We start from the raw sequence: 576,716 nt of genomic DNA on the forward strand, positions 1-576,716 counted from the left end.
TCAGTTTAACTACCACTCCCTTGATAGGTTTGTCAATTGGAAGAGAAAGTGGGAAAAGAGCCGAAGAAACAATTGAATGTTTATCAAGAGGGGGAGAAACCAAATCTCACCTTCACCTTTTCATTTGACCATCCTCTAAGCACAGGTACCTCTAAAAGACAAATCTTACTGCCCAGTTCCTCAGGCCAGTCCTGAGTTATGGTGGGAAAATAATGGAGAAACCTGGGCATGTGTGTAAAGAGCCCTAAGTGCTCTCTAGGCCTGTTTTGGCCAACCTAGTCCCCATACCTGTGCTAGCCCAAGGGAAAACCCATTAAATTAACTAGCAAATGGCACTTATAGGCTTGGGAGTTGACGATCTCAGCATGAATGTGGACTGTGCCACTTAAGAATTGTGTGACCGTGGCATGTTAATTGGCATCATGGAACCTCAATTAAAACACAGATACTAATACTTAGCTCACAGGACTTTTTGGGTAAAGATTAGTTGGGACAATAGATACAAAAGCACCTAACATATACAGTTGGTGTGCAGTAAAATATTATTGATCTAATAGCCAAAAACTGGCAACAGCTCTGTCCTTGAACAGGTGAATGGTGAGACAAACCATGGTGCATACAGACCATGGAAAACTACTCAGCAATGGAAAGGAAGGAACTACTGCTACATACAGAACTTAGATGAGTCTGCAGAGTGCTGTGCTGAGAGAAAAAATATTCTAAAAGACTACATCATTATGATTCCAGTTATATAACATTTTTGAAATGACAACATTTTAGAAATAGCGAACAAATTAGTGGTTGCTAGGGGTTAGGGATGGCATGGAGAGGTGAGAGAAACGTGGGTGTGGTTATAACAGGGCATCATAAAGGAGTTTTGTGGTAATGAAACTGTTCAGTATCTTGACTGTGTTGGTGGATACACAAACCTACACATGAGATAAAATTTCTTAGAACTACACACACACACACACACACACACACACACACACACAAAACTGGAGAAATCCAATTAAATTCTGTGGATTGTATCAATATAAATGTCCTGGTTGTGATGTGTAGTATTATAGTTCTGTAAAATGTTACCATGGGGGGAAACTTGATAAAGAGTTGACAGGATATCTCTGTATTATATCTTACAACTTCATGTAAATCTACGATGATCTCAGTACAAATTTCAATTAAAAATACTACCCATCTGTAAGTATTACATTGGATTACAAGAAGCACTATTTAATAATAAGCTCAATTTAATAACTTAGGGAAAAAAAAGAAAGACACTGCCTCATTAAACCTATTTATAGATTGCAGAATAGTTCCTGACTTGAGAAATATTCCAATGTGTGTGAGTGTGTGTGTGCATGGAGGGGGAGAAATTACAACTGAAATCAAGGAAATATGATAGTTTCTAGCAGCTACTCTACCCTCCCCCAACTTCCATCTTCTATTTCTCTTCTTTCTGGTCTCTCTTCATATACCCAAGGCTCTCATTAAGCCTACTTCCCAAAGAAAGGAAAAACCAAGTCACACCAATGTGTTGCTGACTTGATTAGTTAATTAATTTACTGTTTCTCCTTCAACTCTGCCCACCCCACCACCCAAGTCATCTTTGAGCCATTGTATAGTGACTTGTATATAGTTATTAAATATTTGGTGAAGCTAACGAAAGGACTTTAAAAGGGAATCACTGCTTGGGGTAATTCGTAAGCTAGAACAATAACTCGGTCATGGTAAATTGTTCAGCACCTTGGCACCTGGTCGAGGAAGATAGTTAGGGATGAGACCTTTTCTGGCTCTGTTCAAATAGAGCAACAGAACTTCCTGCCCAGTCTAATCTCATCTACACACAAAGCTTGTCTTTTCCCAAATATGTGTTCAAGTTTTTAAAAAATCAGCCTAAAATTGTAAGGGCAAGTACACGTTGGGAAATCAAATTATCATTAACACAAATGTGACTTTTGGTGGGTGTTCTAGATCCATCAGATGATGATTGATGATGAGAATTTTGTCTTCTAATTCTAAATTTATGATCTTGCTTATACTATCCTGGGAAAACATTTTTATAATGTTGTATATTGTGTATTTGAGTTAATATTTAAAAATTTCTCTCCCTAGCTTCAAAATCCCCCACGGCATAATGATAATTAGCTTGAATTCAGATTTATGCAAAATGCAATAAAAGTAACTCGATATTTTAATTATTGGCAAACCAATTTTTATTTTCTTAGAGTAGATACAATTAAAAATAGAAGCCACAACTTCTGATGACTGTTTTTCAACTTAGATATTAGGATAATGTTTTAAAATATTGTCCAAATATGTTTTCCCTCTTTTGCAGGTAGTTTTTACTAAAAAAAAAGAAAAAAGAACTACTTGCTGTTCTTTTTTCATTAAGATTATGCCATAAGATTTAGGCCTGCTGTCCTGGGAGGAGGTAGATACAGCACAGGACAAATTAATCATTGCTTAGCTTTAAATTGCAACTGGATTTTTAAAAACCCTTACTGGGACACTAGTCTTCAAAGCCAGACTAACAAGGGAAAGAAAAGGATTTTTCTCTGGATTCCCAAAATTGGGCTTTTATAAGACAGAAACCAAAGCTCAGAAGGTTGACCATGGAAATGCCATAGAGAGGGAAGGATGAGGACACAGTGCAGGTGAGGGATGCTCCCTCACAGGAGAGGGAATGCTCTCCCAGTTCTAGGAGGGCAAGATGGTCACGGAAAAGAAGAAGCAAATGTCACCTTATCTCCCCATCCTTCCCACTCTCCAAATAGGGCATGGGGGCAGGAGTAAGGTCTGGTAGAAACACCCACATTGGCTTGGGAGAATCTGAAAGCACCAGGGTAAGGGGCCACCTCATCAGGAACATCCTGAATTAGTATGAACATCTCAGGGAAACCCATGGTAGCATTGTGTTTCATCCTCCTCGATAAGGGAGAAGTGAAAGAAGAGCAGCCTCGTAGTCTTGTAAGAGTTCCTGGGCCCCTGACTTGGGCATGGAAGCACTGAGAGGGCAGATGCACTCGAGAAAGCCTGAGGGAAACTTGCTGAATTTGGGGACCTTGAAATGGAGGTGATGGCAAGGGCCACAATGACCAAAAGACCAGCCACTCCTCAGTAGACACCAGGGCGGGATACCAAGCAGCCCGGTGGGTCAAGCCACCCCCAGAGAACAGCAGGAGGATGAGGCCATCCATCTTCCCTCAACCACAAAAATGTACCTAGTCACCATATTGGGGAAAAAAAGAGGAGGAATAGTCGTCCATAGGGAGGCAGAACTCTGAAAAACTGTGTAACTTTCTGAAAGAAGCAATTAAAGCCAGAAGAAACTGAGATGTATATAATTAGCATCCTCAATGAAGATAGGAGCTCAAGAGCAAGAAGGAAAGAAAGTTGTATTTCTGTACATCCCAGTGTGTAAGTTGTAAATATGCACCCTGGTATACTTTTTAAAAAGTATAACTTATCCAAAGAAGAATGGACAAAGGAGTTGTGGCAAAAGCTGGAATAATGAGTTGGAGATGCTGAGGAGGTGGGGCCTTCTTTTGCTCTGCTTGCCTGACACATTCATCTCCTGCTTGGCTCAAGGATGTTGACACACTGAGCCTGTTGCCTCCACAAAGCTGTAATTCACGTTCCTCAGGTAGGCTCCTCTCCACCAAAAGCCTCTCTGAAAGATGTCGTCTTTAGAGAGTATCTTCTTAGAGTGTCTATTTCAGAAGGCTTTCCCACTCCCCAGCCTGGTTGTAGTGGTCGTCCCTTGATGCATAACAAATCACCCCAAAACTTAGTGACATAAAACGACCACTTATTATGCTCACGGATTCTGTGGTTCAGGAGTTTGGACAGGGCACAGCGGAAACAGTGGGGCCTCAGAGGCTGATGGTGACTTGACAGCTGGGGCCTAGAATCATCTGCAGCCTTGTCCACTAAACATGCCTGGGACCGTAGCTGGGGTTGTTGGCCAAAAGTCCCGTACATGACCTCTCTGTGTAGCCTGGGCTTCCTCACAGTACGGTGGCTCAGTTTCAAGGAAGAGCATTCCAAGAAAGAGCAGGTGGAAGATATATCGCCTTTTCTAATCTGGTCTTGGAAGTCACACATCACTTCTGCATTCTGTTCGTTGAGGCAGTTACAAAGGCCCACCCAGGTTCAAGGGGAGGGAAAATAGACTCCACCCCTCGATGGGAGAGCAGGAAGGATCTGGAAAAGCATATGGAACTGGAAATATCATTAAGACCATTTTTGGAAAATATCATCTGCTTCACAGATCCGTTCCCTTTCTCAGTAGAAGATTAGAAGCCATTGGACACCCTTGACCCCATTTCTTCTTCACCCTGTCATTTTACCAGGGTCTTATTCCACATTCTTCCCGTTTTCCAGCCTCTTCCAAAAAGAGTATTCTTTTGTGTGTCTCAGGGCCCACTCTCCCCTCCATCCCCTTGATCCACCACTCCCCATCCAGCCTGCCACGGTTCTTCTCCTATAATAAAACCCACTTGCTTATGCAGGTCTCACATGGCCCTCTTCACATCCTCCTGCGAGAATTGCGGCTTGGGAAATTGATGCAAAAAATGCTGATAATCTGGCTACTATTACTGCTGTAAGAAACTGCCCTTCATCTCTGCCAGGAGTCTTGTGTCTTCTGCCAGCATCCATAAAACTGTGACAGGCTAGCTTGTTAGTTAGTAAGGATGGTAAAATCTTAGACCTTTTGCAGTTCCTGACACGTACTTTGTGCCAAGTGCTTTCACATACAATATAGCTAATCTTCACCATAACCCTGCGATGTATGTGTGAAGAGCCCCATCTTCTAGATAAGGAAACAGATTCCTAGAGGTTTAGAAACTTTCCCAACTTAGTAGGAAGGCTTGGATTTGAACTCAGGGCAGTCTGTTTTGAAAGCTGTGTTTTTCCACAGTTCTGTAGCAATCCTGTGGCTATAGCCACTATGCTTCAGGGAAAGAATGAGCCTTGTTTACTTAATCACCTGCTGCACAGGACAAAATCATTCCAAAAATAGACTTCTACTTGACTTGTGAAGTCTTTGGAGATTCAGGGCTATTTGAAACAAAAATCTGACTCCTTAATATATCTCATTTCTTTGTGGCTTTTTACATATATTTTCTCTGTTATTGCAAAATTCCACATGGAATTTGAGAATCTGGCAGTTGGTCATTTTTCTCAAGGAAAAGAAACATTAAGACATTTGTTCTTGGAAAAATCAATCTGTGTATGTGACATGTATACCAACACATATATACAATGGAGCAATCTATTCAGGATTTATTTTTATATAGAAGAATGCTGTTATGCAAATATACATAGACTCATTCTATGGTTTAAAGACATTTTCTATATGGAGAACAAGGAATGGCAGGAAGGAGAGGGGACGGAAAGAAAGAGACAGACTTGCACAGACACACAGAACAAATCTACCTTCCCTAGGCTCTTTTAAATGTCTTTGACGATTTGAAAGCATATTTGACATTCTAACTCCACCTTTAGAAGTAGAGCTCCAAATGCTAGTGAATACCTGTTGTGGCTTTTTGCCATCCACATTACTGGAATTCCACAGTAGCATCAGAGCCCCTTTATTGAAGAAACTGAATAAAATAAGCAACAACATCTGAAGCCCCCTAAACCCCAAATCCACTTTTAAAACTATCCTAGAGGGGCGCCTGAGTGGTTCAATCGGTTAAGCACCCGACTCTTGATCTTGGCTCAGGTCACGATCTCACATCAGGCTCTGTGCTGTCAGTGCAGAACCTGCTTGGGATTCTCTCTCTCCTTTTCTCTCTGCCCCTCCCCTGCTCACGTATGCAGTCTCTCTTTCTCCTCCCCCCTCAATAAATAAACATTAAAAAACATCCTGAAATTATTTCCCCCCTGGCATTGGTGATGACAGATCAGATTAATAGCGATGGTATGTCTTGCTGACTGCTACTCCACACTTTGGAGTATGGGCAGCTTCCAAGGCTCAGGTGCCAGGAAAATAAAAGGAAGGTCAGGGGTCACTTGGCCTCATACTTTAGCCCTGAACTCAAAAGCAACTGCTGAAGGCGCCACATGCTTTCCCATCCCCCTCTAGCCCATAGGCTCAAGTCTGATTTCACCATGTTCACCAGAGCCCCCTGGTTTAATTAGCATAACTGTGGCTGTGAGAGCACATGGCAAAGATTACGGTTTCCATGACCTCACTGATTCTGGAAAACACTGATATTTCAGAAAATATATGTATTCTTTCCTTCTGGGATTAAGAACAAATCTAATAACATACACAGGACGCCGCCTCTGAGTTTTCTCTTCCATCCTCCAACCCCCAAGCACTGATCCTCTTTTTCCCTTTACCACAACCAAATTCAAGAATCCATTTAAATGAATTCAGAGTTTAAAAGGCACAGACATGGGCTGCTTATCAGCACTCTACCCGATCGATGTGATCCATTGTCTCCTGCACCCCCCTTTTTGGAAATGACTATGCGGTGTCTAGCCTATAATGTGTAGGACCTACCTTTCCCCAACAATCCCAGTTGGGGTTGGTAACTTTTTCCCTATGTAATTCCCCTCTTTATGAGCTGCTGTAGTGGGAAGGAGCAAAAGGAGCTCCTCTTTAGCAGACTCTGTTGGTTTCCTGTACATATCTCTTGAACTCTACCATTTCAGAGTGTTCCCACTGACTTCCAAATGGCAGCATCTACATCTCTGTGCCTGATGGTTGTTTCTTGGACAGTGGGGCCGCTATGCTCCCATATGTGGCAGGCTTGTAGTGCCAAGGAATTAACACCCCTGAGAACAGCCTTCAACTGATGTCTCTTGGCTGTAGGGGTATGAGTGCCTCAGCTCCCTTTCCCCTCGTGTGGAGTAAATCTGAGACCTGTGTTTTACACCATTCCCCAGAGCTGCCTTATGGGATTAATTTCCAATTATCTATTGCAGATAGATGGCTTGATAACGTACTCCGTACTGGATGCCTTCCCTTCTCCGAATCACTTTTCCACTCTCCTATTCATGTTCCCCAAATCTCCCAAGTGAACTACTTGCACTGAACTCTCAGGAGAACCCAAACTCAGGTACCCTCTAAAAATTATATAATACCATTAAGGGAGCTTCCCTTAACCCATTCACTGAAAGAGCAAGGAAGCCTGGGTTAATGATTTTGATACCCTTTATAGGCTCCAACAGAGAAGAAACTCTGGCAGTTTCATATGAAGAAATGCATTAATTTTAGCTTTCCATTGATTACTTATACTCAAAACAAGTGAAGCAGTCCTGGTTGATTTGGATAGTTTTTAAGTGCTTGCTCACCGTTTGGCTTGTCTACTTTGCCCACTTTTGTGTCTCCCAGTAGATAAAGTCAAAAGTATTTCTGTGATGAGAATAGTCCATTGCCTTTATATATAAGGGGTCTGAGTTTCAATGACAACTCTCCCATTTATGGTGTATCTGGACATGTTTTAAAATTCTTTAGTTCAGTTGTCTCTAAATTCAGGGCAAAATGTCTATTAGGTTCTTCATTCATCAAATATTTTTGAGCACCTAGTGCATACTGGTTTTGTACTAGCTCCCTGAGGTATAGTCATGAATAGAGTTTCTTCCCTCATGACACTCACAGCATAGATGTTGTGGGTTCTGAAATAAGACAGCCGGGCTTCAGATTCTGCTTCCACTAGCTCCATGACCTCACTAAACTTTTGTTTTTCTTTGTCTACTGGGACCAATTTCCTCACAGGGTGTGAGAATTAATATCTATGGTCAAAGTAAAGCATACAGTACATTGTTCCCAGTATATAGGAAATGTTCAATTAGTGGGTAAGACATAAGAGGATCACAATAGTTAATATTTATTGAGTGTTTACTATATTCCAGTCACTGCTTAAACATTTCAAATGCATAAACTCGTTTAGGTCACCCAAGAACCTCTAGTGGTAGACACTAGTCTTTGCTATTTTTATCATCCCCATGTTACAAGAAAAGAGGTACTGAAAGGCCAGGTAGCTGGTCAGAGGTCACATAGCTAATATACAGAGCTAGGATTTGAAGCTAGCTGGTCTGGATGCAGAACCCACACTCTTAACCTTCCTCCTTCACTTCTTGAGGTGTGGTTCTTGGAGTAGCTTGTTAGAAATGCAGAATCCTGGGTGGACCCCAGATCTACTGACTCAGAATCTGCATTTTAACAAGATGCCCAGGTGATTCATATGCATATTACAGTTGGAGAAGGACTGCTGTACCCTATGCCAGTTGGCCTTTGATGACCTAAGGGCTTATATGCTTTTAGAGCAAAAGTCTAGGAATGCCTGAATAATAATTAATTAAGGTAATTAAGTAAAATATAATGTACCTTATCTGAAAGTCATTGGCGTATAGGTACTCAGTAAACACTAAAACACATACACACGCACATACACACACTACCCACAAACATGTCACCATTGTAACCTGAGCATATAGCAGTGACTTCTGTTCCTCCCCTACCGCAGCTGCCCCACAGGTGTCTCCAGTCCTAACTCATTCTGCATTGGCCATCAGCCATTAGGAATTATTGCTGACAGCCATGTTCCCTCTCACCTTGATGCTTCAGGAAGGAATTTGCATAGACATAATTGGCTTGTTTTGTTTTCTTCCCTTCTTTGTTGTCATGGTTACTCAGTTAATTTGCATCTTCAAGCTTCTTTCAAATTAACCTGAAAACCACCCACTGTCTCCTTCAGAGGCAGAGTCCTAATTCCCAGGGGTCTGGGTGATGGTTTTAGATGAAGGTACCTCCTAAGTAGAAACAAATTTTAAGATTCAGCCTGAAACCACAATTCATCTGGAGATTTCCTCTTCAGATCTGGTTGGAGCTCTGGATCTTGCATACATACATGTCTCAGTGGCAGAGATTGTGTCCGAAAGCAGAAAAGAAGTCATTATTGTAATGACTCACTGCAGAGACTGTAGGGAGAAGGCACACTTCTGGAGGCAATTCCATTTTTACAATGTGGAAAAAAGAAGTTTAACTCATTAAGCCTTTATCCCTGATGATGTCAGTCATAAAAGAAACTCAAAGTTCCTTGGCCATCCCTCACTTACTTACCCTAGTCCCTGGATTCCTGTTTCAGTCATCTGCTGTAACCAAACCACTCAAAAACTTAATAGCTTAAAACACCAACCATTTTATTATTTCACACGATTCAATGGGTTGAACAGGCTAACCTGGATTGTTCTTTTGCTCATGATGTCAGCTGGGGCAGCAGTTATCAAGGGGCTTGACCAGACTAGAATATCCAACATGGCTTGCTGATATGGCTGGCAGTTAATGCAGGCTTTTGGAAGAAAATTCCAGTGGACAGTTGACCAGAGTTCTTTGGTTGCCTTCCATGTATCCTCTCCATATGGCTTGGACTTCTCACAGAATGGTAACTGAGTCCCAGAAGGGAGTAAGTAGTCCAAAGAAAGAAGTACTCTTGGTCAAGGGGCAGCACTGATTCAGGGGGAGGATAAATAGGCTCTCTACCTCTTGATGAGCATGCACGGAAGGCAGGAGTTGGGGAATCCTTGGAGACAAGCTTACGCACACCCCTTCCTGACATTTTGGTCTATCTTTTCCCAATTCCTTAAACTTTTCTACTGCGTCCTCTGGACTTCTTGTTCGGTCATCAACAAAATTCCTTCTATTGTAAATCTCTTCTCTGCATATTTCTTTTACCTTCTTTCTCTATATGGAACCTGACTTTCCCTTGAGGACACAGCTTTTCCTGCCACCTTCTCAGATGGTGGCTATATTCTCTCCCGTGTTCCTCGTATCCCTAACCTGGAAGGTGGGATAGGTAATTTTCCTTGCTATTTCTTTCTTTTTTATATATATAAAGTTTTTTTAAAAATGTTTATTTACTTTTGAGAGAGAAAGAGACAGAGCGTGAGCAGGGCAGGAGCAGAGAGAGAGGGAGACACAGAATCTGAAACAGGCTGCAGGCTCTGAGCTGTCAGCACAAAGCCCGATGCAGGGCTCAAACTCATGGATGGTGAGATCCTGTCCTGAGTCATAGTCGGGCACCCAACAGACTGAGCCACCTAAGCGCCCCTCCTTGCTATTTAGTTCTAGTTTCCCACATCATTCTCTCTTGTTCCTCACTCATACCACCCCATACCCATATTTGAGTGTCAAGTCATCTGACTCTACCACCCACCACTCTTCCTGGTTACAGTCATCAGCCAACCCTGTGTCATTTTCTCTCTCTCCTCTAAAATTTCACTCTAATATTGCTCTCATCTTGATTCTTGGGGGTTTCCATATCATGTCAATAACCTTTCCGATGTTCTACTGTCTGTACTTTGACTTTCCTTCTTCTAGCAATTTTGTCTCTCTCCTCCTCAGCCACAAATTCTCATAACCATACAGTTGAATTCCTTCATCTCCTTCATAATCTCTGTTCTTCCAAGGCACCAAGTCCAAGCAGTTGTTTTGATTCTATGAAAAGTAGATTTGGGGCATTACAAAATTACCCACAATACCCTTAATGCAGAATTGCTTTAGCCAGTTTAGTTAAGAGCTGCTTAACAGAGATGAACAGTAACCCCCAATACTGTGCTCAACACTGGAATGAAGAAACCTGCTAAATCCGCTGGGACATAGTGTAGGACATAATGCAATGGGAATCATTTAGAGGCAAAAGGGCTGGGCTTGAGACCTACCTTTGTTTCTTGGGTGTTGTGGTTTGTTGGGCAAGTCACTTAATTTCTATGAGCATCATCAGTTTTCTTGTATAAAACTATGTAAGACATTCAGTTGAATCTACCTCATAGGATAGCTTTGAGGATTAAGTAAAATATATATGTGATATTCATTTGTAAATTGTAAGGGACCTTACAGTGTGATTATTTATGTTAACTTGTGCCAAAATTTTGTCTGAAGGATGGTGTGATAGCCACAGTTTCAATAAGAATCCCTCCATTTTCATAATAAATAAAGGTATACTTGAAAGCTTTCCCAGGGAGAGTTTGTTGTAAACTGGTTCTGAAAGATTTTGATACCTGTTCCTAATATCCAGTACTGTCACTTCTGTTCATTTCTGGGAAGCTCATTTTATGACAACTATCTTAGAGCTTTATTATATTTCTTTGAACAAACATTTATTAAGGGTATTGTATGCCAGGCACTGTGCTAGGTGCTAGATAAACTAGATGGGCAAAAATTGACACGGTACCTACCCTCATGGAGCCTTTAGCAGGAGTAATCAGTAGTCTCATAAGTGCAAGAAAAGCTGAAAAGAAGATGTACTCAATCCAGAAGGGCCTACATTAGGTAGATCTGATTTAGTCAGAATGTTGAGGTTTCCCTGAGGAGCTAAGATCTGATGGAAAGTAGGAATCAATTAGATGAAGAGGAGAGGAATATAAATTTCCTATGGATGCTAGAACACATTACCACAAACTTAGTGGCTTAAGACAACACAAATCTATTATCTATGGTTTTGGAGGTCAGAAGTTCTAAAATCAAGCTTTCAGCTAGACTGCATTCCTTCTGGAGGCTCTAGGGGAAAGTCCATTTTCTTGTCTTTTCCACCTTCTAGAGGCTACCTACATTACATTCTTTGGCCTTTGGCCCCTTCCTTCATCTCCAAAGCCAACAGCATAGTATCTTCCAATCTCTCTCCTCTATGACCTCTATTGTCATCATTGTATCCCCTTCTCTGATTCTGACTTTTCCGCCTACCTCTTTCTTTTATAAGGCCACTTGTGATTACATTGAGCTCACCCCAATAATCCAGAATGTTCTCCCCATCTGAAAATACTTAGCTTAATTACATCTACAAGGTCCCTTTTGCCATATAAGGTAACATATTCATGGATTCTGGAGATAGGACATGAACATCTTTGGAGGATTGATACCCTGTCTACCACAGGAGTATTCTAGGTGAGAGGAACAACATGTGCAAAAGCCCTGGGATTGGACAGAGCATTTCAAATAAAAGGTACTGAAATCAAGTCAGTGTGGCTGGAGCCTAGAAGCTACAGAGAGGGTAGGCCATGAGGAGACTGGAGAGATAGACAGGGACTATATAGGACCTTTTAGGCCATGTGAAATAATTTTGCCTTGAGCCCTGAAGCCATGGGAAAACATTGATAGGATTTCAGCAGAGAAGTTGACAGGTTCATATTTATACTAAAAAGATAAATTTTTTTGACAGAGAGAGAGAGAGCACAAGTGAGTAAGGGGCAGGGGAGGAGGAAGAGAGAGAGAGAGACTCCCATGAGGGGTGGGGAGAGAGAGAGAAAGAGAGAGAGAGAAGCAGGGCTTACCCAGGGCTCATGTTTTACCCGAAGTGGAGCTCGTGCTCACCCGAAGCAGGGCTCAAGCTCACTAAATCTGGGACTCAAACTCATGAACTGTGAGATCATGACCTCAGCCAAAGTCAGATGCTTAATGACTGAGCCACCAGGCACCCTGATACTGAAAAGATAATTCTGCTGCATAGTATGGAGAATGGACTGGAAGGGCTAGTAACTGAGGTGAACAATGATAACAGTTTGTACTAGCTGCAAATGGAGAGAAGTGGAAGGATGGGAGAGGTATATAGGAGGAAACTCAACAGAACTTGGTAATACTTGGTCATGAGGCTTCAGCAGAGGGAGGAGTGAAGGATGCTAAGAATAACTAATTGGCTTCAGTTCTGCATCCCCTGGATGGTGATGGTGTAATTCATCAAGATAGGGAATATATAATAAACAAGAACTAGGTTTGTTTTGGACACTTATGAATTTGGTTTGGATTGCTTGGTTTGGGGTGCCCTTGAGACATCCATGAGGAGGTAGAGGTCTGGAGCTCAGAGGGAAGCTCTAGGATAGAGAAGAAGTTCATGATCCATTATTATGTAAATGTCTGAGGTACAGGTTTAGATAAGCTTGTTTTAGGAAGATTGTGAAGGGGAAATGGTCAAGGGCCAGGTATTGAGGATCTCCACAATCTAATAGCTTGGTAGAAGAGAATAAACCTACTCCAGAGATAGAAAACTAAGAAAAGTAGTAAGAAGAACAGCAAGGTTTTGTTTCATGAAGCCAAGAGAAGTGAAGATTTTAATAAATAGTGAGTGGCTCACAATGATTAAATCTTTTATGAAGTCAAGTCAGAGGAGAATGGAAAATGTCAATTGAATTTAATGACATTATCCAGTAAATTCCTCAAAAGTGTAGGACTGCCTAAGCTCATAAATATATATATATATATTTCTGTTCTTGAGATGAAGAAACAGAGTTACACTAGAAGAAAATAACTTAACCAAGGTGAAATCACAGAAACCTGAACTGGGTGTGACCAGTTTCTGAATTTTGGGTATCTATAACACCAGACTGAGCTCATGGCCCTCCTCTTTTCTTCCTCAAGGTCCAAAGGAATTATAAGAAGTGCAGCCCTCTATACACAGTTGGCACTCAATAAATATCTATTGATTGGTTACATGAGCAACCCATGCATTTCTTCCTAACATATATTCATCTTGTCCACAGTAATTAGCAGTTCTTACCCATGTATTGCCTCAAGGTCCTGATTCATAAGCAAACAAAACTGTCCTATTCATTGAAGTGTGCTTTTTGTAAACCACAGTAGCTCTTATGTTCTCACATACCTGAGAGGTTATTTTCCTATTGTGTGCCCTTGGTAATTTTCTTCTTGTGTGCAAAATGTTTAGGAATAGTTCTTTGGGTGGACAAAATGAAAAGTATTTTTTTTAATTAAAGAAGGTATTTTCACTTTGGAAGAGATGGAGGTAGGGCACCAGGAGTTTGAGCTCCCAGCCTGGCTTGGAAAATCATCGTGAACTACCTTCCTGACAATTGCCTTTTCTTTTTGAAAAAATGGGCTCATGGCAATTGCTGCAGCAGAAGGCAACAAAGAAATGTTATGAAAAGAAAATGAAGCTCTGTGTGTGTGGGTGTGCGTGTGTGCGCACACGTGCATGAATAATTTGGTACTTTAAGAGTGAAGCAAATATACCAGCATTTTCACTCCTGTTTTTTTTAAAAAAAATTTTTTTTAACGTTTATTTATTTTTGAGAGAGAGACAGAGCATGAGCGGGGGAGGGGCAAAGAGAGAGGAAGTCTCAGAATCCCAAGCAGTCTCCAGGCTCCGAGCTGCCAGCACAGAGCCTGACATGGGGCTCAAACTCTTGAACTGCAAGATCATGACCTGAACCAAAGTCAGATGATTAACTGACTGAGCCACCCAGGCACCCCTTTAAAAAAAATAATAATGTTTATGTATTTACCATTTTCACTCCTACACTCAATGGAGCTGATGCACATATGTGCAAGTTGTATACAAGAATGTTTATAGCAGCACTATAGCCAAAAGCCCCAAACTGACTTAAAAGCCCCAAAACTCATTGTATCAGTTAGCTTCAACTGCATAACAAACAAATCTAAAACTTAGCAGATTCCAAAACAGGAACCTACAATGATTCTGCAGGTAAGCAATTTGGACTAGGCCCATTTGAGTGGTTTTTCTGCTCTGAGCTAAGTAAGATCAACAGAGTCTCATGTAAATCAGAAAACTTTCCAGCAGAATATAAACTATTTACTGGTTGTTGTCATAGGTTACTACATTTTGGGTTGTTTGCTATATAGCAATATACAAAGCTACTGTAGTTTTTAGTCTTAAAGGGCATAGGCAAGTTTCTCAAGTTCCTAGAGTAAAAGGTGTAGTAATTATTTCCCTCCAGTTTCCATTCCCCTTTGCTTAAAGGTAGACACATGTTCTTGAACACAAACAATGGTGGAAACTGCTGAAATTTTACTGGTTGAATTTATTTATGGGCTACTCTGAAATCAAATTATTTTCTCAAATGCAGTATCCTGCCAATTTATACAAATATGCTGCCTTTAAGCTTTATAAAAGCCTTTAAAACAGGGTTTCTCCACTTCAGTACTATTGGCATCTTGGACTAGATAATTCTTGTTGTCCTGTGCCTTGAAGGATGTTGAGCAGCATTTCTGGTCTTAACTCACAGATGCCAGTGGCAGCCCTCCTCCCATTGTGACAACAAAATGTCTCCAGACACTGCCAAATGTCCCCTAGAGGCACAGATGCTTCTGGTGGAAAACCACTGTTCTAGAAAACCTGTTCAGGAAACACCAACTTGGATACTACTCTGAAAACAGAGGAGTAATGATGAATGGGTGACAGTGAAGCAAGTGAACAGGTAGGGAGAAGAGGAATGGATGTTTATTTGGCCCCAACCATGCGTGTTGCTAATGTCATTAATGTCTCACAGCAACCTTGTGAAGAAGTAGCCATCACCTTGTCATGTAGACGAGGAACTAGAGGCTTAGGGAACATAAGTTAACATTTGACTATTGTGAGGTGGATCTGGTGATCCAGCCAAAGTCTGTCTGACTCCAGTACCCATGCCCTTACTACCATAAATCCAAGGCTACTTCTCACTTAAGTCAGGAAGAGTCAGAGATGTCCTGGAGCAATTGTGCAATAATGGCTGCTGGTCCCAAGGAGGGAACACAGGCTCTTCCCTAATGAGCTAAAAAAAGTCAGCACCCAAGGTCTGATGAGCATCCGCAGCAAGGGTGAGGCTCAGGCAGGATTCCAAAGCAGTATTTCACTCATCATCACAGCTTTAGGTCACAGAATCTTCTCTAGGCCCAAGTAGGACATAGAGGACTATTACCAGTTTAGGATAGGGGAAGTGTGGACAATTGAAACCCACCAATAATGCCCACATCTCACTTAACTCTGTAGTTCTCTTTAAATGATTTTTTAATCTTTAAAAAATTGAGTTAACATATTTTAACAGACAATGCTGCATACACATAATACAATGTTTAAAAGATGCAAAAAAAGACAATAAAGTATAAGTTTTCTTCCTATCTTTATCCCCCAGATTCTTATTTTCCATCCCATTTTTTTGTATATCCTTTCAGAAACACTCTATAGCCAAGAAAATATATGGATCTTTTAAATTAATGGCAGCATAGTATACACATTATTGATCACCATAACACTCCCCCTGCTTGCTTGCTGTCATGTGTGCTGTGTGTTTGTGTGTGTATATGCAATATACATAGGCAAAGACAGAGATGTCTGTTATGTCTGTCTATCTATCTTGGAGCACCTTTCATATCAGTACATGAATATCTGTCTCATTCTTTTTAATGTTGCCTAGTATTCTATATTAGGAATATGGCATAATTTGGTAAGAACAATCTTCTAGTGATAGACATTTATGTTGTTTCCACTCTCTTGCTATTACAAACAAAGCCACAATGAACAGCTCTGTACATACTTTTCCCACATGTGTAACTTTATCTGTTCACTCAGTTTTATTTCATAACCTTTCATTTCCTTCTTCTGCCTACAGTTGGAGGAAATAGAACATCTGAACAAATATCAAATATACAATTAACCTTGATAAATCAAGCCTCAGAAGTAAAAATTAAAAGGCGCCTGATCACACATGGTAAGTTCAATTATTATGTCACCTGGCTTCTGAGGCCCCAGATTCCTCATCTAGAAACTGCTAATGGAGGATGGGACCTCAGATATTCTTTAATGTGTCCTTCCCCCATGTTTTTGCGTTTAAGGCCATTGAGACCCCGAGATGCTTATAAATAGTAGAGCTCAGTTAGATTGAAATATTGGTCTTCCAAGTTCCAATTCTATGCTCTTTTTAAATACCCAGGCATGGTGCCTTTCCCAGCCCTAATATTTTGAAACTGAAAAAAAATTATCATTTAAGCCCCAAACAGATTGTGTCCACCTCTGCCTTCTAAAGTGGTAGCGTAATTCACAGCAATGAAGAACTAAGTCTCTGCTCTCTTCATGAGAGGGACTATGGAGTGAGGGAGGAGGCAAGGATAGATAGTTCAAAACCTCTGTCAGTGGAGTATTTGGCCCATTTTGTAACAAAATCTACAATAACGATGTGCAGCAGCGGCTGCCCACCTGAGTACAGGTGTAGAGTGCTAAAAGACTTTGCATAACATTGAGGGAATAGGATTTTCAGGGAGACCTTGAGATGATAATCCCCAAACCAGGTAAGCAAGGAGTTTTAGAAGACAAGCAGCAAGGCTAAAGAACATGGAGGGGTACCCTAAATATTTTATAAAGATGAAAATGTCTGATAGTCAATTTTAGGTTGTTTGGCCTTGTTGCAGTATAAACTCAGACTTTTAGTAAAGTCAGCTTTACACACAAATGTCTTCAGTGAATGGTTCTAGGATTGTTTCTTCAGCTCTACCAGGTCAGGTACTGGGTTGGTATTGTGTGATTCTCTGTTTTCTCCCTCAAATTGAAGGCTGCCATCGCCCTGTGTGAGCCACTCTTTAAAATACCTTAAAATTCAGGGTAGGAAGACGAGGAATGGAGAAAAGTGTTCTTGTAATGGGGAGAAGAATCTTTCCTAGGAGACTTTACCTCTCTTTGGCCGGAATTACTCTCATTTCTATACCTAGCTACAAGGTGGGTTGAGAAGTGAGTACCCCAGTACCTCACTGAACGACTTTAATTCATTCTTGAAAGCCCTGCCACTAAAATGGAAAGCTGTTGATTTTTTTAAAAATTCCACTAATTTTAATGGGAGAATTTACAATATGTTCTATCCCAATTCCAGATACCCAAATAATTTTCCCAGATAAGAAAATATACCAAGTAAAAAATGAAAAAAAGTTTCACAGGAAATTAAGAACAATTTGCAAGTAAACAAATATAGTTTGTACACAAAATGTAACATAGAAAAAGTAGACTCAATAAGAATGGTGGCGGAGAGGGTCAGGGAGTCATTCTTTGGAAGGTAAATTTTTTTGTCTACACCACTTGTTTCATCAGCTTTCCAACTTTGGGAAGAGGGTTCAAGGTTATTTTGTACTCTAACTGCATTTAAATATAAAGTTATAGCTTAGAAAGTAACCTTTAGTACAAAATAAAAGATAAACATAAGAGTGTTTTGAAACGTGTAAAATTGCACACACACAAAGGCTACAGAGATGTAGATGATACCTCTTCATCTACACTTGGTGTCCATGTGCAAAGCAGAACATTTTGGGCTCATTCAACATGATGGTCAATTCAAATGTGTTCCATATGATGTGCTCCGACAAGTAAATGTATGATGAGTAAAATTGGTGAGTGTGACTTAGCCTGAAACTGAAATGATGTCATATCGCCTCTCATAGTATATTTGTTTAGGATGTTTTGGTGGTGAAAAAGTCAATGTATTGGGGGAAAAAGGAGTCATTGTTCAAAAAGTGGTACAACTTTTCAAGAGCCATTATGACAAAAAGTCATTAACTGAGCAATCATCATGTGAGTTAAGTCTGTACCTGGAAAGGGGGAATGGAACTGTCTCAACTGGTTTCTCATTTATCATACTCACCCTCTAAGCCTGGGCACATTGCCAACCCAAACTAAATTAGAGTGAGTATCTTCTCCTAGAGAAGGGGGTGGCTATTGGATAGGCCACTAAGCGTGTCTGCCACAAGATATCTATTCCCTTTTGAGTTCCCTGGAAAATGTGCATTATGCAAAGAGGTAACTGAGGTTGGTAATACGACTTATATATAATTTTAATCAAAGAGTTAATAGGTCATTGTGGTTCTTAAAAATACTTCACTGGCAAGCAACTGATGGCCAGTTGCTTGTGCAGAGTCCTCAGTATCTCCGAGACAGACAATAACCACTGTCCACAGAAAAAGGAGCATTTGACACTTGTCTTGAAATCTGAAGATCTGTCTGTGGCATTGTCCCTCTAGCTACTCAAAGTGGCATGTACATTCTGCTTATCAGGCTTGGTGAAGCCCCCAGTGACCATCTCCTGATGGCATTCATCATGAGTATGAAGCATACTCCAAATCACTTTCCAGATGATCAAACTTGGAACTTTCTTTTCCTTGGACTTGCTGACTTTGAAATTGAGTTGTTGATTCAATGAGCCTTTACTGAGCATCTATTGTGAGTTAGGCGCTCTTCTTGGCCCTGCAGAAAATTCAGAGACAAACCAGACATGACCCTTCCCTCAAAGAGCTTATGGTCTAGTAGAAGTGATGAGACATAAATAACAATGGCAAAAGGTATAAAGTGGTATCTATACCATAAAAGTAGGACAGAAGTTGTTTCTGTAGAATAATTAGGAATATTTAGCAATATCCTTAAATTTTTTCATGTCTGTGAACTAATCATTTAAATATATTTAACCTAGGGATCCCTGGCCCCCTAGGAAATCCACACATGAGCTTCAGGTAAATTTCCTTAAAGTGTATGCAAAAGTGTGGTTATGTGTTTGATTGCATTGTTCTTGGGAGAGGATCCTTAATTTTGTCTAATTCTGAAATAAAAGCATTGTTAAATTCACTACAATACTCCCACTTCTAGAAACCTATCTTAAAGAAATAGTCAAACATGTAGACAAAGATTTATTATTAGGGATGTTTATTGTAGTATTATGTATAATAGCATAAAATTGGAAACAACTCAGATATTAAACAACGGAGAATTAGTTAATTATAGTACATCTGCACAATGAAATTTATGTTCCTGTTGAAATGAGACATCAAAAAATTAACAACATGGAAATATGCTCATGATAAAATGTTAAAAAAATACTGGATCCATGGTATGTTCTTGATTATGTTTCTTTTAAAAACTCATCAGAAAGGCTAACAGGATAACACAGGAAAATGTTAACAATGATTATCTCTCTGTGTTGTGGGATTGAGTGATATTTTTCTTTAATCTTTTCCATATTTCTCAACTTTTCTGCAATGAGCACAGATCACTTCACACATGAGAAAAAAATTAAATTTATGTAAAAACTAGTAGAAATGTGGCATGGCAGTTCTTCAGTGAGATCTCTTTTATTGGGGAAATCAGAGGCCTCTTGGAGGAGGTGGCCTTCAAGTATAGCTTTGAATCATGGCTACAGCCTTGACCTTCTGAGGAGCTAGGGGAGGGCAGTCAAGCTGAGTGGTTGAAGATGTCAAGGGTTGAAGGAGAGAGAGCTCCATGTAGAAGCTGAGATGTGGTCGTGACCTAATCACTCCCCTGAGAAGTCCTGGAGCAGGGAGGGCTGGCCCACGTTCAGACAAAACACCATTTTTGAGTGAGGGATGACTCCCAGGGCCTCTTAGGACCCCTGAGAAGTGGCCTACTGTCCAGAGACCCTCTGCATTCTGTGATAGAAAGTTCAACATGGGGTTACACTGGGTAAATTATGGAAAGATAGGAGCAATCAAAAGTTTGGCAGGTGGACTTTTTTCAAGGGATTAGCCAGAAATTCCGAGAGTAGGATTGTAAAAGTCAGGGAAGAATAGCGAGAAAGCAAAAATATATATGTTTCTTTGTGATTTAAATTGTTTTGAAGCCAGATGTCTTAGTGTGAATCTGTACTTTTTAATCCCTTATATACCCAGAAGAAAACAAAAGCTAGTAACAGATTGATTAATGCCATATGGTATAAGATTACGCTGCATAATGTTTGTTAGTACAATTTACTATTCTACATTAGTTTAACAAGGCAATATTTTTTGAGGAACTGATTATACATTTTGACTCATTAATTCATTTGGTGAATAACACTTAAGAAATGAATGCAAAAAGGAAAAAAATAGCTTTTGTGTAAAGTAGCTATTTTTTAATAACAGAAGAAAAAATATTATAAATCTGCTTATACAAGAGTTCAAGGGTACTTAAATATATTAAACAAAAGAAATGTATTATTGCCACAAAATCAACAGTTTATAGTTTGATAGTTGTATGGATATGTCAGTAAATTCAAGTTAGGAAAAAAGATCACAAAACTAGTATGTATAGATTGGTGGCATTTTGTTAAAACATATTTGTACAACATGGGGCCACAGTCTTAAGAATAGTAGATGCTATAAGGTTAAATGGAGTTGGGGGTCTATGCTGAATGGTTTAATTTTGACAAGGATCATCCCCATTTCTTTTTATGATCTCCCCTCTACTGAGGGGTTAGAAGCCTAGAAGCTACATCTCCTAGAATCTCTTGCCAGCCAGCTTCCAGGATAGAGTCCTGATAAGAGGCTTCTTTGCAAGATTTGAAAAGTAGAAGAGAAGCAGAGGCCATTAAGACAGCAGCAGGAAGGTGTGTGGGCTTTGCCAGACAGTAGATGTGAGGTTTTTCAGCAGCTTTGAGGCATTCACCTGTACAGTACCCCGTTCAGTGAGGCAGGCAGCTGAGACAATTAATGGCAGCTTCCTACAGTTCTAGCAAGTTCCTCACTTCTTTTTTTTTTTAATTTTTTAATTTTTAAAATGTATTTATTTAAATTCAAGAAAGTTAACATATAGTGTAGTATTGGTTTCAGGAGTAGAATCCAGTGATTTATCACTTACATGTAACACCCAGTGCTCATTCCAACAAGTGCCCTCCTTAATACCCATCACCCATCTGGCCCATCCTCCTAATCCTCCTCCCCTCCAGCAACCCTCAGTTTGTTCTCTGTATTTGTGAGTCTTTTATGGTTTGTCTTCTTCTCTGTGTTTATCTTATTTTTCCTTCCCTTCAGTTCTTCATTTCTTAAAAGCTAGGGGCAGCTTTTCCTGATCTTCATTCCCAAACCCCTCCAATGGTTTTTTAAGCATCTAATTTTCAGAATTACATCCTTTTCTTCTTTGAATACCTAGTTTCTGGTTTCCATACCAAACCCTCATTGATATAGGGTCTTTATAATTCCTTTGTTTGCTTGCCATGATAAAATTGATTAAGCAGTTGAAATATATATTCAACCATTACCTTATTATGTCCTTATAGGTTAAATATGTTTTAAATATATATACCATATATAGTTTTCCTACCTGGATAAATTATACAATACCTCTCCTACCCACATCACTATTTTTGTAATCTCCAGAATATGCTCCTTATACAAAATGAGAGGAGTGGATCAACAATTGTCATAAAACTAAGAAAGTGAAAGAAAATCTTGTCACTTCAAAATACTTATTGTTTAGCTTGAAAATATAATGATTGTGTGTGTGTGTGTATTTTGTAAGAGATTATGTAGATCCATTTACAAATTGGTATGAAAATTTTCTATTTCTATCAAATGAGTAAGTCAAGATTGGGACTATTTATTTATTTGACTAAACGTAATCAACATTGCTTTTACAAAAAAAAAAAGATGCTCAGACTCTGTACTAGCATGCATAGTTACCAAAAGAACATAGTATATATATGTATATACATAATTTGTGTGTGTATATACACATATATCAAATATACATATGTGTGTGATTTTGTTCTTGTAGAGATATGGAAATGTAATTGAAACAATACCCTTTGGCAACTTTAAACTTCACATCTTTTCCTTTGCTTCCTCAAAGCCATTTCATTCTACCACAGGAAAAACATGAAACATGGAGTCCAACCAAGCCTGTAATGCTGCCCGCCAGATGCAATAGACTCTTTGCATGGGCTGCTATCTCAAATGGCAACAGGGTTATGGTAGACTATTTACAAAAGTGGCCACAATAACTCCTGTCCTCTTAGCATGCACTCCCTTTTACAATGTGACTTTGTAAGAATTCCCATCATGATGGGGCGCCTGGGTGGCGCAGTCGGTTAAGCGTCCGACTTCAGCCAGGTCACGATCTCGCGGTCCGTGAGTTCGAGCCCCGCGTCGGGCTCTGGGCTGATGGCTCAGAGCCTGGAGCCTGTTTCCGATTCTGTGTCTCCCTCTCTCTCTGCCCCTCCCCCATTCATGCTCTGTCTCTCTCTGTCCCAAAAAAAAAAATAAATAAACGTTGAAAAAAAAATTAAAAAAAAAAAAAAAAAGAATTCCCATCATGATATGGAATCTACTTCTCCATCCCTTGAATCTGGGTTTGACCATGTGACTTGCTTTAACCAGTGGGGTATTAGAAATCATGATGGAAACAGTGATCTAAGACATGCTTCTGCACTGGACTTATCCTCTCTTGCTGTTCCTGGAACCCTGAGAACCCTATTATGTGAATAAACTTCAGCTGGCCTGCTGAAGATGTGTGGCCCAATTACACACATTGTCCCAACCAACAGCCAGCCCCAACCATCAGACATGTGAGTGAGGCCACCGTAGACTGAATAGGCTCTTGTCAGTCCTTTAGCTAACTGCAGCTGTATGCATAAGTCCAGGTCAGACCACTAGAAGAACTGTCCAGATAATCCCAGGCCAAACTGCTCACCCACAGAATCATAAGCTAATAAGTGTTTGTTGTTTTAAGCTGTTAAGTTTTGGAGTGGTAAGAATTAGGCCAAGTATAAAGTTGTGAGCCTGGGTCAGAACTTGAGTTCCATTCCCTGCCCTGGCTCTACCAAATAAAATAAAAACAAAAACCATGATGAGGATAGCCAACTACATAAATTTATGACCTCTGCCTTAGAGGAAGGCAAACAAGACAGAAAATGTTGAAAACTCTTTTTTTTTCTGTTCTAATTAGAAAATTCTGACAAATGAGTAGCTCATCACCCAATTACCACCAAAACTCAATGAAGTGAAAATGATTTTGATTCATTGAGAAATTTAAGGAAATAGAAATGAATCAGAGTCTGCATTCTTTCTTCATCAAGACTGCCACAGTTTTGCCTGAAAACAGTCCATCAACCAGCCTTGCCATAGGCTTTTGGAACCCACCACCACCCACTCCGATTTTCCTCAAGTTTAGCCATTCTTGGACCCACGATAGGCCAGGAACATGGTTTTGTTTTGTTCACTAAGTTCTCTTTCTCTGCCAGTTATAACTAAAGTAGTGACAAAATAGAAACACATCCATGGGAATATTCTTTCCCCAAATAATCTCCCTCACCTATCACATAACTTTCCCCAACAGTTCATCTTGATAATTATATAGCCAAAGATTCAAGAAAGTTTGTCTTCTGCAACACAGTGATCACTTTCTTGGAATAAGCACAGTGGTCTTCCCAACTGGAATGAGTCATCTTGTGTCATTCAAAAAGGGGAGGGGACCATGCCAGGTGCCAGATGAGAGGAAGGAGGACAGGGCTCCCTTCCACCTGCACTGACTCTGCCCCATTTTCACGTGGTCACCAGTGCAAGATCTGTGGTCAAGGTTGATACTGATATTCTTTTTTTTTTCTTCTCACAAGACTCACATGTTTTTCTCATCTTCTAGAAGGCAGGAATATAAGGTTTTGTTCTGAATTCTGCAGAGTTGTCGGGTACTGGCCCAACCCCAAAGGTAGAGGGAAGCCTCCTTCAGTTGTCCCTAAAGACTGAGAGCTGGTTCAGAGCCATGTTTCAAAGCAGACCAGCCATTTATGGTGCCTTCAAAGTAGCTATACTCAAAATCTATTTCTTCTCACCCTACAACTCTATCAGGTGAATTGGTAAGGTCACCTCTATATCAAATTGTCTTTGGAGATATAGATTAAGGGATAAATGAAATGTAGACAGACATTGGGTGGACTTACTTCAAGATATTCACCTCTTTGGAAGTATATAGCAATACAGGCTTACCTGAAGAAGCAAGAAAAATTTCAAATACACAACCTAACCTTATACCTAAAGGAGCTAGAAAAAAACAACAGCAAATGAAGCCTAAAGCTATCAGAAGAAGGGAAATATTAAAGATTAGAGCAGAAATAAATGATGTAGAAATAAACAAAAAAACCCAGCAGAACAGATCAATGAAACTAGAAGCTGGTTCTTTGAAAGAATTAATAAAATTGATAAACCCCTAGCCAGACTTATCAAAAAGAAAAGAAACAGGACCCAAATAAATAAAATCATGAGAGAGAAGAGATCGAAATGAACACCACAGAAATATAAACAATTATAAGAGAATATTATGAAAAATTATATGCTACCAAATTGGACAATCTGGAAGAAATGGATAAATTTCTGGAAACATATAAACTACCAAAACTGAAACAGAAAGAAATAGAACATTTGAACAGATAACCAGCAAAGAAATTAAATCAATAATAAAAAATCTCCCAACAAACAAAAGTCCAGGGCCAGACGGCTTCCCAAGGGGAATTCTACCAAACATTTAAAGAAGAGCTAATGCCCATTTTTCTCAAACTGTTCCAAAAAATATAAATGGAAGGAAAACTTCCAAACTCATTCCATGAGGCCAGCATTACCTTGATTCCAAAACCAGACAAAGACTCCACTAAAAAGGAGAACTACAGGACAGTATCCCTGATGAAGATGGATGCAAAAACTCTCAACAAGATACTAGTAAAACAAATCCAACAGTACATTAAAAAAATTATTCACTATGATCAAGTGGGATTTATTCCTGGGCTGCAAGAGTGGTTCAATATTCTCCAATCAATCAATGTGATATACCACATTAATAAAATAAAGGATAAGAGCCATATGATCCTCTCAATAGATGCAGAAAAAGCATTTGACAAAGTACAGCATTGATTCTTGATAAAAAGCCTCAAAAAAGTAGGGATAAAGGGAACATACCTCAACATCATAAAGGCCATATACAAAAGACCCACAGCTAAAGTCATCCTCAGTGGGGAAGAACTAAGAGTTTTTCTTGAATGGTCAGGAACAAAACAGGTATGTCCACTCTCACCATTGTTATTTAACATGGTAATGGAAGCCCTAGGCTCAGCAATCAGACAACAAAAAGAAATAAGAGGCATCCAAATCAGCAAAGAATCAAACTCTCACTATTCACAGATGACATGATATTCTATGTAGAAAACCTGAAAGACTCCACCAAAAAATTGCTAGAACTGATACACAAATTCAGTAAAGTCACAGGATATAAAATCAACATACAGAAATCTGTTTCATTTCTGTACCCCAATAATGAAGCAGCAGAAAGAGAAATCAAGGAATCGATCTCATTTACAATTGCACCAAAAACCATAAGATACCTAGGAATAAACCTAACCAAAGAGGCAAAAGATCTGTACTCTGAAAACTATAAAATACTTATTAAAGAAATTGAAGAGGATACAAATAAATGGAAAAACATTCTGTGCTCATGGATTGGAAGAACAAATATTGTTAAAATGTCTATACTACCCAAAGTAATCTACACATTTAATGCAATCCCTACCAAAATACCACCAACATCTTTCACAGATCTAGAACAAACAGTTCTAAAATTTGTATGGAGCCACAAAAGACCCCAAATAGCCAAAGCAATCTTGAAAAAAAAAAAGCAAAGCTGGAGACATCACAATTCTGGACCTCAAGTTATATTACAAAGTTGTGGTCATCAAGATAGTATGGTACTGGCACAAAAACAGACACATAGATCAATAGAACAGAATAGGAAACACAGAAATGGACCCACAACTACATGGTCAACTAATCTATGACAAAGGAGGCAAGAATATTCAATGGAAGAAAGTCTCTTCAACAAATGGTGTTGGGAAATCTGGACAGCAACATGCAGAAGAATGAAACCAGACCACTTTCTTACACCATACACAAAAATAAATTCAAAATGAATGAAAGACATAAATATGATATAGGAAACCATTAAAATCCTGTAAGAGAACACAGGCAGCACACTTTGACATCAGCTGTAGCAACTTCTTATTAGATTCATCTCTGGAGGCAAGCAAACATGAACTATTGGGACTTCATTGAGATAAAAAAGTTTGTAACATGAAGGTAACATTGAACAAAACTAAAAGGCAGCCTACAGAATGGGAGAAGATATTTGTAAACGACATATCTGATGAAGGGTTACTATCCAAAATCTGTAAAGAAGTTACCGAACTCAATACCCAAAAAACAAATAATCCAGTTAAGAAATGGGCAGAAGACATGAATAGGCATTTTTCCAAAGAAGACATCTACATGAAAAGATGCTCAGAATCACTCATCATCACCAAAATACAAATCAAAACTATGATGAGATACCACCTCACACCTGTCAGATGGCTAAAATTAACAACAAAGGAAACAACAGATGTTGGTAAGGATGTGGAGAAAGGGGAACCCTCTTACACTGTTGGTGGGAATGAAAACTGGTGCAGCCACTGTAGAAAATAGTATGGAGGTTCCTCAAAAAGTTAAAAATATAACTATGGCCCAGCAATTTCTCTACTAGGTATTTACTCAAAGGATACAAAAATACTGATTTGAAGGGGCACATGCACCCTGATATTTGTAGCAGCATATTCAATAATAGCCAAACTATGAAAAGAGCCCAAGTGTCTGTCGACCAATGAATTGATAAAGAAGATGTGGTGTATACATATACAATGGAATATTGCTCAGCCATGAAAAAGAATGATATCTTACCATTTGCCACGACATGGATGGAGCTAGAGTGTATTATGCTAAGCAAAATAAGTCAGTCAGAAAAAGACAAATACCATATGATTTCACTCATATGCAGAATTTAAGAAACAAAACAGATGAACATAGAGGAAGGAAAAAATGAGAGAGAGAGAGAGAGAGAGAGAGAAAGAGAGAGAGAGAGAGAGAAAGAGGCAAACCATGAGACTCTTAACAATGGAGAGCAAACCGAGGACTGCTGGAGGGGAGGTGGGCGGGGGATAGGCTAAATGGGTGATCAATATTAAGGAGGGCTTCTGTGATGAGAACTGAGTGTTATATGTAAGTGATGAATCACTAAATTCTACTCCCGAAATCAATATTACACTATATGTTAACTAACTAGAATTTAAATAAAAACTTGAAGCATTAAAAAAAAGATATTCATCTCTTTAAGGATTCCTCTCATAAAGGAACTTCACAATGTATTAAATAACTGGAGGCAAGGTTAGGAATGAACTTGGGCAGTGATGAAACGGGAAAATGGAAATATATTGCCTGTGACATTGCTTGTATTCTTGCCTGGAATTCTGATCTAGCTCTTGTATAAATATTTAATTCTTACTATGCTTGTATTTTTTTTCTCCTAAGGAAATTGTGGGTTCCTTGAGGTTAGCAAACTCAGTTTTTCTGCTTCTCTGAATCCTTCATATTGCTGAGCACAGTGTAAGCTAGATGGTAAGCTCTGTAAAGACAGGTAATATATCTGTCTTGTTTACTATAATATCCTTAGTACCTAGTAGAGTATCTGGCACATAGTAGGTACCCAATAAATATTGAATGAATGGGTGAATAAATGTGGCATCAGATATCTTATAACAGCTGTTGAATGAAAGAGTGAACTGATGAATAAATGTATGAGAATGAGTAAAGTCTTGAAATCTGGCACCAGTACGCTTGAAAAGCCTAGGGTTATGCATACGATTGGAATACAGCCCACAGGAAGAAGTGCTCTAAAAGCATACCTCTGTTTTCATCTTTCTTTTAAAGAAGCAGATGATTTCTGCTACCTTGATTTTCACTGCTTACTGAGTCTGATTCACCTGGTTATTAAAAATTGCTTCATTCATTTTCAATTCATTTCACTCCTTTGCTCAGCTTCTCTGCTTTAGGGTTTCGTTTCCCACTAATGGGGCTTGCTGTCTCTCGGCTCAATGTGACACTACTCTGAAGACCTTGGAACGGTTTCCATGGTTACTTCTTCTGGAATTCTCCCTTTGGAAACCTTGTGTTCATTCCTTACCTTTAACTTCCATCTCAGAAATTTAAATACACACCTTAGGGTTCTCAAGAGTGTTAACACTCTCCCTAGAAACACTTCAAACCACGGAGGAGAGAAATCAAGGACTTCACATTCCTTTTCTTCTGTTATGTTTGGAATGGGGGCAGATGGTTCGATGCTGAAACTCCCTGAAGTCCAGAGATCCAGAGATTTCCAGCAAAAAAAGAGAAAGATTTCCCAGGTTGCCAAAGCCATGATCTCATTCCAGTTGGATCCATACCACAAAAATGAGCATTGCCATCATCACCAAAGCCTTTTCTTTCTTCTTTTATTTTTCTTATTTTTAAAAACAAGTCTCCATGATAAACTTACTGCTGATGTGTCTTGCCCTGCAGTGCCTTAGATGTATTCGTGACCAAGAAGAAGTCAGAAAAGAGTAATGCTAGTGGAGATTGGGAGTCCTAGACGATTGATTTTCTTTTAGAGGAACTTCAAAAACTAAACAGATTCTTGAATGAAACTTTACTTTCTAAAATCTCCCACCCTTTCTTCTTCTGGGATTATTGTCTAAGATCTAAATAGCAAGAGACTTCTAGGGAATCAAGTTCTGAACCAGACTCATGTTGGGTACACCTGGGATACACCTGTGGATCCCAATGGACTTAAAATAAGTTTACGAGCTACGCAGTCAGTAATATAGAAACACCCCTGGCGAGCACCTCCTCTTTTATGGCTCTCTTCCCCTCTGCCTGTCTTTCCAATATTGTCTCTATGCCCTTATCTTCCCCCATGCAAGCCCTTATTATTTCTTCAAAAAGCTCCCAGCAGAGTCTCTTTCGAGCTTCCAAAGGCCCAGACTTCAAAATGAGAAGAAGCCATTCCTGGCTCTTTCCCATGCAGTTCAGTGCACTCAGCTGTGCTTTAGATTCCATGCTCCACTCGTTTGTACCCCACAGGTGTGCTTGGCTCTGGGAAGAGCATAAGGCAGCCAGGCCTTGTCCCTGGACTTCTTGCTTCTATCTAAAGTGCAGGAGGTTTCATTTGAGCTCCTTGTGAAATTTTCTGCCTTCATAGATCCCCACACTGTGATCAGTCCTCATCTGAGGCCTGTCTGGGTACCTTGAGCCCATCCCTGTTCTACTTGGGAGCCCTGAGAGTGTCAGCAGCAGCAATGGGGTTGGAATCTGGAAGCATTCTGATAGGTATTACAGTGTAGTTGCTACAAGTGCGGGGTCTGGAGCCCAACTATGTGGGTTCCTTGCATCACCACTTTCTAGCTAAGTAATCTTGGGCAAGTTGCTTAGTCTCTTTGTGTCTTTATTTCCTCATCTGTGAAATGGGGATGATGATCATCGTGGTGCCTAGCTGTTCTGAGTGTGTCAAACTAGTTAACCAGGTAAAGTACTTAGAATAGTGTGTGGACACAGTACACACCCAAAAGTGTTGTCTATTATTATTTCCACATCAAGACTTCTTTTCTTAGTGGGGCGAGTACTGGCTCAAGTCCCAGTTCTGGCACTTAGGGTCACTGTAATCGTAGAGCAACTCACATAACCTATATGAGCCTCAGTTTCCTATGATAATTAGGAAGATTAAATGGCTTGTTGGACACACAAACACCTAAAAATAATGATGATATAATGATTTTCCTTCTGGCTCTTAATAATCAGGTCTGGGGGATAGTTGACATCTCTACTTTCTCTTTGTTTTTCTCATATTTTTCTCTTTCATTCATTTTTTATTCCCTTTTTCCTTCTCTGACACTCAATTCCTGATGTTCTTATCTCCTCCTTTATCTCCTATAACTCTCATTTTGTCAGGTCATGCCAAGTCTGGGAAAAAAACAAGGGCCTGAATAACCCTTAAACACTTTTTACTAACTTCCAACTTACAGGCCCTCCTTTGGTGGGAGATATGGTGGTTGAAGGAAGGATCCCAGTAGGTCTCTTCTTTCTAGGGCCCAGATAATTCTAGCTAGGCCAGAGTGAGTGAAGACCCCATGTAGGGATCCTGATTCCTCTCTGCTCACTGGCCCCTCATCCTGCTCAGACTGGCCTACTAACCACTGCCTCAGAGACCTGCCTGTGGTCTGCAGCTCTACAACCAATGCTGCTGCTTGGGAAGAACAGGTATTCCCTTCCCTCCTGTATCAGTTAGCTTTTGCTGCTTAACAAAACATCTCCAAACTTAGTGGCTTAAAACAATCAGCTATTTACTTATCTTACAGGGTTGGTAGTTTGGGCTGGGCTCAGCTAGATGGTTCTACTGCTCTCTCAGTAGGACTCACTTATGGGCCTGCAGTCAGCTGCCACCCATATCCATGGTTCTGCTTCTGAGGATTGACTATCTATAGGCTGGGATGAGGTGGGCAACTCGATCATATGTTTGTCATGATTCATCAGGTTAGCCCAGGCTTCTTCATATGGAAGTGGTGGCAGGGACTCTAGTAATAGTAAAAGGTAGAAATCCCCAATTTTGAATAGTTTTCAAGTCTTTGCTTCTGTCACAATCACTATTGTTCCTTGGGCCAAGGAAAGTCACATGGCCATCCCTTAGAGTCAGGATGGGAGGTGACTACCCAAGAGCTGGATTCAGAGACGTGTCAAAAAAATTGGACGTCATTACTATAGCAATCACCATATCTTCTTAGAGTGTAGAGCATGGCAACTATATCCAAAGTTCTCTTCGCATATTTTTCCCCAAAGGGCTTAAGGGCCCTCACAAAAATAAGGACATCTGGTGTGACAAATGAGAATTCACAACCTAGATATGAACACTGGTTCCTCAAAATATTATGTTAGCCCTTTGTCAGGTTGCCTTCAAATATAAGCATATGCTTCTTTAAGAAAATCCAGACTTTGAAAACACCTACATTAGCAGTGGCTCTTAACTTCTTTTTTTGGAGGTAGGAGGGTAGTTACAAACTCCTTTCAGAAGCCAATGGAAGCTTTAAATCTTCTCCTCAGAGAAATTCACATTTACACATAGACACAGAATGTTGCTTATGATTTCATGGGATTCACATATTTCCTGAAGTCAAACCCCAAGTTAAGGAGCCTTTCATCACAGGGAGAATATATACTTTTATAAAATAACCCCTCTGAACCCAAAAGGATTTTCCATGGACTTGTTCATTCAAAGGAAATATTGTTTAAAGTGATTTGCAAGTTACCACTACCTTGGGTTTATCCAGAATGCTTCCCAAAACATTATTCAATTTAGTTAGCTTGCTCTTTAATGTAGGAAAAATTCAATTTCCACCTGACTTTTCAAGAGTTGCATTAATTAAAGGCCAGATAGACTCATTTAGATGTGCTACTCTGTCTGTTCAGGTTGGTTTTTATAGACATTACATACATAATGGCACTATGTTAGAAAATGTGGCCAAGTCCAGCAAAAATATATGGACCATTAAGAACATTTGTGAACAGATCATCTCTGTGTTAAAATCATTCTCTTATGATGATTTTCTAAAAACCAAGTTCTAAAGTCTAAAGACTTTATCATATCATTTCAGGATGCTTTTGGATTCAAGTAACATATGACCCAACTAAAATGGGCTTAAACAATGAAATAGGTTTGCTCTAGGGTTGGTGGAGCCAGTGGTTCAATGACATGGTGGCTCTCTTTCACTTCTATAATACTCTCTTGTATTTCCCTCGTGGTTCTAAGAGGATTGTGGCAATTTTGGGTGTTACATACAGGAGACAATAACCTGAAGCAGGAGCAAGAAAGATCCCTTTGTATGAGCAAGTCCAACCTTCTCAGAGACCTGTATCAGGCATTCCCTAGGTCTCATTGGCCAGCACCTAACCTGACAATGTCTGAACTGGTCACTTACAAGGGAAAGGCTAGTGCCCTGATTGGCTTAGACCAAAAAAATGCCTTCTTTGGTTTTGGCCTCCTCTGACAGACATGGCTTCTTCTTGAATGATAAAAAAGAAAAAAAATCAGTGTATTCTTAGTAAGAAGAAGAAGATGAGAATCAAATGACCTTTGGCTGGGAAATACACAATGCCTTCTGCAGTGCTCTTTCCCTTAATACTCATTTTGAAAGGGTAACTTTGCTCCTTTTATGGAGCAAGAGAGAAGTAAATGCTTTTGCTAACATAAGTCATAGAAGAAAGGACTTCTGAGATATCACAAAGATTGTCTACAGAACATTTGGGAAAGAAGGTGATGGTTGCCAGAAAGGGGAAACCAAGAATAATGGCTCAAACATGAGGGACTTGAGCAAGAGACAGTTTGTAGAAGACGGTAGTAATATAGGCTGGGAGGAAGGGTGAATGCAGTGCAGAAAAGAGATTTAGCATGAAGCATAAGGATTAAATAAGAACATGTTAGAGAGGAGGAGAATGGCAAGTGTCTCATGTGTTGTATTCAGCAAAATGGCAGAAGAGAGACTTTGAAGGGGAGTGGTGATGGTGAAGGGGCAAGAGAGTGGGCCCACATATGGAGCAGATCCTCTGTGCCTAGCATGGGCTGGCTACTTAGAGCAGATGCTGTGATGCCCTGCTTAAGGTCCACGGTCCTTTCAGGATGCTCTGGCCTATTTTCAACTGCCAGTGTCTGCATGTACATGCCCAAGCACTCACTCCTGCCCCCTCCTGCCCCCATGACTGTGGAAAGATAGGGGAATTAACACCCTCCTGGAGTAACCCTCAACTAATGACTCTCAGGAGTTGCTATATAAATATCCCAGTTCCCTCAGCCTTTGCTTGGGATAATTCTGAGCTGAGGGCTTTACACTTTCCCAGAGTTTTCCTGCAGGATGAGGTTCCAGTTGCCGACTATGACAGCCAGCTTAACAATGCACCCTTTATTGGCTGTCCTCCCTTTCCTGCTTCACTTCTCCTACTTCCCTACCAGTCTTGTCTGCACCTCCCAAGTAAACTAGTTGCACCCAAAGCCTAGTACCATGGTCTGATTTATACACATTATCTTGTCCAATCACTACAACAACCCTCAGGGTTGTAGGTATTATAAGCCGCAATTGATAGATGAGGTAACAGACTTAGGCAGGTCAAGTGATCTTCTCAAGTTTTTTCAGCTGTTAAATAGCACAGCTCAGATTGGAATCTGGGTCTGTCTTGTGAAAGCCCATGTTCTTTCCCTAGTAACAATTTGTATCTTAGTAATTTTTTTTTAATTTTTTTTCAACGTTTATTTATTTTTGGGACAGAGAGAGACAGAGCATGAACGGGGGAGGGGCAGAGAGAGAGGGAGACACAGAATCGGAAACAGGCTCCAGGCTCCGAGCCATCAGCCCAGAGCCTGACGCGGGGCTCGAACTCACGGACCGCGAGATCGTGACCTGGCTGAAGTCGGACGCTTAACCGACTGCGCCACCCAGGCGCCCCTGTATCTTAGTAATTTTGAACATGATGCTAGTGCAAACACTGGAGGGCCTAGGTAAAGCCAAAGACTGTGGGGCTGCTGCACCACATGTCCACAGCCTGCCCTAGGTGGCAGCTGGTTGCTTTAAAAGCACTCCTGAAATCATTGTTGCACTATATGCTAACTAATTTGGATGTAAATTTTAAAAAATAAAAAATAATAAAAAACAAATACATAAATAAAAGGATTTGTAATCATCAGCCCTTTCCAGGCTAAAGCCTGAGAAGCTGATGCAACATACCTGCCTGTGAGCATGGTGAAATGAAGAAGATCAAAGATCATAATCATCCACAGTGAGTCAGGGGATCCATAGAAAACATGGACACTGGCTTCATGTTACAGCCTAAACCAGAACTGATAATGAGAACTCAAGGTCTGACTGACCATTATTGCCTAGAGCTCTGACTACATGGAAGAACTTTCCAGACAAGAACTTGACGTGTGATATACTTCATACATGGCTGAGCTATTGAGACAGTATGATGGACAGGTTAGGAGATGGTTTTAGAGTCATCTAAAAGAGGCAGGTTTTAGAGTCAGACATGCCTGAACTAGAATCTTATTCTACCACTTTCTAAGTTTCCAGCATGCTAGCAGCTTCCCACCTCAAGGGCCTGAATCTCCATTTCTTTCCTGTGGAGCACTCTCTCCCACATTGTATTGGGGGTGAGTTGACATCCCTGGGGGAAGCCCCAACCAATGAGGAATAGGAGTCAATATAAATACTGCAACCTCTCCATCTTCTAGTGGGATGATTCTGAGGCATGTTCCACATAATTTATCAAAGGATCCCCAGCACAGTTGAGCCTCAGTTGCCCAGAGCTGTAACCCATTCATTAATGAGGTCATTTATTTGGTTTGTGCTTTCCCTGTGTCACTATTGCCAAGTTGCTTAGTTTTCTTAAGGCTGTGAAATTAGGATCACATCTTCATCATAGGGTCGTTATGAAGATTAAATGAGCTCCTGTGGCACTGGGTGTTGTATGTAAGTGATGAATCACTAAACTCCACTACTGAAACTAATATCACACTATATGTCAACGAACTCAAATTTAAATAAAAACTTGAAACTACAAAAATATAATTGTAAATCTAAAAAAATTAATGTAGAGCACCTGGCTGGCTCAGTCAGTGGAGCATGCGACTCTTGATCTCAGGGTTGTGAGTTCGAGCCCTATGTTGGGCATGAAGCCTACTTAATTAAAATTTTTTTAAATAAATTAGCTCGTATGTATAGAGTGGTCTGTACATAATAAACGTTCAATAAGAACTTGGGGGGTGTTAAATTACTGATCCCTTCTTTTCAGACTTTAGGCTCCATCCCTGCCATTCCAGTTCCTCCACTAGGTGGCAGAAAATCAACATTCATCATCCATGGAAGGCGTGCCTCTAAGAGTAAGTAAAATAAGTAAGTTAGAGACCCCGAGGGACTAAGGTCGGTGTGACATGAGAAGGGCAAGCCTATGATTAAAACCCAGTCCAAATAAAGAAAGCAGTCCCTGAAATTCCAGCCTCAGTCAGATTGGTGTCTGATTCAAGGCTTTGAAAGGTAGAGACTATTGGATGAATTCCCAAAGCAACATGGGGAACCTGTATGAGAGAAGAAGGTGGAGTCTGTTTGCAAGAAATTACTGGGTGCTATTTTCCCATGCCTGGGGTAATCCTAAGTCATGGGAGATGACTAGGAGGTGGAAGAATGGCGAGGAGCCAGGGAAAAACCAAACAATCACCTGAGCAAAGTAGATCTTGATAAGAGTCAGCATGATCCTCTAGTCAGCTTTGGGACAAAATCTTTCAGAATTATTTGGTATTCTTTTTGATGAGATATTTGTATCATTAGACAAACCATACCAGCTAAGGATGAATTAACTCCCTGGTTAAAAGATGGGGAGAATAGGGCATTTATCCACTGGCTTCAATCTTTCATTGGTCAAGGGTTTACCCTGGGACATTAACTCCACCATGCTTACAAGGAGTTAAAGTGCAGGCATTTGAAGTAAGAAGCTATTGGCATGTTAGAAACTGTCTACCATATCTGTTGATGAACTCAGGTGGGTAGACGAGATACGGCATGGGGGCATCAGCAAAGACTGCTACAGCAGTGCTTCTCAGACTTTAGTGTAAGTACACATTACTTGGGAGTCTTGTTAATATGCAGATTCTGATCCTGAAGGTCTTGGGTGGTGCCTGAGATTCTGCATTTTTAACAAGCTCCTAGATGATGTTGATGCTCCTGGTCCACAAATCACATTTTGAGAAGCAAAGACTATACTGTTTTTTAAACCAGTCCTGCTGTTTCTTTCATCATCCCACATCATCATCAACCCCAAGCAACACTGGAGGCACCAGGGTCCCCAAGCTTTGGTCTTCCCCTCTATGGACCTCATCTTCATCTTCAAAATGAGGGAGGGTGTGGGGCTTGGATTAGATGAGCTAACTGAGGTGGTGGATGGGGGGAGGAGAGAAGGGAGGACTTTTTAAAATAGGATTTTTTTTTTTAGTTTAGAGAGGCAGAGCGAGCAGGGGAGAGGAGCAGAAGGAGAGAGAGAGAGAGAGACAGACAGACAGACAGACAGACAGAGAGAATCTTAAGCAGGTTCCATGCTCAGTGCAGAGCTTGACCTGGGGTGCAATCCCATAACCCTGGGCTCATGACCTGAGCCAAAATCAAGAGTTGGATGTTCAACTGACTGAGCCACCCAAGAACCCCTAACAGAATTTTAATATTTAGAAAATATTGAGTCTTTAAAAAATAAAACTACAAAAAAGGAAAGTAGGAAGAAATCTAGGATGGCCAAGATCCACAGAAGACAACTCCATGTTCCTAAAAGATTCCCATCTCCTGAGAGTGAGAGGTGATATTGTAGTTTCCTGAGGGATGGCCTAGAGATTTTTGTTTTTATATAAAGAGGGATATTGGGGCATACTGATTCTAAAAGGCCCAGAAAAGACTGCATTTGATGATCTGTGTGACCTCATTCCAGTCTATTATCTTTCCACTGAATTTTCTATAAATCTATTATAATATCATATTGCTGATTTATGTCTGTCTTCCCTACTGGTCTGGAAGCTTCTCTGGCCAGGGATTCATCTCTATCTCTATCACATGCTCTAGTGCCTGGCACACAGTAGATTCTTAGTAATCTTTGAGTGAATAAATGAATGAATGAATGAATGAATGAATGAATCTATGGCTTTCTTCCAGGTCTAAAACGAACTGTATCATCATGAAGTTGAATCACATACTGGCTTTTCAGAAAGGGTCTTTTAAGATATATATATATATTTTTTTACCTATGTGGTACCCACTCTTTTGAAGTTTTATTGTGACAGAATTCTAGCCACACACAACCCCATGTCCGGTACTTAATAACCCTATGAATTAATGTGAGGTGCTTCAGAGCAAATACCATTTAGTGACATCCCAATGACAATTTTTTTGGCTGGAGAGTTGTTTGAAAATGGTGTTTTGGAGCAAGAAACATCTGCCTTGGTTTGCTGTGGAAAGGGAGTCTATGGAATACATTTGGATGGGCTCTGCCTGATTGAGCTTGCAAGGAGAGGCGGAGGCACCACTAATTACATGTCTTGCATTATGGGTTGGAAATAGATACACAGAGCAAATGCTGTGGCCCACAAAGCCTCAAAAAGCAATGAAAGCAACATAGACTTCAAGTTCATTTTCAAAATTCCCAGCATTGCAGAGCAGAGCCAGCCATACAATTTATCCTCTTTTTCACGTGGCACTTAAGTCACAGAAGAATGAACCAACAGAGGATCTGGAAATCTACTTGAAAATTCAGGGGGAAAAAAAAAACAACAAGAACCCCACAGTGGCAAAAAGGATATCACAAGTGACAGTGTTAACATGTGATTTTCACTGGAGGTATTAATTAGTAACTCCCTGGGGCCCTTGATATCCTTGAAACAAGTCAGCACCATTGCTTGACTTATACAAACTTGATGGCACTCAGTTAAAAATTGTTCTTCTCCAGGTAGGTTTTAGTTGTAAAGTACCCAAAGATAACTTCCTAAAAATGAGGAGAGTGTTAGAAATAGCAAGCAGAATGAGAGGCCCAGATGGATGGTGAGTGGGAACAATGAGGAGCCCTACCCCTACGTTCAAAAGATGAAGTCTATGATTATAGGACAATGAGACTATCTTAGCAGTAACTCATTAAGATAAAATCTGGTGGTGTTTGGGCAACAGCAAGCTCAGCAAGAACCATCAGTGGGAGGCAGGCTCTCAATGGCTAAATATCTGTGGCAGAAAATAGTTGGACTTTCTAGCTTCCCTTGGTAGGTGTGGCCATGTGACTGAGTCCTAGCCAACGGAATGTGAGATGCCATTTCCAGCTTGGCCCACACATGATCTTTCATATTCTCTCCCCTTATAGCTTGATAGACAGAGGCAGAAAGGGTGACTTTGGAAGCTGTGTGTTGAATATAGCAGAACTGCTAGATGGAAGAGGCATGGGTCACCACTGCCTGGAGGAGAGCCACCTGTCAATTGGGACTATGTGTGAGTGAGAAATAAACCTTTATTATGCAAAGGCAATATTATATTTGGGTTTATCTGTTATAAAAGCTTTCATTACCTTAATTAAATATTTAGTCATTGGCTACAATAATAGAGGGATTATAGGAAGAACAAAGGAAGGTACAGTATTGCTGTTCTTTCCTGGACATTACCCTGTATATAAATGAAAGACAGGAGTGATGAGGAGGTGGGAAATGATATATTGAGGAGGATAAAAGCAAGGGGGTTCAGCCTAAATAAAATTTTCGCATGGAGTAAGAATATATAATATCTATCTTGAAAGTTTTGAAAGGGAAATTTTAGACTTCTGCTGTGGAGTTCTGGACAGCAAAGCTAGGAGCAGGGTTTGCGCTCAATATAAAGAACTTTTTAATAATTAGCACTGCATCAAAGTGGAAGGGCCTTTCTTATCAGGTTAAAGACTTTTCTCCATCTTTAGTGGAGGCTATTCATTGACCACTCATATCAATTCTTCTTCCTCTCCTCCCCTGCTTTTGACTACAGAACCCCAATTTTGTTGAAGTATTATCTCCATGTGATTATGGGAGAGGGACCCCAGCCCCAGCCCCTGGGATGGATCTTCGTTAGTCCAAGCCATTTAGCACATGGCATTCTCTTAGTAGCTCTTGGTGGTCCAGAGGTTGGTACATACCCTGAGCTGGTCCAATCAGAGTTAAAGGAAGCTCTTGTGTTATATGGTTGGGGAAGAGATTTTCCCTCTCTCCTGCTGGACATGCATCAGGACTCATTAGTCTCCATGCTCAATGGCACTCGTCTTGTGGCCATGAGGAGAACCAGCCATAAGGTGAGATCACCACTGAAGATTACAGAGCAAAGAGATGGAAAGAAGCTATCCATTGAACTGCTGATGGCTCCTTTACCTCTGGATTTCACCTTGAGTTGGGGTTTTTATTATGTCTAGCTTAAAACATCCTAGTTGATACACTACCCGTAAGGAGTTTGGGAATACAGGTTGAATGCTGTCTTGTCATCAGGGACGCCAGAGGGAAATTCTAGACCGGGCAGCAAGTGGGCCTCTCAGGGTAATATTTGGCCTTGAAAGTTATAAACTCTGGTGAAGAAGGTGCAGCCAACTTCATTAAAATTAAAATGGAGGTTTCCTTACAAGTGTCTGGAAACACATTTTGTAACAGACTTATGTTGACTTTTGGCTATCACATATCTTACCCACTTAACCCTGTTGGTCCCCATCTCTCTATGTAGGAGGTCTCCCATACCCAAAACAATGTTTCGTTCATAGAAAATGTGGACTCCCTCTTGCAGAGTGTAGAATCATTTATTGGAAGCATCTGCCCACCAGGAACTACATTTCCCATGGTTCCTTACATGTAGTTGAGGCTACAAGGCTGGTTCTTGCCAGTGAAACAGGAGCAGTTGTGATGTACATCATGCCTGGGTCAGGAAGATTAAGCAGTGGTTGTACCTTTATTTTCTTTGTCCATACTCCAGCTGAATGGGAAGGACTCCAAGGTCCAAGAGGAGGGTGGAGTCACAATAAGGAAGGAGCCTGAATTGTGAACGTTCCTGTGGAAGGCTGACTGTCAACTGAGAATATCTGTGTTGGTCAGTTACATGCCTGAGGAATACACTTCAATTGTGTTAAGCCATTAAACCTTGGGGTTGTTACCACAATTAATGTTGCCTTAATTAATACATCCCCATTGTACATGCTCTTAGTAGAAGGACAACAGCCATTGCAGCCTCCTGCTGATGTTCCCACTATGGAACGCAAAAGGGTCCAGTTTCCCCTTCTTTCTGCCCCTGGAATAGCCAAGGGTTAGATAGTCGATTACACTCTTGCTCTTGGGAGACTCAATCTTAAACAAGGGGCACAAAGACGAAGGGCAAGTTCAGAATCCGGTATATAGCAGCAGTAGCAGAAACTTGAGGAGAGTGCTGTGCCCAGCAATTGGGCTTTGGCTGTGGTTTCTGCCACTTCAGTGGCACCCTTGGGTCCTACTGGTTGTCCCAAGCCTTCTCCTCCAGATTCTTACTGATTGTGTTAAGCCCTTGATAGCTTACTAGTTAACTCCGCCGTTTGCTTAGCTAATCAGAGTTTTTTTCTCTTGCTCAGATTCATATGACGTTGGGTTTAATGTTTTTCATAGAAGAGTCCCATTTCAAATTCATGCATTTTGTTTTGTCTTGCCTTTTATAAGTGAAGTCATTCCTTTGCCAAATTCTGTACTTGTTCCAGTATTTGACTCTGCTTTACCATCGTAGATTCATGATCTAACAGAAGCTGAGATGGGGGCCCCACTCAGTGTTCTCCTTTTGTTGACTGCCTTTCCAGAAAATCAAGTCGTTTTTCATTTTTTCCTTTAGTTGATGGCTTGATCTCTCTCCTAGCTTTTGCAAATTATTTCCCTCACTTGTCTTACAGACTGCCCTCACCTGTGCATTTTTGTGGGATTTCTACTTGTTAACCAGTTCTAGTGTTAAGTTGTGCCATCCAATTAGCAATGTGTAACATTTTGCTGACGGGGGCAGGGTCTGGTTGGTGGAGAAAGCAGTGGACTCGTTGTCCCAGAGACCTGATTCTGTTACTTCCAAGATAACGTAACCTTGGGCAAATCACTGAACTTGTCTCTCCCTGAGACTCATTTTGCTAAGTGATTAGAATGAGAGAATACATGAAACTCTCAGGGTCAGTTACAATGACAGCAGTTAATTGAAGGCCACATAGCTAGACAAATACAGCTGGAGGGAAGGTAAGAAAGCATAAAGGTAGGAAGTCCACAGCCTAGCCTGGAAGTCAGGCTGGGAGAGCTATAAGTCAGGGAGGAATTATTAGTGCATGCAGACTGCCATCAGCTGATAGGCACCACCCGACTGCGGTTTCCTCTTCAGCCAGCTTTACACTTTTGGTTCATCCTCAAATACAGTCCTTGAAGGGAATCCAACTAGAGCAGTGGCCCTGCTTCAATATTTAATCCAATCCTCACACACTGTGAACACAAGACCAGTTTGACACCCCACAGCAGCCTTTTACGGTAGTTTAATTTCTCAGTGAGCAGTTTTTCTACATTTCTGATCAGCCATTTATGTTTGCAACTGAACTGCATTAGGAAGTCCACGTCCCCCTTCCAAAACAGTACTGTGGATCAGATCTGGCAACCTCCAACACTGAGACTTAGTTTCCTCATCTGTAAAATGGGATGGCTAACTAAAATGGGGTGGGCTCCCAGAGTCTCCCCTCCAGGCCTCTTCCAGCTGTGATGCTGGATGGTGATCTTGTGACCCTTACACCAAGCATCTGCTTAGATTCTAGATGGAGTTAGCTTTCCTTCCCAAAAGCTAAAGAACACTTCTGCCTGGCATTGTTTCCTTGTTGAAAGCCTCCTCCCTCTTCCTTCACTGGGGTGGAGTTTGTGGTCATGGTAACCTGCAGCCAAAAGTTCTGAGGGCAACACCAAGTCCAACCAAATGGACCCACATACATGGCCACAGAAGGTCAGGACAGAGTATTTCTCTAAACCTGATGATTTGCTAAAAGGAAACAAAGTATTTTGACAACTCATAATTTTTCACCAATTTCTCCCTTTTTACTTAGAGGTCACTTGACAAAATAAGAGAGGACTGGGGCCAGTTTGGTTTAATTTGCTAATCTTTTTTACTATTCTTACAGATAGATACATTTATCTTAGACTATCTTTTGATTTGGAAAAAAAAATTATTTTCTCTACTAAAACGTAGTCTGTGCCTGCTTAAACTTGAGCCAGGGAAAAAAAGGCAGGGGACAAAAGTTTAAAAAACTAATAATATTCAGATAAAAGTAATCAAATACAACATTCAAATAAATTTTCTGAGCAGTATCCCCTCCTAGCACACTTATATACACACAGCTGCACACACACATACCTTTAGCTACCTTCCCATATAATCAGATGAACTTGAAGAAAAGAGTAATGTCCCCCTCAGAGTTGGAAGAATGCTGGACTAAGTCTCTCTTTTTGATTACTCCACAGAGGTCCAGGCCAAACAGAGAAGCAGTTGGTTAAGGACAATGTGGTACCATGGGGGAGGCGGCAAATTATTAGAGCGCCTGAGCCAGGCAAAGTCATTTCCAACAGGGCCTAAGAGAGCAAGGGGCTTTAGGACATAGGCACTCTAACCTGTTAGGTGCCACCATGAAAAATTAAGAGCAGCCCGGGCCCCCAGGATGCAGGCAAGCTCTTCGTCTGAGACTTGGAATAAAAGCTGTGTTGCCAACTGAGACAAAGTGGAGGACCCACACACACAAGAGACTGTGGCTGGACTGTCAGGCTGCATTTGTGTCTGCCTGAGCTGTTCTGAAAAGATCCTCCTTTCCTGAATCGCTGAGAACCCCCCAGACAATAGAGGGATGGAGTGGCGACGCTTGCTGTGCTGGGCAACTGATTGGAGACGTATGAGTGGGAGCTTTCATGTTGGCTCTTTTACTGGTAACGAACACTGACGCCAACCCCCAGTGGCCTCAGTTTCCGTAGCTACTGGGATGGGATGATAAGGAGTCTGGGCCATCCCATGGAGATGGTCTGAGACAGGAAGTCACCCCCCCCAACCCCCGTCATCTCTCTCTGGCGCTTTAGCAGTTGCCTTCCTTGCTTTTGCTCTTATCCCCTACAGCTTACTGTTCACCCACACTGAAACCACATTGATCTTCTCAAACCACAAGTTAAATTGTGTCACTCTTTTTGCTCAAAACCCTCTAATGGCTTCCTAGTATTCCTAGTACAGCCCCACACTCCAATTACTTCAATAACTTCATCTTCTATTATTCTTCCCATCTCTTTCTCTGTTGCAGACGTATTGGCCTCCTTGCTTGAACAGGCCATTTCTGTTCTGCCTCAGAGCTTTTATACTTGCTGTTCCCTCTGCCTGGAATGATTTGTCATGAGTTACCTGCATTGTGACCTGTTGCTGCACCTCCTTCAGCTCTTCTCTCAGATGCCGTCTTCCCAATGAGGGAAAATTGTACCTACTCTGTGTTAGTTGGCTATTGCCATTATTAGGCTGCATAATCAACCATGCCCAAACTCAGTGGCTTGCAACAAGCATTTTCTTCCATACTCACGGGTTTGGCTGAGACCGGATTGCTCTAGGACAGGCTTGACTTGGCAGCTTTGCTTTAGGCTTCAGGCTGAGTTCAGGTCTGCTCTATGTGTGCTTGTGTTGAGGCCCAGGGTGAAGGGTCAGTGGCCACCCAGGGCACGCTTTTCTCATGATCTGTCATCAGGGCACAAGAGCCGAGCCCAAACAACATAAGCAATTTGAGATCTCTGCTTGCATCACACTGCACGAACATTCTTTCGGTCAAAGGAAATCACGTGACCAAACTCAACCTTAACGAATTAGTGAAGTACACTCTGCTCACAGTGGGTGAGGGGAGGGGGAAGAAAGGGTATTTGCTGAATAGTCGCCCAAACTATCACATACACACACTCACACCCCACCCCTGCTTACACTCCCTGTTTCATCTCCTATGCCTTTTGTGTTTAGGGCTTATCATCACCCTACATAATGACATATTTTACTTGTCTACTTTGTCTTATTGGCTAAAATGGCTGCTCTTTTAGAGTACAGAGTTTTGTGTGTTTCATTGACTGCTATATCATCAGTACCTTGAACAGTGCCTAGAACATAGTGGATGCTGAGTAAATACTTTTTGAATGACAGAATAAATAAGTTCCCCTACTGTTGTGTAGACTCATTTAAGGAAGTTCAGAAATGAATTGTAGTTGGGGAGCCTAGGTGGCTCAGTCGGTTAAGTGTCTGACTTGGGCTCAAGTCGTGATCTTGCAGTTTGTAGGTTCATGCCCTGCATCGGGCTCTGTGCTGACAGCTCGAAACTCGGAGCCTGGAGCCTGCTTTGGGTTCTGTGTCTCCCTCTCTCTCTGCCCCTCCCCCGCTCACATTCTGTCCCTCTCTCTCAAAAATGAATAAACATTAAAAAAATTGTTTAAAAAAATAAATTCTGGTAAAAAAAAAGAAATGAATTGTAGTAGAATTTTACAGTCTTTCTCTCTTTCTTTCTTTCTTTTTTTCAAGTCGGACTCACTCCCAGCGTGGAGCCCAACGTAGGGCTTACTCTTATGACCCTGAGATCAAGACTTGAGCCAAGATCAGGAGTTGGACACTTAACTGATGAAGCCACCCAGGGGCCCCTGCAGCCTCTCAATAGGGACATAATCTCTGCAACACTGTTGCAGATATAGTGGCTTTATCACTATATTGACCGTATCATTATGACTACGAGTATCATCAGCACTGTTACCATCATAATCTCTGTCACCATCACCACCACCGCCATTGTCACCACTGCCATCATACTCCCATTGCTGACACCACCTCTACCCCGTCACCATTAGCGTCAGCATCACCATCTCTACCACCTCATCACTGTCACCATCACTCTTACAGCATCGTCACCTCTGCCACATCACCATGATCACCACTGGCACCATCACTTCCTCTGTCATGTACCACCGAGCACTACCAACAGCATGACCACCATCACCACCTCCATTATCATGCCATGTCTGCTACTGTTCTCCTCATCACTCTCCTCCCCGTCATCACCATCACTATCACCATTATCTCCATTTGATGATGATGATTGACAGTAATACTGATTGCACACATCTCTCAATAAACTAATCGCAGTATGGGAAGCAGAAGGAATGGTCGTTTTCTCCTAGCTGCAATGGAAAAACCTCAGTCTGGGAAAATTAATTCTCTTAAGAGCCCCAGAGAAAATCTATAGAAATGATACAATCAATATTTACTACAACTTTAGAAATGCTACCCCGTCTGCAGAAATGATCAAACCTCGAGAATTTCACCTCCTGAATAGCGCTGAAATTGCCTCTAGCGCTTTTTCCTCTTATCCTCTCGGAGGGAAAAAAGGTTGTTTCCTAAGTAATTTCTTTCACCACTTACTTACAAGTCCATTACTCCTTGTTGCATAATAATAGACCACGTGACTTCATGATTAATCTTTTCCATCCTGAAACAAAATCTTTTTCTGAAATGTTGCTGCTTCTCTAGTTCTTTGTAAACACTGCCTGACAAAAATGTGTGGGTGCTGGAAGGCCCCCAAATACCAGGGGTAAGATTAAAGTCCATCAAATCTCCACTTCAGATCAATTCTCTCTGCTTACAGAGCAAGGCAGTGTAGTCTTTCTTCGACCTCTACTTTTTTTTTTTCTTAAACGTTCCTCTTTAAAGCCTGATTTCACCTTCATTTCATCTGGCCTGTGACTCTGAAATGATTTGCTAAAGCCTCAGCTTTATTTATTTATGTTTGTCAGAGGCATCAAATGTATTGATTTGAAATACGGAAATATTCAAGAGACTTTGCAAAAAAGGTCTTTCTCATAAAATATTGTACTATGGGTACCAACAGAAGGATCTGTTGAGGATGGTGTGAAGGAGAATTTTATTTAACTCTTGAAAGCAATTTTTCTCTGAAGGGAAGAGATTGCCACTGTTTGGCTTTAGTCCCAAACCTACTATTATGATGAAACACCAAGAGTACAGTTTATCATATCCTGATGGCAGCGCATCTGATTTTGATTCTATCAAATACAAAGAAAAAACTGTATTGCTGGGTAGGGGGATGGTTGAAAGAGGAATGTTAGAGCCTCCTGAGATGCCTTTCTTTTTTGTGGGCATGAGAGAATGTTTCACAGGCAGAGGGAAAATAGATGAAAAGGCCTCTATTGCCAATAAAGAGACATTTGCATAGCAATGTCCAGATAATTGTGTGACTGAGGTTCAGCATCTGCTGTGGGCATCTGATGCAACAAGATGGCAGCTAGCTCCAGGGCAGAAATGAAGGGACTTATGTGACTCGCTGTCAGCTCAAAACCAGTCAGGTCAATCTGTGTTTGATTGTTCCCATCATTTTCTTATTCCTCTAAATGAGTCTCATCTCTGGTTGGCTTGGGACTCGTCAAGTCTGGGAAAGCTCCAGGCTGAGCTCTGCTGAAGGACAGTGGGAGCCATTGCCTTCATAGGAATCCAAAAGCCAGCCCCAGCTGCGAGGGGTTCCAGGTGGGGAAAAGCCGAGCTGTGGCAACTCTGCACACGAAGCTGGGGGAGCAGCTGGTCTGTGCCAGGGGTGCCTCTGCTGAGCTGAGGGTTTTGCCATGGGAGGCGGGACAGCTTCTCGGCAGGGAGGCTGGGATCTGAACTTGGGATGTGCTCAGTTGTTAAAAGATATCGGAAGCAGACACTTCCTATAAAGGGATTCAGTTTCAACTAAACGGTGTTCAGTTTACAGTTACTTTGGGCCCAAAGAGCGAATTTTTGTCTGTTTGCTTCGTAACAGGATCTCTGAGTAGGGATGTATAGGCATTTGTAGAGGAGTAGGAAGGAAGGGGGGGGGCAGGGGAACAGAGTGGTGTCTTGTGAGTGAGACGGTGGTCCTGTCTCCTAAGCCTCCAGGCCTCTTCTGTGAAAATTCAGCTCGGAAGTCGATCTGGGCTCCGACAGGCATTCACTGTATTAAAGCTCCGGCGTGAGAACGGCACACGTACACCCTAGGTTAGAGAGTGCTGGCCGCCATGCCCCCTGGGAAGCAGACTGAAAGAGTCGTTTGCAGAGTTTATTAGGGGTGCTCTTAGGATCAACACCTGTGAAAGAGGAGGGAGTAGCAAGATTAAGCAGGGCATAATTTGAGCTACAGTGTGGTCCCAACAAAGGCCTCCGTTGATCCTGTGGGGAGCTCTGGAGCTGGGATTGCCTGGCAGATTGTCTGGGGTTAGGACGCGGGCCCAGGTCTTCATATCTCTGCACCGACCAGTCATTAGACATGGGTGCCCCTAGTAAAGGGGCACACATTTGCTGAGGTAGCTCTTTCCCATCAAGTGGACTGGCACTTGGCTGCCAGTCGGCCGGGGGGAAGGACTACTTTATTCTGAAGGTAGGACTGAGGAGGCACAACATGGCATCCACTACATTGAACTAGAAAAAAAGCCAAAGAACTTTCTCTAGATGGGAGCCGGCAACAGATGACATGCTAATTTACTCCTTTTTAGTGCCAATTCTATCCAGCTAAAAAACAAAAAAAACAAAAAAACAAAAAAAAACCTTGAGTGTTTACTGTGGTCCTGGAATTGGGGATACACAGATGAACAAGACATTCCTACCTTTGAGGGGCCCATGGTCTGGTGGAAAGACAGAGGTATCAGAAATCAACCACTGCTCAACACGATTATAGAAGCACTGAACGGGGAGAGTGGGGCACACAGGAGGCTGCCAGCTTACCTAATGTGTGATACTCCAAGTTTTGTGCAGTGGTACTTCCTCAAAGGCCTCATCTGTTAACTGAACCAGGCTGGAACGCTGGCAGGAAAACCAAGCGGCACTCGGTGATCTTGGTGGATTGGAGATTTATTTAACACCGGCAGGCTCAGAGGAGACCGTTTCTCCAAAGATCTGAGCCCTGAGCGCAAGCATGGGAGGCAATTTATAGTCTGTTACTTCCGCATTCCTCATTAGTAGTAATTTGGTGCACAGGGCAAGCAGGGCGGGAAGAAGAACCCAGAAGAGGGGTCTCTAAGCTAGGAACTAGAGTTTTAGTCTCGTTGGCCATCTTATGCTGCAGACCTTTACTTAGTTTCCCAACACATCCAAATATAGTCATGTGGGGGGAAGGCTTTAACATATGAATTTGGTGGTGGGGGGCTACATAATTCAGTCCATAACAGCATCCATCAATGGTTCTTGCTTCCAATAACTATTACCATGGTTTTTGCTAAACGTTGTTTTTCAATTTCCATCATTTCTTTGACATCAGAGATATTACCGGTTTGTTTCCAGAGCACTGCGATAAAGCAGTTATCACAGCACAGCAAGTCAAATGAATTTTTGGCTTTCCCAGTACATAGAAAAGTTATGTGTACACTATACTTAGTCTCGTAAATATGCAGATAGCATTATGTCTAAAAAAACAATGTACATACCTTAATTAAAAAATACTCTATTGCTAAGACACACTAACCATCATCTGAGCTTTCGGTGAGTTGTAATCACCGATTGTAGATCACCATAACAAACACAATAATAATGAAAAACTTTGAAATATTGTGCGAATTACCAAAACGTGACACGGATGTGAAGTGAGCAAATGCTATTGGAAAAATGGCGTCAATAGACTTGCTTGACACAGGGTTGCCGCAAACTTTCAATTTGTAAAAAAACGCTTTCTGCGAAGCGGTATGTCTGTACAGACATTTTTTTCCTGTGGGTTATAATCCATTACTATCATTATTGGATTGTTAAAATTGCCCCAGATTTGACCATGGGGGGCTCCTTTGTGTTGGTTCTGTGTCCTTTCAACATGCCCCATCATTTTTTGATTGCTTCCTTTCTGTCTCCACAGGATGTGCCAGTCTTATCTTATATTTTCTTTTACCAGTCCTGAACTGGAAGTCACCATTTCTCTAAGGAGCCCTGGTTCCTTTTATTGGAGGAAAGTAGCTAGAAATCAAGATGTGGGTGCTGGGTATGCTTATTGCTACCAGAGTGGCATTACTTCCTGGTCCTCTCAGTGAACAGAGCTAGGGAATATATACATGTATGCTCACAAATGATAGCACACACCTGTATTTATATCTGTACCTCTCTGTGTGCACATATGTTTAAAGACCATGAATTTGGTGGGTGTGGAATGGGCTAGATGGGTGACGGGCATTAAGGAGGGCATTTGTGACGAGCACTGGGTGTTGTATGTAAGTGATGAATCACTGAATTCTACTCCTGAAAGCAATACTAAACTATATGCTAACTAACTAGAATTTAAATAAAAATTAAAAAAAAAAATAAAAACCATGAATTCATATTGATACTTCCTACAGTCCAACACTACAGGGTTCATTTTAGCCTTCCTCTTTTCCTTATTTGCAATCCCATTCCCCAACAGTGAGAATCCTGGTTCTCATTATCCATGATAAATTTATGTATTTGCTCAGTCCTAGTACACACGTAAAGTAGTTTCAGAATTGCTAAACTAAACTCCTGTGAAAAACAATTTACTAACTAGAGAACAATATACAGTTCTTTATATCTCTAACCTTTCGGTGTACAATCAAACTCTTGTTCAACAAATTAGGTTAGTTATTTTCCCTTCAGGGTGGTTATACTGTCCACTTGTAATACAGTTAGACTCATTTGTTATCAATTATTTATTATCCTGAGCTCTCTTCATATCCTGGTTTGAATCAGTAATTTTTTTTTAGGGTAATCGAAGCATTCACACAGTTCCAAAATCCAGAAGTAGACAAACATGTATACTTATGAAAATGTCACTTCCCACTCGTCTCTACTACCCTGTTCTCATTCCCCCATTATTTCCACTCCATTCCCACTCATCTCCTATAGTTGCCCACTCTCCTCAGTTTCTAGTTTATCCTTTCTATATTCCTTTTGTACAACTGAGCAGATACATGTATATTTTCTTATATCCCCCTCTTTCTCACATGAAGGGGAGCATAATATGGGTCATCTTTTGCACTGTTTTTTTTCCACTTGGCGTGATGTCTTCAAACTCACTCCCTATCAGTTCATAGATATCTTCCTCATTGGTTCTTTACAGTTGCATATACTACTCCATGGTGTTGATGCTTCATTTATTTATTCCATCACTCTTCCATTGTCAGCATTTAGTTTGTTTCTGGTATTTTACAATTATAAGTGTTGCCACAATAAATAATCTTGTGCATATGTATAATTGTATTGTTGTATACATTTCCTAGAACAGATAACGGTGGGTCAAAAGATAACTTGCATATATCATTCTGTACCTATTGTTAAACTTCCCTCCAGAAGGGTTGTACTAGTTTACATTCCCACCAAGAATGTATGAGACTGCCTGTTTCCTCACAGCCTTGCCAACATACTTTGTTGTCATACTTTTACAGTTTTACCAGTCAGGTAGGTGAGAGATGATATCTTAATGTTGCTTTATTTTTGTATTTCTCTAATTATGAATGATATTTCTTATGTTTAAGGTCCATTTAAAAAAGTTTTTTAAATGTTTGTTTTTGAGAGAGACAGAGAGTGATTGGGGGAGGAGCAGAGAGAGAAGGAGACACAGAATCTGAAGCAAGCTCCAGGCTCTGAGCTGTCGCTGTCAGCACAGAGTCCGATGCGGGGCTTAAACCCACGGACCGCAAGATCATGACCTGAGCAGAAGTTGGATGCTTGAAATATAAATATAAATATAAATATAAATATAAATATAAATATAAATATAAATATAAATATAAATATAAATATAAATATATAACACTTGATGTTTTATCAGTTTTTAAGTGTATAAGTCAGTGGCATTAAGTACATCCACAGTGTTGTATGACCATCACCACTATTTCCAGAACTTTTCCATCACCCCAAATAGAAAGTCTGTAACCATAAAGCAATAACTCTTTATTCTACCTTTGCCCCCAAGCCCTTGTCCTTCCATTTTTAAGAGTTATTTATAGGGGCGCCTGGGTGGCGCAGTCGGTTAAGCGTCCGACTTCAGCCAGGTCACGATCTCGCGGTCCGTGAGTTCGAGCCCCGCGTCAGGCTCTGGGCTGATGGCTCAGAGCCTGGAGCCTGTTTCCGATTCTGTGTCTCCCTCTCTCTCTGCCCCTCCCCCGTTCATGCTCTGTCTCTCGCTGTCCCAAAAATAAATAAACGTTGAAAAAAAAAATTAAAAAAAAAAGAGTTATTTATATATTAGGAATATTAATGTGTTTTCTGTGGTATATTTGAGAATTGTTCTCTCCATTTATCAGTTGTCTTTTGACTTTGTTTATAGTGTTTTTGATTATGCAAAGTTTATTTTTAAGTAGTCGTTTGTCAAACTTTTCTTTTATTGCCTCTGGATTTTAAAGCATAGTTAAAAAGCCTCTCCACACCCACATTATAGAGGAATGTGCTTATGTTTTCTCCTAGCACTTCTATGGTTTCATCTTTTTTTTTTTTTACATTTAGATCACTGATCCATTTGTAGTTTATGCTTGTGCATGATGGATGGATGTATATATCTAAATTGATCCTTTGCCTTATGGCTAGCCAGTTGTCCCAACACTATTTATTAATAGTGTCTTCTTTCTCTACTGATTTAAAATACCACATCATTCACATACCAAGATCCTATAAATGTTTGTGACTAAAACTGCATTGCTTTTATATACGTTACCAATTTATAAAGTAATCTTAGAAGAAACAAATAGTTGTCTAGACTCAAAGAATTTTTGATTGAAAAGGGCTTTAGAAGTCATGTGTGTCAGAGCTCCTGGATGGCTCAGTCGCTTAAGTGTTGGACTTTAGCTCAGGTCGTGATCTTGCAGTTTATGAGTTGAAGCCCAGTGTCATTCAAGCCCCGCTTCAGGCTCTGTATTGACAGCTCAGAGTCTGGAGCCTGCTTCAGATTCCATGTCTCCCTCTCTCTCTGCCTCACCTCCACTCTCTCTCTCTCTCTCTCTCTCAAAAATCAATAAACATTAAAAATATTTTTAAATAAAAAAAGAGAAGTCATGTGTATCAACCTCCAATGGCCCCTCACCATTTTCAAGATAACCTCTCATCTTAGCCCAGAGATTCCTCAGCATCTGATCTGTGCCTGCCTCCCTCGCTTTTTGCCCTACCTCCCTCCTGCAGTACCCTGCACTGTAGCCCATCGAACGTCGGTCTTTTCTCCTCCCTATAATGCTGCTTCCTGCCTCCATGCCCTCACATATGCTGTTCCATCTGCCCGGAATGCCATTCTTTCTTCTTTGAGTGGCTTAGTATTCAAATCTCATGTCACGTCCTCTAGGAGGCCTTCCCCGACCTTTCCATCTGAGCCACCACCTCCTCCCTTAGGCTTTTGCAGTACTCAGGTATCCTAGAGTCATGCTGTCATTGTACCATGCATGGTACAATTGTGGGCTTATTTGTCTGCCTCCCCCACTAGAGTATGAGTTCATGGAGGCCAAGGACTGTGTCTTAATCTTGGTCTTTGTACACTAGATACAAAGAGAGCTTGGTAAATACACAGCAGTACATCTAGGCTTGGCTTGAATTCTTCAAATAACAGACAGTTTACAGCTTCAAAAGGCAGCCTATTCCGTTTTTAACTTATTCAAAAGTTCTTCCTCACAGCAAGCTGAACTGTGCCTTCCTGTAATTTCTACCCATGTGTCCTTGTTGTGTCCTCAGGAACCGAATCTCTTACTAGAAGACAGTTGATCTGCTTACCTAGCGGGGCCTTGGCTAGGGACCCAGCTGTAACTGGCACCTCTTCTTGAAACAATTCAGTGCTGCTTGTTTTGGGTATGAATTCTTCCTTTCAATGAATATTTGATTTAAGGTAAGAAAAATCTGAGTTTCCCATAAAGTGCTTCAGTCTCTTGTGCTATTTTAATGTGTTCCCACAAGCTGCTTCCCTGAAAGCCTTCTGCTAACTTAATTCAGGCAAAGTACTCACATTCAGCATGTTATTTGTCACTTTAGTGATGACAGTTGCCCTTTCTCTCTGTCTTTTCATGGGGACTCAATGGATTTAATTGGATTCTTTGTTCTCTGTTCTTCTGGGCATTCTGTGGTGCTGACTTGCTAGTGGTTCAATGCACCATCATGTTGCTCCCCAGTGCCCCCAGCCTTTGGCTTCAGAGGCCTTGCCTAGATCTGCCCCTGAGTTCTGGTACCACATATATGAAGTTCTATGGGAATGCCACACCTTACCATTGAGTAGAGTTTCTCAAAGGACCATCTGGGGGTGCCTGGGTGGCTCAGTTGATTAAACATCTGATTCTTGATTTCAGCTTAGGTCATGATCTCCAGGTTCGTGAGTTCAAGCCCTGTATCAGGCTCCATGCTGATAGCGTGGAGCCTGCTTGGGATTCTCTGTCTCCCTCTCGCTCTGCTGCTCCCCTGCTCACTATCTCTCTCTCAAAAATAAATAAATAAACATTAAAAAATTTTTTAAAAAATACCATCTGAATTAGAATCTCCCAGTGGGTTTGTTAAAAATTCAGATTCCTGGGGCAGCTCAGTTGGTTGAGTGTCCAACTTCAGCTCAGGTCATAATCTCCTGGTTTGTGAGTTTGAGCCCTGAGTTGGGCTCTATGCTGAGAGCTCAAAGCCTGGAGCCTGCTTCAGATTCTCTCTCTCTCTCTCTCTCTCTCTCTCTCTCTCTCTCTGCCCCTCCCCTGCTTATACTCTGTCTCTCTCTCAAAAATAAACATTAAAAAAAATTAAATGCAGATTCCTGAATCCATACTCCTGATCTTCCAGATCAAAACCTCTGAGGACAAGGACCTATAGTGTGTTTTTTAAAAAATTATTATTTTTATTTTTTTTCTTTAATTTTTAAAAAATTTATATCCAAGTCAGTTAGCATATAGTGCAACAATGATCTCAGGAGTAGATTCCTTAGTGCCCCTTACCCATTTGGCCCCTTACCCATCCCCCCCTACCCCTGGAGGGGTAACCCTCGGTTTGTTCTCCATATTTGTGAGTCTCTTCTGTTTTGTCCCCCTCCTTGTTTTTATATTATTTTTATTTCCTTTCCCTTATGTTAATCTGTTTTGTCTCTTAAAGTCCTCATATGAGTGAAGTCATATAATTTTTGTCTTTCTCTGACTGACTAATTTCACTTAGCATAATACCCTCCAGTTCCATCCATGTAGTTGCAAATGGCAAGATTTCATTCTTTTTGATTGCTGAGTAATACTCCATTGTATATATGTATACCACATGTTCTTTATCTATTCATCCATCGATGGACATTTGGGCTCTTTCCATACTTTGGCTGTAGTGTGCTTTTTAAGCTCTCTGGATGATTCTCATACAAGGTAAATTGAAGAACTGCCACCCTAGATGTTGGCAAAATAATCACCATATACACCATCACTCTTCTGTTAGGGATATTCATTTACATCTAAGCAGATTCACACCTCTGTCAACATGCTAACTACTCCTGTTCCTTTTTCCCTCAGATAGAAGCTTGGTGATGGCAGGGATTCTGTCAGTTTTCCCCATCATCGTATTCCCAGTGCCCAGCACAGTACATGGCACATAATAGGTGTCCGGTAGTTGTTGAATGAACGTGCAAAGAACAGACATTTCTTTGTCCCCTCCACTTCACTGACCCTTGTGATACTAAGGAGAGGTTATGGTATAAACAAGGTGAGAGGCATGGGGAACCAAGGGAGAAGGCTGAATTGCAGAAGAGTGCGCAGCCTGTGGTGGACCCAGAGCTCTGCAGAAAGCTCTAGAGGAAGGCAGCTTCCTCATTAGTGAGAAGTCCTAGAGGTGCAAACACTTCAGGCCATTCTCTGTGACAGACAGGCTGGGCAGCCGGAGTCTGAAGAGATGGAAACAATGATATAAATTCTTCCCTCCACACCAACCTCAAAGCCTATGCAGTTTGGGGAATGAGAGAAGGGCAAGAAATGGCAAAGGCTTGCACTGTTGTGTCTCTGCAAAGTAACTCATCATTCAGATAGATTAAAACCTCCAGGAATATTAACAATAATGACTATTACAACTACCTTGGGGAGATAAGATGTGGAGTTGCTATGAGTCAGACAGCCTGGGTTCATATTCCAACCCTTACTACCTTAATTTCTTTTTACCTCAGTTTATTCATTGGAAAATGGGAATAATTTAATTATATAATCCCTGTGTGCTAGTTAAGCTACTGCTAACTACCACAGAGACACCTTCATACTTCAGTGGTTTAACACAATTGAAGTTTATCACTTGATCATGGAGTCCAAATGGATGTTCTTCTTTGGTGTGTGGCTGTCCTCCATGTGGTGGTGATTCAGGGACCCAGGTTCTTTCCATATTCTGGCTTAACATCTCCTAAGACCTTGAAGCTCTCTGCTAGAACCCCTGCATCCAGTCAACAGAGGAGGAAACAGTACGAAGGTATACTAGCTCCTAAACCACTTTGTCGTGAAAGTGACGCACGCCACTTTTCACTCACACTTAATTGGGAAGAACTAGTCACGTGGCCAATCTAGGAGCAAGGGGGTACGGGAAAGATAGTCTCTAGGTGTATACTCAAGAAGAAAAGTGTATCACTTATTGCTGCATTACACGCCATCACAAAACATAGTGGTTTAAAACAACAATACTGTATTTAGTTCACAGTTCTGTGGGGCCGCAACTTGGGATAGGATCAGCTAGGCAGTTGTGCTGATCTAAGGCTCAGCTGATCACCTGACTGGGCTCACTCATGCAAATATGGCCAGCTGCTGTGTTGGCTGGGGACTGGTTGGTCTAGGGTGGCTTTAGCTGGGAAAGCATGTCTTTGCTCCATTTGTCTCTCACCCTCCAGTAGAGCAAGAGGGGAAGCCTGCAGAGTCTATTGAGGCCCAATCTCAGGACTCACATAATGTGTTTTCTGTTACATTATATTGGCCTATACCCAGAATCAAAGAGTGGAGATATAGAAGCTGCAAAGTATCATGGCCATTTTTGCAACCTATAACAAAAAGGAAACATGTTTGGTTAAATGGGTTGTCTGTAACATGCTTAATAGAGTACCTGACATTATATTAAGCATCCAATAAACTTATCTATTATCATCATTATTATCATTTATCGAACACCTATGTGGCAGGCTCTTTGCTAGGCAATTTGTGTACATTGTCTTATTTAATCACCACAACTATCTCACTTTACAGATGAGGGAACTGAGACTTAAATAGATGAAGAAAACTACTAAAGGTCATTTAACTAGTAAGTGATAGTGCCCAAGCTTGTACTCCATACTTCCTTGGGTCTTAGCTTTCTACCCTAAAATGCTCAAGGAGAAACGAAACTTGAGTCTGAGATGATATTAAACATTTAGGAAAGTCTGGGAAATGATATGGAAAGGAAGACCCTGGCCTTATGACCTGAAATAAAAGGGTGAAGTCCAGAACCAGTTTGGGCAGATGACCCTCAAGTTGGTCACAGCCCATCTCAAGGAGAAAGCAATGTTGATTATTGTGACTCATCTGCTGACCTCTGCTGCCTGGTTCTTTCTCTTATCTGAGAGGATTGGAAAATTCCTTCCTTACCAGAGTTCATGTTAGTGTTAGAAAACCTCAGGTAGGGGGAAGGAAATAGAGGGGAAGTGGGTATAAGATAGAAAGAAAATCAGCCTCAGAATAGAAAATGCCAGAGCAGAAGAAGAGTTTGAAATGCCCATGGCCAGATAGTCCCAGTCTCTTTTGGGAATGAATATACTGATAATATAGGACTTTACTAAAACTATAGATTTGGCTTGGTTAACATATGACTTAACAGACACTTTTCAGTAACCTCACAGCCTCCCAGGAGTCTGTAGCCCACAGGTTGGGAACCAGTGGACTAGTTCAGAAAAGTAGATAGGTTTGAGAGCCAATGCTGTTAATGTGGTAGTGGTTCTTGGAAGCACTGTGTTGAGTGGATTCTGGGAACATCTCTAGATATTATTGGAAAGATTGCTATGACTTATTATTGATATCTCTCGCTGGCCAGGACAGAGATGATGGTATCATACATGCTAAGTTTTTTTTTTATCATCTGTGATCTAGTCATGTCTTCCTAAGAGGAAACTGTAGCACAGAAGGATGATGTGATTTTCTCCATGTTACACAGTTAATAGCAGTATCAAGGTCTATGTCCTTGGTCTCCTTATCAGTACATGAAACACGATGTATTTTTTAATTTTCCTTCCACATTTGCCCCCTTTTTTTTGGTTGGAAGTCTGCTTCCATGCTAGATATGGTATAGTCTCCTTCCTTCATTGAAGAAAACAAAACTAAACAAGGCTTATTTGGGAATTTGCCTGGTGAATTTAATTGATTGTTGAGACAAGGCTTTCAATTCTGGTCTATTTCCACATCCATTCTCCTGTTATAACACATTCGTGCCCAAGCATTAGACTTTGAAATTAGAGGACTAGTTTATTGTTGAACTAAAATCTGGTGCAATTCAAGATGACCTAGTGAATGCCTCCCCTGCCCCCTTCTCTTTCCTTCTTCAACCTCAAAGGTCCCTCACTCCCTTTCTATTTGATACTTGTCAGGCATCTGAGATTAATTAATTTCTACTTACTCATATGCACACCCACACACAACCCCATGGAACTCATGGGTCCCATAAAACCTCATTACACTAGAGCTGGAAGGGACTTAGGCTTCATCCAGTCTATTTTCTGAGAAGACTAAAGCACAAAGAGGGAAGAGCTGGAGGTTTTCAGGGTTGCAAAGCTGGAAGCCAATTTTCAGGAATCCAGTTTGCCAAATGTCCAATTTGCTGAATGGCCAACTCACACCACTGTCTTGCTTTTGCGAACTCTTTGTTTAGACAATGGGTTTTCATTTTATATTCATGTTAAGGACTGTTCCATTTGCCTCTGCCACAGCTTTCTCTTCCTGTAGCTGAGCCTGGGGAGAAGAGAAAGGGGAGAGTGAAAAGAAGGAGAAGACTGTATAAAGAATATGAATAATTTGTATTAGCATATTCTCTATGAATAATATACATAATAAAAATGCTGCATATTCAGAATATATTTTTGAGTAAGATTCTATTAATGAAGATAACTAATAAAGAATGTATTCTTATGGCTCCTTTCCTCTTATGAGTCAGAGGATGCATAGATTTTTCCCTGTACCCTTCAATCTTCCTCCATCCCTCTTCTCCCCTCCCCTCCTCTCTCCCCTTCTCTCTCTCTCTCTCTCTCTCTCTCTCTCTTTCTCTCTCTCTCCCATCTTAAGTCCTAGCTCGTTTCTTCATCTTCTTTCAGTTCCCTCAAAACACCAAGCTCTTTCCTGTCATGACCTTTGCATTTGCTGTTCTCTGTGCCTTGAATGCCCTACCCTGCTCTTAGTATCATCATCTTCCTGACATCTTTTAAGTCTCAGCTTAAATGTCCCCTTCTCAGTGAGGCTTTAACTGATAACCTAATCTAACTTCACTCCTTTACCCTGCATATGAGTTAGCTTTTACCATGTAACCATCCCAAAATTTAGTGGCTTAAAACAACCATTCATTTAACTCATGTCTACAGTCGTATGAGAGAGCTGAGCAGAGATCAGCTGAGCTGATCCAAATCAGAAGAATTATCTGGTCAACCCACAAAACTGTGGGCTAAATAAAATATTTATTTTTTTTAGCCACTATGTTTCAGGGTAGTTTGTTACACAGCAAAAGCTAGCCAGTACAGGGGGCCTGAATTAAGACACCAGACCCAATCAGGGAACAATACTTGGTTCTGTATGTTTAGGTCTTGTAGCAGACAGTTGTAATGCACCACCCTTAACCTTTCAGGCGTAACCACTTCTATACATATCTTTCTGACTTCCAGCTGCCAACTTACACATTTCTTTGCCTGAGGGCTTTCTCTAGCTGCCAGATCCCAGCCTGCCTGTGCACAGAGTAGACCAGATGTTCTGGCGTATTAACACCTTCAACCAGTGACTGACAGGAGTTGGTGTGTAAATTCCCCCGCTTCCTCATCACTTGGGTGGGATTGTTCCATACTATCTCCCAGAGTTCCCCAGTGAGATTGAGCTCTAAAATGTGGTAAAGAGCTTCTGTCACCTCCCTGCCCTTGTGTTTTTCATTCACAGCCTGACCGGAAGGTACAGAACCCAAGGAGGAGCCTAGGGTGGTCATTTAGGCTTGGCCCCAGGCTGAGGCTGTATGTTTGCATCCCACACATTTGGCATGATGGTTTTGATGGATATAGGGAGAGCTTTTGATATGATTATCAAGGATGCAACGAAAGTGAAGAATAGATGAAGCCAAGAGATAATGGTACTGAGGAGAAATTTGCTTTGTAACATTATGTGGCAAGAAACAAAAGCTGCAAGTTTAATGGATACATTTTTCTTGTGATAGTCTTTTTCCTCCCAATACTGTGTGTGTGTGTGTGTGTGTGTGTGTGTGTGTGTGTGTGTGTGGTATAATTTATATATAGTTAAATACACAGTTCTTCAACGTACTATTCAATGAGCTTGGCAAATGTATACACCCAACCCTGACCTTATAAATCAAGATATAGAGCATTTCAATCACCCCAGAATGTTCCCTTGTGCCCCTTTGCAGTCAGTCCCCATCCCCCCACCAGACACAATCATTGCTATTTCTATCATCGTATATTAGTCAAACTTGTTCTAGAACTTCACAAAAATAAAGTTATTCAGTATGTACTCTTTTATGTCTTATTCTTTCACTCAATATAATGCTTTTCAGATTATCCATGTTGTTGTGTATATCAGCAGTTCATTCCTTTTTTATTGCTGGGTCACATTTCATGGTATGACTATACCATAATTTATTCATCAGTTCTCATCATGTTGGATATTTGCGTTATTTCCTGTTTTTATCTATTATGAATCTAGCTTCCACGAGCATTTATGCACAGGTACTCTTATGTGCATGTATTTTCATTTCTCTTGAGTAAATATGTAGGAGTGAAATTGGTAGATCACCAGAGTAGGTGTGAAGCTTTTGCTCTGGTTGCCTCTATGAAGGGCTCAGGTTCCCCAGCCTTCTGACTGGCCTGCCTTTCTCCCCCTCTGGTGGGTCTAGTGTACAGAAGTTCCAGCAAGCATTCTGTGGAGGTGCCAAAGATACTTTCCTCTAAGTTTCAGAGCAAGGAGTGAGGGTAGCATCAGGAAAGAGCATGGGACTAGAAGTTGAGCATGAGTGGCTAAGAGACAGGAGTGTAGTCTTAGTTCTTCCACTAATAATTTCCAGGCAAGTTATTTTCTGAGCTTTGGTTTTTGTCATTGGTTGCTCTTTAGGATTCCTTCCAGATGGTTCTGTGTCTGTCTTGTGAGCTCATAGTAGATGCTCAATTAGAGTTAGAATAGTTACTATTTCACTGATCTTCCTGGCTCCTAATAAGGATGATAAGGATTATCTTTTGTTTTTTATGAACTGCATGGCTGTTACGGCTACAAAGTGGGGAACCAAGAGAGACAAGACTAGAAGAAGGAGGAGGCTACAGAGGCAGAGCAAAGAGCAGAAGTGGGAGAGGGGCCCAAGAGGAGGAATGCATGCGTGTGTGTGTGTGTGTGTGTGTGTAGAGCATAAGAGCAAGACAAAGAGTGAGAAACATACACATGAAGGATGATAATTGCCATAGGGAATAAACTTTGGGGAGAAAAAAGACATTCTGAAGCAGTTTTACTGAGGCATGTGCAATATCAACACCTCCTCTGTACCTTCTCCCAAAGAAAATTTCAGGAAAAGCATCCATCATTCTACAGCCTTTTTAGAGTTGGATATATATTTTGATTTTTTAAAATTTATTTGTGTTTAAGGCTGGCCTCATGGTGACCTCAAGACACAGGAGAATCTCCAAAGGGGACCTACAACATTTAGGTTGAATGAATGCAAGTATTAGGGTAAAAGGCTAAATTGCTGTAACAAAGAGACTCACACACAGTAGCCTACAGAACCAAGAGGTTTCTTTGTCTTTCAGGTAATGATTCAAAGGTACAGGGTTCAGATTCCTGAGGCAGCTCTGCTCCACAGTCCATCAGAATCCCAGGTTGTTTTTATTGCATAGCTGCACCATCCCCTAGGTATGGTTGTTATCTGTATGGTTGTAACTAGATTGTGATGGGCTCCAGGTGGTGAGGAGAAGGATAACATGGAGGAGACAGGTCTACTATCTTAAATCCTGGTTATGGAAGTGGCTTACGTCACTTCCTCTTACATCCTACAGGCCAAAATTCAATCACATGACCGAGCCTCGTTACAAGGGAGTCTGGGAAATACACTCAAGCTGTGTGACCAGTAAGAAGGGGAAAGTGGATTTTAATGTGCAGCTGGCAGCGTTTGTCCCCAAGAGCAAGCCCTCAGACACCCCCCCCCCCCCCACGGGGCTACTTACTTTGAGGGAAGAGCAATATTCTTCAGGCCTCAATGAGAGTTTTTCCTACTCTGGCCTATCCTGCATCTACCCTGTGTGTGTGCACGCTTGTACCATGGTCTGATGGGCTTTGGGCAGGAGGGTTATTTACTAGTTTTTGATCCCTTTCCTGATTCCAAGTTAAGCTAGAGCTGATTGTGTTTGTTTCAGGAGCTGATTAAAGCAGGAGGGAAGTGGGCTGAAGGGCTCTGTTCTTGCCCCTGCATGTTTATCTCACAGTGGGGAGCTGAAACTGAAGTCTCAAATCTCTTTTCCTGGAAAGTCCTTCCAATCCAGATGTACCCCTCTCCACCTACCTCCATTACCCAACAATCTTTTCTTTCCCCTCGTCCTTCACAGACCCGAACAGTGTTGACTGGCTATGACAGTATGTAACTGAACACAGAGCATTTTCCCTCCACTGTGATTAGTCAAACTTTACCCCACATGCCCTTGAATCACCCTTAAAAAGATACACCTAGGTCTGCAGGCTACAAATTCCCCCTGAGGTATTGAGTGATATGTGCTTGCGTGTTTCTCCACAGTGACACCAAGGCCAGTTCTATTAACTGAGCGTTTTTCTCTCCTCTCACTTTCTTACTCCCTCTCCCCACTCCTTCTTCATGACTTTGACACTGCCATTTTCCTTTACTTCAGGCCCACCGTGACTTGTGAGCCAAATCCACACTGTCAACAGGTTTCCTAGAATGGCATCCTATATTTAGCTTGTAACCAGACTCTGGGGGTATCTACATGGCAGCCAATAGCTGATTAGAGCAACAGAGAATTTTCTCTTCGAGAGAAAGAGCTAGAGTTTAATTAATCTCAGAGCAAAATAGTTCATCTCAAAATAAATTATATTTTCTAGCTGCTAGAACAGCTGTTGAACAAAACACATTCTCCAGCAAGTGAGAAGAATGACAACGTGCAGATCTCAAATGAGAAGAGAATTTTTAAAAACAAAACGAACAGGTGTGGTAGATTATATGAATGATGGTCCTAGATACTTCCCCTGCCTGTGGCATCGCAGATCTTCCCATCAAGAGGTGGAATCTGTTTCTTCACCCCTAGAGTCTAGTCTAGCCATGTAACCTGCTTTGTCCAATGGAACATTAGCAAACATGAAGCAAACGGAGACTTGAAACATGCTTGTGTACTGGGGCTCGTTCTTTTGCGGGTCCTGGGACCCTGAGACCCATGATTGCCTGCTGGATGAAGAGAGACATGTAGTTGTGCCCACTGCACCAGCCAATAGTTTGCTAATAATAGACACCTGAGTGTGGCCATCCTGACACCCAGCCTCTACATAGCTCACTGGCTGTAGGCATATGAGAAGTCTGAGCTCAGACCAAAACAATTACCTGTACAAACCTCAGAATCGTGATCTAAATAAATGATGTTTGTTTTGAGCCACTAAGCTTTGGGATGGTTTGTTATATAGCAAAAGTTGACTGGTGCAATCAAGTAGCTGGTATGCATGTGTGTGTGTGTGTGTGTATACATATGTGTGTTAGTGCCTGTGTGTGCCTGTATGTGTGTCCCCCATATCAATTATAGATGTTCCCAGCAGTATAATCCAGGGAAGGCCTTTTCTTGGATGCTCTGTAGAAACTCGAAACTCTATAAATAAACACGTAGATGAGTCAGTGATCATTCTTCCTTTCCCTCTCATCCCTCTCCTGTGCCAGACTCCTGAACTTGGATGTTGGCCAGGTAGAAACCTGACCAATCTGAAGGAAGGAGGTACCTAGAATGGGCCATACCACTTATTTTCCTGGGAATATTGCTTCTCTTTGGCAGCCCCAGCAAGGATGAAGGAAGACATGTGTGTGCACCTAAGTTCTCACTGTAAGGAAACGGATAACCATTGGTGCTTTCCTCCTTCTTTTCATGGTGCTGAGATGCCAGAAGCTCACAACCTCCCACACCATACCTCACATCCCACAAGGGTTGGTTGTTGCTGATGGCTGTCCCAAGACAAGTTCCCTAGGAGTGGTCCTTATATATCAGACACAGGTATTGGTTCCTAAAACTACAGAAGTGGCATTTCTGGGGGAGTCTTCTTTGGTTAGACAAAGCTTGCAGGAAATTCTGTCTTTAACATTAGTTTTCCATATTTAAGTAAGCATAGTTGGCCTAATTATTACGTGTTCTGTATCAAATATGTTGGTTTTATTTTGGAAGAGACTGTAGCAAATCTAGTTCTTAGGGATTGAATGTGACTGTTGGTAGGGATCCTTTCCTTCACATTTTCCTCTGTCCTACTTCTTTCTTTTTCTCTCATTTCTATGCATAATAGCTATGAACATCAGTTTTCTTTTCTAAAAAACAGCTTTATTGAAGCATGATTTATATACTATAAATGTTACCTGCTTAAAGTGAATAATTCAATGATTTTCAGTAAGTATGTAGAATTATGCAGCTATCATTATGATCCAATTTCAGGAAATTTCTATCACCGCCAAAAGGTCCCTCATGTCCATTTGCAGTCAGTACCCACTCCCACCCTCAGTCCAAGGTAACCTCTAATCTACATTCTGTCTCTATAGATTTGCCTATCCTGGACATTTCATATCAGTAGAATCATACAATATATGGTAAAGCTATTTTTGATAAAGACTTAGGATTGGAGTTTTCTAAAGACATAAAAATGTTTACAAAAGCTAGTCATCCTTTGAAAAGTTGATCCATGCATCTGAACAAGATGCCCTATTTGGCCTGTGTTCCCTCAGATGCCAAGCAGATGCCAAGGCAAGGACTTGGGAGATGATCACAAGAAGCAGAAGTGAGGGAGTGGTGAGAATGAGATACAGAAGGGGAAATACAAAAGAAAAGAAAAAGCACACAGTGAGAAGATTACCCCTGTGGACAACTGGGCTCAATCCCACTGGGGATTGCTTAGAGGAACCATGCAGAATATGTTTCTGAGGAAGCTGGTGCATTTATCCACCATATTAGTTATCTAACACTGTGTAACAAGTTACCCTAAACTTACCCATTTAGAGCGATGATTAACATTTATTATCTCTCACAGTTTGAAGGATTAGGAATTTGAGGTTGGCTTAGCTGGGTGGTCAGCTTGGGGTGTCTCCTAAGGTTGCAGTGAAGATATTGGCTAGGCTGCAGTCATCTGAGGACTTAACTGGGGCTGGAGGTTTCACATCTAAGATGACTCCGTCACTTGTCTGACAACTCAGTGCTGGCTGTTGGCAAGAGACCTCAGTTCGTCCCCAAATGGCACTCTCCATAAGGCTACTTGAGTGTCCTCACACCATGGCAGCTGGCTTCCCACAGAGCAAGTGATCCAAAGGAGAGCAGGATGGAAGCAACGATGCCTTTTATGATATAGCCTGCAAAGTCATGTCCTATCATTTCCACTATACTGTATTAGTTACAAATGTCAGCCATATTCACTGTGGGAGAGGACTATACAAGAGCATGAATACCAGGAAGCAAGGATCATTGGAACCATCTTAGAACCTGACCACCCACCCGTTCATTGTCTCCTGTCCCTCTTTGGTTGAGGATTGCCTTGTATGAGTTGAACAAGCTCAAGGAGGGGCTTAGGCAGAGGGTTTGTATTTGTGGTGAGAAGCTACCAGCCTGCTGGGAAGTATCCACTGTAGCTGTAGGTGAACTCAGAAGTGGTCCTAGGGGCTGTGCGACAGAGCTACACTAGCATCTGCCACATGCCCCAAGCCTATCATTAATGATACAGTTTTGTTGGTCCGTCCTTGATAATGAAAAGACAACTCTTCAATAGCTCAGATTAGGGGAGGAACAAGATGATAGGTTGTCGGTAAGATGTCCTCGGGGTGACCACTGTACCACTGAGCTTTGGGCTTTGGGAAGCTCATCATCCCTGTAGAAGGAGCTTCCAGAAAAACAAAGCCAGCCTACTCCTAATATTGCTAAAGAATATGCAATCACAGGTCAGCCCTGTGATTTTTGCGAAATAACAATCAGAGGCCTGGCTACATTCTTGAACTATGGGAAGGGGGCTGGAATCACAGGCAGGAGTCAAGATTTAGAGCTTCTGTTCGGTGAAGGCTCTTATCAAGGTAACCTGGAGTAGGAGGAAATGATGACAGATCAATGCCCGGCAACACTGCTAAGTGCTAGATTGAGAGCACTGCGGTTGATGGGCTCTGTCACTCATGCCACCTAGTTCTGTTACCTTATAAAGGGGCAATAGTGGGAGGAGAGCAGGGGAAAGTAGAACAGAGCAAAAAAGGGAGAGGGGGAGAAGTAAACCTAAATCTGAGGTCCCTTGCTCCATCACCAAAGCTAGAGGAACCACATGACCCGGCTGGCCTGGGACAATCCTAGCTTAACTTGCTGTTTGGGAATAGTTATTAATAGTACCTTCTTTTACTCTCAAAAGCATCCGGGTTTGGATGGCAAATTCCATGGTCATCTTACCCATAGCACTGTACCGTCCCCCACATAACCTTCCTCACAATTAATTGAAAATGTCTGTCTTGTTTAATTGACTGTAATTTCTGGGAGGATAGGGACCGTGTCTGACTTCTACAGTGCTGCGTCTTGAAGTATTGGCATTTGTGAAATGCTCCATAGATGTGGACTTCCCGAATGAATGAGTAAATGAGGGACCGAGTCAATGGCTGACTACACCAGCTCTGTTTAGAAAGATAGGGTATGGTTGGAATGGCTTGAGGGGAAGGAAAGGAGAAGTCATTAAGTCTAGAATTCCAAAGGAAGCCATAGGAGGCGTGTTTCAAAGCCCCAGGTCAAAGCTCTATTCAAATGTATTCCCTTCATTTAGTTCCAGGGGCTCTGGGGCCAGATGGTGCCTGTGCTCACAGAGCTGCTGCCGCTGCAGCAGGTACCGGCTCGTCAAGTGTCAGAAAAGCCCCGAGTGTGAATCAACAGGCTTTGCATCTCTGCTCTCCGAGGGTCTGCTCTGTCAGCAAGTGGTCTGAAAGCCAGGAAATTGTGTTATCGGTGGCATGGCGACTGTTCTGTACGTTTTCTTTATAATTTCCTTTTTAGGGAGAGGGAGCCAAGCATTTTGCCACCAAACAAGGACCGTTTATGGACTACTCAGTCCCATTTGCAGGGAGCTGCTGGGGCTGCCACGTGACCCTAAGCATAAACCTTAGCCCATCGTGGCCAAGAGCACAGGCTCAGCTTTCAGGAGAGCAGAGAAAAATGAGCGCCGGAAGCTGAAGCCAGAGTTCCGCGCAGACTGCTATATGGTGGCTAATTTAGAAGGGAAATTTCAACATCTCCAGTGGCGGCATTAGATTTATCATCCCCAGCTTGTCCAGAGACACTGAAAAGCTCCTTTGTACTTGGATCTTAAACTCCCCAACAGAAATTTCCATTATTTTTCTTTTAGATTTTAGAAATAGAGTAAAAACACTTCTTAAGGAACGAGACACTGAGTAACAGTACCCGGCTCCTCTGTTGCTGGCCATTGGGTCATTTTAGAGCTGCCTAACTTTGGTTTTTGGTTTTTGTTTTTTTGGTATGTCTTTTTCTTCCAAGGTGGGTATCACTAGGCTGAGCACATCATTATAAGGGTCACGCCCGGTGTACTATTATGATGAATATTTATTATTTACAGTCTCCCATTCCAGTTCTTTTTGAGCATAATTCCAGCACATACCCCTTTCAAAAATCTCCCCGAAAGTAGAAAGCTTCTCAGCAAATGGTTCTAGCATCTACTACTATACATGTAACTACAGTGGAATAACAGCATGCTAACACAGAGATGATAAGCAGTAATGTTCTTCTTGAAAGATAAAGGATGAATAGAATCTAATAGGCAGGCAAGGAAAAAGGGTCTTCAGGGAAGGGGAACAACATTGGCAAAGTGGTAGGCCAGAGAGCGGCAAACTGTATGGCCCTTGGACTGCCACATTTTTGTGAATAAGGATTGATTAGAACACAGCCATGTTCATTCACTTATGTATTATCGATGACTGGTTTCATGCTATAAGAGTAGAATTGAGAAACTGTGAACAGATACTGTATGGCCTCTGAAGGCTAACATATTTATTACCTGGATTTTTTAAATTTTTTTTTCAACTTTTTTTTAATTTATTTTTGGGACAGAGAGAGACAGAGCATGAACGGGGGAGGGGCAGAGAGAGAGGGAGACACAGAATCGGAAACAGGCTCCAGGCTCTGAGCCATCAGCCCAGAGCCTGACGCGGGGCTCGAACTCACGGACCGCGAGATCGTGACCTGGCTGAAGTCGGACGCCTAACCGACTGCACCACCCAGGTGCCCCATATTACCTGGATTTTTATATAAAAAGTTTGCTGAGTCCTGGCATAGACTGAGGTGGAAGTTGGGGTGAGTTTTCCTTCCTGAAGTGGGCATTCAGCAAATGTGAGTTTGAACAGGAGTAGAACTTCAAAGCCATTTGGCAGGAAATAGGGAGTAGGCTCATGGGGACTGGAAATACCTTTACTCACTCTGCAGCAAACTCAGCCTCAACCCAGATAGTAAGAATCTAGAGGAATGGAAGCTATCTAAATTTATTGAATACATCTATCCTTCCATCTGCCTATCCATCCATCCATCCATCCATCCATCCATCCATCCATCCATTTATCCATATTCTCATTGAGCATACATTTATTTTTACTGAATCATTTTGTTACTCAAATAAAACATGACTATTGTAGGGGAAAAACATTTTAAAAATATAGATGGGCCCCCCCCAAAAGAAGAAAACCACCCGTAATTTCACCAACCATTGATAACCACAGTTACATTTTGCTATGTATCCTTCATAATCTCTTTTTCTACACAAAAGAAAGTTTTTACTGAGTGCCTCCTACATGCCAGGCAGTAGGCTAAGCAGTGAGGATACAAAATGGTGGAAGGTTGGTCTTGACCTCAAGGATAGAGAGCAATGTCCCAAATAATTGCAATATGGGGCAAGACGTGCAGTCATAGCTGCCTGAAGAGATACAAGGAAAGCAGGGCAGGAGGAGCGATCAAGTCTTCTTGGTCTGTTATGTACAGGGCAAGCCTTAGAGGGTGCCCGGGAGTTGGCCCAGTAAGCAAGAACATTACACACAGAGGGGAAAATAGCTGATGTTTCCCATATGCCTATCACATACCTGGAAGTTTGATTGAGAACATCTCATATAATTGTCAAAACAACTCTAGGAGGTGGATATTATTATTTCCATTTGACAGATGAGGAAATTAAGACTCTGAGACTTTAAGGCATTTGCCCAAGGCCATTCAGATAGCTTGAAGTGGAGGCACGGTTTAAACTCAGGTCTGTTGCCCATGCTTCTCTCACTTTATCATGTAGCCTCCCCAAGATAAGCAAAATTATGGTGACACCTTCACTGATTTAATTTAACAAATATTTATTGAGCATCCACTATGTACCAGATAAAGAATATATTGACTGTATCCTCAAGAAGTCCCGAAGGATTTTTCAGTGTGTGTGTGTGTGTGTGTGTGTGTGTGTGTGTGAGAGAGAGAGAGAGAGAGAGAGAGAGAGAGAGAGAGAGAGAGAGATGGGAGAGTCTATGTGCAAAGTCAGGCTATGCTTTGGCTTTAGAGAGAACTTGAAACTGATCTAGACCCCAAACATATATATTGAGTTTCTTCCCTCCTTGATTGCAGGATTCTTGGCCTCTTCTTGGAGGATATGGACCAATCATGTTGCATTGTTTGCCTCCTAAAAAGCCCATACTAATTGAATTTCTTTTGTACACTAAAGAGAGAGGTTACCAATCATTCATTAGTAAATCAACCAATGACCAGTACTCCAGTGAGTTTGGGTTGCTTGTGTAGAGAAGGGAGGGAGACAGAAAAGTAACCTCTCTTCCCTTGTTGCCACTCTTGAGAGAAATGGCTGTCTAATTGTGGACAGAAGGCAGAGGTCTGGCTTGACAATTAGTGCTGTAGGATTGCTAGGGAAAGGGCCTCATGGTGGGCTGAAGGGATTAGAAAAAGCTTCCCGAAGCAGCCACATCTCCAACATTTCTTGTCATGGCTGGCTGGATAGCAAGCATCTCTGTAAGAATACCAGGAGAGGTTAAAATCTCCCTTTAAAAACCTGGGAAGTGCTTTAACTTCCAAATTCCACTGGGAGGGGTGTGTGAGGATTGGAGGGTGGGGATGCTTCACACTCTCGCTTTCTCTGGAACACACACAAAGCCACCCACAGAGTTAGTGAGTTGCGCCATAAAATATGGCATGGCCATAAATGAAATTACAAAGGAATCACTTCCAAAGGCTTCACCTTGAAACCCTAACTTCTACATTGTGAGCACACCATTTATTACCACTGCTGCTAGGAAAGGGAGCTGTTAGTGTAATGCAGAGAAGAGAAGACAGGCAGTCTAAGAAGCAGAAAATGATAAGATTTATTGTGGGAATAAAACCCTGGTCAAATAGCCTCTTGTTAAATGTGTGTGTTGGGCCCAATGTCAAAGCAGTTCACTCCAGGCACTTACAGTGGTCTTGCTGGAAAATTTTCTCCACTACTCTGTGCCTCTGTTTCTCTTTGTAGAATGGCATGTCAAATAAGGATTGGTAAGTGGGAAGATACTTGATTCTCTTTTAGGTTCCTTGGTCCAACTTCCCCTTTACTTGTTTGCTCATGACTTCTTCACCCAGGTAACTTCCAAAATGGTAATGGTGCTCATGGTTACCTCACAGCTGGTCCTCAGCCCTCACCTGCTGATAACTCTATGACAGCCACCCAAAGAATGCTTTTTTGGGGAGAGAAGGGGGGGCAGAAAGAGAGCACATGCGCAAGCAGAGAAGGAGCAGAGGGGAGAGAGAGAACCTTAAGCAGACTCCATGCCCAGCGTAGAGCACAACACAGGGCTCCATCTCACGACTATGAGATCATGACCTGAGCCAAAATCAAGAGTCAGTTGTTTTAACTGGCTGAGCCACCCAGGTGCTGCCCCCCAAAGGATGCTTCTAATCAATATTGTACAGAGCTGTCTTGAGGACCTCCTAGGGGCTAAGTCCTGGTCTGGGGATGAAGTAATGAACAAGAGAGACCTGGCCCTTTCCCTCAGAAGGGCTGCCTGAGCAGGGTCTTCTTTATCTAGGAGGTTGAGCAACCAGCCAAGTTAATCTTGGAACTAAATAGCTTGTGGCCTCATGAAAAACTCCTTTCCTCCTCCTAGTTTTTGGAAGATTTAAAACTCAGAATTCCAGCCTACCCAGAGAGCCTAGCATTCTCTTCTGGCTTCTTGTCAACTACCTCTCCTACCCACAAGCTGTCTAACTTGGGGCAAATGACACAAACTAATTAAACCAGCACGGTCCACTAGAACTTTCTGTAGTGATAGAAATGCTCTGAATTTGTGCTGTCCAATATGGTAGACACTAGCCACAAGTACTGAGCACTTAAAATGTAGCCAGAGTGGTATATACTGTAAGTAAAAATTTCAAAGCCATGGGACAAAAAAATGCAAAATATCACAGTGATAATTTTATGTTGATTCCACATTGAAAATACAATAGTTTGAACAAAGAACAAAAAATACAATAGTTTGAATATATTGGATTAAACAAAATATGCTATTAAAATCAGTTTCACCTGTTTCATTTTACTTTTCTATTGTGCTACTAAAATTTTAAAAATTACTTATATGGCTTGCCTTATATATTTTTAGACAGTGCTATTCTAAACCTTGGTTTTCTTATCTGGAAAATGAGGAGGCTAAGCCAAAAATTGGTAAGGTGCACTCATTCTCAAAGGCACTGTGATTTCCCCCCTCCACACCTGATGCATTGTGAATTGACTACCCAGCGATGTGAACCACAGGCAAGGTTAGCGTAGCAGGCACAATCAGCGTGGCACTCACATCCTCTCAGCGCTTACTATTCTAGCACTGAAGGCATCTCAGCTCTTCTAGGGGGTCTCGATCAACCTGCAGGAGGGGAGGCCAACAGTGCCTCCAGGAACAACCCTCTGCCAGTCACAGATGAGAGTCAGAAGGTAAACACCTCAGTTTCCGTGCCCATCAGGTGGCATACTCTAGGCCAAGTTCTACCCAGTTTCCCAGAGGTCCCCAGCAGGATCGAGCCTCAGCACCCACAGTGGTACCCTGCTCAGTAATATCCCCTTTATTGGCTTCCTTCCCTTCCCTATCTCACTTCCCCATTCCCCTACAATGCTTTCTGGAATCACCTCCTCAGTAAACTGCTACGCTTCTCTCCTTTTCTCAGAGTCTGCATCTGGATAAATGCAACCTAAAATAGTCAGCTCCTAGCTCAATATGGTAACGATGTTTAAGGGCACTGTCCCAGGAGCCTTTCAATAGCTTCTCCTGCTTTATCAGCTCATCAGAATCTCTGGCACATTAACCAACAAGTAGATGCTTAATGTTGTTCTCGAGTCTGTCCGATTCCACAGGACTGCAGACGTGACTACTGGCACTCTCTCCTTGCCCTCCCAAACACACTCCCTCCCATGAATTGGCACTCTGAGCTATGTTTCACGTGCGTTAATGATTTCTATTTTAGCGCTAGTTTCCAACCTCAGTTTTCATCAGACTGAGCTCCTGGTTTCATTTTCTCCTAATTGCAATAAGATGCCCTAAGACATCTTAGGCATGATGGGTCCTGGGTGGGTGTAAATTGTTTGCTGCTGTTGAAGATACTCTGGGAGGGAACCTTCTGGGATCTGACAGGAAGTTGTTCCAGATGTCAGAAATCCAATGCCAAAAAATAAAAATAAGCTTCAGTTACTAAACTGATCAGGGTCTGGCATTTCGGAAATAAGAGAGCCTCTTGGATGAGCAAAATCTGAACTCTCTGGGAATGGTCCAGAGATACAGCAAATATATGGAATGTTCTGGAAGCTGGAAGATGGCTTGTGGCCATTTAAGGAATCATTTTCTCATGTCACACCAGGAATTAGAGTCCTAGAAGAACAGGAAAGGATCTTAGGAATTCTCTTATCTACCCTATACCCTCTAATTTTATGAATGAGAAACAATGAGGCACAGAAAGATGAAATGAGGGGTCTCTAGACACATAGATAGTGAGCTGAATCTAGAAACAAGTTCATTGCTTCTCCCACAACCCCAGAGCACCACCCCTGGTTTTTAAACAGAAAAGCCAATCATTCCTGACCAACAACCTTTGCTCCCACCCCCATCACCAACGAGGACTGGAGGGTTAGGACAACCAAGAGAAAGACCATAATCTTCAGAGCTGTCTCCTGGCTGCACAAGATGACGAGAACCACATTTGGTAGCTCCCCAAGAGGGATTACCCAGGGTCTAGCTGGAGGGCTGGTGTGTGAAATGCACTGCATTACAAATTAATCCAACCCGCTGAAGCATCATGAGAACCGGAAGAATATTTTTGGCACACTTCATGCCCTTGGGCTCTATACTAGGCCCCCAGGGATCTGAATCACTTGGGCACTGCTCTGAAGCTGTTTATAATTGAAATAGTGGAGACTAGGCAGACAATGAACCAATTCAAAATATATAAAAGTGATGATCAAGTTTCTTTCATAAAATATTGTTTTTTCTTTCATGAAATATTTGATTGAAGTCTGGCATGTGTCCTATACCCCCTCCCATTCCTGGACTTCTCCGATAATTCCATAAATATGAATTGTATCTTATCACAATGCTCGTTAAGTTCTTTAGGGATAGGGATAATATTTTCATTCATTCATTCATTCATTCATTCATGCACTCATATATCTATTCAACAAATTTCTTGAGTGCCTTCTAGGAGTCATTAGGGATGGGAGGGAGTGCTAGGTGAAGTAGAAGACTGTATACAAAAGACGTGTCAAACCCTTCAGTGGCTTCCCATATTACTCAGAATATAAGCCCAAGTCCTTAGAACCATCTGTAAAACCTTCCCTGATCCCCTAATCCTTTCCTATACCTTTGGTATCTTGATATTCATAGTCTGGTTGGAGGCAGAGAAGGCTGCTCTGTGAGGTAAGAAGGGGTAACTAGTGTCATTCATTTTATTCATTTAATTCACTCATTCATGCATTCACTCATTCTACACATCTCCATGTCAGGGTCTGTGCTGAACACTGCGTCATTGGTGGTAAATGATGTTTCAGTTCTCATGAACCTTATAGTCTACGGAGAGGAACTCTGGTGATGAAACAGGTTGGCAAATGTCTAAACATTCACACGTTTTGATGAGCTCTCTGAAGAAAAAACAAGACCTAGGGAAAAGAATAATGGGAGAAACCTCATTTATACTGAGGGTCAGAGAAAGCATTTCTGGGAGAAGTAATCTTTACATTGAGGCTCTAAAGAGGAAGATTCGTCAGGCAGGGGTAAAGGTGGGAAAGGGGATTTCTCAGGCAGAGGGAAAGGGTTATCAGAGAGGTTCTGAAGTTGGCACACTGACAGTGCTGGACTCCACCCTTGAGCCTTGGTCCCACTCTGCGTGGGGCGTGCTCGTAGACCCCTGTGCCCCTGGGAAACCAGTGAAGGCAGGTTTGTAGGAGGGGTGGGGGTGGAATAGAAGGAGGGCCTCTTAAGGTACAACCAGCTCAACACGCATGAGTTCTGGGAGAAGTTAGACACACACACACACACACACACACACACACACACACACACGGCCTCATACTGAGACACACTTTGTTGGCCAGAATTAAGTAAAGTCCACTCCTATTTCTATCAGGGACAAAATGTGCCAAACAGGAAAATTTCTCTTCACTTTCTTCCTCAGCTTCCCTAGGACTTCATGCCACAAGAGACTGACCTGTGTTCTGTGCAACCTGAACTTAAAATCAGAAGGCTCTTCCACTTGTTAGTTGAACTTGAACTACTCAAAGCTGTACTTTCCTTGTCTGGAATATGAAGGTCTTATATTTGTCCTATCTCCTCGTAACGACTTTTAGGCAAAGGTTTAAAAAATAGAAAGCATTATAAAATGTATATATCTAATTTGAGACTTGATTTTCAGAGCACTTTTAGGTTCACTGCAAACTTGAATCCAAAGTAGAGATTCCCCGTACGGCCCCTGCCCCCTTCCACGGCCTCCCCCACCATCAACATCCTGCAACGCAGTGACTGCTTTGATAACTACTTAGCCTTATTTTACTTCTCTTCTGAGTGTAAAACTACTTGTGGATTGAGGACCTGAGCCAGAAATGGAAAATTATTTCGATTTTGTCGTGTTTTTCTTTTGAATGTTTGCCCTTGCTGCGTGCGGCCAGCATCACGGCCTTCTATACTAGGAGGTAACTTCGGTTGTTGCTTCCTTCAGGAGTCGACCCTCCTCCTTTGATTACATTTTCTTCTATTTTTAAAGCTGTGGAAAGTGCTAGTCTCTGAAAGGGAGGAAGTGGGTTAATTTGCATGAGAAAGCCCCTTTATTTAGTGGGTATTTAAAATCTCTAAATACCACCACTACTATCCACCTTCCCCCACCCCCCCCCCCCCCCCCATGGTGACTGGCAAAGCTGGAGAGAAAAGTCCAGCTCTCAGAGGTCTGAGACGAAACCCAGCCCAGGCCATTCCTAGTCACATTTGGAAATCTGGTCTTCCTATCAGGTTGCACGTTGAAATCTCTGTCAAATCTTTTTTTGTACACGCTCATAAATAATACTACCCAAAGTATCACTAATAGTCACGAGACACAGTGGGTGAATTTCAAGGACTGAACTGCTGTGGAGAAAATGAATGGACTGTTAATAGGATCGCTCTCGAATAATAGCTAAATTATTAAACTGTAGCATGGGGGTGTCACTTCCTTAGTGTGGCAAATTAGATTTGGAGGTGCCAGGGCGAACGTCTCAGGAATATTACATTGCATAGCTCTCCGGAGGGATTTTAAGCTTTTCTATAGCCTTCTCTTTTACCAGAGCTCATGTTGATTTCTGGGGTTTTTTGTTGGCTTTTATTTGTAGAGGGTGTAGCAGACAGTATTGGTTTTCTGCCGCGTCCCCTTGGTATCCACCTCTATGCTAAAGGCTCTTAACTGCAAACGCCTGCAAAGCTCTGCCAGTGCCACTGGGAATCTTTCTAGCCCGAGGAGCATCCGGGCCCACCCTCAGGGCAAGCCCGAAGTCCTGGAGGGCTAATCCCTTCACAGCTGTCCTCATCTAATGATGGATGTGACTTGGTGGATAAATACCCAGCTGCTTCTCCCCTCTATTGGAGCACCTCTGAGCTGGGGTAACTCTGGGGTATGGGGTAACAATGGGCTCCGGGGGTTCCCCAGCAGAACCGCACTCCGGTGACCCCCAGTGTTCTTCTGTTCGATAAGGTCTCCTTTATTGGCTGCCTTCCTTTCCCGTCTCACTTCCCCCACTGCTGTTTCCTCCAATCGCCACCCAAAGAAATGAATGACTAGTACTCAAAAATCCCTCTCTTAGGTTCTGCTTCTAGGGTAACCCACACGAAGACAGAAAGTGAATATAAAGATTTTTTTTCCTACCGATGATCGTGAAGTGAAGGCAACACTTTGTAATTCCCTTTCACAGAGCAACTTTGCCAAGTGCCCTGCTCTGACCAGATGGCATCATGTTGCAGTGAGAAAGCCTTGAACTTCGGGGTTACATTCGATCTTAAGTTCAGATCCCACCTTGGCCATGGACTGGCTGATTGCCTTGTGGGACCTTGCTCATGTTATTTTGCTTCAGTGAGCCTCAGTTTCCCCACTTACAAAAGAGGGATAAAAGTATCACCCTCCACAATTGTTGAGAAAATTAACTATATCAACAGAACAACACAGTGCCTGGCATATAGTAGCAGACCAGTAAATGTCAGTTCTTTGACCTGCAGTCGATTGTTCACAGCCTCTACCAGTAGAATGGAATGTTCTTGTCCTCATAGCTTTTGTCATGGGAGAATAAAACAGACAGACACCCAGAGCAAGAATGTATCAGGGTTCCTAGCTCTGTGTGATTACGAAACAATGGTAAAGATAAATATGAGGAAAATCTTATCTGGCTAATTTTTTTTCCAGTCCACTTTTTAACTATTTTTTTAAATTCTGACATTATAGATTAAACGGAATTGTGTTAACATTCTACTCTTGTGCTCTACTATGGCAAACAAACAAACAAACAAACAAGAAAACCATTCATGACCAAAAAACCCCAAATAAAACAAAACACAGAGAAGCTTATAAAACTAAATATGGAACTAAGCTCTAACGGCTGAATGGAGAAAGGAATTAAAATAATTTAAAAATCACAAGTTTATGGTAAAGTGCAGAGAAACTGAAAATTTACAGACTGTTTAAAAACCGAAATCGCCGACTGTTCAGAAACTACCCAGATGGATCAAGCGGGGTGAGCAGCCAAAAAAGAGAACAGGCGAATCTGCATTGTTTTAACTGCTTCCCATGCTACCCAGCTCTGAGGTGCGCCTGGCAGTTAGATCCTGAAGCAGGCTAATGCTGGCAGCGGACTCAGTGGGGTAGCCTGCCCGTGGGTAGATCCTCTTTCTGGGCTTGCAATTTTGATCTACACCCAAGACATCTGGTATACCTTGTTGATTTTAGCGCCCCAACACCCCATTATGCAGTCAATTAAAATGCTTGGAATGGGGAGTTCATGGGTAGTCTTAGTAGATGCATCCAAACCTACCGGATAGCCTTTCACCTCTGGAGAGTGGACTCAATGTCACTGAATCCACGGTTGCCATGCATCATGGGAAAACGAGACTGGTGCTTTGCCAACGGGGCAGTGTGGTCAGTGTGGCTGTGGGATGGCGTGCTGTCCTTGAAGAGTATAGGCCTCTAGAGGGAGTCCCCTCAGATCAGGGTTGAGGCACGTGGATGGGCACATGTGAGAAAAGCTCACACGATTGCTGCCTGTGTTTTGCCCTTCCCGACCACCTGCAAGGATGGCCAGAGAGTTGGATGACCTTCAGGGTTGGGGTGGCTCCATTGTGAGCAGACAGGTCTGTTTGACACACTCAGTGATGGATTGCCAAATGCCAGCAGCTGTAATGGCTGAGTTGGGAAGCATATCGCCTGTCGCCAGACCCGAGTCTCCGCACTCCCTCGTTGTATTTCCTTGACCCTGAAACTGCCTTTCCCGATGAGAGAGCCACACTGATAGCAGGGACCATCAGGCTCAAGGTGACCTGCATCAGGGCGACCACACACTGTTGTGTGAGCAGCTGTGCTATTGTGCTGATGTCCTCTTCCAGTTTGTCAATCATCATAGGTAAGGATTTAAAGGTAGCTTTAGAGGGTCCAGCCAAAGTGGTCATTATCAGCACGATTCTCTTCTGAGATGTTGACATATGCACCATGCTCCCCACAAATCCTGACTGATTCTCCTTTCTTTCTGAAAATACTGCCAACTTCTTTTACATGCATGAAGAGCCGGATGGTGAATGTGACATTGAATCCACTTTCAATCATAGCCTCTCACCACCTGCAGGGCCCCTGTCACCTTCCTGCCAGGTCGTAGTGTTCCTCCCCCCCCCCCCCACCTTCTGCCCTTCCCCTTCCCACTCACTCCCCTTTTTCTCATTGGGCCTTCAGTTTGGGGCTTTCCCCAGGGCCAGTGACTAAAGAAAAGACTCCAAGGAAGGAGACAACCAAACCCTAAGCGTGAAAGGAAAACAAGTGATACATTTGATTACATTTGAATGAAGAAATTTTGTTCAACAAAAGACCCCATTAAGAAAGAGAAAAAGCAAGCCATAGAGCACGAGAAGATATTAGCAACTCCTAACTTCTATATCCAACAAAGGACTTTTATCTAGAGTAAAGAACTCCTATAAATTAAGAAGGAAATAGAAACCCAGTAGAGAAAAGAGCAAAAGGCTTGGACATGGGCTGCACAAAAGAAGATATCCAAATGACCGGTAAATATAAAATGTGCTCAACCTTATTACCAATCGAAGAAATGCAAATTAAAATCACCAATATGCATCAAATAGATTGGCAAAAATGAAAACCTCTGACATTAGCAAGTATAATTTAGGATGTGGAACAACTGGAACTCTCATACGCTGCTGGTAGGAGTATCAGTTGGTGCCCTTGATTTGGGAAAGAGGTAGACATTATGTGTTGAAGTTGAAGACACTTACACCCTATGCCCCTCCAATGCATACTGTATAATTCCATTTATTTAGCTTTCAAAAACAGAGTAAACAAGTGTATAGTTTAGGTACGCACACTTAGGTGGCAAAACAGTACAACACTGCAAGGGAGTCATTACCATAAAGTCAGTAGGAAAAAGTCATGGAAACGGAGAGAGGAATTTGTAATGGGCCAGGAGTACACAGCAGTCTAACGGAGAGGTTGGCGATATTCTATTTCTTGACCTGGGTGGTAGTTACAGGAGTGTTTAGTCTACAAATAATTCATTATGCTACATGTTTGCACTTCATGTCCTTTTCCATGTGTTGTACTTAGTTTTAAGAAGGTTGAAGAAAAAGCTTTCTCCAAGTATGCTCTGAGAAACATTGGTTGATGAGATTTTAATATGTTACTCACAAAAAGGATTCCATGGCCAAATACACTGCAGCCCTGGGATAAATAAGGATGAACAGGTCTTTAATATGCCAGGATACACTGTGACATTCCAAGAGGAATCAATGCAGTGGTGTACGTGACCGTGGAACCCTTTTCTTAGTGGACATTTTACAGAGTATATACTTAGGAAAAGTAGATGGAGAAAGACACACAGCAAGTCCCAGTTTTATGCACCTGTTGACTTGGTCCAACCAAGGACTTCAGGAGGTTTATGGAAAGCATAAGATGCAAAGTAGCAAGCAAATGAAGTTTTAAGCTGTGCTGAACTGGAGCCCCTCAATATTATTAAGATCTTTATACTTTCAGGTGTTTAGTCAATTGATCCCAAATACTGAATAGTGAGGGGTCAGCTTTTACCCATACCCGTACTTTCTGCCATGTGTCTTCCAGTTTTCTTAGTCATTACATTGATAATTTTCTGTGGGTGGATGGGACAACCCGTACTTGCTTACTTCTTGTTTTATGTTTATGTCAATTGGCTGTTTATAAGCAAAATCATCCTCATGGGATCCCACATCTGCCCTAATGCTGGTGCTGTAACTCTGCTCTCACTGGGACACTAGGTCGGTCAGCTTTCATTGTATCACCACCCCCGATAGTGGCTTAAATAAAACGACGATCAGGATTCTGTGGTCTGGAAATTTGGGCTGGACTCAGATGGAGGAGTCTTCTGCTGGCCTTAACTGGTGTCACTCGTGTCTGCGGGCCACTGCTGGATCAGCTGGGATATGAGCTGGTGGTTAACTGAGGCAGCCATTTGAGTTCCAGCCATGGATTTCTCTCATCGCCCACCAGGCAGTCCTGGAGGGGCTTCTTCACGTGGCAGCTCTCATGAGAGTCCTAAGAATAGCAAGAAAGGGACAGCCCCAACGCGCAAGTGCTTTTCAGATCTTTGCTTGTAGCACATTCGTGATTATCCTACTGGTCAAACACATCACATGGCCAAATCTAGAGTCAGTGTAGAAGGAGACTACACGAGGGTACGGATATAGAGACATTGGACAGATCAGGAGCCATTACTGCATCAATCTGCCAAAAGCACTTCTGTCATCATGGCCGTTCATTATCAAAACGATCTCTAAAACCACGCTGACTTCTGGCACCCCTGATATCAGTCAAAATCACTGCTGAGTTGTATTTTTGAAAACAAACCTGTTCATGAGTTTGGATCATTTTCAAGGAATGATCCAAATAGGAAAGGCTGATTAAAATAGAGATCCATTACATTTTCAAAGATATGATGAAATGTAAACAGTTTCCTCTAGGGAAAGTGTGCAAGATGATTATTCAAGGAGAAATTTAATTATAACCTAAAAAAAAAACAACCCCAGGGATTCCAGCAGATATGGATTATCGTTAGATTGCATTTGTTACAGAAATACAAAAACGGTGACCTTTCTTTTAATTCCATTTGTTTTTATTTAACAAAATCTGTTCCCTGTTTGTTTTCAACACGACTCTGTCTTGTTTACAATGTAACTGTTGCAGGCTTCGAATTATTATCTAAAACTGGACGGATTAACTCTGTCTTTTGGAAGAGCACAAGCCTGTGATGTTGGGTAATAATGGCTGTGGGAGGCAGTAATGAAAAGGCCGAACAGTCCCAGGCCTGCTTTCTGTTGTTTTCAGGCACTGACAGTCTATGGCTACGGCCATGTTGAGGTGCCAAGGGACTCCTATCTTCAAGTCCTAACAGTATTTGGAGGCAATTTCTCTCAGCAGATGGCAAGGATCATCAGGTGACTCCAGATGGGAATACCAATCTTGATTCCATTTGACCACTTAAGGATTGATTTTATACTGTCAACACCAGAAGAAAGGATTGTCACTAAGAATTTTAGGCTCTCAGTTTTGTCATCCATGGTTAAGATGTCCTACTTTTTGCTTTGGAGGACGCTGAAGTCTACAGATGGTTTGGAATTTGATCAGGTCATAGTTTTTCTTCTAAGCTTTTTGTTTAGAAGCTGACATGATGATGTGATGATGACGATAGAGAGTAGCAGATCTTGCCAATTTCTTGACAAGAATCGTATCATTTGACCTTTACAGCCACCCTCTTAAAGTTTAACACCCTCCACCTCCCCAACAGATCTCCATAAGGGAGCTGATAACGAGCAGCAAAATGGGGCAGTAGGAGTCCTAGCACATCTTCTCTACCGTATCCACCCCGAAGTTTTATTGCTTGATGAAGTCATATGAAGTTTCGGAACCCAAGAGAGACCGGGGAGCATCCTGGATATCTCACAGCTGTAACTTTCAGGTACCAAATCCTTGAGAAATGACCTTTTACATTTACCTATAGTATTGTCTCTGTCTTAGGCCAATTAAAGGCACAGACTCAGGAAGCAGACTGCTTGGGATCAACCCCAGAGCTGCCATTTTACTAGCTGTGTGACCTTGGACAAGTGGTTAAACCTTTCTCGGCCTTGATTTCTTCAGCTGGAAAAAGGAAATGATAATAGTATTCTTTGCAAGTGGATTCTTGTGTGCTAAACAGCTTAAATCCAGTAGAGATTTTCAGGGTTTTAAACATTTTTTTAAGTAAAAAACAATTTTAAATGTCCATCAACTGATGAATGGATAAAGAAATTGTGGTTTATATACACAATGGAATATTACGTGGCAATGAGAAAAAATGAAATATGGCCTTTCGTAGCAACGTGGATGGAACTGGAGAGTGTGATGCTAAGTGAAATAAGCCATACAGAGAAAGACAGATACCATATGGTTTCACTCTTATGTGGATCCTGAGAAACTTCACAGGAACCCATGGGGGAGGGGAAGGAAAAAAAAAAAAAAGAGGTTAGAATGGGAGAGAGCCAAAGCATAAGAGACTTAAAAACTGAGAACAAACTGAGGGTTGATGGGGGGTGGGAGGGAGGAGAGGGTGGGTGATGGGTATTGAGGAGGGCACCTTTTGGGATGAGCACTGGGTGTTGTATGGAAACCAATTTGTCAATAAATTTCATAAAAAAAAAAAAAAAACAATTTTTTTCTGGTTTTAAAAGTAATGCATATTCTTTGTAAAAGTTTAAAAAATGAAGAGTTATACAAAATTGCTTTTAAACTTTGAAGTATCCACATTCTACTGTCCTGAGACAATACACCGAACGATCCAGAATTTAGCAGCTCGAAGCAATAATCATTACTTCATCACGCTGGGTCTGGCAGCTTGGGTTCAGTGTATCTGCTGTGTCCTGGAGGCTTGGCTGGGTCGGGTGGCCGACCATGGCCTCCATCACAGCTGGCAGCTGGCAGATGTTGACCAGGACACCTCAGTTTTCCTCCACATGAACTTCCCAGCAGGCTGTTCACTTGCCAGAGAACAGGTTGGTCACCTGTTCACACGGTGGTCTCAGGGTTCCCAGCGCAGCACCAAGAGACAAAGCACCGAAGCGCAAGCAGTTTCCATGCGTCTGCCGAAATCACACACCTGCCAAAGCCCCACTGGCCAAACCAGTGACATGGCTAAGCACAGATGTAAGGGGTCAAGGATAGATTTCGCTGTTTGATCTGAGGAGAGCCAAGGTCACAATACAAAGGTACAAGCATACGGAGATAGCAATAATTTGTGCTGTTTTTTTGTAATTCGTTGCAAATAAACACTGTTAAAAATTACGTATACATAAAATATACATGTGTGTGCATGTATACATATACGTATGCCCTTTTTACATGAAAAAATACATGCCCAAACAAAAGTGATCATATTTCTTAATGATTTCTATATATTTTTTAAAGTGATGATAGCAAACAGGGTGTTTTCGCCTTGTGTTTTTTTCCATTAATTACATTCTGGGGCATTTTATTTTATTTTAAAGTTTATTTATTTTAAGAGAGAGAGAGCACGAGCAGGGGAGGGGCAGAAAGAGAGAGGGAGAGAGAGAATCCCAAGTAGGCTCCGTGCTGTCCGTCCAGAGCCCAGTGCAGGGCTCGATCCCACAAACCGTGAGGTCATGGCCTGAGCCGAAATCAGTGAGGGCGTGGAGGCAGGAAGCAGCATTATAGGGAGAAGAAAAGACTGACGTTCGATGGGCTACAGTGCAGGGTACTGCAGGAGGGAGGTAGGGCAAAAAGCGAGGGAGGCAGGCACAGATCAGATCCTGAGGAATCTCTGGGCTAAGATGAGAGGTTATCTTGAAAATGCTGAGGGGCCATTGGAGGTTGATACACGTGACTTCTCTTTTTTTATTTAAAAATATTTTTAATGTTTATTTATTTTTGAGAGAGAGAGAGAGAGAGGGTGGGGCAGAGAGAGAGGGACATGGAATCTGAAGCAGGCTCCAGGCTCCGAGCTGGCAGCACAGAGCCCGAAGTGGGGCTCGAATGACGCTGGGCTCAAACTCATAAACTGCGAGATCATGACCTGAGCTGAAGTCCGACGCTTAACTGACTGAGCCACCCAGGCGCCTCTATACTGGGGCATTTTAATGTCCTCGTTTTAAGATGTACATAATATTACAGTGTATGGGTTTACCATGACAAATTTAAATAAAGTGTCTTGTAGGACTTTTAGGGTGTTTCCAATTTTGCAATAAACTTCTGAATATGTAGACTTTTATATAATTTTCTCATTACTTCCTTGGCGTACACATTTCAACTTCTGACATATTGGGAGAATACCCTCCAGAAAGATTCTCTCCGGAGATGATATTCAAAATACTCAGCAATAGATTGGATACTGACTGGGGCGCCTGGGTGGCTCAGTCAGTTAAGCGTCCAACTGTTGGTTTCCGCTCAGGTCCTGATCTCACAGTTTGTGAATTTAAACCCCACATTGGGCCCCGTGCTGACAGCTTAGAGCCTGCTTAGGATCCTCTCCCCCTCTGCTCCTCCCATGCTTGTGGGCTCTCTCTTCCACTCTCAAAAATAAAGAAATAATTTTTTTTTTTAAAAAAAGAACGGATACTGACCTCAGTATAGAGCAGAGTCCACAAAGTAACCCTTTAATTGTTGGATTGAGAGGTCCAGGTTACAGGACAGAAGGCCAAGCAGCTGGGAGTGAGTAGTACTCAGAGGTGGTGGTGCTGGGATATCTTATTGACCAGTACAAGCATACTAAATGTCTGCCACGGAGAAACGTGTGGAATCTGTTTTCCATCACCCTCTCCACCCGGAGGTGCTGTCTTTCTTTTCAGTCTTTGCAAATCTGATCCATGATAACAACGAAAATAATACCATCTTGTTTTTGTGTTTTACTAACCGTAAGTGCGGGCACCGTTTTATGGTCCAACACCACTTGTATTGGGTTGTTATTGTTGCTTTTACTGAATTGCCTGTTTATGTCCTCTGCCCATTTTGGGGGGCGGGGATTCCTCTTCTCATTAGAAAACTAATATTTGGGGTGCCTGGGTGGCTCAGTTGGTTAGGCATCCGACTCTTGATTTCAGGTCAGGTAATGATCTCAAGGTGGTAGGATGGAGCCCCTTATCGGGCTGCTTGGGATTCTCTCTCTCCCTCTCTCTGCCCCTCCCTCGCTCATGCTCCTTCTGTCTTTCTCGAAATAAATAAACAACAACAAAAAAGAAAGCTAATTATTTACTGATGCCTTACAGCGTGTCCCTTTTCTAATCCCTTAATAGGCATTACCTATTTTAATATCCACCATGGCCATATAAACTCATTATTCTACCTGTTTTAGAAGTGTGAAAATGGAGGCGGAGATTCAGTAGTGTGCCCACCAGGATCTTGTTTGTAAGTGATGCGGCCAAGAATCAAATCCAGACAGCTAGATCCTGTGACTTAGCTTCTTAATCATTCTGACCGATTCTCTTACTACTACAGTACTTCTAAGAGCTTTTTACATATGGATATTAACTGGGGTTTATTTTTGTTTCTTTATTTATTTTGAGAGATAGCATGCGAGCAGGGGAGAGGCAGAGAGAGAGGGAGACAGAGAATCGCAAGCAGGTTCCCCACTGTCAGCACGGAGCCCGAGCCGGGGCTCGAACCCACGAACCGTGAGATCATGACCTGAGCCAAAGTCACGAGTCGGACACTTAACTGACTGAGCCACCCAGGCGCCCCTGGATATTAATTATTTTCATACATGTTGTACATTTTTCTCTGTCTTTCTACTTTTAACTTTCTTTACGGCATTGCTTGCTGTCCAGGTGTTCACAAATCTGACGGATGCACTTTCCTGTATGAATTTCTTCCAGTCTGGTTGAGGTTGAACTGGCAAATAAGTGTCATCTATTTTAAGTGTACCCCATGACGACTTGATACACGTGTACATTGTGAAAGGATTCAGCTGATCGAATCAATTAACACATTCGTCACCCCACATATTTCCTTTTTTTTTTTTTTGGTGAAAACACTTAAGCTCTACTCTCAGCCAATTTTAATTATACAATGCAGTGTTATCAACCGTAGTCATGATGTTATACATTAGAGCCTTAGGATTCGTCCGTTTTGTAACTGATAATTTTATACTTATAACTGGTAATTTTATACAGTTTAAAAATACTTGATATGGTCAAATGGCTCAAGCATTTTTCTTGATGGGCTTTGTCTCTAATAGCATTCTCAGATGTTCCCTATCTAAAGGATATAAAAATATTCATCTTTATTTTCTTCTATATAGACCTTCAGAATGGCCTGTGTTAAGAAAATATATGTGTTTAGACCCCAACTCAGACCTATTGAATCAGAATTTCTACAGTGAGAGCTAGATGTTGATGCTTTTAAAGCGATACACAAACTTACAGTCCAGGAGGACCGGTCAGTATGCACATGTATCTCTTCTTCTCAAAGCACATGAAATTGACTGAAGAAATAATAAATTAAGAAGATATCTACAAAATCAGTTCCAGCTGCGTTAAAAAGTTAGTTGTGAAATCTCAAACTTAACTTTTAGAAGACCATGTAGGAGAATATCTGATATCTGTATTAGAGTTCTCTAAAGAAACAAACCAATACATATACACGTACACATACACACACATACACATGGGAAGAGAGAGAGACAGAGAGAGAGAGAGATTGATTTTAAGGAATTTCCTCATCTGACTGCAGGGGCTAGAAAGTCCTCAATCTCAAGGGCAGGCTGACAGACTGGAAATTCTAGCAAGAAGTTGATACCTGGAGTCTGAAGGCAGTATGGTAGCAAAATTCTTTCCTCTTCTGGGGACCTCATTCTTTTCTCTTAAGGCCTCCAACTAATTGGATGAGGCCCACATACACTATGGATGGTAATCTGCTTTAGCAAAGTCTACTGATGTAAATGCTAATCACACCTATAAAAAAACCTTCGAAGCAACGTCTAGACTGATGTTTGGTCAAACAACTGAGCACAACAGCCTAGCTGAGTTAACAAAGAAAATTAACCACCGCAGTAGGTTTATGACCCTGTGGTAGGAAAAGACTTTTTTTTAAAATTTTTTTTCTTAATGTTTTTATTTATTTTTGAGACAGAGAGAGACAGAGCATGAGCAGGGGAGGGGCAGAGAGAGAGGGAGACACAGAATCCAAAGTAGGCTCCAGGCTCTGAGCCATCAGCACAGAGCCCGATGTGGGGCTCGAACTCACAGACTATGAGATCATGACCTGAGCCGAATTCGGACGCTCAACTGACTGAGCCACCCAGGCGCCCCTGGAAAAGACTTTTAAACCACACACACACACACACACACAGGGGGTGGGGAGAGAGACGCGGGGGGTAGAGAGAGAACTGGGGGAAATGTTTTCATACTCTCTGAAGGTCCTCCTCCTCATTTGAGATGCCCCCCAAATAGTCCAGAATCCATATTAGATAATAAGCTTCGCGGGATCATTGCAACTTGCTTCCTTGCCAGAGAGCTATTTTCTTTCTTACACTTCTGTGATTCCTGATAAACACCAAGAAACACAGTACAAGAACATAAAAGAGACGAGTGTGTTTTAATTTAGGCTCCACAAACCTAGATATTAGCCATGGTACCACAATATCCCAAGCCAAAATACCAAACAATGATGGATTTATTGTTTCCCTAATTTAAAACAAGCCTGATTTATTTTTAAAAATGCAACCTCAAAACACAACTCACCAGACGTGATATGGAATGTATTATATGCCTAACCGAAAAACAAAACACTACTCGGTACAGTGGATTTGAAAATTATCTTGCTATTAATAGAACTCCCGGATGGCTGTGATCTGTTGGATATGATACATTCAGGTTTTGGCAGCTGCTGGGGACTGAAAACAAGACGTTCCATGTTCCATACGTTACTACTTAATAAAGAAACTAGGTCATAAAATGGCCCTTTGGTGAATTGTTTTATACACCCGTAACAAATATTTGTTGAATCTAAAAGCGTCCTTCTCTTTCCTTTTATATTTTGAGATCCTGATGCTGAGCTACTGATTGAAGTGTCTGGATTGAGGACCTTTACAAACATATCTGTTGGACAGATGACACTTTCACGAGTTTTCGTCAGATAACACTGATCTCTTCTGCTAATCTCAAAAATTTCTTTTAGTGTTTGATTGGAAAACATTTCTACCTACTGGCCCCATTAGAGACAAGCTTTTTAAAAAAAATTTATTTAAATTCCAGTTAGTTACCTTAGAGTGTAATATTAGTTTCAGGTGTACAATTTAGTGATTCAACACTTAGATACAACACCTGGTGCTCATCACAAAAGGTGCCCTCCCTAATCCCCATCACCTATCTAACCCATCCCCCAAACAAGCTTCTTTTTTAAAAAATGAGATTACAAAAAAAAAAAAGCTTTCGTGAATTTTGGGGGTTGTTTTTCTTATTTCAAAAAGACTTTGAGATGAGGGTTCATAAAAACCAATACGGAAATGCAAGTGGAGGTGGAAGAAGCAAGCAGGATGATGCGTCAAACCAAGTCTCCAAGAGGACGGCTTAGGCTCAGTCCTGCTCTGGGGATAGTGTAGGTCCTCATGAGGGCACAAGGGAGCTGGAGTATTTATAGACACCCCCATCCCCATGATAATCAGTGGATCAAGGCTGACTGCAGCAGAGAGTTCTGGGCACTTCTGGATCTCCTTGCATGGACAGACTTGGTTCTGGCAGCCTGCGGATTGTCCTCTAACGAAGAGATACAGGTGCCATCTGGGTGTGGTGGGGGCAGTGACAGGTGTGTGTGATGGTGGTGAAGGGCTCTAAGGGGATATGTGCAGACATCAGACAGCATCTGCCTCACTGTTCCACAAGGCGTAATTTGTAAGGGTCTCTCTACAAATTCAGAGCAAGCCTAGGTACAAAGGGAAGGAAGTACTGGGGCGCCTAGGCAGCTCAGTGGGTTAAGTGTCCGATTCTTGATTTTGGCTCAGGTCATGATCTCACGGTTCATGGGTTTGAGCCCTGCACTGGGGCTCTGTGCTGGCCGCATGAAGCCTGCTTGGGATTCTCTCTCTGCCTATCTCTCAAAAGAAATAAATAGACATTTGTTTTTAAGGGAAGGGAAGGAGGTACTATGTTGGCGATTTAAAATATTTTCCTTGGTGTCCCTGCCCCCCAGGTTGAGTCAGGAGAAAGGGATTAAAGAGGAGTTTACATGGAGGTGGACGACTCTGTTATACTTCCCTCATGAGGGCAACCCCCTCAGTAATTCCCGAAGTCTGGGAGAGGGTGGACAATGAGCAGGTCTGGAGGGCAAGAACAGAAAACCGATCCTGAAGGAGGTACTTGAGTCAAAGACAGAAAAATGAGCTCAAGCCAAGGCTTCACTGAGGAGAGGAAAGAGAAGGGGATGGTGGGAAACAGCTGGAACTGGAGTAGCCATTATTATAATTATAATACAAGTTATAACCATATTGTACAATATATATAATAATGCAATAGATGAATTCTTAAATTCTTTTTTTAATTTTTAAAAAATATCCATTTATTTTTGAGAGAGACAGAGACAGAGTGTGAGCTGGGGAGGGGCAGAGAGAGAAGGAGACACAGAATCCGAAGCAGGCTCCAGGCTCCGAGCTGTCAGCACAGAGCCCGACGCAGGGCTCAAACTCACAGGCCGTGAGATCATGACCTGAGCCGAAGTCAGATGCTCAACTGACCGAGCCACCCAGGTGCCCCAAGAAATGAATAGCCATAATACAAATTGTTTGCAGTACCCACATTCTGACTACTCAATAGCTACATGTGGCTAGTGGCTACCATATTGGACAGCATAGCTCTAGAACATTCCATCATCACAGAAAGTTCTGTTGGACAGCCCTGGCCTGGGGCTTACTGAGTGGATCAGGGGTTGAGATGTAATGGGCCTCTCTCTCATCTCAAACTCTTGTTTTCTTCATCTCCATATTCAGCTTAGAACAGATCAAATTTTGCCACTGGGATTCCCCTGAAAAATTTGCAGTAGCTTGTTGAAGGGCGATAGTATTGAGATACTTTTAAACTTTCTGTCTGGAGTTATCTTTGTTAAGTGACTTTTGACTCCTGAGTTTTTAGCGGTTAAATGTTAACTCAGGTTTAGTACACACTGAACATCCAACAAGTATTAGAACAACCGGCCGGTTGTGTTCACTTTCTTCTTCCATTGCTGTCTTCCTCTGCCTTATTGTTTGTGTATATTTTTTTTTTAATTTTTTTTTCAACGTTTATTTATTTTTGGGACAGAGAGAGACAGAGCATGAACGGGGGAGGGACAGAGAGAGAGGGAGACACAGAATCGGAAACAGGCTTCAGGCTCTGAGCCATCAGCCCAGAGCCTGACGCGGGGCTCGAACTCCCGGACCGCGAGATCGTGACCTGGCTGAAGTCGGACGCTCAACCGACTGCGCCACCCAGGGGCCCCTGTTTGTGTACATTTTAATCTTTACAAGGAAAAGGAACAAAATATGATCTTAAGGGGGAGGAGGCAAGAAGCCACACAGGAGCCCCAAAAGTGTCAGAATGGAACTTTCTCACTTTCTCTTTCACCCTTATTTTCACGTGGTCAGGGCAGGACAATTCCACTTAGCTGCTGGGACAAATTCTGACCAGATCACGTGACCAGCTAGAATTTGGGCGTATACTTCCAAAAGCTTGGTATCAGCTGCTGCTGTCATTGGCATTCAGGAGCATTTTAAATAATTTTTTTAATGTTTATTTATGTTTGAGACAGAGACAGAGCGTGAACAGGGGAGGGGCAGAGAGAGAGACACAGAATCTGAAACAGGCTCCAGGCTCTGAGCTGTCAGCACGGAGCCTGACGCGGGGCTCGAACCCACGAACCGTGAGATAATGACCTGAGCCCAAGTCAGACACCTAACCGACTGAGCCACCCAGGTGCCCCGATTCAAGAGCATTTTTAAACTGCAGATTGCCTTGTGGGCCACAGTCAAAAGTCCAAGGTCGAGGAGATCCTGTGTTGTCGTTGATCACCTTTTTTCCAAACAAGAACTACAGACTGTCTTAATTTGGGTACCCTCGGAAGAAGGCCCTGACACAGAGATTCAAATGCGAGCACTTTGATTATGTGGTAATTCCAGGAAACACAGGTGGGGGTGCGGGAGGGGGAGGGAGAGCAAAAGCGAGGAAAATACACCATCAAGCCAGTTTCTCAGAGGCAACTCTGCGATCTACTGCTTCAGAATGATCCCACTGCAGGGGGAGAGGGCTTATCCGTCATTTCTCATCTGTCATCGGTTGAGGGATGTGGGGGGAGAGGAAGTGCGGGAGCACCATGGGCCTGCTGTGTGCGTGAGCAGAGAGAGCCCTCAGAGCACTGCACGTTCAGGTGTTGAGCCCTGCGTGCCCGGCAAAGCGCTGAGTGTTGAAGGGTGGGGGTGGGGCATTCACAGAGTCTGCCACACAATCTTAGTTTTCTTTTTAAGTGGACAAAAAGACCCAAGAGTCTTAGAGTACAGCCCATCCGTCCCCTAGTAGGGCTCATCCACTGGTGCAGAGAGATCATGAATCACCGCCAAATGGAAAAACAAAAGAACTTTAATGGGCAGTTTGACCTCTGGTCAGAACATCCCCAAATAGTTGAGAAGGAGGACAGAGCCTTTGGTGTTAAATGCCTCTGGACTGAGAGGGCGGGGAGAGTGTTCTGGCTTTTGCACCAAAGAAGACATGGAACAACATATTTTAACCACTTGTCAGAGGATCCACGGACGGCTCGGCATTCTGGAATTTTTGAGAGAGACTTACCAAATGCTTTCTGCTGAGGCTGACGGAGCCAAGCTGGGGCATTTGCATGCCAGAAATATATGGTTGCATATGTGCCACTGTTTGTCTGTTTGCAAAGTATGCCATATGTTGACAGGCTGACATGTGTTGAGCTATCTGGAAGATCAGTCAAACAGAAAGAAGAGCCAGAAGGTAAGAAAGAGCGGAGGAAGGAAAATAGGAAAGTGAAAACAAACCCTCGTGAGTTTGGCTAGCTGGTGAGTTCCCCGATCATAAGGGGTGTGTCTCACAGTGGTTCCTATGGAAAGGATCTTGGCGATTATCTGGTCCGGTGCCCCCATTCCTAAATGGACAAACTGAATGCAGAGTTCTCCTGGCCCAACGAACAGAAGGTCGGGAGTAGGACGCCCAGAGCTCTCCTTCCCTTCTGGGCTTTAGTTTCCTACATGCTCACGTGCTCACCCACTTGCCCCCTGTCTTCCCCTGTCTCCTCCTGTCCATCCGGTCTCTGTCCACAGCCCCAGTGTCTCGGGCTCCCCCCATCCCTAATGCGTATGATGCTGCAGTTGAGCGCCAGCATTCAGTGTCCCCTGAGCATGACATTGGTCCCCTCTCCCATGGGTGGGCCTTTGTCCCCATTGTTCCCTCTGCCTAGCCTTCCCTTCCCTTTAAGGCAACATTCGCAGGCCCAGCCATCTTCAGGGTCAGTGCAGATGGCACTTGGTCATGCATCCATCCCTCGAATGCCAAGCTGGAAGTAATCTCTCCCCCTCTGTACTGCCGTCACACTCCGTGTTTCTATTAGACCATCCATTAGCCCTGCCTTGCAGTATAGTTGCTGATGCTCACTTTTCTCTATAAAATTATAATCCATTTGCATGTAGAGATTCTTTCCTCTTTGACCCTCCTCAGTGCCTATCAGAGAAGCTTCAACACGGTACTAATAGTAATTGTCAATTATTGAGTGTTGACTGTGTGTTAAGCACCGTGTTTAAAGTTTTACATGAACTGGATTGTATACTTCCCCCAGTAACCCTATGAAGCAAATACCGTTAGTCTCATTCTATACCTGAGGAACCTGAGACACAGAGAGGTTAAGAAACTTGCCTAAGGTAACACAGCTGGGGAGTCCGTCTTAGGGCTGCTGATGCCCAAGTTTAAGCTCTTACCCAGAAGGCCACACTTCCTTCCAAGGACCATCTGAGGATTTGAATTTATTTCACTGTTATTAAATACTGAAAAGATCATTTTTATTTAAAAAACAATTAAATATTGGAATCTATAAAAAAAAAAAAGATGTCCTCTCACCAAGAAAGCAAAAAAGGAAACAATAAATAAAAGAGTAAGGCCGCTTGGATTTTCCTCAGGAAAAAGTTACATGAGCTGCATCAAAGTTTTTACAATTTTTTTTTTCATTTTTTAATGTTTATTTATTCTTGAGGGAGAGAGAGACAGCGTATGCATGAGGGAGGGGCAGAGAGAGAGGGAGACACAGAATCCGAAGCAGGCTCCGGGCTCCGAGCTGTCAGCGCAGAGCCTGATGCGGGGCTCGAACCCACGAACCGTGAGATCATGACCTGAGCCGAAGTCAGACGCTCAACTGACTGAGCCACCCAGGAGCCCCAGTTTCTAAAATGTTTTATCTCTTCCATCTACCTAAAGAGTAAAATGAGGAGTGTTGATGCAAGGGGCACTTGGACCCCAATGTTTAGAGCAGCACTTTCAGCAATAGCCAAATGATGGAAAGAGCCTAAATGTCCATCAACTGATGAATGGATAAAGAAATTGTGGTTTATATACACAATGGAGTACTACGTGGCAATGAGAAAGAATGAAATCTGGCCTTTTGTAGCAACGTGGATGGAACTGGAGAGTGTTATGGTAAGTGAAATAAATCATACAGAGAAAGATAGATACCATATGTTTTCACTCTTATGTGGATCCTGAGAAACTTAACAGAAACCCATGGGGGAGGGGAAGGAAAAAAAAGAGGTTAGAGAGGGAGGGAGGCAAACCATAAGAGACTCTTAAAAACTGAGAACAAACTGAGGGTTGATGGGGGGTGGGAGGGAGGGGAAAGTGGGTGATGGGCTTGAGGAGGGCACCTGTTGGGATGAGCCCTGGGTGTTGTATGGAAACCAATTTGACAATAAATTTCATATTAAAAAAATTTAAAAAAAAGAGTAAAATGTAAGTCCTCATCCTCCCCCAGAAAAACGATTTTATAAAGTTTAGTGTCGTTTATGAATCCTTGAAACTCTGCGGAAGGCTGGGGAACCACGTGAATCCTTGTTAGTTGGCTGAAATCTCACGAGACCTTGTGTTGGGTTGGGAAGGGCTGGAACCGCCTCAGGAGTCTGCCATTCTTCCGTGGGTGTGGGCCAATTATGCTTTATTTTTGTCACCTCAACTGGGACACAGCCGGCAACAGCAGTGTCCGTTCTGTGGCAGCCCGAAGATCGACAGAGATTTTAGATGCAGGTCTGCATAGCCAACCACTCCTGGAGCATGGGGACTGACGCAGAGAACCCAGAGCAGTTAGATCACAGCGGTCCAGAGTTACTGTTGTATTGCACTTGGGGAAACTGCACAGAGGTGACGGGCCGGCAAGGTGGGACACGGCTTCAGAGGCTGCGAGGCGAAGTGTCCTGGCGGTGGGCCCCGGTGGTGGCCCACCGCACGTGTTTGACAGTGGGTGATGCGGGCTGAGCTGCCCAGACCCCGTCAGCCGCGCTTTTCTCCCGTGTCACACGGGGATGATGACGCTCCTCGGAAAAGGTTGTTGTGATGCCTTAATAGCACGGGGGGGGGGGGGGGGGGGGGGGCTTCCCGGGCTTGAGTCTCCCACATATCACCGGATTGGTCAGGATCATTTTAAGGGAAGTTTAGTACAGGGATCTGCCACAAAAGTGTGGGCAAAGTTCAAGGAAGCCAGCTGAGGTGTGGTGCAGGCCCCAAGGTCAGCAATTGTGGGGGGCTGTTAGCATGCCAGGCCTGAAAGGGGGCAAGAGAAGGGAGCATGGGCAGAACGGGGGAGCTGTTTAGAGGAAGTTGTGCAGGAGAGGAAGCAGGACACCGGCAAGTACCCCAGCCTCACTCTCCTCCCACCCCCCAACTCCTGCTGGGGCTCCTCATTGCTCCTCCCACCCCCCCAACTCCTGCTGGGGCTCCTCATTGGCTGCGCCCAGCCAGCCACAAGCCCCCCCCCCCCTGCCCCAGGTGAGCCAGGAAGACCAGCCCCCGCCCCCGTCTGGGGAGGGAGAGCAGAGAGAGTGGCTGGGTGGGGTGGGGTCAGGCAAATGGAGCCGACCCAGTGCTCAGCCTCTGTGAGCAGCTTCCCATTTCCCCCCTTCAAGTACCCCGCCCCCGCTTTCTTACCTGAAATACATTTATTTACTTTAAGAAAGAGACTTCTTAAGTCTCATCCTAAGCAGTGATATCCACGAAACCATGAGTTGGAAGGGCTAGAGTTTTCTCTAGAATATACCAGAAGCTTGGTCTCAGTTCAGCACTTCATGACTAAAGTGGCCATCTCTGTTGCTGGGAGTCACAGGTGAACACGCAGTGGAACACTCCCATCCCTACCGAAACAAAGAACACGTTACTATTAAAAATGCCATCTTCCCCCACTATGTTTTCTAACCCGATTGCTAATTTGTAGAAAAGGATATAAATGAGTTTTGTGTGTTTGTCTTCTAACTGGCCCACCTTAATGAATTTGATTATTTGGCCCATTGGTTTTTCATTAGATTCTTTTGGTTTCTCCAAGCAAACGAGTAAATCATCCGGGAGTGTTGATAAGTGTTTCGACTGACTGCTATTTAACATCTTATCATAGTGACTGGAGCCTACAGGGCAGTGTTGAACAAGAATGGAACAAGGGCGGTGAGATCAGGAATTCTCGTTTCTTCTTTACTTCAGTGGAAATGCTGCAAGCTCTATTGTTGTTTGTTTGGTAGTATTAAGCATGGTGCTGACTGTTGGCTAATGAGAGATATTCTTTATTCTTGTTAAGGAAGGGTCCTTATATTCTTAGGTAACTACGAATTCTTATCGGGAACGGGCATTATGTGTTATCAGTTGCCTCTCAGACATCTACTGAGACCTTACAATCCTGGAATGAATCCTGCTGGACTATGATGTATGATTCTTTAAGTATACTACTTTACTTTTTTGTCTTTTCTAGAAGCGTTGCATCTTGGTTGGACAAAAAGTGTGCCTTAAAGTCCTTCTCAGCATGTTGGTGGACTATAAAACGAGCACGTAAAGTTACAGTGCAAGTTATTTATTCTGATAAAGACTGAATACGTAAGGGTGCAAGTGTATGTTGTGCGTACAATGATGTTTAAAACAACGTTGTATGATAGTTAACTAGTTACAGGCTCTCAGCAAAATGGGAACATTCCTCAACAGTCCGCAGGCCCCCGAGTCTCTCTTTTACCTCCAGCCGCCTCGGTAGTTTCTTGAAGAACACGGAGACTGAAAGTGGGAAGATTCAGCATATTCAAAGTTGCATGTTCAGGCTGGAATTCCAAGCTGAGATAAATTTGGGTCTCGCAGATCTGCCTACTTTTCTGAAACTAGATCCAGCATCAGACGTTTCTCTTTTGTCCCTACTTAGGGGTAGGTAAATTGATCCCAGGGTGAGCAAGGACAACTCGCGAAGCAAGTGGCAAGGCAAAACACAATGTGAGAACGTTGTGCGAACAGTTTAAAAGTTGTACATGGGGGTGGGGGGCACGTGCACACGCACGGGTGAGATGTCCTCCGTGCTCAGAACCCGCATAAGTCTGGGCCACCCCGTGGTCTGTCTCGGCCCAGTGCTGCGTTCAGAAGAAACACCACTCCAGCAACCCAAAATAATTGAGCAGCTATTCAGATTTTTCCTGTAGAATCAACAAAATGTAAAGAAGCAAAGCCATTCATAACACACAACCAAGTTCCTCTCGGCACGCCCTTTCCCACAAACCCCGTGTCCTCGCAGTCCAAAACTTGCCCTTCTTTTTTCCGCTGGCTCTCAGGAAGTCCCTAGGCTTTCTCTCCAACTCAGCCTGACCTGGCCTTTGCCATCCTTTACCTTCTAGATCTATTTTTTGTCTCTGCCCTTCTCGCTGTAAAGCAGTCAAGCTCTTTTTGGCCCAGCGCCTCACCAGTGGCCCAGTTCTGCACGTCAAGGCCCAAGAACTATCAGGCAAAGGCAAAGCCCTTAGCAGGCAGCGTTTTTATTTTGTTTTGTTTTGTTTTCCTGTAACACATGCAAAAAGAAAATTCCCAGGCCATCTCCAAACCTCTGCTTACCCAAGACTTTAATTTCCCTCCTCCAGCAAACACTTCACCATGTTCTAATTTGGCAGATTCGAATCCCCCCACTCCCAGCAAACTAAAATGCAGAGCAACTAATAAACAACGAAGTGGTCAAAAGCAGGGAGAGCAAGAGAGAGCTGGGTCATCCCGGGCCTGGGAAAGGAGCCCTGCGGGTGATGGAGTGTTGGGTCTGTTGGCAAAATTATGGTCACAAAAAGTGCTGTCTCTTCTATTTGGCCTGGTTCCCCTGAAGCTGAAGTTTCCCCACAAGTATCATTAAGGCCTCAAGAGAGAGGTACAGGAGGAACAAGGAGGTGTTACGCCGTCTCTCTGCGTCTTGAAGCTGGAGGCTTTGCAAGGGCTGAGGCGCAGCTGGCAGAGGAGGGCCCTGCCTGCCCTGGGCAGTTTCTGTCCCAGCCCGGCCCTTGCCCTCGGCCACCCTCTCTGTCTCTAAAGCCCAGACGCCCCCTCCGGCAGAGTAAGGAGCCTATTTTTAAAGACCAGGCACACTCTGAATGTATAATGACTTCTCCTTTTCTCCACCCGGTGCCAATCAGTGACTCATCAACCATTTTCTAAATGACTATGTTTTCATTCCCCAGTTTCCTTCCCACTGAGATATTAGAGAAGATTAAATGCAGCCCCTAGCCGCCTCCCTCCGCTTTTCTGTGTCTTGTTTTAGAGATGGTAATGCCCCCAAAATAGAAGCATTTCATTGAATGCTGATCATTTAGTGACAAGTGAAAACACACACACGCACACACACGCACATGGTGTTAGGGAAAAATCTGTAGGACTTCCAGGAGGACGAAAGAGAGAAGGAAATAGAATCTTGGACTGTGAGCCATGTGATATCTCAACTGGGTGCCATTCCCTGCACCCAACCTCGCCCCAGCTTTCTGGGCCAAAGCTCTTTGTTAAGGACCCCCAACTACACTTTGTATAGTCACTTGCTACTCTCTCTTCTCTGCGTGCTATTTTCTGCCAAATCTGTGGTTTCCTTTATGAGCCCCTCTGCTCTCCCCAGACACTCCTACCCCTGGCACCTGTCCACTCATGATGCCTTTTCTAGTGCCCTGTCGTCCTGTTAGCAGCCACAGGGAAAGCGATCTCTTTGCTGAGATTTTCTCTTCCTACTCCTCCTCCTGGACGTGACTGTTTCCAAACGGAGCCTTGTCTTTAGTTAGGTGGGTGAATATAAACCCATCATCATTTCTGGGATAATGACACTCAGCCTATCCTGCTGCCGATGGGTCTGTGGTCTGACGTTCTGGAAAACAAACAAAAACAAACAAAAACAAAAACACCACTTCCGATCCTGTGATGTCTCTCCTCTTCTGTGCCTGGTATCTTCTTGTTTATTTTTTTTAATGTTTATTTATTTATTTTTTTGAGAGAGACAGAGACAGAATGCGAGTGGGTTAGGGGCAGAGAGAGAGGGAGACACAGAATCCGAAGCAGGCTTCAGGCTCTGAGCTGTCAGCAAAGAGCCCAACACGGGGCTCGAACTCACGAGCTGAGATCATGACCTGAGCCGAAGTCAGACGCTCAACGGACTGAGCCACCCAGGCGCCCCTGCTGTGCCTGGTATCTTCTATTTGCCCTTCTCCACCGTTCTCCAGCCTGCTCTGTGGCCTGGGTGCTTGATCTCTGTGGATTATGTCAACAGGGTTCCCTTATCTACAGGCTTCCAGTTGGGTCTAAAGTGTGCAGAGTTCTGGAAGTAGATCAGAGGATTGGAGGACAGTGAGTTCCAGGTGTTTATTCTGCTCAGTTCCCTCTCTGGGATGACTGTCCCCTGGCTTCTTTCAAGGAAGCCTGCATGACTCTCTTTTTCCAATAACCTCTCTCTCCCCTCATCCCCGTAGGCAGACCTAGGGGCGGCTGCCCCCAGTGCCTGCATTTTCTCACACGCTGCCATCGTGTAATCAGTCCCTTTTTAAAAGAACCCTCTTGGAATCATCCTCATTTGAATGTGCCATCTGTTTCCTGTTGGGACCCTGACTGGCGCTGTCTTTCTGTCTTCTCCACTCCCACCCCACCCCTTAAGCCTACTTTGCTCTGATTTTTTTCTCACCTCCTGCATGGTCTTTTGGCCTCCTCATCATGGGCCTTTCAAAACAACTGGTGGCCCTTTGGGAAGCGGCACGAAAGAGCTACGGTGAGAGAGGGATGAACTTTTTTGAAGCAGGAAGCACAGCCCCCCCAGAAACCCTCAGTCTTCTGGTCTAAACATACTGCACATGAGTATCAGCTGGCTGACGTACCCTTGCTGGGAAGGAAGGCTAAGGGTTGACCTGGAGCTGGACTATTGACTACGCCCTCCAGCCCCGTCACGTTACAGTCTACTTGTTGGGAGCCTATGGGGCTTCTTACTCTGTGAACCGTTCTCCGATCCTTTAAGGCCACGGGATATCTATAGAAACTGAATCTCAATAATCATAATCATCATAATCATGGTAATGGCTGCCAATTACTGAGTGCCAACTCTGAACCAGGCACCGCGCCTGGTGTTTTGCCTCTGTGAATCAAATGGAAGTTTCCACCTCGCTCTTAAGGGTTGCTTCCCCATGGTATTCGGGTATCGAACCCCAGTCTGTTCTCAACTTGTCCACCTGCACCACTCCGCTTCTCTGAGGCGTGTGTTACTCCCGCCTCCGCCAGGGGGCGTTACAAACTTCATTGTGGGTGGAGGTGGGGAACTTGAGAGGGGGCCTTCCCCTCTGTAGGTTCCTGTCTCCTCTGGAAAGACCTCAGGGAGCTTTCAAGGGTAACTGGGAGTCCCTGCTCTCACTTTCCTCCCTAACACAGCCAGACTGTTATGTGGGTCTGCGCTAAAGTTTGAGGAGCATGAAAGGGGGGGAAACCATGAGTGAAGAGAGGAGTGTGAAACCTCAGGACCCCTGAGGAGTTTAAGTGTTCACGGTGCTGGGGGGTGGGTATGTGGGGACTCTTAGAAGCACACTCCAGTTCCTGACCTTGTCCCCTGCCCTCAAGTCTTCTCCGTTCTGTGGAATCTCCCCCTTCTTCCACCTCTGCCTCTCCCTTTTTAAAGTGTTCATCCGCTAGAGCTGTTCTCACTCCAGGATACATCCGTTTGCCCCCAGCAGGACGTTTCCCTGAGTGCACATGAGTCGACAAGTACCTCTGCGGTCTCCCATGGGTCGTGTCCTGTCCACTGTCTCTCGAGATCTGCCCGCCGAGGTTGTCAGATTTTCCAATAGTAGCTGTGGATCTTTCTCAGTCTGTCTCTCTCTCTCTCTCTCTCTCTCTCTTCCCTGCACACACACACACACACACACACACACACACCACACTTACTAGATCTCCCAAGGACAGGTATGAATTCTCAAAGACAGCATAGTCTCCACCCAGAAGGAGGAGAACTATTTCCCTAAGTGCCTCCACGGTTTGCAAGGTCCCTCCTTCACTGTGGACTTGGTACCTCGAATGATTTACAATCACAATTGGTTCTCCCGCTCAGCTTTCCCTTTCCAGTTGGTCTGCTTTGGGCCTATGGGAACAGGCTCTTTAGTGGCCTCTCCTTTAGCTACCCAAAGACCCAGTTCAGGTGTTGAAGTAACCGCCCGGGAGAGCCATTGCATTTCTTAGCTAAGATTCCTCCTCTGCTCTGGTCTCTGTCTGGGGAGGGGGTGAGTCCATTGCCCCCGTGTCATATACCTGACTTCTAGAGCCTCACACCTCCCTGGGGTGGCTGACATTCTTTTCACACGTTTTTTTTGCCCCAGCGAATGGCTCATCAGTCCTGCAATCTAGGAATGGGCCTTCTTCCTTCTCTCCCCCACCCCATATCACATCCACTGTCAAGTCTTTGAGATGTTATCTCCCTGACTTTTTCTGGAATCCATCCACCTCTGTCCGTTGCCCCCTTATCCACCATCCCCACCGCTTCCTCCACATTGGCTGCCGGTCCCTCTCATCATCCGTGCCGTCCTTTACCTGACATTGTTCTTCACCTTTTTACTACTTGTATATATGGTTGTGCCTCCTGCAACTGAACTATCAGCTCTGGGAGGGCAGGATTTTCTCCATCTCGTTGACTGCCACATGACTTGTGCCTCACACAGTGCCTGGCAGGTAATAGGCACGCAATACTTATTTGCCGAAGGAGTGAGCAAATTGTTGAGTCCAATTTGCTTATCTTGGACGCTAGAGAGGTTAGGCTCCTAGTGCTGTCTTGCATACAGCAAGCTCTCAGGGTGTACCCTTCGGATAAATGAATATTTCTTTTGCTCAAGGCCGTATAGCTAATTAGTGTCAGCATTTAAATCAAGCCTCCTTGCTCCAGTTGATTCTTAACCTTGGCTGTGTGTTAGGAACCCCCGAGAAGTTTTTAAAAAATCCTGATGCCCAAGCTGTACCCTAAACCAATTAAGTTGGAACTTTTTGGTGGGGGTTGGTGGTGGGGATCAGAGTATCAATATTTTTAAAAGCTTTCCAGGTGACTCCAGCATGCACCCAAGGTAGGGAACCATATTAAATCATGAGGTAGGACCAAAGTAATCCAATACTTCTCATGCTACATCTAATGGAAAAGCTTTGAGAAAAATCAGAAGCCTTACTGAGCAAATTGAACATTCAATTCACACGTCCAGAAATAGTGGTAGTTTGTGAGAGAAGGGGCACATCACTGTGTTGGGCGGGGACTGTACCGTGGGAAGAACCGGCATGTGTTCATCACCAGAAGTGAACCCTGAAGGCAGAGAAATGGTTTTCTGAGGTGGGTGGAGGCATGGAAGAAAATATGTAATGGGAATGTATCTGAGACTAGTTACCGAGAAGCTGCAGAAGAGTGTAACTCCAGGGACTTGGGGAGGATTCTTTGTTTGTGTCATTTAAAATGGACAAGCCTCTGGTGTGTTTGCCAAGGAAACCATTTTCGACAGCGTTGGAGAAGAGGCCATAGGAGTAATTTTTCCCCCAGAAAAACATCATGCTGGATGCAGCAGTGCTTGGTGGTTCATTTCATCCCAGAATTGCTAAGCCCTTTGGTTGAGGCTTGTTTTCAGAACTGCCACATGTGAAGCTGGGAATTATGACTTAAAAGAGAAGTGGGAAAATGCCTAGGGAAATCACTGGGCGAGAGTGCCGTGCTCAGGGATGCCAACTCTGGGCCCCAGGCTCCCCGCTTTGGTGCTGTCCTGACCACGGAGGGCCAGCTTCATGCAAGTCGAATGGCTTTACAGTGACAACTTCTTAAATTCCCACAGGATTTCTTATACTCTGAGGAAACAGCAAAGTAAGCCACAATTCAATAGCACAGAACTGGATTTTCTTTTTTCTATTTGTAACATACAAAAGAAGTAGATGCCGACATTGATATATAAAGGGCTCTTATAAAGTAGTTAGGTGTTGCAATTGCACTACTAGGTATTTATCCAAAGGATACAGGAGCACTGATTCAAAGGGGCACATGCACCCTAATGTTTATAGCAGCACTCTCAACAACAGCCAGAGTACGGAAAGAGCCCAAATGTCCATTGACTGATGAATGAATAAAGAAGATGTGTGTGTGTATGTGTGTGTGTATGTGTGTGTGTATACACACACACACATACACACACACGCACACATACACACACATACAGTGGATTATTACTCGGCGATGAGAAAGAATGAAATCTTGTCATTTGCAACAACATGGATGGAACTAGAGTGTATTATGCTAAGTGAAATAAATCGGAGAAAGACAAATATCATCTGATTTCACTCATATGTGGAATTTAAGATACAAAACAGATGAACATAAAGGAAGGGAAGCGAAAATAATATAAAAACAGAGAGGGAGACAAACCATAAGAGACTCTTAAATACAGAGAACAAACTGAAGGTCACTGGCAGGGTTTGCGTGGGGGGATGGGCTAAAGGGGTGAGGGGCATTATGGAGGACACTTGTTGGGATGAGCCCTGGGGGTTATATGTAAGTGATGCATCACTACATTCTATTCCTAAAATCCTTATTACACTGTATGTTAACTAACTTGGATTTACGTTTTAAAAAAGAATATAAAAAAGTAGTTACATGTTATAACTCAATATCATGTCTAATTAAAATACTATTTTTACATGGTTGATCCTTCTGTGTACAAGGAATTGGCCCAGGGGATTTTGCGAGCTATGAAGATGTATGCATGGGCAGACCTGTCAGTTAGTTCTAGGTTTTAGCCGCTCAGTTTGGCATATATGGGAGAGCAAGACTGAGAAGGAAGAAAGGTCACACGGATTTCATGGATTTAATGAGATGGGATCGTCTGGTTTTGGTGGGAAAAACCAAAGCAGTTATTGTAGAGCTGACGACTTGCTCCAGGTGGAAACTCAGTCTGAGCATCTTTTCTTATCTTCCAGGTCACACAGTTCTCCTGTGTTATCTTCATTGTATGCACTGCTTTGCACTTGTGGTGTGGACATAGTCTACAATATGCATTTCAGGTGTTTTAAAATTGAAAACAACAAATTGGCATGCAAGAGCTCAGCTTGGATTTATGTTGAATACCAGTGGTTGGAAACATGGAAGCTTAGAATTGAAAGGATCATTTAGTTCAGTTCCTTCCCTCTAGGTATTTGAATATTTAACACCAAGATGCTGAGTTTGGAGACGTTCTAAAAGATCTCTAGGAGTGGAGGACCTATAAACTCAGTTCAGGGTTTCTAGAGTCCAGACACTTGTATTATGTGGTTCATTTCACATCCTAGCATACATTTTTCCCTCGATTAAGCCCAGTACTTCTTGTTTAGAAACACGAAACTATAACAAGACAGGTTCTGGGGCACAGGGAGTCCCCGTGGGCTTCGGGATACCAGTGAAGAAGTCGCCTTAGAGCTGGGCAATGAAAGAGTGGGGCAGAGTGGGGCAATGTCTTGCTTTTAAATCTGTAAGGGCTGGGGGCACCTGGGGGGCTCAGTCGGTTGACCTTCCAACTTCAGCTCAGGTCAGGATCTCACAGTTCATGGGTTTGAGTCCCTCATCAGGCTCTCTGCTGTCAGCGCGGAGCCTGCTTCGGTTCCTCTGCCCCCTTTCTCTCTGCACCTCCCCCACTCGTGCTCTCTCTCTCAAAAATAAATAAACTTAAAAAAAATGTAGGAACTGTTATCCAACTACCTACCAATATAACGAAAGATAGATAAAGCTCCCCAGTGTGCCAGAGCTCCCGGTCTAGCTAGCGACACGAGAATCATAGTCATTCAGATCATATGTGACTCCAGAAATCAACTATCTCGGCATTTCTATTTTATGGACACTTGAATCCCTTTGAAAGTGGCATGCCATCTTTTCAATCCCATAAAATGTTAAAAAGATCATTTGATCATTTTTTATATAGTGAATGATAAAAAAGAACCTGATTTTAAGCAAATACTGTTTAATTTTGGATTCACAAGTAATTAAAGTTATACTAAGAAACTCGTTTTAATCCAATTTTACTACTATTCACAACCTGCAAAGACACATTTTGATATTTTTGTACTTAACAAATGATGCATTTTGTTGACTTTAAATTGCTTATGTGAGAAAAATTAGAGTATGTCAACAAACTGATTTTAAATTCACGTATTGTATGTGGTCACAGACTGAATGTGTATTTATGTTCAGGCGTCAAAAGAGACAAAAACTATTTTCAGGACACGGTGTTAATAATTCTTTCATTTTGTGCTTTTTGTATGTGACGTATCTTGGGGTTTTAAAAAATAACCTGCAGTGGTATTTGGAGGTGGGGCCTTTGGGAGGTGATTAGGGTCAGATGAGGTCATGAGGGTGGGACCCCAGGATGGGATTAGTGTCTTTCCAAGCAGAGGAAGGCCTCTTCCTCTCTCCACCCTATGCGAGAAGGCAGCCTATCAGCCAGAGGGCTTTCACCAGAACCCCACCATGCCGGCGCCCTGGTCTCAGACTCCCATCCTCCAGAACTGTACGCAATGAATGTCTGTTGTTTAAGCTCCCCTGTCCATAGCGTGTTGTTATGGCAGCCCGAGTGGACTAAGACATGCTATAGGAGGAAAGTTTTGGTGCTGTTAGGTAGGAGTATAACTATTCACAGTACGGATACTCTATTCCCCCCCAAAATGCAAATGCAGAATGGAGATAATCATCATGATACTTTGGCTTTTGCATTACTTTTTCAGGTACCACTAATATCCTGATGTGTGCGTACTATTTGGATCAGTTGAATACTGATCGAAAGGAGATGATCGTTCCTCTTTTTTTTTTTTTTTTTTTTTTTTTTTTTTGCTTTTATGGAACCAACATGGTGACTAGCTATACTTCGTTGCGTGACGAACAGTGTTATGAGCAGCGCCTCTAATTTCTACGGACTTTAATTCAAACGAGGAAGTGTTCGGATGGTTAGTTCAAAGGGGGTAAATGCAAAATTTATGTTCTTTATTAATTGGAAAAAACTGAGGCGGACAGTGCCTTGGGTCAGGTTCCCATTAGCAGAACGTAAGGTGGGGTGTGTTTGCCGCAGATGAGTTGGTGAGGGGGAGCTCTCAGGAGGAGCCTGTGAAGTGTGGGGGAAGAAGGGTGGGCCGGGGAAGGAGCTAAGCAAACATGTGGATTCAGGAGAAGGCAGCCTCTTGGCCTGATCCCCTGGGGAGTTCTGGAGTGTGAATATGAGCACAGAGTGCGTTCTGCACTGTTCCACTGAGTCACTGGCTATGGGCTGTGCTTCTGGGGGGACTTCAGCTCCCAGGTGGCTCCACTGAAATCCAGGGCAGTCAGCATTCCCAGCAGTGCGGGGCTCAGCGGCCCAGCCAGGTGAAGCATCTGGAAAGGAATCGACATCATCTACTACAGATGTCATTTCTTCATCTTATTTGAAGTATGTAGACCCACTAGAACCATCTCATGAATATATACACTGTCTGTTATGGAATTATGATTACTTAATGTTTAACTGCAAAGGAAGCCCCATGAGGGCAGGTCTTTGCTTTGTTCTGTTTAATTCACAGATGGTTCCTTGGTTCCTAGAACAGTCATAGGCACATAGTAGGTTTTTGTTGAATAACCTCTATGGAATGAATGAATGAGGAGGATCCAGAACCTGGGATTCTGAATTTTGGAGCATTGCTTTGTAAGGAATTGGCACCCCTGTAAGTCAGAAGAGCCTCCGACCACATGTATGTACTAGCTGACCCAAATAGGGACTTATTTTTCTCACAGTATAAGAAATTTGGAAGGGGAGGGAGTCCGGGTCTGGGCAGCACTCTGAGCTATCATTTGTACCCCAAGGGCATTACCCCCAAAGCATTACCCCTATGCATGAGGCTTTCATTCTCGTGTACGTGACAGTCGCAGGACAGCCCTTCCATCTCAGCCCCGAGTCCATTCTCCAGGGCAGAAGGAGAGGGAGGAAGAAGAATCAGGAAGGCCAGCACCTGTATTGGGGGGAAAAACCCCCCACATTCCTAGAAATCTCTAGCAGATGTCCACATAGATGCCTTTATCCAGAACTGCGTCATCCGGCCAAGCCTGAAGGGGAGGGAATCTAGGATGGTGAGCAGATTGGCTGGTGTCAATGCCATCTGAAACGAAGTTGCAATTCTGTTAGCAAAGAAGAAAGGGGTAGTGGGGAAGCAAATGACAGTTGCTGCCACTGTAGCAAAACTGCACAAGCCCCACGGGTGGTTAAAAATGAATGCCCTCTCTCAAGGGCAAATAAAGGCAAAATAAAATAAAAATGGAAAATAATTTGAAAAACTCCAATCTTTTCTCCCCCACCCTTTTTCACTTTCCCCAGCCTTTTATTATGACTTTCCTAGCAACTGGGGGTGAAGTGCTCCCCAAAGTCAGTAGGAAATCATTGAAACATGTCTCAAAATAAATACAAATGAGCCTGTAATCTAGGCACTTGCTTACCACTTTTTTTCTTTTAAAGTTTATTTATTTATTTTGACAGAGAGACAGCGTGTGATCTGGGAAGGGGCAAAGAGAGAGAGAGAGAGAGAGAGAGGGAACCCAAGCAGGTTCTGCCCTATGAGCGCTGTGAGTGCAGAGCCCGCCGTGGAGATGGAACTCAGGTCCACCACCTGAGCCCAAACCAAGAGTCTGGCGCTTAACCAACTGAGCTACCCAGGCGCCCCTACCACTTTCTGTTGAAAGAATTCTTGGACAAGGGTTTATTTTCGTCTTAGTAGCTTGATATTTGATCTGTACACTAGTGAGTGTGTGGGACGGTCACTTTTACAATTCTTTTCTCTTAAGTAGAAAACTCAGACTCCTGGAATGTTTCTGCTCGTGTTGCTGTTACCGTAGGAGACTCCTAGTACCATCGTTCCTTACGGTGAGTCTTGTGTTTCTCCACGGAGAAGCTTTCATTATTTCCAGACTCTTATTGAACCATTATGAGGCCGTCGAGACAGGATGAGAAATAAAAATGTCTACTTTGTGCACTGGGCTGTTATTCCTGGATCTTTACAGTTGAGGCGGAGAAAGAAAACACCTCCGAAAAAAAATAATTTAAGAGGCATGGCTGGTCGGTTGTCTCACGTTTGATCCCAGGAGGCCTGTAGTTCATGCGCAGATATGAGAAGGGTCACCAAGTAAATTTTGGTAACGTATTTTATTTAAAAATCTCCCGCTGACAAAATCACCTTTCCCACCAAGCGTCACCTCGGTGCACAATTTCAAGGCTGGCCTGTCCAGTAAAGTGCCTTCGAGCCATGAGCTCTGGATTTTCATTTAGAGTTGTTTCTCTGAGTGGTCATGCTGGGTTTGAATTAGCGTGTTGACCTCTTCGTGCCTTTGTGTTCCCCATTCATAAAAAAATGGGCTGTACTTTTTCATCGTATTGATGTGGAGGCACAGAGTCAAATAACCTGACCCTGAAATACTTACCTCACACCACTGGCAGCATTTTCCAGGGCAAGACAGCATTTCTGCAAGTAAATTTGCTAGGTTGATCAGAAGAGTCTAACCGTTCCTTACAAAGAACCAGGCTTTCACCCACTCTTGCTAATTAGCTAGATATTATTATTTTTTGTTTGTTTGATCTAGTGTGTCTCATGCAATATCATATATTATTATCTCAGTGAGCTTCCTGTGGGGTTGCTAACTTGTTCTACACCCACGTAAAATACTTTATTCTCTGGTTTTCTTATTAGATTTACTAACATGTCATTGTACTATTACCATTTAACAGCCCAGGAAGAAGAAAGAACACGCTATTATACAACTCTTGGCAAAGCCCACATCAACGTAGGGAAATCATTAAGCTTCAGAATTTTTTTTTTACTTTTATTTTTTTTATATTCAACTTACTTAACATACAGTATAGTCTTGGCTTTAGGAGTAGAACCCAGTGATTCATCTCTTACATATGACACCCAGTGCTCATCCCGACAAGTGCCCTCCTTAAAGCCCTTCACCCATTTAGCCCATCCCCCCCACCCACTTCTCCTCCAGCAACCCTCAGTTTGTTCTCTGTATTTAAGAGTCTCTTATGGTTTGCCTCCCTCTCTGTTTTGATCTTATTTTTCCTTCCCTTCCCCTGTGTTCATCTGTTGTGTTTCTCATGTTCCACATGAGTGAAATCATATGATATCTGTCTTTCTCTGACTGACTTATTTCACTTAATGTAATATCCTCCATTTCCTTCCATGTTGTTGCAAATGGCAAAGTTTCGTTCTTTTTCATCGCCGAGTAGTATTCCATTGTGTGTGTGTACCACATCTTCTTTATCCATTCATCAGTTGATGGACATTTGGGCTCTTTCCATAATTTGGCTATTGTTGATAGCACTGCTATAAACATTGGGGTGCATGTGCCCCTTCGAATTTTTGTATCCTTTGGATAAATTCCGAGTAGTGCAATTGCTGGGTCGTAGGGTCGTTCTATTTTTAATTTTTTGAGGAACCTCCATACTGTTTTCCAGAGTGTCTGCATCAGTTTGCATTCCCACCGATGGTGCAAAAGGGTTCCCCTTTCTCCGCATCCTCGCCAACATCTGTTGTTTCTTAAGTTGTTAATGTTAACCATCCTGACCGTTGTGAGGTGGTATCTCATTGTGGTTTTTTTGATTTGTATTTCCCTGATGATGAGGGATGTTGAGCATTTTTCCATGTGTGTGTTTGCCATCTGAATGGCTTCTTTGGAAAAGTGTCTGTTCATGTCTTTTGCCCATTTCTTCACTGGATTATTTGTTTTTTGGGTGTTGATTTCAGTAAGTTCTTTATAGATTTTGGATACCTACCCTTTATACAATATGTTATTTGCAAATACCTTCTCCTATTCTGTTGGTTGCCTTCTAGTTTTGTTGATTGTTTCCTTTGCTGTGCAGAAGGATGAAAGACCTAAATGCGACACAGGAAACCATCAAGATCCTACGGGAGAAAACAGGCAGCAATCTCTTTGACCTTGGCCACAGCAACTTTTTACCTGACATGTCTGTGGAGGCAAGGGAAACAAAAGCAAAAATGAACTATTGGGACCTCAGGAAGTTTGGTTTTTTTTTTTTTTTAATGTTTATTTATTTTGAGAGAGAGAGGGGGAGGGGCAGAGAGGGCAAGAGAGTATCCCAAGCAGGCTCCTGCTGTCAGTGCAGAGACCAAGACCCACGGATGGACACGAGGCTCAATCTCACGAACTGCAAGATCCTGACCCGAGCCCAAATCCAGAGTCCGATGCTCAACCGACTGAGCCACCCAGGCGCCTCGAGCTTCAGAAAGTTTTAACTTCCTTGTACCCAATTTCTTAGCATTCATCCAAGGTTTGTGTTCTTCCCCGAACCCCTCATCTGGTTAAAGGAAGTAGAGTGGAAAAAGGGGAGCTGAGGAAGGGACAGAAATCAGGCTGAGCCACAGCCGCTTCCGGTGCCTGCACTTACATCAGTGATTCATCAAACTAATGGGGAGTTCTAATTCGGTGCTTTGCTCCCCTTAAGCCCTGTAATTGCGGTGTCTCTGAACCCAAAGGAAACACGTTGTGCTCTGCGTGCCCAGGCGCATAGCTTTTAAATCTTCATAACTCTGTAATTACTACAGCGCTTTCCTTCAAATCTGGCTCAATTTCACTTCCTTAATGAGCACTACAATCTTGATAAAGTTTGCAGTTTGCCGCCACTGCTGTTCACAAGGACTCAGTCCCAGACTGATAATGCGAGCTGTAGATGGCACTCCCTCAAGTTCCTCTCAAAAAGAGCTGATTTATTTCAGGACCACCACAGTCAAAAGCACTTCCTCTGGGTCAAGGCCAGCGCTGGGTGTTTTCGTCCTCGTCCTCGCAGAAGGGAGCTTGGAAAGCCAATTCTGAACAGTTCGATGGGGCGCCTGGGTGGCGCAGTCGGTTAAGCGTCCGACTTCAGCCAGGTCACGATCTCGCAGTCCGTGAGTTCGAGCCCCGCGTCAGGCTCTGGGGCTGATGGCTCAGAGCCTGGAGCCTGTTTCCGATTCTGTGTCTCCCTCTCTCTCTCTGCCCCTCCCCCGTTCATGCTCTGTCTCTCTCTGTCCCAAAAATAAATAAACGTTGAACAGTTCGAAAAAAGGGGAGGTGCTGGTGGGGGGAGCTTATGAGCCCTTGGGGAGTGGCTGTTTGGCTTTATTAGCGCCACGTGCTCTAGAGACGTGCTTCATTTTACCCAACTGAAGACTTTCCTTTACAGTAAATATATTAAAAATCGACTTCCTCTTTGTAAACTCAGCCCTGCCAAAGAGTGAAAAATTACAAATCAGCTTTAAAGAAACAACACAATTTCCACATTCTTTCTGCTACCAACTGGTTTCTAGGATTTTTAAAAAAGACTTGTTGGAAGGGCCGTTTGATGATTCTAGTCAAAAGCACATCTCCTCTTGCAGCTGGCTGGAGGGGTTCTTAATTCTGGCCACTGTTTTCCTTTCAACCGTGTGCTCACGCTTGGTCTCAGCTTTAGTTTTTCCGTTCCTAAGCTGTAAGAACCTGCACTGAAGCTAGCGTTGCTTTTAGAATCCCTGTGTGCCCCCCAGACGGTGTTAATCGCTCCGGGATTCTGACTTGCACTTAATTCTTATCTCTATTATAGCTTGCTGGCCTTGTACTACCATTATTTGTTTACAAGTCTATTAACTCCACCCCTTGAGAGTGATGTTTATGTCTTCTTTCCTTTTATATCCCTGACAGCCAACAGAGGTCTGAGCACCCAGTAGATGTTTGCACTCAGTAAATAGAGCTTCCAGTAAATGTTTGTTGCATAACCAGAAGAAAGAATCAGTGAATGAAACTTTCTTATTTGCTATCACCATCTGCTTTAACTCTGTCGTTATTTTGATGTATTTGGAGTTCTGACTAGATCCAGATTTGGCATGTTTAAAATTATATTCAGTTGTAAAATGTGAGGCTACGGGTCTTGAAGATAAGAAAGAACTCAACATTTCTCCCATTGGAAACAATGTGAATAATCAACAGTTCTTTGCAGGGAAGATAAAAAAGCTGGTTCCAACAGTCTTTGGATTCATAGTCTTTGGCATTTTGGAAAAACCACTTAATAGCATCATTTTTTTTCCTGCCCATGTTTCCCTGTCAGTAAAATACAGAGAGAAACCCTTGCCCTTCATACCTGATGGACTAAATGAGGATTCCTGAGGAAGAAAAGCGCAAACTGAAACAAAGGACAACCTTCAGTAGGGCCCTGCGGTCTCCCCTCTAAAAACGATACACATGATAGTTGTCAATATTAATGTCCCTGTGCTTATGGCTTCATATTTTTATATATTAATGAATTCCTCCCCCTGGCATTTCCTGGGGACATAGGTACACAAAGCCAAATTTAAGGTTCTTGAACCAGAAGAACTTGGGCTTTTGGGTTTCAAAAACGAAGCCCTGAAGGCTTTGGACACAGTGTTTCTGCTGTGAACCATAGCTCTGGGAGAATGCGTGCTCCTTCGGACAAGGGGGCCGACCCCACGGGCTGCTGGCTTCCTCCCGGGAACCAGGAAAGCCAGAGGAGTCAGGAGTTGGTCAGTGTCAGAGATCAGAAGCTAACATAAAACTTGGGAGGACCTCCTGGGGATCGTGGAATGGTGGCCTCCTGGCGCGGGCAAGAGAGGAGCCAGCAAAGTCTTCCGCAGCCCTTCTGTTGACTCTGCGGATGCCTCCTTCCCACATGTTTCGTGCCTCTCTCATCTTTCGCTTTTATCTTGCCCTACAGTTGTTTTTCTGTGCCATAACTTTATTTGCGGGTGCAGTTCCAGTATAGGATAGCCATGAGCTCCAAAAAGGTTTCTGCTTGAATGTGAACCACGTGACTCCCCAATAGTTTCCCGGGGAGCTACTGGGGAGTCATACGGTGCAAATGGCAACCTTTCCCTCCTTCTCCAGCCATCAGCTGCCCACTCGTGAGTCTGCTCTTCGTCCTTCGGCAAGTACAGCGCACCTCCATGATAAGAAATTTGAACATTACATTTTAAGGACAAACCGTGTTCATTTACTTGCAAGTTGTTGCTTTTTCCTTATGTAAACCTGACATATTTTTCTATCTGTGAAGTGGTTTGGGTAACAGGTTGGGATGGAATGCTCGTAATTTTTCCCAATAAAATTAATGAAAACGCTTTTTATTTAACAGCTTTTTACTTAGTGGCAGGGCTTTTAGGAGTGAATTAAAATGATTAGGTGCGGAATAGGTGCAATTGGGTGGAAGAAGGGAGACTCCAGTCACTATAATTACATGATTATGCTAACAAGCTCATGTATCTCCTGGAATTTCCTGGACAAAAGAAATATTTTTCAAGTATAAATAATGATGGTGCAGCATCAGGGCTGGGATATTTGAAACAGAACAGACATTTTTGGTGAAGAACCTCTCAGGAATCTGCTTTGTTACTTGCGAGGCTCTAGAGGAACCTGACTATTGGCCCTGGTTCCTACCAGGCTGCAGCGGGCAGGGGCAGAACTGTGGGGCATCGTGACGTGGACGGGGGATTTCATTCATTTTACCATGGCGCTAGGTCTATGCTGGCTGAACATTAGCGTCTGTGGGGAAATCGTCCTGGCCTTTGAGCCGCATGAGTTTGACTGCCGGGGAACAGGCCATGGGGTCATTTTCAAATGCTGCCTTTCCGTTCCATTTTGGCTACAAGCTCATGGTGGTAAGATGTACGCATGGGGGGGGGGGGCACATGATCAAGAGAGGTGAACGCACACATAAGTAGTCTTATGCCGATACCAGTCTGGCTGCCAATACCAGCCCTGATTCCATCAGGTTTTTTGTTGGAAAGGTCAGAGTAAAATGGTGCAATTGGGGATTTGAATAAGAAAGGCACAGCTCCTGTGGAAAACTCATCAGCATTAAGTACATTCATAGGTGGCACCTGGGTGGCTCAGTTGGTTAAGCATCTGACTGTTGATTCCAGCTCAGGTCACGATGTCATGATTCATGAGACTGAACTCTGGGTTGGGCTGTGCACTGACAGTGTGGAGCCTGCTTGCGATTCTCTCTCTCTGTCTCTGTCTCTCTCTCTCTCTGCCCCTCCCCTGCTTGTGTGGGCACTCTCTCTCTAAATAAATAAACATAAAAAAGAATATTCATACATCTCATCATGATTACATGTGGTTGCTATGCTTTTATTGATTTCAGTATTTCAGTTCTATACATTAGGAACCAAACTGAAGACTGTGTGTGGGGGCAGCTGGGGGGTGGTAAGCCACATAAGGAAGGGGTACAGTGGGGCCAGGGGGTTGTCTTAAAGCTGTGCTTTTTAAAAAAAATGTTTATTTTTGAGAGAGAGAGAGAAAGAGAGAAAGCAGGGGAGGGCAGAGAGAGACGGGGGACAGAGGATCCAAAGCAGGCTTCCCACTGTCAGCAGAACCGCATGCCGGGCTCAAACTCAGGAACCTGGAAATCATGACCTGAGCTGAAGTCCGAGGCTTAATTGACTGGGCCACCCAGGTGTGCCCCTTAAAGCTGTGCTTGCAAAGCTAACACCTAGTGTCTATTTAGGTGGCGTTACGGATGTATAACAATCACCTTTCTAGAGGCGATTTTATTCGTACCTTACAGCGACTGAGAGGGAAGGAGCTCAAAAGCCAAAATCAAAGCTTTTAATTTTGAACCAAATGGCTTTGCCAGCACATGACCAGGAGCCCAGGAGATTACAAAGAGAGTTTTCCTTTTCGCATGGTTGAACTGTGCTTTGAATTCATTTTGAAATCTTGACTTCGGTCTATGCTGACCACTTTGGGGCAGACACCAACATGCCTAGCCTGTTCTTGAACTTAACTGCCCCCTGGAATCCTCCCCGCTCCTGGGCCTGGAGGTCGACTCCTCCTCCCCTCTTCTTCAGTCTCCTCTGGCGGTGGGCAGGGGCCCTGGGGTCCGGGGCAGGAACTCAACAATGTCCAGAAGCTCCCCTTAGGAGTATCAGCCCCACACCACTCACTGCCTACATCAGGGCTCATCTGGGCCCACTCCCCTGGCCCCCCGAGGCTATTAATAGGGCAGCGCAGGGTGAGGGGGAGTGAGAGGCCGGGCAGACTTGCCACAGGCTTGCTAACTGGATGCCTTTAAAACCCCTCATTGTTCTTTATGCCTCCATTTGTTTAGGGAGGCGTGTGTGGCTTGGCCACCTAGCAGAACGCATGTTCAGAATTTTGAACATATTAACAAGTAAAGCTAAATTTGAAAACAACCAGCTCTAAGCTTTTTAGATTCGCGAGATTAAAAAAAAAAAAAGAAAAGAAACTCCTAAAACACCCTTTTCCAAAAATGTTTTCTTTCTTTCACTGTTTGCTTGGAAACAAAATCAAATTTGCAGTTGCAGGAAATGTACGATGACCCCAATGCCCTTTACTTAGACACGTTATTTTGCCATATTCTTTTCTTTGTACATGGACATTACTGTTATCATTATTCTTGCTGTTGTTACTGGGCCATTTTTGTATACCTTGCAGACATCACGGCTCTTTGCTCCCAAATTCCCACCCTGGATCTTTTCCGAACAAGGACATTCCCTTGCCTTTTTTTTTTTTTTTTTTTTTTTTTTTTTGTAAAATAAGAGAAGGGTCTGTTGAAGCCTTTATAACCAAAGTGTGGGCCGGTCCAAAGTGCTGACTGTGGGGCCCTGTGCAGGCTCCCACTAAAGGCAGGGAGAGAGGAGGCACCAGGGCAGGACTGGAGGACTTTATTGTTGCCATAAAACATATTTTTTCCATGTTCTCTTTAGACACATGAAATGAAGGCTGCATTCCCAAGATCTGGCTTGTGGCTTTAGAATAAAAAAAAATATTTTTACAGTATTCTTTTTGGAGGGATGAAAGCATGTGTTTTATTAACATTTCCCAAACTCTTTTTTTAGGTTTTAGGCTGACAGCATCCAGCCTGCAGCCCGCTGCAATCGAAATACATGCATTTTTAGAAATTATACCTTTCAGTTAGCTGAAGGGGAAAACTTTCTTTTGGGAATCATCATCTCGCCGATAAAGAACTCTAAAATCCCTGTGTGTGATCAGCACAGTAGGGTAACGCGCAGGTGATCCGGCTTATCTCACCTAACGTGTCAATGAGTTTTGCAGTTTTCTGGGGCTTTCGCTCATTGGTGGTTTGGGCCTCATTCATGATATTCTTTAGAGACCTGACCCAGCGCAAGCGGCGGGAGAGTTGCCTGGGAAGAGGTATAGACCGCACCCTGGCCACTCTGGGAAGCGCCCGAGCCCCATTTACCTCCCAGCCCATCTGTCTCACTGCGCTCACGGAGCCCGGGGCTCTCCGAGGGGCAGCCCAGTTTTTCCTGCTAAGAACCCAAAGGACTTGCTCAGAGCTGGAATTCGGCGAAGCAACTTGCTCCAACACGCCAAATCTGCCGCATCCCCAGTACCCCACCCTCCAGCTTCTGCGCTCGCTACCCACAACCCCAGCCTCAATTTGAGGACTCCCCGCCCCCACCACGCTGAGAGTCTCTATCCTAACCCCTTGGGTGCGAGGAAGTGTCTGCGCGTCGGAGCGCGCCGGGCGCGGCGAGGCCACCAGTGACTCCCAGCGGCCGCACAGGGCGCTGCGCCCCCCTCGCCCCGGCCTCCCTCCGCCCTGCGTCCGCCCCGCCGCCCCCGCGCCGCCTCCTGCGCCCGGGCTGGAGGCGGATTCCTCTCTCCGGGTTTTCAAAGCGCCTTTCCGAAACCTCCTCCCCGCCCGCCCAGAGAGGGAGTGAGATCCCGGGCGCAGTCGCTCCCCGGGGCGGCCGAGGGGCGCGCGGGGAGAGGCCTGCGCCGGGGTACTTTCAAACTGAGGCGCGCGCACACACTCACACTGAGACACGCGCGCACACACACACACTCAGACAGACACACGCGCACGCACACACACACATACACACACACACACACATACACGCCCATTTATATAGGCGGTGGCGGCCGGGGCGGCGGCAGCGGCGGCGGCGAGGCAGGAATGATGGAGCTGAGCCAGCCGACCGGGGTTGGAAGCAAGTGAGGAGAGCCCAGGCGCACCCCCCGGATTTCCGTGCCCGGCTCTTGTCATCCTACCCAGGGAACGGTGCGCCCGGAGGAGGACCAGGTGGACTGATTTGCTAGAGGGGCGGGGAAGAGGAGGAGACCAGGTGAACGGAGGAGCCCCCGCTTACCCGGACCGCCCGGTCGCGCCTTTGCCCGACTCCCGCTCCCTCTCCGCCCAGGTGGGCGCGCCCGGTTACCCGCTCGCCAGGGGCTCTTTGAGGAGACCAGAAAGTCGCGGCCCGGCTTCGCGGGATGCCTTTCGCCAAGAGGATCGTGGAGCCGCAATGGCTGTGCCGGCAGCGGCGCCCGGCGCCCGGCCCGGCGGAGGACGCGAACGGAGGCAGCGCCGAGCCGCCGCCGCCCCTGCAGCCGCCCGGCCGACGGGACGAGGCCGTGGCGCCCGGGCCGGAGGAACCTCCCCATGTGCCCCCCGCGCCACCCGGGCCGCCGCCGCCCGCCCCGACCGACCAGGCGCAGCCGCCGCACGGAGAGGCGCCAGCAGCGGGAGAGGAGAGCGCGGCGGGGGTCGCGGAGGCGGCGGCCGCGGCCGCGGCGGGCGAGGCGTCCTCGGCGGCGGCCGCGGCCGTGCTGCTCATGCTGGACCTGTGCGCGGTCAGCAACGCCGCGCTGGCCCGCGTCCTCCGGCAGCTCTCGGACGTGGCCCGGCACGCGTGCAGCCTCTTCCAGGAGCTTGAGAGCGACATCCAGCTGACCCACCGCCGCGTCTGGGCGCTGCAGGGCAAGCTCGGTGGCGTGCAGCGCGTCCTCGGCACGCTGGACCCCAAGCAGGAGGCAGTCCGTGAGTACCCGCGCCGTCCGCCCCTCCGCTCCGGCGCCGCACCCTCGCGCCCTCCCCGGTCACCGCAATCCCGGCGTCGCGGCCGCTGCAGCTTGCACCTTACTCTCCCTTCCCCACCCTCCCCTCCTCCGGGACCCACCCCAGCCCTCCTCTGGCTGGGAGTTCGGGCTAGGCTGGAGACAGGGATGCAGTCGCGGCGGGGAGAAAGTTAAAGGGGCGGCCTCGGAACTCGCGGGCAGCCGCGGGCCGAGAGGGAGCGTGTATGGGGACCCGGGAGGTAGGGGGGGTCTGTCATTCATCTCCGGAGCTCATCTACCCCGTCCCTCCCCGGGGGGGGGGCGGGGGATTGGTGCAACTTCTGTGGTTTCCAGCCTCCCAGCCCCGAGCCCTATGTAGTACCCCCCATGCGTGTTTGGGGGGCTCGAGGGGGTAGCGAGTGCCCTTTTAGGGCTTCTGCCACGCCGTAGAGGTTTTGTCACTCTTACTGCCACCACAGGGTCTGCGCCTAGCCCCGAACTTGTGCCTTGAGCTGGGGTGCGACGCAGCGCGGCGCAGCACGCCTCGCAAGTGAACTCCAAAGCCTCTGCTCCAGCCTTGTGGCCCGGAGGGACCGCGGGGAAGGGCGTGGAGGGAGGAGTGGCCCGGGCCCTGGAGAGATCTATGAGCTCCCTGGGCATCTTTTCGGCACCCGCCAGCGCAGGGTTCCTACTAAATGGCTCTGTGTGCCATCTGCCTTCGGAGCATCCCGGAGGCGTGTCCCCGTTCCCGCCCCCCCCCCCGCCACTCCTCCACCGCGTACTGTCACCCAAATCCACCCGCGTGTGGAAGACCCTTGGGCATCTTTGCTGCCCTTTAACTTCACTCTTGCGACACACTAGGGCTCCCACTAAATGTCATTCTGTGTCATCTGCCCTCCCAGAGGCGCTCCGTAGGGCCCGTTGGCGCACGGTCGGTCAAATCAGGCGGCGGCAGAATCCTTTAGGAACGAACCGACGGTGGGCGGGGGCACTAGGCCCGCGCGCCGGTCCTTTGGCGCCTAGTCCGGCTGCGACGCTCGCGGCGAAGGTGATGTCAGCGGCTCTCACTTACATAAGAAGGTTCCCCCGTTGCTGCAGCAGCTGCGCCCGAGCGCGGTGGCCTCGGAGAGCTCGGGGCGGGGGCGCTGTCGCGGCATCCTTCCTCTGGGATTTCCGGGCACCTCTGCCCTGCCACCCAGCCCTGTGTCCTCGCCGACGCTCCCACTGGCGCCCCCCCCCCCAACAAAAACCCCATTGCGCCGCGCCCCGGGAATTCGCTGCTTTTCTGCAATAACAATAATAATAATAAGCCTAATGAATAAATGATGTGCGCGATCGGTTTTCGAAGCTATAAAAGACCCAGAGTTGGGTTAATGACTGGTTGTTTAAAAGGGCAATTCCGGGATGAGTTCTGGAAAGAATTAGGATTGCCGTAGGCCAAGTCATATTTTACTTCTGGGACTTGAAATGAGCGCTTTAATCCTGCCTCCTTTCTTACCCCAAACCACACAGCAGGGACAAGCCCTTCACTTTCTACAGCGCTGATATCTGGGGAGTGCGGTTGGGGTGAGTGGTGAGTTCACTTCAAAAGAACTGGAGGGAAGTTTTGCAGACCGTTGAGTGGTGCATACATTTCTGTGTGTGTGTGGAGGGGGCACATGGCTCCTTAAATTAGATTTCACACAAGTGAAACTCAGTGCTGGGGCAGAATGTGCCCCCTTCTCCCCTCTTTCTTTAGAGACAGTAGTGGGCAGTTATGTGTCTGGAATTTAACACAATCTTTCCAGGTTCTTTTACAGGAGTACTCTTTATATGTATTTATACATGGCTAGATAAATAAAGATGGGGCTAATTAATACCCAGGGATGGGCTTAAAATCTCCTATTATTTTTTAATTTTTCTAAAACCTTGTGTCCACAGTCTGTGTCCAGATGTCTCTCTTCTTTTGTCCATATAAACTTAGGATGGCATTGTTGTCGTCTGGTGTCATAGAAAACCTAACCTTTGGAAGGAAAGACACAACGTTCTGTGTTTTTGTGTGGGCTTCCTAGCATGCAGACCCAGAGATAAGGATTTCTGTGCAAGTAGTTTCTTTGAGAGCAGATTCCTGGAAGCACAAGGGGGGCGTGGGGAGGTGAGACAGGGAAGGGAGGAAAGTTCATGCATGTTGTGAGTTGGTTACCACTGTGGGCAACTGGGATTCAATCCAGCACCCCCCTCACAAGTGTTCTGCTGAGGGGTGAGGAAGCTTCAGTACTTACGCACCAACTTCTACCCCTCACCGATGGGAAGTAACACTTGGAGCACGAACTCCCTGGCTCCTGGCGCCTGCCCCGTGTGTGTGCTCTGCAGGCTCCTGGGCCAGGTAGACAGTTGCACAAAGCCTGTGTTGTGTACAGGAATGTCTGCGGGGGTCCTCTGGGGAGGGCACAGGGGCTGTGGGTGGACTACCACCGGCATCTACTATGTGATGCATCTCCCTTCAGCATTGTTCAAGGCCTAAGGGAGTTTCTTTTTTTTTTTTTTAATTTTTTTTCAACGTTTTATTTATTTTTGGGACAGAGAGAGACAGAGCATGAACGGGGGAGGGGCAGAGAGAGAGGGAGACACAGAATCCGAAACAGGCTCCAGGCTCTGAGCCATCAGCCCAGAGCCCGACGTGGGGCTCGAACTCCCGGACAGAGAGATCGTGACCTGGCTGAAGTCGGACGCTTAACCGACTGCCCCACCCAGGCGCCCCAAGCCTAAGGGAGTTTCAAAGGGAGAGGAAGCCTAGAAATAACCCCTGCTTCCTTTTCTCCGAATTTGAAGGGGTCTGGGTACCTCCATACCCCCTGGATGGCCTTCCCGCCCTGAACACCATCCCTTATCCTTTATCCACGGACAGCTGCTTTCTGTTGCCCTGAGCCAGGCTGGGGTGGTTTTTGCAGGGGTGACCCGATCTGGCATATACTTCAGTGAAGTCACTCTGGAGGCAAGTCTGGAGGCGGCTGGACCAGTTAGACAGGGTGACTGGTGATGGTGGTCAGGACTTGAGAGGTACCTATAGAGATTGTGAAAGGTGGTAGGATTCTGAATTCATGTTGGAAATACAATTGACAGGATTTATTAATTGGATTGGGTACCAGAGAGGAGAGGAAAAAAAATTATTATGGACGACTCCTAGATTTTTTTTTGCTCTTAAACAACTTGTAGAAGGGGGTACTACTTCCAGAAATGGGTAAGGCTAATTAATGGAGGAGTGGATATTTTAGTGTGTGTGTGTGTGTGTGTGTGTGTGTGTGTGTGGCACCAATAGTTTTGTATTTTTGCCATGTTATCTTGAGATACCTTATGTGTCTTAGACAATTAGATGTGTGAATTCCAAATTCAAAAGAGAGGCCCAGGCTGGAGATGTGAGTACGATATACGGGTAGAGATGGCTGGCAGGCTGCTGAGCTGGTGTGTGTGTGTGGGGGGGGGGGGGGATGGGGTGCTCCTACATGATTACAGCGGGTTTTTCTCAGTGCAGTGCATGGTGGGGTCATCAGCCGAGATGGTGTCAGTGATGTGAGGAGAGAAGGCAGGGTGTTAATGTTGTCTCAGGGAGGGAACTCGGACTCAGTAAGGAAGCAGGATTACCTGGCTGTGTTGAGAGCCTTCTGAGATTTATGGTCATAAACTTGAAGTAAGTCCAGCTTTTCAGTCACTAAAACCTGAGACTTTGGAATTACTTCACAAGCCTCGACCCCCAGCCATTCATCCTTAGACATTTTAATATCGTTGGCGTTTTGGTTGCTGTTGATTGTATTTAGTTACTGAGTTTTAAAGTCGGTTTTGTAGTGAAGCTTAACATTCTCGTAGAAAAGTGCAGAGACTGTAAGTGTGCAGTTTGGTTAATTTTCACAAAGTGAACAACTCACGTAACCATCACCCAGATCAAGAAATAAAACATGGCCGTATCCTGAAACAACCTCCCTTTACCAGTCACTGTCCCCCACTCCAAAGGTAACCACTATTCTGACTTCTACCCCCATCAGTTAGATTGTTTTGGCTTTGAACTTTATGTAAGTAGAGTCACATGGTATATACTTTTTGTGTCTAGCACTATTCCCCCAACATTATGTTTGTAAGATTTCCTCCATGTTGTTACATATACAGTAGATTGTTCATTCTTGTTGCTGAAAAACATTCCGCTGCATGCATGTTCCTCTATTTGTTGATCCATTCTCCTGATGATGGACATTTTGGTTGTTTCTAGTTTAGGGCTATTGCCACAAACATTTTTCTGCATGTGTTTTGATGACCTAATATACCCCCAACTGTTTGATATATATCTAAGAGTGGAATTGCTGGAGCACAGGGGATGTATATGTTTGGCTTTGGTAGCTACTGCCTACCGTTTTCTAAACTGGTTATACCAATTTGTACTCCCAGAAGTACGTGAAAGTTCCAGTTGCTCCGCATCCTCACCAACACTGGTACTGTCTTTTTAATTGTAGCTACACTGGTGGGTTAGAATAGTAAAGATCTCATTGTGGTTTTAATTTGCATTTCTCTGGTGGCTTGTGAGATTGAGCACCTTTTCGTGTATATTTTTGACCCTTTGGATATGCTGTTTTGTTACCTGTTCATGGCCTTTGCTCATTTTTCAGTAAGATTTCTTGTGCCTTTTAAAATTGTCTTGTAGATGTTCTTTATATATTGTGGATATGTGTCATTTGTGAGCTCTAGGTGTTGCAAATACCTTCTCTAACTCTGTGGCTTGCCTTTTTACTCTCCGAGTGTTATCTTTTGGTGAGCAGAAATTCTTATTTTTTTGTAGTTCAGTTTATCAATCTTTTTCCTTATGGCTAGTGTTTTTTGTGTTCTGTTCTGTTTGTTCTTAAAATCTTTGCCGACCCCAAGGTCATAAAGATATTCTTCTGTGTTATAGAAGTTTTTTGTTTTGCCTTTGTCATTTACAGTCATGAGTCATAGGGCGTTGATAGTTGCAAATGGTGTGAGGTAGGGGGTCAAGATTAATTTTTTCCATATCGATGCACAATTAATCCATTGCCACTTAATGAAAAGACTGTCATTTCTCCATTGCACTGAAGTGACACTTCTGTCATCTAGCGAGTGGATTGATTTTATTTTGTAGCTAGCATTTATTCAGTTGTGCTCTATGTCAGGCCTTGTGCTAGTCATATGAATTACTTATTCAGTCCTCACAATAACTCTGTGAGAGAGCTACTGTTAGTTTCCCACTTTACTGACGATTAGCAACTTGCTCCAGGTAGCAACATCTAGAAAATGCTGGAGCTTTGAATTAGGATCCAGGGCTGAGTCCACAAGCTATGCCCCCAAGCACTAGACTTTTCTCCCATGCACTGCCACGCAAATCCAGGGGAATTACTATATTAAAATCAAGGCCCTTCTCAATATGCTTCTGTCCACTTGACAAGCTTCATCTCTGGCCCTTCTACCCATTGTCCCTCTCTGTCTTCTCCATCTATTACCCTAATCCAGTCATACTGAACTCTTGGGCATTCCCCAACTTGCCAGGCTTTCTCATTCTTCATGCCTATGTGTATACTACTCTTTGCTTCTGGAACATTTCACTGGCTGATTCCTACTCATTCTCTGATACTCAGCCAACACAGCATCTCCTCCGTGAAGTGGAACCCAGTTCCTTGCCAACCACCTCCCCACCTACAAGTTTTCTAGAACTCTGTGCTAACTTTTAGCTTTTCTCATTCCAAACAGCCACCAGTGTTGGCACTCTGTCTGTATTCCTCCAGCCCTCACCTCACATGCTGAAGGCTGCTTATGGTAAACTCCTGACTCTGCCTGGGGCTTTTTTCCCTGGCTAATGGACCATGGTTGGTCTTGAATGTAGGGGAAGCCAGAAGTGGCGGTGAGTTAAATGCTCCTGAAGCAGCACTCAACCATTGGTGGATGGGGCATTGGTGGACGAATGCCTCAGCTTCCTTGAATGGTATACACCATCTCTCAGGGCACCCCAGTAGGATTGAGCTCTAGGTGCCCACCGTGCTGACTTGTTTGATAATGCACTGTGTATTCTCGGCCTCCCTTTCTCCATCTCACTGTCTCATTCCCCTGTGGGTGGTTCTTGGGGTTGCTTTCCACATAAACTACTTGAACTTGTATTTGCACTCATAGGGTCTGGGGGAACCTGGACCAAAACAATCTGTTTAATTTTTAAACTGTGAGGGCAGAGACATAGGGCTAGGAGTATAGGAGAGGTGATGTTTCTCACTCTTTTTCCTTGAGCTATTTGCCCCAGGATTATTATATTAGCCACATGCCTGGCCCCTCCCAGATGCTCTGCAGTGGGTCCGGAAATAACTTCTTACCCTTTAGGGCACATCTTCAGTGCTTCAGGGGTGAGAAGGGGTACAGAAGGAACTCAAGTCTACTATGATGAAGACACATCCACTCTTTAGTGTTCCATTTGTCAGCCTTTGAGAGTACTGTTTATGGACCTGTGGAATGGGGTCAGTGGTGGCCCCTGGAGATCCAAGCTCCCTATTTGAGAAGCATTTCAGCCAGAGCAGAGCGGACACATAAACTGCTAAACCCAGAAAGATAGTAGGAAGTAACACATTGGGTGAATTCATCATTTTGGGCTCATATGGTAACACTAATCACGGGTTCATTCTGCTCCTAGAGGGATGATTCTTTCCCCCTCCCCCATTCTGTCTGTTCTGCCACTTGCAACACCCCGCCCCCCTCCTTGCAGTGTTGTTTTGGATGTTTCAGCAACTGTGGCTAGATTTCTTTTCCTCCTGTCTGCTCAGCGAGCTTCTCTGATGCGTTATGAGATCCTAACAGCTCCATTGAAAGCTGCTTTTAAATCCATCACGGAACAACTGAGAAGAAAGCAATCTTTCAAAGGTTAATAATTCATGGTTGTAATTTCCTCATAACTAGTAACAGCAACACATTTCTTTCTAGACTTTTCTTGCTGTACTGGATTGGGCTTTTAAATCAAAACTATTGAACCACTTTACCTAGGAAATCCTTGAGATTCTGTGGGGCTGAGAATGCTAAGACGGTAACAAAAAAGATTTTTTTTTTCTTCCTGTTTGTGGAGGCCTTTCCCACATAATGCCGTCAGGAAAGTGTAAATTCCACATAAGCTCTCAGAAATGTCTCCAGTCTCAGAGCTTCTGGTCTACCTTTAATGGGCATTACCTTTAAATTGCAATGACATATGAAATCTCTTCTATCGTCCGAGTCTTAAGAATTCATTGACTTCATATAATGCTTTGAGATTTTAGGGACAGAGACAATTTTAAATGTGATTGGAATTTTGTTTTGACAGCTCAATTTTATTTCTTTTTCCTTTATTTTTACTATTAAAAATCATGGAACACAAGATTTTGTAGGACACTGTACTTAGAAATCATAGGAAGAGTATGCCTGGAACAAACCATCAATCACAAAAATTCCTCAAAGTTCTTTTTGCATCAAGAATTCCTCATGAATCACATCTTAATAATAAGTGAAATAAAAAATAATGAGGGGGGCACCAGGGTGGCTCAGTGGGTTAACATCTGACTCTTGATTTTGGCTTAGGTCATGATCCCATGGTTTGTGGGATCGAGCCCCGCATAGGGCTCCCTGCTGAGCATGGAACCTGCTTAAGATTCTCTCTCTGCCTGTCCTCTGCTTGCACGCACGCTCTCTCAATAACTAACTAACTAAATAAATATGAGATGGGAGTGGTTTCTCAATGTAAGGCTCTCATTCTAAGATCTAAATTTGTGGAAACAAGGATTTGGAAAGCCCTCAACCACACTGCAAGCCCACAGAGGGCAGAGATCCCGTCTCGCTCATCATTGTGAATGACTGAGACAGACACGGTCCAGTTTTGTTTCTGACGTTAATGTCCACTGCTCAGTTCCCTAACGAACGTGAGAAGGTCAGCGTGTACTGAAACAGGAATCTGAAGACGTGGGCGTCCATATGCTGAAAGATGACTTAACTGTGAAGTACCTAAGTCCTTCGATGTGAAATTAACCGAGAATAAAATGAATTTAACAAGAGTTGGAGAATCTTGGGATTCTCAGAGTTGGGAAAGGCCTGAGCACCTATCCAATCCAACCTCCCGTCGAGGGTTGCAGGACACAAGTGGACCCGTTCCTTTCTTCGTTTGAACACTCTGCTGGACTGAGGTGGCCCAGTGGCCCTTGTTGTTTTAACCATTGCAGGGCATTGTTGCCGCATTATTGCCCTTAGGGCCCGCAAACTTCCCTTTCCAGCGGCAGTTGTTCTACACGGGGTTTCCTCTACTCCATTGTGCGCTTGGTATTTTGAACTTAAATTTCACAAGACTCCCCCATTGTCTCTGTTCAATTGAATCTTGCTTGCCTTGCTCTTTCATTTCCAATCAGTGGTGATGGTTTAAAATCTTGATGCAATGTGTCAGCTACTGCCCACAGCATTTTGCTCTCTGCAGACATAAACATGATTCTAGCCCGTCGTCCACATCTTTGATAAAATGACCGTTCAGATGGACTCAAGGCCAGAATCGGTTGGCAGGCAGTACCGTCAGTGTCCCTCCGAGGTGATGTCTGTCAGTCACCATTCCTTGGGTACCATTGTTGCAGCTGCCACAGATGCACCCCCCACCTTCCCATTCAAACCACATTTCTTCACCTTGCCCACAAGATTTACCATCACGAGCGACTGTCAAATGGTTTGCTGAAATCAAGATACCATATGTCTGTAGCATTCCTTTGATCTCCCCATCTAATAACCCTACTCAAAAGCGAACTGAGGTTAGTTTGGCTCAAACGGGACTCACAGCCATCAGAGGGGCCCTTTAAATGTTCTTACAGAGAATGGATAAAGAGTTTATTTTGGGGACTCTTGGTGTTTTGGCCATAGGATGACCACAGCATTGGACTGCAAGGGGACTTTCTGGGTCCTAGGGTCGATTTCTCTGACTCCAAGGCACTTGGTTTGTGAAAGGCAGAGAATCAGAGTGCTTATCTCTTTCTTTTAGGACACCCGGGGGAACCTCGTGTCCTCGTTCTCTGTTCTGAGGGAAAGGTCTGGAGTTCATGACCTTTGGCGTTTGCTTAGGCTCCGTTTGAGTAAGTTTGGCGAGCGTCCGGGTTATCTAATTGTTGAGAAGCAAGTGAGTATGTGGTTAAGAGTGCAGGCTCTGGAGTCAGACCACGAGGGCTCAAATCCCAGCTCCACCCCTTCAAAGCTGTGTGACTTTGGACAATTTCTCGAATTGTTTTTCTTGGTCTGTTATGGGATGGAGGTACCGAGAGTACTTCCTGGCATCCGGTTGTTGACAGGATCGAAGGAATCAAGGTGTACGGGCACTGAAAACCGTGCCTGGCACGTGATGAGCCCCTGGTCATTATTGGCTGTCATTTCCCTGGCGCTGTAATTGGAGCGTGCAGAGTGGGAGGCACGTGGTCATTTTTTCCAGGTAGGTGAACCTTGTGCCTAAGTCTGTGAGATGCCGGGTCAGGGGAAGGAGACAGCGGGCCAAACAGCGCAATGTCCCTGTGCACGGTCAGCGAACTATTAAGATTTCTATGCTCTTTGGGGGCTCTTTTGGTTATGCAGGGAAGTACAGAAATAAAATTTGACCGATGCTCTTATTATTTAGATTCGTTCATTTATTATAGGCCAGGCACTCTTCTAGGCACTGGAGTTTCATCAGTGAGCAAGACATTACAAAGAGCTTTCGGCAGAGAGAGAAAAACCATAAAGAACAAACATCACACCTTTAAGGAGATTACAAAGCCTCTTAGGAGGCTGTGTTAGGGGCCAAAAAGAAACTGAGGGCCAGTCAGAGGACTCGAACCTGACAAGGTTTGTGGTGTGGGGTTGCTATTTTCGTTTTTTATTTTAATTTTTTTTTTTTTTGAGGTAGGCTCCGTGCCCAGTGTGGAGCCCCACGTGGAGCTTGAACTCATGACCCTGAGAACGGGACCTGAGCCGAGATGGAGAGTCAGTTGCTCAACCAACAGAGCCACTCGGGTACCCGGAGTTGCTGCTTGAGATGGTGTGGTCAGGTGGACCTCACGGAGGGAGCAGCCTTTGAGCCCAGGTCGGAAAGAGCTGGAGGAAGAGGACTCTGGCAGAGGGAAGCGGGGCTGGTACAAAGGCCCTGAGGCGAGAGCATGCTTGGCTTGGTGAAGGGATGGCAAAGGGGCCGGCCCGTGTGGTGGATGTGGCATAAGGAGAAGAGTGGGAGAAGAGGGGGGGCCAGGGAGGAGGGGCAGAGGGTGCTTCATGGAGGGTCTTGTGGGCCGTTTTGAGGCCTTTTACTCTGAGTGAAATGGGGCCTCAGTGGAGTGTTTTAAGCCTAGGAGTAGCAGCACTGACTTAGAGTTGGAAGGGGTCACGTGGGCTCTTGGGACTGGAGAAGGCTGCGGGGAGGCAGGGCTAGAAGCAGAGGGAGCAAGTAGGAGGCGGCCGCAGCTTTCCTGGTGAGAGAGATGGAGGTGGTTTGGCGGAAGTAATGAGAAGTGGTTGGATCCACTTTAGAGCTGTTGACATTTTTTGATTCATGTTTTAGGGCTAGGCAATGCGACCCATACAGGAGGGCATAAAATTGAAGGGGAAAGGAAAACTCTCCTCCCCTCTTACCCTGCCAGACGCGCTTCAAAGGAAACCATGTTACAACGTGTCCCAGTCCTTCTAGGAGCGCGAGCAAATTCTCACATGTGTCAAATGCCTTTTGTAAAGCCACTTCTGAATGTCAAGGGAGTCCGCGCTTCCAGAGTCTTGTTGATTAATCATATTTTGCTGCCTTGGACGATTTTAAAAGGTGTTCTGAGACTTAAAAAAAAAAAAACAAACTCAAATAAAATCAAGGTCTACTTTCCATACGGTCCAGTGTGTGGTTTGATGAGTTTTAACAACTGTATTCACCTGTGCGGCCCACACCCGTAGTAAGATACAGACTATTCCCGCGTTCCAGATGGATAATGCTCGTTTGAGTTAGGAGAGCAGTGTTTGAACTCGGGTGCCCTCACCCCAGCCCCTGCCGGGCCTGTTGTATGGCTATGGGCATGGAAGAAAATGTTTTCAGGGCTCTCCCGGAGGATCCGACTCAGACAGTTTGGAACGGTGGCGTTTCCTCCCTTTGGCCCGATGGCGCTGGCTGTCGATAACATCTTGGTGCTGAGCTGTAGGCAGGATCGGGGCGGAGGGATCAGAATCTGGCCTCAGAGGCCGCGGGATTTGCTTAGAAGTAGGAGTTTTGGGGGCACCTGGGTGGCTCAGTCGGTTGAGCGTCCGACTTCAGCTCGGGTCATGATCTCACGGTCTGTGAGTTCGAGCCCCGCGTCGGGCTCTGTGCTGACAGCTCAGAGCCCGGGGCCTGTTTCAGATTCTGTGTCTCCCTCTCTCTCTGACCCTCCCCCGTTCATGCTCTGTCTCTCTCTGTCTCAAAAATAAATAAAGGTTAAAAAAAATTAAAAAAAAAAAGAAGTAGGAGTTTTTCTTAAGATAAAGCTAAAATATCATTTTAAGGGACGTGAAAAAAAGGACCTTGTTCACCTTAGGCCAATTTGGAAGTGGCAGGGGGTACCGATTTGTACATGTGTTTTCAGCCAATGCTGATGCTCGAAGCCTGGGTGGAGGGTGACCAAAGTTTTTGAAAATCTGATTTCTGATTATTCTGTCTGAGTGCATCTAGACCTGTGAAATAAGAAGCCCCGTTCTGGAGTTCACCTACTCTTGATTTTGAGTGCTAGACGTCTGAGGGAGCAAAGAGGAGACACGACAGCCAGTGAGACATAATGTTCATTAGAATTTAATATCAATATTTATGTTTCTCTCCAGCATGCATCTGGACTCTCTTCCTCAAGCCTGTATTTATATTTTAATAATGCAAGTAAAGCTGTATTTTCCTTTTTAACTTCGCATCAGAGTTCTTCTGCCTCAGCCAGCCCCTCCTCACCCCTGCAGAGCTTCAACAGCAAGATGGCGCGTGTTTATGGAGAGTTGGATTCTAGAGATGAACTTCGGGGTTGGGGGCGGAGGGGGGCGGTGCAGCACGAATAACTACCGCAGAAATCCTTTTCCCTGTGAGAAGTCCTAGGGCTTTTTGCTTCACGAACAGGAGCTTCAGAGTTTGGGGCGGTGTGGGGGAAAGTGGACAAACCGAGACGAGACCCCGGGAAGGACACCGTGGAAGGTTTCCTGAGTTTCACTTGGGTTAAATGCCTTCAGTGTGAGAGAAGAGATGTTGGAAGTCGGCTCAGGTATCAGATGTCACGAGTGCTCATCTGGCAAAGTTTTAGCCTCTGCTAATTAAAACTAATCCAATTGCACGAAGAAAAATACATTGCATAAGGTTGCCACTTGTGTGGCTTTATTTTAACTCTTTGCCCCACACCCTAAGACCGGCGAACCTCAGGCTGGTGATGGGGGGGTGGGGATGAGATGATGAGAAGTGGGGTTCACTTCCAAGTACACTGGAGAAAAGACAGCGAGCGAGGCAAGCTATTAAGAGTATTGGCCTGGCAGTGCGCATTTGAAGCCCTCTTGGGTTTTCTTGATTTGTCACCTCAAAGGCTTTAATGGCCGTTGAGTGAGAAGGAAAGTTAAAAAGACAAAAGCAAAAAAACCCAGAGAGACGCTTCACTTTGTCACCTTGTAGTTGTCTTTCCAAGTTGCTCTGCGTGTGTTCTGTGGCCTGGTTGGCGTGGTTCAAGGTTTGTTCCCCAAGGGATGGGAATTTTGTCATGATCACAGGCTGTGGTCCTCATCCTGCTCACTTTTCTGGAAGTATATGTTGGCCTTTGATCCTCTCAGTCCCACCACTTGCCAGCTGTGGCATCTTAGACACATTCGTAGCTTCTGTGCCATAGTTTCCTTCCCTGTGAGATGGGGACACCGTTAGTACCCCCCACGGAGAACCGTGGTAAAGATGAAGTGAGTCCGCCTGTGGATGGCGTGGCACCGTGTGGCGCATACACCGAAAACCCAGTGAGGGCTAAGAGCTGTAGGCCACGGATGCCACCATTTTCGTCGCTGTTTTGTCATGATTATTATCACGGGCTTGGGTAAAGGAAATAGGTATAAAAGTGGGTAAAACCCACCCCCTGTGGCTCCTCAACCACCGTAAATATTGTGGCCAGGTGGACGTGTGGTAAAAATGAGGACCGAAGAACGCCACCCTGCTTTCTGGCCTGGCTGGCCTAACTCCTGTCGTGGAGCTCTGCGAGAACAATTTAGCGTCTGGCAGCCATTAGGCCCTCACTCTCGGGGGGCCATGGACTTCTACTGATGGCGGGGAAGGCCTGGCTTAGGATGTGTGCTGTTGTGGAAGTGGCGCCGAGTGTGGACACCCACGCCCTTGCTTTCTGGAACCGTATGCGTCTTCTCCCATAATGACACGTCCAGGCCTTCGTCTTCTGCTCACTGTAGTCAGACAGTGGAACAGCTAGCGGAAGAGAGGAGATGCTAGGTCTGGGCAGACCGTGGCAGAGAATGCCTCAGCTGTTCACCGGCACTTCCCATTCCTTCCTGGGCACACAGCCAGACTACATTTCCCAGCCTCCCTTGCAGGTAGGTTGAGCCATGTGACTGAGTTTTGTCCAATGGATGTGGGAGACAGAGGTCGTTGCTTTGCCCTAGGATGGATGTATAAAAGCTCCTGCATAATCCCCCGCAGTTTATTTCTTCTTCGCTCTGCTGGCGGCGCGCAGAGGGTTCAGCAGAGGACCCCGAGGCCCTTAGGGATGGTAGGGCCACCACTGGGTCCCTGAATCCACGTGGAAGGCTGTCTGCCAACACCTGATCGGACTTCGCATGAGGGAGAAGTATTCTTCCATTTAGGAGCTCTTTGGTATGGCACTTGGCGTCAGCGGACCCGAACTAACACGGAGGTAGAGTGCAGGGAGGAAAAAGGACTGCTTTTCCTGAAAATGCACAGATGGTGAAAATACTCCCAAGTATTTGGTGTTCTGTAACTGAACAAAAGAAGCGCTAAACCGTAGGATCTTTTTCTGAGAGGCGTAGAGCGTTTCTGTGTGTGTGACCAGAGCAGTGTGGCGGCTTTCCTCAAGTAAGCAAATGGATATAAAAACTTGTTGACAGAGTTCCAGCTTCTAGAGAAACGTGGCTACCTGGAACCAAAAGAATTCTCTCTCTCTCTCTCTCTCTCTCTCTCTCTCTCTCCCCCCCATGTGTAAGTGATGTACGTATAGTCGTAAAACTTCAAATATAGAAATGTGCACAAATCCTGACTGTATGGCTCAAGGAATCCTCAGAAATTGGACACCCCTCGGTAGCCAGGCCCTGGAACAAGAAACAACATTTGCAGCCTTCTAGACATCATGCCAATGTTCCCGTCCAATCGTACCTTCCCGGCGGTAGCCATTGCCCTGACCTCTAATAGCACGGATTATTTTGGCTGGTTTGGCTTTTATGTGCTTTTTTTATATCTGGATTTTTTCCCCCTCAAAATTATATTTACGTGACCCATTTGCATTGTCGCATGGAACTGTAGTTTTTATTTTCATCGCTATATAGTATTCCTTCCGACAGATATACCATGGCTTATTTGTCTGTTCTATTAATGGGCATTTCCGTGATTTTCAGTTTTAGCTCTTTTGAATGATGTTGCTGTAAACATCCAGGTTCCTGCCTTTTGGTGAGCATACCTGCAGATCTCTGTCTGGTAAAAATTCCCTCCCTTGTAGTTTTACAAAACTTTTTCTCTCGACAAGACACATCAGGGCTGCGACAGTGACTGTTCTCATTCCTTGTCCTTTGCCTTCTAGACTAAGCAAAAGTTTTGCTGTGTTTTTCCGTAATGTAAAGATTATCACTGATCCTTAGTGGCAACGTTTTGATGTCTAAAATGGAGGAAATGTGATCTACTTAAAAAGACCTTTCTTCCCCCTCTCTTTAAATTAAAGCATAGTTATGGGGCCTTTTGATTCTCAGACAAGGGCTCTTAACAAAGCCATGTTTCAAATCACTCGCAAACTCCATGTAATCGGAGTTTGACGTTGGAATCTTTATTGGCGCTGCTTCAGCTCTTTGTGAGGAGGATCCTTTCAGATTTTCAAATTGCTTCCGTTCCTGGGGTTGGGAATGGAGGAGGAAGACCGGTGCATTCTCAAATCACTTGGCTGGATTAGCCTTAGAGCTACAGAGAGTTGCCTTCTCTGATTGCCCCAACCCTCAAAATTTTATGCAAAATCGAGGCAAAGCAGAACACTTCCTCAGAAGGGCAACAGACAAAGAGGAGGGGAGGCTTTTCTGTCTCCCTGAGAGGGTTTATTCCGGTTCTTCTTTGCTTTCAGGGCCTCGGATATCTGATCCACAAAGTAGCAACCCCGGCTAGATGGAGCTTTGTGGATTCTGGGGGTTGAAACAGCCTCCAGCGAATTCTAAAACTGCCCACAGGACTTTGTTTCAAACCCCTGGCCGAGGCTCAGCTTCCCAGACTCCTGCACCCCAGCGCCCCAGGCCTCTTCCCTGCTTGGTCTGAAATGACGTGATTGGAGAATTGAAGGGTGAATGTTTCAGCACAGGCCTTCCCCTCCAAGCATCCCGGGAATATCTGAGACCTCTTTGAGGGCCAGGCAGCCCTGTGGCTACCTTGTGTTTTGGTGGAATGTTTGGTTCACTTTGGGTGTGAAGGCGTGGGGAGCCTCTGCAGCTGAATCTGAAAGAGTGACACCCAGCTGGGCCTTGGAGAGTGGGGTTTTATAATTTGAACGTGGCTTTAAACTTTACTTTGCTTCATTCTTTTTCCTAACTAGAGGATAGGTGAGCTGATTTTTCCATGAGGGAACCGCTTTGGACCATTAACCAGATTTTCTTCAAATGTAGAGACTTGACTTCTCGCTTTTAACAACCAGAGGCCTAGTGAGACAGCTCTATGAAGTTGCAGGTGGGGAGAGGGGGGCGGAGGATATGCCTTTCTTTACCCACCAGGTGTGAAATGCAAAAGAGCTTTATGCAGAACAAGAGGCCTTTAAGAATCCAGACATACACTGAAAACCTGAGTATCTCTTGCCTACATCTACTACGTGTGGATGTCCGATGGCCGAGAGCACAGCCTACAGCTGTTTCTTTCTCACCCCTTTGGCTTTTTCCTGCAGCCAACCCTGCCCCCAGTTTTTGGAAGATGGCTGAATTTTTGTCTTAGAGGACTGTTGTCAAGGGGATTCTTCTAAAGAGGTTCAGGTGGACGTGGAGAGGATTGGAGTGCGCGCGTGCACACACCTCTAAACTTATTGTGTGGATGTTTTCTGCGACTCTCGTCTCATATTATTTCACAAGCCCCTCAAAGGCCCCTGCTGCAAACGTATGCTTTTGGTACATGAGGAAACAGAGGCCCCGCCAAGTGGCTTTGAGAGCACACTGTTGAAACTTGGAATCCAGGACTCAGTGGGGCTCTCGTCTGCAGTTTGGTGCTCCACCTGCTTTCCTCAGGGGCTCTCCATGCACACACGCTTCCTCCCACCCCTACCACCTTAGCACCGCTGGGTAGCCTTCTGCCTCCCGGTTTATGATGGGGAAACAGATGTAGAAGAAAAGACCCAAGGACGGTGTCCAGGTGAGTCCTTGGATGTTCAGAAGGGCTAGGGTTGGGACCTTTGGACGAGAACGCCCATGAATCAAGAAGTACCCACTGCGTGTCTGACACAGACACGTGGCAGTGTTAGATGTTCACACGTGTAATGGGCAAGGCAGTAGCTGCATGTCTGGCTGTAACTGATTAGTCGTCTACTTGTAACCTAGTAGTTTGGGGGAACGCACCGATTGTGTAAAATAAGTTGGTCGCTATAGCAGGAGTCAGTTTATACATCAAGGCCTTTGCTATGAAAACCCAAAGGTTCACCTTGTGGATACAGAGGTTTCCCTTCTAGCTCAGGGGTCGGCCTTCTCTCTTCTATGGTGTTGCTTGAAGGCTGATGCACATTAACGGTGGGTGACCTCCATTCAGATTACTAATCACCCCAAATTGAAATAAATTGCCTCCCCCCCCCCTTTATTCGAATAGGCCAAAATGAAAAAATGATAATGGTCAGATTTGGGGCGGGAATGAAGATGGGGTGAGCATGAGGGTACCTTCAGACACTGCTGATGGAAGCGTGATGAGGTATCCCTTTTCTGGGAAACAGTTGGCCTTTAGGGGATTAATACACAAAACAACTGTATACCAGAGATCTCACTTCAGAATTTAACCTAAGAAAATCACTGGAAGAGCAACATTAAAATGCATAGATGCTTTACCTTTGCTTATGATGAAGAAATATTGGGAATATCCCTAAATGATTAATGGTAGAAAATTGGTTGAATAAGCAACATGACTACAAATTGGTACAGTGAAATACCCTACAGCAGATTACTGCATGTTTGTTAAGATGCAGGAATATGGAAAATGTCTGGAAGGATATATAATAAATCAGTATTAGAATTAAAAAAAAATGTTTATTTATTTTGGACAGACCCAGAGAGGCAGAGCATGAGTCGGGGAGGGGCAGAGACAGAGGGAGATACAGAATCTGAAGCAGGCTCCAAGCTGTCAGCACGCGGGACTCGAACTCACGAACCGTGAGATCATGACCTGAGCCCAAGTCGGACGCTCAACTGACTGAGCCACCCAGGCACCCCACAAATCAGTGTTTCTTTTTTTTTTTTTTTTATTTTTTTTCAACGTTTTTTATTTATTTTTGGGACAGAGAGAGACAGAGCATGAACGGGGGAGGGGCAGAGAGAGAGGGAGACACAGAATCGGAAACAGGCTCCAGGCTCCGAGCCATCAGCCCAGAGCCTGACGCGGGGCTCGAACTCACGGACCGCGAGATCGTGACCTGGCTGAAGTCGGATGCTTAACCGACTGGGCCACCCAGGCGCCCCAACAAATCAGTGTTTCTAAAATAAGTTTTGATCATGATCCACAGTGTGCAATACATTTTACATTTGTGGCCCCGGTAGATGCAAGTCGCTGAAACAATGGTTTTATTAACAATACTTGCTTCTCTCTTTTTATTATTTAAAAAATTTTTTAAATTGACATCCAAATTAGTTAGCATATAGTGCAACAATGATCTCAGGAGTAGATTCCTTAATGCCCCTCACCCGTTTCGCCCATCCCTCCTCCCACACCCCCTCCAGGAACCCCCTGTTTGTTCTCCACATTTAAGAGTTTCTTATGTTTTGTCCCACTCCGTTTTTATATTTTTGTGTCCCTTCGCTTATGTTCATCTGTTTTGCCTCTTAAAGTCCTCATATGAGTGAAGTCATATGATATTTGGCCAACCGACACATGAAAAAATGCTCAACATCACTCATCATCAGGGAAATACAAATCAAAACCACAATGAGATACCACCTCACACCTGTCAGAAGGGCTAACATTCACAACTCACGAAACAACAGATGTTGGTGAGGATGTGGAAAAAAGGGGAACGCTTTTGCATTGTTGGTGGGAATGCAAACTGGTGCAGCCACTCTGGAAGACAGTATGGAGGTTCCTCAAAAAACTAAAAATAGAACGACCCTACGACCCAGCAATGGCACTACTAGGCATTTATCCACGGGATACAGGGGTGCTGTTTCGAAGGGACACATGCACCCCCATGTTTCTAGCAGCACTATCAGCAATAGCCAAAGTAGGGAAAGAGCCCAAATGTCTATCGACGGATGAATGGATAAAGAAGATGTGGTTTATATATACAATGGAGTGTTACTTGGCAATCAAAATGAAAGAAATACTTGCTTTGCTCTATGCGATGCATTCCGGTATATGTATTTTTCTTTTATCATCCAATCTTATCCCATCCTTCCCTACACTGTCCTACTTCACTCCAATTCTACCCCTTTTCTCCTTTCTTCTGTTTCATTTTTTTAAGATGCCAGCTGTGACCCTTTAAGTTGATTTTATGATCTCCTGATAGAGTTTGAAAGACACTGCTCTAGAATGTTAAACAGTGGTTATCTCTGGCAGGTGGGATTATAGATAACTTTTTTTTTTTTAGAAGTGGGGGTCTTTTTTGCTTCTCTCGTTACTTATGTAATACAAAGGCTAATGAACATTTTTAAGTGCTTATTATGGAAGAAAGTAAGCATCTTATTTTATACAATCAGTATGTTCCTAAAAAGTTGCAGGGCATCAATTTGTTTTTAAATAGAATCATTATGTCACTTAAAGAACATTATGGCAGGAAAAATCTATCCATTGAGACACATTGTTTAAATACTAGAGTAACGAGAAAAGAAAACACCACCTTATCTCTTTAAACTCAAAAAATCACCAAGCATCCCTACTTACTGCTTTACTCCAGTGATGTTGCATCAGTTCTCTGGAATTCATCAGAGTACTTTCTGGCCAGATTATCTTGGCTTACAGTGCTGTCAAAGTTAGCCTCCTTTAAAGCTAAAGATGATTTTAAATGGAAGGCATTCATTAAGAACTTAGAGCAGGAAGCAGAAGCTTTACGGGAGGACAGGAGGAATCCCTGGCCTGAGCTAAAGCATTTCTCCGTGGCTTCCTGCTCTCAGCGCACAGCTGGAAAGCTGCAGAACAGCCCCAGGAGCCCCACCCCCATCAGGGCCACACAAGCAAAGGGGGTGGCACGTGAAGTCAGCTTTCCCTGGCTCTTCTCGGGGAAAACCCATTGATGGACAAGTGGGGCAGAGATTACTGCAGAAAGTTCTGTGTGTGTAGAGTCCAAGTAAATCTGGGCACACGTGCCAACTGCAAAGATGGGGGAGGGTGATCCATCGGGTTGGGGCTGGCTGGCATTTTCAGGGTAGGGACATGGAGAAAGATGCTTCCTGTCCTTGAAAGGAATTAATGATAGGAAATCTCAGAAAATCACTGGGGCCGCTTTCCAAGATGTACTAATTTAGTTACTGTTGTTTCAAACTTTTTGCTGGGAGTAATCGGACAGTGTTGAAAATGTTATCTGGAGCCCCAGCCTGCTTAGGGAGAAGGCTAAATTCATCCTGCCTTTCAAACATTGTGAATAACATGTCAAAGGTATTCACCTGCCCATTTACTTATTATCCAATAATTATCCATTCATGTGGCCTTTGGTTCATTCATTCATCCTTTCATCCGTCCATTCATCCAGGCCTCCACTTACATGGCATTTCTTGGCGAGATGCGTTGCGTTGAAGGGCACGTGGCAATCGCTGGGGTAGGGGAAGGAGCTCCAAAAGGGGGAAGACTGGTTGTAGTTGAGTTGCTCAGTCTGCTGGAGCAGACAGACAAGCAAACAACTAATTACCACACGGTGTGGGCAGCGCTACCAGAGGGGCCAACCTGGCTCGATTCATGCAAAAGTCAGTCTCCCCTTCAGGCCTAGAATCACGGAATGTTAGTCTGAAAGAAGCCTTAGAAAAACTGAATGGCACAATGCTTTCCAGACTTTATCCGCAGATTGCTGGGGTGCCATTCCAGGGAGTGGAGGTGGGAGGAGGAGGGAGGAGTGACAGGAAAGCTGAACAGATGGGGTTTAGCTTCCTCGAGAACCAGAGCAGGTGCGTTTGCATCTGTTTCATATACTGAGGTTCCTTGTGGAGCATCATTGTCTGCTTATCATTGTCTGCTTACTGACATTTACAAAGCACTGGGCCGGTCCACCATCTTTCCTTGTTTCTCTGGTTTAAAAATTGAGGCCCAAAAGGTGATCTGATTTGCCCAACGTTGTGAAATTGGTTAGTTAAAAAATCCAGGAGTAAGACCTGGTCTTCCAATTGATGCAGATATTACCTCTGTCTCAATGAACATTTGCTGGGTAATAAATGGCCACCAAACAAAGTGGCTTAGAACAGGCCATATTGAGCCAACAGTTCTGAGTTGGCAATTTGGGCCAGACCCAGCCGAGTGATTCTTCTGATTTCAGCCAGGCTCACTCGTGTTGGTGATGAGTTGCTGGTCAGCTGGAAAGTCACCTGAGAACCAGCTGGGCTAAGATGGCCTCACATCTTAGGGGTGGCTGGGTGTTGGCTGGGGTAATCATGTAACTGAGTCTGGAATCTCTCATCGTCTGTAGGATTCCAGCAGAACATGGAGGTGCACATACCCTCTTGAGGGCTAGGCTTGGAGCTGGTCAAAGCAAATCACAAGACCAACTCAGACTCAGGAGGCAGAGAAAGAGACTCTACTTCCTTTTTTTAAAAAATGTTTATTTTTGAGAGAGCGTGAGCAGGGGAGGGGCAGAGAGAGAGGGAGACACAGAATCTGAAGCAGACTCCAGGCTCCAAGCTGCCAGCCCAGAGCCCGATGTGGGGCTCGAACTCACAAACCACGAGATCATGACCTGAGTCAAAGTCAGACACTTAACTAAGTGACCCACCCAGGCTCCCTGAGACTCCACTTCTTGATTAGAGAATTGCCGGGAGGTATGCATCCAGGAAGGGAAGAATTGTTGCCCTTTTTGCTGTCTACCTACCACAAGAATACTGAATTATTACCATCTCTTCTTCATTTGGGCATTGGAAAAAATAGATGTTTGAAACTGCTACCTCATTCCAAGGCCATCTTTCTAAGACCATAACCATGACTCTTTCTGTATACCATGAGATCTCTCACCACTTGACTTTTCAAATTCTTTGTGTTTGGGACAGATGATATTTACTGCTTGTTGTAAGGGACACTGTGCCTTAAGAACATCCCGACTTCACTCCCAGTCATAGTCTTTTCTTTTAGATGCCTCTGAGGGCTGAATTCATCCTCACCATTACCACAAACATTTATGGAGTGACTTCTATGAATCACACACTTAACTAGATATTGAGGATAGAAATATGTCTAAGATGGGCCCCTACTTCAGGTAACTCACAGTCTGAAAGGGAATGTAGAAAGATAAACAGATTATCACAGGGAAGGAGCTGGAAATTGATTTGTTTTGGGCGGTTGTTATTACCTTTGTAATTAGAGGGTGCAGCGACGTGATCACCTAAATGGATGCAGAAAGAGCATCCAACATTGGGGCACCTGGGTGGCTCAGTCGGTTAAGCGTCTGACTCTTGATTTCAGTTCAGGTCATGATCTCACAGCGTGGAACCTGCTTGAGATTCTCTCTCTCCCTTTCTCTCTGCCCCTCCCCTACTTGTGCTTGCCCTCACTCTCCCTGTCAAAATAAATAAACAAACTTAAAGAAGCATTCAGCCAGGGGCGCCTGGGTGGCTCAGTCGGTTAAGCGTCCGACTTCGGCTCAGGTCACGATCTCGCGGTCCGTGAGTTCGAGCCCCGCATCGGGCTCTGTGCTGACAGCTCAGAGCCTGGAGCCTGTTTCAGATTCTGTGTCTCCCTCTCTCTCTGACCCTCCCCTGTTCATGCTCTGTCTCTCTCTTTCTCAAAAATAAATAAACGTTAAAAAAAAAAATTAAAAAAAAAAAGCATTCAGCCAGATTCAGCACTTTTTCATGCAAAACACGTAACAAACTAGGAATAGAAGGGAACTTCCTCAATGTGATGAAGGACATCTATGAAAAACTTACAGCTGACATCATACTCAGTAGTGAAAAATTGAATGCTTTCCCCCTAAGATGACAGACAAGACAAAGCTGTCCATTCTTGCCATTTCTATTTAATATCATAGTGGAGATTCTAGCCAGAGCGATTAAGAAAAAAAAAAACATTCAGACTGAAAAGGGAGAAGTAAAAGTGTCTCTGTTCACAAATGACATGATCTCGTATATAGAAGTTCCTAAGGAATCCTCACACACATAAAAACTGTTAGAATGAATAAATGAGTTTAGCAAGCTTTGAGGATATAAGATCAAAATACAAAAATCAGTTGTGTTCCATATATTAGCAAGGAATACTAAAAAAAAAAAAAAAAAAAAAAAATTAAGAGACTCCAAAGAGCCACAATGATCTTTAAGAAGAAGAACAAAGTTGGAGGACTCACACTTCCAAGTTTCAAAACTTGTTACAAACTATAGTAATCAAGACAGTATGGTAGTGGCATAAGGATAGACAAATAGATCAATGGAATAGAATCTAGAGTCCAGAAACAAATCCTTGCATTTATGGTCAATTGATTTTTTTAGATGATTTTATTTTTAACTGGTGTCTACACCCAATGTGGGGCTCGAATCTACAACCCCGAGATCAAGAGTCACACGTTCCACTGACTGAGCCAGCCAGGTGCCCCTGGTCAATTGATTTTTGACAAGGGTGCTAAGACAGTTCAATGGGAGAAACTATTATCTTTTCAGCACGTGGTTCTGGGACAACTGAACATCCATATGCAAAAGCATGAAGTTGGAGTTAAAGCTATAAAACTCTTAGAAGAAAACATAGGAGTAAATCTTTATGACCTTGAATTAGACAGTGATTTCTTAGCTACGACACTAAAAGCACAAGTGACAAAAGAAAAAAATAAATAGGACTCATCAAAATGAAAAACTTTTGTCCTTCAGAGGATACCATCAGAAAGTGAAAAGTCAATCCCCAGAATGGGAGAAAACATTTGCAAGTCATGTGTCTGAGAAGGGACTTTGTGTTTGTTTCGGAAGCCTGCCGTAAGTTAGCTGTCACAAACTGGTGGCTTCAGACAACAGGAATTTATTCTTTCACAGCTCAGGAGGCTGGAAGTCCCGAGTCTTGGTGTCAGTAGAGCTGTACTCCCTCTGAAATCTCTAAGGAAGAATCCTCCCTTGCGTCTCTTCTGGCTCCTGGTGGTTGCCAGCGATAGTTGGTGTTCCTTGGCTTGTAGATGCATTATTCCATTCTGTCTCCATCTTCACATGGCATTCTCCTCTCTGTGTGTCCCGGTGTCCCTGTGTCTTTACGTGGCCTTCTTATAAGGATAGCAGTCATTGGAGTGAGGACTTACCCTAATCCAGTATGACATCATCTTCACTTGACTTTATCTGCAAAGAACCTATCTCCAAGCAAGGTCACCTTCATAGATATTGGAGGTTAGGACCTCAACATATTTGGGGGGGGTGCACAATTCAACCCACAACAGACTTATATCTAGAATTATAAAAAAACACAACTCAACAGTAAAAAGACAACCTCATTTTTAAAGTAGGCAGAGGATTTGAGTAGACATTTCTCCAAAGAAAACATGAAAGTGAGCCTAAGCACGCAAGAAGATGCTCAACACCATCATTGTCCGGAAAGTACAAACCAAAACCACAGTGGGGTGTCACTTCGTACCCATTAGGATACCTAAAATAAAAATAAAAAGGCCAACGATGACAAGTAAGTGTTGCTGAGGATGTGGAAAAATTGGAATCCTTATACATTAGATGGTGATGGTTACACAACTCTGTGAATATGCTTAAAAAACATCGAATTGTGTATTTTAAAGGGTGAATTTTGTTGTATGTGAATTCTATCTCAATCGAGCTGTTAAGACATAAGGCGAGGTCTTAGGTTAGCGGACTAGAGAAAAATGGTGATGATCTGGAACCCTCACTCAAAAGAATGGGGGAGAGAGAGCTGTATTCGTCGGGCTGGCTGCTATCACAAACAGCCCCCAACTTTCAGTGGCGGAGCACAATAAATGGTGTTTTTTTTCTTTCCCACAGCTGTCTGCTTCTGGTCAGGTGAACTACACTCAGTGACTCTTCTCCAAATGGTGACTCAGGGACCCAGGGTTTTTTTCATCTTTTGTCTCTGCCCTCTTTGAGCTCTTTGGTGCCTCCCATTCAGCCACCAGATGGGCAAACAGAGTGGAGGACGTTTTTATGGCCTAAACCTGGAAGTGACGTTTCACCTGCACTCACATTGTTTGGGCCAGGACTCAGTCACACGAGCAGGAGAGGTGGGTGCGTGCCGTCTGTTGGGGGTATCCCAAGAAGGGAAGGGAAACAGGCTTGCCGGACGACTAGCCAGCCTCTGTTACAAGGAGAGGGATTGTAGGCTTGGAGCCCAGCTAGAGGTCATATGTATTAATGGTCACTGCTGAGAGCAGGGTTGGGTCGTTTTCCACCCCCCTCCGCTGTTCTCGGGGAGGGGGGGAATAGTCCCAGGTGAAGAGTACCGCCAGGGGCACGGTCCTGCTGGGGGGTGTGGCACAGTCCATTAGTAATGCCTGAGGAGGGAACTAAAGACCAGGGCGACCTTGACCATTTTAGCATCTCACCTGCGGAATGACAAATGGAGTCCTGATGTCCACATTGTCATTAAAAGGGGAGCGGGACACATATGTGGGAGATCAGCTGCGGTTTCTTCATTTCTTCCCACTGGGACATGGAATGAATAAACATAAGAATCCGTCCTCTTTACAGTTGTGCTTTAAATAGAAATCTGCCCCAGGCTCTTTCTTCTCCCAGTGTCCTTCATTCCCAGCCCCATCTGTTCCCTTTGTGGCCAGGGGGCCTGAGTTCTCCTCAGGATCAGCTCACCCGAGTAGATCCCTCTGACTGAAGCTTCCTCCCCAGAGCACTTTTTTCATAAGTTTTCAGGGCTGTCTTGACAGGTGCCGCTATTTTAGCGACATTTCTGTAGCGATTGTGCCTGCCCTTCTAGTCAAGTGCTGCCTGTCTTTCTGGGACACTGCGTGTGGCCTCTAATGCTGTGGTGACGATTGCCTCACTGGCTTGTCCTTGTTCAGAGGCACCTGTCTCTTGGTAGAATGCCGGGTGTTTAATGAGCTTTGTTTATGGAGAATGTGACATGGAACAGCACAGCCTCTTCCTTCTGGCGTAACCCTCTGTGGGCTTCGCTGAGTGGCATGAAAGGCTGGGACCTTGATGCCAGGTTGGCCTGAAGAGAAGCGACTCTCTTGAGGGTGGGCCCTCAGAGAAGATGGCCAGTAGTCCGAACAACAGTGACCATGGTGTGGGGTCATGGCGCGTGGGATCTGGGCTGGTGTCCGTGGCCAAGGATCTGATGCACTATGTTGGTGTGTGGAAGACGTTTCCCATCAGTCGTCGTGTCTGCCTGTCTTGTTCTCCCCTAATCCACCCTCCACACAACCACAGAGTGAATCTTGCAAGGCTAAAATCTAATGACATCACTCCCTAGTTCACATTCTTCTGTGGCTCCTTATTGCTCTTCTGAGAACGTTGAAAGGAATCGGTTTTCAAGACCGTACGAGGCCGGTCCCGGCCTCTCTCCTGCCTCATCTCTCTGTCTGCCTCCCTAAAGTCATTGCCGTTGCCCCTGTTCTAAGAGTCCTCCAGTTGCTGTCTGTGCCATGCTCTCTAGCTCCTGCAGCTTCCTCTGGTCCTGACCTTGACGGCCCTTTGTCCTGGCAGCCTTCCCGACTCACCCCATTAGCCTCCCTGAGCAAGTTGTCGCATCGCTCTGTCTTCCTCTCCGTGGCAGTTCTCTCGCTCCGTTGTAATTGCTTGTTTGTTTTTGTCTTCCCCCGACTAAGCTGAAAGCTTCATAGGATCGGGGACCAACCATGCCTTGTTTGCTATTTTACTCCCAATCATATTAGTCAGGGTAGGCTAATTCCTGTAACAAAGAACTCCAAACATCTAAGTGACTAAATACAACACAAGTTTGATTTCTTGCCCACATGGCAGTTCGATGCGGGTGTTCGATGGATGGCCTTCTGCACGGTTAGTCAGAGATCTAGGCCTCTTACGTTTCGGAGCTTTCTCATCCCCTGGGACTGTTGTCTCTTCCCACCTCTGCAAGTGGGAGAGGGAAGAATGGGGATCATATAGGAGGCTTTCTACGGGCCATGCCTGGAAGTTGTGTCCTTAACTTCTACCCATATTCCGTGGGCCAGAACTCAGTCGCATGAGCACATGTAATTGCAGGGGATGCTGGGAAATCTTATCCAGTTGTGAGCAGGCTTGGTGAGCAAGCAGCTGGTCTTTGCCACACCAGTGCCTCCCTGGCACATGGGAGGAAGTGAGTAAATATTTTTTCAATTTCTTGAATGAGTGACACTGTATTCTAGGCTCCATCCTGATTCTTTTTTTTAAAGTGTATTTATTTATATTGGGGGGGGGGGAGGGGCCAAGAGAGAGGGCGAGAGAGGATCCCAAGCAGGCTCCAAGCTCAGCACAGAGCCCGACTCGGGGCTCAATCTCATGACTATGAGATCATGACCTGAGCTGAAATCAGGTTAGACGCTTAACTGACGGAGCCACCCGGGGGCCCCTCCATCTTCATTCTTAACTGATGCAATTTCAGCAGCGAGGTGCTACCCCTCAAGTCCTCTGGGTGATGAGATTTTTACTAATACTAAAATGTATTTTTTCCGAGGGCACAGAGGAGGAGTGAGGACTGCCACGTTGGTCTTAGGGCATGCAATGGTGTCCGTTTCTTTCCTGCGTCGCCCCCAGGCCCGTGGAAGAGGCGTGCAGCCTGCCCGTGCATGTGCCGGGCTGTCTGTCACCGTCCTGCCTGGGAGGGAGCCGGTGTGCGTAGTGCACGTGACACGTCCCTTCTCCCTTCCGTGGTCAGAGCGTCCCTGGGGTCCTCTGACTGAAGTGTCCACCGGGCTTCTGCCACAGTCCAGCCCCGAATGGTGACAAAAACCTCCTTCCTCACGTGGGTAGGAAGAGGCAAGCAAAGCACGTGGTGATAGCTACCATTTAGTTTGAAAATTAGCCTCCAGAGACTCACCTTCTGGATGGGCTAGGGTATAATAACCCCTTGCCTGTGGGTGGCTCTAGAATTCTCCAGAGCACTTTCCCACACCTTATCTCATCTCATCCTCGTAACAACATGGTGAGGCAAGAAAGCCAAGGGTTATTATGTCTGCGTTACAGATGAACAAACCAAGGCTCCGAGTAACTCGTGTGACTTTCCCAAGACCGCGTGGCTGCTCTTCACTCGCGCTGTTTCCACCCCAAGCCCCTTTGCTGGAGTCTGCAAACCATTTTCCAGAAGATTCCCCCTTAGCTTTCAATTAGCGCGACTGGAAAATGTGTCTGATGACTGACCTGGCCTCTCAACGCTGGCCATTTATTTTCCCGTCTAAACAAGCGGGTCTGCAAGAAGCTACCGCAAAACCCTCCCCCGTGTTTATATCTCCGTGTGCCGTGGATCTGGTCCTCCCTCTGAGTGTTGGCGGAGAAAACCAAAGAGAGCTACAATGTTTTCCAAGTTGCAGTGCCCCACATTCCCAGTTAATTACAACAGGGTCTAGGTGGGGTTGTGCCATGGGACTCTTTTTTATTAAAACAAAACAAAACAAACCAAGCCCAGGGCTAGGATGTTTCAATAAATGTTTATGTGCGCGCTCGCTGCCCAGCGCCAGTGCAGCATTGCCAAGAACCCTTGACGCTCGCCCCAACCCCACTCAGACAGAGAGCCGACATCACCTCGCCCTCCTACCTCATTAAAGAAGCCTGTAGTTTCCCCAGTCTATCATAGTCTGGTTTATGGGTTTTGCCAGCACGGAGGAGGAGGGAAAAAAAGCTAAAAGGTTGGCCATGGTGTGGGAGGGTGTAGTGGCAGGGGTCACGATGAGTGCCTCACCCCTCAGAACGTCCAACAGAATTTCTAGCATCAAGATCCTAACGGCACAAAGAAAGTATCCCCGGGGAGGACAGACCGGGGAGTGTCAGTTGCTAGCCGCCCCCCCCCCCCCCCGGCCCCCACGAGCCCAAGCTAGCCTGCTAGAGGATTTTTGTTTTTCAGAAGCAGAGCATGACCGACACCTCATCGTATCTGTGTTGCTATCCGTCTTGGCAAATCCCTTTCTGTATTAAAAGATTAAGGTAGTAAATCCAGAGTTGGGGGGAGATGGTGGTGTTTCCTCTCCTGCCGTCCGTGTTGTTTATTGACACGATTTTTCCTGTTTGGCTTTCCCCTCACGTCCCTATAAACCATATTTTGAAGTCCTTCTCCAATTTCTCACTTTTCCAAATAGCAATAAGAAGCCCAAACAACTTGGACGGCATCTGTGCATCCTGTCGTACAGAAAGCCCAGTTTTTCTGTAACAGAGAAGTCACGGGTCTTTTACGATCTGGCCTGAGGTCCCTTCAGTGAGGTTGACTTGAAGAAATGATGCTTGGTCTGTAAGATTTTAGAAAAGGCTCTGAGTAGCAAGCTCTCCCTGAGGACTACTGATCTGGCTTTGGGTGGGGGGGGTGGATTATTTTCCCAATGGTCAATAATTGGGTCAATTTTTTTCCCATTTGGGGCTGGACCGGTCAGGTAAGAATTCAAACCTGCTTCTGTTTGTACTTATGGCAGCTGAATGGTATGTTTAGTTCTGATGCCGTGCTGTGCCGTGACCACTTCCATCGAATTCTCTATTAAGACATGTTGTCCTATAACCTTTGCTGTGAGCCAAGCATTTGCCTGGTGGAGCTGAGGATATGGCTGATACTGGTTTATTGTTAGCGAGCGCCTGGTCCTTACAAGACGCCATTTTGTCAGACTCCTCTTGAGATCTTCTGTGGTTAAGTCAGCACTGACCTGCTTATTGATTCTGCTGATAACTGAGCAGTATATGTGCTTCCATGAAGAATGATCAGATGATCAATAATAATGTATTGCCTGGTTCACGTCCCTGCATAGGACATGGTAGAGACCCAGCAAACATTTGTGGTATTGAAATGACATGTTTACTCAGCATATTTCCCATTAGAGTGTGAGTTCTTTGGAGTCAGGGCCCACCTATCATTTGCCTTTGTGTCCTCAGGTCCATACCCAGCGTTAGGCGTGTCACACGTATTTAATGTGCTCCCACAGAACACCTGTCAAGGTTTTTTAGATTCCTTCTTCCAGAGCATGAGTTTTTTATCCTAGGCTCTTAGTCCTGAGAGAAACTTCTTTCATTTGATCACCAACTCACCTCATTGTATACCCATCTGACTAGTTATAAAGTGTATTAGCTCAGGCTGCCATGACAGAACACCACAGACCAAGTGGCTTCACCAACAGAAGTTTATTTCTTATAGTTCTGAAGGCTGGAAGTCCAAGATCAAGGCCCTGGCCCATTCAGTTTCTGGTAAGAATTCTCTTCCTGGCTTGTAGGTGGCCTCCTTCTTGCTGTGTCCTCTCGTGGTGAGAGAGCGAGCGACTGAGCAAGTAAGTTCTGGGGTGTTGCTTATAGGGACACTAATTCTGTCAGATCAGGGCCCCATCCTTATGACTTTATTTAATTTGAATTACTTCCTTAGAGGCCCACCTCTAAATATGGCCACTCTGCAGGTTAGGGCATCAACATAGAAATTTTGGGGAGACACAGACTTTCAGTCCATAACACAATGTACTTGTTACCCACTATAATATCTGGAGGTTCCTGATCAAGAAAAAAGTGATGAAAAATAAACATGATACTTGACAACCCATGTAAATAGGCCCAGGACTGTGTGTAAAGAGTCGAGAAGGAGTCAGGTAGCAGCACTGAAGGAAAATCTATGGCCAGTTGAACCTACTTTTACCATGCTCTTATCTTTTCCTTCCATTATGGTTTTTTTTTTTTTAATTCTGTGGGAATTTTCCTGAGCATGCCTATTATAGAAAGGTATTCACGTCTTGGAGACAGGGCGGCAATCGGAAAAAGAGGTGGAGAAGGAAAGTCAGGATTAGCTGAGTTACGCTGTGATGATAAACATCCCCCAAATCCCAGCAGCTCAATATGACGGGTATTTGTTTTTCTCATGTCAACAGGGGTGCTCTGCTGCTTGTAATTAGGCCGATGGAGGCTGCATTTTGACACCTTGTCACAAAGGAGAACGTAGTATATTTCTCTTCCAGTTTCCACCTAGAAGTACCACGTGTCACTTTCTGCCCATCCTTCATTGGCTAAAGGAAGTCACATGGCCACACCCAACCTCAAAGAGGCTGAAGCGATCTTACTAGGGAGGAAGGCTAAAGTATTTGGCAAATAGCACTGCTTATTACTCTAATGGGGTAACAGTGAGGTTTAGGCAAATGTGGATGGAACTTGAGCAAAATCTGTGGCCTACATGAGAAGTTTTATGAGTGCTTTTCTTAAAAAAAATCTGTTTACAAAATAGCTCTAACAGCTGAGATTTCTAGTCTAGCTGAGTACTTCTCTGCCTAGCATGAGATTCAGAGAATGAAACCATTTTCCATTGAGACCATGAGAGCTGCCTTTGAAGTGTCCATACAGTATAAATAACAATAGCCTCAAAGAAACAATTAAAAACTCTCCAGGTGGCTTATCTCGGATCCAGTGGGAAATGAAAACCCCCAAACATGCAAAAACATTATAAAAAATGGCTGTGTCTGAGGGTGGTCTCCTTGTAATGATAAAGCTTCCTCCCCATCCTTCCTGAAAGTGATACCAGCCTGATGTTAGCAACAGTATCACTGTCTGGAAAGGGGATGGCTGAATCTGATGGGATTATGTTTGAGCTGCATAAACACAGATTGAATTAAGCATGGTGAGTTGATGATGGGGAGCGTAGAAAGAGTCAGGACCTTCCGTTGAGATAATAACTAGTTCATTATCTGCCCAGATAAAGGTCGTACAGGCTTTCAGCAACAGCATGGAAAGGAGACTAGACTGACCTTTCTGACAGCAACTCTCTGCTCTGTTTTTTGTTTTTTTTTTTTTAAAAACAGTCCTTAGAATGCCGGTGAGTAAGGAGACCCATGTTCCTCCTGCCACCCTTTCTTCCCCTTCCCAAGGCTTCCCAGCACACAGGCCTTGGCTTCCATTAGGTTTGGAGTGGCTGTCTTTGTGGTAATTACTTAGAATGGAACTTACCTGGAAAAATCTCAAATTAGCCTGTGAGCTGACATCGTTAGCTTGTATCTCCCCCTTGTTACACCATCTCACACCTGTTTCTTGCTCCTAAATTTTGCCTTTGATCTCAAAAGGCAAAAATGCCATCACTTAGTCAAAGGAAACTCCTGCCTCTTGGGCGATATCTTCCAATTTTCCTTAAAAGAGCCCATTATAAATCATTTCAAAGGAGTCAGCATGCCAGATTGCCTTTGTGTGGAACTTAGAAAGCAGTGTGGTGGGGGTGAGTATCCTTACACCTCTAAAGACAAATGATAGTTGCAGGTGGCTTTCAAGACACGAAGGATATTTTGGAGTCTTAAGTTAAGCGACGGCAGGTTAAAGTTTTCCCCGGAGGTGGGGATTTTGGCTATGTATCATAAAAGGGCTACCCCAAAGCCAGAGTTTTCCAGAGAGATTTCAAGTGAATGATTTTGCCTTATTCTTTCCACGCAATCATTTCTAACATGCCACGTATGCTCTGTAATGGGTTGGCAAACCCTGGTCAATATATTTTCTTCCTACTATCTTAGAAATCTTGTCAGTAACAGGAATGGGCTGTGTTGAATGCCAGATCATAATGAGGCCTCCTGGCTCCAATAAATTACATTTGCTCGAGGTCGACTAGCTATGGAATGAGGTCGTGAACCCTCGATCCAAATCGTGAATGTGACAGCCTGCATCTACATACAGAATAACCCGGTCCCTGGGCTGTCAGCTTCAGGGAGTGGGTTTCACAAGAGGATGCCAGCCAAGATGTGTATTGTGCTCCGTCTTTAGCCTCAAACACTAAAAGCCTTACATTTAGATTTTTTTCAAGAAGAGAATTTCATCTCACCTAGGAATAATTAATAGGTTCCATGTGAGAAATGAAGTCAGAATTATTGACCTTAGAAATAGAGGCAAAAATAGAATGTTCATCGAAGTATACTCAGGTAGTATAGAATAACCCGTGGCCATGTTGTGTGAGAGTTTCCTCTCTCTGGCTGCCTGCCCCGTGTTTATATTCGCCCAAAACGCACTTTTAAACACAGTGCATGAGAAACGAGAACAAGTAATTTTTTTTTAAATCGGACAATCTCCTCTTGTAAGGAGTCAGCGATTGCTATATCCAGGAGAGATGTATGTGGGAATTGTATTTCGTGATGGTATTAGAATTATACGTAGCTTCATACTTTTGGTAACGGGGGATTCCGGACGGCTGTTCAGCTGCCCCTGATTGTTACATAGCTCTGTGAATTTTGTGATGAAATGAAAATGACCGCCAGTAAATGTAGTTGCGGAGTTAGGAGTGTCTGCTCATGTGAAATAGTGGGAGAAATCCTGTGCACGTATGAAGCTCTTGAAACGTGGATGAGTAACGTTTGTGTACCTCCATTTCAGTGACATTATGTATACTTAAATAACATATTTCTAATACGTATTACATATCAAAATAATATATATGTATTCTGTATCATTGTATCAAGAGCATACCTCACAAATGTTTCTGAAGGAATTAAGGTTCAAAACAAAGAGAGTCGAGGTGCCTGGGCAGCTCAGTCAGTTAAGCGTCCAACTTCGGCTTGGGTCATGATCTCACAGTCTGTGAGTTCGAGCCCCGCATTGGGCTCTGTGCTGATGGCTCAGAGCCTGGAACCTGCTTCGGATTCTGTGTCTCCCTCCCTCTCTGCCTCTCCCCCACTTGTGTTCTGTCTCTCTCTCTCTCTCTCAAAAATAAATAAAATGTAAAAAAAAAAAAAACCCAAAAAACAGAGTAATTATACTAAGTCTGAAAACTTCATTTTATCTGAATTCTTAGTGGCTCGTGATATTTAATAACACTTTTCAATAATTAAAAAAAGTCTAGAGCTTGTTTCATTAAACGTGAACAGCGTGTGCAGGCTTACTTACGTGGGAGTTAGAAGGTATTCATTGTCTTAATACAGGGATTGGCAAACTTTTTCTGTAAAGATTCAAATAGTAAATATTTTAAGTCTGCAGGCTATACCGTATCTGTTGCAACTATTCAGTTTCGTCACTGTAATGTGAAAGCAGTCATAGACAACATGGAAATAAGAGAGCATGGCTAGATGCCAATAAAACTTTATTTATAAAAACAGATTGTGGGCCAGTTTGACTTGTGCGCTGGTTTGTCAACACCTGAACTTAACTATGAAGCTTTTTAAAAAAGTGTCCACCCATTCGTTTTGAGAGAGAGAGAGAGAGAGAGAGAGAGAGAGCAAGCAGAGGAGACGGAGAGAGAGAATCCCAAGTAGGCTCTGTGTTGCCAGCACAGAGCCCGACACAGGGCTCTATCCCACCAACCTTTGGCTCATGACCTGAGCCAAAACCAAGAGTAGGACACTTAACTGAGTGAGCCACTCAGGCGCCCCTAACTATGAAGCTTTAAACTATAGCCTAATTGAGAAACAAGTTAGATGCGGCACCTACTTGAATACATAAATATATCCATATTTAGCACGTGTGTGTCTATCCAAATGTGTGTGTGCACACACAAGAATGAGCTGAAATGTTTATGTGCCTTTTTCAGATCAGTTTAGAATTTCCATATATGTAATTTAGTCTTGCAGTAAATGAATATGCTCCACTTTGTAAATAAATATTCTGACTCTGGGATTGTGGCTACCTAATCCATCTGAAGTTTTCGCAGTGTGCTCATTGTTGTCTTTTCTCCTCTCAAGTTCATTGCATCATGATCATATGGGTTGCTTAATTAATACTCTTTTGTGGTGACGATGCTGTTCACATGGACTTTTTTTTCATGTGGGTTCTGCGAGTCACATTTGTTATGAGTCATTCTCTATTGATGTCATTATACAGTTTTAAACTAGGCATTAATTGAAATGAAACCACAGGTTTGGTCAGATTGATCAATCTTTTCAGACTCTATTCAAAATACTTTTCTTTTTTCCCAGAAAAAACAAAAAAAAAAAACCCAAAACTGTAGTCATTTGCCCAGAAATGGGAGAGAACAATGCTTTTCCAAATGGTAAGGCTGTTTGTTTTGAGAAGTGGATTTATTGGGATGATAAATCTGGCTTGTCCTATCTGCTCACCTGTTTGTCCTCAGGGGAACTATCACTCTTTATAAATCCTTTTACACTGGAAAGGTTGAAATGATAGACAGTTTCAAAAGTTGGACCAGAGACAGCTGATACGCGTAGGGGAGAAAAGCCCTTTGATAAGCTCTGTCTTCTAGAGATTCAGGCCCCAGGTCTCACTTTCTAACTCTTGGGCTAAACATCTCTTTTCTTTTCTAAATATTTTTTTCAAAGATATAACCCATCTTTCCTAAATAGGAAGAATTTAAGTTAAAATGATGATTTTCACTTAGATAAATGACAACAGGGCATAGAAGTTGAGAAATGCAAATTAAAAATGCAGATACCATCTCTCTTTTATTTGCAGGAAATGAAGTTTTATTTTCTCAAAGACTTTTCTTGAGGTCACCTACCCACAAGAAGGGGTATTCTGTCCCCTCCCCACCCTCAACCATAGTGGAAACCATCTTAGCTTTCTAAGGCAGCACAAGGTATACCCACCTTGTCAAAAAAATGGCAAAGAAGAATCAATGTAGACTCTTTGGACGCACCGCCCCCCAAACCTCAAAACCCATATAGAAAGAAATAGAATAACGGCTTCGTAATGGCAGAGAGCTCATCTTAGCAAAATCCAAATGAATAAATACAATTAGACACTTCTTAACCCGGGGTTGCCTGGGGAGGCATTCTCTTAATTTTTTTTTAATCGATCTTTTCATTTCCTTTTGGTGCACCCCACATCGAAACCCCAGGCGTGGAGAGATGCACCAAAATAGACTGGCCCAACCTTTCAAAATATTAGCACTGTTTGGGGCCCAGCTACTTCCTCTGGGCACTTAAGCCACCAGGCTTTATGCGGGGAGACCGGCCCAGTGTCCAGATAAGAATTTGGTCCCCCCTCGCCTTCCATGCAATTGGCTGCAGCCTCTCTGCCACCCCCCCCCCCCCCCCGTTGTCTTCCCTGTCGTTTCCTTCTTTGGAAAAGGAGCGAATCCTTGCACCAGAGAGCAGAGATGTCAGAACCCCCTGAGGGGAGGAGGGCAGAAACGGAAGTGTGTGGAGCTCCAGGCAGCACCGTTCATAAATGCCTTGAGCACATGCATTCATGAATGCTAGTGTGATGGTTCAGTCATTTTCACCGTCCGAGGGTAGTATAGTTTCACGTGCCATTTGCTCTTAAAAATATGTGGGCTTTCAAGGCTTTTATTTTATAATGTTTTCCCCCTTGGTGAAATAATTGGGTAATACGTTTAAAAGAATGTTTCTTCTAGGCTGGGCCGTTTCCTCCGAGGGGTTGCTTGCAGTGAGCTCTTGAGCATCGCAAGGAACCGGCACCCTAGCGGCTTTGGCTTTCACGGAAGGTCGCCCCTGGGGGCTGGGAGGTGGCCCACAGAGTGGCTGGGGCCTCGGGGGTTTTAGCGGAAGGAGAAAAGAGAAATGAGGACTTTTCTAGCCTCTGATGTTTTCATGCATCCACTCTGTGAAAAAGGTGAGGCTAGTGAATTCCACTTTGAGATGGGCAACACAGACAGACCCAGAATGAGGCAGAGGAAAGGGACGAGAGATTTGGAGTGGCGCAGCAAGGCCCTTGCCACGAGGCTTTGGCGTCACCTTCACTCAGAGGCCTGCTAGGAATGGGCCACAGAGAGGCCCAAGAGAAAATGGTGGGGAGGTGGTTCTCTGTTGCCCTTGGCAACGCCCCATGGGTGGGGGCGGGGAGACCGGCCTCTTGGGAGTGGGCCTGCTCTGCCCTGGAGAGGTCACGGGCCATCGCACAGAGGTGGAGACCTCATCAGGGTGGGCTGTGCAGGGTGCTGACCACAAGACTGCACCGTGAGCCAGCGAATGTTCCCTGCGGGATACTACAGTGCCACCCGGTTCCTTCTAGCACCTTCTGGACATGTTCCCTGGGGCATGCTATAGTCCCTATATGGCCCCTATGTGCCTTCTTTTTTTTCTCCTAAGTGTATCTATTCATTGGAGTAGAAATTTGCCGGCAATAAGGGCGGGGAATGAAACAGTCCCCCAGACTCCTCTTTCCTCCCCCTTCCCGAGTCACCATGGTATCGGATGGCTGGCTGCAACCATTTACTTCTGATTGAGTGCTCTGATTTCTTTAGTCACTTATCTTCTCCCTCCCCCATTCCTTACCCCTTTCCCCTCGGCCCTCCTCTCCCCACCTCTCCCCACAGCTTCGTAAGAAAGAGCCAGCCTTGAATTCAAGCATAATTGCTCGGTAGGGGGGACTTCCTTGAAAAAACCTCAAATTTTTGGTCTGCAACAGTGGAAATCTGTTTGAACCCTTGAACTTCCTTTATTGTTGAAATGACCACCTACAGAAACATGCTGGGGGCAAGCAGCAGAAGCACAGTGGTCCCTTTTATGGGAAAAACAGTAGCTGGAGTTATTTCACTTTTGCAAGAATTCTATAATGAGGAGGCATTTCTGAAGGGAGCGTATGGAGCGAACATTCCACAAGTTGGAGATGTCTGGGCTGTGATTGGAATATTGTAATAATCGATGTTTCTGGCCTTGGAAACAGAGTCTTCATTCTTTTTTGACCAGGAGCACAAAAGCTGGTAACTGTAGCATTTCTGTCTACTTGTGTTGCCATTTGCAGGGCTCTGCTGGGATACTGGGGATTTTGAGACACATAAGCAACAATAGAGAGGGGAAGGGTTTTTGCCTCTGAAGGAAAATTGGCATGCTATGACGGTTCTGTATTTTCCAGCGAACGGATTGCATGAACTCTCTCTTCGGCTCACTCAAGCCCTAGGCTGTCTTCCATTTATGGAGGCCCCGTTCACTCGGTGTGCCTAGGGAGGGCTCACGGGTGGACACAAACTGATAAATCTGGGAAGACGTTCATCTCAGCCTCTTTCCCCCCTCAGCCTGCCTCCAGCCCCCCCCCCCACCCCACCATGTCGTCTTAAAACAGAAATCTGAGCCTGTTGTTTCTCCGCTTAAGGAATGTCTATAGCCCCCACCTTTACAGAAAAAGCTGACTCCTTAGCAAGGCATAGGTCTGAACGCAGTCCACTTTTGTGGCTCACCCTTTCGAGCGCTCCCACTTCTGCTGGACTCCATCCAGCTCAGGCAGCGGGCGGGTCCCTGGGCCCACGTTTGCTTCACTTCACCGCATATGCTGTTCCTGCGACTCCTACTCAGACTTCACACCCCAAGCCAAATGTCACTTCCTCTGCGAAGTCTTCCCTGACTTTCTCATTTGCTCGCTCCAAGGTGTTGCTGCCAAAATATGTTAATACTTTACAGATACTCCTCTGAACAGTACCTGTCGCATGGGACCGTTGTCATGTGTTCCATGACCGCTGCATTCCACTGCCAGCCCAGTAGGGGTGGGGGCCGCATCTCATCCTGCTTCGGGTTCTTGGGGCCCAGCACAGTGCCTGGCCTCCCCTGAGTGTTCAGTAACTATTTCCTGAATGAATGGATGAGGCCGGTGAGGAAAATGTGAACGTGTGTGTGTGTGTGTGTGTGTGTGTGTGTGTGTGTGTGTGTATGAGAGGGAGAGGGAGAGCAGTTACTGCAATTTGGGTTGTTATTTAGTTATACAAGAGAGTTCTTGAAATGAGTGTTGAAAGAGGGGATGTTTCCTTTAAGAAACAGCAAGATAATTCTAACTTACTTATCAGCCTTCTGGATGAACGCCCGATATTGTTATGACATAAAACAATTGTGTATTTTGCTGACTTTTGTGGGTCTCTGTGAATTTCAGAAGACACACACACACACAAGCTCTCAGTTTGAAAAACACACAGATTAAGATTTTTTTCATTGAGTTATTATATACCAGGGGTCAGCAAACTTCTTCTGTAAAAGGCTGGGTAGTAAATGTTTTAGGCTTTGCAAGACATTTAGTCTTTGTTATAAGTACTCAGGTCTGCCTTATAGCAGGAAAGCAGCCACGGACAACACATAATTTACACAACTTCTTACACGATTTTTATTTCATTTACTTTTTAATGTTTATTTTGAGAGAGAGAGCATGAGAGTATGCACAAGTGGGGGAGGAAAGAGAGACGGAGACACACACACACACACACACACACACACACAGAGAGAGAGAGAGAGAGAGAGAGAGAGAGAGAGAGAGAGAGAGAATCCCAAGCAGCCTCCATGCTCAGTGTGGAATCCGGGGCTTTATCTCATGACCCTGGGTTCATGACCTGAGCCGGAACCAAGAGTCAGACACTTAACCCACTGATCCACCCAGGCGCCCCATAAAATAGAATACTTTTAAATAAAGATGCAAATTCTCTACTTGTGAAGAATAAATATTCAGCAGTGATGTTATCTTAAAGCTCTTTTTTCCTGCAGCTTTTTAGAATCTTATAAACCATGGGAAGGGAGATAGAGCAGGAACAGTGTGCCATCCAAGTTTTTAGCAGTTACTCGTGGCCTCCATTGGTCATTTTCTCATTCACGAGGATTAAACACTGGCTTATCTGAGAAAGCCGAATTTTTCCACAGAGGATTACTGTTCCTTTTTGGCATTGTGTCGACGAGACCAGTTGGAATTGGGTGTTAGAAAGTATGTTGGTAGAAGTTACGGCGTGGTCAGGATATTTGCATTATTTTCTGACGGGGCTGCAGATTTTTCTGTGGAACAACTCTAGTGATTTGCCTTTGGATGAGGAATAAGAGACCGTGGATTTTGTGTGCTAGCGTCGTGCCTTTGGTGTATTTTGCAATTTTTGGTTTTGTCAGCAATGGCCTCTCTTTACGGCCACATTCTCAAATGCCTCATTTTAAGCAACTCCCGTCCTGATCATGCATGCCACTTCAGAGCACGTGCACAAAGGAACTTCTAAAATTGTCAAGTCCCGAAGCGTGAGCTTCGCTATTATTTATTGTGAGGCTTCTCAGATCTTCACTGGGTCACCGAGCCTGTTGGTGTCACTGCATAATATTTGGAAGGTTGTAGACTGTTCTTGCACATCAGGGACTCTTGCTGACAAAACTAAGCAGCAAGAAATCAATGCAAAAAGAAAAGACAACGATGAGTGAATTGCAAATGTATCTGTTAATGCCTTAATATTACGAGAAAGCGAGATGATGCATTAAAAAAAAAAAGTGTAAGGAGTGTAGGCGCTGTCTTCATTATCCTGGCAAGGGCAGGCCCCTCCTTCCGGGGGGCTGTGGGGGGCTGTGGGCAGTTTCCACCATCACTCCGGAAGCACTATAGTTTCTTCAGCTGGGCCTGCCTAGAGTGTGTCCCCAGAGGCCTCAGATCCAATCCGTCAGGACAGGAGTTTCTTCCTCATCACGCTTGGCTGCTGTCAATCCAATGCTGAGGCAGCTTACCCATTCCCTCAACTTCTTTCGCGTTCGGGCTGACTTTGTACAAAAGAAAACAAATCTCTACTCTCTGAGGATGCTAGTCTTCAAATCTTTGTGCGGTGGCGTTGGAGCCTTTGGTCAATTTTTGTTAAGGCCCGGGCCAGGGGTCCTTCCCAGGGCGTTTGCCCAAAGCTTAGGTTTGTGCTGACTTGCCTCCAGCCCATCTGATGCTGAAATGATGCAAAGAGATTGAGAGGGGATCAAAGCAGGAATAAGGAAAACGCAGAGGTGGAGGGGGAGTAGGAGGGGGAGGAGAGGGGAGCGGGGGAGGGGCAGGGGGAGGAACAAAGAGCAACTCTAACTGGCAAAGAGCAAACTGAGGAGAATGCTGACCTTGGACTGGTGACTGATCAGCGTAAGTATCACAGGGAAGGGCTTTGGGAGCAGCCTCCTCCTTCTGACTTGTGTGTACGTATTTGTGAATAGGACCACAAATGGATTATGCCCCTGCAAATATTTTTGTTGCAGGTTTATCTTAGGGTCTTTAGGGTTCAACATAGATCAATTCCTTTGATCAATGAATCTTAAAAGCATCAAGGGTTACTATAGACTTTTATAAACAGTTTTCCCTTTTAGGACGCCTGGAAACCTAAAGGGCATGGTCCTTCTTACAGGCAGGTGTTTTGTTGAGAATCTCCAACGGTTTGCCATCAGCACCGGGAACATTTTATTTTTATTTTTATTTTTAATTTCATAAAATTTTAATGTTTATTTTTGAGAGGAGGGGAGAGGAGGGGCAGAGAGAGGCATGGGGTGAGACAGAGGATCTGAAGCGGGCTCTGCACTGACAGCAGTGAGCCCGATGCGGGGCTCGAACTCACAAACTGTGAGATCATGACCTGAGCCGGAGTCGCTCACCCAACCAACTGAGCCACCCAGGTACTTCAACACCAGGAACACTTTAAAATTGGATTCTGAACTACTATGTTTGGTTTGCATTAAAATTCTCTATTGAAACATTTCCCCTTTTCAAGTGGACTTTCTCAAATTCTGCAATCTAGTGTGTTTCTCAGAACGACAACACTTAAAAAAAGATTTAAGGTCAGTGACATTTTTGGCTTGAAGTGAGAGCAAAAATGTAGACAAAATGCACAGGTGGAAAACACGAAAAAAAATGTGTTGTCTCTACTGTCCTTGAGAAGCCTGGATGGTGTCTTCTCTGGGCTGCTTATGCTTAGATAATGTTGCCTAAGCTTGGTGCCATGCTTACAGAACCGTAAGTGCCCATACTTGGCACTTAGTACTGTGCACGTACTTGATAGAAAGAATATTCCTACGTTGAGTGTATAAAGAATAATGGGTTAGAAACTATATAAGTTGAGAAACCATTAGTCATGTTCATGACCCGCCCAGCCTAGGGCTCTGCCATCAGCCAGCTGTTGGGTATGTGCCATGAAAAGCTAGAATGATCTCTGATGCCACTTTTGAAGGTGAGGTCTATCTACAGCAGCTTCTTTCCTAGACATTCATAGTTTTCGATTGTGAAAGTGTCCTGCTTATGCACACTTTTGGAATAAGTAATTCTGTAAATATTTCCTGATATTTCTAGATGTTGGGAGCAAACCCATGTTCACCTTACTCATGTACCTTCGTGGATTTATAGATTTCCATTGTATTAACTCTGGCTTTCTTCAACAGATCTGGTAACTGAATGGTGGCTGTAGACTCTTTCCTTAACCTGTCTGCGCTGTAGCATTCTATCTCGTATGCAATCGGCTCATTCCTTCCCCTTTCTAAAGCACTTGTTTAAATGTTTATTTTTGAGACACAGAGCACAAGCATGGGCGGGGGGGGGGGGGGCGGGGAGAGAGAAAGAATCCAAAGCAGACTCCAGGCTCTGAGCTGTCAGCACAGAGCCTGATACGGAGCTTGAACCCGTGAACTGTGAGATCATGACCTGAGCTGAAGTCGGATGTTCAAGCGACGGAGCCACCCAGGTGCCCCTCATTCCTTCCCCTTTCTAAGATGAGGTGATACTTTAAATTTTAAAATTGATGACTATTAACCAAGAACCTACTATGAACCTGACTCTGAGAGAGGTTATAAGTAGATGTCTAATGCAAACAGTTTTGGAAACTGAGAATAATTTGCCAAAACTTGTAATCCATTTGCTACTACTTTGTTCATTCATCCGTTCACCCATTAACCTGACTTTCATCTTCTGATCCCCCTACCTGCTCTTTCTGCCACTCAAGCATCCCCCCCCCCCCGTCCGTCCATCCATCCATCCATCCATCCATCCATCCCTTCATCCTCTCAGATGCTGAAGGCCTGTGACACTCTGGCACTCGTCTTGGTGTTTTAAATATAAAGGTGACAAAATAGCCCCTGTCCTGTAGAAGCTCAAATCCAAGTGGGGATACAGGCTGACTAAAAATTCCTTATCGAGATTTGGAACCTCCTTCTAGAAAAGCATTCTTCAACCGTGCAGTGGCCTAATCACAGTAAATGTGCATTGGGCATTCTTAGTTACTTAAAATTTTTTTTAACGTTTATTCATTTTTTGAGAGACACAGGGTGTGAGGGGGAGAGGAGCACACAGAATCGGAAGCAGGCTCTAGGCTCTGAGCTGTCAGCACAGAGCCCAGCATGGGGCTCGAACTCACAGGCAGTGAGATCATGACCTGAGCCGAAGTCAGACACTTAACCGACTGAGCCACCCAGGTGCCCCAATTCTTAGTTATTTTAAAACACAGTGCTAAGGCATACTTTGGCAACTTAATAGTTTCTTCCTGTACTCTCAGACTTATTTATAGGCATGGCATTTTTATAATAATTTCTAAAGGTATACTTTAAGAGTGGAAATGAATATAGAGGCAGGTGCTGCATGGGGTTAAGGGGCTTGGGAGTGTGGGAATTCAGTCGGGACATAGCTGAGAATTTACTGGTGTTAAAAAGACCCGTCATTTTTTTTTTCAGGAACAGGAAACTAATGATTTTTTCCCCCCTCAGGAGAGAGAGGACAGTGGTGGCTTGTTAATTGTGAAATGCAATTGTTGAGATTTTTACGTAGTAGTATTTCTGTGAAGAGCCGCCCCAGGCAGCCACATCAAAGGCAGCGTGTGTGTGTGTGTGTGTGTGTGTGTGTGTGTGTGTGTGTGTGTGTGTGTTGGCCTGGATCATAGAGAGACCTGGTCTGTCAGACTTGGATTTAATTTCATTGTTTGAAAAGGAAATAAGTTAGTGTGTTCTTTCTGTCCCAGAGTCATTTTTTTCCTGCCTTGTTTTCTAGCCATCAAGTCTGTATTTGCATTTTAATTAAGAAGACAACTCTTGCAGCTGAAATTTGGATGAAAGTTGTGAATATTTACCATTGGAGAAAGACTTGTCAACATAAGCCTACCTGTTTAAACCATAATTTCAAACTTTTATACTGTGGCTGATGTTTTCTTTTTTGTGCTTCCTATTTTTTTTTAATATATGAAGAGCAAACTTTTATTTATTTATTTTTTTAAAATATGAAATTTATTGTCAAATTGGTTTCCATACAACACCCAATGCTCATCCCCACAGGTGCCCTCCTCAATGCCCACCCCCCACCCTCCCCTCCCTCCCACCCCCCATCAACCCTCAGTTTGTTCTCAGTTTTTAAGAGTCTCTTATGGTTTGTCTCCCTCCCTGTCTAACTTTTTTTTGTGCTTCATATTTTTAATTAATGCTTTCCTTTTCAAAAGTAAGAAATAACTGACATACAGTCATGTGAATGCATCTTAAGTGTATGTCTTGATAACTTTTCATGTGGGTACACATACATCTGGCCACTAACCAGATCCAGGTATAGGATATTTCCAGTGTTCCAGAAAGTTCCTTTGTGCACCTTTCCAGTCAGTAGTCATACCGCATATCCTGCAACAGTAATATCCTACCATAGATTCATTTTGCTTACTTTTGACCTTTATACAAATGGAGTCAGACAGTATGTATCTTTTTTTTAAATTTACATCCGAATTAGTTAGCATATAGTGCAACAATGATTTCAGGAGTAGATTCCTTAGTGCCCCTTACCCATTTAGCCCATCTCCCCTCCCACACCCCCTCCAGTAACCCTCAGTTTGTTCTCAATGAGTCTCTTCTGTTTTGTCCCCCTCCCTGTGTTTATATTATTTTTGTTTCTTTTCCTTTATGTTCATCTGTTTTGTCTCTTAAAGTCCTCATATGAGTGAAGTCATAGGGTTTTTGTCTTCTCTGACTAATTTCACTTAGCACAATACCCTCCAGTTCCATCCACGTAGTTGCAACAACATACGTTGGTGAGGATGCGGAGAAAGAGGATCTCTTTTGCATTGTTGGTGGGAATGCAAACTGGTGCAGCCACTCTGAAAAACAGCATGGAGGTTCCTCAAAAAACTAAAAATAGAACTACCCTATGACCCAGCAATGGCACTACTAGGCATTTATCCACGGGATACAGGGGTACTGTTTAGAAGAGACACATGCACCCCCATGTTTATAGCAGCACTATTAGCAATAGCCAAAGTATGGAAAGAGCCCAAATGTCCATCGATGGATGAATGGATAAGGAAAATGGTATAGATATACAATGGAGTATTACTTGGCAATAAAAAAGAATGAAATCTTGCCAGAAAGTGTGTATCTTTTGTGGGGCTTCTTTTGGTCAGTATTATGCCTAGGTATTCATCTATGTTGTATATTGAAGAGCTGTTATTTTTTTTCATTGCTGTGTTGTATTTTTATGTAATGACTGCTTTTGACTGCTTCTCCAGGTGTGTTATCTTAAAACTTTAATGGGACTGAACGAGCTAAAATATTCTTTTAAAAAAATGTGTATATATATATATATATATATATATATTTATTTATTTATTTATTTATTTTGGGGGGGTAGGCAGAGAGCAGAAGGAGGGGCAGGGAGAGAGTCCCAAGCTGATAGCCCAAAGTGAATCCGTGAAATGAGATTGTGGCCTGAACTGAAGTCCAGAGTCAGACACCTAACCAAATGAGCCACCCAGGTGCCCCCCCCACCTTTTTTTTTTTTTAGAGTTTATTTATTTATTTTTAGAGAGAGCGTGTGATCAAGGGAGGGGCGGGGTGGGGGAGAGAGAATCCTAAGCAGGCTCCACCCTGTCAGTGCAGAGCCCAACCCAGGGCTCCAATTCACGCTGGGACTTGAACTCACGAACCGTGAGATCATGACCTGACCTAAAACCAAGAGGCCGATGCTTAACCGACTGAGCCACCCAGGTGCCCCTGATGTAAAATATTCTATTCTTCTCTACTTCTATGTAGTTGTTTGCCTCCTCCACTATGATGTAGTTGATCCTCAATCAGTTAACAATTTTTTTTAAATACCTACTAGATATACAGCATCGCTGGGGAAAGAGGTACGAGACATCACCCCCGCCATCAACTGTTTCACAATTCATTGACAGTCAATACACTTTATGCATTTATTCACAGCTAAAACGATCAAGGTGTTGTCTGGGTTCTAACAAAGTGGAATTGCCACCAGGGTTTCTTTTCGTTGGGTTTGTCTGAGTTCTTTGTATTGTTCTGGCAACAGGGGTTGATCCCGGGGATAGGAGCAGCTAACGATTCAGTCCATCAATCTGTCAGTTTTTATTGAAAGCCCACTTACTATATGCTCCGCGTGTGCTTCATCTAGATGGTTCTCTTCTGATCTAGTTTCTTACCCTCAGTGCTATTGACAGTTAGGGCCGGATACTTCTTTCTGGTGGAGCAGTAGCACCTACTTCCTCCCCGCCCCTCAGCCGTGACGACCAAAAGTGTCTCCAGACATTCCCGGGTGACCCTTGGGGAGCAGGATCACCCCCAGTCAAAAACTGCTGTCCCGGTCATGCTGCTAGTGCTTTGACATTTTAGTTCATACACCGTTTTGGATACTTACTGGGAACTTCTGCTAGGAGGAACCGAGGAGACACTTTGGAGGAACGGGGAAGGTGGTCTCCGGGTTCTCTGCTCTGTACCTGGATGTGTGAGGCGCACAGATTTCACTTCTGGGGTGGAGAAGAGTATGAAAGAAGGCACGAAAGTAGAAATTGGTCAGCCTTGCCGGTAGCTATTGATAGGGCAAATGGTCAAACTCAAAAGTGACACTTCTGAAGAATGTGCTGGCAGTCTGAATCTCTAAGTGATTTTCATGGCTTTTGAAAATTCAGGAACTTCCAAGACCACCACGGTTTGGAATTCTGCCTTTAGTCATAGGCCTGGGGTAGACATAAAGTTCCCATAGTGCTTTTAATTATGAGGTTTCGACCAGGGTTCCAACTGGCATTTGCAGCTGGGGTTTGATCAGAGAAACTCTTGTCCTAAAATATGAGAAAAATTGAATAATAAAAGCACCATGCCGATGGCTTTTCATTTATTTGTGTAGAACCTGCCTGGTTCCAGGAAGGATTTAAAGTGGTTGCCCATCACTGTATGTGCTTTCTTTGGCGTTGGTTTAAAATACCCACCAAGTAGAGATGTATAGGGCCTCCCCTAAGCAGACCATCAGTGAAATCATGAATTAATTGTAGATTTGGAAGGGTTAGCAGAAGAGCCTTCTCTATCTTGCCTCTGGCCCTCTGTCTGCTTGGACACCTGCCGGTTAGGAACCTTTGGCGGTCCTCAGGTTGGAGAGCAGATACCTTGGCAGGCTTAGGTGGTCATCAAAGACACCGAGAAGGAGCCCAGCCCAGTTTCTGGCAATTCTGTCTGTCACTGGGTTTTATGCCTATGTTCAAAATATTTCATTTCTCCATCTGTGAAATGGAGATAATCCTTCCTCACCTTGCAGGGCTGTCGGGAGGATTAATTAGCTAATGTTCCTCAAGTGCTTTGAAGATGAAAAGGCTTGTGCAAGTGCTAAGTAGTATTAAGAAAGACAGCGAGTGTCTGCTAGAAGTGCCCTGATTTTCCTCATTCGCTTTCAGCAGTTGTGTGTCCCTCTTGACTTTTAAGTGTGTTTCATGGAGCAAAGTGCCGGCACGGTGGGCAGGACGATGGGCTGAGCGCTGGAGAACAAAGGCAGTGCCGTCCTATGTTATGCCTTGATACTCATTTGGCTTATCAATTGGCATGACTTCTGAGGATCCTTAGCTCAGAATGTTTTAATCATCGAGTTCTGGTAGTTATCAAAGGTGAGCTCAATGGACTTGGAGTCGGAGGGAGGAAATGGGGTCGAAGAGGTCAAGCCAGATGGCCTTCAGCTGGAAGGATTGCTGGAAAGGGAGGTCACTTGGGAAGTTGTGAAAGGTGAGAAGACTGCCCGGGAGAGAAGCTGAGAGGAAAATGCTGTGTTCTCTTGCCTTTTACCAATCGGAATAGAAAGAACTTCCGCTGTCTCAGCGGTAGCTTGCTTCATGCCTCCTGATCATGTCTTTCATGAGATGAATTTCTCCTTCCCGGTGCAGACTTAGAAGAGGGATTCCACGCTGCGTTGGGAAGCGTCTACCGCTCTCGGACTGGTGGCTTCTTTAGATCTTGCAACCTTCTTAGCATCTTTTCGAGGCTTGTTACTGTTTGTAATAAGTCCCTTGAGCCTGAAAGAAGAAAAAGAATAGTACCAGTAATATTCAATCATTTGTTGATTTGAATCTGGTAATCTTTTTTAAAATTCCAGTATAATTAACTACAGTGTTATGTTAGCTTCAGGTGTATAATCTAGTGATTCAACAATTCTGTACATAACTCAGCACTCTTCATGAGAAGTGCACTTTGAATCCCCTTCACCTATTTCACGCATCCCCCCAGCCACCTCCCCTCTGGCCACAACCAGTTCTCTATACTTAAGAGCTCTTTTTGTCAGTCACCTTCTTCATTTGTTTTGTTTCTTAAATTCCACATATGAGTGAAATCATACGGTATTTGTCTCTCTCTGACTTATTTCACTTAGCATTATAGTCTCTAGGTCCATCCATGTCACTGCAAATGAAAAGATCCCATCTTTTCATGGTTGAGTGATAGTCCATTGTGTGTGTGTGTGTGTGTGTGTACACATATACCACATCTTCTTTATCCATTCATCTGTCAGTGGACACTTGGGCCTCTTCTGGAATTTGGCTATTGTAAATAATGCTGCAGTAAACACAGGGGTGCATATATCTTCCGCTTTAATGTTTTTGTATTCTTTGGGCAAATACCCAGTAGTGGAATTACGGGATCATATGGCAGGTCTATTTTTAATGTTTTGAGGAATCTCCATACCGTTTTCCACAGTGGCTACACCAGTTTACATTCCCACCAAGAGAGCAAGAGGGTTCCCTTTTCTCCACATCTTTGCCAAGCCTTGTTGTTTCTTGTCTTTTTAATTTTAGCCATTCTCATAGGTGTGAGGTGATATCTCATTGTGGTCTTAATTTGCATTTCCCTGATGACTGGTGATACTGAGCATCTTTTCGTGTGTCTGTTGACCACCTGGATGTCTTCTTTGGAGAAATGTCTATTCATGCCTTCTGCCCAGTTTTAAATCGGATTATTTGTGGTTTTTTGGTGTTGAGTTGTATAAGTTCTTTATATATTTTGGATGCTAACCCCTTGTCACATATATCATTTGCAAATATCTTCTCCCCTTCAGTAGGTTGTCTTTTTGTCTTGTTGATTGTTTCCTTTGCTGTGCAGAAGTGAATGTTGTAATCTTAAAAATTCTATCTATTTCTTCTGAGAAGTTTCTTTGGCCATTGACTTTGAAAAACATCTTGCTTTAGACTATGGATATCCTCCTGAAATGCTAAGGGCAAACCACATTTCGATAAGTCAGGTAATTTTAGGGACCCCATAGGAGTTCGTCATTTAAATGATGCTTAGAGTGAATCCTTGCATAAGGTAAAGTATCTGGAATATTTTGTATCTTTCAAGAACTTCTGTCTGCTGAATTTATCAAGTGTATATGTGGTGGGGGGAGGAAAAGAAAGTAAAGACCAAGAGGCAACATATGGCAGCTTCTCCCCTGAAGTGACCCTCTGGAAAGGGTTGTGCTTCTGTCATTTTGGTGGGATGGATCACAATGACATAACGATGGTCAGGAAGCCAGGGAGAAAGCTGAGAGAGTGGCATTTATAGGTCCTTCTCTTTAAATTAGGTCTGCTTATGGTCTGTCTGTTATTTATTCTCCTTCATTTGTGAAACTGAAGCTCTGGAGTCCCTTGTATTCAGAGGCCTCTTGGCAACCTTGTGAGGAATGGGAGAGTTCATTCTGCTCAGTGTCCGGTGAGTGGAACTCAACCATGATGGAGCTCAACCTGTCAGACTCACAGAAAAATGTCCATTACATATTCCAGCTGTTCCTTAAACATGCTCCCTAAGAGCTATTTCCATTTGTTAGCTGTCAGAACAATGTAGAGGAATTGCTCTCGACCCTCGATGTCATCAGCCACCTTTGTTTATACACCATTTTTTTTTTCCATTAGCCAATTGGTGTTTGGCAAAGAGAAAGCACAGGCTCAGAACTTTCCATGTTGAGTTGCCTCCCCAGCCTTGGTTTCCCGGCAAAAGGAAATTAAGGCGGAATTTGGTTGTTCATGTTTTCCCTCCTGTTTATGAGACCTGCGGAGGGCTGCCCGAAGCTGAATTCAAGCACCTCCATTGACATCGGCAAAGATGGAGGTCTGAGTTCACGCATCGCCTTGGAAACTGGATCCCATTATTGCTGGGAAAGGAATGCTTGGTTACCCAGAGCTTTAGGATAGGGAATGTTGATTCCACCTCTCAACGTTCCTGCCTGGAGTCATCAGAGATGCAGGCAGGCTGAAGCAAGTGGCTTCTCAAAACTTTGATTCTCTCCGAGTCCCATGGGCATTGGAACTGGAGACTTTAGGGTTCAATGAGTGGGATGTTCGGCTAGAATTTTTCTCACAAACCTGGATGTTTTTTCCCTGTGAGACAAAAGGTCATTCTGTCTTCCAACCCAAGTGATTTGGACTTTTCAGAAATCCCAGTGATGTGTTGGAATCATCTGGTACCAGCCCTCGAGAGCCGATCGCAGACATCTCTCCCCAATTTGGGTTCAGTGACTTCATATTGGTAGCTTGAAATCTGTCACGGTGGGAGTTTTTACACCATGGAAATGGTCGAATGCTTCAAATCCAGGCTCCCCACTGCCCAAGCCGGTTGTTCAATACCAGCACACATAGGAAGCTTTTCTCACCCCTAACATGCTCTCAGCCTCACTTGTGAGCTGTTTAGCTTAAAGGGAGGGGACGCTCTCTGCTGTGCTTCCATTGTGTGTACCTGTTGTGTACAGGCAGACTGCCCCTTGTTCTCTCATCTGCTATAATCAGCGTGAGAGCAAGCATTGTGGGGCCGTGTGGCAGATCACCAGGGTGATGACTCTGCTCCGTTTGCTAATAAGCTGTATGACAGGTCATTTTACCTCTTTTGAGCTCAGCTTCCTCCTCAGTATAATAAAAATAAGTTGGATCATTAGATGATTGCTAAGTTTCCTTTTGACTTTAACGTTCCATGATTCAATGGATGCTTAGCTGCTGGAAAATGTCATGTCTTTTAAAGGTTTGGGACCTTCAGAGTTCTCTTGTTTTCTCTCTGGATCTTGGGCTTCCAATAATTTCACCTGTGTCTAGACTTCTACCTCCAGTATGAACGAATGGGGCCCCCCCTGGGTGAGAACCATCATTAGTTCGTTCCTTTTTAATTTTTTTAATGCTTATTTATTTTTGAGACAATGCGAGAGACAGAGTGCAAGCAGCGGAGGGGCAGACAGAGGGAGACACAGAATCGGAAGCGGGCTCCAGGTTCTGAGCTGTCAGCCCAGAGCCCGACGCGGGGCTCGAACTCACGAACCGTGAGATCATGACCTGAGCCGAAGTCGGACGCTTAACCGACTGAGCCACTCAGGCCCCGCAATTAGTTCCTTTTTTTAAAAGTTTATTTAATTTCAATAGAGAGTGTGCACGATCATGGGAGGGCAGGGAGAAAGGGAGAGAGAGAATCCCAAGCAGACTCTGCACTATTAGCACGGAGCCCGACATGGGGCTTCAGCTCAGGAACCATGGGATCGTGACCTGAGTCGAAACTAAGAGGCAGACTCAACTGATTGAGCCACTCGGGCGCCCCTGATTAGTTCCTTTTATCTGGAGGTGTCAAAGCACGTTCAAGGCAGCAGTCAGTACCCTTCATGGCCGCCCCGCAGAGGAAGGCCGTGTGAGTGTGCCTGTTTTATAAGGGGTCTGTCATGGAGGTGAGCTGAGGGTCTGCAATCACTGACTTCTCTTGAGCAGAAAAGAGGCTACTTGTGGCCTTGAAGAAGTTCCAGTTTTGAGATGAATCTGCTGTACGTCGCCCCAGTTCACTTGGCACGCTCAGCCTGGTTAGGTTTTCGCCAGTCCAGAAGATTTTGGAATATATGTTTAAATAAAGCACTCTTCAAAGTAACAGAAGTACGGGATGGGTTTGTGCTGGGGATTGAAGGTAGACTTAACGAAATTGTGAAAGAGATCAAATCCACCTTTATGGGATGCCTGGAAGGAGAAGGGGTGCTGATAGGAGCTGGGACAGACGAAAGTTGGGCAATTGTGTGGTTTTGCTTAGAATCTTGTCAAGACACGTGGGCCTGTATTTCGGCACCTGCAGAAATATGTGTCCGTGCGACGAGCCCTCTCTGCCCAAGTGGGCCAACTCCTGTCAACTGTTACTATGATTGTGTGTATGAGGCCACTTCCCCTTGGATCAGGAATCCTGAATGCCCTGCTGGCTGTGAACGGTGCGTTACCCGCCCCCACCATCCCGACTGGGCTGTCCGTGCTCAGTGGCTGCAGCTGGGATTCCCACACCTGAGGGTTTGGGCCACTGGGGCTGCCGCCAAAAGCACAGGCTATGTGAGGGGCTGGCAAAGAGGTAAATTCCTCTGGGATTCAACCTCAGAAGAAAAGCAGAGCTCTGTTCTGTACAGACAGCAGAGGCTGGTTGCAAACCTCTTAGCTTCCAACAGCGGCCCAAATCAGAGGTCTTCAAACGTTTCTTGTGAATTATATTGAAAGAAATTAAGCCCCGTCTTGTACATTTTATATTTGACATCTGAATTTTTTTATGATAAGTTTAATTTGTTGCAAAAAGAAATGCATTTTCCAGCACCTCGTGTGTTCTCACGATTCAAAGTGTGATTCATGGACCACTAACACCAGCATCCCCTGGAAGTGTGTTCGAAATGCACAGTCACAAGTCCTTCCCTGGCCCTGCTGAATCGGAATCAGCATTTTAATAAGCTTCCCAGGTGATTTATGTGCACGTTGAAGTCTGAGAAGCACTGGTGTATATCATATACAAACTTTAAGTGTATCTTTATCAAAACCTTTCCATTTGTGAAAAAAGGTCTGTTATGTGCCCTAATTGGAGAAACCATTTCTTATTGGGAAACCACCGGCCAAAGCAGACTTGCTGTTAGTCAGGAAAAAGAATTGACTTGTTCATTGATTCAAGTGAATGCGTTAATATGTGTGCTTGGCCAGTCTTCTCCCTTCTGAGTTCTATCCTAGGATGGATGGGTAGCTGCATGGCTAGAAAAATCCATAAGGCACAAAACTGTGCCATGAATTTGCCACCTGGATAAAATATGGCACTGTAGCCTTCCATATTTCTTACTGGAGCTTTCTTTATTTAACTCTTGGGATTCCCCCTCTAACATGATGCTGTCTGAAAGTACCCAGTAAGGTTGAGGGTGGGTGGGCAATATACCAGAGGAGTACAGAGGAGCAGGTTAGCTTGAGAGAGGCAAACATATGGAAGCTGAAGATCTGGAAAGAGAATCTCGTAAAGCTCTCCATATGCCCTTTACTGCCCGAAAGTTTTCAGGGACTCTAGTGGTAGGTGAAGCCCAGTCTCAGAACATTGAGTTGGAGAACGAGTTAATGCCCTTTTGGAACTTCCTGGATTCAAGCCTTTTAAACTCCTTTCTGCCCTTGAATTCGTGTGTGTGTGTGTGTGTGTGTGTGTATGTATGTGTGTATGCGTGCGCATGCATGCGTACATATGCACACTCGCCCGAGTATGTTAAACGAAAGAAACTTAGCACCAGTTCACCCCAGCCAAAGATGGTGCCTGTCCTGTCATCACTCTTGAATTCTAACTTCAGGTGAACTTGTAACACCTACTGTGCACCAGGCACGGTACCGTGCCCTGTAGATACAGGGAATCCGTCACTATTAGTAACCAATATGCAAGCACTGGTGGGAAGCATATAGGGATTTTCATAGGATCTGGAAAGAAGGGATGGCAAGAAACTCCCAGTGTTAACCTAGCAGCTCAACCCCCTTATTAGAGGGGAAGTTCCTAAAGAAGGGATAACGAAGTCTATTAAAGACAAGATGCGTCTGCCTGTGTCTGTGCGCATGTGCGTGCCATACAGCTCAAACCTTCACAGACCTGCACTGTTATCCAAGTGCTTTAATGTTTAATTCCCTTTGATTTGGTCCACAGTAACATCAAGTGTTTCTGCGGGCAATTCCAAGGCATCTGAGGAGCCTTGCTGGGAATTAAAATCTAGTAAGACCTTCAGAGGAATTGGAGAAGGGGAACTTTATTGGTTTTCAGGCTGGTCTTATAATTTCATTTTGTTTTCTGTCTGCGACACACATGCACAGGGTCTTTCATCACCCATTAGGCATGGGTCCTGCCAATCACAAGATTGAAGATGAGGAAAATCAGCAAGTGCTTGGGGAGAAAGCAGAGCCATTACGTCGCCGTGGCTGGGGCAGCCAGGCCAACCCAGGGGGATGCATCAGAAAAGAAATGACGTAGACATGTTCTATTGCTTTCCTTGAGCTATGGCCCATGGCAACTTGTTGGCTTTGGTCCTGGGATCAAGTTAATGCTGAGTTGCTGTCAGCATTACTGGTTGTAAAGTGGCCTTCTCCTTTTCCTACCGGAGGCGAGATCATTCTGGGTGTTTGTGGGGAGAATGTTCTCTGAGTGGTATCACAGAACTTCTCACCAATACTGTTTGGAGCTCCTTGGCCACCGTCCCCTCCCCTCTGTGCAAGGCTGCAGGGGTGGAGGTTTGGACATCGTTGAATGCCCAGAGGCCACTAGCTGTTGGTGCCAGGTCTCTCTCTCTCTGTTTTTGTCTTTAATTTGGTAATTTAAATTTTTTATACCATTTCAAATTTACAGAAAAGTTGCAAGAATAATACAAAGAGCCTTTTCATGACACTGACATTGCCTGTTACAATATTAACATTTTTGAAAAGTTCATGCCAGTTACTTTGTAGAATTTCCCTTATTTTGAATTCTCCTGATGTTTTTGCCTTGTTCCATTCAGGTTATACATCTTTTCTTTTCTTTCTTTCTACCTTCCATCCATCCGTCCGTCCATCCATATATTGAGTGCTGAACATTTATTAAGTAAAGTGCTTACTTTTTAAAACATTAAAAAATAACCCGTCTCTTGAAATACTGTTCACTTGTTTGAAACATAGAGTTCATTGGTTTTTAGTAAACTCAGATGTGCAGCCATCACCCCCAAAAGAAGCCTCTGTACCCATTAACGGCTGCTCCCCATTTCCCCTCCCCCCAGCCCCTGGCCACCACTCATCTATTTTTGTCTCAATGGATTTGCCTATTCTAGATACTTCATATAAATAGAATCACAATATGTGGCCCTTTTACGGCTGAATAATATTCTGTTGTATGGATGTGCCGCATTTTGTTTATTCGCTCATAGTTGTTTGTTTCCACCCTTTGGCCTTTATTGATAATGCTGATAGAACCATTTGTGTACAGGTTTCTGTGTGATCATATATTTTTGTTTCTTTCTGGAAAATGCCTATGAATGGCACTGCGGGGTCCTGTGGAAGCTCTCTATGGCCTTTGCAGGAATAGGTCATGCGTTTTTGACCTGTTAGAGTCCTGGGAGGCCCAAAGGTAGGAAAGGGGGGTGAGTTGTTATGCGGTAGACCTGGGTGGCTCTCAGCGGGGACGCAGCGGGGGCACTGCCATTTTTATGAGCGCTACAAGCTCATCTTCTTCAGCAACTCCTGGTCTCGTTTTCCAGAGACTGATGACCGTCCTGGGTCTGTGACCCTGGCCAGAACTAGGGTTTTTTTTTATTTTTATTTTTATTTTATTTTATTTTATTTTTTTAAATTTTTTTTTTCAACATTTATTTATTTTTGGGACAGAGAGAGACAGAGCATGAACGGGGGAGGGGCAGAGAGAGAGGGAGACACAGAATCGGAAGCAGGCTCCAGGCTCTGAGCCGTCAGCCCAGAGCCTGACGCGGGGCTCGAACTCACGGACCGTGAGATCGTGACCTGGCTGAAGTCGGACGCTTAACCGACTGCGCCACCCAGGTGCCCCAAGAACTAGGGGTTTTTGATGTTCAGCCTCTCCTGAGGGATGCCTAGGAGACATGACCCCCCCCCCCCCCCCCCCCCCGCCCAGAGAGCACGAGGGACTGTGAGCCCCCTATCTTCGGGCAACATAAACCAGCTGTTCAGCTCCGTCAGCTCTCATCTCATCTGGAACTGCCTTTCCTAGGTTTGCCCCCAGACAAGGGCCCAAGTTAGAGCCTTGCAGTTGCCAGCCTCCTTTAATTGCGTCCTTCACTTCGCAGGCTGTTATTTGTGTGGTGGTGTCTGGGCCTTGACTGGAGGGCCATGTTTTTTGTTTTTTGTTTTTTTTAAACTCAACAGTTTAGTAAGATGTTTGATGGAACCTAGTGATTCATCTATTTCATGAAGAAGGGGAGGAGCGTGTGTGTGTGTGTGTGTGTGTGTGTGTGTGTGTGTGTGTGTGTGGTGCGGAGGGGTATGGCGCACTGAGAAGTTACCCTTAAAACAGAAGCAGCTCAGGCTGGAAAAGCCACCACTTTCCAGCCCCTCCCCACCAGGGGCTTTAATTACAGAGCAATTTCTTCTGCTTTGTCGAACTGACCTGAATTTGGGGTGGGATCTCTTCCCTGATTTACACCACAGGCAGGTTTGGGCTCCATCTTCCATTCATGTGTCTTCATCCTATGTGGAGCAGTGGCTCAGATCATGGCAAGGACTGGGCTTGAAGCTTCTTGCCCTGGAATTCAAAACCATCTCTGCTTTAGGGTGTAGTGGATAGGAGTGAAGGCCATGGAGGTAGACTGCCTGGGGGTAATCCTGGCTCTGAATGACCCTGGACAAGTAACTTAACCTCTTGGAGACCAGTTTTCTCATCTGTAAAATGGGAGTAAGAATAATACCTACTTCATACAGTTAGTGGGCAGATTAAATAGGTTGACGGATGTAATACTCTAATTAGAAGGTTCTTGGTAAGAGTTTTTAGCTCCATTTATTGTTATTACTATGCTATGTTCCATCCACTATGGTAATTGGCTCAGCTCAGATATTACCTCCTCTATGAAGCTGTGCCTGGTGCCTGGCATATAATAGATGCTCAATAAATATTTGTTCAATGAATGAATAAGCAAATGAATGAATACATTTGCTCCCATCTGGGAGCAATCCACTTCTCCTTGAGGCTTATGTTTTTCTTTTTTCTTTTCTTTCCTTTTCTTTTCTTTTCTTTTTTTTTTATTTGAGAGAGTACATATATGAAAGTGGGGGAGAGGGGCGGAGGGAGGGAGGGAGGGAGGGAGGGAGAGAGAGAGAGAGAGAGAGAGAGAGAGAGAATCTTAAGTAGGCTCCATGCTCAGTGCAGAGTCCAATGTGGGGCTCGATCCCATGACCCTGGGACCATGACCTGGGGTGAAGTCAAGAGTCAGATGCCCAGCTGACTGAGCCACTTAGGTGCCCCTCCTTGAGGCTTTGATAGCACTTTGTCCCTACGTTCTTTTATGGAGTTTTCCCCATTTAACCTTTATTGGAGTTAATTGTTCTTATCCAGATGGTCAGCCCTTGGAGAGTAGAACTTGGGTCAACTGTTTCGGTATTTCCTGTGAGGCTTTGCATGGAGGGCAATAACTATTTGGTAAATAATTAATCCTTTTTGAAAATGGTGGCCTTAAAACATTAAATTGCTGAGGTTTTTTGTTTGTTTTCTTTTTTTACTGGATGCAAACACAGAGACATATACATACAGAGAAAGTACCTCTCCAACAATTTCATGACGTGTGGCTTTCTTTTTTCCTAAAGGAAGTGATAAAGGTAAAAGTTAAGGAGGTAGGTGACAGTGGGAGCCAGAGACTCATAGTAAATAAAAATGTGAGTTCAGTTCAAAGAACGTATTGATGTTAAAGTTTTATTGGAGTTTAACAATTTTAGAAAATATATAGGTTTCATTCTGCTTTGAACTCCTTCAAATGGTGTGTGTGTGTGTGTGTGTGTGTGTGTGTGTGTGTGTGTGTGTGTTTAAATGAAAGTGCACAAAAACCCTTTGGTTCTGTCTGAAAAATAATGGATTATTAGCAATGGGTTCTGAATTTCAAAGCTCGTCACTGTTACTGTGCCTCTTGGGTTCATGGTTGGAAATGCTCTGGTTGTCTAATGGGGAGCTGAGGCATAAGGCCTGTCTCTTCTCATGTCTGGCTCATTAGAAAGAACAAGAAGTCACTTGGCCAGTGGTCCAGAAGAGAGCAGGGTTGGTCTACATGCAGACCAGGCTTTCTCCTGGATGCTCAGAGGACAGGTGACAGGTCAAAGGGAGGTGGATCCTGCAGAGATCTCACCATGTTGTTTAGGATCAGGTAACATATGGCCAAGCTGGGAAGTAGACAAGTGAGTTATGTCCCGAGGACAGAAGTCATGTGCATCTAAGCAGAGGTATGGAGTGGGTCAAGACAATTTTTCTTCACTTTGACCTTTGAATGTGTGGCTTATTTATTCACTGAAGTTTTGGTAAGCTGGTGAGAAAAAAAATTTACGTATATTATCCGTGGTAAGTTAACTGTTGAAACACCCTCAAACCTCAGCGACCTATCCCAGTAAATGTTTATTTCTAACTCATGCTACAGTCCCATGTGGGGTGGCAGAGGGTGGAGGAGGGGGCTGTACTTACATGCGGTCATTCGAGAACCCAGGCTCCTTCTGTCTTGTGGCTCTACCCTCTCCCTTAGGGCCTTGGAGTCCTCTACCGGATCCCCAAATCCAGCCAGCAGCAAGGGTGGGAGGATGTGGAGGAGTTTTTATTTTATTTTGTTTTGTTTTGTTTTATTTATTTATTTTTTTGAGGGGGGGCGCACAGGTGAGCAGAGGAGGGCAGAGGGATACAAAGAGAATCCCAAGCAGGCTCCACGCTCAGTGCAGAGCCTGAGGTGGGGCTCGATCCCACAACCCCGGGATCATGACTTGAGCCGAAATCAAGAGTGGGACGCTTAACCGACTGAGCCACCCAGGCGCCCCTGAAGGCAGGTTTTAAGGGCTAGGACTGGAAATGGCATTTATCACTTCCGCCCACATTCCATTGGCCAGCCTCATCATGGCCATGTCTAGGCTCAGGGAGGCTGGGAAATGGGGTCTAGCAGTGTGCCCAGAGCAAAGGCAAATGGTTTGGTGAAAAAATAGTTCATCTGTGCCACAGAAAACAAACTGGAAACTTCCCCTCTTAGTTGCCATACGGAGGGACAGGGTATTTTACTGTGGTTTGGAAAAATGCTTGATTTAAAAACTGCTACCAACATGTCTCCGAGAAGGGGCCAGCGCTGAATGAGCCAAGGGCAATCATGGGCAATCATTTGTTCAAACAGTTTTCTGTTAAGCATCTGCCCTGGGTCAGGCATTATCTTGGGCACAGGGACCGTGATGGCAAGCAATACCAGCATCACTCCCTGTCCTCTTAGAACTGGCATTTGTCAGAAGACAGGCAATTGAGTGTGCAAACTTCCTACAATATGAGGACAGCGTGAGGGAAAGTAGGGGAGCACATAGGCAGAGACCTAGGCCAGTCTGAGAGAGCCAGAGAAGTTTACAGGAAAAAATGACATCTACACCGACACTTGAAGGGAAGGGCTACAACACTTGGCTGAAGGAAGGCAGAGAAGTGGCATAAGTAACTGGGTATTAGGAAGGGGGCATAGCTCAGTGGATCTCAGCCTTGATTGCACTTTGGACGCACTTGGGGTAGACTTGGCCAATTAACTAAGAATCCTGGGGTGCGGGGTCTGGGGGTAGGTCCAGGCATTGATCTTATTTGTAAAAGAAGCTTCCCAGGTGATTCTGATGCATGGCCATGGTCAAGAATCACTACAACAACAGCATTTATTCATTCATTCATTCATTCATTCATTCTTCTTTTTAAAGTTTATTTTGAGAGAGAGCATGCAAGCAGGGGAGGGGGAGAGAGGGGGGAGAGAGAATCCCAAGCAGGCTCCGCAGGGTCAGCGCAGAGCCCAACATGGGGCTCAAACTCACGAACTGTGAGCCCATGACCCCAGCCGAAGTCACCCAGGCTGAGCGCCCCAGAAGAGCAGCTTTAAAGAGAGGGCAGGAGGGAGGGAGCACCGGTCCTGGGAGGAGGGGCAGGACTGAAAGCTTTTCAGACTGAAGTCGCTTCCAGGCTGAGATTTGGGGTCACTGGGGCGCAGGGCAGGAGCTCAGGAAGAGCCACTTCCAGGAGCTCTTTCCTCTGCGTATTGGGGGGGAGGGTCCCTTCTCCCCCGAGGTCTCAGCCTGGCAGGGCTTTACCAGCACTGAGCTCGTCTTGCCGGGTCTAATGATCTCATTGCCTGCCTTTGGTGGTTTCGAGGGAGGCAGGCTGAGAGAGCAAGGATGGCGTGTGCAAAAACCCGCCTCTCTGATTTCTTAAGCAGAGAAGGGCCAGAGTGCAGGCCCAGCTGGCGACTGGCTGGAGGCCGCTTCTCCCTGGGGCCGGCAGGGTGTAGGTGCAGCCTCGGAATTGTCAGCTAGCCGTTTCAGGAAGCTGGTGAGCAGACATGCGTGGCTCCTGTAGAAAGGACCCAGTGGGATGTATCTGCTCAGCGTGGGGTCCTACACCTCATGGAGGGCTCCACAGACCATTGTTTCTGGACCCACCTTGGGCCTGTCTTAAGGAGAACACAGACTCCCAGGCCGTAGGCCTGCGTGCTAAACAGGCTTGGTTTTTGCAGGCCTCAGGCCTTCCCCAGGCCACACCATTTTGTTTGTGTGTCTGGAAGCCTCTGGAATGTTCTTGGTAGCACATACAGACCTGTTTACCCATGAGGAGCTGGACCTTAACCTGAAAAGCAGACACTTTGTTCCTGTTTTGAAAGCATAAAGCCTTAATCTTATGATTCTAGCATTCACACTACCAACTTGGAGACGTAAAGATATCGGAGCTGGGTATTGACTCAAAGTCAGGGCTGTGTCTCTCAGAGGCTGTGAGGCTTGCGGGCAATCATCCCAAGTAAAGAGGATAGCTTGTTTAAGAATAAAACAGAAGGAACGGTTCAGATCCATTTTTACTATTTTTGTCACAGAAAAGCTAGGGGTTTTCCTCAGGGATAAAGGAAAAAATAGCTCTCTTCTGTATCAGAGCTCTGTCTTCTCGTGGTGCCCTCTCGTGCATGCCTTTGCAGGCATGCTGGCCGCTGGGCGTGGGAACGGAGATTTGAAAATGGTGTATATGTGGATACTGACCTCATGGATATATATCAATATCTAGAAACTGCTTTAAAAGTGAAATTGTAGTGATTATGTCAATGATTATACTGTAGCCATTTTACCGGGAGATTCCAGGTAAAGATTTAGGGAAAAAAATCAAGCCACCCCCTCCCCCCCGCACCCCACCCCGCCCCATCATTTTCCACTGTGGGTGATTGGCCGCCATGGTGGTATGTGACCTGACTTCTGTTTTCTCCCGTATGTGAACGTAACCTGCTGCAATCCAAGATGTCCAGGAGAGCCAACTTGGGTTCTGTGCCAGAAACAACCCTGTTCTCCGACTCAAGGGTTCTTACCTCGCAGTTCTTCCATTTGACGGCTGAGAAAACAGAAAGCCCCAGAGGTCAAGTGCCTGGTCCATGGTCATACACCTGTTTAGGGGCAAAGCCAGGACTAGAAACCTGGTCTCCTGGAATTTAGACAAGGCCCATTACAAGCGGGTTTTGGATTGCTTGCCAGTCCTCATCATTTGTGTGGAATATGTGTGTTGAGAAGGATTCTGAGGCCGGGTATTTACTCACTCAGAAGTGCTGTAACTGACTAGCTCGGTCTCCCTGGGGTGCAGGTGAGAGGATTTGCTGTAGTGTTTGTTTGTCTCCCGCTGTTGTACCCTGCTAGGTAGGCTCTGAAGTAGGTTCTGGAGCTCCTGTTGCCCCCACTCATGTGCCAGTGTAAGCCCTAGCCTCTTCAGATGATCTGACAACAGTGTTTGCCACCCCTACAGGGAGGCCCTGGAGGAGGGCACCAGAGCATTCTGAGCCCACGGGGGCATTTTCTCCTGATGATTCTGAACGAGGCCCGTCAGAACTCCCGAGCCTAGAATGTCCTCCTTGGTGTCTCTAAGATACATCTCAGGGAGTGGGACGGGAGATGAAAACAGTGCTTTCAAAGCAGGCAATCATTTTGGGAGCTTTCTTGAGTGGTGTGAACACACGCGTGCACACACACACACACACACACACACACACTATGGTCCAAGAGCACCAGGAAGACCTCTCATCGAAGAATTATGTGCCTCATACTCGGGAGGCTTTGATGCATCTTGCATTTTGATGACTTGAGGTTGGGACTTCCTCGTCCCCTTCCCCTTTGCCCTCCTCCCACAGCTCATTTCCCTGGGAGGCGGGCTCTTGAGCTAAGGGTTAGAAGTCTCGCCTTTTCCTCCCAGGGAAACAGGCCCCACCTGCAGGACAAGACGAGAGCCCTGGGGTCTCTCCCAGGGAGGCTCCAGTTCTCAGTCTCAGAGGCATTAGTTCTCTGGCTTCATTTTGAATTTTTAAAAAATGTTTTATATTTCATAGAGAGAGAGCATGAGCAGGGGAGGGGCAGAGAGAGAGGGAGACACAGAATCTGAAGCAGGCTCCAGGCTCTGAGCTGTCAGCACAGAGCCCAATGTGGGGCTTGAACCCACGAACCGTGAGATTGTGACTTGAGTCCAGGTCGGATGCTCAGCCCACTGAACCACCCAGGTGCCCCCACTGGCTTCATTTTGGATCACTTTATGGGGGGCAACTGACATTCAGTTTTTCCTCGTCTCCCACTTCTTCTTGGGAGGCTTGGGCAAGTTACCTAATTGCACTAAGTCTCAGTTTCCCCATCTGTAAAATAGAGAGTGTTAGTTCCCACGTTGTGGAATCTTGTGAGGATTAAATCATCGGGTGTGCCTGGCAAGTGACCAGTAACTGTGCCCTGATATTTGTGTGTGTGTGTGTGTTCTCTACTATTTTTAAGTCACAAACACAGAGCCCTTGAAGGATCATCCACTAGGTTCTCTAATTTTGTGGGTGGCCATGTGTTTGAGCATTTCAGAGAGAGGGAGAGGTGAGGAGGGAGAAGGAAATCAAGTGAGCGAGCTGGCAGTCTCTGCCTGTGATAAAAGCAGTGACACTGCAGGGAATTGTCGTCTAGACGCGAGATTGCGTATTATTTCAGCCGGTGCATCTGAAACTTTGTACAGATGGATCATCTGGGGAGCTTATTTAAAATGCAGATTCGGGGGCACCTGGGTGGCTCAGTCGGTTAAGCGGTTAAGCGTCAGACTTCGGCTCAGGTCATGAATTCAGAGTTCGTGAGTTTGAGCCTCATGTGGAGCCTGCCTGGGATATTCTCTCTCTCTCTCTCTCTCTCTGCTCCTTCCCCCCTTCAGAATAAAGAAATAAACTTAAAAAAAATAACTTGCAGATTCTGATTCATTAATTCCGGGCTGCTTTCTAGCAAGCATTTCTAACAAGCTCCCGGGCGATGGCGATGCTGCTGGCCTGTGGACCCCAGTTCGACACCAGGTAAGAGTTTAGGAGACAGTGGGCCAAGGCTGCCCTGTAGATTTGGAGCAACCTGAAACTTGACAGCCCTGTGGCTAGTCAGCTAGATTGGTGCATCTAGGAGCTGAGACTTTCTGGGGATAATTGGAGAGATACTGAAGCCCAACTCTGAAGAGCCGGGTTCGAGTCCCGGCGAGGTATCAAGACACAGTGAGCAAGTTGTTTCTCTCCCTCGGCCTCAGCACCTTGGTCGTCTTTAGAGCAGAGGGCGGCCGAAAATACTATGAAGCCTTGCTGTTCCCAGAGTGGTCCTTAGCCCCACGTCCTGGGCCACCTCAGACCTCCTGTGCCCAAAGCCACATTTTAATAAGTTCCCCCGGGGATTCACTTTCATGTTAACATTTGAGAAGTGCCGGTCTAAGACCCCTTCCTACTAGAGGATTCCGTTGATCTAGTACTTTCTAACTCTAGCTCTGGTGACAGAAATCTCAAGTGACTCCATTTATACAATGGGGATGTCTTCATCAGGAAATACCTTCTTTTAGTTCTCCCGCAGTAATTTTGGTGATTTGCAAAGAAGGTCAGACCAGTAAAATTTATTCCGAACCAGCATTTCCCTGTGTTTGAGTAGGAGGGAGCGTCAGAATCCCTGAAGAGTGGTCCACCACCAGCAGCGCCCTTCTCGGGCCCTCAGCAGATCGCGGAACGGTGTCCCCAGCTTCCCTGGGCTTGGCGCCACCTCCTCCATTTTCCTTTGATGCTGGTGCACGTTGGCTGTGTTGGGAGGCAGAGCGGGTGCGCGTTCCCACGCGTCTACATATTGGTGCATTGGGTCTCTGATGGGAATTGGGGCTACAAGTGGAGAATTTTTATTGCATAGACTCCAAAAGGAAGAAGCAAAATTGTCCCAGGGTTTTAGTTCCATGGAGGAATTTTGGGGCGCCTGGGTGGCTCAGTCGGTTAAGCGTCCGACTTCAGCTCAGGTCATGATCTCGCGGCTCATGAGTTCGAGCCCCACATCGGGCTCTGTGCTGACAGCTCGGAGCCCGGAGCCCTCTTCGGATTCTGTGCCTCCCTCTCTCTCTACCCCTCCCCCACTCCCGCTCTGTCTCTCAAAAGTGAATAATGTTAAAAAAAAATTACTTCCATGGAGGAATTTTTTTAATTATAGAAATTTCAGATACACAGGAAAGATAGAGAATAATATAAGAAACAGAATTTACGTGAAGACGTACATTATTATAAGTAAAATTGTAATGTGGACCAGTGGCATCACCTTTTACAACCATACCCTGAAAACTGGTATTCATAATTCTCAGGCATGTCTTTATATTTTAATATGTGTGTATTCCTAAGCAGCATTTAGTATTGTCTTTGCTTGGTTTGAAATTGGTATACATTGTTTTATGCTCTGTATCCTTCTGCAACCTGCCTTTTTTGCTCAGCATTATACATGGAGATTTATTCATGCTGTTGTAGCTCAACTTGATTCATTTTAATTGCTGTGTATAGTTCATTATATGAAAGTACTTCCATTTATCGATTCTCTGGCTGATCGACGTGGCAGTTGTTTCTGTTTTTTCCTCTTCCAAACAATGCTACAGTGAACATATGTCACTTTTATGCGTATACGTGTGAGTTTTTCAGGGCAGTGTTTTTCACGGAGTGTGTTGTGACCTATTTGTGGGTCATGAACTCAAACCGATGGGTTGCAACTACGTTGAAAAAAAGTAAAATAGAATACATTGAGAATGACCAGAATATGTTTCCCATGGTAAGAGGAGTTACTAGTTCACGGAATTTCTTTCAGTTACGAGGTGACACGGTTTACTTTGATAGCCCATTACTTTATAATTGAAACAAGTTTAGGGAAATTAAACTTACTGTGTGGGTCATGGTCGACCTAGGGATGGGCTTGCTGCGTTGAAAACCGTGTGTATCCTTGGCTTTTCTAGAGCTTGCCAGATTCCTCTTCCAAGTGTACTGATTCACACTGCTGTGAGTTTTCAAGTTGAAAAGCTCAAGAGAAAATAGACCCCAAGGACAGATGGAAGCTAGAGAATTTAAAAAAAAAAAAAAAAGCTTAAAATTCCCACCTTCTTTGCTCCTCTTAACTCTGTGTAAACATTGTGGGTTTTCTTGACCTTGCAAATTTGCTTTTAATCTGAAACAAGAAAAAAGCTTCGAAGGGAATTCCTCATCTTCCTGTTTTTCTTGCCTCAGTTCAGGGAGGGGTGAGCTGGAAGGAGGTATCCATTAATAACAGGAGAGCTGTGTCTAACCTTTGCGCTCTAGCTACTGTGGGCAGGTTTTCAAAGATGGACAAAGATTTCTCCAGATCAAAGTCAGTGGTGCCATCATTGTTTCTTACTTAGAAATAAAGCAGGGAATGGGGCACCTGGGTGGCTCAGGTGGTTAAGCATCGGCTCTTGGTTTTGGCTCAGGTCATGATCTCATGGTTTGTGAGTTTGAGCCCCTCATCGGGCTCTGTGCTGACAGTGTGGAGCCTGCTTGGGATTCTCCCTCCCTTCTCATTTTCTGACCCCCCGCCCCCAAGAAATAAACTTAAAAAAAAAAAAGAAATGAAGCAGGGAATTGGGGAACCCAAGGAGCCATCCTCCCATAGTTCATCTTTCTGGGGGGCTGGTCAGTTCCTGCTCTAGTCCCAAACCCCCCTGGAAGGCCAAATCCTGTGTGAGCTGATTGTTATCTGGCTTGCTGCAGCCTGCTTTCCCGGAGATGTGTGTCCATGTATTCTCTCCCTCCATGCACTGCACAAGCAAAGACCAAGAGATGGGAAGAAGGCAGGTTTGGGGGCCCTCCTCCATGCCTCTGCCTGTGCCCAGAACCTACCATTCATCGTCTCCAGTCATCTTGGCAACCCCTCTTTCTGCAGAGGAGGAAAACCGAGCCTCAGAGTTTAGGTGACTTCCCCAGATCACTCATCTGATAGGATAGAATTCCTAACCTTATGGAGACCCTTCTGTATGCCAGGCATTGTTCTAAGCACCTTATATAATTTCCTCTTTACATCTTCACCACATCCCAGTAAAGGTAGGCACCATTATCATCCCAGCTTTACAGACGGGGAAACCGAGACACCAAGAGGTTAAATCATTGGCCTAGGATCGCACAACCAGTGAGTGCAAAAGCCCATATTTGCCAGTCTTTGGCAGTTGACATTTTCCATCTGTGGACGGCACAGAGATCAGAGAAGGAGGCGCTGGATGAGGCTGGCGGATAGCCTTGTAGATTTCATCAGTAGATCTCAGTTCTCTTAAAACCATAGGTATCAAACTTGAGCATGCATCAGAATCATCTAGAAGACTTGTTAAAATACAGATGGCTGGACTCCAGATGCCCCACCCCCTCTCAAGTTTCTGATTAAGACAGGACTCAGGCCTGAGAATTTGCCTTACTAACAAGCTCCTCCTGCCAGACAGCGCTTGGGAAATCAACAGTTTATACGATAGGTAAGATTCGTAAAAGTACAAGAAAAAGGAAATGAATGTGATCTGTATGCTAGTGAGAATAAATAGGTTAGCCAGGGTGACAGACAAGCCTTAAAGTCTTTGTGGCATAACACACTGAAGTTTTCTTTCTGGTCTATGTTCCTGTCCAGTGCAGGTTGATAGGGACGTATTCTGCTCCATGCTGGCGTTCGGGGGCCCAGGCTCCTTCTGTTTGTGGCCCGGCCACTCCCTGGGCACTTCGAGTCCTCCGTCAGAGTGTCTGAATTTGGCAGCAGTGGAGGGAGGAGGGATTGGAGGATTGTGCAGAAGGCTTTTATGTGCCAGGCCTAAAGGACAAACACGTCGTTTCTACCCACGTGCCATTGGCCAAACTCAGTTACACGGTTCCGCGTACCTGCAAGGGAGCCTGGGTAGAAAAGAGAACAGAGAATGAATATGTAGCAGTCTTTGCCACGGCCTGTTTGAGGGTCCACAAGGAGTTTGGTTTGACCGGAAAAGCACATTCGTGTCGAGAGAACAAATGAATGTTTCATGCTCTTTCGGGTAAATTTGCCGCAGCCAGTTTGGGTCGTCACGTAACATCATGGCAGTGTAGCTGTGGGGTCGGAAAAATAACCAGCAGATTTTCACTGAAAGCCCGAATAGGTGGTTTCGTAGTTATATGATTTCTCAGGACCTGATTTTGTTCTCTCTCTGAAAATCGGAAGAAGATATATGAAAATTGCTAGTTTGGTGCCAAGCACATGATGACAGAGTAGCTCTTTCTGTTTTCGGCCGCTGGATGGGCAGACGGAGCCACGCTGTTGTGGCGTTGGGAGCCTCTTCACGTGGACAGCTGTTGGAATCGGCTCAGGGACACAGTCGCAAGCTCGTCTCGGCAGTTGGGTGGCTGGCCCAGCAAGGCCCAAGGAAGCAGCGTAGGCCCGGGACCACAGCAACATTCGTTACACACTTGGCTTCTGGAAGCAACACCATTACCCGGTCGGGTGACTTTGGCCTTTGTGCCTCAGTTTCCTCATGCGTGAAGAGGGGCGAGTCTTAACGACCTTGTACGGTTGCCTTGACGGTGGGGCCGAGGAAAAGCCGAGGACTGACAAGTGTTGGATACGCACTCCTGAATTTCTCAGCCCCTGTGGTGGTTGCCCTTTCTCCCTCTTGGTGTCATCACCTGAGGCCACTATGGAGGTTCTTTGACCACGTACGCCCCGTAGGCTTTGTTTGGTCTAGGATGGCGTGCCCGGCCTGACAGAGCCCCGTCCTCTCCCCGTAGCGCGGGTGCGTCGCGTTGACTTTGGGGCCTCTGAGCTGTCCGCAGATGTGAGTGCAGTGTGGGCTGGGAGGTGGTGAGGGAGTCTCCGAGCTTTTTCCAGGCTGCGCCTCCACGTCGGCTGAGCGGACCCCGCAGCAGAGATAAAAGTCCCCTGGGCTCCTGGACGGCAGCACTGAGGCCCCCCCCACCCCACCCCCACAGTCCCTGGACCAGCGCTGCTCTCCTTCGTTTCACCTTGTTCTCTGCTCCCCTCAGGTCTGGGTCCTTTAAAAACCTTTCTCTCCCCCTGTTCAAACGGTGCAATTTTGGGTGATTGAAACCACATTTTTATATGTGTCAAAATCAGTTCAGCCTTTAGAAAGGAATCATAATATAAATTGGATCATATATCCTAAGTGGATGCCACCAGCTAATTCGTTTGTTAGGCCGTTCAGCTACATGGGATTAAGTGAGTGTTTACTCTTCGGCAGCTACATGTGGGTCTCGTTAATGCACATTCTGGTATGGCTCGTGCCTAATATCTTGTCAAGTAAGGGAGCGTGTAGAAGCCCCTCGCACACCAGCGACCTGCAGGGAGCCATTCCTTCTCCAGCAGCCTCTAGTGATTAACGGGGTGGGGCTGAACATCCCTGCTCCTTTTTTGAAATGCACGCTCATCAAGTTGCCCGCAGCCTCAGAAAGGCTGGGGTCTATACCCTCGTCGGGGCAAGCGGGGATCCGGGGCGGCCGAGAGCGCCAGCGTCACATTCTGAGGCCCCGCCCCAGATCTACTGAATCAGAATCCGACTTTGTGTGTGGGCAGTGCGTGGGCACGAAAATTTTAACATGTGCTGCTCTAAACCACTCTTCTCAGCCTTAGCTGCACATTGGGTTCAAAAGCGATCGGTCTGGAATGTGCCTGGGCATCGGGGTGTTTCAAAGCTCCCCAGGTGATTCTGGTGTGCAGCCAAGGTGAGGAAGCGCTACTCTAAGTGGCTGTGCCTCTGTCCCCCCTGTCCCCCGCCCCCACTTTTTAGGGGAGATCACAGGGCCTGCTTTACAGGTGGCTGGGACGACTCGGGAGGTAACACTGGACCAGCCAGCACACCGCGGTCACCCAGAAGTCCTTCTCCTTTTCTACAATGTCACCGCATTTCCTCCTGCCCTTCCCAACTTCTCATTTTCCTGCTTCCTGAAAAGAGAAGTTTCTTTTGGTCCCAAGTAGCAGCATGTTGGGAACTGGGGGTGAGAAGGATTTGGAAGTCCTCCTGCATTATTTTCATCCAGAACTCTCTGGTTGGCTGTCTCTGTGTTTTTTTTTTTTTTTGCAACAGTACAGACAGCTTCTTTTGTTCCTGTCGTTGTCGTTGTTGTTTCTTTGTCGCGGTTCATTTGTTTATTTGTTTGGAACTGCCAGCCGGTGGGAGCCCAAGTATGGGGAAGAATGAGTTTGGAAATATTTCCTTCCTGGTACTTGTGCTGGAATCCGGACCGAGTTGTGTCTCCGAAACTCCGGAGGAGTGTGTTATTGCTGGTCCTGTGTGCGTCACCGCCCCCGGGGCACAGCAGGCGTTTCATGTGGACGCCAGACTCGTCTTTTATAAGGGGTAGGTACGGTGTTTTTAAACAGGTCTCCTGGTTTGGGCGCCGCACACAAAGTTGGCAGAGACTCATTTTGCTTCCAGCTTTTCCCCACTGAGCATAGCTAGAAACCCCGGAAGTGATGCAGGAGATTCAGTGATGCTGAGAGTCCCCGGCTCCAGGGTAACTGTCACCGTCGCTTCTGACCTCATGGTGCTCTTTGGCTGTTTTGTGTGTTTTAGGTAAGCGAAGGGCCCAGTTTGTACTCTTTTGTGTGTGGCTTCTTCTGCCCAGTATGAGGTTTGTGAGGTCCACCCACGTGGTTGTGTATAGTTGTAGACGACTGGGAGCAAGGATGTTTCACCAAATCTTGATCTTGGACTCTTGTCAGAGTTAGGACTTGAGTAAAAACTAAGTTAAAAAAAATTTTTTTTTTGTCCTTAGTCTACAAGCATAAGACCTGTTAAGTGAACAAAATTTGAAAAATAAAGATCAACAAAATATAAAAAAATAAACATAGTCTCTAAATCTATCACCCCAAGAGAGTCTCTCAGTATTTTTGTGTATATCCTCCTGGTTTTTCCCCAGAAGTGTTTTAATAATTTGGACTTAGAGTCTACATACTGCTTTTTAAACGTTTTTTTTTTCACTCACTAGAACAAGAATATCTTACTGTGTCCCCAAATATTCTTCAACAGCATCTCCTTTATTGGTTACACGGTTGGTCTTTGTATAGCAAAATTAGGCCTAATATATTTTAAATGTTTTTTGCATGAGATTTAGGAACTGCTTTAAACAGCTTTTATGGTCATAAAAATGCAATCAGTCAGTAACATCGCCAAGTCTTCTGAAGGAAAACAGGCTTTACTTTTTTCCCTCATGGCGTACGCTGAGCTTGTGGGTGCCAGCGAGGAGCTGGGTGGGCATAGCTGTCAAGATGGGAAGGTCTCCATGTGCTTCTGAAATGAAGGCCACTATTAAATGCCTAATGTCCTGCTCTCTGGTTATTTTCAGAAAGTCAAGAGCTAAGGGGTGATTTTTCATGAACTCACCTCGAGGTCAGAATTATGAATTTTCTCTTTTCTGCCTGCCCCAAAGTCAAACTGTGTCAAAGCACGCCTTTTTATTTTTGTGAAATAATCTGTTAACTAGCACCTGTGGGCATCGGTTGCCTCTTTTCCTTGTTACCAAAAGGGATTCAATGGTAATCAGATCCCTAATTCTTATGCAGTCTTTTAACCAAGAGCCAGAGAGACAGGTGAACATTGTAGTTTTTATAGGGATACTCTTGGAGTGTTTATAAACCACAGAACTACTTTGGAGAACTTTAAAGCACTTTGAGCCAGTAAGCTCATTAATGATGAGGAAAAGGAAATAAAATTTCATTGTCTTTATACGCATGCTATGGCTGAAGTCCAAGTAATTTTGGCTCATATCAACATTTGCTGGCTAGCAGTTTGGGAACAAATAGACACAGTATTAGCAAGATTTGGAGTCAAGAGTAAAATTTGGACTTTGGCCACGTGTGTGCGCGCACACGCACACACACATGCACACACACACACACACACACACACACACACCCCAAACACACACATGGGGTGAGGGGGAAGAATTTTCTAGTCCTTTCTTCTTTAATCATAAAACAACAAGAAGAAACTGCTAGATCTGGAATTCTTTGAGGTCCTTCCTTATGTGTACCCTAAAGGGGTATAAAACTGTTTCTGCTTAGAAAGGTGTTTGTTGATTTCATACAGGAAGTTACAGGCCTCCCTGGGACTGTAGAGGTCTTTAAACTCCATTGTTGTGCCAGCCTCTTCCCCCTAGCCTTGTTGAGGTGATCTTTAAAACTGGGTTTTAAGGGTTCTCTCTGACCCTCTTGTGAAGTAAGTATGGCACTGTATTTTCATTCATGGCAACCTCCTGGGTAAAATGCTGGAGAGAAATGTGTTCTAGGACGTTTGTAATTATACTAGAAAACGTTTTAGTCGGAAATTTTCTTACTATGATCGCAGTATCTCCAAAAGTTTTCGGGGCGCCTGGGTGGCTCAGTCGGTGAAGCGTCCGACTTCGGCTCAGGTCATGATCTCACGGTTCGTGGGTTCGAGCCCCGTGTCGGGCTCTGGGCTGACAGCTCGGAGCCTGGACCCCGCTTCAGATTCTGTGTCTCCCTCTGTCTGCCCCTCCGCTGCTTGCACTCTGTCTCTTGCATCGTCTCAAAAATAAATAAACATTAAAAAAAAATGTTTTCACTGCTGTCTAGGAAAAAAATCTTTCGACTTGTTAGATACTCCTGTGAGAGGCAAGGACACCTTGATATTGCCTGATGCTGCATACCTCTCTCTCTCCAGCCCTGGGGCTTTGGAGTATTTCATGGGTGTTATGCAATGCTAGAAGTGGATGGGATTTCTGAGATGATAATCTGGGGTGGGGGGACATGATTTTATATCTTTGTCTTGGCTCTTCTGAAAACGAGAATAATCCAACTCCGTTTCTCCTCTCACGAATACCTACGGTGGTTTGGGGCCGCTCTGTGAATTCCGGCTCACACAATGTCATTTCAGGATGAGGGAGCCCAGCGTGCACTCGGAGTGAGACGCCCGCACTCCCCAGACCTGCTTATGGCAACATGTTCCTCATGAACGAGGCTCCTCTCCCGGTTTCACGCTTCCTTAACTTTGATCTCTTACCTCTGGGCTTTAATGAGCAGGGGCTTTCTAGGAAGATCAGGAGAATTTCTGTTCATCTGTGTCCTGAGGAGAGGGGAGGCGAGGTACCTACGTGTGTGTGTGCACGTGCACTCGGGTGTGCAAATATATGTTCAGGTGTATGTGTGCACACACGTGTATTCGTTTATGTGCACCTGTGAGCATGTGTTGACATGTGCACGCCACCCGTTCCGAGGTCTATACTGTGCCCTCCAGAGGTGAAGAAGCCTACTCGAGGCCACACAGGTAGGAAGTGGCACAGCTGGGCTTTACACCCAGCCTGGCTGTCGCCAGCTCTTCCTTGGCATGCTACACCGAAAAGGATGTCCCCAGGGGAAGTGAGACCTCCTCACCTTTTTCCAGACAAAGGCGAATCTTGTTATGACCCAGCTCACCGCCCGATGCTTTACTGAGCCATCCCAGGAGCAGACCTGGGAACCTAGAGTGGTAGTGTTCATGTGTTAGCATTGGAGGCTGTGAGTGGAGCATGTTGGTAGGCCGTCTAGGGCCGATTTCCGGTATTAGGTTGTATAAATAAATTAGGTTGTATAAATGACAGACCTCGTGACCTTGATCACTTCCTATTGCCGCCTTCCCTTCTGGGTCTCTGCTAGAATACGCTTAAGTACGTGCTTGAGGAACCAGGAAGGAAAAGGGAGGCGTACCATTTATATGAAGTTCAAACCCAGGCAAAGCTAATCTATAGAGATAGAGGTTAGAAGAGTGGTTATCTCGGGCGGGGCCCTAGGCAGTCTGCTGGGACCCTGGAAATACTCCATGTTTTCACCCAAACTTTCACCAAACAGTACCCACCCATATTTTCTATCCACTGCTAACCTGGCTGTAGATAGATGTGTGCGATGATCGTTTGAGCTGTAGACTTGAGATCTCTGCACTTTGCTGTACGTATGTGACCCCTCAATAAAAGAGTAAATAGAAAAGGAGGCATCGATAGTAACCCGGGCCAATATTGTAGAAGCCGGGCCGGGAATGGCAGGAAGGAGAAACAGGCGTATCTGAGTGAGAGTTAAAAGAAACACCAGTCGTACGTTGAGAGACATAGATAGTTCTTAATCTGTAAGAATCAGAAGTCATTTCCAGGAAGACGTAATTGCTTGTATTCAGCAGATGTGAATTTTATTGCTCTTAATTTCTTCTTTATTTTCGTGATTTGTATCCTGGCTTCCCCCAGCCCTGGCCACTTGTGTGTTTGGCCTGCCTTCATTTGATCATGGCTCTGCCTTTTAAAACAGTTGCTGCCGCCGCCGCCTCTCCCCAATTCGGAACGACTTACAAATGTTTGAACAGAGAAACAAAGACAGAATATGGGAGACATGGTCTGGTTTGTTGCAAATGGCTTTTCCTGCCAAGCTGTGGGGAACGGTATTCGGGCCAGCTTTGCTTTCCTAATTGGAACCATAGCTCCACAGATTGCCTTTAGATTGCAAACCGGAGGGCCCGCCGCCCTCCGGGACCGTTTCACGCCGGGCTGCTGTGCACCAGGGTTCTCCCTCTCGTTGGCCTGTACGGGGCACGGTGGAGTTGCCTCATCAAGACGGATGACTCTGAAAAGGAAGTAGCAGAACCCTAATCCTCTCTAGGCTTTATACATCTGTGCCGCTCTCTTCCTGCGCCCCCCTCTGGAGCTGTCATAACAGCAACAGTTAACGTTTACGGACAGCTCACTACGTGCCTCATGCAGTTCTAAGTATTTCGCACGCATTAATTCATTGCATCCTCACGAGCTCCGGAAGCTGGCGTTGCTGGTCCCCTGTTAGAGACGAAGTTAGACACAGGGAGACGAAGTCACTTGCCCAAGGTCACATAGCTGGTGAGTGACAGAGACGGCATCTCCACCCAGTCTGGTTCCAGACTCTGAGCAGCCATCCACTGTCTAAATAGAATCTGTTTCCACCGTGGTGACCCCCACAGCTGTCGCCACACGGGCTGGACCTGGGCTGTCTGACACAGCAGCCGCTCGCTGCATGTGGCCAGCGGGCACTCGAGACATGAGGTGCTCTAAATGTAAAATACACACCGGGTTTCTAAGCCTTGGTGCAAGCCACGACTGTAAAATGGGTCATTACTGCATGTTTCTATTGATTGCATATTGAAATACTATTTTAGGTGTATTGGTTTCATGGAACGTATTATTAATTTCACCTGTTTCTTTTTACTTTTTTGTTTCACGTGGCTACTAGAAAAGTTAACAGTTTACACGTGGCTCACATCGTGGCTCTATTTCAGTCTCTAGCTCTGAGCTGAACCTTCTTTCCACCTTGCTCCAAATACACTAAGATTCTCTTCCAGCACGGTCATAGGTAAAATAGATCTGGGACTAACATGCCACAGATGAAATTTCTTTTACTACCACCACCTTGCTGCTGCTGATGTACAATTAAGCTTTTTTTTTTTTTTTATACCTGAGGGAAAGATCCAGACCTTTAATGAACGTCTGTTAATGTACTAGTTGTGGTACCAGGTCCTCGAATGTAATGGTGGCATTTAATCTTCGTAATTCTTCTATGAGATCAATATCATCAGCCCCATTGTACAGACAGCAAAACTGAGGCTTCGTCTAGCAACTTGTCACAGTCGCTATTGCTAAGCGTTGGGCCAGGATTCGGATATGGGTCATCCGGTTCCGGCTCTAGTGACAGTTTGCCCCCAGTGGACCTGCCTTGTATAGTATGTATCTCATCCTACGTGCCTTTCTCATCTTTGTTAAATCCTTATGGGAAGGGAATGTCACCCATAGCAGGTCCCAGTAAATGTTCAGAGAACTGAATTGCCTTAGTTCAGTTGTGTGAGAGGTCTTGATTCGAATATTCGCCTGCAATGTTTGGTATCTGCTCCGTTATTTCTCTTTTAAGAGCTATGGCTAGGTCACCAAGCTTGCGTCATTGGATTGTTGTTTATTATTTCCCCATGACTTCCTGTAGAAATTTCATTCCTTATTTGATTCAATAAGATGTGTTAAGTATAGTACATTTACTGTGCTAAGCCCTGCGAATCCACAGGAGGCCAGTAGGGTTCCTGCCATCAATGAACTTATGGTCTAAGGTGAGGTAGAGATATGGCAAGAGGACATTGCGATGAACGTTGTTCCTACATTGCTAAGAGTAGGTGAAAGGGGCTTGGGAGCACATTGTTGGAGCATCTCATCTAATCTTAGAGCTCATAGAAGTTTCCCCAGAAGGAGAAGGAAATGCAAAGTTTCAGTTGCAGGTTAGTGAAAATTAAAATGTGACTTTTTTCCAAGGACCCTCTGAATTCTGTTCATGAGATTTTACTGTGGAAACAGAAAATGGAGGCTTTACAGAGACAGGAAGTGGAAAGCAGTGTAAATCTGAAGCCATTCTAGGGACCCATCATCAGGGCTCGTGGTTTCCGGTGCAGTGAGTGCTCTACCATTGGCTGGACTCAGCTTCTCTCTGGATCCTTCCCTTTTATGACCCCGAATCAAAGTCTGGCTTGCTTCTGTGTTTTCTTTTAGCTTTGACTTCGACCCATAATTTCTTCCTTCTTGCCACGTCTCCGTTCACTTTCTGGAAGAGAAGAGAGAGAGGGAGTGCGCGCCTGCTTGACCCAGATCATTTAAAGAAAATCAAGCCATCCCATTGGCTGCTGACCAGCCAATAGTTAGGCTACTCTTGAATCTAGTGCTCACCCTTGGTCCAGTCAACTATGGCATGAGGAGGGGCAGGGAGATAAGGTACGAAAAATGGCTGTTGAAGTAATCTTCCTACACATCAACCTCTTCTGGGATGTTAGACATTTTATCCATGGGTGTGGCATGGCATCAGATCACTGATTTAGGAAGTTCTTTTAATACCTAGAGAAGTAATATACGAGTTGGAAAAATGCAGGAGCCTGTCATTTTCATTGTACTAGAGCAGGTCTGTGGATCCCTTGCTAGGGATTGTTTTAGCTGTGGCTTCACCATGCTTGTAATGCCATGCCCTAGAACATCATCATTTCTTTGTTGTTAGGGGCCTAGGGTATTATTTCAATATTTAGGAATTGTCCCTCTGTCCTTCCCAGCAACAAGTAGTTATTGACATATGTCCTCATTGCTACAGATAGATAGCTCATTCATTTCTTCTTCAGAAATCCATCCAGGTAGGCCCTCTTTGGGACAAGGATTGAACCTAACCTGGAAACCTCCCTTCCACCAAAATGGTCTATGGATAGAATTCCTTAAGTCCGGGAAAAAAATGGCATCTTTAGTTTCACTAACCGTAAACCGAAACTTGATATTTCCTTCAATTCCAAAAAGACACAGACCACAGTAGTGCTACCTGTCCCTGTGATTTGCTCACTGATAGAAATCAAAGGCATTTCTGTATCATATTACAGTTTCTGGAGATATCTCAAAATATGCCCATTACATAAAAATCCTGGTGGAGTAGTAGACTCACCACTAGACCTTGTTATTTTGTGTGTTGATAAACACACGTAATATTCTGTGACTCAATTTTCTGGTTAGTATTTGGATAACTGCATTTTGACACAATTTACTTGCTTTACAATCATATATGTTGTAATTTATACATTATGAATTCTGAGAAGGACCCATAGGCTTCACCAGTCAGCTAAAGGAGCCATGGCACGGCAAAAGTTAGGAACCTCTGCTCAAGGGAGTAATCCTGTGCTGCATGTACTCAACCCTGGAGGCCACTGCTCACTCTGGGGTCTCTAATTCACTGGAGCTATACTGGTGTGTATTAGTCTAAAGGCGGGAAAGCCTGATGCTGAAATCCTACAGTGGTCCTGGGGAGACTGATTCAGGTGGTTTGTAGTCCAGGGACAAAGCCATGCAAGGAGCAGAGCAGTGATTTAAAGAGAATGGTGGCAGGAGGCTTTTCTTTTCTTTTTTAAAAAATATTTATTTATTTTTGAGAGAGACAGAGACAGCTTGGGCGGGGGAGGGGCAGAGAGAGACAGAGACACAGAATCTGAAGCAGGCTCCAGGCTCCGAGCTGTCAGCACAGAGCCCTATGTGGGGCTGGAACCCATGGACAGTGAGATCATGACCTGAGCCGAAGTTGGACGCCCAACCGACGGAGCCACCCAGGCGCCCCAGGAGGCTTTTCATTAAAGCCACCCTGATGTACCCACCCCATGGTATATGTATGAACATGCTCCATGGAGTGCATGTCTGCTGGTATGGCATTGTTCTGGCCCCAGATGTTTTATATTATGGACTGATATGAGCCCCTAAGTTGTTGCCTCCCTTCCCTAGTTTAAGAGGAAGTAGGGTGGGCACACTGTGTGTAGATGCCCAAGTCTGAGTCTTTGGGGCCCTGTTGATTTATAGGCCAGTTGATGTCATTGGAGCTCATTTGGGCTGGGTTATCTATGCCTTCTCCATTGGAGAGCCAAGTAAGAGAAGCTGCTGGGTGGTGGGATAAAGGACTAAACTCAGGACAGGAAGAGCCACAGAAGATCTGGATGGGAGGCAAGTGGAGCACTCTTCACGGACACCATCTTATCATCATCCCGAGCCACTGCCAATCCCATTCCAGGTGGGCATTAATGTAGGTTAGCTCTGAGGTGCCCCGATACCTAGACTCAGGACGACTGACTCCCTCCCTATTCTAGTAACAAGCAATCCATCCCCTCACTCTGCTGGCAAGGAGTTTACAAGCGCAGTTCAGCAGCTGAATGAGGGCTTGAAGGTTGGTGGGGGAAAAAGAGCACAAGTTTGGTGTGATGAGGCTGAGGTGCTAATTTGTACTGTTCTAGTGGCAGCTGTGTGATCTTGGGAGTGCCATATTGCTTCTGTCCACTTCAGCTTCCTCATCTGTTGAGTTCAGTAAGTCCCCTGCTTAGAATTATTATGAGCATCAAAGGGTCTGAAAACATGTGGAGAAGAAAAAACTTTGTGAGAGTACCGGGGAGTGGCATAAGGCACCTATGGGCTCTATCACAAGGGCCTCGTGGCGATTTCATGTTCTCTTTCCACCGAATGTTCATCCAAGAGAAGAATCTGAAGGGCTGAGGTTCCTTTTATGCCTGGAATACCTTTAGTGGTCATCTTCCAAGTTGCAATGAAAGGGCTTAATTTTATGCTCAGAGTCCTTGTTGGTTTCTACCCTTACTAGGTTGAAGTCCATGCTTGAGGATGAGGGACTGGAGAATAGGTGGATTTCCTTCTACTCATGGGTCCAATTTGGCCATCACAGATGGTCCCAGAAGAGAGGGAATCATGGGCAGCCGTGAAAAGCAATAATGGAGTCCCCTCTTTGATTTCCCTACCTACTACCCTTGTCAGGGGCTAGCTTCCCCAAAAACTGGGAGCTGGAATACTAAGGGTTTGGAGGGATCAAATGTAGTTTCTCATCCAAAAAACGGCTGGGAATTGTGGAGTTAAAAAAAAAAAAAAAAAAAAAGGAATTTAGCTATTGATCTGGACTAACAGCCAGCTCAGTAGCTCCCACTGGCTACCTCCCAAGACCCAAGAGTGATCCTCCTCCTTGTCCTAATCCTCTTTGTTCTCCTCTTCTTCCTCATCACATCACCATCACAAGCCTCGCATATTCCGTAGCTCACCACTGTAACCGCACTCAGTTGCACTAGGCAACTGAGGCTTAGAGAAGCCAAATGACTTGCCCACCGACAGAGCTGGTTGGATGGTGTCGTTTAATCTTTTGTCATCTCTTGGTTTCTCATCCCAAATGGTATCAACCCTATTGCTCTGTTCCTGTAAATCCCAAGTTGGAGTTTAACTGCTTTTGCTGGATGTGGCGGTTGAGCCCCTCCCTAAATGCCATCACATTGCTTCTAAAGAGAGATGTGCCATGAACTGCAAGGGGGCACTCAGTTTGTAGCCAAGGCAGGAAAAACTCAGTTCTTCACTGGATTTCCTGGAGATCGTTGCAGACAAGTAACCCCCTCATGAGAGGAAGAAATTCAGAATTTGCAGAGGGGACGCGAGATCCATTTTGTTGCCTGTCACCTCCGCCTGCCAGGTACCAGAATGGACACTATGCCTTTTTGAGGTGGGCAGGCCAAGGGGGTTTTGGTTTCTGGCCCCTGGAAAGTCTTAAGCTAAATTATAGAATGAAGTCCATTTGTTAAGCCAGAAGAGTTTGGGTGACTGGTTTACAAAGTTGTGCCCGTTGCGAGGCCTCTGAGCCAATTTAGATAAACCAAGACAGCAAACAATTGTCTCAGGGAAGGGGAGAGGGGAAAGAGAATGGAGCTGCTATCGTTTAATCCAGGCATCCTCAAATCCATGTTGGGGATCAATAAACTGAAAACAAGAAGCAAAAGCTTCGGAGAAGGGAACCAGTTGCAGCTGGCAGAAGAAGCCCGCCATTGAAACTGGTAATGCCATTTTAATTAGGCTAAACCATGAATGAGAACTGTGTTAAGACCTTCTCCTTGGTGCCCTGGGTCGCTAGGAGAGAGAATGTGCTTCCTTTGTGTGCTTTGCCAAAGCCCACCAGCTGCCACCTTGCAGGAGAGTTACATCTGAGTCACTGGTTTCCAAAAGGGTGACAAGTAGACTGTGTGTGGCTGAATGAGAGGGGCCTGTCTTTCCTTGATCCTGCCAGCTTGGTCCTGGACTTGAGCCATCCTAGCAATGGCCCTGATTTGTAACCGGGTTGGATGTTTCAAGAAGCTGTTATGAAAGCTGATTGGAGGACAGGAAAAATAGGGGTGGAGCAAGAAAGCTGTAAGACTGGGCTGGGCTTTTTGAGGATTCAGAAGTCCAGTTTTCTTTATCTCGTCACTTCTCAGGTTAACACTTTATAAGCTGATAGGGTCTTGTACTCCTGAGGGGCTCAGCTGTTGATGATGGCAATGATGATGAAGATAGTAATAATGATGATAATGCTAATAAAAATGAGTGCTCACTTAGCAGCCACATTCTATTTGCCAGGCACTGTTCTAAGTGCATGACATCAACGACCTTGGTCTTCACTCTAGTCCTTTGATGGGGGTTCTACTATTATCTGCAGTTCAGAGATGAAGAGGAAGCACAGAGAGGTTAAGTAATTTACCTGAAGACCCATAGCCAGCAAACTAGGGTTCAGAGCCAGGGACTATGGCATTTTGACTAGAGATAGATCTTGGGGAAAGCTCCCCTGGAGGCTTTGGACTCAAGTATGAAGAATACCATCACAGAAGAACCTTAGACTTCCAGCTTTAGGAGGTCAGGAACCACATATGTCATGCTCACTGGGATATCCAGCGCAGAATATTCTAGGCACAGTCCTTGTGCTTGTGCAGTGCTTGCTGATTCATTGATTTTTAAAAGCTTAACCAAGTTTTAGTCCATTTTTGTAACTTATATATTTTAGACAAAATCACATTAATAGCCTGAAATCAAAATCTTAAGTACAAAAATGATTATTTCCTGGGACCATTGGTTTTTGATAAGGTAGACAAATGTGCTGCCAGACATGAAACTTCGTTCCATGCAATTTCATGGATGAATGCCTACATTTGTGTTTCTTTGTTCACTCATTCATTCCATAAACATTCCACTGAGCATTTACTGTGCACCAGGCATTGTAGTAGGTGTTAAAAGCAGAAAGAGTAAGGTGAGGTCTTTGTCCACGAAGAGCTCCTGGATGGAGATATGTGCATTCATAGGTCAATGTTCATACACGTGTGTACACACGGATACCACTTTGGTCCAACCTTTCCCCTTATTTTCCCTCGCCTGCTGTCTGGGTCTTGCCTAAGGCTAAGACCTTCCATGTTTGTTTGTATTTTTTGATTGGGAAAATTCTTTGGTTTGGGGGTGTGGGCAGACGTCTAGTCTCAGAACTTCTGGAATTGCTTCTTGGTGCCAGCGGCCTTTGTGACTTTGAGCACGATGAAATGTACAGTCTTGCTCAAGGGCCGGTACTCGCCCACTGTGACGATGTCGCCAATCTGGACGTCCCCAAAGCAGGGGGACAGATGCACAGACATGATCCTGTGGTGTTTCTCAAAGCGGTTGTACTTTCAGATGTAGCAGAAGTACTCTCGGTGGATGAGTGGTCCTTTGCATCTTCGTCTTTGCCACTGCACCAGACAGAGTCCGCCCTTGGATGGAGACATTGCCAGTAAAGGGGCATTTCTCGTTAGTGTAGGTGCCCTCAGCCGCCTCCTTGGGTGGCTTGAAGCCCAGACCGATATTCTTGGACTATCGCAGGAGCTTCTCCTTGCTGGTTTCTCCAAGCAGGACCCTCTTCTTATTTTGAAAGGTGGTTGGCTGCTTTTGGTAGGCACGCTCAGTCTGAACGTCCGCCATCTTGCCGGCTGCCTGAAGAGGCTAAGACTTACCATGTTTTACGTGGGGTTACAATTTTGTTTAGTGCATGTTCGTGTGTGTACCTGTGTCTTCTGTTCAGTAAGGGATTATTAGCTACCTGAGGCGAGTTCCACTGCTAACCACCTTTGTGGCCTCTAGACCAGTGCCACTCCCTAAGTGTGGTCCATGAACCGGCAGCATTAGCATCGCTTGGGAGCTTATTAGGAATGCTGAACCCAGGCCTCACCCTCAACCCTACTGAATTTTAGTAGCTCTGGGGGTAGGGCCCAGGGATTTGTGTTCTGCCCATTCTCCAGGTGATCCCAAGGCATGCTCAAGTTTGAGAAGCACTTCTAGGGCTGGAACCCAGGTCTTGTCACGTGTGGGTGCTTCATAAATAATCTTTGAATGATTGCATGCACATTGACATTGAGTGGGGGAAGTGGGTTGATCTTACTAGGTCTGGGCATGCCTCCAGGTATCCATTTTGCCAAGTCTGAGGAGGCTGTGGGGCGATGGAGTCATATTTCTTTCCCTCTCGAAAAATTTGGATGGACGCACTTAAATGGCTGGGAAGATAGTCTCCAACGGCATTGATGTGGGAAATGGTGAGCAACTGAGCGTGTGACCTGAAGGGAACAGAGTGAATGGGCCAGTTCCTAATGAACGCCCAGAGATAAAACAGGGAGAAGTGAGAACTCCATGCGGATGGTTTGGGGCAAGATGGGAAAGCCACAAGTTGGCAAGAATGGTATGCTTGGGACTCTTGTCTGTTTCAGGACTTATTAGAAATTAAAGCCTCCCTGTTCCTGCACATGTGGCAGAGCCTGTTTGTAAATCCATTTCCCTTTCCGTTTTCTCGAACTCTCTTCTGCCTCACCAGCTCCTCCCTTCTCTCTACCCAGGCGGGTATTGTTGTCCAGACTTTGAGCAGAGTTAAAGTTACCCTGTGGCATGACATTTGTCAAGGGCAGGGATGTTTGGGCTTCTGTGAGTAATCAGCAGCTGCTCTTTGGAGTCCCAGTTTTAAGGAATCTCCCTCCCTCAATAGTGTGATCGTTCCCTCCACCCAACACCTCCCCTCACCGCCCCCCCCCCAAAAAAAAACCTTGCATAAGAGCAGTTGGCTCAATATAATAAAATACAGCTTGGCATCAGGAACTACATAAACAAGAGGCATTTAATAAACTGTGTAGTGTTTTGGCAGTTGCAGGGACGATAGCAGCCAAGGAGACACATATGGCTGGCTTAGCAGCATCCTGGACTCATGGGAAGAGGATCCCGGGTTTAGATCCCTGCGATGAGTGGTGGGGTGAACAAGGGGTTAGAAAGACTAGGGTGGACTCAGCGTCCTTGGGGACTCAGCCGTGCCCAGGTTTTCCTGAAAACAATGCTTATTTATTTGACACACCACTTATGTAGTGCTTGTTCTGGGCCAGGCATTCTTCTGTAAGCCCTTTACACTTTTTGTTTAAAGGTAGACTCTACACCCAACGTGGGGCTTGAACGCACAACCCTGAGATCAGGAGTCGCATGCTCTGCTTTCTGACTGAGCCAGCCAGGTGCCCCAGCCCTTCACACTTTCTTAAAGCAGCTTTATCGAGGTGTAATTTACATACCATACAGTTCACCTGTTTTGAGTGTACCATTCAGTGATTTGGGGTAAGTTTACAGAATGGTGCTGCCATTATCACCTTCCGATGGCAGAACATTTCTGTTACCTCTTGTGCCCAGTCAATCCCCAGTCCCACCCCCGCCCAGGCAGCCACCAACCTCCTTTCTGTGTCTCTCTGAATCTGCCTTTCCTGGGGATTTTATCTTTTGTGAAATATGGGGGTAATGTTTCTTTCACTGAGGATAATGTTTCTGAAGTCTGTTCGTTTTTATTGCCAAACCGTATTCTGTGCTCTAGATACAGTGCCTTACATGTATTACCTCAGTTCGTCCTCCTAACAACCTCATGAGATAGCTTCTTTTATTACCACGGAGGAAACTGAGGTACCGTTAGTAATTTGAAGGGTCATGGTTCAAACCCAGGCAGTGTGGCATTATTCTGTGTTCTTGGACCCTCTGGCTTGCGCTGCCTCTCCATGGGTACAAAATATGTATTCATTTCTAATTTGGCACATTTGATTTAGATAATGACCACTGCATTTCTAAACATGCATGGCTTAGTTTTATGCAATCTGATCAGATTTTCTTGAATGCCTAATTTGTGCCGGGAACTTTGCTGGGTGTTGTAAGGGATTGAGATGGGTTTCTCATTTCAAAGAATTTAGCGTTTTGTTCGGTCGACAAGACCCCGGTGCACATGATGTACATCCTCTAGGGCCATGTGGGATAGACGTGGTCTAAAGCCTAAATGCATACTCCAGGTGTAGCAAGTCAACAAGAAGAGGTTGATGTCAGTGAGAAGAGCTGAGGAAAAGTTTTCAGAGGAGTTGGCCTTGAGCCACTTCTAGCCCCTTGGCCTCATCAGTCCCCAGTTGCATGAGTAGAAGCTTGTAGTTGTTGAGAGCCTGCCCTATGTCTTAATGTCCCTTCCACCCACAGAGCTTTTGGCTTGTTATGTTCCGGCTTCTAGATTCCATCTGTGTGTCTATAATTATACAAAGAAGCTTTTCCTCTTAAGCTGTTTTTAATAGAAATGTCTTGAGGGGGTTTTGCTCTCTTTAGAAAAACTAGTTAGCCAAGGCACAGGGCTTCGTGTGTGTGTGTGTGTGTGTGTGTATTTTAAAATGCCTTACAACATTCATTTCTTGGGCTGGCCACAGAAATCTGGCAGATAAGCATTCAGGAATTAGAATGGTACACGGAACTGTACTTTAGACTCTAGAAGGCCTGGTTTAGGTAGCTTGTGCTGTGTAACAAACCACCCCAAAACTTAACGGCTTAAAACAACAACCATTCATTTGGCTCGCAGTTCTGTGGGTTGGCTGTGTAGTTTTTCAGCTCTGGGCCGGTTGAGCTAACCTGTGTTGGGCTTGCGTATGCATCTGTGGCCAGCAGGCAGGTTAGCCGGTGGCTGGGACGAGTCTGGCTGTTAGCAAGCTGTTAGGGCACAGCTGTTGGCTAGAGTGCCTTAGTTCTCTTCTGTGTGACCTCTTATCCTCTAGCAGGCTAGCTTGGGCTCGTTCACAAGACAGAGGGCTCCCCAGAGCAGCAACAGGGGGCAAGCCCCAGTTCCCAAGCACTTTCCCAAGCTTCTGCTGTATTATGCTTCCTGACGGTCCGTTGGCCAAAGCAAGTTACGCGACCAGCTCCAGTTCAAGGAATGGGGAAATCAACTCTACCGGTTGATGGGAAATCTGCTATGCCGTGTCGCAATCTGCCGGGAGAGGAAGAATCTGTGGCTACTTTAATAATCATCCACAAAGTCAGAGTGTGTAATGGCAATAAGGTCGGCCAGCATCTGTTAAAGGCTTACAAGCTGCAGGTACTGTTAGAAATATTTTGTAGATGGATCTTCAGTCACTGAAGCCCTGAGCGCTAGGAGTTACTGTCCCTTCATATTTCGCAGGAACACCTTCGTCCCCGAGAGAGGTTAAGTAGCTTGCCCAGGGACACACAACCAGTGAGACGCAGCCCCAGGATTTTCACCCAGGGAGTCTGGCCCTAGAGCCTGGGGGCTTTCAACCACTGTGCTGTCTTGCCCGTCACAGACAGTGAAATTTAATTGATGTGCCGCCTAACTGCAGGAATAAGACGGGCGTGTACGAACATGTATTGAAGACTTAGGATGTGCCTGGCGCTGTTCCAGGCACTTTACACACATTGTGGCATTTCATTCCCACAGCAGTCTGATCCATGGAGGACTGCTTTTATCCCTGTTTTACCGGTGAGGAAACCAAAGCTCCAAGACTTCCTATAAGTAAGTTACCCGTCCAAGGTTGCACAGCTCGTACACGGGCAAGCTAAGACTTAAGTCCAGGTCTGGAGAGTTGGTGTCGCCAGCTAGTTCACAACATCATTTCACCCATCTGGACTTTATTTTGCGGTCTCTGTGTATGGTGGGGGGGGGGGGGTCGGGGAAGGGGGATCTGGGAACTCTCGAGAACATAGATGGTACTAAAAGAAAAAGGCAAAAAGGACATCGAGAGATGCAGCTATAGAGTTGTCGTCACAGAGCCCATGCATTTGCCAGGGGGACGGCTGTTTGCTGTCCCCACCCTGTCAGGCACCGTCCATGTGGTTTTCTTAGGAAAAATGGTTAGGTTCTGTTCCTATACTCTATTGATCAGGGGAGGGAATTAAATAATATAACTTGGAAACATTGCCGTAGATGACGATGGTGGTGATGATGGTGATGATATTCATGTTTCTCAGATGTAACACCTCATACCCTCAGATGCCACATAAATGCCATTATTGAAACCGATATTCTAGAGTTGCAGTGGTCTCTTGGGGTCCCTGGCTTTTCATATTTTTGGCCACCTCCTGCATCCCCAAGAGCCCTCACTCTTCTTCATTTGGAATTACACTAACCCTGCAGAAACCAAGAGCCAAAAATATGAAAATCCAGGGACCCCAGGAGACCACTGCAACCCTAGAGTATCGGAGTCAGTGCATGACTATCAGAAGCCATAACTACCAAATCTGTCCTGGATTGACCAGTACCCTGAAATGAGTCCCCACCTGCACATCCCTCCCCTCGGAGTTCAGGGATGGAGAACGACTCCAGTCTCTGAAGCACCCTTGAGTTCAGGTAATACAAGGAAAAAAGATGATGGGAGACGTGTTTGTTCTGGATTTCTCAGGTTGCTCCAACAGTCAGGTGCAAGGAGCAACTTGGAAGATCCAAGTCCCATGGTCCACTGGAAAATGTCCCACCGCAGTGCTCAGCTAAAAGGATCTGTCCTCTCTTTGTCCCACCATTGTCCTCCCTTACTTTGAGAGCAATTTCAGGAAAATACTAGCGCAAAATACCCCAAGTTCTCGCATGTATTAGGGTCTCCTTTTAGACCAGAGGCAGCCATGTCATGGTGGCAGTGAATCTGTGGACACAGAAGAGTAGGGGGTGTGAGTTGGTGGGGAGAGCCACCTGTGTGGCAATACCAGCCTGCCAAAGCAAGGCAGCCATAGTCTCTGATGCTCTGGCCGGCAATATTTGGACACTGGTGTTATGTTTGCAAAATGCCTTCAATTCCAGGGAAGACAGATGTAGAACAGAAGATGGGAAGTTGCCACCCAGTTATGAGGGCATGCTCCGTGGCCAGCTGGTCACTGATGCACACATGTGTGCTCACGAGGGTGCTGGGATAGCTGCGATCCATGTTTCAAGGTCAGGTGGCTTGAGTGGTTACAAAAAGGTGTCTGGGGTGCAGAGGTTGACCAGGACTCAGACTCAGGAGCTTTGGGGTGCATTTGGCGACAGTGCAATGATACTGCAGAGTGAGTAAATGATGCGGTTGACCGCTCCACTCATAAAAGTCCTCGGAAATGCCCCAAAGCAAAAAATATGGAAGGAATTAAAGTAGCACTTTGGAGGCCTCCATTGAAATTTCTTTTCTGTGTGTCATATGTGGTCAAGACAGCAGCAGACAGCATGAAAGGAAAGGGCTCTCTGTGCCCTTGTCAGCGTGGGGCTCTGATGGGGGTGAGGTTGTTCATTGTTAATACTTGTAATGGTATTTGTGGAGTGGAAGAAAAAAATGAGATTCCCTTCGGCTAATTTCTCAGATTGCTGGAGTAGTATATGAAGGGGCAAGAATAGGGTTGCATGCGTCTCAGAAGAATCTGTTCTTCCAGGAAAAAGGAAAAAGAAAAGTACTCACTACACAGTGGAACCCAGGATATAGGAGAGCGTTCGCTTTTTCTGGAAATACACCATTTTTGTGTGTGCTTTTGTTTTCCACCTTTTCGTATGTTTATGTGCAGCAATATTCATTTGTCCCTTTGTTTCATTTTGTTTTGTTTGTTTGTTTTAGCCTCATCGGCTTTTTAAAGCATCAGGTTCTTCAGTGGGTGCTGCTGATTTATCGTGGGTAACATCCCACGTGCCAAGGCTGTTCCCTATATGTTTCCTGGTGGAGTTCAAATCTGGCTGGGTGCTTAGCCAGTGGTACCCTCCAGGCCCCAAGGGAAGCAGCCTTCTGTCCGTCCATTTTGCAGGTCGCCCTCCTGTCCTGGCGGGCATCATCTTCACTTTATTGACTGGTGAGAGAACGGCGGTGGGGTGGGCAGGCGGGCGAGGCTGGGAAGGGGGAGATAGAGATACCATATGGAAGTGGTTGGAAAACAGATGGGGGAAGTCTGGAGAAACCCAATTTGTTGTCTTCAGGTATTTTAAGGAATGTCTTAATATTAGGGCGTTAGGATTTCAGTGCCCAGGACACTGACACAAAGCAACGTCCCAGGTAGGATTGGCATATAACTCAACACCGAACAATGATGTTTACTCCAGGGCTCATCAGTCAATGGAAAACCCAGGTCTGTGTCTTGAGCAGGTTTTCAGTACAAGGAGTTGGCCAGGGCTGGGGTAGTCAAGCACCTACCTCTTAGTGGAAAGAAAAGAGTCTGAAAATAATCTCATTGTAATCTTGTCAACAAGAAAATGGATAGGAGGAACAGAAAGTTCCTTGGCATCTCTGGGGAGGAAGCCATTGCCAGGAGATCTGTTATCCACTGTCAGAGTCCTAACGTCTCATTTTTTATGATCATCTCTGGTCAGCGGGGGGTTGATGCAGTCTGAAAACCTAGACCTTCCTGTCCCGGGCGATGTTCCCATCCAACTTTTATGCTATTGACTGTACCGTTAGAGGCGACAGAAGATGAGTGATGTGTTTGATGTCACGATGTGAGAAACTGGGCACTCTCTTAGTAGGTTCCTTTCGTAGGCTTCTGTTGAAGAAGTCAGATTTGCAGTCCCGTGTAAGCGCTGAATGTGTCCTCAAACCAGCCGTTAATGTGCAGTGGCCAGCACCCTCTGGGCTCAGCGTCTAGTCCCGGGGTGGGACCTGAGAAACTCTGGTCCTCAGGCATGGTGAGATGGAGGGACAGCCCTGGGGCTCCAGCCACACTCCTAATCCAGTGCTCTCTTCTCCATTGTTTGATCCCTGGCTCGTCTCGTCCCCTACTTCCCTCGATGCTCCTAATGAACCACCCTGGTCCTTTGAAGCTGCCTTTTCCTTCTTTTAAACTGTGACAGAAGACACAGAAAAGTACTTACTTTTATTTACAACAAGGGGACACATCTAGTTTCCCCCAAACGCTTGCTCTTTCCTTTCAGTGTCAAACATACGGTTTCATCTCTGGTTTCATTTCAGACTCAACACATGAACTTAAATAAGGCCACGCTATTATAAGAGTTGGGTGTTTGGGGCTCCTACTCCTTACTTAAGGACTTTTTCTTGAGGGTGTGGGTCATCAAGGGGTGATGTCACCTTTCCTAGTGATTTGAGTTAGATTTTAGGTTACCATTCTTCCAAATGATAATACCACCACTTCTTAAAAAAATTTTTTTTTAACGTTTATTTATTTTTGAGACAGAGAGAGACACAGCATGAACGGGGGAGGGGCAGAGAGAGAGGGAGACACAGAATCGGAAGCAGGCTCCAGGCTCCGAGCCATCAGCCCAGAGCCCGACGCGGGGCTCGAACTCGCGGACCGCGAGATCGTGACCTGAGCTGAAGTCGGACGCTCAGCCCACTGAGCCACCCAGGTGCCCCAATACTCCCACCAATTCTAATTGAACATATTTTTAGAACCTGAATTTTCTTTCTTTCTTTTTTAATGTTTATTTATTTTGAGAGAGAGAGTGCATACATGTGAGCAGGGCAGAGCCAGAGAGAGAGAGAGAGAGAGAGAACCCCAAGCAGGCTCTGAGTTATCAGCATAGAGCCTGACGTGGGGCTCGATCCCACAACCATGAGTTCTTGACCTGAGGTGAAATCAAGAATTGGACGCTTAACTGACTAAGCCTCCCAGGCTCCCCTCTCTCTCTCTCTCTGTCAAATTAAAAAGAACAAAAGAATTCTTGGTGAGGCCAAACTCTGATGGTAACTAGACCTTTGTGTGATCCCTGGTTTTGGCCCCATAGGCAGGAAATCCCTCTCCCGAAATCCCTTCCCGTGGCGCCCTGAAGCAGTGAGCCCCCGCCCTGAGACGCACTCCCTGTTCTCCTGGGCCCACACTGTATAAGGCTGACCCTGCCAAAGGCTCACCCCTCAAGCTGCAACAGGCAGGCTTTTAAAGTATTTTACAAACTACAATGGACGGTGAAGAGCCTCATTGTTTTGGGTGTCATGGTGAGCTTATTCCTTACCTTTTTTTTTTTTTTCTAACCCTGGCAAATAGCTCTCCAGGAGAAACCAGCAGTGGCTGTGGTAGGTGAGAAGCGTAAACGAATTCCATGCCGTGTCCAGAAATTGCATGGCTTTGTTTCCTTTGTCTGTTACAGTGGATGAGTGTGTCCACTTTTATATGCTGGTAATACAAGCAGAAACAGTCCGTTCCCAAATGCCCGAGGTGGGAGGGTAAGAGATAAAAATCACTATGGTGATTTATATTAATGTGTTCAGATCCACAAATTTGTTCTCCCCATCAAGAGTCCATAAGTGTATTTCACATGCTTTTTATTAATTAAAAAAAAAATCTAAGTTGGAACCTTAGCCCTTATCAACGACATGACATGCTTTTCCTTCCATGTTGTAGGCCAGCTTCACCCCCATATCACAGAGCTGATCATCTGATCTTTCAGAAATACTTCTGGTTAAGAAAAAAACCTTGTGTGGTTTCTCGTTCATTTGGGTTTTTTTTTCTTTTCTTTCCGTTTTTTTTTTTTTTCTTTTTCTGCTAAAATCCAGGCTATCCAATTATTGGGTAAAGAGCCAATTAAGTAATTAATTAGGAATTTAATTTCTTTATTTAAAAATTGTTTAATCTTTTATTTATTTTTGAGAGAGTCAGAGAGACAGACAGAGTGTGAGCGGGGGAGGAACAGAGAGAGAGGGAGACACGGAATCCGAAGCAGGCTCCAGGCTCCGAGCTGTCAGCATGGAGCCCGATGCGGGGCTCGAACCCATGAACCGTGAGATCATAACCGGAGCCGAAGTCGGACACTTAACTGGCTGAGCCACCCAGGCACCCCTCCAACACATTTTTAAATTGAAGTATAACATGGGCGTGAAGAGGTGTAGCACAGTCAGTTGTACAGCGTGATGAATCGTTCCAAGCTGAAGACAGAACAAGAAACAGAACATCACCAACACCGCAGAAGCCCTTCTTGTCTCTATGTAGCCCAGCCCCAGGACAACCACTGTCCCGACTTGTCACACCATAGAGTAACTTTGCTTGTTTTCCACGCTTGATATAAGTGGAATCATACACGATGTGCCTTTTTGTATCTGGCCTCTTTTGCTCAACAGATGCTTGGGAGATTCGCCCCTGTCATGATGTATGGGCCTGGCTCATTAAGTCACATGTAATTCCATTGTAATAAGGAATGCAGTATAGGCCACAATACATTTATTTACATTTACAACACATTTATTTATCCTGTCTATTGTACACAGGCATTTGGGTATTTCCTGGTTTGGGGCTATTACTAACAGTGCTTCTGCGAACATTGTTGTACGTGACTTTTGGAGAACATGTGTTTGTATTTCTCTTGGCTATATATCCGAGAGAGGAAATTCTGGATCATTCAAGAGAGACTATTTAGCCAGAAATCTTGTTTTGTTTCTGTCCCTCATCTTATACACATGAAGGTAGTTATGGGATTTTAGGACTGGAGGGGGCCTCACAGAATGTCTATCTAGCTGGTGTTTTCCTGATTCTGCCTCACCTCGCTCTAGGAGCTCAGGGGGCTTTGCTGAGGGGAGCGCAGAGCTTGGGTGGGGCTTTGGGGCTCTCTGCCTTCGACTGGAACAGTGCCCCTCTTATCTGCCTTGTAGACAGTGTTGGAGTTCCGCACAAGATTTTGTTTTCAGAATGAGTTCTGTAGTCAAAGAAAGAAAGAAAAAAAAAGAATGTTGAAAACAGGTGATTTAAGTTTATTGTCTTCACTTGAGAGGAGAAAACAGGCCTATGTGGCCAACCTCCGGAGGCCGATGCACCTGGACGGTGCCGGTCCTTTATGGGTGTCACTTTGCTCAGTCCTCATATCGACCCTACAAGGCAGCCGTGTCCTCATCCCTACTTTACAACCGGGGAAACTGAGGGGTAAAGTGGGTAGGTGACATTCCTGAGGACACACATATATAAAAGAGACAGAGCTCAACTCAGGCATTCTGACGCCAGGGCTTCACTCCTTAATTATCCCAACTAGAATATTCTGCCCCCACGCACTGTCCATTTCACAATCTCTCACAGACGGTCAAGGGCCTGCGTGATACATTATGGTGACAGTGGTTGATCCTTTTGGTCCAAATTTTTGTTTCCCTGGTAAAGCCCAAGAAGCCCCTGTGTAATAGGCCCAAATTAAAATGATCCCCCCTCTCCTCTCTTTTCCACTAAGTCCATTTCAGAGCAGAATTTAACCCTTTGTATTTCCCCCTTCCACATGAATCCTCTGTGATTATTGCTGGGAACCTGTGGGATAAGCATGATAAGGATTACTAGCCCTTATTTTGTCGTTCTTTCTGCTCAGATTCCTCCAACTTCCTCACTGTGCTCTAGCCACCCTGGCCTTCTTAATATGCCCCGGGACCTTTGCACTTGTTGTTCTGTCTAGGTGGAATTTTCTTTCCTCCATGTTCTCATGGCTTGCTTTCTCATTCCCTTCAGGGCTCTTCTCAAAGTCACCTGATGGAAAGAAGCCTTCTTTGACCTCTGTCTATAAAATTACCTCTTCATCACTTTCCACTTCCTGGCCTGCTATACTTTTCTTTAAGGTACATCTGCTACCTGGTACATGATATTTTGATTTGCCTTGTTTATTTTATATCCATTAACAGGCAAAGTAGGCTTCGGATGGTCTGGGGGTTTTTGCTCTTTGTGTATCTCTGGCACATCAACAAATATTGAATGAATGAATGGGGGGATGAATGAATGAATGAATGAATGAATGAAACTGGCCTTAAAATTCAGAAAATTGATATCCAACTAGGGTAGCTGGAACTAGTATTTAATGGGGGAAACTTTTAGGTGCTGTACCCTTTAACATTTCCAGTATTATTTATTTTTGTATTCTCTCTTTGTTTCTTGATTATTCTTGCCAGAGGTTTATCTTTTCATTAGCCTTTTCAAAGAACCAGCTTTTGGTTTTGTTGAGCCTTTTATTTTATGCCTTTCTTCTTGTTCAGCTCTATATTTATTTACTTTGGTTTGTATGTATCTGTTTTATCTTTGCACATTAAAGATTGTTTGAGAGCTGAGACCATATCCAACCACAGCTATGACGAGGCCTGCTGACTAGATTAGATCTTTGAAGCTCTGTGTCTGGGAACCCGTGGGTTAGACCCCTCCTTATCCTGCCCTCCCAGTTTTGCATGAGCCACTAGGGTAGAAAAGAGCAACATTTACATTAAAAAAAATAGATTATCCAATTCTCATTTAAAACAAGCTATTTTCAAACAACATTTCTTTTCTCTCTCTCTCTCTCTCTTTTTTTTTTTTGAGAGAAAGAGAGAGAGCAGGGGAGAGGGACAGAGGGAGAAAGAGAGAGGATCTTAAGCAGGCTCAATGCTCAGTGCAGAGCCCAACACGGGGCTTGACCCCACAACCCTGGGATCATGACCTGAACTGAAATCAAGAGTCAGACGTTCAACCAACTGAGCTACCCAGTTGCCCCCAAACAACACTTCAGTTGCTATGGATTGGTTTCTAACCTTTGAATATGACTGCTGTTATACTCTCATTTATTAATTGCTGTCTAACAAATGTCTTCTATCGTTTCCAGTGTTACTTATATTATTTTACTGCTGTAATTAAAACCATGGGGAAATGAAGGTTACACTAGAATGAAAAGGTTCAAACCACATTTTGGGGCTTATTTTTTTTTCTCTGGGTCTAAGTGAAATCTGTGTTAGAATAACAAGACAGAAAATCTCCATCATTAGGAAATTAGCAGAGTCGCAAACTGTAAGAAGGTACGTCACTATGGGATTCTTCTCCCGGTGTGTGTATAAGCCAGGAGGAAATAAAGCCTTCGTGATCAAGGAGAATCTGGCGGTGGACCTTCAGACCTTCCGGGATGGGAATGTGTGCTTGGGGGGCAGGGAAGGGATTGATGGCAGCTTAATATCTAGTTAAAGCACTTAACCTCTGGGGTGAAACCTTAGTCGAGAGAACACTGGATGGTTTCACAGCAAGATGTTATCTGATGAACCCCCCGCCCTATCGAATGGTGGAGAAGTGATCGTAAATTTGTTCGGAGATCCTCGTGGCTCATTTTGGCTTTGGTTTGCAATCTGATAGGCTTGATTTTCCCAGGGAGTCTCCTGATGCTATGTCCCCTTGTGTTAAGATCAAGGCATTTAGTTGGTATGTGAAATGTGATCAGGGAAAGCATCGAGGATTCTGCGTGTTGGGGGGATTGTCTCTGACTTGAGGGGAGATCAGGGGCAAGAAGGAAAGGGAAAGGGAAAGGGGGAGACCGAGATGAAGAGCAACAGTGGAAGTAGAGCAACAGACAGACACATTTGGGCGTTGGGGATAATGAAAAAGCGGATCTGCCTTGCCCTCTTAAAGGCGAAAATTTCACCCGGTCCAGTTTCTCAGTCTCCCGCCATTGAAGTCCACAGTGAGAAATGAATCGATTTCTGATGTTCCTTCCAGCTGGAACCCCCTTTGGTTCTAAATGCATGAAAGGCATTTTCTGCAAAGCAGGACAGCTTTCAACATACCTTAAGAGGTCAGAAGTCAGTGATTATCTCCAAGTACTGTTCAGCTGTGAACACAGGAATTGTTCCCTGCAAATCCCGTGTCCAGAGGCTTTGGGTTCAGTTGGTATACCATCAGAGACCCAGGATAAGGCACTCTGAGGATTCTGGTGGGGGTCCTTCCTGGATTCTTTGGTCCCCAAGGACACTGGTCCAGTGGAATGGTGTAGCCACTACATGCAGAACAGTTGTCACCGCAGAGTCCCTCAATGTGTGATGCCAAAGGCATGTTTTCTTTTAGCAAGTGGAGTTCAAGTTCCAGACAGCAGCCGGAGCAGGAGGAAAAGGTTTAGAGTCTACCTTTTAAAAAAATGTGTCAAAGGAACAGAGACCATGTATCAGGTATAAGTTTGAGTAAGGGAGATTGAAATTTTCCAGCGATACTCCGCGAGTGAAAAGTTTGAAAGGAAACACACATGATTTACTTACCACAGTATATCAAGAATATCCAGCCAAGCCAGGAAACACGAGTGTGGCAGTAAAATCATGATAGATACCAGAAAATGAGAACCCAACCTACTAAGTGGTGGGAAAGAATAAGTAGTGGGAGATGGAATTCTTTTTAAGGAGACCATATAGAAATAAGTGTAGTGTGCTTGAAGAGTGGCCCATTTATATTGGAAGCTCTCTTTTGACGTATATGCACAAAAGAGATCACCGAGAGGGAGGTCACTTCTTCCCATCGGAAGAGTGGGCTGATTGGTTGTTTTTTTGTTTTTTTGGTTTTTTTTTTTTTGGTTCTCAAGTAAATAACCAGTTTATTATTAACCCAGAATATTCAGTTGTCAAGAACTCTTAAGGCTGTGCCCTTCAATATGGCGGCCACTAGCCACTAGTGGCTACTGGATACTTGAAATGTGGCTAGTGTGATTGATGAGCTGATTTTTAAATTTAATTTAAGTAAGTTTAAATTTAAAAACTGATCCTTGGCTGGGCTGTCGGAAAAGTCTTAGCATGTTTGTGGCAACTTCAGCGTCGTGAATGTACTTTCCGACCATCTATTTCATGAAATCTAAACACAGATCAAGTATTTCTGATAAAAATTTACCACCCAAATCGAGACGCCTTTAGGTGTACACACACACACACACACACACACACACACACACACACACGGGATTTCAAAGACTTCATATGAACTGGGGTCTAAGGAAAATCCCTCTAGCCTCTGTGGGGCTCAAAGTTGTTCCTGCTCCTTCCTTCTGGTCCCCGAATCCATCCACTTGGTGATTTATCTCACGCGAATCTTGTGTGCTGAGAGAGCTAGGTTTTGCTGAACCCCGCCGTGTTCTGTCTAAGCCTTGAGCTCAGTGAAGAATCTAGTTGGTAAATGGTTTCAGGACAGTGTGCTTGTGTACACGAAGCTTACTGGGAGTGCCTGTGGGATCAACACAGGAGCGAGGGAGGTAGCATCAAGCGGTGAGGAGTTGATCTGCCTTGCAGCACAACAGATCCCTTGGCTCTGGAGGTGAGCTGGTCCTTTAGAGTGGTCCCAAATTGAGGGAAGGAGGTTGGGGCTTTGTGTCCTCCAAATGGCTCGTCTTTTTAAAAAAATATTTATTTCTTTATTTTTGAGAGTGACTGAGAGAGGGTGCTCATGCGAGTGGGGGAGGGGCAGAGAGAGAGAAAGAGAGAGAGGGGGAGAGAGAATCTCGAGCAGACTCCACACTCTCAGCCGGGCAGGGGGTTCGATCTCACAAATCGTGGGAGCATGACCTGAGCCGCAATCAATCAGATGCTTAGCTGACTGAGCCACCCTGGTGCCCCATCCAAACAACCAGTCTTTCAATGCAGGCTGCCCCTAGTTGGGGGACCGAGCCTTGAGGGAGGCAGCTCCCTTCCACAGAAGGCAGTGCTCAGAGGAGGAAACACCTGTGAGCCCTCAGCAGCCAGGGAGTGCTCCCGGGGAGAGGAGTCCTTCAGTCTAGAATGGGGTGTTTGGATAGTAGACTACAGCCTCTACTATGGCATGTCGATCTTGCTCTAACCATCAGTCGCCAGCCCGACTCAGATATGCAGAACCTTTGAAACAGACCATCTTAGACCCGGAATGACCCATAATTTCTAGAACACAGGAAGATTAAGAGACGGGGAGAAGAGAGAAGACAGGAGAGGAAGAATAGAAGGACGGATCAATGTGGCACAGCCACTCATAAATCCCCCGATGTTACAGACAAGCAGAGAGCTGTTTTATGCTCCTCTAGTTTCTGAATTGGGCTGAAGCCACGGCCCAGCAGCCATTCAGAAATGTGGGGCAGGAGGGGCCACAAGGGAGCTGGTTTGGGAACAGATACCCTGCCCCGATCAATTTAGAAAGAAGTCAGCACTCTCAGAGCAGACTCGTAGTCCACTGGCGAATGAATGTCACTCAGATAACAAGCCAGGACAGAGAGCAGGTCCCGGCCCCCCGTTCCTCCAGAAAGTGATCTACAGTTGCTGTAGAGGAAATAAGAGCTTGGTAGCCGCCTGATCCCTGAGAGCCTGACTCTGCTTCTTCTCTGTGTGTCTGTCTGTTCATCCATTTGACTGTCACGTCCCATTTGCTCTTCTGTCCTTCAGGCCAAGTTTACATCTTGGTACTACTTCCCAAGAATCTCCCCTGCCTATTTGTAAGCACTGATTAATCAGAGATGCCCAACAGCCTGTGATGATTGGACAGGAGCATTTTCCCATAAGCCTCTTCTCCGGCCAGTTATCTGTAGTCTGACAGCTGTGGGTGTCACACGTGTCTGTGCCCAGGGTGCACATGCTCCGTCACATACACACCCCTCTCAAGGCACGTTAGTGCACGCTGGGCCAACCCTGCCCTTGGCCACCTCATTTCCTTTCCTTCCCCCGCTTTGTCCCTTCCTGTCTCCAGCCGCCTTGCTCTTGGCCTCTCATTTCATGCTGCCTCTGAGAGAGAAATCTCATTATTTCTGATTTAGGGGCTCCCGTGCCCTCCCCTGCTACGTGTCATGCCCGTTGCCAGCTTGTTACAACATCACAAGAGAATTCAGAGCCCTGGTTTATGCGCCGGAGGGGATGGGGGTGGGACTGAGAAAGGGAGTGAAGGGGGAGGGTTGGCAGGGAAGGGCTGCAGTGTTTAGAACTGTGGTAGCTGCAGGATGCTTGCGTTGCTTGGGTTAGGCCATGTGAAAAATGGTGTGCGTTTTCTCAGAAGCCTAAGGAAGCAGCAGGGCAGCTTTTGTGTATTTAATTTAACTTAATTTAATTTTTTAAGTTTATATATTTATTTTGAGAGAGAGAAGAGAGCAAGCAGGGGAGGGGCGGAGAGAGAACCCCAAGCAGGCTCCACGCTGTCAGCGCGGAACCCGATGTGGGACTCGAACCCACGAACCGTGAGATGACGACCTGAGCCGAAGTCAGATGCTCAGCTGACTGAGCCATCCAGGCGCCCCTGTATATTTCATTTTAAAGATAGGCTGGAGACATGCCACTGGGGCTCAGGACAGCTGTTGAGGAAAGCTGTCACGGGCTTTTTAATCCCCCGTCTTCTCCTCCTGGAGTGTGGTAAGTGGTGATGATGGCCATGTGGTTTATAATTTAACAGCCTTTGTAAGTCCCTCTCTGCCCCATCCACTGGGCCGGGGGCAGGAGTTGGACATCTTCCGTGCGACACGTGGGTTTGGCACATAGTGGGGGCCCGGGGAATGTTCCCTCCGTGTGTAATCAGCTGGGTCTCTCGGCTGCTTTCACTTCGGTTCCCCCAGAAACAGACCCTGAGACAATGAGCCAAGTGTGGGTGGTTTCTTTGGGGGATTCAGGAACACTAGCAGGTGATGAGGATATGATACCGGAAAGGGGAAAGCCAATAAAGGGACATTTAGTGAGCTTAATCCTACGGGAGAATTATCCCGCCCAAGAGGCAAGGGAGCCTGGAGAATTTATACTCCGACCAAGTCATTGGTTGACAAATATTTATTGAGCTGCTCCGATGTTCCTGGCACCGTTATAGTATTGAGGGCACAGTAATAAACAGAACGCATACGAATCTCTGCCCTCAGAGAACTTGCTGTCTAGGAAGGAGACGAGACCATGAGGCAGCCAACAGAAACAAAATATGTTAGTCGTAGAGCCTGGTAAGTGGTGACAATGCCGTGAAAAAAATAAAGCTGGAGGATAAGGATTGCTGAGGGTGCCATATTAAGTCAGGCAGTCAGCGAAGGCCTCAGTGAGGAGCTGAGCATGTGCGGAAAACCTGGCAGGAATGAATCGCGTGGCTATCTGGGAGAAAAAAAAAAATCCCGCCAGAGGAAATACTAAGTGCAGAGGTCCCGAGGCAGGAGCGTGTGTCTGGCATGTTCACTGGCAAGGAGAACTGCAAGGAGGCCTTGCTGTGGTGTGGGTAGAGCAGAGTGGGCGAGGCGCGAGGCGGTGAGAGGTGACCTCAGAGAGCTCATAAGGTGGGGCGACACTGCAGATTGTGCCGGACCTTGTGAGTGCGTGTAGGTCCCTCGCCTTTTACTCTCAATGGGATGGGGAGTCCCTGGAGGGCTTCTAACAAAGACGGGACACGTTGGGGCTTCTTTTGCTGTGTTGGGGACATGCCAAGGCAGGGCCGGGGTGCGTGGAAGCAGGGAGACCTGTGAGGAAGCACATCTTCTAAGGTCTTCCACTTTGCTTCGTAATGAGTGAATAAAACACGAGAGTGGGAATGGGCCTCGTCAGGCCTGCAGGTGGAACTGGCTCAATGCGGCTCTGCTCTCTGATGGCTAAGACAGCTCAGAAAACCAGCTGAGCTTTAAGGGAAGGAGAAGTAGCCTCACCTCTTGATGGTAGGAGCTACAAAGTCACTTTGCGTGGGGGTGTGGATACAGGAAGGGAAATTCTTGTGGCCGTTGTTGCAAGTAGTCCACCATGGCAAACACTGTCAAAGTGAACTTCTGATATCCCTGTTCGTAAAACATCCTTGGGCCACCCCACCTCGTATTACGGAGTAAAATTGAAGGTTCGGGAGAGGTGCCATTTCCATCTTAGATCATGGCGACCATTGATGCGGGCGGGTATGCGTCTTCCAACTAGAGATGGGGGAACAGATCGGAAAAGCACTTCCACTTGACTGTTCTGCTCCTTTTAAACCTGTTACCGTGTCCTTTTATCAGCTTCCTTTTTCCCTTCTCCTTACTGCCTCTTCTGGCCCTCCATGTTCTTGTTTGTCAAGAGCAAACACTCCTATCTTGTGGAATGAAGAACACTTTGCCAAATCTTCAGTAACCTTGCTCTTGAGCACTAGCACTGAATCTCACAGTTGACTTCCAGTAGCTTCCAAGGGATTTTTCCAGTCAAAATCAGGACCCTCAACCCTAACTTCCAAGATGAGTTCTGTACTGGTTATTAATATTCATCTTCTACCTGTTCTGTCAATGGTTGGGCTTCATGTGGGGACTGAAGCTATTTTAGGTTCCGTGGATTGTGTGGAGATTTGTATTCCGGATGTGGTGTTGACAAAGGTCTGGTACTACGTTCTTGTATTAGAGCAATCGATGGGCATATTTCTTGGAGCCAAGGTCAGTGCCTGTTTCTTTGATTCTCCTCCCAATACCTAGCACCTGGTAGACTCTCAGTTAATGTGACCATGGACTTAAGGTCTGTCTGCAGTAGCCTCTTTGATACCTCAAAGGTTTCCCCCTTCTTCTCAAGTCAGGAGGGAAGGATCTTGAAGCATCTCTTTAGATTAAACAGATTTTTGTAATCTAGACCAGCGCTGTCCAATAGAACTCTAGGTGGTGATGGAAATATTCCGTATCTGTGCTGTCCATCATGGTAACCACTGGCCACTATGGCTATTGAGTGCCTACCATGGCGTTAGCACAACTGAGGAACTGGATTTTTAATCTGCCTTAATTTTATTTAAAATTTTAATGAATTTAAATTTAAATTTGAATGCCACAGTCGACTCTGCAGCTCTAGATATGACTTCTGAGACTTTCCACTGACGTGCTTCTGATGGTAAAGAGAATTAATACCTAGATGGTTTGGGGTTCAAGTTTCCAAGTACAGAATTACTCTGAAGCTTTAGCTGAAACACGCGTGATGATTTGGCATTTATGATATGTGTGAATTTGCTCTTCATGATAGGTATGTCCTACCTACCCTGGAGCAAAAGGGATGGTCTAGGAAGATGGGTCCCTGACTTTCTTAGCACTTGCTACTGTCTGCTCCTGTGAGTTCATGCATGCCGGTTGAGATAGATGAATGCATTGCAAGTAAGCTCCCTTTCAGCTTTGACTTTACATTCCTCCTTTTTTTAGTGTAGCCTGAGAATGAAAGCATCTCATCCAGCACCCGGCGTTAGGAATGACCTCCTGGCCGGTGTGCCATGCAACCCTCCTATGTGATTTAAAAGAAAATTCTCCCCCAGAAAGCTCTTCAAGTGCATTTAATGAATAAAGTGCTGTCTGTAACTTTCTGTGACATTTACTTTAATAAGCTGTGGGAGTGATTTAGTGATCGGTGGGCACTGACATTTGAAGAGGAAAAGACAAACTTTGCTGCCTCTGACGTGGCTTTTTTTTCTTCTCTTTTTGCTTCTGGCCTTGCATCCATGGGAACTTTGTTTCTGGAAAGAGATACTGTGTTTGCCGGATTTGGGGAGTCACTTGCTTATTTTTTCTTTCAGCACGTAGCCACAAATTAATTTCCCCTTTGTGCGTCTGATAGTGAAATTATTTGTAGTGAGTAAAGTATGTTTTCCACGGTATTCGAACTGAGGAGCGTGCACGTGAGTGCGCGCGCACTCCCGGGCTTTTCGGCAACAAGGAATTTGTCCCATTTTGCTTCGAAGAAAAACACATGGAAGAACGCTTAAAAAGGCAGATTTAAAAATACACATCTATAACTACAACTTTAACCACGTGTATATATCTGTGTGACTACCACCCTGAAGAAGATCTAGAACACTGTCAGCATCCCCACGAGGTCGTGTCATGTCCCCTGCCAGTCTGTGTATTCCACCCAGAGGTAACTCCTCTTGACTCCCGTCACCATAGATGAGTTTTGCCTGTTCTTGAACTTCGTATATATGGAATCACACACAGTGTATTTTCCAGCAATAGGTTCGTGAGATTCATCCGTGTTGTGGTGTGGATCAGTGCTTTGTTTTTAATCGACGTATAATAATCCATTATATCAACATACCACAGTTGATTTGTCTGTTTTTCCATTGATGGATGTCTGGGTTGGTTCTAGCCTTTGACTATTATGAATAAAGCTGCTGTGAATATTCTTGTACTTGTCTTCTGATAGGCTTTTTCACTCCCTTCTTTTAGTATATACCTGTGAATGAAGTTCCTGGCTTATCAGATTAAAGGCAAAGTTTTGTTGTTCTGACAAGGATCCAATCTAACAGCAGTCAGAAGCCCAGGATCTATCTTGGTCCTCTGTCATTCCCAGGATGAGGCCCTTATTCCGGTGGTCCAAGATGACTGACCATCATGTTCACATTCCAGCCTTGCACCCACCTAAACGTGTAGGAAAGGGGGATAGATATTGGGGCATCACGCACAGTCTCTCCCACAGCTTACCTCTTGGGCTTGGCACATTCCCCATTTGGGGGGAGTGAGCACGCAGGTGTCAGTGTTGAGCTCTTTTACTTCCTAGTTCAGGAGAACCTCTGAGAACTTTTCTCGACTCCTTGGAACAGTTACACCAATCATCCCACCTAAACTCTTCTACCCAGCCTGGATATTGTTAACTCATCATTTGTGTGGTCTTAGAATCCTTGCTTCTTCCCTCTGAGCCTCTGTTTTGTCATCCATAAAATGGGAATAAAAAATGCCTACCTTGAAGAACTATTTGAAGTAACAGAGATAATATATTTTACACCCAATAGAGCTGGAGCCCCACATGGTCCACTCCTGATATACTGTCACAATAAAAAAATATCTAGCAACCAGATGATTAAATATAGTTCCTGTTTCTCAAAATGCTAAAAGGGATCCAATTTAGAACTTATAGCAACAGTTCTCACCACACACACGCGCGCGCGCGTGCATTCACACACCACCCTCCCAAACCTGCCTCACTTCGTCTCTCAAGCACACCTAAGCACGCTGGAAGGTTATTACTCTTCTCGCCCTCAGTTCTTCTCAGTGCTCCTAGGCTCTCCCAGCCTGTTTCCAAGATTCTGCCTAGGTACGTGCTTATCTGTCATCCCGCTTCCCTTTTCTTGCCATCCTCACTCTTTCCCTCTCAAGTAAATCTCAGGGAAAGAGGCTGTGGTTATTTTTCAGTCATCAGTGTTTGCACTAGTGTTCCCTGTAACATATGTCAAGTATCTGTCACATAGTAGACCATCAATGGTTGCTGTTTTCGTTACCATCCAGATGACGAACAATGTTTGCTCTCTTTGCTTATCTAGGACCCTCTTTTTGTTTTCTTTTAGAGAGTGTGTGTGTGAACAGGGGAAAGGGGCAGAGGGAGAGAATCCCAAACAGGCTCCATGCTCAGCATGGAGCCCCACATGGGGCTCAGTCCCACGAACCTGGAATCATAACCTGAGCCCAAATCAAGAGTCAGTTGCTCAATCAACCGAGCCATCCAGGCGCCCCTCTCTAGGATCCTCTTAAGAGTTCATGTAGAGGTGAGTGCCACTAAGGTTGACTCTGAGAGCTGGGGTGTGTGGTGGGCAGGCTCTTGTGGGTCATAACAACTCCATGCAGTTAACAGAGTATGTGAATTTCATCCATGCCTTCATTTAATTTATATACATTTATTGGTTGACTGATAGAGTTGAACACCTTTGAAAGAACTGACAGAAAAACATATCACATATGATGAAGGAAATAAACAATAAATACGATCAAAGGGAAAATAAACCCAAGGCCCAAAAATGTGTACCCCAAGCTGATGTTCATCTCCGAGGCACTGGGGAAACTAGAGGTATGTGACTGACCAGTCTCACAGTTATTTTCAGGAATAACCATGGGGTAATGCTCGTCCAGGTATAGAGTGTTTGAGAGACGTGTGGTAGAATGAGCTGGATGCCCTTTTTGTTGTTGTTGTTGTTGTTGTTGTTGTTGTTGTTGTTTTGCCTGATCTCTGCATTTGCTGCCCTTACAAGTTGGCTTTGAACAGAAGAGGCACAATGCTATCAGCTCCCAAGATCTTGCTGGGTCTCAAATACTCTTAATCACTTGTTATTCATCGTGAACTCCTAGTGAGTTTTTGGTATCCCGAGAACTATTAAAAGATGAGCTTTTTTGTAACATGTTTGGGTGCTGGCTCCCGGGCTGTGGTTGTGTCTTACCAACTCTGTGCTCAGTGACATCAACTCGGTAGCTTGAAATCAGCCAAGGTGTGAATATTTATACCACAGAAATTAGCAAATGCTACAAATCTGGGCTTTCACCATCCCCCCCCCCCTTTGGAAAGTCAGTTGTTAAACATTTACTATCATATTGCTGGTACTGAGTGCGTGATTATGTCAAAATAGATGCCATTGTTCGGAAAGACTTAGGGAAATAATTACCAGGTATTCTGTGGATTCAAAGGTGCTGTGTGAAATTGCAGAAGAATTTTGGCTAATGCTTATATCAGATCTGGGAACATCAGTGAATCTATCAGAATTTTAGACTGGAAAGCTCAAAGGTTGAACGTTGTGATGAATGTTCCTGGTGGGTTTGAAAATCATATGGGAGAAAGGAGGTTGGAGTTTTCCGCTGACACTGGAAGGAGAAAGCCTAACAGCGCCCAGGGGTGAGATTCTGGAGCACTCACCATGGGGCAGCATAGAGTTCAGCTGAAATGATCCTTTATGACACATCCCTCTATGAGAGAGACAGGTTGACAAGGGACCAGGAAGTGTTGTCTCTATACAGCTGAAGCCCACATCATAGTAACTCAGCTGACAAAGCATCCTTTGGCTCTCAATTATGAAATCAACCAACACTTTGATCTCTTCAAGTTCAATACCCAAGGCTGATGTGTCCACGACAGCCAGAGAGTTGTCCAGGATCAAAAGTTACCACTACCCCAAATATGCTTTGAATGTGCTTAATCATCCAGTGAGCTCTCCAGTCTTTGTAGTTCACTGAGGATCCATCAGTTTAGAAGAGTGGCCAATAATCTAGGCTTTGGAGCCTTTGAACTGGGTTGAAATCCTGCTCCTACCACCTACTCCCTGGGTGACCTTGGGAAAATAGCTTTACTTTGGCTTTCTCGTCTCTAAAATGGGTATAACAATAATATTTAACACACAGCTTTGTGGAATTTCTGCTGCCAACGTTCGGTGCCTACTTGTTCCCAGTTGGAAGGATGAGAGGCAAGTCAGTGATCTTGTAGGGAGCTCCTAACATGTTTTAGCTAGATGACACAGTATTGCTGCCCAGGTAGCAATTTGTCCACAGTCCTTCTCTGTGAGGTAAGCTTCATTTCCTCTACAATGCTTGACACTAACTAGTAAACTTACTTTCCAAACGTTTTCTCAAACTGCAAAATAGCTCACAGGTGCTGACAGTCTGGCCCCGAGGCTTTTTGGTCTGCCCCTCATGATGTCTTCCAGGGCCAAAGATGCCACGTCTAGGTTTTCTGAACCACAGATCATTACCAATGGGTACCTGTTGAGGACATCCAGGAACCATGTTTCCCAGGCTCTGGGAGTAGCCGTGGAAGACCCCTGCAGGAGTGAGGGCACAAACATCACTTGGGAAGCACCCAGTCAGTGTGCACGGAGCTGGGATTCATACCTGGTGACATTGTGGATTAGAGAGCCTTCTCTAGGGCCAGGTGAACGGTGGCTGGGATTTCCAGGGGATAAGAGATAACGCCGGGCAGCAAGCATAGCCCCTTTATTCAGTGGCTTTCTTAGGTGCTCCAACAGCTCGTGGGTACATGGAGTTAGCATGTTCTCCGGGGGCATCTGCTCTAGTGGCCCTCATCCAAACAAGGCTGTTACTGCCCCAGCAGCTGTGAGAGTCACCATCATCGTCATCACCGTCGTCACCATCTAGCTGCCATTTATAGTATCCGTCCTGGAATTCTTAACTTTTACTTGAACCACGGACCCTTTTGGCAATCTGATAAAATGTAGGGATCCCTTTTCAGAATAAGGTTTCTCAAAGCGCAAAGTACAATCCATAGGCTTATCGCTGAAGCCAAGTATATTGAAACACAACTATCAAAATATTTTTATCTTTTATTTTTTTTTAATGAAAAAAATGTTAATGTTTATTTTTGAAAGAGAGAGACAGAGCATGAGAGAGCATGCAAGCATGAGCGGGGGAGAGGCAGAGAGAGAGGGAGACGGAGGATCCAAAGCAGGCTGCAGGCTGTCGGCACAGAGCCCGACGTGGGGCTCAAACTCTTGAACTGTGAGATCATGACCTGAGCTGAAGTTGGACGCTTAATCGACTGAGCCATGCAGGTACCCCTCCAAATATTTTGTAAGTTAGTGATATTTTAATAGATGTACACTTCTTGATTAATACATTAAATCATAAGAATTAGTGATGAATCCAATGACCATCGTAACTTGAAGTAATAGTGCTGTGGAATAGGATTTCAAGGTATTAACTATAATGGAATATGAAAATACCCATAATCTCTGTTGGCAACAAACTCACAACTACTGCTAATATCTCCGCAGTTTGTTGCCTCCATTCATAATTGAAGAAAATACCAGATTTCAGTCACAAATTCACAGAAGAAGACTACACACGGTTTCCTTGACCGAGCTAAGAAGCTGTGTGTCAGACGTCGTGCTAAGTCCTGAACGGACGTTATTCGTAGCCTTTACTACAGCCCAGCAGAGTTGGAGTTGTCATTTCCCATTTTGCAGATGAGGAAAGCGAGGCTCGGAGTCGGACTGACTCACGCACTCAGGGCCGCACGCAGGCCTTTGTGACACCAGAGCGCGGGTTCTCTCTCTGACGCCCCGCGTGCCCCGAGCTGCAGTTGCCCCCAAGGCTTTGAAAAGCCCTTGGCAGGGGCATTCTTTCCTGGATTGTCTGTATTTCTCTGAGAAGAGAGGCTCCTATCTCTCCTGAAAGCCTGGCCTCTGGGAGCATCAAGGAGTCTTTATAACTCTTGGGTGTCTGGGGCCACGTTTGGGGAAGTCCCCACGGCCCCCAGCAGACAGTCAGGGCCTCTTCTCATTTTGGTAGCTTGACAGCCGCGGTCGGAATATTTACGTGATGGAATCCCTACGTACGCACGACTAATCAGGGCATTATTATTTTAAAAACTAGCGGTTAAACATTTGCCCTTGAACATGCCCCTTTGCTCCTCATGCCTTCCCAGCCCTCACCCCTTCAAAAGAAAGGCTTTGAACAACTGCCTGGCGATGGGAGGGGCCGCGTTACCTTGGTGACACAGGTGTTGGCTGACTTGCTTGTCGTCCATCGCCCACCCCCTTCCTGGGCACCGACGCTATTGTTAAATGTACATTTTATTGTGACTCAGGTATGATGAGGCCAACAGATCAGGAGATGGTTGGCCACGAAAAGATAGTTTGTTAGTCACAGAGCCCAAGAAGAGAGACCAGCCGTGCCATGGGGCGGGGCGGTGGGGTACACGGACAAGCACCGGGGTTGATCAGGAAGGAACGGGTGGACAAAGGAAGCAGATTTGGATTGGCCAGTTTGAATAACTGTAGTGAGCTCCGGAAGATAGGAGCTGGTTGTGTAGCACCTGACCCGGCGTGATTAGGGCGGCGCGGAACGGCCTGGAGTTGTGAGAGCGTCACAAAGGAGGTGGATGGGAGCCCGGCCGTGGATTGGCTGGCCTGTGTAGGAGAAACATGCTCCCAGGTGAAATGTTGGCTCGCGCTCGGAGTTCGCTAGCCCTGGCCGAGGCAGTCCCTCCGAGGTCATCAATGCCCCAGATGTGAAAGCATCAAAAACACAGACTAAAAAGACGGATCGCCACAGGAGCCGACACTGGTTTCGGAATGGGACGCAGGAGCGTGACACTGCGGTAGTTTCCAAATCAGTGCTGTGGCATGCCCCCACCCCCCTCCGCCGCCTTCACCCCCGATGGTGAGAATGTCTCATGTACACGTACTGGCAGCTACAGCTGTCCTCGGAAGAAGCATGATGGAAAGGAAAAGCTGAGATTTATGGTCAATTTAAAGCTTGAGGCAACTCTGCTCCGATAGGTCTACAGAGGTCCCCAGGTTACCTACCCAGCGCCAGGCTCAGGCCTCGGTGCCTGAATTCCAACTTCACAGGGCATCCATCTTAAATTTCTGGAAGCCAGGTGAGCGCTTAGCAAAAATAAACACTCGCCAGTTATTTTTATGCTATACCACCGTCTATGTTGCGCTTAAGAAAAGAAATATGCCTTCTAGAGAGTTGTAAACATTCTACACACGAGGTTCATCATTTCATGGCTCACAGTGGAGGCCAAATGGAATAATCTGCAGACTAAACCCTTTCTTTATCCCCGGGGCCGAGGCGGAGAGCTGTGAGGGTGGCGAGGGTGAAATGGCTTCTGAGGTGCCCTCTGCCTCTGAAATGTACTGACCTGGAGTTTTGCCAGTTAGCCCGGGTTGGATAATAGACTCTTAGATGGCCTACATCGAAGGGATGATAAAAGAGCGGCCCAGCCCTTGATCCCTGCTCCTGCCAGGTTCTAAACAGCATAAGCTATTGGAGGAGTTTCCAGATGGACTGATTTTCAATTCCCCTGAGCCTCAGAAAAACAGTTGGCTGTTAAAGACCGGGACTGCTTTAGCCCGAGGGAGAGAGAGACACGACTTACTGCCTTTCCGATCCTAGGTGTGAGCTGGGGTTTATCCAGGAAAAAGATGGCAGCGCTTTGGATTCTGAACATCAGTGACAGTTTGGAGGCTGCAGAACTTTCTACAGGGCTGAGAGGATCCTGGACAGTGACAGCCTTCCTGCGGAGCAGACACATGGCTGCTTAAAGACTTTGGTGGATTCCAGGGGTGATCGTGGCACGCCAGCCCTCCTCCCCTTGGCCAGGACTAATGCATTACAGGGCATGACTTGGCTTCCTAAGGATCAGCATATCAGGCGGGGGAAGATGATTTAGCTGCAGGAATTAAACGCAGATCACTCTGAAGCGTATGTTTCCCCAGCACCTAGTGTGGTGTCTACGTGTACTAGGTGCTCAGTAAAGGGTGGTTGAGCAAATGAATGAACGCTTGTTTCATATATCCTATAGTGGCCAGACAACCATCTTGCCCGTTGTTTCTTTTTCATAGTGAGAGTTGTCCAAAAATGGAATGGAGTGTGTTTTAAGATTTAGTATTAAAACCTCCAAAGTGTCCAAGCTGTTTATTCTAAAATAATAATAAAAGTAGTAGTAGTAATAGTAACGATCAGTCAGCCATGGCTGTGTAACAAATGAGCCCCCAAATCAGTAGCATACAGCAAGAAGTGTGTAGTCTCAGGCTTTTTGTTTTGCACATCAGCTGCAGTGAGTCTACTTAAGCTGTGGGTCTGCAAGTTGGCTCATCTAGTCTGGGTTCGGCTCTAGTCTCTGGGTTTGGTTCCAGTCGGCTCCACATGGCTCTCATCCTTCTGGGACTGGTGGGCTAACTCTGGGGCATTTTCTTTTCACAGCAGTGGCAGAAGCCCAAGAGGGCGAGTCCCAGAGCATAAGCCCATCTTAAGCTTTAGCTCACATCAGATTTTCCAACTTCTTCTTGGCCAAGCAAGTCATATGACCAAGCCCAAAAGCCATGGGTGGTGAAGTATACGCTGCCTTCAGTGGGACCATGAGGGAAATGAATAATCACCGAACGGTAATCCAGACTCTGATAATAGCCACCGCGTGTTGGAGGTTACTCTGTGCCAGCCATCGCTCTGAGCATTTTACGTGAATACGTGGATTTTATTATCACGACAGCCTTTCGGGGGTAGGTGCTGTTATGTTTAAGCTCCATTTGACAGATAAGAAAGTTGAGGCACAGAATTGCTGACGCGCTTGCCAGAGGACACACATGTAGGAGGCAACTGAGCCAGGATTCACACCCGGCGGCGCGATCCCAACACCTGCTCTCTTCACCATGCTGGCCTTCCACGGTAGACGGCAAGAAGCGTGCTTAATGACTTTGGAGTACCTTAATGTCTGTGACATGCTAGCACAGGGATTGGCTTGTTTAACTTTGGTGGGAGCCCAGGTAGGGGAGGTCTTGCTCTCTCCCATTTTCACACAGCTGGGGAGCGGCTGAGCCTGCACGGAGTCCCTGGCCCCGCTCTGTGAATAAGGAGCAACTCAGCAGTTGTCAAGCTACTTTTGCTTTGTAATTCTGCGTTTAGTCCTTGGGAGGCTTCTAATTTAGGGCTCCCACTCCACAGGGCAGCCTTTTACTTTACTTACTTACTTATTTTCTGGCCCGGGGATCTGTGCCCTGGTTCCCTGGCACGGGATTGATGCCGAGTCCTTCGTTTCTCATGACATAACATGTCCCCGAGTGTCCCTGTCCCTCCCCCGTGCACCCGCCCTCACTCTCTTCCTCCCTGGGCGCTGTGGCTGTCCCATGGTGTCGGGTTACAGGCTCAGAAGGGCGAGGCCAGCTCAGTGGCTGTAATTTTAGCCCCTGATGAAAGACCAGAGGAAGTGAAGGGGACTCTTTCAGGCGTGTTAACAGGTGTACCCAAGCCACAAGTCTCCGTGTCCCGCAGCCAGGGAGGACGCACAGCCCCGGGGGTGTTTGGTCGCATGGAGACCCAACAGCCCCAGCTGGAAGTCCACACTTTAATACGGTGTCTGGGTGTGAGCACCTTGTTCACCCCAAAGCCACCGGTTTGAGGGCGCTCCAGGGAGTTGGAAGTTCCCAGTCTCCGAATACTGTGCAAACCAGCAGCTCTGAACATAACCCCGTGCTTGCTCCTCGTCAGCTGGGGGACTTGGGCCAATAGATTCTCCTGTCCTTGCGACTGGTCTGAAAATGTCTCCAAGCCGACAAAAATCCGGTTAATGTATTCCTCCTCACCTGAGTTCTGCTGTCATCTCACCTGCCCCTTCCCTCCCACCTCCCAACTTCTTGCCTTTGAGAATCTGACCGTTCTACCCCTGTCATTCAGGAGTTTCCGCTGAAGGTAGATTCCCGTACACAGGGCACAGATGATCGAGAAAGGACAAGCAGAGGGGAACGTTCCTCTTATTTGGCCCATGGCCCGACATTTCTTAACCCATTGCCTGAATTCTCTTGCATACTAAAGTCGGGGCCGATCTCCAAGACACTGGAAACTTCCAAATGCTTCCAGCCCCTTGCCCCCCATTCTGATGACTTCAGTCAGGATGACATTTGGGCTTGAGAGCTACATTTTTCTATGGGGGGGGGGGATGAGCGATTTATTGCCTCTCTGGGCAGGCGAGGCCTCCTGTGGGTGTGAGGGGGGCGTGGCAGGTGGTGGAGATATGCCTTCCCTCCTGGTCCTGGAAACCTGGCCTGGGGCTGGGGTTTTTAACTTTACTATGGACCCCTGTGGTGGACTGGTGAAGCCTGGACCCTTGTCACACTGGGATTTGACAATATAAAAATACCTGGAATTACAAGGGACCAAGAGTTATTAAATATGGTTACTGAAGAAATATAGCTATTAAAATGTGAACTTGTGACATAGTAAAATATGAGCTTCTCATCAACCCACTGATTATCAAGGTCCAGTTGAAGGGGTAAAGGAGTGATCTTTGGTGACACCTGTAACAACAGTTACTATGATATGAAAGTGCCTGTCGTTTCCTTTTTTTTTTTTAACTTTATTTTTTTTTAACGTTTATTTATTTTTGGGACAGAGAGAGACAGAGCATGAACGGGGGAAGGGCAGAGAGAGAGGGAGACACAGAATCTGAAACAGGCTCCAGGCTCTGAGCCGTCAGCACAGAGCCCGACACGGGGCTCGAACTCACGGACCGTGAGATCATGACCTGAGCTGAAGTCGGATGCTTAACCAACTGAGCCACCCAGGCGCCCCTCCTTTTTTTTTTTTTTTAACTTTTAAAAAATGTTTATTCATTTTTGAGAGACAGAGCACACAGTGGGGCAGAGAGAGAAAGGGAGACAGGGCATCTGAAGCGGGCTCTGTGCTGACAGCAGAGAGCCCGGTGCAGGGCTCGAACTCACAAACCACGAGATCATGACCTGAGCTGAAGTCGGACGCTCAACCGACTGAGCCACCCAGGCGCCCTGAAAATGCCTGTGGTTTCTATTGGTGATGGAGCCATAGGTCCTGCTGATACCGTTATGGTTTTTGCTTGCGTGCATAACTGATAGAAATGTGACGTTTCAGTTATAGGTGAGTGAAATCAAATTTTAAAATTCGCCTCTGAATTCTCAGACCCCCTGAATTCTAGGTTAAGGACCCCTGGTGGAGAATCAGGCTGCGTGATGGTTTGTAAGTTCTTTGAGGGCAGGTATTCTACTCCTCCCACTTACATACTTTAATTCTGTTTAATTTTGTAAAATGTCAAACATATAATAAAGTCACCAGAACAATATGATGACTCTCCCCCAGGTACCCATTTCCCCGCTTTATCTGCTATCAACTCAAAGCTAATTTTTGTCTCACCTACTTCCCCTTCCCAAAGTATTTTGAAGCAAATCCCAGACTATGTAATTTCATCGCAGATTTTGATTTATAAATAGCAGATGGGCCACTAAATCTTGATGGATTGTGGGAGGGTTGATTGAGAAGTGCCATTAGATTGATTCACAAGTGCTGTTCCGGTTCCCTTCGGGGATCAGTATCCCAGGAATGTGGACTGGCGTCAGAGAACCCTGTTCCCAGTCACTGTTCTGTGCTTCCCAGCATGTATCTAACGATGTATTACTTGTTTGTTCACTTCGGCGTACATTTTCTGTCTCTTTCCACCACGATGTAAATCCCGGGAGAGAAAAGGCTTCGTCTGCCTGCCCGCAGCTGCACCCCCCAGCTCCCAGCACAGTGCATGGCATATAGTAAGTGCTTAGTAAATGATGCATTTTGAGTGGGTGAGTGGCTGAAAGAAGAAAGGTGGGCTATGGGGAGGTGTGAGGTTGCTACTCAAAATGGTGTCTCTGGTGATGTCTTCTGGAAACATGCTCAAAGTCCAGAATCTCGCGCCCCACCCCACACCTACTGCATCAGAATCTGCATTTTAACAAGATTCGCAGGTGATTGTGTAGGGACCGTCACAGTTTAAGGAGTGCTTGTCCCCCTTAACCCGGAGGACTGACAATGCCAGCCCGGAAGAGCCTCCCGCTGTGATTTCCAGGACCTCGCCCACCAGGAGGGCAGGACAGGGCAGGGAAATGTACTCACTGTGGGTCACTAGTTCACTGTGTGAACCCTGGTTTGCCCACTGAATGGTTCTGTAGGCCTCGATTTTCTCATCTGAAAAGTGGGGTGCATGAGCCGTATCTCGTAGCATCATAGAAAAGTTAAATGAGGTAATGACTCCCCTATGGGGTACAGAGCATACTTTGGATAACTCCTAGGCTAATTCCCCATGGCTGTCTTTCCAAAATGTGAGGGAATGACATTTGTTCGTCTTTTAAAAGTTCTGATGACTTTGACTTGTTTTGGAAATCTTTTCCCTCGTCTTTGATCATAATCACGGAGAAGGCTTGGAAAATGCGTGAGGTGGGAAGAGCCGTTTGGTGCCTTCACCATTGCACCTTTCCCCTGTTTTCTGTGTCATCTTTCTCCTTCCAGGGCGTCGCATGCCCTGTCTCCTAAGATCCTGCTCCCAGGCAAAACATCCAGTATTAGTGATCACACAGCATTCCATTCCCTAAGAACTTGGGGCCTTTGATTGTGGAATTTAAATTTTTCTCCCCCTGATGTAGGTATTAGAAGACTGGTGGGGGAAATCTTAAAAAACAAAACAAAACTTTGCATATGTTTTCACGTGGACAAGAGTCATGTCACATGGACATGGGCCTGCTTCAGCCCTGGGTGTGATCACGTCCACTTCTTGTAGTTGTAACCTTGACTAAGAGGCTCAAGTTAGTTCAGCTCAAGGGTAGTCGCACCCTTTGGGGCAATCTGCCCTTTTAACCTCACTTTTCCCTAATCTGGAGGGATTTCAAGCAACTGGCCCATGCAGGGAGGCGGAACTCAAACTTTTTAATAACTACAGACAGAGAGTAGTCATGGCCAAGGTGAATGTTCCTCGCTGCCCCCCTCCCTACCAACACTCCCCAGTCTGCCTCACACATCCGTTACATGGTACACTGTGTTTACCTGGGGCTTGTTCCAACAGAGCTCAGCAATCCTACTTCTATCTTGGCCTGGCTGTGTATTTACATGGTAAACATTTCTATAAAAGAAAGGGAAATATTCTCTTTAAAATATCTTATAAAAATTGCCCTTTGGAGATGAGTGGATAGGAAAGAGCAAACATTCCATATTTATGAGATGAGTCATTTTATAAAAATGTTACCTGCAGACCAAAAACTTAATAATACTGCTTATAGTACAGTAATACTTAGGTTTGCTTACAATTCTGTATATATACAGATCCTTTCCTATACATCATTTTATCTAAGCTTCTCAGCAGTCCAATAAGATGAACACTGTTAGCTCCATTTTAAATGTGAGAAAATCAAGGCTTAGAAAGGTTATGTAAATGCCCAATGGGATACCCCTAGGCAGTGTGAGAGCAGGGATATGAGCCTAGGTCTTCTGACTGAAAACCAAATAAATGCCTATTAGCATATATCAGCCAATAGTAACATATAAGTCAGGTGTAAATTCATTGGTACATAGCTGCCTCAAAATGCTCGTCCCATTCAGCATTTGACCAGGAAAATGGAACCACTCTAGGAATTTCACACAGGGAGAATTTAATACAGAGAATTGGTCACACTGCCCATGGATGAGCTGAGAAGCCAAACAGAGAATGGCGAGGTAAGCCAAACAGAATGGCGAGGTAAGCCAGAGTTCAGCAACAGCAGGAAGCTGCTACCACTCTTAAGCTGGAGGGAGAGAGGAAAGAAGCAATACTACCAGAACCCGAGGGCTGGAGGCCCCTTAAGGAGGTCAGAACTGGTGAGCCAGCCTGGTGGGAGTTGGGACCCGCGAGGAGACATGGCCGTGGACTAAGAGTGAAAGGAGAGATACCCTGACTTCTCTCCTCCTCCCACCCTCCAGCCTCCTCTCGGTGCCTCCCATTGGCTGAGCCTTGCTAGAAGCCGGTGGACCTGGAAGTTAGAGCCCACGGGGTGAGCCCTGCTTGTGATGCCCAGCAGAGCAGGGGAGGATAATGAGTGGATCTGGGGGTAACACGTCCAGGGTCAGCATGGCATCTCCTACTCCTAGGTGTGGGTACACTCCCAGAACTAAGTTAATGCCTTCAGGGTTTCCTCCTCCAGGGAGCCCTGTTTTCCCCTGGTTCCTTGATGGCGCCCCCCCCCCCCCCCCCACACACACACATTTGCCTCCTCACCTGTCCTACAGCTTTGTCAAGCGATTCATTTCTTCGGAACCAAAAAAAAAAAAAAAAAAAATGGAGTTGCTCAGGAGTTTGCAAAGGTGAGAGAAAGTGGTTTAGATTGGTCCAGTTGCACACTGAGGCCCAGACAGAAACTTGTGTTGCTTTTGGGACCCAGAGACCAAAGCTCCAGTGACCCAACAAAGGACTGCGTCAGTGGGTATCTTGGCAAGCAGATGTCAAAGAGAACCGTGCCAAGTGCCCTGCCAGGAGAACTGCTTTGGCAACAAGCTGATAGACCCAGAGGACTGGCACACGTCACTCATTCTTCTGGATACTACTCGATTAGCCGGATTAAAATACTCATTTCAACCTTTGTAGTATTGTGAGGTCCTCTCCCTGTTTGCTGCATTTTGCAGAATTGTCGTCTTCCTCTGCTCGCTGCCCTCCCCCCACCCCCAGGGTTCTGTTTTCCATGTGTGTTTCTGCCTTACAGGTAAGCTTGTTTACAGGATCTTTTTTTCTCTCTTTCCACAACCTTCTGTGTAGATAATTGGAGACATCTGATGCCCTTAAACCAGAAATGGGAAAACCCTGGCATAAATAAGAAAAAATCATTTCTGTGGTTCATAGCACAGTTTTGTGAACTCTTAGCAGTGAAAAGGGAAACTCACGGTCATTTGGGTTCGTGATTGGGAAGAGATAAAAGGGAAACCCTACACCTCATTCAGGGCCAGGCTCACAATGGGTTCTCAAAAAAAGAAATGCTTGCTGAATGGGTGGGAACACGCAAAATGTACAGTACCCCGTTCATTTCCTTCGACAGGTGCCTTTTTGTTTTTAATACACACGGCAGCATTTGATAGCAGGGCAACTAATGTCTTGGAGTTCTTCTGGGGACTTGAAAAAGCCTAAATAATAAAGTATATTCAAGGTTTTGTTTCAGTTCAGGGGAGTTACTCTCTGTACTGTTGGGTTTACGATGAATTTGAGGCTCATGCGTATGTCGAGTCATTTTATCAGCTTGATCGCTTTTATGTTCTGTAGCTTTAAATATTTATTATGCAAGCCTTCAAACAGAGAATAACATAACAGCCGTGTACCCACCGTCCAACTCTATCAAAGCTAACGCTCCTGCCATGCTTGCTTTGTACTCGTCTCGAGAAAGCAAATGTTATCGTTAGAATTGAAAGCCCCCATGTTCCCTGTCTAATCTGATTACCCGCCCCCCGCCCCAGTGGTAACTGGTATCCTCGTTTTTGTGCTTATCAGCCCTCACCTCGATATGTTTCAGTGGTATTACCACATAGGTGTATATTCGAAACCAGAGTTGACATGCTTTAAAATTTGCATAAATCATAGAATATTGCATGTGTCATTCTGTAACTCGCTTTTATGGTTTAAACATATTGGTACGCACACCTCTAACCCTGTGCCTCTGTCACCGCCCCGAGGAATGCTCTTAAAGGAATACCGTGCAATTTATTTTTGCACTCTCCTATCAATGGGTATTTGAGTTACTTTCAGTTTCTTGCTCCTGCGAACAGTGCTGCCACAAACAATTATGTCAAATGTCCTTACGGCACATAGGGGAAAAGGTCTCTAGGCAGTGGATCTCAACCTTTCCTACACATCAGAATCGTCTAGGGAGCCTTTAAAAGTCCCAGCGCCGGGCTGCGCTCAGCCCAGTGAAATGTGAATCACTCGGGTGGGGGGTGGAAACTAGGCACCTGTATTGTTTTAAAGCTCCCCCAGATAATTCCAACGTGCAGCCAACATTGGCAACCATTGCTTTAGGGTATAGAGCTAGGAATTAAATTTCTGGGGCTGAGGGTTTGTTTCTCTTGAGCTTTTTAGATATTGCCAAATGACTCTCCAAAGTGGCTGTTTCAGTGGCATCTCCTCCCCTCAACTTTATTGATCTTGTCCCCATGGGGATCGCGAAGGAGGTACAGATCTATCCCTTTGATGGCCTCCCACACCTGCCTCCACCCGGTTCGTCCCCTGATAAAATCTTGCCTCGCCCCAAGGTTGCAGAGGAGGAACTGTTCTCACAAAGCGTAACTCAAAGCTCGAGGCACCTAATACCGCATAATTTTGCAATTTAAGGCGCGGCAGTCAAGAGGTTCCTGCCATCCATTCTACTTGGTATAGCTGAACAGTCTTTGCATGGCATGGTTCGGGGCTCAGCCCTGCTGTGTAGCTTTGGGTATACCAAATGACACATGACCCAGGCCGCGTGGCTGAGCCGCAGGTCCGGTGTGATAGTCCCCTGAGCAGCTGGAGAAACAAAATGTTCAGCCAAGGCCAGACTTCCCTGGTGGTTAGATCAGAGTGATTGTGCAGAAACATCAAAGAGACCCTAGCCGTGACCTTGCTCAAACCATAGCAGTGTAGAAATCTGTGTTAGCCGGATGTTCTCTCTCTCTCTCTCTCTCTCTCTCTCTCTCTCTCTCTCTCTCGACCTTCTAGACAGTTAAGTGAGGCTTTCTAACCTGCTCACCCACTGAAGGCTCATATTATACTTCCTCTCCCTGTGTTGGTGGCAGATACAGAAAACTTAATGGGTGAAATTTGGTGAGGCTGTAATTGTTTTACACTTTGAACGTAGCAACCTGAATCCCCAGGACAGTGAACCCCCCCCCCCCACCTCCTGGTATGCAAGTGAGGACCAAAGAATCAGTCCCAAATGTAAGATGCCACACCACGGAGGTTCCTGAATAAGAACTTTGCCTTGGGCCTGTTTGAAAGCGCAACCCAGCACCAGTTGCATTACATCCAGAATCTTCTTACTGTGGGGTGCCTCACCGTACTGTTTTACTCTCCTGCTTACCTTTGTGTCTCCGGTCGGGTTCCCTAGAGGCAGGGCCCGAGACAGGGATTGTAGAGCACGGGACTTGCCGGGAGAGCACTCCAGAGGAAACGTGTAAGGGTGTGAAGGAAGCAGATGGGGAAGGGGACCTCGCTGAGTTACAGTGTGGTGTGAGATCCAGCCTAGCTTTGCTCGGATCTACAGAGAGAAGGCTCTGGTGCACCGCGTCGGCCCATCAGTGGCCGGGACTCCACGGGGAGGCCACGGGCCTAAGGTCCCAGGCAAGGCGGTTCTCATCAGCCAAGGGCAACTCTGACGAGGGGTCAGTTGTGAGCCACTAGCAGCCAGGGCTCACAGCAGCTGGAGGATGGGGCCACGGGCCTGGCGAAAGGGGATCTGGGTGGGGCGCCACTGTCCCCTCCTACACCCTGGGACGGCCGGTGGGCCGGCCACAGGTGATAACACACTCCCAGCTCTCGCATGCGGCCAGGTGAGGCTCTGAAGGGAGATGGGCTTCCCGCAGGTGGGGAAGTGAGCGGCATTTTTCTGGCTGCAGGTCTGAGGGTCTCTTTGCTGTTTTAATCTCAACCCTGGAACTGAGTCTGGGACTTGCAGAGTGCCCGGAAGTCATGTCAGCTGTACGTGGAGAAGCGTTCGAAGGCACACGTGTGAACTGATACCCAGGGGCACGTGGCATGATGAAATGAATCCCCTAGTTGATGGGAAAGGAAGGCCGGTGCCTGGGCTCCAGAGATGATTCACAAGCTGGGGCTTTGAGGCAACAGCAGACCCAGGGACCTTGGACGCAGTTGCCTCTTTAAGCCGTAAACCTGGGGAACCCAGGTAACTAAAGTAAGTGAATGCTTGCTAGGCTGGGGTCAGGTTTTGTTTTGCTGGGAGCCTTCCTTGATTCTGATTGTATCCTATTGTTTGTCATCTGGAGGTTGTGCAGGAGGAGGAAAGGGTTCAGAGAAATGTCCCGGCCGTGATCCCCTTGTTCCCCGTTGTCATGTCTGGCCACGTTTCCTCCTGGGGTGTCTGTTTAGAACTTCCACTCTGAAGAAGCTGCACTAAACAAAAACCTAAGGCCCACAGTTCCTGGGAAGCCAGGGACAGGAATCTGTGAGCCTTAAAAAAAAATTTTTTTTAACATTTATTTATGTTTTGAGAGACAGAGAGCGAGCATGAGCAGGGGAGGTGCAGAGAGAGGGAGACACAGAATCGGAAGCAGGCTCCAGGGTCTGAGCTGTCAGCACAGAGCCCGACGCGGGGCTCAAACTCACGAATCGTGAGATCATGACCTGGGCCGAAGTCGGTCGCCTAACCAACTGAGCCATCCAGGCGCCCCAGGAATCTGTGAGCTTTACATGGTGACCCAATGGGCTACGTATATGTCTGCAGATATCCTCAGCTGTTCCTTTGGGGGAGAATGACAAGGGTTTGAAGCGGCACAGAATAGGGACAAGTGTGTGGGGACTGGGCTTGAATCTTGGTCCTACTGCTTATCTGCTCTGGGAGTCTCCTTAGCCAAAGCCCTTAACTGCTTCCAGACTCTTGTTCCGCCTGAAAGTGGGGGTAATAATACCCGTCTTAAAGGGTGGTCTGGAGGATTCAGTGAGGTAGTGTTGTATACACTGCCTGCTGCATTGTAAATACTCGATAAGTGGCACCTATTGTGGCTTCCTGAGAAAGTTCTGTTGCATTCCTGGCTTATGTATGGAGTGTAGACATAGACCAGAGCGGAGAGCCCTTCTTGGGGAGACCAAGAAAGGCATTAGGATATTTTGAGGGACTTATTTCCCTGAGATCCCAGCCAAAAAGGCAGGAAAAAGGAAGGTCATGGGCATCCCGTCAAGATGGACAGGGTGACTATAAGTCTCGAATATTCCAGCACGGTTATGTGCATTGCTTACCCTCGCGCTCCCCTCACCGAATACTTGGAAATGTCCTTCCCTGGCTCAGGAGGGGCCGGTTGCACCCAAGGAGCATCAGGTGAACAAGATGTCATGGGCAGTTCATCGTCTCCGCCCAGCATTACCCTCTGTGATTGGTGAGGGAGAGGGGACGGTGGCGGCCAGGCGGCCAGTCTCCTTTCCTTCCCTCCTTCCTGCCCCTTCTCTGTTGAGAGCCTTCTCCACGCCCCAGTTAGCAAATACGCATTTCGGCGTTCGGGCTGAAACTCACGTGCCAGCACAAGGCAGCTAATGCCATTTGACTTAAGAACAGCCTGTATTTAAGGAGTCAGCTCTCTCCTCTGCCCAGCACACCTGCTGGAAAACAAATTAAAGGGGAGAGAGGAACCTCAGCCCACCCTCGCATCCCGATTTTATCCACTTTGCTGCCAGAAACACCCCCATTTTCCTTTGATCTCCCGTACATCCCACTTTGGACTCTTCTCTCCTGACCCTCCTGCGTTCTGAATCTGTGGTCCCCACCCCCCGCCCCCACCCCAGTGCTGGCTGTGAACATCCTGTTAAAAAATGACCTAATCTTTCTAGAACCTTCAGGCTGGCAAGAAGAGAAAACAACAACAACAACAATGTATCCCTTGCCTTCCTGGCCCATATATATTTTTTTAATTACACAGTGTGTGTTTCTGGAGGGAGAAGTGTTATTTGAATTCTTGAGATTTGCTCTGGCAACGTTGGGCCTATTAACTTCCCATTAACATTGACTTTTTGATGATGGTCGAACCATTATCCTTTCGGTTTCCCTTTTTTAAATTACTGTTTTATTAGAGTGGAAGTGTTGTGTAAGAACGGTAACGTGGGAGTCAGGGTGCCTCAGTTTAGGACTCCGAGGCCCCAGTAATTTTATTTTACTTAAAGAAACACTTGCCCGGCGTTCACTGCGTATCAGGTACTGGCCTGCACGCTTTACAAATACCAGCCCGCTTAATCCTTTTGCATTTCTGTAGGGTAGAGACTACCGTCTTCATTTTCCAGAAGTGGAAAATGGTAGGTGGGGGCCCAGAGAGGGCAAGTAACTTGCCCGAGGCCCTGCAGAGTGCTGGGGGTTGAACCCAGGCATTGTGGCTCCAGAGTCCCGGCTCCCAAGTGCTAGCTCTTGTCTCTCTGTTGAGAATTATCTGGGGCTCTGTTTTCTTATCTGTACAGTGAAGGGGATGAACTGTATTATTTCTGGATTCTGTTCTAGGACTAATACGTTGGAGGATATGGCCGCTTCGGGGGGTTTCTTTAGCCACAACACCTGACCGTTCTTCTTTTTGCCCTAATGCAGGTGCTGAGACAGTTCTCTTGGGTATAGTATTCTGTGGCGTAGTTTCTACTTCCTGTATCTATTCTCCGATCTCAACACTGAGGAGGAGAAACAACCCTTGAATAAACTGTCTTCCCCAATCGCATTCTGAGGCACGCCAGTGAGCACCGTGCTTAAAAGAAAGAGTTCTCAGGCGGCAGTTTGGGGAAGCACTGAAAGCATGCAGTCGACCTGGTTTTACCGTGGGCTCCACTCTTGGGATAGCGTTTTATTAACGTCCCCTAGAGCTGGGGTTCTGGCAGACGCTAGGGACACACTGGCTTATGTGTTCTTTGTAACTAGTATCTACAGCTTTGGCTCGGCAGTGATTTGAAAGTTTAGCTCTTTTGTGCTGGTACCCATCTGTGTATATATAGCTGGGTAAATATTAGGAACAACAGGAGTCTTCTGTAAAGAGATTCCATGTTTCCTACCTCTTGGGATTCTCAGCTAACAAGACGTGTATGCTTCATCCACGGCCATGGTGAAAATTTTCACTTACATACCAGTCGTGCATGGGAAGATGTGAAAGGGACCCTCGGGGCATCTCTTCCTTCCCTGCCCCTCACCCTCTTCTTACATTGTATTTTCTCCGCATTTATTTTTGGGCTCTTTCCATATTTTCCTTGGCGTTCCACCCCTATTTTCCTCCGCCCCCTCCACCTTTCACGATCCCCGAAGACAGGCTGATCAAGCAGGGAGAGGACTGGGAGTCGGCACAGCGATATTTCCTAAGCACAGCCCGGGCCACCTCGCGCGGCATCCTGGTGTTTCCATTTGCTGGTTTCTTTATTATTTTTTACAACGCCCACTCCATTTGCTGGCTTTCTTTTATACTGTGTAATTTTAAATTAAAAATAAATACATGCGCAGGATTGAAAATAAAACTTCCAACTGTGAAGAAAGGAACCAAACGCAACGAACCGCGAAAGCCTTCCTCTCCCCTGCGTTCCCGTTCTTGTCTCCAGAGAGAAACACCGATAACAGGCTCGCGTGTGTCATCCCAAACGGGTTTTGTTCAGTTACCCGCGTGTGTGTCTGCGTGGATCTCTCTCTGTCGGTCTGTCTCCTCTACCCGGTATTCATGATCTCGCTTTGTAGCGAACCGGATACCGAACCTTAGAACGGAAAACCCGGTGTCTGTCACACTCTCTGATTGAACGCGCGTCATGAGCAGTGACGTTGGGGTGAGTGTTACTTTCCACGTGGGGAAGCTCCATACCGGAGAGCCAAGCAGTGAGGGACCAGGTTTCCTGACTCGAGATTTAACTTCACCCTCAATTGCATTGTCTCTCCAGCAGGAACGAGGGTGGGGACATTGTGTGGACGTGTGTGTGTGCGTAACGCGGCGCCGGGACCTGAGAAGGTCGCCGCGTGTAGGGGGTTTCTCTTCCTCTCCCAACCATCTCCCCCTTAAGACCCTGCAAAACTCACTTTGGAGCCCCACGTGCTTCCTCACCAAGAAGGTGGGAATATTAACACGTGGCACCATTAAAGTCAGGTTGCCCTTGGGCTGATAGCACTGGAGAACCTTAAGGGACTTTTTAAAGTTTATTTTTATTTGTTTTGAGAGAGAAGGAGACAGAATCCCAAGCAGGCTCCGTGCTGTCAGCACAGAGCCCGACTCAGGGCTCGAACTCACGAACCATGAGCTCATGACCTGAGCTAAAATCAAGCATCAGACGCCTGACTGAGCCACCCAGGTGCCCCAGAGATTTTTAAATCTCTACTGTTTTTTTCCCTTGCGACTGATAGTAATATCTTGAGAGTAAAGGGAATGACAAGAATTTCTGTCTTGCTAATTCTGACAAGACAGTGCATTGACACCTGGCATACAGCCTCACCTCCTTCTAGCATGCACTGCCCTGGAGAGGCTGGAGAGCTAGAAACTACATTTCCCAAACTCCCTTGCAGCAAGGTCCTGCTTGGAAATTAGATTGTGTCAAGTAGTTGTAGCTGTGCTTTTCTTCAGTCTGCTAGAGGTTTCTCAGGTTCACCGGTTTGTAGGGAATAAATCGGTGATGTGTTTTCCTCTGGACACACTTCGGGCTGGAAGAAAACACCAGTCCTCTTAGAACACTCATCTTCTGGGATAGAGTGTATTCTGAAGTGTCTACTTTTAAGATTCCTTACTGTCTTTTCTAGTTGGCTTTTCTTCAGCTTGTATCTGGGTATTTACAATCCCCTGGCCCATCTTATCAGGCTTTTTGCTAAAACGATCCCCCAGTAGCCAACAAACAAACTGTGCACAACAGCTCTACCCTTTCATTTGTAAAGGGTGACATCTTCAGATGCCATATTTTATGGGCTTCATAAACGGCTACTTAGCTCATGGGTCATTAACAATCATGAAATGAGTGAAGACATGGTTTTATTGCTGTTTTGACACCTGGGGTATTTATGTGATGACATCTTTTCTATTGTGACTTGTACGCTCCTGCGGACTTGTCTGTCACACCTTTCCTGGCCCGCACTTGTGCTGGATTTTTGCTTTGAGCTGGAAAAACACAAATACCTAAAACCACACCTCACCACACTGTAATGAAGATCAAAGTTAAAAAATGAAAAACGGCAAGACGTCCCAGGTGTGTCTTCGGAAAATTTCGCCCCTGGGGATTCTCCACGCTTCTTGCCAGGAAGGGCTTTCCCCTTTAGAATGTAAAACACTGTTGCTTCTTTGTTCCCCCTCTGTGGATGGGGAGTTTCAGGAAAGGGCCGGCCTGCTCTCCCTGTGGGTGACTGGGCTGCCTGGTCACTACCCGCGCTGGCAGGTGCGTTCATCTGTTTGTAGAGCAAGAGTTAGATTAGTCTTTTTTTTTTTTTTTTTTTTTTTTAATTAGGAGCCAACAACAGCGTTCAGTCTTTTTTTTTTTTTTTTTGTAATATTTTTTTCAATGTTTATTTTTGAGAGAAAGAGACAGAGGGAGACACAGAATCCAAAGCGGGCTCCAGGCTCTGAGCTGTCAGCCCAGGGCCCGACGCGACGCTCGAACTCACGGACCGCGAGATCATGAGCTGAAGCCGGACGCCCACCCGACGGAGCCACCGAGGCGCCCCCAGCCTTCAGTCTTAATCTAGTTCACTTCCCACGGTGTGGCGTTGCTACAGTATCTCTCCCTCTTTCTCTGAGAGATGGGGGCAACAAGTGCTAGAGGTCAGCATTTATTGAGTGTTTACTCCATGCCAGGCATCGTGCAGAATGTTTTACACACACTGGTTCATTTAATCCTCATAGGAAGCCTGAGGTTCGTGGTACTATCATCATTATCATTTATCATTATTATTATTATATTTTTTAACTGTGAGGTGAATTTTCTATAACGTGAAAGTAACCATCTTCAAGTGAACAATTCAGTGGCATCTAGTACATTCACCGTGTTGGGCACCCACCACCTCTGTCTAGTTCCAGGACGTTTTCATCACCCCCAAAAGGAAACCCCATACCCATTAAGCAGGTGCTCCCCCATTCTCCCCTCCCTCGGCCCCGGCAAGCCTCAGTCCGCCCTTTCTATGGATTCTCCATTAGTGGACACTTCATATCATTGAAATCATAGAATATTTGTCCTTTCTTGTCTGGCTCCTTTCACTTAGCATCGTGTTTTCACGGTTCATGCACGTTGTAGCAGGTATCAGGACTTCATTCCCTTTAATGGCTGACAATATTCCATTGTATGGATAGACCGTGTTTTGTTTGTCCCGTCATCCACTCATGGACCTTTGAGCTCTGTCCACCTTTTGGCTACTGTGGATAGTACTGTATGAACACACAAGGCACGTGTGTTTGCTTAATTCCCGGTTTTCATTTCTTTGGGGTATACATGAGGTTGGCATTGTTTTTAACAGTATTTTATGTGGATACTTGGGTACAGAGAAGTATGCTGATGAGGGCTGGAGGTAGGATTCAAACCCAGACCTTTCAGGTAACCACCGTGTTATGGTGCCTCCTGTCCACGCACCTCCTGTCCCTGGAATCCGTCCTGAGGAGCTAACATCACAATATCTCTTTAGCACTGACATCGAAAGGCCAGCAGCCATGGATGGAGTTCCGGTGGAATCCCTTTAATAACTTTTTTTTTTAACGTTTATTATTTTTGAGAGACAGAGACAGAGAAAGCGCGGGTGGGAAAGGGGCAGAGAGAGAGAGGGAGACACAGAATCCGAAGCAGGCTCCAGGCTCCGAGCTGTCAGCACAGAGCTGGACGCGGGGCTCAAACCCACGGACTGCAAGATCATGACCTGAGCCAAAGTCGGACGCTTAACCGACTGAGCCATCCAGGCGCCTCTAGTGGAATCCCTTTAAAGCATTCAGTGCTCTCCTTGGGGCGCCTGGGTGGCGCAGTCGGTTAAGCGTCCGACTTCAGCCAGGTCACGATCTCGCGGTCCGTGAGTTCAAGCCCCGCGTCAGGCTCTGGGCTGATGGCTCAGAGCCTGGAGCCTGTTTCCGATTCTGTGTCTCCCTCTCTCTCTGCCCCTCCCCCATTCGTGCTCTGTCTCTCTCTGTCCCAAAAATAAATAAACGTTGAAAAAAAAAAAAAAAAGCATTCAGTGCTCTCCAGCAAATAGTGTTTTGGGGAGGCATCCTTCTATATTCCTGAACTGTGTGTAATAGTTATAACTAATTTGGCTCTATATGGCCTGAGATTTTTATAAAAGATTTTTAGGGGCACCTGGGTGGCGTGGCTGTTAAGCATCCGACTCGTGGTCTCGCTTTAGGTCATGATCTCACAGTTCGTGATTTCAAGCCCCGCATCGGGCTGTGTGCTGATAGCGTGGAGCCTGCTTGGGATTCTCCATCCTTCTCTCTACCCCTTCCCTGCTTGTGCTCGCTCTCTCTCTCTCTCTCTCTCTCTTTCTCTCGCTCTCTCAAAATAAAAAAATAAAAGATTTTTACCGTAGAGTTTCCATTTGGCCCTTATAACAACTGGCTGAAGTGGGAAGGGTAAGCTGTATACCTTGCATCTCCATTTTTACAAATGAAGCAGGCTCAGAGAGGTTAAGGAACTTGCTCAGGGTCACACAGCTTAAAGGGAGGTGATCCAAGCCTTCTGCTGGGTCTTCTTTGGTCTTTCCACTCTGCCATGCCACCTCTCCAAGCAGAAATTAGAAGTGGCTAGAAAGGCTCTACGAACAACAAAAGGCAGTTCTACAAACTGCGTTCCTTGAATCAAAAGCCAATTATAACGAAGGAATGTTATTTTAAAGGAACCATGCCATAACGATGATAACAACCAGAACAGAATAGATAATTCCAACATCTGTACGTGTGTTCGTGCAGCAAATATAATTCACACTGTAACTTTCTACCAACATTTGTTAATTAGCACCTTAGTATCTGCAAAAAGCATCATGAAAATTCTCAAGTCCAAAGGTACACCCCATTCCCCAGAGTCTGTCGGGACATTACCCTTGACTACAAGTAGGAACTGTTATTTTTTTCTTTTTAAACGCTTCCCCCTTTCTTTGTATTTTCTCGGGTCATAGGAATCATCTCCCTTTTCAGATGAGGACTTTGGAAAGGAGAGGGCAGTAAGAGCTGAACTCAGAACTCTAGGTGCCTTTCCAGAACTTCCCACACTGCTTTGCCTTCCTTTGGAGGGCCGATCCCACCACACTTGGCCCCGAGTACAGGACATGGGCTTTCGCACAGCCTCCCAGTCAGCCTCGTTCTTCATCGTGGGTTTACTGGTCTAGAGATACCCACCTCCTCCTTTCCTGTTGGCGTATTTGTTCAGAGATGTCACATGGAGATGAGGGCCCTGTGATGGACTGCCGTCGATGAGCAGTGGGGTAGCGTTGCTTTCCAAGACGCCAAGTACAAACACATGTCCAAGGTTAGCACTGTTTCTATAGCAGCAGCCGAGGTGGTACGTAAGTAGTGAGATTATAAATCGAGTGGTGAAGCTGTTTAGATTTTTCCAAAGGAGGCTGAGTGGCTGATCTCTCCATCTCCCTTTCGCCACGAGGAACGATTCTGTCCTTCTGATTCATACATCACTGCGTTTGAAAATAAATTCTGATCCCATTACTCCGACATTTTATTTGTGGACTCTTTTGATGCAACCATAAGGCTTCAATGGCCAGTGTAACTGACCACATAGGTTTATTTACTTATCGACTCTGCAGCAGCATTCTCTGTCACGTCATTTCATCTCGTTTCGTAGCTGAGCGCTTTGTTCAGTTGACGAGGCTCAGACATAAGCTATGTTTTGGGTGCAGGAAAAATAAGCAATTGAGGCTGACGCACAAGAGATTGAGCCTGGTGGTGGATGGGCCGGGTAAGTGAGGCGGATTGCCATGGCCTTAAGCTCTAGGAGATTAAATGCACAGCAATTTCCTGAAGCTGAGTTATCTCTAGGATGAGAGAAGCTATTCTGGAGCCTTAAGAGACCTCTCCTGTGGGTGGGCAGGATGTGACCTTGGACGGGATGCCTGCCTGCCTGGCCCCTTGCTCTCCATAAGCCACTTAACTGCCCTTGAAGATGAAAGGAAGAGACAGATGACCGCAACCGGTCTGCCCTCGGTCTTCTGAGGGTGGCTGTGGTGGGGGTGGAGGGGCTTAGCACCGCCCTAGGCCTCTGCCACAGTGATTTCTTAGTCACCATTCTGCCCCTGGGGCTCAGGGTGGCCCCTCGGGATCTGGCAGAACTAGTGGATTTTTCATTTGGCGGCGTTTCCTGGGCTTGCCAGATGAGACCCTTATCTTTGGAGGGTGACACTGGGAGAGGAGGGGGTGTCATTCACCATAAAGGAGTTACCCAGGTGCTTCCTCTGGAGAATTTGATTCAACAGATGTGGGGCGGGTCCCAGCCATTGGTGTTTTAGCAAGCCTCGGGGGATTCCTAGTACTGGCACACTTGGGAGCGAGAGACTTTGAAACGTGCAACCCTCACTCTTCTTTTCTTCTGCAATGCCCCCCCCCCTTTTTTTTTTTTTTTTTGCCTTTGTGGCAGGTGCTCGTGGGGAGATGACTCAGATCTTTTGGGTCCGGTCACTTCAGCGTGCTCCTGGGGGAGCTTCCACTTGTCAACGATCGCCTTCCCGAGTGCTCGGCGGGCTGGAATTAACACCCCAGGGGCAGCCCTTACCAGGGCAGAGAGGAGTTGGCGTGTAAATACCCCAGCTCCCTCGCCTCTCAGGTGGGACAAATTTCAGCCGTGTCTTGCACCACTTCCCCGAATTTCCCCGTGGGCTTGAACCGTGGTCGCACACAGCAGTAATGCATGTCTGACAGCGTATATTTGGTAGGGCAGCCTTTCCTTCCTGTCTTGTTTCTTGTTTCGTTGCCAGTGTCCCCTTGCCTCTCAAATAAACCACAGTCACTTCTGCCGTCACGTGACAGGACTTCTAGAAAATCACTGTGCTGTGCAAAAATTATGCCATCAAAACCACAGGGCTCATGGAATAAATGAGATTAGGGACACAATGCTTAAAAACTTAGTAGCACATAAGAGAAATAAGGTGGAAACCTAATAAAAATGGCAGCACAGTTTTATACATGTTATATGGTTCATATAATAGCCGCGGCGCTCTACCTAGGAAAAGCCCTGAAAGTTTGCTTGCAAAAGTGGGCATCAGAAGGCTTGCGGCTCGTGAAGGGGAGCTAGGCACGCTATTGGACATCAAATGGACCGCTGGAACACCGGGTGTGGATGGTTGGGGTCCAGAAGGTGAACTGAGGTGGCCGGGAGGTGTTGGGGAGCGTGCGCCCGTGAGCGTTTTGTCAAGACAGCTCCATTCAGCTGGGTGCGCTTTCCTGCGATCACCTACTGTTTCTTGCAGACAGAATTGCACATAAGCCAACGCAAAATTCATGTGATGCTCAAATCGTCCTTTAATATATCAATCACGTCGGAACAAATTTGCGTTTCCGAGACGAGTGTTAGAGCAGAACTGACTGGAGTTGCACAGGCTTCCTTTTTGCCGGGCTTGTTTCGAACCCTAAAGTAAGATCCCTGATATTGGCCCCTTTACGGTGGTTTTGTTTCTTAATGGGAACTTTCTTGTATTGAACAAAGCGGATATGCAAAACAGAAGCCCCTTCATACCCGGATGAGTTCAACAGAGACTGGCTGGATGTGGGAGTTGGTGTCTCCAGTCAAAATGCGCCCCCCCCCCAGAAGGCTCTGTACCCCGAGCTACCCGGCCTCACCAGCTTATCATCTTCTAACTCACTAGGGGACTGTGACCCTGTTTTACAAGTCCTGAATATCTTGCTGGCCTATTTGCAGTTGCTTGGAACTGAAGTAAACTTAAAATCAGATGTCAGATTATTATGAGCTGGAGCAGAATTCTATAAATGCTCGGCTCTGTCTTTTATAAGGGGGAAAAAAGAGATTAACATAGAACCTTGGTAGATATGTTATTCACCTGCATTCAGTGCTTCCCAGGAGGTAAAATTACAGCCTGAGCTCAGCTCATTCTTAATTTCCCATGGTAGATTACAAATGGGTTCTTTTCTGTTCTTTAATCTCAATATGTGATTTCTCCCATGTGTAGCTCTACACAATCAGGCAACTTCTATACCACATGGCTCATTTGTTTAACTGGGTCTGCTTTGGTTTCAAGCTCTGACTTTCTCTCGCCTTGATTTTTGACCTGGGCATGCACCCAGGCTGCGAGATCAATGTTTTTCACAGTGTGGACTTCAGACCACCCACGTCAGAACCCCCAGGGAGCTTGTTACAAGCACAGCTTCTTGGGTTCCACCCCAGACTCCCGAATCAAAATGTCTTGGGAGTGGGGTCAGGGATCTCCCTTTCTACAAGCTACTGGGTGATGCTTATGTGCACTCAAAGTTCAAACTCAAAAGATTTAGATCGGCGGGTCCCAACTGGGGCCGATTGTGCCTCCCCTCGACACTCCCCCCGCTTCCCCACCTCCACCCCAGGGACATTTAGCAATGTCTGGAGACATTCTTGGTTGCTGCAGCTCGGAGGGGAGGCCAGGGCTGCTGCTGAACATCCTTTGAGGCACAGAACAGACCCACCGCCAAGAGCGATCTGGCTCCAAACGTCAGCAGTGCTGTGATTGTGAAACCTGATTTGGACACTCATTAGGGATTTCTCCAGAGTCTGCTGCACGCTCGCAAGGCTCTTTCCTTCGTGGTTGTTTTCCGTGGTTTCTTCACATCTGGCCGGTTCAGAAGTGACCAAGTTCTCTGGATAAGTAGAAATGCGCACGAGAGACTGGCAGCTGCACTGGTGGGATCCGGGTCGTGAGGGAGCTAGCCAACTCTCTTAAAGATGCCTTTTCTGGCATCCATGAGTTGAACCGTACATCAGGTCCCCTCAAATCATCCTAGAGATTAAGGGCCTTGCGGAGTTAGGACAAATAACACAAATTTGGAGATGCAGAAATGGGCTTTTCTGCCAGTGTGTGTAGAGTGTTGAGTATCATTTCAACATGGGGGGTATCCTGTTGTGCCACGAAATGTGGAAAACTGGCAATTCGTGTATAGCATAAATGATAATTTGCCTTCTAGCTCTGAAACTCCAAGAGTCCATATTAGATGCCAAGGAGTGTGTAGCTACATCAGAAGCCTATTATTCAACGACAAGGTTTGTCAGATAATGTATGAAGAAGGATGTTTCACGTGCTAATTAGTGATATTCTACAAGTTCATGTATATCCTTAAAAGGTTTTATGTATGCTGTAGCTTAAACGTGTAATCTTTTCCATCTGTAGGCTGTTAAAGTCCGGGAAATCCTTCGGGACCTGTTAAAAGTATCGAGATGTTAGCATGATTTGAAGAATTATGATACCTAGCAGCTCCTGAGCACTCAGACCTGCCACATGCTGTCCTCAGCATTGTGCATTTATTTTGCTCATTTAATCCTCACGCCGACTCTATTGGGTAGAGGTCCGATCGTTACCGTTTTACAGATGAGGTTAAATAGCACGGACACACTGATGTCTAGGTGGCCACGCTACAGTTGGAACCCAGGCAGCCTGGGTTCTTAACGGGAGTATTATTCTGCCTCAGCTTCCTCGGTTGTAGTCAACAATTTGTCATCTTGGACTTGAACTAAGTGGGATAATGGTTGAAATCATTAAAATGATCTGCCTCATCCAGCCCTGTCCAGTAGAAACAGAGCTACATATGTCATTTAAAAGTTTCTCAGAACCAAGTTCCAAACAAATTTTTTTTAACGTTTATTCATTTTTGAGAGACAGAGAGAGACAGAGGGTGAGCAGGGGAGGGGCAGAGAGAGAAGGAGACACAGAATCCGAAGCAGGCTCTGGGCTCCCAGCTGCCAGCACAGAGCCCGACACAGGGCTCGAACCCATGGACCGGGGAGATCATGACCTGAGCCGGAGTCGGAAGCTTCACCAACTGAGCCACCCAGGTGCCCCAGGACCAGATTTTTGAAAGATGTAAAAAGAAAAAGGTGAACATCAGTTTGATAATATATCTTGTTAACCCAGCATGACCAAAAATATTATAATTTTGACATGTGATCGCTATAAAATATTACTGAGATGTTTGACATTTTTCTCTTGAACTAAGCCTTTGAAATCTGGTGTGCGCTTTACGCTTACCGCACGGGTCAATTCAGACAAGCCATGTTTCTAGTGTTTCTAGTAGCTACCATATTGGACAGCGCAGCCTTAGCTGGTTCTTGGTGAGAAACTTGAGGCTTTACGAACTGAGTTTGAATGATTTTTGAAAGGCAGAAAGCCGGTTTTCCAATCCTGCTTACCTCAGGTCAGAGAGAGACCTTAAATGCTTCTCCATGTTTTGACGGAGCTCTGTGGCTACTTCTGTCCAGGGCAGGGCTTTTGCAAACGGGCCCAAGCATTGGTACCTTTACTTGCACACTCCAAATTACTTAACAAACATTCTTGAAAGGAGATTTCACTTAAACACACACACGCAGACACACACACACACACACACACAATCTCTGCTGCCTGTGTACCCATTTCATTGGATTGAGGATTCAATACAGGTGTGTAGGGTGGCGATGTTTTATTTGCGCCTGTGTAATACCTTCGTTTGTCTGGCTGAACTTGCAATATTTACATAACTGCCCTCTTGGCCCCAGTGTGATTTAAATGGAATGAATACACACACACTCAGATACACACACACACACACACACACACACACACACACACACACACATATGTATACATAATTTTTTCCCTAACCCAGCAATGGGAGTGCACAGATCTCCAGCCTGAAAAGCAAACAAGCTTGTTCTGTGGCTCCCTCAGAACTCCAGCCAGACTCCCACACCTGTGTGATAATGGCACCAAGCTTCATGAAACACATCAACTAGACTCAGTAGAATACAGGGTTGCTTTAAAGTCTTGAAGAGCAAGCATGCTTTGTGTATCTTTCTAGTAGAAAACAGCAATCTTTGCTGAATAAAGTGTAGAGAGGTGCCCTTGAACACCCAGACAGGCCAGTCACTCACCATTGGTGGTGTCATTTTTCTGTTAATTAGATCCATGGGGACAAGTGGCTCTTCTAGAAACACATAATCACTGAGCAACAACACAGTATAGTGAGAAGATCATGGATGAAAGGTTTTAGTCTCCACCTCTGCCATTAACTAGCTCTGTGACCTCCATTCCTGTGGGCTTTTGCGGTAAGAAGGGAGGTCGGGTTAGATTTTAATTCAGGATCCACAGGGGAGTCACTGGGAAGCGTTTTAAAAAATGGTGACACCCAGGCCCAGTTCTAGACTAATTAAATCAGGATCTCTGGGGTTGGGGCTGTTTGTGTTATAAATGAGCCTTCCATTTTTTGGTGGAAAATTAGAGGACCCAGAGAGAGAGAGAGAGTGAGTAGTGGGCATGTGTCTCATTTCAAATGCTATTTGTTTGTAATGCGCTTGTAAGAGAAAGAGAAAATCCATTTATCTTAATTTAATTTTGGTTAGTTAGGCCCTTTCTAGCCTCAGAAAGGATTTAAGGTGTTGGGGGAGGGGAATCGATATTGGACATCTCCATCCCTCCCTCTTGAGAATAGTTTCAAGAGAAGGGAATGCTCTGCTGTGGTTCATCCACTCTAGGGCATAGAGAAATCAGAGTGTTCTGAGACTGGTTGATTGTATCAGTCAGGATAGGCCTGGTGACAAATGACCCCCCCAAATCTCAATGGCTTACAACACCAGAAGTTTATTTCCTGCCCGTGAAAACTGTCTGCCGTGAGTCATCTGCAGCTCTTTACTACATCACCTTCACTCCAGGACTGAGGCTGATGGGGTGAGTCTCTGTGTAGAACACTGCTGGTCCAAGTAGTAGATGAGAGAAGAGAAAATGGTGAATCACTCTGGCTTTTTTTTTTTAAGTTTATTTATTTTGAGAGAGAGAGTGGGGGGGGGGGGGAGGGGGAACGGGGACAAGGGCAGAGACGAGAGAGGAGAGAAAGAATCCCAAGCAGCCTCCACACTGTCAGCACAGATCCCGATATGGGGCTAGATCTCATGAACCAGGAGGCCTGAGTTGAAACCAACAGCCGGACACTTAACTGACTCAACCACTCAGGTGCCCCACACTTGACTCTTTTTTTTTTTTTTTTAGTGTTTTTTAAAAATTTATTTTCGAGAGACAGAGCATGAGCAGGGGAGGGGCAGAGAGAGAGGGAGACACGGAATCCGAAGCAGGCTCCAGGCTCCGAGCCGTCAGCACAGAGCCCGACACGGGGCTCGAACCCACGAACCGTGAGATCACGACCTGAGCCGAAGTCAGACGCTCAACCGAGTCACCCTGGCACCCCATAATGCTTATGCTCAGAGGTGACACAACATTTCTGCCTACAGTTACTTGGCAAAGCACATCATGTAACCAGGCCAACTTTGAGTTCGACAGAGCAGATATGGGGATGGCTCAACCATCTGCAGGGATAAACGTGAGAACAATGATACGGTCCACGACGGCAGCTGAAGATGCTGTATTACATCACGATAAAGACTCCCATCTACTGAAGGAGTGCACAGAGGCCACAATCCAAGTGGCATGGCCCACCTCTCTTTTTTCCCTGGCAGTCTCTTGGGGTTCACTTTCACTCTGAATACACCACACAAGAGCCTTTGAGGCATATTGTGGCAGTAACTCCTGTCGGGCTGACCTCTGCTGACCTTGGGCCTTCCAGAATCCTTCCACCTGCGGAAAGATGCGTGTTTGCTCTCCATGTGGATTTTCTGGTACTGAGTTGGCCTTGGGTGCAGCCTGGGCCTGGATGATTCTGATGCGGTCTGAGGCCCTCACCTGGTTCAAAGCACTCGGTTCCAAGCCAGCTGAGACCTGGGTTCGGAACCCGACTTGTGCGTTTCTCGGCTGTATTGTTTTTGCCCAAGTTCCTTTGTTTCTCTGCTGCTTGGTTTTGGTAGACGCCTGTTGTGATGGTCGCACGAGAGGCAGCCGGAGCTGTGGGCGTTAGTTACACCTAGGTCTCGAAAGTGCTCCGGAAGTAACGAGTTTTGGTACCTGTGTAATGATCCTACCATGCCGCAGGCAGCTTCCTGCGCTGCACCCACGCCTCCCGGAAAAGTCAGCCGTTTTAATAGGTTGGCCGGGGAAGAAAGGGTGTGTTGTAAAAGCCACACTGTGCTATTAAACATGATTGCAGTTCGCCGTGGTCTAGGTTATAGGTCTGAAGGAGCTCTTGGCTTTCCCTGACTTCTTGGGGTCCCAGAGAAGGAAAACATCTCAGGACCTCCTGCCCCCTCCCCCGGCCCCCCCACCCCCACCCCGCTGGCTCCCTCTCCCACACCCCCACCCCGCTGGCTCCCTCTCCCACATGCAGCGTGGAGGGCATATTTGGGGGAAGCTTTTATGGTAAAACAAACAAACAAAAAAAGAATGAAAAGCAACCATTTCGAAATGACTTGCCATTGCTTGGCTGCTTGTTGGACTTTCCCACATGTATGAGCGGGCTGTTTAGATGCCGGGAGGGTGGCGTCTGCCTTCCTCCCAGGGCCTCTGGCTGCCAGGAGCCCTGGGCCAGCAGGGCTGAGCCGGGGGTGGGGGTGGGGATGGGCTTGCACACCCACTGTCCCGGATGTTCCTGTTCCCATGCGCCATTGGCTTTCACTTTGAAACTAAGCGCGGAGATGTCGGGAAGGGGTTGGGTGGTGAGCAGCCCCAAAGAGCTCTAACCCCTGGCTTCTGATACTAGTCCTGTTTCTTGTGGGACCACCATCCTGGGGGCTTCCCTGAGGGAAGGGAGGATGTCACCGCAATACCTGCCATTGTCCCTGGTTATCTTGAAATAAGCAGGCGGGGCCTGGCCTCTCAGTCTCGTAATTCCTGAGATAAGACTCCCCCTGTCCCGGTTTTGGTTGTGGAGTTTTGAATAATTTAATGAGCAAATGTCAAGACTTACATTTCTGTTTCCAGGAACTATTTCCCGAGTATTCCTAATTCTTCGCGTATGACACACACATCAGAGAGTGCGTTCCATTTGACAGTTGTGAATTTATGGGAAATCTCATCCTTGTAGGCGTTTAAAACTTGGCTGCACCCATTGAATCCACCCTAGGGAACAATTGTGCAAGGGTCCCTGAAGGATTAGACCAGATGACCAATAAAAATGCCATTTCTGTAAATTCTGATTTCTGCGGGGTTTTGATGGGAAAGGTTTTTTTTTTCCATTTTTGGCTCCCCCCTCCCCCCGCCAAACATGGAAAATAGGAATGTCTCCGAATGATTAAGATCTGAGAGTGGATAATGAAAGCCCAGACAGTGACCGTGTCACTGACTGCCAAGAAAGCCAGCTCTTGAGGGATTTGGGGCTGGCTCAGAGGATAGCTTGGATTGTTCACGTTCTGTTTAGACAGAAAGCAGAGTTGCTGCACCGGGGACACTTTAGCCCTTTTAGGAATTGCTTCTAGAGTTGTGGCCGTCCAGCTGGGCTGGCTGTAGAGCGTCCTCCGGTCACTGTTGAGAGGAGTCCTCCGGTCACTGTTGAGAGGAGCATAGGGGAAGAGAGCGAGAGGGTGGGTGGAAGGGAATTAGTAATTTGTAAACGGAATTTTCCTAAGAACAACTGGAAAGCAGAATCGCCTGGCCATCCCTCCTGAGTAACGCCCTCACTGATAGGATGGGATTTTGCGGGGATGAACCCTCTTTCATAACTGAAAGCTGGCTTTCAGGACGGGGGAGAGACTGGAAGTAGAGAGTGCTTTAGTTCGCTTGCACGGGGGCTTGTCCGCAGCCCTGCTCCCCTTCATTTGCGGTGTATTATAGAATCTGCTTTTTTCAAAGCGGGGCCCGTGGAACCAGCAGCAGCAGCAGCAGCATCGCTCGGGACGCATTCCACCCTACCCTAGAAAGACAGAATCACAGTCTGCATTTTAGCAAGAGCTGGCGTGTGCTCCGTGATGTCTTCTGGAAGGATGGCAGGGTCGTAGGGGATCTGTTTGAGACTCGTATCCTTGTCACGTATGACCCATGAGACCCTGCAAAATTAAACCGGGTTCTTCCATTTCCCTACGTGTTTGCCACTGAGGAAATCTCTAGTACATTCTTCCTCGGCCCCCTGCTCACTGTCCGCTTGCCCGTACCTGGCAAATGTGCATTCTGAAGCATTCTGGATTTCCAAGAGTGCTTTTTTGGAAGCGATGGTACGTTTGCTGGCTTCATTTCTTTCTTCATTCATTTGTGAAACCAAATGTATTTGTATCTGCTGGTGCTTCATTTTAAATACCCAGCTGGCTAAGGCCAGGTCGCCATAGCTGAAGCAAAGTGGAAAATTAAGAAATGGTCTCCATTTTGCTGAATGGCCTTGACGAATCAGGGTGTAGCTCCAATTCTCTGGGTAATTGCTTCGCCGCTGCGTTTTGGTTTGGCAGAGGAAGCAGCCTGTATGCTCAGCCCATAGCTGGGTTTCATCAAAGCCAGGACACCTCGGCCTCTGCTCGCCGGGGGCCGTGGAGTGAGGCCCAGGCTTGGAGGACGGAGACAGACGGGCCCTGAGCCACTCAGGCGGCAGAGTCCACTATTCTCTATGGCATTTTAAGGTCATTCTTCCAGATACTTCACTTTGGCTCGAGTCGCCTGGAGCAAGCCCTCACGTTAGGCCTCACGTGTGGCCTCAGAGAAATGGCTTCCTCCAGGCACGGGGCTGTCACGCCGCATGTGTGGGCCATGGAGGGGAGCCGCCGTGCGAGTGATCTGGCCTTGGCTGTTTCTGGTTGGTTTGGCCTGGTGGGTGCCACAGCCTCTGAAAGGACCCTATTTGGAGGGTGGGTGCGAGGCTCTGCGCCAGGCCCCCCATTCCTCCGCTGCTCAAATGGTTGCCGGAAGTCTCCAGAAGCAGCCCAGAGCCCTCTGTGGTCCAGCTTTCAGGCCCTGCACCGCCAGGGTGTGGCAGCTGCCTCTGAAGTTCCCGGTGCAGCCGTCTGGAAAACCTGGACTGCATTCCTGATCGGGCCGGACTCCAAGCACATGTGAGCATGGCTGTAGCAGGGAGACTTTCTTCATCACGTGTTGGTTCAGGGGCCCGGATGTTAACTTCTGACTTTGGCTCCTGGCCATCTTGTGACACTGTCCCCACGTCTTTCCTTCCCTTTCTTAAAATGACTCCTCTCACAGTTAGGTGAGAACCCAGCAACTCGATCGGCAGTAGCTGCAGGTGGGGACGTGAGGCGCCCCCTCCTACGAGTTATGGTGGATGTTTCTCCTGCTGCGTCTGAGCACCATGAGTGTGGCCGGTGTACTCACAGAGGCGGGGTCAGGTGAGGAGAGAGAACAGCAGGCACCACACCGTGCCTGGTAAATCTGCTGGGAGCCGGGCAAGAGCTGGAGCACCATCCGGCTGCGTCTCAGGGCCTGGCGGGACCCTGGCCCTGGCACAAGGCAGGAGTGCCAGAAAGGGAACTGAGGTAGCAACCCGGTCACGTGCCTGGGCAGGCACAACGGCAAGGAGGAGACTCGGCGGCAGGAGGCACTTGAGAGACAGAGACCTGATTCTCCTGCCCGGGATGTCCTTCCAGAGCCCACCCCAACCACAAGTGGCAGGGCCCACACTTATCCCCACTGAGCGGATGAGGAAACTGAGGTCCAGGGCAGCCATGACACGTACCCTGAGGCCCCTGACAGTCCAGAGGCAGAGCCAGGGAGGGGGACAAGTTACTCCAGATGGGCTGACCTCAGTGGATCTTTCCAAGGAACATAGAAGGCAGTCAAGATAGGGCAGCATCCAACACTCCCAAGGGATCACCTTGGAACCTGTGACTTCCCGCCCGTCTCTCTGTCGGCTCCCCAGGCCCCCTCGTGCCTCAGCAAAAACACAGTGTTGTCTCTCTCATGATGGTGCCAGCAAAGGAACTATACAGTCTCCAACCACCACAATGGAAAACCCACAGGAAGAAAATGTTCAAATAGAATTGAACTGTGGCCTGGAGTGGTTTCAGTTTCCTGATTTTCAAGACACAGGGTGTCCCGGAGTGCCAGGGGCCTGTGGTCACAACGGCTCCATCTCAGAAGAGGCTGAGAGGGGGTCCTTTCTGGGGGAAGGCTCTGGAAAGTGCTGTAGAAGGTAGCTGGGAAGGGAGCCTGCTCCCTGGTCACCCCCTCGATGGGTCTGGCCTGGCCACGCCCCGCCACCGGCAGCCCTGCGTGTTTATGATGTTGTTTGTCTGTTTTACTTTTTATTTTGACATAATCCACACTTCCGGGAAAGCGGCATGGATAACACAAAGAGCGCCTGCATACACTGTTTTATGTCTTCTCTCTCTCTCTACATGCATGTTCGGGTACACACACCCCCCACACACATGCATAGATATGCACGCCAACCTCCCTGTACCCCTTGTATTTCCCAAGAACAAGAATATTCCCTTACGTGACTGCAAACAGATCTCAAACTCCGGAAATGTAGCATTGATCGAATACTTTTATCTAAGCCATAGTCCATATCCCAGCTTTGTCCTAATAACGCCCTTTGTGACAGTTGCCTTATGATTCACAAGCTAGCCCTGGATCCCACACTGCTTTTACTTGTCTCTGTAGTTTCTTTTACTTCAGAACAGTTTATAAGCCTTCCTTTGTCTCTTATGACCTTGGCATTTTTGAAGAAAGCTGGCCAGTCAGAGAATGCCCCCTAATCTCGGTTTCTCTGATGGTTCCTCCTGTTTCGATTCAGATCTACGTGTCCTTGGTGGGAATACTTGTAAGTGATGTAAGGGATTTGTCCTTCTCTGGGGACCTTATCAGGAAGGACAGATGTCCATTTGCCCCCTATTGGTGATGTCAGCTTTGATCCCTCGCTTCAGGTGGTCTCTTTCCCCACCCAGTTGTAGCGCTCACTGATGATGCTTGCTTGAATAATGTTCACTCTGACGGCTGCATGCATCATACCTTCTATATTTGTGAGTCCATAATAGCCTGTGATCGGGCGGGAAGGCACATCCGCCCTGATGAGGTTGGTAGCTGAGCTCACACGGAGAAAGGGTGTCCATAGCCTCCTTGAGCCTGACTGATGGCTCTTGCAAAGCTGTCCTCGGCTGTCGGGCGTGCGCCTTGACACGCGTAGTAACTCGTTTTGGAAATACGTGTTGTAGACTGACCGGATGACTTCCGAATAACCTTTTTTTCTCCCCAGTTTGAGAACCAATTGACAAATATCATTGTATAAGTGGGAATAACCTTTTAAATGCTTGACAAAAAAGACGCGATTTTGGTCACATATGTTGCAATTTGTTTTACTGGCATCTCCTGGAAAAAGTGAACGTGGATCTTTTACACAGAAAGTTGATCATGCTGAGAGTATTGGTAATACCTTCTCACCATCTGAACCGTGCTCCAGAGGAAGGGGGGAATTAGAGACACTGGTTGAACCCTGAGGAGGATGGCTGGACTGAAAAGGAAAACCAGCTATTGGAAGCAGATGAATTAGGTGAACCATGAATTTCATGTTGTGAATGGCATTGCTTGGAGTTTTTGGTTTTCTGTTGATTTGATTCAAAGCGAATCCTTAACCAGTTTCTAGCCAGTTCACTTAGGCCTGGTTTTCGCAGCCATGGACTGCTACGTGCGGAAGGGGTTTCTCGGGGGGGAACCTCTGATAGTTGTTTTACTGGGGCTGGAATGTTAAGTTCCTGGTCTTGATTTGTGTCTTTTCAAGCAGTTCTCTACAGCCCACAGTAGGACCAAAGGAATGGGGGGGACTGCTGGAGAGGTTTCGCGGCTCTTCTAGGTTATTCTAACACTGGTGGTTCCAGGTCCCATTAAGGTAACTGTTTTCAGAACAGCAGTGAGAAATGTAAGTGGACACGAAAGAAAAGCCAACCTACAAATGAACAAATGCTAGTTACTCCTGTGATGTGCGATCTGGAACAGTCTTTCCCTAAGTTCATGCGCGTCCTGGCATGTGAGGAGAGAGAGCAGAGAAAAGGGGAAAGAGAGAATAAGTTTGTGGTTGAGAAAGTTTCAAAGACTCGGCAAAGGCTGACTCCGTCTTGGAGAATCACAAGGTGAAAGAGAGCAGCCGGTGCCCAGAATGGCACTCCTTTGCTGGGCAACGAGCCACCCCGGTGCTTAGTGGCTGAGAACAGGACATTTGTACGTGGTCCGTGGTTGAGCCGGCCCGGCCATCTTGCCTGGGCCCTGCAGCGGCCGCGGTGAACTGGCAGGTCAGCCGGGGACCGGCTGATCTGGGTTGGCCTCATCCGGAGGATCTGTTCTAGAAGAGCTCCATCGCCCCCAGCAGGCTAGCCTGGACTGGTCGCACGGTGGTCACGGAATGCCGAGCGTGTGAGTAGAAGTGTGAGATCCAGGTATAGAACTCGTCCGATGGAAGCAACTTCCTCTGCGGTGTATTGGCGAAAGCAAGTCACATGACCAAGCCTAGCTCCCAAGGTGCAGAGGTAAACAGACTCTGTCTCTTGCTGGGAGGGCAAGGCCTCATTGCAAATGGGTGGACATATCAGGAGGGGAGTGATTGGGGCCATTTCCATAATCTAGCACAGAGACCACCTAAATACCCGACTGGCTGTTGTTTTTATTCACATTTCTGAATGTGGGAGAATTTCTAGGGGAGGGGGAAAATTAGATACAGATAGTTTATAATTACGGAAGTTCTTAAAAAAACACCTCCGTTTTGGATTTAAGGAGTTAATCCACATAAAGCACTCGGTAAGCTCTCTATGAATGTCGATGCTGTTATGCTCACGAATGGGTATGTCACCTGAAAAGTCCCTTACCTTACTTAGAAGCTGAGGAGGAACTTGACAGTCCAGTGACCCAAGCTTCAGGTACAGTCACGAAATGGAAATTGAATACATTGCGGAGACCGTTTGCGTGCCGACCAGGCATTTTCGACATTTTCCTCTCTGGGGCTGGAGGCCAGAGGGTCTGTCCAGTTTTACCTTCTCTGCCCAGTTTACCGTGTTTGCCTTGTTCCTGACGTAAGGTCAGAGCTTGGCGGGTTATTGCTAAAGCGGAGTCTGTAATAAAGCCGGTACCCAGGTGTGAAGCGTTGTATTTTCTCAAGGCTTCTTCTTTGTTTATTTAGTTAGCCTTTATTAAGTGCGTTGGGGCCTTCGAGGCGCTCGGCGGAGCCCTTTGTTATATGATAAAGGCAGCCCTTAACTTTCCAGTGACTGATTTGGCTCCTGAATGCTAAGGGAGGGAGGGCCCTGCCCGCTTCCCTGTGTCTGCCCCTTCCAGGCCCCTGGGGAGCAATCCACTGACCGCTGCCAAGTGCCCTTGAGTTCTGCCAGCTCTTGACTCCAGGCTGGGAGAGACACTTGCCCCGGGCCCCTGTCTTTGCGTTTGGTTCCCCATTCACTTTCCTTCCTGGTCTTGCGGCTCCCACTCCCTTCCCTGCCCACACCCCTCCGCAGTTAGCATAAGCAACTCCCAAACTGTTTGTATGTGCGTCTGGAAGAAAAATTCTCTGAGGATTAAAAGCAGACACAATAGAGGGAGCGCTCCCTTAGGCTTTAATCACTCCAGGCTCCTATGTGTTGACGCAAAGTTTTGTTAGTCTTTAAGTTGAAAGGGAGGAGCGTTGGAGGCATGTGGACTTTTTACTGCTTTGAATTCGTAAAGTGAGTTTGATAAGATTATCGGCGGAGCCACGAGACACTCCCGTTTTACGAGGCTTCCCTGCCCCTTTGGCCTGCTACCTTAAAGGGACCCACAGGCCTCGTGAGTTCCTGGGTCGGAAGACTCTACCCCCTGGTCTTAGCTGCAAGTTGAACTTGCGTTTGAATTCTTGCCCGAAGCCTGCTCACTTCTTCCCTTCCTCTCTTTCCTTCTCCGGCCCCGCCCCCAAGTTAATTGGTGCCTGGTGGCTTGTTCCTTCTACTGTTTCCTCCTGTTCTCTGTGGTTTCTGTCCAAGGCCATGGCCCTCCCCAGAGGGGTGATTCTGCCCTCACTTGCAATGCGGCTCCTCCTTCCGTCCTTCCTGGAGAGGACTGTTCTCCTGTCCAGTCCAGGATTGGTTACATCATTCCTGCCTTTCAGGAACCAAGACCCGCAGAAGGAGAGAATTTTTGCTTCAGGGTGCTACTGACACACAAATCCTTGGGTACCTATGAACAGCTGGGTCGTGTTCCCGCTAAGAGTTCATAACAGAACTCCCGGCTCTGGGTCGCTTTGGGTGGCATCTGGGCGGCTTTGCCCGCAAGGAGCTTCATGGCGGCTAATCTCTGACTCTTCTCCCAGGAGCCGGGTCCTCTCTGAGGGTGCCGACTACCTCGCCCCTTCTTCAAAGACTCTGCTTGTGTGGCTTTAGGATAGGATTGCTGGCTTAAAAAAAAAAGGGAAGAAAAAAGACCCACACTTCAAGGCAACCCCTGTGAATATATATTGCACTGGAAATGCCCCCATTTCTCAATATTTATACATACGTGGGCTCCTCAGAATGTTCCAGATCTGTCATTTGGGAAAGTTAGACAGCCCGGGGCCACCATCCTTTTTCATAAGCACAGTACACTGTCACCAACACCAGACTGACAGCGGACCGATGGGCAGGGAAAGGTGGCAGGCTGGCCTATGTATTCCTAGGCGGTGTCAGAGCCGAGACCTCAAAGTGGCCATACCTCCTTCACAAGTCACACCTTTCCTTTTTTAAAAAAAAAAAAATTTTAAATGTGTATTTATTTTTGAGAGAGAGAGAGCGAGCACAAGCAGGGGAGGAGCAGAGAGAGGGAGACACAGAATCTGAAGCAGGTTCCTGGCTCCTAACTGTTAGCACAGAGCCCCACACGGGGCTCGAACTCACAAACTGAGAGATGGTGAAGCTGAAGCCGGACGCTTAACCGACTGAGCCACCCAGGCGCCCCACAAGTCACACCTTTCCTGATAGCAGCCCTGCAGGAATATTGTCTATAAGGTGGCCATTCCCAAGATATTTCCTTCTGGCTCTTTCTTCTTCTTCTCTCCTAGGATCATTTCGTTAAACACGCAGCAACACCTGCCGAGTGCCTGCTGTGTGTGAGGTGTGGTTGTGGGCATTAGAGAGGTGGTGGAGAACACAGCCATCAGACCCTCTGCCCCAGTGACGTTGGTATCCTCGTGGGAGAGAATAGATGCCGACGACTGGTGAGATGCCAGGCCGTGATGAGTGCTGTAGAGACGAACGAAGCTGCGTAAGGGGATGGAATGTGGTGGGAAGAGGTAAAGGAGGCCTCTCAGAGGAGTTGACCTTTGAGCAGAGACCCGGTGAGGTTGAGGAGCCAGCCCTGTGCGTCTCTCTGGGGGAGGGCATTCCAGCAGACACAAGAGTCGGGGCAAAGGCCCTGAGGTGGGGTCCTGCTTGGTTTCAGAAGCAGCAAGGAGGCTGGCGGGGCTGGAGAGGAGTGAATGAGGGGCGGGATACAGGAGAAGACGGAGGACAGGTGAGGGGCCGTGGGGACAAAGCACACCACAGGCCCTCGGAGGCCAGTCAGGGGCTTGGGTATTGCCTGTGAGCCAGAGGGACCAGCGGTAGCTCTGGGGCAGGGACTGCCATGCGTCCTAACGGGCGGAGGGGGGGCATGGCCCCATGTGGAGACTAGCCACGGGGCTGGGGGGTTCACGGCAACAACCCAAGAGAGAGACGCTGGCGGCTTGGGCCTGCCCGCCCTCTCAAGCCGCCGCGCTCTCTCCATGCCCAGTGTGGTTCTTCCTGTCCGCTCCCTCCGGGTAAAGGAATTGTGGGAGGTAGAGTCCCTGTCTGCAGTGTGAGCGGTGGTCTGCAGCTCTGCCCATCTTCCCCGCGTCTCCCTGCGCTAGACGGAGAAGTCTCGAGAGCCACCCCAAGATGCTGAGGCAGACCTGTTCTCTAGAGCCAGCGGAACAAGGACCTTAGCTTTCTGTGCATCTTCCTGGGGGAGGGCCTGGGCTGAATGAGGTGTCCCAGAGGCCTCTTCTGTCCCCCTCCACGTTCCCTTCTCTCTCTGCCCCCTCTCCCTCTCCCTGTGTCTCTCCCGTGCCTCCCCAGAAGCCTCTCCCTGCCGCCCCCTCCCCTGCATTTCCCCGGTGAAGACTTCGCTGCCCAGCACAGTGCCTCGCCCCGCCCTGATCAGACATTCTTTCTGAACCCACACTGACTAGCAGAGTTCTCTTTCCCTCCTTTTTCCCTCCCCATCTGCCTCCATCCCTCCGTCCCCCCTTCTTTCTTCAGGAAGGGAGCCCAGCTCGCCCTTCTGGAGCCCGTCAACTACCACGGGCGCTTGTCAGGAAGGGTGCCACGTAAGCCGAGATGCTGCTCTGATTTCCACACATTCCCTTCCTGCTGCTCCGTGAGTTATTTAATTAGAAAACGCCGTATTTTCTAGGGAAAACACTGCGAACAGAAGGCCTGGCTGAGCTGGAAACGGATGCTTTTATTGTGTGTCAGAGAGCTAAAAATCGCTAGCGAGAAGCCGATGTGTTGTACGTATAAGAAACACAGGAAAACACAGGCACACTTAGGAAGAGCGATCAAAGGAGAAATGCAGAGCAGTCGGGGGACAAGGAAGTGTCACATGCGGTGGATGACTTCATTTGGCTTCAGTTTGGCTAACGCTGCAATGCCTTTAGTGTTACTGAGCTGGCAAAGAGAGCTGACGCGCTGTTTTTCTAGGGGAAAAAATTTGCTCCCTGCACATTCCCAGTGCAGACAAGCAGCGTAAAACCGAAATGAACCCAAGCTGCCCAGGGTCCATACAGACTCCAACTCAGAGTCTTTGAATTATTTATTCACTTCTTGCCACTTCGCACATTTTCCTTAAAAAAATCAGCTCACAGTAGCTCTTAAAAAGCATGGGGGGTGGGGGCATTCTCATCAGGATTTGATTCGTCCCCAGAGAGCTTGTAAGTTTTGTTCTCGCGAGATTTCTTGTTTGGGAGATGATGGTATGGCGTCCATAGGACCGGAGGTCGGCTAAAACCCAACTGCATCCCGTTTACTTCTGTTGTTTGTTTGTTTCCCTCTTTGGTGGCCCCTGTTGACCTGTGCCTTTCATCCTTGCAGCTTCTGGCTCTTCGGTGGCAGCTGGGGGAGCTTCATCCCCTCTGTTTTTGGGCCACAGAAAGGAAAGAACAAAGATGCTTTCTTTGCAGTGACTCCCAGTTTGGGGTAATAAAGCTCCCCTCTTAAAGGAGCTAATAATTTAAAAATGGGCTCGAGGAGAACTTGAAAGTGAGTTTCAGCGAACACGCTCAGTGGTCCTTGGATTCAAATCTCTCCTCTCCAGCCAGGCTGTTGGATGGGGTGGTTTAGGTTTTTTGTTTGCTCACTAGGTTTCCAGCCCTGCTCGGTGAGGGGCCTGTACTGGGCTTTCTCTGGAAGAAATTTGGTTAAGGAGCATGACATTTTTCAGGTTTCTGGAGAGGTCCTTAACCTCTTAGACCCTTGCTACTCAAGGTATGGTCCTGGCTATAGAAGCATCATCTTCCCGGGAACTGGTTGGAAAGGTGCAATCTTGGGCTTCATCCCTGACCGAGGGAGTCAGAATTTGCCATGGAACACGATCCCCTGGGGATTCATATGCACACGAATGTTCGAGAAGCCCTGATCCAGGGCAGTGGTTCTCAAACTCGAGTGTCCCTCCGGGCCACCTGCTTTAGCAACCATGCTAAAAACACAGATTGCTAGGCCCTGCCCTCAGGTCCGTCAGGTCTAGGCGAGGCCAGAGATGTTGCATTCGTTCGTTGATTTTTTTCAGCTTTATTGAGGTCTCATTGACAAATAAAATTGTCACATATTTAAAGCATGTACCGTGATGGTTTGACACACAGGTACACTGTGAAGGGGTTCCCACCACCGAGTAAATGACCATGGTCATCACCTCACATGTTTACCTTTTCTTCTTGTGTGAGCACCTTTAAGTTCCGCTCTCTGAGCAGATTTCAACCAGACAACACAGCGTTTGAGAATCCGCGGTTCTAATGAGTTCCCTGGCGATGCTGGGGGGCGAGGGCCCCACTTGGAGATCCCCAGTCCCTCCAACAGCTCGTATTTCCTGTCTCCCACCTGTGAATCTTCCACACTAGCCTGCCTCCCCTCCCTGGCCCCTCGCTTGCTGCCCCCCAGGCCAGTCTCTCCTCCTTAAGAAGCTCTGCACTTCCTGCCAGTGAAGCCAGACCCGACCCCCCCCACCCCCCGCCCAGGGGTGGGGGACAGGCCCCTCTGCGCTCCCCTCCCCTCCCCTCCAGCAGCTCCTAGAGACCTGAAGCTCCCTGCAGGCCTCCCTCTTCCTCATCCCACCCACTCTTTGACCCAGTTCATTCATTTCACCTCCTGAGTCTCCTTCGCCCTGACCTCTGCTGCTGGGCCGCTGGGGTCCCAGCCTGTCTCCTCCGGCAGGTGTCCCGGCAGGGCTTTCCCGGTAGCCCCATCGACTTCCTCTTCTGTTTTCCACCCTCCAGCCCCAGGCTCCCCACTGCCACCCCTTCCCCCCACAGCTCCAGCCCTTTCAATGGCTAATGATTGCCTTATACCGCTGCAGTCCCCCTCCAGAGATTTGTCCACAGAAGCATTTTACACATCTCGTACAAGAGCCCTGTGTGGTCACCTGATGTATCGCAGAGCCTCCAATACCTTCACACCTTGCTTTGAAGCCAGACTGTCTGCGTTTGAATCCCAACCCTGCCGCTTAATTTGGGGCAAGTCACTTGACGTCTCTGCGTGTCTATTTCCTCATCCGTGAAATGGGGATGTTACCCACTAATCTTAGTCTACAGTCCTGAGCTTGGCCCCGGAGACGCTGTGGGTGGGCCCAGCCCACCGTGTCTTCCTCCCTGCCGCCCTCACCTGCTCTGCGCTCCGCTCTAACCACACCGCCTACTCTCAGGTCCCCACAGGGCTTCTGCACCAGCCTAATGCTCTCCCCACCCTCACCAGACCTGATTCCTGCCCTCAGATGACTCCTCAGCCTTCCCAGGGAGGTCTGTTCTGACCCCTCCCTAACTGGTGACGTTCCTTTGTTAGAGATCCGCTTTCTTATTTTAGCAGTGCTTTCTGCCCTTGGCACTTACACAAACTGCGATGGTTGAATCATCGTGTGTCTCTTCTCCTGGACCGTGTCGTCCATGGAGCAGGGACCTGATTCATGTGTGTTGATCCCCGTGTCCTCGGGAGCTGGCATCTAGAATGTACCCAATAAATACTTGGGTGGACCATCCGCCTCATGTAGGGTGTGTGGGGAATTGGGGGTCTCCTAAAATATACTGGAAAACACAAAAGCAGACTCCCCTCCAAACCTTTAACAATTGCCTTTTCAAAATTGTCTTAAATATATAAGAATTCGGCTCGGAATGTCTCCATAATTGGTAGCATGAATCAGCCCTGGAGGTCAGGAAGGCTTCTTTGCTCTGGCTTTAATTAGGACAAAGCGGAAGCCATTTCTATGTAAATTAATCAATCCATCCAGGCACACTTCTTCAGCCCTGATGATGTGCCCGTCGGTGCTGGAGCCCCAGGAAACAGACATGAAATGATGCAGTTTCTGCCCTTGAGGGGACAGGAGGCAGACAGCACGGCCCTGGGAGAGTTGAGTAGCAGGAAGGAGGATTCAGTAACAGTATGGAAGGAAGGAAGGAAGGAAGGAAGGAAGGAAGGAAGGAAGGAAGGAAGGCAGGCAGGCAGGCAGGCAGGCGGGGGGCACCAGAAGTGTGCTTTGAGCTGCTCTCCCCTCACCTTGCTTCAGAGAGCATGAGATGTTACCATGAGGCGATTTTTGTAGACTGTCTCCAGGGAAGAGGTGAGATTTGGGTACTTCAGTGAAAATGTCAGCCTTGTTGGAAAGAGCCCAGCCCAAGGGAGGCACTGGGGCTGGAGCTGGGGGCTAGGGTAAACAGACTGCTTGCCTAGGATCGAATCCTGTCCCTGCCGCTCACTGGTGCACGACTCGGGCACTTGTCTGACTGAGACTCAGTTTCCTCATCTGTGAAATGGGAATCATTTACCTACCCATAGAACTGCACCTGGCACGAGGCCTGTAATGTAGAGATGCAGAATCTCCTGGTACCACGAGTATCGGGCCTGCGGAGCAGTGCCTACCAAAGACCTGTGTGGAATTTTCTATGATGAACAACAACCATCGCCAAAATGGCCTCTTAAGTTGCTGGCAGATGTCTGCCCTCCCCGGCACGCTCGAGTGCTGGGGCATCGAAGAAATGTGGGCAGGTCAAAGCTCTTGCAAAAGGGAAGGTCACTGACAGTGGCTTTATATGGAATCTTCTCAAGTGCATGAGCACATGTGGTTAGACGGTTTATTACTCTTAAGTCCTTTGCATAGTTTTCGACACCCTTTTTTTATAAGGCTATTGTCTTTTAAGTTATGGGTTTAAAAAAACATGTTTCAAGCAACCAGGGAGTCATCACTTCCGAGTACTGAGCACACAAGGCTGACTCCCTCTAGGAAGGTGGGCACCGATGTAGTCCCTTGGCTTCCGTGACCTTGGGCAGGCCTCTCTCCATCTTGTTTTGTGGCCCGTACAATGGGGTTAGTAGTAATGCCTATTCTGAGGGCCATTTTGAAGATTACAGGACGTAAATACAAAAGCGTCCAATAGGTTGTCAGTTTGCCCTCTCTTCCCGTTAATATGCATTTTCTCTGTGCAAAAGTCTTGTCAGCACTTAACACAGTTAATTACAAAGCCAAATTAAGGGAGTCTATGAGTGTGATATTTCACCGTGTTCTTCCTTTGATGATGATTTCTCTCACCTACTGAGAGAAAGAAAGGCTTCTTCAGAGTCTGCAGGCTGAAAGGTCATTCTGTGTGTGTGTGTGTGTGTGTCTCTCCCTCTACGTTAACACACTTTTCCCAGGTCACACTCATGATGCCCTGGCAGCTGATGGGTCTTTGGAAGGAACTCAGAGGGTTGGCAACACGACCTGATGTCAGGGGCAGAAAATTGTACGTTTCAGTGGCAGCACCTTAGAGAATGCGGCCCGAAGAAGGTGGCGGGGAGGCCGGTGTGGCTGGTGGTGCCCAGAACACTGGATTCTGGGAAGTGACGCCATGCCTTTCTTCCCCCAGGCCCATCGCTACCTTTGCTCACCCTGCACACACCCTCAGAAACCAGCGTGGTTAGAGACCTTGGTGGCCTTTGGTGGAGTTGGGGTTGTTTGAGCTCTCCTGTTTTGAAAGTTAGGGACTAGGGCTGGGAAAGCAGCAACCGCTTCAAAGAGAGGAATAAAAAGTGCAGCTGTGGGTCTGGCGGCCCCGTAAATGGCAACTCCCCAGGGCCTGTGGCTTCACGAGGGACAACTCTGCTTTGGAGGGGGGAGGGGGTCCAAAACTGAATGGCATAAACGGTTCCAAGCATAAAGATAAGTATTTAAAAATAATTTCCAGCAATTTCTACAAGCCCAGGGTGTTTGATTCATGAACTGAATACGTGACTGGACTCACCGTTCAGTGTGGGTCTTTGCGTCTCTGACAGCTGCTCCTGATGCCTACCTGTGTGCTCTTGACGTTCACGTTCCCATGCGTACCTGGACAGCGTCCTGCTCCCAGTAGCTATGGTTCTTGGTCTGAGAGTTTTTTTCTCAGCCTGCGGGCAGGGCAGGCCCAAAGTGCTTGGGAATGAATGTTCTCGCTAGAGGCTTCAGGCAATGAAGAATGAAATTGGAGGATTGGAGGATTAATACCCCAGCTTCCTCAGCCCTCAGATGGGACAGCTCTGAGCTGTGTTTTACATTATCCCCCAGAGTCTCCCGGCAAGATTGAACTCCTGTGACCCGTGGTGGGAACCTGTTTGATAACCTTCCCTTTAGGACTGCTTTCCCTTCCCTCACTTACCCACTCTGCTCCCGTGCTTCCCAAATACACTCCTTACACTTGAATCTTTGTCTCGGGACCAGCCTTGGGAGGAATCCATCCCACGGCAACATTTCTGAGTGTCCCTAAAAAAAAAAAAAAAAAAAAAAAAAAAAAAAAAAAAAAAAACCAATGATCTCATTTACTGAAGTACAATATGAAACCTGGGTTACCGACCCAGCACCGTCATCGTCTCTGGCCTTGGGCGTTTAACTTCATTTCTTGAGATCTCGCCTCTTCTGTAAAATGAGGGTCATGGGCTGCTTCAGCCGGGGTGCAGTAGGCGGTGTGGGTGGGACAATGACTTCTGCGAGATGAACTGGGAATTCCCAATCATCTAGCATCTCTGGCCACGCCCACTAAAACCAGCGAGGGGTATCCTCCCCTAGTCACGGTGAAACAAAAAACTCCCCCTACCGCCATATGCCCGTAGGAGGCAGCATCATCCCTGGTCAGGAACCTCTACCAGAACATTTCTGAAGTCTTTCCTAGCTTTGACATTCTGTGATTACTTTATCATCAAGGATTTTAGTCATGGGGGGGAGGGGTGCTTGGGTGGCTCAGTTGGCTAGGCATTTGACTTCAGCTCAGGGCATGATCTCACGGCTCATAAGTTCGAGCCCTGCATCGGGCTCTCTGCTGTCAGTACAGAACCCATTTTGGATCCTCTGCCCCTACCCCCACCCCTCCCCTGCTCACGCTTACACGCTCACTCTCTCGCTCGCTCGCTCTCTGAAAAATAAATAAACTTTCAAAAAGGGAACTTTACACATGGAGTAACACCCACTTTGGTATATTTCAGTTGAGGAGGCTGTTCATCGATGACTCTTGAGTAGATTCTGTGATGTCAGAAATAACCACAGACTTGCCTCCTTGTTAAGTTAAAGATGGGAGCATTTAACTTAGTCCCTCTGCTTCCTTAAGCTCCTTGGCACATTTCCTCCTTGATTCATTTGCCTTTGTAGTCAGTGAGGAACTTTAAAAGCTCTGGTTATCTCTACCTTGTCAGAGACCCTCATATATAGTATAGAACAAGAGAGGAGAAAAGTTCTGGAAGATTTGTTCTGTCTCAGGCAGAGTCAGATTTGTGGTCTATTCCTGAGCCGTTAATTGTTCTACCCCTGGAGTGATCTGGGGCCACCACCATTTTCCTCTCTGTGTCTTATATAAGGGTTCAAAGAGCCCAATATATTGCTTTTCCTTGAAGAAAATCTAAAAATACGTTCCTGTGAGGGAAAGATCGGTGTCATTATGTTACACACCTAGCCACTGTCTGACATGTTGAAAACAAAATCAACAATTTGTTCTTGTTCACTGCATGGAACCTTTGAGAACTTTTCTTCTCAAAGGCACATCAAAGATTTTCTTTTTCATCCTAAAAAGGCATTGGAAGGCCGTCCTACCGTGCTTCTCTGGTGGGTAGTGAGCTTAATTTTTCCAGGAATGAAAGTTTAGGGGAATTCTTACCTTGATTTTCCATAAAGTGGGAGAATTGTGGAGATAAATTGAAATGTGAGTCATAAATTTATTGGAATAGCAGCTGAGACTTGCCAGATAGGAAGCAAAGCAAAGACCCTTGTCACGTCCAACGAGACAAGGACCAATCCAAAAGAAGGAAGGAAAAATGGGGCCTTTTGCCTGTATCTTTCAGGCAGGCACATGGCGTCAACCTTGAAGTGAAGTTTCCGGCAGACGTTATGCCCGTTCTGTTAGGCTTTGACAACAGCAAGACCCACCGGCCGAGCTCTGTCAAGTACCACGAGGGGATGGGAGCTCGATCTTTCGGTTAGATTCCAAACATAACGAATGATGAACGATGAAGCATGTGTGATTACAGGTTTAAAGTGGAGCACATCTACCTCTAGAAGGAGACAGACTCTCTCTGTATAAGGAGAAGGTAAAGGGAGTTAGTAGTACATTATGTAGCTGAAGAATTTCTAGACCATATGCTTCCTAGACCGTCCCAGGCAGAAGCCACCGCAAGGTCCTATCTGGTGCTACCATGTTGGTGAGGTCAGCTTCACAAATCAGACCCAACCAAGGTTAATTTCTGTAAAAGGACAAAGCTGAACTTCAAAAAAAGAGAAAGGCTTCAGGTCACAAAAAAGTGGAGGCGTCCTGTTGGCTCAGCACAGTGGCTTAGTCCACCAGGAAATGTAGTGTCCGGCCTGGCGGGGACAGAGGAGAGCGTTGCAATGGGAGGGGGGGGGGGTTAGACAAAGGTCAGCAGAGCCAAAGGGTTTCAAAGAGGTGGGCATGGGGACTGTCCTGCTCAGCGTCCTGAGCCGCCAGGCTGATGTCAGAGGGTTTATTCAGATTTGAGAGCCTTTGTTTGGGGGGATTGGGGTGATTGCTAAGAGACAATGCGCGACGCGACGGGAGGCTGGAGGCACGCGACGCCTGAACTGAATTTGGGCAGTTGCTGAGCAGATGGGGATCAGAGGGACCAACAAAGGGGAAGCTGTTCCCAGCACATCCACAGGAAGGGGGCCTGCACGGCCGCCGGGAGGCCCCTGAGACAAAGCACGCCTAAGGCTCGCGGGGCTTTGCCCATTTCACAGACGGGAGAGCAAGGCGGGGGGCGGAGGGTCCGGTCCAGGAGCTTCCCCTGCGGCGCACGTTCCAGGAGATGTGTGCCATGTTCTCGAATGCGGGCTGGTGAGGTTCCTGGGCTCGCGGGATGGTCGAGCAGAATGCGGCTTCCTGGTTAACCCAGCCTGACGCCCTCCTTTTCAAGTGTAGGAAACGAGACCTATAAAAGTGAAGTGCCTCTCCTGGACACGGTCAGCGTCTCCGGTTTGCTTCCTCTAAAATCAGACGCGAGACGAGGACTGGGGTGCAAGCCGTGCATCTCGGAGGTGATGCCAGGACTCAGTGGTCAGGGCCCGGAGAGGTGAGGCAGGGCAGGGCACTGCGGGCGTGTTCGGGAGCAGGCTGCCAGTGGGCCGCGGGGCTCTGTGCTGCTGGCGCCCCGAGCCTCCCACCCAGGGGGTGAACTAGCAGGGGAGGGAGCACCCGCAATCCCTGCCCCTCCGTGGGGGAGGGCCGTGCCCAGAGGCCCCGAGTCCCGGGGGCTTCTGGGCTCCCAAGGCCAGAGAAAGCCCCGAGGCAGAATGTGACAGGGGCGCCTGGAGCAGGGAGCCACGGCCCGTGCACAGAACTGAGCGACGCCGGTGGCGGTTTCTGGCCAGGCTCCTGCCGGCCCCCTTAGCCGGCAGGGAGGCCGGCCTTTCTGAGTCCAGGCACGCGTTTTCTGGGTGCTCAGCAGCGCACAGACCATCGCTTTTCTTGGCTCTTAGGTGTGCACACCTCTCTTCTTCCTGGGAGTCCATTAGCTGTTTGGACTGTCCGAGGGGTCGCTCCCTGTGTAGCCGCTGCCCTGTCTCCCTGCCTCCTGTTTAGCCGAGCTTTATGGACGCCCGTGCGGCCAGCACCCGCCTTCACCTGCACACCTCCCGGGTTCTGCCCGCGCGCCTCCGGGGTTCTGCTTCTACTCTTCTTCTGCACTCTCCTTGCATCCCAGCCACGCTGCTTCCTCAAACAAGATCCCACCTCGAGGCCTTTGCCCTTGTGCTTCCTTCTGCCCGGGCACCGTCCCCCTACTTTTCACTTGGCTCGACGCCTCCGTAGGTCTCCTCACATCTTGCCTTATCCGCGAGGCCCCTCCCAACCACCTCCTTCAAAACAGGGCACGAGCACTGACCTTCTCCGTCCTCCTCCCCTGCTCTGTTGTTCTCCATAGTCCCGCTGCTCAGTGGCGCACTGCACCGTGTCGTTTGTTTGTTGAATTTCACACCACGTGGCTGCCCGGCTGCGTGGCCTCTCTAGGGTGTCGGCTTCGTGAGAGAGGAGTTGCCGAGGGCCCGGTCTTCCGCATAGATGCGTTGTCTCAGCCAGGGACGCAGAAGAGGAGACAAATTCTGTGACATAGGGGCTATCGGGGGGTCTCTTGGTGAATCTGGGCCTCGACCTGGGTTTTTTTTAGGATGAAGAGATGTGTCGCCAGGAAAAGGCAGAAGCAGTTGTATGTGATAGACACGCTAAATCGGTCTGGGCTGCAACAGCTCTTGAGCCCTGGGGCTACACGGCAGGCGACTGGGGTCAGGCTGAGGGACAGAGAAACTGATCGGTCCAAGAGTACCAAGCCTCTGATTTGGCTGGTGGAGAGGGGGTGGGTAGAAGGGAACAGAAATGAGGAAATCGGAACCTAACTCTTGATGAACCGTCGACCCTCTGAAGAGCTTTGGAAAATTAATTTCGCTTCCCTCACCCTGGTCAGGGCAAAACCCCAGGCATTTCCCAAGAGGCTCTACCAACTTGCTAGGACAACGGAAGACAAATACCCGTTCACCTCCCTTCCGGGAGGAAGGATGGAGAGATTTGTCCGCTAGAGCATTTTACACACCTCGTAGAAAAGCCTTGTGTGGTCACCTGATGTATTACAGAGGCTTCGACACATTCACACCTCAGTCTGACGCCGGACCGTCTGGGTTCGAATCCCCACCGTGCCACTGAACTTCAGGAAAGTCGCTTGACCTCTCGGTGCCTCGATTCCTCATCTGTGAAATGGGGACGGTGGCAGCGCCTACCTCTTGGCATTGTGGAGTGGGTAGAATGAGTTGACCCAGGTAACCTACTGAAGCCAAGTGGGTAAGCACTCACCCAGGAGACGCTCTTACAACTGTGATGATGGGGCGGGTCATGCCTCACACACGCACAAATCCTCCTTCAGGATTCTCTGCTTTCCGTAGAGCACAACTTTAGAGAGGGAAATACCAAGGGTGGGGGAAAAACTCCGTCCAGTGGTTTCTAATCCCAGTTTCACTGGGAACGGGAGAGAAGAGGAAACATTGAACAGTAACCCTGGAGGGGTCTCAGCCTGTAGAAGAGGTGCGGCGGGGAGGGCTTCCTCTTCCTGGAAGGTCAATCACCGCCCACTAGTTGCCCGACGTCTGTCACGGAGCCGGGCCGGCCGTGAGTCGATCTCCGCCCTGACTCCCCGCCGGCGTCGTCGTGCGGGGCGGCCAGGGCCTTGGAAGCTGCCCGCGGAGGGCCTGCCAGGGTTCAGTGTGCATGCACGCTTGCTCCCCAGTTGCGAGGAGCAGTTTTTACTTTTCCGCCACTTGCCAACATGCCAGCATGGCTGTGCCAAGAAGCTCGACTGCGGCGGCCCGCGGATGCTTGAACCTGCCCGGTTGTCACGAAAGCGAAGGCCAAAGACTCGGAGCAGTAGTGACCTCCTGGGTCAGCTCCACAGGCGTCCGCTATTCAGATGCCCGAATCCAGACAAAGTGGAGCCGTACAGCACGGTGAGACCCCGGGGATCTTTTCCTTGAGGAAGTCCCGAGTCCAGAGAGAGCTAGACACAGAGGTAGAGGCGGTAGGCCGAGATCCATAGTGCTTTTGCATCCGTCGGCCCGGATTCAAGCTCAGGATCCAGGACTTCCAGGCTAGAGGACCTCGGGCAAGCTACATGATCGTTCTGATTCTCAGTTTCTTGGTCTACAAAATGAGTTCCAATTGTGTCGAGCTTGCGGGATTGCGAGGAGTAAAGGAGACGATGAGTAATAATTAATGGTTTCTAGCACGCGGTATTTGACCAATGCTCGGTGTTATTATTACTTACATATTATTGTTAATAATATTCTCACGAGTGCTTGGCCCACCAGGAAAGGCAGTATAAACCCGTGCTTCTCAAACTTGAGCGTGCATAAGAATCAGCAGGAGAGTTGGCGAAAACGCAGATTTCTTAGCCCCGCCGTCAGAGATTCGGAGGCCACGGGTCTGTACTTCTAACAAGGCCCCAGGTGCTGCTCCAGGGACCACACTTTGAGTAGCCCTGGTGTGAACCACACATCAGCGCTATCCTTCCTGTAACAGACCTTCCGAAGCGTCGCAGGGGTGGGTGCGGCGCGTTCCGTCTCAGCTCAGGCCACCCGCACCACGTCGGATCACGTGACCTTTACCTGCCTGCAATTCCCATCCCATCCGGCTGCGGAATGAACGCTTCGCATTGTCCTAAGCTTTGATGAGACGGGAAGGCAGAAGCTAATGCCTCGAAAAATGGACATGACCAAGAAATGCTTAGAGCTTGGAGGCTGCTATCACTGCTGAATCTGAATGCTGCTTAGGAGTCAGAGCGTATTCGCGTCACAAAGAAGTGTGGGTCCCCCTTCCTGGGGGAGGCGGATGGAGCTGGGGGAGGGGAACGTGTTCGTTGTCTGCCTCTCTCGCGCAGTGCTGGTGCCGAGGGGAAAGTAAGGCTGCTTCAGAAACGCTCTCTAGGCAGGTCTTGATTTTTTTCTTTTGTATTTATGAGACCTGAAACTCAAATAACCATTGTTGTCAAAATAAGGGCTACACTGCCCTCGGCGTCCTGTCAGGTTTCTCCTGACATCTTCGTATGTGGGGGCCTTCACTCGGAGATCAGGAGTTTACCCCCTTCTTCGTGGCCCCCTTCTTTTTTCTTTGGACACCAGAGGCTCCTTTGCTCAAAAGTGCCTGGATTCTGGGAGTCCCTGAGTTTGGGTCTCCCTGAGGACAAAGTGCAAGAGAGAGAGAGAGCTGTAGGGCGTCCAGAGATCATGGTTTCTTTTTTTGTGACTTCTTTCCACGCTCTCCTAATTGCATGCGATGAGGAAATACCCCTTGTATAATCCGAAACCCTTAGCTAGTATTTTCTTCCAGTCACGATTGGTGATTCTGTGCACAGCCTACAACAATGGCGAACCCTTCAGGAGTGCTTTGTCTCAGGCAGGCGAACGCTGTCTTACGTGCTTTCATGAGTGATGTGGTTTCCTTCTTGCCACAAGCTGAATGAGATTCGAATCGTTGTCCCTAGGTTACAGATGAAGAATTGGAGATGCAGAGAGGCAAAGTACCTTGTTCAAAGTACTGGCTGAGTACCAGGCACCCCAAGTCTGACATTTTCAGTTCACTTTTTACCATGATGCTTTGTTTGTGTATAATCACAACCACGTAAAATATATAAGCCAGACAAAAATCCTGGAAGGAAATCTTTCAACCCTTTGACAATGATTTGTCTGGATGGTGCAGTGGTACAACTTGGCACTTTTTCTCGTGTTCTTGTTTTCTAATTATTCTCCCAGTGGCCGTATATTATTACTTTTGTAATAAAATGTACTTTGTTTATTCTTAATTGAAAGAAGAATCACTTAGCTCAGTCTTTCTTCGTCTTGGTTTAACGTCTAAAGTCACCCCGGGCAGATGATCTTGTGTTGTTCTGCGAAGAGTCCCAGGAACACAGTCTCTGCAGGGGCTAGTCAATTTGGTTAATCATTCTGTACATTTACCTACATGAGGCCCCAAAAGTGGCTGTCTCCATTATCTGGATGGAAGGACTCTATAATCACGTGCTCTCCCACTGGGCGGGGACCTGCTGTCGGGAGCCTGTGCCCTCTGAGCTGTTCCTCCAGTTGTTGAAATGAGCTTCGGCTGATCATCCAAATTCCTCTTTGGCTGTCTTCATGACCCAACACCTGCCGCAGAGTCGGATGGCCAGGGCTCATGGCCTTGGCCTCAAACCTCAGCAGCGTAACACAATAGGTATTTACTACGTGCTCCGCTGACAGTTCTGTTCTATCGTTTCCTATTTCCCACGTTGGCAGGAGATCTGCCACCAACTGTTCTGAGACCAGGCCTCTCCACCTTGGGCTTGTGCCTCGCAGTCTACCGTAGGATCCTCTAAATCTGGTCGACAGGGGAGTGTCACCCATGGGAGATGTCTGTGGGCCAGATCTGGATGTGGTACGCATCACATCTGCACATCTGTGTCATTGGCCAGCCTTCGATCACATGGCCACCCTACCTGCAAGGGAGGCTGGGAACTGTAGGCCAGCTGTGTTTTGAGATGGAAGAGGTGATGGGTCCTGGGGCGCACATAGCAGCCTCGGCCGCAGGCACATTCATTTGTTCAATGAATATTTCTGGAGTGTCAGGCCCATAGATGCCGCTTGTGTCCCGTTTGCTGTAGACCTGAGGCAGTGTTGTCTTTTGTCTGTTCAATCAGAGCCTCATTTGGAGGGTCTTACTCTAGACCAAGTAGAGGTCACCGTGCCTGACTTCTGATCTTTTAGGGGAGTGCAAGATGTGCTGTTGCCCCTAGAAACACCTTGGTTCCCATATCGATCAGGACTCAGCCAGAAGAAGAGCCACCATGCTGGCTGTTTCAACAGATGCTGTCAGTCACACGGGCATTAGAAGATGATGGAAAAGACAGCAAGTGAAGCAGAGCTGCCCCCCTTCCCCAGGAAGGGGGAGCAGAGGAAGGGGCGAGGTTATCACAACGTAGGGGTTTAGAGGTGATACCCCCGCAGAGCTGGGACCCAGACCCCTGAGGAGGAAACGCGGCCCTGGCCAGTGCGGGTGTCAGAGAGGCCGCCCAGTGAGGCTGCTTCTGGAATTGCAAAAAAACCAAAACAAAATGAAAAACCCAAAGCAAAACAGCTGGATTCTGGAAGCAGCGGCTGCTCCCTAATGAAGGGCTGTTACTAAGGGGATGCTCAAGGGCACAGGAAGCAGAGAGAGGCGGGAGTCTCCTCAGCCTCCACCCCACCAGGCTCTCTGCGGCTCCCCCTGCTGGAGAGCCCACAGGGAGCCCCGGCAAAGGGTACTTGGAGCTGAGAGACAGTAACTTAACAACTGGGGCAGGGGCTCCTGTTTCAAGCTCACACCATTTCTGTTTTGGTTACGTGGTGCAGCCACCGTGGGATCTCAGAGGGTCACTCGAGAGACCTCTGCGTGCAGCCTGTTCGTTCACTGAACGCGTGTTACCGGATGCCAGGCACGTGCTTGGTTGTGGGGGGCGAGCTGTGAATGAGGCGGTTCTTGCACGTGGGGGGAACGGGAAAAGGGGCCGGAGAAGCCCTGACAGCAATCTGGGCTGGAGAGCGGAGAGCTTTGTTCTTCTTGGCTGCCTCCACTGCAGGACTGCGTGCAAGTGACTTTAGCTTTCCTCGCTGGAGAAGAGAGGAGGAGAAAGTGGCATTTCGCTCGTCCTCGGTCTGGCATGGAGATCATCGATTGTTCTGCCACCTGGATTTGCTCTCCCAGCAAGCGGTCTTCCTGATCAGGGGGGCAAATCAAGTGGGGGCTGACCTTGATGGAAGGGAGCGAGAAAAGTGTAAAATAAATGAGGGCAGTCAATGCATGTTGGCCCCTCGGCCGCCTCTGCCTTCCTCCCCCGGTGCGGGGAGGAGGCCACTCCTTTTATGTGCGGCGTTTAGGCATTTGCCAGAAAGCACTCAAGTCTCAACTTTTTCTAGCGCATTGGGAAGGCAGTAGTGCGCTGTGCTTCTGTGTGAGGGGAGGGAGGGGCCCCTGCAGATAGGAACTGTGGACTTTTCCTCTAGTGTGGCAAGTTTTCTGCACTCGTGTCCTCGCTGGACCTTAATTGAGCACCTGCTGTGTGCGAATGCCAAAGAACAAGACAGATCCCACCGCTTTGAATCGGTGGATGGTGTATACAGCCGAGGCTCACTCCACCCTTCCCGTCCAGGAGAGTCAGAGGTCATCCAGACACCCCCTTTTTCATATAACAAGTGTCACGTTGCAGAGAAGGCCTGCCATCAGTTTTAGGACTGAGGGAAGCCCCAGAACCTCTTTGGGCCTCTATTCTCTCGTCTTTAAAATGGGGAGTCGCATTCGAATAGCTCAGGATCCAACCAGTATTTCTTGAGGCCTCAACTCTGTGCCAGGCACGGTGTTATTTCTAGGCTGTACTGGTGACCCATTTAACTTAGCGTTTCTGGGATAGTCCTGAGTTCACGTAATCTGGTTCATCTCAGTAAAGGCAACTTCTAAGCACATAACCAAATGTGATTTAAGGTTTTATGTTTTCTGTAGACGTTTTATCTGAGTCGGAAAGCAGTCAGGTCGAGCGCGAAAGAGGCGGTGGCTGTGGGATGGAATGCAGGTGTTATCTGTGAGCTTTTGCTGTAACTTAGTGACTTACAGCCACATCCACTTAACCCTGCCCATGGTCCTGTGGATGGATTGGGCAGATAGGGCAGGTCTGGCCTGGACCGGCCCGGCCAGGACTGGAGGTTCCAGATTGGCTTCACTCCCGGGGCTGGGGTCTCAGCCCGGATAGCCATGTTGGCTGGGTCCCCTCTCCACGTGGTCTCTCGCCCTCCAGGAGGCCAGCCTGGGCGTGTTCACACGGCGGCAGAAGGACCCCAGCAGCAAGAGAGGGCAAGCCTGGGAGCCTGGTGCTTTTGCATGTATCTGAGTCTGGTTTGCTGTTGCCTCTTGGACAGGTGCAAGAGACAAGGCCCAGCCAGAGTCAGCATGGGTGGGGACGACCCAAACACCATTTTGCACAGTTTCCACAGGAGGTACCAGATGCCGGGACGCTTTGGCAGCTTGTTTTCATGCGGGCGGTGGGGGGAGGCCAGAGGGAGGCCAGCTGTGATGGTGTCCAAGGTGGGGAGCTGGATGAAAGCAACGGCCGGACCACCGGGAACCGGGGAATCTGAGGGGAGACCAGATTTGACGAATGTGATTTTGTTTCTCCGCGTGTTGGGGTGCTGATGGGTTCACCCCACTACCGTCTATCAGACTACTCAAAGTCATTCAACGAATATTCCCTGAGCTCCATCTCTGTGCCCGACCGGCAGCTCCCCTGGGGCTGAGGCCGGGGTGGGGGCAGTGATGTAGTAGAAACAGACGCTTCTTGACATGGAGATGATGGGAGCGGAGACGAAAGGGAGGTTTGAGACTCGGCTGACGGCTGGAGATGCACACATGTGCATGCGTACATCCGCGCGCATGGCCCCGACGCACCGCATGCGCGCACCTGTGTGATCTTCCAGACAACCTGGGGGGCCTTCTAGAAGCCCGGCCTAGGGGATCTGTGATTGCCAAACAGAAAGCAGGCTGAGGAGAGAGGAGCAGGCCGGCAGTGGCCCCGGGGGAAACTTCTCCCTCCTGTAAGGTGAAGGCGGAATCAAGATAGCGCGGTGCTCACGCTCCATGATGATTTCTGCAGTACATTTCTGTACATCACTACTCATCCCAATTTAAAAAAAGAAAAAACAGGGTTGACACGTGTCTGTTTAAATTAATTTTCCCGTCTCGGTGGACTTATTTGGGGGAAACAAACCTTCATGCTATTAGGACGCCAGTGGTGAGGCGGGAAGAAAACGGGGCAGGAGACTGATTTTCAAAAGTTGCCCATAGGGCAGGCCCCTCATTAACAACAACAACAAAAAGCCAGCATCAGAAAAGCAACCCACTTCAGAGCCTGCTTTCCTTCAGGGCCTGTCACAGTGGTGGCTGAGGACACCAGGCCCGGGGAGCTGCCCCTGCGGAGCAGAGGGGCTGGGTTTCTCCTTTGCAGTCGCGCCCTGGGCCCCAGCGCCCACCGTCCCAAGTGCACGGTCAGCAAGAACGCAGACCTCGGCCTGCCGGTGATCAAGAAAGACACGCTGTCGGCCGCCCCTCCTGACCAGCTCAGGGCTTTCCTCTTGATTATGTTGCGAGGTTTTCAGCTGACAGGAGTGTCAGATTCCGTCCCCGCACGGAAGGGCCCTGCAGCCGGGCTGGGTGGGGGAGCACGTGCACCGGGCAAGCCCCGTCCCGTCTGGCCGAGCGAGGGGGGCGGGGGGCCGCTGCTTCCCGGGGTCCCTCACAGGAATGGCCTCGCTGATTCTCCGGGAGGAAGGTCCGCAGGCTGTTCTCAGAAGTGGAAGGACGGCTGGTGTCAGCACCAGGGACAACGGCTGGAGGGTTGGGGGGCAGGAGGGATGCAGAGAGAAAGAAAGCGTCTGCCACATCTTCAGTCTGCGGCGATGGGGGGGGGGGCTGAAGAAAGCCCCCCGGAGTCTGGAAGGGGTGACTGGTGGAGACCACGAAGAGTGGAAGAGTTTGGATTTTTCTGTTACTAATGCAAACTCAAGTTCTGATGCCAGGCGTTGGAGCCGCTAACCACAGAGCTATGAGTTTTCTTAAGAGGGTAAAAATAGACGCAAAGAAGAAGGTGTGGAGGTGCTTTCTTGCTACCCCAAGCACCTCAAGACCGTGAACCATTTTCCCTAGTTCTCTCACCGTCCCCCAGGCGCATTTGTGCGTGCGCGCTCACACGCATACACACACACACACACACACACACACACACACACACACACGTACAACCCAGCCAGCTGGCTCTGTGAGGCAGAAAGGATTTCACCTCACGGGACCTTGGACTTGATCACCTCTCGGGGTCCGAGGGAGACGAAAGTTTTACTGCCTGGGTGCTTGTCAAGATTCTGGTTAAAGATCAGGCTGGTAGATGCTTGGGCCGGCCTCTGGTGGCTTCTCGGTGTGGCAGCCACAAGCAGTCAAAGGCAGGATGTGGCCCAGGGCACCTGGATTTTGCTGTCGCTTAGCCGTGGGGTGGCCATGGGACACCCGTGTCTGGAGCTCATCTGCTCTGGACGGAGCCAGGTGGGTGCAGCCTAGAGGGACAGAGGTGGCCTGGTTGGATGCCCACGGGGCTCCCCTCTGCCCCAGTTCCACCCCCAACACCCTGAAGTTCTGGAGCTTAGCGAGGAGGGGTCCCAGGGGCCGCCACCATCTGGCCCCGTGGATTACTGCAACAACCGCCTACTGGTCTTCAGTTTTTGCCCGCCCCTAGTCCATTCTGCACACAGATGCTGGAAGAGTCCTTCGCAAAGAGGTCAAATCATGCTCCTCCTCTGCTCAAAGCCGTCCAAAGGTCACCTGTCTCACCCAGGGCAAAAGCCAAGGCCCTGTGGGATCTGGCCCCCGCACATCTCCTCCCTCCCCCCCACTCCCTCCCTGCCCCAGCCCTGCCGCCCGAACTCACCAAGCACTTCCAAGGCCGGCCTTGTGCTGCTCGTGTGCCCGGAGCCCTCTGCTGCTAGACATCTGAATGGCTCCCGCCTTGTCTCCCTCACGGTTCACTTTCCTCGCGAGGCCTTCCTGTCCCGACCACCCTGTGGGTTCTCCGAATCCCCTTCCTCCCCTCATTTTGCCCTGGAGCTTTTATCACCACCTAACAAATGATGTGTCTCACGTCCGCATGTTATTATCCGCCTCCTGGACCAGAACGTGAGCTCTGTGAGGACAGAGATTTGTGTTCCTCTTACTCAGTACTGTACCCGCAAGGCGTGCTCTGTCCGTGCTTGGCACACAGTAGGAGCTCAGGAAATATTCACAGGAAGAATGCACCCACACCAGAGAATGCATTCTGGGATGGCATTCAAAGTGGCACCCGAACCCTGGTGCTTCCACTGAGCTACGGAAGCCAGACTCTTTCTCAGCCTGACGACCGGCACACCCTTCCCCGGTGGCCTTGGTTTCGACCGTTGCTTCCAGGAATGGCCAGAGCTGTCTGATGCACTCTTCTTCCCGTGAGCGCCTCTCTTAGAACAAAGAGGGTGGCCTGTTTCCATGGCATCTATTAGTGCCCCTTGGTCTGGTGATGAGTGCTGTCCCCAGGACGTTGCCTGGATTCACAGCTTCACGATGGCGGGGCGTGGGGGGGTGGGGGGAGGGGGCTCCACTGATGAAACTGCCAATCCCTTCTTGGGGGCGCACAGTGGACACACAAGTGCAGGCGATCCCGTGGAGAAAGGTGGCCTCTCAGCACGCCTCCCTGATGTGCGGACATCCCTCCCTTCCCTGCACCCCTCCACAGACGTCCCTGGCAGTAGCCTGGGCCTGATGCACTGCAGCTGTGGGCGGAAGAGACCCTTATAATCACTGCGGTCCTGCAACACGGGGTTCTCCAAACAGATGCCAGCACAGATCATATGGCATTTTCTGTAATAATATCTGCTATTTATAGAGTACTGCTGTGTGCCAGGTGTTTTACACGTACCTTTAATCTTTACAAGAATCCTCCCAGGGAGGCGTGATTGTTCCTCATTAAAGAGGAAACTGAGGCTCAGAGAGGTTACCCGACGGCTCCAAAGGCTGATTAGGAAAGTAAGTAGTGGAACTGGGTCTCTGCCGACGTCTGTCTCCAAACACTACGCATGACACCACCTCCACAGCTACCTTGTATGGTAGTGCAGGTTGTGCACTGCACAACTCCAAAGGCATCGTGAGTGATGCCTTCCGGAGTGCAGAGTCTGTACGGCCGTACTCCGCCACCTTATCTGCTAAGAGTAGTGTTTGCCTTGGGAGACCAGTTCTGTCTGTTAGGATGCATCATCCCTCGAGGAACAAATTAAGCAAAAGGGAGTTTTAGTTTCTTCATGTTCAGCCAAACGTCGTGTGGAGGTAGGTGGCTGCAGAGACTGGTTTAGTGGCTCAGCAGGACTGGGTTTAGTGTCTTAGAAGTTCTCTTGGCCTTTTCCTCATGGTTACAGGAAGGCTGCTATAGCTCAAAGCATCACGCCTATGTTCTAGGGAGAAAGAAGTTGGGGAGTGGGACATCAGCCACATCCCTTCCCTTTTTGTCATGAAGGTGAAACTTTCCCAGACCTCCATCTCCACTTCCCAGAAGGTTTCTGCTCGTGATTCATCTGCCAGAGCTGTGTCATGGGACTGCCCCTAGGCCTAGACTGGGAAAGATCGTATTTTAAATTTCGGGGCTTTGAAATGGAAGGGTGCAAGGGAGACGGTTGGCACGGGGAACCGTGCGTGCCACACCAGTAGTTTTGATTTCCTGGCCAGAAGCATTTCTAGCAGATTCTGTGGCCAGTGGTGTCCCGTTCTTTATTGACCACACCAAGCCAATGGGACTCATCTGTCCTCCCGGGCTGAAGCCCATAGGAGGAATCTGAAGGTGAAAGAATGGTCCGATATGGTTTGTGACTCCCTGAAATAGGCAGTGATTCTAGACCCTTCGTACTAAAACCGTCATTATCACCTGGGAGTGGGTTAGAAATGCCGACTCTCAGGCTCCCCTCTGGACCTACTGGATTGTAATCTGCATGTTAGCACAATCCCCAGGTGACCTGTGTGCACATTACTGTTTGAGAAGCAGTGTTTCTGGAACGTAGATGGAGAAATAGCACTTCCTCCCTGACTACCCGTAAAGTTCTCACAGCCGTCAGCTCTAGGGTGACCAGCTCACTCAGCTTTGCCCAGGACTGTCCTGATTTCAGCCCTGACAGTCCCGTGTCCTGGAGACGCCCCGGGCCCCGGTCCTGGGCAAACCACCCTATCAGCTCTTTTCTCTGGGGCCCTACTCTCCCTCTGCCTCTGCTAAGTCCCAGCCTATAACTAAGAGGCGGAGAGCCTAGGAAGCTTCCTTGGAAAAGGCAGGAAAGATAGAGGCCTTTCCTTTGGAATATGGGGCTGAACAAGGCCGGGGCCAGGACTCAGCAGCATAGGAATATGGCAGGGCCCTGCCCTCATGGCGGGAGGCGTGGAGAGCTGGCAAGGAGGTGGTTAAGAGCCCTGTGGGCTTCTTCTCCGGGTGGTTTGGAGGTCTCATTGCTGGGCTTAATAGCACGTCGACAGCCAGCATGAAGGGGCTTGGGTTTAAGAACCTGGTGACACAGCAGATTAACTCTTTCCTCATTTCTTTCTTCCACCCCTTCATGTTTCTTTCTCTCTCTGCCAAGAAAACAAAAGAGAAATGCCCAAATCCCACACAGGAAGCACTTGTCATGAATAGCATTGGTGACTCAGAGTTATTTTTTTGTCCTGCCAGCCAAGAGCAACAGGAATGAGCTGGAGTGATCTGATTTATTAGTGGAAAAAAAACCCCAACTTTCCCTGACCTTGAACCTCCTCTGAGTCCTCCCCTTTCTGCCTCCCGGGCTCCATTTTCATGCCCTCAGCAGCCTGTGTGGCTGCCCGAAAGGCCCTGTCTGGGGGACCCGAGGGACGACTGATTTCTCAGGCCTCATGCTCCATTTACAAATATGTGGTCCGGGCCCACTGGGGCAGGAGAGAGAAGATGGCCTGGCTACCGAGGCCTGGGGTTCTGGGAACCACTCCTCGAGGACCACAGTGCAGCGCGCGAGAACTTCTGTAGGCTACCTCTAGGAGGGGACGGGAAGTCCAAGAGCAGCCGGGGCAACTTGAGAACTTTGATTTGGTCCTTTAGTTGGGCCATTCTGATTGTGAGCCCGGTGGCTCATGGGAGTTCTGTGGCCCTCTCCCACACTGCTAAGGAAAGATCGTGCTTTCCCAGGGCCTTAAGTCAGCTTGCTGCAGCCCAGCGTGTCCCCGTTCGTCTCCTTTAGTGATGTGCTATTGTGTGAGAGGTGCTTTGGATCCAGGGAAATGGTAGATCCAGGAGCCTTGCTGTAAAATTTGCTGGACTGCTTTGGACCCTTCTGCCATCTAGGAGGACAGCTGTGGGGTATCGGTGTAGTTCCTTTTTTTTTTTTATTTTTTTTTTAACGTTTATTTATTTTTGAGACAGAAAGAGACAGAGCATGAACGGGGGAGGGGCAGAGACAGAGGGAGACCCAGAATCGGAAGCAGGCTCCAGGCTCCGAGTCATCAGCCCAGAGCCCAACGCGGGGCTCGAACTCACGGACCGCGAGATCGTGACCTGAGTCGAAGTCGGACGGACACTTAACCGGCTGAGCCACCCAGGCGCCCCTCGGTTTAGTTCCTTAGTCGAAGCTTCTGTTAGTGAGTTTCTCCGATCACTTTTCTGAGAACACTGTATAAAGAACTTGTAGATGTTCTGTATTCTCAGACAGGGGCCAGAGTTGTGGAGAGAGACAAATCATGACAGTGGGCACAGACAAGGCGAACGGAAGATGGCATGGTGGCCCCATTTCCCAACCACAGGCAGACAAGGGCGGCGCCTTCCAGTCTCATCCGTTGTGAGGAACTAGGAACTACGGCATGGTCGGTGCAGCAGGACCGTTCTGGTAGGAGCCGTTGCTCGACGACTGGGATAGTGTGAGAGCGAGGCCATCTGTTGTCTGGACCAAATGACTCTTTGTTGTATTTGTCTCCAAGAATTTGAAGACCAGGTGGAAGACCTGTGTGTCCGTTTGCAGTACTGTAAGGCACAGCTCTTTGCAAAGCGTCAGCGGCCATGTTTACAACTTGAGTGACCGTCTTTTTTTAAATTTTTTTTTCAACGTTTTTATTTATTTTTGGGACAGAGAGAGACAGAGCATGAACAGGGGAGGGGCAGAGAGAGAGGGAGACACAGAATCGGAAACAGGCTCCAGGCTCCGAGCCATCAGCCCAAAGCCTGACGCGGGGCTCGAACTCACGGACCGCAAGATCGTGACCTGGCTGAAGTCAGACGCTTAACCGACTGCGCCACCCAGGCGCCCCTTGAGTGACCGTCAATCCTGTTCTAGTCAGAAGACTCTTCTTCCTCTCAGGGCATTCACTGTGTTGATGCTGCGGGGGCTACACGAGGGCTGTTCAGGTAGTGGGAGGCGCCAGTAGTGGACTGTTATCTTTCAGACGTTGGCTTGGATTTGTTCCACGTTTAGTAGTTCATCTGTCCTCTCACTGGACAGTGGTGACCGATTTGAGCTCGAAGGCCGTGGGTCTCCATTGTGTGTTACCGACTGCCTAAGCAAGGCTTCTCACATTGGAGCATGCATAGAATCACGTGGAACGCTTGGCAGTGCCCCGGTGGCTGGGCCCCACCCTCACAGGTTTAGATGGCAGTGGGTGCCGAGCGGGGCCTGAGAATCAGCATTTTTTACAAGCTCCCAGGTGATGCCAATCTGCTGGTCCAGGGGTCGCACTTGGAGTGGCAGTGGTCCAAGAGAGGCACCAAGCACTATGGCCCCCAGTAGCTCCCACTGAGCACAGACTGAATATGTCAGGGTAAGAACACAGTGTGCTCTCGTCCACCCTTCCTTTGGAGCCTGGCTCTTAAGTTCCCCACCCCGACGCCTCATTTATGACACCATCTTGGAGTATGAAGCCGGAATCCTACGTGCTAGGGGATTAGCGTGGCTGCCCCCCCATGCTCCGTCTTCCACACACCCCTCGGGGGACCTTGGGGGCCCAGAGCTCCCGCTGGTGCCACAGTAGCAGACAGCTTGCATCTGGAGTTACGCCCTTCGGGGGTCTCTGGAGGAGCAGGAACAAACCAGAGGAGAAAATTACATTTGAAATAATTTATTTTCACATGCAGGGGAGAAATCACATTTGGTCTAGATTCATGTAAAGAAAACAGAGATTAGATTTTTAAAAATGTGTTGCTGGCAAGAGAGAAGAGCAGACGGGTTTGGATAAAATACACGTTCTGTTGAACCTGGCCTTCAGTCCCAGACTGCATTTTATGGGGTTTTGAAGTAGGCTATAGAGGAAAATGAAGCCTGGATTTTCTTTTCTTTTCTTTTTTTCTTTTGAGATCCTTCCTGGGTTGGGACTAGGAGTGACAGAAACATCTGGACGGCAGGGAAGGTTGTTCCTAGAACTTTGAGTTTTTTCAGTCTGCTCTGTAGGAGACTGATTTAGAAGTCCCATCTGAGGAAAGACAGGCTTTTCTTTTGGGATTTGTGGCCAAAGGCACTAGATAAATCTGGGGAAGGCAGTGAAGGGAGGCTGGAGGAAGAGGTCCCCATGCAGAGTGAGGGCCGCACAGGCCATGCAGACGGCCACACCTCAAAGGCTTCCTCTGTCATCCCTCAGTGTGGATGAGGGTCAATGTCAGGTTTAAACCTATCCCAAGGATGATTCGAGAAACAACAACAGCAAGAGCTAATGTTTATTGGGTCCTCGCCGCGTACCTGGTTGTATGCACATCATCATATTAAATCTTCCCTTTGCTGCACCAGGTAGGTACTGTCAATCGTCTCTATTTCACAGATGAAGGAAATGGACAGAAGTTAAGTCGTTTTCCCAAAGCCACGCAGCCGTGTGACTCAAGGAGCCGGGCCAGGCATAACTATAGACGGTGACTACCACCAGTAGTATTATCATTATAAATAAAGAGCCGTAGTTGTGTGTATGAAACTTTGTTAGGTTGAATCACATAAAAGAGCTATTTTTGTAGGTAAAAAAAAAAAGGGGGCTGAATGTTGGCAGTTTCATATGGTCTAACCAAATAAAAATACATCCCAGAGTCTGGTTTGAGAAACCGGTTACATCTGAGGACCAAGGAGGGGAATGTAATCAGGGTGGAATACAAGAGGGACTTTAAATGTCTTCGTAATTCTTTTATTAGGCTGGATGGCAGTACACAGATATACACCATATTATTCTTCGAGCCCTTTTGTTTTAGTTATCTACTGCTGCATAACAAATTACCCCAGAATTTAGTGCCTTAAAACAGTACCCACTGAGGATCTCACAGTCTCTGTGACTCAGGAATCTGGGCACAGCTTCCTGGGTCTCCTGTTCAAGAGCTCTCACAGGCTGCACAAAGTGTTGGCTGGAGACGCTGTCATCTCAAGGCTCACCCGGGTGTGGATTTACTTCCAAGCTCACTTGTGTGACTATTGGCAGGATTTGGATTTCCATGGGCTGTTGGACTAAGGGCCTCGATTCCTCACTGGCTGTTGCCCAAAGGCCACCCTCGGTCCCTTGCTATATGGCCCACTCGAGAAGGCAGCTTACAACATGGCAGCCACATTTAATGTGAGACAAAGAGGGGGAGACAGAGAAGGGGGTGGGGTCACGGTCTTATAACCTACGTATAAAAGTGACATCCTGTCATTTTTGCTGTATTCTGTACATTAGAAACCAGTCACTAGGTCCAGCTCACACTCAGGGAGAGGATTACACAAAGATGTGAGTACTAGGAGGTGAGGACCAATGGGGACATCTTATAGGTCTGCCTAGCGCGATGTGTCTGAGATATTTTATAGTAAGTTTTAAAAAGAAAAATACATTTACAGGTAAAATGTAATTGATTGCCGGCACTATACGCTCCCTGATCCTCGGTGGTTGACACATATTTGGCTGCCACTAAACCTTGCCTTAGGCTTCCCACCCTCATCTAATTCTCTCCATCTAATCCACCCTCATCATGATCAACAACAAAATCAATTAAGCATGTTTTTCATGTTACTGGATTTAGAGAGATGTCAGTGTCATACCAAAAGTGATTTTCGTTTCTTCAACGATACCTTTGCTAAGTTGGCGATAACCGTACATTTTAGAAGTTTGTTTTTCAAGATTCCCCGTTGGCCAGAGCACTGGGATGTGCCTGAGTTTTGCAGCCAGGGAGTTGAATCCTGACCCCTGCTCTACCCCCTTACCAACTCTGTGACTTTGGGAAAGTTACTTACACTCCCTGAATGTTCGTCTTCTTGTCTGGTGTGTGAGAGGAATCATACCCATCTCAAGATCCCTGGAGGATTAAATGCATGAGAAAACATGTGTCAGTTGAAGGGCAGTGCCCAGCACACGGTAGGGACTTGACAAGGTGAGGAAAAGTTCTTCCAGATCTCTTACCCACCTAAGATGTTATTTATGACTTCCTGAGTAGGCTGGGAACTGTGTTTCGGAAGGAGACAAGTTTGGGATGCCCTGAAAATGCAGGGTTCGTCATGCTTCCTCATTTGATCCCAAGATGATTTTCTTCAAGGTTTCTTTCATTCATTCACTGATTCATTTGTTCACCCCCGTACTCATTCATTCAACAAACAGTATTTCTTAAAGAAAACAAAGACCAGTCTTCTTCAAAACTCTAATGCTTTTTGATTTCCCAGGGGTGGGAAAGGGAATCTAGGTTGGGACCTGTTGCTCATGTCCAGTTTAGCAAAAGCATCAGAGGTGGCTCCAATCTACCTCTTCTTGGTATGACTGCCTGGGAGGGCTGTCCCCGCCAGTGAAGATGCTACCATGAGGGCTGGTCTTGGGGAGTTTTGCATAGCCCAGGAGAGGAGCTAATGGCCTGAAGGAAATGCAGTGCCATGGAATGGAAATCCACGCAGACCTTTCTCTGTTTGACTTGCTCAGTGTGGCTTGGCGGTCTGTCATGTTGACTTGTACTGGTGATTTGTGGATCGCAGGCTAGTTTCTGGGAAGGGAGCTTCAGGATTGGGTTTGCTAGGCTCTCCTGTGTTTGAAAGTGTCACTTCCTTACTTTGGACTTCCAGTGAGGTTAAAAGAAATCTTCAAGTTCAGAATCAAGAAAAAGCTCCCCACACCTTGCTGCCCTTGGGAAACCCCTGGGGTTCTCTCAGTTCAGCAATCCATGCAAGGAAGACCACGCAACATGTACGTGTTGAGTCATTCTGCTGTTACATGACGGGCAGCCTCATGATATCAGGGTGACATAATTATTCTCACTTGCCGGCTTTAACTCCAACACACAGTTCAGCACTGTGGAGGCATATAAACACACTTCAAACAGCCTTCGGCTTGAAAACAGACTCCACTGGTCTCAGCATAAAGACATGGAAGGGCTGAATACTCCCTGATTTTCTCTCTCCCTGGAACAAAGCCTCCTTTTGTCTTTCTGGTGATCACATTGTTTGAACCATTCAAGTATAAGTTGGTCCTTGACCGCTGAATTCCGCTGTAGAGGCCCACTCTGCTGCCTCAGCCTGCCTGAAGGAGACTTGGGACAGCACAAGCTAACAGTCCCACCCCAAGTCCTTTTTTCCATTGGCCTCCCAGTGGCCTTGAAATGATGGTGGCCTTCAATGTCCTGAGAATAGTCTCCCAAAGTGCTCATCCGAGGAGAATGTCACCCACCCCCATGCCTGTCCACTGCTCAAGAGCAATCCCATGTCTTTACAAATAGCTCATTTTCTCAGGAATGAACCGGAAGCAAAGGGATATCCAGTGAGGCCTGGTTTATAAAGAAAGCCTTCGGCATCCCTCTGCCTTGCCAAGTTGGCCATCCAAGGCATAAGGTCAGTGAACCCTATCTTGCTCTAAATTCCCTTGAATTTCCCGTTGATACCATATTCCCTGGCTGAATAGATGTCATCACTGTGTAGTGGTGAGAAACAATATCTGCGGTGATGGAACAGGCAGAAATATGACCAGTTTCCCAATCCCAACCCCCATGGGCATCTCCTCTTCTGCCAGATCATCCACTCAGGAGGGGTGAAGAGGTGCTGTGTCCACTCCATCGTCTGGGAAGGGGAAGAGGGTTCACACAAGTCTCAAGAGTGCGGTGAGATGCAAAGTCTCCCTTTGTAGGGCCTTGGAGAGAGGGAGAGCAAAGTGGAGCCCTCCTTTCTGCATTCCCAGCTCTCGGCTTTTCCAGGAAGTAAGTAGAGTCACTTTGTGGCCTACACACATGCAAGTGTGCATGTGAGCACGTGCACATACCACACACACACACACACATGCACACACACATCTCATACCTGTCCAAAGTATGGCTGGGCAGGACTGGGTTCAGGATTGGAGAGCTGCCCACTTCTTGGTGCCTACTTTTAGAAACTAAATAATGACCCAGGCTCACGGGTGAAGTTTTAATGAGAAAAAGGAGGCACTGGAGCAGTCAGGGAAGAGACCCTTTCCTGGGAACAGAAACCAGCATGTTAATCTCCCAAAATGGTGCGATAAAATATTGAAAAGGTTTTAAGGTTTATGAGAAGGAAGATTAGGGGAACATTTGTCTCAGGACGATATGGGGGATTGAAATGTGTATCTCGAACAGAATCCTAGCCCAGATGAACCAAAGCCTGAAATTTCTGGCTTTCATCGTTCCTGATACCTGTTCTCAGCCTTTTCCTTATGTGTGTGCTGAAGCCGCTCCTTCAGCTGCTTCCGTGCCATGGTTTGTGCCCTTGCCACCCTCACGTAGGCTCTCCTTGTCACCATGGTGTGCATCGCGCAAGGGAAATGGCTAGGAGTTCCACACGCGAGGCCACAAGTTGAACATCTGCAGCGCAGAAGGAATCGACAGAGAAAGGGTCTGATCTTAGGAATCGACCTCTTTGGTCAAAGTAGCCGAGTCCCTCTGCCATAGCTGGGTAGGGAGATGAAGCCGAGGTGATGTTTCGGGACGGGTGTTAGGCCAGGTTCAATTTCAATGCCTGACGCATGGTGGGCGCTCAATAAATGTTTGGTGGGCTGAACAGACTGCCTCTAGCTCACTGGTATTGCCTGGGACTGTCCTCAGCTACAAACAGAAAGGGGTGGAGGTGAGAGAGGCACCAAAAATACGGAGGCTGTTGGGCCATTCTGTTCTTTCTCAAAGGACCCGGATCTGACGAGGTGGGCCTTCCCGGCGGAGGGCCTTTCTAATGACTTTTCAATTAATTGACTTGACACACTGGTGGACAGAGTGCCAGAGGCTGAAAAAGATGAAAGGCACCGGAGAGGAAAAGATTTGATGTCACTACAATCCCATTCAGATTCAGAAAGGTTTTGGGGGGAACTTTATATCTTAACCACAAAAACCTCACAGGGTTGATCGGTCACGCAAGAAAATTTTTGCCATTCTCTGGGATTGGTGGGTAATGAGAGGTTGAATGGAAAGCCGAGAAGGAAGGACGGCGTGTGGTTTCTGGGGGTGGCAAGCGTGGGTGATGGCAGGAGGGGCGGAAGAGGACAGGCGTGCGCAGAGGGGCGGAGGGTGATGGTGGTGTGTAGGTGTCAGCCACATTTTCAGGGCAGCGGTATGCTTATTCTACCACGTTCGATGTAGATGTGTGATTTTCTAGCCTGTTGTGTTCTTCCAGAATCATTGCCTAAGTCTTATTATGTTTGTTCCTAAAGCTAATCTAATCTAGGTCTATGAGCTGATACAGCCTGGCCATTTAGACACACACACACACACACACACACACACACACACACACACCCCTTGGCATCTCATTCATGCCAAATTTAAATAATCAGAAAACTCAAAGAAGTACAATAATATTGCAGGCGTGTAGTGAGTAGAATTTTAGGAGACAGAAGCCTAGAAAGCAATTGTATTACCTTCTGCTAAAGATGAGGAAATGGAGGATTGTACTTGGGAGATGACCTCTCATCCACCTAGACCAGGGGTTCTTAACTTCAGTACTAGTGACATTTAGGGCCCGGTTATTCTTTGCTATAGTGGATTGTCTTGGGATGTTTAGCAGCGTCCTTGGCCTCTAACCACTAGATGCCACCAGCACCTCCCCCTCGCCGTCACATTCAGAAATCTCTCCAGGCATCGCTAATGTCCCCTGAGGGACAAAATCAGCCCAGGTTGAGAAGCACTGGCCTAGATAGAAGCCTAGTGGGTCCTACATTTACTGTAGTGCTCTGTGTGATTAGGAGGTTTCAAATGATGACTCTCGTACGGCTTCAGAATCCCATTCGCGCATTTAGATGGAACGATTGCGCGGGAGGTGTGCATGACGGCATTGACAGCCTTCAGGCGCCCAGCTGGGATGTCTGTCTTACCAGGGCATGCGTTCCCTAATAGCTCTAAATCACATGGGGTTTTTCAGCATGTGCTAGCTTAGAACACATGAAATTGCCATTTTTTGGTGTGTGACCAAAACGGTCAAATATCAGCATTTTTTATATGGTTCGGCCCATGCACGCAGACTTTAGGAGATGTGCCCTGAACACCTTCTGAAATTCCCTAGTTCTTGAATGTGGAAATGCTTGTTTAGGCCCGTGACTTTTCTCAGTTGCTTTTCTAAGGCGAGTCCAATGTTTTCCATGCAGAGTCTCATACCACAGGCTAACCGCATTGCAAAATTCCCCTCAAGATTTCTCTCTCGCCCTGTGGTAAATTAAATATGGCCACAGATTCTTCGCAGCGACTCCCATGAAGAGGTGGAGTCTGTTCTCCACCCTGTTGAATCTGGGCTGACCTCGTGACTTGCTTTGAGCAACAGAGTGTGTAGAAGTGGTGGTGTTCAAATTCCAGAACCTTGACCTCTAAAAGGCCCTGAAGTTTCTGCCTTGGCCTTCTTGACCACTGTCCTGAGACTGCCCTGTAAGGAAGCTGGAGTAGCTCACTGAAGGACGAGTGGCCGTGTGGAAGAGAGCCAAGGCACCCCACTAATGGCCACCACTGCCAATTAGACATGTAGACAGGGCCCTCTTGGACCTTCCAGTCCACTGATCCTCCAGCTAAATCCAGTCAAACGAATGAGGACGGGTGAAAGCCACGGAAGGACCCCCCAGCAGATCCACATAATCGTGAGAAATAATAAATCGTCGTTTGAAGCCAGTGAGACTGGGAATGGTTTGTTACCCAGCAGTAGATAACTGATGCATACCTATTGGCAGTTACGTGGTTGTTAACAATCTATTAGAGCGTGACTTCGAATGAGGAGCAGCAAAGCCATGCTCCCCCGGACTGCTAGCTGGTTGGCTGGCATTACTCACAAGCCAAGCATCTCAGGCCCCCACAGCAGCCTCCCAGTGGGCACCGTTTGGTCCCATTCTTCAAGTACCCCTGCCTTTTGTATTTGGAAGTCCTCAGAAAGGGTCAAAAATGCACAAGTAAAAGCTGTAAAGGTTGAGCGTCTGCCTCACAGGATGACAACCTGCATGGCACCTGTGTGGGGAGGGTGCCTCGTATGTCCACTTCCTGTGTACATACACACCACACACAGAGGCCACACATAGACACCCAGTGTAACATGCTCCGTTCAGCCGTGATCCATCTCCCAGGCAAGGTTATATGATTAAAAGTATCCTAAGCCTCCATTTCCCCCGTCAGAGTTTTGGAAGTGGGTATTTCAAACTGAGAATTTCCTCGCAACTGGTGGGCAATGATTGACTTTCTTCCTTAATGCTTTCATTAAATATCTCTTTTGATCTACAGCAGATGCCTTAGGAAGCCCGTTCTTTATTAGCTAAGAAAAGCTGTAGTTAGCACTCATTACAATAATTCTTTGTGAGTTACTTCTTTAATGTCGCCCGTGCCAGCCCTCACTGGACTCTACGTACACAGGAAGAGAGGTTCTGTCTTTCTCTTTGCTCCTGGCGTCCCCAGCACCTAGCACGGGGTTGGGTTCCTGGTTGTTCCTCAACACGTTTGATGGGTGGATGAATGAATGAGTCAATGAATGAATTATGGAAGCTGAGAGCTGGAGGAGAGCTTGGGATTCATTACCTTCTGTCTTCGGCTCTGCTTGATGGGTGAGGACACTGAGGTTGAGAGATAATTAGCATTCGTTTGTTGCTTTTTCTCCCAGGACTTTATTCCTTTAAAAAGCCACTTGACACACCTGATTATCCGATCTGTCACAGCTTGTGATTATGGGAGAGCAAAAACTGAGGGTTCCTTCTTGGGCTCGGTGGGAGGCACTGTGAATATCCCTGACTTTGGACTGGCCTCGAGCCACCGAGATCAGGCTTCTGCCCGCCCCGCTCGGCCCCGTGACTCCCTGAAGGGCTGCCAGACCCACCTGGGCACTGAGCGGGCACCAGATGTACCTCTCAGAGTGACATTATTATTACTGTTCATCTGCCTGTCAAGCCAAGCCCTTTTCTGTGCTCTAGACTGTGAAAGCGGAATGGCCTTTTCTGACATGAAGCTAATATTAGGTCTCATCTAGATTCTACTTAACATTGAGCGGAAGATTTGGCCTCTAGGGTGAGGCTTATAGTTAATTCATCTGCTTTAAAATTAATTACAGCAGCCATAAGAGAAAGGTCCCGATGCGAGCCAAGAATGGGGTGATTCTCGGTGTTTCCAGTAACCAGTTGTGTTCTGGGTGCTTGGAAGGGGAACATGGCAGCCCCGTGTGGAGCCTTGGGCAGAGGGTGATGCTAGAACAGAACTGCTGTGCAGTCACTCTGGCGAGAAGCAGCTATGCCCATCCCCCTGCGCCCGTTCACTCCATTTTCCGCGATGACCTAAATGAGAAAGACAGTTGCTCTCCTTGCCCCTCAGCTTGGTCCCCCATGCAGACAAGCAGGCTGTGTCCCTGGCAGACCGCACCGGGGTCATGTGCTGTCTCATCTACTCAAGAGTGATCTATAGCTTCGAAGGAAAAAATAAATAAACAAGCACAGTCCACCCCTGCCCTTTGTCCAGGGGGAAATGGATGGGTTCCCCGGCTTCCACCTGCCCTCCGTGTCCCCGTGCCCGAGCCGAGGGAGAGGCAGCCAGTGACGAAGAGTCTGTTCCCAGTTGCGTGTGGGCGCGGGTGCGTGCACCGTTGTGTTTGTGTGAGAGAGACGGAGATGGGGTGAGGGAGGGAGTCGGGGAAAGAGAAAGGGGGAGAGGAAGAAAGGGAGGGAGGTAGAGGGACGGGGCGGAAGGAGCTAGCTTTAAAGAAGACAGAGGACTCGTTCACATAGTTCCCAGTGTGAGCAGGGCTAGTCAAAGTACCCTTTCCCTCCCTAGTTTCCCCTCCGCTTCCTTCCAGATAGAGTTGCAGCCCCCCTCCCTCGTCGTCCTGTCCGACTCAAAAATACACTGAGAAGCACCAGCACGAGCCTCAGGCAGCCTCCCGAGAGCATCTTCCTGCCCCGGGGCCCCAGAGGCCGGGCGGGCTGCCTGCCGTCCGACTTGTGGCTGGGCCCACCCGCCAGAGCGGGCCCTGTCCCAGCGCCCCCAGTTCCCCCAGTCCCCGAGCAGCCTCTAGGGGAGCTGTCCCATTTAGAACGCAGTCCTTCACCGCCCCCCACCCCTGCCGCAGGCCGCACGAGCCTTGGTACTAGCGCGATGGAGAACCCCTATGGTTTGCTGTATGTATTACCATTATTTAGGGTACAAATTAAGTGAGAAAATCTATATCGAGCATGTGGCATGTAGTGAGTGATCGGGAAATAGTAGTTACTAGTATCTGATGTCACAGTAATAGTAGCTGACTTTTTTTTGTAGCACTGTCTGTGCACCAAGCACTTTTCTAAACAAATCTTAAAACACCCCTATGACGTAGGTACCATTTCATCCCCTTGTAACAGATGGGGAACTGAGGCACGGAATAGCCCCAGTTCTCAGGACCTAGACATGAGGGTCTCTTTTAACCTGGCATCCATCCGGCCATGGCGAGAAGAGGCAGTGCCCATAACAAGGGCAGGAGAGAGTTCGCTGACGTCCGCCTGTCCTTTTCTCCATCTCTTGCACACCGCCCAAGACCAGGCCGTCACCTCCTGTCACCTGGACCGCAGCGACTGCCTCCTCTCTGGCCTCCCTGTATTCATTCTGCACTCGGCCATCGCGGTGATCCTTTAACCCACGGGCCGCACGATGAGACGCCCCTTTAAGAACTCTCCGTTCCCTTCCCATTGCGCTTAGAATGAAACCCAGGCCTCCCGGAAGGCCCTGCCTGACCTGGTGAGGCCCGCCCATCTCTCCGGCTTCGTGACTTCGCCGCCGGGCCACGCTTCCCAGGCCCAGCCAGCACTCTCTGCCACGCTGGCCCGTCACCAGCTTTTAAATGCACGCAAGCTCGCTCTTACATCAGAGCATTTGTGTGTGTTGTCCCGTCCTCACCCTTTCCCCCCATGCTTCATCCTTCAGAACCCTATCCTTACTTCAGGATCCCCCCCCCCATCCCTGTTTTTCTGTGTCTCACCACCCTCTTTTTCTTCCCTGGGCTTCTCATAATTGACAAATATTTTCGTTTGCTTGACCAGTCCCTTGCTTTCTCTCCACTTCCCCCACTAAGCTGATAGGGCCGCAAGAGCCGTCGTCTATATTGTTTGCTGTCGCACCCTGGGCATTCAGCACGATCTGCCTGGCTCATGGTGTGCGTGCAAAAAATATTTGTGATACACACACGGCGGGCACGTCTGGAACGCCTGAGGTGTGTACTTGGAGACGTGACGGGCTAACGGCTAGGGATCACCGTGCGTCACGCTCCTGGCTGCCAAGTGTTATTTGTGCCGTGTCACCTGCCGTCTTGTGATCTAGATGCGAGTGTGGGCCTGTCTCATTCTGGACAGTTGTGCCCTCATTGGAATTTCAATGGAAAAGAGACCACAGATCCATTACACAGCAAGAAAAGGCGGTGTCTGTCGCAATCAGTTCCCCTGGCCTTGTGACAGGATGTAGGATGAAAGGTAGAAAGCTAGTGGATGTTGGGTAGTTCTCTTATTGTCCCGAGTATCCAGGAAATGCCCTAAATGGCGTTTCTAGAGTACTTAGCACCGTCCTCAGCCACCTGATGTGGTTGGATCTAAGACCCAGAGCATACTTAATCATGTATATATTCACCCCCAAATAATTTAATATTACAGAATGTGAACTAATAAGCTAATTAAGTGTACATTCAAGAACTTAGCTTTGGGGGCGCCTGGGTGGCTCAGTCAGTTAAGCATCTGACGCTGAGTTTTGGCTCAGGTCGTGATCTCGCGGTTCGTGTGTTCGAGCCCCACATCGGGCTCTGTGCTGACACTGCAGAGCCTGCTTGGGATATTCTCTCTCTCTGCCCCTCTCCCACTTGCCCGCTCTCTCTCTCTCTCTCTCAAAATAAATAAACATTGAAAAAAAAAGAACTTAGCTTTACACCATCGAAGGTTAATATCTCCCTTATGTTACTAGAGACAGTCTCTAATAAAGGTAAAGAAGAGGATAGCTTTTGGTCTCTTTCCACCATCCAGACATTCTTTGAATTTTTGTCAGAAAGATTGGTAAGGCAAATCTCATTTTTTTCCTTATCCTTCCACCTTTGTCCCGGCCAAAGGGTGAAGTATGGGAAGATCTCATGGGTGGTGTTCTAAACAACTTTCCCTTGACTAAATAACCCTTCTCCCAAGGGCTACTTGTGTGGTTTAAATTACTTAAAAAAACAAAACAAACAATCCGGGGCAAGAGAATCAGTTTGAAAAAAAACTGGAGGTTACCAGCAGATTTGCCCTGTACAGCTGGAAAAGATGTGAAGAGACAGGCTCCAAGCACCAAAGAGGATAAATAAACGTGTCGCAAGTGCCATTAAGAAAACACATCTGCACACTGTCAGCCCTGAGGATAAACACATGATTGTTTTCTCCTTCACAAGGAGCAGTGATGAGGAGAGGCGACTTGATGGACCCCATCCAGGTCTCTTCAATTTACATCATCTTAAGGTTGAGGGACGGGCACTTATCCAGCCTTGATGCGTTCCCAGAACCTCTCATCAGAAGGAAATCTTCAAAGAAAACAAATAGCATATTCATTCTCCCAGAGCACAGACAGGCGAGCAAACAAGGAAAGAAAGAAGAGGTTATCTGGTGGACCTCAACTGCCCAAGATTCTTCTGGGGTCCATCAGCTCCCCCAGTATCTCAAGAAGTAGCTTTGCAAGTTTCGTGAACCATAATGAGAATTCATGAAAGATAACCAGGAGCCTAGGGATCGTGATGGCCCCTTGAAATCTTGACGGACCTAATTTGAGGAAAGGTTCAGATACTCAAGGAGATGAAGAGGGCTCTGGGGGATGCCAACGACAGGGACCCTCCGCGCTCCGTATTCCTAGGGTTTGCCGGTAGTTTGCCATTTCAGTTTTGGGTGGAATCTTCTTCGTTGTGAAGCGGTCAAGTACTTCTTATATTATGTGCCTAAATCAGAGACTATGATGAATATCTTAAAGCCGCTTGGATTCAACCATCCATGTGTCCTTAGCCATCTAAATTTCAAAATTTAAGCTGAAGTGAATTAAATATAATTGCAACCTCAATGTTTCATGCTAATAGAAAGCGGCCCCCCAAACACCAACACCTCAGAAATCATTCACATTTGACTTTGGAAGGTGATCTTGGTTTATTAGCTGGCATGTTGAAAGTTGGCTTCGCATACCGTAATGGAGCAGACTGAGGTGGAGTTAGAAGCCTGTCTACATTTTCCTCATTCTGTCTTCTCCTTTTTCCCTCCACCTTCTCTACTTCATGAAACTCTTTCCATTTCCTCATCTCTACAAAGGGGTGGGAGTGGAGGGTGTACCGCTACCGTGTTGTGGAATACGTATGCCCTGACACAACCTTCCGCTACTCATTTAACAACCTTGTTTCAGTGCCCGTTAGGTGCTACCATGCTAGTCGCGCGAGATAAAAAGATGAATGAAATGAGAGACCATTCTGACCCTCGAAATAATATCCAACATGTCTGTTACACATGCAGCGAGCACTTCGTTGACGCTGTTGAGGGGCGTAGAAAGTTGATGTTATAACAGCTCTACTGAATGACGCTGTGGTTAACGATGCTCTTGAATTTTGCCAACATTTAATATATCACGTTAAAGACTTCTAACATTTTCCTTTAGGAAAATGCTAAAAGCTATTGGAAATGATCAGGGAGGTGTATTCACCCAGTAACTCTGAAGAATGCTCTCGGACACAGGCCCAGAGAGATTACATACCTCTCCAAGGTTACACATGGGTAAAGGTTGAACCCGGACTAGGATCCAGCCCTCCCACTTCCTCGCATTGGGGTAGTCGATGGTTAAGAAAGTAGGCTTGGAGCCCAACTCCCTGGGTTCCAATTCGGGTTCTGCCACTTCCAGGCTGAGTGGCCTTGGGCAAGTTACCTTCTCTGTGTTTTAGTTTCTTCCTCTAGAAGTGAGTCCCTAATGTCGGAGAGCTCAGAGCCTACGTAGTATCGTTGCGTATTTAACAACGGCCGTGAGCAGCTAGAAGTGAGCCTGGGATGCTTTCTGATGTACAGCAGGGAATCAATTGATGTTGTGTCATAATCAAAACTGGTCTTATAGCCAGTTCTTAGATCTGTCTGTCCGAGATATCTCACGAGTACATTGTATTTCTGCCAAAAAAAGAAAAACCTGCTTACGCCCGCACCTGGCACATGGAACGTGTTCAGTAGGTGTTAGCTGTTGTCTCACTCTACTGCTTTCGTTTCCTGCAGTGTTGGAGGGGTGGTTTTCAAGAGCGTCATCAGAACTGGGAGATAATGCCCCCACCCCAGTCCCCACTCTGTGCGCAGTGGCAAATCCAATAACTCCCTCGGTAAATGATCTCGGCCAAAAGTTCTGTTGCAGGAAATCAAATTCAGATCTGTAAACCTGGTGAAATTCAAATTCCTTTTAAACATTTATTGCCATTTCCAGGCGAGAAACGTTTCCCCTGATCAGATTGTTTTGGCCAGGAAATCTTGTATTTTAAAAGCAAGTAAAAAGTGAAAAACTAATTTTCAGTACATGACACAATTTACAGTTCGCCTCTCAGGAATGTGTGTCATGTTTTAAATTGGAGTAGGCTGATATTCTCCAAACATGCTAGTGCTTCGTATTTATAGAGTGCTTTATTTTAGAGTGTCAACAATGAATGAGAAAAAGCGGAACTTTCGGTAGGCATTTTTTCCCTATTTTTTTTTTTGTCTCGATGCTATTTTGATTTGGAAGCAGCCTCGTTCCTTTTCTTTTTTCAAACACCACAGGATTCCATCCTCTTGCTCTTTTCCCCCAAAGGAAACACTTCAATTGCTTTTATTGATGAGGAGAGGAAAAAATCTAAACATCAGGCAACCAGGCTAATGAGAGACAGGCCGACGTGACATCTAACAGAGAACAAAACCAATTACCCCTCTTCACGTAGGTATACCGGGTTCACGAGGAAACAGAGGAGGGAATTGTAGCACACCCTGGCTGTGCCCGCCCCATCTTCCCTAGGTCCACCGGGAGGCCACCAGCTCAGGAGACAACCCGCTACACCCCTACAGCTCCTTACCACAGCACGACCCCTGCAGCCTCTCCGTCTGAGGGCTTTCTCTGGGCTGCAGGGGTGTGCCCGACGCCCCGCCCCTCCCCCACACCACAGTTGCCCTCAACCAGGGAGTGGGGAGATTTGGTGAAGAATACCCTAGACTCCCCCTCCCCCTTAGTAGGGCAGTCCTGAGATGTGCTACATCACCTGTAGTAACTTGCGCTGGCTTCCTCCCCTCCCCTGTCTCACCACCCTTGCGCCCACTCTACTGGGCTTTCTAGAATCACCTCTTGCACCCAGATCGTCCCTTCAGATGATGCTTTTGGGGGGAACCCAAAACAGGACAAGAACCTAAAAATATTTACCCAGTTATATTTCTTATGCCGCCCCTTCCCCACTCTGTGTGTGCCAGAATTAAAGATGAGGCTTTTGTTAAACGATGGGCGTATGATAGGGTCCCTTTTGCTGGAGTGTTTTTTATGCCGTACTCTCATCTGGGATGTGCGATTCTCTTTAGGTTCTTTTTTTTTTTTCTTCAATTTTTTAAATGTTTATTTATTTTTGAGAAAGACAGAGGGGCGCCTGGGTGGCGCAGTCGGTTAAGCGTCCGACTTCAGCCAGGTCACGATCTCGCGGTCCGGGAGTTCGAGCCCTGCGTCGGGCTCTGGGCTGATGATGGCTCGGAGCCTGGAGCCTGTTTCCGATTCTGTGTCTCCCTCTCTCTCTGCCCCTCCCCCGTTCATGCTCTGTCTCTCTCTGTCCCAAAAATAAATAAACGTTGAAACAAAAAAAAATTAAAAAAAAAAAAAAGAGAGAGAGAGAAAGACAGAGTGTGAGTATGGGAGGGGCAGAGAGAGAAGGAGACACAGAATCTGAAGCAGGCTCCAGGCTCCGAGCTGGCAGCACAGAGCCCGACGCGGGGCTTGAACCCACGAACCGTGAGATCATGACCTGAGCCGACGTCTGATGCTTAACCGACTGAGCCACTCAGGTGCCCCTCTTTAGGTTCTTGAAACTAAGAGTTTCTTGGGTTGCTGGCTTTCCCTAATCCGTTCGACAAATATTCATTGAGCACCTCCTATGTGTCATGTACTCCGCTGGGTGCTGGCATTACATCAGTAAGTGAAGCAGACAGAATCCCCGCCCTCCTGGCAATGGCAACCTAGCGGGAGGAGGCAGACCATAAGTGAACAATGTATACTGCGTGCTAGAAAGTGGTTACCGCTATGGACTACAGAAAGTAAGCTAGGCAAGGGACATCGGTGGCAGGAGATGTAGGGGGCTGGTTGCAATTTTAACTTGGGTTCTCCTGTCACTTTTCTGTCTCCTACAGAGGGAAGGCTGTGTTGCTTGATTCTTTGATGGGCTGCCCCCACAGTTAGCCTCCCTTCTCCCTTTTCATTTTCCAGATCAGCCTCCAAGCAGAAGCTAATGCTGTTAATAGTCATTAAGGACAGGAAACAAACGTCTGTCTTCTCTCCAGATGAAGTTCTTTGCTCACATTGACTTTTTTTTACTTCTATCTGGAGCTTGGCTAACAGTGGACACCGAGAAGTAAATGTTCAATGAACGATGTGTGCATGTTAGGACCTACCTCTCTGTTTGAAATCCAGTTGAACTTTAATGGCCATCCTTGCCATAGTCAGGACCACTGGGGCAGGAAGGGCAGGGAGGAAATTGGAGAGCATGCCTAGTTCAAACTCCCCTGTAATTAAAAATGAAGTTTAATCATTAGTTTTAAGGGTGGCTCTTATGCACAGTGGAGAAAGTTGAGTTTCACCTTCTCTTGCCTTCTGGGACCGTGCTGACATAATATTAGAGGTGGGATGGTCTCCAAGATGCTGCTTTGGATAGGGTTACCAGGCAGACAAGGGCCAACTCTGATATCCCCACACAGTGGCATCACTGGTTAAGGGCAAAGCTCAGGTTACTTGGGACAGGACCTATTTCTGCCACCCTTTCCTGAGACGAGTGAAAATGTGGACAGAGAACTGGGCACAGTCAGTGGTTGAGGGGAGAGGGGAGAGCTGGTGCCGGGGAAGGGATGGGCATTTACACAAAGGGTTCACAGTGGAGAGCCCCCCATCCTTGCTCAGAGATGGGAGGAGAGACTGGGGGCCAGGAGGAGAGGAGCCAAAACTACCTCAGAGTGTGTTCTGGGCATCAGGACCAGCAGTCGTGCAGTGAAATGAAGGAAGGGGGACCAGCCAAAGGCACACATTAGAACCCTGTTGGGGCGGGGGGGCGGCGCATAGGTGACTTAGTTGGTTAAGCGTCCGACTCTTGGTTTCAGCTCAGGTCTCAGGTCATGATCTCATGATTTGTGGGTTTGAGCCCTTCATCGGGCTCTGCATTGACAGTGCAGGGCCTGCTTGGGATTCCCTCCCTTCCTCCCTCCCTCTCTCTCTCTCTCTCTCTCTCTCTCTCTCTCTGCCCCTCCCCCACTCGAGCAGTCTCTGTCTCAAAATAAATTCAAAAAAAGAAAAGAATCCTGTTGGAATTGGCTAATAATTCCAACCAAGTACAAGGAGACTGTCTTTGGCTGCTTTGTCCTCTGCTCCATGATTCTGTGGAATCGTGTAGGGTGGGGGGTGGTGGGGCGGGGGGTGGGGGAAGGTGGGCTGACCTGGTCTTCGGAATTTACGGGTTAATTAGGAAATTGGGAATTCCTGCTTTCTCGGGTTGCCTCTCACCCCCCTCTCGGTGACTTGAGACTGATGAAGGCAAGATCCCCTGTGAACATTTGGGATGAAACACTTTGTCAGGAAAACAAGCAAATAAATTTGACAGCTGCTTGATATAGGACAGTCATTAAATTTTCAAGAATGTAGGTCTTCTATTATTTAGTGACGTTAATCTCTCTCCCCAAAACAGAAAAAAAGAAGGGTCCGGAACTGCAGAGTGAGGGGGTTGTGCTGTTTGCTCTGCTGAGAGTTGCCCAGGGCCCCGCCTCACCCTCCCTTTCCCCACGGGGCTGCTGGGCTGGACCCGTAAGGCCAGCGTAGCTCAGTCACATGCTTGGGTTTTCGGGGGCTGGTATGTAGGCCTTGCTTTAATTCCGTTCCCTCGCTTGCCTCCTCTTTTCTCTTCCGTTACCTGCTTTTTGGGCTGTTCCCCCACCTTTTGGACCCACCACGGGGAAAACGGGGTGAAGAAATAAAACTCAAATCGGCCACGTATTCTACTCCTAGGGGCATTTCTGGGAAGAAGATTTGGTATGAGGTGAAGTTGAAACGCTGGCCAGAATTTAGAGAGTTTAGAAAACTCTGTGGCTTCCTTCGTGCCCTTTTACTTAGGAGGGATGACTAAGAATTGATGTATTTCTTTTCCAAGAAAGGTTGAAATACCACAGGGGATTAAAAGAAAAAAAGTTGTGTAGCAATGTTCCCTCTGGACTCCACGCAAGCAGAGAAGACAGAATGTCCAACTGGCGGGAGGGGCAGCTGACAAGAGCTACTCTTCTGGTGGCTTTGAGAAGAGAGACACCTTTGAGCTTTTCCTGGAGTGCCAAGGCCACCCAGACATGGAGGAGGACGGCACACCCCCTGGGCCTGTCAGGGTTCAGGGGCAAGTCCTGCCTCTGCAGTGTTTCCTGCTGCCTGACCTGGATCACGTCACTTCGTCTCTGGGTGCCTCAGTTTCCCCTTCTGTAAAACTAAGGTAATAAATCCAGGTCATCAAAGTGTGTGCCCGCAGGCAGGCACGCAAACCCAAACGGGTGCACGCTAGTGACAGCCGCTGGGTTAAGCAGGGCTTTAGCTGCGAGTCTGAGCTAACTTCACCAGGATCCTGTGCCCACGAGACCATGCTGTGACTCCCTCTGGGGCCGTGTGCCAACCTCCTGCTTGAGTCACCGGTCTTCCTACGATGGATTGGGATTTAATTGCTCTGGAAAGCATCTGAACATTTGTTTTATGGCCTTAGGAGTAGAACATTCCACGAGGCTCTTTCTCCATGCCGTTCAGAGTGCTACTCTCCAATGATCTCCCATGGCTGAGTTGGTCATGAGTAATATTCAACAAATATTCATTCGACACTTATTATATAATCCTAGGTGTTAGAGGTACAATAAGCTACTCATCAGGTAAGGTCCTTGACCTCATGGACCCTCTCTTCTAGGGAAGAGAATCAGACAACAGACTGTCAGGCAGAGGTGCATGATGCGGAGATGTCACAGATGCGTCTCTCGGCAAGTAATGCCTCCAAATCCAGCCATTCGTTTTTTTTCAGCAGGTATTCAAGGAGCCGTGGAGGCTATAGAGAGCTGCGTGGACTCCAGGTGTTTGCACAAATCTTTCCTCTCCCGTCCTCCCTAAACAAGCCATCTTGTGTTCAAAGGAATGATCCGGGGCGGTTAATTTTGAGCCAGACTCATTTAGCATGGCAATGTCCACCAGGCGTGGCCACCCAGACAAATGATTTCCGGCAAACGCATTACACGAGTGCATCCTGTGAGGGTACAGCTGAGTGGCAGTTGGGGGAGGAATTTCCAGCACGTGCCGGCCCCTGAAAGGAAATAAGGGAAGTCGGTCTTCACGCTGCCCCAGCCTGCCTGCCCCCCTTCGCGTCCACAGTTCTTGTACGATTTCCCTGTAGAGTATCCTTTGTTGGTTTTGAGTAGGGATAACCTATCTGGAGTGAAAATCCTGTGCTGTTTGGTGAGCTGTAAGTTGACTCTCACTGAGTTTTTTAGAACAATATTCATGGAAAAATATATTTAGGCCGTTTCCAAAATGGAGATTATTGATCCAATTACGCAGATGGATGTGGCAACCAGCAGATGTCCCTGATTCTTCTTCCTCTCTCTTTGTTTTCTGAGAGAGTTGGAAGTTGGCGCAGAAGAGGCGCTCTGATCCAAGTGGATAAGTCAGTCACTGAGACAGGCTATTCTGTGTCTGTGGAAGAAGACAAGAAGCTTTCCTTTTGAGGGGATGATGGGCAGTGAGCAGAGGTGGGGTGGCCGAGTTTTCTAGATCCTACGATTTGAAAATCAGGGACTCAAAGGAAGTCTGTCCTTCCCGAGTAATTGAATCCCCACTACGCTGAACTTCCTCCGGGGTTTCAACTTTCACCCCGGGGCCAGGCTCTGAGGAGGGAGGACAAAGGGGGGTCGGCCCCTCCTCTGGGGAGGGAGGAAGTAGGTGGGCAGTGTGGGGCGCCCGGCCCCGTGTGGCCGCTTCTCTGCTTCCTGGGCAGAGGAGCCGGGTGTCTGGTTTCTCCTTTTCCTCTGGCCCTATGCCTTTGTGGGCCTCTCGCTGGTCTTTGTGCGCATCGGTGTCAGCCACACAAAGTTTTGTTTTGCGAAAAGAGGGGGCACCGAAGGCGACGTTGGGTTTGGCAGCAATCCGTGAATGTTGTTCACCTGCTCTGTCCGTGTGACGTGAATGCATCTTATTAGACTGGAGGCCACCAGTGTGGGATTTGGGATGTTGATTCTCCAAGAACCAGGAAAAGAATAACGCCGGGAGTGCTGGGAGAATGCTCCAAATGCTTCCAAAGATCCAGCTTTTTAGGCATCCCCAGTCGCGAAGGGGTACCCACTTTCAAGTACCTCCTCACGAACAAACGGTTGCCCTAGGAAACTGTCCTGTGTGGTCCTTGGTTGACCCAGTCCGATACTTAAAGATGAAAAATTGTATTTTGTTTTATAATATTTTATAGGGGCACCTAGGTGGCTCAGTCGGTTGAGCATCCGACTCTTGATTTCGGCTCAGGTCACGGTCTCGTGGTTCGTGAGTTTGAGCCCCACATTGGGCTCCACGCTGATGGCACAGAGCCTGCTTGGGATCCTCTCCCCCCCCCCCCCGCCCCTCCCCTGCTCGTGCTCTCTCTCCCTCTCTCAAAATAAAACCATACATTATGATATTTTATATTTTTTACTTGTCGCTAACGTGAGGACTTACCACTTTCTCATTTAGTCTGAATTAGGCTCACCTTACGGTCTGGCTACATCTTTTTCATTTAAAAGGCAATGTAGTTATTTGCTGGTGGCAAATCAAGTGATAAAGATAAAATACTAATGTATACGATTTTTAAAAAGTGGAAAGCAGCTACCCCTCTCCGAATCATTGCCCGAAGTTAACCATGGTTTATTGCTCTAGCTGTGTGGCCTTGGCCAGACTTCCCGACTCCTGGGCCTCGGTTCCTTCATCTGTAAAAGGGGGGTGATATTAGTCCTAATCCCATAGGGTTCTTGTGGGGATTAAGTACAATGTCGGACGTGTGTTCTCGCTAAACCAATATTAGCTACGGTTGTCAGTAGTATGTACTTTCTGTATGCATCGGTGCTGACGCTGCGTCTTTCCTAGCTTCAGACCTTTAACCGTGGGGCCAGGCCTCAGTGAGCAGTATTTTGCCAACAGCACTTTCACTCAGGATAGGGCCCGCGTGAGTGAGGAAGCCTGGCCTTTGATTTGGTTTTCTTCAGCAGGATTCAGTTTGGTTCGATTTCCTTCATGGCTTCTAAGAAATGCTAGGCTTTCTTGAGTGGGAGAGGGAAAGAATTGGAACGGGCTTCTTGCTCCCAGGAGGGACCTGACCGATAAGGTCATTGCTTCTCTTGCAAGCCCCTGGACCCTCAATTTGGGTGCCGTCACCCAGAGGCTGCTCTCCTACCTGGGAATGTGATGGGAAGATTTATGGCCGAAAGAATAGCTCTGACTGACTTCGACGGAAGAGGGAACCAAGATCTTCTATTAGATGAGTGGATGGAAAATCAGTTGGGTTTTTAGTTTAGTTTTCTTTTTTTTTTTTTTTAAATGAAGCGGGGAAAAGAGCGAGTGTGTTGGTTTTGCCAGTTTGCTCTGAAAACCAGAGTAAGAGTGTATCCGTGTGGTTGTTTGTACGCAGGGAGCAGAAGAAATCACCTCTGAGGCATCTGACAAAAGGCATGAGCAGACCGTGCATGCTTTTTTGTCTGCCTTCAAAACCGGGGGTATTTGTTCGATAACTTGACGTTCGAAGTCCAGGGAAAGAGTCCGAGAACCTGTCTCCTTGTCCCGGTTCTGCCATGTGTGGCCCGGAACGAGTTACTTAACCTCTCTGTGCCCCAGGTGTGTCCTCTATTTAAGAAAATGAGGCTGGAAGTCCCTGCCCTCCAGAGCTATTTTGGGGGAATGAGAGATGTGATAACGGGTCACGCTGTCGCGTTGTTGGCTGCACTGCGGGCGGCTGCTGGAGAGTCAGAAGACTGGCCACCGCCCTCGAGGGACTTCGAGCCAGCGAGAACTCAAAGCACACGTGTAAAAAGCTGCCTGAACGCTTACGAAGGAAAAGGATAAACCCAGAGTCACCACAAGAGCATTTGCTAATAATAAGATAGATGCCTGAGAGAAAAATGTGGCTAGAGACCCACAGGGAGTTGACAGATTGACAGGATACGGTGTCAGTTGCTTTTTTCAGTAAAGAGATCAGGTTCTCCATTTTAGCCACACCCCCCGGGCCACCTTCTGTGAGCAAACACAGCCATTGACTTGAGGTCCGAGAGTGCCCCTCATGTCGCTTGACCCCTGATCCGAGGAGAAGCCATGACCTCCTTAGCTCAGCCCTCTAATCGGCCCTGCCTGTCCATCAGGACTTGGGAAGCTGGGCTGAGATGCCATAAACAAAGCACTGCGACACCAGGGAGACGCGCGACGCCACTGCTCTGCCTCCAAGATGGCAGAGTAGCCCTGAAATAAATCTCTTCACTGTGCTGTAGGCTTTATGCAGGCTTATTAGGTCTCTTTCCCGAACTCTCTGAGGTTCACAGGACAGGGAACGGTAACAGGATTTCTCTCTTAAGTTCTTAAGTGACTTGCCTGGGGTCACCTTGTAGATTAGTGAATCGTAGGGGGCGGGGGTGGGGTGGGCGTACATGGGGGATTTCCTAACACCCAGGCCAGTGTGGATTAAGCTGTTGAAGCTTCTAGGGGAAGATACAAATACAGCGGCAGATATCAGCTTATTGATTAATTAATTTCTGCAGCAACTGCAAATCTGTGTTAAAGAATGCACTTTGTTTTTCACTTAATAATGGCGATGAGCTGCCTCTCACGTGCTTCTTTACCTTCTTCCAAAAACAAACTACCAAGTTGGTCACTGTCCAGTTCGTTGGAACTGGAGTCAGTTGAACGAGTACCTGAGTTAATTGTTGAACTGAGGAGTATGAAAACCAGGTACCACTGCCAAGCACGAAACCTCCCTTCCCTTCCCTACCAGGTCTGCTGCCCTGAGGGTAGGGCCAGGACCCCTGAGGTTCAAGTCCAGCAAAAAATCAGTTCCTTGGCCACATACTAAAAGCTTGGGAACCGATTTGTTAATTATTCTTTTCCTTTTGTGTCATTTTTCAAGGTAAACTTACTTGGGCCAGCCTCCTGGAAAACCTTTTAAAATGCTAATCGCGCAATTGTGTGAATAATGTAAAAATGAGTCATGTGCTACACTCAGCACTTGACTAATTAACAAGCAGTAAATGAACCCTTGCCTAGCAAATTCTGTACCCGCCTGTGTGAATGGCAGGGAGCTTCATGGAGCCACAGTTGGAAGAGTTTGGCTTAAGTAAATGGGTTCTTATAGGAATTGGCCCGTGGAAATCAGGAATCGTTAGGCATAGCACTATCTTTTCCCAAAATTGAACACGATTGGCGGATTCCATTCAGGGAATGTTCGTTGAGCCCCTGTAGGGCTTTGTGATAGGCCCCGGGGAACAGGATACAAAGGTGAATTAAATGCGAAGGATGCTCCTAAAAGTTAATAATCTGGTGAAAGACAGAGGTGAATAATCAAAGACAGGAGTGGGATGCTTTAGACCACAAGGACAGAATATCCAATTAATGGTGGCTTACGTGATAACGATATTTAATTATCTCACAAGATCTAATGTCTGAAGGTAGGCGGTTCTAGGGTTGATTTAGTAGCTGGACGTTGTTGTTCACACCAGCTTCCTCCCACGCTTTTGCTCTGCCGTCCCCATCGTGTTGGCTTTTTGTCCTTAGGCTTGTGATGGTCTTGTTCCAACTATCATATTCTCCAACAACAGAGTTCGCAAGTAGGAAGCAAGGCAGGGGCAGTAGAAGGCCGTGCCCCACTCACCTGCCATTCGCCAAAACAAGTCACACGGCCACACCGAAACGCGAGGCTGGGGTGCTGGGAAGCCACGCTGTCTAGACAGCCACTTTCCATCATCAGCCCCGTCCCTACGATCCCTATGGAAGGGAAGGGATTAAAAAATGTGCAGGGCAATTAGACATCTCTGCCACACAATGCAGAAAGTGCTCATAATGCAGTAAGTACAGATACTCACGGAGTACAGAGACAGTTAATTCTGCCTTGAAAAATGATGGGAGGTTTTGTAGAGGACCTGACATTTTAGCTGAGTCACCAGGCAGATGAGGGATGAAATCCAAACAGGAAACCCGGTGCGTAAAGACAGAGTGGCATGAGAGAGCTTGTCGGGGTTTTGTGCTGTTTGTATTTTCTTGGCCTCTTTACCCCATCTTTTGGTCAAACCCATAGCTAGCAAGTCACTTAACTCCTCGGGGTCCTAGAGTCCTCATCTGTGTAAAGGACGCAGTTGGATTGCACAGCTGTAAAAAGGTCTGCAAGGTTTTCTCACTCATCCCGTCTCTCCTTTACAGCGGTTCAAGTAGACATTTCTTACACAGATAGCACAGGAATTCTTTAATCTTCTCTCCTCGATAGAAGCACATTTTGAAACATTTCTCAGAGAGGCAACGTGGCGTCCTCAGCAGAGCATGAGACTGGGGATCACGGATCTGAACTCGAAGCCTTACTTTGTCATGCACTTGCTGTGTGTCTTCCGGAAGACACTTAAGCTCTCTGTAGCTCAGTATCCTCGACTGTAAAAGGGAGGTAATGGCATTTATCTGCACGGCTCTTTGGAAGACAGTGATAATTGTCATTAATGTGCAGCACAGTGGTAGATACTTATCAGGTTCTCGGTAACTCACAAATGAAGAGATAAAAGTGGCCAATACACAAAGTTTTAAATGTTCAGTGAGGCATAACTCTGTGTGTGTGTGTGTGTGTGTGTGTGTGTGTGTGTGTGTGTATTAAATGGACCTGGACTTTTAAAATCAGTAATCCCCGGTGTGGGCAGTGTGGATGGCACAGAGACTTTCAGGTAGTGCTGATGAGACTATGAACTGATAATGACATTTCCGGGGGACAGTGTGGCCATTGGAATGTGTCTTTTAGAAATGTTCAAGCCCTTTGACCCAGCAATTCAAAGTCTAAGAATCTATGCTGGGTGGATAATTGATGATGTGAACATGGGGTATAATTAGTATAAAGTTATTCATCATGATGGTATTGGAGTAAAAGGTATTGGGATCAGCACAAATAACCAACAGCAGACAAGTCATTAAGCAAATTAAGCTTGACTCAGATATTTTAATATTACCCAGATATTAAGAATCCGGTTTGGGGAGGATATTTGATGATGTAGGGAAAATGATCACGATAGAATATTTATGTGAAAAAAGCAGCCTACGAAACAGTATGTACAACATGGTCCCAGTTTTGTAACAGTAAATAACTATCATGCTTAGAAAAGTTACTGGAAGGGAAAACACCAAAATGTGAAAATGATTATCTCTGGGTACTGGAAACACAGGGGGGTTTTATCTTCTTCGGTGCTGCTCTGAATTCTACAGGTTATCTTGCATTGTACCTGTAATGATATGGAAAAACACTTCCAAAATTAAGAGAAAATATCAGGTTAGAAAGATTACCCAAAAAATCCGGATGCCTCAACTCCAATCAACTTGTAAGAATACTCACACATCCCACAAGAAAAAGAAGGTTGGAAGGAAATATGTCCAAATCTATTCAGTTATTTTCTCTGGTTCGTGGAATGATGGATTGTTGCCATTTTCTTCTTTATACTAGTTTGTGTTTTCCGCCTTTTCCATGTTTGGCATGTTATTTTTATGAGCAGAAAAAGAAAGCTACCACCACAGAAAGCCCGCAACAAGACGTTGTCCTGAGTGCTGCGTTACACATGGCCCCCAGTGCTGGCAGCCACCAATAAAACCAGTAAGTCTGAAGGCCCCGGCTTCTCTTGCCCCACAGCTAGGAATTCATTCGACCGGCGTGGAGAACTGGTACCCACGTTGACCACCTCTGCCTCCTGAATGCACCAAGTGCCATGTTGCAAAAGGCAGAGGGGCAGAGCCGGAGGTGCTGGTGATGGGGCAGATGAGTACATTTTGCAGGTATCAGAAATCACAATAGAACCTGTCCTCCATGCCGCAGGGACTGCAGGGCAAGCCTGCTTTTTATGAACGCGTGCTTGCTGATCCAGTAGGTGCCTCTGGCTGGATGCATAGAGCTCTCTGGTGGCCAAGAGGTGTCAACGCAGCAATGTTTGTACTTCAGAACCAAGTCCAAGTTCTACTAGCCAAACCAGAATGTTCAGACACTGCTGCATACTTGCAGATTAAAGTCGAAGACCCCGTTAACAGGTAGGAAAACATCGGTCAGCACTATTCCCATAGTATCTCTAACAAAGAAGGAATCTTCCGTGTCTACCAGCTGGGGTGGGTACCCGCTCTGCCTTCACGCCCGTGTCAAAGGCACTCGGTCCTGCTTGGTTTTGTAATAACTGTTTATTAAATTGTGAGCCATAGCAACTACTGTGTGAGCCTTGATCACGTTGCTTGTCTCACAAGCCCATACTGTGGGAAAGTGTCCTTGTGGGTTGTTTTCCAAGCGGGTCTGGTCTTCATGGCATCATAGAATGTTACAGCTGGAAGGAGCCTTAGAAACAAAGAGACTGAGCTCCAGTAAAGCCAAGTGGCTTAGAGAAATGATTCATTACTGGCTGATCTAAGAATGGAACCCATTCCAACCTTGAGAATTTTGTCCAGCAGCCTCCCCTATTTCCCTCAGGCTGCCTTCATCCCTCAGGTGGCTGACTTGAAACCAACACTAACGCTTCAGATTCTCATTGTTCCTGGGTAGTCTTGTATTTCTCTGTGTTGGCATCACACTGTGTGTGTGTGTGTGTGTGTGTGTGTGTGTGTGTAGCTATGTATGATCATTAGTCTATGTATGTAACTGTCACTGTATTCCTATTATATCTCTATCATTTGATTTGGGCATATTCCATACCCTCTGCTGTATTATAAATTCCTTGAAGATAATCTTCTGTGTCTTTTGTATTCCAACATAATACTCTCTAGAGGTGTTGGGACCATTGACACAATTCATGTTACTTTCTTTGTAAGCCATGAATGAAAATAATGTCTGAATCATTTGGGTCCTTAGACTCAGGACTTTGTTTATAGGATATTGTTCTATATTTAACTTCTGTATTGGCACTGGCTTTTAGAGAGGCCTGAAGATTAGTGGAAATTTACCCCCTGGGCATTCTAGAATGTTCCACTGAGAGGTAATTAAGGGGAAGAAAAAGAACAACTTGTACTCCCCAATTGGCGAGCCATTTATTTGGTTATATATTTATTTCTGCTAGAGCAAAAGTGCTTTCAATTTTATTGCACTCTAACATCGTCTCAATAATCACCAGGGTAGCATAGTGATGGTACCTTAGAACTTTGCTGCACAATTGGTAATATGAGGATAAGCTCTGAAATGCTCTCTGCAGTCAATTTGAATATTCTATCATTTCATTCGTTTTGACAGTGAATTTTTAAGAAAAGAGAGAAATACACATAAGAAATCGTTTAAAGTGGACCTTGTTGGGGGGTTGGCGCTTCGGTGGCTCAGTTGGTTAAACGCCCAATTTCATGCTCAGGTCATGTTTTTATATAGTTCATGGTTCGACCCCGCGTCGGGTTCTGAGCTGACAGCTCGGCACCTGGAGCCTGCTTTGGATTCTGTGTCTCCCTCTCTCTCTGCCCCTCCCCCACCCATTCTCTGTCTCTCTCTCTCTCTCAAAAATAAAAAAACATTAAAAAAAATTTTTTTAAGTGGGCGTTGGGATGTGCTGTGCTAGGAAAAGAAATAAAGACCAGCATGGTGAGGGGTTTGGAGCCAGAGCTATAGGGTTTGATTTTTGGCATGGCCAACCTAGGAGGAAGAAAATGGATAGGGGTGTAAATGGGGCAGATGGGCCTTAGATGGTTGTTGAGTATGTGTGATGAGTGTGTAGAGTTTCATTGTAAAGTCCTATCTACTTTAGGGGTTATTTAGAAATGCTCCATTAGAACCTTAGTTCCTCTCTTCAAAAAAAAATAATAAGGAAATTCTTAAACTTGGCCAAGGTCATTAAACAAATAAATGGAAAAAAACCAACAGAGTTAATACAAGACTATGCTTATTAAAACACAAAAGTTATAATGAGCACAGACCTTGAAGTAGGACACGGGTTTAAATCACATCTCTTACTCCATTTGTAACTTTGGGTGTCTTTGACCTTCTGTTTCCTCAGCTCTGAAAGAAGGATATAAGACCCACCTTCCAGAGTTGTTGGGGCCATGAGAAACGAATATGTGTCAAGCACCTAGAACTCTACCTGCCCTTGGTAGACATTTCCTCAAAGTAGTTCCTGCTTTTTTTTATATTATTAGTTTACTATTTATTATTAATATCCTAAGTGGATTAAGAATCCCAATGGCTCACTGGGATTAAGAATCCCAGTAGGCTCACTGGGAGGGAACATGTTCGGGAGCAGTCATTCCTTTGGTCCTCAGGCAAACAGGAGCTCCCAGGCCACATGAAGAGGGCCAGCCCGGAAGTCCCAATGTTTCGGAACTTGATTTGGGGGCCTCTTCCAGGCAGCAGCAGCAACCTAATGGGAGAGAACGTCCCATCAAATCCCAAGGGATACCTAGTTTCATTGGGTGTGGGAGTGCAAGGATCCTTTACACAGGAAGGACTTCTAAAACAAATCACTCCTCAGTGTACAACTCACCCCCGAGTCTCCTGCTTCCTCCTCTATCCCAGTGTTCCTCAATTCCCAGTGAGAGTGGCCTGTATCTTTCACCGGCAATTCACAGTGAGCTTCTCCCATGGAGTCTGATTTGCTTCTGTATCCCCAATACATGGCTCACAAGGAGGACTGAGGGGTTTTTTTGATGGATGGATGGGAGGAAGGGTGGATGAGTGGGTGGGTGGGTGGGTGGGTGGATGGATGACAGAAACTGACCTGAGGTGGGATGCTTATGTATCTCTGTGTTCCAACAGTAGGGTTTTGCTTTTTAGTCTTTTTAAGCATCTTGTTGATCTTTTAAGAAAATTCCCACTAATAACCTACTGTATCCCAGATAGTCTACCAGTGAGGACCTGTTGTATACAGTTTTTATATCATTTAATCCTCACAACACTCTGTGAGGTAGGCCTTGTTAATACCATTTTACAGATGGAGAAATCCACGATCAGAAAGGTTGAAGAACTTGCCCAAGTTCACGTACCGTTTATAGTCAAGTCCTTTCCTGTATGTCATGCAATGCAGGCATACCTATCGCACAAACCGTTCATACCAGTGTAGAAGTGAGGAAGAGAGTCACTAACCCAATACATTTCTGAGAGGCAAGGGGTCACTATTCAGAAGAAAATCTGATGGCAAAAGGGAGTTTTCACTTGGATATACATTGGAGGGTGGGTGGCAGATGAGGGGAGGGTGTGGATCCATGGAGGGAGGAAAGAAGTAGCAGGCACTCCTGCAATCCCAGGCTTCTCCTCCAAAGGGAACTCAGTCACGGGTAAGAAGGAGTGAGGCGGGTTGTCCTGTCTCCGTTCTGCTTGGGGCATCCCTGGGATCAATCCACCCCACCTGTCCACAGGGCAACTTCCGCTAAAAAATTCACTGGAGACAGTGAAAGGAGACCAAATGTTTTGCCTGTCCTACCGTCTTTGCTCAGGTTCAGAAAAAGAACAGGAGAAGAAACCGAGACGTCGATTCCTGTGCACATGCTTCATTGAGGGAGTGCTCTCAGGAAAAGGGGAGTCAGGGAAGCAGGCCAGGGCAAGGGGGAAAGACCTAAGTCTGTCTGTGGTCTCAGCTAGACACTCGCTTTCGACTCATCTCACACAGGAGCAGGAATTGCACCAGAGTTGATCCCACCTTGAAGCTAGGGGACCGGCCTTCTGTATCACTGAATCAGTCAGTTATTAGCTATGGGGCTGCCCTTGGGGAAGGGAGCCTAACCTTCTGGGCTAGGTAATTCCCACTGACCCAGGGCATCTCTCCAGAGAAGGAGCGACTGTTGGGTGCTGTTAACAGCCAATACTATAGCATCTGGGGGAGGGGATCCCCACCCAGTTAAGAGGCCGTGGGTAGGGCATCAACAGTATCCACTGTCCCCACCAAACTACCATCTAGGCCCCTGCTGGCGTGGCATGTATACAAAATTTCTGCCTGGATTTTGGCCACTGCCCTTCCCGTCCGGATGCAGACTGACTTGATGAGTGGAGATAGTCCAACTGAAGTTTCCTTCTTTGAAGGAGAGGGGACACCAAGCAGGGATCCTTCCCATGAGCTTGCCAGTCTAGAGACTTTCCCCACTCATTCTTTGTTGGCCGTCTACTGCTGGGGTCCCCCTCTGACTCAGTCAAAACTTAACATTCTTGGTAAAGTGTAGCCTAAGGTTTTTACTTTAATGGCAATTATCATGCAACAGCTCCCTTTGATGTAGGACAGCCAACATCATGACGTCTAGGTTATATTTTCTGTCCTCTGTCCCCAAGTTTTAGTTGTTGTCTTAGTTCACATGTCCCCCCTTCCCGCTAAACTCCCATCCGACACTTCCTTCTCCAGTCCTGTTAATACTTAACCTGAGGTCAAGGTTTCTTTGGGTGAAGAACAATGAAAAAGCCATCAAGCTGGCTTTGAGTGCTAAGGGAGTGAAACCTGGTTATGTGTCTAATTTGAGACATTCCTAAGAGTAGGCTTTTCTTTATGGTCAAGATCGAAAGAAATGAACGGATGTGAGCTTTTTTTTTCTTGCCTTACACATTAAGGATTAGTCATAGGATCATGTTGAAATTATTCGATCCAGAAATAAGTGATTAACATTTAACTTACTTAATGGGCAATTACTCAACAGCTATGCCAGTGGGTAAATATTTACTCATCATCTATTCCAAGGAGTGAATGTTAACTTGAGTCAAACAGTTACTTCTGTTGGTTCTTTAATAATGGCAAAGTGAATTTTATGTAGCAGTCAGAGCTCCAATTTCCTGCCAAGTAAGAATTGACTGAAGGATGTTCAGAGCTCTGAGCTGGGCTTAAATTACAGATAATTTACTCACCTACTCACCCACTCAAAAACAAAAAACAAAAAACAAAAAAAAAAAACCAAAAACGCACCACCAACAACAAAAACCACTGGCGATCTGTTATACTCACCACTATGTATTGAAATCTGGTAGCCCCGAATCTCAGAAAGTCAAATATAATAAATCAACTCCGTTTCTCAGTCCGTAGGTCTGTCAGCCTCTGTTTACCACAAAGCTGCCTGTTTCTTGTCGTTAATTCAGATACCCTCAACGTGCCCCATGGACACACAGAGCATATGGCCTGAAGACTCAGTTAAGAGAAAATCGGGTACCATCTCTGAGAGTTTCAGTTCACTTCCAACCAGCACGTTTTTACCAACAGGCAGGAAGTCGATTTAAAAGTTGAAACATGAACCAAGGTTGGAGGTTGAGGGTCAGAATATGGGAGGTGGATGCAAATACTTCAGGTGTGGTCTACATGCAGACAGGTCAAAGATGTTTTCCATGGGGAACCAGTGAGAGAGAGGGCTGGCGTTGTCCAGGCTTGTAGAAAGAAGTTTGAGAGGCTGGAACTTGGCATGTGCATCAGGGCAGGCTAACTGCTGTATGAACCGCCCCAAGTCTCAGGCCTTCACACAAATTAAGTTTATTTCTTGCTCATGTCACATTCCAAGAGGAGGGGACCTGTGTTCTGCAGGCGTTCAGAAACACAAACTCCTTCCGGCAGATGAGGCCAAAACACACACACACACACACACACATACATACACACACACACACACACACACACACCCCCAAAAACCAAAAAACTCAAAACCATAGAGCATGGAGAATAGTGTGGCAAGTTTGATGGGCACCTCCATAGTCTGGCCGGCGCTGCCACATGACCCCACAAGCGTGCAAAGGAGGCTGGGAAATCCATGTGCCCAAGACATGGAAGGATATGGTTTCGCGTCGAGCTAGCCAGTCTGCCACCCGTGGCTCGGGGCACGCGACACTCTTCATCTGTTCTTCGGCGAGCGTGTGGAAAAGAGCTAGCGAAGGAGCGACAAAGAAGACAGGCAGGAAGCTAGTTAAAAGTCAGTGGGGCTACTCCGGTTGCGGGGGGGGGGGGGGGGGGGTTGCCGAGTTAGATTCACTTCTAACGGGGGATAAAAATGGATGTCCTTTGGGTTGGTTTTGTTGCGGCCCAGGCTTTAGAGGGTGAGCTCAGCTCACTGGAGCAGAGGACTCGATGAGAGGGAAGGTGTGCTTTGCCTGGGGCCCCCGGCTGCTCAGAAAGTGGGGGGGGGGAGCGGGTCGCAGCCTGCCATGGACACCTGATTGTGGGGACTCTGGAGGAGGCCTGAAAGGGGGGGGTTCCTTGTCCGCCAGGGGTGTTCAGGGGAGAACAGACTCGGCGGAGAGAGGGTGCCGCGGTGTGCACGGGCTCCATTCTGGAAGGTAGGACGCTCCTGCTCTCTGTTCTGTTGCTTCCCCTCTCCGGCCTGTGAAGGTAGCCCCCGGCCCGGTGGGCCGTGTTTCGAGGAGCCCCGCGACGGGAGGGGAGGTTCCGGCAGGGAGCTGGAGGAAAAGCGAGGGCCCAGGGCCTGCCCCAGCCGGCAGGTAGCGTCAGGGGCCTCCGGCCTGGCCTGGCGTGGCGCCTGGTGTGGCTCCTGACTGAATCGCGCTCTCCTCCCCAGCGATTCCCACAGGCCCTCTGGGCGGACTCTTTTGTGGCAGTTTCTGGCAGTCCCAAATGTGGCTCGTTGTCAAGCCTCTGGACCGGTGCCCGGGAGCCTGTTGGAAGTCCAGACTCCCAGTCAAGAATGAATTGGCCAAGCGCCAAGATAATATTTTCCCTTATAATCAAGAACTCTGCCTAGGAAATAAGTTCAACTCCCTTCTTATTTTCTTAACTGTTCTTCGGTCTCCTTTTAGAGTAGCCATTATTAAAAGATCAGTTTTACGTGCATCCCCTCCCCACACAGAAATGGCCTCATTTATGTAGCAAACACTTATATGGCACTGACTCTGGGCCTTACGCTCTTCTAAGTATTGCAGAAATATTAACTATTCGATCTTCACAACGACCCCAGGACATAGGCACTGTTATCATCCCCACTTTACAGATGAGGACGTAGAGGTAGAAAAGGTGTAAGGGCTTACCTGGGGTCAGGCAGCGTATAGGCGGTAACCGTGGGATTCGGACCGAGGCTGTCTAGTTGGGTAACCCCACTAGGCTGGTTCGTTCTGTATTCTTTCCCCAGCGAAATCATCAGTTGCTTTTGTAAAAACTGCCGTGACCTACCTCCGCACAGAAAAAGGCACAAATGCTAAGTATACAGCTCAGTGAATTTTCACAGACGGAACACGCCCACGTGCCCGGAACCCTGCCCCAAGCAGATTATCACCGGCCCCAGAAAAGCTCTTTCACCTCTCCCCCCACCTTTTGCCCTTATCCTGGCTTTTATTGGCACGGATTACTTGGAACTGTTTACAAGTAGAATCACACGACGTGCCTTCTTCTGTGTGTCCTTTCTTTCCCTCCGTGTTACCTTTGTTGCTGCACATACTTCAGGTTTCTTTCTTTGCGCTGCTGTGCAATATCTCAGTCTGGGAACATACCACAATCGACTTGGCGGTTGTTGTTTTTTAATTGACGGGCATTTTGCTAAGACCCAGTCTGGAATGGTTATGAATAGTGAGTGCGGCTCCGTATGCATCTTTCGGTGAGCTCCTGGACCTGTTTCTGTTGGGTATATACTCAGAAGTGCAAAACCGTAGTGAACACAAATATGTAGCCTTAGTGGGTCCTGCCAGGCAGTTTTAGAAAGTGGGCATACCAGCTTACAGCCCCATCAGCAGTGTGGGGGACTTCTTGGTGCTGCTCAGTCTTGCCAACACTTGGAACTTTCTTTTTACTTTAAGGCATTCTGGTGGGTAGCATGTATCACAGTTTGTTTGTTTGTTTGTTTGTTTGTTTGTTTGTTTGTTTTAAATAGCCTACTCGGGCGCCTGGGTGGCTCAGTCGGTTAAGCGTCCGACTTCAGCTCAGGTCACGATCTCGCGGTCCGTGAGTTCGAGCCCCGCGTCGGGCTCTGGGCTGATGGCTCAGAGCCTGGAGCCTGCTTCCGATTCTGTGTCTCCCTCTCTCTCTCAAAAATAAATAAACAATTAAAAAAAGAGCCTATTTTTAGAAGGGTCTTTAGACTTACAGAGAAATTGAGACGATGGTACAGAGAGCCCCCACATACCGTGCACCCCTTTTCCCCTAGTATGAACACCTTACGTTCGAACGGTAGCTTGTTAGAATTAGTGAAGCAATACTGATAGATTTCCACTCGTGTACTGCTCGTTAAACAGCAAGCACGCTGGAGGAATGAATGACACTGTCCGCGTCTCCTCCCCTTGTCACATCGAAGACCGTTGGGGAACAGCTTCACAGTCGGTTTATTCAGACGGACCAGGGCTGGGGTGATGACTCCAGGGCAGTCCTTTGCTTAATAAAGTCAAACCCACCGGATGATGTGGGGACGTCGTGACCTGGTGTAAACCTTTGTGATCGTCATTCTCGATCAGGCGTTCTCCAGATGTGGCCCAAAGCAGCACACGGGGCTCCCGTTAAAATGCCAGTTCTTGGGCCACGTCCCACACTAAGAATCAAAACCTCTGGGGCTGGAGGGCAAGAATGTGCCTTTTGAGCAGTTAAGTGTTTACTTTGTCTCAGGTCATGATCTCGCCGTTTGTGAGTTTGAGCCCCGCGTCAGGCTCTGTGCTGACAGCTCAGAGCCTGGAGCCTGCTTTGAATTCTGTGTCTCCCTCTCTCTCTGCCCCTCCCCCCCCCCAGAAATAAATAAACATTAAAAGAGAAAAAGCTCATGGGCCAAAAGGCAGCCTGTTAATACCAGAGCCCTAAGGAGGATGACTCTTGAGTTAGGTTTCCCAAGACCTTGACTAAAAAAGATTGCACTGGAAAACATAAATGATGCGGCTGGTCCCCCGTGGGTAAGGAAGCTGAGACAGAGAGTTTTAGGGCTCTTGATCCCCTTGGAATCTCAAAAAGAACTTTAATGTCAAAGAGGGTGTGGAGGACAGCAGGAAGAGATCAGTGTGTAAAATATTCCAATGGCAAATTCCAGAAAAGCAGCAGTCAGAGCTAAATGGGACAAAGAGACAATACACATTAATTTAAGACGACGTTGTCAATTTAGTGGCATGTTTATTGAAATAGCCCTTCGTGTTCTAAAAAAAGCACTGGGGTACAGACCTCTGAATCCCTGCAGGAAACTACAAATTCCTGGGAGGGAACAGCAGCCCTAGTCCTGACTTTAATAACAAAAGGCAATTATTTTTAGTATTTTCCAGTAATCTCAGCTGTCTGGTATTGTCAGACTCTATTCATGGACAGCTGGAATGTAGAGTGCATTGAGTGAATGGGGAGGGGAGGAGGGAGGGAGGAAAGGAGGGAGGCATAAAAGAGGAAAAGAGACAGGAGAGAGAAAGAAGGAGAACATGAGTGGGAGCTTACAAGCTTTTTCACTCTGGTATATTATCCGGCATGATGGGCCCCAAGGCAAAAGTGCCAGTCATGTAATAATAAATGCCAAGATCAAACCTCCAGGAACAAATATAAAGGGACTCTAAAACAAGCCATTTGTCAGACCGGTTTTGGGGTACAGGGAAGTGTAAAGCAACTAGAGAGAAAGTAGGTCAGTGATAGATTCTGGTGGAAACACCTGGGAAACCATCGCGGCTGCTCGTGTTGTAACTAATTAAGAGGTGGTGAAACCACGACACTTGGTGGCGTTGGAGGGGATGCGGGGAGGGGGGTCGCGGAGGAATGGAATTAATTTTTTCATTTATTTCATTTTAATTAATGGAATTAATTTCTTAAAGCTGCTTGGAAAATCCCAACTTGTAGCCTCAGCAGATCTGATGGCTGAATAGCACGGTGAGGTGATTATGTTGGAAAAATCATAAAGAAGCGGGAAGTTGTCCAGTGGACATGGTCTGTCATGGGGGAGGGGGTGACTCAGCACAGGCTTGCCGATTACAGGCCAGAAAATGAACACCGGTCCCCTCCCAACGTAAAGAGTAAACCCTGAACACAAGTACTGGAGGGCCCTGGGCACAGCAGAATTGTTTGCCACAGGCAGCGTGCATGTCTGAAGTCAAGATAAATGGGTTTGATGATGGAAAGGAGCAGTTGTCCTAAACATTACACAATTGTTGGATGAGGAAGGACAACGTGGTCTAGAGCTCCAGAAGACGTTTCTGTGGCGTCTCAGAAAATCTTGCTCGGAAAGCTCGTTCAGATTTTCCTGGACACCAGCAGTCTTACGGAGATCCCTAAGTGGCCCAAATGGATAACTGATAGAAATATTTCAGCCAGGGAGGAACACAACTGCTTGTTTTTTAAGGGTTTGCTGTTAACTGGTACTTCAGCTGACCTTACCCTCATATTCTGGGAACAGAGCGACAAGCCGTAAGCTCTTTTTAGCACCGTGAGAGAGATCAGCTTCTTTTACGTAAAAGGAAACTTAAACTCAGAGGCGTTAAGTCACTGTCTAAAGTCACAAAGCTTATTAAAAACAACCCAAATCAAGTTTCCAACTGCTGTTATTTAACCTTGAGAGTTGCTTTCCATCAGTTCTCTTATGAAGTAGACTTGACCTGCAAATGTGAGCTGTCCCCGAATGCCAGGAAGGAAACAGGACCAACACCATAGTCCTCCTGGGAAGCTTAAGGCTATTGGCTAGGACAGCAAACACGATTCCTTTTTCTAAACAATGCAAGCTGGGATATTCTCTCTCTCTCTCTCCCTCTCCCTCTCTCTCCCCCCCTCCCTCTCCCCTCCCCCTGCCTCCCTCCCTCCCCTACTCCCTGTCTATCCCCACACCTCCCCTCCTCTCTTTCCTCCTCTCTCCCCCTCTGACACACACACACACACACACACACACACACACACACACACTCCAACCTGTGTGATTCTCAAGGGGTTCCTTGGTGCACTAATGGATAATATGAGAAATCATGTGAAATCTTCCCAAGGAAAGCATTCTGAATGCTTGGAAATGGTAACACAGAGAAGGGCTGGAGAGTCACAGCTTCCTTCCACCTGGGCCCCTGGTCTTTGGTAGTAACTAAAGATGCCTGCTGTCATTCATCAGTAAGTGACTTCTGTAGGAAGTCACTAGTCACTAGTCACTAGTCATCAGTAAGTAGGCTTCTGAGGAAGATGCCCTCAGATGCTCACCTGAAGATGGCCCGACGCAAGTCTAAGAAAGTAGGCTCTGGAAGGTGCCAGCAAGACGCCGGCAGAGCAAGGCAGTATATTTGTGGCAGACCGGGGAGGAGATCTCCGGGTGAGGTGGCTGTGGCCTTGCGTGGAAAGCACGAGGAGTGGCCCCGCGTGGCTGCTGCGCCTCCCTGCCGCTTGCCTGAGCAAGTCAACTTTTACCTTTCTCTCTCTGAGAACAGCGTTTAAGGAGAGAAAAAAGTTCAAAGGTAGAAGAAAATCCTTTACACTTCTTTAAGTGGGTTTCTTCCGTGTGGGGGGTCCCTTAGAACACAAGGCTGTTTGGCAACAATCTAGTTACTGTTAACATGATAAACTGATTAGACTCATTTCCATTCTTCCATACATGCACTGAACACACACTTGCACGTCTTTTCTGAGGAATTTAGCAACAGTGATTTCAGGCTTGGGGGTTTAAATCAAGATAAACTACTTTCCTTCTTTCCGAGGAGCAGGATTCAAGAAATATGTCGGCCAAGTGCCAGAACAATCTCAGACAAAACATGCTGGCTTCACTCGGGGACATTGAATTGATACTTGTAACCATTTCAAACTTCTCTCGAAGATATTTCAGAGCTCAGAAAATAGAACAAAAGGAATTTGCATTCTTTTTTTCTCTTTCCAGAGTCCACAGCTTCTCACGAATGCCTGCCAAACCAAGTATATAGTTAGACATTTATTCAGTCATTCGCATTGCCATTATTAATGGTTCAAACAAAGAGCATAATAAAATACAGTTATAAGTGCTAAAAGATGTTTCTGTGACTTCACACCATGGCTCAACCACCACCCTAATGGTACTGTTCCAATGGCCAAGTCATTAAGCCTCTTTAGTCTTCACTCTGACTGACACCCAAAGCTAGAGTGGCAGTCAGAGAGGGGCACAGAGTTTAATGAGCTACTAGAACTTTCTTTGCCCGAGCCCATGGGTGGGACTCATGGCCCAAGAGGAAAAGAAATCAGCCTGGTTTCAGTGACCTCTCATTGAAGACTATAGACTTCTTAAAGGCCATGAATTTGCCTCTTCAAGGACCTATTGTCACCATCCCACATCATTCTACTCTGGGACCTTAAGAACGTCACTTAGGCAATATTTGTGTCCTGATAATGAAGAATTGTTAATATGATTTTTAGCAATAGAGTTAAAAGCTATTGATCAAGGTAGAAATAGGGTACAAATATGAGATCCTTATATCAAATGGGAGACAAGTTAAGGGTGCTGTGCCACCACTTTAGTAAAACATTTCCCAAGCTATGTAGGTTCCTCGGGAAATAGTAGGTCACACACATACATTTCTGTGGTCAAAAAGGTTTGAGAAAACTGGATGAGGCACACACACACACACACACACACACACACACACATTTCTTTACTGCAGAACCTATCAGAGCCTTTAATATCCTGAAATACATTGTGATTCTCTGCATGAGGTAGTTCCCAAATTCATTTGACCATAGAGCTCTATTAACACATGTGGGTCTTGGATTCCATGAAACATATTTCAGGACGTGCTATTTTAGAAAGCCAATTTTCTGTAAGGGTGATCCTTTATAGCACAGGCAGGCTGTGCCTCCAGCAATAAAGAATTTCTGGGGCTTCTCAGTGGGAGGAAGGGGGGAAGGAGTTGGGGAGAGAGGGTGATCAGGTATACGAATCAGCAAGCAAGGTCTTGAACTCCTTGAGGCCAGGACTCCGGGAGGACTCCTTGAGGACGCTCTCACCAGCATCTAGCGGAAGTGTTTGATACTTGATTGTTGAGCAAATGGATTCATGAATGCTTTCTCCAAAGTTGAGTTAAGCCAAGCACTGGCTGATCCTGATTATCCTTTGAGGTAGGGCCGCATGAGGATTTAAAATGCATCCTGAAGGTTTGGGACCCCTTATACTAGATAAATGACCAAATCAGGTGAAGAACTATCAGAACTGGCTCACCCTGGACATCCCAGAGCTGTAGCCTCCCCCCAGTGAAATCCTCAAGAGTGATTTTGGTTAGGGCAGGAGATGCCTGGTGCCTCCCTGTTCGAGTTGAGAATGACGAAAGCATGTCTGGTTACATTTTGAGGCGGGCTTTGAGGCCAGTACAGGGGCTGTTCTCTCTGCATCTATGCTGATACAACTGCCACTGGTTCTTAGATGCACATCGTGACACATCAGCGTGTCAGTTGTGAGCTCAAGTTGTAAGCCTCACGTACCTTGTTATTAGTGACAGGCATTTGGGAACGATTGACTTTTAAATATAAATTAGGGTGGATTTAAGGCTATAGCTAACCTCGCTCTCATCCCATTTTGATAGGCTTTCTTGAGTGAGAGAGAAAACAGCTTGCTTACTGGGAACTGTGCATGCATGCACAGTCCGTTATGAGTATCCTATTGGAACAGAACAAAATGAGGGCGCCGTGTCAGAGGTTAGGAGAGTGTATCTTCCAAGCAAATGCCCAATCCGCCAAGTAGGTAAAGAGCCTGTCTGAAGACCCTGAACTGCAGATCAGCGAATAGCCCGGTTAACTTAGATTTCCTTCTCTTTCTTTGGGGTCCGTGACGTTTTCCCAGGAGCGTGACTCATGATGCTTCGTCACCATGGGTCAGCCATCCCGACACTTGTAGCATGAAGGGTCCTAAGACCTCTCGGCCTTTCCCTCGCACACTTAGCCCTAACCCGGTCCTAATCATTCATTGCCAAGGAGGCCCCGTTCCCGTTAGGGTTTGCAATGGCCGCTTTTTGCCTTCAGGCCCGGGTTGGCGTCTAGCCAACCATCCCTGCGTTCAACTCGCAGGGACGGGCAGGCCTGCTTCCACGGAAGAGTTGGTCACTGCTGGCGTGTGGGTAAAGGGTTAACATCACCCCTTCCCCTTCTCTGTGGAAATCTGTCCTTGTGTTAACTTTCCAGCTCTGTTGCCCTGGAAACCTGGTGGAGGTGGAATGTCAGCTGTGTTACCAGGCAATATTGCTTATAGTAAAAATGACCCAATTGTTAAATTGCTTCTGGTGCAGCAGCATTGTAAATGAGTCTAAACACCTGGCAGGAAGCCACAGCCTTGGGGTTCCCTGAGTGTGGGACTCTGGGTACTGGCATGTCCCTTATGGGGCCCCTGGAGATGGCAGTTGGTCACAAGAGATATTAGCTCCTGTGGGGCAGGGGGCTTCTCAGCCAGGACAGGCCCTGTACTCTCTGATGTGCATCTTGTCTGTTTGCACCTAAGCTGCCACTTAGGGGGCCCCTAGACAGCGAGTGGGCTCCTGTAAGGACCCCCAGCGGAGGAGGGATGCCCCAATCTGCCCTTCTGGCCGGTGGTGGTTCCACGCTTTGCGGAGCTGACGTGACATGTTGTCTAACCGGCCAGTTGCAGGACCCATGCTGGTCTGGCCTTTCAAATCCCAGTTCATGGAGAGTCCTTTCTCCGTCATTGGAAGCTAGTCAAAGTCCGCTTCCATTAAAAACAATCCTGTTGATTTCTCTTTCTCGAACAGAAGTGACCAGCTGGAGGGGCCAAAAAGGATTTCCACTCCCAAGTTTTCCAAAAGTTGTATGTTTCCCATTGGTAGGGTTGGTCATTCTGCTTTTAAATCCCTCAAATTCCTCGCATTCCCGGAAGCGTCCTGACATCCATGCTTCAGACGGCTGGAGCAGATTTTCCACGTTTCATTTCATTCGGTGTAGTCTGTTCTGCTGCTCTTAGTGGGCTCGCTGGCCACGGTTCATGGTGAGACTCCTCCTTGAGCAGGATGGACTTGGCAGGAAGAGTTTGACAGCTATTTATCGAGTGCTTCTCATGAGCCTGGAGCTGCTCCAAGTGCTTTGCGTGTACTGACAGGTAAACGGCCCTATGAGGTAGGGACTATTATTTATTATCTTCATCTTCAAGGTGAGGCAACTGAGGCACAGAGCAGGTTGAATGACTTCCCCAGGGCCACACAGTTCATAAGGGACAGAGCCAGTGTTGACGCCCCGAGAGCTGAGTTTTCAACCCCTATGGCAGACCGCCTCTCTGAGTCTCCTCATGAAGATGGGATTTTGCCCGGCCTCGGGGAGTGGAGGGCTGACGCCGCTTGAGTGTCCTGGGTGTGCGTGGTGGATCCAGAGAACAGCTTCCCACCAACCGAGCAAGAAGTGGAGGATGTTGTAGCGTTCCGCCTTGTAGCAGAAAATGGAGACACACACCCCTTTGGGACCATTCATCCACCAAGCACTCACTAAGCACCGGCTCTTAAGCACTCCAGTGGCTGTGAAAGATACGACATTGAACCACAGGGCCCCAATTGCCTGCCTGTGAGGAGTTTCCATTCTGGTGTGTGTCCTGATCCACAAAGCAAGGAAGGGGAGAATCAGGGATAGGGAAATAAATAGAAAAGCAGAGAAAGAGGAGGAAGGAGGCATGTTCCAGAATTTTCCGTTACTCCCCCCTGATAAGGAGTTTTCTGTTTCTCAGCATGACTCTCCCCCACTCCCACCCCCTGGGCCAAACAAAGTCAAATCACTGATAATACTGCCCAATAGAACTGTCTGCGATGACGGAAGTGTTCTATAACTGTGCTGTTCAATAGGGTAGCCCCTAGCTCTATGTGGCTATTGAGCACTTGAAATGTTGCTGGTGTAAGGAACTGAATTTTAAATTGTACTTAATTTTAATGAACTAAAATTTCAATATAAGCAGCCACATGTGACAGTGGCTTCTGTAGCAGATTATATGGCCCTAGAACTTTCCTACCCTATACATGACATCAAGTACCCTCTTCCCCAGTGTGGTCCAGATTATTCTAAGTTCCTAAATTTCACCAGGAAAAGTTTGAATAGGTGGCCAGTGCTGCAGCTTTCAAATGTGCCCGGTTGGATTAAAACCTAAATCCATGAACATGGGCCACAAAACCCCAAATTCAGTCTATCTCTTCAGAGTTGAATTTCTTCCCACTACTACTTACTTTGAACACATTTCCAGGTAGCTAAGTAAAACAGGAGCTGCTTAAATATCTTTTTTTTTTTTTTACATGCAAGTAGGAGGTAAGAGAAAGGGCAGGAGGGGAGTAAAAGAAAGGTCGATATTGTAGCATCGTACCAATCTTTGTTTCTAAATCTCAGCAGCCTTGAAAGAGAACGTTAAGATATCTTTTACTCTCTGGCCTGGCTTTGCAGAGAGAGGGAGACATAAATGAAAGCCCGCTTTGTATGGCTGTACTGTGACTACAGAGACAATGAAGAGACTTTTTGGGGATATAAGTGTGTGTGTGTGTGTGTGTGTGTGTGTGTGTACGCACGCACGCGCACGCACGCATTGAAGCCCTCATGGGTACAAAGCAATCTCACAATTAGCTACTGTTCACCTTCTTGGCTCCCGTCTTTGTAAAAATAATTATGATAGTAACCTTTTTTTTTTTTTTAGTCTGCTGTCTATCCTCAGGGCAATGTCTTGGATCCTGAAGGATTTAACAAACAATACCCAAAGCCTCAGGCCCTAGCTGACCTAATGAGCTTGAAACTTGAGCAGTTTTTAAAGACTGGATCACATATGGAACACTCTTCTCTAGAAGTCCTGGCTTTTGCGCGGGCAAGGTTGATGAGTTGGGATGCACTGGCCCAGCCAGGAATCCGTTTGGTCAGTGCCCATGGTATACAGCTGTTAAATATTTTGAATATCACCCCTGAATATTGTGGCTGTGGCAGGCCTGCAGGAAATGAAATTATTTCCATGAGAAAGCACTTAGCCATCCCTTTATTGATTTATTTAACACCAAATTGAGTCAGACGGTGAGGGAGACAGATACGCAAACAAATACCTTATGGAAAAAGTTGAGCTGATGCTAAGACAGAAGTGGTTTTAAAAAGCTGTGGGAGGCCAGAGGAGGATGTCATTCTTTGACGTGGGGATACAAGGGAAATTTGAAGAAGAAAATGATATTTGATCTGGGTCTTGAAAGGTGAGTAGAAGTTCACTAAGACACGGGGCATTCTAGGTAGAGGGTGCAGTAAAGCCACAAGGTGTGCCATGCCACAGAGAGGAATGACAAGTGTCATGTGTTTGGAGCACAGACTTTGGGTAGTGATGGTGGAAATGAGTCTGACAGGAGATGAAGTGGGGGGATCTCTGTGGGTGTCATTCTCAAGTGCTTTGAATGCCATGCCAGAAGTAGACTTAATTCTATAAGCAACAGGGAGCCAATCAAGTTGATTTTAGCATGTAACTGATAGCGGGGTTTGATCTGGAGGAAGATGACATTTATAGCCACGTGGCAGAGTGACGGGAGGGGAGAAATGGACCCGTGTCAGGGAAACCAGCAAGGTGGGAACAGTTATCATGAGAGTTAAGGGGACCATTGGCCTATGGCAGTAGCTGAGGCAATGGAACAAAAGGAATGGTTGGAGACGAGAGGCACCATGAGGTAGGGTCCATTACTAGTTAGTTACCAGATTTGGAAGACAGGGAGGAGACGAGCTTGATTCTGAGGGTTCTAGCTCAGCGGACCTTCTTAACTAAGAGGCAGTAGCCTTGGGTGGAAATGGGATGTATCACTCTGGGCAGGAGACTTTGGAGGTGCTTGTCCCAGAAGATAGTTGGAAATCCATGAGCATATTATTCCAGCCCTACAGGTGGGCATATGAGGCTTCTTTCTTTCGGTTCTTTCTGAGTTGTTAATGATCAGTTCCATTCAATTGACTTTCCTTATTTGTGACACCATCAGGTAATCCAACACCCATGCTGACTGCAGAGTTTCTTACCTAAGCAACCGCCTGGCTGCAAGGGGGCTCCTGTGGAAGCTGGATTGCACAGGAAGCACGTTGCTTTTAGCTGACTTGTACAAAACAGTTCTATAAAAGTGGGGCAAGGAAAAAAGAACAAGTATAAAATAAAACAAATCATTACAAGAATATTACCAAAACACAATTCTTTACTTGCAGCATGAGTGATGTCATCGGCTGCCCAGGACTAATTAACACACAATGAAACAAAACAAGCATGATTAGTGAACATGTGTAGCTACCCACTTTGTTCTCATTGAAAAGGATACTTAAATGAGTTTAAGGAGGCAGAATTCTTATTTGTTCATTTCGGGTGGATTTTGGTGGGAGTCTGATGGACATCTGGAGGGATTAATACCCCTGTAAGCCATCCTTTGGTGCCACCATGATAATGATAAAGGCTTCATTCCAATATCAGGCTGAACAATTTACCCTCTAACATCCAGATTTATCAATTTGTGGCCGCACTGCTTCTTGAAGATCCTGTTTCGACGACAGAGATTTAGCTACTGGAGCTTTGCTTGTTTCTATTGGGTTGGATTCTACATCTCTTGAACCATTTGTTTCATGAATCATTCACAGGATATAGCCAAAGTAATGTAACTTTGTCCCCCTTTATTAAGGCTTTTATCCCCCCTTGCCTATGCAGAGATAACACTTGCCTGTGGAAGGCTGTGAGAAGTCATTGTATGCAGTGAATTTAGATACCTTTGTGGGTTTGTGATCTGTAAACCCCATTCCGCAGAATCACATAGATCTGTAACCACTGCTCATGTATGAACTTGGATGAAGTCTGCTAAAGATTACAGCAGATTTGCCCACTTAGAAACTTTTACTGGCTACTGTTTTGTTTCAGGATGGCTGGCGGAACCACAAATTGAGCTTAAGATGTATCTTGAAACCCTTTAGCCATGCCCCACATTTGATCAGAATCAGTCAACTCCTTTGAAAGTTATCGTGAAACAAATAGGGGAGATAAAAGCAAAATGCTGAGTGGCTGAGGTGAAACAGACCCCTTGTTTTGGTTGGTTATTTGATCTCAAACCATATCCTGTCATTAGGCACATTGTCAGATTTAAGAACTAATTCCAGACTTCCATTTATATGGGGGAAGCCGGCGAACACAATAGAGGGGAGGGGGAAATCCGCACAAATTTGTTGGATTCCTTCCCACCCTCCATTTTCCTTTTCCTTCTTCTAGAGGCATCTCACCTGCGCTTAGTCTCAAGGCTGCGCCTGCAGTGAGGCTCCCGGGGACTTAGCTCAGTGGGCAAACTGTGTTCTTTCATAGCTCATGGATTTTAGCCCTTCCATTGCTAAAATATATCGTCTGATTCCCTGGTTAAAAAAAAAAAATATTGAGGGGCACCTGGGTGGCTCAGTCGGTTAAGCATATGACTTCGACTTCGTCTCGGGTCATGATCTCGCCGTTTGTGAGTTCGAGCCCTGCATCGGGCTCTGTGCTGACAGCTAAGAGCCTAGAGCCTGCTTCGGATTCTGTGTCTCCCTCTCTGCCTCTCCCTTGCTTGCACTCTCTCTCTCTCTCTCTCTCTCTCTCAAAAATAAATAAACATTAAATTTTTAAGTTGAGGGGAAGAACTATCAGAAAGAAACATTTTTTAAAGTTTCTTTTTTAACTTAATAGAAGCTTGACTGGCTTTTTTGTAATGGCGTTGGCTAGCAATGTTAGTTCCATTTACATTCCCATTCATTGGGAATTTAGGGAAGACTGTGGGGCAGAATTCTCAAACTTTCAATATTTTCAGCAAACTAACAAGAGCCAAGTTATCCATACCCAGATAGAAGAAAGTGAGTTGTTAGGAGGTAAGGTTAAGTTCAGAACTATTATTTTACCAGCAGAGAGCGCTTCTCTTTGTTTCTGTCCGAATGTGTAGAGCGTGTGTCTCCTTGGGAGTGAAAGCCAGGCTTTTCAAATCCAGACTCCCCAGCCATCAAGCCAGGACCCTTGGAAGATTTGTGTGTTCTCGACGAGTATAGACACAGCCAGTTAGATAGAGAACCGTCAGGGAAACAAACGAGGTAAATCTCAGTTGCTGTTCGGATTCTGCGCGTTTGACGTAAACTAGAATTTAACATTCCAGGAAGCGTAAGTGCATGTTTTGGTCAGATTCAACAACAGTTTCTTGTAGGATTGCCGCCCACCAGCCTTCTATTATGAAAGATTTCAAACATACAACATGGTTTTTCCAAAGTACCCAGCCTCACCTACGTGGAACACGTAGCAAGCAGGAAATCCAATCTGACGGATTCAGACACCACGTTTACCTTGCATATTTCCCCAGGAATTGTAGGTGCTTTTTAGTGAAAATGGGGTTGTTCGTGTTGTTGAAATAGACATGGCTTTTTGGCACTTTGAGCACCGCGTGCTTGAGACCTGTCCTCTCCTGCCCCCTCCCTCAGGTTCTGCCAATCATCCCTCCGTGCCCCCACTTTCCAGACCCCAGATTCCAGAGTCACCTTTGGTGGTCCCTGTCCTTTTCTTCCTCATCCAGCCGAGTCTTTAACAGGTCTTCCTTAGAGGCAGCTCTCCCAGCCTTCTGGGCTCCACTGTCCCACTGACCCCAAATGGGTTTTTTTTTTTTTTTTCCTGTGCCAGACCCTCGCAAAGCACTTGTTACACGTTGTCACATTTAATCCTCCCAGCACTCCAACAACGAAGGCCGTCACTATCCCCGTTTTGCTGGTGGGAAAACAGCTGTATTACTTTGTGCCCAGATTTCATGCTGTTCTCCACTGCACCCTGGAAATGCCTTGGGTCATCCCCATTTCTGGGCCTTGGTTTCCCATGCTCCGTGAGCCTTCCTCTTCTCTCTGCCCATGGACATTCTGTTTCTCTAGGCCAGCCCTGGCTTCCACAGCTGGAAGTGGTCTCTCCGTAAATTGTAGCCCTAACTGCCTGTCCCGCTCCCTTGGCTGCCCTCAAACACAACCTTGCAAGTCATTTTCTTCCCCAGCGCCTGCCTTCTCTCCCAAACTGGATTGCGTCCCCTTGTCTGGCTGTGTATAATCGGTGTGCTGTAGAAAGGCAGTGACTGATTCTTGTTCAGAAGTAACCACGGTGGGCGTGGCTGTCCCCGCACACCTCACGGTAGTGCTGCGGAACCAACAGCGCGGGCACTAAGGGGCGGCGATCGGCGGGCATTCGGTGTCTGCCTGCGCCGCGGTGTTGCAGACCTTCCGGGTGCGGGGGTCACGATCTGAAGGGCCTTTTTACTGAACTCCCCCAGATTCAGTATATTTGGGGGCCTGGCTCCATTTCCTTTAGACCCTCCACTTGTTCTGATTGTCACAACGTTTTGAACGAGAGCTCTTTCCTTCCAACTTTACCTGTGATGAAAGCAGCATTTTTCAGCCCCCTTTCTTGACCTGAGAAACAGTTTCTGAAACGGCAGCCGCAGGGGAGAAACAGTCCTTGGCGTCTGACTTCCATCTGCTTCCACCTTTCGAGCACACTTCCACTTCCGGTGTCCTAATTTCCCATAAGAGAACGGCCCTTCCCCTCCGCAGTACCTTCGCTTCATTTGGTTCCTCTCAAGACGGACTGTTAAAGACATAGTTTCAATCCACTGTGGCAGCGGGATAAATACTGAAGAGTGCACGCAGTGAGACTCTAAGGGATTTGCACTGTGGATAATGGTCGACTGGATCTTTCTGACCGATGGGGTCTAGCGAAGACAACTGAAACTAACGGGTAAAGTACAAGGAAGCATCAGATGCATCAGCTCCTGTGAGGTGGAATTAATTAGTGGGTTTGTGGTTAATCTGCTTGTGAGCCTACTTCGCTCAGTGTGCGCTTTCTTTGGGGGGGCGGGAACAGGAACATAGTGTTTGGTTTGTTCTTGTGAGATCAAGAGACGCCTGGTATCACTTAGTATCGATTGGGGCGGGGAGGTAGTGTTAGAACGCCGTGCGGTCTCCACAAGAAGGTCCGCGTTGTTGAGAAGTGATACGGGGAGAGAGGATAAGTGATAGCTAGAAGCAATGGCCCTCACTTTTCAGAGGCTCGGAGCTGTTGACAGAACAAATAATCACATCTGAGAGACTTTGAAGCTTCCCACATGGTCAGCAGAAAAGGGGCCACGAGGCTCCAGCCGTACATGCTGGAATTAGTTCAGAGAGCAAAAAGCAAGGACTTGCCTTTGCTTGAAGCCAAAACCAATCTGAAACCACAGAACCTCAGCCCGAGGGCCCGGCAAGAAAGCGCGCTTTTGAAACCCGAGCTCCCGTTGCTGTGGGGGTGGGCGGCTGGTGGGGCGGGGGTGGGGGGGGGGTGCTGGTGTCTGCTCCACTTGTGCGAGCAAACCGTCTGCTAATTTGGACCCTGCAAAAATGACATAATCCTTTCATCACAGCGGGTTACATTTTCCAAGGGCACAGCTTTGACTTTCAACTGATAATAGGTGTGTTGTCAGGACTGGAGCACCCACGCTTGCTATGTGTTTGTTTCATTTCCAGGGTTTCACATTAAGTGTGTCAACCATCTACGCTCATGCTCCCTCATGTCGGAAAATTAACTCAGGAAATCCCAAAATGAAAAATTTCCCCCCTTGGCAATTTCCCCTCCCCATTGTGTGATAACGGTTTTCTGTAGCAGCCAAGTACAGCGCTAGGCTGTAGAGTGGGTCCCGGGGTCTGGAGCGCTGTTATCAGTGTCTGTGTTCATCCAGGCTTTCTTCCAAAGAGTTTGCAGTGCTGATTTTTTACACCCCGTAACACGTCCAATCTGTTCTTCCTCCCGTGTTCCCTAATCTTGCCTGAAGACACCACCATTACTTCCGTCTTCTCTTCCCTTCTCAGCCCTGGCAGCCTGATGTTCCTCCTTCTGGACCCTTTGCACCTGCGCCCTCTCTGAAACTTCCACGCCGCCCGCCCCTTGCCCCATCCCAGCTCGAGCTCTTGCCATTCAAGTGCCAGAGTCTCCGTGAGCTGGTCACCTGTCTTCCAAAACCAGGCTGGTCCCAGGGGATTCATTTGGTATTCCCAGTTCATCGTGTGGTCTCTTTGGAGAGACCAGCCTCACCTTTCTGGCCTCATCTGTCAGGACTCCTCTCCCTTTACCCCCTCACCATTCCCAGAGCACACCATGTGCTTGCCCACGTTTCCCTTGGCTCCGGCTACTTCCATCATGGGCAGTGCCTCCTCTCCCTTCCCCACTGATAAATCGTCCTTGTCTATCATGTACGTCTTACATGCTACCGCATGGAAAGCCCACCCTGATCTCCAGAGATCGAGCTCATCACTCTTTGCCCTCTGCTTCTGGAGCCCTTTGTCCCGAGCTCAGTTTCAGTGTGTATTTCAGCCTGAAACGATTAGCTAACTAGGAAACAATCTAGGTAGTCAATTATGTGCATGGATGCAGCTAGACTGCAAGCCCCTTGAGCCCAGGAATGGTCTCTGGGCCCGGCTATCACGCCTAGCAGGGGGCCTGGCCCAAAGAAGAGCTCAGTAAATGAACTGAGTGGGCAAATGGTACCCTGGTGTTGGAGGTGACGGGAGGTCAGCATCCACTGTTGTCTTGACAATAGAAGAATTCATTTGTCCCAAGTCCTTCAAAGGACAAGTCAAGTCAGGGACACTATAGCTTCTGTCACAATCCTCTGTGGCTGGATGATGCCATCTCTTCACAGATCATGGTGCTAGATGCTCAGTTGCCATTTGTTACTTTATACATGGGGGTTTGTATATATGGGCATCTGTGGTGGGAACGTGGCAGGCAGGTAGATGACGCCTGGGTGTGTGAGACTTTTCACTCTTTTATGTTTAATTCTTGTTTATTTTTGAGAGAGAGCATGAGTGGAGGAGGGGCAGAGAGAGAGGGAGACACAGAATCCGAAGCAGGCTCCAGGCTCTGAGCTGTCAGCACAGAGCCTGGTTCGGGGCTCGAACTCGTGAACCGCGAGATCATGACCTGAGCCAGAGTCAGACGCTTAACCGACTCAGCCACCCAGGCGCCCCGAGACTTTTCACTCTTAAGTAGCACTGTCCCATGGGAAAACAATTCGAGCCACACGTACAATTTAAAATTTTCTAGTGCTCAAATTTAAAAAGCCAAGGAAGTGGTATTAATTTTAATAATATATTTTATTTAGCCCAGCATATCCAAACTCTCACCATGTCAGGATATGGCCAATACAAATTAATAATTTTCATATTCTTGGTTTCGGTGGTAAATTAAATGTTAAATTTTCATCAGAAATACTTGGGCTGGGTTCAGAGCTTATAAAATTTATTGTTGAAAAAGTAGATTCACACATCTGCATTCCTCCAGAGGTGTTAAAATTTTTTCCAACAACTGGATTTAACAAACAGCTTTTCAATTTAACTTCAAACTAATTAAAAGTAAGTAAAAGTTTAAAGTACCATTCCTCGATCACACTAGTCTATTTTAAATGCTCAGTAGTCATATGTGGCCAGTGGCTACCTCTTCAGGACTCGTAGCCCTAGGGTAACAAAGATTTCTCAAGATCACTTAGCTTACTCACCTGCTCCTCCACATCAGTTTTTAAAAAGGGGGAGGATGTGGGGCGCCTGGGCGGCTCAGTCAGTTAAGCGTCTGACTTCGGCTCAGGTCATGATCTCACGGCTCTCGTGAGTTCAAGCCCCGCGCCGGGCTCTGTGCTGACAGCTCAGAGCCTGGAGCCTGCTTCGGTTTCTGTGTCTCCCTCTCTCTCTGCCCCTCCCCTGCTTGTACTCTCTCTCTCTCAAAAATAAATAAACATTAAAAACACTTTTTTAAGGGGGAAGGTGTGGTCGGGAGAGTATTTAGACAAGTCCAGCTAGCCAGCCTTGCCAGCAAGTTCTTTGTGAAATCGGGGCCTGCTGCTGGCCTCCTGGGCTGCCACAAAAGGTAATAATAGGCTTCTGTTGAGGAAGCATGTGAAAATCCAGGGATGAAATGACCCGTGTAATTCCCAGGCTTGTTGGCCAGGTTGCACTGTGGATTGGGGGTCCGTCTACACAGCAGCTGCTCCCCACACGGCCACACTGATCCGTGCTTCCTTCTGTAGTCAAGGTCTACACCAGCGTCTGACAGCACCTGTATCAATTGAATGTTTTATTGTCTGCAGCGCTGGGGTGACACGCTTTTAGATGCTCATGGCTTTTATCAGATTCGAACATATTTGAAGTTTCAGTGCTTAACGGCTTTTGAGTGATCAAATATGTGGAAAACGTCTTTCTCAGCCAAAGAGCATATTTCCCACATCCAAAATAGTTGAATGTATTTTTCCCCTTCCTGCAAGTTTCCCATTGGATGGCACCCCAGAGACCAATTTAAAGCTTGAGAAGTTTAGGGCAAAAATGTTCTGGAACAAATGAAAATGAGGTGTGTCACTTAACCCGGTATCTAGCCGCCCGTGTCTCATGCAAAGCTGTGAAAGCATTCAGCATTACTTATTTCTAATAGGAAACTGAGCTTAGAAATTGCTGTCCCCAGAATTCTGTGAGGGCGAGGCCCGGTCGCGTGGCTGGCTCTGATGTGAGATGTGAGGCCTCAGGGAAAACCAAAATGCCTCGAGCCCCTAAGGGTTTTGAAACAGGTGCGGCCCCCCCATCCCCCGCTCCGGGAAGCGTGCTGTCCGCAGTTGGATGACTGGTTCAGAAGCAGTTCACTGAGCTCCGGGATGGAAATGGCAACTTTCTCCCCAAATGAGCTTATTATCTGCTGCTGTTGGGTGCAAGGCATCCTTCAGCTATGGCGGGAATTACAGCTTCCATCTGTTCCCTAATGTGAAAAATGTGTGCAGTCCTCTGCGCTACTAAAGCTGCATGAACTGTAGACGTCCAGATCTGCTGACACATTTGAGTCCCGGCCCTCAGAATGGCTTTTGTCAATTATTTCATTACGTATCCAAATAACCATCCTGAGGGTGGTCTGGATTTGTGATCTGTGACAGTGTGGTGCTGACACATTTCTTGCCCTTGGAACTATCTGTTTTCTTGGCTTTGTTTAGGAATCGATGATATATAAGGACTCCGTATATTTAATCATTATTACTTTTGAAGTTAGCACAGTGCCGCCAAATCCACATCATTAATTCTTGGCTTCTTCCCAACGTCTCCAGTCTTTCTTTCACCTTGCTCCATGATTTCGTTCAGACAAATCAAATAATGCTTTGTGCTTAGAGAGCAACTTTTATCAGAAAATTGCAAGGCCCTCTGCAAACTTTTATTTCTCTAAGCACAAATAAATACCTTCAGAGAACCATACATATTTAAGCGTGTTTATTTGTGCTGGGTTTTTTTTTTTCCAATGGGCAAGAAAAATTATGGCTTTTCCCGTGTTCACTTTGGAATATAGACATGTAACACGCAGGCTTAAATTTGGCTTGACACATTTAACAAATATCCCTTGAGTACGTGATTAGACACAGTATCAGGTATGCTCTTGAGAATATGGCCAAGTATGAGTTTCTTCTACTAATTTTATATACTTTCAGAGTTACATCATGGGCGTTAGATGGAGAAGTTATTTTCCTCAATCAGTAACTGTTTCTGATTGTCCCTGGAAAAGAGAATGCTTTCACTAGATTTTATGTAGGATTAACTCACCCACGGAAAAAGACAGGTATTTAAGACTTAGCTCATGGTTTAATTGTTCGTGGAGTGACCCCTCGTGTACTTTAGCTCACGGTGAAGTGTGCTTGTGGCAGAGACAACGCGAGGTGTTCACCCAACCCCGTTTTCTTTTCTTCCCATACACACGGGTAGACTTGATTTCCCAGCATTCCCTGTAGTTAGATGGAACCCTGTGACTGAGTTACGAGCAACAGTAACTGATCCACACCCTTTCTCTTCCTCTGCCCGTTAGCTAGGTACAGACTCTCTAGTAGAGGACCCCAAGCTGCTGCGGAATGGTGAGAACACAAGAAAGGGTCCGCTTCCCTGAATGACTGCGTGGAGCAGAGCATTTCAGCTGAACTGCCTTAGGTGTGACGGAAGCGAGAAATTGAACTTGGTTATGCAAAGCCGGTGAGATTTGAGGGCTGTCTGTTACACAAGTTAGCCTGTCCTAACTGAGATTCTTATACACGTAGCGGAGAATCAATCCTCTCCTTACGCACATTTTCCAAATCTTAAGGAGGAATGGAATGCGCAGAGCACACATTGCTGGCGTTGAACGGTAGGCTGTGAAAAAGCAGAACCAATGAGCCATGTGGCTCTTTGATCACCGTGTCTAATTAAGCCACATGGTTACGTGATTTTCTGGTTCGAGTCAGTCTTTTATCTGGGGCAGATGCAACTCTGGACAGTTTCATGTAGTAAAAACTGATCATTGCAAGTAAGCAGTTTCCCCAGAGGACAGAGGGGAGGGTGCAGAAATCCTTATGCATTACCAAGGACTTCAGGCTTTAGCTTTTTTTTTTTTTTTCTGTGAAGACTTTTCCTAACCCCCAGCCGTGTGTAGGTTGCTCACCTCTCCTGCCTCCTACCCTGCGGTCTTGTCACTACCCGTGTGCTTTCATTAGACTTCTTACCCCACGGGCTGGTATTGTCTAGCTCTTGACCTGGACTCTCTTCCCCTGTAGACCATGTGTCTTAGAGGGCAGGGGCCGTTTTAACTTGGCTCACTGTTACATCCTTGACATTCAACCCAGTGCCTGGCGTGTAAGTACTGTTGACTTACTTAAAGGGAATGAATGACCGGTGATTTTGGTTATCAGGCACAAGCCATAGCTTTAGGATCATTCATGAGCTGGTCCTATGACCACTTAAGACCACTCCTGGATTGGGAAACCTAGAGAGGTAAACTGACTTTAGCTTTATCAACAATCAAAACACAAATCAGTACTAGAAACAAGAGCTGGATCCATTTTCAGGTTTCATTTGATTAGTTGCTGTGAGTGTTTAAGAGCTGAAACAGTTAATTGACGGCCCAAGTCCCTTAGTGAAAGCATTCGAGAACAAACATACAAGTAGCAGTTAGAGCCAAATCAGGACAGATTTATGGCCCAGGACAGATCTTGATGTTTTGCTCTTTCACGCATTCATTTCCCAAACATTCTGCTTCCAGGGTAGAGGCCGGTTCTGGGTGCTGGGACACAGTGGTACCCGAGATAAAAGAAACTGGCCCAGCTCTCAGGGACGTCCCAGTCAAGTGGGGGACAGACCAACAATAAACAAACAAGAAAACGTCAGATGGAGATAACATTCTGTGAAAAAAATTCAAATAGGTCAGTGTGATAAAAAATGCCCAGGTCAAGGGACGCTGGGGTGGCTTAGTCGGTTAAACATCCAACTTTGGCTCGGGTCATGATCTCGCGGTTTTGTGAGTTTGAGCCCCGCGTGGGGCTCTGTGCTGCCAGCTCGGAGCCTGGAGCCTGCTTCGGATTTTGCGTCTCCCTCTCTCTCTGCCCCTCCCCCGCTTGTGCTGTGTCTCTCTCTGTCTCTCAAAAATGAATAAATGTAAAAAAAAATTTTTTTAATAAATTAAAAAAAATGCCCAGGTCAAGATTTCCTCAGTGGTCAGGCAGGCCTCTGGGGAATGGGTTTTCCCATAACATGTAAGCTGAAGCCTGAATAACAAAAAGGGAGCTAGCCATATAGAAATCCGGAAAGAGAACATTCTGGACAAAGGGCCGTGAGGTGAGAGAGTAGCCTGTTGAGGAAGAGGAGAGTGTCGTGAGCGGTGGGAGCAAAGAGTGCATTGGGTGGGGTTAGGGATGGGGGGGGGGGGGGGCGGGTGTGGTGGCAAGCGCGTGAGGCAGAGGGCCCTTTGTGGAGAGCCTTGTTGCTCTGGTTCCAAGGTCTGGATGGCAGCCTGCGAGCAGCGGGGGGTCATGGGAAAGGCTGAGGGCACGGGAGAGAACGGAGTTGTAGGGAGAACGCTGACTGCTCCGTGGGGAAACTGCCCCAACCCAAGCCCCAGATGGAGGCCTGATGAGGGGGAGTGTTGGAACCTGGAACAGGAAGCAGCCGGCTTTGGAGCTGCATGGGAGGTAGAACCTATGGCACTTGGAAACAGACTGGGCCTGGGGATCTGAGGGGTTGCGATCCAGGGTATTCCCAGGTGTTTGGCTTGTTGGCGGTAAAGGTGGGGGTACCCTCTTCTGAGACGGGGGGCCCCAGGGAGGAGCGGGTGCGCACGGGGGGCTGAGGAGCTCTGGAGTTGGTGGGTCTGAGGTCCCCGTGGCATTGCCGACACGGGATGTGTGGGAGACAGGCCAGTATGTGGCTGGGCCACGAGAAAAGAGGAGAGCGTCTCAGCACGGAGTCAGGTATTGACACAGAGCAAGGACACACGGACAGGCAGGCTGAGGTCAGACTCTGAAGCCTCGCCACTCGGTCTTGTTTGACCTCTCTTTTGGCTTCCTTGCCCGTCGTCTTTTCAAGACGCTGAAGAATCATTTCTGCCCCTCCCGGCTGGTCTGCCCCAATCTTGGCTTTTGTGGGCTCCAATTTGCTTCTCCCCATTGGCTCTTAGCCCCAGAGATATCCTTCCCTTCCTCCCCCAGGGTCTTAGTCCTTACTTCATTCCTTCTCCGCAGCTCTACGGAAGGAGTCCCCCAAATGATGGCTCACGCCCTCAGCATTACTGACGAGGAAGGTGCCGCTCGGGTCTGTGTACAAGCCTGGGTTTCTGTCTGAGCTCTGCCAGCCCCTGCCTTTGTGGCCCGGGCCTCCTCTTCCTCAGTCATCAAACAAGGGGATTGGACCGAGGCATACTTGGAGCTTTAGCATTTTCCGATTCTAAGTTGTCTCAGCCCTCGGGGCGAAGTGAGTGGCCCCTTTCGAGAATTAGCAGTAGGAACCAGTATAATAGCCATCAATGCCTGAGAGAGAATGGCTTTTGTTCTTTTGTGCAAGGCCCCTGTGGAGGCTGGGTGGGCTGCAGCTGTTTCAATTAAAAACACACGCAAACCTCCCTCTTTGTTTCGGTTTCAAACCTTGACCGTCTGACTGAGCACATCTGAATTCCTAAGACTCCAGTGTAGATGCGAGGAGGTCCCGTTCCACAAGCCTGATTCACCCCCTCCTCTTGTTTCCCGAATTTCGTTTACTGAGGGCAGGAGAGGTTGCAAAGTTTTAGAGATAGGAGGGGAGAACGTATGTTGGCTTATGGAGCCAGTGGCAAGCAGGTTCCAGCGCACAATTATCCATCCCCAACCGAGGGTTTTCTAAACGCCAACGTGTGCTTGTGAGGCCCCATATTTGGGCACACGTTTCCGAGTGCCTTCGAGAGAAAATGGCCGTTGGGTAGACAGTCGGCCACGTGTCTGTGGTCGTCCTGAAGCAACATTGCTCCTCCAGCGAGGGCAGGGGTCAGGACCTCCCCCACAAAATCATGCCCTAGGACCTTGGGCAGCTGTCATCCCACCTGCAGCGTCCGGCCCTGCCCAGGGGCAGGCCTACGTTGACAAGTCTCTGGGCCGCTGGGGGTACACTGGGTGAACCTGGCAACCAGACGTGGGTGGTGATTCCACTCAGCAGCGGTGGTGGCCTGGCCAGCAGTGCCCAGAGCAGGGATCCTGGCAGCCCGAGGCTATGATGGGTATTGGAGGCCAGCTGGCCATGCATTTAGGGCTCTGGAATTAGTCCCGGTCTAAGAGGTCCCGGAGAATGGAACCCTGGGGCTGGAGGCCCATTGCACGGGAGAGCTCCACGTGAGTTCTAATGCCGGGGCAGAGACGGACTTCTCAGTGGGCCTCCTTTACGGCCCCTGCCGAGTGCTGTTGGTTCTCTGGGCAGGAAGAAGGGCCACTGCTCACCAGCGTCCACGTTTTCCTCTTCTTCCTGGGCACGCGACAGACCGCATTTCCCACCCTTCCTTGTGGGTCGTGGAGCCCGGCCCGACTCTGAAGCCCAGCCTCTTTCCCTACATTTCATTGCAGGTGTCTGTGTGGCGGGGGCGGGGGCTGGGGTGGGAGACAGAACCCCGGCCGGGTTAGGAGCCGTAGCCTCCTCCTGATGAGGGTGGGGCTTTGGGTGCCGGGTCTCCCGAAAGGTCTCTCCAAGGTTCCACAGAAACCTGTGTGACCGACTGAATAGAGGCGCGAGTCCTGATTGACAAGACGCTCGGGTACTGGGAGCGACAGAGAGGGCAAAGAGTGACTTATTGACTGGAGAGTTGTCCTGGGGGCCTACTGGTGAGGTCACATTCGTATCCCCTAGATGGCGGTACCCTCATCACAGATCCTGGCCTCTCCGTCTGCCTCCTCACCGTCCCCCCGCCCCCACCCCAGAGGGCCTGCCAGGAGCTCATTGCACCCTCCATGCTGTTCTTGCTCAGGTCAGCACCCCCTCCGTGCCCCTCAGGGCGGTGAGCTGGGTCTCCATCACGTAGTGGCTCAAGTCACTTCTGGAATCATCATTTACGTCGTAGGCCTCAAACCCGGCTGCCTTCAGAGTCAGGCAGGTAGCTTAAATGTGGGTCGGAGCCAGCCTAGCACGAAAAAGAGTGGTGGAGACTGAGACGTGTGCCTTCTAAGTAAATAAAGGCCCTCGAAGTGAATTAAAAAAAAAAAATCGTTGTGCTGTCCAAGCCAAACTTAATCCACCCCAAATTGCCCACCACCAAATTAAATCTTCTACTATTATTTATCTCTTAGGAGGACTGATGTAAAGGCAGAAACCATAAGCCATGTCTGAAAATTCTATTTTATCATCTCCCGTGCCTAGCAGAGCATGGTATAAAAATAATAATTAATATTGGATTTGTAAACCTTTTGGGTGATGTCTAACATCCATACAGAAAAGCGCCTGAATGCTACAGATCAGGAAATGATTAAAACGCAAGCACACCCCTGAACCCACCAGCCAGCTCAACACCTAGAACGTCTCCTCTTCCTTCCCAAAGGCAGATCCTTGCTTTCTAACCCCATAGATCTGCCTGACTTTTAACTTAATAAGGATGTAATCGTAGAGCCTGCGCTCTCCTCTCTCTGACTTCTTCTTTTTTTATTTTGAGAGAGAGAGAGCACAACAGGGAAGGACAGAGAGAGAGGGGGAGAGAGAGAATCCCAAGCAGGCTCTACCCTGTCAACGCAGCCCCAGTCAGACCGACGCGGGGCTCGAACTCACAAACCGTGAGATCACGACCTGAGCCGAAATCAGCAGTCAGACGCCCAACCGACTGAGCCAGCCGGGCGCGCCCCGACGTCTTTTACCCAACTTTGTATGTGTGGGATTCACGCTTGCTGTCACCTAGCAGTGGCTTGTTTGTCCTCGGTGCTGTGTAGTTTTCCGCGGTGTGAGAGTGCCAAGACTTCTCTGTCCAGCCCAGCACTCACCAGCATTTGTCTGTGGCTGATTTGGGGCTCTCGCTAACAGTCCTGTAGCACGAGAGAGAGCCTCAGGCAGAACCCCAGGGATAGCTGGGTGTCCGAGGTGGGCAACTGTCCACGGCAGCCGCAGGACTCCTGGGATGGGCCATCGACAGCATCTGCTACCAAGTCCTTCCAGAACAGCAGTTCTTGAAGTTGTCGATCTCAGGCCCCCTTTACACCGAAAAACTAGTGAGGACCCCGAAGAGCTTTAGTTCGTGTGAGTTCTGTCAATGTTTATCATATTAGGAATTAAAACTGAGAAGTAAAGAAGTTTTACTTGGTGATGTTATTTCAAAATCAACAACGATAAATACACACTGTGTGTTACGTACATCACATGTTTATAAATGAAACATTTGGCTTCTTGTGTCTGCTTCTGTATTCTAGCTGCTGTGGTGTCACATGTTCCCCAGGACAGCGGAAGAGTAAGGAAGGCAAGGAGTCTCTGAGTATCGCTAGCATGATAATTTTGACTTTGCGGGTTTCCTGAAGGGCTCTCGGGAACCCTCTGCCCCAAATCAGAGAGCCACTGCTCTAGAACACGCCAACCAGCTTGGCCATGGAAACCTCCAGTGAGCAGGCACCCCCAAGCTGGGCCAGTCAGCGGAGGCGGCGGGGGGGGGGGGGGGGGGTTGCTAACTTACTCCAAAGCACCGAAACTTAACTCAGTTCTTAGCTAATTAGAAACCCATATTTTCTTCTCAACACTTTATAATCCTTACTTGTGGTATTCAAATGAATTAAAACGGTGAAATAAAGCATTCAGTTCCTTATTCACACTGGCCACATTTCAAGGGCTCAGTAGCCACATATGGCTAGTGGCTGTCCTACTGGACAGAGCAGATCTAAACTTTATCCTCTGCTTTCCTTATCCATCCCCTCCCTTGGTTCTTCAGTGCTCAGAAGCCTGATTAGGACAAGTTAATCACTCTGATGATTCCTCTAGAAAACTGGTGCCGCAGTCAGTGGCCGATATGGCCGTGAAGTATACCGCTGTCCCCAGCCATCCCTGGAATGGGCCTGTCTCTGATTGGACAGGGCAGGATCTTAAATGGGATGACACCAGGAGAGACAGACCAGGCTGCTAGGCTTGTGGGGACCGAGCCCTGGAAAGTTTGCCAAGTTCGTAAGTGATGAACTCCACATCAGTGTCTGAAAGATAAAGCGGGTTTTCTTGGCTTTTGTCTTCCTGTCTCCATTCATCGGTATGCTTTCCAGAAGGTAAAGGAAGCAGTCGAAGGAGACTCTAGGCCCAAAGCACTCAGCGTAAAGATGCAGCACTGACGTTAGCATCAAAAGTCAAAGGCAGCAAAAGTGAGTTGACAGGTTTCAAAGGAGAGAGCCCAAGAAAATCTGTAAAGCATTAAAGACTTTGTTCCGTTTGGGAATTGCATCATCTCCGAACCATTTTAAATTCAGGACAATGCAAAGCTACCCCGTTTTATACATCAGGGGATCTCTTACTTGGACTCCCCGGAACGAAAAACGAGAATTCCAAGTCTAGACCATTCGGTCCCGGGACTGTAGGTCTTGTGGCTGGTCACGTGTCTGAGCCTCGTTATTGAGTGGACAAATGAGAAATGACTTTTATCTCCTTCGTGTGCTCTCTCGTGCCCAAGCTGACTGCTTAAGCTTTTAGCCGGTATTATCGTTCCACCATATCCATTCTCCTCATGTTGGACTCATTCACGAATCCTGCGTCTGAGTGCATGATGTCATTTCGAATAAATCTAAAAGGAACTGGAAAGCTGCTGGAATTTCCTTATCTGAGGTAGCCAAGCTAAATAAACTGAATTCACATCCATCAGGAGCTCGGTGAGGGCTAGCACCATTCTGGCTGAAATGATTTCATGCTTGATGACATGTGAAGACTGAGGTTTTCCTGGGCTCTTTATTGACCTGGATCCTCTAAGTTTTCTGTTTCCAGGTCCCCTGTGCAGAGTGTCAGAGGATCCAGGACCGCACAATACTGGCTAGGCGCAACATGCCCTTCGTTAGAACGCTCCGTTCTTCGAGTCAGGAATTACAAAACTAAGGCAGCAATTGTGCCACCGTCATGAATACATTGGGATTTGGGGAAGCCAGGCCTTTCCTTTAGCGCTCGCACTAAAGGAGTCAGAGCCCTCCAAAGATGGGGCGCGGGGGGGCGGGGAGGCAGTTGAACCAGAGTGTTACAACTATTAGGACCTTGAGGTTACCTTGTGCTTTCTGTCTGTCCCTGAATGGTCTGGCCCTTAAGACTGTTTTAATGTCCTTTCCCCTTTCTGGGTGAAATGCGGTGTTGCTTTTACTGGGATCCTCCAGCAATCGGAAGTCAAGTGCTAGCTGGTTCTAGAACTACAGAAAACCCGACGGTGGTGGTTTCGCCTCCCTTTCCGTGCCCAAATTCTCTTCCACCTGCTGACTCATACCGCTGGCACCACCATTCCAGGTTTGTCCCTCCGGCGTGTGGCCTGGATTGCTGTTAAAATGTAGCCTAGGCGGGGCGCCTGGGTGGCGCAGTCGATTAAGCGTCCGACTTCAGCCAGGTCACGATCTCGCGGTCCGGGAGTTCGAGCCCCGCGTCGGGCTCTGGGCTGATGGCTCAGAGCCTGGAGCCTGCTTCCGATTCTGTGTCTCCCTCTCTCTCTGCCCCTCCCCCGTTCATGCTCTGTCTCTCTCTGTCCCAAAAATAAGTAAACGTTGAAAAAAAATTAATTAAAATGTAGCCTAGGCGAGGCTAACACTTGGAGCGCTGTCGGGTGTTTTGCTTTGGTAAGAGGAAGGGCCAAAGTAAGGTGTGGACGGCGTGGCATCCCTTGGGGATACAAATGGGAACTTGGGGGCTCTGTTTGTGGCTCAACAGACTGCATTCCCTTGTCTTAAAACATCTGCATCTGAATGGAATTTGTCTTCGGACTCTCTGCGGTGATCCAGGTAACTTATTGAAAACATTTTTTTACGTGAGTACACATGACACACGCAATGTGCGTTTCAGGTGTACAACATAGTGATTGGACAACTCTGTACGTTATGCTGTGCTCACCGCAAGTGCAGCCGCCGTCTGTCACCACGCGGCGCTGTTACAGTATCGATGACTGTAGTCTCTGTGCTGTGTCTTTTCTTCCCGTGACTTACTCGTTTCATAACTGGAGGCCTGTACCTCCCACTCCCCTTCACCCTCTTGTCTTACCCCCGCCCCCCGTCCCTCTTCCTTCTGGCAGCCATCAGCTCTCTGTATTTATAGGCCTGACTCTTTTTGTTTGTTTATTCATTTGTGTTTTTAGATTCCACATAGGGGTGAAATCATATATTTGGCTTTCTCACTGTGACTTATTTCACTTCGCATAATACCCTCTAGGTCCACCCGTGTTGTTGCGGATGACAAGATCTCATCCTCTTTTATGGCTGAGTAATATTCCCGTGTGAGTGAGTGAGTGAGTGAGTGAGTTGTGTGTACCACATCTTTATCCATTCATCTATCAGTGAGCATGTAGGTTGCTTCTCTGCCTTGGCTTTTGTAAATGCTGCTGCAGTGAACATAGGGGTGCGTATGTCTTTTTGAATTAGTGTTTTTATTTTCTCTGGGTAAATACCCAGTAGTGGAATTACTGGATCATGTGGTACTTTTAAAAAAATTTTTGAGGCAACTTGGTAGTTGTTCGTGCCCAAACTGGAGCCCCTGCCAAGGAGAAGGTTCTGGTGCTGAGGGGCAGTTCAGGCCCAGGGTGAGGGTTCTTAGCCTTGCCAGAAGTGTATGTTAGTGCCTTTCCCGTCCCAGTTTGTGGGAGTAGCAACGGGGAGCCATGCAAGGTGGTAGAATCTTGCTTTCAACGTTATTATGAATAGGAACTCCTTATCCAGGGTCAAGGGAAAGTCTTACACAGGGATGCACGTATGGAGCCACCCATGGACTTTTGCACACGTGCGTGCACACACACACACGCACCTGCATCTGCACATGAAACACCTGAAACGCCCAGCAGAGCAAATGACAGGGTAACTGGGATTTCGATTCTGGTTTTGCTTTGCTGTTGACTCGGGATTGGGACGTGAGTAACGGGCGTTGGCGAGGCTGTGCGTTCTGAGGCAGGATAATGCGTTCCCTACCCTCCATCGTTGGGGTGAGCCAGCCCAGTGGTTAGGAGCCCAGCCTGCACCATTTGCCACTTCCACTGCCTTAGGCAAGCTATTTAACCTCTCTGCACCTCAGTTTCCTGATCTGTAAAATGGAGGTAATACTAGTATCTGCCTCATAGAGCTGTGTGAGGATTAACTGAAATCGTACATACGGAGCATTTAAAACAATGGCTGACACATAGTCGGTGCTCAATACATACCTGTTGAGTGGAATATTGATTTTATCGTTATTATATTATTACCGTGAGGAAACTTTCATTACACGGTGGCTTCAGATTTAGTGGGCGGAGCGATTCTATTAAGAATCCCAACTTCTGTTCCTGCAGTAGGGCCAGATTGCCGGGCAGACTCGACTACACATATTTCTCAGCGTCTGACGGAGAAGGGAAAACAACAACTAAATGTCTCCAAACAAAACAAATGATGAAATCCGGGGTGAGGCGGAGAAGGGGATTGACATCTTACAGTGAAATGAAAGCAGTGCTACAGAGAAGCTTCTGAAGAGGCAGTCAAGTCAGGCCTGGGTGTTTTATTTTTCTAGTCCCAGACTTCGGTGGGAGGTATTCAGCTGCTTCTCGGATTCGAATGACCCACAAAAGGAAAGCCTATTGTTCCCTTTTCTCAGCACTCTTCACTCCCGACTCCCTTCTAGGCTTCCTTCCCTGGGTCTCTCTCTGCTCTGATGCCAAAAACCAAAATGGTGGCTCTTCCTTGATGAGAGCCGAGACTGAGTAGCGGTGGGGCTTTGTCGGGGGATAGAGTGCTACATAGACTCTACCTGGCCGATCTCCTGATGAAAAGCAACTGACAGATGGGGATCTGGGGTGTGCTTTGTCATCGATGCTCCCCATTTCTTGACCATGTGGCGAGGACCGCTTCAACAGACCCTGGCATTGAGCCTGGTGGGGGCTGGAACGGCTGTGAGGCAAGGCCGCTCCAGCCGGGGCCTGCTGGGCCTCTGATCGCCCACACATGTGCACATCTGGCCAGGAATCCAACAGATGGGCAGCGAGCAAGGTCAGGTAGCCATCTCCTGACAAGCGGCAGTCGCTCTGAACAAATCACAGTGGCCTAGGCTGCAAATTTTGCTCCGGGGGACAGGGACTCAGACAAACAAGGAGAAAAGGCACCCACCCACCTTTTTCCTGAAATACCAGAGGAATAAAACAGGCCAGTGGTGAATGTGAAATTAGCTGTTGGCCAGTCTCCAAAGGAATTTGACCTATTTAGGAGTCATCAGGAATATAAGCCAAAGGAAGTTCAGTGGCCCACATCTTCATTTGTCAGGGGAGAAGGAAGAAGATACAGATCACCAGGCAGCCAGATTCCTTGAGTCGCTTATGTTCTGGAGTCTGTGAGTGAGTATGGCTGGCACTGGGAACGGTTCTGGAACGTCGACTTTGGGCCAAGTCCTGGCACAATGTAGCATGCAAATGATCACTCCAGCAGGTGCACCGGTTATCTGGCGTGCCAGCCCAGCGGCGGTCGCTGAAAGGACCGTATCAGATTCCGAAACCCTTCCTGTAGGGTTAAAACTCTTCTCCAAGACCCTTTCTGTGAAAGGGGAACTCAGGCCGAGTCAGCCAAGGCGGTGGAGACATTAGGGCTTCAGTGGAGAGCACAGCCACAAGAATACTGAGGCCCCTTCTGCTGAGAGCACCCCCTCTATTTATCACTTGAACAAGAATCCCCATCTTAGACTTTGCTTCTAAGTAACCCAACCTAAGAGAGAGTTGGGGGACGGGAGGATTTGGGAACCGCCCCAAACTGAACTGCACATCAGAATTACTTGGGCAGCTTTAAAAATAGAGATTCCCGGGGCGCCTGGGTGGCACAGTCGGTTAAGCGTCCGACTTCAGCCAGGTCACGATCTCGCGGTCCGTGAGTTCGAGCCCCGTGTCGGGCTCTGGGCTGATGGCTCGGAGCCTGGAGCCTGTTTCCGATGCTGTGTCTCCCTCTCTCTCTGCCCCTCCCCCGTTCATGCTCTGTCTCTCTCTGTCCCAAAAATAAATAAAAAACGTTGAAAAAAAATTAAAAAAAAAAAAATAGAGATTCCCATGGGGCGCCTGGGTGGCTCGTTCGGTTGAGTGTCCGACTTTGTCTCAGGTCATGATCTCGTGGTTCATGGGTTCAAGCCCCGCGTCGGGCTCTGTGCTAACAGCTCAGAGCCTGGAGCCTGCTTCGCATTCTGTGTCTCCCTCTCTCTCTGTCCCTCCCCCACTTGCACTCTATCTCTCTCTCAAAAATAAATAAACATTTTTTAAAAATTAAAAAAAAAAAAAAGGTTCCCAGGCCTTTACCTTCAGAGATTCTGATTCAGTGGGTCTAGGGTGGGACCTGAGATACTGGAATTTTCCTAAGTGGATCCTTGATAGCAAGCCTTTGACCAGCGGGAACCACTCATTCTAGCTCATCATTATTTCCTTCCTTAGATCTTTTAAGAAACATTTATTGATCAGGAACAAACCACACAATCTGTCAAAGACACTAAGAAGCCGAGATTTAAGTAAAAGGATCCGTAATTCTTGGCAAATCTCTTGAAGTCTAGCATCCCGTGCTGACTTTCAGAACTTTTTGAGCAAATCGTGTCTTTACATTTTTGTCCTGAAACGTGAAAAGTCTGGTTGGGAAAGGAAAGACTTTTGGAGGCACCGAGTTGCCATGGAGCTTTCCGAGACAGGAAATTTGACCAAACTTAGAATTTAATTAATGCTTCCCCGTCTCCATGCTTAGAAGTGTTAATGTACGAACACTCCCTCCACAGCCTTTCACTAACAGCCCTGGCTTTTCAATATTATTGGTTGTGTAGATGATTTGGTGATGAAATTCAAAGAGAAATATTTTGTTCTGTTATCAGGGACCCTGTCCTAGGAAGACTCATGGATATGTTCTCATGAAAGGCATAATTCTGAGGAATTTTAAGCAGATTGATTAATTAAATGACTGAATGAAGATGGTTCAGCCTAATGTAGAATAAAGGAGTATTCTAGATTTTGTAATGATAATCATGATAATAGTGATAAAAATAGCAACAAAATGTGATTGCTTGGATTTGTGTGCATACTATGTCTAAGGCCCAGGACTAATTACTTGGTCTGCATTATCTTATTTAATCCTCGTGCAACTCTTTGAGGTAAATATATCCTTTGGGGTTTCATAGAGGCTTCAAAAAAACAAGACTTTTGGGGTACCACCTGGGTGGCTCAGTCAGTTAAGCATCTGACTCTTGATTTCTGGTCAGGTCATGCATGATCTTGACCTGAGATCCCCACAGTTCGTAGGTTCGAGCCCCGTGTTGGGCTCAGCACTGTCAGCGAGGAGCCTGCTTGGTATTCTCTCTCTGCCTCTCTCCCTGCCCCTCTCACGCTTATGCCTGCTCTCGTTTCTCTCTCTCTCTCTCTCTCTCTCTCTCTCTCTCTCAAAATAAATTTTAAAAAAAGATAAAACTTTATTTCTTTCCTATGTGAAAGAAGTCTAGGACTGATATGGAGACTCAGTAGTAATGAGGGACCAAGACTCCTTCCGGCTCCTGGTTCTACAATTAGATTGTGGCCCTCGTCTTGGCAGTCCAAGATGGCTGCTGGAGCGCCAGGCATCACAACAGTGGCCCGATCAGGCAGATGAAAGAAGCCTGACTTTTGTATTCTAGAAATCCCATACTACAGATGCGTTCCTTTCACTGGCCAGATAGCAGCCCCTAGCTACGTGGGAGACGTGGACACGTAGCCTTTTGGTTGTATGCCCGTGGGCCCAGTTTACAAAATCGAGGTGTTATCAGGATGAGAGAAATCGAACATGGAAGGTTTGGTAGGGAATTAACAGTTTCTGCCGTTGTAGGTAACACTCTCATTACCAGCTTGTAGATAAGGAAGATGAAGCAAGGACTTGGCTGTGCTCACGCAACCTTAGGCGGTAGAGCCACGGTGGGACCCGGGTCTCTGACTTGAGTGTCCTTAACTGCTATTCCCTCCTGCCCATTTTTGCAATTCTGTAAAGCAGTTCTGTTTCCCTAGAGGTGCATTTGTTCATTTCCCATTTTCTTCCTGGCGTGCCTTTACCCTCTTCTTTGCGTAAATCCTAGTCAGGCTTCACAGCTCAGCCCCATTGCCCCAGAGAGCCCGTCCTTGCACCCCCAGCTGCTTTCTTCATTCAGTAAATATTTAGTAAGCAGCTACTATGTACCAGGCACTGGTGGAGGTCCTTGGACTTCATCAGTGATAAAGACTCTTTCCAGCCTAATGGCTGTGTAATCTTGATTAAATTCCTTAAGCTTTCTGAGCCTTGGTGTCTCATCTGTAAAATGGGAATGGTCAAACTTAATGCACGGGATTATTATAAGGATTAAATACGAAACTACGTAGTGTAGTGGCTGGCACATGATTAGATTTTAGAAAACGGTACCCATTGTGATTGTTGTTACGAACATGTCTGTCTTTCCCGGTCAGCTGTAAAGTTCTCGTGGATGGGAATAGCACCCACGGCCTTCTCTCCAGCCCTGTGGGTTCTTCCCTCAAGCAGGGCCCTTCTGGTATCACCCAAATATCTCACCGAAGTGGGGGCTCACTAAATGTTTGTTGAGGGGATAGAAAGGGTCTCAGTGTAGAGAAGACTTCCTGCTTTCTTACGCTGCTAGATTTAGCAAGCAGTGAGAAACAGCCTCGTAGGAAGGTTTTGTTTTGTTTTGTTTTGCTGCCTGATTTAAGCTGCGAGTTTTGGTGGGTGGTGTGCTAAAGAAAAACAAGACTGAATAATAATCTACTCTGCATACTCCCCCGGAAGGCCACAGAAGGAAAATGTATTGTTTTTCTCTTCGGATTTCTTTTTTTCTTTTTCTTTCCTTTCCTTTCCTTTTTTCTTTCCTTTCCTTTCCTTTCCTTTCCTTTCCTTTCCTTTTCTTTTCTTTTTTTACCTCCTCTGATAGATGTAGTGTTCCAGCAAGCCCTGCTGATCTCTTTTGTGTTTCTTTCCCCCAACTCCTGATTCTTTCCTCCATACTTGTCTATTGCTCACGTTGGTCTCTGGCACCTATGGGAATAGTGCTGCTGGCCTTGTGTCCACGGAAGAAACTTCCAGAAGCCGAGAGGCATTGGGCATCCGGGGTCCCAGAGCTCTGGCCTGCTGGTCCCACACACAACATTCCACAGAGGGCTGCCACCGCTTGTGTCAGAACCGCATCTCGGGTTCGCTGACCACCGAGCTCCCTCCATTTTGTCTTCTCAGCCGGGCCTTTTCCTCGGCCCTTCTGCAAAGGTGAAAGGCAAGTTCACAGGATGCGGGGCCTTCGTTCTTCCCCGACATCTGGTTTGATTCTGGGCAGCTAAATAGTGGCTCTGCCATGAACAACAAAAGCTAATTCACTGTGGTTTTTAAACACCAAGTGCAAATATTTTTCCTTTTCAGCTTGGGGTCACTGGAAGGGAAAAAACAGGGCTGAGAAGGAGATTAACCTTTTAAAAACTATTATGACTTCCCATAGAAAATAAAACAATGGCATCATTTCCTTCCATTCGTGAGAGTCTTTTTGGGAGTGATTGTTGTTTGAGGCGAGACTGGGGATCCGAAGAAGATTTTTAAATACTGTTTTCGCTTGGTTTTCTACTCAAAAGCCCACCATGATTGCTTTTGAGAGCCCACCCAAATCCCAGTAAAGCCCAGGGCCACCCTCTTTGCTTTCTCTCTGCTCTGTCTTCGTCCCCGGCTGACTTTGCCTCCACCTTCTCTCCAGCCCTGTGGGTTCTTCCCTCAAGCAGGGCCCTGCTGCCCCGTGAAGTGGGGGGAGCGCAGGCAGGGGTGCCCCAATTAGCTGTACCGGAGGCAGTGGCCAGGCCATCCGCCGATGCCACCGACCGGTGCTCGGAAGGCTCAAAATTCTGTCTGGGACACTTCTCCAAGGTGCCAGCCAGACTTTGTGTTGATTTGGGCTGTCTTAACGCATCCCAGAACCTCAGCGCCATTCAACTGCTCTTCAGGAATGAAGTCACCCGTCCTGGCTCCTGCTCCACATGACTGAGGAGCGGAAGCATCAAACTCAGGGAGCCGACGCCATGGGCAGAGGCCTGGCGACCCTCTGAGACGAAAGCCAGGCCGTCTGCCTCGCTTAGTTATTTCGAGTGTTCTCTCTGGACTGGAAAACAAAGCTCTTCTCGGACTCGCCCTTAGTTTTGCTTCTTTCCTTCTCTCTACCCTTCCAGCTTTTGCACGTGGGCTCAGTTGCTGGGTTCAGGCGGGACGATGACATTAAAGCTATCGGAGCAAAGCTGTGGACATCCCTGAGTCCTCCCTTTCTGAGGACTCCAGAACCGGTCTGAGCAGGCTCCAGAACGGTTGGTGTCTGTGAAGGGGCTCAAGCGTTCTCGCCATGTACTTGACCCTTGACATCGGCATCACGAGAACCTAACATACTGATACAGGTGGTGTGTGTGTTGGGGGTGGGAGGGGATCAGAAATTGACTTGCAACCTGAAAAGAGCAAACTCCTGTTGTATCCTGCCCCCCATCCTTTCAGGGTGTGCAAATATTTGCAGGCCTGCTCACCGACCTAAAATCTCACAGCCAGGTGAACCAGCCCCAGCCTGGTGGTGAGGGGAACGGCGGGGCAGCGGGGGGAGCCGTGTGGTGATGGCATGGGCTGTACCCCTTCTTACTCCCGGACAGCTGGCACGCGGGCTGGGGGGCCGCGGCTCCCTGGGTGGCGGTATTCGTCCAGCTTCCTGTCTCTGGCAACGTGCAAGTGGTTTCCATAGCCACGTGGCCCTTGGCAGAGCTCATCAAAGGGACAGGACCTGAGATTCTGCATTTCTCACGGTTAGCTTAGCTCTCAGGTGACACGGATGCTGCTGACCCCTGGCCGGCTGCACTTGGAGCGGCGAGGCCCTGGAACAGTCCCGCCGCATTCTGAGCGCGCGCAGGGCTGGGAGAGAAAGTGCTAAGCCCCTCCTCTGGAGACAGGGTGTGTCTGAGGCCGCCCCGGAGTCCCGATTTGCCATTCAAGTGAACCCAGGGGGATTAGCAGCTGGCCCAGCACTTGGGTGAGACCATCTCCCCCTCCGGGGGGAGTCCCGGAGGCAGCGCAGATGTCGTGTGAAAATCTGCCACCCTCCTCGCCGAAGGTCGCCCTCTCTCGCCCTCCCGCCCCCCTGCTCTGCCTGCCGACTTCAGCAGATCAGCTTTCAGCTATCTGGGAGTCCGGGAGGGCTCTGGGTAGAAGAAAAGGCCCGTCCTGACGGAGCGGAGAGGGAAGCCAGCATGCCTCTGGCCTGCTGCGTGCCCCAGGATGCAGGTACCCGGGGCTCGCAGCGGTTCGGGACAAAGGGGAGGGAGCCGGGACGAGCCAGGCCCGCCGGAGAGGGGCCGGCGCCGCGGGGCCGCCGCTTCCTGCTCTGCGGGAAGGAGGAGCGTGTTTGGGGCCGAGCGGGAACCCTCTCACCGGAGCAGAGGTGAGGAAGGGCGGCCGTGCCTGACCCTCAGGGCCGGCCGTCGCGTTTCGGGCCAGAGACGCCTAAGCTCGGGGACGCCGGCTTGTCCGTCCGGCTGGCCGGCCGAGTGTGCAACTTTGTGCGCCTTCCGAGGTGTCCGGTGGCTTAAGACAGAGGACGAGCGTTTCTGTCTCCTCGGCTTGCCTTGCACGTCTTCCAGAGGGCTCGGAGGGCGGCCCAGGAGGGGGCCCGGGCAGTGTTCTCCTGGAGCCTGGGGTGGCCGGGAAGAGGCCTGCCTGTCCCGCTCTCCACCCGCCCCTCCCGTCCTGTTGGAACTCCTCGGTGTCCTGCCCTCGTCCAGAGTCCCAGGGAGACTTCGGTATCTCCTGTGGCCCCGAGCAAACGGCCTTGAACTTCGAGTGCTCAGGCCCCACCTCTTCGATTTCTAGCTTCTGTTCCATCGGAAATGGCCTTAGACCAGTCGAGAGCCTGTCTTGACTTCTTCAGTCCTCTCCCCCCTCCTTCACGATACACCTTTATCGCGTGAGGTCAGCCACACAGTCGACCCCCGTTTGAAAAGTACTGAACTGTTCACATACTGCGCCCGGGCCGCCCTCCCGTGTGAGCTCAGGCTCCTGGACGTTAGGGACAATGCCTCTCCTACATTTCTTGTATAAGCTCCACCCCCTCTCCCCTGTCCTGGTGAGCACGCGGTGGCGGTGGCCGGCCGGCCAGTAGGCACACTGTTGAGGCGCCCGCTCTCCTCGCCCCGGCTGACCCAGCTTATTGCACACCTGCCTCCATCTCATCTCCGGACACTGGTGTGCACACTATGGGCGCGCGAGCATGGGCCTCGCCACCACCGGTAGGCTCGTCTGCGGCCCTGCCCAGCTAGAGCCTTGTTCCACCCTGCCTTCTGGGAACACTCCCTCTGAGTTGCTTCTCCAGGCGTGGTGATGAGGAGGCACTGGTTTGTGCCTACTTGGTGACCTGAGATCCCCTAAGAGAGGAAGGCTACGTGCCCGTGGACCAGGCAGCTTCCGGCAGGTGCCACCGAACCTCTGTCCGTTTCTTCAGGGCATCGTGGTATCCGAATTTGGGGCTGGAGAAGTTGTTCAAATCCAAATCCCTGTCCGTGATATCACTTGTACTAACGATGAATACCATCATTCGATGTGCAGGCCATACCTCAGACCCACTAAGTCAGAATCTCTGGGGATAGCCCCGGACACCGGGGCGCTGTTTTCAAAGCACCCCAGGCAGACTCCAGCGTGCCGCCAGGGTTGGTACGAGGTAAGAACTCCACTCCCACTTGAACCCCCAGTTTCCCTCCGGAACCCGAGTGAGACAGTTAAGGACCTAAGTTCACACATTTGCATAAGGATCAGCGGATTCCGGGGAAAGTGTCCAACAGCCAAGTACGATTCGTCAGGCCTGAAGGACTGAGTGATGGGAGGGAATACCAAAGGAATGAAGCCCCTCCAGGTGCCGGCCAGAAGTTTCCAGTCTAAGCATAAGGGGAAAGATGGCGAGAAGGCCTTTGGTACAGTTGGACCCAGTTTACTTGGGTTGGAGATCTAAGGCATGAGGGTGGCTGGCAGGCCAAGGAGGGGTAAGAAAGGTGACGGAGGGGGCGCCTGGGTGGCGCAGTCGGTTAAGCGTCCGACTTCAGCCAGGTCACGATCTCGCGGTCCGGGAGTTCGAGCCCCGCGTCAGGCTCTGGGCTGATGGCTCAGAGCCTGGAGCCTGTTTCCGATTCTGTGTCTCCCTCTCTCTCTCTGCCCCTCCCCCGTTCATGCTCTGTCTCTCTCTGTCCCAAAAATAAATAAACGTTGGAAAAAAAAAAAAAAAAAAGAAAGGTGACGGAGGGCACAACCTTCTCGGAGCTCTGGCACTTTATAAGTTCAGCTGTCTCCTGGCATTAGTGTCAGCAAGGTCATGGTGCCCTCCCTGTCTCTGGATAGCTAGTTAGTTCACAAGTAGGGAGACCAAGCCCTTCATTAGAGATGTCTCCAAGCAGGACTTGGCAGATACCACATTCAGCACAATAAAAGCAGGGGTGGGGGGGTGATGACTGCTTTTTGCCTCAACACAAATTTTATCACACCAGGTTTCATTATAGAAATGGTATGATTTTGGGTGTGTGTTTATTACGTAACCATAGTGGTTACTCTGATTCTTACCATCCTTCAAACCGGAGTCTCGAAGGGCGTTTTATTTATAGATTTAAAGCCATGGAACAATGGTTTCATACGATTGCCTTATAAGCATAGGAATAATTCAGGGGAAAATAAAACTCTGCTTTCTTTCCTCCTCAGCCCCTGCCGAATCTTCCCAACTTGGAGGCAGGCACAGCCATGCACCAAAAATGTTAGATCTTGTAGCTGATAGACTCAAAAGGGCTAGTGTCGGGTGGTCTTCGGGAACAGTGGAGAATGGGACTTGAGCTTCAGGCTCCCGTAGCAGTCAGCGTGCGGCGTCCCGGGGGGCTTGGGCCGGCGTGAGAGTCGCTTACGGTGATGGGGCAAGCTCTCAGGGCCCAGACCCTTATGCCAACCCACGGTCAGGGGCCCGGGTACCCAGCAGCTCCTGTCATTGTGTATGCCCAGATCTCTGGGCATTCATATTTCCCAGGAGCAAAGCTTGCACATCAGTGTGAGCATCAGCTCATGTCTAAGTTTATTCCTGAGAACCTCACGTTCAGAGGGAACAAGGTATGGGCTGCCACGGTCTCATGGCAAAATTGGTCTTGTCCATTTGGGGGTGGTTATTATTTTTAATCACTTGGTCAGATTTTGTGTTCACCTGCTTGGGATTTTAAACTTTATTTCTTCAATGTAATGCTTAGTTTAAAAGATAGGTCTGAAAACAGCTATAAATTTACCTCAGGAATACAGCTTTGGTAATTTCCGTTGCTTTTGCTATGTGGGCTTAGGGTTCAGAGTTTCATTCTCTAGATAGTTAGGTTTTGGGGAGGCAGCATGGTATGGGGAGAATGGGCTCTGGTGTCTGCTGGATCTGGGTTCGAATCCTTGCTCTGCCATTTATCAGTCGTGTGGCTGCAACTTCTTTTGTCTTCTTTCAATAAGGATGAAATGAAAGAATGCAGGCAAGAGACTTGGCATAGCACACTTAGTAGCTGGTCAGTCCATAGTGGCTATGGACAACAATCATATTTATAATAGCATGCTCTGGGCACAGGCAAAATTTCGTGGCTGGGAAGCTGTTCTCTGTTTGCATGTCTTAGGCAGAGGGCCGGGACAGTGGGTGTCCTTCCTGGATCAGCCCACTCATCCTGACGTCCTCCAGAGGCACTGGCAGATGGGGCACGAAAACACCAACCGTGTACCTCGGGGAGGGCACGCGGCCACGTGTGACACTGGGTTGAGCGTGCTGAGACCAGCCAGAAAAAGAACTCAGCACGGCACAGAAATTGACCACTAAAAAAATTCCTCCAGAGTTTCCTAGGCGTTGTCTCATGTGGAGTGTTCCTAGTAGGACATCGGGGCTGTTCTGTCCCAGACCTGGCCTCTTTCCCAGCTACCCAACTGTGGTGCTTCCCACCGTGTAGGGCCTAGCAGGAGGTGGCATTTGGGGAGCTAAGCTTCCTGAAGCAGCATCTCTGCAAACACGACTAAGACACGGTTCTGCCCTTGGGGACTTCCATCCAAAGTCGGGAGGACACTGATCTGCGAGCCCCAGAAAGGCTGGGCATAGTACTTCGGGGCCCATCCACGTGACAGAGGGACCCCCCTGTCCCTCCTGGGGTGGTGTGGCAAGCCAAGTGAGCTTGATGGAGGAGAAGACTTCAGACAGGCTCTGTCAGGGTAAATAAGATGTATCAAGTTTGGGCTAGATTTTTGTTTGTGGATTTTTGGGTTTTTTTTCTTTTTTTGGTTTTGTCTCACTTTGCATTTTAGAACATGATAGAATGAGCTCACTCTGCTGATCTTCAAAACTAAAAAAAAAAGGACCTGGTCTCTAAAACCAAGGGAAACATTTTTTATAGAGCCAATATTTTGCATAAAAATTAAAGATGATTTTCGTCGGGTTGATTCTCGCCTTATCTAAGTCTAGCGGGTAGGGAGGGAGAGGAGATAGTGAGATTGGGAAGGGGTAGGGCCTCATGAAGCTATAAGCGACTGTCGTCTGCTGTCCATACTCTCTTTATCCTGCACAACCCCTCTGTAGGCGAACTTAGGTGGAGATTCCTTGTCTGTGTTCCCGGTAGTCTTCTAGTCTCGTCTGAAGTCCATCTGTGTTTTTGAATACTCTGTTGGGTAGCATGGCTCCCTTCGTCCTGGGCGCCTCTTTCTGAGTCAGCGGGAATACTGAGAAACTCCACTCTCCTGAGGGGCGCTGGCCTCGAGTGTGGCTATGACTCCTTGGCCTCGAGCGTGGTGAAGACCAGTGGCTCCCAGAATGGCAGAAAGGAGATGCAGAAGGGAATTAATCTCAGCTATATCCTCTCGCCAGTGAAACACAGACCCGGTTCCTCAGCATCCCGAGGCCAAAAGTCAAACTCCACCAGGAGAGAGATGGCGAGTGTTTCCTCAGCTTTGAAGAACAGAGGCCTCTCAGGAATGTTATCTTTGGCCCTTTCTTGCCCCCACCCTACAATGGAGCAAAGAGGAAGTTTTGATTTATTCTTCAAAATAGACGAGCAAATCATGCTTCTCTCGCTGCCTGGTCTTTGTGTTATGTTTGCCATGGATGGCATTTGGCCATTAATAACTAGGTTCCCTCTTCCACCTAAGTTTTCATCCCTGGAAACCTTCACCAGCAAGTTAGAGCTGGATGATTAATTTTGAAGCGAGGATGTGCTTGAGAACGGGCCAGGGGCACACATCAACGGCCACCGAGCCCCTGGCTTAGAGGAGCGATAAATGAGTCATCCCAACTGACGCAGGCCTGCAGCTTCTGCTCTGAAAGCCAGGGGCAATGAAGGGAGCCACAGGTTTCTAGTCCTTTCCACACTTACCTTAGCAGGCAAGCAAAATGGCCACCTGGGAGAATTAAGATAATTGTGCGTTGAGTGTTTTTCCTTGGAAAGAAGTTCATTTGTAGCTTCTCTCGATTAGCCTTCCCCCCGCTTCCGCCCCTCTTCTCTTGGCATCTACTTGCTGCTTTTTAGAAATTTTTTCACACGAAAGACATCATGGGTAAGAAGAGGAGATTTTATTTTGAAGAACAATGATCACATTAACAAGGTGACAGCAGATAAGCTAAAAGTCACTCCGTTTTCTGCCGGGGAAAAATGTTCCCAGCCGCCAAATAGCATTCTGCTTCTCTTTGTCTCCTCGCCTTTTACAGGAGGGTGGCAGGCCCAGCCACTGATGGACTCAGAAGAAGTAACTAAGAGATAAGATAGACCCTTGATTCATATAAGAAGGGAAGCTTTTGCGTTCAATGACAAAAAATGACTTCCTATTCCCCAACATTCTTGTGCGTGGAGCTCTCTATAGAGCAGTGACATTTCTCTGCCCTTGGTCCAAGAGTATCAGGTAGAAAATAACTGTGAAATCCGAAACTTGGTAAAGTACAAAAATCCAGTTCATTGCAACTGGGCAGATGTCTAGGCCAGGATCAGATTCTGTAGGTACAGAATCTCCCTCCACCCTGCCATGTAGTTGAGGCAAGACTGAGGACTCTCCCTACCTTTAAGGTGTTATAGCCACATCCAGAGACCTGACCAGCACTCAGTGAAAGAGCAGTCAGATCTAATGTGTGTGACTACATTTCCAAGTGTCGGAAGGAAGGAAGGAAGGAAGGAAGGAAGGAAGGAAGGAAGGAAGGGAGGGAGGGAAGGAGGAAGGGAGGGAGGAAAACAGGCTTCAAAACAACCAGAGAAAAATAGAATGGAGAATGGAGGAGGTGAAGAGGGAAAGGAAGGAAGCTTCCTGAAGGAGGTGAGATCTGAGCTAGGCTCTGATGGATTGGGAGGAAGTTGTTAGCTGGGAGAAGCATTCTGGGGTTTTCTCCCTCTCAGCTGCAGTCTGTTCCGCAAGATCTGATAGGCTCGTCGGGAAGACTGAGTGCCGTCCGGCAAAGAACGCACATAGCGCGGGCCGGACCCAGGCCAGGGACCGAATCGGTGTTTGCTGTCGCTGTCATCCTCGTCGTCAGCGTCATCATTGGGAGGTGGTGTCAGAAGTGTGTGAGCAGAGCCTTCGGGGTCCCTCGGAGACAAATGATGCTGTCAGTCACTGCTAATAAAACCCTTTTCCCTCTGCTCTTACCCCACTTTTTCTGAGGCTGATTCTCATCTTTCATATCTTGGCACACTTTGGTTAATATCAGTTCACCTCCAGCACAGTGAAAGCAGACTCAACCAAGTATCAAAAGATGTTTTGAACCCTACCCTACTTCCCAATATAACATCTTCTACACCGACTTACGGTTTCGGTAGTGGGTGGGTATTTGAGCGAAGGTGTAAACATAAAACCCATAGCTCATGCTCCCACTTCTCTTGGATCTTTGTTTTCAGTAACTTATTTTAGCAACTTCAAAAAATATTCACTCGGGGTATTTTTTTTTTCTTTTAATCTGTTTATCCTCCAGTGGTTCCATTTGGGTCACAAAGGAAAGATGTTTCCAGAAAGAAGCAACAAAACCTATTTCTCGCAGTTGATTAACATAAAGTGCGGCAGTTAAGATAGAAGGCTGACTACTTTTGCACCGTAAATGATCAGTATCATGTGTTTGAGAAGAGCTTGTCTTGACAGTTGGGACCAAGGGGATTTTAGACCCCGCGGTCGGGGAAAACCAGGATGTTAATATTAAAAGTCCTCTAATGACCCCTTATTGTGTGCTCAGCGGGGCTGTGCTGATTGCGCTGTCTTCCTTGTCCTCAGTGTGGCCCTCTGCTGCAGGCACAGCTATTTTGCTTGTGACGTAGATGGGGAAAGTGAGGCTTAGGGTATTAATGTAACTTGCCGGGATTATAGCTCGGACGTTGCAGAGTCAGGATTTGGACCAGGTCCATCTGACTCCAAAACCCGCACTGTTTACCACCAGGTGATACCGCCGGCAACAGTGTGAAAATGATGACCCCCGGACTGAATGTAGGTGTGGTATTCTAAGGCTGTCATACAGGTTAAATATCAAAACACATGCTGTGACCTGTGCTTACATCAACCAAAGCAGAAGCAAACTTTCTTTTGATGCGAGGGAGCGAACACCCATCAGCCGAGATGGCCCTCACCAAACTATGCCTGTGAGCTCAGAAGAGGTGTCAGACAAGGGACAGGACCAATAGTGTCGGATGTCTTGAGAAAATGGAGAGGGGGGAGGTGAGGCCTTTTACTTTCTCTTTCAGTTGCCAGTAATGACTCTCGAACTTTCTGCCAATTAACTTGACTGCCCCGTCGCTGCTACGGTCATTACTCAGCATTGTTTATCAATGGTATGTTGTTCAAATATTCATTTCCCAGGGGAGGGTTGTGGCGGGGATTTTAGTTTATCTCATTCGAAGTTTCGGAGCAAAGTAACAAGTAGCAGATACGATTACGGCTCGTCTTGGAGTTGCAAAGCCCCATTTATTTTTCAGCATCTCCCTGCTACGCTCGGCCGTCTTCATACCTCCATCTGCTTTCCCAGATGTCCCAAGGCCACTTGTTCTGGCCGGCCACCACGCTGCCCTGGGCCACCAGAACCCCTGTTGGCTAGGGTGCAGAGGTCCTGGACTCCCCATCCTTTCTTGCGCTTTGAGATGATAGCGCACGTGCCCTTGAAGCCGGGTCCACCGGCCGGTGCGCCAGCCACGCCGGATCGCGTGCATCTTCCCATCGCACCTGCTCTCTCCCCCGCTTCCAGGCCTGTGTGAGCTTCAGGACCTTTGTGACGGTGCTCTTGGCCTCTCTAGAATGCTTTCATGACCTCTCTCACCTGGCCAACTCCTCATCATTTCGGAAGCCGTGGCTTCAGCGTCACCTTCCTTGGGAAGCCCTTCCTGAAATTACCCGGGTGATTCACGCTTCTCCCTGTCCATGGCCCTTACGCTGTGCATGCGTGTATTTTAGTGGTGCTTCCAAGGGCAGAGAATGAACGAGTACCCCTGAGGGGATCTGAGCCAAAGGGTGGAGAAGGAGGGAGGACATGGGCACGGCCAGGTATGGCCCACACCAACCTTCTATAGATCTGAAGATTTCTTTATAACCATATGCATCGTCCTAAACATTCTTATAAAATTAGCACTATTCCCTAATTATTTAATATAAAATAATCTCCCCCCCCCAACAATTACTGAGTAAAACTAGTGGTTCAGGAAGCTCCCCCCACATCTATCCTGTGGCTCCCTGAGCCCCCAGACACAACACAGTGTACCTCGGGAGGATGTGTGATTCCCTCTGAAAAACACGTACATAGTATAGTATCTTTTTAGTCAGCCATTCTATGGGCTTCTTCAAAGTAGGGACTAGGCCTGTCATCTCTGGCATAGTATTGCCTAGAGTATTTGAGGTACTCGAGAAGTACTGTTTTCTTGGAATGAGTGACTCTTTCTACTGATACTGGTCACGGTAAACAATCAGTGTCATTAATCCTCAAAGAGGCACACGCTCCAGCTGTAGACCCCAAGGTCTCTATCATCTGACTACTCTTTCTCTAGTTAGTCTTACATTTTGTCGGGCACCAGCATTTAAGATTAATTTTTATTCTTTTTATTTTTTTACTTTTTGCATGTTTATTTTTGAGAGAGAGAGACAGTGCATCAGCGGGAGGGGCAGAGAGAGAGGGAGACACAGAGTCTGAAGCAGGCTCCGGGCTCTGAGCTGTCAGCCCAGAGCCGGACGTGCGCTTGAACCCACGACTGTAAGATCATGACTTGAGTCAAAGCCGGATGCTTAACCAACTGAGCCACCCAGGCACCCCAAGATTAATTTTGAAAACCATCTTCTTGAGTTATGTTAACATTTATTTGCTACCACAACACCTGTATTGTTTTCCACTCTCTTTCACTGCACATGCGTGTCTCCCCAGCAATACTGGGGAGGAAATAAGCCTTGATGGGCCACCCTGGAACTCTAAATGCCATTTGTAACTTCTTTTCCATGGGAAAATGTGTCCTGAGTTAAAAAGAAAAGCTTACAAATGTACTCTGGGCCAGTCTAAGGCCAGAGACGGACTGTAATCAGGCATCAAATCCCACATCCTACAGCTTCACTATTAGGGCTTGCTGTCCATGGCCAGAGGGAGCAGGGAAGGAAGTCGAAAGCCAGAGACGCAGAGTGGCATCCCAGAATCATTGGAGCGGGCTGAGATGGCCTCAGATTAGTCCCTCCCTTACATCTCTCAGGGTTCTACCAGTATCGTCATCATTGGACCCCCCTGGATGTGTAGTAACCTTCCCAAGAGGCCAGAAAAATTCATTCTTACAAATCTTAGTGACATTTGCATCTCTATGATCCTAAAACTGTTCCCTCTCCGAGACTAATGAGTACCTGAACCATCTAGTTGTCTCTCCTTTAAAAAAATCAATTTAAAAAATCTTATTCAGAAATACTTATGAGGGGAATCCTGTTACACTGTTGGTGGGGATGCAAACGGGTGTAGTCACTCTGGAAAACAGTATGGAGGTTCCTCAAAAACTTAAAAATAGAATTACCCTACGATCCGGCAGTCGCACTACTAGGTATTTATCCAAAGGGCACAAAAATTCTGATTCGAAGGGATACATGCACCCCCATGTCTATAGCAGCGTTATCGACAATAGCCAAATTATGGAAAGAGCCCACATGTCCGTTGACTGATGAGTGGATAGGGAAGAGGTGGTGTATACACAATGGAATATTACTCGGCCATAAAAAAGAATGAAATCTTGCCATTTGCGGTGACGGGTGGAGCTCAAGAGTATTATGCTAAGCGAAATAAGTCAGTCAGAGAAAGACAAACACCATCTGATTTCACTCATGTGGAATTTAAGAAACAAAACAGATGAACATGGGAAAGAAAGAGAGGCAAACTGAGAAACAGACTCTTAACTATAGAGAACAACCTGATGGAGGTGGGTGGGGTGGGGGGAGGGAATGGGTTCAACAGTGACCGGGATTAAGGAAGGAGCTTGTTGGGATGAGCACCGGGTGTTGTATGTAAATGATGAATCGCTGAATTCTACCCTGAGACTAATATTGCCCTGTATGTTAACTAGCTGGAATTTAAATAAATAGGGGGGGAAAAATAAATATTTATGAGTAAAGGAGCTCCTAGGTGCAAGGCAGCTTTCTAACACGTGATCTGTTTATTATGAAATTGTTCTTTGGAAACCTCCCACTGCTTCCCCTTCTTCCTTCTAGAAGTGAATTGCTGTAAAGCAAAATCCTTCAAGAACAGGCCAAGCGCTGCCTCACTTCTCGTCCTCGTCACACCCCAGGTGGTAAAACGTGGGTAGAGGGCTCCTGACCAGCACGGCTGCCTTCTCTACCTGGCTTCTGAAGTGTAGCTCCAAGGACACCATAGGGACCATGGACTCTCCCCACTGGGTCATTTTTCTTTCTGTTGTTCGATTTGACCCCATCCTTAAATGACCTCATCCTTAAGCCTTCCCCACCAATAGGGCATGTAATACTGTTTTTATGTCTGCCCCGATCTGGAAGTTTCCATTCGGATTCCACCTAGAAGGCAACTAATGGAGGGCCCAGCTTAGAGCCTGAATCTGCTGTCCTGGCCACATTCTCAGACTTGGAAAAGTTGTTGGAAAGCCAGTTCAGAGCCTGAACCGTGAGAAACTACAAACACTTATAGAGAGGTTCGGTTCCCCACCCCCCCATAAAGTTTTTCAGTAAAACATCCCCTTTTCTGGAACATAGTAAGGATGTGTTTAAACCACAAATGTAGCACAACTGTTTAGGGTACAGACCAATATGTTTTCTCAGGACTACAAAGAAGGTTCCTTTCTCTCTCCTTCTCCTTTACATGTTCCTTATAAAACCTTGCCAGAGTCCACTAAAAGGGACCACCCCTTTCATTACATACACTTTGCCCAAGAAGTAAGATGAACTAAATTAATTCATTCACTCAGCACTGTAAATACCAAATGAAAAAAACCCATAGATGTATAGATGTAAATACTGCCTCTGTAATTATTTTTGTGTTTGTATAACTAGAGGGCACCGAGAGAAAGAAAAAAGAAATTATTCAAAGTTCAAAGGTTCCCAGATTTCCTAAGAAAATAAGCAACAACAAGCCCAAGCATCCGCATGCGAAGATAGCGAACAATGAACTAATCGTTCCTCACCAGCATTTTCTTCAAAAGAAACAGCTTTTGTTGAAAGCGGTGAGAATTCCAAATGCTGAGCATTTTTTTCCTATCAAATAAAGTTGGTAACTAATGTAGCGATTAGGAAGACTGCAAGAGTTGAAATGGCAACCTACAGCCAAAGTTGAGAACCATTATTTCTTCCTTTCTCCGTCCGATTCGGCCCTAATTTGGTTTGTAATTATTCCTTTCTTCCTAGTGCTGATTTCCATCCATCTGTAAGTTTCCCAAGCGTGTGGGAAGGGGAGGGTGGACATCTCTTGCCCCTCCCCTGACCTGTGGCTCTGGATACCCTGTCTTCTTAAGGAGCATGAGCACCGTGGTTGAATATGACAAAACCGACGCCCCGTGCTAACACTCTGTGGTTTTCTGGGTCTGTGGCGTTGCTCCTCCGTTTCCTGGAGGGCTTCCGGGGTCACGCGTCGGCATTTGTAGACTTTCAGCACATCATCTCTCCCTCACTTCCTTCCATCCGCCGACGGTCTCCGGAGGGTGGTTCTGGGCCACTCACCTTGGTGATTCTTTTCCCCAAACCGTGTGACTCACTGTCAGCCTGAGAAGCCCAGGGTTGGAGGAGGGAAGGTGGGCTTCTGGGACAGAAGGCTGTGTGTTTTTATTTTATTTCACTTCAGTTTATGGAATTTGTGTTCAAACCAGTAGTTCTCAGCCAGCAGTGTTTGTTTTCACATGTGACTAGAAATTGATTTTAAATAACTTCCTTAGGTAACCTTTTGTGTATGGCCAGTCACCCCCATGGTTAGTAGCTGGAAAATCAATGGGAGGTTCTTCTGCTCTGGGCTGGCCCCGTCGAACTCTGCGGGGCTTACTTTTCGTCTGTAGTCATTCATCTGGGGCCGGATGACCCAGGCTGGCCTCCTTCACGTGTCTGGTAGCTAGCAGGCCGCGGGCCAGAATAAGGGGAGCCACTGGGCCACACGTGCGTCGTCATCCAACGCACTAGCCTATGCTCCAGGGAGAGTGGCAGTAAGCATGGGTAGGCACCAAGGTTGGCAAAGGTAGAAGCTGCAAGGCTTCTTGAGGCTCGGGCTCAGAACACATTCAGTGTCACTTCTAGCGCATTCTGTGGGCCGAATCTAGTCTTAAGGCCTGCTCAGATTCAAGGCAGAGAATCTGATGGAATGAACTAACAAGCACTGTAGCTGTTTTTGAAATCTACCATAATAACCAAACATCCTTATTTGCAAATTCTGTAAATGTACAAATGAAAACAGATCTGGAGTTCTTCCACTAATAAGGTAACTCTCACTTACATTCACATAGACTTTATACCTGGGGAAGAAGCGGGGGCGGTCATTGGCCCGGGCCATGACAGTGAATGATCCGTGTAAATACCATCTATCAATCTGTCGCATGGGTCATGGCAGAAAAAGGTTGCAGACAGCTGTCCGCGAGGCAAGGTGGTGAGGCAGAGAGAACGTGAACCTTAGATTCAGGCGGACCTGAGTTCAGACTCCCATCTCCCCAGAGTATTAACCGGACGGCCTTGGGCAAGTGGCTTAACCCCTCTAAGCATCAATTTCCTCAAGCATAAAACGGGAACACTACCTAAGGCATACGGCTGTTGCAGTAAATAGCCATTTCATGTTAGTTTCCTTCCGTCTCCTTAATTTTTTTGAAATTCACAGGTAGTGACCATAGTCACTCTCTTCTACACAGAATCAAAGCTGCCCAGTCCCTTTTCCTGCCAGATACTGGCTTTTTGTTTTCATATATTGCAGATCTTTGAAAGATGACTTTGACATAGTAGTTTTCAACCTGGGATCTTGGCAGTCTTTGCAAAAACATAAGCTTACATAAGTTAACAACTCCAAGACAATTCTCTGTTTCGGCGCTACAAATTATTTCACGTTTTTGAGTTGTGCATGGCTGCTTTTTCTTTCTGGTCTGGTGGAATTCTGGAAACCCACCATCGGAAAAGCAGGCTTTGCAATAATAGAAGTTGGCCAACAACGTACGGGAACGATGTTCTCTCAGAAAGGATGCATTTACACTGGATGAGGTTTTCAAACACATCTAAGGGCTCTAAGTAGTGAAGTTGGTCTTTGGGGGCTGGAGGAGGCCAGATTGGGCAAAACCTCTGCTTCTCCTCTGATGCATTCCGTAGGGCTCCATTTTGGCTAAATCATCATAATTCCCACCAAGACAGCACAGAATGATAATGGTTTTATTTATTATTTTATATGCATTGCCAGTATATGCAAAGCTTTATAGCTCGCCATAAATCGAGAGGGATTATCGCAGCTGTTACTTATTTTAACAGGTCACAATACAGTAGTTTATGCCAGATGGTTTGGAGAATTTTGAGAGAGAAATTTTATACAGGCAGCCATATAGATACAAGCTTGGAAAGTCGTACCCTGAAATTAATTTACATTTGTTATGATATAAAATATATATGAATAAACACATAGCTCCTTATGAACGAGTGAGCCATTTTATAGCACTGATTTCTTCTGGAAGTCGTGGGGTCTCTTGTGAGCAGTGGCGGGGAGACGGCAAGAGTAACATGCCGCTAAAGAGAGACGGGAGTCGAGGCTCAGCCACGTCCATTGCCACAAAGGGGATTCCAGCTGGCTTCGGGGAAGTGAACTTTGGAGGCAAAACTGGGTTTCCATCATTGGAACCAAAGAGAATAAAGCAGGGAATCCGCCCCACATAAACATAAGGAGAGCGTGGTGGGGAGTAGAGCTTGCATTGGGATCCCCAAGGTCACGAACAAGGTCATTCTGGGGCAAAAAGTTTACCCAGCCTGGGCAGATCACAGAACGTATTATCGCCCTTGCAGGTGCTAAAGGTTCTGTGTGGAGCGGTCAGTTTGGAATGGTCACAGAAATGGGAAGGAAAACTAAAAGCACTGATGATCAGAAACTGTTTCAGAAGGTATTTTGGGTTCCAGGTTTCACAGAACAATAGGCTTCCAGAATGCCAGACCTAGAGAAAGCCTTATAGATCATCTCCACCCTCCTTGTCTCATAGATGAAGAAACAGACCAAGTGGTCACCTTGGTTCTTTCAGTAAAAAAGTAAAGTCAGACTGTCGAGGTCTTTGGACACTGTCGGCTTCCTCCAGTCTCCATGTCACCGGTCTGCCCCACCGACTCCCCCGCTGTGTGCCACCTTGCGCTGGGAGAGGACCGCATCCCCACCATCGGAATAATCCAAGGACCAGGTGGAAAGCCCAGCTCGGTTTTCTTGGCAAATCGCCCCAAGACATAAAGTTAATTCCCCCTCTGGAACAGGAATAGAATTACTTAGTTTTTTCAAGTCCGTTCTTCTAGTTCCTCTAGGCGAGGGGCCAACTACTATCTGTTGGTGTCTGCAAAACAAGGAAGCAGAAGAGGGGAGTTTAAAACAGATTTGGGCCCTATAACGGGTATAATCTCCATGCAGAAAAATCAGGAAGTGGCAGTGTTTTGAAAGCTGAATAGCCCATGAATGTCAAGGGACGGAACTAGAAGCTTTATTGTGGACTCCCCCAAGATGACTAGTGGAAAAACTGAAAATCTGTAGGCTTGGTAATACTGAAATGCCCCGCCGATTCCAGAGATGCTCGGCTTCCAGTAGCTTCGGCCGTCTGGAACACGGCTCTAAGCCTGAAGGTAAGTGAGGGGGGAGCTCCCCAAGGCTGCAAGATAGTTGCCAGGAAGCCCATGCAGTCGATTCAGAACCTGGCCTGGGTTCTTGCTCAAACCATTAGTAACTCTTGTTTGATGAACAGATGTCACCGAGCCGTGGTGTCTGTTTTCTTCAGCTCGCTGTGGATTCAAACCATGGGGAAGGAGCTAGAAGGAGGGTGAGAAGGGAATGCCAGTGGAGAGCTGAATATCAAGGAAAGAGCTTGGAAATCTGAAAAGGAGGCTTTGAAATGTGTTACCATAGAGACCAATAATAAGCCTTCTTAATAAAGACCCCAAGTAATCACCAAAGCATTAAATCGTGTTTCGTATCATCTGATTAAAGAGATAGGGAAGCGAATCGTTCAAGGTAGGCCAAATTCTGGCAGTAAAATCCTCGCCGCTTTCGGAGGCTTGTTCCTCACGTACGCTGAAGTCTCATGCAGGTCAGCCTTCGGTCATTTGGGTGGCAGGGCTCCTTCTGTCTCGGGGTTCCAGCACCCCCGTAGAGCATCTGTGTCTAGCCAGCGGGGGAGAGAAGGGAGCATCCGGAGGAACGGTGGGAGTTTGTGTGGGCCGGGCCTGGAGGCAGGGTGGCTGCGGGAGAAAGGTGGAGACGGTCTGGTGAACTGACTAGCCACTTTCTTCCAGGGAGAGTATAGACTAAGCTTTCAAATAACAAGGGGCTGGCGGTTGCACAAACTGTAGCCACACGCAAACTCACCCACGTAGACCTCTGTGTTTCCTGGCAATACCAGGAAAGGGGAATATTTGTGTCCTGAGCCACAATACAGAGCATGGGCTGGCAGACTGTGGCCCGTGGGCCCAATCTCACCCACTGCCTGTTACCACGGATGAAGTTTTAGTGGAACACGGCCACGTCCGTTCATCGTGAGCCGCACACAACAGCAGCGTGAACTGGCTGCAACAGACGCGGCGTGGCCTGCCAAGACTACGGTCTTTACTCTCTGGCCCGTCACAGCACGAGTTTCTGATCCCCGCTCTAGGTCACCGCTGGCCTAAGGGAGGACACGTGTGCGACTGTTTCTTCCTGGGACCCAGCATCCTTGGCTTCCAGTCAAAACAAGCGGGATACCCACGCGGACGGGGACGTAACCTCTGCCCTCAGAATGCCAGCTCCGACAGGGCCCAGACTCCGCCCCGTCCCTGCCAGCACATAGCACGGTCCGTGGCATCTGAGAGATGTTCGATAAATGCTTCTGTTTGGCCCCTCAGCCACAGGAAGAATCAGGTACCCTGACCACCACACGGGGGACAGGGAGCCCTGGAAAACGACAGTATGAGCGTGCGTGTGGAGACTTCCAGCAGTTGGGAAGGAACGGCCTTCGTTGGGCTTTTACCATGTGCCAGGTGCCACCTATTATTCTGTTTACTCGCCCTGACAGCCCTGTGAGTGAGGTGTTACTGTTTGCATTTTACAAAGGAGGAGACCAAGGTTCAGAGAAGTCCAGTTATTTTCCCAAGGCCACACCGCTAAGAGCTGGAGGAGCTAGGATTCAAACACAGGTCTTCCTGGGATAAAAGCCCAGGTATTTTCGTCTACATCATGGGAATTGCTAAAACTTTATTCAAATGCAGCCCAGCGACATCGTTTCTTTTCATCGTCATCGTCGCTGTTAACAACAACCTCACTCTCGTAAAGATCAATGCGAAGGGGCGGACGTGGCCATTTTCATGGCTTCACGGAGTTCAGCCAAGGCTCTCCCTGGATAGAGCACGCCTGAAAGCCTGGGGCAACACAGTTCAACCCTTGGGATGTGTGATTAGTGACTTGGCCACCGGCTCCCCGTGATCTTGCCAGGGATCGCTGTAGAAGGTGGCCACTTTGCTCACCGAAACATAAATTCTCACGTCAAAGCCTGAGTAGTTGGAGTCACTTGAGGCGGGCAGCTCCCGGTGTCCCTGGTGGAGTGGGTCTGGGCGTGCGTTAACACACAGATCTCCAGGCCTTGCCGCGAGCCTCTCCCCAGTGCTGGTGTCACGAGCCCCCAGGTGCTGCTGGTGCCACTGATCCTTTGGTGACCGAACCCAAGGGAAAGACCCCCCCGTTTCTTTTCAGAAGCTCTGACTGGCATCCCGCCCACCCCACGCTTTCCGCTCTCTCAGTCCTTGTGGAAGTCTGAGGGGCCCAGGTCTGCCCTTGGCGGGCAAAACTGCTCCCGTGAACCTCTCGCCGGACATCTGGCACTCTGGATCATGCTGCCTTCTTGAAACCGTTTTGTCCCTTGGCTTGTGAGATAGGGCCCTCCCTCCCTGCCTCCCGGTCTCCCGCTTCTCTCGCTTCTCTGACTCCTCTCATTCTGATGGCCTCTTTTCCTTTGCCCACCGACCTCGTCAACTTCGGGGTTCATGGCTGTCTTCTCAGCCTCACTGGGGGAGTAGTGGCCACACCACTTCTTCCCTCCCCATCCTTCCTGTCCTAGCCACACACTGTCTCCCGGGGGGGGCTCCAGCCACATTCCCCATCCTTCCTGGAGGCTGGCAGCCGTCCGAGGAGGTTGGTGTGAGTGGGGTCAGAAGACAGCAGCCAACCTAGACTAACTCGGGTTGGATGCGATATTTCATGTGACCACGATCATAATTCATAGTAATGCCAATTAGGAAGTGCCCTACCCGTGCACCTGCAAACCCCGTGATTTCTTATGACCTTGGCAAGTCAGGTGTTTCACCACAATTTGTCAATGATGGAGGAGTCGCAGGCCCCACGGACCGGGTACTGCCCACACATGTAAATGAGCCTGGGGCATAAACCTCCCTATTTGAAGATGGACGACCTGGTCAGAAAATAGTCATGTTTTCCTGAAATGGGTTTCCAAGGCATCAAGACAAATTACCTACAGCTGTGCCCCACAAGCCATCTTGGGATGATTTCGTTCTCTGGTCTTTCCCCCGTGTTATATGTTGGGGTATATCCCGTAAGTGTTGCAGTGGCCCGAAACGGCTTTTGGTCTTTCGCATGCCGTTGTCGTATATACAACCTAGCAGCCTCAGGCAGGGGCACGCACTGCTGTGGTTTTTAGCCCTGGTTCGACACCATAGCTGGCTTAGTAAATCACCCTTCCCTGGAGATCAGTTCATGGCTCTGAAGGCATTGTCTCTGCAGTATTTTTAAGCCTGAGCAGGGTGAGTTGTATCTAGCATGCAAGGTCTCAGGGACCGGGGATGAAGAGGGGGAAGGGACGCAATGTTACAATTTGCGGGCTGCTCTAGTCCTGTTACACACGGGGCGCGGGGCTCCGCGCCAGTCTCTGTCTTCCCTCTTGCCCCGGGGCTGGAGGAGTTGGCGCGGGCGTCTCGTCGTCGTCTCTGATTCTAACGCTGTTGGTCAGAGACTGGGGACAGGGGAGGTGAGAAGGGAGCCACGGGGGTGCGGTGCTGAGCAGCCGCGGCCGGTCCAGCCTGTTGGTGATGTGCCGAGCCCGCCGCCACTCCGGGCATGGGTAACACGCGGCCCCAGCGGCCGCACCACCGGAGGAGGAGACGCACAGGTACCCGAAACCCGGACCCAGGATCCTCCGCAACCCCCGGCTTGTCTACGCTCACAGGGCCGGCTCTGTGGCCCGCTCCCGCGCACGGCCGAGTTTGGGGCTGGGGGCCGAGTCCTGCGGCTCACTGCGGCTGGCGGCAGGGGACGGATTATTTTTAGCAGGTTCCACTTTAGCCCAGTGGAACCGGGAGATGTTCGCGGAGCCGGGTGGTTGTCTGCAGAGCGTTGGTGCAACCGTGCCTGCTGCCCGGGAGGTTTGGCTGCCGCAGTCCCCTCCATTCACTGGGCTGTAAATCGAAGCTGTCTACGCGGGCGAGGCGCTCGATCTCAGCGTGGCCCTGGGGCTACGTCCCGCCCAGGTCTCCCGGCACCTGATTTCCCAGTGGTCAATTAGGTGTCTCAGCCTGCAGCATTGAAGCAGTGGAGGGGCCAATGCCCCGGCTTTGATGGAGCGCGCCGTGCGCAGAGACCTCCCCAGTCGACTTCCTCATCAGAAGGCAGCATCCATTCATAATTCTCTCTCTGCCTGTGGACCGAGTTAGGCTGGAGCTGGGCATGGACTCCCGCGATCTCCCTTTTTGCATCTGAAGGAGAAACGAAGATAAAAGGCAAAAGGAAGAAGGAATGCGGTCCTAACGCAACAAGGCGCTGGAAAGCCCCCGAGAGGCCTCTCCTTTGCGGGGAGAGGGAGAAGAGGCAGATCGTGAGCCCAGCGCCCCAGCCAGCTGCTGCTTCGCTGCGGAGCCGGCACGCATGCCTACCTCACCTGACGGCCGCATTCCCGGGGAGCCGGCACGGGGCCCGGCGGCGCGCCCAGGGCGCACGGGCGGTAGGATTTCTGCACCGGGAGAACGATGCGCGGGCGGGCTTCCCAGGGCCGAGCCCGAGCCTGAGCGGGCGCCCGCGGAGGCTAGCCTTGGCGCGGTGCCCCACCGCAACCCCCCGGGATGCTCCGTGACTCGCAGCCCAGGCCACTCCGGTGTGTGTGAGATGGGACTAGCCTGGGGGGAAGGGGTGTGGGCAGGTGACATCATTTTAAACTAATGTTTCACACCTCTGGGTGGTGGGTGAACTTGGGGGACGGAGGAAGCCAGAGCCGCAGCCCCGCCGCGCGCGCCAGCCTAGGAGGAAATCTACCCCCCCCCCCTCCCCGCCCCTAGCCAAGGTTTGAAAGTCCGCTCCCCTCGGCAGAGCGGAGTGAGGGTGAGCAGGCGGTCAAGGTGGACCGCGCTAAGCTCTGAGGGGCGAGGGGGAACTGCTCTGTCTTCCTGGGGTCTTTTATTTTAAGCATATTGCAGCTGCAGCTTTGAAGTTTGCCGCCTCCTCCTCACCCCTCATCCCAGGTTCTGGGGCGGGGCGGCACTTTTCCACGCGGCTACCCAGGCCCAAAGCAGCTGAACGGAGGCGGCTGCGGGGGGCTGCGAGGGCTGGGGGTGGGTTTCCTCCCGGGGGCACGGGGACTCGAGGGCTCTGTGAAAGGGAGCGCGCCCTGAGGCTCAGCCTTGCGGGAGCTCCGACGGCTGGGGAGAAGTCGGGGATCCAGCTAGGTGTTCCATCCTGTTTTCCTGCCCTGCCACTTGGTGGTGGGCGACATTTTGCCTGTGCAGGGGTTTCACTGTCATGGAGCTGGCTGTGATGCCGTGAGGCAAACGGACGGTTAGGATGAGCTGGAAGAGAGAGGCGAGAGAGCTGGAGCTCTTCCTTTTGTGGCGGCGTTAACCCTTTTGAGCCTGCTCCTTTGGTACACCTGTCCACCTGGGTCACCATCTGTGGGCGTGAGTGGGGCGGCCTCGCGGAGGCGCCCTGCCAGAGTTGGTGGGCCAGAGCCGGTCTTGCCCAGGCCAGGAATGTGCGGGCAGTAAAAGAGCAGAGCCCCAACTGGTGTCCCCTTAGGGGAAGGTTAAGCGGCGCCGGCCATGCTGGTGCACGGTGTCGTAGCCATAGTGTGGTTTGCGCTTGAGTTTGGGAGCTCTTGTTTCACGAGGTTTTTATTTTGCGGTTTTGTGCCTCCCGGTCACCAGTTTGCTTTTCACAACCGCTTGTGAGCAGGGCAAAGATAACAGCATCTAAAAATAGCCTCGCGGCTGGAGATGCAGCCTACCTTGACCCCGCTCTTACAGGAATGGGGTCTCCCTTCCCAGCTGCGTGAGGGCGAGCCAGACCTGGGACCCCCCACCCCCCCCCACCCCCCCCCCACCCCCCCGCAGCGGGAGAGCAGGCCCACACGCCCTTCAGAGCTGTTCAGCGTCCAGCCTGAGGGCAGGGCAGGGATGTTGTGGTGCTGGTCTCTCTGAGAAGGGCAACATCTCGTCCATTCCCGGGTGAGGCCCAGAGCCACTGAGCTGCAAGATTGGGGGATGGGAGCCCCAGACAGGGATCCCTTCTCCGCCCCCGGCCACGGGCATCTGCAACTTTGCATTCCGTAGGAGTTCCACCTAGCCATGTATATGGGGCTTGCTCCTCTGTGCTTCAAGGGCCAGCAGGCCACGCCCCAGCAAAGGAGTCTGGCCCAGATTACAGAGGGACCAAATGGTCCAGGGTGGCACTTGAATCACATGCCAACTTCCTCAGTGCACATAGTAGCCGGGATACCACTCTTTCCTTCCCAGATGGAAAGCCCTGGACAGTTGAGTGATGAACCTCTTCCTGGTAACTGAAGGGTACCCATCTGTCTAAAGGGCGCCACCCCCACTGATGGAGAAGGTACCACATGGAATGGAGACGGGAAGGGAGTGGGGCCTTTTGAAAGGTCGCAGTGGATGGCGGGAACCCGGATCTACTCCTGTGGATCATGGATGCTGAGAGCCTGCTAGGCCTCTCCCATTATTTATTTTCAAAACCCACGCTTATCTTTTCTTTGGAAGCAAAGGTGGCAAAGTCCAGCTTGAAGAAAAAAGGTCTCCTCTGTTCTTGATTGATTGAATTATGGTATTTTATTTTTGCAAAAATGCATTGGTAATTGCTGAAAATGTAAATGCCTAATTTTCTACAGTGAAAGAAACAAACTAAAGAATATGGGAATTTAGGAAGGAAGGTATGAATCCCCACTGTTAGTTCTCTATTCAAGAGAGAACCTACCAGGTCATTCTCTCCTCCCTTTCAAAGTGAATTTTGATTTTAACATTTTACCTTTATTTTCTGTACATCATGAATATAACCACTGGTCAAATATTAAGATAGACAACTTGATTCAGGGGAGGGAAGAGACCAGGAAACAGAAAACACCTCTGAGAAATCCGTTGTTCCTCTCGTCATCTAGTAGAGACTTGAAAATAGTTGCTACTTTATCTTTGAAATGGTCCCACCATCGTTTTGTTCTCTACAGACGATGCAAAATTACCGCTGATTCAATGTAGCCAAAGGGCCCAGTACCACAGTGGCTAACTCCCTGGCCCACTTTGAAGAGTAGATGGGAAGACCAAGTGTTGGAATTCAGATTTTACAAAAATGTCATCAATTTTGCTCTGCCTGTACCAAATAAGATGTCAGTGACCCTTTGCTCTTAAAAAAAGGCGGGGGGGGGGGTGTGTGCTTTACCTCGAAGTTCAGAACCTGAATTGGTATTAATTAGAGACACTGGGCATGTTGGTCAGCGAAGGCCAAATATTGTAACAAATAAGCCCCAAATCTCAGGAGCTTAACACAAGGCAATTTATTTCTTGTCGCATAAAGTCTAATCGACTTTTGGCTTGTGATGACAAGGAACCCCATCTTCTGCCTTCTTGTGGCTCTAGGATCCCATAGGGCCTTGGAGTCCTTCCTGGGTTGCTCTGCACCCAGCCACCAGAAGGGGACCGAGAGAGCGCGGAGGACTGCCTGAAGGAGCACACCTTATCTCCACCCACATTCCAGGGGCCAGAACTTAATCACGTGGCCGCATCTACCTGACAGGGAGGCTGGGGAACGTAGTCTGTGCCATGGCCATAAGCCATCCGGTACGCAAGATACCCTTTCTTAGCTCTGCTCTGGGACTTGGGTTTGGCTCTGGACAAGTCGTGTAGCTACATACAGATCTCCATCTTTATGATGGTGGTAAGTCCACCTGCCCTTTCCTGTCTCACGGGGATTTGGGAAGGTATAGAGATACACCTCCGAGGAGGGACCTTCTGATCTCGCCTTTTTAGGCAGGGTCATTGTGTCATTATCCGCATGTTATAAATCACTTGCCCAATGTGACACAGCTAGTTTATGGCAGGGCTGGAATCACAACCAAGTTATATAGGATACAGCTTCAGAAAGCTGATGTATAGTCTCTAGATGGCCTTTCGTTGTGTACAATCTCTAGAAATAGCTATTCATATTATTTAAAATCCACGTGAGACTTTTTCCCAGTTGTTAAGTATCAAACCCCTTATAGTCAGGTTTAGAATAGCCAGGGTACTGGTCTATGCCTTGTGCATGTATTAACTCATTTAATCTTCACAGTCACCTTGGGAGCTAGGGACTATTATCCTCACTTTATCAATGAGGATGCTAAGGCACAGAGATTAAGTAATTTGCCTATGGTTTTATGGATAACAAGTGACAGATCTGGGATTTGATCCCAGGCAGTTTGGCTCCGGAATCTAGCCCTGGATTATTTTACTACACGGCCGCTCTGATCTGGTGGACTCCATGTCTAGCCCTGTCTGGTGTGTCCAATCAACGTAGACCCTGATACTCAGGCTTTAATATTCTGAGTTTCCTCTCTCGGTGAGTGACCTTGAAGGTCCATGACAGGGAGTCATTTATAAATCTGCTGAGGCATGAATTTGAGCCCCACGCGTATGAAATGGATACACAGGATTGTGCTACTTCGAGGAAGCCCAATCCCCAACCTCCAGCTCTGACAGCCCCGTGAAACTTTTTTTTTTCCTTAAAAAATTTTTGGGCTATTCATTACGGGGTAGGCAGCACCTGCTGTGAAGTAATAACAAGATGGTTTCCTGGCAAAAAGCAGCCATCACATGAGGGAAGGAGTCTCGAGTGCGAGGTTAAAAGGGACCTTGGTGATTTGGTGGGGGTGGGGCAAGGTGAACATGGTCACTTGGCTTGAGGTAATTGCTGGTTGGGGTTGTTTTATTTACTGTCGCATAAGAAACTACCCCCAAGGCTTACTGGCTTAGGAAACAACAGCCAATCCGCCGGTTCAGGATTCTGTAGTCTGGGATGAGCTCACTGGGCAGTTCCCGTGATTCTTGCTGGTGGTCAGGTGCATTGTCACCGGGGTGCCGGGCTCAACTGGGGTGCTGGCCGGCTGCTTCCTCTTTCTGTGTTGACTTGGGACTTCTCCCCCTCCAAGCGGACTCTCTACACAGTCTCTCCAGCAGGGTCACTGGACTTCTTAGCTAGCGGTTTAGGGTCCCCAAGAGTGCAAAGGCAGAAGCTTCCGGGCCTCCTCCAGGCCGGGCCTGTGACTTGTGTTGCCAACAGAATGAGGCCAAGTCACAGGCTCCACCCAGATGCCAGGACGGAGAAAGGAGCCATGGGCATGAAGGCCAGGTGGTGTGGAGACAGGCTCCCACACTGAAGTCGGAAGCCGCTGTATTTACAAACGCGAGGATTCCCGTAGGTTTCAGGAGAAGTTGACTCTACAGTAAAATGTAGGTTAAATAAAATCCATTCCTTTCACTCCAGTGGAGAAGGACTATTATATATGCTTGGTCCTTTCTCCGTCCCCCAACTGACAAACCATTTATGCCCATAAAGCCCTGAGGCTGTGGGTGTGACTGCCCAAAAGGAAAGGGGCTGGAAGCGCCTGGCTTCCCTTGCCTCTCCCATATTTGCTCCCAAAGGTCTCACTATTTAAAAAGGTATCGGTATCCACCCCGAGACATAAACAAAGAATGCTTTCTGAAAAGTCAGTAGCGTAACAATTGGATCGGAAGACAAGGCTATTTCTGATCTCATCTATTCTTTCCCAGCGGGTCACCCATTGCCTGGTGACAGCGTGCACGGCGGGAGCCCCTGGCCCCCTCAGGAGGTAGAGCTGCAGCCCTGCAGACACGGGCTCATGCGCTCTGTCCTCCAGGGCCCCACTTCACGGCGCCTTGCCCAGGCCCTTCAGTCACCGCAGTCCGCTGCCCCCAGACCCCCTTCCTCCTCAGGACTCAAACACTCACCAGTCAGAACTGTCCTCGGCTAAAGAGAGCCACCTTGCCCAAGGTCACGTGCCTCCCCAGGTCAGCACCACTCCGATAACCGGTCACCTTGCCTCAATTCACGACAGTTCTGTGGGGCCAAGGTGGCTCCGGCGCTTTGCCCTGGGACTGGCCGAGCCTCGCCTGTACCTGTGTCACAGCCCACCTTCTCTCACATCTCCCTGTGCCCAGTCCCACTTGGCGTTGATAGCAAATGCCTTTGTTCTGAGCTTTGCACCCAGCAACGTCTATGTCACAGTCTACTTCCAGGGAACCTGACCCGACTGAGATAGGGGGCTTGTAGACCGGGTTACCTACTACTACGGGTCGGGCCACTGGGGATACACACAGAAAGAAGCAGAACACACAGCATAGGTCTTCCCCAAAGTCTTCTAGCTGGGGAGAGAGGACAAATACTTAACCAACGATACGAAGAAATGAGCAAACATAATGTAACAGTCGTAAGTAGGTCTGATGACTCAATGCTCTCTCCCCTCCTCACTCTACCCCTCACAAAGTTTTTCTCCCCCAAAGTTTTGTTTTTTTTTTTTTTTTTTTTTTTTTTTTAAGGAGGGTGATTCATGACATTGATTATATGGTTAACAATTGCACCAAAGCTCTCTCCCACCTGATTATTTCTTCCTCTGGGCATGGCACTGGCAATCAAAATTTATCTTTCAAATTAAGGCTCTAATTATATTTTGATAAAGATCTAGCAATTCAATGAGAATGAAATTTTGAGGGTTGCCAGGAAACGGATGACTCTGGGTTATAGAGAAGGGTGTGCACGCAGAATACTAATAGGTAGTTCAGCACTCTTATCTAGACCTTTCCAATAGCAGCCGATAATGCAGGCCCATCAAGTACTGTTTTCTCTGCTATTATTCTAGGAGGATAAAAGCGATGAAAGATATAAGCAGGGTTTTATGAATGAAAAGGTGATTCATCAGATGTCTTTTGGTCTCTCTCGCTAGAGTTAAGAAACAGAGTAATAATTTTGTGGTATTACCACAAAATACAGGGGACAAAAGCTTTCTCTTATTTCCTTGCCTCCTCTTTTATTGTAAATAAAAGCATGATGTCTTATATATCGGGTTATTGTTTTGTGTTGGGAGACGGGGACCTGCGTTTGAAATGGTGTTGACTCCCAGGAAAATGGAAACAGGGGAAATGTGTATCATGTTATATTCTGATTTTTCTTTACCTTTCCTTTCCCTTTCATACTGCCTGATTATTACTGATTCATTCATTCAACAAATATTGAATCCTAAGTATTGTGGGGGTCCTGCTGAGGGATCTCAGAAAGTTTAAGATGGACAACCACATATGAAAATAATAAATAACAATACAATACAGTAGCACCCTGCGTGGTGTTTTGGGGACAGGTGGGGGGGTAATTTCTTTTACTGAAATGGAACTGAAGTACAGTTAAGCTGTATACAGGTCTTAAGGGTTGAGTTTAACAAGCTCTGACACATACATGTCTGTAACCGCCTCCTGAAATAATCCATAGTACATTTCTGTCACCCCCCCCAAATTTTTAGTGCCCCTTTCTAATCTTCCCCCCGCTTTGGCAACTATTATCCTGATTTCACATAGATTAGATTTGCCTGTTCAAGAGCTTCAGATAAATTGAATCATACAGTAGGATTTTTAAAAAATGTCTAGCTTCTTTCACTCAGCAAAATATTTTTAAAATTCACCCATGTTGTTGAATGTATCCGTAGTTCATTCCTTTTTATTGCTGAGCAGTAATCCATTGTAGAAATGTACCACAGTTTGTTTATCCATTTAGTTGGGCTGTTTCCAGTTTGGGGCTATTCTGAATAAAGCTGCTGAGAATATTTTTGCACACATCTTTTTGTGGATTTAAGTTTTCATTTCTCCTGGGTAAATACCTAGGAATGAAATTGCTTAGTCATACGGTACGTGTATGTTTAGTTTTATAAGAAGCTGCCAGAGATTACTCCAAAATGATTGTACCATTTTATACTCCTACCAGCAACTTATCAGAGTTCTAGCTGCTCTGTATCCTCTCCAACACTTAGGACATTAGCAGTCATTCCAGTGGATTTCGTGAAATGGTATCTCACTGTGGTTTTAGTTTGAATTTTTCTGATGACGAAGAATATTGAATACTTTTTTATGTGCTTATTGGACAGAATCTTCTCTTCTCAAATGTCTAGTTAATCCTTTTTCTCATTTTTAATTGGGTTCTTTGTCTTCTTATTATTGATTTGTAGTAGCTCTTTATATGTTCTGAATGAAAGTTCTTTGTCAGATATATGGATTACAAATATTTATTCACAGTCTGCCATGCCAATTTATTTTCCAATGGTGTTCTTGTGGTGTGTAGAATTTTTAAGATTTTGACAGAGTCCAATTCATCGGTATTTTCTTTTATGGCTAGTCCCTTTTGAGCCCTGTCAGAGAAATCTGCTTCTCTCAAGTTCATGAAGATTTTCTCATGCATTTTCTTCTAGAGGTTTTATAGCTGTAGCTTTTATGTTTGGTTCTATGATCCTTCTGTAATTACTTCTTGTGTATGGATTCAAAATTCAGTTTTTTCCCATATGTACATTCAGTTGTTCCAGAACCATGTGTAAATGTTTTTTTCTTTTTCCCCACCGAATTGACTTAACATCTTTTTTTTTTTTTAAATCACTCAATTGTATGCATGTGGGTCAATTTCTGGACTCTTTGTTCTGCTCCATTGATCTACATGTCTACTGTCTTGCCAAAGCCCCACTGTCTTGACCTCTGTAGATTTACAGTAAGTCTTGAAATCAAGTAGTATAAATCCTCCAAATTTATTCATCTCTTTCAAGATTATTTTAGCTATTCTAGAACCTATGTGTTTCCACATGCATTTTAGATTCAGTTCATGAATTTCTTTGTTTTTAATGTTTTTATTTATTTTTGGGAGTGGGGGAGATACAGAGAGGGAGGGGACAGAGGATCTGAAGGGACTCTGCACTGACAGCAGAGAGCCAGATGCAGGGCTCAAACTCAAAAACCCTGAGATCACGACCTGAGTCGAAGTCGGACGCTCAACCACGGAGCCATCCGGGCACCCCTGTTGATGAATTTCTTCAGAAAAACAGCTGGGGTTCTGATGAGCCATTGATTTGAATCTATTAATGAATTTGGGGAGAATGGACATCTTTAACAGTGTCCTCCGATCCCTGAATATAGCATAGCTTTTGATCTTACAGATCTTCTTTAATTTCTCATAGCAATGTCTTGCAGTTTTTAGTGTAGAGGACTTGCACATCTTTTGTTAGATTTATCCCTATAGATTTGATATTTTGGGTGCTATTGTAAATAGTATTCCTTTTTATTCTCCAATTTTTCATTACTAGTATATGTAAATACAATTGATTTTATATATTGACCTTATATTCAGTGACTTTTCTAAATTCACTCTTCAGTTCTAGCAGGTTTTTTTTTATAGGTTCTGTAGGGTTTTCAACCTACACAATTATGTTGTCTGACAATGACAATATTTACTATTTCCTTTCTTATGTTTTATACACTAGTGAGAGTAGATGTTTGATTTCTTCCCAGTCTTAGGGGAATGCATTCAGTGTTTTACCATTAAACATGAGATTAGCTATAGATTTTTCCGAAATGACCTTCATCAGGTTTTGGTATCAAGACTTCATATAATGAGTTGGGAAGTGTTTCCTCCTTCTCTATTTTCTGAAAGAATTCATGTAAATTGGTATTATTTCTTCCTAAAATGTTTTATGGAATTCACTAGCCATCTGGGCCTTGAATTTTCTTTGTGAGAAGGATTTTGATTAAGAATTCACATTCTTTAGGAGATACAGGACTATTTACATTTTCTATTTCTCCTGCTAGTTGTTGTAAAGAATCGTGCATGTCATCTAAGTTGTTGACTATATTAATACCGTACCCTGGAGTAGGCAGAAAGACCAAAGATATCACTTGAGGTGAGACTCGAAGATCAGGGACTTAGGCAGACGAGGAGGTGAGTCCCGAGGAAATAACGGTATAAGAAAAGACATGGAGTGGGATCTCCAGTGGTGTGGGTTGTTGGACGTGGATCGTAACGGTCTGGTTGAAAGAGAAGTTTTGGGTGAAAGAGAAGTGGAAAATGATGTCAGATAGCTCAGACCCGGATCAATGCCATATTGAGAAGTTGGGACTTTTTGTAGGCAATGAAAACGCCCTGGATGATTTTTCAAACAGGGGTGTGGCCTATAGAAATAGCACTCCAGGTAGATTGATTTGGAATAATGGGCTGGTAGAAAGGGGAGGGTGGTAGTCAGTGCAGATCTTTTAGAACTGGTGCAGTATTCAGGGTGAGCCCTGCCTCCATGAAAGGAGTCTAATAAAGAACGAAGCTGGGAAGAGTAAAGTGCTTGAAGTTTTCTCAAGATAAAGGCCCCTGAATATTTTTCTCTGCGTACAACACAATATTATGCACCTAGTACACACTTCTCTCACTGTATGATTACCTCTGTTCCCATATCCACCTCTTTACCCAGACCCCCAGCTCCTCCAGGAGAAGAACCTAAAGTTTGTTGGTGCTAAAGTACTAGTGCCTAGGGGTGCCTGGGTGGCTCAGTCGGTTGAGCGTCCAAGTTCGGCTCAGCTCGTGATCTCACAGTTTGTGAGTTTGAGCCCCACATCCGGCTGTCTGCTGTCAGCACAGAGTCTGCTTCGGATCCTCTGTCCTCCCTCCTCTTTCTATGCCCCTCCCCCACCTGCAGGTGCATGGGCACACATATGCACACACGCACTCTCAAGAGAAGGTACTAGTGCCTAGCATGTAGTAGACGCTTCATTAATATCAAGTGAATGGAGGACATCTGAAAGTGAATGAACGAACGAATGAATGAATGAATGAAAGGGTAGAATAAAGGAAAACCGTATTCATCAGGATGGGCTATTATGCTCTGAAACCGACAAAGCTCTGCACTTGAACACAATAAAAGTTCTAGTTCTTCATCACACAAAGTCTGATTTAAGCCCGGAACATGTAGCCTCTAAGGAACAGAAGAAAAGAGAGCAGCAAGGTTTGGGGGAGGTTGTGTAAGGACCAAGCCTACAAATGGCGTGCGCTGCTTCTGCCCACATCCCACTGGCTAGTAGTTGCTACTCTGTCGTTTGACCCCAGTGTAACTGCATAGGAAGCTGGAAAGTATAGGTGCGCACATAGATATTTGGTAAGCACTAAGAAGGACAATTGGGAAGGAGTAAAAGGAAGCCCAGAAACTAGTGTTGCTTCCAGCCTGGAGAAACCTAATCCCTAGAGACAATAAGAGACTTACTGAGGATTGCCCACACAGCTCACAGACCAGTTCTGCCAGTAGAGCCCAGTCCTCCTGGCCTGCCTTTTAGGCCTTAACGGTTGCCACCTCGGGGCTTGCATGTTGCTAACTCATTTTTAGATGCCAGCTCTTCCAGAAGGAACTGTGAGCAGACTGGAGCACTAATAGACTGCTGTCAGTTCCCCGGTAGCTCCAGCCAGAAGCACGAATGGAGACAGGCACGATGTGGGTCAGGGCAGGAAGTTTTGATGACGAACCTCCCGGGGGGCAGCAAAGCAGTCCTGCTCTGGGAGGCATCTGTGCTAAGCTCATGCCGGCCGCCTAGAGAGAACTCCCTGTCCTCTGTGATCTGGAGTCTCCCGTTCAGGATCAAAGTAGCCACCTCGGCAGAACCCGGAACGCATGGCGAGGGGCACGGCAGCCACGGGATTTGCCGCTGGGACGTGTCGTGTGTAGCCAGAGGTGTGAGGGGATCACCTTGTCTGCTGCAGGAGGGTGGAATAGGAGGAGGAGGGTCGCCTTCCTTGGTTGGGCGGTAGTTACTGCTTGGTTTGCAGACTTAGTATGAGGGTCAGAGATGATGAAGGCAGAGTACGTGGCTCAAATTTTGACACATGCTGGGTTTCTCAGCAGAAGGTGCTGTTCCCGGTAGTGGTGGTGAAGGAACAGGAGAAACTCCATCTCCCATCTTAAAAAAAAAAAACTAGGGGGGCGGAATGCAGAGAGCCTGTTGCTTTTCCCCCTGAAAGCTGCCTCCCTAAGTAGGGCTGCAGACTCTCTCCCCATTCCCAGGCACTGGTCAGCGGTAGACGCGTTTAAATAAGTGAAATAACAGATGCAAATAAAATGGCAGAACTCAGAAAATGAGCCCCCAGAGAAATGAGAAGTGAAGTAGTTGGAGGCAATAGTGAAAGGAAGGATTAGAAGAGATACTGTAACTATAAATGAATTAAGTAAGAAAGCCATTTCCTACTGCCCTTCCCCTCACCCATCCTACTCCTGCACTCTGGCTTCACTCTTCCTCAAACACTCAGACACGATCCAGCCCAGGAGCCTTTGCTTTTGCTCTTCTCTCTGCTTGAAATTCTCTTACTGAACATTTTCCCTTAGCTCCCTGCTTCACTAGGTCAGGTATCTGCTCAGATCTCCCCTTTGAGAGAAGCCCTCCCTAACTGCCTATCTTAGCTTGGGTTCCCTCACAAGTAGATCCTGAGACAAGGATGGGAGTACAAGTGGTTTGTTTGAGCACACAACCCAAGTAACACCTGCTGGGGAATGGGGACGAAAGAGGAGGGAACGAACGGACCAGAGATGTGCTACCAAGCAAGTACCTTGGGGCCACTTGGAAGTCGGTCCTGCTGAGGAAATCTGAGGGAGGTGAAGACCACACTTCTGAGTTTAGCGTAACCTCAGAGGAGGGCATCTGACACTGTGGAGGGCTGCTCCCAGGGCGTGAATTCCCTAATACTCCTTGCCCTGCTGGCGCCCCAGCATTCCCCCATTGCCAGAAGGAAAATCGCCCCCAGGCAGAAAGTCTCAGGAGGTCATGGGAAGCGGCCTTTGGGGCGAATGCCAAGAGGATGCCGGCAAGGCGGTGGCTGGGCTTATCTGCGACACCACCCTCTTCACAACAGCAACCCCATCAACTCTTCATCCCCTTAGCCCACTTTCTGACTTCCTCACAGAACTTACACCACCTGATATTCTATCTGTACGTTTGTTATCCGTCTCTCCTGCTAGACAGCAAGCTCCAGGAGGACAGAGCCCTCACATGTCTCTCGGTGCCTCAGGCAGGGATGACACTCGGTGGATGCTCAGTGATTATTTGTCGAATGAGTGACTATTCAGAGAAAGATGGAAACCCGTCATCGACATCATTATCGTCTTCATATCAAGGTGTGGGAGAAGCAGGACAGAAATAAGTTGCAGGAACAAAGGTGATCATTACACAAGGGAGGGCCGTGGCAGGTGCCTGATTAATAATTGTTGGTTTTGCTTTTCTTAAGTTTTTATTTTAATTTGTTAGTTAACATACAGTGTTATTTTAGTTTCTGGTGTACAATATAGTGATTCAGCCCTTCCATCCATCACCCAGTGCTCATCACAAGTGCCCTCCTTAATCCCCATCACCTGTCTCACCCATCCACCTGCCCACCTCTGGTGGTCACCATCAGTTTGTTCTCTATAGTTAAGAGTCTGTTTCTTGGTTTGTGTCTCTTTTTTTCCCTTTACCCATTTGTTTCTTAAATTCCACATGAGTGAAATCATGTAATATTTGTCTTTCTCTGACATATTTCACTTAGCATTATAACTCTAACTCCACCCATGTCATTGCAAATGGCAAGATTTATTCTTTATTTTGGCTGAATGATATTCCATTACACGCACGCACGCACGCACTCACACACTTCCCCAGTCGATGGACACTTAGGCTGCTTCCGTATCTTGGCTATTGTAGATGCTGCTGCTGTAAACAAAGGGGTGCATGTATCCCTTAGAATTAGTGTTCTTGTATTCTTCCAGTAAATACCTAGTAGTGAGATTGCTGGATCATAGGGTAGTTCTATTTTTAACTTTTTCAGGAACCTCCATACTGTTTTCCACAGTGGCCGTGCAGTTTGCATTCCCACCAACAACAGCATACAAGGGCTGCTTTTTCTCCAGGTCCTGGCTGACACAGGTGTGATGTGGTATCTCCCAGTAGTTTCGATTTGCATTTTCCAGATGATGAGTGATGTTGAGCATCTTTCATGTGCCTCTTGGCCATCTGTAGGTCTTCTTCAGAGTAATGTGCGTTCATGTCTTCTGCCCATTTTTAATTGGATTATTTAGTTTTTGGGTGTTGAGCTTTACAAGTTTTTTTATGTATTTTGGATAGTAACCCTTTATTGGTTATTTCATTGGCAAATATCTTCTCCCATTTCGTAGGTTGCCTTTTGCTGCTGCTGTTTCCTTCAGTGTGCAGAAGCTTTTTATTTCGATAGAGTCCTAATAGTTTTGCTTTTGTTTCCCTGTTGTTTTTCTTTGTAATGCATAAGGATGAAGACCAGAGAATGATTAGTCATTCCAGTTTCTTGGTCTCATTTTTCTGGGTACTCAAGGATTTCATTCTTTTCATGGTCACGATAGCTATTCCTTTTGCCCCATATGCCAAATGGAAAAAAACCACAAACAACAGAAGTTTCTTTACAGGATGGAAAATGTAATATATCAGAAAGGTCAGGCTAGTCTGGTCTGTTAGAGAGCCCAGGCCCTCACCCAAGACAATAGGGAAAGGAGTGTGAAGGGGACACAGAAAGGAAGCAGAGTAAGATTGATGAAGTGCAGTCCAGGGAAGGAGGCAACGGAAGGGCCTGACAACCTGAGTCCTCACTAACAGTTGACTATTCAAGTGGGATTTTTGTAACTTTTGACATGAGCCTTTTGAGGTGTATCCAAATAAACACAACCCACTCCACAGCCCCAGACCCATACTTGTGATTAAAAGGCCCTGATAGTCCCGCAGTTCAGACCCTGAACTGTCTGCTCCAGGCCACTGGCTGAAATTCACTCCAGGAGGACAGAACTTCTGTAATTTGTTACCACTGACATGGCAGCTTGCCTGGACAGCCCCAGTGGGTCCTGTTCTCTGTGGGTTTGCAGAACCTCCTGCCGCAGAGGACACTGCTATTTCTGGAATGGGCTTCGGCCAGTAACCAGTATCTGAAAAAGACCGGAGAGGGGACAGTGGTAAGCTGACACAGTGGTGACAGAGGTGGGAATCTGGCACCTCTGCATGTCACTTGCCCCAGGTGGCTTTTGTTCTAGAAAGAACAAACCTTTGCCTGGGTGGATAAAAGGCAAATAAATGTTGTGCTTACCAAAGCTATTGGTTTGACAGCCTTTGAATGAAAATTTTTTTAAAAGTCAGAACATTGACTGAAACTTATTCTTAAATAAAATGAGATTCCCAAGTTGTGTTTAGGTACTAGCTGCTTTCTCTCCAGTATCTTCACATCTTCATGTAAACATCCCTGCCCAAATATTTAATTCCCTGCAGAAATGACAGAAGGGGCCTCATGATAGCCCACTAAAAGAGGTCTGTCCCGTGTCTACACAAGACTGAATCTATACCTTTGATTGAGTTCACTGTCGACTTTTGGGAAACAGCCAGTGTAGAAGGTGTTTTATGGGTTGTGTGAGTGTAATGAAATAATAAATGGTTCTTCTTTATTACTGGAATGACCAGATTAGCCAGCTGTTTCTGTAGTGGGTGAAATTCTGTCACAAATCCCTCTTCCTGAGGTTGATCTGTTGTTAGGACAAGTAAGGTGACCCTATGTGTGACTTGGACCACCGCTTGGGCTCAGAACAGGTCTGGGGGCTGAGGTCATCGACTCATGCCGTTTGCTGTGCAGGTTGGATGACTTCTGTGTTTTAACCTGAATTTCTGTTGCTGCATGAGTCTGATTCCTGTCCTGATTGTGCTTCTTTGCCAAATTGATCTGGCTTTGGTGTCTCTTACCAGTGACTCTGTCTCTTACCAGTGTCTCTGCCTTGTGACTCTCAAAGTTGCTATTCAGGGCCAAAGGCACGAGCCCACGTGGGCTTGGGCCACTTGCTCTGGGGGCACTGAGAAGGGGTCTCAGCATGGGCTGGTGGGAGGCACTCCTGGCCACTCATCCACCGCCCGGCAATTGGCACTGAAGAGAAATAAAGCACGGCGTTTAGGCTAACGAGGTGCCCGCGGTTTTCACTGGCTCAGTGACTTAGGGAGGTGTGTGTCAGGACAAAGAAGGACTCTGCCTGTAGACTCCTAGAGGTCATCTGGAGGTAGGGTTTGGGAAGAAAGAACAAATGAAGGTAGGAAAAAAAGCCAGCACTTAACACAGCAAGAAAGTTGAGTCCTGTTGAGCGTGCCCTCCCGCCTAGTCCTCATTTCCGTGGATGCCCCAGCGCAACTTCTAATTCAGCCTGACTTCTATGTGTCTGGTTTCCAAAAAAAAGCTTTTGTTAATGCTTACTGTAAATTGAGGGGTGGCTTCAGAGATGTTTTCTGAAGAACAAAAACTTTTGCAAATTGTTTCCATAGCACACCAGCATATTTAACAACTGTATATAACCTTATTTGTTCATCCAGCAGGCATTTATTGAACACCTACTATATGCCCAATACTGTACACAGTGCTGAAATATAGAGAAGAAATACTCTTTGTCCTGAAAAAGCAAACAGTCTGATGGGGAAACAAGTAACTACAACCACATACGGATGATACTGTCATGTTGACTCCAACCCCACCAACTCAGAAATTATCATAATTTGGGGAAAGACCAAGATAAGGAAGGACTGTACTTTGTGGTAGTCTAGAAAACAGGTCTTCTAAGCAAACTAAAAGAGAAAAGATGAAAGCACTGATCATTCCCCTATTTAAAAGTACAAGTGACTTAAAGGGCCATAAAAGCCTCCACTAACGTGATACAGCAATGAAAACAGAATCCCACTTTAATGACCAGATGAGCTATCAAAGCACCTGCCTAAGAAGGGCAAGCCTCTGACTCTACTGTTGCCATCTGAGTTGAGGGGATGGGACCTCCAGGAAGGAGAAGTGAACAAAAAGTATGAAAGTAAATAGTAATACGATAGGGGCCATGTCCTAGGCCAAGAAGGGGCCAAAAGAGTAGCCATGGCAATGACACACTGGCTTCAGTGAATCAGCGTAGTGCAAGCTGCTATAACAAATAACCCTCAATATCTCAGTGGCTGAATACAATTCAGGTTTATTTATAACTTGCATATTATCCAAGATTGGTTTGTCTTCACTGGTGAGTATCTCCTCTCCTAGCTAGAGTTCAAGGATCCAGGCTCCTTCTTCCTGTCTTAGGAATCTACCATCTTCAGTATGTAGCTTCTTTGGTCTCAAGAACATGAAGGAGAATGTATGGGAGGTTTTCATGGGCTGTGCTGGAAGTGGTGCACATTACTTTTGCCCACGTTCTACTGCTAGCCCCCAACACAGGGCCATACCTTATTGCAAGAGAGGCTGGAAAATGCCGTCTAGCTGTGCGCCCAGGAAGAAGAGGAAATGACTTTGGCAATAAGCTAGGCTGGACTTCCATGCTGAGCTAGAGGAAGAGGTCATTCCACTAAAGGTCAGTTCCATATGGACAGTGACCCTCTTTCTCCCTTACCTTGGTTATCTCTGATGCCTAGTTGAGAATCTCGGGCCCTCTAGGTCATTAGGTATCCACTGTCATTCCTTCCATGCCACGCCTCCCACTAGCCTTGCTTTCTCTCACCTTCCCCCGTTTTATCTCATCAAAGTGCTTATTACTACCTGATTACATCCTTTCTTATTAATCTACTTACTTCCTGGCATTCTTCCTACCCAGATGTAAGCTCCACAAGGACAAGGGTTCTGTCCATCATGTCCACCACTGTATCCCAGTGGCTAGCACACTACCTGGCACATGGGAGGTCCTTAATCACTCACTGCTCAGTGAATGAATGAACCAACTGGGCCCTGGGGGTCTTGAATGGCTTCTTGGAGGAGGTCCAACTTGAGCTGGGTACTGAATAGAATGTGTCTGGGAGAAAAGGGATCAGGGAAAGAAAGGGGGTCAATTAAAAGAAGACAGAAAAGGCCCCAAGATGTAGATTGAACCATTTACAGAGTTGAGGCACACGTCCCTTCAAGCCACATAGTTGAGCTCCTTAACATACAGATCAGCGTTCTAGACTGTTGTTTTTAGCTGGAGGATGCAGAAAACACCCAGTAAATCCCATCTCTATCCTCAAACAAGTTGTGTTGAGCTCTGCTTTGGGGGCAACTAAGATACTTGCGGTGGCATAGCAAGTCCCTCATCCCAGTCACCAGGGCTTTCCACTGAATGACTTCGGTCTCCCTTTCTGGGGTGACCGGGGTCTTCCCTCATGGACAGCTGCTCCTGTGTGGGGCTTTGGAATCAGATGTACTCCTTTCAAGTCCCAGGTCTAGCATTTACAAACTTTGGGCCCTTGGCAACTTTTTTAACCTCTCTGCGCCTTTTCAGTAAATTGCAGATAATCACATGTGCTTCCTGGTTTTATCGTGGGAACCAAATGAGATTACCTCTTTCAAGAGTCGAAGCCAGTGCCCAGTTCGTGTGCGTGCTCATTAAGTGCTGGTATCTGCCTCTTTGGTGGCCCCTAACCCGCCCCCCTCTGCTTCATACAACTCCTGGTCGAGCTGTGGTGAGCTTCTCCTGGGACCCACATTGACTCTTTCATACCCTCATGTTGCGTTGCCTCATAGGAACTGCCAATACTCAAAAACTTTTTACCTCAAAATGGAAATCCCATGCGGTTCTCTTCAGGTGTTTTCCATCCTCGCTGCTAATCCTGTCAGCCCTCCTCCCACTTCTCCCTCTTCCCTGTACCCCTTTCTGAGCCCCAGAGCATTTCTGTTGAACCTGTATGGCACTCTGGGCCTCTCTCAGGGTACACACTTGATCCCATGTGGGATTATCATCTAATCTGTCTAGTGTGGCTACTAGGTTATGAACTCCCAGGGGCACCAATGGTTTCTCTTAAAGTATGTCTGCACAATACCTTGAACTTAATAAGAGGTGACACATTCTATTTCCCAGACCCAAGTGTGATTAGACAGGGACTCCAGTGTACTTGGAGGGACTAAGGTTGAGATCGCTGGTGAGCCTCTGAACCATGCCAGCCATCTCTGGGGCCCAAGGCCCTTGCTCTCTAATGTGACCCTCTAGAATCAGTTGCCTGCTGTAACTTTTTTTCCCCCTCTTCTCCTCTCACCTCTGACTGCCTCCTTAATAAATCAACCTGAGAAGAGAAGCAAGACGGAAATTCCTTGAACCTGGGAGGGAGAAAGATTGTTGAGTTTGGGATCCTCATTTGCTTATTTAAGAACTAGAAAGTTGAACCATAGGAAATTGACAATATCCAACTATTTTATCAATTTCATATGGTTCAGCCCAGTTTTGGTATTTGGGCTTATTCACAGTCATTCGTAGGTGAAGTGGTCTGATCCCTCCGTGTAGTCCACTCACCCAAATGCTTGGTAAGAGGGGTCCCCAGAGAGGTTATGCATAGCTCCTGATGGGTCTGTAGCCTACAGTAGGTTCTGTCATTGCTTGTGGAGTTTCTGTCACAGGCTCTGGATTCAAAAATGGCTAGTTCATTTCCCTTTTCCCTGCAGGTACCAACATAAGTGTTTGATCTCTGGGATATATGCCAAGACCTCCAGGCTTGAGTTTTCAACTCTTCTGGAGATCAAAGGCTCTCCTCATCCCCACGTGGGTTTCTCTGTGCTCTGTGGGTTTCACCAAAGCCAGTCCAGCTCCTCCAAGGCCCAGTGGCAGAGTGCCCAAGAGACAAGGGAGGAAGAGAAGGACCTCCCATATTTCTAAATATTGCAACCCATGGGGCAGATGAGTGTGAAGGGCAAGATGTATGGTTTGTTCAAGTAAACTATAAATTAAAAATGCAGAAACTTTAGATAGATTCAGTTATTTATGAACTAGATCCACCTGAATGGGCTGGCCAGGAGCCTCTCAGCCTTCTTGGGGCGCCTCGGTGGCTCAGTCAGTTAAGCGTCCGACTCTTGATTTCGGCTCAGGTCATCTCATGGTCTGTGAGATTGAGCCCCACGTCGTGCTCTGCACTGACAACGTGGAGCCTGCTTGGGATTCTCTCTCTCCTCTCTGTCTGCCCCTCCCCCCACTTGTGTGTACACATACTCTTCCTCAAATATTTTTAAAATGCAGAAACTAGATAGTTATGAACTAGATCCACCTGAATGGGCTGGCCAGGAGCCTCTCAAGTTTTCTTTTTAAGCACCCAAAGGAATGTACAGGACCTTAACAATCTTTGTATTTGACACCTTCAATCAATGCATGTGACTTTTTTTTGAACTTTTTTTAAATGTTTATTTATTTCGGAGACAGAGAGAGCATGAGTAGGGGAGGGGCAGAGAGAGAGGGGGACACAGAATCCGAAGCAGGCTCCAGGCTCTGAGCTGTCAGCACAGAGCCTGACGCGGGGCTCGAACCCACAGACTGTGAGATCATGACCTGAACTGAAGCCAGACACTCAACTGACTGAGCCGCCCAGGCGCCCCCAATGCATGTGACTTTTCAACAAAGTACTCCATTTTCAGTAGAAAATATCCTAAAGACAAAAGAACAGAAAGAAATCTAAGGCTGAGTTCAGTTGTCTTATTGTAGTCATTTTGAGACTATTCAAATAAGAAATTATGCCACTGTCATTAACAACCAAGATTTTTAGCCTAAGAGAAAAGAGATCAATTATAAAATCAAGGCAGTTAAATTAAAACCTGTAATCTTAGATTTGAATTGGAAATAGCAGTTTGAACTCAGGATTTATCTTCACCTTCTGAAACTTACATATTCTCTAGCTCTATTGAGAAATCTCAGAGTCAATGACAACCCGGCAAAAATGAGTGCCCGTGGCATGCAGAGTGTGCTCTCTTAAAGCCTGTTCCCTCTGACGGGAGCCAGGGCTTCGTGGGGAAAGGGCTGATTCCATGTCTGGGCAGCAAACATGCAAGGTGAACCTGGGACACCTTATCACACCTTAAAACTCTGACAGAGGAGGAGACAGACCTTGAGAGGTCCAGCTCAGTGCCACACAGGAAGCGGCACCTTGGGAAGAGCCAGGAGGCCCGGTCTCTGCCCTTGCAGAAGGCAGCCTCACCCAGGCAGGCCTCCAAGCCGCAGCCCTCTCAGGTAATGTTCCTACCAGAATCCAGAGCTGTCTGACCAGGTTTCCTCACTGCCACGCTTAAGGGATTTTGACAACAAATCCATTTGGAGCCATTTTGGCACCGGAGAACTTCACACATTAGCCAGCAGCACAAGCGAGACATCCCAGGTCTGAAATGCATGTTTGTGTGCTGTGAGGGTTACATTTCTAACTCCCCCAAGACTACGGGTACCCTGACCACATTCCCTCGCCCTGCCACTTCGGTGCACAGAAGCCTGATTTATAGCTCCCAGGCACTGCAGTTGTTGTTGGAGGGCTTTATCTGGCCAGGGAGCCTGCTTTTCTAGAAGTAGCAGATAAATCCCCCAACTCCCTCACCTCTAAAATGTGTGTTCTGCACTGGCTGCCAATAGATCCAGCCCCAGTTCCTCACTGTGTTCATGAGTGCACCCTTTATTGGCTTTCTTCCCTTCCTTTTCTCACTTCCCCATTACTCCCGATTGGTAGCTTCCTAGAGTTCTCTCCTAAATAAACTTGGACATGAACCTTTGTCTCAGTGCCTGTTCTGGGGGACACCAAACTCTTCATTCTCTGAGTCTGTCTTCCATGGGCAAATAGGGAAAGAGCCACTGTCCATGGAGAGTGAGCCTCCCTGAGCATCACCGCAGACTCAGCTAGACTAAAGCTAATTGAGTCACAAGAGAACACATCTTTTCTGACTCCAGATTTGATATATCATGCATTAAGTGTTCCCCACTCAGAAATCATGCCTCGTGTTTTTTAAAATTTATTTTGAGGGACAGAGAGCGAGCGAGCATGCACACGTGCGAGCGCAAGTGGGGTAGGGACAGAGAGAGAATCCCAAGCAGGCTCCATGATTAGCAAGGAGCCCAGCATGGGGCTTGATGCCATAACCATGAGATCATGACCTGAGTCAGACACTTAACCAATTGAGCCACTTTAGGCACCCCATGCCTTGTCTTTTATAGAGAGCACAGAACTCATTATAAATGTCTAGGTTTTGGAGTGAAAAGGTCCTTGGAAAAGAATTCCTTTTGGCTGGCAGGCTGATGTATTCATAGCTTCTTTGTTGGCCCCTTAAAGGGCATTACTTCTCCTCTACCTACGAAGATACTAATTAGCAAATAATAATTCTAAGTAAGTGCAGTGGAGGTGGTATATGGGGTCTTTTGCAAGTATTTTTAAATTTTTCATTGTCACTGATGATCTCTAAGTAAATTTTAAGAGCCTAATCTCTACCTAGGAGAGGAGATTTATTAGCATATATAATTGGATGTCATGTGCTAATTACCTTATTGCTTCATAATTTAACCAAGCCAAGGGCATCCGTCCAAGAAAACAAGAGGCTCCATGTACCATACTGGAAACAGAACCCTTTCCTCTTACATCCAGTGGCTGTGTGCAATGTCTTCTGAAATAGGTGATTTTCACAGGCTTTCACTGACCTGTTTCTCCCATTCCAGCTCCACTTTCTTCTCTGGAATGTCACCAGTGCCCATGTGCATGACATCACATCTGTAGTTTGAGCAGAAATGAAGGGACTTTACAACACCATATTCATCTTAGTGGCCAGAGTGCCTTCTTTCTTCTCCATTTTCCTGCTTGAATTTAAAGGAAAGAAGAGGGGCGCCTGGGTGGCTCAGTGGGTTAAGTGTCTGACTTCAGCTCAGGTCATGATCTCGAGGTTCGTGAGTTCGAGCCCCACATCAGGCTCTGTGCTGACAGCTCAGTGCCTGGAGCCTGCTTTGGATTCTGTGTCTTCCTCTCTCTCTGCCCCTCCCCCACTCATGCTCTGTCCCACTCTGTCTCTCAAAAAATGAATTAACATTTAAGAAAAAATTTTTAAAGGAAAGAACACCAACCTCACCTGGTTGTTTGCAAATTGTGAAAACAGATTTGTGACATTCACCCTTTTCTAAATCTTGGAAGTATTTCTTTTTCTAATGTTTATTTTTTTATTTTGTGTGTGTGTGTGTGAGAGAGAGAGAGAGAGAGAGCACGACATGCGAGGGTCAGAGAGAGCAGGGGATAAGAGGATCTGAAGCAGGCTCTGTTGCAATAGCACAGAGCCCGACGCGGGGCTGGAACTCACGAACCACGAGATCACGGTCTCAGCTCAAGTCGGACGCCTAACCTACTGAGCCACCCAGGCACCCCTTGGAAGTATTTCTTAACTACCCATTTGGTTCTCCTGAGAGATCAAATTCCTTATTTCTGATCATTGTTCTCCTTTCTCCACGGAACCTGTTTGCAAACCTGTAAAACCGCCTGTGTCTCTTTAAGGGATGTGAGGCTGGTGAAGCAAGTGTTGAGCCGAGCCCCCATCCGTCCCTCTCTAGTTGAAGCTCCTGTACGCATGTCTTGAAAACTGGAACAAATGTGTCACTTCTTGGTGATGGGCTGGTCATTTGCAGCAAGGTTGTTGGAAAGGAAGCACTCTACCACTAAGAACATGCTGTCCTCTCTGGCAAAGCTAACCTTGGGGTTGGCCTAATTACTACATTGAGCTATTTAGATAGTTTTTTTGAGCAAAACAGTGGAATGTCACTAACTTAATATTTTTCACCCTAATGCCTACTTGTTGCCTTGGCCTCTCCTTCTTTAAACTCATGCTACTTGAATGTGGTCTGCTTCCTGGCAGCACCAGCATCCCAGAGGAACCTGTTCTTGGCTCAGCTGGCTGAAGCGCTTCTGGAACCCTAAAATCCAGAGGACTGATTTCTTAGAGAACAGAGGAGAGGTTCTGGGTTTTTGTTTTGTTTTGGAAGTAGAACCTGATGGATGTGTCGAGTGGCAGATAGTGACTAAGCAAGCCGAAGGGCGCCACAGCCAGGCTCGACACTGGCATGGGAGGAAGATGTCGCCAAGGGAAGTGCATGGGTCAGGAGACCTGAGCTTGGGTTTTGCCTCTGCCAAAACTCAGTTCTGCGATCCCAGGCCAGATCTTTGAATGTTGATTTCCTCATCATTACATGAGAGGGGTGGCCCAAACAGCAGCTTTCGGTGTGTTGACTGCTACCCATTGCAAGAAACACATTTTTACCAGCATGCGCACCCGCGACAGAAACAATCGCTTCACCAAACAATACTTACTACGTGCGGTGCATTTTGGTATTTTCTATCCTATTCTCTTCTATTTCATTGTTTTAAAAATGCTAGTCTTGACCTGCTGAACGGATTTCACAATCCACTAATGTGTCATGCCCTATGGTTTGAAAAAACACAGAACTCTTTAATTTCCGAGGGCCCCTGTTAGATGCCTAAAGGAATTTTCTTAAAACAATAGCTGATCTGCGACAGATGGCTACATGCTTACATTCTGGAGGAAGTGCATGGTATAGAACATGGCAGCAGAATGACCTGAAGATAAACAAGCAAATTATAAACCGCTTCCGAGAATGCATAGTGCTGCAGCTCTGACAGTGACTCAGAGAATTAGGATCTCCAAGTCCTTACAGTGAATGCTGCCCCAGTAAACCCACAGCAGAGACTGGGGACGTGCGACCTGTCAGAGAGGCCACGGGCTCCCTGACTGTGGGCAGCCTTCTTTCTAGTTTCCAGATTGTAAGACCCTCCTCCCCCAAAGAGTGATCTCTAGTGGCCTCATCTTTGTTTACACTTCATTCACCAAGAAGACAGGCAAATAAAGAAAAAAGAAACTTTGAGAGCTCCAGACTTTCCTCTTTTGAACTGTGACCCCAATCCTGGCTTCTTGGTCTTCTTTTGTTCCCAGTTCAGGAAGGGGAACAATATTTAGTGAGCAGGGATGAGGCAAGGACTTTGTCGGTTCATTGGCTCCTCTGAACGACGCCGGGAAGGCTCTAGGATTCCCCACTTTGCAGAGGAGGGTACAGAGGCCTAAAGAGTTGAGTAACTTGTTTTGGATCCACTGCTGCTGTGAAGAGTCCCCATCCTTCCATCCCAGAACTCAGGGTCTTTCCCCCAGCATGAACACAGTCCTTCTTGGGCATACTGCAGCCCCACTTATCTTGGTGACCGGCAGAAAACGGGCATAAGCAGCACAGGACAGGACTCAGGAGAGAGTCCAAACCGCCATTTGTAAAGATGGGGAAGTGGACTCCTGGGAAGGTTCAGTGACTCGTGTAAGGGCACAGAACTGCCAGTAGGACCCAGGCCTCTAGTGGTCTTTCCACAGGATGTCAGACACGAAGACAGCAACAACGGTGACAGCAATAATTAAACAGTACTCCTAGTATGCAGCCTTATTTTATTTTAGAAGTTGGGGAAATATTTTTAGGGGAAAAATCGTTCTAGATCCTTTTAGTGTATAAATAAATACACAAGATGTGTTCTTTTCTGTGAGTGCTGGAATGTTTCAGGACACTGGAACTTGTTAGGAAGCCTAGATTTTTCTGATGCTGAGGGGTCCATTGGATGCTTTGTCCACAGTGGGAAACAATTCTGAATTACTGTGGTTCTCCAGAAAAGTCCAGCAGGGACAGACTAGGAACCCGGCTCTGGTGTCAGGCTGCTCTAGAAGTGGCAGGAGCTCAATGCTCCCTATCTGGCTCCTTCCTCCACACCCCCAAGCAGAGTAGGCAAGGGGCTGGTTGCCAAGGAAGGAAGGGCAGGCGGGAATGAATGGTTGCACTTGGTGAGACCCTCCCTCCCTAGCTCCCCAACAGATCTGAGGACTCAGGCAGCAGTAATAGAGACCCGGAGTACATTTCTGTTTTGCTTACCAGGCTGACTATGGCTGAGGATTGGCTTCAGCATAGCAGGGACCTGGGGAGCAAATGGGTGATGGTGACGTATCTGTGACACTGACCCTCTCAGATGCTCCTTGATATATTCGTGTGCTAACACATTCCCTGCTGCTTTCTGTCACAGGGCATCAGAGTGGATGGGATTGTGGAGAAATGTGTTCCCGGCAAGAAATCCTTGTGATGGGTGGGAGGGAAGGAAGGTTAGTTAGGTGGACGTGGGTAGTTATACCTGTAGGCACTCTAAGAATATTTAAAAATCCAAAAGGCAATTCCGTTTCTGGATCCCTTTGGACATCTCTCTGAAATTTTCACCACACACAGCATTCAGACTTTGATTTCGGCTGCCACCTTCCCCTTTTCAATTCTGGAGAGCTTGAGAGAAGGAAGGAGCAGCACGGGGAAAGAGTCAGCGGCAGGGGTGCAGAGGGGCTTGGAAGACAGGCCAGGGGTAAGCATTTTGCACTCCTCCTACGGCTGATCAACCTGTAAGGGAATGAGAAGTTAGGCCAGAAAAAGCAGCAGTGAATGAGTACCAGCCCTCGCAGGACAGGAGAGGCCAAGGGCAAGATTCTATTTCCGCCTTATCTTTACCCCTTCGCAACCGTTCCTAAACGCGAGCCCCTTCCTGTCCTTAGAAACGGCCCTTCCAAGAGAGTGGCAGCCACTAGTTTTCCTCCACTTCCAAGTCACTTCATTTCAGATGAACCCAGTGACCAGATCTGCGCTTTCAATACATCACTATGCATCAGGTCTAGACAATTACATTATATTCAGAGTTTGACAGGGAAATGAACTAAGTTCAGTCTATAAAGACTTTTCACTGCCCTGTGGACATCTCCTACAATGGTATTCTCTTTCAGCAGTTTGGTTTTACGGTGTCTGTATTTCTGGAATATGACAGATCTTCTGGGCACTTTCTGGAAGATTCACTCAGTCCCTGGTTACACCTAATCCTATGCATGATATAGACAGTGGCAATTCAGAATCTTTGGTTTTTATTTTGAGAAGCACTAGATACTTTTTATGTGGCAGACAGCCTACTCTACACCCGTCCCCAATCAGCCTTAGTTTAGGCAAACATTTCAGTACTTGTTTGGGAAAGAGCAGCAGCTTGGAAGCCAAACAGACAGAGTTTCTAGTCCCAGATCATCCACTGGCCAGGTGTGTGAGACTTTGGAAATTTACAAACTCTCTCTGATTTCTTTTTCCTTATCTGTAAAATGGGAGTAGTACTTTAATCTTTAGGTTGTGTGAAAATCCCATGAGTGTAATACACCTGATGACCAGCTTGGCATGTAGCGGAGCTCCTAGTGAGAGCCTATAGTTTTGGACAGGAGAAATGAAACAGCCCAGAACCTTTTTTCTGCTGTAGGGGATAAAAATGAGACACATAGCCCTATTTCCCATTGTAATCCATGCCCTTATCTACCCCTTTTTTGGAGAGCAATAACAAAGGAAGGAGAGGACAAGTACCAGGCAAGGCAAGCAACTGGCTCTAGGAAAATAGATGCAATAGTGGGAGGGTGGATTAGTTTTCTATTGCGTAACAACATATTACAAATGTAGCAGCTTAAAACACTATCCATTTATTATCTTGAAGTTTCCATGGGTCTGGAGTCTGGGCACAGGTCCACTGGGGTCCTCTGCTCAGGGTCCCAGTTGTCTGCAGTCAAGGTTTTCGTTGGGGCTGAGTTCTCATCTGAGGCCTGGGGGCTTCCCCCAAGCGCAGTGGTTGTTGGCAAAACGCATTTCCTTGAACTTGTAGAACGGAGGCCGTCCGCTATTACTGTCTGCCATTATTTGCCACTCAGCCTTCTCTACAGTGTGGCGGTTTGTTTCTTCAAGGGCGACAAGAAAATTTCTCTGCTGCTGCTTGTCTTTTTTTTTTTTTAAGGGCTCACCTGATTAGGCTAGATACACTCAAGAAAATTATCTTTTTGATTAACTCACAGTCACGGGAATAGGGATCTCAAAATCTCCATTGCCATATAATGTAACATAATTCCCAGGTTCCACCTACACTCAAGGGGGGTGGGGGACAACACAGGGTACACACACAAGAGGACAGGAATCTTGAAGGCTCTCCTAGAATTCCGCCTACCACAGACGGGCCCCTGATGTATCCAAATAAGCAGAGGAGAAACTCTTGCTTCTCTTTGTAGTATTTTTATGAGGAAGAACATTACTGGGAGTACTAAGCCCACTAGCTCTCATGGCTGAGCCATGGTGTAACTGTTAAACAGGGAAGAGAAGGGTGCAGAGTGCATGTGAAGATGTCTGACAACTTTGAAATGGCAGTGGTGCAATGAGCTTATGAATGAGTGTATTAAACTTTCATTGAACTGTTACTTACAGAAAGGAATACATTTTTTTTTTTTAAGAAGGAAAATGGGAGTTTTCCCTGGAAGAGCTCCATTAGTGCCTGTATGTCTGCCTCCAGTGGACACATAATACTAGTTAATGCTCTGTAACCAAAGGACAAAACTGAAAGCAAAGGGATTAAAGAGTTTTCCTTCCCTTCCCCGTCTAAGAGATAAACACAATTGTAGCAACTGATGAGTAAAATGTTTACCTGCTAATGCGTGGCAGAAATCCATTATAGCTTCTCCGCAGATAAAGAAACAGACTGGATGGGGAGAGGTAAGGATTCCCAGCCCTGAATGCTGTCATTGAGAGAGCTGGGTCTTCCTAGGAACTGTGACTTGGCTGACTGTGCTGGAACTTGTGTTAGTCTTTGCATCTACGAATCCAAAACCCTGAGCAGCAGGCAGAGCGTGGCAGCCCAGAAACTCGGCGCTGCCTTGCCCAGTAGGCACAGCAAGAATGTGTTTATGGCATCAGCAAGTCAGGGGTACCTGAAAAATGCTTTTTCCCCCAAATAACTTTGTATTTAATATTTAATAACGAAGAAAGAGAATTTTACAGAACTTCTTTACATTTGTTTTGTGATTGCTAATTTATGCCTTAATTTGGGATTAACCTGTGCAGAAAGGTGGAGTTGGAGGAGTGGAGACTATGACGTTTTTGGTGTTAGGGTCTTTAGAAGTCTAGAGGTCTTAGACTATCCCTCGGGAATGGTAGAATAGAACACAGGAGTCAGCCAGAGGTCTCTTCTCCCAACCTCCTGCCTCCAGGCAGGATTACATCTAAACCGTTTTCCCACAAAACCAGAGAACAGATGCTCCAGGAGGGCAAGGATTCTTGTGGGTTTTGTTCTGTGCTGTATCCCAGCACCCAGCACTGTGCCTAGGACATAAGAGCTATTTGGAAAACATCCCAGGTGTGGATAGAGGTTTTCATTTGCAGCGGTCTCTTCCCTCCTACCTTGTTGCCCGTCTCCTTTCACTCATAAGATCCCAAGGCATCATCACTTAACGTTCTGTGCTTCTCACATATGCCTCATGATAAAAACTAATCTGAGGCACTTTTCAAGTACAGAGATTACTAGGCCTCTGTTGGAAATTCTGGTTCAGGAAGTCTAGGCCAGAGCCCAGGAATCTGTGTTTCTGACAAGCACTTCTGGTTGAGTCTTTTCTTCAGATGAACGCTGAAATAAATAGCAGGAGCCCAGCTCTTCCCCACACTGAGGTTAAGGAGCCATGATCACTTGACCATGGTTTCTGAGGGGCTATCAAAAGTTAACATCCTGAGCTGCTCGTCAGTGGTGCTATGGGAATGAGGGGCTATATAGCCTTCTGATCTATCCCCAAGTCACCTGGACCCAGCCCTGAATCCTGGCTCCTACCTTCCTGAAAGGATGGGCCTGGGACAGGAGATGCTCAGGAGTCCCTCTATTCCTAGAACTGCCCACTGAGCTTCTTGGCCTCCTCTTTTCCCCAGACGAGCTCTCCGTTCAGTCCCTTCTTCCAGCTGTCATGAGCACATGAATTCCCACCTGCCTCTGTTAAGTCTGCTAATGACCTCTGCATGCAGGCAGGGGCTGACTTTTTAGTCAATCTTAGTCACTGAACCAGAGCATTTCTCCAAGGGTGGCTAAATAAAGCCTCTGTCTCAGCACTTCCCCTACTTTACATGGGAGAGGAGGGAGGCTCTGATCCAGATGTGGCCTGCCCTTTCTACCCACCTCATGTGAGGCCTGAAGAGGCTGGTCTCTCCCTCAGGGATTCCTCCCAGGGTTTCTTATCCCCAGGACTCAGTGACCCCTGATTGGTTCACCAAGCACTTACAGTTTACAAGGAAAGGGTTGAAGTTATAGAGTAACTCAAGAAAGAAAAGTTGCTGCCTTTATGCTTGGCCCCACAGAACTTTGCCCTAAGAATACTCTCCCCTACCCAGGGAGATCATCCTGGGATCTCTAACCCTTGGGCCTGAATTTCTTCTTGGAGATTAAACACCAAGGAAGAAAACAATCTAGGTCAAAGGGAGTAATCTGCTCTGTAGTTGAAGGTGAGAGAATAGAACAGAGTATTTGTTTATGGTTGTCCAGTAGAATAGCTACCTATAGCTGTTTAAACTTAAATTTTTGAAAAATTAAAAATTGTTTAATAGCCAGTGTGGCTAGTGGCTACCACATTGGATGGCACAGCTAATAGGGCATTTAATCATCACAGAAACTTCTGTTGGATGGCACTGTTTTAGAGGTATGGCATTGTCCCTTTGACCCTGTCCATGTGATGTTTCTTTAGCATCTTGGGAAATATGTCTTTGTTTCTATTGGCAGTCTTTGTGGTTATGATGCATTATTCTAGGGGAAAAAAACCCACTATTGAAGACTGCATTAGAAAACAAAACCAAAACCAAAAATAACTGCCATAAATGTAGTACTGGGTGGGAGGGATTAATTATCCAAAGGTTGTATTTTCCCCAGTTTTTTTCTATTTTCCTTCTACAAAACTATCGTTCCTCCTTTTCCATTTGCCTTTCTGCTTTATCTGTAGATTATCTGGTTCTGTGCAAGGTTTCCCAGACAAGTGAAATGATAAACCAGACTTCAAAAAGAAAAGGATCAAAGAAGAACCAAAAATTTGTTTGGGGCACGGGAATAAATGGTTGGGCAGAACACCCCCAAATCACACACTGGGGGAAAGAGGGAAAGCAGTGGAAGGAGACGAGACTGGGAGGAACAGGGGTCTGGTCTGGATAGCAGGCCTGGCTGGTGAAGCACTGGGGGCCAGTTCTCACCATTCCTGAGGCTGGCAAGCTGCCCAGGTGCTCCGGAATTCCTCTGTGCAGTAACTTCCTAACCAAAATCTTCCTGCTTAGAACCATTTCCTCCCATAAGAATTTGTCTTCAACTCATGGTGGATCTCCATCCTAGACTCAGTGTGTGCATGAAGACGACCTTGAGGTTAAATGCTGTGTTTGGGGGAAAGAGGCCTCCTTCCCTACGAGTTGCAAGGACGGTACACCTCTTCTCACCAGCGCTGCCTGGTTTCCTCACTGAACCCCTGGGACCTCTGTAATGGGCTCTTCAGTGCATGTCCTCTCCCCTGCATGAAACTAGGGAAGCTGAGCAATGCTTCGAAAGACAGCAGGCAATGGAGTCGGCAGGTGATAGGCAGGGTAAGGTGAAACAGTGAGGGTTGGGGGCCCAGGGTCACAGGAGACAACAAGACAGGGGAGAAGCAAAGTTCAGGTGGGCATCAGGAGCAGGTGTACAGAAGTATAGTTCCAGGCCCTGTGGCCAGAAGACTGGAGCTGGGGTGACCTTTTTGACTCATTCCTGAGGCTTTTGTCTGCATACTTTCTAAAAAACGTTCATTTATTTATTTGGGGGAGGGGAGGGGCAGAGAGGGAAGAGAGAAAGAATCCCAAGCAGGCTCCATGTGGGGCTCAAACTCACGAACCGTGAGGTCATGGCCTGAGCCAAAATCAAGAGTCAGACACTTAACTGATTGAGCCACGCAGGCGCCCCTCTGCATTCTTGGAAGGCAGGACCTCCCATGCCACCCCCTAAGCAAGGCTGGCCAGGAGTTTGTCCAGGTTGATGAGTGACTGTGTCAGAGAGCATAAAATGAAAGGTGTGGAGAGGATGTTAGCTGGTCACAGGCAGATGGTTGGTGTCCTGGGGTCTCCCATCCCTTAGCTCGGGGGCAAAGGGTGTCTTTTTCCATACTGTAAGCCACAAACCTTTCCCCAGCCTTGTGTGAGTTCCTGATGTGAATGCAGCAGTCTGGACTTCCACTCCACACAGATTCCCCGCCCCTGCCCCCCTCCCCACCCAGAGTCTGCCAGATGCACAATTTAAAGCTTGTGATGTATAACACCCCGTTTCTCTCTCTGTCTCACAGCCGTCTCCAACCTGGACATTGAGAGTAAGCTGAGCGTATACTACCGCGCCCCGTGGCACCAGCAGAGAAACATCTTCCTCCCGGCCACGAGGCCGCCCTGCGTGGAGGAGCTGCACCGCCGTGCCCGGCAGAGCCCGCAAGCCCTGCGCAGAGGTGACTGATTCCGGGATTGGGGGTGTTGATTTTCAGGGAGAGGGCATGGACCTTGTCCATCTGAGGGGGGGGGTTCTTTCTCTGTGCCATCAGTTCCGGCACCATCCCTTGTTACATAGCAAGTACTTCGAAATGATCCCTTTTCTACCCTGAAATGAAATTCGTGGGTAATTATATACATAATTAAAAATAGCATGATCTGAATATGATAATAAAAAGAATTTCAAAGGAAAATTATTTCTGATATTTGCAGTATACAATGCCTGGGCACGACTGCACTAGAAGACATAATAAAGCAGTCAGATGTCTGTGCCTATCAAAAGTAGGTTTGGATTAAGTCAAGACAATCAGAAGCCATTCTGAACAAAAAGTAGAGGGAAATGAAAGGGCAGAGGACACAACCATAAAAACTGGTATGTTCTGCATATATTAAGCATGAGCAAAAAAAGACTAGAAAAAAAACCTTTGGATTATAATTTAAAGAGAATTAGATTTGACTCAGAAATAGGTTCTAGGCTTTTCTGTTACAGGAAATTCTGATAGGACATTTGTGGGACCTAGAGCACTATTTCATTGTTTAGGAACATCCTGTGCATTGTAGGAGGGCTGTCGTCCTTGGCTCCTGCCTAAACCTGCCCCCCTACCCCCTGCCCCAGGGGATCCCGCTCCTGTTGAGAACCATTCTACAGCGGAGTGAGTGGCAGCTCGGAGAAGTCCGGAACCTCGCTTAGGGTCACACACAGCCCATTTAGGTAGAGTGCCAAGATTCAGAGCCAGGCCTCCAGACCCCTGGCCAGAGCTCTTTTCCTCCTCACCATACACTGTGTCCTAGGAAAATAAATATTTCTCTTTCTCTTTCATTCTGAGAAAGCCAGAGACAGGCACAGAACAAAGTAGAAGATAACAGCCTTCTCTTACCTTCCAGGGGCTCAAAACCATTCTAATTAGGACAAGGAGATTAAAAACTGGCATCACCCTTTTAGAGACCCCTAAATTGGGTATGAGAAGTTGGCAGGCGAGCTTTTTCGGCCTTTAGATTTTCGCTGTGGAGACAGATGGTATCTGTACATTCAATGTCTTTTTTCCAAATTCCCTATGTTCCTTTAAGGAATGGTATCTTCCAAAAGCATTACAATTCAAATAAAATAAATAATGTCACTAGCAGGATGGAGAAATGACAAATTTGTTTTCAGCTTATTTTCTTCCACATGTGTATGACTTCTCCCTTTTCCCATATCCCTGTGTTCTCCCCCTTTAATGAAAGAATTAACCTACTAATATCCCTAACGCAACTGTTGCTAAAAATGCCCCTTGGTTATTAGTAGCAGATACTGTGACACTTAGGATGAAGAGTGATGATGGGTATTCTCTAGAGGTATCTCTGGCCTTCTTACTATTGACTTTGATTTTTAAAGTTGAGTCACTTCGATTTTATGGTTGGCTGAAAAGTCCTTCTTTACCAAATTTTTAGTGCAGGCCACCTTCTGGAAATCTTCCTTAACATACTCCCCATTCCTTTGCAGCCTCGATTAGGCCCCTTTCCCCTAATACTATCCTTTGACTCCTCCCAATCGTGCCACTTACAAGCTTATAACTAACCTCTTACAAGCCTATCTCCACTCTTAATCCATGAGCAACTGAAGAGCTAGGATGAGATCTTATTCATTTTTATTCAAAGCACTTAGCATGAACCTGACACAAAGTAGGTCCTCAATGAATGTGTAAGTAAATCAAATTCTGTAAAAAACTGGTTGAGCATAGAGGGCATAGAACGATGACAGGGGAGTCTGATCATTCTCACTAAATACTTTCTCTGATCCCATCATCAGAGAGCTTGAGTTGTGGTAGCCCTTTAGACACAATTATTTTTATCCCTTTATTATTATTCATAAGTCATCCCTGATTAGATTTTCCCAGATTCAACCAGATAACATCAAGCTGCTTGTACACTATCCCATTTCACTGTGTTGTCAGCTTTGGACTCAATGACAGAACTGAGGAACAGCCAGTGCCAATATCAGTTTTCTCAGAACTTCCTCCTGGGGACTGAGAGGGATACAGGGCCTCCTGGGGTTTTGGAAGACCTCAGAGCTGTGTCTCGCCCTCCCAGACTGGCTTTCTTTGAGGTTGTCTCAACAGCAAATCTTGGGTGTAGTAGTTTTAATAGCACTGCAGAGAGCCATAAACAGGAATTATAGGCATCATAGAATTAAAAACATGCAGCGTGGAATTAAAATTAGAAAGTGACTTTTTTTTTTTTTTTTTTTAACCTTGTCCCGGAAACATAGTAGCTTAGCACTGCATTCATCAGAATACCACTTCTGCCATCTGGTGGCCGTGACTAATAGCTAGCCGACAAGGGCCTTGCTCCGCAGTCGCCGGAGTAAGCTCCCTGTAGGTTCTCTATTTGGACAGCCCAAAGGTCCTGGCTTCCATCAGCAGTGAGTGGATAATGAAGCAGAGACAAGTGAAGCTGTGGTGGCGGCAGCACTGTGCTCCTTTTGGAGATGAGGCTGTAAGGAGGGAGCTGATGGGACTGAGATCAGAACCTTAGAAATTGGCTGCTTTTGAGATCTGCTCAATAGCAGTCCCTTCAACAAAGTCTACTGAGCTCCAAGCATTGTGCTAAACCTAGGATTCAGAGGGTAATAACTAACATTTGGGCCCTGTCCACGAGGAATACCTGTCTAGTGAGGTAGTAAACAGGGAATTCAACAGGGATGTGGGTGCTCAGAGGAAAGGACCGATCATGCCATGGAGCTTCAGAGAAGGCTTCCCAGAGCAAGTTGCACCTCAATGCATTTCAAATTAGAACCTGATTCCTCTCCCCCCCCTTTTTTCTTGGCAATTCTTTATGCTCAGAGCCAAATGGCTTAAAGTAATGCCACTGTTTGTTTCTAAGAATAGAGAGGGAGAAATTACTAAGTGGCTATAAAGAGAGATTTATATTTTATATTTCCTTCCTTTCAAGGTTCAGGGCTGAGGTCTAAGTTCCATTAGCCTAAGGGAATAACGACCAAGAGTCTACTGCAGTTTCAGACTCCAGTAGATGAATGTTCTCCCCACCCCACCGCCAGAAAAAAAAGTATTATTAGGGAGTCATTAATCTAGCCTGCCTCTTCCCAGCCTCGGGCAAATGAAAGAGAGAGATTTAAGAAAGTGTAGGAAGGGAGCAACTGAATGGGAAATTGAGTTGATATGTCCCTCCTGACTCCCTTCCTCTGACCTTTTCCTAACCAGTGACACCTGTATTCTACTCGTTATGAATTTTAAAATGTACCTTTTTCTTTGTGCTGCCCGTTTAGAAAAGCCCACTGCTTGCTTGCAGAGAAAAACAGGTGGTGGCAGTGGAAAGACATTTATTTCAAAAGGTCTTTCTGATGAACACTGGCTGTGGCGGCAGTTTAGCAAAGACTACCTACCAGTATGTGACTTTGTACCTTGGACTTGTGAGGGGTCATAAGATTTCAGGCCCTGGGCAGGAGTGTAGGCTGGATTGGGCAGGCAGGGTGGCTGTTAGTGTGGTGTGTTGGGCAGGGTGTGCTTTGGAGCTCACTGAGACACCCAGAGAACAAAACTGTGCTCTTGATGCCGCAGTGATTCTTGTTAAGAAGCCAGGAGCACTTCATCCCACGCATGGAAATTTCTTGGCTTTCCCCAGAGGTAGCTTTACTCCTAAATCGGCCAACTGTCCTCATTGGGATTCCTATACTTTCTCTAGGAGCCCAGGATTTCAAAGCCCTTTGAGTGTTATACATGATGGGGCTTAGACGGCTGCAATGGTGTGGTCACAGGTTTTCTAGAAAAGAAAATGTAGATAAATAAATAATTGCATGATAGAAAGATAAAAGCCCTGATGTGTAGTACCCACTAATTTCTGTGATGTAAATACTCCCACCGTGGCCCACTTCTAAGCCACCAGTAGTTTCAAAACTGGTTTGCAAAATTCCTGAACACCTAGCAATCAGCACTCCTGAGCCAGCGTGAACTGGCTCCACCACCTACTGGATGGCTGGGAGTGTGTGTTTCTGGCACTCCCCAGGAGACTCTGGCACGTCTGTGCCTACTGTCCACTCCAGCATTAATGTCACCAAATCTTCCCCCGTTGTCCTAGACTTTTTTTTTTGTTTTGCTCACGTTGTTTTGAAATGAGGCATGTTGAAAAATGTACTGCTTTTTCCAGACTCAGAGTGAGCCATCTTGTAGAAAGATTACAAGATGGACCCACTAAAATGTAAGCGCCAGTCTTCATATTAATGTGAAGTGAACGTTTAGTTTGGAACCATTCTAAAAATCTTACTTGGTATACAGATGAGCTAGATTAGCAAAAACTTTTTTCTAGCCTTTTGCTCATCCTCCCAAAGGGGAAAGAGAAATGGAAAATGCCAAGGATGTTTCTGTATCGTTGCTTTTTCTGCCCCTAGAACACCGCAGCCGGAGCGATCGCCGGGAGCAGAGAGCCGCTGTCCCCCTTTCTGTAGTGGCTCCTCCACTGCCAGCCTACCCCCCAGCTCACAGCCAGAGGAGGCGCGAAGTAAAGGACCGGCACTTCTTAACGGTGAGCTTGGCGGCCAGCCAGCAGCCCTGTCCTTGCTCATCAGAAAGCATGAGTGGGTCTTGGGAGTCACAGTGGATGAAGCTGGGCCACGTGAGAGAGCAAATCATGGGCATTTGAGAGCAACTGGAGTTTCTTCTCCCCTCTTTCATTCATGCGTCTTTTGGAGAATAGAGTGGGGATTCAGAAGTATTTTTTTAGTTAACTGGTTGCACAATGCAGCAAAGCAATAATTAAGGACTCTAACGTCGGAGGGAAAAACTTGCTTCAAACACCAGATTTCCTGCATACAAGCTAAAAGACGTAGGGCAGGTTCCTTCTTAGCCCTCAGTTCCCTCCTAAGATGGGGATATTAACAGCATCTACCTCATAAAGTTTGAGGGTGAAATGAGATAAGACATGGAAAGAATGTAGCACAGTGCCAGGCACAGAGTAAGACCTCGATATATGTTAACTGTTACTGTTGAATGTTAAGCGCTAACTGGCAGGCGATCGTGTGGATGACTTGGTGGGGGTGGGCTGAGAAAAAAATGATGTGAAAACTTAACATATGAAGATGAACCATTTCATCATTTTATGCTTCCCCATTCTATAAGGGAGGCTAGTTCTGCAGGGTAACCAGTTACCAGAGGGCCCCCCTCACTGCTAGTGATTTCAGCTTTGCCTGGGTGGGTGTGGCTGTAATGCAGCCCAAGCCCCAAGGATGGACCACAGATGAGCCGAGAACACCTACAAAGTCCATCACCCTGGGTGTGCTTTCTAAGGCCTCGGTGGGGATAAGTGCTCACCTATAGAATTGATCTTCCATTCAAGTTCTACCCCTCAGACCTGGAGGGGACGCAGAACACAGATCTATGCATTAGGCTCACAAGGGCTGCACATTGCTGCAAGAGAAAAGGCTGCAGGGACTGGGACCGGACCCTCTGAGGAGGGGCAATGACTTCTGTGACCCAGTCAGCCCACATGGCTGCCAGAGTGGGTGGATCCCTGCTCCTTTGTCATTCTGGTTTGAGGCCAAAATCTAAAGAAGTTACAAGTGTGGGTCCAAGTTGAGGTTTTCACATGAAATGAAGTTTGTATGTAGGATAATACACCCTGCACCTTTATGGTTTTTACACTATGCAAAATAGATGCGAAATATTTGGACCACATGACACCAAACATGCAGCTGAGAAGAGACTTCATCTAAATGAATCTGCATGATGTACCATATCCAGATAAAACAGTGAGTGATAGCGAACAACACACAGACATTAGGCTTCACAGACTTCAGGTTCACCGAGTCTACTCGGTGCCATAGCACACTCAACTACACTGCTGCAGTGCAGCCCAGGGGTAAGAAAGGAAGGTGACAGACTCTTAGGGCTTTCTAGGTCTTTATATAGAGCAGTTACACATGCTAGTGATTTGTCACAAAAGCCCCTGCTCGACAAAAGTTCTTATTAAGCTCAAATCTGCTTGCTAAAGCATTTGCTTTTAATGAGGCATTTTCTGCATAAAAATGCTAAAAATATTTTTCCATTCATTATAACATGTTTTGTAGCTCATTAAGTTGTTTTTTCCAGGGGGGCGGGTGAGAGAGAAGAATGTTGAACATTTACAGAAATGACATAAAAATATCACCATTTGTCATAATCTGCATAATTTTTAATAAAGTCTAAATACCAAAGTAAAGCTCTAGGAAAAGGCCTAAAATCATGAATAACAACGAAGGTGCTTCATTGACCCAACAAACATCAATAAGAGAAGAGGTCTAGATCATACTTATGTAAACCAGAAAGTGTACCCACCTCAAATGATAATACTTAGTATTTCCAAGTAATTGGGGAAATTTTAACTGTTTCATTTCTCTGAGTTTGGGTCACCAAGTTCACTGGAAGATCTTCCATTCAAGTTCTACCCCTCAGACCTGGAGGGGACGCAGAATACAGAACACAGATCTATGCATTAGGCTCACAAGGGCTGCACATTGCTGCAAGAAAAAAGGCTGCGGGGACAGGGACCGGACATTTGCAGCCAAACTGCTAGATAGACCTTTTCTTACACAGCAAATTGCTGGATACACGTTTTCTTAGTAACTCTCCTTTCATCTATGAGACTTTAGTTGAGCCATTTTTTTTCCTCCTTTAAAAAAGCATTCCTAATGAGATTCTGATACATGATCTTCCACAACCCTGCACCCTACACACTGTAGTTTGCTCATTAATGGTATAGACTGTGAAGTCAAACTGCCTGGATGTGAGCACCAGCTCTACCGTTTGTTAGCTAGCTGTGTGACCCTGGACAAGTTAATCATTTCAGTGTCTCAGGGTTAATAGTACACAGTACCTCACAGGTGTGAAACAAAGATTGAATGTGTTAGTACACGCAAATAGTACCTGATGCACAATAAGTACTCAATATGTATTGGACATCACCATCATTAATAGCCAATCAAGTTCGTGAAGTATCAGTGATATACAGTAATAAGATTATGGGTCTATCTAGATTTAAATCCCAGCCCTACCATTTTCTCAGTTGTGTGATTTTGAAAAAGTTACATCTTTCTGAGTCCCAGTTTCTTGTCTATAAAATGGGGATAATAACTTCAATTTTAGAAGGTTGTTAAGAAGACTTAATACAATGTTATATAAATACAATTAAATTGTATATGAAAAAGTTCCCAGCATAGTGCCTAAAACAAATATCTGAAACTATATTCATAATCAGGATAAACTCTAACATATAGTCACATATAAGTCTGGAGGGAGTATAAGTTGTTACACTTTTTCTAGAGGGCAATTTCCCAATAATTGTCAAAACTATAAGATACTAAATTATGCTAAGTGAAGTCAGACAAATACCATATGATTTTACTTCTATGTGGAATCTAAAAACCAAAACAAATGAATGAACAGAAAACAGACCCATAAATACAGAGAACAAACTGATGGTTGCCAGGGATGGGTGAAGGGCAGTGGGAGGTACAGGCTTCCAGTTATAGAATAACTCATGAGGATAAAAGATACAGTACAGGGAATAAAATCAATGGTATTATAACAGTGTTGTATGATGTCAGATGGTAGCTACACTTGGGGTGAGCATAGCATAATGCAGCATAGACTTGTCACGTCACTGTTGTACCCCTGAAACTAATGTAACATTGTGTCTCAATTATACTTCAATAAAAAGTAAATAAAAGTGGCCAAAAAAAAAACCTGTAAGATGGGGCAGCTGGCTGGCTCAGTCAGTGGAGCGTGCAACTCTCAATTTTGGGGTTGTGGGTTCAGGCTCTACGTTGGGTATAGAGATTAGTTAAAAAAATAAAATCTTTAAAAAAATACTCTTTGATTCAGCAATTCTATGTGTAGGAATTTATCCCCAGGCAATAATGGGACTGTATGCAAAGATGTATTCACTAAGGTGTTCATCAAAGCACTGTTTCGAACAGGAAAAATAGTTATGTTAAATGTCCACGGTAGATACTTAATTCTGATATATTCTAGGATAGAATACAATATCAAAAATAGTGTTATAAAAGAACACTCAATGGGGCGCCTGGGTGGCTCAGTCAGTTAAGCATCCGACTTCGGCCCAGGTCATGATCTCACGGTTTGTGAGTTCGAGCCCCGCATCAGGCTCTGTGCTGATAGCTTGGAGCCTGGAGCCTGCTTCGGAGTCTGTGTCTCCCTCTCTCTCTCTGCCCCTCCCCAGCTCATGCTCGCTCTCTGTCCCTGTTAAAAATAAATAAACTTCAAAAAAATTAAAAAAAAAACACTCAATGAAATGGAAAATGTATATATTTTATCAGAGATTTTTAAACAGTGTATAAAACTGTGTATAGTATGAGCTCAAAAAATATGAGTGTATATGTGAGTATACACACACACACACACACACACACATGTAGGAAAAAGATGGGAAGGCTTACATACCTGTGGTTCCCAAACTGTGTGCTGAGGTACTCCAGGGCACTGTAGTGAGCTCCTAAGGGTGCACTGGGATATTGTAAATTTTCAAGAGCTACAGTGTCCTCTGTTTGTATCTGGTGATGGCTCCAAAGCAGCCTCATAGCCCTTACAAGTGGAAAGAGGGGGTGCTTGGTTTCTTGACATGTGATTTAAATAAAAGTTCTCCAAGGGGAATGCACAGGAAACTGACCACACAATTTAGCTTTTTAAAAAAACCCTCTGTCAGCTGAAGAGTCAAGGTTTGTTTCCCAACTTTAAAGTCCATCTGGGAGTCCTCCTTCTTCAAGGGTGGCAAAGGAGATAATCTCAGGCCGCCAGATGGTTTTCCAGAGGAATTCTACTAAACCTTCAAAGTTTAGATAATCCCAATGCCCTACAAATGGTTTCAGAGTACTGAAAATAAAGTAGAACTTCCCCATTTCTTTTATAAATCTTTTATGAAGGTTTGATACCTAAACCTGGTAAAGACTGGGAGGAAGGGAGGGGGAGGGAACCATAGACCAATATCACTCATGATTATTAATGCGGAAATACTAAACTAAATGTTGGCAAACAGAATACCACATTAAGAAATTAATATACCATGACCAAATGGGATTTATTCTAGGAATGGAAGGTTGGTTTAATATTAAGAAATCTATTAGTATCATATACCATATTAATTGATCTAAAGGAAAAAAAACCCTTATGATTATCTCCATAGATGCTGGAGAGGCCTTAAATAAAATTTAACACCTATTTTTATAAAAAGACTTGAGAAAATAGGAATTGAGTGGTACTTCATTAACACAATAAAATATGTACACCTTAATCCTAAAGCCAGTATCTTAGTGGGGAAACACTACAGGCATTTCCACTAAAATCAGGAACAAGGCAAAGATGCTATCTCTGCTACTAATTAGCATTTTACTAGAGAGATTAATCAATGAATTAGACAAAATAAATCAATTACAGGCATAAGAATTAGGAAGGAAGAAGTAAAGCTATATCTAGTTGCAGATGATATGATACTATAGGATTTTCCTGGTATACAATCAATGATAAAACTCAAACAGTAAAAGAATTCAGTAAGGTAGTAGGATACAAACACACAAAAATCAATACCCTTCATTTACACAAATGATAGCCAATTAAAAGACCTAATAGTAGAGAAAACTCCGTGTATAGCAATAACAAAGACTAAACACTTAGGAATTAATTTACCAGGAATGTGCAAAACCTGTATAAGAAAAACTATAAAGCATTCCTAAAAGACACAAAATTAGACTTTCTCAAATGGAAGGATGTCCCTTGTCGTTGGATAGAACGATTCAGCATTATAAGCAAGTCAGTTCTAAGTTAATTCATAAATTTAATCCAATCCCAATAAAAATACCAATAAGCTTCCTTTTAAATGGAGTTAGACCCATTGATACTAAAGTTCTCATGGAAAAACAAACATACAAGAATAGCCAGGAAAATAGTGACAAAGGAAACCAATAAGGGTGAGTAGCTCTACCAGGCATTAAAATATCTTTAAAGCCTTTATAATTACGATAGTGTGGTACTGATACATGAGTAGAAAAACATACCAGTAGAAAAGAATACAAAATACAGAAATCAACCCAAGTATATATGAAAATATAATCTACGATAAAGGCAGTATCTCAAAACACTGAGGCAAAAGATGGGAGCTTTTTTTTAATGATGGTAGAACAACTGGTAGAAAAATTTCACCAGAGTTTCTCAGTCTCGGCACTACTGATGTTTCAAGTCAGATAATTCTTTGCTGTGGGGGCTGTCCTGTGCATTGTGATGTTTAGCAGCATGCTGGGCCCCTACCCAAAAGATGCCAGGAGCACTCTTCCCCCTCGTTGTGACAACCCACAATGTCTCCAGACAGTGCCACCAAACGTCCCCTGGGAAGACAAAATTGCCCCTGGTTGAAAGCCATGTAATGAGATCCATACCTCACACCATACACAAGATTAAGTTCCTAATGGATGAGGGACCTAAACATAAAAAATGAAACCATACAAGTACTGGAGCAAAATAGGGGTGAGTTATTCTTTTTTTTTAAGGTTTTATTTTTAAGTAACCTCTACACCCAACGTGGGGCTCGAACTTACAACCCCAAGGTCAACAGTTGCATGTTCGATGGACTGAGCCACCCAAGCACCCTGAGGTGAATTATTCTCTAACCTCAGTCTAGGAAAAGGCTTTCTAACTCTGACTCAAAATACAGGGGCAGTAAAAGATTGATGAACAGTAAATATTTTTGCATGCTCAAACACCAGAAACAAAAGATAAGCAAAAACTGGTAGAAAATATATGCACTTTGTACCACAGATAAAAGATTATTATCACTAATAGATAAATACCTCTTCAAAATTGAGGGACAAAGAAAGGAACAAAAACCTAGTAGAAAAATGGGGGAAAGCCTTGAACAGACAATTCAAAAAACACAAAAATGTTGCTTAAACTTAAGAAAAACTGTTCAGGGGCGCCTGGGTGGCGCAGTCGGTTAAGCGTCCGACTTCAGCCAGGTCACGATCTCGCGGTCCGTGAGTTCAAGCCCCGCGTCAGGCTCTGGGCTGATGGCTCAGAGCCTGGAGCCTGTTTCCGATTCTGTGTCTCCCTCTCTCTCTGCCCCTCCCCCGTTCATGCTCTGTCTCTCTCTGTCCCAAAAATAAATAAACGTTGAAAAAAAAAATTAAAAAAAAAGAAAAACTGTTCAAACTCACAATGAGAGAAATGCAAACACTGACAATTTATCACCTAATTAGATCGGCAAAAATTCAACAATATGACAACATATATATTTTATTGGTGAAACTGGGGGCGGGTAGGTGCGGACAGGCACTCACAAACAGTGCTGGTGGAAATGCAAACTTGGTACAACCTATCTGGAGAGGAATAAAACTACACCTCTGATAATACAAAAAGGTCAATCACTGTAGTGTTGTTTAAAATCACAAGTTATCGGAAATGACCAAGATGTCTATACATAGATGGATGTATTTAAGAAGTATTTATTTATTAGTGATATTAGCCCTTCTTCTGAGGCTCATGTATCTGTAGTGACGGAATAAACTACAGGACATCCACACAGTTGAGGAGCACTGTGCAGGTGTAAAAAAAAAAAAAAAAAAAAAAGAGGAAGATCTTTCTGAACTAATAAGGAGTGACTTCCAGGACATATTCTTAAGTGAAAAAGGCAAAGCCCAAGGTTCCAGGCACAAGATGACCAATGTAGGAAGGCCCTGAACTAACCTCCTCCATGGAACACACACCGATTTGCACCTATTAATAGAACAATTCCTCCTGAAGAAGAAGTGAGAGCTGACTGGACAGCTTCTGAACAACCAAAGATGGAGAGAACAGCAAGAGAGAGAAGAGTCACAGTAACAAAGGGAACCCCTGTACCCACGCTGGGAACAGCAGTGGGGAGGGACAGTACTGAGGAACCAAGAACAGATCCCTCTGTCCTTGGGCAAAGAAAAAAAACAGCCACAGCTTTAAAGAGCAACTAGCATATAAAAGACACAACACTAGAACTCTGCTAAGCAGTGCAGGAGCTGTGGGAATGTTCTCCAGGTCAGAGGGACTGGAGAATGCACAGTTGATGTTTCCACACCACCTTAAAAGCCTAGAATGGAGCAGGGTCCAGACACGGGAATAGGTTGGTCTGGTCCTCACAGTGGGCTTGCAGCTTCAGTGAGCCCAGGGTCTGCAAGCCCACACCAGCCTCAGTTGCACTGAAGCACAGAAAAACAGCCAGGTTTAAAAGGGCTAAGTAGCTGCGGGTGCACTCTCTCCGCCACTACCTTAAAAGCCCAGACAGGAATGGCATACCTGGTAGGTCTGGATGCTGTAACTGGCATGTATGGTTATCACCAGGAGCTTTTGACCTCAGCAAGCCCAGGGTATGTAAGACCACACCAACCCTGGTCACAATGGGACACAGAAAAAAAGTCATGGTTTCAAAGGGTCAGAGAACAGCTGGGATGCTCTCTCCCACTCTACCTTTTTTAAAAGCCCAGACTAGAACAGGGCTTGGCTCACAGTGAGCTTGTGACCTCAGCTAACCCAGGGCTACACAACCACCTTGTGTGCTGGAGCACAGAAATTAAGCCACATTTTTGTTTTTAATTGAAAAAATTATTTTATTATTTTTTTAATTTGTCTTGTTTGGTTTTTATTTTTGTTCTTTTTGGTTTTTTTCTTTTCCTCTTAGTTCTTTAAAATTTTTAATTTTATTATTTTTTCTTCTTTCTATAAAAAGCCATGGTTTAAAAGAGTAACTAACATATGCAGCCACAGCTCCAGCCAGCCAGCAAAAGTAACCAAGCACACACACAGTCTACAGAGGGGACAACATATACAAGACCACTCCTTCAAGTTTAGGAGAACTAGCCTTTCTGCCTAATCCATAGAAACACCAAAAGTCAAGCAAAATGGGGAGAGAGAGGAATATGTTCCAAAAGAAAGAACAAGAAAAAAACCTCAGAAAAAGAACTAAATGAAAGAGATAAGCAATATGCCTGATAAACAATTTAAAATAATGATCATAAAGATACTGGGCTGGAGAAAAGAAGGGAAGAATTCAGTAAGTCCTTCAATAAAGGAATAGAAAATATTTTCAAAAACCAGAGTTGCAGAATACAGTAACTGAAATAAAAACCACACTAGAGAGAGTGGATAGCAGATCAGCAGATGCAGAAGAACGTATCAGCAATCTGGAAGACAGGGCGATGGAAAGCACACAAACTGAACAGCAAAAAGAGAAAAGAATTTTTAAAAATGAGGATAGATTAAGAAATCTCTTGGACAACATCAAGAGAACAAACATTCACATCATAAGGGACCTAGAAGAAAAGAGAGAGAAAGGTGTAGAAAACGTACTCAAAGAAATCATAACTGAAAACTTTCCTGACCTAGGGAAGGAAACAGACATCCAAATCCAAAGGACACAGAATTCCAAACAAGATGAACCCAAGGAGGTCCACACCACGGGCACACAATATTTAAAATGTAAACGTTAAAGAGAGAATCTTAAAGCAGCAAGAGAAACAAAAAGTTACCTACAAGGGAAAAGCCTATAGGCTATCAGCTCATTTCTCAGCAGATACCTTGCAGGCCAGAAGGGAGTGCATGATATTTTAAAGTGCTTAGGAAAAAACCTGCAACCAAGAATACTTGACTGGCAAGGTTGTCATTTAGATTTGAAGGAGAGATAAAGTTTCCCAAATGAAAGATAAAGGAGTTTATCACCACTAAACCACTTTCACAAGCAATGTTAAAGAGACTTCGAGTGGGAAAGAAATGGCTATAATTAGACATAAAAAATTATGAAAAAAAAGAGGTAAAATGTGACAACATATACATTAAGTGTGGAGAAGGGAGTAAAAAAGGGAAAAGAATGGAAAAAAAAGTTTTTTTCTTTTCCTCTTTTTTTAGAATGTATTTGAACTGAAATGACCAAACCTCATAACCACAAACCCAAAACTGATGATATATAAAAAATAAAAAGAAAGCCAAACACAACACTGTAGAAACTCATCAAACACAAAAAAGGAGAACAAGGGATGCATGGCTTGTTCAGTCAGTGGGGCATTCGACTCTTGATCTCAGGGTTGTTGGTTTGAGCCCTACATTGGGTGTAGAGATTACTTAAAAATAAAATCTTGGGGCCCCTGGGTGGCTCAGTCAGTTGAGCGTCAGACTTTGGCTCAGGTCATGATCTCGCAGTTCATGAGTTCCAGCCTCACGTTGGGCTCACTGCACAGCCCACTTCAGATCCTCTGTCCCCCCTCTCTCTGTCCCTCCCCTGCTTGTGCTCTGTCGCAAAAATAAACAAACATTAAAAAAAAATAAAAAGTAAAATCTTAAAAAAGAGAGCAAGAGAAGAAGGAACAATGAAGAACTAAAAAAAGAAACACAGGAAACAAATTTAAAAATGGCAATATGTACATACCTATCACTAATTACTTTAAATCTAAATGGCCTAACTGCTGCCATCTAGAGAGGCAGGGTAGCAGAATGGATGAAAAAATAAAAAGGACCCATCTAGACTTCAGGAAAGATGGTGGAGGAGGAGGATCCTGGGCTCATCTGTCCCACGGACACAACTAGAAAACACCCGCATCAGTGTAAATAATCCAGAAAACAACTAGAAGACTGGCAGAACAGACTATCACAGCTGAATGTAGAAAAGAGGCCTTATCAAAGAGAAGAAGAAGGGCTGAGACTTGGTGGGGAGCCAAACAGACTGGCAGGACTGTCCACAGGAGGGACCTGCAAGCCCAAGAGGGGAGAGAAGAGGACGCTGCACTGGGCACCCCACCCACAGGGACCGCACTGTAAAAAAGAATCCCCATAACATTTGGCTTTGAAGGCTTGAGGATCCTGGCTTCACACATTTTTATGATCAGTAAGACTTTAAAAATCAGCAGGCTCAGCTCTGCAGGAGCTGGGAACACAATAGGAAACTGAGTCCCCGCCCTTAAAGAGACAGTATAAAGAAGAGCCCCACAGAGATACAACATAGAAGGAACAGTTTGAAAACCACGTGCGGTATTCTGAAAGGAGATGTATTTGGTCATTTCAGAGCAGGTACTGGAGGGGCAAGGAACTTTGGGAGACTTGTCCAAGAACAAAAGAGCTGGTAGGCCCCATTTCCCTCCCCAGTCCCCCATCCCTGGCTTGGACACACAGGTACCTGCAGGAACCACAGCATGCAGCACTCTCCACCCAGCTTGCTAACAGCTTGCCACCCACCCCCTGCACTCTTTTGTGGATCTGGCCCCTCCAACCCAGCAGGATTCCACAGAAGTTTTCCAGGGCACCTGCAGCTCCCCACCCACAGCACTGGCTCAAATCTTGTTGGCACTACATGCCCAGCCCCTGCATTCTCCTACGGACCTGCCCCCTCCAATATACCCTTGGCTGGAGCACATCCAAGGCAGTGCCAAAGCCTGGGTGTGTGCAAGCAGCCCAGAGAAGGGCCAGCACCACTCCAAAGTGACTCCTGGGGAAGATAACCACACACACCAGTCTGACTGCAGCCCCAGCAGCGGGCTGGGGACAGACAATGCATCTCACTACAAGCCCCACCCACTAATGAAAGCTTCTCAGGGCGCGACATTGGGAAAATGCCCCACAGTTTGGTGTTCCTGCAGCCCTGACAAAAGCCTGATCTAACTTAACTAAAACCCGAAGTGGCCCCAGACTGGCCCACTAACAACACAGGAACCAAACCCTGCTCAGCCACAACAGTAGGGCACATACAACACACATAGGAGATACCCCTGAAGGGCCAGGTTCTGGTGAACAGGGGATTTTGCACTGCAGGGCACTACAGAACCTCTGCATCATAAGGACACTACTTTCAAAAGCAGGAGACATAGCTGACTTTCCTAACACAGAGAAACAAACACAGAGAGTCAGACAAAATGGGAAGACCCAGGAAAATAGCCTGAATGAAAGAACAGGACAAAATCACAGCAAGAGAGCTAGATAAAATGGAGATAAGTAGTATCCAGAATAGAGCATATATTAGGCCACATAACAAGTGTCAAAAAATTCAAAAAGATTGAAGTCATACCATGCATCTTTTCCAACCACAGCACTATGAAACTAGAAATCAACCAAAAGAAAAAATCTGGAACTAGCACAAATACATGGAGGTTAAATAACATGCTACTAACCAATGATTGGGTCAACCACAAGTCAAAGAGGAACTCAAAAAGTACATGGAGACAAATGAAAATGAAAACAACAGTCCAAAATCTACGGGATGCAGAAAAAGCTGTTTTAAGAGGGAAATGTATAGCAATTCAGGCCTACATACAGAAGAAAAATCTCAAATTAACAACCTAACCTTACACCTAAAAGAGCTAGAAAAAGAACAAACAAAACCCAAAACCAGGAGAAGGAAGGAAATAATAAAGACCAGAGCAAAAATAAATAGAAACTAAAAGAACAATAGGGCAGATTGATGAAACCAGGAGCTAGTTCTTTGAAAAGATAAACAAAATTAATAAACGTTTAGTCAGACTCATCAAAAAGAAAAAAAGAGTGAGAGAGAGAGAAACAGAGGACTCAAACAAAATCAGAAATGAAAAGGAGTAAATAACAACCAACACCACAGAAATACAAAGGATTATAAGAGAATATTATGAAAAAGTATATGACAACAAACTGGACAACCTGTAAGTAATAGATAAATTCCTAGAAACATATAACCTACCAAAACTGAATCAGGAAGAAATAGAAAGTTTGAACAGACTGATCACCAGCAATGAAATTGAACCCATAATAAAAAAAAATCTGAACAAACCAAGGTCCGGCATCAGATGGCTTCATAGGTAAATTCTACCCTATATTTAAAAAAGAGTTAATACTTATACTCCTCAAACTATTCCAAAAAATAGAAGAGGAAGGAACGTTTCCTAATTCATTCTATGAGGCCAGCATTACCCTGATACCAAAACCAGATAAAGAAACCACAAAAAAAGAGAACTATAGGCCAACATCTCCGATGAACATAGATGCAACAATACCTGACAAAAAAATTAGGAAACTGAATCCAACAATACATTAAAAAATCATTCACCATGATCAAGTGGGATTTATTCTAGGGATGCATAGATAGCTCAGTATTCACAAAATCAATATGACACATCAAAAAGGAAAAAAACCCTTATGATCATTTGAATAAATGCAGAAAAAGCATCTGACAAACTACAACATTCATTCATTCAACAAAATAGGTTTAGAGGAAATACTTCAATATAATAAAGGCTGTATATGAAAAACCCACAGCTAACATCATATGCAATGGGGAAAATTTAGAGCTTTTCCCCTAAGGTCAAGAACAAGACAAGAATGTCCACTCTCCGCCACTATTATTCAACACAGTACTGGAAGTCCTAGCCATAGCAATCAGGCAACAAAAAGAAATAAAAGGGATCCAAACTGGTAAGAAAGAAGTGAAACTTGCACTATTTACAGATGACATGATACTACATACAGAAAAGCCTAAAGACTCCATCAAAAAAACTACTAGAACTGATGAGTGAATTCAGTAAGGTTTCAGGATGCAAAATCAATATACAGAAATCCATTGCATTTCTATACACTGATAAGAAAGTAAGAGAAATAGAAATTAAGAACTCACTTGGATGTAAATTTAAAAATTAAATTATATTAAATTTTAAAAATTAAGAAAACAATCCCATTTACAATGACACAAAAAATAATAAAATACCTAGGAATAAAGTTAACTAAGGAGGTGAAAGAGCTCTACTCTGAAAACTATAAAGCATTAATGTAAGAAATTAAAGATGACACAAATGGAAAGATATTCCATTGCCATGGACTGGAAGAACAAACATTATTAAAATGTCTATACTACTCAAAGCACTCTACAGATTTAATACAAATCCCTATCAAACTACCAACAGCATTTTTTCACAAAGCTAGAACAAACAATCCTAAAATGTGTATGGAACCACAAAAGACCCCAAATAGTCAAAAGCAATCCTGAAAAGAACAGAACCAGAGGTATCACAATCCCAGATTTCAAGATATGCTGCAACGCTATAGTAATCAAAAGAGCATGGTACTGGCAAAAAAAAAAAAAAAAAAAAAAAAAAAAAGACACATGGATTAACAGAACAGAACAGAGAGCCCAGCAATAAACCCACAGTTATATGGTCAATTAATCTTCCAACAAAATAAGAAAGAAAATGCAATTGGAAAAAGTCTCTTCAACAAATGGTGTTAGGAAAACTGGACAGCTATATGCAAAAAGATGAAACTGGACCATACACAAAAATAAACTGAAATGGATTAAGGACCTAAATATGAGACTTAGAACCATAACTATAAAAATCCTAGAAGACAGCACAAGCAGTAACTTCTCTGACACTGGCCATAGCAACATTTTCCTAGATTTGTCTCTTGAGGAAAGGGAAACAAAGGAAAAATAAACTATTGGGATTATAAAAATAAAAATCTTCTGCACAGCAAAAGAAACAATCATCAAAACTAAAAGACAATCTACTGAACATATTTGTAAATGGCATATCCAATAAAGGGCTAGTATCCAAAATACATAAAGAACTTACACAGTTCAATACCAAAAAACAAATAATCCAATTAAAAATGGGCAGAAGACATGAACAAACATTTCTCCAAAGAAGACATACAGATGGCTGGCACAGGAAAAGATGTGCAACATCACTAATCATCAGGGAAATTCAAATAAAAAAACCACAGTGTGATATCACATCATACCTTTCAGAATGTCTTAAAGCACAAAAGACAAGTGGAGAAAAAGGAACCCTCATGCATTGTTGGGAATACAAACTGATGCAGCCACTGTGGAAAAAAGTATGGAGGTTCCTCAAAACATTAAAATAGAATTACCATATAATCCAGTAATGCCACTACTGGATATTTACCCAAAGAATATGAAAACACTAATATGAAGAGATACATGCACCCTATGTTTACTGCAGCATTACATACAATACCAAATTATGTAAGCAACCAATTGTCCATCGACAGATGAATGGATAGAGATGGTGTGTGTGTGTGTGTGTGTGTGTGTGTGTGTGTATTACTCAGCCATAAAAAAGAGTGAAATTGCCATTTGCAACAACATAGATAGACTGAGAGGGTATAATGTCAAATGAAATAAATGAGAGAAAGACAAATACCATATGATTTCACTCATATGTAGAATTTAAGAAATGAAACAAAGAAAAAAAGAGACAAACCAAAAAATAGACTCTTCACTATAGGGAACTGATAGTTACCAGAGGGAAGGTGGGTGGGGATGGGTAAAACAGGTGATGGGGATTAAAGAGTATCCTTATGATGAGCAGCGAGTAATGTACGCCTGAAACTAATACAACACTGTAAGTTAATTATACTGGAATTAAAATAAATTTAAAAATAAACTTAAAAAATAAGAGCATGCATATTTTTAAAAAAGGACACATCTGTATGGAATATTACACAGCCACAAAAAAGGATGACATCATGCCATTTGAGACATGGACCTACAGGATCCGTGTATTACACTTATGCTAAGTGTAATAAGACAAAGAAAGACAAATACCATAAGTGGAATCTTAAAAAAAAAGTCAATAAATGAAGAAAGAAACAAAAAGCAGAATCAGACCTATAAATACAGAGAACAAACTGATGGTTGCCAGAGGGGAGGGCTGTGGGGGGTTGGGCAAAATGGGTGAAGAGGCGAGGAAAAAAACAGGCTTCCAGTTATGGAATGAATAAGTCATTGGAATCAAAGGGACAGCCTAAGGAATACAGTCAATGATGTTGCAATGGCAGCATAACAATATGACAGATAGTAGCTACACTTGTAGTGAACACAGCATAATGAATATACTGATCAAATCACTAAATTGTATGCCCAAAACCAATGTAACATTTTGTGTCAACTATATGCAAATAAATAATTAAAAACTAAAGTTAAGTATCTTAAAAAAAAAAAGCCAAAGCCCCAAAAAAGTGGCTACAGTATGCTACCCTTCATGTTAGAAAGAAGAGTATGTAAGAAAATATACAGGTATCCACTTACTTGTGTAAAAGAAATAGTCAATTCTGCTATAACACCATATACTCATCCCTAAAAACTTCCCCACTATGCAAAATTGCATGATAAAAACCAGTTTATGGGGCACATAGGGCACAACACTCAACTTCCTCTATGATACACATACACAAAAAGTTAGGAACCTAATAAGAAAAAGCAGTAGCACAATTTTACAGGTTAAATACTTAAGAACTATAATATGATAAACGTGTCACTTTACCTAGAAAAAGCCCTGAAGTCTGCTTATGGAATGAACATTGGGAGGGCTGTAGCTCTGTGCGCTGGTGCAAAAGGGGCAGAAGGCTGTAGCCCCAGGCATGGATAAGTGTGGCTTCTAACACACGGGGTAAAGCAGGGAAACTCAGAGATGTCTGAGGTATGTGCATTTTATGTATTCTTACCCAGCTCAGGTCAGCTGGGTGCAGTTTCTGGGTTGACCTAGAATTTCTCATGCATGAAACTGTCCATAAGCAAACACAAAATTCGCATGAAGCTCAGACCGTTCTCCAAGATATATCAATCATGTTGGAGCAAACTCACTTTTTCACAACAAGCATTACTGCGAAACTAACTACACAGGAAGGACAAATCAGAAACTCATGAGATTGGTTTACCAACAGTAAGCAGAAACAGGCTAGAAAGAATGGGGGGTGGGAAGGAGGCAGTCGAGTCTAGGGAGAGTGCCACTTCTGAGTAGATTTTTGGGTAGGTCTAACTCTTGGAACCCAGGTAATGTTTTATGTACCAGCCCGCCCAATAAATAAAATCAACCAGAATGTGAGCAGAACCCAAAATGGAAAACAAAGAGTAAACCTAACTATATTTCAAATGAATATCACACTGAAGGAGGTGGGGAAGAAAGTCGCTAAACCTAAGTAACTTTGGAAAGAAGTATTTTTGCTTTGTTTCATTTTAACCACAAATATTTATTGATGGATTGATATAATTTTAAATAGGATAATAAGGCATAACCATGGATTCAAAGAGTTCAAACACCAAAAGAGAGAAAAGCCATTAACTTAGGAACTTTAAACATTCAAGTCAAAGACCTTCTGAGATACTGAATAGATGAGTATCAGACAGCTCTTCCCTTTTGTACGATTCCTATATTACATCACATGATCACAAAGCCAAAATGATTACTTCTTACGGAATTCCTCATTTATTTATACTTGAGCCATCCCACCAGGCTGCTCCTGTTCCCCAGTCCTCTCTCCTTCCTTTGCAGTGATGTTCTACAGCCATTCCCTTCCTAAGGAACTGTGTGCACATCTTCCTTCCAAAGCAAGAAAGCAAACAAGCAAGCTAGGAGTCACAGAAAGTTAGCCACAGGCAGATACATAAAGGAACAGACTTGGACATTAGGATGGCAACTGCCTAATTCAGTGAGGCCTAAACTCAGCTGATTTGGGCAAATAAGCTGCTGTGGCTTGCAGAAATGTCTAAAATGCCACACCATATCATGCCACCAATGTCAGATCCCACGTTTCTAGGGGATTAACAGTGGTCTACACAGGGAGGGAGGTAGTCAACGTAACCAGGCAGCTAATGTGACAATACAGTCAATGCTTTGGACTTCCACTGGGAGTGGACTACGGCTTCCAGCATGATCATTTGCCAAGTGCAAAAACCTTTAGGACACTAGGATGATCTTTAAATCTCTTGGACAGATAAATTAGGCACCTCTGTAACTCTAACCCTTCTACTTGGAAATGTGAAGTGAAAAACATCTCAGGGCATACAACACTGAGGCATAAACCATGCAGCACAGGTGGGAATAAAGGAGGCTTTTAGGGTGCCCTGCCTCCTTTCTAAAAAGCCATGAGAAGGTCCCCAAGCATATTGTGAGAGCAGCCATTCTGGTGGCGCCAGTGGCCCAAAGCTGAGCAAACCTGCAGGCATATGGCTATTTTCTGAAGAACAAGAGTAGCCACATATAGGTACTCTCTGTGTGAAGAATCAGAGGCCATTGAGTGACCTGGGCAAGCCACCTAGAAGATTGGGCTCGACATCTTTCACCTTTTAAGAAGAACATCTCCATCCAGCAGCCCTTTGATGATGGAGTAGAGTGCAGAGGATCACGAGATGGTCAAATTTTCTGAGAGAAGTGCTGATTCCCAAAAAGCTCCTGAGGATACAACATCCCAGAGGCTCATTTGCGAGCAAAGGCAGATAAATTCGCCAGACCACGGAACCGCCTTGTCAAGTTAGATCTACATTTAACAGGCATGACTTGGGGTGCCAGGTAAAACAGAGGGAACTTGGAAGCATAATAAAAAGCAGGAAGACTGAAAGATCAAGTGAATGGCATGTTGGGTGACAGAGAAGCAGGAAGCAAAGGACATATGGAAAAGGTTGCAGGAGCATGCTGAAACCCAGGTGAAGGGAAGGCTTCCAGTGAAAGCTTGCTTGGCCAGTTCTTGGCATGAGTCCCTCTCTCACTTTCTCAGACAGGAGGGGCCTGTGGCATTTGGCTGCTTAACTGGGGGGAGATGATATTTATAAATGGGGAACAGGTGAATGGATACTGAAGAGAAACAGGGTGGGTGGGCCGTTTTGTAATGCCCTGTTTACACCAAAATCAGGTTTGTGTTAACAGAGCACACGTGGGGTTGTCACACAACAGCTGTGGCATCTTGGGAGAAAAGAGATGATAGGGGAGAGGTGGGGCTGGGAGATAGGAGGACTCTCGAGTTCCAGTATTTAAATACTAGAAGGCAAGGAACAGTTTGGTCTCAGCCTTTTAGTCAAGAAATCGGATGCTCACTTTCTGTTACATGTTCACCTTCTCCAAAACTTTAACAAATTTTGCGAAAGATATGGCACCATCTGCACCCTGACCAGCCTCCTGGACGGTCCTGTGATGCTGCTCAGTTGCTCATGTGAGATAACCATTCCAACCATCATGCATAGCACCTGGGACAGCTTATTGCAGGTGATCTTGTCATCTTTATCCAAATCATAGAGCTGAAAAGCAAAGTATAATACGTTGCTTCAGCTGTTCTGTGGTTCTGGTTCATTCTTACCTTTGCTCCTTGCACTATATTCAGTGGATTGGAAATGAGCCAAAGTTTTTATGAATCAGTGGAAGTTGACCTGGTCTTCCCCCTCTGAAAAGAAGGCACCAGTGAGCCAGTCCCCTGGTGGGTGGATGACAAGTTCTGGAGTCAGCTGGGAAAATTTCCAGGGCCCCATTTTCGCCTTTGTCCAGGCTGGTGAGCCTGCTATAGAGGTGGGTGGTCTGACTGTAGGAAAAGCTGGTTTGCTTGATCTCCTCTAGTTCTTTCCTTCACAGTAACGTGGAGGCCTGAGGCCCCATTCCCATATGGGAGTTTCTCTAGGAGTAGCCGCACCTGAAGCAACAGCGTAAAGATAAAGACAAGAGGAACTGTACACAAATATTGTACTCTAGTTGGTAAATTTGTTCTTCACAAGAGAATGAACTAGAAAATTCTGAAACTATGTGGATAATAGGACTGAGCAAATATGTTGTGGATAATGATAATCAGTTGGTCACTGTTAGGGAAAGGAGTTACAAACAGGAAAGGGGAAGTCTAGAATGGATCCTTTGGTATTGGATTACATCTAAAATATCAGTATAAAGTCATACATATGTTTTCAAACAGAGATATAGACATGTATAAGCAGATGGATAGGCATAAAATAAGTACGTGTATATGTGCATGTAGGAGTATACAAACATATTTCTTAGCTCTCTCATCTGAGACAGCCTTAGAAGCAATGATACTCTGGCAACATTGAGCACATCTACTGCCCAGTTCTTCTTTGTAAATACCATTCTCTAAAAAAGAAAAATAAGCCAGGGATCCTTGGAGAAATTATTTATTCTAGGGCTGGGCCAGGGGAAATATATGAGTCTAGACTATCTTGAGATGTTGGAAAGAGAGTCCTCAAAAAATTAATAGGAGGCCTGTCAAAAGGGCACAGAAGCCAACTTGAAGGAGCTCCCAATGTCTAACTATGGGACACCTGGAGCACTAAAATAATGATAGTAATGGATTATAACACAGAATAAAATGAAAAAGCCATGAGTCTATACTGACATAAGTAAATTGGGATAAATATATACATACATACATGGGAGTGAGGTATCTCTTCCTTACCAAAGAATTCTAATTAATAAATGTAGAAGTATTGAGATAAATTTTAAAAATCACCATTAGCCAAATATGAAAGTAACAATTTTACAGGGGAAAATCACTGATGAATGCTAAAATTAGTTGGGTGACATTATGTTGAGAAATAGGATGTGTGCATAGTCTCAAAGTTTCTCCCCACAATATATTTGTTGATTACAAACAGAAAACAGTAACTTTAGCTGCAGAAAGCTGACAGACACCATCTTAACCAAATGATCAAAATTAACATCACCAGTAAAAGGGCACAGCTATATATGAACCTCCTGATATAATACAGTGAGATGGCACTTCTGTGGGATTCTTGACAAAAATGTGTAACTACAATCTAATCAGAAGAAAATGTCAGACAATCCTAAATTGAGGAACATTCTAGAAAATAGTTGGCCAGTACTCTCTGAAGGTGTCAAGATCATGAAAGACAAAGATTAAGGGATTACTACAAACTGAAGGATACTAAGGAGATCTGACAACTAAATGCAATATGGGATCTTGGACCAGAAAAAGGACAGTAGTGGGAAAACTGGAAAAAGCCAAATAAAGAGATTAGTAAATAATATTTACCAATGTTAATTTCCTGCTTTCAATATATGTAGTATGGTTATGTAAGATTGTAACATTAGGAAAAGCTGCATAAAGAACATATGGAAGGGTGTCAGGGTGTCCCAATCAGTTAAGCATCTGAATTCGGCTCAGGTCATGATCTCACAGTTTGTGAGTACAAGCCCCATGTCGGGCTCTGTACTGACAACTCGGAGCCCGGAGCCTGCTTCAGAATCTGTGTCTCCCTCTCTCTCTGTCCCTCCCCTGCTCACGCTCTGTCTCTCTGTCTCTGTCTCTCTCAAAAATAAACGTTAAAAAATTGTTTTAATTTAAAAAAAGAGTATATGGGAATCCTCTCTATTAATTTTTGCAACTTCTCTGTATTCTATTATTTCAAAATAAAAAATATATATCTATATGTATACACATGTATGTATATACACATACACTCAGCCATAAATATTACGCAGTTACTGGGTTGGGACTTATGCCCCAGTACCTATGACAGATATATGGCTTCTCAAGAAAGTAAGTTCAACCAGGACATGCTTAGTTCATAATTTCTTTAAATAGCAAAATTCAGGGGTGCCTGGGTGGCTCAGAGCACCCAACTCTTGATTTTGGCTCAGGTCATGATCCCAGGGTTATTGGATCAAGCCCTGCACCAGGCAGAAGATTCTCTCTCTCTCCCCCCCTCTGCCCCTCTCCCCGGCTCATTCTCTCTCGCTCTCAATTAAATACATACATACATACATACATACATACATACATACATACATAGCAAAATTCAGAAGACCAAATAGAATCAAATCTAAGATGATTAGACGCTGCTATGATATATGACACCCTGGCCCCTAGGGCACCCTCAGGGCACAGATTCCCATTTCAGAGTGTGGAGACAGTCTGTCATAGCAGTGCACCCTTGTCCTCTGCTGAATGAGATGTCCAGCTCATCTGTTGTCATCAGTAAGGTCCCTCGGTCCAGGCCTAGATGTGCCAATACTTGAGACATTGGTCTGCTCTTCCCCTGTGCAAGCTGAAGCCAGGCATTATCAATAGATCACAGCACTTTCCTGAGTAGGCCAGACAGCCGCTACTGATCAGAGTCATTGGCACTTGAGCTGAAACATCTCCTATTGCTGCATTCAACTTGCAGTCAGGTCCATGGGGACCCTTGGAGTCTAAGTCCCTGCTTAGATTCTGATGTCTAGACATATAGGCATGGAAATCATCCTTCCTCAAATGTGGTAAGAGACTCCAGCAATCTCACCAAGTGTCCCTCTCCAAGCTTCATCAGTGATCCAGGGGTAGAATATCTAATGGTCTCTGTGGTAGCAGATGACAGAGCTTGACATGAGATGGAGCCCTATGGCAAAAGCTGATCAGGTCCCTGGGGAACACTGAGGCCTAAATCCTTATCAACAGGATTGACAGTTAACTCTTCCAACATATTGTGTTCACAGTTAGACTCTTTGTCAGACTTCATACAATTAGCCTGGGAAGAATATCAGGGATTCTTTGTCATTTCATATCATGATAGTACTTTTCTAACTTACTACACTGTGGCATCCAGGGATTTTAACAGAAAATTGTGTCAAATCATACTTTTCTTCTTACCAAGGAGGTGCATCTTAAGGATAGGGGACATTCCAACAGCTTTGCTGGGATGTAAATGAAGGAAATTACTCAAACTAGGACTCAGACCTCCTTGGTCATAGCCCAGATATAAACAATGACCATGTTCACTCTCATTTTCTATCAAGAAGAAGAAAATAGGTCTTAGGAGAAAGCAGCTTCTGAGAAAAACTAAACTGGCTTACAGAAGAATTAGAAGACTGGGAGTGGAGATCCAAGCCAAGGGAGGGCTTCAAGACTAGAGCTGGTAGGAGGGGCATTTCAACAGTATTTGACCCACCCTGGGATAAAGACCTTCTCACGGTCTCACTCTCTCTCCCATCCCCAGCTATGTCTCCTCTCATCCAGCCTCTCCCTTCCTTCCCTTTTTCCATGAGTTCTTGTTAGAGATTTCTGATATTCTCTTGGTTTACAAGATTGGGACTGAGAAATGCTGACCAAGCCATTCCTTTGTTATAAAAGAATTACACCTACCGGGGCGCCTGGGTGGCTCAGTCAGTTAAGCGTACAACTTCAGCTCAGGTCATGATCTCACAGATCATGAGTTCAAACCCCACAATGGGCTGTCTGCTGTCAGCACGGAGCCCGCTTCAGATCCTCCGTCCCCCCGCCCGCCCCTCCCCTACTCACGTGCACTCTCTCTCTCAAAAATAAACATTAAAAAAAAAAAAGAATTACACATACCACAATGTCCTAGACAGGTGTTCTGCTTTTATAAAACATCTTCATAGTTTTCTCTCAGAAATATTGTTGTTTTATGACCTGTCTCAAAATGGTTCTGTCCACCTAAATTAAATCCCTCTTGCTGCAGTTTAAGTGTTTTCCATTATCTCACCCAGTTTGCTCCTTTAAGCCAATTAAGAAAAATTCTAATGTTGGTATGAGAATCTTTGACATAAAAATTCTTCCCTAATCCTAAACCTTCAATTCCTCCATTCTGCCTAGAGAAATAAGTTCAAATCTTTCACCCAACTCTCCATCCTCTGTACAATCTGGTCCTAACTTGCCTTTCCAGACGGATTTCTCGAAAGTCCTTTGTACAGGCCTTAGACCTCAGCCAAACCAAACCACATGTGCTTCTTGAGATAATATCCTGCACTCTTAAAGCAGTATCCCCACTTGGAATGCCCTCTCTCCCATCACGGCCTCTTACTTATTCCTTCATTTTGAAAAAATTAATGGATATAAAAATGAGAAATAATCTCTGCCATGCAGAGTGCCTGCATATTATCAAGTATAAGGTGTTAACACCTAACACCTGTGGTGTGGTGTTAGCATGGGGTTGGGTGTTAGGATTAAACTTCATGATAAAGGAACTGAAAAGGCCTTGAAGGATGGGGTAGAATTTGGATATGAATGCTGGCAGGAGAAGGATTATAGGCTGAGGAAACTATGAGAGCAAGCTCACACAGGCAGGAGAAGATGAAGTGCGTATACATAAATTCAAATACTTTGGTTTGGCTGCAAAGCCTCAGTTGACCAGATCTTGAAGGACCTTGAATGTCAGACTAAAAAGTATAACTCTATTCCATAGACATAGGAAATTATTGAAGAGTTCTGAGCACAGAAATAACATGATCAGAAAGAGCGGTGCTTTATAAAGATACCAGACTGTGCATGTATAGGATTAACTTCCTCAATTTCTAGAGGTTCCTTCTTGGTATAGTAGGGAGAGAGGAGCCTGAAGTTAGTTTCAAATCTAAGATCACAGGAGTGGTGATGCCTATCACACTCTCCATTTAATTCAGGTGTCTGGTCTTGCAAAAGGTAGACAGATCTAGGAGACCGGCTAAAAGTAGCTTGTGACTTTACTTGTAGCCATTGTTGTGATACAGGATTTTTCTTGGAGCAAATCAGCACAGCACCTAGGACGTGGAACTATACAGCTACTGACACCAGTAAATACTTTTTCCCTCTATACCCATGTTCGAGAATCACCAGAAGCAGTTTGCTTTTGAGACATTAGTTCTCCTGTTCTCTGCCATAAAGTTGCAGAGATTATTATCATGCTGACACCCCACGGATGATCACACCGGTTCCTATTTTCCTCATGGACTAAGGAACCAGAATTAGCCCACTACTTTAGATGCCTTAGACATTAAGTAAGCCAGGGGTGAAAGCCTGGTACCACATACTTGATCAGTCAGGGTCCAGCCAGGAAAAAAGAGTCCACACCAGTTGTTTTAACAGAGAGAATTCAGCATAGGGAAGGTACCATAAAGCAGACACAGCACATGGGAAACTGAGGTGACACAGAGATAGTAACTGCAGAAAGGAGCTCACACTCCTAGGGCAGAACCTAACAGGGAGCAGCTGGTGAAGAAGGGTTATTTGCAGGGTCCCAGCATAACAGAGCATGGAAGAAGAGATTTGCAGCTGACAGACGACAGCTTAATAGGCAGCACAATAGCTAATGAAAGCATTAGCCAATAAGTGCAGTTAACAACAAATATTATGAGAAATAAAGAAAATTCCTTGTTGCAGGTTTTAGCGTTGGAATTCTTTCTTTTTAAAATATTAGCCTGGCTGTGGAACAGCGAATAAAATTACTTGTTTGTACACATCATCACAGAATATTCTCAGGTTCCCATTTTCTTGCATGCCTGAGACATTTCACTGTTCAGAGTCTAAGCAGATAATGGAATACTACTCACAATAAAAAGGAATGAATTGCTGATACGCACAACAACTTGGATGGATCTCAAAGGCATTATGCTGAGTGAAAGAAGCCAGGCTCAAAAGGTAGGATTCCATTTATATGACACTTTCAAAATGACAAAACCATAGCGAAGGAGAATGGACTCTTGGTTGCCAGGGGCTAAGAGCTGGGGGAGACTGTGACTCTAAAGGGACAGCACAAGGGACCTTTTTGAAGTAATGGACATGTTCTGACTCCTGATTGTGGGAGGGTTATGTGAGTCTGTGCACATGATAACACAGAGCTATACTAAAAAAAAGAGTCAATTTAAAGAAGGGGGAAAAACAGGGAAAAAAGTAAAGGCGGGACATGCATGGCACGTGCATAAGAAAGTTTTATCTTTTTTATTTTGTTTAATTTGCTGGGATAAGGTCAAGTAGGACCCTACCGAGTTCTCGCCACATTTGGCGTGAGTTAGAAGGGAAAAGTGTCAGTTGGAGTGAGACCAAATACACAACATGTCTTCAGTTACCGCACACCTCAGAGCCCCCAGGCGATGGCAAGGCAGGAGGGTGAGGGAAGAATTCTCCCCGCACCTCTGGGCCATTGTGGGTGAGGGTATTTGCGCTGTTTGCAGGAGTTCAAAGCCTCCTTCTTCCCTCCACTTCAAAGCCTGGCCTGCCTTTTCCCCACTCATGTCTTTTATTTGGTGCTAGCAACCTTTGAGGACTGATGCTGAATGGCCCTTGGCAGTGACCCCACTAACTGGCAAAGCTGGCCACAGGGGATGAATAAGACACTCACTGGCGTCAACATCACAGTGGTCGTGGCCCAGTAGGCCTTGTTTTGTGTTCTCCCTGACAGTCCAGAGCAACTCCCATGAATAAGTGACTGAGCAGCAGCAGGAAGTGCTCTCCGTCCCAGCCTCCCTGGAGCCCTCTTTTCCATTCACATGGGGACTACCTTCCACACAGGCTTCAAAGTAGAATTTTGTTATGCTCGGCACATTTAAATCGCTTCATTCATAGAACACCATTAAACAAAGTGTTCCTGAACTTTAAAATACATAAAATCATTTTGCATTCCATCACCCTAAGAATTTGCATTCAGTTCCAGCTGAGATCAAAAGGAGAGAGAGATTCTTTGTGGTTACCTGCTATCTTTCAAAAAACCTCTCTTTGGGTAAAAACTGCACCATTGCCATCGCATTCGTGTTCTGCTCTCTAGACACGGATCTCATACCTGAGACGTCTATCAACAAGATGGGATTCAAAAGTGAATGAGCACATACTCTTTGGTGTCTGGCTTTTTTCACTCCACATACTTTTTTGAGGGCAATGTTGTACGTAGCAATACTGTATTCTTCTTTATTACCGGGTAGTACTGCATTGCATGAATACAGTAGTCCCCAATTTGTTTACCCATTCTGTCGTTGGTAGATATTTGAGGTGTTTCTAGTTGTGAGGGTTTTGGGGGAGGGACTTTGTGAATAAAGTTGCTGTAAATATTTTTGTGCAAGGTTTTCTGTGGACATACTCATTCTTCTTACCTCCATTTACCTAAGAAGGAATTAAAGGGTAGACATATGTCAGGTTTGTTAGATATTGCCAGTCTCTGAAATGACTATACCATTTTACCCTCCCCTCATCAATTTATGAGAGCTCTACTTGCTTTTCATCTTTGTCAACACTTGGTGTATTAATATTTTTAATTTTAGCCTCTCTAGCATATAGCAGTATTTGCTTGTGGTTTTCATTTGAATTTTCCTGATGAGAAATGATGTTGAGGGCCCTTGCGTATGCTTATTGGCCTTTTGTCTATTTCCTTTTGCAAAGTGTTTCTCAGGAGAAGTGAGGAAGTGGTGGTGGCAATATCCACCAGAGAAGAGAAAAAAAGTTATGATTTGGAAAAGCAGATTTATCAATGATTAAGGCCGTTTTCCCCAGTCCTGCACATTTATGAGTTGTGCTGTTTTAAATAGATAGTAATATGTAAAGTGGTTAAAGAACCTAGTAGGCACTTGTTCCCAAATATCTCCCTCCTGGCCTATAACCACTGTCCAGAATTCTGCTTCAGAGACGTGCTCCTTTGGGCTTTTCACTAGGAGTTCTCAGCACATTAACATGAATGCACCTGTGGGCTCCTGTCTACCCTCACAGCTGGCTGGGAACGTGGCGTGAAGGGTTTGGGCACTTGGGGGTGCTGCATTCAGCAGCTTCCTTAGGGGAAGCATGAAGGCTCCTGCTGCCTGGGAGAGAGTGGTGACAAAGGAAACACCAGGAAAGGGAAGAAAGGCTTAGGACAGAGAAAGCACAGGATGCGCCCTAAGCTTTTACTTAACTTCATTTTGTTTTCCCAAGGTTGTTCCCTATGGTAAATGTTGGAGTTGAGGAGAGAGGAAAGGGAGGAGCACAGCATGAGTCAGAAATGATGTCATTAAACATGTCTGGAAGAGCACAATGCCAGCCACGAGGAGACTGTGGGACACCATCATGGAATAAAAGTGCCATGTAACTGTGGCACTAAGGGTGCTATGTGAAGAAGGTGTTCCTTTAAGCCCTCCAGAAAGACCAAACACTTCATGTTTATGTGCAACACATACACACACTCCAGTAAAGAAAAATCTGAGGCAGACAAGGTCTCCTCCATCTCACAAATGGGCTATAAGCTGTGCATAAATGCAGGGACCAGGTCTAAGGACAAGTAAGTCTCAGAGTAGGGTGACAATAAGAGCCCAGATCACCTCACCGGGAACCCACTTGGCTTGCAATGAACATCTTTACTCTAAGGTTTTATTCCCCTACCAAAGTGTACCACAACATCCATTCTCTAGTAAATATTTCTCATGTTTAAGACAGCACGACAGTAATAAATCAGCCCTCAAAGTCAGCTGCTATAAATGCCATGTGTTATCAGTTAGATCACACACCAGAGCCAAATTTTCAAAACATTTCCTTTTGAAATACTCACAACATTTTAACAGATGTCTTTTGGAGAGTTTTGAAGCACAATAAGCTCCCATCAACATATAAAATAAAACCAAAAAGAAAGTAAAATGTGGAGAGATTATATTTTTCTTTTGGCAGTAAGACAAAGGTGGGGGCAAACCTTGAGATCTTTGGAGAAATGCTTGTTCACAGCCACAAAAGTGAAGAAATTAATAATGTCTGTTATTTCCTGCTCTGAACACTGACCAAAAATATATAACTCTAGCTTTCGTGGAAGCAGTTTCCTGGGCAGGTAGAGAAAGGATGTGAGGGTGTAAATTATGGGGCCATCAGGGACAGAAATGGGATGCAAGCATCCAAAAAGCATCTTTTGTCAGGGACAAGATGGGCAAGACCAGTGGTGGCTGATTCTAAAATGGTGCATCTTGGAGTCTAAGCCCTCTCAAAATCAGTGGTAGGAGGGCCAGAATGGGAACCTAGAAAAGGAAGGAGAAAGTTTTATGTGTGTGTTTTTCTTCAACATTTGTTTATGAGAAAATTTGGAAGTACAGAAAAGTCAAAAGAATTGTGCAGTGAGCATGCCTATACCCATGAGAGGGATATCATTTTTCATGTGACAGTTTGTTTCCACTGGGGCTGATTTTGACCTTCAAAGAAATGCTCTTGAATAAATGAATGAATGAATGAATGGTCTAACAATCTTCCCACCCATGTATTCTGGGGAAGCCTAGGTTGTTCACTGCTACTCCTGCATGCAGTGGTAATTTCAAGAGCAGGAGGCCCTATGGGTCTGCTTCTATCAACTATTGTTTTGGACGCTCCTTGCTCATGCTGTCTGGTCTCCTGCTCTTGCCTTGTTATCTTTGACTTTGTGCTGAATGTTATACTGAAAAATTCTATGTGGAAATAATTTGATCTTCTCTCTTTTGAGAGGATTTCTCTGTTTGCTTATGCTAGGCACACGGGGGTGCTAGCTGGCAGTACAACACATTTTGTTTAAGCAGTACCAAGGCAGTAGGAATATGGTTATGAACAAGAAATGGTTTCTGCCCTTACAAGTCTTACTAAGAATAAGCAATAGCATTCATTCAAATAGAGCCTATACAGAATAATGTAACTCATGCAAGCTTGACCAGCATGCGGCTTTTCCTCACCTTACCCATCTGCACCCATTAAGGAGAGGCATGCTGGGCCGTGCAGAGATGTGCTGAGGTAACAGTTTTCTTTCAGTTTTATTTCTTAAATAATTGAGAAGAAAATTCTATGAACTGATTACTGCATTCACCATGTAAAAATCTAATCAGAAATAATCAGAACGCTCTCGCTTCCTTTGACCAAACACCTAGGAGAGAGAATGCTTTAAAACACTACCCTCAAGCAGTTACTAATTTCATGGCAGAAATAAAACGAAAGTCCATTTGAATATTATAAGCTTAAATACCCTAAATCAACAGACCATCTGCAGGAACTTGAGTGCTTTAGTCGGGCAGTGGAACCAAAGAACACAGTCCTTTCACACACAAGCTCAAGAGTACCTAGTTTCAGCCCTCACAAGCTGGAGGATGGAGCTACTATTGAAATAGCTGAGAGACCGATTATCTGAGAAGCAATCTTCTGTGAAAGATTACAGACAGACCTTGACTTCATGATGGTGACCAAAACAGAACGGACTGAGCTCTCTCTGGACTTGCCATCCTTAGTCACTTCCAGATGTTACCTCATGATTGTTTAATGGGATGGAGGGGCTTCTAAAACTGATGAAAAAATAAAAACCACTCCTCATCCCTCACTCCTGGCAAAAATACTCAACAGGAGAGATGACTTGGAAGATTTAAGGCAAATGACCAAACATACTAATATTAATATCATTAATATGTTATGCCCTGCAGTTTCCTGCTGTGTAGTTTTTTGAAATCCTTTCATGAGACACTGGAGCCTTTGGTTTCTTGGAAACAGGTTCCTTTACCACGTGGGCTTTGTTTTCTGGCTCCCTTTTTCCTACTTCCATGAGTTTGCTATTTTGCAGACCCAAGCGTCTTGAGACCTGCACATCACTATCTGTGACTGATTCTTAGGAGAGACCCAGGTTAATGCTTGAACTCAGGCCACATACAGCACATCTGTCAAAATAATCATTTTTCCTTTTTTTTATTTAAAAAAATTTTTTATGTTTATTCATTTTTGAAAGACAGAGAGAGAGCACAAGCAGGGGTGGGGGTGAGGCGAGAGAAGGGGACACAGAATCTGAAGCAGGCTCCAGGCTCTGAGCTGTCAGCACAGAGCCCGACGCGGGGCTCGAATTCACGAACCGCAAGATCATGACCTGAGCCAAAGCTGGATGTTCAACTGACTGAGCCACCCAGGCACCCCAAAATAATCATTTTCAATGAGGGAGCCATAGGCCCTACAAAAATCATTTATCTTAAATAACATTGAGATCAAAGTTAACTGGGCCTGAGGAGATGGCATTTGCTTTGCTTAAAAATTAATGAGCAACCCTGTCAGTTAAAATTTAGAAGCTTAGAAGAGAATTAGACCTTGAGCGTTCCACCTCCAAAACATACGTCTGCCATAGGCTTAAGAACAGGTTAGAACTGGAATACATTAATACTGAGCCTCTGATGGAACCAAACACTGCTTGTGGTTTCCTCTATTTGCTTCCACCTATCGGCACTAAGATGGTGAGTACCCGTGGGTTCTGTGGTGTCTGCTTCCTCCTGATATCTTGAACACAATCCTTACTGTATTTGGGTTTTCCATCAGTGTTAGAACACACAGGGCTCATATCATTCAAAGGCACAAAATAATTTGTTGAGCCCTTACAATGAGAAGGCATTTTGCTGGCGTCATGGAAGACTGAAAAGAAAATCAAATATGGCTCCTGACCCCTAGGAACTCATAATCTAACAGAAGAAAAAGACACATCCAGGGATAGTTCAGGTTATGTTAAAGCAATGCTATATGGAAAGTGCTGTAATAGAGGCCTAATTGAATCCAAAGCTGACATGGTTTAGAGTTTAAAAGAGTTTCAACGTCCTTCTCAGTAGATCCTGAAAAGGGGATTCTAGTTACCTGATTATTCTCTAAATAGGACCAGCTACGTAATTTGTGGGGCCCGGTGCAAAATGAAAAGGTAGGGCCCCTTACTCAAAAAAGCTTGGTGTCCTGAGTGCGGGGCCTTGTCACATGCCCTTGAACTTGGTCTTGTCTTCAAATACAGTCTATGAATATGAGGAAGAGGCAAATTTTAAGCAACCTGGAGGAAGACATTGCACACAGGGAATTTTCTTTCAAGAAGCTCACAGGAAAATGAATTCACTGTAAGGAAGGAAAATAATTCAGTATTTCCCAAATTAACAAATTGGGATTGGGAGCTAAAGGAAAGTCACTATTTTGCAAAAACAGTGTCACAGATATGCCACGGCTACAAGGTAAGGACAATAATAATAGTAGCAGTAGTGGTGGTAGTAGCTGACACGGACTTAGAGAGCTTATTGAGTGCCAACATTCTTCTCAGTCTGTTCTGTATATTTACTCATTTAATCCTCAAAAGAATCCTGAAGGGTAGATAGATGCTGTTATCTCCCTATCTTCCAAATGAGGAAATTGACCTTAGAAAGGTTGAATACTTGTCCCTGGCCACAAAGCAAAGAAGTGGTAGAACCAGGATCTGAACTCAGACAGTCTAGCTCCAAAGTCTGTGCTCTTAACCGCTATTTATGCTACTTCTCATAAAATAGGGACGTATTCAGAAGGAAGGAAGGGGAGAGGGAGGAGGAGAGAGGGGGAGAAGGAGAGAGGGGGAGAGAGAGAGGGAGAGGGCGGGAGGGAGGGAGCTATCCCAGTATATATTCATTCACTGATATTACAGACTTGGCTTAACCAGGGTGTACTGTATGTTGTGTGCATGTTTTTAATTTTTTCTTTTTTTGCATTTCATGTTCATAGTTTAACAGCACCCGTTCGCCCTCCCCCACTGAGTGTTGCCACATGACCCCATGGAGTAGAAAGGTACTGGTTCTGAGAACATTCCATCACAGCCCTATCCCACTCTCTCCAGACACTTTCTTCTGTCTTTTAACTATGGCAAACTGTTGTTTCTAACTAACAGGTACTCTTTTAACTCCACTTTAAGAGTGATATTTTCCTAACTTGAATTAAATAAAATATGATTTAGACAGCAGTGTCCTTGGCTGTCTTTCCCACTTACTTTTCCCCCCTAAATTGCAATTAAGGCTCTGTTCAAGACACGCATCACCTAATGCCACTCCTGGACTTTATAGTTCGAAGGGAAGAAATTCTGACTTGCCCTATATTTATCAGAACTGTGAAACTTCTCAAATCAAAAAAAGAGAAGAGGACAAAAGGATTCTCGGGCAGCCAGTTATCCCTGTCACCGTTAAATAAAACGTGCTTTTGGCTGCTAGTCAGAGCCCGTAGTCAGGTCACTATTCTTTCTTTGTTTCCCAGCCCATTGTTATTCAAGGAAGGAATCGCCTAGGAAATGTGGCCTCTGGTGGTGGGGGTTTCTTTCCAGCTCTCACTCGCTCGCTCTCCCTCTTTTTCTGTCTCTCGTTTTGCATGCACCAAACTTTTTTTTTTCTTTTTGAAAGTTACCTAGGAAACAAAGTCTTTTGTGCTCCAACTTTATTTGAGCTATTCGCTTCGCTGGGAATCTGCACAAAAGCTGAAGAGAGAAAGAAGGTTGCGATGTTTTACTAAAATGTTCATGGCGAACATATTTTTCTGGGGGGGGGGCAATCATATCCTGTTGGGTGTGTTGGGGGGTTTCGCAGATACCTCTGACAAGGTAAGCAAATGCTGCGGGGTTAACTTAAACAAGTGGCTCTGGAATCTTCTCTTTAAGAGGACCCGAGAACAATTTGACAATATGTGAAATCCTGAGTCAACAGGACACAATGCTTCCAAATATGATGAGAAAAAAAATTTTTTTGTGATTTTAGGACAGAATATTATTAAAACTTAACTGGAATAAGAGGAAAAAGTATTTATTTTATACACTCACCTTCCTCCAAATTATGTAAAGAAAGAAAACTAGGTTCAGTGGTGAAAACTGGGTCTTTTAAGATAATCTGGTTTAGAAACCCAACCCTGAAATCAAAATTGGAATGGAGCCTTTTTAATAATCTGGGTTAGGACCCCAGCCCTGAAGTAAAAGGTAGACGATATTAATATCTATCAAGGGTTTGGATGGAGAATTTTCAAATGTCATACAGAAGTCAAGGCCTCTAACTAAACAGCTAGAAGAAAAGCTTCACACTGCAAAGCGGAAAGAAACTCAGCTAAGGCCCTTTATATTCTGAATTTGAAAAAGAAGCCCTCTCGACTCTTTCTCCCCATTAACTGCTTTTGTATTTTCCACTGTAGTAAGTGGGGGGGATTTGTTTTTCCATGTGCACGCAGCGTTGGTGAAACTACATTTTTCAAATGTTATTCACAAATGCCATTGTCGTGCAGTAAAATTAACTCCTTATGTTTTAATCCAGCCTCTCAGATTAAGATAGGTTTTGTCCTTCCAGGTGATATGTTCTGGAATGTCTCCTGACTCCAGGTTTTCTGGGACGTTTTCTGAACCTTTTCGTAGGCATCTACATCATCTTCTCCCTTTGATCCCAGTCATTTTGAGCTCTCAAGACTTTCAGTAGCAATATACAGCGAGATAGATATCCAGAATCTACCTCTCACTAGATTAGAGACTCAGATTTTTCTTCAGTTTGAAGTTTGGGGATTTATGGCTACCTGTCTCTCCTCTTAATTCCATTTGACCTGAAAAGCATGTTCATGTAGCCCATTTTTTCTTCTGTGTCTCTTGACTATTGAAATCATAACTTTCGATTAGTTGTGCTTACTATTTCTAGGAATTCTTCCTTTGATCTAAAAGCTTATTTCTGACCTCACTGTTCTTAACTGGGAAATTCCTTAATATGTTGCTTACATATAAACCATGATGGCGAAGTCTGAATGTACTTCATTTGCAGTCCCATCCCCCAGAAGATGAAGACACAGATGTCACGTTAGGGCAGAGGCCGAAAAACCCGGTACACAATATCCCCTCGACACTGGACAAGCAGACCAACTGGAGCAAAGCACTGCCTCTCCCAACACCAGAAGAGAAAATGAAACAAGATGCCCAAGTGATCTCTTCTTGCATTATTCCCATCAATGTCACTGGTAACGTTCTGTTCTTTTCTTAGGGGCAGTTGGGTCAGAATATTCTGTGTTTTAAATATGTTCAAAACCTGTGCTTCTGGGTGTACCAGTTAAGAACACCGCTTTGTAAACAAGCAATACCTTTTTCATCAGAATACAACCCAGAAGATGTTCAATATGCTTTTGTCAGGTTTTGAACATCAATTTGCATATGTTCTGCTGGGCCGCTTGTTATGTAAATGATGGACAGTTTCTTTTTGAAAAAAGTCACCAAACAGCTCTTTGGTCATAGCTGACTGAAATAATGGAGAAAGCGGCAGTGATTAATCATATGATAATGATGCATGGCCCAGCAAGAGAGAAAACAGCAAACCCCAGGTCCCTCAAACGGCAAGTAATGATCCTGTAGACCAACTATAAAATCTGTTTTCAGGCTTCCTTGGATGAAGGTAGGCTTGTTTAAAAGATCGTTTAGACTTCTGCATCGATTTTGGTGATTTCTGACCTAAAAATATATGTATTCAGAGATGAAGGCTGAATTCTATTCTAATCCAGCAAGCCTGTCTTCCATTCCTCTCTGCTTTCCTCCTCTTGTGTATTGAGAGTGTATTAGTCTAAGTCAAATGTAAACCTGTACGGACTTTTCTTGAAAAGTTTGCCTGCAGCAATTGTAAATTCCAGGTAATCTCAGCTTTAAGTAAAATAATGTTATGACATATTCTAACTTTCAAAGATAGACATAAAAGGATCTATTCACTGGGCTTTCTTTAAACATCTGTAATAGTTATATTTTAACTTATTTGCATATTGAAATTTTCCAAATGGCCATATAATTACTGACTTTTTTCCTGGTACCATGTGACTAAAAATTGCATGTTGCTTGAGATGCATTTTGGACATGGCTATTATTAACCCCACTGAGATTTCTCTCCCATAAAGTGGAGAGCAAAGGATGAACAGGTATCTGGGATAGACCTTATTTCCTTCCTGAAAAACAAGAATTCTGGTTGATCAGCTGGTTATGAGGTGGGAGTAATTTTCCCGATGATCTACTCAACTTGTAGGATAAATTATTCTAAGGATGTGTACTTTATCTGATGTCCACAATCTAAATGGGTTGGATTAGGTAGATGTCAAAATGTATCGTTTTGGCATCCTCTTAAACCAACTTTCCATTCTGGGAACATTCGATTTGAGCACCACCTGCTTTCTTCATAACACTGTAAGTAAATCTTGTTTTCAAATTTAGTTCTTTGATTATGGGTCTTGTGATTCAGGAAAAAGGAAGATCTTTCCTTCTGCTTTATTTCAGGAACTCTCAGACTAAAGCCTAGATTATATGCTGATTTCAAGAGCTTTAATGAGAAAGCTGCTAATTACGTCCATATAACATAAAGTGTGTCTGTATGCCAGACGTCCTGTAATTAGTATGAGTAGAATGAAGGATCTTAATTTTTGGTTGGAGCTAAGAAAGGAAAATTCCGTTAGTACAGATTCTCCAATAATATTGTAATTATTCATCATGTGATATCTCAGACTTTTTTCAAAGTGAGTTCTAGAAACTGTTGTCACTGTGATGCTAAGCAGAACTCAGAGTGCTTCATTATATAGCTGAGCCGAAGTTTAACATGCCATCCTGCTCTATGCTTAACAGTCAGGATAAATGATGAGGTAACCAGATTCCAAAGCACTTTTGGCATCATGACTTTCTGAGGCAAAGCTCACGCTGACAAATCCATGGCGCATGCCTATGCCAGACAGGAGTTTGAGTTCCTCACCACCTCCTTCACCATTCTAGATTTGATAAGACTGCCTGTAGCGTAGCAATGATGTGATTATGGAAAGAGAAACAAATAGGCATCAAGGTCTGGCCCCTGTATTTATAAAAGCAAACAGAGACTCACTGTAAAGACTGGGACTCCCAGCTTCATTTCCACCTGATGGAGAAGGCAGACCCACTCAAGGACAGAACTGGGGACTGCCTTGTACTTTCCTCTTATATTGATAAGACCCTGGTACCAAACCAAAAAGTGTCCAACTGGGTCAGTAGAAGAAAGTAGAAAGAGTTACATGAGAATTTAAAAACAAATCTTTAGGCTACTTTCTCGTCACAGAAAGAGTGTGCGTGCGTGTGTGTGTGTGTGTGTGTGTGTGTGTGTGTGTGTGTAGGGTTGCAGTGTAGTGGGTAGAGAGGGAAAAGATACCTCACAAAGATGCTTTTAGCGAAGAGATGGGTCAGGAAATGTTAGCTGAACTAATTTGGGTTAGCATCTTAGCTCTGGATCTACTCTGCAAAGACAGCATCAGAGAGCCCAGTAAATAGTAACTAAAGGTTGTGAGTCCTTAAGGAGCTGTTTCTGTGTGAGAGTGATTCTTTGATGTTATTTTTCTCTCCTCTTTCTTTTGATTTTCCTTCTTTGCTTGTTGCTCTTGGCAGTGCAAGCTGTTGTGCAGAGCCGCATTTAGAAGTAAAGCTTAATGTACCGCAGAGTAATTTAAATAAGAGCTGAATAAGGGCTCCCTTATATTTATTCACAGGCTTAATCCAAACTCTTCCTTTACTTCCAATCAATAAATATCACTGTGTTCCAAGCAAATGAAAATTTGTTTGCCATTTCTAAAGGCTAATGAGACCTATTTGTGGGTTGCAGGAGTTGGTTTTGACAGAGAGGCTAGTATACGCTGCTCTCTTGTTCATTCACAATCCGTACTACAGCGGAGACGAAAACTGAGGAGGAGGAAAACCATCTCGGGTATCCCCAGAAGAGTCCAACAAGAAATAGGTGTGGTATAAAACTGTTAATGGTTAACATTCTGTTGGGTGCGATTATAAGGAGGGGAAATGGAAGCCGGCCTTTTAATCAGCTTCCTTAAAAATAGTGCGGTAACTTGTAGAGGCTTTGAAATGGTGTGTACTTGTTTTGTGTTCAGCAAGCTGGTGGTACTACTTTTTGAATCTCTGTCCTTGACCATGAAGATTTTAACCTTATGGATTTAGGTATATATGTTCAGGTCTTACGGCTGAAATGTAATATTTTGGTAATTTTTTAAAAGTTTTATTAAGATGGAAATAATAAAAACTAACAAGATTCTGTGAAAAATTATTTTTAAAAAATTATACCTTTATTTGAAGAGAGATATACTTTTATGGCATTAACTATTTTAAAAAGGTAAATTTCAATTAAATATTGAATACTGATAACATGTTACGCTTTATGACTTTTTTTTCTATTTTTTTTCTGTTCCATGTATTTAGGAATCTCTTCCTACATTTTATTATTGTTGTTGTTATTATTATTATTAGGGTAGCATCTCTATTATTACATATAATGAGTTATAAGAGTTTTACTTTGTTGAGTATATATTACAAAATAAAAAAGAATAGTGGCCAAGAAGACTAAATGCACTTTAGTTTAACTTTAGTTTAAAAAAAATAGTCATCACTTACTGGGGCAAATAATTTGACAGTGAAGAGAGAGAATTCACAAAAGATCTAAGAACATGTTCTCTTAGTATACACTAAGAAAATGTGTGTGTGTGTAGAGAGGGAGAGGGAGAGGGACAGAGACACAGAGAGGCAAATGGGCAGATTCCCCAAAGCCTTTTAACTTTCTCCTAATTTTACGTGCTGCTTGTTTTTTCTCAAAGAGAAAGATCCAGTATGCCGCACCCAGATTTGTGGGCATCTCTCAGAATGTGTGTTAGCCTGCTGAGGTATACAATATCTCACTGTGCTGTCCATGTGCCCTAGATTCTGATGAATCCCCTGTGGCCAGGGAGAGGAATGTGATCGTGCACACACATCCAGACCCTTCCAGCACTGTCAACAGGAGGTCTGGAACCAGGGACTCGGAGTGCCAAACCGAAGATATTCTGATTGCTGCTCCATCCAGAAGGAGAATCAGAGCTCAAAGGGGTCAGAGCATCGCAGCTTCCCTTTCTCATTCTGCCGGCAACATCTCCGCGTTGGCAGACAAAGGCGATGCCATGTTTACTACAGCAGTGAGCAGCCGCACAAGATCTCGGAGCCTTCCCCGGGAGGGCAACAGAGGTGGGGATGCTGAGCCCAAAGTTGGTGCTAAACCCTCGGCATATGAAGAGGGGGAGCCTTTCGTGAGTGACCGAGAAAGAAACACTAATGATTGCAGTGACGCCCCCAGCAGCCCGAGTGCACAGGAACGCCAGCCTGCTCTGGGCCTGGCTTGCTCTCAACATCTTCACAGCCCCCAGCACAAGTTAAATGAGAGAGGGAGGTCGCGTCTATCCCGAATGGCTGCCGATTCTGGCAGCTGTGACATCTCCTCCAACTCGGACACCTTTGGGAGCCCCATCCACTGCATCTCCACGGCTGGCGTCCTCCTCAGCAGCCACATGGACCAGAAGGACGAGCACCAGTCATCCAGCGGCAACTGGAGTGGGAGCAGCTCCACATGCCCCTCACAGACCTCAGAGACGATTCCTCCTGCAGCTTCTCCTCCCCTCACTGGCTCTTCACACTGTGACTCGGAGTTGTCCCTAAACACGGCCCCTCATGCTAATGAGGATGCCACTGTCTTCGTGACCGAGCAGTACAACGACCACCTGGATAAAGTGAGAGGCCACCGGGCAAACTCCTTTACCTCCACGGTGGCCGACCTGCTGGATGACCCCAACAACAGCAACACAAGTGACAGTGAGTGGAACTACCTGCATCACCATCACGATGCCTCCTGCCGCCAGGATTTTAGTCCTGAACGCCCCAAGGCAGACAGCCTAGGCTGCCCGAGCTTCACAAGCATGGCCACCTATGACAGCTTTCTGGAAAAGTCTCCATCAGACAAAGCAGACACTAGCTCTCACTTTTCAGTGGACACAGAAGGATACTACACTTCCATGCACTTTGACTGTGGCCTCAAAGGTAACAAGAGTTATGTCTGTCACTATGCAGCCCTGGGCCCAGAGAATGGCCAGGGCATGGGGGTTCCTCCTACTCTCCCGGACTGTGCCTGGCAGGACTACTTAGACCACAGGAGGCAGGGAAGACCAAGCATCTCTTTCAGGAAACCAAAGGCAAAGCCGACCCCACCTAAACGGAGCTCATCACTGAGGAAGTCCGATGGAAATGCAGACGTTTCTGAGAAGAAAGAACCAAAGATAAACACTGGCCAGCTCCTGCCTCACAGTTCCAGGGAAATGAAGCTGCCTCTTGATTTCTCCAACACGCCTTCTCGAATGGAAAATGCCAACCTTCCCACCAAGCAGGAATCTTCTTGGATGAATCAGAGTGAACATGGTATTAAGGAACCTCAGTTAGACACTTCAGATATTCCACCATTCAAAGATGAAGGTGCTGACTCAACTCACTATGCAGATCTCTGGCTTCTAAATGACTTGAAAACAAACGATCCTTACAGATCTTTATCTAATTCAAGCACTGCTACGGGTACCACAGTTATCGAATGCATCAAATCTCCAGAGAGCTCTGAGTCCCAAACATCCCAGTCAGAATCAAGAGCCACCACCCCATCCCTTCCTTCTGTTGACAATGAGTTTAAACTGGCTTCACCAGAAAAGCTGGCCGGCTTGGCATCCCCATCAAGTGGCTACTCGAGCCAGTCTGAAACACCAACCTCCTCTTTCCCTACAGCTTTCTTTTCTGGTCCACTGTCTCCTGGAGGTAGCAAAAGAAAACCGAAAGTCCCAGAAAGGAAATCCTCACTACAGCAACCCTCTTTAAAAGATGGAGCTCTGTCACTGAGTAAAGACCTTGAACTTCCAATTATACCTCCCACCCATCTTGACCTAAGTGCTCTTCATAGTGTCTTGAATAAACCATTCCACCACCGTCACCCACTGCATGTGTTTAGTCATAATAAGCAGAACCCAGTAGGAGAAACACTCAAGTCCAATCCTCCACCATCCCTTGCAATTACACCGACAGTCCTGAAATCTGTGAACCTTAGGTCCATCGGTAAGTCTGAAGAAGCTAAACAAAAAGAAGGCAACAATACAGATCTCCCCTACTTAGAGGACAATGCTCTCGCAATGGCTGCCCTGTCACCAGGCAAGATGAAGCCACATTTGGCTAAGAAATCAGTATCACGTCAGTACTCCACTGAAGACACCATACTGTCCTTTTTAGACTCCTCTGCACTTGAGATGGGACCAGATAAACTACAGCTAGAGAAAAAACGTACTTTTGATGTAAAGAATCATTGTGACCCAGAAACAGTTACCTCAGCTGGTAGCAATCTTCTAGAGTCAAGTGTCACAAGAGACCCAATACCTATGGAGAGTGAGCCCATTCCAGAAAACACACCAAGTAAAACTTGTGACTTTCCCACAGAAGGATTTCAGAGGGTCTCTGTCGCCCGCCTAAGTGATGTGGATGGTAAAACACTCCAATATGGAGCTGGTGCAGATGAAGCCCCGGCACAGGCGCAGAAGGCATCCTCTGCAGGTGGAGAGGAAGCTGCTCGCCTGGAGTCTGCAGATGTGCTCACATCTCAGTCGGATGCACCAACCAGACCCACAGACATAAGCAATCCACTTAAGCATCAACTGGGGACGAGCCGCCACCATGACCAAGTGCCTGGGAATATCAGCTACGAAGCAGAGGTATCAACTGCAAATCCATGCCCTGAAAAACGTTCCGAGCAGGAAAATATTGCTTCAGGTATTTCAGCCAAAAGTGCCTCTGGTAACAGCGGAGCAGAGGAGACCCAAGGAAGTATGGAGGAGGTTTCACTGAAAGGTCAGTTGTTGATACCTTTGTCACAATGGAAAGGTGTCTCGTGGCACTTCCTTAAGTTTTTCCTTTCTTATGTTCCCTGTAACATAGCACCACCCTGGGGGTTGGTTTCCCTCCACTTTTTTTTTTTTTTTTTTTTTTTTTTTTTTTTTTACTTATTACAACAATTGAGATAAAAAGTTTTTGTTATTGAGGGACTGAGCTGTGACAGACATCTTTTTAAAAACAGCAGTAAGGTAACTGTTGTTCATTTATTTCACAAGTGACTGAGCTGTGACAGACATCTTTTTAAAAACAGCAGTAAGGTAACTGTTGTTCATTTATTTCACAAGTCACTGAAACACAGCAGCATGCCTGGTACCTTCCTCCTAAAGATGCGTTTTTTTTTTCTTAATTTAAGAATCGTCACCGAGTGATGACTCTATGATTTCACCACTCAGTGAAGACTCTCAGGCTGAAGCAGAGGGTGTGTTCGTGTCTCCAAACAAACCTCGTACAACTGAGGATTTATTTGCAGTCATCCACAGGTGAGGCAACAATACCAAAAGTTTTCCTTTTTTCACAGGTGAGGCAACAATACTGAAAGTTTTCCTCTTTATAGTGCATCTCATGAAATGCAAATATGGGAAAGCCTTGTGTACTTGTGATACATTCAGCAAAAAAGCAAAGAAAAATTGTTTTTCCAAGTCAAAGTGACAGATTGACATTTGTGCGGGACAATGCAAGCCTTTATATATAGCTTGACCTCAACTGAGAGACTTTCATAAGAACTGCTGAAGGGAGATGTTTTTTCCATAGGAAAGACATTCTAGAACAAGTTCTCATTTGAAAACAATTTATGGTTAAGTAACCTAGAGTGAAAGCTCAAACGCTACTGTCATCTTGGACTGAAAATAATTTCTTGAGCCAAAAAAAAAAATATGCTCACAGCTGTAATCCTACACTAGCAGAGATCAATGCAAGTTGATTCACTAGACAGAACCCAAGTTGGAGACAAGAGAGTGTATAAACTTGCCCATTTCATAGCTCAGAACTAATCACCGCTCCCTTTTTTCCCTATCTTCCTAAAACTTAAATGTCTTTAATAACACTGGCCTTCTCTAAAATTAGTGCTCCAAATCCCACGAACAGAGAATGTCCTCTGGGCTGTTTTTCTAAGACACTGTTGTGTCCATGTTGCCCATTCACATTCTCTCACCTGCCACCTGCGATCAAGAGCCATGTGTGCAAGAATATATACTCCTTACAACTTGTGGCCGATGAACAGAGCAGGAACTAGTGCTTGGAAAGCGATCCCACATCAGACTGAGCTATCCAATCTTGATGTGCCTACTCCTTTCATAACCACGACCGCTGTCTTCCACTAGGCCTCCATGACCTAGATGGGACTCCCAAAGGACAAAACTTGGGGACTGTCTCTTGTACCTTATGAAATTGTATTTTTTGAAGCAAGTTTTTTTGCAAGCAGCTTACCATCATTTCCCCTGGAATTCTAGTTTTTAAGGGAACTTGAGTTTTCCGTTGATGTGGTTTTCTCATAAAGAAGAAGCATGACTCTTCAACTTTTTTTAAAGGAGTCAGTCAGAAATGCCTTCTGTGTGGCTATTCCTTTAGCAGGCACACCTTTCCACTCAGAGAGTGAAGAATCATCAGTTTATGTTTTCTTTGCTCCATGTGTAGGCTAAGCTCCAATTATATTTCCCTTCCCCACTTTATCTTAGGACCAGTTAATAAAATGCTATATAAGTTACAGAGCCGAGTTCTTACCCCACAGGACCAAATGTTAGTATCTGGAATAGTGGACAGAATGTAAGTAGTGGAGTCAAAAGCATCTGGAATGGAGTCTAAGCACCGCTACTTCCTGACCAGTCTTGTCAGTTAAAACCTCTCTACCTATTCCCTACTGTTGGTGGAGATACCTATAGCTCGCATGTTCAGTTTTGACGCTAAGATAACATTTTAGCGTCTAGAATACGGTAGATGCTACAAACAAGTGTTAGTTTGAAACCCCTCCCCTGTTGGCAGTGCTGGACACTGGCATGTGCAACATAACAACCAGGAAGGTTTGGGCGAACCAAAATGAAGCTGGTCTCCAACTGTAAAGTTGACATTTTCTCTATCCTATGGATTTTTAGGCTGGCGAAAGAGCATGTTGCCACTATCAGTGAACTGAATCGTGCTGAAGATTCGCTAAATCTACACTATTATCAAGAGAAATAATATGATGATGGATGCCTAGGTTTGGTAGACTTTCTGAGCTTGGTAATCTTAAGATTTGCATTTGTGTAGGGTTTAATTATTTATGTACAGCACAGTGAGAGGAATAACCTCGTTTTTGTGAGAGTTTGTAGAACTCCAGAGGTGGTCTAGGTTTTCAGCTGTGCACAGAAAGTTGGCTTACTGACTTATACAGTGCTGATGTTACCAAGCAGCTATGGAAAATTGTATTTACAGCCCAAACCGGATTGATTTATTTTAAAAGTCACGTAAGAAATTTCTTTGTACAGAAAATGTAAAAAGGAGACAGAATGGTGTGATTCATCTCCTCCACCCCACTCACACCCATCACCCAAGCCTACCAACCATCAACCTCTAGCTAATCCTGTCCCATCCACACCTCCACCCGCTTTGCTCTCCTGGTATTTCCCTGGAAACCAACCCCAGACCTCTGATCATTTTATCTGTGGTGAAGAGATTTAACAAGAGAAAGCCAGAGTCCTTCACTGCCTACCCTCTAACCGGAAGTCAGGCAGCAGTATTTTCTCACACTCGTGCAAAGCATCCCAATAGGTCCTCCTCTACATCCCCTAGTCTCCACAGTAGTCATTATGTGAAATGGTCATTTCTAGAACCAGTTCACGTCCACTGGCTATCGGAAAGTCTCCCTCAGGCTGTGAGTGCTATCGGGGCAAGGACCACATCTCCGTCCTCATGTCCACTCCCCTAACGCTTGCTACCCGGTCAGCTTGGGTGCACCGAGGCGCTCTTCAAGGAGGGGCACGAATATGCCTTAATGATTTTAGTTTCGTACAAAGCCACACGGACTGAGATTTCTCCTTTTCTCGAAAGGTCCAAGAGGAAAGTCCTTGGAAGAAAAGATTCTGGGGATATGTCTGCCCGAAGCAAATCGAGAGCTGCTCTTGGCAGCGGCAGCGCCGGATCTGTCACTTCGCCCAACAGCAGCGTGACCACGCCAAACAGCCAGAGGTCTCCCGGCCTCATCTACCGAAACGCCAAAAAGTCCAACACATCGAACGAAGAGTTTAAGCTGCTGCTGCTCAAGAAAGGAAGCCGCTCGGATTCCAGTTACCGCATGTCTGCTACTGAGATCCTGAAGAGCCCCATCCTGCCCAAACCCCCGGGGGAGCTCCCGGCGGAGTCCCTGCAGAGCGCCCATGAGGCCCATCAGGGGGCCCCTGGAGCCGAGGTGTTGTCCCCGCTGTCTCCATGCTCCCCAAGAGTGAACGCAGAAGGCTTCTCCTCCAAGAACTTTGCCACCTCAGCATCCGCAAGGGTCGGGCGCTCCCGAGCGCCCCCCGCAGCCAGCAGCAGCCGCTACAGCGTCCGCTGCAGGCTCTACAACGCGCCCATGCAGGCCATCTCCGAGGGGGAGACAGAAAATTCTGACGGGAGTCCCCACGACGACCGGTCCTCCCAGAGCTCCACCTAGGTGGCCCGGGCCAGGCTGGCTGGCAGAGGCCAGAGCCCTTGGTCCTAAGAGGACGCAGGACCGGTGCGGAGGACTGGGGGGCGGGAGGGGGGATGGGTGTCAGCACACCACGGGGCACCATCGGGCACCATTGCTGCTTCCCAACGAATTCCTAAACATTCGCTGGGGAAATGGAAGCTGGTTTGGTCTTTCTTGATTATTTTCCATGTTTTTAAGTAGCTGCACCGTCTTTCATATTTTTCTTTAGTATAGTTTGATTTACCCAATATCATTCCTTTTATAATACAGAATTTGAAGATGTCTGCTTTTCATGAAACCTAGAAAAAGTTTTCCCAGAGCTGCCTATTCAAAAAACAAAGCCCTCACTGTCATAATTCTTAAGAAGATGAAATTACTCTGGAGGTTTGGTATTTTTTTACATTAAAATGAACTACAGCAAAATTTAGAAGAAAGAACTACACACATGTAAATACCATATTTTTGATAAAAATGTGTAAATAGATTTATCAATGACGAGTGGACATGTGGCCAATTATCTACTACACACCAACTGTTTAAAAAACACAAGAAATAAACTGTAATAATTGTATTCTGTGAATACCATTTTCATATCAAATACCATATTTAAATGTCCACCAATATGATTTTCTGAGTGATAAACCTCAGTTATGAATTTTAAACTGGCGAAATAAAGGAAATCTTGAGGTCATATACTGAAACGTGATTAATTTAAATTAATGAATTCAGACCTAACCATTTTTGTGACAAATTGCAGCACCAAACAAGCAAATAGTAACACATGGCTATGATTTACCATGTGGTAATTTGGACAGAATGGAAAGCATGCTTTTGATTTTTTTTTTTTTTAATCAATGAGAAGAATCATTCTCAACACAAAGCCCCGAAGAACAGCATCTGACAGTGTCTTTTAGACTTTTAGTTTTTCAATGGATTGCTTTCAGGAGAATGAATAGGGAAAACAATACTTAATGTTAGGTTATGTTTTATATTAGGCTACTGGGGGCATAAACAGTCATAATCTAATGACTATAAACTCCTTAAACAGTGTAGCAATTAGCTCCAGGTTCTTTAACTAACAAAAATAAAACATAAGCATGCCACAGAGCTATTGACTTATCAGTAAGTACCTGCAATGAGTTTTCAGTGAAGCTTTCTCTCTGTGCTGATGAGATTCACGCTACCTAAAAAGTAACAGAAATGACACTGTGAACAATATAGTTGGGAAATAGGTATGTGTATATGCATTATTTATATTCGCTGTTAAACTGGGAATGGGGAACAGCTCTGGTTCACAACACTACATACAAATGAGTTTTTGTCTGATTTTACTGTATCTGCTTGATGGCGAAAGGGGAGGGGTGGTGGGTGGGAAAGGAAATGTCAGGGCGAGTGCTCTGATAAAATGAAGGCAGGGAAACAAGCTGAATTACTTGAAATTACTTGAATTTTCTTGTCTTAAAGCTGAAAAAAAGTAGTTACAAGTTGAAATCTGCAAATGGTTCTTACACCTCTGATTTTAACATGAAATGATACTAATGTTTGAAATGCTTTGTCAGAAATATAAGCAGTTATGTACTTAGAATATGTTTTGATTGGGACAAGGTAGAATGTAGAGAGAACTAAGAAGGGATATGGCCTATAAATGAATAGAATGTAATTAGAATGATAGGACAGACCAGAGTTATGAAGAAATTGATAAGCAGCTGGCTTTAAGTTTATGCAAGTGGTATTTGGGAAAGTAGGATGTGTGACAGGGGGTTTGTGGCTTTGGTTTAATTCATACAATATGAAGGAGAAAGCCTGGTCTAAGAAGATGCTGTCTTTCGATAGAAACACTTTCTAAGATGTTACAGATTGAAAATTAGAGAATCTGATTGCTGTTGGCTTTTTGTTTGTTTGTAAAGAAAAAAATGTCTGGCTTCTTCTACTATTTGTTTTCACTATCAAATAATATTTCTTAATTTCTTGTCATCCTTGTGTGTAAAATGGGCGCTGGGGGGTGGCGGGGTAGAGGAGGGAGAACGTATGTGTGTGTGGGTGTGGGTGTTTGTGCTGGGATAGATAAGCTACCTGGTAAAGGGTACATTTGAACATTTACAAAGTGTTATACTTTTTACTAAAAGAAAAATGTTTGGGGGTTTGAAAAAGTGGACCATCACTTGTCATTGGAACCCGTTAATCAAGAAAACCAGCATGGTTTGACACCACATGGGAACATGAATAACTTTTTCTCATGCTTTGAAAAGTACACTTGGCAAAATTTTAAAAAATAATGTTTTTAGACAAATGCGATAAGAAACCGTCATTTCCAGTCACAGTAGGTGATCTTTTGTAATTTTCATAAAAGCAGTTCGTTTGCAGTATGGCTTTTGTGTAGTCAGGGGTTTTTTAAGCGTAAAGAAAGGTATGTGGGCTTTAAAAGTGATTCTAAATCTTGGATAGGAAACACATGAATTGGCTTTAATAAATGTCACCTTTTTATTATTGACATCAATTTAAGTAATGGTACCATATATTTTTTAAAATACATACTGACTTGAATTGTGAGGCAATAAGATTCCTTCTATATGTAATGATCACAGAACTAACCCTTATAATATAGTTTTACTTATTTTGTTTACTCTAAAAATCTATAGCAGAGTTTCTCTATTTTATATTTCATAGATTAAAAAAAAACCCAAATAATGATGGATTTTAAATTCACTGTGGAAAGAGTATTGAGCAACAAACTGAGTTTAAAAAAAAAATAGTAAGAAATTCCTTAGTAATCTGGAATATTCTACATGGCTTTATTACATAGCATATAAAACCAAGAATTAGAGGGCTGTCTTCAACATCACTGCCGTTTTGAAGCAGGGTACACACATTAGGTATCGTGAAAAACATCAATCCAAACTTTTCTTCTGTTGTTTGCACTGATGCTAATTTTTTGTTCTTTTATGTTTATGCAACATGTCTATGTTGTGTGGGGGAAATTTTTTTTCTTTCTTTTTTTTTTTTTTTGGCTAAGTAGAGGACATGGACTAGTTGTTGCAAACCAAACACACGGTTTGCTCTTGCCAAAGGTCAGTGAGTGAGTCGATTTGCTGCAGTGACGGCCGACTTAGAGAACTAGATGACGACAAAGATTTAAAACTATAAAGAAGGTTACAGTGTAACTATTTTGGTACTAGAACCAGTTCATGCTGGCCAAAAAGACAATGGTTTATGGACTTGCATCCATTTTGTATTTTTGTAATATTTGTAAATATGAACTTTTTAAATTGTTGCAGAAATGGTTTCTTTTGTAAGATGTTTTCAACGTTTACATTCAATTCAAGCCTTTGTATATTTTAGAGCTGTGCAACACTTTAAGTCTTGTATTTATTTTTAGTAAAAATGGTGACAGTTTCATTGTGAACCCCTCTCAAAAAAATGTACCAGAAAAGTTTGATTACCTAGAAAGTGTGTATAGAAACTGCAAATAAACGTGACTGCAATTAAACAACCGGTTTCCCTTGGATTATGTAATTGTATTCTTGGAGTTTCACAAACTCCAAGTGTTTTATTCAAACTGGACATAAAGGAAGGGAACTGCTATAGCAAAAGTAGGAGCAAAATAGTAATAATAATAATAAATACTGTATAATGGGCTCTAATCATGTTTTGGTCTTTTAGATTTTTAAATTTTATTTTCTATTTAAGTTTATTTGAGAGTGAGCGAGCAGGGGAGGGGCAGAGAGAATCCCTAGCAGGCTCCACGCGGTCAGCACAGAGCCCAATGAGTGGGCTCGATCTCACGGTTGGTGAGATCATGACCTGAGTTGAGATCAAGAGTCCAATGCTTAACAAACTGAGCCACCCAGGTGCCCCTAGACTTTTTAAATCTCTACACTTGGGGCTGCTAGGCTCCAACTCACAAGCCCGAGATCAATAGTCTCACACTCTACTGGCTGAGCCAGCCAGACATCCCTCTAATCTCGTTTTGTATTTGAAAGAATACAATTCTAATATATACTATACTTGTAGCTCCTCTGTGAGCCAAGAAAAGATTTATGGCTTTACTTTAAAATACTCACCTGCTTTGCTTCTGACAGTTACTCAGACTGTGCCTTTTTTTTTTTTTTTTAAGGTTTATCTTGAGAGAGAGCAAGAGAGCGAGCAGGGGAGGGGAAGGGCAAGGAGAGAATCTGTGCTAACAGCACAGAGCCCGAACTAAGGAACTATGAGACTATTTCTGCTATGAGAGCAGAAATCAAGAGTCAGACCCTTAACCAACTGAGCCACCCAGGTCCCTCAGACTGTGCCTCCTTCTGAAGATGGGCAGCCTCAATCTACATATAATATGCCACTAAATAATGTCACGTATCCTTTATTACATAGCAAGTTTATGTGCCAGATAGTGTTCTAAGTGCTTTGCTTACTCAAACTCATATACTCCCCACACTGTGCCCATTTTACAGATGCGAAAGCGCAAGCACAGGGCCATTACTTAACTCGCCCCAAGCCTTGAAGCAACTAAGTGTTGGGGCTGGGATTCAACCCCAGTAAATCCGGCTCCAGGGTCTGTATCACCTATCCACGAGGTAACAACTTTCTAAAATAACTTTTCCCCTGTTTGTACCAAACCTCCAAAACTAAGACCCCGCCCCCGTCCACCTTCGAATTTCAACAATGACTAGCACACCTAGGATAGAGTCAACGTCTGTGGCGGGGGTAGGAGGGACAGAATTACATTTAAAAAAACAAAATTTTCAAATAACCAACCAACGGCAGTAGGGAGGCCAGGCGCCTAGCGGCTTCACCCCGCCGAGCCCTCTCCACGAAGCTTCTCCAGCGCTGGAAGAAAGCGCGCAGGCGCGCCGGCGCCCCTGCGCAGCCGCAGGAACACCTCTCAGCGTTGGAGGCTCGCGCCTGTGGTTTAGGGCGGGGTCGCAATCCCAGCAGCTTTAGCGGGCAAATGAATTCGAACACTCAGATACAGGCGCTGGGAGGCGGGCACTGCCGGTAGCGCAAGGGTAACCAAAGCCCCTCCCCTCGGCTGTCTCCCTAGCAACGTCCCGTTCCCCACCCATTGCGCAGGTGCCCGAGGAATTGGTTAACCACCGCACGCGTGGAGACTTGCGTGCCGGGCGCAGCTGCGTGCCGGGCGCAGCTGCGTGCCGGGCGCAGCTGCGTGCCGGGCGCACCTGCGTGCCGGGCGCACCTGCGTGCCGGGCGCACCTGGCGCGCGCGTATTTCCGGAGCTTCCGGGGGGCTCGCGCTGGACACGTCACGTGTTCGGGCCCGACTTCCGGTGAAAGGACCGTTGGTCGGTTTCCAGGCGTCTTAACGGTTTTGGCCGTGGACGTCCCGGAAGGCTGGATACCACAGCTAGCGTCGCGAGCCCTCCGGAGTCCGGTGCGGCAGGTCCTGATGCCAGAGAAGGTCTGTCTAGCGGCACTTTGTCTCCCCTTGAGCTTTTTTGCCTCGGGTGTGCTCGAGAAGCCCTGGAGAGGAAATTTGCCTTAAAGACTGAGGAACTGCGGGGCGGAGCGGGGGTTGCGGGGCGGAGCGGGGGGCGGAGCGGGCAGGACCGAATTGGCCCTGAGGCCCGGAAAGGCCTGTGTAGCGGCACTTTGTCTCCCCTTGAGCTTTTTTGCCTCGGGTGTGCTCGAGAAGCCCTGGAGAGGAAATTTGCCTTAAACGCTGAGGAACTTCGGGGCGGAGCGGGGGTTGCGGGGCGGAGCGGGGGGACGGGGCGGGCAGGACCGAATTGGCCCTGAGGCCCGAAAAGGCCTTTCTAGCGGCACTTAGTCTCCCCTTGAACTTTGTTACCTCAGGTTGTGGGCGAAAAGCCGTTGAGAGGCCGTTTGGGCTAAAGGCTGGGGAACTGCGGGGCGGGGGCCGGATTGGCCCTAAGCGGAGAAAAAGGACTTAACTTTTCTCTCAAATTTCGGCAGCCCTGCACAGGGGTGGTTCGGCGTGTTTTCCGCCGGCTGTCCCGGGAAGCCAGCACCTGTGAGCTTTTGAGCTTTGACCGTTTTTCTAGGACTTTATGCTGACTTTGGGGGACGAGTAGATCCTCTTTTGTTCTTTCTGTTCCTTAGCGGAGGCGGGTGGGGTAAGGAAGTATCAAGACACTCAGACATTGGGGCGCCTGGGTGGCGCAGTCGGTTAAGCGTCCGACTTCGGCTCAGGTCACGATCTCGCGGTCCGTGAGTTCGAGCCCCACGTCAGGCTCTGGGCTGATGGCTCGGAGCCTGGAGCCTGCTTCCGATTCTGTGTCTCCCTCTCTCTCTCTGCCCCTCCCCCGTTCATGCTCAGTCTCTCTCTGTCTCAAAAATAAATAAACGTCAATTAAAAAAAAATAAAAAATAAACAAAAAATAAAAAGACTCTCAGATATTATATAGAATTTTGAGTTTAAAGAACTGATGGACCAGGGACGCCTGGGTAGCTCAGTCGGTTAAGCGTCCGACTGCCGCTCAGGTCGTGATCTCGCGGTTTGTGAGGTGCAGCCCCGACTTGGGCTCTGTGCTGACAGCTCGGACCCGGAGCCTGCTTTGGATTTTGTATCTCTCTCTCACTCCCACTCTCTCTCCCTCTCTTCCTTTCCCCCTCTCCCTCCCATGCTCACACTCTGTCTCTCTCTCAAAAATAGTCATTAAAAAATGTTTTTAAATAAAATAACTAAATAATTAATGGACTAGCTCGATTCATTATAACATTTTTTTGAGATTGAAACTGAGGGCGCCTGGGTGGGTCAGTTGGTTAAGCCTCAGACTTCGGCTCAAGTCATGATCTCACAGTTCATGAGTTCCAGCCCTGATTAAGGCTCTGTGCTGACAGCTCAGAGCCTGGAGCCTGCTTGGGATTCTATGTCTCCCTCTCTCGCTCTGCTCCTCCCCTGTCTCTCTCTCTCTCTCTCAAACATTAAAAAAAAAAAAAAGAATTAACGGATTAGCTTGATTCATCAGGGAAATACAGATCAAAACCACACTGAGATACCACCTCACACCTGTCAGAATGGCTAAAATTAACAACTCAGGAGACAACAGATGCTGGTGAGGAGGTGGAGAAACGGGGACCCTCTTGCACTGTTGGTGGGAATGCAAACTGGTGCAGCCGCTCTGGAAAACAGTGTGGAGGTTCCTCAAAAAAAATTAAAAATGGACCTACCCTATGACCCAGCAATAGCACTGCTAGGAATTTACCCAAGGGATACACGGACCGCGATGCATAGGGGCACTTGTACCCCAATGTTTATAACAGCACTCTCAACAATAGCCAAATTATGGAAAGAGCCTAAATGCCCATCAATTGATGGATCGATAAAGAAGATGTGGTTTATATATACAATGGAGTACTACTTGGCAATCAGAATGAAATCTTGCCATTTGCAATAATGTGGATGGAACTGGAAGGTATTATGCTAAGTGTAATAAGTCAGTCAGAGAAAGATACCATATGTTTTCACTCATGTGTGGAACTTGAGAAACTTAACAGAAGATCGTGGGGGAGGGGAAGGGGAAAAAATTAGTTACAGAGGGAGGCAGACCATAAGAGACTCTGGAATACAGACAACAAACAGGGTTGATGGGAAGGGTGGGGGAGAGGAGAAAATGGGTGATGGGCATTGAGGAGGGCACTTGTTGGGGTGAGCACTGGCTGTTGTATGTAAGTGATGATGAACCACGGCAATCTACCCCCAAAACCAAGAGCACACGGTATACACTGTATGTTAGCCAACTTGACAAATTATATTTAAAAAAATTATAAAGAAGGAATTAATGGACTAGCTTGACTTGTTAAAACATTTTTTGAGATTGAAACACTGATTTTGAGGGCGCCTAAGTGGCTAGGTCAGTTGAGCATCCAACTTGGGCTCAGATCATGATCTCACAGTTCATGAGTTCCAGCCCCACCTTGGGCTCTTTGCTGACAGCTTGGAGCCTGGAGCCTGCTTCAGGTTCTGTGTCTCCCTCTCTCTCTCTGTCCCTCCCCTGCTCACACTCTGTCTCTCAAAAATAAAAATAAATATTAAAAAGAAAGAAATGTTGATTTTGAGACTTTGGTGGTAATCGTGTTTGATTAATGACAGTGCAGCCTTACTGGCTTAATGTAAACACATAAAGGAGGCAAAAGAAAATAAAGAGTTAGGTTGAGAACGATCCGTTTGATAATTTGATGAGAGATCTATTCCTTCTGTGGTGCCTGGGTGGCTCAGTCGGTTAAGTATCGGATTTCAGCTCAGGTTGTGATCTGGGCTCATGAGTTCGAGCCCAGTGCCAGGCTCTGTGCTGCCAGCTCAGAGCCTGGAATCTGCTTTAGATTCTGTGTCTCCTTCTCTCTGCCCTTCCCCCAATTATGCTATGTGTGTCTCACCCTCTCTCAAAAATAAACAGACATTAAAAAATTTTTAAAAGAGATCAATTCCTTCCCTCCTCTACCTGGCTCTCACCAAATCCGGACTGCTCTAGGGTTTTTAAACTAGTTTAATGTTTACACATCGTGATTTTACAAGCGGCTTTTCTGTAAGGCGTTTTATAAAAAGCAGGGCATGGACCCAATTCGGTGGTGCGTGATGGGATACAGTTTTGTATTCCCTTCCATCTGGCATTCTCTTCCATCTGGCAACTTTGTGGTCTCTAAAGTTTGATATGGACAGTAGAAGGGCTACTTTTGAGAGTCTGGACAGGAGTTTTAGAAAATGATCAGTATTGACAGTTTTGTTTTTTTTTTTTTAATGTAAATCTGACTTGTTTTGCTGTGTCGCTTTAAAAAAAATTTTTTTTTTACGTTTATTTATTTTTGAGAGACAGAGTGAGACAGAACATCAGCGGGGGAGGAGCAGAGAGAGAAAGAGACACAGAACCCGAAGCAGGCTGCAGGCTTTGAGCAAGCTGCCAGCACAGAGCCTGACCTGGGGCTCCAACCCACGAACCGTGAAATCATGACCTGAGCTGAAGTTGGACGCTCAACCGACTGTGCCATGCAGGCGCCCCAACTGTATCACATTTTTTTCTAGTGGTTTTGGGGTGAAATGCTGTTTTCACCCTTCACACTTTAGATAAATTGATGGCAAGTGAATGCTCTCCACCTTGAAGGAGAATCTTCAAATTGCTTTTGAAAAATGCCTTTGAAATGTCTTTAATGTCTAAAAAACGTATTATAAAAAAACAGATGGCTTCTTGTTCGTATGTTATTAAGAGTTTAGGTTTTCTATCAGAAAATACAAGTGAGCTTTATTTTAAGTAAACTCATTTTGCAGGACTTTGAATTTAGTGAACTGTATTAATTTGCAACTGCTTCAAGGTTGGACTCTAAGAAAGTGTTGCAGAAACTTTATGTGATGTGAAGAAGTGAAAAGGAACTAAAATTTATGCTGTGCCTGCTGCGAACCAGACATGATGCCCAGTGCCTAACTTTCATTTGGTCTTACACAGCTCTGTAAAGTAGATATTATTCCAGCTTTAGGAGTTAAGAAATCGAGGCACAGAGAGGTTAAATACCTGCTTGAAGCAAAATAGCAAATTTTGCAATTTGGATTTGGATTCAAGTATTTTTTTAATGTTTGTTTATTTTGAGAGCAACCCAGCCAGCGTGCAGGGGGAGGGGCAGAGAGAGAGGGAGAGAGAATCCTAAACAGGCTTCATGCTGTCAGTGCAGAGTCAGACACGGGGCTCAATCCCACACCATGAGATTATGACCGGAGTCGAAATCAAGAGCTGGATGCTTAACCCACTTGGCCACCCAGGCGCCCCTGGATCCTATTTTTAAAAGCCCAGTTGTTTGTATTATGTCCTAGTATTTAAAATTTGTCTACAAGAAATTGTTGCTACATCTTCAGCGTACAGGTGCAATGTGAATGAAAATTACATGTTGGGACCCCGAATATTTGTTGCCCATGTGCTCCATGACTAATGGTTCTGTTGGGAGGATGTTATGCATACCCAAATAATGAAATAATAATAGCTAACAGTGGGTGCCTTTGCCATGACAGCTGTGGTTTTAAGCACTTGTCATGTTTCAATTAATCTCCATATCTGTATGAGGTCTGTACTATTATCCTCATGTTACAGAGAAGCACAGAGAAGTTACACAGCTAGTCAGTGGAGGAACTGGGACCTAAACCTAGGTATTCAGGCCCCAAGCCTAAGGTCTTAATGCTATTTGATGTTTCCCTTTGTGTAACAATTACCTTAAAACCATTAAAGTGGGAGTGTTCTGGTACTTTGGGGAAGACAGTGTTAACTTCCAGATGGGATGACTTAGCACCTTTGCTTTGTGGAGATGGAACTTGAGTGGAGCTTTGAAGGAATAGGTTCCCCTAGGTGGAGAAACGGCAGGGTGTTGTGGGTAGAGGTCATGACAGGAATGAGAGGTTCAAACAGTGCAAGATCGATGTTGATGTGTAAATGTGCCACACACATAGAAATGTCTGGAGTCCAGTGATGGACTCCATGCGTGTTGCTCCCATGTCTAACTACAGCCAAGTTTCAGCTACAGTGTAAGTAATCTGGTAGGGAATTGTCTGGTTTTAAGAGTCTAACTGCGGTGGCAAACAAACAGGAAGTCATTTATCTTTATTTAAAAAAATGTTTTAACATTTACTTATGAGAGAGAGACAGAGCGCAAGCAGGGTAGGGGGGAGGGCGAGGGAGACACAGAATCCCGAAGCAGGCTCCAGGCTCTGAGCTGGCAGCACAGGGCCCGACGATGCGGGGTTCGAACCCACAAACCGCGAGATCATGACCTTAACTGACTGAGCCACTCAGGTGCTTTTAAAAAGCAGCTGGGAATTATGTTCTCTTGTTCATTTGTTTCTAGCTTTTACTCTGTAGGCTTTAAGTTGTGAAGCATTCGCTTCACGGTTTTGAATTTGTGTTTGATCTTGATTCTTACTCCTCGGTGTGGCAATAGAGCCCTTCGATTTTAAAGGTTTATTCGAGATCACTCATGGAAGAGTTATGTCACTCTCTAAAATTCAGCCAGGACTCTCAGTTAGAGTTGGCATCGGGAGAACAGATCCGTATTAAGTTTGTGAAAAGTCTGTGAAGTAACTTTGTTATGTGTTGCTTTTCAGGAGTAGGTGGTTTGCCAGACTCAGGTGACCAGGCAGTTTCACACATAAACCCTCCAGCAAATTTAGAAATAACTAGGCCCAACGCAGAGGAAGTGGAGTGCTGCTGTTGCACAAAAAAGATGTCGAGCGGCTCCAGTGAAGTGGATGTGGTTTGTATTTCAAATTGAAGATCTGTCTTTGTTCTTTTCATTCTGCTCTATTTCTTCGCTAAATTGAATTGAAGTTCATTCAGTGAAATGGCAGTAATCACAAGTTCATGAGTTTTGACAGTGATATATAAACCTGCTATAAACATTCGTGTGCAAGGCTTTTGTGAACAGATCCTAGCATTTCTCTTGGGTTAATACTCAGGAGTTGAATTGCTAGCTCATATGGTTAATGTAACTTCATGAAAATCTGCCCCATAGTCTTTCAAAATGGTTGTGTTATTGTATAATTGTGTCACATTGTGCTATGTTTCTTGATTCCTGACGGTAACAATATAAATTATTAAACTATATGTAATTTGGTTTCCCAGAAAAAGCATTTCTTTACTTAAATAATGATGTGGGTATTAATGCCACCTTAGTGCTATGGGCAATTTTTTTAACTTCTATCAGCCCCAATATTTTTTCATAATAATGGTAGATAAAGTTAACTGCCTATCCAGAATGTTTCTCTGGCATAAATATGTGAAATAAACCACTTTGAAAAGCATAAGGTACCATACAAGGTATATTTTTATAAGAACTCCTCTGTAGCCCATTCCATATTATTTTGGTTATGTTTTTTGAAACAGAGACATACATAGCTTCTACATATCTTTATTTTAACATTATTCTTATAGTTTAATTCATTCTTAGAGTACAGTTATTAAATGAAGTGTAATTGTTATGTATCGTATATTCACTTATTTATATCGTGTCCTATTCCCCCCCTAAAAATGTTTTAAGGTGATTAGAGATTAATTTCTCAAGAAAAATAGGTGCTTAAGTGTTTCCTATTTTGTCCACAGAGTGGCACTGTTAGATTGCTTAAAAATCAAAAGTCATGTAACCTGGTTCTTTGTTCCTGGTTAGAAATACTTGGCTTTTACAGCAGTTCCGGTGCCAGGTTACTAGACTAGTCTTTCTACCTTGAGTTACACAAGAGGTTAAGCTGGAAGGAAAATGACGTCTTAAGTGTAGCTGCGGTAATGAGAAAACAGTTTTGCAAGTCCATCTTTTCATGTAGTCCTAAGATTTACAATAGACAAGGGTCCTTGGATATCACCAATAGGCTTTTGGAGCTTCTTAGAAGTGAAATTGAAGTCCTCGATTTTTCTTTCAGTTCTTTCACCTTTCCTCTTAATTTGTTAATAAATCTTCCTTAGAAAAGAACACGAATACCTGCTTATGATGATGATAACACTGTTCTTTATGCATATGAACCACATACTGCATATGTCCATAATGTAAGTAATGTTAATCGCCATTTGCCAAATATATTAACATGCATCCATTTTATTTATTTATTTATTTTGAAGTATATTTATTTATTTTGAGAGAGACAGAGACAGTGTGAGCAGTGGAGGGGCAGAGAGCAAAAGAGAGAGAGAGAGAATCCCAAGAAGGCTTTGCACTGTTAGCACAGAGTCCGATGTGGGGCTTGAACTCAGGAAACCCCGAGATCATGACCTGAGATGAAACGGAGAGTCAGACGCTTAACTAACTGAGTCACCCAGGCACCCCAACACGTGACCATTTTAAAGGAAAAGGTTTAAATTTTTCATATACTGTAGAGTTCCTCTAAACTCACACTCAAAAAATATTGGTCTCTCCTGAATTTTCTTCCTTAGCTAGTGAGGACTTAACCATTTAACTTCCCTTTCCTTATGGTAGGACGTTCAGGGCAGTTTGTACTCATTTTCAGTATAAAACCCTAAACCTAGGTCCTTATGATATAATAAATTCTTTCCTTACTTCCTGTCTTACTTAGTTATATTTCCACTCACATATTAATGTTTTTATTCTATTTTGTCTCTGCTTTAGATTAAGGCTTCTGAAACCTTTTGAAAAGTTAGTGAAAATAAAAACAATTTAAATAAATGTAAAGTGGGTTTTTTTTTCTCCTAGTATTCAGTTTGACTCATATAAAAGTAAAGCATTAACTACTTAACTTTTCAAATATTAGCAGGAAGCTGTTCTATCTGACACATCCTACAACGAAGAGCAACAAAAAACAGTTCAGGACGTCCTTACTCATTGTCAGGTACAAAACTTCTGTCTCTCAAATGTACTTTTCTGAAATACTAAGTTGAAATTCTCTTTATCTCATGTAAAGTATACAATTAATTGTAATTTTGCTTTATCAGATTATTTATGATTATCACTCCATTGTGATGATTTTTAACAATTTCTAGTTAGAAGAGCGTCTCCAGGTGAAAATTTTGAAATACCAGTATGTACATTTTATAGCTTTGCTTTTAAAGCCCTTAACTGGAGAAATCGATGTTATGTTACTCAATATTGAATTAATTTCCCCTACAAAATCTTGAAAAGAAATTGTCTGCTATGGATAAAATTTAGTGTGTGCCTAAATGCATTGTTGAGATATCTCAATTGAGAAAGTGTCAGCTCACCATTGTTTTTTAAAAAGTGTATCTTACATAGTTTTGAGGGGATGTTGTAAAGGTGAGCCTGTTGGTAGAGATTGATAGAAGTATGTAAATCAAGGATTTTGTGAGCTGCATCCTCTAGAGGTAATGAAAGGTTATTTTTTAAAAAGTAGTTCTTGACAAACCAAGTGTCTTGGATTAAAACCAGGTAGGGTGCGGAAGAGAGTTTATTACGTGAGTCTTTATCACTGTCGCTGAGAGCAGAAGCTGACTGCCTGCAGGGGGACTGCCTGGAGGGGATGCGGCAGGGCTGGGGGGGGGGGGGGAAGGACGTGCAGGGGGCGGGGTGCAGGAGGGAGGCTCCGCCCCGGAGCAGGAGCAGGGCTGTCCCCCCACTTCCGGAAGCATCCCCGTCCCGTTTCCCCCCCCCCCCCCCCCCCCCCCCCCCGCCTCTGCCGCGCCTTCTCCCTGAGCCACTGGGAAGACGTGGGCTCGCGCGCCTGGGGCCTCGAGTTACGGCCCTGACGCGGGCCCTCGGCGGTCCCCGCGGCTCCCAGCGGGCTCGCTCGCTCCTTTGTTGGACCCCTTCCCTGCCCAGCCCAGGCCGGTTGCGGCAGCACCGCCATCTTTTCCTTTTCCGTCCTTGCTCGGCGTCCCCTTCTGGAAGACCCCAGCCCTCCGCAGCCCGGGAGGCGGAGGGGGCGCCCGCCCGCTGCGCCCTGGCCCTTCCGCAGCTCTCTGGCCAGCTCCCTGCCGGTCCCCACGAGCTCCCAACAGCTCAGCCCCCCGCTTCTTCCTCTTCCTTCACGGAGGCGAGGCAGGGTGTGAGGCAGAAATCCCTCCCGGTCCCAACTGCTCTCCCCAGGGCCCACCGAGTAGCCTGGCATCTGTCCTCGGGGCGGCGTCTCCCCTGTAGGGCGAACAGCCGCACCTGCACGGGGCTCTGCCCCCAGGCCTCTTGCCCTGTGCCGGGACCCCTCCCTTCGTCGGTCACCACCTCCTGTCCCTTCAGCCTCGGTCTGCATCACTCTGCGCACGTCCTCCCGCAGCTCAACAAAACCTCCTCTTTGGGCCCCCCATCCGTCTTTCTGTCCCCCTGTCTCTCTCCTTCCCTGGAAACGCTGCTCTTTGCACATCGTTTACGCTCACTGTCTAACGTGTGCCTTCCCGTGTTCTGTTTGGGTAGTTTTGAATGTGCCGTTCCTTCTGCCCTCTATGCCCTGCCATGCATCTTTAGCTAGCGAACACCGGCTGGTCTTGGAATTCTCGGCGTAGACCTCTCTGGAAGGCCTGCCACGACTGCCGGCCTGGGTTCGGGCTTGCTCTTGTGTGCGCTTAGCCTCCCGTTCTTACCTGTGCCGTAGCCGTCCGAGTGTAATAATAAATAATACGAATATCAGCGGGTGATTGAGCGCTAGCGGAGCGGTCGGCAGGTGGTATCGTGGTTACGTTCCGTTCGTAGTAACATCATACTCCAGCGCCTCACTTTGTCCTCAGGGGAACTCTGAGAGATGCGCTCATCTCGATTCTGTAGGTGAGGAAACGGAAGCACAGAGAAGTTAAGCAACTTGCCCAAGGTCACACAGCTGATAAGCATCAGAACCCAAGCATGTCCCCCTAGCGCCTGCGCCATTTACCTCAGCGTTACAGACCGGTGGGTCTCGCTGGATCACGCAGCAGAACCACCTGGAGGGCTTGTGGAAACAGATCGCCGCCCCCATCCTCAGGGTTCCCCACTCAGTACGTCTGGGGTGGGAGACGGTGCCTTTCCGACAAGCCAGTAGGCGATGTGGATGCTACTGGCCCGAGGCCGCACTTGGAGAACCACTGCTGCGGCTGCCGGTCACTTGATTGAAATCATCCCTCTCCAGCTACAATGGGAGTTTCTTCGGGCAGGATCCGGTGATCTGTTGTGTTGTGTTGTGTTTTCTGTCCATATTGCCGGCACCTAGCAAAGCAGTTCTGACAGGTCGTAGGCCCCCAAGAACTGTTTATTTGAATGAATGGAGGAATGAAGGGAAATGGTTCCAGCCTCCGGTTGAAGTGTATTGTTTCCCTGAATGAAGTTTCTGTGTGTTTGAAGAATTCTCAGGTTTTATTAGTCCCGAACCTGGTTGGCCTGTACGGGACATGCACTCAAAGGTTTTGTAAGGGTAACTGTCGATGGCCTGAGTTAAAAATACTTTGAAGCCAGAAGTCACATCTGTTATATCTGGCTCACTGTTCTTTCCGGAGTGGAATGCTCACTGCCTAGGAGTTCGCACCGTCATTCTATGCAGAGAGGCTCTTTGGCCTTTTAGCAGATTTGAAACTTTCTTTCCTAAAATAGCATTCTCCTTGATGTAAACCGACTCCGTCCTAAATGTGGTGGCTTATAAGAATGGTAGTACATTTACTTGCGGGTAGTAAAGCTTCTGAAAACGCCTGTATGGCATGAGTAGTTGAGTAGGAGGCTGGGGCCCCTTATCTCAGCCAGCTCGGCTCTGTGTCACCAAAACCGGGCGTCAAGTGGGAAACGATCTTTCTGATGGCTTCAGAGCTTCCCTTGTTTCTAGTAGTCAAAATTTGGCTTCTTGGTGCTTTTATGTTACTTTTCTTTTGAAATAGAAACTATTAATAGCTTGTATTATATATAATAGGTCATCTATGATGCCATTCAAAACCTGGATAAGAAATTTGATGTCATTCATGGAAAAGTTTCAAAAATCCACCGTTTACGTGTGAAATCAATATGGCAAAATCGCGTGAGTGTTATAAAAATATTTTCTCAAGTGTAATCGATCTCTGTTTTATAATGATGCCAGTCAGTTAGAAATCAGAGAGATTTCTAGCAAGGCTAGATTGATATTAGCAAGGCTAAAGATTGATATTAGCAATTAGCAAGGCTGATTGATATTTGCTGTTGCAGCAGATGGGAGACTAAAACTTTTGGAAAAATGCTAAGGTTTAGGTTTGAGGAAGTGTGTGACAATGAATATGTTTATAAGTATAATGTATAAAATTCAGTTAAAATGTAAAGTTGTGAAACAAAAATCATATAATCAACATGGAGCATTCATCTTTAGTAATAAAGCTGTGTTACATAAAAAATACAGTAAAACCTTGGATTGCGAGTAACTTGTTCTGCGAGCGTTCTGCAAGACAAGCAAACATTTCTGATAAATTTTAACTTGATAAACAAGCGATGTCTTGTAATACGAGTAGTGTGTGATGCCGAATGTCCCACGGTCACAACTGAGCCAATGGTTCTTGAAATTCGCTTTGCTAAACAAGTGCTTTGGATTGCAAGCATGCTTCCAGAACGAATTATGCTTGCAAACCAAGGTTTTACTATATATTTACTACTTCCGTTGTTTCCCTTTTACTCACTGACAGTTGGTTTATGCTGGGTTTGTGTCATTTCAGAAGCCATTTGGATATGCATACAAAAATTACAATTACCTGCTTTCCAGAAAGATCAGGTTTCAGAAAATGAGGAAAAAGGAGACTCCTTCTTCCTTATCTGAACCTAAAAGCTATAGCCCAACTATTCCAGTAGAAAGGCCCAACTATGATTTCCAGAGCAGCTCTCTAGAAACATCTTACCATGCAGAGCCAGAGTCCCCAGAACGGGATCCAGAGTCACTCTACCAGCGGCGGGAATCGCGCATGAGCCAGAGTCCATCGCTTCTCTCCATCTTCACTGCACAGTCATACCAGCCATATTTCACACCCGATCCAGTACAGGAGGGCTCCTCTTGCATACCTTGCTATGATAGCCCAAAGGCCCACAGCACCACCAGTCTCTTCTTACCTATCCGAGCATCCACGGCGATACCTGAAGGCTCGTTGACACAAGCTGATCCCGGTTCACCAGAGAACCCTGACATGATGGCTTTTCCAAGTTCACTGGAAAATGAGAGCCTCGGCCATACTGCCTCATCCCTTTACATCCCAGGCAACTTTGGTGAGTGTGAAAGGACACATATTATGAGTAGCACGATTTAACCTATATTCCTCAACATGCTTGATGCAAGACCATTTCTCCTGACCTAACATCTCTTTCAGGATAATGACCAGGTCAGGTTTGATTTGTCTTTTTCTCTCCCACTGAAGCTACAAGTTCACCTGTTGGAAATAATCCAGGTGTCCTGAGAGACTTCCCTGCAGACCCTTCAACCTGGTCTGTGGATGAAGTGATCCTGTTTCTGAAACAAGCAGACCCTCAGACACTCACCCCTATCGCTGACCTCTTCAGGCAACATGTAATGTATATTTTGATCTGGTTTTCCTGTCATGATGCTTTGCTTTGCTTTGCTTTTTAAAGTAAGCTCTAACCCAACATGGAGCTTGAACTCACGACCCCAAGATCGAGGGTCGCATGCTCTACAGACTGAGGCAGCCAGGTGCCCCTGCCGTAATTCTTTTGAATGACCTCTGTGCAGGCCTTTCTGTTGGATACCAATTAGGACAGATGGTGGGAGAACTCTACCAACCGATTTTCCATGTGTGAGAAAGTTGACTTTGCCCAAAGTTAGATCCGTAAAGGCTGGATTTAAATAGGAAGAATGTGACAGGCTGTCCTCCTTGTTGTGAAGCCCAGTGAATCCAGCAGCTGATTCCATTTGGCTCAGTTTTGTTAACCTTACACGCTTATTGACAATTTGGGATGCTGATACTTTCATGCCATTTACAAAGCCGCATCCCGGGCTAAATTTTTGGAAGTTCTAGTTGTACTTAGTAGAAAAAATACAGAAGCTGCCTGACAAAGACAGTCTATTAGGGGTTTCAGGTCTTTCCAGACAGTACAGTTTTATTTTTAAACCAGAACTTGTAAAAACCAAATAATATTCTTCAGCAGCATCAGTTGGTCAACTAGTAAAGAATTTGAGGAGGATGCCTTGTGACCATCAAGTCGTATTTTTATAGTGTTTCCTAAAGAGTGAAATTAGTGGCCACATATTTGATGTAATGTGTTCAGTACGGCAAGGAAATCATTAGTTTTTAGCATCTAATTAGCTTTAGACAACTAACTGATTAGCTTTCAACATCAAAACACTCTATAGCACATTTACAGTTTGTATCGATGCTGACATATTCCAGGCTGTTCTAAGAAAGTGAATGGCCATCTGAAATTCATTTCTACCATTTATAGTGTTTTACTCTTTGTCACAGATATGCAATATTTTATTCAACACAGTATTTAAAGTTAGGTAGTAGTTTGCGGGGCACCTGGGTGGCTCAGTTGTTTAAGTGTCCGACTCTTGGTTTCATGAGATCACGGTTTCGTGAGTTCGAGCCCTGTGTCAGCGGTGCTGACAGCATGGAACCTGCTTGGGATTCTCTCTCTCATTCTCTTTCTGCCCCTCCCCTACTCACGTGATCTCTATCAAAACTTTCATTAATTAAGCAAATAAGTAAATAAAAAGAAAGAAAATAAAGTTAGGCAGTTTGCTGCTTAGGACATTTTTAAGATATTAGGTGAACTTTTCTTTTTCTTAAAATTCTAAGTAAATTTACAAATGATCAAAACATGCTTCACTGTACAAATTATATTTGCAATAGTTTTCGTCAGGCCGATGCATACTTTCATAGAGAATACACATCTGGAATGAGCTGCTCTCTAGTTGGTATTGCATGTTCTTATATATAAAGAAATCGCCATTCCGTTAAAAGATGAACAGATGACTAATTATTGTCATTTCCTTCTGTCTCAGGACATTGATGGGAAGGCTCTGCTACTCCTCAAGAGTGACATGATGCTGAAGTACATGGGGCTGAAGCTGGGGACCGCCGTGAAGTTGTGTCACTACATTGATGGGCTTAGAGGAGAAAAACACATTGACAATTGAAAAAATGTTTCTGTACACTTAGCTTGGCCTTCATTTAGGGAGACCAGTGCCATCTTGGGGTAAAACCATTTCCCTGCCCTTTAGAAGTTGTTGTTGTATAGAAGGTTCTTCTACAAACATGTCATATCCAGAATTGCAGGGCTCCGTTACAGTCTAGTCTACTATTTTAGAAGCCATTTAACATGTTAGTATTGGCATATTCACATTGGTTGTTGGTTCTTTACATCTTTTTTATTATTTCATTATATAGTTTACAAATGTACTTCATGCAGGAAACAGAAACACCTCTAATTTCTGTTCATCTTTTTCTATAGAACCAAAATAGCTGGATCCCAAAGAGAAAATATCAGGGACTGGCAAATTCTGTAATAAAACCCATGAGCCTTCCTTACAAGAAAACTTAAAAGACGCAAATATAGATATCATCTTTCTACAATATTTTATGTTTGTACTGCAAGGTTCTGTTCATATTCTGTCAGCTTCCCAAAAGGGAAAGCCATATAAATTATTTTCCTTTCTATTATTATTTCTACATATGTTATATTTGTTCCTATTTTTTAAAAAAAGGCAACATTATAAGCTTTCTTGAAATATTCTTAGCAGTTTTTGGGTAAATTATAGAGTAGTCATTTTATACAAGAGATAGTTATTTTAAAACTTCCATATTTTGCATAAATTTGGACATTGCACCAGGCATTCAATGCTCACATATCTCTATAAAGGTGTCTATGTCCAGATTTTTAAAAGATGTATATTTTAGTCTGTGTTTATTCCTCATAAGGATACTGTTTCATATTTATATTTTATTCTATATATGAAGTATACGCACAAGTACATCTTTTCTTTTTGAATTTAAAATAGCACTTTGTACCTCCACATAGGTAAATATTAACAATATTTAGTGAGATGTTTTTATTCTGTTAAAAATACTCACATTATTTGCCATCACTACTGATACCTCTGACCTTACTCTTCAGGGTTTCCTTCCAGGGAAGTTCTCTGTCTTATGCAATGTTTCTAGTTAACTTGCTTTCTGAGCCAATTATCCTACTAAATTTGGGAAGATATGTTACTTCTGATTGGTCATTTTGAACTTTATTTTAAAAATTAGAACTTTCAAGTGAAACATGTTCATTTTTATTGTTTTGTTATTTATTACCGTGTATAACATTTGATGTTATATTTATAAGCTGTGAGAATTGGTGCTAAGTGTATTAGCCATTTGTTATTAAATGCCAATAAAATGTTCACCGGGGGCAAAAATGTACATTTTCCTTTTAGAAAACCAGGTGTGCTTTATAAACACATGCAATTATTTACTGGGCATCTGTGATTTAAAAGGTGCTTTTATTTTTTTTTTTCCTTTCTTTTATTTCTTATAAGACCAGATTCTATTTTAAACTTGATTTTCTCTCAAATTGTGTGAAGATGCCAGTGCCCAGTTGAACAGTCCTCAGGTGTTTGTATGAATACTATGTTTTACAATTTTCAGATTTAAAAATTTAATAAAGTTTAAAAAACACAATAATTAATGTCAGAGCCTCAGACTTGAGTTTATTCGCTTTCACGGCGTGACATTAATGCACGTACTTATTAGAGTTGATGAAGAGGCACTCTAGTAAGTTCCTGGGTTTCTGTGTCCAAATACTTGAGTTTTAACACTTGCCCTCTTCTACATTTAAGCGGATCCCTCGCAGGGGGGCCTGATCTCTCGTAGGGCCTTAAACAGGACCCCAGGGGAGCAGTGTGACGTGACCTCGGGGAGCTTCACACATCTGTCCTCAAAACCTGTTGCCCGCCGTGGTATTGCTTGATGATGGGAACGAACGTGCCAGAAAACGCCAGTGCCCCCGCGCATCTCGTCTGCCCTGAGTTCCACGTCTGGCTGGCAATTCTGGCTGCTCCTCTGCCACCGGGAGCCCGAAGCCGTTCTGCCTTTGTGCGTCCAGTTCTCCCAGCTTACGGGTGGCCAAGCCTGAGAGGCTGGGGCCTGGGCTCGAGTCGCCTTCGGCGTCTGACCCCTTGTCCCCCGCCCCTGCACCAGGAGCTACTGCTCCATGCCTTTGAACCCAGAAGCTCCTACCGCTGCAACAGCGGGCCTTGTAGTTCATTGGGGACGACGGGGCCCTCCCTCGCGGAGGCTCCGGGGCTGAGGCGCGAGTGCCCGGAATGGGGGGGGGCGGGGGTACCTCTTCGCTGAGAACCTCTCGTTCTGCACTGTGTGCTTTGTAACCTCTTAGTCCAGAGAATATCACGCCACGTGAGGCTCTTGTGAAGCGTCGGGGCTTTCAAAACCGATCTTTCCCCCGGTTTTGCCTCTCGGCACATCCTTCCGGCAAATTCCGCAAGCTGAGCTCGGCGGCCCTCTGGGCGCGTGGAGCATTTGCTTTCGTCTTTGCACGATTGCTAATCGTTGCAACGTCTTAAGATGTGCATTCCAGAGGAGGACTTGCCACCCTTAAACCCAGGCCCCCTCTGTAGGCATGAAAAAGCCATGCCCTTCTGTAATGTTAGAGATTGGGAACTCAACGTTATAACTAGCTAGGCACGATGTAGTCGGGAGGCAAGATACCGCGTTTTCAAGCTACGTCTGGGATTATATTCCCAGTCGGCCGAGTAACTGAAATAGGTGTGAAATTCTGGGGCTGTTCGCACAGTGAGGTGCTGGGACTGGCTTCTATTTAGAAGTCCTCTGAGGTCGACCCAGGGAGGGAGGGAGGGAGGGCTCCAGGGTATGGAGGACGTGCCGCCCAGGGCTCACGTTCAGAACGCGCGGCAGACGGTGTTCCTCCCTTGACCTCCCGACATGTCTCCTCTTTTGTCCTGAAGGTTGTTGAAGTTGAACCTGGAAAGCAACTCTCCACGGTGAGCATGCACTTGGAGCATGCGCTCTGATCGAGCTCGCCCGCTGTCCTTGCTATACTAGAGGCACCTGGAGAGACGGGACTATCTTCTCTGGCTTTGGCGGCGCTAGCAGCCCAAGGGGCCACGTTTGAGGACCAAGCGACCTGCCTCCTCCCCTCGAGCTGCCTAGAACATAATCGAGGTGACCGAGCGTTCATGGAAATGAGAGCCTCAGGATGCGTGTGATACAGCACGTGAGCCGGTTCCTAGCGACCACGAGTGATAAGCGTCCTAATACTCCAGTAATTCTGTGTCCTGCTCTTCAGCTGAAGAACCAAAGCACTGAATCAAGCTCCTTCGTTTGGGGAAATAATCCCTCAGGGGCAAGGGGACGGGCAGGACAGCCTATGGCCTCAGGAAGCCCCCCTCTGCCTTTGGCGTCACTGTTGCACCTGCCTTTGGCTGGCCCTCGCCGTTCAAGTGCATTGACGTCGGGTGGGGTATACATACTCCGTGAGGTACAGAAGCCAATCCATTGGGAGGAGGACGAATGTATTACATGTTCCTTTCATTATTTTTTTATTTATATTTTTTAAGATTAAAAAAAATTGTTTTAAGTATTTATTTTTGACACAGAAAGAGACAGGGCATGTGCAGGGGAGGGGCAGAGAGAGGGGGGACACACAGAATCTGAAACAGGCTCCAGGCTCTGAGCTGTCGGCACAGAGCCCGACACGGGGCTCGAACTCACGGACCGCGAGATCATGACCCGAGCGGGAGTCGGACGCCTAACCCACCGAGCCCTCAGGCGCCCCCCACCCACCTTCCTAAGTTCTCCCCTGTGCAGCCCGGAAGTGGCATTTCCCAGGCCCCTTTTCCAGTAGGGGGCTTAGATTCTCCCACAAGTGGGGAGGAAGAAGGGATGGAGAAGCAGTTTTTCTGTGGTGGCTGCCTGGGACAGCCTTTGGCGTCAGCAGCAGGCAGACGTGCATTTGACCAGCGGCCTCTGGATGTCGTCCTGACATTTACCCACTTCATCGTGCAGGAGGCCGAAACCACTGAGCAGGCTTCCCTGCAACCCCTGTGCTCCCCCATCTCTAGAAACTGCCTCCCTCATCTTGGCCCCCTGCCTCCCAGCAGCTATAGAAGCTTCTGGTTCTGTATTAAACCACTTCCATTCTGCAGACTGAGAACGTCGTGTGTCCCCTCTCAGTCTACCTCCCTCCCTATAGAAGCTACCCACTGTTGGGAGGGAAGAGTAGAAGTTCCACAGGGAGGCCCTTTCTGTTCTCTAGTTTAAATAAGTGAGTACCTTTCATCAGACCTAGGACTCCTGTGGTCTCAAGATGCGCCACTGTCTTATAGACCAAATCGGAGAGAAGAACGTGGCCTATGGAATTGCACACCATGATCATATATGCAGGCAATCTCATCGATGTTAGGATGTGGAAAAAATGGGTGGGTTAAGACATAAAATGTCGGGGCGCCTGGGTGGCTCGGTCGGTTAAGCGTCCGACTTTGGCTCAGGTCATGATCTCACAGCGCGTGAGTTCGAGCCCCCCGTCGGGCTCTGTGCTGACAGCTCAGAGCCTGGAGCCTGCTTCAGATTCTGGGTCTCCCTCTCTCTCTGCCCCTCCCCCACTCACACTGTGTCTCTCTCTCAAAAATAAATAAACTTTAACAATTTTTTAAAAAGACATAAAATGTTAACTCTCAAAAGCTGAACAGGTAGTTTTAAAAGGTTAATGCAAAGAAATGAAGAACTAAAGGCCGATAACGCAAGCCCAGTGAACGAACGGCAAGAAAAGAGCAACGCTAGTCTGAGCTTTGGAACAACCACAGCCCGGAGGAAAACAAAAGCGATCTGATCAGATCTGCCGAAAATTCACAATTATCAAGATTGAAACGTGAACGGACGGCCAACAGCATAAGCAGAGGGTCTTGCCATGAGTGTATATTTTACCTTTAGGCATCAGCTGATGCTAGACAGAAGCCATCACGCTTAGCAGGTCATTTAACAATTTCCTTACATCCAGCAAAGAAACAAAAGAGGGAGCTGGAATGATTCTAGATTAACACTGTCTTAAAGACATGTCGTCCAGACGCCACGGGTAGACTTTGTTCAGATCCGGATTAAAAGACGCCAACGGTAGGGGTGCCTGGGTGGCTCCGTTGGTTAAGCATCTGACTCTTGATTTTGGCTCCGGTCCTGCTCTCACGGTTCGTGAGTTCAAGCCCTACGTCAGGCTCTGCACTGACAGCGCAGAGCCTGCTGGGGACTCTCTCTCTCCCTCTCTCTGCCCCTCCCCCACTTGTTCTCTCTCCCTCCCTCCGTGTCTCAAAATAAATTAACAAAATTTATTTTAAAAAGCCAACAGTAAAAGGCGTTTATGAGACAATCCAGGAAAGGCGAACGCCCGGTGGATATTAGATGCCAGTAAAGAGTTACTCATTTATGACCATGTGGCCGCGCCAGACTGTAATGGTGACCAGAAAAGTCTGTGCCCCACAACACCGGGAAATGGATCTTGGTAAACAGCCGGCAGTCTCAACCATACGTCGTGATCCCACTGGCAAAATAGAACACATTCATACCTTTCTGAAATTTGCCAATTTCCTGGGTGCCCCCCCTTCTCCCCGCCCCCCCCCCGCCATTATGCTCACATGCCTGGGTGCTCTAACCCTCCCTCCCTGCCATATTTTCTCCATAGCACTTAAACTTGGGACTGATTATATTAGTTCTAGCCCTCGCCTCTTCCTTTCCCTGTAAGAGGATCTTGCATCCGTCCGTTGGCATGGGGCTCGCGGTTCCTTCTTGAAGACAAAGTCTATCGCCCATGCCGTTGTTGACCCTGAACTCTGCTTTGGCCAACGAGACATAAGTGGCCCTGAAGCACATCAAGTGCCAGCAGAAGCGTTACGATGGCTTCTTGGTCATCTCTCTCCCATTCCCCTCTGCCACGAGCACAGCTTGTGCCACGCAGGGGCTGCTCCTTCAGACTGGTTTCGGGAGCAAGAAGGCATGTTGGGGCAGCACCAGGCCAACCCACCGCCTCCTACACAGCGTGTGAGTAAGAAGCCGATGTGTGTGACTTACTGGGTTTGGGAGCCTCGGTAGCACAGCTCAAAATAAGGTGCAATGTAGCCGATGCACTTGCTGCCATCGTGTTTATTTGTACACCGGATGCCCTCCCCGCTAGAACGAACTCTTCATAAGGGCAGTGAGTCTCACTCGTTTGTTTCCTGTGTCCTCAGCGTCGAGAAGGGCGCCTAACGCGAAGCAGGGCCCAAGTATTTGTGCTCTGACTCATACTCCCAGGAATCAAATGTAGCTTGATTTTTTTTCCTTTTTTTGGGACTGAATTCATCCTAGCCTTTCCACAAGTAGGAGAGTTAATGAGTGAATGTCATAAATTGCCATTTGGCCTTTAGATCATTTTCTGCTTGGTCTTACATACGTAGTGCCAAGCTTTGAAACTAGAGGGAGAAAGAGTGAGTTACCAGAGAACAGTGTGGCTCTGAAGAGAATTAACAACTAAGTTCCCAACCCGTCATCTGGCTTAACGTGACATCTCGGTCCCAGCCATGGACTCACTCCTGCCACCTCACTAAAAGTCTGTAAGAAACGGAAAATGATGGAGATGCACGGTCCCCCTGAAAACTAAGATGGGCAGGCTTGCTTTGGCTACGGTTCCGGAAATATTTCCACTAAGTCTAAGGTCCCGGGGGCCGGAGTGAGAAAAGTCCTGTGTCATCCATTTGAAGACGTACTCCCCCCACCAGCGCGACAGCACGTCTGGTTTCCGGGCGTGTGTGACAACCCGCGGCATCTTCAGGTCTCACAAAGTACGGTCATTCGTGGCCCTGCCATGCTCTGCCCCTTGCTTTTTCACTCCCTTAGGTCAATTCCCAAACACCCGGAAAACCTTAGAAAAGGAGGCAGAGGGAGTGAGCCTCTTTGGGGAGGTGAGCGAGAGACCCCACAGGCCTAGCGTTGCAGGTAGAAGCCACAACAAGAGCGTCCCTGGTAGCAGCGGGCATGCACTGGCAACGGGACTTTAATGTGTGTTGAAAAAAGTATTTAACGTGCATTTTAAAAGATGGGAGGAAGCACCCCCAGAAAGGTGCTAAATGCTTGGCAGGCTGCCTGGCAGGGAAGAGTGAAGGAAAGAGTTTTCTCCTTCACACCTTAGGCACCTTCCTGTCTAAGTGAGAAGAGAGCATCGCCCTCCGGGGGAGGGTGGGTGGCTCAGTCGGCTGAGCGTCCGACTCTTGATTTGGGCTCAGGTCTGGATGCAGGGTCGTGGGATTGAGCCCCACGGTGGGCTCCACGCTGAGCCTGCTTAAGACTCTCTCTCTCCCACTGCCCCTCTCCCCCGCTCGCTCGCACGTGCACTCTCTGTCTCTCAAAACAAACAAAAACCCTCCAAATACTTGGGTAACTTACAAATGTCCAAAATGTGGCAAAGGCGAGGTAGGCATGAGATACGCCAGGTGACCTTTGCCCGGTGGAGAGGAGGATGAGCCACCCGCCCGAGGAAGTGTCGCTTGAGCCCAGACCAGAAGGACGACGAGCGGGGGGCGGAGGGACGTGTGCTTTCAAGGCCAGGGCCACTGAGCAGGGGTGAGCTGCTATAAACACGCCCATGTCTCTTCCAGTAGATTTGCGGTTCTTTCTTGTTTTTTAACGTTTAATCATCTGAGAGAGAGACAGAGACAGAGAGAGAGGGAGCATGAGCTGGGGAGGGGCAGAAGGAAAGGGAGACAGAGGATCTGATCCGAAGCATCGTCAAGTGCAGAGCCCGATGAGGGGCTCGAACCCACGAGGCATGAGATCACGACCCGAGCCGAAACTGAGAGTTGGGCGCTTAACCGACTGAGCCACCCAGGCGCCCCTGTGGTTCTTCTGAAGACATCATAAATACATCCGGTGAGCATCTTATCAAAAAGCCTTTACCTTTTTTCCTCATGGGAACACAGTGGTGGCCACATCATTTGCTGAACAATCCATCCTTTCCCGACTAGTTGCAAAACATCACCTTCATCATACATTAAATCCTGAAAGAAAACTGATAAGGAAGCATGCCAATGTTGAGCTTGACTAGGTATGACACTCGTACGAATGAAAACAGGATGCGCGTTATTCTTCCCCTTTTATCACATTAGCAAACATCAAAAGCAGTATTAATTATTCATGCTGAGGAGGAGTGAATTCGGTACAAACACATCCGAAGGGCAGTTTGCAGATATCTATATGAAGCCTGACTAGGGCCACAATAAGGGGATTTTCAAAATTAAGTAGAGGGGACTTATTCATAAGGAAAGGCATTCGTGCTCCGTCCATCCAAGTAGGTCACGGGAGTGGATGTGTAGGATGACTCCCTGGCGGATTCTATTGTGTGTTTATATACAGATGTGTTTACATTTCTAGAAGACATTTGGGAAGATATACACAAACATGTTTACAGTGGGCGTCTCTGGGTAGGTGGGATTCTGGGCCTGTTCCATTTCGTTGTGCTTATCTTTACTTTCTGATTTGTCTGCAGTGTATTGCTTTTACAATGGTTGTTTCATTACAAAAACACAGGCCATATCATGTTCAAATCACTGTGGAAGATAAAAGAAAATAACACATTGCCATTTAGTGGGAGGCAGAAACCGCAAAACCGTAACAGGAAAGCATAACATATGTCAGAGGGTCACTTTAGTTGAATGGGACGTACAAATAGATTAAACACCCATATTAAAAAGATTCGAGGATGGGTTCTACAAACAACTGTATGCATTTACCTACCTTGTCATTTGCTTTAAACATTACAAATAAAGGGCTGGGCAGGCGGTGATCCGCAAGTAAACAAAAAGTGGGCCGCGGTGACGATCCTGATCCCTGCCAGGGAGAATTACAGGCAAAGAGCAGTCAACGCATCTGGAGTCCTTACATTGGTAAGAGGTTCGAGTACAGGGAAGGCAGACCATAAACCAGTATATGTGATCAATTACATCGAATCCAGAAGGAGGAATCAACACCAGATAGACCATATGGGTACTCGAATAGAAATGCAATAGAAAAAAAAGACCTTATTGTGTTTTTCAGCCTTGAACATAAGTAAGCCAAATTAAAGGGCAGATATCGGTAGATAAAGGGTAAAAAGGTATTGTTGATACACATTAGACTCAAAAAGCGAATTCACTGTTTTCAGGGACGCACGGAACGTTCACCAAATTGAGGACGGACCGAGGTCGCAAGTGCACTGTGCATTACAGAAAGCAGAGTTACTACGGGCTACGGGCCGCGACGTAAAGTGAGAAGTTGAGGGGATAGTTCTGAGACACCACCGACAAAAACGATCATCACGCCTACCTTTCTAGCTACAGCTTCTTTCCCGAACATTCTCCTTGAGTGCCAGGCCTATACCGTCGTCTCCCCTTACCCACGGACTTCGGTTACCCGAGGTCAACCAGGGTCCGGAAGCAGATGATCCTCCGGGAGCATCATCAGGTCAATAGTAGCCTGACGCCAAGTCACAAGGCCTGCGTCTCCCGCCTCACTTTATCTCATCATTGACACAGGCATTTTGTCAGCTCACAGCATCACAGGAGGAAGAAGAAGGGTGAGTGCAGCACGAGACATTTTGAGAGACAGACCACGTTCACGTAACTTTCATTATATTGTTCCAATGGTTGTATTTTGTTATTTTTTTAAACTGGAAAAAATTGACTTATTTATTTATTTTGAGAGAGAGAGAGAGAGAGAGAGTGTGTGTGTGTGTGTGTGTGTGTGTGTGTGTGTGTGTGAGGGGCAGAGAGAGAGAGAGAATATCCCAAGCAGGCTCAGCGCTGAGTGGAGAGCCCGGTGTGAGGCTCCACCTAATGAACGGGGAAATCATGCCCAGAGCCAAAATCAGGAGTCGGAGGCGCTCCCTACTTTATCATTACTTAGTGTTGTTCATCTCTTTCTCTGCCTCCGTGAGAAATTGAACTCCATTTGAGGTATGTATGTACAGGGAAATCGTGGTATATATAGTGTCGGGTACTAAGCGCAGTCTCAGGCTCCCGTTGGGTGTCTTGGAACGTGTCCCCTCGCGGTTAAGGGGATTGCCATACAGCCGGTTGTCTAGTGACGTCTCCACCCGCGAGCCCAGACACATCTCATCCTCATCACACCCAACTCTTCTCCTGCCTTCTCTTTGCCAATCCACCCCTCTCCAGTCCCGTGTTGTCAACAGCACGCCGTCCACTCTCGCGTCCGGGCCCCTGACACAGCGACTGCCACTGTCGTCCTCGCCGGCCGCGGCCCTCAGGTCACCAGGTCCTGCACATCCTACCTCCCGCGACTCTCTCTGGTCCCCTGGGCCCCCCAGTGTGTCGTTCCCCGAGCTTGCTGCCAGATGGCATCCCGGAAATGCTCAATTTCCTCCCTGTGAGCACTTCCAGGGCTGGTACTTTTATTTATTTTTGTATTCCCAGGGTTTAGCCCAGCATCTCCCACGTAGAGATACTCAAATGTCGGTTGAAAAAACAAAAGCACACAAAAGCCAAATTTCTTTTTAAAACATGGCCCCATTTCCAGTATGTCTCCCAGTTAAAGATAAACTAATCGTTACTGATGTTTGTACTTCATGAATCCAAGTGTGGCTCCCCACTACCACCATGAGACACGTCACATATGTTTGAACGGTCACGAAAGATGAGTGATCCAGAGGATTCTTGTGACCAAGGCAGATGCGCCTTGTAGGAGAACTGAGGAAATCCTGACCGTTAAGTATGAATATACTGAAAAATTTGTCCAACTCATGAACCAAGTGCTTTGGATAAGTGGCTTGGTGTTCCGGGTGTGTCTATGTGTGTGTGTGTGTGTGTGTGTGTGTGTGTGCTTAACTAGGATTTGAAGATCTAACTGTGACTTGTAAACACTGAAGTTTTAATAAAGCTGTCCTACGTCCTATAGACAATTTATATCTTATGTCTCCAAACCATTTGGTGGCTGATGCCATTTTGTTTGAGCCAGGCTACTATTTTTCTCTACAATGGAGAGGCCACTTTTTTCATGCTTTGGACTTGGAAGTTAACAATAAAAGTACAAAGGGTCAGAGATGTGCTTATTGCTGGTATCTCCAATAAAACACCTGTTTCCATCGGCTCTGTCAACTATTCCCTTCTTTTTAAAAAGCTTTGTGATAGTACATTTCAAGAACCTGTAAAAACAGAAGAGTAAAAGGAACCCCAGACCGATCACCCAGCTTCAATAATGATCAACTCATGACCAGTCTTGTTTCATCCATACACCCACCCACACCCCTCATTTCCAAGTTGTTTTCAAGCAACTATGACTTACCACGTAATCTAAACAGGTCAGTGTGTATATCGAAAAGATAAAGAGACTTTTAAAAAAGTAACCCTAGGGGCGCCTGGGTGGCTCAGTCGGTTAAGCGGCCGACTTCGGCTCAGGTCATGATCTCGCGGTCCCTGAGTTCGAGCCCCGCGTCGGGCTCTGTGCTGACAGCTCAGAGCCCGGAGCCTGTTTCAGATTCTGTGTCTCCCTCTCTCTGACCCTCCCCCGTTCATGCTCTGCCTCTCTCTGTCTCAAAACTAAAGAAACGTTAAAAAAATTTTTTTTAAAGTAACCCTACTATTGTCACACTTTAATAATTCATTTCTAACGCTATTCTGTAAGGAAAGGAACCAGGGCTCCTCGGAGAAATGTCTGACTCTAGGACTGGGGCAGGGAACATTCCAGGTGAGTCTGGAGCATCCTGTAGTGTCAGAGGGATGTGCTCCACAAAGCACCCACGGTGGGGCATTTCAAAGCGACACAGGGGCCAAGTGAAAGAGCTCCCAGCGGTTCGGTCTGGAACAATTTGAGCAACAAGTGAAGTAGTGTAGGATTAGAACCTAGCGCATGAACGAAATCCCCACGAGTGTACACTGCTGTAAATGAGGGAGCGAGGAAACAAAAGTGGGGGAGAAGAGACAGGAGAACCCCAAATTCTGTAGATTCTCACTCTCAAGGGTGGAGCACTGCTCCCCACTCCTTAAGTGTGGGGTGTGCAGAGACTTCCTTCCAAAGAGGACAGTGTGGACAGGGGCAGAGTGTAGGTTTCCAGTGGAGAGACCCGATAAACACGACCTCAGCCAGGTGATCAGGGTCAACGGCACCAGCCATCGGTCATGCTGATAGCACGTCCCTCCGAGACAATGTAATGAGAAGGGCATTTCACCCCTGCCGTCTTCCTCCCCAGAACCCATCACCCCAGTCCCATCATGAGGAAAATCACCAGACAAATCCCAGCTGGGGAACATTCTTCCAAATACCTGACCAGTCCTCCTCAAAACTGCCAAGGTCATCAAAAAAAGGAAAGTCAGAGAAACTGTCGCAGCACAAGGAGGCGTGCACGGTGAGTGAACACGATGTGGTTTCCTGCATGGGATCCTGAAACAGAAACAGGTGAAAACCAAGGAAATCTGAACTCAGGGTGGGCTTTTGTTCGTAATAACGTGTCGATATTGATTCATTCTTTGCGGTGAATGTACTACAAGACACTAGCAAGCGGGTCTCAGCACCTTTTACCTAAATCTAAAACTATTCTAAAACTTAACAATTAGTTTAAAACTTAACCACTCCTTAAGATCACTAAACATCCATGCAGTATTTAAATTTGTGATTATCCCAATGTCATCTTTTTTTTTTTTTAATTTTTTTTTTCAACGTTTATTTATTTTTGGGACAGAGAGAGACAGAGCATGAACGGGGGAGGGGCAGAGAGAGAAGGAGACACAGAATCTGAAACAGGCTCCAGGCTCTGAGCCATCAGCCCAGAGCCTGACGCAGGGCTCGAACTCCCGGACCGCGAGATCGTGACCTGGCTGAAGTCGGACGCTTAACCGACTGCGCCACCCAGGCGCCCCCAATGTCATCTTTTTTAAAAAAAACTTTAAATGTTTATTTTTGAGAGAGAGAGAGAGTGGGGGAAGGGCAGAGAGAGAGGGAATCATAGAACCCAAAGCAGGATCCAGTCTCTGAGCTGTCAGCACAGAGCCTGATGCGGGGCTCGAGCCCACATACTGCGAGATCACGACCTGAGCCGAAGTCGGACGCTCAACCGACTGAGCCACTCAGGCGCCCTTGTCATCCTTCTTTTTCACAGGTTGATATCCTACCTCTTTTAATTGTCTGTTATAGTGCTGTCCAATAGAGATATAATTCGAGCCATACACGTAATTTAAGTTTCCCAATAACCACGTTAAGGAGTAAAAATAGGGGCAACTGGGTAGTTAAGAGTCTGTTAAACATCAACTCTTGATTTAGGCTCAGGTCATGATCTCACAATTCATGAGATTGAGCCCTATGTCGGGTCTGTGCTGACAGCACGGAGCCTGCTTGCGATTCTTCCTCCCTCTCTCTCGATGCCACATCCCCTGCTCTCTCTCTCTCTCTTTCTAGCTCGCTCATAATATTTAAACTTAAAAAAAAATAAGTAAAAATAAACAGGAGTTCCTGGCTGCTTCAGTCAGTGGAGTGTGATCTTGATCTCTTGATCTCGGGGCTGTGAGTTTGAGCCCCACATGTGGTATCAGTTTGCTTAAAAAAAATTTAAAGAAGTAAAAATAAACAGGTAATATCAATTTTAACATTATGACTTAATCTAACATATCTAAAATATTATCATTTCAGCATATAAGTAAATGAAATTATTAAAGAGATAGTATACACTGTTTTTGTGTCTTGTCTTTAAAGCTCGATGTGTGTTTCGCACTTGGAACACATCTCATTTCAGCCTGGCCCCGTTCACGTGCTCACCAGCCACGTGTGGCTGCAGCATTGAAAGGCCCCATCGAACAGGTCAGATGTGGGTCTCTAAGTCCAGACCAGCAGTATCAGCTTCACCTGGGACCTTGTGAGAAATGCATATTCTCGGGCCCACCCCAGACCTGCAGAATCAGAAACCAAGAGTGGGGCCGCCCATCTTTATTCTTTGATTTCTCAACTTTTCAGAACCTGGGAGCAGGGGGCGGGGGGAGGGGTGATATTTCCTGGAGTTTGGAAATCTCAACATGCTTAAAGTTGGTATCTAATACCTCTCTCTCTCTCTCTCTCTCTCTCTCTCTCTCTCTCACACACACACACACACACACACACACACACACACACAGTCAATTATCAGGTTCTGTTGCTTCCTTCTGTAGCACACAGCTAAGTCTCTTCATCCCTTTTGGCATCATCTCTGCTGTAGTATTTTATACACACAAGTTACCTGTGTTCATGGTCAATCCTCCCTATCCTCTTCAGGATGTTATTCACCATGAACCTGAATTAAATTTTTACATCAGCTGGATACATTTGTAAACTTGTGGTCCTCCGAACTCTAATAGGATTCTCCCCTACCTGGCTAATCTCGTTTCTGGCTGTGTCCTGGCCCACACACTTCACACCAGCCAAGGCATCTTCGTCCTCTTTCCATTTTCCGTACTCTCTTATCATTAAACTCATAAACCCCATTAGAAATATTGAAAGCAGCTCTTTTCTCCTCACTGTGGAAGATGTCCCCATGATCCCATTTTCCTGGTCCCCACACCTTTGTGTATTCCTCTCCCATTGAATGTGGTTGGACTTGCTCTCTGCTTTCTCATGACTAGATACAGGAGAAGTGATGAGATGTCAGTTTTGAGACCAGATTGAAAAGACTGTAGCTTCTGTCTTAGGCACCCTCTCAGACTGCTTGCTCTGGGGGGAGCCAGCGACCATACCGTGAGGCAGCCCTTGAAAGATCTCAGGTGTGAGGTCCGAGGACTACCAACCACTTTGTGAGTGAGCTGGGAGGCAGATCCCAACTCCACCGCCCGTGGAGCCTTCAGATGAGATCACAGCCCCACTGACAGCTTGACTGCCACCTAGCGAGACGCCTTGAGATACAGGCAACTGGCTAAGTCACTGCCAAATTCCTGCCCCACGGAAAATGTGAGAGAACAAATGTTTGTTGTTACACAACCATCTCTAACTGAAACAGCCATTCTACTTTTTCTGCCCCGTTTTTAAAGGCAAAAGTTTTGACGATTATTATCCTATCTTCCCCCAAACCTCACCACCGAACCCTTCTCCCCCTGATAACAACCACAAAATCTGCTGGAAAGCTGTCTGTCGCCTATGGGCACATGGGAAATTCTTGGCGGCTGGTTTCTGTTTCATGTTCTCATCTCTCAAATCTGAGCTGGGAAAATCTTTGCCCAACATCCCAGTGAGGTTTTGGAGTGAATGCTCTTTCCTGTAAAGGAAAATGTGCAAAGTTTCTTCTTGTTGCATGAAATAGTTGATTTGTGCAACCTGCTCCGGTAGTTATTTGTATGTCTTCTCTCTGATGGAGTGCCTGGCTCTTGTCTTCACTTGTCTTTCAGTGCGTGCGGGTGACACAATGAGGTCAACTCTCAAGAAGAAGAAGGAGTTACTGCATATACTTTGTGGGCAAGTTATGTGTGGTCATGTAGATTTATTTCTTCTTTTTCGGTTTCCCCTTTTATCCTTTTACAGTATTTTCTTGTTGCCTGCTTTTCCTATAATGAGTATATATCTAATTTCTGTATGGGACATTGATCTACAATGTACCATCAGCATATGAGGGTCACCGTTTGGAAACGACGTTTGGAAACGTCGACAGTGTGAGGATTGCTGGTTTCTAATGTGGCATCTTGCTTTATTCATTTACGTACTCATCTATTTCAGAAGTTAGCGTGGATGCTGCTGAGATCCACAGCAATGTTTGTGTTAGAAAAACTGCAGGTACACAAGAAATGACTCTGGTTAGGAAAGTGTGCCCCGAAACGATCCCTTCCTGAGACGCCTGGTTTAATCAGTGACGTGCGAGCTTCCCTCCGTCAGCCGACTGTGGAGAGGCACTGGCCAGAGTGGAGAAGGTTGACAATGAGCACCGAGCTCCACTCCAGACGTTGCCAAACGTTTGCACGGCCTGCTAGTGGATATACTTACGACAAGAGTGCGAAGGATCGTGAGCTTTGTGATTATGTAATAAGTAAAGCGAATGATTAAGATGTGGTTGTGGTCGCTCTGCTCATAGAACACGTGGCCTCCAAAGATGTTTTCATCGCCTCGGTCCACAGGTGACACGTGGTACTCGTACTCGGAGCTGACTGGTAGAGCTCACGTGGCCCTGCTTACGTGCACCAGGGCTGGGTACAGCGGCTTTCCCAAGAAGAGGAAAACGGAAGATGTGGAGAACGTGAAGCGTTGCTTCTAGCACGAGGCTGTCAACGGTTTTTTCAGGCTCAAGTGACTGCAGACATACTTTCGGGCCGGGCCAGGTCAGTGGCCGGGCTGTGAGAAGCTGGCTGGGTGTCGTGCCCGGGTGCCTGGAGGGGGCTGCGTCCGCTTGGGGCCCCCCCCCTCCGTTGCCCCTAAGGACAGCAGTAATCCCTGTGGTTGTTGACATGCAACAGTTTGAGTCTTAGGCTCCAGATCTTCCCGTGTTTCGAAAGCAAGTAGAAAGGCCGATTGGAGCGTGAAATGTCCCAGTTTTAAGATGTGGGCGCAGGTGTATGCAAACACAGGCCAAACAAAATGTGCACGCAGGCCTAATCTGACCTATGTGTTGCCAATGTCAGATCTTAGCCCTTTGGCCTGGGAACCTGGGATTGAGTGGCCCTTTATTTATCTGTGAGGTAAAGCTAACCCCAAGTTTCTAAGAAGAATCTTGGCTCTGCCCGTGAGCACTCATCCCCCCGGTCCACCTGGGTTCAGGTTCAGATTCTTCATGTTCACAACAGCCCGTGCTCGGCCCGCCACTAGAGCAGTTGGGGGCCACACCGGAAGGACTTCACATTCCCTGCATTCCAGGTCCCTTCCAGGCCGTGTGATCTTGAGGCACGTGGTGAACCACAAGTGTCGAGAGAGTTTGAAATGTGGGCCGGGTATTGGGGAGTCATTATGAACCTGGAGGGCTGAACGAGGCCTGGAACAGGAAGGCCCCTGGGTCACCTTTGGATGGGATCTCAGGGCCCGTGGGAAGCACTGAAGGGATCGTAAATGGGGGGTGGGTGTCTCACAGCCAGACCAGCATTCCGGACATTCTGGACAGATCATTCTGGCAGCTATTGGGGGTGGGGGTGGGGCGAGCCGTCAGCAGACAGAACCCATCATCCGCTATGCGCAGTGCCCTTGATGGGATCCCGTCCAGGTATTCTCTTTGGAGGCGACTCCAGCATCTCCGTTTCACCTTTTTCCGGGCTGTTCTCAGAGGCGGAGGTGTCCGTCTCAGGATGGCCCGAGTTGTTGGGTGAAACATAGCCAGCAAATAATCAGGCACAGCCACCTTTTTCTTGAAAATGGGGAAGGAGTTCCGTTCAAGATTGCCCGAGGTCGGGGACCACTGCCAGGAAACATGGGACTGGCGTCACCGCCAGGACAACGGCAAGTGAGGAGAGGTCCCGACTTCTGAGCCTGGTGGACGGCGCGTGGCCACCACGGGCAGGACAAGGTGTCGCTCAGGCCGGAGCAGGGTGGGGGCTCGTTGCCACACGGCTCCCCAGAGCCGGGTCACCACTGGTCACCAGCGCTCCCCGGTGGTTGCCTCCCAGGGGTCTGAGGCCCAGACTCAGCCTGGAAGGCAGGCTGGCTGCGGTCAGACTGGCACAGCCATGGGGAGGTGTCGGCTTTCACCTACTGACTCCTGGCCCGTCTCCTTCCTGTTCTCTGCCCCTCGGAAGCCCCACTCCTCCCTCCACGTCTGTGTCTCTCGCTCTGTCTCCCTGGCTCTCTCTCTCCCTCTCTCCCACGCATTCTTTCCCTTCCTTTCTCTCTCTCTCCCTCCCTCCCTCCCTCCCCCCCACACTCTCTCCCAGGCACACTCTCTCTCCCTCGCACACGGACACACACACATCTCGGATGGCAATCGTTAGGCGGGCCTTGGGGCCCATCCCCCGCGTTGCAGAGGTTGTCACGGAGTCGACTAGAAGCCCGCCGAGAACCCCGCGCCCCACAAGGTCAGCGCTGCTCTGTGAGCATGCTGTACCCTTGTGTCTCGTGGGCAGAGTGGGCCGCGGTCCTCTGGGTCGCATGGACAGTACTTCCCAGCTCTCCTTGCCGCACCCTGGGCCTGGCTCGCCGCTTCCTGCTGCACGGAAACCGGGTCGGTAACGTGAACCGGCCGGGGCGACGCGAGAGTCAAAGGCACGGATCCGGTGACCGGCTCCACGCGGCCTACAGAGCGGTGCCCCTCAGCCCGATGCCCGAGAATCCCCCGGAATGGGGCAAGTTCAGCGCCCTGCCTCCCCTGCCCCGCGCCCCGGGAACCTCTGGGCCCCAGGCCTGGGCGCTGGGACTCCTTACAGCTCCCCTGGCGAATCCAGGGGCAGCCCGGGTTAAGGACAGGCACCTCGAGGGGCGACGGGTGGCGGCCCTGGCGCTGCGGGCAAGGGGCCCGCCTCCCCCGAGGCCAGTGGCCCGAGTCAGGGGCTCGCGCTCCCTCGGAGTCCTGGCCGTCTGTCCTTCCCTGTGGCCTTCCGACAGCCCCACCGCCCTTTGCCGCCTGCATTTCTCTCGTCCCCGCGAGGGTCCGGGCAGCCGCTTGGGCTCCGTGCGCTCTGAGCACGTGGCGTCCTCCGGCGTGTCGTTCGGCCTCTCTCCCTGGCTTGGCTGAAGCGAGGTTTTCCATCCACCACTAAAGGGTGAGGGGGCTCCTTCCTGAAAGCGTGGGCCCCCGAGGATTTTCGGTCTGGATCCTTCCCACGAATGTCCTCGAAGTTGCTCACAGACTAGCTTCTTCCAGAGGACCAAAGTCATTAGCAAGGTGCCTGTGTCCCCACCGCTGTGTGTGCGGGAGCGCCCTGCGGTTGTCGCCGTGACTGCCAGCAGGAGGCGCTGTCCTCCCAGCAAAGACGGCGTGGGTACAGGGTGGTTTCTCCCCAGCGGGCCAGCGGAGAAGCAGAGGCTGTTCTGACTTTTTAAAAATCCCTTTACTGCAAAGGCTCCTCTCTGTGTGTTGGAGGTCAGGAGCTCTTACACAGGATGAGTGAGGGATTCCTTTTCCACACTGACCTCAAAGACCCTTTCCCGTAGTTATTTCATATACAGTTGCCCCCAATTTGTCTAGTAGCTGTGCTCCTGAGAGGCTTCCCACATGCTAGATCTTGTTTAAAGGGCACACAAGAAACCTCTCTCATCGAAAAAAGGAACTACCGTTATCTCTTGTAAAGCGAATTTATATTTCTAATTTAAATAAAGGTTTATCTGCCGTAGGACATCAGATATTTATAAGAAGAGTTTGATAAAAGGGAGAACCGCTCTATATATTTACCTCAGAGGAAGGCCCCATGGCCTGGCCCACGAGGTTGCCGGCCCCCGGGGCTGCACAGCAACACGGCGTCGCGACACAGCTGCCCCTGGGCCGTGGCCTTCAGCGGACCGAGAGGCCGAGCCGCCAGCTGCCTCTGGACAGGGCTACAGGAGCAGGAGGGAATGCGCCCTGGTTCTGGAGGGCCGCGGGCATGTGCCTTATGTCACTGATCCCCACTCCCCACGAGAATGCCACCGAGTCGTGGTTCCACAGATGAGGAATCCAAAAGAGAATCAACTTAAAGAACAGGTATCACTCTGATTCCATGGTCAGACTTGCCTCTGAGGTTTTTTTCTCCACGCCAGTCTCTTCATCTCCTTTTCTTTTAATAATTTTTAAGTGTTTATTTAGTTTTGAGAGGGGGGGAGGGAGGGGCAGAGAGAGGGGAAGAAACAGAATCCAAAGCAGGCTACAAGCTGTCAGCACAGAACCCGACACGGGGCTCGAACTCACAGGTGGCGAGATCATGACCTAAGGCTCAGTCGGGTGCTCAACCGACTGAGCTGCCCAGGCGCCCCTATTCCTCTCCTGTTCTGACTAGTCCCTTCTCCTGGTGATGGGTGAGTGAGCAACCCTCTCTCAGGTCCAGAAGGAAAATGAGATGACATTGAAGATGCTTCAACTATTAGTCAGTAGCCTGGAGGAGGGCATGAAAGTGCTTGGCTAGACACCTACCTTTGTGGGACGAAGTGGAACCTAAAAATATGTCAGCTGCAATTAAAGACTTTATAAAATCAGGAATTTCTGTGACATTTGTTGGCCTTGCTCTCTGTCACTACCCATAAACAAAATGTAACACAAAGAATGTATCAAGCACCCTGTCCTTGGTGCCTCAAATGCATTACCTCGTGTATTTTATTATTCCCATTTTACAGGTGAAGAAGCGGGAACAGAGAGATGAAGTGACTTGCGTGAAGTCACACGGGAGAAAGGAGAAGTGGCAGCTGAATCCAGACTCTGGCTCTAAAGCCAGCGCTTCTAACTTCTATCAAGAGTCCCTAGCCACCTCCTAGCTTAAATTAAATTGAAGGCTCCCTAAATGCCATGCACTGTGCTAGGTGTAAGAGATACAATGAACTTGACCTTGGCCCTAGAGCAGTTTATGGTATGGTGGGATGGACAGACACATGCTTTCAAATGAGTGAGATGGACAAAATGATATATGAGTACACATGTTGCCATGGGAGGGTAGGAGGCAGCTTATGCTGGAGTAGTCACGGAAACCTTTCTGGAGGACGAGTTATTTTGAGCTAAATCTTGAAGAATTAGCCAGAGGGAGTGTCAGGGCACTGAAGGGTGGACCCACAGAAGCTTATGCTGGGAACTGTTAACCTTCTGTATTCCTGGAGCTTATCCACAGGGGTGAAGGGGAGAGCTCCAGTCACAGAGGTGGTCTGGAGTCTGATCTCAGAAGGCTGGAGATAGGAGGCCTCTTCAGGGCGTAAGGATAAATCCAACACCAGAAGCGTTTACATCCCGGAATGACATGGTAAGATTTGGCTTTTACCAAAACTATTCTGGTGGAAGATAGAAACAAGATTGGAGGCAGTGGCTGAAAATGGAGGCATGGTCCCCACCCAGTTCTGAGGCCATTTTAAAAGTCTAGGCAAGGGGGGCACCTGGGTGGCTCAGCCGGCTGAGCGTCCAACTTCAGCTCAGGTCATGATCTCATGGTTCTTGCGTTCGAGACTCCCATCGGGCTCTGTGCTGACAGTGCGAAGCCTGCTTCAGATCCTGTCCCCCTGTCTCTCTGCCCCTGTTCCGCTTGCACTCTCTTTGTCTCTCAAAAATAAATAAATGTTGAAAAAAAACTAAAACTCGAGGCAAGGGGTGCCTGGCTGGCTCAGTCAGTGGAGCATGGGACTCTTGTTCCTGGGGTTGTGGGTTCAAGTTCCACACTGGGTGTAGAGATTACTTTTAAAAAAGTGAAATCTTTAAAAGAGAAAAAATAGAAGCATGGGCAAATGATGTTGGTTGGGTCAAGAACAGTAAGTGTGGAGGAAAGGAATGGTGGATTTGGGGAAGATCAAGGAGGCAAAGTGAGCAAGAGGGGATGTGGGAGGTGAAGGAGAGGGCAAGGTCACAGAGACCAGCCTCCCGTTTCTCACTTGGGCAGTGGGGAAGGGGCGGTAGAGGGTGTGCAGCTCAGTTCAGTCCACGGCTGGGGTGAGGAAGGGAGACGCTGCATTAAGTTTTAGGGGTGACGAGTCTGAAGTACCTAGAGGATCGCCCTGTGAAGATGGCAGGTAGGACCTCGGGTGTCTGAGTGTAAAGGGCTGGCGATGGAGAGGAATCAACACAATGAAGATGTTGGCCACCGATAGCAGAGCAGATGGGGGCACAGTGTGAGGGCACGCGGGTGAGGACTGCAGCCACAGAGGGGGGCTGCGTCTGCAGCAGAGAGAGAGAACAGGGTGGAACATCAGCCTCACTGTCCGTAGGGGAAAGGAAGACACACTCGGGAGACAGGAGAGTGTGGCGAGAGGTGCACCAGGAAAGCTAAGAAGGGAGCGGGGTAAAAGCACCCAGGGAGTAGGCGAGATGGGGCCTGAGAGGTGCCATGGCTCCCTGGGTAATTATTGTCACTTATAACATGAAACAGAAGCAGCACTTCTGGATGTTACCAAAGAACAAAAAGAAAGAAAGAGAGGGAGGGAGGGAGGGAGAAGCAAAGGAAGGGAGGGAGAAACTTCAGTGAGACACTGATTCCAACTTCGTTAATTTGGAAATGTGCAATGGCCCGAAAGGATTCTGCTGGATTTTAACCTTCATGGTGGCAACAAGGGAAGGGTCTGAAGAGTTAATAAATAGGACAGGCAAGTTCTAAGCGAAATGTCTAAAATACAGTGTCCTGTGCATCTGGTACTTGCATAAATCACCAGGATCCAGAATAAGCCCACAGGAGAAGGGCCTGACAGTGGCCGAGTCAAGGGCAGGGGCCACTACAGCCAAGAAGTGATAAATAAGAAAGTAAAGAAGGGACTCTGTGTTTCAGTTCAATTAAGCAACTGTCGAGGCCTTCCTAGCTACTCTGCACTGTGGGCCATGGACGCAGCAGTCACTTCTACGATGTGGGCCCGTCTCAGGGAGCTTCCAACCTAAAGCCCAGAACCTTGCTTGCTCAATTAGATGGGAGGGAGAGGCCTTCCCTAGAGTCTCACTGCCCTGTAGTGGGTTTCAGGGAAGTGGGTGGAGGAAAGGAGCCACAGAGGATCTTTCTAGACAGGACGCTGGGGCTGGGCTTCACAGGGCAGTGACAAGGCACTTGCCAGGGGAGTGGGGACCATCTCGTGTTATGGGCCAGGTTACGGGTGAGAGCCCGTTGGCTAGTGATGGCTGTCCAGGCATGCCCTGCCGTCATGGAAGAAAAGAAGGGACATGAAAAGGAAGCAAGGCACCAGTGTGCAGTGTGCACTGGGGACGGGAGAGCGACACAAGCTGGAGACAAATGGCTCTCTCCCCTGGACGCCCCGCAGGGCATCATATCATTCCTGCCTAGGCCAGTCACCTGTGGCCAGGACAATGACAGAGTCAAGGAAGGGTTACCCCTGCCAGGTGCTTGATGCATTTTGAAAAGATTCCCATTGAAAACAGTTGCAATAAAACGGTCTCAGGGCTTAAAGAATGAGCCCTCCATTATCTGGCTCTTCTACTGCCTGCCAGGTCGCGTTCCCCCACCCCCTGCCGCACAAAGAAAACACACTGTTCTCATCCACCCTCAAGTACCTTAGGAGCACCCATTCACCTACAAATAGTTGATACCCTCTTCACCAATAATGTTATCCCTGTACTAACAAGATTCCCCCATGGACTTCTGCCAGGCAAGACCTTGTTAGCCAGTTTCCATTAGTATGGCACTTGAAATCATAATGCTGCATTAAAAAAGCACCACTTGATAAGAACCAACTTTCTGTTCTGTATGCTGGCGTTGCCTCAAGGAGGACGGGATTCATGAAGGCATTTCAACAGTCTCCACTGCCACCGTGGCCATGTTGGGGACAGATTCCTGCTGCATCCTGTAGTCAGGGGATGAGTCTTTGCTTTGTGAGGATAGTGCTTGGGTCCTTGACCGTTTCTCTGGTGCTGGTGCCCAGCCCTCCTTCCAGAGGAGGGAATGATAGTCGGGAACCTGGTCTCCTAATTCTGAGCTCGGAGGTCACTGGACCACATGTGCCCCGAATGTCCCCTCTGCTCATGGAGAAGATGTAAGAGAGAAAATAGGAGAAGGTACACAGCTCTGCTATCCGAAGTCCTGATGGAGAGGGTGCTGTGGGGTGACAGCTGCTGTAGTCACAGGGCCAGGCGGGACTCCAGACCAGAGCGGCTGCTGTTGTGTGATTCTTTTATACACTGGTCTCCTTTGTGTGACTTTGCTTGAATTAAGAGGCTGTGGCCAAATATAGTTTGAACCCTGGGAGAGAAATGGTGAGGACCAAGCTAAAGGCCTGGGAAGGCCTATTCAGGGCAAACCACTTGGAAGAAGGAATCCAAGACTCAGAGAAACGAGACATGGACCGATGATGCTCCCAGCAAAGTTCTGACGGTAAAGAGAAACCTGGGAGAGTCAGATGGGCAGGGTCCAGAGGGAAATGAGGAGGTGTAAGCAGGAAATAACTAATCAAAGACGTCAGGGCCCAATGGGAAGTGGAGATATGTTACCCGAGGTACATAACTGACCAAAGATGGGAAGGAACTAGTTAGCTCTAGGAGGCTTTGCTGGAACCCACAAGCAGTCCCAATTTCGATCTGGGGTTCTTTTATTATTTTTAAAAAGATAACAGCTTTACTGAGATACAATTCACATACCATACAATTCACCCACTTAGATGGTACAATTCAATTTTTTTAGTATATTCACAGAGTTGTACAACCATCACCGCAGTCGATTTTAGAACATTTCCGTCACCTACCTGGAGTTCTTGACTCTACAAAGTAAATGGAGAAACTGGGGAAAGAGCAACCCAGATGACAGAAGGACTACACAGGAGCTCAGAGAGCGCGAGAGGAGATGGGACTCGAGTCCAAGGGAAGGAAGCCGCGGAAAGATCTGGTGTTTAAAGGAGGAGGAGGTTCGGCTTTTGTTTCCATTAAGGACAGGCAAAAGACTAGGCTCAAGTGCATCAAGAAGAATTCACATAAAACATGAGGAAAAAGTAAAATACACCCAACTTCCTGGCAATGTTTGTAACTTCCTGGGTTAGGCTGCCCTTGCAAATAAGACTGACGAACGGTCATCATAGGGTGAGTTTTGAGTAACGGTTCCTTCGAGTTTCATGGTGTTGGTGAGGCATCCCTTCAGAACTGGCTGAGTTCCAGCCCTTTTTGTGAGGTGTCGTAGATTTGCTGAACCCTGTGTTCTAGGGAGAAGCTTCTAGAGGGCCCTGTTACATGCTGGATGAGTGATGGCCCTTTGCACGAATGAATAGTTTCCAAAGGATAGTTTCCTGGTCAGATCAGGCACGTGGTGGTAAGCCAGAAGATAGGAGTAGGGTACCAGGTACAGATCTCTATCCCGGATCATTTCTTGATTAAATTCTTTCTGCAAAGAGTTTATGAGGTCCTGCTGTGGACCAGGTACAATAAAACAAACCATGGGGATAAAACAGTGTTTCTCAACCAGGGGTGACTTTGCCCCTCAGGGGACTCTTGGCAATGTCTGCAGACATTTTTGTTGTCCCGACTGGGGCGATGGGGGGCAGGTGGGAGGAGGGCTACTGGCATCTCATGCGAGAGACCAGAGATGCTGCTCAGTATCCTACAGTGCCCAGGACAGTGCCCTACAACAGAGAATCATCCGGTCCCAAATGTTAATAGTGCCAAAGTGGAGAAACCTTGAAGTCAAGAAATAAGGTTCAGTTCCTGCTTTCAAAGAATTTGGTCTGTTCATTGTTTCTTACCGTGGCTTGAAATGTGACCCACTGAAAATTTCTGCATTGAAAACACCTCTCAAGTTCCTTATGTGAAGGGATTTTAAATAAAACTGAATTCCCAGAACCATTCGGGACTGACAGCGTGGGGCTATCGATATAAAGAGGTTCATTAAATTCTTACTAATTGACTGGTTCTCAAACCTTCGATTTAAAAAATTATTTAAGCAGAGGGTGGACAGCTTCCAGGTGACTTATCTTTATCAGCAGGGTGAGCCTACACTTTTTGAGTGTATATCTAGAACACAGATGGAAAATAACCTACAAGTTGGGTTAATATAGTAAACCTTAACAGTTCATCTCCTTTAACTTGAACTTGTTCACAATTTCGGCAGGGCATTGCTACAATCTCACTTTGCTTAGAAATCCCTTGGTCTAATAACAGTTTCAGTTGGATTATTTGCAATATTTGGAACTAGTTCTTTCCAGCACTCATATATGCTACTTACTATAAAATCCACCAATACGTTAATTAAAATAAATAGCAATTTATTAAAATGGCACCCTGAGGACCCCAAATATACCCTATTTTGTTTCACTGATGTGGGAGGTCAGTTATTTGACCTGGTGGTAGTGAGCTGTTCTGGAAAATTGCCTTTTTTATTTAATGAGGAGTAAAGTCGGCCAGAATGACCTCTCACACTTTTTTCCCTGCTGTTAAAGTTTTCAGCTTAGCAGCTTTTGAGTGTGGCTTTTAGAGGTTTGGCATCACCACCCTTCAGCTTGAAATCTCCCTTTACAATTGTACCAGGTGCTCTGGGCATTGCAGTTAACTGGAATGGTCTCGAAAATAATTGAAAAAAAAAATCTGTAATTCAGACTCTTCACTAATTCATACTGGGTTTTGCCCCCAAAAGGATCCAAATTCCTGTGGGTTCATTGGGCTTCAAACCCGATATTTAAGAATCATTGCAAAGTACATATTTTAAGTTGTTGATACTTAAAAACTGAAAGCAGAAAACTCTTCTGAGCCTCAATTTCCTCACTCGTAAAATGGAATCTAAATCCTTTCCTGCTGTATTAATTATGCTGTTTATGAAGATAATCACTATATTGACATCATCTCTCAGTAATTGGCTACCTTTCCTTCCCTCCTTTCCTCCCTCTCTTCCTCCCTCCCTCCCTCCATCCTCCCTTCCTTCCTTCCTCACTCCCTCCCTCCCTCCCTCTCTCCTCCCTTCCTCCTTTTGCTTGGAGTTTTCACCATTGCAGATGTACTTTTTCATGCTTAAAGTATGAGAGTTTTGCATTTGAATCTAAACAAATCTTTGATCTCACTTTAGAATTTCCTACTCACTGTGGAGGACTTCCTTGGTTAGGACAGTAACTGGACCGTCTTTAAATCTTTCATTTTTCTCTCTAGTTTTTATTTTACCAGGAGGATCACTACCCCCAAATATGGATTTTTGTAAGTCATTCCAATTTTTTATCATTTCTGAACTGAAGCCAGCCGAAGCCATCGTGACAAGTCCGAGCAAATTATCAACATTCTTGGGGGCTAATTCTATTTCCTAAAAGACTCTGAAAAGCTATTCTGTAGGCTAGTTGACCCAAACATTTTTTTTAGAAGAAATGGGAAATTAAGTCATGAGAAAGAGTCTGATAGAAATCCCGCCGAAACCTTAAACGCGGTTAGCTGGAGACAGTTGTGAGGGGTGGGGAGGTAAGTGACCAAAGCTCTCTGAATCAAGCAGAATAATGATGGGGCCTGAAGTTTGCCAGTGCCCACCCCCCACCCCCCTGTGACCCTTGTGTGGATCACATGCCTCAGACCAGGAATCATGGTTCCGGGCTGATAATTCTTAGATAAAGTTTGTGTTGAAAGGCTGCGAACTTCTGACTCGGGAGGGAGCATGGAACCGAACCACCAGGGGTCCATAGGCTCACCTTGGCCGCAGCAACAAGACCTTTGTTCTTCTCCTGATTCCCTGGCCTGCAGGTAGCCAAGTGGATTCCAGTTCCCGTCAAAGGCTGGGAAGGGGGGCAAGCAGAGGGTATCACTGCCCCAGTGGCACAAGCCCGGTCCCTAGACAACACCGCGTGTGGCCCTCATAGACCTCAGTGGGCACGTCTCCCCACGCCACAGCGGCCTCTTCCCAAAGCTCCCCCCCCCAGCCACGAATGACAGGGCCTGGGGCTAAGCGCAGCATGGGTGGGTGGGAGTCCGACCCAGGGTAGGAGACAGCCCGTGCTGACTCAACACCCTGGTTGGCTGTGGAGCCAACAATTCTCACCCAAGCAGCACTGACGTCTTAGGAGAAAGGGGCATTTTGAGACCCATCAAAGAGAGATTTGTGGCTTGAGGTTTATAATGTAATTAGAGGCTGCAAATGCCTTCCTTTCCACCTATATGTCACTCAGCTTTAAGCACTGGCTTCTTCTAAAGGCCAAATTGAGAATCCTGTTCCCTCAAAGCTGGGTAAGCAGCAGGTGTTCCCAGAACACTGTGAACCGGGTCCCCTGCTGGCCGGTGTACAAAGGCAGCCCCCCGGGCTGCAGGGGCAGCAGAGACAACCGCGAACGTGGTGAGAAGAGACATCAGGTAAATGGCAAGTGCAAGCCCCCGGGCACGTTTGTGTTGTTGTAGTTGAGACTAGCACACATGCCATGCTCAGGAAACACGGCCAGAAACCCACCATGGGCGTAAAAGTGGAAAAAGCCTGCACTGTGTGGAGGCGGAGGGATGGAGTCTGGCGGGTGCCGTTGAACGGGACTAAGCTAGCCTGACGAGCAACGGCTGTGTGGTGATTACCACCACGTCGCACTTTGAAAAATAAATTTTAACGGCATAGGAAAAGAGCAGGAAAAAGAAAAGCGGTTCTGGGTGTTCAGTACAGCACCAGCTGAAATGGTAACCCTATACACAGAGAGCCTGGTAATAAAAGAACAGTCTCGCAACTGCTTTTCCTCCTGTTCATGTTCACGGTAACAGCTGGATACATACTAATTGCAAGAAGTGAAAGAAAGAGCTCTAAGTTTAAAAGCAGGCATGCCATCATCAGTCTGTCGCCAGCACGGTTTCAGACACAAGTGCGATGTGCCGCCTAGCAGATCTAGCTTAAATGTACACTCAAACTGCCTCATTTGCAGGGGCGGCTTTGTGCTGTCGGGGAAGAGCCACGGGCTGTTCCCTTCCTCCAGGTGCCTCGCTTTCGTCCACGGAGAGATGGCTCAGCCAGTGTTTTTCAGCCTCGGCACCAGTGACGTTTGGGCCGGATCATCTGCTGTTGTGGGGGGTCCTGTGCCTGTGAGATGTTCAGCAATGCCCTCCGTCCCTACCCACCAGAGGCCAGGAGCATCCTCCCCAGCTGAGACAACCGAAAGTGTCTCCTGGCATTGCCAGATGTTCCCTGGGGAGGCACCGTCACCCCCAGTTGAGAACCATTGGTCTAAACTAAGGAGGAGCGACTTTCTCTTCCCTTCCCAACCCCACTCCCAAGCATCTCTATCCCAAGCCAAGAACGTTTATGGGGCATCTCCTGATCCACCAGCAAAGGACTTACCTCTCGTTCTGAGGGGTCTTCAGTAATACTTTTGGCTTGCAAGACTTTCAGTCATTCAGAACAATGCTGTTACTGCCTTTGAAAAGAAGGTCCTCTCCAGCTAAATTCTGAGGGGGGGGGGTGGGGAGGAAGCAGGTAAATTTTCCTTTTAGACACATTTGTCGGTTTTGGTCTACAGAAGGCTCAGACACAGAATTCTCCACACCCAGGGTCTACGTCAACTGGAAAGGGCCTCGGGTGCTTGAAACTCACCTCCCCACCTCTTCCTTCTCTGTGCCACATTTTTACAAATGAAGAAAGCAACGTTTAGAGGGGAAAGTGACTGGCTCCAGGCCGTACATATTCCTAGTCTTCTTTTAATGGTGGCATAGGCCAATATAATTCTTCTTTGCCCCATACGCCTGGAGAGCTTAGGTCTCAAAACACAAAGAACTTGTAGCGCTTTACAAGCAACAGTTTTGGCCAAACCACACCAGTTAAGGAATGCAAATTTACAAAATGATAGAATGCTGCAACCAATTAGTGCAAACAAACATTTATTGTGAAATATTCATCCTACCCTTTATTAGGTATTACATCATCAAAGCACTTTGTGGCAATGAAAATAGCTTTTTTACCCCTCTGATTCACCCAATATTCCATTAAAGCTGCAAAAAATGTGCAATCTGCTTGAAAAATAGGTTGCTCTTATTTACTCATTTGTGAAAAGTCAAAAATTAAAAAAGAAAACAATACTAGCTTACAGGGCCTCTAGAGCCAATTCGCCTTCCCGCTTCCCAACTACTCCCCAAAATAATTAACAAAGATAATTTGTTTTAAATGCCTTTTTATAAAACCAATGCACCTTTCCCCATATTATAATCATAAAAATTTTAAAAAGCCATTATTTACTTTCTTGGAAAAAAGGTGGCCAGCCGTTGTTTTTTGATCGGGAGCATGTGTATTTCCTGGGAGTTCACTTTCTTTAACTTTATGCTCCTGTTTTTGACGGGTTTCCTAAGGGGCTCTGTGCTTCCCATGGGCTCTTCTCCTTGGCTATTGATGTCATAGCCCTGAAGCACGGAGTCTTCTCTTTTGAAGGAGAAGTTTTTGGTGGACACGCCCGAGAGGCCTTTGATCTTGCCGCAGAAGATGGCAGGCACGGCGTCTTCCACCGAGACGATAACCTTGGCGGCCTGGGACTCGCTCACGATCTCCATGGGATTTTCAGCCTTGACCTCACCGCTGGGCTGGACGGGCTGGCCGGGCAGCTGGGCGGGGTTACTGCCGCCCACATGGCTATCCATCACAGCCGAGGCCCCGTGTGCTGTGGCAGGGGCAAAGGGCACTTCCATGCCGCCGGCGTGACCTGGGCTGTCCACTGAGCTGCTGCTGTCATACAGTGTCTCAACGGGAGGCTCAGATTTTCGGTGGGCTGCCAGCGACAGGTCCAGGACCGTATCTTCCTGGCAGATGGGGGGACTGGCTTCGCCAGCCTTAAGCCAGGGCACCGACTTCATGGACAGATCCAGGGCCTCGTTCTCACTCCCCATCTTGATGACCGTGTGGCGGCTAAGCTGGAAGTACTCCCTCGGCTGCAGGATATCGAAGGGCTTCAGTTCCTCCTTCTCCAGAGGGCTAGGGGTGCCTTTGAAGGGGTGTAGGCCGAAGGAAGATGGCGGCTTGGGGAAACCGGAGCTGAGCTTGGATTCGGGACTCTGAGGCACAGGGATGGGGATGGGGATGGGGACGGGCACGGGCAAGGGGACGATCACAGGGTAGGGTACCAGGAGGGTGGCCGGAGGGACCAGCGGGGACAGGGGGGAGTTAAAGGGCTGGGGGGGCACAGGCGCGTATCCAGGAGGAGGCTGACAGGGTGGGGGGCCGAGAGCGCCCTGTGAGGGGAACAAATTCTGGAGCACAGCTTCAAACGGCAACGTGGGCTCCTGTGGCCGGCTGGGGATCCGCAGGTCCAGGAGCTGCGGTCGAGCCTCGGGGTCCTCGGCTCCCTGGAACAGGTTGTTGTGGATAGCACTGGAGGAGCACGGGGCCTCCTGCGGCAGGACCAGAGGGGAGTTGAGGTGCTGGAAGACGTGCTGCTCCAGCACCACCGGCAGCTGCACGGGGCCCTGCGTGGTCATGACATAGGCCGCGTGGCCGTTAGGGTTGAGCTCGGGCGCAGGGCTTCCCTCCACCTGCATGTGAATGGGCATCACCACCGGGCTCTCCCCGAGGCACAGGGGCTGCAGCACAGTGGCCGCCACCTTCAGAGCCATGCCGCCCTGAGACTCGGCTGGGGGGTTCAGGATGGATGGGGCCGGCACGGTCACCAGGGCCTTCTTTACCAGGTCGGTGGAGTTGATGTTCCAGGCCTCAGTGGTGATCAGCTGGGCCATGCCATTCTCCAGTCTGTTATTGGCCAAGGCGGGAGAGGAGTCAGTCATGTCCATGGAGAGGTTCTGGGACTGCAGATCGTCCATCACTCGGCTCTGATGCCACTGGGCCTGCAAGGCAAAATCACAACATGAACCTTCCGTCAGAGACCACTTACAATTGCCTTAAGTGCTCTCTCCACGTCTTTTAAGAGTCTCCATATCTTAGTGAACCACAGAGCACACCCGTCCCTCTATGTACACATACATGCTATAGATATTGCCTAATATATACAAACACACCCAAGTGATCAGCTGTGCATGGAGAGGCCCAATTTAACAGACGACTAAGCTATAAACACAGATGATGTAATGACTAAACAGCCGAGAGAGGTTAAACAGAGTATTTCTAAGCCTAATACTCGGCTTATATGTTTAGTTTTCGCCAAACACAAAGTTCCATTCCACATTGCCGTTGGGACGGTCAAGATAACATGGAGACTTGACTTGCTCACACGCAAGTCTTGACTTACTTTACTTCAAAAACAAAATAAGGTCCTGTCACATTAGAACATTCTAAGGAAGTGGAAACAGGACATCCCACTTACAGAAAGCATCTTAAAAACTCTTTCAAGCAATCGTTCTTCCCGAAGAGGCTCGATGAAAAGAAGAGCAGTGTGTTTTCACAAGGATCGGCACAGTTGTCTCACGGGCTTCCTCTGACAAATGCTATCTCCTTCCCTCCCCATAACAGGCAAACCCTCCCCACGGAGCCAGGTGGAGACAGGATAACTGCACGAATGCTCACAGGGTCCAGTGTCGCTTTCCCTAATCAGCTCCTCTGCGTGACCCGTGACCTCCCCTAACTTTTTCTAGTTGTCAAGAGGGGACGTCGCTGATTCTAGGGCTGGGGAAATGGAACACCTGTTGGAAGCAAACGTCTTCAACGGGGAGATACTCTTCACTGATATCCCTGGCACCCCTGACGGCTTCCTGAGAGGCCCAAGGAACCCAGCACGGGTGCTTCCTGGAGGAAGCAGGGCTGCAGCTGCGATACGACTCTCCATGGAAACACGTCCATATTTAGCCTCGTTACCATGGAGAAGGCAGGCACCATGTCTAACTCAGGGATCTGTGCAGCCCTGGAGTCTGCTTGGGCTCAATAATAATTCAATAATCCTCAGGCTTGCCGGGCAGGCCTTGGGCAACTCAGATTCTCGACCTCACCTGTTGGAGCTGTTGTAGACTTTAGTCCCACGGTCATCTCGCGTCCTCCTCTCCTCACCCCCAAATTACCAACACACCCTCCACAACCCGTAGGACAGCCCGCCTGGCACACCATAGGAGTAGAAATAAACAAACAAGGCCTCGCTACAGGAAGGCAGCTTTAACAAATGAACAACCGTGTGATATTTCCAGACAATCAAAATGTGTCAAATGCATAGAACAAGGAGTTTCTCTGAAGCAGGAGGAAGGGCAGCAAGCAGAAGGATGCTGTGCACACAACTTTGGGGAGAAGGACTCGCTGGTAATGCCCTCAGCAGGGTGCACAGTGGTGCCTCTGACGGAGGGCTCCACAGCCCAGCACCCTAGGGGCAGGGTGTCCTCTGGAAACCAGGAGGTGACCCAGAGTGCTGGCCAATGATGCCTTTAGGGCAGAGTAGGGAGGCAGCCCACGCCAGGGCAGTTGCAGGGGCTTGCCCTAACTGAAGGGTCCTGGTTTTTCCTGAGAGGAATGTTCCCTGATTTAGCCCAGAAAATATCACTTGTTCACTCATTCCTTCATGCACGCATTCATTCATTCACTCATTCAACCCACTGATTGGCTGAGCACCTACTGCACACCAGCACTTTGCTGGGGGCTGGAGATGCTGTTGTGAGCCTGACAGACAAGGTTCCTGCTATAGTGGAGATTACAGTTCAGTGGTGCACACGTCTTTCCACGGACAGAGATTTGCTAGCGTGAGAAGGCATCAAAGTTACGTCAGGAGAGGCATCAACATCAGCAGGACGAAGCTTTGGTGGCCACTTGGTCACGGCCCTGTAAAGGACCTGAGAACCTAGGATCTCCTCCAGAAGGGTCTGCCCTGTCCTTCCCAGTGGCCAAAACTCTCAGGGAGGGGTGAGCAAAGGCTAAAGGGAAGCTGGGGAGGCGCCAGGGAGGACAAGGATGGCAATGGGAAGAGAAGGCACCCACAGCCACCCATCTGAGGTGGCTTCTGATGGCCTTCGAGGTAACTACTGGGAGAGGTCAAGACATGTTCTGTGCCATCTTTGGGCTTCCTGTGAGTTGAAGACTGCTTGCATGTAAGGGGCTGCACCTATCTGCCCTTCTGGACAAGAGAGCCTCCCCTCCCCGGCCCACACTCACCTCTGCCTCCTTTGCACACCCCTGCCCCCTCCCAGGCAGAGAAGGCAGACTTCTCAGGGCTTCTTCCCTCGGCTCTTGGTCCACAACTTAGCTCAGGTGCCAGCTCTCACCTCTTCCTGCCAACCTCACTCCTTTCTTGCCTGGCCCTGGTTCTAGGCCTCCCACTCCCCCAGAACCTTCTGGTTCAGAGTGTGAGGAGGGGACCTCGCCAGGACAGGGGGCCCCTGTTCGTTTCACAGATGGCCAGAGCCAAAACGGACTGGGCATTTACCATGTGCCAGGCCTCTGCCAAGAATGCTCAGAACTTTCCATGCATTACTTCACTTAATCCTCAGAACAACCCTATGAGGAGGGGCCTATAATTATGCCCATTTTGCTGATGAGAAAACTGATTCCATAGGAAGGTTAGGTGACTAGGATAAGGGACACTGATGGTGGGATTCGAGTTCAGGGTTAATCCCAGGCTTCTTTTCCCAGTGGAAGCTGTGAGGGCCACACTCGTTCGTGCGTTTTGTTTCTTGGCAAGAACAGTGCTCTCCAGCCGCCTGTTCAACACCGAGTGCATGTGCCTGCAGAGCTGTGTAAAAGAGGGCACTCGAGCATGAGATTTCTTCAAAGTGGTGGCCAAGTCCTTTCCAGAAAATCATCGAACTGTTTGCTTATTCTCTTTTGTCCACCAGGACCCTCCTCTGTCCCTCTCACCGGGGAAGGAGCCGAAGGGTCACCAGAGTTCCTGTCTTTGGGGAGGACAGCCCCCATGGGGCGCCCCATGACTACTTTGGCCAAGTAGTCAGGCAGGTCCACAGCTGTCATGTGGGAGGAGAGGGAAGTGAGATTGGGCCCACGCTTCCATTCCGCTTTGCCCCAGCCCTGCTCCCAGAGCTTTGAGTCCCCAGTGGGAGATCTAAGGGTCTCCCTGTAGCTCATAGGTGCTGAGATGCCCGCCCACCCACCTGACATCTGTCTCAGAAAGGCTGAGGCCGAGGGGATGCAGGCCTTCTTGCCCTGCACTAGAGTTCCTGTCTTCGGGCAGTAGGCCTTGTGAGCACCCCCGGTCGCTTCCCTAGAGCCACTGCCCTGCTGAGATGAGGCTGGTATTCGGCTACACGGGCAAAGGAAACAGTAGCCCTACCTTCATCATGCACCCTCTTGCCTCCCAGAAAGGTTCTTCTCTTTTTCTCTTTGCTCCCCTTCCCCTTGTCACTCACCCTGCCGGTGGGTGCCCCAACTCTGGGTCAGCCGCCGGGGGGTCTGAGCACCCCCAGTGCAGGCAGAGTAAGTGGAGCCGCTGTAGGAGCCAGTGCTGGAAGCCCCAGCAATGACCCTCACTCACAACCAGCTTGTAAGATGAGAGTTCACAGGGCAAGTCTCTATCCCTTCCCCAGGATGAGTGAGAAACAAGCTGACTGGAGAGAAGGCAGAGAGCTGTCCTCCCTTCCCCGCTGATTAGCATGGGGCAGCAGGTGTGCCGAGGAACTCTACAAATCAGGAAGTATCCTAGGAGCCACCAACTAATGCTCAAGCTAAAGGGCACGATGGCTTCAGAGGGGACAAGGAATGTTTTGTTCAGGTTTTTCAAAACATCTTCTGCAAATGGGTTTAAATGAGGTTACCCATCTGTCTTGCCTACACCCGTGATGATGGGGGGATTGGGGGAAGGGTATGGGCCAGGTTTGGTAAATGCAGTGTGGCCTGATGGGGAGTGGGCAATTTGGATCTGTGGGTCACTCTCAATCTCTTGGCCCTTGGCCAGCTGCTAGAGCTGGAAGGTTGGGGTCCACCCCAGTATAGGCCATGTGGCCCCCAGCTGGAGACTCTGGGGGAAATGCCTCGGGGCCCAGGGCAAGTGAGGGGGTGAGGAGAGGCTGTCTGGGGCAGTACTTGGGCTCAGCGACCTGTGGGATCACAGAACCGTTATACAGAGCCCTCGTCTAGCTACCGATCTAAGTCGGGGCAGCTTCTCCCTGGGATCTGTGTCTCAGCCTGGAGCCCTCTTGGGCCTCTGTGTCACCCGACCAACTCCTTCCTGCTCTTTTGTCAGACTCTGCGGTTTCCTCCTCTCAGATCTCGTCCCCACCTCACTGGGCTCCCACACAGCACCCCAACTTGCCCTTGTCTAGTCCTGAGCCTTCCCCTCACATTGGGATTGCCTGCTCACTCATTTCTCCAGGAGGGAGGGGCTGCCTCACTGCCACATCTTTCTATCCGCCTCTGGGGAATGGCAGGTGCTCAGGAAACACTTTCTGAGCGAACGGGTGTCCCAATGAGCGTCTAGGCCTTCCTGAGTCTGGCTTCTCCTGCCCAGCCTCCGGTGCAGGCTCACCGTTTACAGAACCATGGCACGCACATCAAGGCTGGAAGGGGTGGTCAAGGTCACATCTCCATCCCCTTCTTGATTCTACTTACAGATGAGGAAACCGTGACCCAGAAAGTCTGACCCAAATTTTGCCTGCAACCAGTTATTACCAAGGTCACCATGCTCGCACTGGGACAAAAGTAGAGGGTCAGGCCCCACCGGCACCATGGAGGGTAACATGACAGCCACCCACCTTCACCAGTCAGGGGCATGTGAATGAATCCACCCTGGGTTCCGGTGTTTCTCTGATGCACCCAGGAAAAAACCAAAGTGAAGCTTCCTGTGTGCTGTTTTCCTTCTAAGGAGGTACATTCTCGAAGAAGCTGACCTGGGGCCTAACTCTGGGACAGTCAGTTAGGGACCAGCACCACATCCGTGCCCCACCAGGTGCCGCTGCAAAAGCCATGCCTGCCTTGCAGGCCTGCTGCCTCCAGAGCGCCGCACAAAGCACTCGCATCACCCTACGGGCCTCCTTGCACATTGACATTTTTATAATAAGGATTCGTTTATGGCTTAATTTAAAAAGTGAAAACACTTGAGCGCTCAGATAACTCAGACTATTCTCTGGGTCCTAGAGTCCATCTATTTCCTCATTATGGGCATTTATCACTGAGTCAGTCTCTCTCTCTCTCTCTCTGTCTCTCTCTCTCTCTCTCTCTCTCTCTCTCCCATAGGCCAGTCCCCTCACTCCTAATGCCCTCAGCCATATCGCAAATGATGCCAGGGCCCCCTGAAGAGCCTGCACCAACTCGAACTGAAGGAACTTCAAATGTGGCTGTGAACTCCCCACTGACCCAAGACGGAGTCTCAAGACCAGCTCAGGTCTAGTCTGGTTTCTGAGCAGAGAATTTGGAAAAAACCCTGGAGCACTCCAGGAGTGCCCTTCAGAGGCCCAAATCATCTTCTAGGGAGAGGCTTAATTTTATTTTGTGACTTTAGAGCACTTTTACCACAGAAACAACTACCAAGATGATCACAAGGCCCTGGTCCACAGAGCCCAGTGGCCCTGAGCAAACCCTTTACGGCTGGGGACCCAGGCACGAGGGGCAGAGATTACCTCATAGCAACTCAAACCTGAGGGGCACGACCTGAGGTCACTGGAAGGCAAGCCCAGCCTCAGGGGAAGTGATCTTAGCGAGCCTGGGCTGCACTGGGCAGACTCCACGCCCAGGCCCCGGCCCTGCCCTTGCTCCTGAGTATGCCCCCTTCAGCCCCAATAGCGGGCAGATGTGACCTGCTCTCCTCTTCCACTGAAATAAGCCTCATCTAGATTTTTCTATCAAGATGAATTTCTTCTTATACAACATTCATTTAAAAATATATATCTTGATAATTCTCTCAAGATACATGTTGTCCAACTGTAAAATATCGACAGCTTTGATTTTTACGGGGCCTGTAGGCAGTTATCAATTATTTCAGGTCAAAATAGGATATTCTATGTGCTCACGGCTCAAAGCGGGATCCCTGAAGCAGCTGCAGCATCATCTCCGCGAACTGGCTAGAAATGCAGGCTCTTGGGTCCCACCTCAGGTCTCCTGCATCAGAATCCGTACCTTGACAGGCTCTCCTGGGTGCTTTGTGCACATGCATGTTAAAGTCTGACGAGTTCGGGCTTAACACTGGTTCCCGAACTTGGCCGCCCATTAGAATCCCTTGGGAGCTTTTAAAAACTATGGATGTCTGGGTCCCCCCACCCTGACTCTGATTTAATTGGTCTGGGGTGCAACTGGGGCTCTGGGGGTTTAAGAAATCCCCTAGGTGATTCTACCGTGCAGTCAGGTTGGGAACTCTTAATTCAGAGGCCAGAGGATGAGGCAGCTGGTTGGCCAACCTTCCCAGTGGCTGATCTGGCTTCGTGCTTCACAGGAAAAACTAAAGCCATCAACCTAAGCTCCCCCAACCTCTCCCCAGATCTCACGGCGTTTCCCCATGTCCCCTTGCTCCGGGGAAAAGGTGACACATCTCTCCCTTTTGGAAGGTTGACTTGGCAGAGAACTGTGCTAAGAATCCTGCCCCTCCATCTATTCTGAGTCTGTTTTCTGCTTTCTATCCAGCACTTTAACCACACCAATGATTGACAATTCTGTATAAAAATCCCCAGCCACTTCCCAGGAGTTAAATGAGCAATGCATAAGTTTCGTCCATTAACACAACGTGGATGTACTTTCACCGTTCAGGACCGGATATGCACTAAATATCTAAGAAATAATGCCAGCTAGGTAAAAAAAAAAAAAAAAAATGGTTTTGCTCTTCCCATAGGGTGTAATACTTGTTAGTTACTTGTCCCAGTGATTCCATTTTCTGAGCTTTAAACACAAGCACAGGGCCATTCTACTGAAACTGTGAACACAATTGTCAAGTGAACGTGTTCCCAAATTAGTGAAAATATGGAGGATACACAAGATAGTTGCCCACCTTAGAGGTGATTGCTTTTTATATCCAGGGACCCACACAGCCCTCCAAAAGAAATATGACCACCCAGGTGAGCTTTGGAAATCAGTTCCCTGACATGTTATCTCATTTATGAAAACATTGGTGGCCTCGTGGTTCAGGACTGAGTATCCCCTTCATCTAGACGGCCAGAGGCTGTGGGCATTTATGCAGAGAGCACAGACTGCAACTCTTGGCTCTCACACGATCTTGGTGAAACCTGGCAGAGGTGTGTGAGTCAGGAGGGGCTAGCAGGGCGCCCAAGCATCATTGACACCAGGGGACTGCGAGGTCTTCCCCGGGAGCAGGGGAAGGTCACCATAAAACTTATTTAGGGTCATTATGCCTCCTCATCTATCTTTTTTATTCCCATTTTTATATTCTATAGCATATGTAACAAATAAATATAAGTAGATGCATAATTTTGTGTCTGTTGCACTGGGGGAGTGTGCAAAAATTATTTTCTAGTAGGAGTGCAAGAACAAAAATGTTGCAACTCAGCAGGAGAGATGATGATGTTCCAGTAGAGCACAAGAGGGATCTGGGAGACTGGCAGGGGTGGGGAGCATCGTGGGTTTGCCTTACCTCCTTCTTTGCCCAGGTGGAGAATGTCATATGTCTTTGTATTTATGGTCTCATTTCATACTCCCAGTTACCTCTAGCCTGCCCCCAGGGATGGATGGTGGACCTTGGGCCATGCAGTACTGCATGAGGGCTAGAACGGGAACTGTATTCACATCCATTCATTTATTTGTTCTTTCAAAAACTATCTGAGCACCTACTGTGTGCTAGGCATGTACTTCCCATTTCTCTGCCCTGGTACTGTTTTCTCCATAGGCTTGTTGCCTTCTCTCTTGGCTCAATTCCCAAAGTATTAACCAATTGATACTCTCCCAGGATTATCTGCTTCTACTAGGGCTCCTTCAAGGCCCACGTTTCCTGCAGGGGTAAAGCAGGAAGTCTCTAGAGGAAGAACGCCCATCCCGAGACAGCAGCGGGAAGAGATGTTAAGGCAAGGACCTCTCTAAAGTAGAGAAGAAATGCTTATTTTCCAGAAACTACAAGGAAAGAAGATTCCTCCTGGGGTCTTGGTGGATCATGGGAAAATATCCTGAAGAGTGGCTATTGGTAGCAGGGGACACTCACCTAGACAGTGGGCTGTGACAGTCAGTGAGCGTCTGTCCCTGCATTTGGTCAAGGTCCACAGCCTTCTGCAGGACACAGAAAACCCCAAACACCCTCAGGTGCTAGTGCCTGAGTGCCCATCTTGTGCAGGAGTACAGGTCACGTTTAAGGTCTCAGGCCAGGGTCTATCTTCTTAAAACACTGTGATTTTTGGAGATTTTTTTTTTTTTTTGGGCAATAAAGAAACCTCTGAAATATGGAACAAAGAAGGGGGAAAACCTGCCTCTGGAAGAGAAAATACTTCTAATTAGATTGAGATACAAAGGTTAAATTTTTGTTCTGGGAAAAGGACTGTTTATAATCCCGTGTCATTAGCAGGACATTTTCCAGAGACTAGTGTGCCAGAAATAGACCCTTTGAGGGGTCAGTGGAAGGAAGGGGTGTAGATTTGTGAAGTCAAAGGACTGGAGTTCAGATTTTCCCTTTCTCCTAATGCATGTGAGCCCCTCGACAGCTATCAGCACAGAAAGAGTGCCAACCTCAGCCTGGGCACTGGGCCCCCCATGACAGTGGTCACAAGGTACAAGCTTTGAACTCAGACAGGCCTAGAATCAAATTTCAGCTCTGCCTAGCTTTGCTAGCTGTGTGGCCTTGGGCAAGTTAGTTCTAAGTCTCAGTTTCCCTCTCTGTAAAACGGGGATTACAGACCTGAGGTGGCTGTAATGACTGAAGGAAATAATCCAGGTAAAGTGCTTGGCATCATGCCTGGCATGTGGAATGTACTCGACAAAACATGGCTATCGCCACCACCGCCATCGTCATCGGCAATATCACAGTCTCCATCTTCATCATTCTCATTGTCAAAGCTGTCATCATCACCGTTGTCACCTCGTTACTGGCATCACTGTCATCATTATCAGATCCACTGCTTGTATTTCCTCTGAGCATCTTAAATAGCATTGCTGATGCTCCCGATGGGTTTGTACATTAAGCTCCTAAGTTAAAACCCTGTTTGTTCAAAGGTTCATTTTCAAATCAGCTGCAAGGAACTAGGAAGGCATTTAATGTAGAATATTATATACCTTATGGTGAGGTCTCCACAAATATTCACTTGCCCCCCAACATAGCTGAAACACAGAACGCTTGCAGTGAAACTAGAAAACAACACTGTCCCACTATTGGAAATGAGAGACCATGGGAAAACAACTAAATACAAAAATCTATTTCTCATTCAGGCAGATAGGCTAGGAGAGAAAGGGGAGGTGGCCAGAGCCTTTTGTAGCTTGAATATGGACTCATCAGCATTTACTGCTGATTGGCTATGATGTATAATTTCACTTTAGGTCCTAGGGGTTTCTTTCCCTCCAGCCCAAGGGCCTAAGCAGCCCTCCTCTCCTGTTTATCAACTGGATTAGGGTCACTTTGTCACTCAGAAGAGGAACAAAAACAAAGAAAGGGTGGAATAGCCAAGGAAGAGGGTTAAGGACAAGAGGGAGAGGGAAAGTAAAGGGATTTTCTGAGGTAACTGGGCAAGAATTAAAGGAGAGAAGGGGGGAGGCTATTTAAAAGTATGTGTAGGTCCAAATCAGAAAAAGGTTGCTCAGCTGGAAGAGAGAAGACACTGAGAAACTGGGTAACACTGAGAAAAGCACTGACTGTTATTCATCTGGCCACGAGGGGGCGCTTTGAGCTACAACAGCTTGGTTGCTGGGCAGAGTGGTACAGGCAGAGGTGGGAGTGGAGATTCTCAGGAGGATGAGGGCGTGAAGAAGATAAGAAATTGTTCACCAGCACTAGAAGTACAAAAGGAGGGTGATCCAAATTTGGGGGAAATCTCCCAAGCTTTTAAAACCACCAAGCGCATTCACTTATGACTTGGCTGGGCTGTCAGTCCTAGGGGAAAAACAAAACAAAACAAAACACATAGATTTATCTTCTCTGGATGCCTGAGATTCATTTTTGCCTACTCCTCACCCTTCCTTAGATGGTCAGAATTGGGTTTCCCCCATCAAAATTGAGTTTTCCAGAAAGAAGGTGATAAAATCATTCTCACTGAGGTCTATGACTGATAGGTTTAAGGATTATGTCTCCTTTATTGGTATAATAAACATAATTCAATCAGTGGACAAAGTTATGGACAAAGAAATAAAACTCTAATCTAGAGGTGTCAGATACCAATCATGGGAAGGATCTTACTGTCTTGAAATCTCTGCATAGAAACAAGAACATACAACTATGGCCAGGATTGCTGGCTCCACTAAAAGGCATTTGAGGAGCTCCTGGGTGGCTCAGTCGGTTGAGCTTCTGCTCAGGTCATGATCCTGTGTTCATGGGTTCGAGCCCCGCACCAGGCTCTATGCTGACAGCTCAGAACGCGGAGCCTGTTTTGGATTCTGTGTCTCCCTCTCTCTCTGCCTCTCCCCCACTTGCACTCTCTCTCTCTCTCTCAAAGATAAATAAACATTAAAAATTTAAAAAAAAGGCATTTGAGGTTCAAAAACAGTGGTGGGATGTGCCCTCAACCTCTAAGCACTCAGAATTAAGTGAAGAAGTGAATGTGAGTCACTTATTCATTCCTTTATAGACTCAGTCAACAAATGCTTACTGTTCACTCACAGGAACCTCATGAGTATGTGCTTCCTGAATACAGAGATTTTAGCAGTGTCCTAAGTTGTCCTTACTTCATGGTACAGGGGGGCCCTGCTGCTGAACTGGCTACCTTTTGAAACTCTGGTTTCTGTCTTACCAGATTTCCATGCAGAAGTTAGTGGCTCTCAAAGGACTGTGTCCCCATGTATGACATGCTACAGCAGTGCTAAAGCCACAAGGGAAACTTAATGACCATCACCAGTGGTGATGGATATGGTGAGGGGGGGTGCTGTTCGGTTTTGATGAACCCAACCAGCTAGGTTGCTCCGTAAACAGACTGATTTGCCTGGAAGTAGTTTGTTTGGGAGAAGATCCCAGAAAATAACAGTAGAGGAGTGAAGCAGCGAGACAGCAAAGAGAAGGAAGGCAATTTATCAACTCAGTTACCACTGAGGGCAACTAGGGCTCGATTCTACTGGGGATGCTGGGAGGCAGGGGAAAACATATGCCTCGGAGTCAGGGTGTTTATTCACCAACTCCCATCCATCACAGGTCAAGGGTTGCTCCTGGATGGTGCACTAATTCCTTGGTGCTTTGAACTAGCCCAGCAAGCGGGCCTACTATGCTCCTGAGGGAAAAAAACATGTCCTCTAGAATAGTCACAGCTATTTGCAGTAGGTGGCCTTCGGCATATAGAGGCCAATCTGAGGGGACATGGGGGCAGGGGACAAACCATGTGTGCTACACCAGCCATGCCCTGGAAAGTTGCAGTGTTTATTATGTGAAGACCCAAATATCACCAATTCAGGCCACCATGGCCAGGTGTTTCCCCAATGGGTGACACTTTCTATGACCCTGTGAAGAAGACCCTCTGTGCTGATGACAATCTCTAGGCCACAGAGGAATCAGCTCATGAGAAGTTGTTTGGAGATCTCACAAAGAGCCTAGCACACAAGAAGGCCACAGATAGCTCTCTTTGCAAAACCAAAATGGTCCAGAGGTGGTCAGTTTGGCCAATGTGTTCCTTTGCTAGAATATGACTGGGGCCCTCGGGAAAGTTGTTTTAATCCTATTTGTGCTGGCTGGAATGCTAGATGTTCCTGCAATGAGTCACAGAGGGAGTTTCTCTTCTGCTGATCCTGTGTTCCAACTCAGGGACCAAAAAACAATAAATAAACAAACGCCACTTCACTTCATCAGCTGCATACTACCTAAAAATAAAAATAATAACAGCCTTGACCTGAGAAGTACACAGACAATGGGGGAAGAAGAGGGTGGGGAATGCTCATCTTTTAAACATGGAGCCTTCTTTCTGGAATTCTGTTTGTCAGAAGCGTCCCTCTGCCTGGAGGCGAGTTCTCTCAAGAGCAGAACAACACACTGTAGAATCTTAGGGCTGCTGAGCCTTTTGAAGTCCTATAAATTCACTATATTTATCTTAAAGCAAGTATTGTGACTGCAGCTAATATAGCATAAACAAGGCAAAGGTGGGATGGGGGGAGGAAGAAACTGCTGCATAACATCTGGTTAGTTGACAATGAAGATCATAGGTGTTATTTCCTAGTTTCTTTCAGGAAAGACTTCTTCTGGAATGCATGTGTTTACACACACACACACACACACACACACACACACACACACACACACACGGCACAGTGGGTGAGTAGCAATGAGGCCACTTGTTGTCCCTCTAACTCTCAAACCAGAATTCATGTCGAATTTACTTTGTCCTCACCTAGTCCACCTCAGGGTTCCAGTCATCACAGCTTTGCCTCGCCCCACCGGTCAGATTTCAATAGAGGAGATAGTGGAATGGGGTGGAGAGTTCCAGAAGTGCAGGAGAAAAGGTCCAAGAGGAAAGGTCCAAGAGGAAAGGTATATGGGGCCTGGCCAGGGCTGGAGCTTAGGGCTCGTGAGGGCTTGAGGGAGAGACGGGGTGCTGTGAACCTGAGCGGGCATCCGCCTCTTCCACAGGATGTGAAAAGTTGCCTTATACCCCCCCGGGACTGCCACCTCAACCTCTACTACTTTGAGGTCTTCACAGGTCCCAATGAACACCATGCCATGATTCAGTAGGGAGACCATGAGGTTGGGAGGGGAAGAGAAAGGAGACTAATTTGCAGGGCTTTTCTAGTTCCTTCTCTCCTTCTCTATTTCTCTTTCTCCCCCTACCTCCCCCCCATACACACACGCTCACAAGATGATATTAATAAACTATTTACTAAGCATTTACCTCTGTGCCAGGCACCCTGCTAGGTATTTGACATTCATTTTCTCCTCTCCACGACTCAGAAACCCCAGCAGGTCAGTACCACCTTGGTGTGAATTGGTTTGTTGGTTTTATTTTCCTTCCAGGAACTGAACTGTGAATCTCCAGGGAATGACTATTTTGATGGGAAGGAGGGCCAGAGCCTTCCAGAATGTGAACATTTAGTACAGAGAAGGCAGGTCTGAGGGAGGTGGGGAAAAGGGAGGGCAAAGGTTCCTGGCATCATGTGTAGGTGCTGATGGGGCTGGGGAGGGGCAGGGATCTTCTCGCCTCTGGCCAGAGCCTAGAGTTCCCTGGCCTGCTTCTGTAGCTGGGGCAGCCCAGCCCTGAGCTCCCCCTCCACCATTATCGTACAGCCAGCCACGGCTGGCCCCTGAAGGACACAGGAGCTCCCATTTCTTTTGTGGCCTAACTCTTCCTTCCTATGCCTCTGGACAAGCCTGCATCCCAGGCAGGGATTCATTCCCATCCTTCCCAGGAATATATGTCATCTGTGGGTGACTGGTCAGCTGTTCACCATACCCATTTCCTGTTCTGCCTGGACTACATTTCCCGGCCTCCTTTGCAGTTAGAGAATGTGGGTGGAAGTGATGTGTACCACTTCCAGGGCTGGCTGCTACAAACCTTCCATACATGATGCTCCAGTCTCTTCCTTCTTGCCTGAGCTTGATGCACCAGGGCCTCTCAGAAGCTACCTGTTGGAGGAAGTGGAGCCACAAGATGGGAAGGGCCTGCATGCCTGAATCACAGTTTGGAGGAGGGCCACCTGCCATCAGGAGCATTCATTTTTGGGGTTTTGTTAAGCGAAAAATAAACTTATACTGTGTTTGAGCCGTGACACACTCCTGACTTGTTTGAAACAGCAGCTAGCAGTACGTCAACTGACACAGCACTTCCTGGGACCCATTCTGCACAGTGAGCGTTAGGGACAGACTGACTTGCAGCCTTCGAGCGCCCTGAACCCCACAAGCTGGAAACCGGAACTGCAAGAGTAGCTCAAGTGCTCAGAGACCAATTCGAGCTTCCCTGTGCTAACTTCTCTGCATAAAAAGCACTGACACTTTGGCTGTTCTTTCTGACTTGAATCAATTTATTAACGTGGGTTCAGAACGACTTTTTTGCTTGGTTCCTGCATAAATATCCACTGAAAGGGTCCATTTCATAGGCATTCCCAGAGCTGGCAGCGTTGAGAGAAAGCAGGAGGCCCAAGCTGCCTTCACAGAGGAGGGGCAGACCTTTCAGCGGCCTTCCTCCCTGGAGAGCCAGAGGCGGCCCTGGCCTGTGTGAGCGGGTGTGGGGGTGGGAGGGAGAAGCAGGGCCCCGGCATGACGTGGGCAAACACACCCGCAAAGCCAGGGCACGGGGCACCTGGCCAGAGGAGACTGCTAGAGCCACGACACCCCTGCTCTGTTTGCACCCTTGGATGTTTGGTTGGTCTGTGGAGCAGAAAGGTCTGGGATGCCTGCCATTTCCCCCAGTAACACCAAATTTTTTATCGGAAACGTCCCTGTGGATTTTCCTTTAGGGGGGCTCATCATCTATGTATGGCTCAAGGGTCTGGGCCAGCTTTTCCTTCGCACCCTCCATAATTGAGTTTCTAGGCAAAGAATGCCCATCCAATGGCATCCTTCCCTTCTACCAACCACTGAAGTTTCACTGCTAGCAAGCTCTTGCCTTGTGTTCAACATTACTGACCTCTTTCTGGGTTCCTGTCCAAAATACTGATCCGTCTAAAGACTTTGGGACATTGCCACTTTGGAATGAACTGAGGACAACACTTTCTACACAAAAGAGGCATCAGCACCTACAGTGGGACATTTCCTGTCCATGACTCGGGCAGAATCCTGACCTTGTCAACCAGCATTGTCATCAAGCCCATACACCGTGGGATGGGGGGGAGAGGGAGGATGTGTGTCAGCTCAAGTTCTGATCGGCAAGACTCCTTCCCAGAGTGCTATTGGAGTTCCAGTTATCTCTTCATCTCTATCAATACTTGAGGTTTGTCTACAGAGCACAGGAAATATTAAAATTCACAGGTGGTGAAATGGGTAGCTTGCTAATTAGCCTGAGAACTGTAAGAAATGGGTAAAATAGGGGCGCCTGGGTGGCTCAGCTGATTGAGCGTCTGACTCTTGATTTCGGCTCAGGTCATGATCTCACGGTTCGTGAGTTTGAGCCCTGCGTTGGGCTCCATGCTGACAGCACGGAGCCTGCTTGGGATTCTCTCTTTCCCTCTCTCTGCCCCTCACCCACTCATTCTCTCTCTCAAAATAAATAAATAAAGAGTGTAAAAAAAAAAGAGTGTAATTTAAAAAAGGGTGTAATCCATTAAAAAAAAAAGAAATGGGTAAAATAGTGACATTCAAGATACATGGATTAGAGGGGCGCCTGGGTGGCTCAGTCGGTTAAGCACCCAACTTTAGCTCAGGTCATGATAACACGGTTCATGAGTTCAAGCTCTGCATCAGGCTCTGCACTGACACCACAGATACTGCTTGGGATTTTCTCTCTGCCCCTCCGCAGCTTATGCTGGCATGCTCTCTCTCTCTCTCTCTCTCGCTCTCTCTCTCTCTCTCTCTCTCAAAAATAAACATTAAAAAAAAAAGATATATGGATTAGAAAAACTGTTTTAGAAGCGCTCCCTGCCCTCTGTGCACAGTGCCGGAGAAACCAGGAAAGCCCACAGCCAGCACCCCAGGGGTGGTTCTCATGCCTGCCACCCAGCTGGCCCCATGCCAGCATGGTTTTGGAGGCTTTCCAGTTGCCTTGCCAAAATTCTGCCTTGGAAATATTGTCATATCTGCATCGAGTGAAGCTTTTGTATCATGTGTGGTCATGGCAGCAGAAAGGACAGCGGCTGGGACTCCCTGGAACAGGCTCGTGAACCGATCTGTGCCTGGTGGCTACTTATGTGTTAGTTTCTCACCAGCCGTGTGTGTGCCCACGCGTGTGCAGAGCATCATTTGCCCCTAGGCTGGTCCTAGGGCGTCACAGTGCCGTTCTGAGCTCTCTGTGTAGGAGTCCCTCCCTTCTCTACTCTGGCTCTCTTGTCGGCCTCCTTCTCCTGCCCTGCCCTGCCCTGCCCCTCTGGGGCTCTGGCCTTCAGCTTGCCCTGTGGCAGCCCGTAGACAATGCCCTTGGGGCTGGAGACTCTGCTTCAGGGACAGGGATGATGAGCGGAAACCTCCTGTCCATAAAGATGTAACACTTGGTTTCCCCTCTCACAGGACCTTTTCCTTGTCTGAGCTGGCATTGACTGACACGCTAGAAAATTCTTAAAATTGTCCTTTAAAATAAAACACTAAGGGATCAGATCACATCCACTAGAACAACCGAAATAAAAAAGACTAACACCAAAAGTTGGTGAGGCTATGCAACAACTGGGCCGCTCATATATTGCCGGCTCCATGGTGCAGTTGCTTCGGAGAACTGTCCGGCAGTTTCCAACGACATTAAACAACGGTCCGCCCTTGGGCTCAGCAATTCCACTCGTTGGTATCCTCCCAAAAGAAATGAAAACATATATTCACGAAAAGAGTTGTACACAGATGTCTGGTCATAAAAGGCACAAACTGGAAACCCAAATGTCTGTGAATGGACGAATGGATAAATACACTGTGTGACACTCACACAGCGGGCTTCTACTCAGCAATGGAAAGCGGTGAACTCTTGCCACGTGCGACAACATAAATGAGTCTCAAAAACACTGTGCTGCGCGAAAGAAGCCAGATACAAAAGTGTACATGCTCTAAGATTTCATTGATGCGATATCCAAAAACAGGCCGCAAAATGTATGCTAGAAATCAGAAAGTGGTTGCTTGGGGGAGGGGGAGGAGGAAGGACTTTTCTGGGGTGACGGGAACGTTTTAAAGTCTCTTTCAGACAGCGGTTACATAAGTACACAGATTTCTCCAAACTGATTCATCTGACCACATAAGAATGATTTGATTTTATGTTCATTACTCTCGATTTAAGGAAAAAAAAAACATTGAAAATACTATCAAAGTGCAAAAAGGAAAAATCAACACCCAAAGTGGTACTGTGTGTGTGCATAGTGAGTTCTGACCAATTGTGAATGTAGTGGAGACAGGAGAGATGGAGCAGGGGCCGGCTGGTGGTGAGGGGTACAGGCACTCCCCAGGGCACCTGTGAGGGGCCCTTTACCTCAGGTGCAAACAAAGGAGGCAGCAACGTCAGCTCCCAAACAAACGCTCAACAAAATGAAAGAACAGAGGCCCCAAGGAAAACTAGCCTGAGAGTGTGGGATAGATATCAGGCTTTGGGCCAAAACCACTTTCCAGGAAATGCCAATATTTTTGTGTTTGGGAAAGGGGAGGGAATATTAAGGCGAGCAAAAGCCAAAACGTGTGGTCTTTGGACAACAACCGCTGCCCGAGTGAGGGGCCCTGTGAGAGAGGCTTCAAATGCTGCTACTGAGACTTCCTTCTCAGATCTCTGGGGTGTGCCCCCCAGAAAAATCCCTGCTGGAGCAGAAACTGGAAGTTCCTTAAGGGCAAAGATCTCCTATTATGCATGGCAGAGAGGAATCTTCTATTTCCCTAGTAAGAGGCTGAGACAACACTCCCATTTGCTGTGTTCAGCCCTCAAACAGCCCAGGGAGGCTTTATGGTATACTGACACAGACATGTGCTTGTGAATCAGGCCCGCCTCCGCTCTGCCCCTTCAGACTGTGTGGCCTTGGGAAAGTGACCCAGCCTCTCTGAGCTACAGTTTCCTTGTCTATGAAATGGTGGGGGGGGGAGGGGGTGAGTGGGGGGCACTGCTAGTAAAATATAAACTGTCAGGTACACTCAACCTGGAATGTTCTCTGGGCCCCAGAGGTCCTTCTGGTCATCTATGCCAATCTCTCAGCTGGAGGAGGAGTCCCCTCCAGCTGAATTAACATTCATCATTAAATGTTTGGATCTCAGGTGCGTGGAATCTGTACAATCATAATCTTCAGTTCATGACACTGTTCCAGGCATGGTTCGCTTGTTTTGATTTTGAAAATTGTTTTTACTTTTAAGACCATAAAATTTCAACTAACAAAATAAACACTCATGAATGAAGCCATCACCCAACTCCTCATGTGCATCTGTTGGACTTTCTGTTGTATTCTGTGACTCCCTTCCTCTACCCCTGCACTGGCATCCCAGTGTCTTATGCTTTCTGATGGTGCTAAGCGCTAAGAAGAAAGTAAATCGTGGTGAGTGACAAGGGGGAACGAGGTGGGGAAGAGGCTATTTCAGGGAGCACAAGAGGGGGAAACCTCTCCTAGATGATGTCACTTTGAGTAAAGACCTGAAAGACAGGAGACACCGTGGTATAATGCATTCCAGTGTGCCAAGAAGGCCTGTGTGTGCGTGCTTGTGTGAGCGTGTACATGTGCGTGCGTGCGCTTGTGTTAACAGGGGGAGGGAGCAAGTCCGAGTGGTAGGAAAGAAAAGGAAGGGACCACATCACACCCAGCCTTCTAATTTTCATTTTACAAAGACTATCTAGTGCAACACATTTTACAGATGAGGAAACAGGTTCAGAAAATGTGACTTGCCTCCGGCCGTGCATCTAGTTAGGGGCAAGATTATGGGTGGAATTCAAAGGGCCTTCAAATGGTTTGAGTTCCATACAATGCCTCCAAGAGGCTTTCAGGTAATGAGGTGACAAATAGCATATTGAAATGGTGCTCTTGCAAGCAGAAGTTCTTGGCCACAAAAAAGATTATTTGAAGACTAATTAGGATTCTGACATTCGTTTACGGCCTGGGGCCATGTCAACTCCTTGTGAATGTTTCCAAGTTATTTTCCTATCATCGGTGATATCTTTCTCAGGAGAAAAATCAAGGATATGCTACCGAGGTTCCTTGACGTCTGAGTTGGGTGCTATGATCGTATACGCAGAAGCAAGAATTTTTCTTAATAACCTATAAATAACTGAGAAATATGCAAGTAGTCAATTAATAATTTTACACACACTTTCATGCCATCCCTTCAGTTCAATAAATGACGAGAATTCTTATTCCTAATAACGTGGTTGGAAATATTAAGGCCAGGGTTTAAAGGCTCACATACCCCCTTTCTTTTGAAACCCTGAGCCCCATCCAAGATAAAACCAGGAGACAGAGCCGTGACTAAAGACATTACAGTAAGTCTGACCTGCATTCCCTACTAAACCTTCAGGGTAAATGGATTTCTCAAATCTGTTTTCCACTTTGGCCGGCTAATCCCTTCCTTCCAGGAGGAGATGTCAGCCCCCCCACTCTGCGCCTCGTCTATGGCAACAAACCCACGTGCAGTTTCCATCGCGCATCCCCACACCGGGCTCTGTTACAACTGCAGAAATGACTGACTTCCGAGAGCCTCTGACTTCCCGCAGGAGAATACGCAGATGAGAAGTTCTACGTATTTTCAAAGAGATGAATTCAGGCTGTTTCTGAATCCCGCCCAGGCTTTTCTCTGCCTGGAGGACAATTCCGAAAGCGTGCAGACGGGAGAGTGCTAATGGCAGTGCTTGGCGCAGGTGAGAACCATCTGCTTTCAGTTACTTACTTCAGTGTGTCTCACAAGACCAAAACAGCTCTGTCCAGCGGATGCAACTGAAGTGACTCAAACTGTTGGCCGAGAAGCGGGCGGATGACTCCTTGCTAAGCTCTGCGTCCCTAGCCGCTCGCCACCGTGAAAGTGTCGGGACGCCGGTAGACCTTGTAGGTGAACCCTCACTCCTTACCCCCCCCCCATACTTGTACTATGGGAAGACAATAGTGCAGAAGCACAACAAGTCCAAGCCCTTCTGACTTATAGAGGGGAGCCCTATGCGGTGAAATAGGGGGGAGATGCCCCATGGACTGGCTGTGGGGCAGAAGCAAGTTTCTTAACCTTGCTGTGCCTCAGTGTCCTCATCTGTGCAATGGGGATGCTAATGGTCTTTATGCCTCAGGGTTGTCAAAGAGATTAAGAGCTACCACGCAAGACACTTAGAACAGTTCCTGGCACACAGTAAGCCCTCAGTAGGGGTTGGCAAATATTGCTACGATAAAGACAGGAGCCAAAGGACCCTCACTGTGGAAGGCTAAATAAATAAGGTGAGAATTTCCTTCTAAACTATAAATAAACAATAAATAAGATGAAAAGGAAGTGGTTTTTCTTCTCAGGTTTTTTTTAATTAAAAAAAATTTTTTTGAATGTTTATTTATTTTTGAGAGAGAGACAGAGACAGAGCGTGAGTGGGGGAGGGACAGAGAGAGAGGGAGACACAGAATCTGAAGCAGGCTCCAGGCTCCGCACTGTCAGCACAGAGCCCGACGCGGGGCTCAAACTCATGAGCCGTGAGATCATGACCTGAGCCGAAGTTGGACGCTCAACCGACTGAGCCACCCAGGCGCCCCTCTTCTCAGCAGTTTTAAGCCTGGCATGGCACTGGCATCCCATGGCCCAAGGTGGGCAAGATGTGCAGGGGATCAGTAACTGCCATCAAATCTGAGGTGACAAGTATAAGGTCAAGAACAGAGGTAGTGGGGGCCTAATGGAGGGTTTTCATTAGGCCAGACTCCCCAGAATAAAGGGTTGTGGAGGGACAATCAACTCAGGCTGTGCAGGAGACTTGGCTGGGAGGGAGGCTTTGAAAGATCCAGATAGGCCACACCTAGATTAATAAAATTAGAATCTTTCACTGTTGGCTTGGGTATCAGGATTTGCTAGAGCTCCTTAGGTGATTCCAAGGTGCAGCCAGGGATGAGAACCCCACCCCCAGGTCTGGATCCTCTTCTTCCCAACACAAATGAGTGCTTATCCTGGTCAGTCCTCAAGAGGCCCAAGGAAACAGCCTCAATGCTCTTCACAGAGACAGAGAAAATCCACCACACCCCATCTAGGACAGGAATTGATTGTATTTGTGTAGGAGTCACAGTACCTGGGAAACTGTCTCGGTGCTGAATCAGTAAGTGGATGGACGGATGGATGGATGGATGAGCAAAAACAGCACCATAGTAAATGTCTGCTGATATGGAAGTAAAATTAGTCAAGAACTTTCTGAAGGGCAATTTAAAAGCATTCGTACTCACTGACCCAGAAAATCTGCTGGTTGGAGTCATCTCAAGACAATGCAGGCCCTGGCTGGATTTTCTTTCAAGTGCCTATAGTTCTGATTGAAGAGAGATCCGTGGGCGAAAGAAGTGAATGAGTAGACTCCCCAGAGTGACTATGCCTTTGCAACTCTACTACCTTGGAGAGGTGGGAAAAGGGTACCCTCAGACAAGGCCAATATTTTTTTTTCTTCCATTAGGGTTCAGGATTTGCACAGACTTCCAGATAAGAATTCATCTTAGACCCCAGAGTTCAGTGGCATAAGCACAAAACAGACTCTTCTAGATAGGAGAAAGATTACTGCTAGCCAACACCTAAGCTACTAAAAAAAAAAAAAAAAATGACAGGGGCACCTGGGTGGCTCAGCCAGTTAAGTGTCTGACTTGATTCCAGCTCAGGTCATGATTGCATCGTTTGTGAGTTGGAGCCCTGTGTTGGGCTCTGTGCTAATAGCACAGAGCCTGTTTGGGATTCTCTCCCTCCCTCTCTCTCTCTCTCTCTCTCTGCCCTGCCCCTGCTCATTCTCTCTCTCTCTCTCAAAATAAATAAACCTTTTAAAAAATATAATAAAAAAATCGGCACAGTAAGGCAGTGCCCGATGTCTGATGTCGATTTTGAGCACAGCAGCCCTCTTTCAGCCCCCCACCTCCCCAGGATGAGTTAACTGTAAAATGTGCCCCCATGTGATTGATGCCCAGACCCAATCCTGCTAGCCAGCCGGTAAGAACGAAGGTGTTGGCATTTTGGAGCCTTGTCCGACACACTGAAGATGGGCATTTAACCAGGAGGAGTTAAAAATCTTCTCTTTGTGAAATGGAATGGCTTCACCTTTGAGTCCATCTTGAAGACACAATACATTAGGGCGAATCCATTTGTCAAGAACCAAGGCCTACCCCTCAGGACAGGGTTTCTACCGTGCAGGTGATGAGGGACCTTCGTCGCTGTGCACGCAACAGTGTTAAAATGATGGGGCTCTGAACTAGGGGCTGGAATTAAGAGGAACAACTTTTTCCAATATGCCTTTAAATATTAGTCAAATTATCTCATCTGAAGCTATTAAATGTGTTTTTTGGTGTGTGTGTATATGGACTTCTTGGTACTTAAGAGAAAACAGAATCATCTTTACATTTTAAAACATTCCCTGGGTAAGACCACTTATAAGAAGCTTAGTCCAGAAAAAATATTATTCTTGTGTTACAAAATCAAAGCAGTGTAGGGGGAAAAAAAAATCAAAGGGAACGATCAGTCAGGAAAAATGTCAGGGATCCAAAATGCCGCGGGAGACCGCATAAAAAGCACAGTAATATTTAAGCTTGTGCTAAACATACTTCTTTTCTACAGTCACTTTTCACCAAGTGTAAGTTTCTATATGCTTTGTCAAATGCCTCTTTAGGGATTTATTCTGAGGGATGTTGTGCCATTCTTGGGCTTAAAAGTTCAGGCAAGGTTAAGGAGGTGGGTGGACTTTGGAAGTGCAGGGCCACCCAGAGGACAGCCATCAGAACAGGGCACCGAGGAGGCCGAGGTCACCCCTCTGAGGCCTGCATGGCTCACGGGCTGTGTGTGGCAGGGCAGGCCCTGTCCCACAGCCGGAAAATCACTGAAGCGATCCACGGTGGGCACATAGGGGTGGATGACGTCACCACCACCACCATCGTTGTGACCCCTGCAGTAGGTCTTTTACTGAAGAGAGAATAAAACCAAGTAATTCCCTGAGGCCACACAAAGCAGGGCTAAGAAATGTGATCAAATTATGGATCCCTTTGAATGACAATGCCTATTCCTTGGGGAGACTGTATGTTCTGGAACCAAAAGGCAGGGCACACAGCTGCTGCCCACTCCCTGACCGCAGCAGCTCTCACGGGGGTCACGCCGACCTCCACGCGGCCAGATCCACTGAGAGAGTCCCTTGGCCCTCATCTTACTCATCCTGGCAGTGTGCCACACAGTTGACCACGCCTTCCTTCTTTTCAAACACAGCGCAGATTGTTTTACTCAGCTGCATAAAACTCGCCAATGCCTTCTCATCCTAAAGTAAAAGCCAAGCCCCACAAAGCCCCATCTGACCTGGCCCCACTCTAACACTTTCCAATCTTATCTCCTACCACTTTCCTCCTCCATCAGAATATTTCTATTCCTAGAAGCTACTAAGCTCCTTCCTGCCTCAGGATCTTTGCACTGGCTGTTTCCTCAGCTTGGACCGACCTTCCCACAGCTGGTTCCTTCTCAGCCTTTCAGTCTCAAATCAAAACAATCAACTTAGAGAAGATTCCACGACCATCTGTAAGTCCCCACTTTCATCCAGTTATTCTCCCTCACATCAATCTCGGTGTGCCTTTCCTTGAGCATCTATCCCATTTGCAAATTATCTTCTTTTTCATTGTTTACTGTCTCCCTCCATCCTGTCTGGAATGTAAGCTCCTCTTCTGCCATGTTCACTGCAATGTCCCCAACACCTGGAATGATGTTCAGTCCATAGGGAGTGCTCAATGGATATTTATTTGTAACAAGGAATGGAGGACGAAGGGAGGGAAAGGGAGAAAGAGGGGAGGTGGGAGGGAAGAAGTGAGGGAGGATGGGAGGGAGGGAGGACAGTGTTCCTGACTAGTGTACTCAAAGACTGGTAATACCTCAAACTCCTCACAGAGGTGTCCCTAAGTTTTGGATAATGGGTTCCATTAATTTTGGCCACAGCTGAGGCTACATGGAGTTGAAACATTGTCAAACAGAATGTTGAGTTGATGGCAAGGTGAAGTCGCCTTCAACTTATGGTAAGTGAGAAAGCACTACATGGGACGCTAAGGCTGGATGGTATGTCCACTGGGGGGCTGAGAACTTTCCTTTGGGACTATGTGTGAGAGCCCGGTCAGGGCAGTGCCCCTTACTAACTTACCCACCTAAGTTACTGTTGGCTCATGGCCAACCTGAGCATCTGGAAGGTAGGGGTGAGGTCTTGCTCAGCACCCAACAACATTCAGTGAATGGCTGTATGTAACAGAGGTTTCTTCAGCCAGGTTATTTATGTTTCATTTACAAAACACTTCTATAAAGAGCTTATCGTGTGCTGGTAGGCTTTGAAATGTTGATCAATATTCAATCCTCACAAACTACCCTAAAAAGGAGACGCTATCATTATGGCTACTTTACAGATGAGGAAACGGAGGCATGAAAAGAACAGGGGACTTGCTACTCAGTGGCAGAGCTGAGGTCTGATCGAGGGCCACGGCACCGCATACCGAGGACAGGCGGAGGGAGGCAGCATGAAAATGGGGTAAAAATGCGAAAGCTGGGGACTTACTCCTTATGGGAACCCTGGGTGGTGAAGGCTCACCCTTGAGCCACCTGAGGGGGGTTGGGGAGGGCAGGAATTGTGGGGGGCCTGCCAGCATTTCCAACCCGGGGCTCCACACCCAGCCGCAGATCCCTCCTTCCTTTCCTGTTGCTCCTGCAGCTCTCAGCTGGTGTGATTCTGTCCCTGCTGCCAAGGGGACATTTAGCAATGTCTGGGGACATTTTTTTGTTGTCACAACTCAGGGAAGGGGGTTTCTGTTGGCATCTACTGGGTGGAGGCCACGGATGCTGTTAAACACCCCACGACGCACAGGTCAGCCCCAACGGCCAAGAATGATCTCATTCCCAGTGTCAGAAGCATAAGGGTGAGTAACCCTGGTGGTCCAGAGACCACCTTTCAGGACATTAGTGCAAATGGTGGTGTGGCCGAGAAGGGAGGGCCCCCCTGGAAATCCCCGAGAAATCTCAGCCTGGATCCTGCTTCACCTCTCCAAAATCCCAATGGCGGAAGGCAAGGGCCTTCCTTCTCACCGCCTCTGGCTCTTGTCTCCTGGCACCACGGCCACTCCCTCCTGCCGAGAAGCTAAGAGCAGCCTCAGCTCACACGGCACACGGCACAGGCTGCTAATACCCAATTCCTTTGGCAGCTTCTTAAGATTCTTGGCTTGGAATCTGGTATTCCTCAAGCCCTTTTTCTTAATTACATTCTACAGATGAAGGGAAACCCATGCGTGATTCAGAAATGAACGGTCCTACCTTTGCTTGTTTCCAAGCCTGCCGAAGCAGCAGAGGACTGGGCTAGTCCTCCAGAAGGGTGAGGGAGGCCTCTGGAGAAGTGAGCGGGCCTTATGAACCCAGCTGGAACCGAACCAGATACCTAAGCTTGACCCCCCCGGCAGAACCGAAGAAAACTGCAAATGCTCTTGATAGATAACAAAAAGAAGAAAACTCAGGGGGCGCCTGGGTGGCTCAGTCAGTTGGTTAAATGTCTGTCTGACTTCGGCTCAGGTCATGATCTTGCGGTTCGTGAGTTCGAGCTCCACGTCAGGCTCTGTGCCGACAGCTCGGAGCCTGGAGCCTGCTTCGGATTCTGTGTCTCCCTCGCTCTCTGCCCCTCCCTCGCTTGTACTCTGTTGCTCTCTCAAAAATAAATAAACATTTAAAAATTTTTTTTAAAAAGAAGAGAACTCAGGATCAGATTTGGGGTGGAAGAGAGTGGGGTAACTGAGTGGTATAGAAACATCCTGAAGGCCTGCCCTGAATGCTGGCTCTGTGACCTGGGATCATCACCCTATCTCTCCCTCCTGTGAAACGGGGCTTGCGACATCCCCGCAAAGATGTCACGAAGGTCAGCAGGGGGTGCCGCAAAATGGCCTCACACTCTGTGGAGATGAGAACAGAACCTTGTCCAATTGTTGTTTGTTCACCCACGGACCTTCATCCTGTTGTTCTCTTTTCATCATGTATCCTTTTAACTGTCCTGGCATCTGAGGGATCCAAAACCTATTACCTATGGCTCTAGCCCACCAACCCAGGAGCAGTCAGATGTCCTGAGCATTCAGGGGAGTAAGAAGAAACAAAATCAACTTTAAGAAGCACCGTATGTGATGACTTGATTTGAAGTCATTTGAAGGAATCATAGTTGACTGGACTTTAAAATTGGGCTTCAGCTAACAAACAAACCTACAATCCAGAGTCCATGGCATTTGCCAAGAGGCTGTTTCATGGCCATCTGTGTGGCAGAAAGTTGTCTGGGATGGTATGGATAGGATCCTGTCCAGAGAAATGGACTGGGCCGGCCGTTCTCAAAACTGGGCTAATCATCAAAATCCCCAGGAGGAAGGTCACTTTCTAAGAGTTAAACTATGAGATTAGCTAAGAGCCGATCAGAAGCAGGCACTGTCACCCCAGAGAGACAGATGGACCTTCAGTCAGCAAGACCAAACAACCTGATTCCAAGTACTAATAACATGTCTGAAGACAGAATGACTCTGTCATGGGGTGGTCAGCCCTGAAAGCACAGAAACGACCAGAGACAGAGACAGACCATGCCCTCCCGAGCGGTGTCCTCTGCGTGCTCTCTGAGCACACGGATCCTCTGCCGGACACCCACAAGCCTGACCCAACACATCTGACGGCAGCGCCCAAGGCTGCGCAGGTTCCAAACTCGCCCCAGGTGACTCTAAGGTCAGTGGGATTGGATTTAGGGACCTCTTGACAAGATTTCTAAAGCGTGTGCAGCGATTTACCAAGTGCCAGGCACCAAGCCATGATCTTTAAGTCGCTTCCAAAATCCTTAACCAAGATGTTTCCCAAGCATTGTCTGAAGCTGCATTTACTTTTACTTTGATGAGAACATTTTAAGATGCGAGATTTGTTTTCCTTCCAGCAAGATGCTCTACATCACCACTACCAATTAGGAGAGTTCAACTAAAAGCTTTGAATCCATACTTGTGAAATTCCCCCTTTGCCCATCCAATTTTATGTCTACACAGTGCAGCGGACAGCCATACAGTTCCTTTTATGAATTCCACTCTTGTGAATGTATTTCCAAAATTGTTTCAGAATCTCTTTGTCTGGGAAAGCCAGGACTGCTGGTTTTAATAAGAACATGGTTTAAACATAGTTATCCAGGTCACTGGTATTTCATGGCTTCCCAGAACACAGCACACAGCACCCAGAGTACCTTTTCTTTTTAAAACAAAGACCGCCCCACCCAACTCCACCCTTTCCTCTTACAGAAAGACTCCCTCCCCGTTGCTTTCTGCACAAATGTTTCTTTAGAAAGAGAAACCTGGCCTAAGAGAATGAAAATGAAGTTCGACCAAGTGAAAGGCAAGTCCTGCCTCTGGTTAAAACTCATCAGCATCACAAAGTGACCCTCAGCAGCAGCTGGCCCAGTGGACAGGCTCCCCAATTCAATTATTTCGTAGAATGCTCTCGCGCCACCATTTATGAAAACCCAAACAAGAATTCCTCAAACAACAGAGACATTCCATAAAGTTCACATCTGAGAACCGTGTTCCATTACGTAATCAACAAAGCAAAAAGAACTTTATTTTTAGCTACTGAACTTCACAGGGAAGATCCGAGTCCTATTTAAACTTCTCTTTCATGCCTAACCTTCAAATGACACTCACATGATTTGTTTTTTTAATTTGTATTTTTTTTAAAGAAAAGACTCAAAGATGGCCTCGAGCGTATTTAAAACAATAGAAAACAACAAGAGAAATAAACCAGATGGCAAAAAATCATAAATCTGGACGAGCGTGTTGAACGAGCCACAAAGGAAGGCATTGTCAAACTGTAAAGGGAAGAGGCACTTCTTTCCTCATGGCTAGGTCTCCATTATTGCTTCCTTGCTTGCGAAAGAAAGCTCAGAGGTCATCCAGGCGAGGGTGTTATTGTCCCTCCTTAACCTGTCAAAAGCGAGCCTGGAAAGAGCTGCGTGATCATTGGGAACGCCCAAAGAGTCAGTACGCAGAGTAGGTGGGCAGTGCGTTGCTTCCCAGGTGACAGAAAAAGAATACTTTGGATGGATCTCTGATATAGTTGCACATGTATGTCAACAGATATCTGTGGAATGGATGAATGAATGAATGAACCTGCTTTGGGCTAGCTTTTCAGATCTTACAACAGCTGCCATACATTTCCAATGCATTAAAATTTTTTTTCTTTTTTTAACCAACAATAACTAGGCCTCTTAGGCAAAAGCACATGTCCATTAGTTTTGGATACTTGGAGGAGTACATGCTGTTCTGTTGTAACACAACACACAGATAATCTGGCACTAACTTTTCACTCCTAGTGCCCTGTTTACAAACATAATACGTTATCAACTCTGGCACTCATCCTACCTCCCAACCCCCAACCCCTGACCCTGTTTTATCTACATGACCCGAAAAGAGGCAGAAGGTTTGCCAGGGAATGGTTGTTAATGTGAATTCATGGGGATGGACAAGTCCAAGATCTCCCGCTCACCACACAACTGGCTTCTTTGTACCACGCAGTAGGTGTCCTTCGAGTGGTAGAAGATACAAGGCAGGGAGACGCGCGCACAAGGTCTAAGCAGCATGAAGGATCACATCACGTGGGGAGACTTGAACCTGGCCACTTTCTTATCACCCCCATCCCCACCCTCTTTATTCCACAGCCATTGAATGCATCAGAGTTTGCTGTAAATTGCTTTTCTGAGCAGCTCTAGAACTTTGTGGATATGCTAAGGAGATAAAGAACCGGTAGGTAGTGGACTGTCTTCCCCACCTGCTTCCACAGCCTCCGGTATTTTCCCAATTAAGCACTCACTGCCTTATTATCTCTATCAAAGCAAGTGTTGCACTGGCTTGTAATCACTTCCTTAAATCCCATCTTTCTCTCCAGAGGAAGTACTGTGGGGGCGGGGCGGGGCAGGGATCACTGCTACCTTGTTGATTACCGTTCTAACCCCACAGCCCTGCAAGGTGCGTGGTGTGTAACAGAAGTTCATTAATATTTGTTAAATGAATGCACAGATGAGTGAAAAAGTCTCTCTATTTTAGGGTGGCCAATCATGCTGGACTGAGGGGCTTTCCAGGACCTGAGACTCTCCGTGCTCAACTGGCTACAGTCCCAGGTAAACAGGGCCAGATAAACAGCTTACCCTCTCCCTTCATTGCCACACCACCAAATGCAGCTTGCAGACCTGCCGTGTCCAGAAGTTCCCAGCCCTGCCACACCTGTATGTACAGCTGCTCGACTTACCCAGCAGCTGGAGGGAGGGGGTGGCCTTCTAAGATGACAACCCTTTGTGCCCCATTTCTACCCAGTGACAAATGCCTACCCTAGCCACACTGCCTGGTCAGCTTCTTTGTGAGAGATAATAATGGTTGCTTTATTTCCCAGACTCAGAAAATGGGAAGGTGTCAAAATGATCAAGAGGAATGCCCAAATTTAAGCTGTGTCCCTGAGTCTGCCCAAAGGTGGGCATGGTGCCAGTTTCCCGATGAGAAACTGCTCCTCTCCCTCCCTAGCTGCCTTCAAACACACCCCGAGGCCCGCCTTCTCATCTGTCCACTAAACTGTCTTCACAGGACTGGCCTCAGGCCTTGCTCACCTCTCTCTTCTCCATCTCGGGGTTAAAGGACAGGAGGCGATGAGGCGGCCTCCTTGCCCCACAATTCTGTGGGCAACGAGACGACGGAACATGGGGCTGGCTTGATTCCTAGTGGTAGATGACCCAAGACAGTTCCCTCATTCAGGATCCAAAACCCTTGCTTATGCAATTAGGGAGTGCATTTTGCAGCCCGCCTGGAACAAGTTCACCTGGGGGTTTATATCATTCTTGCTTATTTCTAGGATGCCCTTCTAAAGACTTCTAGAAATAGAAGTTAAAACTGAAGGCAAGGGGGAAACCAGAAACAACCCAACTATTTATCAATAATACATACACTGTGCTCTATTCATATAATCGAATATTACAGAGCACTAACAGAGAATGAATTACTGATACCTGCTACAACATGGACGAACTTCCCATTGAGTGAAGGAAAACAGGCACAAAAGGACATAATGTATGATACACTTTATACAAAGTTCAAAAACGGGCGACAAAAACTGTTAGAAGTCAGGGTAGTGGTTACCTTGAGAGCAGGAAAGGGGTGTTATATTCATCAGGAAGTAAACTTTTGGCAGGATGGAAATTTTCTATGTCTTGATGGAGATGGTGGCGATACAAATGTACATACTGGCAAAATTTGGTTAAGTTGCGCATTAGCTCACTTGATGTACTTGGTATGTCAATTTAAAAAGTAAAACAAGGGGCGCCTGGGTGGCTCAGTTGGTTAAGCAACCGACTTCGGCTCAGGTCATGATCTCACAGTTCCTGAGTTCAAGCCCCACATCGGGCTCTGTGCTATCCGCACAGAGCCCCCTTCACATCCTCTGTCCCCCCTCTCTCCGCCCCTCCTCCATGCTCTCTCAAAAATAAACATGTAAAGAAATAAAAAAAAAAAAACAATACGTATCACAACTCTACTTCAATTAAAAATTAAAAAAAAAAAGTTACATGTGTGGATGGCAAAACAAAAACAAACATGCAAAAGCAACAGAGGTGATAACTCGCTGAAGCCTGATCCAGCAAGCCCCGTCATTTAACCCTGGGAAAGCCTTCTTACCTTCTCTGTAAGTACATTACTCTGCCTACCTGCTTTGGCTGTCAAATTAAATTAGATGAAACTGAGCTGGGTACTTGCTCAATCTCATTTGTTAAATGTATGTTCGACAAAGGCAATGCTGTCAATCTCAATGAAATTAGGGTCTGTCAAACGAAAGATCTGATTTTTTATTTTTTATAGAAGACAGCTTTCTGCATTTAGGACTCACTCTCAAATATCCTTCCAGCAGCTGTATCTCTCAGCCTATTAGTCAAGGGCAGGCACCCAGCCAGCTGTTTGCTGGATTCGGCTTCCCTGTACATGATCATTTCAAAGGTCGTGTAGATGTTAATTTACTACCTGGCTGTTATTTAAGAGGGTTTTATGACATCATTTTATGTTGATTTATTCTTTCTCCTCCTCTAGGAGATTCCAATTGTGGGGTAGCTCTGGGTTGAGTATGAGACTTCAAAGAAATCACTGTTGTCATTTTTCAAATTAAACATGAGCACACACAAGCAATATGTTCTGGTCAGACGTGATTATGATTGCCATTGTCTGGAGCTGGAAGAAAGAAATGGTTTAAACAAAAATTGTTCATCTTAAAAATTAAAAAAAAAGTGTGTGTGGGGGGGGGGGGAGACAGAAAGGAGACACCCGCAGCGTTCCCTGTCAAAGTTATTACTTGACAGGAGCAATGCCATTTGGTGAATTTGACAATGCCTAGGTCTTAATAATTTGATGCCATTTGCTTTTTCCTGGGGGTAACCTAAAGGCTTAACTGTTTTATCGCAAGGCTATGCAGTTTCATTTCCTATGGGTTCTGCACGGCCAAGAGTATCCTAAAGCTGAAATAACAAGGGAAGAGGCACACGGACCAGAGGAGGAAGAAGGAAGTTTGGGAGAAGGCGCGCCAGCCAAGCTGAGGCCGCCGATGGGAGGGGAGGCTCAATGGAAGGGGATGCTGTGTGTGCGGCTTGACCACGTGAGGAGGCACAGAAGAGGTTTCCGTGGCGGTGGCCCAGGGAGGGAGAGGTGACGGGGGAGGACAGTGGCACGGGGCCGCGGGGAGAGGCAACCCGGAGGGAGAAGGCTCTGCGTTCCCTCGAACAGAGGAACAGTCGGGTGCCGGCTCACCGCAGCGGCACCTGTAGTCTCTGACACCTCGCCCACATGCGCTCCTGCCTCGCCGGGAAGAGAATGACTCAGACTCAAGAGCGGCAGTGAGTGATCACCATTGTTCTGCTCAAATGTCACATGCAGGCGCCCTGCGTGCTGTCATTCAGAAATCTATTAGCTGCGTAGCGAAGTCAGGAACTTCCCTGACCTACTTTTACCAGACAGGGGAGGCTTCTAATTCCGCAATCAGTGAAACAGCAAAAACGATTAGAAAATGTGTGTGGTGTTATGCTGATCAACTCAGGCAAATACAGCCCTGGGGAAAGATTAATAGGATGTAACTTAAACAGCTGTGTGCTTCTAAAAATGCAGGGCAGTGCGAAGAACCAGACAAAGGGGAGTCCTCAGGACCCAAAACACCCAGCTCTGCCATCCGACGCTTGCAGAGCAAGTTTGTGCCCTCAAATCCCCCCAATACATCTAACCGCATCTGCAGTTGGACGTCCCACCCTCCCTAAAATGCAGGAGGCCTGCGGATGCCCCAGCCCCGCGGAGAGAGGTCCGTGCGTGTGTTTATCCTCCCAGAACCGCAAATTCAATTGCAAATCATCAACTGATTCTAGCCCTCTGCCCCAAGCCCCACTTTCCTCCTCTGTTCCCTTCCTTAACTTATGTGGAAAAATACTCCTCCGGGAAAAGATTCAAAAGAAACTGGACAAAGTGCTTTGGGTAGTATGATTTTTCTCCTCAAAAGGATTCACCCTAGAGTTCTTTTAAAAAACGTCCACGCCTACATCACAACCATATTTTGGAAAACGAAAAACAAAAGGAAAAATTCATTCAGGAATCATAGGCCCCCAACAAATCAAAGCTATTTATTTGGTTTTATGGTTTTCTTTTTTTAAGGAAACAACCTAGCATGGCAGAGAGACAAGTTTTGCCTTTTCTTTTTCACTTTCTATTTTATGATAAACCATTTCCTCAGGGCTACAGAATAGCTTGGAATCTCCTTAAAGAGCAATGCCCACCCCCGATCCCATCCCCACCTGCATATTCCCCCCACCATCATGGGGGTCTTAAATGATTCCATTAACTCACACTTTTCTGTAGTGTCACATTCATTGTACACAGAATTGGCAGCGACAGTGACAGGGAGCAATGGGACGAAGGCTGTCTACCTTCACTGCAGCTTGAAAATTAAATACTATTTGTTACTGTCCTCCCTTGAGCCGGCCACTGATCTCAAACTTCTCCGTGGCAAATATAGCCGGAAGTGGCCTGGCTGAATCCCAGAGTGGACGATGCAAAAGATGCCACGGAATGTGCAAAATTGCCAGACAAAATTCAACATATGTGCCAAAGAGCATTTTTCTTGGAGAATAGCATGGCTTCGTTTGGGATCCCCTCAAAAGCAGACCCTGAGACAAAGATTCAAGTGCAGATAGTTTGTGTAGGAGAGGGTCCCAGGCAGCTCCAGTGTGGGGGTGGGAAGTGAGCCCAGAAAGGCAGGTGGCCATCCAGAGGCACTTTAATGGGCAGGTGGCTGCTGTAGGCAGCCAGGGCTCAGTTCCTCTGGGAGGTAACCTCACAGCTATCTCCACCAAGGGGGGGTTAACCGGGGTGCCCATCTTCCAACTCCACTGTGGTATTGGTCAGGGGCTGCCCCTGGGGACAGAAACACCACTGCCTCCTGCCTGCCCAAGGTCTGAGCCAAGCATGCTCCCAGAGCCAGCATGGCAGTCTTGTGGAAGAGAGCCGCTGGGGGTGGCGGTGAGTGCATGGGCAGGTGGGATGAGGGCCAAAGACACAGGGGTTGGGCCCCAAAGCTTCTTTAGAGAGTAGGGCAAGGGTTTAGGTGCTACAGACACCAGAAAGTTGGAGCACTGTGTAGGTGCAAGCTTGTTCGTTCCTCTTTCTTCAGTCCCTGAAATCCCTCCTGGTATCCCAGGGTCAGACAACAGGCCGGACTTTCCCAATGTCTGAGCCTCCTCACAGTAAACTGGGCACCTTTCCAAGTAGTCTGCACTCAGCCTTACTGGGACTCCCACTGGGGAAAATCGTGGCATTGGAACCCAAATCATAAGCCATAGAGTGCAGTAGCCAATGGCCCTCCCAAACACCCCAGTGTACCAGCAAGGAGTCATTTTTACATTGGGAAACCTGGCTTTATATAGAGAGAGACAGGCTGTCACTCTCCCCCACGTGATGCTCTTTTCTCTCAAAGGAAGGGATGTAGTTGGATTCAAGACAGGCCACATCAAGTCAACTGCTTCATTCTTCCTGGGAAACTCTCTGGAGTACGTTGGGGGTTTTGTTGTTGTTGTATGATTTTTCCAAGCTCTATCTCTGTCAAATGGTATCATAGGCAACATTAAGACAGCTCTACATATGGCCACCAAAAGACACGTTCAAGAGAGTTCACAGCAGCTTTATTTGCAATGGCCCCAAACTGGAAACCACCCAGATGTCCGTCAGCAGAAAAATGGATAAACAAACTGTGATACATCCATACAATAAGATACTACACAGCAGTAGGAAGGCGCGAGCTGCCGATACATGCGGCAACATGGATAGATCTCAAAAGCATTGTGCTAAGTGAAAGCAGCCAGGCACAAAAGACCATATACTGCATGGTTCCATTTATATGAAATTCTAGAACAGACAGAATTAATCTACGGAGACAGAAGTCAGAATTGTGGTTGCCTTTGGGGGATACTGAGAAAGGGCTCAAGGGAGCTTTATGGGGTGCGGGAAATGGATTCTACTTTGAAATGAGGTGTGGTTACATGAGTGTATCAACACTTAAAATTTGTGCGCTCCATGCACTTTACTGTGTGTGTTATATATACCTCAATAAAAAGTAAAATAGAATAATAAGTAAAAAGAATAATAAACTAAAATAAGATAGCTCTAGAGAACACCGCTGCCCTGTTTCTAAGTCTGCCAGGTAATGAGATGATCAGCGGAAACCTAAGTGTGTCCCTGGAGCTTAGCTCCCTAAGGGAGAAAATGGTCGAGAGGGTTCTCTTGGGTGAAGCTGGCATTTCTGCCACAGGAAACAGGGAAGACAGGAGGAAAAACTCAAAAGTGAGCAGTATGAAGCCTCTGGTAGGCCACATGAATGCCCTGGGGGACTTAATCAGCCCTCCTCCCCCCTCAAACATATCCACACACAACACACTCACACACGACCATTGCGACACGTCGCATATCCCGCACGATCTCACACACACACAGAGTGCTGCACACATCACGTGTTCACGACACACCACATATGTACACCACATTCACATACATAACCACAACATGATGTGCGCGTGCATGCGCGCGCGCGCACACACACACACAAACAAGGAAGGCAGCTCTTCTTGCACGTTCAGCTCTTCGTGTTTGAGCACTGTCTGGGTAATCATCTCCCTCCTCCCGCTGCCAACCACGGCCACTGTCATCATCATTATCATCATCGCCATCATTTCATGAGCATCCCTCATGGACAGGGACATTGTAGAGCTCACACAGCTGTGCCCAAAGACATGTGTCTGGAATCGCCTGCTTGCCCTGAAAGCTGTCCAGGCACATCAGGTTTATGCCTGGTTCTAAGAAGGGAGTGTCCTGCAGCCTTCAGCTTCAGCCCCAGCAGGAACCTTGGGCGACATCTATATACCCTCTTCCTTCCTTTCTCTCTGGCCCACTGGCCATTGCCCCGCCTCTGAAAGGAAGCTTTGCTTCACTTCTTAGTGCCGGACAGTGTCTCCTCGGGGGCTCTGGCCTCCGGACAACACTGCCATCCAGTTGCTGAGAAACCAGCTGAGAGCATGAAGGAGCCACCTCCCCGAGCTGGGATGCCAGTGCCTCCTTACTGTTCATCTTTGCCAGGGCTTGGAGCCTATCTGCAACGCTCTGAGTGAGATTCTACAAACCCTTTCTTCCACTGTTCTTGGTTGCCTTAACTTGAAGAACTAAACCCACAGAGTCCGAGTATCCGTTGACCACATGGACCTTCCTCAGCAATAGGTCTCCCCATGTGGCAGACAGTGACACGTGCCTGTCGGTGTGCTCACAGTTGCCCCTTTAGCATCCTACCCTAGAGAGGCACACAAGCATGTTGATCACAGCTCTTGTGTTCTAAGGACTGGAAACAACCTAAGTGACAACCGGGAGGCAACTTGTTAATTACTGCAGACGGTTACACACACTATTACCAGTTGTTGCAGAGGATAGCACAGATTGGTGTGTCCTGACATGGAAGTAATGCCCAAGGAAATCACTTAAGGGGAAAAGAACTAATAATAAATTAATAAAAAAAAATGTGGCGGGAGAGAAATTTTCTATATACAAAGTGAACTAATGTTTGTTGAATGTGTGCATATGTTAAGAACTTACAGAATAAAATCGAGCTCATACCAATTTTATCTCATAAGCTTATGGAGGGTTGTTCCTTTCTTTGTTTTAGAAATGTTTCTGTTTTTATTTTTAATATGTTGCTTTTTCCAATCAGAAATATAAGATGACAGACTAAAATGTTTTTTCTTAGGGTCCATCAATGGCTCCTCACCCATTCTTTTTAAAATCCTGGGTTACAGATGCTCAGAGGCAAGCTGGACCTTGAAGCCAGGGGGATCTGGATGAAACAGTGGATCCAGCGTTTTCCAGCTGTGGGCCCTGGATATGTGACCACCTTATTGGGTCACCTCTTTTCTTCCATCATCAACAAGCCTCATAGAGGGCCAAGTCAGTTCCAACCTCTGTGTCAACCCTGGAGCCACCATGGTGGACAAAATACTCACTCCCTTCCCACTTGGAGTTGTATCTATAGCTCTAAAATGAGGGTAACTTGGTAAGGCTACTGAACGGATTGTTATTAACATAAACAATTTCTGGCACATAAATGGAGCTTTGAAAGCTGTCCAGCTACTTTTTTTTTTTTTTAAACATCCAAGGACTATGACTTTGTTAAGGTAGGATAGGCTGCCTAACAAACTGCTTCACACTTGTAATAACTCCCTAATGGATGCCTATTTCTTGCTTATGTAACAGTCTAAGGTGGGGGCTCCAGATCAGGTACTTCCATTTCAGGCAGTGACCCTCCCCAGGCAGAGGAGGCCCTGCAGCCTTCCAAGGTTACCCTGGGACTTTGCTCCATCCCAGACAGCCAGTGCATGAGAAAAGAACCTGGAGGAAAACCTGGAAAGCCTATATGATTGGAGCAGAGGTACACCCATCATTGCCACTCACATCCTATTAGGCAGAACCCAGTCACATGGCCACAGGTAAAAAACTGCAAGGGAGGCTGGGAAATGTAGTCTAGGTGGGTGTCTGGGAAGATGAACAAAACAGGTGTGGGACCAATCAGCAATCACTGCCACAGTGAATTAGAGGAGGAAACACACCTCAGCGACTATGTGTCTGTGTGTTTATTTGTGTGCAGCCTACAAAAAGCCCAATGTTCAAGGAAGCCTTTGCTCTGGGAAATTGGGAAGCTCTTCTTTGCTGAGCTTTTAGTTTTCTCAAAGAACTCTAAGACATCTTTTTAAACCTTTCTGTTTTACTATCAAGGTTATCCTGCCACCATCTGAGATATTACTAAAAAACAACACCAGCCCCGAGCCCTGACTTTCACAAGATTTGAGATGCTGTCAAAAATAAATGCCAACTCATCAGATTCTGTGTGAAAGAGATGCCAACACACATATAACTCAAACTGAAAGCTACAGACAGGAGCTTTACTGTGCACACATTGTCACTCCTCCTCTCCTAAGGTATCTGATAAGCCAGCCAGCGGACTTAATCATAGGAACTAAATGGGAATATTTTTTTTTCCCCTTGAACTGGCCCTTTTCAAAACCAATACTTACATATCTATCAGAAGCTTACATTATACATTCAGAAGGCTAGAGGTTCACTTCTATGGTTTGGTTTGCTTTTGCCATCCAGGAGATGGCAGAAAGCCCCCAGGTATGGTAGAGATAAGGCAAGATGTGGACAAAATGATACTACTCATTCATTCATTCATTCATTCGTTCGTTCAACAAATACATATTGAGTGACTCCTCAGTTACAGCGCTGTGGGTCTTGGGTTCAGGATATCAAGATGCAATGTGCTTTCACTGTATAGTGAGAGAGCCAGCTACACCGATGCACAATTACAGGGCAACAAGGATACACAATTGCAATGCAACAAGAAGCGTGCTGCAGGGGATGGCAGGAGAAGCACAGATGATTAGAAAGCCCACTTGATTCTTTGCCATTTCTGATTTACTTGGCACAGAAGCATAAAGTAACCCATCAGAAACTCTCCTGTACTCATTAGATGACATGACTGGAAATACGAAAAGAAAACGTCGAGGACCCTGAGGGCTCTTTATTTATGCTGTCATTTGAAAGAGAAGCGGGGACAACACTAGTAGCTACAGACCTTGGATCCCTCCTGTGTACCAGGCACCGTGCATACTTGACATTCACCTTGCCGGGCAAGTCTCACCACTGCCCATTTTACAGATGGCATCCCTGACACCCAGAGAGACGAAGACACTTGCCCCATTACTTCATCCTCTGAAGGCCTGGGAATTTGGTCTGTTTGACTCTGAAGACTGGGCACTTCACCCCTCACCGCCTCCCCACGTGGAAATTCAGGGTAAGCAGACCCAGTGGACAGCGGTGGGACCTATGGCTTCATCAGACTTCTCGGAAGAGGCAGCAAAGGAAGGGAGAAAGAAAGAGGTTGGCCTCAGGAGTCAGTCCTCACCTCCTGGAAGTCCTGTGAGGATAAACTCTCACCATTCACTCATTGCTTCAGCAGCATTTACTGAGCAACAGCAAGTGCCAGGTGCTGTTCTGGGTGCTGGGGACATGGCAGTGAACAAGACCTGGTAGTGGGGTGTGCGGGGGGGGGGGGGGAGGACAGTGAGAGAGAGAGGAATAAACATCCTGAAAATTTTTGTCACACCTGAGAGGTAATATAGATACCTTTCCATTCTCGATGTTGATAATTAGAGAAATGTATGTTAACAGAAGTTTGGAGGGGGGAACCAACTTGTGGAACACACCTTCCAAATTCCCGGAGAAGAGAAAGGATGTACGCATAGGCACAAAAGACCCTTAAGGAGAGTAACCAAAGTCATTGATAGTGGTGATCTCTGCGTGGCAGGATTACAGATGATATTTATTCTCTTCTCATTGCCTTTCCACATTTTCAAATTTTCTAAAATAAGTATGTATTCCTTTTATTATCGTAGATAAACAAAATTTACTAAAACATTAAAGACAGTAAATAGAACTTCAAAGAACCAGAACCTTCCTCTCCTGGCATATAGGCAGCCACTGACAAGTGAGCCAGACAGGGCGATGCCTCACTCCAATAGTCACGCTGAGTGATATCTTATTTCAACACCCTGCCTGATTCTTTCAGAATTCGCTCATAGGGGTAGCCACAGGAGGAAACACACACTCATCACTGAGATATTAAGGACTGAATCCTGAAGCTTAATTTTTCATTAGGGCATCGTGCCATTTTTCAATTAAGATAGTTTTTTTTTTTTTTTTTGAAAAGTGCTGATGTGTAAAACCTCATTTCCTTCCTTAGCACAACTGGCCGATGGGTTTTATTTTTAATTGATTTCCATGTGTTCCTAAGAGTGGTAGAGAAACTGCGCTGGTAAACTGTGTTGCCACGGTGTTCCTGGCGCTGGAAAGGAAACTGCAGCTCTGTGAGAACAATGCTTTGGAAAATCTGTAAAACCCAGTCGAACACACCTAAGGTTTGTACGAAAGGGCAGGCATTACTCACGGCGGCTTTGACAGTGAGAACGGAGACTAGAAAGCCGGCCAGCTCTTCAGTAATGAATGTGCCTGGATGAATTGGCCAGGTCTAATTTAGAAGCCAAGGAAGAATTGTCTAATAATTTAGTCTTGATACAGTGGGTTCATGGCATTATCTTTTTATTCAAAGTGTTTTCTGTATTTTTTGAATAAAACAAGACTCCCACCACCTCCTCCCCCACCAAGTATCAAATCTGGCAATAAAAATGCCCTCACTCAAACTAACAGGGTCTGTGAGGGGCTTAGGTTCTTAACATAAGATTCTGTTTCTGGCTAGAAATATTGTTTCAGAAAAAGCAGAAGCAATGATAGAAGGACCACAGGAAACATCTGTGTATACAAACAGGCTAGCTCACTAGGAATAAAAATGCATTATGCATCACGAAGGTCTAAATATTTTTATTAACATAGTTTGTTAAGCAAGAACCAAGAAATAAGGTTCCCTACGAGTCCCCCATCAAATGCTTTCTTCAATATTTCATTTTATTCTTAGGAGAGAAGTAACTCTGAAATCTTATCTTAGATTTTAGCAATGAGTTTTCTATTAAAAGTTATTTCTTTTCCATCTCAGGCTGAGCAAAGCTCTGGGCCAAGGGGGTTAGGGAATTTGTTTCATAAAACTGACAGCTTGGCGAGCATTCAATCACTCGGCACTACACAGCCCAGGAGAACAAATAAGTCCTTTTCTGATGCTGCTCCAGACACATTACGATGTATGTTCCATAGCTTTATTCCCGCACTCGTACTGCTTGCTTCCTGCAGTGAGAAAAGGGGGCAGAAAGCACGTCGAAAGCTTCGACGAAGCCTGTGAGGAAGCGAAATTAATCAATTGCGCTCTCATTTGCAAGGTGGAAAAAACCCAGCACGCTGGATATGCTGTGATGATGGTTGTGACTGACCTTCTTTTCCGGAAGGCCAATATGTTCAGGGGACTCTCGGCCATTTTATTGTCCTGTCCTCAATGCTTCTAGACACGTGTCTTTGCAAGATCTGCCAGAGGCTTTCGCGGGCGAGATAAGGCAAGCTTGGTGGCTGCCTTTGGCAGAGGTGACGCCAAGGGCAGGCTACTGGCTCACAGCCTGGGCATCGTCCTGGGCAGCAGAGACCAGCCTGCCCCAAGCCCTGCACCAGCAGGGACCCAGCTCGGAAACTTCCTGTTCAACAGGCTTAATTCAGAGCAGCCAGAGAAAGCAAACCATTAGAAAATTTCTGCCCTCCTCCTTAAAAAAAAGTCTCAAGGGCTTTTTTGGGGGGTACTCCTACAGAAAGCTACGACTGAAAAATTCTGTGTGAGACACGACTAATCCATGTTGTTGAGAGCCAGTGGTTACTGTTGGTGAGGGGTAATGAAAAAGACATGGGGAGGGGGTCTTCTGGGGGCCGGTGTGGCCTCCAACTCCATGGGGTGCTGGTGGCTTGGGTGTGCTGTTTGTGAAAATTCTTCAAGCCGTACACTTAACAGCCCATGTACTTTTCTGTACGTATGTTAGGATTTTAGACAAAAACCTGAAAATAAAACCCTGTAATGGATCACTTTTAGGACTTCTCCCATCCATAGAGCTGGTATAGCTGCCATTAAAAACCAAACATTACCAAGAAAAGAATAAACCATATCCCCTCATTGCTTAAACATTTGGACCTATTTAAAATGTATGTGAAATAAAACACCTTTTTTAAATGCTGATACTATTATTTAAGCTTTTACCCACCATGTCCTTTACGCTTGGGTAAGAATGTGGTGCAGGCAGTTTTGCCATAACTGATAACCACTCCCCATGAAATGACACAGGAGGGCACAGAGAAATGACAAAGTTCAGTTTCACTCTCGGATTCAGCAGAGGACAGGGTACCGTTGGAGGCTCTTTCCAAAGACCGAAGTCCCACTTGGAACCTTGCTCCCTCCTTCGCTACCTGAGCCGCGTGGCCAGAAGAATCTCATCCTTACTTTTTTTCCCCCTTTCTCTTTTACTTCCCTGCACTGAGTTCGTCCTTATTCCTGCTGCTGCCACCCCACCGCCGAGAACAGATGCCAATGTGTTTCCCTGTCACTGGTGACACTGGTGTCAGATGAGCGTTGTCACCTCACCTTCTGTGTCTCTCTGAATTTCTGGATGGAGTTGGAGGCTTGCACCGGGACAGGCCTTCACAGGAAAAATCTGTTTCATTAGCTTTCTATTCTAAGCGTGCCTCTGTCCTACCATTTACCACGTGTCGTCTGCTTATTGACTGAGGCTAATTTTGCAAGAGAAATAGTTGTGATGGGGGTGGGGAAGGGAAGCTTTTGAAGACAAAAAAAAATGTCATTTGGTTTCAAAAGACTTATGAATAATGGAAGGCTATGGTTCCTTTGCAGATGAAGATCCAAATGGTCTACGGCTACAAATGATTTTGCATTTTGCTGCTCTTCAAAAAAAAAAAAAAAGTCTTTTCTAACTACAATGTCAAGGATGTAGGAATGTGTTAAGTAAAGAAATGGTTTTGACCACCTAGGACTCAGTTTAAAATATTCCCACATTCGATTAAGGGCCTCCGAGTCCGACATGCTGGTAGGACCAAAGTATTTGTTCACTCACCTGAAATTCACCCGAAATGTCCGGATGAATCCCCAGGATTGGAAGCAGGGAGGGGCTACAAGGAGGATGCAGCACAGGCTAGTTTCCGGGAAAGCAGAATGGAGTTCCCAGGCTCCTATTTTAAGAGAAGCCTTTCATCTGAACCCAGAAAAGTTATCTGAAAGGGCCTGAGATACATTCTTGCCTTTTCATCCCTGAGCTCCCTTTCCGCCCTGTGGTGGCATCGCCATGCTGAGTCCCCAGGCAGGAACTGAGTCTTCGCTGCTTTGGCCCCGACCAGCCCAGCTGTCCATGTTACAACACCTTCCCCTGGCAGGTGGAGTGACCAACTCATCCTGGTTTGCCCAGGACTGCCCAGGTTTTAAAGCTGAAAGTCTCATGTCTCAGAAACCCTCTCAATCCTGGGAGAACCACGACAGTTGGTCACCCTAGTGGCAGGCCACTAGCCAAATCCCTCTCTTGCAGCAGGGCCCGGTCAAGGCCTAACTGGCAGGATTACCCCATGCCACCCACTGCTTACAAATTCTGGCCTATTTACAGAGTATATGAATTTGGAAAGTGTATTTAAAGCCGCTGACTGAAGGTACTCCGGCTGGTGACCATGTCTGTCAAGTTTCCCTTTTCTCTCCCCCAGTTTTTGGCCCATTCATCATTTTCAATACACTCCCTTTAGAATTTAGGGCTCAGATGATTACATGGGCCAATGCCAAGATTGTCGGCCCACCTGCCTGACTGCAAAGGGAGGGAGAGCCCAGATACCCAATGTCTCCCCTCTCCTGAGTTCCCTGGCCCATCAAGGGGCCTGCATGACAGAAACTAGGGTGTTATCATAATTTACTCTACCTACCAGCCATTACTAAGTCCCATAGTTGGCCTCCTCAAAACTTCTACAATCTAGCCCCTTGCATCTGCCACTATGAGGCTTCAGTTCAAGGTCATTGCTCTCCGTGATCACTGCAACAGAGCCTTTTTGGTCTTCTTTCCATCCTACCCCAGTTGATTCTCCACTAGGACAAAGCACCAAACACAAAGAATAGATACTGTCACTGGCCTCTATGAAACTGTTCAGGATAAAGTCCAAGTTCTTTATCAAGGCTTATAAGACTCATTATGACCTGGGCCCTGCCCACCTTTTCTGCTCATCATCCATAAGCTGCCCTTTTGCCATCTTGGTTTCCTCATCTGCAACTGAAAATGGCTGTTTCTAAACGTTATCGTGTGATTTAAGTGAAAGCATGTATATAAAATTCCTGGTCAGGCGTTTCAGCTCCATTGTGGATCTGGAGAACCTGAAGTTCTTCACCCCATCCGCAGAAGTGGTGAAAAGGCATAGGGCATTTGGCACTGGTCACTATAGAGATGGGACCAGGCAACAGATCTGAAGGAAGGAAAGAAACATCCCATACAGATGGGGGGATGAAGAGCTTCATGTTCTAAATGTCCAAGATGGAGTTGAGGGTAGGTCCAGCTGACTAGAGGAAGGTGGGCCTTACCCCTGATGAGTGGGCGTGTCAGCGACAAGAGGGAGGGGTGTGGGGCCCCACTGGAGCTCTCTCGTGGGGAGATGACACAGAGCTGAGTGAGTAGACGGAAGTACTCAAAGCACAGGAAGTTGACATTTCACCACCGATTAACAGGGACAGAACCCCTGTAACAGCAGAAATGAGGCCTTGAGTTCATGCCTTTGAAGACTTGCTTTTGGAAACAGATAAACTGGGAGAAATTTGTGTGTTTGTACTTTTGTGTGAAACATATCACCAGCATGTGAGCGCCACAGAGCAGGCTGCCAGGAGCAAAGGAGGGCTGGGTTGTTAAACATGCCGATTAAAATGAACTTTAGGAAGTGCTGCTTGGCTCAAGCCACAAAAAAAGACACATGATTCCTGCTCTCCAAACACGAAACGACGATGACGACAACAACAACAAAACAAAGAGGGGAAAGACAGCGAGAGAACAGAACAGGCTCCCTGGGAGAAAACACAGAAGATCTGTGCACACTTGGACAAAAAGTGATTCCACATTGCTCTTTTATTGTATAAATATTCATAAGAAAAACAGCCTAACAGCTACTTTCATGAGTAAGCTCAGTTACTTCTTGACACCTGTGTATGTATATATATATATATATATATATATATATATATTTTTTTTTTTTTTTTTTTTTAACAAGAACAACATTCTCAGCACCGATGAAAGCTAGATCAAGAGTCAAGGTGGCCAACATGACAGTCCCCTTTCTGGGGACCTCCCCGGCCCCGTGGCCACTCAAAACCCTCTCGAATCCTGCCCCAGGGCAAATGGCCTTTGCCTTCCAAAAGGGACAAGGACTTTAATTAGGATGAAGACATGAGAGTGGGCAGACACAGCTCGTTATCTGTCCGCTTCGCCTGCTTCATATTTTTTTCTTTCCTTGTTAACTTTTCTGCCACTGTTTAATTGCAGAAAACAGCAGATCGGACAACAAATGGGCATCTTTGTGCAGACTTGCCTTACATCACCAGGGCAGTCAGGCAATTCCTAGAGACCGTGCCTCTTTCTTTACCCCGCCTGGTTCTCCATCCCCTCTCCCAAGGAGCTCCAAATTAAAATGAATGCATGCCAGAACAATTGCCAAGGGAGTGACCAAAGCTAACTGTGGCCCAAATAAAGCTGGGGCTGGTAGAGGGCCTGGCCTCCAGGACAGCAGCAAGAAGAAAGCTTCTCCCAGCTGAGCTGAGCCATTGACCACTGCTCTCTGTGTACCAGAAGGGAACAGCTGAATCTCAGGCTACACCACTTTAAGATGCAGGAATTAGTCCCTAAGCCCAGGTAGATAATGTTCAACCAAAGGCCCTGGCACCTGGGCACTTGTTAGAGCTGCAAATTCTTGGGCCCCACTCCCAACCTGCTCAGGGGGTTGGTGCCAGGGATCTGTAGTTTAACAAGCTGTCCAGGTGATCCGAATGCACACTGACCCTTGAGAACCGCTGGTCCACAGGTCTCTGAGAAAGGGAGAGACTGTGCTGGGCTGGGAGGGCATTACAGGAAAGCTGGGATCAGAAGGGCACCGTGAAATCAGCATGTTCTAGAGCTGCGCTGTCCAATACGGTAGCCACGAGCTCCCTGTGGCAATTTACATTTAAACATTTAAAAAGAAAGATAAATATTCATAATCTCACTTAAGTGCGGAATTAACAAAAGCCAAACTGATAGTAACAGAGAATAGAATGGTGGTTACCAGAGGCTCAGGTGTGGGGGGAAAGAGGCAATTTAAAGAAAAAGAAAAAGAAAAAGAAAAAGAAAAAGAAAAAGAAAAAGAAAAAGAAAAAGAAAAAAAAGAACGCAGAATGGTGGTTGCCAGGGACTGGGAGGAGGGGTCCCAGGTAGTTAGTGTTTAATGTGTACAGAGAATTGGTTTGCAAGATGAAAGAGTTCCGGTGACGGATGGTGGTGAGAGCCTCACAACAATATGAATGTACTTAATATCACTGAGTTGTACACTTCAAATGCTTAAGAAAAAATTAAAAATAAAATTAGTTAAAAATAAAATTTACAAGTCAGGTCTCAGCCACACTAGTCACATTTCTAGTGCTCAATAGCAACTTGTGGCTAGTGGCTACCATATTGGATAGCCAATCCCATCATATAGTACATTTCCAGTGTAGAATGGAAGTTCTATTGAACCAGGCTGTATAGAAGCCCAGTTCCACCTCCTATGGGTTGTGTGACCTTGTGTAAGTTACTAACCCTTTCTGAGCCCCGATTCCTCCTTTATGAATTGAAACTCATAGTACCCACTCACGTCATTAAGGCTGTTATGAAGCTGGAAATAAAATAGTAAGTGTAAATCACCTGGGACAACTGTCCAGTCTGTAGCAGAAGCCTGATAAATGACAGGTAATATTGTTGCTACTATGATTTTATGAGTGACCATTAGAGATATCTTCTCGTGGAAGGGACAGTCTGCATTGGCTAGGACAGATTCTTTCCACTATGTTTCAATTGCAAATTTCAGAACTTCTATAAGTGGCTCTGTTTTCAGTAGGACCAGTCAGCAGTACCATCTTGAATCAATACCAATTTGTTGGCAGGCCAGAAATGTGGCATCCTCATCCAGAAGCAGTATGTACAATCCTTGTAAGAAGGCTATAATTCATGAAGCCAGAGAGCCTCATTTTCTGTGGGGCTTTCTTTCTTTCTTTGAGCCTGCCTCCTCCCTCGCTCCCTCTCTCCCTCCCTTCTTTCCTTCCTTCCTTCCTTCCTTCCTTCCTTCCTTCCTTCCATGTATGAATGTCACAATCCCTGGGATGGTCCATTACATTAGACTCAAGGCTTCAGTGTTCTTCATCTAGAAAGACGCCTAAGAGATCTTGCAACCTTCTTGCAAATCTCCCCCCATATGAGAAAACAAAAGCCAGAGCAACTGTACAACCCAGAGACATCCTCCCTACTGAAGGCCAGTCACAAGGGGGGAGAATGGATAGGGAAAATGGGAAAAGGGCTCCATATGGGAGTTTTATTCTAACTAATTAGGAAATTGAGAGTCACTGAGTGTTCTTGAGCTGGGGGGTGATGAGGTTAGAGAGATGCTTTATTGAGAGGAATATTAGCTGAGGGAGCAAGGACAGGAGTAGAGCAGACCAGTAAGGAGATCAGGGCCACACCTGGGTGAGCCCTGCTGAGGCCTGGCTCTGGGAGCAGTGGGCAGGGCTGAGGAGAGGAGGAAGGTGGGTGGAGCCCATGTGAGCTGGCAACAGAGTCGAAAACAGAATCACGGATAAGAGGTCCAGGCTCTCAGAGTTCAGGCTGCATGCTCAGACATTATGTCCAAGAGGCCAGTTTTCCCTTTCAAACTCCTCTGCAGATGCGATCCCGTTCTTCAAGTGGGCTGGGGACAAAGCCAGCTCTCTGAGGGTGGGTCAGAAGAGTGGGGTGAGGGAACTCAGAGCAGGACCCTTGCTCAGGGTGGCTTTTCTGGCTTAGGAATCATAACAATGGCTCCCCTTCACAATTCACTTAGGCCTCCTGGGTGAATCCCACAGTTTCTAATGTTCTGGATGAGGAACGCTGACAAAAAAAATAGACTCCAACTTCTGACTTTGCCAGAAAAGATGTTAAATTGCAAATGCCAGGTACTACCTTGATCATTCAGAAAAGAGACGTTAACACCCTGAAAAGCAGGAAAGGCCATTTTAGAATAAAAGGCAGGTCTGTGAAATGGAAAAGGTTTAGCTTTAAAAAAGAAATGCAATACATTCTCACATTTCCTCCATTTCACTGTGAATGGGTAGAAATTTTGTCCCATGCCTGGTCCGTGGGGACCACCGGTTTATGTGACATTCCAAAATGCTTCCCTGTGTGGCTTGGGCTGTCAAGAATTAGTCTGGATGACCCCAAACCCAGCTGCACAGCTCCTAAGAGCAAAAACAAAGCTTGAGGTTTCTTGGTGTGGGTGTGTCCAGCATGGAAAGGCAGGGCAGAATCAGCCTTTGTTGCCTTCTTAAAATGCCAGTGATAAGCCACAAAGGATCCTAGAACAAATGGTCTCAGATTGATATTTTCACATTCAATAATTTCATATTTAGTCTAGCGGGTTAGTGATTTTTTTTCATAAAAGGAAATTGCAGCCAGAGCTAATTGCTCAATCTGAAATGTATCTGGACATTGTTTAGATGTTGGAAAGGAAACAGTGATGTTGGAGAGATTTTAGCAAAAAGAAGGGCATTAATTTAGAAAAAAGGCAAATGTAAATTAGTATAAAATGTAGTCCCATATGATTTTCAAAGCTCTGCTATGTATATAGCCAAAGAGAGAGCACCCCTATTTTGAGCTTTCCTTGATATTTTTCTTGTTTCTAAAATGCAAAAGGAAATTCATCGGCACAGGCTCAATCCATTCCCAGCCATTGATCTGTTGGCCAATCAATGATCGCTGTAATCTGAAAAAAATAACACCAGTTTCTATGAACCTTTCCAAGTGAGGCCGTGTTCAGCTAAGCTTAATAAAGAGAAAACCAGCAAGCACCATCTGGAAAACACTCTTCCGGAGCCGCACAAGATAGTGGCAGCCTTTGCCCAACCTGCTATAAATAAGTGTCTCAGGGAAAAAAAAAAAAACAAAACACCCCATTTTCAAATCTGTTTCTACTTAATACAGCTGCAACAGAGTTTATTTAGCTTTTCCCTATAGCAGGAAGACTGTTTGCATTTTTATGACAAGGGTCTAAATGTTTTTCACAGCCATCGCCATTGCCATTATTTTGAGGAACAACATACCACTTGGACCTGTCTGTTTGCTTCTGCAGCACACAGCAGTGGCCCCGGTGGCCTCTGCGCCACGAAACCGGCCTCCAAAGCCCAGACTGATGATCCTGTTTCCTCTCTCAGAGCTGCAGTCATCACCCGAATCCTGGCCTGCGAGGGCCTGGCTGCTTAGAATGACCAAGCGTCACGTGCTGCCTGGGCCTGGCACACTGTGGCTGCCTGCCAAGCTCACTGCCTCTTCCTTCAGGACGACGGGGAAGAATCACACTGGTCTTCGCATGAGGCTACAGCTCACCAGGACGAAGGTGTCCTGGTGGCCTGGCCAACCAACCCCTCCATGCCCAGGTTTTCCAGCTCTCCTCACCGGCGGAGCCTGACACTCTGAGCTCCTTCACACACTCTTCGGGAGGTCAGCCTACCTCGGATGGCGGAAAAACGAAGTGGCCCCCGCTGACTGCACCGAGCACCTGCCTCTGTCCTCGAGCACCCCCAAACACCCATCCCACTTCAAAGACGGGCCGGGTAGGGCTGGCCTCGGGATGCTTTGCTGTGTAATGAGTGACCCACCTCTCTGTTCTCCCTCTGTTCTCGCTCACCCCGTTTCCACGCTTTACCCCCCTGATGCCTTCCCTGAGAATGCAGGACCCTCCTTTCTCACCTTTCAGGGGAACCTCAGAAAGAAGATGGCTAAGGGCTGGTCCCGGCAGCAGCATTTCATTTGTCGCTGCCGACTGCAGGCATTACCAGCTTCGAGCTGCCTGAAGGAGCTCTGCTGACATTCTCTTTCCCGAGCGGAACTGGTGCAAGGAAACAAATGTGTGCGAGAGGGAGAAAATTGGGAGGAACTGTGAGCACCACCTAAATTGGAACGTCCCATAATTTTGAAAAATGCCCCATCTACCCACCACGGACCTTCTCTCTCAACAGTACTGGAAAACAGAAATTAGTGGTGGGTAAAGGGCTGCCACAACCTGAAATGAGTCTATTACAGTGTTCAGCGCGTAGCTCTCCCAAGTACACTAAAGGGCTAAATTAATTGGCTCAGGCTTCAGATGCTACAGGAGAAATGACAGTGAAGAGGGGGGCGGGTAGAGGAAGACGCCTGGTGGCTTTGAAGGCAATGCCTGGAATCAGGTGCATATGAAAAAGAAATTAGGGAGGAATAAACCTACTCTCTTTCTGAAAAACCAGCAAAGCCGTTAGTTATTACAATGTGTCCCCCAATTAATTACCTATGCCTTATTCGGTTGCCTGCCTTAAAAAAAATCCTGGTGCTTATACAATCTTACAGACTCATCCACCAACCTGGGAATTAAGTCAGGCACATGACCCACTTCCAACTGTTAATTAATCGCCCCCATGAACAGTATATGTAAAAGTCAGAAGGATAAATTGCATCTTTTATTATTTCAAATTGAATTTGCCAAAACCCACAAATTACTTATTAAACCTTGGTCTAGACCAGTGTTTCCCAACCAGGGGCAATTCTGTCCCCGAGAGGACATTTGGCAAGGTCTGGAGATATTTTTGGTTGTCACGACTGTGGTGGGAGGGAGCGATGCTACAGGCATCTAGTGGGAGACTGCTAAAATCCTACAGTGTGCAGCCCTACCCCGCCCCCAACAAAGACGAATCTGGCCTCAAATGTCAATAGTGCCCCGGTGGAGACACTGTGCTCTAGACAAAGCCAAATATGCTTACCTTTAATATTCTTATCTTTGGCCGTCATCAAAGAGAGAAGACATCATTTTCTTTGAAATCTAAGGTTGGCTTACGTGTTAGCTAAGGATGTATTTATTCCTTTCCAAATAAATGCCATAGGTTCTCAGTCTGAACGCAGGAACATTAAAGAAATACCGTGATGATGGCAGGGGTGCATTTTAAATGCATATTTCATCAGTGAAAATGGATGGAAATTAATATCCCATAAAATAAAATGATTATCTAGTTATGTTCCATACAAAACCAAAATCAATACCTCGTATCTCACTTAACCTGCAATTAGAGTTTTTAAAACACTAAAACAAGGAAATGCCATTCTTTTCCATTTCTTGCTAGCTGGGTACATATTTCTGAACATGAGGCATAGAAAACAAACAAGCAGACAAAAACACCTTTTTTTTAAGGCAGATTTTTCCAGGGCATAAAAAGCTTCCGGAATCATTCCGTTTTTATTTACTGTAGATTCAATCATTCTTTAGTGAGCAAAACATGCAGCCCATTCTCTCGGTCATGCCTGCCTGGCTTTCCAAATGCCCTCAAAACTGGGATGATGAATCATACACTTTGGCCCCACTGTGTCAATTAATAGTAAGCAAAGAATCCCACAAAGCCAAGACAGGACGTTCTGCCTGATGTTTGTGCATATGTGGGAGGGTGGGGTTGGGGGTGGGAGTCCTTCGCCAATTGTTTCCAGAGGGTCTTAAGAGCAGGTGTTGAGAGTCTATAAAATTCCTTTAGTTCTAGAATATTCTGTGTGGCTGTACCGTGCCCCTAGCATGGGGGTGGGCTTTGGTCAGGAAAAATGCACGTTCCTAGAGTCAGCCTAGAGCTTCTAAACTGTGAAGGAAATAATGGCTGACAGCTATACCATTTCGACCCTTCCAGGCCACGGTTCCTTTCTCTGAATTATCAGGCAAAAGTGGCCATACACACAAAGGCAAAAATAACAACAATGACAAAAAGCGCCCAAACACACCCAGTCTTGGCTGCCAGCGAGGCCCGAATCTGCTGCTGAAAAAGAACAGTTGCTACAGTGCAGCTGGAGGAGCTTTTCCAGGGAACTGGTAATACCCTGGCTGTTAATGAATTATTTTTCGCCAGAATGTCGGATTCTTCCTGTGCTCCAGTAAACAGTCTGCTTCTGCCATGGGAAACAAAACCAGCTCCTTCCGAGGAGCTCAAGGAGGTCAGCCAAGGGTCCCCTGTGGGGGCAGCCCCCTCAGGAGCCAGAGCCACAGGCGCCTGACCTATAAATCACCACAGCCCCAAGTTCATTATTCCAGCCCTTTCCATCTACTCGAGCCATGCCCAGCGCTCCACAGAAGGGCCCAGGAAGACTGCAACGCCAGCTGTGACCCTTTCCCCATCTCCAGGAACTGTGTCTTGCTCAGGTTTCCTCATCTGCCGCACCACGGCATGTGAGAGTGGGCTTCCTTGCATTGATTCTTTCTCACGGAAACCGTATTTACTTCCTTGCTCTTGTTTTGATCAAGCTGTCAGGAAATAACTATGTGCATCCTCTCTTATCCTTTCCCTTCTTTAAGACTGGCTCCAGCCCCAAATAAGCCACTCCCCCCTTTAGGGTGTCTACTTGGGACACTATTCTCCAAGCACAAATCCCCAGGAAGGATATTATTAGACCAGGTGTCAAGGAAATCAACTGCCCAGGCAAGACACGGCTCCCCAGTGGACAAGGACACCAGCCTGAGGTGGGGAGAGGTAGAGGAGAGGAGAGGAAAGGGGTCATTTTGTTCAAGCCATCCTTGTCCGTTCCCATCCCCCATCTTGCTCTTTCATCTCCGTTGAGTTTCAGGAGCCCACACTCCTTAGGAGAACTTGGCTGAGCAAGCATGCTCAGGGATAGACTTGATCGTGCATCCCCCACCCACAAGGACTCCTTAGCCACAGAAAATCAAAGTGGCCTGACGCCAAGCTGTTGTGGCTACTGAGTCAGCCCATGCTTCCCATCTGCCATGGAGACACAGGGTATTTATGTCCCTAAAATACCTGGAAGTACTATGAGGCTGAAGACACAGGTTGCTGGTTAGTCTGCTCTAAAGAGCACTGCCTAATAGAAATACATACGTCATTTTAAAATTTGCGGTAGGTACAGGGGCACGTGGGTGGCTCAGTCGGTTAAACGTCCGACTCCTGATTTTTGTTCAGATCACGATCCTACGGATCGTAAGTTCGAGCCCCTGATTGGGCTCTGTGCTGACAATGTGAAGCCTGCTTGGGATTCTCTCTCTCCCTCTCTGTCTGCCCCTCCCCACTCATTCTCTCTCTCTCTCTCTCTCTCTCTCTCTCAAAATAAATAAACTAAAAAAAATTTTGTTTAAGTTTCTGGTAGGTACATTTAAAAAGATTAAAAGAAACAGGTGACACTCATTTTAATACTATAGCTTATTTGACCGACATATTCAAAATATTATCATTGTGCCATGTAATCAATATAAAATTATTAACGAGCTATCTTGCATTTTTTTTTGTACTAAGTCTTAGAAATCCCACGCATATTTTATCCTTATAGCACATCCTGCTTCGGACTAGCCACCTTGTGACTGCTTAATAGCCACATGTGACTAGTGGCTACTATATGGGATGGTGCAGATACAGAACATTTCCTTCATCATAAACAGTTCTCATAGACAGTGCAGTGCTGAAAGACCAAAAAGCTGTGGGAAGAAAGAGTGACGGGTGAGTGCAGGGTGAGCCATCAAGTTATTGGAGCAAAGAATTACAGTGAAAATGGGAATCGTAAGGATTGGGATATTCTGGAAGCCCACCTCCACGTCTAAGGGGAGATTAAAACAGGCTTTTATGAGAGGCTCGGGGCCCATGCATACATCATGGGGAGGCCGCTCCACAGCAGTGAGAAGGCCGGCAAGTATAATCACTACTCAAGGCATCTGCCGCTTGAGCCGCCTCCATATTAGCTCTTCTGATCTGTTTACGGCAGGGGCTGGGACAGAAGATCACCAAAGTCACGTACGATCTTTCAATAACAATTCTGGGTTTGCAATCTAATTTGGTGAAGCAGATAAAGAAACATGATCAAATTACGTGTGCCTGTGTTTGTGCGTGTATGTGTGTTTGCGTGTGTGTTCCTGGCTGGAGAGGGAAGGAGGGTCATGTGCAAAACCCAGAAGTACGATTGTGACCACCAAAATCACCTGCTCACCAGCTGCCATCAGAGCACAGGAGAGCGGTAGACTTAAGAAGCTCATGAAACATTTTGAGCCACAAAGGAGACGCCTGGAAAGAATGAGATGATGGGCATCCGGGCAGACAAACAGGTGGGAGGGAGAAGTGGTAATCAGAGGCATTCTCCAAAGACAAGAGCTGCCAACTCTATAGCAAAGATGTCACCCTGATCCCCAAATCAAGCGTAATTCAAAATCCCACGCAGGCTTTTGTGCAGGGGAGAGTGCAATTAGCCATCTTTCCCTCTGCTCGAGAGTCTCATTCTCGGAGGTCCCCCTCATATTCTGATCAGGGAGGGGCAGAATCATATCTGGATTCAAATTCTGGCTCTCCCAGTGGCTCCAGAGTTTCTGCAGAGGGGATAAAGGCTACCATCTGGTTGGAAAGGAGCTAAGGGACTTGCTTACCTAATTCAATTGCATAGCAAGACCTCATCTCACTTTTACTGAGAATTTATTTATTTGAGACGGTCAGAGTCAGAAATCCCTCATGCATCCTTTGGTCCTACCATGGACCTCGGGCTAATTATTTAAGCTGTCTTAGCCTCACTTTCCTCATCTATAAAATGGGAATTATCTTTGCCCACGTCACAAGAACTTGTCATCTTGGACCTACCCCAGGCTAGAAATGGAGCATGATACCAGGAACTCCAAGTCTCCAGAGAGACATAAAAATCTCCGCATTTGTCCCTGCTGAGTCTCCCTTGACAATGACTTACAGCTGCCTCCCCACCACCATCCACTCCATCAGCTCCATCATTTCATCACTCAACTCTTATTTACTCACCAACGGTTGGGCATTGGGGATTCCAAAAGGAAGAGGCAGTCTTTCCATCTGAAATAGTTTGGGACTATTTGGGGTCTGCTTGGCTATAAGCATGTGCCCTGGGTGACTGGGCTGCCTCACTGGTAGGCTCCCTGCCCCCAAGTTAGGTACCATACTTTGTGAATGCATAGGGGCTGAGGGCCCTGGCCTTGGCGAGAAAAAAATAAGAGACAGAGGGGTTAGAGGGACACGTAGCCCCTTTAACTCATAACCACCAAAGTCTGGAATCAGACACGCGACTGGAAATTTCTCTGAGCCTCAGATTCCTTATCTGTAAAATAATGCCTCCATCACATCATGGTTTCCCACATGTCAAGTGTTTGGCAGACAGAGAGTAGCAACAAATGTTAATTCCTTTCCTAATTTATTTCCCTCCACTACCCTCCTCCCCCCAAATCTAAGGTTAGGGAAGGAGCCAGAGAAGAGACACTTGCTATTTTCTTACCGGAGATTGGGAGCACACTGTGTGTGGACACTGCCACATACAGAATACCTCCGTTCAGGATCAAGTGGAGTTGGGGAGGCCGGTGCTATTTAGTCGTTGGGTCACTGTAGCTAGAGCTGTATCTGTTCCCCTGGTGCTATAGCACTCCCAGCAACACCTCATCACACACCTCTCGATTTTTCTTTTTCTTTCTAGCCTTTCAGAGGCCCTGTCTCAGAGGCTCTGTTTTCTGGCTACCACACCTTTTATTTATTTTATGGTTCTTACCCAACTGCCCACCAACCAAGTTCTTACACTGGCAACTGGCATCACCTGGAAAGCTGTGTTCTCATTTTTTCCTGAGATGGGCAGGTTTTCCCTGGGGCCAAACCTCACAGCTGGAAGTCTGGTGCTTCTTTGCATGATAAAGGACGCCGCGGGGGGGGGGGGGGGGGGAGGGGGCGCCCCACCCCCACCCCCGCAAACGTCCCATGGGCTGGTGCCAAAGCGGCCAATACCCTAAGTTCCAGTCTGACTTGGCTCACCGTGCCTGGGCCGCGTTGGAATGCCTCTAGTGGGAATCAGTTGGGATGACACACAAGTGGTCATTCGTAGGATATTTATGGGGTCTGTGGATTCGGGGGTGGGTGGGTGGCCTCTGAGGGCTTCTAAGGGGCAGATGAACCGGGATGTCACCCGGTTTATGATTCTGTGCCTTCCAGCCCACCCCCGACTTCTGAAAGTGGCACAGCTCCCCATGTTCCTCTTGAGAAGAAAATGCAAAGGACAAAACAGCGAGAGGGGGCATAATGCTGCCTGGTGAGCAGCTCCCATGCCCGAGCCTCCCCACTAGCCTCCTCCCACACTGCCACCCCTCCACCGTGATAAAAGCACATCACAACACATTTTGTAAGTTATCTTAAGTCTCTTGGTCAATCAACAAATGATTCTGAAGACTCAAAAGGAGGAAGAGAGACATCTAGACAACGGTGGGAAAGATTCCTGGGGAAAAGCAGAGAAAACCTTGCATGATGTATGCAAGGCTAAGAATTGTTTTCTCCCTGCTGGCTGCTTTTCTCTCTGTTCTAAAGAGAAGCTTCCGAAATCGGCTAAATAAAGGGATCACACCAGAGGATGAGAGATAATGCTAAATCAACAAAAACAAAGACCCAAATGAAACAGAGCGAGCCATGAGAATCTGCGGCTATCAAAACTTTGTTTGGCCGTATCTATTTATCATCGCTGCACACCCGGGCTCTGCGGAATATCATTCTGTTGATGTCACTTATCCTCAGCAAAATATTTACACATCCTTAAAAATGCCAGATGAGGGGGGCCGGCCGGCGCGCTGCCGCAAGGCGCCCCTGAAGCCGGATCGCCCACGGCTGGGCAGACCATGAGATGGGGGCACGATGGGGGGTGGCTCCAACGGGCACAGGTAAGAGCTACCGACAGTTCCCGGAACTCGGCCACCCAGGAGCTGCGCTCTGCCCTGCCCACCTCTCCCCTACCTGACTCTGCAAGAAGCAGCCACATCCCTGATATGGTGTCAGCGCCTCCTCCCCCCCCCCCCCCCCCGCCCTCGCCTTTCTCATTGATTAAGTTCTCAAACCATTGTTAAAAGCCGGGTTGCTTTTCCCTGGAAAACTGGGCTGAATTCATTAAGCTTCCCCCTGCCACAAAAGGAATATTCATAAAAGTTTGGCAGGCAGAAAGGGAGGCTGACTGCATGCCATGGGGTGGGTGACAATTCGCTCTTCCAAAGACATCTTCTTCTTCCATGCCCCATCCCTCTCTCCATCCATCCGTCGTGCCCCAAACCTACTCCAGGGACTTGTGATAGGGAAACACAAAGCAGCAGCTGTTTGGCAACATTTCTACCCCTCGCCGGCAACTGTGGTGGGATGCCATTTCCCCACCCAGGCGGAGCTTATCCTGAACAATAGTCGGGCTTTAAACGGCAAACAAGCAAACACACAGAGCACAACCTCAACCCCGAAAAAGCCAACACGGAGAGAAGCGGTAACTCCCTCCGCAGCAAAAGGCGCCACCGAAACGCACGCAAAAATGCTGCGAGAACGCTGCTCGGTGCCTAACATGGCAGAAAGCCCGAGCCGGTGCGGCCACCCCGGGTCTGGGCATTGGGGGGTTCGAAGGCTCCCGGGGCGCCGACGCACACTCACCCGGCTTCGGGAGGATGCGGGGCTGGCCGAACGTCACAAAGACAAGCCCAGCGCGATCTGGCAAAACCCAACTTTCCACCCGGCTCGCCAGGGCCGCCAGATACGTCAACAGAATCCATCTTTCGAAGGGCCTGGAAGGCGCCGGGTTTTCCGGGCCGGGGCAGAGCGGCAGAGCCCGGAGGCGGCCCGGTGCGGTGCCCGGGAGCGGAGTCCGCCGCGCGCCGCCCTCTGTGCCGGGTGCCAGCGCTGGTGGCGGCCCGAAACCCACTTCGGGGCCCCCGCCCCGCCGGCCGGCGCCGCCTCTCCGGCCCCGCCAGCCAGTGCGCGGCGCCGGGAGCAGGAGCGGGGCCCGGGGACGCCGCACGGGTGGCGGCCTCGGCCCGCGTCCCCGCCCCCGCCCGGCCCTCCCAGCTGGCCCCGGCCTCCGGGCGCCGTCCTGCCCACGGGAGCAGGCCCCTCCCCGGGCGCCGGGCCCCGCCAGGCTCGCCCAGCCCGACGCGCCCCCTGCGTCCCGGTGGCAGGTCCGCACGGGGAAGGCGGGGGAGGGGGACCCCGGCCCGCGCTGGGGGGCACCGCGGTGGCTACCTCGCGATCGCGGCCGCCGCCTCCAGGAAGCCACGGGGTGGTCGCGGGTGTGGGAACTCTCCGGTCTGGCCTCGCCGCCCGCCGCCTGAAGGGGGTGCGCAGCGGTGGGAGCCGCCGTCGCCGCTGTCACCGAGCCGCTGTCGCCGCCGCTGCCGGTCGTGCGTGAGTGTGTGTGTGCGCCTGTGTCCGGACGAGTGTGTGTCTGCGTGCGGCGCCCGGCCTTTACTATATACACCAAGGGGTGGGAGGAGGCGGGGAAGGGGAGGGCTTGGGGGAGGTGGCGGAGGAGGGGGAGCAGGAGGGGGGCGAGAGGGTACCCGACGAGGAGGCGGCGGCGAAGGAGGGACAGGTGATCTCGCCCACGGGGAGGGCGTGGCTGTGGGCGGCGCAGGGTGGCAGGAGGAAGGGTCGCCCGAGGCGCGGGCCAGGGGAGGGGGAGATGGACACCGAGGAGGGCCGGCAGAGCGGGGATCCTGCTGCCAACTGGCGGGCTGGGGACCATTCCAGACCCCACGATGAAGAGGAGCCAGAACGGAGCCCAGAAGAGAGGAAGTGGCTGGCTGATGGAGGCGGGAGAGGTGGGGAGGGCCCAGTGACCACCCCCTAGAATGCCAGGGTGACACACGTAGAAGATCCTTCTCACAAGGTGTGAGATTGTGAAAGACGAAATGAGCCCACGGACACAATCTAATTTCCACAAACTTGCCTGAGAGATGATTTATTTATTAATCTAACATTTCTTGAACACCTGGTGTTTGCCAGACACCGGGGCTGAGACCTGGAGTTAGAGACTATTGACTATCCGACTGCTAAACAGTAAATAAGTAATAGATGCTAGTAGTACTATTGATGATTTAAAAACAAAATAAAAAACCTAAATCCTGTAAATGTTTTAAGAGAGCAAAGGAAGCAACTACACTGCTTTAATTAATCCCTAAAGATGTAAAGATTTTTTTCTGGAAATCAAAACAGGATGAAGATATTTGAGAGAGAATGGCAGAACTTCAGTTACTTTAATCAGAGAAGAGAGCGTCTGAATCTAGCTATCCTTTGCACATTCAATCCTCCACCCCAACACTGTGACTCCTAACCACAACTTCCCTCTTGCAGAATTTGAGGTGGCCACACAGAGTGTGAAAGACAGAGAGAGCAGCCTGGCAAGTTTACAATTAGCAAGGGAACCTGAACTTGTGTTGGAGAGGTTCTATTCTAACCTTGTAGTGTTGCAAGCATAATGTAATAGAAACCAGGGCCACATAATGCCATATTATTCTGAGGGTACTTTTGCCTTTACTGGATTCCCTCCTCCATTAAAAAAAAAAAAAACAAAAACACAAAAACCTAACAGTTCTATTTTACAATTGCTTTGGTAAAAAGACAAATATATTGGCATTATATATTAATACATTTTCTTCAACCTAGAAGATCAATTTTTCTTCTGATTTCAAAAGAAATGAAAACATTTCTGTGGGCTCCTAAAAGTACTGTGGGCCCCAGGCTCTGTGCCCACTGCTGGTAACAAAGAATTAGGCCCTGTTGGTACCATTCCTTGATAATGAATTCCCTCTTTTGAAAAAAAAAAAGTTAAATTAAAAAATACTGAGTTGACACAGACACAGAAAGACACACAATACAACTTTAAGAACTGATAATAATGAATCGGGGCACCTGGGTGGCTCAATCGGTTGAGTGTCTGACTTCAGCTCAGGTGATGATCTCCTGGTTCGGGAGTTCAAGCCCCACAGTGGGCTTGCTGCTGTCAGCCTGTCAGAACAGAGCCTGCTTTGGATCCTCTGTCCCTCTCTCTCTGCCCCTCCCCTGCTTGTACTCTCCCCAAAATAAAAAATATATATATTTTAAAAAAGAACTGATAATAATGAACATCAACAGAAAGTACCAGTTCCTACTTGTCTCAGTCAGGCTCTTGGGGCCTTAAATCAACTTGAAGTCATTAATGATACCTGTGGAAATATCTGTCCGAGAATGTGTCTTCAACCATTTTAGTAACCAAAGACTTCCTCTAGAGATCTCAGAACTGTTCTGAATCCTTGGATCAGGTATGTGAGGTCTCTGTTGCCAGGACCTAGCCTGAATACAACTAAAGACACAGCTGGGCAATTATAATTGGGCAAGTTCATGGATGAAAGATCCATAAAGGTTTTGTGTGTGCTGAGGGGGTACGTGTGTATAAGGTACGGACTGATATCCTGGCAGGCAATTACTAGCCTATTTCTTTTGTTGGCCTCATCACAACCCTGGGTTAATGTTTGATCCTCACTGGCAGTTGCGATTCATATTTGCTGCCCTTTGAGGTGCTTATGTTTTCAGGAGAGACTATATGGATCCAGATTAATGCATACTAAACAGGCATTATGGTCCCAAAGAAGTGCACAGTGGCACCCTCTGTATTTCCATCGTGAGTGCCCTTGCAGCGAGAAGGAAAAAAGAGAAGTCCATAATTACAGAGCAGGTCTGCGTGGGGGAAGAGATGTCTGGGGACAGAAATGGGACATTAATGTGGAAGAACTGTATTCATACAGTTAAAGGATGCCCCAGAAAATGGAGAGAAGAAAGGATGTGCCCAAACAGCAGGAAAGAACCACAAAAACCTTCCAGAGCTGCTCACGGTGATTTTTGAGATCTGTAATTTTAATATTGTTGCTTTTAAGTAAGGACTCAACAAATTTCGCATCTCAGACCTGATTGTTTTATCTATACCTTGCTTCTCTAATATAGCATCTCCTCATAATCTAGTGTTCACAAACTTGCCAGATGTAGGATTCATTTACTTATCCAATAAACACCTATTAAGCACCTGCTGTATGCCAGTCACTGAGCTAAGGACTGTGGTTAGAGAGAAGGTTAACATATGGTTGCTGACCTCAAGGAGCTCAGAGGCCAGTAAATGAACTGTTAATGATACAGTATAACACTATGTGGTGCATGAGGAGTTATCCCATTGACTAGGTTGACCCTGAAGGAGCGGGGCCAGACCCGTGCTGGGAAAGGGTAGGGAATGGCATGGGGCAGGGCAGTCAGAAAAGCCTGCACAGAGATGGCGTCAAGAGCTGAGCACTGAGAAATAAATAGGAGTTTTTCGAAGTGAGGGAAATACATTACAAATGAAAGGAACAGCAAGCACCAAAACTTGAATGCAAAGCACATTCTGGACACTGCAGATATTCGGTGAGACTGGAGTAGAGGCTGTGAAGAATAGCAGGGGTGGGGGTGGAGGAGGCTGGGGGCAGCTGAAGCCCGTGGTCTGTCCTATAAAGGACCTTTTTCTTGGAGTCCATGGGGAACCAATGAAGACTTTAAGCAAGGGGATGACCAAGAAAGATGTGGGTTGAGGAATGCTCACTGTGTTGGCGGGTGTGAAGGGCCAGCCAGAGGGAGTGAGGTTGGCAGCAAGGAGACCAGGTGAGAGATGCTTTGGCAACGATCAGGGTTTGAATCAAGGTAGTACGAACAGAGATGAAGAGCAGGATGCAGAACTGGCAGGACTTGATGATGGAGGAGACAGGAGTTAGGGCAACTGGTGCCTGGCTTTCTGAACTGGGTGACAGGGTGGGCTGGGGGTGTCATCACTGAGACAGAAGTCCTAGAAAGAGACGCAGGTTTGGGACTGGAGATGGCGAATGCTGTATGTTCCCCCAGAAGCAGATCCTGAGACAAGGATTCAAGTGCAGAAAGTTGATTTGGAGGGTGAAGGAAACACGGGTAGGGGTGTGGGAGAGGCAGTCAGAGGGATGGCAGCCAATGGGGGTATGTTAATAAGGCCAGTTACCACTGTGGAGCTTAAGTCCATGGGTAAACTCCTGGATATGGTATAAAACCTCCACTTCAGAACAAAGAGGTGAGGAAGCTGGTTGAGGGCTGCCCAGGGAGTGCTGATTTTCTGGTAATCCTGGTCTGGCACCCAGCATAGGCAGAGAGTCCTTCTCAGGTGCAGAGAGAAGACACTGGCAGCTGGCCATCTGGAGCACACTAAGATGGTAACCTCTAGCGGATGTGGGTGGGGCACCATTAGCATCTGCTCCAGGGAGTTCTGGTTCGGGCATCTTGAGTGGGAAGTGCCTGTTGGGTAGCCACATAGAGAAGTCCAATAGGCATTTGCAGGAGAAGTTAAAAATCTAAGCTGAAGACCTAAATTTGGGAGTGGTTGTGTCCTTGGTGTTGGTTGAGCCAGTGGGTACTGAGCTCTGCCGAAGACATATGTGACTTGAGTTGGTGGCTGAGTCCATCACCCTGTGGTATGCTCACATGATTTGACCTGATCTGCATGAACATCCTGGTGGGTTTCTCTAGGGGTGCCAGGAACTCCTTAAGTTGTACAAGCCAGGTTAGCGCTCATGGGTGTGAATATGTTTGGGGGAAAGGATCTATTGCTTTCAAGAAATTTGATAATGTACTTAAAATTGAGAGTCTTTAAAAAAAATGGTCAATAATATTCACTGGACGATTGATTAAACACGGTGGATATTTGAAAACATAGTCACAATGCAAAGGGATAAATGCTGAAGGAAAAAATATGCAAGGGGTACTTAAAGCACAGAGGAATGGAATCAAATCCCCAGGCTTGGGGAAAGAGGTTGGAGAGCATTCAGAGAAATGGTCCAGTGAGAAAGACATTTTTACCTGAGGAACATTCAGAACCCATGGGGTAAGGGAAAGGTTTTCACTACTCTTATAGAACAGTGCAGTCTGCATGGAGGCTTCAGTATTCTTCACTTGAAGATTTTATATGAATTCTGTTATGTCTTGATTGTATCCAAAGGGGACAATACAGTTCATATGAAATCTCTGCCAATTTTAGCAAAGACTGGATCAAAGGATATGTGAGTTGGTTCTTTAGATAGGCAATTAGCAAACATATCTCAGACAGTTGCTACTTCTCAGTAGGAAAGCACATACTAAAACACACAGAGAAATAAAGTACTGTCTTTGCTCTGCACTGAAGTCTCCCATAGTCCAGTGGTGGCTCTATCTAGTCTCACAATCAGGAGAGCATTTAGTGTCAGGGGATTTTGAGATGCTGTCACGAGTAAGAAGGAGGCCCATTATTAAAGGGTCTGGCTTGTGGCTGCTTCATTCTGCATTCTGCAATCCTGTTTCCTAAGAGAACCCTAATGTTGTGCAGGTATCCATCCCTGTCCATGAAAACACGTGCCTTAGAATTTGATGCTAGCTTTTGGGTGGGGACCATTTGATCCGAGGCAAATGGCATCCTTCCTGCATAACTTGGACCAAAGATATGAGAGGAGAGATTTGCTTGGGGCTCTATGGGTAAGCTCTGACTCTTCCAGGAGAGCCACCTGCCCTCTCTCAATAGATGTGAAAATAATGTAACCACATTTGCAACTGGCAGCAAAAACATGATGCCGGTGACCGTATAACTGACCATCTACACGGGGACACTGCTGACAGTGAATGGGTGTTCCAGGACTCACTGTGATCAGGGCAAAAGGCATAAACTGGGTCTTCCCATCACAGCAGGATGAATGGTCATGATGATGCCAGGAGCCAGGCCTAGGAGGGAGCTAGGAAAGTACAGTAGGTCCCCACCCTAAAGCTAGCATCAAATTCTAAGGCACGTGGTTTCATGGACAGGGATGGATACCTGCACAACGTTAGGGTTCTCTTAGGAAACAGGATTGCAGAATGCAGAATGAAGCAGCCACAAGCCAGACCCTTTAATAATGGGCCTCCTTCTTACTCGTGACAGCATCTCAAAATCCCCTGACACTAAATGCTCTCCTGATTGTGAGACTAGATAGAGCCACCACTGGACTATGGGAGACTTCAGTGCAGAGCAAAGACAGTACTTTATTTCTCTGTGTGTTTTAGTATGTACTTTCCTACTGTGAAAGGCAACACAATAAACATAGAGAAAGAACCCGAAACTCCAGTGGTGGTACTGAACTCCTGGAACAACCAACCACTTCCGGCACCACCGGAACTTGTAGTTCTAGTTACCCAAGTTGTTCCACTGTTTCCTAGCTTAAACTTCTCGGAGTCAGGTCTCTGTTGCTTACAATTGAAAGCATCCTAAGACACACATGCAATTACAGAATTGTTTTTGTTTTGTTTTGTTTAGTCCCAGATGGGATAAGGGCCATTCTGGAATCAAGAGATCTAACAAAAACAAGTGGAGGGGGGAAGTAGGTCAGGAATTGATATTGCAGTCTGACTTCAAAGACAAGTGTAAATAAGAACACAGCTGAGGCACACGGTTCTGCCGAATTTGGAAGGCCAGCCACGTACATGGCCATGGTGGTTTCCATTCTAGCCTCACAGGCACACTCCTGCCTCAACAAAGGGCTCAGGGTCCTGCGCTCAGGGTCCTGGGGTCAGGGGAGTTTATTCTATCTCTTGCTCTCTCACCGCTCTGAGTGGTTGTGAACCAGCTCTGCTCTCTCTCTAGCTGTCTTCCCCAGGACATCCCATCTTCCTGACTTGACTGTCATCCTCAAGGGGGACCCTTGGCTTACATCTCCCATAGAATCTACCTTAGTTCTCTTTAGGGAAGAGGCCTTCAGTAAGTGATGGCTAGCCACGATGATCTCCCCTCACGTTTGTGCTTTGGTCTCTTATTCCCAAGGAGCTTCAACACCCCTTACCTAGAGAGAGGAGGTGGACAGAGTGGGTTTGGGGTTGGAGCCATGCAACTGTCACCTGAGGCAAGCAGGGTTTGCCCTCATTAATGGAGAGCCCTGTACAAGGCAAGGGAGAAGCCAGATTGCATGAGACAGAGTCGAGAGCATGCTTATCAGCAAGAAAGGACCAGAAACCAAAATTAAAGCCGGGAGGGAGATTTGGAGCCATGGGGCACGAAATAATAGGCAGTGGATTTTGATTAAGTGGAAAATAGACGCAGATTCGGTTTTGGAGAGGTAAACTATTTTGCTGGATGGGAAAACGATGCCGACTATAACACGAGTGTGGTTGAAATACTGGCACACAAAGGACCAAGAATAGACTAGCTCAGAGATGACCCCGCACAACCCAGTCTCCTGACGGGGAAAATCATGCTCAGTAGAGAAACACACACACACACCTTTACACAAGCCAAGTTCTCTTCTCTTTCCAGGTGTCAGACTTACCTTTTCCTTTCTTAGAAATTTATTCACCAATGAGCCAGACTGATCTCTCAATGAGAAAGGGAAAATCATCAAAGTTGCCCTGGGGTGACAATTAGAATATTATCCAAAACAATCGTTAAAAATAGCTGCTGAGACACTCCAAGGCGGGAGTGTTAATGTTACAGGACACAACGAGCAGCGACCCCTAAATATCCCCGATCGCCGAAAACCACAGTCCCCTGTGCCTGGTGCTGTGGTGACAGTGAGGTTCTATCCCTGCCACTGTCTCTTGGAAGCAGAGCTACTGAGGGCTTTCTCGGCCATCAGACCCACGGGCTGTCGGAAGTGATTACCTCCCTCCCAGATGCAACCTGTCTGACCTAGCTAGCACGCGGCTTATAAACAAACGAGAATGTGCCCGTCAATTTCACAAACGGTCCATGCCTCCAAATGATCGTATGCTCCTGCAACCTCCAGTGTGTGGATGGCCTGTCAGGTCTGTCCCGATTCATGCATGGCGAGTCTCTCCAACATAACTGACAAGGTTTCTGTTGCTGTAAGTTCAAGAGGTGAAAGCAGCTGACAAGGTCATTCATTTTGGAACAGGGCATCAATGTATAATACAGAATGGACTGCAGTCATGTTGTCTGTCTTCAGCTGGGAGAGTTTCTCAAATTATAGAATTTTATGAACAGAACAATTTCATGGAAGGGGGAAAAGAGAACAAGAGTAAAATCTCTCTTGCTAGGGATGGCTAGCAGTTTTGATTGCTGTTCTTTGCATTTGTGGCCTCTCTGTGCCAGGTCAACATCCAAGCACTCTCTCGAGATCGCTCAACGTCAGCCCCGGCCTACCTCAGCCCCTTGCAGGTGAATTTTCTGATGCTTTTCATCTCTGCGATTATGCCTGCCCAGTTTCTGAACCAGACCACCAGTGTGTTGGGTCTGACATGAAGCTGGCTTCTCCCGTCTGAGCTCCTTGTGGTCCCGAAGTATCGCCTGGCCACCGAGTCACGGAATTCTCCAGTCAGCCTCTCCAGGACCCTCTCCCGCATTGGCCTCAGCCCTAGGATTAGGCTCCTGGGTCCATTTCTCTGTAAAGCTCTCATGTCTTCCATTGGGGATGTAGCTCCACCACCTAATCCCACTCACTAAAGTATTTCCCATCAATCTGCGATGGCCACGTTGCTGTCTGTGTGGGACAGAGTTAGTTTCTCATTCACTGACCTCTTTCCTTAAAGAGAGTGCTCCAAAACTTGACAAGAGTATTTGTATAAATTGCAGACTACCACCATCCTGGATTATCTCTTTCATTCCTTCTATTAGATGGGTCTTTGTTAGAGATTTATAATGATCGTTTTTGTTTTTTTGAAGAACAAACATTTTACTCACAAATAAGGTGATCTTTTGAAAACTATAGCATTGCTTTAGGAAAAATTCGCAATTAATATAGATATACTTTAGAATACATATAATTTATTCTTTTCAAATGATTTTTTATTGTGACATTCATTAAAAATTACATATTAGTGTAACAGGCAATTCTATCTTCAGTATAAACATTCAATCATAACCACTCCCAATGATCTGTATATTCCCTTCATGTTTTTCTCTTTATAGCATTTACTCATCTGAAATAATATTACATATGATTACAGTCCTGCTTTTGTCTCTTAATATCTTCAACGAGTAAGCATTTCCCACAGCATTCTGATAATATTACATAATCAAGACAGACATTTTCGACAGTTCAATGAACAATTTTATCCTGTAGATTCATCACCATATACTTAGCTTTTCTACTACTGTCAGAAGTGTAGGCTCTTTCCAAATTCTGCTGTTATAATGAACACTACAATTAGTTTCTTTGTGTATATCAATGTTCCCTATTAATAATTATTTCTCAGAATAAATACACAGCTGTAATATTTCTGGGGCAGAGACAGAAACACTTACATGTTGCCAAACTGATTTTAAAAAGGATATTCCACTAATTCCAAATATGAGCCCTGAGAGTACTTGCCTTATGAGTACTCACTGGCCTAGGCCAAAATATTATTTTGTTTTAAACTATATTTCACTTATTACCAGGGAGGTAGGCCATTTTTATCTTTGTGCTTTCTACTTGTATACCTAAGGCAGTTTTCAGTTTATTGGTTTTACACACTTATTGATTATAGTATTTGCATCTTATTTGTGTGTATCCATCCTTTAGTTAATATAAATGTAAGTCACAATAACAACAAATCCCAAAAGTGGGATTGCTGGATCATATGGGAGTTCTATTTTTTAAATGTTTTATTATTTGTTTATTTTGAGAGAGAGGGAGGGAGGGAGGGAGGGTGTGCATGCGTGTGGGGGATGGGCAGAGAGAGGGAGAGAGAGAATCCCAGGTAGGCTTAATGCTGTCAGCACAGAGCCAGATGCGGGGCTTTACCCCACCAACTGTGAGATCATGTCCTGAGTTGAAACCAAGAGTCAGACATCCAACCTACTGAGCCACCCAGGCGCCCATGTGAATTCTATTTTTAATTTTGCGGAGGAGCTTCCATACTGTTTTACATGATGGCTGTACCAATTTACATTCCCACTAACGTTACATAAGGGGTCTCTCTTCACACTCTCAACATTTGTTATCTCTTGTCTTTTTCATAATAGCTGTCTTAATAGGTGAAGTGATATCTCATTATGTTTTTGATTTGCATTTCCATGATGATTAGTTATGCTGACCACTTTTTCATGTACCTGTGGCTACTTGTATGTCTTCTTTGGAAAAATATCTATTCAGGTCTTTTGCCCCCCCCCCTTTTTTTTTGAGAGAGAGAGAGAAGGGGAGAGGGGCAGAGGGAGGGAGGGAGAGAGAGAGAGAGAGATTGAGAGAGTGGGAATCCTAAGCATCCATGCTCAGTGTGGAGCCTGATGTGGGGTTTCATCCCATGACCCTGGGATCATGACCTGAGCTGAAATCAAGAGTCGGACACTCAACTGACTGAGCTATCCAGGTTCATTTTTTAATTGGATTATTTGTGGTGTTTGGCTCTTGAGTTGTATGAGTTCCTTATATATTTTGGATATTAACCTCTGCTATACCTCAGAAACATGGTTTGCAAATAGTTTCTCCCACTCTATATGTTACTTTTCATTTTGTTAATGGTTTACTTTGCTGTCTAAAAGCTTTTGAGTTTGATGTGGTCTCACGTGTTTATTTTTGCTTTTGTTGCTTATGCTTTTGATGTCATATATAAAAAAATCATTGCCAAGACCAATGTCAAGGGGCTTTTACCTTGTGTTTTCTTCTAGGAATTTTACAGTTGCAGGTCTTGCATTTAAATCTTTCATCTATTTTGGGTTAACTTTTTTGTATGGTGCCAGATAGGGGTCCAACTTCATTCTTTTATGTGTGTATATCCAGTTTTTCCAGCACCATTTATCGAAGAGACTATTCCGTACCCATTGTGTATTCTTGGCGCCCTTGTCAAAGATTAGTTGACCATATATGTGTGGTTTTATTTCTGGGCTCTCCATTATGTTCCATTGATCTATGTGTCTGTTTTTATGCCAGTACCATATTGTTTTGATTACTGTAGCTTTGAAATATAATTTGAAACCAGGAAGTGTGATGCCTCCAGCTTTGTTCTTCTTGATCAAGACTGTTTTGGCTATTTGGGGTCTTTTGTGGTTTCATTTATCCCTTGGATGCAAAGATGGTTCAATATATACAAATCAATAAGTATGATACACCACATTAACAGAATAAAGGATAAAAACCATGTGATCATCTCAGCAGATATAGTAAAGTATTTGAAAAAATTCAACATCCTTTCATGTTAAAATCTCTCAATAAATTAGGTATACAAGGAGTATGCCTCAACATAATAAAGGCCATACATGACAAGTCCATAGTTAATATCATACACAACAGTGAAAATCTAAAAGTTTTTCCTCTAAGATTAGAAATAACACAAGGGTGCCCACTCTCTTCACTTCTATTCAACATAGCACTGAAAGTCCTAACTAGAGCAATTAGGCAAGAAAAAGAAATAAAAGGTGTTCAAATTCAAAAAGAAGAAAGTAAATGGTCTCTTTGCAGATGACATGATCTTATATAGAAAAAAACCCCAGGGATGCCTGGGTGGCTCAGTCAGTTGAGCATTCAACTCTTGATTTTGGCTCAGGTCATGATCCCAGGGTGGTGAGATTGACCCCGCACCAGACTCTGTGCTGAGCATGGAGCCTGCTTAGGATTCTCTCTCTCTCCCCCCCTCTACCCCTCTTCCTGGCTCACATGCTTTCTCTAAAAGAAAAAAAAAAAGAAAAAAACCCTAAAGATTCCACCAAAAAACTGTTAGAACTAATTAACAAATTCAGTAAAGTTGCGAGATACAAAATCAATATACAAAAACCAGTTGTGTTTCTGTATACTGACAACACACTATCTGAAAAAGAAGCTGGGGGGAAAACCCCAGTTACAATAGCATTGAAAAGTATAAAATACTTTGGAATAAATTTCACCAAGGAGGTGAAAGTTCTGTTATTGAAAACTATTAAGACCACGATGAAAAGAAATCAAAGAAGACACAAATAAATGGAGAGGTATCTTGTATTCTTGGATCAGAAGAGTTAATATTGTTAAAGTGCCCATACTACCTAAAGTAATCTAAAAATTCAATACAATCCCTATCAAAATTCCAATGGCATTTATCATAGAAATAGCAAAAACAATCTTCATATTCATATACAACCACAGAAGACCCCAAATAGCCAAAGCAATCTTGGGAAAGAAGAAACTACTGAGAGCTTTTTTGATCATGAATGAGTGTTGAATCTAGTTAAATGTGTTTTCTGCAACAATTAATAGCGATTATCTGATTTTTCTTCTTTAGTCTGTTGATATGATAGATTACATTGATGTATTTTTAAAAAGACTTTATTTCTTTAGAGCAGTTTTACGTGCATAGAAAAATTGAGGGGAAGGTATGGATTTCCCATATGCTCCCAACCCCTGAACATGCATAGCCCCTCTCCGCATTATCAATATCATTCACAAGACTGGTACATTTGTTACAGTTGAAGAACTTACATTGACACATCATAACCACCCAGAGCCTTTAGTTTCATTCTTAGTGTTGTACATTTTATAGAGTTTGACAAATGTATATGTATCATTGAGATGACATATTTCCATCATTATAATATGATAGAGAGTACTCTCATTGCCCCCAAAACCCTCTGTGCTTTAGCTCTTCTTTCCTCCTCTCTCATCCAACCCTTAGCAACCACTGATCCTTTTAGTGTCTCCATAGTTTTGCCTTTCCCAGAATGTCAGTCAATTGGCTTCTTTCACTTAGTAATATGCACTTAAGGTTCTTCTACGTCTTTTTGTGGCCTGATAGGTCACTTCCTTTTAGTGCTGAACAATATTCTATTGTCTGCATGTACCATGGTTTATTTATCCATTCACCTGCTGAAGGGCATCCTGGTCATTTTGAACTTTTGGCAATTATGAATAAAGCTGCTATAAGTATTCATGTGCTGGTTTTTGCGTGGACATAAGTTTTCAGCTCCTTTGGGTAAATACCAAGGAATATGATTGCTGAACCTTATGGTAAGAACACGTTTAGTTTTCTAAGAAACTACCAAACTGTCTTCCAAAGTAACAGTACCATTTTGAATTCCCACCAGCAATGTATAGGAGTTCCTGTTGCTCCACATCCTAGCTAACATTTGGTGTTGTCAGTGTTCCAGATTTTGGCCATTCTAATAGGTGTGTAGTAGTATCTCACTGTTGTTTTAACTTCAATTTCCATTATGACATATGATAGGAAGCATTTTTATATGTTATTTGCCATCTGTGCATCTTCTTTGGTGAGGTGTCTGTTAAAGTCTTTGGCCTATTTTTTAATTGGGTTGTTTTTTACGGTTGAATTTTAAGAGTTCTTTTTATTTTAGGATAACAGTCCTATATCAGATGTGTCTTTTGAAAATCTTTTCTCCCAGTCTGTGCTTTGTCTTCTAATTCTCTTGACATTGTCTTTTGCAGAGCAGAACGTTTTAACTTTAATGAAGTCCAGCCTACCAATTATTTCTTCCATTGATCATGCCTTTGGTGTTGCTCTAAAAAGTCACTGCCATTCCCAAGTTCATCTAGGTTTTCTCTTATGTTATCTTCTGGGAGTTTTATAGTTGCATTTTACATTTAGGTCTATGATCTACTTTGAGTTAATTTTTGTGAAAGGTGTAGGGTCTGTGCTTAGGTTACTTTTCTTTGTATGCGAATGTCCAGTTGTTCTAGCACCACGTGTTGAAGAGACTATCTTTACCCCATTGTATTGCTTTTGCTCCTTTGCCAAAGATCAGCATTGGTGCGTTTTTGAATGTTGAGCCAGACTTGCATATCTGGAATAAATTCCACTTGGTCATGGTGTATTCTTTTTATACATTGTTGAATTTTATATTTAATATTTTGTTGGGGATTTTTGTGTCTAAATTCATGAGTGATACTAGTGTGTTGTGGTTTTTGGGTTTTGGTTTTTCGGGAGGCCTAGTTGTTCTAGTTTTGGTGTCAGGGTAACATTTGCCTCATAAAATAAGTTGGAAAATTTTCCTCCTCTTCTATTCTCTGGAAAAGATTTGGTATAATAGGTGTTAACTCTTCTTTAAATGTTTGGTAGAATTCTCTTATGAAACTGGGCCTCAGTAATTCTATTTAGGGGAGTTCTAAAATTACAAATTCAATTTCTTTAGTGGTCATAGGACTATCCAGATTATCTATTTCGTTTTGGTTGAGTTTTGGTAGCTTATGGTTTTAGAAGAATTAGTCCATTCCTTCTAAGTTGTTAAATTTATTGGTGTAAATTTTTTGTAGTATACCATCAGTAACTTTTTAATGATTAATAAGATCTGTAGTGAAATCCCCTGTTTAATTTCTGATATTGGTGACTTATTTCTTTTCTATTTTAATTTTTATCAGCTGTACTAGAACTTTATCAATATTATTTTATTTTATTTAAAATAAAAATTATTTTATTATTATTTTATTTATATTATTTTATTTTATTTTTATTTTATTTTAAATATAAAACCAATATATTTATTTGGTTAATTGAACCAAAATTGTATTTCATTTTTACTATTATTTTCCTATTTTCAATTTCATTTACTTCTGATTTTTATTATTTCTTTATTTCTGCTTGCTATGGTTTATTTTACTCTTCTTTTCCTAGCTTCTTGAAATAGAAACTTTGGTTACTGATTTTTGATTTTTCCTCTTTTCTGCTATAAATTTCCCTCTCAGCACTGCTTTAGCTACATCCCATATGTTTTCTTCTGTTGTGTTTTTATTTTAAATTTTTCTGTGTATTTTTTATTTCCTGGAGACATCCTCTGACATTTGAGTTATTTGGGAGTGCTTAATTTTCAGGTGTTTAGAGATTTTCTTGTTCTTTTTTTTTTTATTGTTATTGGTTACTAGTTTGATTCCATACAGTCAGAAAACATGCTATGTATGATCTCAATGCTTTCAAATTCTTTGAATTTTGCTTTATGGCTCAAGATATTGGCTATTTTGGTGACCATTACATAGATGCTATTGTTAGGTGGAGTGTTTTATATATGCCAATTAGACACTGTTGGTTATCTTGTTCAGATTTTCTATATCCTCTTTGATTTTCTGCCTAATAATTCTTCAACTGATGGGAGGCAAATGTTGAAGTCCCTACCTATAATTGTGAACTGGTCTATTTCAACTTTCAGCTCTATTAGTTTTTCTTTCATTCATTTTAAGGCTTTGCTGTTTGGTGCGTACATAATCAGAGTCATTATAGCTAATAAATGTATTGACCCTTTCATTATTATGTAATGTGCCTGTCTCTGCTAATTTTCTTTCATCTGTAGTCTACTTTATCTGATATTAATATAGCCTCTCTGATTGTTTTAATTAATGTCTGTATAGATCTGTTTCCATCCTTTTACTTTCAACCTACCTGTAACATGAAATTTGAAGTGAATTCTTTTATAAACTGAATATATTTGGTCCTGTTTTTTCAATTCACTCAGTGAGTCTGCCTTTTTAGTGGTGTATTCAGACCATTTACATTTAAGATAATAACTGATATATTAGAACTTAAGTCTGCCTTTATTATTATTTTTATAGTTTCTTCCTTCTCTTTTTGTTTTCCTGTGGATTAGATGAACTTTTTTTATGAATACATCTTAAAATATTCATAGTGTTTCTGGATGTCTCTTTGCATAGCTTTCTTAGTGGCTGCTCTAGATATTACAACGTAAATATGTGATGTAACAGTCTACTATATTAACATTTTGCCACTTCAAGTAAAGTATGGAAATCTTACTTCCATTTAGGTCCCTTTACTCTCATTTCCTTCAACCATTATTGTCTTGAGTATCAGATGGTGTTATAACTTTTGTTTCAATCATAAAATACAATTTGTAAAATTTGGGCAGAGAAGGATAGTCTACCGTATTCACTCATATGGCTGCTCTTTCTGTTGTTCAAGGAAGTAAATAATAAAGATTAGGACAGAAATAAATGAAATAAAGACTAGGTAAACAATGAAAAAGATCAATGAAACTGAGGGGTTGAAAAGACAAAGCTGACAAAAGTTTAGCTAGACTAAGAAAAGACTCAAATAAATAAATTATAAATGAAAAAGGAGACATCACAACTGATAGCACAAAAATAAGAAGGATCACAACAAGAGACTACTTTGAAAAATGATGTGCCAACAAATTGGATATCGTAAAAGAAATGGATAAATTTCTAGAAATGTACAACCTACGAACACCGAATCATGAGGAAATAGAAAATCCTGAACAAGGGCACCTGGGCGACTCAGTCAGTTGAGCGTTGGACTTTGGCTCAGGTCATGATCTCACAGTTCTTTTGTCCCCTTCTCTCTGCCCCTCCCCCACTCGTGCTCTCTCAAAAATAAACATTAAAAAAAGAAAAAAATCTGAACAAAGTAATAATGAATAAGGAGATTGAATCAGTAAAAAAAAACCCAAAAAACAAAAAAACAAAAACAAAAACAAAAAAAACTCCCAACAAAGAAAAGCCTAGGACCAGATGGCTTCACTGGTGAAATCTACCAAACATTTGAAGAAGAATTAATGCCAATCCTTCTCAAATTCTTCCAGCAAATTGAAGAGGAGGGAACAGTTCCAAACTCATTTTATTGTGCCAGCATTACCCTGATACCAAAGCCAGACAAGCATACTACTATAAAAGAAAATTATAAGCCAATATCTTTGATGAACATAGATACAAGAATCCCCAACAAAATACTAGCAACTGAATTCAACAACACATTAAAATGATCATACACCATGATCAAGTGGAATTTAACCCTGGGATGCAAGGTGGTTGAACATACACAAATCAAAAAGCATGATACATAACA

At 46.3% G+C, this 576,716-nt stretch overlaps 3 protein-coding genes, 1 long non-coding RNA gene and 2 pseudogenes across 13 annotated transcripts; 2 read left to right on the top strand and 4 right to left on the bottom strand.

Annotated features, from left to right (window-relative positions):
- Positions 1 to 76,611: 76,611 nt before the first annotated feature.
- LOC125157325 (poly(rC)-binding protein 2-like) lies at positions 76,612 to 77,715 on the bottom strand (annotated as a pseudogene).
- Positions 77,716 to 115,268: 37,553 nt separating this feature from the next.
- Positions 115,269 to 455,942, top strand: NHS (NHS actin remodeling regulator). Of its 2 annotated transcripts, none has more exons than XM_047843171.1 (9): positions 115,269 to 116,378; positions 403,686 to 403,838; positions 408,263 to 408,396; positions 439,821 to 439,883; positions 441,872 to 442,064; positions 444,695 to 444,826; positions 445,795 to 448,776; positions 449,174 to 449,300; positions 451,843 to 455,942. In XM_047843171.1, exons 1-9 carry the CDS (start codon positions 115,832 to 115,834, stop codon positions 452,441 to 452,443), a joined length of 4,932 nt encoding a protein of 1,643 aa, XP_047699127.1. In that variant the 5' UTR covers positions 115,269 to 115,831; the 3' UTR covers positions 452,444 to 455,942. The 2 variants fall into 2 exon arrangements, with proteins under 2 accessions (XP_047699127.1, XP_047699128.1); XM_047843172.1 differs by lacking the exon at positions 115,269 to 116,378 and adding an exon at positions 352,752 to 353,026.
- LOC125156911 (40S ribosomal protein S11-like) lies at positions 196,909 to 197,383 on the bottom strand (annotated as a pseudogene).
- On the bottom strand, positions 385,926 to 457,777 carry LOC125156912 (uncharacterized). Of its 3 annotated transcripts, XR_007148840.1 has the most exons (5): positions 457,650 to 457,777; positions 453,592 to 453,645; positions 412,308 to 412,448; positions 410,184 to 410,302; positions 385,926 to 386,679 (listed from the first exon to the last, which is right to left on the bottom strand). It is a non-coding gene; the product is annotated as an uncharacterized LOC125156912 (long non-coding RNA). The 3 variants fall into 3 exon arrangements; XR_007148842.1 differs by lacking the exon at positions 412,308 to 412,448; XR_007148841.1 differs by lacking the exons at positions 410,184 to 410,302; positions 412,308 to 412,448.
- SCML1 (Scm polycomb group protein like 1) lies at positions 457,736 to 473,448 on the top strand. Of its 4 annotated transcripts, XM_047843177.1 has the most exons (8): positions 457,736 to 457,870; positions 463,511 to 463,659; positions 464,862 to 464,942; positions 465,662 to 465,739; positions 468,725 to 468,829; positions 469,491 to 470,031; positions 470,181 to 470,329; positions 471,782 to 473,448. In XM_047843177.1, exons 2-8 carry the CDS (start codon positions 463,630 to 463,632, stop codon positions 471,914 to 471,916), a joined length of 1,119 nt encoding a protein of 372 aa, XP_047699133.1. In that variant the 5' UTR covers positions 457,736 to 457,870; positions 463,511 to 463,629; the 3' UTR covers positions 471,917 to 473,448. The 4 variants fall into 4 exon arrangements, with proteins under 4 accessions (XP_047699133.1, XP_047699129.1, XP_047699130.1 ...); XM_047843173.1 differs by lacking the exon at positions 457,736 to 457,870 and having other exon boundaries at positions 463,174 to 463,659; XM_047843174.1 differs by lacking the exon at positions 457,736 to 457,870 and having other exon boundaries at positions 463,174 to 463,659; positions 465,665 to 465,739.
- Positions 473,449 to 501,049: 27,601 nt separating this feature from the next.
- RAI2 (retinoic acid induced 2) lies at positions 501,050 to 560,397 on the bottom strand. 4 transcript variants are annotated; one of them, XM_047843052.1, is made up of 3 exons: positions 559,632 to 559,996; positions 502,855 to 503,013; positions 501,050 to 502,563 (listed from the first exon to the last, which is right to left on the bottom strand). In XM_047843052.1, the coding sequence occupies exons 2-3, from the start codon at positions 502,987 to 502,989 to the stop codon at positions 501,418 to 501,420; spliced, it is 1,281 nt and encodes a 426-aa protein (XP_047699008.1). In that variant the 5' UTR covers positions 502,990 to 503,013; positions 559,632 to 559,996; the 3' UTR covers positions 501,050 to 501,417. The 4 variants fall into 4 exon arrangements, with proteins under 4 accessions (XP_047699008.1, XP_047699007.1, XP_047699006.1 ...); XM_047843051.1 differs by having other exon boundaries at positions 501,050 to 502,638; XM_047843050.1 differs by lacking the exon at positions 559,632 to 559,996 and adding an exon at positions 560,217 to 560,397 and having other exon boundaries at positions 501,050 to 503,013.
- Between the last annotated feature and the right edge of the window lie 16,319 nt (positions 560,398 to 576,716).

Source organism: Prionailurus viverrinus, chromosome X, assembly GCF_022837055.1.
Source record: "Prionailurus viverrinus isolate Anna chromosome X, UM_Priviv_1.0, whole genome shotgun sequence".
NCBI classification, from domain to species: Eukaryota; Metazoa; Chordata; class Mammalia; order Carnivora; family Felidae; genus Prionailurus; species Prionailurus viverrinus.

Coding starts and splice junctions, on each gene's coding strand:
- NHS (XM_047843171.1), top strand. CDS start 115,832: ATGCCTTTCGCCAAGAGGATCGTGGAGCCGCAATGGCTGTGCCGGCAG. Junction 448,777..449,173: donor GGAGGAGGTTTCACTGAAAG/GTCAGTTGTTGA, acceptor TCTTAATTTAAG/AATCGTCACCGAGTGATGAC. Junction 449,301..451,842: donor TTATTTGCAGTCATCCACAG/GTGAGGCAACAA, acceptor TTTTCTCGAAAG/GTCCAAGAGGAAAGTCCTTG.
- RAI2 (XM_047843050.1), bottom strand. CDS start 502,989: ATGGACGATCTGCAGTCCCAGAACCTCTCCATGGACATGACTGACTCC.
- SCML1 (XM_047843173.1), top strand. CDS start 463,495: ATGTGTTGCTTTTCAGGAGTAGGTGGTTTGCCAGACTCAGGTGACCAG. Junction 464,943..465,661: donor ATACTGCATATGTCCATAAT/GTAAGTAATGTT, acceptor TTCAAATATTAG/CAGGAAGCTGTTCTATCTGA. Junction 470,330..471,781: donor CTGACCTCTTCAGGCAACAT/GTAATGTATATT, acceptor CTTCTGTCTCAG/GACATTGATGGGAAGGCTCT.